Source organism: Epargyreus clarus, unplaced genomic scaffold (assembly GCF_041222505.1).
Source record: "Epargyreus clarus isolate Ecla_fem2 unplaced genomic scaffold, WU_Ecla_fem_2.2 ptg000003l, whole genome shotgun sequence".
Taxonomy (NCBI): domain Eukaryota; kingdom Metazoa; phylum Arthropoda; class Insecta; order Lepidoptera; family Hesperiidae; genus Epargyreus; species Epargyreus clarus.
Window position 1 is genome coordinate 7,751,755 of NW_027332211.1, and position 545,642 is coordinate 8,297,396.

Sequence of the window (545,642 nt, forward strand, 5' to 3'; positions counted from 1 at the left end):
ATTACGATATTTATCAATCCAATTAAGGTGTAAATAAAAAAGAATTTTACTGAATGCATGAAAGCATTTTTACGTAACCTTAGCGGGATTTAGTGATTGATGAGACTTTACATAATGGGAATTGTTCCGATTCCTACTTAATTTCCTGTTCGGATATTTAGCTGTCATTTAGTTATAAATTTAACGAATTTGAATACAAAATTACTTCTGAATCGATACCGCTGCGTCAGGCTCACGTTTCACGTTACCTGGGTGTTAATTTATTGTCATAATCTTTTGCGTTTGCGCGGTATTCACAATTCTGTTTTGGAAGACCTTCTGAATTATGTCATTGTTATGGCATAATTCAACATGCTGCATCACGTTTTGGCGACTTCCTGTGTTCTTTTCATCATCAACAACCCATTACTGTCCCTGCTGCTGGGCACGGGTCTCCTCTCACAATGAGAAAGATTAGGCCAAAGTCTACCGCGCTGGCCTAATAATTAATTTCTAATACGCACATAACTTTGAAAAATCAGAGGTGTGTGCCTATTTTAGAGGATTGACACTCGGAGCCCTCGATCGAGAGGCCGAGTTTCTTAACCACTAGGCTATAACTGCCTGTGCCTGTGTTCTTTTGCAGTATCAAAAATTAGCGTTTTAGCGAGAGCAATAATGTCATATCGCGCTCCAGACGCGATAGCGTTTGATCGGTGCATCTAGCTTTCGAAAAGCATCTAATAGTCAAACGCCAATACTAAAAGTAGCATATCTGCTTGCCTTGCCCTTTAGTGTTCCACTACTTGACTAAAATGAAAAAAATTTAGGTCTTAATCCACCAGGCTGTAAGTGTTGCTTAGTGGAAATAAGACTTATTTTAGAACAAGTACGAGGGACTCTTAGGCATGTAGGTTGTGAAGAAATGTTTTAGCATTACTAACCAATGAGTTAATTTATTATTAATTTATATACACATTGTCATGCATCTATTTTTCGCCCATAATTAAGTTCTTCAGGGGATGTTTCAATAATCTTTATTAGTACTAAAAATAGTAGAATGAAGACTTGTGCAAAATACATTAAGAAAGAAAAAAATAATTTATTCGACAAAATATGCAATAAACAAAATAGAAAATTGCATCCAAAAAATATTATAAAATTTTCGACCGAAAAGGTCTCCGCTTTATTGTTTCAGGTAAGCTTAGTCACCTGCAACGCTGGTATTCTGTGGAGCCTGTACATTAATTTTAATCCATTCCAATTCCATTAATATTAATTAATTCCAATTTATTCAAAGCTGTTACCGTAGATGTTATACATACACAGTTTAACGCTTCACCCTTGACTTCCACCCCTGTTCGTGTCAAAGAGGAATAAAAGAATAACGCCATCGTAAGGGTGGACAAATTTTAATAAACCCGCGATTTCATTCGTTATCTGTCTCTTTACACATTGTTTCACGAAAACCTAATCAACTTCGTGAATTACAATAGGCTGAATTTCAATATCTCTTAATTAAAATCAAACCTTTCTTTGTGCGAGAGCGTTCACAATGAAACGAAAACAGAATCGAAAATAACACATTTGAATAGATAAACGTTTAATGGTTTCGTTTGAATGCTGTATTTTAATGTCTATATTGAATACATCTAAATAATGAATCTCAATAATCTCTTCGTCAGCGCGTGTTTTCGTTTTATTAAAAGGTATGTCCCACAAAAATCAGTGAAAGCAGTGGATTAAAAGCAAGTACATATATTTTTTTGAGTAATGTGCTTGTTAGAAATTATTTATTATTTGATGTCATATATTTTAGAAATCTAAAAATTTCAAACGTATATGAAATCTACTAATCCACACTAGGCTATTATTCTGTTCTGTCCTATTCGGTTCTGAATTCCTGTGCTTATCAATGAGACGATAAAGGTTTGAATATTCTGTAAAATGTCAATGCATGATGCCATATTATAAGAAGAAACTGTTACGATACATAGGTTCATTTATAAATAAGGATTTCGCTCATAAAATCCCCCAGCGATAATTTTCTGACAGCCCCTATAATTCTCATGGGTATTGAGGAGAAAATTTTGAAACGAATACAACGTATTTACGCTCAATGATGTATTTTTACATGTTACATTCATTTTTGTATCAATTATAATCACTATCTTATTTTATGACTGGGCTAAGAAAGGCATCTAGTAAGAATGCATAGAATTTTATATTTGCAAAATATATCTTACACCCCATACGTTCCTAGAATTATAGGCCAAAGGAAACTTTAACAATTTCATTGTTATATTCGCAGTCGTAAATTATATAAAAGGTTAAAATTATTTGAAATATGCACTGGTACAGCGATTTTCGGAAGCTACAAGAGTTACATGGGCCGGCCATGTAGCTTGGCCGAAATACCGGCAAAATACACAGTCCGCTGGTAGGCAGGCAATTGTAGGGATTCCAAATATGCATATTACAAGTATCTACCACATTTTAGTTTACGTATTATATTCTGTAGAAAATGATTTATATGGGCTTATAAGCCTGGGGACTGATGTCTCAAATGATGCAGCCATTATTATAATTCTCGCAACAAAAACATGAACATTAATAAAAAAGTCAAGTCGCAAAATGAGATTCTTAAATTACCTACTTATACTTTTTTGATTAACGCTTATATCTAATTTCAAAGTTGATAATGGTTAAGCAAGCAAAATAACATTACGCACATACATTTTTTTGCATGATAAACTTCGAATTTTATTGTTTGCTTATTTTGAATTACCCAAAGTCATTTAAATCTAATACAGTACAACAATACTTCCACATTACGATGAGATGTGAGAGACTCGACTCGTATAAAACAAGTGTGTGGAACGGCAGAGATGCGAGGAATTTTACGAGTAATAACTTCTTACATTTGAAACAGAGGAGTTACATTTCACAAATTCATGAAATAAAACAAAACAGAAACATGTTAAAACTCCACATTGTAAAAAAGTTGTAATAAAACAATTTGGCGCGGTGAATGTAATGGGATGAAAATAAGAGGAAGGAATTTAAAATGGCCAACATTTATGGAATACTCAAATATAAGCATGCTTGCCAAAAAAGTAAATAAGCCGGTCAAGTATAATGTTTTTCGCTCCGGAATATCACATTCGTAAAAAATATATTATTCGTGTATGAATTCAAGTTTTGTGCATGGCCGCTATATTATTATAGGAGAGTATATATTTTATAGCGTTTTATATGTATTAATACGTGTTTTTAAAGACATTAGACAAGTTAGGTTAGGTGAGGATAGATCATTTATAATTTGAGAGAAAGTAGAAATTAGACTAGACATTTAGAATAAATTATATGTCGATAATATTCGTAGACATTATTCAAATATTTGGACAAATTCGTTTATGGTATTTATTCATTCATGTATGAATAACTTAAATGGAGTTGAATTTTTATGAAAGAATAATATAATCAATGTATTTTAAAATGGTTTAGTTTTCGTTAGCAACTAAATATAATTGCAAAGTGTTCAGGTCAAAGAGTTTAACGCTAATTTAAGTTACCTCTTGAAATTGTTCATAAACAGGTTTAAAGCAGTACTAATTATAATCTGCTTGTAACAGTGAAAAAAACAACTACACGCCTGAGAGTAAATAAAAAATAAAAAAATAAAGTTTTCAAAAGCATCTGAAGTCTACCAATTCGCTTGCCTACCGCTACAGTCCATGTTCAGCAGTGGGACAGTAATGAATTCAGGACGGTAACAAATATAAAATAAGAAAATAATATAGTTTATATGCAAACAGGGGAGGAGCAGAAATATTCAGAAATAACTGAAGTTTGACGGAAGCAAACAGTTCGTTAGGGAAGATTTGCCTGTATAAACACAATCTTCCGCTCCATTTGCAATTCATATTCAAAAATTAACAACTTGAAAAATCCTAATACTTATTCATCCTCTATTACGCCTCCCAGACTTTGTATAACAAGTTCTTGGTATTATTTCACTTCTAAATATCATAAATGTTAGTAAACAAATTATAATGATATGTTATTTTTAACACCATTGTCATTGAAATATGTGTTTCATTCTTAAGAAATTTTCTCTTAATTGCACTGTATAATCAATTATCTAGCAATATTCTATCTTAAGAAAAGAAACTAAGGTACATAATTATGCAGAATATAACTTTTTGTTAAAAGTATCAGGTCAATTTAAAATATATCACAATTAGTATTGGTACTACACTGGCGGTTCCATGTATAATCGGCCGTTAGTCAGTTTGTAAGCTTTCAAGTGTGAAATTTTTCACAAACTTCATTTGGTTACTAAAACTTAAAGTATCTATTTCATTATTTAACCTCATACTAAATATGATCGTTTTCACATTTTGATAAATGTACGAAGTGAAGTAAAATAAACCCTTATATTACTTTGCATCAATACCACACTTGCGGTTCCATATTAGTCATCCGTTAGTCGGTTTGCTCCCAGAGCTGCACTTAACATATAAAGTGCATTTGGTTATTATAAAATTACACAGTTTGCCACTCCCGTTTGTTCTGTGAATTCGAGTTCGGAGAATTAGATTACTGTCTCCGTGCGAATTGGCGTGCCGCAGATAAAATTATGCTCTCTGCTGTATTAAATGGGAGAATTCGCTATTTAACATTGGTATTTTTGTTAATTCAACCTTCATTTATTGCGTTAGCTTTTTTACACTATTGTTTTTTGCTTTTTTTTTGTTCTTATACTATTGTTTATTTGTCGTTTTTGTTTTTACAATTATTTTCGAAATATGGTAGAGCCAATGTTTCGGCCTGGAAGGTATGACCGCCACCCCTTCTGGAAGGATACGAACGAAGGATTGGGGTTGATCACAGGTGTCCACGAGCGGCAGGGATAACTTACCATCTTACATTGCAGCTGGACTGCAAGCTCGTTTGCTGGTCCATTGTTATAAAATATATTTATTGTAATTATTTGTTTTCCACAATTAATACAATAAATATATTTATATAGGAATAATTTACAATAAATAAATCAATCAATCAATTTAACATAGTATCATACTGTTTTGTTTTTATTAATTTAAACAAAATGTGAATCTTCTTACCCTTAAGGGGTAGCAAAATACCAATGATCTAACTTTTACGCTCTATTTAGGATCTCTTACAGATGCCAAAACGCGGCAGAGAACACTGAAGATAGGACGGTATGCGTGTTCTTTAACCGTATAAACGTAATATAAAAGTTTGTTGAGGGACGTTTCGTCAAATTAGTCTTTACACATCGACAAGAAGTTATGTTTACGGGTCGTAAATATAAGCAAATGGGCAGACTGACATTCCTCTTTTAGGGGTTTACATTATACATATGTGATGACTAAAACGATGGTAGAAAAGACCAGTAGCACTACCATGAGTTTACAAAAGTATTACTCGCTAGCGACTGCGTAAAATAAATGTATGAAAAATTGTAATTGTATTGTAACTCTGGTGGTTACTCGTAGAACTAAAATCCGTAGTGTGAGCCACTACGTAACTCGATACGTAAAAAACCTATCGAAATCAAATCGCTAGATAATGTCATTATGATCTATTGCCATACAAATTCGGTCCCATGAGTCATTAATTTGACAGACGTTGTCAAGAAATACCGTAACGATAGTAGTTATGTTATTCACTAGCAAAATGACAATAGTTTTCTATTTACAATTTCTATAGTGGCGTTTCTATGCCAACTCATGGTAGTGCTACAGGTGTGTGATTTTAAATCTACAGTACTACGCTATGGTACTTGGTTTTGTATAATATGGAGTAGCAGACGAGCATGCAGTCCACCTGATGGTAAATGACTACTGCCGCCCATGGACATCTGTAATCGACTCCGGATAGGATTAGATATTCGTAATGGAGGTCGGCCACAGATGCGCCATTACCTCTAAGGACTAAGCAGGAATGCCTCGGAAAAGTATGTCTCCCTTACTGTGGTACCCTTCAAACCAGAACACAGCAGCGCCTAAACTGCTGTTATAAAGTAGAAATAGGTGTGACGGTGGTGCCGCCGGAGTCGAACCACAAAGGGTTCTAGCACCATCAAATTTCTATTATACAATACTACGATACGTACAAGTCTAAGGTACTATACTATGGTACGATACTACGATCCGATACTATGGTACAGTGCTACAATACGTTTCAACGGTAATATGTACCTAGTACAATACTACGCTTTTGTACTACGCCCCGGTACTACGGGCCGGTACTTTCCCGGTATCTCCGGTAGGTACTACTGTACTTACTGTAGTGATGTTACTGATATACTTTTTTAATGTTACTTATATGTTTACCAATACATAGGTTAATAAAGGTTCTAAATCAAAGTTCATATATTATTAATATTTCAACGTAGGTAATAAATAACTAATGGAATTTAATGTATCCAACTTTTAGTTCGGATATTGAAAACTTTTGTAATTTATGACATAAAATTAGGCCGGCGTAGTTGTTTGAGCCTTTATTAATATAGGTATTTATTCCTTATCCAATCCATAGTCATTAATTAGTTAAGCCATGATGAGAATATCCGTTAGTCAGTTTGCTTGTTAAAAAAAAAGTAACAAAAACACCGACTTCTATATTACTACAAAGTAAGAAATAATTCAAATAAATGTTGGATTAGTACATAGTTCTGAAGTCGGCGCTCAATATATTTCCTTGGACAACGACGTAAACAGCGTGTCCAATATGAGCGCTGACTTCAGAAATACCGCCCAATTCGCGAAAAAATCCCTGTACTTAAAAATATATATATACGCGACGAATAGATAACCTCTCTTCGGTTAAAAATAAAAAACATTAATGTATTTTAAAAAATTCGTCTAAATGGCCAACTGAAGATACTGAACTGATTTGGGATCCTTGTAACGAAACAAGGTTTTTTGCTTATTATGTGTAAATAATAAAAGGAAATTACATTCGTGGCTTTGAATATTAATAAAACTTAATGTCGCCTGAGAGAATTAGACCCTTATAATCCAACCCTTCAGTCTCATCTTAGTATAGTCCCCATATGATTGACATTTTGCTGGACGGTTCATTCAAGAGGATTTAGACCCTAAAATTGACTTGGTGACTTATATAAATAAATACACCATATATTTCGCAAATAGACTGATAAACATATTAGAAATGTTTCTGGGTAAAAGGAAAATAATCGAATGGAAAAAAATTAACGGAAAGCTCTTACGAAAATAAATATATTTTATACCTCAGAGTTATTATAATTATAAGCTCAAAACCTTTACTTCACAGGGCTCAAGACCAGTCTTTGTGACCACGATAAAGAAGGCGTATGCCTAGCAAATTATAGATGTTTTTTAGATATGCCGTTCCTAATTAGTAAAAGTTTTACAACGGTTGAAAAATGGATTTCGCTTCGGGTCAGTGGTATACTAGCACCCATAGATGCAAAGCTGCCGAATGAAACGTTTCATCAGTATTCGGCGGCGGAGCAATCGAAATACCAGCAGTGGCGGCCTCCCACTCGATCCTTGTTCCGGGCTTCAGTTATTTGCATCACAAAAACACGGTGTCGAGGCAACGCGGGACCATTAATCACGTGCAGCGGAACTGCACGAGCGGTGAATGACGCCGACCGCACGCTAATCATTCAGATGTGTAAGATTTGAACAATTGAATGCAATATCGGTGGTTGAACGTAAATCCTCATTGTAACATTCAGTCTGTAACCAATAGTGTAATTCTGTAATTAATCAGTATCTATTTCTGCTCTCCGTAAGTAAACAACATGCGCTAAATTTGATGTCAACCAGCTCGCGTGGAGGGGCAAACCAAGCGTTGGCATGGCGACGCGCCTCGTCATTGCACGTATGTCACGCCATCAATCTGCATAAACTTCAGAAGATTGTCACTGGTACTGTAATAGTGATTTAATGCATTATATATATAATGGTTATATTGCAGTCACTGCTATTGCTATTTCAGCAGTTGCTGTCGGTGTGAAGGGAACGCGGGAACGTTAATCACGAACAGCGGAACTGCAGGCTCCACGAGGGGTGAATGACGCCGACCGCACGCGAGTCATTCATACTCGTACAACAATTAACCGTTTCGTTCAAAGCGGCTTTTGCTTCTATAAGTTTATCTGTTTATTTTAATGCACAGAATTCGGCTTAACTATAAAGGTGACGTGACTTCAAAAATGTTTTATATGTGTGCAAGAAGTTTATTAGACTATAGTCCGATTCATAATTAGGTGTCCAAAATGTAAACAAAGGTGTTGACCTATCAAGAAAATATGTTTCAAATGGTAGTTCCTTATTTTTGACACTATTAAATTAATACAACGATAAAAAACAATTATCTAAATAAATTAAAATAAATTCACATTTTCCAATATTTATATTAACTTAATTTAATTTCATACAGTAATAATAATAAAAAACAAGATTTATGGCAGAAAATTAAATTGCGATAATGGTAACACAATCGGGATCAAAAACATTTTTTGTGCCGCCATTTTTACCCGACTGCCAAGGAAGGGTTATGTTTTTCGCGCGTATCTTGTATGTTTGTCTTTCTTTATTTGATCCGATCTAACAAACGGCTGGATGAATTTCAACAGTTAAAGTGTCATTATATTTGTCTCAATGACCCGAGTGTCCTTAGATAGGTGTTAGTAAAAAAAAATAAAAATGGCGGATTTTTGGCGCGAAATAGTAACACATTTAAAATAAAAAGTTAACCGAACCTATCGAGTAGGGTATCAAATGGAAGGAAATTAAACGGAGATTATAAAAACATATTTGTATATATATAAAACAGTAAGGTGACTGACTGACTGACTAACTAAATGACTTTTTCATTTTTCAGAAATCAACGTACAGCCTAAACCAAGGACCTTACAGTTCTGAAATTTTGCACACAGGTTCTCTATATAGCTTGAATAAGTACTAAGAAAGGCCTTTTGGAAATTCGACCCTTAAGAGGGTAAAATAGGGGAAAACAGTTTTTTTGAAATCCTTTAATTTTGAAGCAACTACTTTAAAATTTTGTATTTGGCTTTCTGGACAGGAACAAGGACGCACTTATTTATCCTCCTCCGAAAAATCAACCCCGTAGAGGGTAAAATAAGGGTTAAAAGTTAATTTGAACAATCGTCAATTTTGAAGCAAACACTATGACATTTTGTATCAGGCTTGTTGGATAAAAATAATGAAATGCTACCTCTAACGAGGTAAACTAATGACCGAAACTTTGATTTACTGAAGTTATATATTTTATAGACCGTAAATGGTGAAATTTTTCGCGAAATAGTAACACGTTTTAAAAAAGTTAACTAAATCTATCGAGTAGGGTGTCAAAATAAAGAAAATTAAGAGGAGATTACACATACATTATATAATATATCTTATATATAAAATTCTCGTGTTAGTTACCGTACTCCTCCGAAACGGCTTCACCGATTTTCACCAAATTTTATATACATATTCAGTAGGTCTGAGAATCGGCCACTATCTATTTTTTTTACACCTAAGTGATAAGGATTGTTCATCCTTAACATTTTTTATTTATATGGCAACACAACGTTTGGCGGGTCAGCTAGTACATATACACTCGTATATACACATCGAGATGACTGTCTGACTAAATGAGTGAGTTGCTGTGCCGGAGATCAACGCAAAGGGAAACCGCTGAACTTAAGCGTGCTGGAATTTAACACATAGGTTCTTTATATAGCGTAAATGAACACTACGAGGATAAAATAGGATAATATTGTTTGAACATCTTTTGTTTTTGAAGCAGACACCTACTATGAAACTTTGTATTTGACTTTCTGGATAAAAATAATGAAATGCCTATTTCACTGCTTTTGGAAATTCTACTTCAGCCTTTTTGGTGCAGTCGGGTTTTTGATTTTTTAAATTAACTACTTGTTAAGTTACGTAGTTGATATTATTCATTTTCGTGATCGTGGTCGAACTCCAATGTTTTCTAGTTTTTATAGCGCGTTTTTTTAAATTGGGAGCAGTTATTAAGTTTTTGTTTTTTGTTGAATTTGTGAAAGTTTATGCTTCTTGTTAATTTGTTAAGGTTTGCAATACCTGTAATCGTATTTTGACAATGACATTTCTTTGTTTACATTTTGGACACCTAATTATGAATCAGACTATACAATATTAGCATCACCACAAGCGTGTGTGACATTACGTTGTGGTATTTTTTTAAAGGCTGATTGAGTTATACTTAAGTCGTTTCAACTTTGTCCCTAAGAGTTTTATTGTATCTGCGATCGGCTTTATGTAGGGTCTTGAGATTTATTTGGAGTTCGTTAGGGTATAGGTAAGTGATAAGGACCATTAACGCCCTTTACTACTATCTATCTATTTGTACTTACTACAGATCAAAAGTTGACGATTTCGATAATTAACACGTTGTTCTATTCTTTGAATGGCAAAACATTCGATAGATTGATTATTAACAACGGGCGCTAATAACTAATTCGAGTAAAAGCGAGACGACGCGTACATAAAAGCACTGTTGGAATTAATGCAGTCGTATAAAAGTTTAATTCATTTAGCATATTGAAAATAACTCCAACTGAACCTTTTATAAATAAATCTAGTGCTTAGGCACATGGGTTGCCTGATGAAAAGTAACAGTAACCTGTGGACATTTTCAACACAAAAAGAGTTGTCAATACATCGCTTTGAATAATTTTTTTACCTTTTTTAGAGCACCATGTGATAGTATTCCAGGAATACCTCGGGAGGAAGTTAGAACCTGATATAAAAAAAAATAGTACCAAATGGCTCCAGGAGTAAATGGGAAAACCAATATATAACAATAAGTAATACAACGTATTTATTTAGCATCAGCCTTGTTAAAATATGTATGATCGATTACCAATTTACATTTAAATTGTGGTACGGCCCGCGTGGTACAGCAGTACACTTTACTTTACCAGTCTGACACGCAGTGAAATCCGAGTTTGATCCCAGGTCAGAAAAATATCCAAATTATGATTTTAGTGTTCTGCTCTAGGTCTGAGTATTAGTAAATGTCCATAGCACCTATGGTACAGTAAAAATCCTGTGGGGATTGAGTATAGAAATCGTTAGTTAAAACCGTACAACACCACCAGTATGACGTTGAAATGATCCAATAAAAAAAGCGAACCGTATTCAATCACACCACAATTACGTCTCCTTAATAACTTCAATACACGAACACTGTTTTAAATTGTCTGCGCGGTACTTTGGAAGTTTTTTAAGTGGCGGAACAAGCCGCCGTTTTAATTGCGGCAACCGGAAAGGGGAGAGATTAATGGAAGGAAACGGCAGGAGCCTTGCCAACCGCCCCACATTATTAAAACTTGCCTCTCGCTTCGAAGCGCTCCACTTCGCTACTCTGCGGCGAAAATGAATCACATCACGGATACACTTGAAATGATTTCGTTTAAACTTTTTGTTTAATTGCCTGACAAGACAGATAAATCTTTTGATAAAGTATACATTAGATATAACATAAATGACGATGACAAGGTCGGTAAATAAAATTGTCATTACAGTAACCATCATTGGCAAGTACTATTGTATTCATTGATGTAGTTGATCCATAATATTTTTTTATCTTAAAAGTAGAAAATATTCTCAGAATGGAAAAACAGTAAAATACATTTTGTACGCACTACACAAATATAGTAAGGTGTTGAAATTATAATTTTAATGAGACCGATATTCTCAACTTAAAATATATGTAGTGAACTTATGTAGATATCTGTTGCATAACGTAACTATTACACGCATTTTCCGCCAGCAACAAGCACCAACAACTAAATTACGTACACTAAACTTTACCAGAAAAACGGGCGTGTAAACTAATTGCGTCCTTGTGGGGCTAACCGTGGAGCGCTCGTAAACATTGTTTGTGAAAGGTGCGAAATACCCTGACCGTCTTACCTTACCGTGTCTTATCTGCAAGCCCATAAGCCCAGGCTGTTACCTTAACACGTTGTAGCACATTATGCGCAACGTGACGTCGAACCCCGTCCTCACATAATAAGAATATGTAGTCATATGAATATTTTGCGGAGCTCGACAATGTGCGATTAGAGATTACGAGCGCGGTACCTGCCCGCGTCGGATGATAACACGCGAGCTTTGAATGCACAACTAAGTTTCCATTTCCAGACTCCGCTCCACAATAGCACAAGCGAGCGTGAGCGAGTTTCCGTAACGACGCACAACTCGGATAATGCTTTGAAACTTAGGTATATCGCACACGATAAATAAACTTTTAAGATGATTTACGGAGATCGGGTCAGATTTGGCATCTAATACTAAATACTGAATATGATGATTATTTATTTTTTTGGTATTCAAATGTTTTTAGATAAAGTATCGATAAAGTTGCATTCATGTCTTGAAACCTTATTTACCGCCCTAAATTATAAATAACAACAACGCTTATATAAGTATATAAAGTCTGCTTCAAATTGTAAACATGGCCCCATGCGAAGTGATTTTTTTTCTAAAGTACGTAGTGTATCTAAATCTTATTCTATAAAATTTAATTAACAGTTTCTACCATTCACTACAACAGCACAGATAAACTTCGCCCCACTTCTAAGTATTTACGCTAATGTATTTTCCAAAGTATGTAATTCATCTTTGTCATTGATAAATCATGAGATTGTTATTTCGGCTGTAATAGATCATCTTGGTATATTCTAAGCTTATATTGTAATAAGATTACAGGCTATTATTCTATATGTAATTAGGCTAAGCGTTGATTAATCCCTAATCGATCTATCTGCTTAAACGTCACATGCCTAGTAGACAATGATGAGGAATTTGGCTAATTACAATATAATACTAGAATTATATAAGACTATTTTTTGTACTATTGGAAAATCCGAGGATATGAGTACACAGCTCCATATTCCCCTCAATATCACGGCCAATTCTGCAAACTGCATCTTAGCAAACTTTAGCGTGACAACAAATTTTAGAAATAATAGTTAGCGGTAAAACTGATCCAGGAAAGAGGAAGAAGGAAGAGAGAGAGGAAAGAGATAGTCATCTCACACAAACTCTAGCGTGATAGCGAAGTTTAGAAATTAAGGTCAGTGGTAAGATCGATCCATTCAAAGTTCATAAATTTATTTAAGTGCTTGAAATGATAAAAAATAAACCAACTTTGGTTTTAGGTAAATAAGACACCTGTGGAACACATCATAGGAGACGCACACTGGATTGAGTTTTACCAGCAGATAAGCACCTAGACCCAGAAAATAAATATAAATTTAACATTATCGAACCCCTAACCAACTACGCATCAATCGTTGATTCACAAGAATCGTTCATTTTGCGCTTATTTGCGTATATTTTTAAGAGGATTATACTTTCCAAGCTTTAGGATTATATTTTCATATTTGTTTACGCTAAAAGTAAGGTTAATAACATCATTATTTTTTATGTAAAAGCATCAGAAAATACAGGAAAAGATAATACGGTAATTACGTAACGCCGTGTGATAATTTCTGGCTTCATTTACCGTAATTAATGTATTCATCTTGATCTTTCCCTCGAGATAAAAATGGCGGTCTTTGTAATGTTGTCTTTATTTACCGTAAATTAATTACACGTGTTGTTTATAAAATTAAATGATTACTTGTGTAATCTGGTACTGAATAAATAAAAATAAAAAAAAAACTCGGCTACTTATATATATAACCTCTGTCACTCTCACAATTTAGATGAATCCAAATGTATATGTTAGGGTAAATGTGGTTAGTGCGGTTATTATGTATAATTACCGGGAACTATGCATAATTACCAGTGCTCGTGGTAAAAGTTGTAAAAACTTTCGAATTAATCACATTTACCGGCAATTATATAAAATTACCATACATCGGAATCAAATGTTTATTAAAATAAAACTCATTTTTACAAGAAGTTGCATACAGAATGTATGCGACATTCTCATAGAATATTTTCAAAGTAAAACATTTGCTCGAACTGTACAACTAAAAAATAAAAGTAGTGACCAACTTTTTCAGCTTGTTTCAACCATTTGAATTACCATTTGAATGGTAGCAATAATAAAAAATAATTTACAAACAGTTATATAATATTTATTTACATTTTTTTTATAATAATCATAAGAGATATTACAGCAGTTCAGCTACCAAAGTTTATTTCTACAAATTTCGAAATTTTTCGATAGACTGAGTTGTATTTTTTACACAAGGTTTAAAACTGTGTATGTGTTTCTGTACACGAGTTTTTATGTCCTTTTTGTCCGGAATTTCACCTGGCCAGGTTCAGCTAGTATTCCATGAATTGTAAAAATTGAAAAAAGGTGAAAAGGTTTGCAAGCGGGAAGTGCCGGACTTTCTCATGCATGTTGTAATGTAATAAGTTATAAGATTTATATACAAGTTCAGTGTCGGATTAAAAAACCCGGCAATAGTTATTAATTAAAAATTAAATAATGGTAAGTACGAGAGTGTATGAAAAGAATTCTTAAAAATAAAAACTTTTCCTTTATTTCGTCATATTATTTCATATTACACCGCATAGTTTGACTTTTATTAGCGAAGTTAGTAGATAGCGATAGATAATTAATATATAACACATATAGGATTGAACATAATATCCTGCATGTTATTTTTGGATCTTACACTATAACTAATTCCGTGGAGTAGCGATGTTGAAACAAGACACATCCGGTCTCCGTGCTACACTTATTGTTCATGTTTTCAAAGTAATTTCCTCTTGAAGTTTATAACTGACGCTTAATGTGGCGCTTTTTAAAGAGCCATAGTTAATCTTTGTTGTGGATAGCTCCAGCTTGGCCCAACATCTGGTACAACAATAACTTACGTTGTCAGCAACTTTATAAAGTTTTTAACCTATGAGACGTAGTTTTTTGAGTGCAACGACCTCTGTAGTGTACTAACAAAACAATCCATTTGGTAACAGCACAACGCAACACCAGAATCAAATATGAATGTAATATATTTACATGAATCATTTAAGCGAGTGTTAATTTATTAGAGTGCGATTTAGAGATCTTTTTCTATACTTTTTGTTTAAGTAGTAGATTATAATAAAAATCATCTTTCTTGCGGTGAATTTTTGAAATAAAAAAACAAACACCAACTTTTATGTGTTATTAATTCCAACGAATAAGAGGTTGTATTGCGATTTTAAACTTTTCTATCCGTCTGTGGATGGTAACGGTTTTCGAGCGTATATAAATACGCTCGAAAAACGGATGGCCGACTTAAACATGACTGTGTTATCGTTGGTTTCGTCTAAATTGTGAAAATAACATGGGCTATACTTTTAAGTACTGTTTTCTTTTTATTATTTTTTCAAGTCTGTGTTATAAAGATTGCATAATTATATCGTTCCGACCTTTTAAGAAACATATTTATAATACATATTTATAATACTATGGATCAACAAGTGGAAACTACCCACGGCAAGATAATGACCTTGTCAGATTTTGGACAAACGACGCAGCTGCACAGTTGAACTAATTTCATCTCGACACGACAAGGGTATTAGAAGGACGGGACCCTTTTTAGCTCAGATTACTAAATGCGGACACTGCAAAATCTGACATTAGGACTGATTTGACATAATGAGCACTTTTATCATATTTGCGTTTAATTAATTGTTTAGATAGTAGTCTAAGATAATAGTTTTTTTTATTAATTTGACGTAGAAAATGAGTTTGCAGTCCATTGCGAGAGAATGCGGCAGAAATAAAACAGTATTTGACATTTGACTTTTACAGTTAAGGTATTTTCAGTTGTTCACAGTTAAAAATATATTTGGTTCAAATTTATTTTGATTCACTTTTTCAATTTCTCTCTACTTTGTGGTAGAATTAGCAGGGTTTGACCTGGCAGGTATCGCTGTTACGCTTATTTTATTGTGAAACCATAGATAAGTATAGATATCTCACCGCCTTGTAATTGAAGGACACCATTGAATGGCTTAACGGCTGACAATTCTGTCAGCCATTTATTGGCTGTTATGGTGTAATTTACGCAGAACAATGCTGACATACGCAGTTAGGTGGTGATCATTTACCATCAGATGAATTGTACGCTCCTTTGCTACTACACTCGATTAAAAACCTTATTAACTTCAAACGAATTGAGCAGATAAACACAGTTCCCTAACATCTACTGAATAAAGGAATTTGTCTTGAATTAAAAGCGTGTTAGTGGTCCTGAGAGGATGTCTAGCATTGAGTTTCAACAAGATTTAAAGGCGTCGCCGAGGAAACGGGAGAGATAATAGTGGATAGCACTAAGACGGTGAATTACTACCCTTTCTTTGCGCGACATCTGCAGACTTGATATATAACTTATCTCGTATGTGAGAGTAGATTTTATGTGCCGTACGACCACATAACCAAGATTGTGTAAGAGTGCAAAGAATGAAAATGCATAGTTTTATTAACACGGATTTTATTAATAAATTACCATCCTAGCCAGTGTGGTTGAAAAAAATTGGCCAAGTGTAGGTCGAGTTCGTACCACTAAATAAAAAGTATATGAAATTATCTGTTGTCATTACAGTCATTTAAGTAAATACATTGTGAACATTTGTCTCTACCTATTCATGTTCAAAAGATAAACCGAAAAACGCTGTTTTGACCCTGGGTCCGGAACCCTAAAAATATTAGAAGACAAGATAAAATGAAACATACGATTAAATTATAAAACGAGTATGCAGTTCGCCTTACAGTAAGTGATCACTATCGCCTATATACGTATTTTACTCACTGTCGCCCATAAACGTATTTAACTAACTCTGTAAAGAAGAAGGATTCTATAATTCTACATCACAAATATTTATATTTGTAGTTACTGCAACGTAGCTATAAGAAACAGCAGCAATGCTATTCACACGTAAGCACTGCTTACTTAAATTTGGTCGCTAGAAGGCCATTGTGATGTGTTATGGTACGTGTGAATAGGAATAGGCCATATCTCGCTTCTGACGTATAAATGAAGCGAACCGACGTCATTAACTCGAGAATAATCGTAATGAAATGTTCTCCCATCGTGACCGAGCGCGGTTGTAAATTTTGTCACGAGTTAACGTTACAAGCCTAACTTTATGTTTTCATTATATAATGATTACATTTTTAGGGTTCCTTACGAAAAGAGATAAAAACTGGGCCCTATTACTAAGCCTCCACTGTATTTCCGTCTGTCACAATGCTTTATCTCCTCAACCGTAGTACGATTTTTTTACCAATTATGTTTGTTTTTGCATAACACACTTGTTTTTTTTGTACCAAATATGTTTGTTAATACCTTACAATAAATACTAAACATAAAGATAGCTTGAAAATAAATGGAGGTCGCCATACAAGAAACCCCTATTTTTTCTGTTGAATCGTAATAGGTAGACAGGTCATATTTTCACAAAACACTTATACACATTTATAGCTGCTATGATAACAATTTTATAAAATAAAAATATTTAAGAAATATTGATATTACTTAAGACAGTGATATTGTACCAGTATTATCTAAATATTGTGATATTTCTTATACATTTACTAAGTAGAAAATATTATAAGCTGATTTTGATGGAAGCTTCGGCGTAAATTTCATTATATTTCTAAGAAATCACGTATTTGTATTTTGACGTACCTACCTACGTTTTACATAGATCCTCATCTCAATTGACTTTCTGAGTTTTATTTGCTTAGTGTAGGACGGAAATGGGATGTAACATAATATGTATATAGATTGTGAAAAATACATGTCGTTTCCTTAAGAAAACACCCTCGTCTACCGGTAGGCGGCCCTCGTGAATTATAACAGCGGAGGACAACTTTTTGTGCCTTCATTGTAAGTATATTATTAAAATACGACAAACAACTTCCTAGTTTGGAAGTTCGAATAAGTAGTTATCGAGCATGCAGTCCACCGATGGTAAGTGGCTACTGCCACCCATGGACATCTGTAATCAACCCCAGATAGGATTAGATATTCCTACCTGAGGTCGGCCACAGATGCGCCGCTACCCCGGAGGACTAAGCTGGAACGCCTCGGAAAAGTCTATCTCCCTTACCACACCCTTCAAACCGGAACACAGCAGCGCCTAACACTGCTGTTATTAGGTAGAAATAGGTGTGTCCCTGTAGTCCCGGGACTAGAATAGGGCTACGGTATCCCCTGCCTGTCGTAAGAGGCGACTAAAAGGGGGCTTCCGGGGTTGCGGGCGGCAAGATTGGGAGGTCGAGCCGTCCAGCAAGCAACTCCGGGAAGGACGGCGGTATGTGTGGTCGCATACCGTCGTAAACACCAGACGGTGTGGTGAGTCCTGAAGCTCACCTAGGAGGAGCCCGAAGGGGCAACGCGTTCAGAGGACTCTGGTTGCGTTCCGTAGGAGATCCCGGAGTCCTCTTGGCAACGCTGAGGACGGCCACCGGGGGGGTTTTAGTGCGGTAAGAATCCCACATAACCCCGTGTCGCTCCTACGACACTGGGTACCTTTTGAAGGTTTCCCCCTCGTAAACAAAAAAAAAAAAAAAAGGTAGAAATAGGTGTAGCGGTGGTGCCGCCGGAGTCGAACCACAAAGGGTTCTACCACCTTGAAAATAAAATATAAAATATAGTCTTTCACGATGGAAGACCGAGGATAGAATCCGAGGCATACATCACTGATTATTTCGATGCTAGGTGCGTACTAGCTAATTGTCATTTATTTTAATAGCGTTTTAGGCATTATGGACATTGGAGAAGCAGTAGAGAACAGGATTCCCTTAGTTGTAGATACCTTTATTAATAATTATAGTTCAAAAAACTAAAAAACACGCTTTTATGATAAAATCAACTAAAAAGTAGAAAATAATTTTCAATCTAAGAATCAATTAAGGAACAGTAAATAGTATAATTGTGGAAAAAGTGTGGGGTGCTTTTCGAACCTGATAAATGGAGCACCCCACACTTTTTCCACAATTATACTATTTACTGTTCCTTAATTGATTCTTAGATTGAAAATTATTTTCTACTTTTTAGTTGATTTTATCATAAAAGCGTGTTTTTTAGTTTTTTGAACTATAATTATTTATTAATTTTTAGTATTTCTCGTTATAGCGACCACCATTATTCATCGTTTGTAAAAAAATCAAGTGTCTATCTATTACGATTTAAGAGATAAAGCCCAACGACAGACGAACAGACCGCAGAGGGTTTCGTTTTAACCTTTGAGTACGGAATCCTAAAAATCATTCTACAAGAGGGCATTATAGATATGTTTCAGAACATTTGAGTTATAGGGAAATAACATTATTATTTTCTAAACTAAAAATCACGATATAAAAGTTACGCCTATTGAAACTAAATAGCAATAATTATTATTTGCAATCTAAAATTGCGATGAACTTTGCTGAAGGTGTTTGAAAAATCTCGCCTCGAAAATCGTTAATCCAGAGGATGTTGATAAGGACAATGGTACAAAACTATTAATGTTTAAAATATTGAATTGTCATCGGTCCTTAATGAGTATGCCAAATTTCGGGTTAATCCGACGTTTTGAAGGGGGTTAAAATCATGTTGAAAGATTCCGTTACATACTAACATACTAACATACCAACATACCAACATACCAACATACATACGTCTGAAGCTAATAAAAGCGTGTTAAAAAGAGTGCAGATAACTGTGTTACGACCATTTCTGTCATAAACTCATTAATAATTAAATCCACAATAATATGCCTGTAGTCATGAGTGTAGTGGCCGGTTGACAAAAACCCACTTGTAATTGAATACAAAATAGAGCTACATTAAGGCCATCATGCGCCGCCCTGAATATTAATAATCCTGTTGCCAGAGAATTAGACCCTTATAATCCAACCCTTCAGTCTCATCTCGGTACAGTCCCGTGTGATTGACGTCTCGCCGGACGATTATTTTCAGGGCTTTTTGGGCCATTTCTGAACTGAAATCCCAGATTACGCGCGGGGACTTTTTGAACCTGATTAATACGCTTCCAAGAAAGGCAAAGCCTATTGAATGGGCTTAATCTTCACGTTAGTTCGGGACCGGAAAATGTGGTGAGTGATGTCCGTACATCATTTCAGTATGCTGTATGTATACTATGAAATGTATTATTGTCTTACGGTAATAAATTAATACATGTGTATATATCCCACACGTTGGTTTTTATGGAAGTAACACACGGGTAAATAATCGCTACCGTATGCGACCGTAGGCGATGGTTGCCGCCTATTGCCTCTCACTTATTTTGTTGACGATAGGCAGCGACCGTTGGCGACAGGACGGACTGACGATTGGATATTACCTCACTTTACCGTCAACTCCTAGAAACAGCCTTTTCTGCAGGTGTAGTTCAAGTGCCTCTTGAACTACTTGATAAAAATTTGAGAAAAATAATTTAGTAGAATATGCTGTTCATCTATGTATTTAATCTTTTATAATCACCTACGACGTCTACAGCAAGAGAGAGCGCATTGTAGACGCATTCTATATAGCTAAATACCATCAAGTTTAGTTATATGGGTTTGGGTAACCTATGCATAATAGTCACAATAAAGGAGTTCAACTGCATCCTGAGCACACACGTATGATGAATATGTGTGTGTGTTTTGATTCTCATTGATTCTATACTTGCTTTTATATGTATATGTACGTTAGTGTGAGTTTGAGTGTAAAGTGTAAATGAATTCCATTATTTAAATGTGAAATACGCGATGGTCTGCTATAGTGGTGCTGAATCTGATCGGTTTAACTGAGTTTAGCATTCAAAGTGATTGATCTGATCAATGGTCTGCGAACTGCGATACGGTTTTGTTATGTAGATCGCAAAGGGGGTCAGTCCAAAATAGTTTTAAGTGGTTGAGTGTAGTTGCTATAGGTAAGCGTCGAAAAGAAAATTAATTCTATTAAGTTTTAATTAAGTTTTTGTATTACAAAGTTTTGTAAGTGAAATTTGTTGTGAATAAAGTTATTCTTATTCTTATTGAAATTAAAGCATAGATATATTACTGTCTCGGGTGATCGAGTTCCAACATTTTTATTGTAGTAATTGAATGTAATTTGAATTGTTTTTCTATTCAATTTCAATCAGTACGTAGTCATAAACATACTACAGGTATATAGCAGCGGCAATCTTCTAAAAACCTTATACTCAGTCCTATTGAAGCAGTATCTCTATGGGGACCATAGAATTCTATAGCTTTACCATACTATACTAAGGAGCTTCCGTTCACTCTAAGAATATGCTTGCCCAGCAATGAGACGGTAATGGATTGATGACGACCAGAGCTCTATAGCGGTCTTAGTGGTCCCCATTTCAATTACTAATTTAACCACCATATGAAACTTCCAAAATTATTCATAGGCCTTTTCTTATTACGGTGTTAGCCGACATCACGTGAGCGTGTAATATTATGCTATGTTTTCCGTAACATCTTCGCTTATGACGCTGTGGGGTCGCAGATAACGGCACGGAGACTTTGTATAGGTAATACGATCACGGTAACGGTTGACTATTTCCCCACCTTTCATAAACAACGTTTACGAAGACGCAATTAGTTTCCTCGTGAGCTTGTTTTTCAGTAAAGCGCAGTGTGTCGTTTTCGTCAACTCCTTGATTTGAGGACATGCGTGAAATTACGTGAAATTGACACTGAGGAAATGTGGTGAGATTACTAAAGCCATTTTTAAATTAGATATACTTAATGTGTGTATCAGGTAATAGTTTAGGATTCCTATAAGTACTCGTACATTTAACTTATCAAAAGTTGCATTAACAAATCTCTATACTTCTTTGTTCTTATTTACAAACTGAAGAAAATAAATATAAGACGCTTACATATTTCTTAGCTTGAAGCTTGTAAGCAAAGAGCAAAGTAATTAATAAGCAAAGAGCAAAGCATTAATAAGCAAAGTAATTAAACACTTTCACTGCACATGATAAATAAATTGTTTTACTGATAGTAGAAACAAACGTGACATCATAAAGTTACAGGCTAATGATTCAACGACAGTTCAATCATTACACTCAATCGGAAAAATCTTACACGTTGGAATGATACGCGTATGGTCTACGTCATTCATTCGTGCAGTTCCGCTGCTCGTGATTAATGGTCCCGCGTTCCCTCGACACCGTGTTTTTGTGATGCAAATAACTGGAGCCCGGAACAAGGATCGAGTGGGAGGGCACCGCAGTTTCAATTGCTTCGCCGCCGAATACTGATGAACCGGTCGGCATTATCTCTGTTGCGTTACAGCCAGCGTTCGACACTCATACCTAACACGTCACCGCGGTTAGCTAGTTCGTTCGAACTCGTTTAACATGCAAATGTTGTTTAGTTTACTATTAGCAACTACTGATATAGCACTATAATGATTCTGGTGCTTTAATATTTATTACATTGCGATACACACTCCTTTGAAATTTATATAAATAGATGGCGTGACGCTCGAGTGATTGTGTCGCGTCGCAACGCCAACGGCTTGTCTAACGTACCGCACTAGATGATTATTTATTTTCTGAGAGTAGAAATAGGAACCTCCTGAAGAGTACTGGTGGCGGTCTGATTTTAGTTACAATGAATATTTTCATACAACGTCCGATATTACACTCTATTTGAAAAATCGTACACATCTGAATGATACGCGTGTGATCTACGTCATTCATTCGTGCAGTTCCGCTGCTCGTGATTAATGGTCCCGCGTTCCCTCGACACCGTGTTTTTGTGATGCAAATAACTGGAGCCCGGAACAAGGATCGAGTGGGAGGGCACCGCAGTTTCAATTGCTTCGCCGCCGAATACTGATGAACCGGTCGGCATTATCTCTGTTGCGTTACAGCCAGCGTTCGACACTCGTACCTAACACGTCACCGCGGTTAGCTAGTTCGTTCGAACTCGTTTAACATGCAAATGTTGTTTAGCTTGCTATTAACGACTACTTTGACATAGGTACTAATTGTGGTAAAAAGTAATTATTAGGGGGTATATCATTTGTTGCATTTGTAATTATTATCAAATGAGACGTACGTATAGAAATTAGAATAGAATCAAGCAACATAGAAATTATGATTTATTTTATGTGATGATATAAAACTTAATAAGTATTGAAATAAGTTTTAAAAATATACGTTGAAAACATATATTTTTAAATTAAAAATTAATAACCAGTTAATACCGAAAACATACCGAGAGGAGGTTTTTAAAAAAAATCTAAATGTGTGTTAGGTTTACACAGTCGTACGACTGAAATTTGATGATAATGACTATCATAAATAACGTAAAAACTTGAGCCTTTAAATACTCTAAAATACGAAGAGATTAAGATACATCACCGTCCCAATGTAGGTACTTACTCCCACTTTTAATACGCAGTTAATCTCGGCGTAAAAAGTTCGCTCTCAGATGTTATAATTCACGAGGGCCGCCTGCCGCCCGCGACAGGGGTGAATTTCTTATGAGAACGATGTACATTTGTCACAAGTTAGAATCTATATGTAACTCTCATACCTTACGCATAAGTTGGCTGTTTTATTCATGTTTTGGAAGTAGGCACGCAATCCGCCTAGGCAAATAGGCGTCTATACCTATCGTAGTCTAAAGAGTAAGCTGGTATAAATCAGCGGTATTCTTATTTCTGCTTTATACAACATTGCTGCATCCTGATTACCGATTTTTGGCTTAAGAAAAAATACCAGAAATGAGTATGCAACACAATAGTATGAAATATGCTGGTAGGTGGTGATCCAATATAATCCACAGGAACAGCAATACATCTGTAATCTTCAGATAGTTATAATATGAGATCCAGTGATCATTTAATATTGATGAATTATTTTGCGAAACTGCTCTAAACTGGTGATAAATAAATAATCATTCATATCATATATGACACACAAGTCACTATCATCATCATGCCGCATTTTCACTTACTTCATCCACCCGTATAATGTATAAAGAAAACGTAATCATTGTAGAATGAAGACATAAACGGGCTGGAAACGTTAACTTGGGCCAAAATTTACAACAATGTCTCTTGCGCTCTGTCACGATGAGAGAACATTTCATTACGATTATTGTCGAGTTAATGACGTCGACTCACTTCATTTATCCGAGAGCTGAGGTATGGTGTGAATTTAAATAAATTCGAGCACACACGCTAGCTAGGGTTCCATACAAACTGGGGGTGTCACACAAAGAAATTGTATTTCACAGGCTTAGCGCAATCCACTCTTATCTCTCAGTTCTACGCGACGACGTCCTTAAATCTTACGAAACTCAATGTTAGACGCGCTCAGGAACTCTTATACGATTTTAATTTGACAAACTCTATACCGAAATTCTTTTGGTACACAAAGATGTTCTTGACTTAGGTATATCGCCTTTTGTTTTTAGTTTCTTTGTGTGACTTTCGTGGCCAGTATTTTTTCTTGCATTTTTATTTTAATGTTTATGACATCGAATCATATATTATACAAATGGTGTACTATGAGGTACTATATTCAAAAATATTGTTGGCTATTTTTAACCGTCTTCAAAAAAGGAGGAGGTTACTCAATTCCACCAATAGGTATTAGTTTTCCACTCAATAGGTATGTTTTTTTGTTTATAAAGACTTGAGCGAAAAAAAAATTAAGTAAACTCAACCGCAAGTCGCGAAAAAAATACCCGTTGAAATAAAATTATACTAATTATTTTAATGACTGGACTACTTAAGACAGCTTATACAGCGTATGCTGGTGACCTGAGTTATAAAAAGGGTCCCGACCCAACTAATACCCTTGTCGTGTCAAGATGAAAATTAGTTCAAGTCGTGCAGCTGCGTCGCAAAACCCCTTGTTTGTCCAAAATTTAATCTGACAGTTACATCGATGTACCCAAAACACGCTGGGAACACGACCAAAACACAGCGGAACAATGTCTTTGCCGTGTCTTCTTATCCGTATTCAAACGGAACGTAACTAGATTTGGTTTTGTTGAACCATTTGTTATATTTTCTGTTTTTCTTCATGTACCTCTACATATCGATGTTAGATCTGACCAGGGCAACACACTAATTAATTTCATTAATTCATTTTAATGAAAGTGTCAGTAATTTTATTTTGTTCTTCTGTAAAAAAAAACGAATAAACATTTTTTTATCTTATATTTTTCTTTCTTACACCGACTGTGAATTTGATTAGAAACGTGAAAGATGCCAGTAATAGCATATTCTGCCACGGCCCGTGCCTGATACGTTCAACGTCTGTGGATAAAAAAGAGGCCTAACTCGAACATTTAATGTATGCTCACTAAAAAAAAGGAAACGTGAGCAACTAGTAAATTACAACAAATATAACAAAAACAATCATTTTAAAAAGTATTACTTCGCGTTTAAAATTTTACACAGCAATAACTGACGTAAGTTATTGTTGAAACAGATGTTGCGAGCGAGAGCTATCCACAACAAAGATTAACTACAGCATCATAAAAAGCGTCATAATAAGTGCTCGACGGTTGTAAACTTCAAAGAAATTACTTTTAAAACATGAAAAATTAATATCCGTAAAAGGACCGGAAGTGGGTTGAACATAGCTGGCTTTTACATCAGATAGTCGGGTCATTATCGTTATACATAAAGTGAATACCTAATGTAGTGTACCAAAATGAACCATTAGAAGCGCCAGTGGTGCTAAATGTATAATATCACGAAGCTTATCCGTTATTTCAGACATAATGTGTGAATGTTATTCGTGTATGACGCTTTGGGAGCGTGTTCTTAATTTATATAAGGGTCTGTTATGTAGCAATATGGTACGTGCTATGTATGACTTTATCTTGTATGAAAGAGTCACTTTTGAATTTGTCACTTCGATTTCTCACAATGATTTGTTAAATTGTAAATCATCTTACAACAATAAAACTTATTTATGACTTTTTAATGTAATTATATTATTTTTGTTCCCACGTTAAGCAATCTTGCGTTACAGCAGTTGTTCGCTTTTTAACCACATCAAAAAGGAGGTGGTTATCAATTCGGCCGGTATCTTTTTTTTTTTTTTTTTTTTAAATACAGAAATGCAAGTCTTTTTGGTCCCATTTTTGGGCTTGGATCTGTCTGCTAAACTGGGGGAGACCTATATCCTTACCATGAGTTTTCAAAATATCCCACAATTTTACATTACGTTTACTCAATCCATTATTCTGTTCCGTTTGCTTAGTAGACTGAGTAAACGTAACAATAAGTAAATGTTCAAGTCTTTTTGTCTACCTCACATATTCGCAAAAGAGATCGCCGTTTTGTCAATTTACACATTTAATATTACGGTACTGACACTATACATCTGATACAATCCGCTAGGGGCGCTGATTGGAAATTGTATGGGCAAATAAGTACGTAAACAAATAACAAAACAGACATATTTGTCAAAACGTAGAAACTCATGGTAAGGGTATTGAGTGACTACGACGTTGCATTAATACGGATTTGTGAAAGTAGGTACATACTGCTAAGTGGGCAACCCAAGTCGTATGTTTATACACGTACATAATATATGTATTATAATATTTAACAACTGCTATCGAATAATAACAGCTGGGACTGATAACGTAACGTGGCATCCTATCCACGGAAGCGTGGAATGAAATTAACGCTCAACTTTGTCGATCTATTAAGATTTACAAGTTACGGGGCTTCGGATACGCTATTCGTCGATTCGGATTCGATACGGATACGCTTCATTTATCTACAGACATACTTACATAGGTATATAAGGGTATCATAACCTACTTCGTCGTATCTGGATAATATTTAAGTGGAATACGGGTTTCGTAATCTTCAGAAATCAGTTTCATCTTCAACTCACAATTGTCGGCATAAAGCAATAAAATAAACATTTTTGAGATGCGGGCCTATGAAACCCAAAATATGAAATTTTATACTACCAAATGCTTTTTTTTTATAATATAGGAGTAGCAGACGAGCATACAGCCCACCTGATGGTAATAGATATTCCCACCTAAGGTCGGCCACAGATGCGCCGCTACCCCTGAGGACTAAGCTGGAACGCTTCGGAAGAGTCTGTCTACCTTACCCTTCAAACCGGAACACAGCAGCGCCTAACACTGCTGTTATTAGGTAGAAATAGGTGTGGCGGTGGTGCCGCCGGAGTCGAACCACAAAGTGTTCTACCACATTCATACTACAACATGCTACAATAATAAACGCTTCATCGTTATTTTATAAAATCAAAATTGTGTACATCAAAAATGTGTGTGTTTACGTAACGGTGATATTATTTTAGAATATAGGACATACAAAGGCACACACTCACGTACATGAAACAAATTTTAATGATAAGTAATAAATATGATTTTTCATAATTTCAGCAGTTACCATTCATGATGAGGGAAAAGTTTTAAAGATAGTCTTAAAACATACCTTTCCAATTGGAGTCCTAGAAACTTCATACATTATTTTCATATATTATTTCATACATTATAAATAATTATACCAATAATATATTAATATTACTTGCTAACACATAATATTTTATGACAATAACACATTTCAACATTCGTTTGTAAGCTCTGCAAGGAAATTTCGTATATTGAAGCAAAATTTTGTCCATGTAACGCAACAAAGGAAATGTGTAGTTGCACGATGCGAACTTTTCGCAACATTCATACATTTCGTTGGCTATAATCATTACGCTTTATTTGCGTTATAAAAAGTTCCTCGTAGTTGGAAAGTCACATGCTAATTTTTTCAGTTTTTTGGAGTAATACAGAAGTGCATGTTTGAATGTTGGACTCTAAATATTGGACTTTTGAAATGAAATGAATATCAAAATTAACTTCACAGTGTGCGATTCCAGTTGGCGTGAGTTTCATAGATGTAATCACAAAATAAAAATAATACACCTTAACACAAGTTAAAATTAATCATTTACATACATGTTTGCATGATAAGAAGGAGAAACTGAAAACTTCTACACAGCAGCCGCTATGATGACCACTGAAATAGATCAAACAGATTTGTAACTAAATGTAACTAATTTGTAACTTTGTAACTAAATTTGTAACTAAAAAGAGAGAGTCAATATAGAGAATTAAAGTCTTATCAAGAAATAAAGGATTCAGGACAAAATAGCTTAAACGATGCAAGGTCATTGTACATTCAATAAGGTTGTAGAGCGTACATACTTATAATTGCCATAAATAAAAATAGTTTTTAATGCAGTACCTATTGTATCGCAGAAAAATCTACTTTAAATTTATCGATAGTATTCACAGACAAATATTGTATCGATTCTTTAATAATGTAACTCATGTGCTGGAAAGTCCGATACTACCGATAGCTCAATAGAAAGTCTGAAAGATTTAGGGCATCTCGATAGTCTATCGATAGATATCGTGAAACACTAGTAGCCTCAACAGCAAGAACAGAAACACTCAGATTCGAGTCGTCCCCCACAGCTATTTGCCCGGCGACGCGGAAAAATGGTCCACTTGCATTTTCTGAACGGAAAATAAATATGGAGGATTTAAGGAAAGAAAATCAGTGTACGGGACAGAAACAATTTTGAATTCGCTTACATTCTAGCATTTTTACGCGTGGTGGAACCCTTTGTGAAAGTGCTTCGCATTAATTTTTTACCTATTTGAGTTGTAGCGGCGTATTTTAAGTTCTTTTAGGTACGTTAAGAGTAATAAGGTAAATACGACGGTATGCTGAATCACTTTCGATTTTTCGTTTGTTATCGAAATTATTAGGTATTGGCGTCACATTAATGTGTCTAATATAATGTAACAGTAACATTATTTCTTCACATATTAGTTTACTCATGAATATCTACGTCATAAAACTGACATTATTATAACATAATTATAATAAGGTTAAAATGTATCTAAAAGTAAAATAAACAACACTTGTTAGCATATATAATACTGTGGTTTATGAAGTATAAAAATGTGAGTATATCTTGCTATATATCGTACCTACGAGTATACAGTTTTCAGTTAATCAATAACTCATAAAAGTTTCGACGTTTGTCATTGACATTTTAAAGAATGAGGTATATTCTTCGGATAACATAATCATCATAATATCGGTTGAAGCTAATAAAAATATTTTAACACTATTATTAATGAATAAATATTATACACAATAATTAAGAGTACTATTTATACAACTAAGCTATCATAATTCTTGACGACAAAATGCATCTATTCAATTTTTCCGTCATAAAATATGCTTATTGCGTACTTGTGATGTATGACGAAGTGGGTTGCCACTGATTAGCAATTCGTCAGGAACTTGACTGACTGACACGTGGCATGACGTGAACGGTTCATTATGGCACATCGGCAACTCAGCTCTTTATTGTTCTTGTTCATTATTTCCGCAATTGTTCTATATTGTTTCATTTAGTCTGAACTTTTAAATACAACAATGATTTGTGATATTATGGATACTACACACTTGGTAACGATACTATTCGATTATTAAAGCAATTACTTTGAAGACGGTTATGTCAGTGGGTGTTTTCGTTAAGTACTGTAGTTCCATTTATATTTTAAGGATATTGATACTATAGTTAATTAATTGGCACACCACAACTTACATTAAAATTAGTAGGTATAAGTGAAATATTTTTGCTCTTATTAATTTAAATTTCTAATTATTGTATAGCACCTAATTTGTATATTGTTAACATTATTTTACTCCCTATATGTATAATTATAATAATAAACGACCTAAAATTATATACATATATTATTCACACAATGATATCGTGAAATATTTATATTAATGTAGGTAAACATAGTATTACGAACTCAATTTCCCCATAGGAATTCCCCCAATACTACTCAACAAAAATCTAACTATATCGCCAGTATTACTACTCGTATATACTCATACAATAATAAAATACTTCGTTCCTGATTTTCTCCATATAAATCGCGGCAACGCAATTTCGGCTTGCTCTTTTATCAGAGTTATTTCATTAAGTACAGTAAAACCCAAAATATGAGAGGAATCTTTGCGTGCAAACATGTATTAATTTAGATAACTCATGATACGCCCCACAAAGCTGGTTTAGCTCACAATATATATTACAATAGTATTAAGAAGATATATGTTTTCGATACGTGACTCGAAAATCAAACTCGGAAACACTGGTTTTACTACCTTGTAGTAAGCGACAATAAGTTTTGGAATTAGATCAAGAAAATTATGAATAGTTCTTCATGAAATACCCTTTCGATGCGATTTGATAATACCTCAAAACTTGGTTTATTATATCACACATTTAGCTATTTAACATTAGTGCTTACATTGCTGTGGTCTAGACTGAAAGAAATTTCATTTCCAGTCACATTTCCAGTTATAGGTTTATTTTAAGCAATACTTTTATGACAGACCATGAATAATGGAAATAGTGTTCAACATCTAGGATATAGTATAATTTTTATTTATGCTTTTTATTTTTATTCATACTTACATAAATCATACCGATAATTGGGATAAAGAAGATCATTGATAAAACGTTATTGTAAAAAGTCATATTATATGGACGTTAAAAAGAAAATCCCGTTTTTTACAAGCCTTTTTGATATTGAATACCTTTAAGGTTTTTCTTCTACAAGAATACCTATTGAATTGCTGAACATATTGAATACCTAAACCCTTTAGATACTTATACTAGTTCTCATGTATTCATACGTGAACGCTCTCGGAGGATATTAGTCAAATCTGTGACGTCTCTATAGGCTCGTTGAGTTGTCACTCCCCATTTAAATGGAAGATGAATTACGGCCTTGTCAATGACTAATAATATAACCTAGATTCCTGAATTAGTATGTTGGAATTTTTGTGATAATATTGCGATATCTTATGTGTTCTTTGATTACTTATTTCGTACCATATGTTTTACTTTACGAATTAAATATACGCATGGCGGCTCACAGACCAAATACTAATCATTTAAAATTGAACTTCCTGATGATGATTTCCAAGTCATGATTTATGTACTGGTGACTAAAATAAAATATCTGATATGAGTAGGTTGGCCAGATCCGAATACACAAGGCAAAAAGTAGAAAATAGTATAAATAAGACATTGGTTACTGCAGACAAACCATAGCCTCGTAAAAAATGTCAAGAATTTAACAATCATATTGTTGTTCCATTATCGTCATACATATTTAATTTAACTTGTATTATGCCATTGCACAATATAGCATGCAATTCCATGCAACTAAAAATACACTTAATTTAGTACTCAAGTCATTTAAGACAGATACCAGCTCAGAAGTCTGCCAGATTGCTCAAACAAGGATTATTCAGTATTTTTAATTTCTGTTTTATTTTCTTGCATCTTGGCTTTTAATAATTAAGATATACTCCAACTGTAGCACTTAGCTCAGTGAAGTACCCCTAAATTACTAAAGCTTGGTATACGCGGTCGGACTAAGTGCTTATTATTGAAATTAATTAGAAACTGCACCGTGGATTAAAACAGAAACTTTGAATAACAAGACTGCTTTAATATTTCTGTAAGTTTTTGTCTAGTAATTTTAATTAGACTTTATTTATGATGAAAGTTTTGTGTCTGGGTATTGTTTTGCTATTTGCTGGCTTGTGGTATTTACAATTTTAAATGTATTTAATAGATGAAATGTTGGTTCTCGATTTTTGATCTTTATAAAGATGTTGTGCAGATGTAGATGTTATCTACTATATGATATAGCGAGACTAAAAACAGCTGCGCATTTGACTCATGATTTGAAGGTTTTGTACCACTATAGTATATTTTGTTGTTCTCTGTATAACAATGCAATTCACCTAATAAAATTGTGACGAATTATAAAATTGCAATACTTCAGAATTCGAACAGCTCCTCGACAAAAATGGCCACGATAGATTTACAGCGAATTTTTCACTCGACCCCAAACAATACAGCCATCATGTCGTGTACAAAATTTTATATTGTCTCTTGAAACTCAACGTCGACTACGAGTGTGCGGCAATCGACACGTACTACCAACTTCACTGGCCGTTTATAAAAATTGACTGCTCGCGAAATTCGCGAAATGATGCATTCAACCTTTTTATGTTGAGAGCTTTTGAATTAAGTAATGGTGACTTGGTTTCGTAGTTTTTGGATTCAATTTTAAAGTATTATTCAATTTTAAAGTAACATTTCCATTAAAATGGAAATGTTACTTTAAATTTTTTTTAATGATAACATTTCAATTACGTTTCAAGTTATAGGTATGGGAGATGTGGAATAATTGGTTCATTCCGGGGAAAAGAATTTTACCTCATTTAGAAAGAGTTCTTAATCGGCTCAATTACCGATATAAACATATCAGCAAGAACTAAATTACAGCTCTCATAGAGGTCACTTTATTTCATCTTCTAAAAGAAGCGGCATTTTGCAAAAAAAAAAAAATGTTCCACTACTTGATATTGGTTGTTTCTCCGACGTGTGATAAGAACCACCCATAAGGTTCAATAATTGCTATCTAGTGACCAGGCTTCGAATAACCGGTATTTAATGGTTACAATAAAATTAAAATCAAAGGCTTATTATTAAGTATATGGATTATTTTAACCCACTATGATATATACCAAAGTCGCGAGATTATGCGCCCTTCTGTTTTTAACACGCTTTTATAAGCTTGAGTTGTATGTATGTATGTATGTACGTAACAGTAACAGAATCTTTGACCCCGATTTCTATCCACTTTGAACGTTCAGTTTAATTCAAAATTTTGAAGAATTATCAAAAACCGATGACAATACACGATTTTAATAATTTTGTACCATTGTCGCTATCAATATCCTCAGGATTAACGAATTTCGAGGCGACATTGTTCGAGCGCCTTAGGGAAAGTTCATCGCAAAATTGCTAGATTACAATCATTATTGGTCTTTAGTTTCAATAACTGTTATAGCGTGTTTTTAGTTAATAAACAATTTTTATTTTAACAGTATATTAACTACTACTGTGACGCTAAAACCAGCGTATTAACAGCGTCAAACCAATTTAAAGTTAACAAGATAGTATGTGATTATGATCGTACTTGAGTTTGAAGCTTGAAGCCTTATCAGAATCCGTTATCACAACAAGTTTGTGAACATTAATACGTATTTGGGTTCAGTTACTTCGCGTGCCCCCATTATACTATCTTCGGGGAAATCTTCAGTACTAGTGTTATTTAGTAGAAGTTAATGAGTTTTACTATAGTTATGAGATCTTTCGTTCCGTTTTTGTATACTTTTTAACCGATTTTCCAAAGGAAGAGTGGTTATCTATGCGTCGCGTATATATATGTTTTTATGTATGTCCAGCGATTTTTTCGAGATGTCGCGACCGATCAACATGATTCAAACACATTGTGTGCGGCTAGTTTCACAGTGATCTAATTGCGACTACTAGTCGTTTAATAAAAAGACAAACATATGTAAAAGCAACTATACTAACTAGATATTCATCGTCAACTGAGCGATTCGTGCAATCTATCAAATAGTTCAAACTCAATTTATTGTGCCCTAACCAACGTGCCTTTATTCTTCATAAAATATATTTTTATTGTAACGTTCCATTTATCTAAAGCCACGCAAGAATTTAATTTTGACGTTGACAGCTGCCCGCTTATTACATGACTAAAATACCACGCAGAAAATTTCAATAAACTCGCTCAAAGATTTTTTGATCGCTATTTTTGACGGCAGATTTTTTGCCGTGTCACGCTTAAACGGTTTGAATGCTAAATATATTTTCATAGCCTTTAACTATCCTTTATTTGATGATAACATATTTTTAAAGAGATAGAAGTCTGGCCTAGTCATACAAAATTATAAACGTCTCGTTTAATATAGTTGTAATATATCGATGGGTTCTTTGTATATGGGCCAAAAAGCAAAATTAAACTTTACAGGAGAGGCTTCCAATGTTTAAATTTACTAGAACTTCAGATTGATACAACCGATATTTACGAATCTTTGCTTGTTTGCTAAGGCAACTTTCCTCCTCATTTATACTATAGTATTATATATATATTTGGTCAATGTAATTAAAAAGGTAACTCGTGCAAAATAATTAGCGTAGCAAAAATATTTTCATATCCATATTTCCTAGCCGTAAGCAGTCGAGAAGTATAAGGAAAATTCGTATATTATGTAGATATTACATATATTTAATTTTTATCACTGTTAAAATCACACGTATCGACTCTCAAATCATAGGCTCATAATGTCATAAATCACACACCAATAAATTCATGTACGCAGGTATAAGTTACATAATAGTACAAAGTGAGAACATCAAATACGAACTAATTAATCGATTGTAAAAGCGAAGTTTATTTTACAGTGTTTTCAAAGCGGATTGCAGCTCAGTCAGCTAGCGTATTCGATCACAGAGCGGGCAGCGGCCGCTGACAGGTAAACAATGGTTGAGCCGGACCATCAAAACGCTTCATCAGCGCACGAGGGCCGAACATGGTCGTTTGAAACGCCCATTGATTGCGGAAGTGGACATTTGCTGCTGTGAAATAGATGACTTTGCTATCAAGCTTTTAAGAGCGTTAAAACGCGGTTTAATCCGAGTTCATTGATTAATAGATAAACTGTGGTTTTGCTGACTTAGCGACAATATTTTATAAACACACGGATATATCTGTTGTTGTAAACGGTGATTACATACACGCGTTACTTTAATTAATTATTTTTAAAATTTAATGGTGAACATTAAAACATCATAAGAATAATACTTTTTTTTGAAAAAGTAGCATTTAAAGTGGTGATGGTCTAAAGTGTATTTTAAAGTATAAGAGGTTCTCGGCCATTTATATTATAAGTTTAGAATGTAGGCACATTCAATGCTTACTAAGTTGAACTATGTAGTCAAAACAGCCCGCACTGAAAAGTTATTGATTTCAATATGAACCATAGATAGGCGTCGACACTGTAATAAACCTTGGTATTGAGATTTTCTATTGGAGGTTTTTCTAAAGCGTTGCGGGGTAAAGCCTCGGCAAATAACTATTTCACAAACTGCTATTACTATTTATTTAGCAACATTTTCGAGAGTAGTGTACACATTTTTATTAACATTTGTATAAATACTCGTAATGTACGAGTATATACTCGATATACTCGAACATTACGAGTATTTATATTACGAGATTAGGAAGAAAAGTAGGTCACAAATTGCGACAGATATTTAAACCCATTTCAATCTGTACAAAATATATTTATGTACGTTACTGTTAAAAATGTCTCTTTATTTTCTGATTAACAAGTAAGAAACAGAAATGAAAATTGATATATGTATTTCACTCATGACAGAAGGTTTTCATGTTTCAGTATTTAAATTTGGATAAAAAAAGTCAGAAAAAATTGATTGAGCATAAGTTAAAAAGTATTTCGCGAAATTTAGGTTTCATTTAGGTATTAGGTTCTGTGGGTTTAAGATTTTTAATATATTCACAAGTTGTTATCGATATCAAATAATCCTGAGGTTTATTGAAAATGAGAGCTGTGCCTACGAACTAAATTAGAACGCCGAATACGTACACGACATTTAATAATATAAATTTCGCTCATATACAGACAAGGTGGTTATACCTTTGTGGTTCGACTCCGAAGCCACCACCGTTTTACCTATTGCTGCGAACTGACTGCAGTGTTAAGCGCTGCTGTGTACGGGTTTGAAGGGTGTGGTACGGGGGACATACTTATCATGGCGTTACAAAATAGTCCTCACGAGTAACAATGCGTGTGCGGTAGACCTCAGATAAGACTCTAATCTTATATGGGGTTTGGGCACTTATTATCTATTGAACTGCATGGTCGTAAGATAAATTATAAACAAAAAACTGGCCCGCCTAAATTTAATTAAAAACCAAACCAATTTTCGTCTACATTTGATTCCGATATGAAACACAAATAAAATCACATATTTATGAGATATACGTTCTATTTCACGCTCAAAATATTCGTTGTAAATTAATACTGAAATAGTAAATCGCAATTCGTATGAACTCGTGTGTAACGCTGTTCATCATTAGAGAATTGGGCATGCATCGGAAATACGGGCACCTATATCAGGAAAATTAATTGTTCTATTACATATTATCAACATAGATTCCATTTACCTATTGATGCATAGAGAATTTCGGGTGAATTTTATGCTATCATTTTAAATATTTAAATTTATTGGACTATGGCACAACTAAAAGAAGAAGTACAAATTTTGGGAGTTAAGAATGGTCTGTTTGATCTCCTAATCCTCGTATTTTATCAAAATAATAACATTTTTTTGATGTCAAATAAAGTTTAAAATAGTGGCTTATTTTTGAACTTAATTGTTATAAAAAAGCAAAAAAGGAAAAAGGACCATAATATCGTGGTTGGTTTTTAATAAAAAACCTAAGTACATTCCATAAAATAAAAAACAAAAATTCTACCGATTAGTTCAGTATTGTTAAGATAGACTACTAGGTACTAGATGGACCAAATTTAGACTACAAACATTTCCGAAGATATATGCTTAATCGGTCGATATTTAATTAATCTTTAAGTAATATACTTTAGCCTATATATAATGTAGAGCGATTATTGTAATCTTACACGTACGGTGCTCGTATGTGCGCCTCCCTGAGGAAATAGATGGGTAATCAAATAAAATATATGGCGTTATAAGCGATTCGTGGAACGCGACTAATTTGTTGTAAGTGGTCACGTAAAGTCTTTTGTTTTAACACAGATAAGGTGATACAACCTTAATGAATTGAATCAGACTAGTTATTTTCACTTTATATTTTTATTGTTTCTGAGGTGGAGTTGACGTCGGGTTGATAAAACTATCGAAGGACCGCGAATGGATAAAGATATTACAACTCAAATCTTTCCGATAAGTCTGTGCAATTTCACTGCGATCTTATATCATTGGACATAGAAGAGTAAAAGCAAAATTTTGATATTCGTACTCGAACAATTATGAACAATTAAGGATGGAACCCAAGCCTGTCATCTCACCAGCTTTGAGGCTAAAGATGGATCTATTGATCGCCAAGTATAAAACTAACTTTGAATGCCATTTACCACTTCATACCATTCATGGTAAGATTGTATCGCATATTGTTTGCTACGCTTCGTCAAACTGATTACGAAGGGTTGTCCTTTGAAAATGACTCTTTATTTATGAGAATATTAAGATTATAGTCTAGTTAGGCTGAATGTGAGTTAACCTTTTCATGCCCTAGAAACAATATAAATAAACTTATAAAAATGTCTCCAACCTGTACATGTTTAAACGACCAATGATCTAATTTACTAACGCCAAGTTTAATATATTTCGCTATTTCCCGCTTAATTTCCATAAAACGGGTATTTTTATTTATAAGTGAGGCGTGGGAGTCGGTTAATTTGCGGTAAGTGCTCACGTAGGAACGTCCTTCGGTTTAAGAGATATCCACGTTAAACAGCCGCTTCGTACGTGTAATGTGGTATTCGCGCGATATTAACCCTTAAAACTAATTCTGTAAATTTTGCAAATGTCGGTTTTCATTATATCGTTGGCACCGCTAAGTACGAAAATCGTATGCTGTTACACAATGGAATTGCGTTAGTAGGTTTTTATAGCGTCTAAGTATTAAAATTTATAGATGTAAGAATAATAAAATTTATATAGGAGAAAGTTTAGTTATAGTATAAATGGGAATGAATTTCCTTACATATATCACAATTACATTATTAGGAGTTATCACTTGCTATTAATGCAATTAATTATCACTTGCTAAACAGTGAAGGGAAACATCGTGAGGAAAGCTGCATACCTGAGAGATTCTTAAAAAAAAATCAAAGGTATGTGAAGTCTACCAATACGCACTTGGCCAGCGCGGTGGACTATGACCCAATCCTTCTCATTATGAGAGGAGACCCGTGCCCAGCAGTGGGACAGTAATGGGTTGATGATGACAATGATGATGATTATTAGGAGTAAATTGGAAACATATCCGTTATGATCCGCAGTGATCATGTTGAATTTGAGGGCGTCTATAAAAGACGATTTTATCGTGGGTGCCATGGACACATACATAGACGAATGTGCAAATATCCAGAACCAGAACATAAATTATTCATTTAGATACTTGTCTGGACAGGGATCGAACACGGAACCCTCTGCGCGTTAGATGGTATGGTGACCGCTCCGCCACGCGGGTCATAAGTCACGTTATGTAAAACTAATTACAACCTTATTACAATGATACGGTGAATATTCATATTAAATAGCTATATCATTAAAATCTGCTCTAATACTGTCATAATTATTAACACCAATACAATATACCAAACGCGCATCGCCAGTAAAACTGCACCGTAATTGCGTAATACATCAAAGATGAGATTTCAATTACCCCATATATTCAAAGGGAAACTGTCACTCGTTAGGCATACAAAAGCGAATCATTCTAGGAGGCATTTTCCGAGGGCGGCCATTGAGCCCTGACAATGCTGCTGTCCGTGGACGGAAGGCCCATTGTTATACTCGGAAGCCATTATTGACATTTTTCAAAGTACCATTAAATTATTTTCATGGAAAACTTTATACGCGTTTTCGTGACTATCGATAAATAATTACCGTTGGTCCGTGGATTTTATGGTTGCTTAATACTAAAGGTAATGGTTCATTTAAGGTCTTATTGATTATAGTTAAGTTAATAATAAGCTTTGTAGCTTTCTTTACATTCCATTCAATTTCCAATTTTCTTTTTCTGTTATATGAGTCTGAGTTTTGAATAAGTTCCCAAAGGTGAGAAGCCAGAAGTGTACCCATTCGGGCTCGGAAAGCGCGATGATCCATGCGCTACATCGTAGGCCAGTCATGGATTGACGAGTATTTAGCTGGGCACAATGATTCCATTGCAATATTATTCTACGTTGGATTAAAATTAAACGATAAAATGTTTTGTAAGTATAGTGAAGTCAATGAAAAAGTGTTTTCTTATTATTGTGTCAACAACAACTTCTATAGCTGTACTTGCATCTAGTAGATAAAGTTTGAATGGTTTTTGGTGCAAAAGAGGATATTTCTGTTGAACTGTCGCTATCTAGATCGAGTACTGTCGAGCTTATTATGTCTTTAAACTTCTTGTGTTTTCAAATTATCGTGAGCTAAGGAGCTAATCCGTATTTTACAAACTTTTTACCTTAGAGTGAAATTCAACATAGTTCAACATAATTTTCTTAGGTACTTATAACTCCTTACATCATATCAAGTACATTTCATACTATTAGGTAAGGATACAGTAGAAGAAACACTGTTGTGTTTATTTTTAAAAAAATATTATATATATATTTTTTTTCGTTTATAAATATGTTCGTTCTTACCACTATCTGATAATAAAATGTTTTTGTCTTTACGTACCTAAGTTTAAGTAAGCAATCAATGACTACTTCATTTATTTCATTAAAAAGTCATATTTTTATGAATACTTCAAGCTCATATTATTTCAGTAAAATACGCTGCAATCGTGTCTATTCTAAGATATTCTAGACAAAAGTTTATCTACTTTTTATATAAAGAACCACCCTCGAGTCGATCTGTTACCGTCCAGGTTTGTAAGAGCTAATCCTTTAAAATTTTCTTTACATAAAATGTCCTCTTTAACTGGAGGAGTCTTCAATGATTCAACCGATGCTATTTTTACTATGAGTAATTCCTTTCTTTGGTCAATCTACCGATGCGTCTGAGCCAGATAAAAGTTTAAATAACTTTTGGTACAAACGCGATCCAGATTACAGCTTCAGCATTCATTTTTAATCAATGCAATTTTTGAGACGACGAAAATGCTATTTAATTAAAGGACTCAATACTACTGTAACACCAAATACATTACAACTGACTAAAACATTGTAACAATAATTTGTACCTTGAAAAGTTGTGGGAATATAACAGTAATATTTCGACACTCATACATTTTTCATGAAACCTGAATTATAAATATTAATTTCCATTATTTAATGGATGCAGTCATGTGGCGTGATGTGCAAATTTTATATCTCAATAATCCGTTAACATACGAGCGATTAACAAGTTTTGTAAATAATAATATTTATAACTGACATGTTTCATGGATATTAAGCACTTCTGCCGATTCTTACCTTTTTATCCACAGAAATGTAGAAAAATGATAAGAGTTGAAAAACGTAAAAATTTAAAGAACTGATTTTAAAAAGTACGATACTATCTGTTCATTTACATATTTCTATCTAATGTTTTAATAAGAAAAATATTAGTGATGGTGATATTGAAAATCTTGAAGGTAAGATATTTTACTTTATATTTATTAAAATTAGCTTTATAAATATATTTTTACTTATGGGAAATGGTTTCACCATTAAGAAGGATAAACAATTCGAACATAAGCATTAGCGTTCCCAAATCGCTATTTAATCGAAAGGGACTTTTGTTTTCTTACAATACTAAACATAAAAAGACGCAAGCTGTTACTAATCACAATTACATTGTGATAAAGGACGGTAAAGAAGCGAGGATTTACCACATTCGAGCAAAAGATTTCGAAGTTAACACGAGGCAATATAGCTTCTGCTCCAAACTTTAAGGGAGTTTATATCAGTTCTATGTCGAATAAAAAGAATGAACGATTTATCCTTACCTGTTAAATTGAAAAAGTTGTGGGACCACTGTAAGGGCAGATTTACGTGCAACGGGTGCTGAGTAATATCAAAAAAGTTTATCGCGAACGTTTAACGCTCACAGTGCGCGGAAATTTTAATAATTTGAAACGAATTGAAAAATATAACTCCAATATTGACCGAGGTGGCGCGGAAATTGAGAAAAATAAAAGAATTCAACCGTTCGATTCCTAAATTGGTTTTCACGCTCTTAATGTTATTTTTAAAGGCGTAAATTAAAACTCCGTCTGCTATCTCGCGTTTTGATTAAAAACGAATTAAGCTGTGAGGATTGCAGGTTTGGTGGTATTTTGGCAACTCGCACACAAGATATTGAAAAGTAAATTTAAATTAAGTTTTATTTAGTTGAGTGTCCTAATCCTTTTCCCCTTTATACTGGTACCTTAAAAAAAACAGGTTTTATATTATGTTAGTATTAAAAAGTAATAATGTAAGTTAAAAAAAATATTATTTTGGGTTTAACTTAACTACCTTATTTTGCTTAGTTTAAACGACTAACGGAAAGGGCTGGAAATTTTTTGAAAAGATTTTAATTATCAAAGAAAAGTTCCCAGTAATGGATGTTTAGGTATCACGTTTAATTAGCGCGGTTGGCTTATTTTGAAAGCTGGCTTACAAGTCTGCGTCGTTACTTTCCACTTAACGTAATATACATTTATTGAATGCAGTCATACATAAGTTCTATATACTTATATGAACGCAGTAAAAGGAAGTTCAAATGTAAAACAATAGAATATACTTCACACATTGTAAAAAGTAATTATACGTTACTCATGTATACAGAGTTAATTTTTCCAGTGTGCGCAGATGGAAAAGTCCAAAAGTACAAGGAATAGCGAAAAATAACGAAATTTGATAAAAAATAAAAGCTTTAAATTTTAATCACTTCTTTCCGTTGACACGTCCGTTAAAAATCTATGTAGGTTCTTAAAGGTAAATCTAACGAGTTTATTTTAATAAAAAATCTACGCCCTAGGTTTTTCCGCCATTAGATAGTCTCGTTTATAAAGATCAAATTATTGAAAATATCTTATTTAAAAAAATACGTGTGGCACTCGGAGACTGCCGCGGTAAAGCTATTGCATAGCATTTTTTATGCTATGAAAACGCTCAGAAGGAATTCCAGAAATACAATATATTCTTCCATAATCATCAACATTTACATTAATACATCTTTATCCACTATTTTATCATATCTCCATTATATAAGACATTGCAAATATCAGCTGACATTTCATAACTCCAAGCAAGACTGAACATTCTAAAATATAAAATAGAAAAGTATTTAATAAGTGACATAAAGTATTAACAACCAGCAATATAAATGGATCAATGCGATGTGCCTGTGACATTTGGCCGAATGTTACATGTACATCGCATTTTTCATTAATAAATGCACTTTGTTTATTCATATTTAAAACACTTTGTACACAAATTATTTGTACCATAAATCATAATGGCGTTTTGATTTTGTGCTGTCAAGTCTGTCAGTTGTAATTGTACGTTTAAAAATAACAAACACTCTTTTACGTTATTTTATCAATCCAGAATTCAACATAGCTTATGTTGATAAAACATATTATTTGGATAATATGGTAATATAATTTTGAATTTTATAATGGGAATATAAAATATACTTCACGCAATTTTAAGATTTCTGCACGGATTATAAAAAATGTGTATTACTGCCATCTGTGTTCAAGTTGACGAATTAAGGTTATCAAATAAAATAATGTAAAATGTAAAATAATACTTTATTCAATTATATCCATATTTTTCTATTGACAGTCAACAACTCGGTTGCCTGGAGACTTGATATCCAACAGACAGACCTCCACCGCTATTTTCACTTACACCACCAGGGGCGCCGGCAGCATTTGGTCAAGGTGACGGCGCACCAGCATGCCATTTTCAGTTCTGACTTCATAATGGAGTCTACCTAATCTTCGGATGACGACTCCGAACTCCCATTTAACTCTTGGGTTGGTGTAACTGCGGACTTGTACCTTATCACCTTGTCCGAACTCCTGCGTTGGCGGTGCATTGTAATGTAATCTGGATAGTGGGGCGGATTTCTTAAATAAGGCATGCATATAGGTTCTTACCTCTCTGCCGAACATTAACTGATAAGGTGATAACTCTTTTGTATTAGGTGTACGTCTCAAGCGTGCCTTGACAGTTAACAGTTTATCAAATAAACTTCCGCTCTTGCTGATATAAAAGAACATTCAGGTATTAGCCGATTATTTTCTTTTTGTACATTCAAAAATTTAAATTTTAGCTTTGTATATATTTCTTCAAATTCGTACCTGTATTTTATTTCCTCTTCTAAATTTTCTTCTTCTGTAAGCCATTCAATTTTTTCTTGAATCGCGTAGAATTTGTTCAAATTTTCTTGTAAAGAATTCAGTCGTATATTTATTTCTTCAATGTCAATTTTTTCTATTCCCGAAATGTAATTTTCGGTTCGTTTCATTAACCCACGTAATGTGGCTCGTATTTCCTTATTGTTTTTTAGTTCATTCGACATCTCGTCGCCAATATCAAATAAAATAATAAGGAATGTAAAATAATACTTTATTCAATTATATCCATATTTTTCTATTGACAGTCAACAACTCGGTTGCCTGGAAACTTGATAGTTGGATATCAAGTCTCCAGGCATCCGAGTTGTTGACAGGTGTTACTTATTTTCGTTACGAAATTTCTCGATTCGGTCGCCGCGCTCAAAGCCCGCGATAAAAGCTATGCAATAGCTTAAAAACATTTTTTCCTACTTTCTCTTACTAAGCCTTAACCCTACGCAATTACACTTCTTATTTTAAAGTACATTTCCAATTTACTTTGTTTCTTAAGATTATCTTTGACTTAATATCAATATACTAATATTTAATACTGGGTTAGTTAAATCCATGTAAACCAAGTTTTGACACAGAGGCACATAAGGTTCAAAGTACCAGCGATGCGGGAGAAACGCCTGTATATTTAATGAGTGCGGTTGGTTAATTCTAAAAGCGGGTAACTCCGTCCTTCCCCGGCTTCCTGTGTTCATTTACTTGTGTTTAGTATAGTCTAAACGGGAGATGTATACGTAATGTAACGAATTTAATGCCGATTGTGGCGCTACTAAAGTAAGAGCTTCTATTTAATACCTACGTTTTAAAATAGATAGTTCAATTTTATCCATATAGCTCTCGCGGTATTCAGTATATAATTTTATTCATGATGCTTAAAATAAATTGACTTTTAAAAAAATCTGCCATACTTGTTTACTCAATTAATTCTATGTACCCTTTCATAATCTAACGAGTTTATAACTAGATAATATTTGAGATGTTTCGATGCTACAAATAAACACCAAATATTTTACCCAATTAAAACCTAAACTAGACCCAAAACAGAAATCTGCCTAAATAGGGTTTTTATCTAGAACTCTTTGCATGTACAACGTTATACAACTTTTATGCTCAATCAAATAATCAAACAATCTAACTAGAAGTAATGTATTGCACTTTAGTTAAAAAGATTCTACAACATTAAATGAGTTAAAAATGTCAATTATTTATATTTTGCTCTAGTTAATAATAGTCTACGTACACTCCAAATAGATCGTAAACTAAAAGCAGTTTACCCCACTAACCGTCGTCGAATGCAAGTGGAGCGTGTCAGAAAACATTACCAACGCGATGCAGCCATCAAACTGGGGAGTGTTGCACAAATGTTTGTTTAAGTCAGTACCCTTACCATGAGTTTTAAAAACATCCCATAATTTTTCGTTACGTTTACTCAATCCATTATTCTATTCCGTTTGCTTCAGTAGACTGAGTAATCATAACAATAAGTAAGTTCTCAAGTCTTTTTGTCTGCTTCACATGTTTTGCAAAAAAGAGAGACAAAACATAAAGCGCCATTTTGTCAATTTAGACGTTTAATGTTACGTTGCTGACACTATAGTTCTTATACAATGCGCTAGGGGCGCTGAATGGAATTTGTATGGGCAAATACGTAAACAAATACCAAAACAGTAATTATTGTCAAAACGTAAAAACTCATGGTAAGGGTTCAGGATGTGCTACGTCCACAGTGCTACGACGCTACGAGGCTACGACGCCATGAGCTACGGCGTAGCTACGCGACGTGTCCGAGTCAGTGGGTCGGAAACATTTACTCGATTAGACTGAAGGCACACGGTTTAGTGGTGACGAAATTGGGTACTTGACAGTTATAACAATAAAATATGAAATATGTTGGATATGATAGCTTATAAGTAAACATAAATTATGCAGTATTTCGTTTATTTTTTAATATGTTCTAAGTATTTTAATTTTTAAAAAGAAATTTTCGATTTTTTATCTGTGGATTTTAAATCCCAAAACGGCGACAGTGCTGCCTCAAATGTCATGTGACGTCACTACATCGAAACCTGTCGATCACATCGAAACCTGAAGTATGTGTAACGTCAAAGTTTATTTCTATATTTTCAATGTGTTGACGTCACGCTACGAAATGACACTTGACCGCCTGTTTTGGCGTAACGTTCCGTTTACCGTAATAAAAATATGTTTTTTATTAATAAATAGCCCTTTTTCGAAAAAATGATCAATGAAAGGCATATATAATACGTATATGAATTCATTAAAACAGTTTCCCAAAAAGTGTCAAGTAGCCAATTGTCTTGCTTCGGTCACTGGAAGTCTGATTTGTGTGTTTTTGAGATTTTAAATAAATATTCGTTTATTTGAAGATGAATAGATCATCATTATCATAGTGATTTTAATTGATAATTAAGACAATATTTAAATAAGTTACATTTTATACTTTGTGTGTTATTATTTATCCATTATGGTTGATTATTTTACCTTAGAAAATATGATACTAAGAATATATTCTTCAGAGAAAAGAAATAGATAAGGAAGATTGTACTCTGACTTTTTTCAACCAAATTTAAAAAGACGTTATAAAAGTACACATAACGCTTTGGTTTTGGATTAATGGATCCAATTGTTTTACAAAGTAACAAATATAAACGATATACGAGTCAATCTAGTTGAAAAACTTTTAAAATTAGCGTCTACAACTTTATAGCGAGTCCCGCGATAAATCTACAAGAGTTATTTTAGCTCTTATCTTGCATTTGGACCAAATAAAGACATGTCGCATCGAACACTTATCAATGTCGCTTTACGGTCGCGCGGGTTAAAACGAATGTAACAGTTGGGCGGTGTCCCATTTGTCACGTACCCAACTTAAGTGGAAGAATTTACGGCAATACCCTAACAATGTCGGTTGTAACACAATCATTGCGGACAATGTTTTTATGGGCAAATTACATTAATTAGCGTGGGTCCTGATTCCCTTCGGCACTTTACTTTTATTAATATTCAGTTGACTGTACTTTTGTCTTATTGCTGGACACACATCTCTTTTGACACAAGTAAATTAAGAGTACTTTTCACCATGTTGCTCTAATGTGGACTACGGATTAGTAGCTTTGGTCGAGTGTTTTCAAGCTGTCAAAGCTTAACATACTTTCTTAAGGAAGAAATCGTGCATTATTTTTTGCCTCTAATGGTCACTTATCCAAGTCTTGATCGCATTCGTTGTTCTTTTTTTTCGCTCTGTTTTCCTATAATTATACCTTATACTTTTTATAACATTCAAAAGCAAAATAAATTCTTATTTCTGAACAATAAGGTACCTTTATAACTATATTAGTCTCTACAAAGCATGAAGCGTATAAGTAGGAATTTATTTTAAAATGAAAGCCGTTTTACTCAACCTTCGACTGAATAAGAAGGGCTTATACAAAAATAAGCAATGCTTAGCGGGAAAAGTGCAGGCGCAACTTGGCCTAAAACAAAGGAAACCACTTGAGACGAATCGATATTTTAGGCTCAGCCGAAGCATTTTGCCTTTCTCGGCAACAAGAACTTTGGCCTGTTTTTCCTGAGTACTTTTTGAGGTTCCACGCTGCATAATTCTTGGGTTACGTCTTGCTTGGGATTTTTTCTAACATTTAAAGTTTGAATTTTATTCTCCATTTGTCTACTTCTTTTTGTATTGTGTAATCAGAATAGAGGCAAAATTCAGTGTGGTGTTCTACTAAATAATATTTACATGCAAATGATTTTCAGTAAGATATCAATTAACATAACTGATCAATTAACTTTTACCAAACACTATAATACAATAGACCTAAATGTAAGAACTATAACTTTCTATACATGAAATAAAGTATTGTGTTATCCTAGTCCTATTAATATTCAACTAATTTATTTTTAATTTTCCTGAATCTGACTATCGACATAAATGTAAAAAGATATACATTTATCAAAGGTTTTTCAAAGATATCTTATATATAAAATTCTCGTGTCACAATGTTAGTTACCGTACTCCTCCGAAACGGCTTTACCGATTTTCACCAAATTTTATATGCTACTATCTATTTTTCATACCGCTAAGGGATAATATGGGTTGTTCACCTTTAACATTTTTTCTTTATATAGCAACACGTTTGCAGGGTTAGTTAGTATCTATATATACCTTTGAAAAACTTGCTTTTGAAAATTAACAAGCGAATATTCCTTAACCCAACTGACGTACGACAAAAGCGCACACGTTATTTCACAGGCCTGAAAAGTGTGCCATGCAGATTGCATTTACAATTTTATAAAATCCATACACAGTGAAGAATCGAGCCATGCATTGTGATAATGCTCGTTTTTCGTCAGCCGTCAACCGCTCGACATATCAACAAAATTCATTGCTTCATGACGTAGCTGCAATCCTTATAATGGTATCGAAAAATGGCATTTTATTTTTATTCCGATTTCATTTGTCAATGTTTTCGTGGAAGTTAGCAATCAACAATTCGAATTCACATGTTATGCATTATCGTCTGAAGTCTGGTTCTTAATAAGTTGTATGCTTTGTGGGAAATATCCCTACTGTTTTTTTCTAGAGCAATTTGTGACGTAACCACAATAAATGAAATAAAAAAAGTACAATTAAGTAATTCTGGTTAAAGAATAATAAGTATGGATATTTCAGTAAAATTACATTTCAATTATTTAAATGGACAGTTAAAACAGCTTATTTTGTAAATTCGCGGATCTCATAGTAGTTGGGAAATTTTGAAAACAATATTATTAAGCTCTTGTTTAACGACTTGCATTAATCCCTATTTGAGCAGAATGGTGAAAATTACTCTAGGCCTCTCCAGGCGAGCAGCAGTTGGATATAAGTACCTAATAAGGGTCACCAGTTCCCAAACATGTCACGTTTTAGATATTACTTAGTAAGGAACCTTAAAACATTATGTTAACATCCCTAGACATAAATTCCCATTTTTCTCACTATTAAGGCGCGAGAAACAATAATGTCGTAGGTTAAATTTTGTAAAGCACCTACTTCTCCCGGTAATCTTATTTCTTTACTGAAAGCAATATTTTCCCATTTAAGTGACAAAGTGCACTTAGGTCGGCGTGTCTGAAACCAAAACTTTGCCATTTGAAGCGAGTACTACAAAGCAAGTCACAGCCAAAGAAAAGAATTTATGTCCTCGCATTTCGCGGTGCGTTTTTTTGTTTTTACGACTGTATTTAGATTGTACGTATTACATTAAACATAAGGGTTGCTAAAGTACCATCGTGAGGTATATATCGTAACAGCTCTCAGTAAGTCTCAGTAAGGATTGTATCTCATAGTTCTGATAAGAATATAACCAAGAATTAATGAATTGCCATTTTTGTTGTAGAGGGAGAAATTCCTTGATGAAGAGGGAGACCTTCAGAATGTATCCAAAGCCTCGGGAGAGACACCGGGTTATGTGAAGTTTTTACCAACCAAAACAAGGGCAACTCTAGTGGTATGACGTATCCCTAATGGAAGTGAGTTTAGGACTCCGGTCAACTGCATTGGCCAAGTACCCGGCACAGCATATGTGATACCAAGTAGTTACAGCACTTAAACATAACACCGTATGTGAATATTGAGAAATCTAAAAAATAATTGTTATAAATAATTAATGGATTTGAATACCCATACATTCAAAATCATAGCTTGGAACTCGAATTCCGGACTACTCGAGAGGTAGACAGATTTTAATCCCACCGAGCTCTATACAAAAACCGAATATGTATACGAGAACGTCACTTTATTGTCAATGACAGCAATTAAAGTACGGAAACAAACGTTAAACAAAAAGTAAGGAAATAATATTGACTAGGAAATATCACATTTAGCCAGCGGCAATGCTGCAATAAAACATTGAAAAGCTTTCAACGGATTTCCGGACGCAGGATGATATCGATATAGCTTAAACAATAGAATCTCTAAGATAAACTGCGAGTGGAATGCAAATCTCCTTATGTGATATGTGGAAAATAAGACTTTGAACAATGAATACTATTTTATAAAGGGAATAAAAGTATTAAAGTTATGTTTTTATAATCAGACTAGCTGACCCGCCAAACTTTGTACCGCCTCAAACTCTATTTATGAAATATATCTTTATATATATATTTCTTATGTCACTGAACTCCTCCTAAACGACTGGACTGATTTTGATGAAATTTGTTGCGTGTGTTCAAGGGGACTTGAGAATGGTTTAGATTCACAATTTAGTCCGTGGGAAAAGGTTTTTTAATTAATTTTTAATTCGTAAGTAGTTATAGAATCGGAAACTATGCATTGATCAAGGGATGATCTTTAGCAAAGTTGTTGTCCAAGACTTCACGAGGGTTTGGGAGTTGGTAAGACCAATTTTCGACAGATGGCACCACTATCATTCCAATGCAGGTGCAAATTTTCCGTCTTATGTATGTCATATTATTTCTTTAAAATGCGGGCGAAGCCGCGGGCACCACTAGTTTCATATAAAATATAACCTATGTTACTCGTGGATAATGTAGCTTTCGAATGGTGAAAGAATTTTTAAAATCGGTTCCGTAGTTTTTGAGCCTATCCAACACAATCAAACAAACGAACAAAGTTTTCCTCTTTATAATATTAGTGTAGATTACTAAGTTATAAATTTTCTTGAAAACTTTCTATATCCAATATATCTGTAGAAAGACATATTGGATATAGTTTTCATCCAATATGTCTGTAGAAGTCATTAGGCATTGAAGTAACGTAAATGAATTATCCGAAATTTTAAATAAATCTAGTAATGGATTACAAAAATATTGCCGTGAAAATATTTTCATTTCAGTTAAGATTATGTCTAGTATTGACTCAACCAGTATAGCAAATAAAAATACTCAGTCTACTATGTCATACTACGTCAGATATAGACGTGCACTTGTCATCAACGTTAACAAAGAGAATTGTACGTGAGATAGCGGTAGGAAAAAATAAGTATGATGCTCGTATGTTTGATATGTTTATTATAAAAATAACTTTTATAGTAAATAATAACTTGTATGGGAGGACATGTAAGTAATCTTACACTTTAGTCCAAACTGTCAAGTATCTGTGACCGAAATGAGACTGTGACTAAAATCACCACACACACACACTGTCAATCAGATATAAGCGTATGTGCGCATGTCATCAACACTAAATGAACGTTAGGCGATTACGGTAACGAAAAAATGCCACAGACAGCCAAGCGGAAAGAACGTACTAGATGAATAAAAGGAGACAATTTATTGTTTAATTATTGTCTTTCACTTCTACATAAGTTACATAACATATAAGTTTCGTTAATAAATAAATGCTAGCGAAGCTGTGACTAAAACCGCCGCACACACAGACAATCAGATATAAGCGTATGTGCGCATGTCATCAACACTAAATGAAACTTTAGGCGATTACGGCAACGAACAAAATGCCTCAGAGAGCCATAACGGAAAGAACGTACTAGATGAAGAAAAGAAGACAGTTCATTGTTTAATTATTTTGAAGGTCGTCCCTTTGTGGCTCGACTCCGGCGGCACCACCACCACACCTTTTTCTACCTAATAACAACAGTGTTAGGCGCTGCTGTGTTCCGGTTTGAAGGGTGTGGTAAGGGAGACAGACTTTTCCGAGGCGTTCCAGCTTAGTCCTCAGGGGTAGCGGCGCATCTGTGGCCGACCTCAGGTAGGAATATCTAATCCTATCTGGGATTGATTACAGATGTCCATAGGCGGCAGTAGCCACTTACTATCAGGTGGACTGCATGCTCGTCTGCTACTCTTATATCTCCTATATCTCCTATACGTTATGTAACATAAGTTACATAACGTATAAGTTCCGTTAATAAATATATGCTAGCGAAACTGTGACTAAAACCGCCGCACACACTGTCAATCAGATATAAGCGTATGTGCGCATGTCATCAACACTAAATGAACGTTAGGCGATTACGGTAACGAGAAACATGCCTCAGACAGGCGCGTTCCTGAAATTACATTCGCCGTTGACAAGGCTCGAATTAATTAAAGTCAAACAACGCAACCGTTCTACAAAATTATCTCCTTCGCAAACGGAATTAATAATTTCATTTTGCGTATGTTCACCAGCAAGATTGAAATTAGCGTTACATTTGAATATAAACTTGAGTCGTTGAAATGTAGATGTTACTTTTAGACGCGTTTGGGTTTTTTAGGAGTACGGGTTGATTTTATTGCCTCGGTTTTGTTGACGTAGAAAGTAACGTAGTTTGTATAAAATATAGTTTCGTTTTTAAAAGTTCTTGTACGTTATTTTGGACATACCTTTAATAGTTTCTGACTTAGCTTTTTATAAGCACTATTTCTGGCTGTAATAACTTAAAAAAATATCACTTTTTACACTGTATTGCTCATTATTAATTTATGGATATTTTTAAATAATGGATTTATGAAGTAATTAACCGATATTAAATGAAAATAAATTACCAATATTAACTCGAAGAGACACAAATTACCTCCATTATATTTCACAAGTCTACAAAACGCCAAACAATGATTGCAATATCACAGTAAGCCACACTATTATGGCCGCGACTTGAAATATTGTCGTTCTACGAATAGAAAACAAATGCAGGGGATAAGTTCGTTGCTTTCCGAATCGCGAAAACCGATAGGTAGACTGCGAACGCACGCTGAGCCGAACGAAATCCGCACCATATTTCATGTTCTCTACGTTATGCGCTTTGTGAAAGAAAATACATTTTTCACTATCTTTAGAGCTTTTGCAGTATATTTTCTTTATTTGTTTCATTCCGAATTCCGATACTTTTTGTTGGGACATTAATCAGATACGAGTACTATTGCTGGACTTGATAACGTTTTTCGTTTATATTCGTGATATCATTTATAAATGATATTTTTACTGTTTACTTTTATACTAAATTAAACTAATTGAATAAATCAAACAGAAAACTGAACAAAAAATAAAATAACACTTATGATCTATGTTAATGACTGTGTTTTTTTTATACTGATAAATTACCTTTTTTATATTAAATAGTATGTATTTAGCCTCATCGTCATTATAATCAATTTATTTCTATCACACTTAAAATGAGTAAAAAATATTTTTAATCGCAAATAATGAATTTAAAATTTTCGTTTCACATGTTTAAAATATTACCATCTACATTAATATTTTCCTTAAAATGTTTACAAACAGTAATTCCAGTAGCGTTCTCAAACGGCGAACTTAATTGAAAGCACTTGAATGAGCTCCGGAGAATGATTTCTCATTTGCGAACACTTAGTAACGATTCATTTGAGAAACTCATTTGCGAGAGGCCTCCCGAGAACGATTCTCATTTGCATTTGCAGCCGAAGCGTACCTTCGCGTTGCTTACATATCAAGTCACACACGGGAACTGAGGCCTTGAAATAACAGCAATGGGAAAATGTGGGGAATAAGGACTCCAATTGAGGTTGAACGCAACCATGGCTACATTCAGGAAGTTTCTATTGCTATTTAGAATTGATTGGATGTCTTATACAAGTGGAATCCACGAAATTGTTCTATTTTAACTTTATACAAAGATTCACTCAGATTAAGAAAAAGTCAAATGTATTGTAAAATCAAAATACTTTCACTTGTATTCATAGCTTATCTGTATAAAAATATGAGATGGTAGAATCCTGAGAAGACTGGTAGATAAACTCTGAAAGAGCTCTTCGTTTTTTGAGTGCATTACACCTATGCCATCAAAGCTATTAATGCTACCTAATAACTGCGTAGTGAAAGCTGATGTTTTTATGACTGAAATAGCACAAATGATTCCACCTTATGGTGAGTGGTTACTGCCGCCCATGGACATCTGTAACCAACTTCAAGGTATAAAGGTTCTAGATGTAGCCAGATGGGAAGTAACTCCTGAGGTCTAAGATGACGGTACTTTATTTAATTTAGCCGACATCCACACCTTTTCACCCAAACGCAAAAACTGCTTCACGTTAGGAATAAAGGTAGTCGGTAACATATCTCTGCAAATCATTTTGGTTCTACCTTTTAATAACATATAAAAAAGCTTCAAGATCTTCAGAATGAATTACGTCAACATTGATATATATTACTTCTAATATACGCCCATTATATTCATTTCGTAAATACGCTCGTTTCTCCATACTCTCGTAACATGACGGAGCTCGCTTTAAGAGTAATGTGTCGCTGAGAAAATACTCCACATTAAGTGCTCCGACAACTTCACTGGAAGTAATTGCGTTTTATGAGCTACTTATAATATGAATCTACAATTTATTAAATAGAAGTGTATGTTTGTAATTTTAAAATAACAGCTATTTTCTAAGCTGTATTTATATATCTTGTGTGTTTTCGAGGGCGGAACCTTTAAAAGGTACCCAGTGCCGTGGGTGTGACAATAGGTTAAGTTTTTCTGAAATTACAGGTAACGCATTTAACACCTCAGAAGGTAGCTACAAATTTTTCTTAACAAAAATTTAGATATTCCTTTCTTATTCCGCATAGAACTATAAAATATGTCTATGAATTTAAATTTTACATGTAAAGTTGTAGAAACTGTGAGATAAAAGTTTCTTTCACATCATATCTGTTTCTCGGCGGAATACATCTCGGAAACTTTCCTTTATACATGGCTGGGCAATAACAAAAGGCTGTTGAGATCTGCACTCAGCTTGCATCATGAGTCGGGAAGAATACTCGACTTTTCGAGTGTGGGGAGCAACGTTACTGTGACATCTTGCCATCTTGCCCACTTTACGTCCTCGTACTGAAGACTACTCATTTATAACAATAGGTGAAATTGCTCGACAACATGCAACGTTATTCATCTCTGTACGGTGACCGCATTCGAGGGCTGCAGATGCATCCGTTTATGTAAGTATTTCTGTTTCATTATTAAATAGAAAGGCACTTGCAATGTAAATGTTACGTATTTCTTTTTTTTTCACTTTTATTTACGGTATTGTCGGCATTGATCTTAAGTTTCGGTATCTCGTGCCAGTATTTCGGATTTAACTTTGTATGCAAAACGGTTTTCTTAGCAAGTATCTACAAATAAGTTTTACCGCTGCTGTTAAAATTAACGTGAATAAATACGTCCTTAGTTTTAAGTCAAAATCAATTTGTTCGTTTACAAATTGATTTTGACGCCATCAAATTGTACTCAAATATTTCAATGCCAAATTAATTTGTCGTCTCGTGTTAAATCGTAGCATAATTATCCTCGAATGGCAGTTAATTAACCGAACACCAAGATTGAAAAGATCTGTAATAAAACAGGCAGGCAAACGGCGGACATCTCGTCACGAATATGAATATTCAGTGTTATTCAGACGTTTATCCGAGCGGTGATGTTTCATTTAAAGAGCGGATGACTCTGTGATTTTTTGGAACCGTTAAGTAATATTAACGTCAACAAAAAGGCCTGAAGTGACCCAGCATTAAAGTCAGCTTATGACTGAGGGCGTGATAGATTGCCGACCGCCCGCCGCGCCCGTTTATTTTTTATTAAATGCCTCCCCATCTGGCTTCAATTGCGGTAACAGCTTTTTATAGTATCTCGCTTGATGCGTACACGGAGATATACTTATTACACGTAATGGTGCCATCATCGACACAAATAAGGGGACTTTGTGGATTTATACAAGTAATAGCAATTTGACCATTTCTGCCTGCCAATTGTCAAGTCTGCCTGCTAATTGTCATCTATGACAGGCAAATATATTATTTCCAATGACATTCGAAATATTCTTTTATGTAATTCTTATACTCTTTAAAATCAATTTTACAAAAATACATACACCATTTCGGAATACTTTTATATTGCATATTGAAATATTACTTGCATTACGTTTATGCCCCAGTAAATTCTTTTGACGTCTTCAGAACGTCAATATTAGATAAGTTATATGCACTAAACTTATTGAAAACATCCAGTATATCATATTTTCACATGTACGATGTCAATAAAAATTTAATATATATTCAGATGCTGTCTGTACATTTCTTGAATCTATTTATCTGTAACCTGCTTTTTGTACTAAGTTAAGCTAAGAAGTGATAGTCCATTTTTACTAATTTCAATCTCCCGTGCATGAAGTCCAAGGTTCAGATCCCAGTCCTCGAATATTAAAGTTATTTTAAAATTATTTAAGTCAAAAATTGAACAAATTTCTAATACTCTTATTCAGGTTTTTATTCTTGGCCGGAGATGTAAACCGGAACCCTCTAGATACAGCACTGTACGAGTATTGGTGACCTTTACTCGGTGTCATAGGTTTCTCCATATAGCAGTTTTTATTACAACAATTACGACAGTTTAACACGTGAAAAAAAAACAAATTCCTATACATATTTTGTTTGCATCCAACCTACACAGGCTCGTTAGTGAGTTTACACCAAAGTCGTCAAGATTCTTTGTTCGGTGTCATAAGTTTCTCCCTGTAGCAGTTTAATGACAATAATTATGACAGGTTAACATGTGACAAAATGCAATAAATTCCTATACATATTTTGTTTGCATCCTACCAACAGAAGCTCGTTAGTGAGTTTACTCCACAGTCGTCAAGGTTCTTTGTTCGGTGACGTGAGCCACGTCTGCTGATGTGGACTGTACCCTTACCATGAGTTTTTAAGTTTTGACAAATATAACTGTTATGGTATTGTTTACGTATTTGCCCATACAATTTCCAATCAGCGCCCCTAGCCGATTGTATCAGAATTATAGTGTCAGTAACGTAACATTAAATGTCTAAATTGATAAAATGGCGCTTTATGTTTTGTATCTCTTTTTTGCGAACATGTGAGACAGACAAAGAGACTTGAGCACTTACTTATTGTTACGTTTAGTCAGTCTACTGAAACAAACAGAACAGAATAATGGATTGAGTAAACGTAACGTAAAACTGTGGGATGTTTTGAAAACTCATGGTAAGGGTACTGTTCGTGGCGAGAATTCGGAGACGCATTACGAATATTTGTTTCACGAAAATACGATATAGAATTGCACTGAGACGTACATTTATATCGGAAAGTTTCGGGTACGTGCGTTTGTTGGAAACTTTTTGCTTTTCGTTTCAAAGGCTTGTTTCTGAACTGGAAAACTAGGGTATGAATATAGTTGCGTTATAGTAATAAAACTACCGCTGTATCTATTTTTGCCTAATAATAGCTGTGTCAAGCGCTGCAGTGTTCTGCTTTGATGGGTGTGGTAAGGGTGACAATTTTATCCAATGCGGTCATCTTTATCCCTAAGGATAGCACACCACCCTTAGCTGACTTTAGATAATATTCTAGTCATATTTATGGGCAACGATAGCTACTTATTATCAGGTGGAATCCCTGCTCGTTTGCTACTATATTACTTTTGTTATAAAGTTTATTATGCAATGAGTTTTGAGTACAACTAACGAATATAACAATAAAGACTATACAGGTGCCTTAATTAGGTACTAAATTAGTAAAAAGAATCTCGTCAATATTAATTCATTTAAGTTTTTAGTGATATAAAATTAAAAACAATCTGTCAATATCAGGAGCAGGTGGTGCCATGAAGACTTATCGAGCTTAGTTTTTTGCCTATAAATTGTCGATCATATTAGATACTACTTGGAGCAAAATTATGATATTAAAACTAGATCCATAAAATAATTTACTCAATAATTGTAATAATCTTTCATCTTCATAGAGTAACAAAATATAACAAAGTAACAATTAAACATTTATAATTCAAAAATATATGCCGTCGTCGACTTCAACCCTTTCCTGACCCATTGCTGAGCACGATCTCCACGGGCACGGCACTTTTGAGTTTTTTTAAGTACTCTCAAGTATGTAGGATTGAAAATGTTTTCCTTTGTCGTTTAAGCATGTAATAATTATTACAAGTATTAGTATGTGCGTACGCACATAACCTTGTATATAATTAGAGATGCGTGTCTGGTGCTTGAACCCCGGACCCCTGATAAAGAGGCTAGAGTTAACCACATTTACTGTTCTGATAAATAATGTGTGTAAATGTTTATTAATATTTTTGTTTACTGAATATTTCAAAATTAAATCAGGTTTAACCTAAATAAATATCCACATCAATTACAAAAATAAATGAAAATTGCGGTTGAGTTTTGATAAGCTGGGTACACACGGTGTGACATGGCTGTTACGGTGAGTATCTGAACAGGATACAGAGGGAGGAGACGGCCTAGTGCCATCATTGCGGGCACCACGAGGATTCCGCACAGCACACGCTGCAGTTCTGCCCAGCGTGGGAGACTCAGCGGCGGATCCTCGTGTCAAAAGTGGGACCGGACCTGTCTCCAGCGGCCATTGTTGGGGCGATGGTTTAGCGTAGCTAAGCCTGGGAGGGCATGATCACCTCCTGCGACATAGTCATGTCTGCGAAGGAAGACGCCGAGCGAGCTAGGGAGCGCGCTGAAGCCGCTCGGAGGAGGAATCGCCGCGGGCGTACATAACGCTCACGAGCGCGGTGTCCCTGTAATTCCGGGACCAGAATAGGGCTACGGTATCCCCTGCCTGTCGTAAGAGGCGACTAAAGGGGGCTTCCGGGGTTGTGGGTGGTGGTGTTGTGGATCCCGGGAGGGACGGCGGCATGTGTGGGCACATACCGTCGTGCACACCAGACGGAGTGGCGAGCGTCATGCTCACCTGAGCGGAGCTCGACGGGGCAACGCGCTAAGAGGACTCCGGTTGCGTTCCTTTGGAGATCCCAGAGTCCTCAACGCAGCGCCGAGGATGGCCACATGGGGGGGCGTTTAGTGCGGTAAGAATCCCACATAACCCCGTGTCGCTCCCACGTCATAGATAACCTTTTGAAGGTTTCCCCCTCTTATACAAAAATAAAGGGTAACACCTGGTGTCTGTTATGAACGTTATGTTTACCTGCACCTTATAACAAAACAAATTACGTAATTGGTCTATGAACTATAATAGTGGCTGTATTGGGAACTAACCAGTGTAGTTGTTTTTTTTTTAGATTGAGCCCATTGAGCGTATTTGCCCATACATTGCCAATCAGCGGACTGTATCAGAACTGATTAATTGAGTTTAACCAAGTAAATAACGACATTAATTAAATATATAAATTAAAAGCGCGGTTGTGTTTTGTTAAACGAAGATAAGCGCAGCGTCTGTTAGGAGCGTTATGTGTTTTGTTGTAAGGCGCTGCAGTGTCTATTCTATCGCTGCAGTGTTTGGAATGAAGCCCATCTTACCTGTGCAGTGACGCAACCTAAAACAATATTTGAGTTTAACTCTTTTTAAGTTTTCTTTTTGCTATTGCGGGGGAATGATCTTTTTCTATCGAATCTTTTGTCGGTAAACATTGTCATTTTAGTAACATTGTAAACTACATAACTAAGTAAAACAGCGCGAAAATACTAAGAAGTTGTTCAACAAAATGAGCCCAAATATAACAAAAACAAAACGTTGTTTACTCGTCCATGGTTACCTGAATTAAAATAATCAGCAATTATTAAGTAAAATACTACTAGCTAACTTTTTATGAAACATAGTCCATAAAAAAACAATCTATTCAGACAACAAAAACTTTATAAGTTCGTTGAATTTTTATAAGCGGAGTACGTTTGTTATGAGTATAATAGTAGATAAACACTTTTATTGTTATATTTACATAGTTGTCATATAACACTAAGCATTGTTACCGTACTTGTTCGTCCTACAACAATGCTGGTGTATGTCTGGAGTATAATGTGAGTTTAGTTTCGGGAGATTTGACATGCTACGCGCAATTGTTTTCTACGCTGGCGGTTTAAGAAATCTGAGGCGGTATATTATTTAAAACATTTATTCCAGTTCCATTCAGGCAAAATTCGAAAAAGGGTCAGTTAAGAGTATAATAGTATCTATACACTTTTATAGAGTTGTACGTAGTTGTTATATAACACTGAGCATTGTTACCGCACTTGTACGTCCAACAATAATGCTCAGTGTTGCATGTCTGGAGTATAATGCGAGTTTAGTTTCAGGAGAATTGGTATACTACGCGCAATTGTTTTGTACGCTGACGGGATAAGAAATCTGAAGCGGGATATTTTTTAAAACATTTATTCCAGTTTCATTCAGGCAACATTCGAAGTACGGTTGATGACACGTTCTCTCTGATTTTTTATGTAAGTCCGAAGAGCACATCCCCATTCAGAGTTATAATCGATACTTGAAATTTAAAAATAATATTTAATAAAATAGTTAATCTATCAAAGAAAAACAGTCGCATTAGGTAGTCGAGCTACAAATAAACATATGTGGCGATTTATATATCAACTTTTTGAACAAAATGACCATTAGCTCTTCTTGAACTACAAGATATCTTCCACCTAGTAATTAATTGCTCATCAGTAGGAGAGTAAAGTACTAATTGCTAGCAGTTGGCATCTATAGAGAAATGTAGAGTGCAGTTCTAAGAGTGTAGCCGACAAAACTTGTAACTAGATTGACCAATTAGACGCTGTAATATGAAACATTTTAAACTCTTTTATCATATTTGTGTTTTGATGTGATTATATTACAAAAGAATATATTAATCAAATAAACAAATGGTAGTCTATATTGTTCGTAATCCTAGGCCACATAAAGACAATATTATACTCATTATAAAAAAAGAATAACTGTATTCTTTTTTATCCAATGTAGTAAATATATTTTATAGCACTCTGTGACCTAAACCAGTTTTTTACCACTACTTACGCTACTTTGGCCACGCGTATCGTAATGTACTATTATTTAGTGCGTAATATAAAATAATTAGGTATTCAATTAAATGTTACGACTAGGATACATCTGGAGTGTTCATTACAATATTGTACCTGTTACAAACACTATTCTGAAACGGAACAATATGAGTGAGGGAACAGGCAGGTGAACGTACCAAGGACGCAGAATAATGTTTTTTAAAACTTTAAACAGCTTCTTTCTAAGGTCCCTTGAAAAATGGCCAATATCTCCTGATAATGGTTGATCATTTAATACTAATAATAAATTACAAGTTTATGACGTCAATATGTCATACTTGTGATCTGAGCTTATAAAAATAAGTTAGCAGACATGTAGCGGAACACAAGGCTCGTCTGACACGAAAATAAGCCGGAATTACTCACTACAAGCGAACAGTGATAAAAACAACATGATGGATGATACCGGATAATATTAGTGTATTAGCCGTCCCGATAGGTTTTAGTTTAGTAAGCTTTTAGAATTAAATATTCATGTCCACTAACGTGAATATATTTGAAATTCTGGTCGCCATAGTGACAACCCGTACCATAATTCGTTTTGCACTTTTAGTCGAATTTTTTACTACGTTGAACGGCCACTGCGACGGTTCAGAGGGATTGCCATTGCAGTGGTGGATTTTCGAAAAGGTATGAATCGTTTACACAAAAGATAAAATGGTGGAAATTTTACCATTTCCACCATTTTACCTTTTGTTCACGATTAACTGTTACCTAAAATCCTAAATGTATTGCTTTAGCAAGTGTTCACATTTTTAAGATCTTCATAACAGCGTATAAGTGTATTAACTGAGGTTTTGTTTTCCTTTATTTTTGTGAATGTTATGTTTTCATGTGCAGTTGGTCTTAAATGTGACTTTAATGATAATTTTCATTTGTAGATCTTTATAATATAAACAAATCATTTTATTTAAAAAAATAATAATAAAATAACTAATTAAGCAGATTGTTCATCCGATAAAATTGTTTCTACTTTTTAAGGTATATAGCTAGATGGATAAAGGTTTAATTGAAAACGAGAGTGACATTTATAGTCTATATTGGCTATAAATACGCATTAGTCATTAGCAAAACGAAAAGAAAAAGTGCTGTCATTCTTTTCAACTCATTGAGATTTACCACTTAAGCATCTCGTAAAGAAACACAAAAAGCGGTTTGTGCATAATGCATTGAACTCGAATTCCATTCAGCACTTAGCACACATGAATAACGATTACACACGAATCAAAGTTCCAATTCATCCTGCACTATTTCGGGGATTGCCGGCACAAAAATGAAAGAAGCATTTTAAAAAAGGTCCGATCTATTGTCCCTTGCGTCGCGACGCTTAACCCGCCAGTCAGCACAAAGCACTTCTCGGGTAAATGGGCTCGGCTCCTGAAACAGCGCTCGCGTTCACAGACCAGATATCAAGTAGAGATGATATACTATATTTTATGTGCCTTTTTCTTGTTTATTTACTAAAATAGTGAGGTGCACAAATCCTGTTTAACATTGTCTACTTAGACTTGGAAAGGAAAACTATAACGGGGATTTCTTTTATGTAAAATAAAATTTGCTGTTTCTATCTTCTTCTTATATCCATTTTCATTGTGTAATGTCGGTCCTCCTCCTTAAATGAAGAGAATTTATTCTTCCTGCTATTACTAACAATGTACCAAACCAAAAATAATCATGTGGGTCTGTAGGTCTTCGTATATTTTATGATATCCATGAGTGTCTACGACCGTCTTTAATAGGATTTTTATCTGCACTGTCATCATATTTTAGATATACTCGTTGTTCGCCCCAAGTATTCTTGTCGCACTTACAACACCTGTTTAATAACGCTCATTATTGACGCTGCGGTTTATTAAAAAAAATCCGAGTGTGTCATTGAGATGCCTCATGTAAGAATCTACATTTTCTACAAGTGTCCACGTGTCTCGCGAATGGCATTTCTACTTCATATGAAATCTGCACTACCATTATACTTTAGACGCAGAACGCCCCAAGCATTGTCGCTGCACTTACAACAGCGCTATAACATAACGCCCATAACAGACGCTGCGGGTGTACCCGGCTTATTAAAACCCAACCGAGTTTACGCCGCGTTCTTCATTGAATGTCTCATTGAGATGACTCATGTAAGAATCTACATTTTCTACAAGTGTCCACGCGTCTCGCGAATGGCATTTCTACTTGATATGAAATCTGCACTACCATTATACTTTAGACGCAGAACGCCCCAAGCATTGTTGCTGCACTTACAACAGCGCTATAACATTACGCTCATAACTGACGCTGCGGGTGTACCCGGCTTATTAAAACCCAACCGAGTTTATGCCGCGCTCTTTGTTTGAATGTGTAATTGAGATGCTTATTTGTTTAAGCAGCCAACGCGGTTTTGTGGAATATTTTATGTGAAAACGCTGTTAATATTTTAGCTTAAGTGGGATGAACTGGATTTGTGAAGCAAATTGCGTGTAGTCTTATCTGGAGTTGCATAATACAAGAGGTGGATGTTTATGATTTTTGGTTTCATAATACGACTATGTGCTAGTTCAACGACTGGGTACAAAAGAGTATTTTGGTATTATGTTGTCATATATGTAGAAGGTTTGGATTTAAAGCAATATTATTTACAACTGTAATATTAATTGTATTGTTTTGATAAGGAACGTATATTTCGGAATGAAGTTTTAAATACATACTGAAATTTTAATAGGTAGATAATAAATATACTCAAATTATGAAGTAATTGACTTGGTAGTATTTACGCCAAAAAAAAGATTAATTACAATAATTGTTCATTGATTAAAGTAAATTTTCATTGATCTTCGTTTTTATTAACAAAAATTGTAAATATATGATTATTTTTCCTTTCCTTTCATTAGAATAAGGTCTACTGAAACCAATCTTCCGTGTTTCATCATCGCGTCTTGTGTTGGTGATATAGACAGATTGTTTTCAACCCCATGGCTGCTAATGATCTCCATGTAACGTAAAATTAATGATCTCATATCTTGCCAATCAAGCAAGGCGTTTGATAAAATTAGGGCTGATTTGAGATTTAACTCTTTCTAATATTTTTTTCCTATAGCTATAACTCCACATTGCACCAGAAGCTTGTCTACTTAATAGAGATTAAAGAAAGGTGCCACATTTACTATATAGAGTAGAAGAAAAAAATTAAGGCTGTTTTCGAAGTATGGAACTGAGACACACTAAAATGTTATTATCGCTACTTTATTTTGCTATTTATATTATTATTGTAGATAATAGACCACTTTCTAATACGCAGTATAAAACATATAGTACCAAACAGATCGTTTGTGTACTTAAAAGGTATATGTATAAAATCCATTTCATTTCATATTTAAACGTAAATGTTACGGACTTAGTTAAAATAACTACTGAAAAAGAAGTCAATTAATCAGAATAGCAGATATTAAGCTAATTTGCTGTAAATGACACCATCGTTAAATGGACCATTAAGTATAATAATGCTCTGTATCCAGATAATATTTGTTTAAAACAGAATTTTCGAACATTTTACGAGGATTAATTCTATACAAAGTTATCAATGAACGGTAATTAACGCTAATTCATGCAATAATAACGTTGAATGGACCAATTTAATCACTTATTAATTTTACACGCGGGTTTATTTAATTTGAATGAACTTTCTTTTAAAGAAAATAAATATCAGAATATCAATAAAAATTGAATTAAATTGTAACGGAGCAGTTGTGAGATGCCCTTATGTGGTGAGGTGCGGTGACAGATGGGCGAGGACAGGTGAGGTCAGGCGAGGTCAGGGAGAGCTGATTGACTTTTTGGCAGGAAATCAATGCCGTTATAATTGTTATTATTATCATATATATATAAATATGTTTCTTTTATTATGATACACTCTTGAAATACAGCGTCATAAAATATGTAAAATATTGCAAATTAGGTAATATTTTATTGTTTTCATTCCCTAAGTTATTTTTTCAGTGTTAGTGTTAAATTTAAGTTTAATTTAAATTTTCGCAATGTCGCAATTTTGTAGTTTCTCATTCCGATATCTCATCGCTTCTAAGTAATCAAAACTAAATGTCGTAGACCGCAGTCTAGTCAGTCAGTTTCATAATGTTATACCAAAAAAGATAGTTTTCTATCTTTTTTCTCGCTGATTAAATGTCACAGCATAAAATGATTAAATTAAAAAAAAAAATAACTCTATAACTTAAAAAATATTGTTCTATTTTCTCCATACCATTTTAATATCATTGTTTTTAATTTAATACGTAAGTTACTACTCTACTATTTCCAATCAAACATAACCTTGCCTTTCGGCATTGCTTCAAATAAATGACAATCGCGGCGAGCACCACCGTCGCAATCCGATCAAAGGCAATTTACTCGAAGGATTTTCTTTCCCTTGAGCAAATATGCACTCATGAGTTTGTCAAGACGTAGGTGGTAGAGGTGAAATTGAATTTGATTCTAGAAAATGTTGTGGATGCTTGTACGGATATTTCTGATTTACGGTAGAGTTAATGCTTTTAATATACTAGAAATAGTATTGTTTGTGATTCTTTAAGTTGATGACGCTTTCTACATCCACGCTAGAATTCACTGTATCGTGGGTGGCATGGACACATACACATAGACAAATACACCAACACCCAGACCCAGAAACAGAAATCAAAATTCATCATTCAGATATCTGCCTGGCCGGGGATCGAACTCGGGACCCTCTGGTCTGACCGCTATGGTGACCGAGCCGCCATGCGGGTCGTCTATGACGTCAGTCGATTATGATGTAAGTATTGGAAATAAACATTTTGTTTTGTTTGAAAAATCGTAATAACGCCAGCTTTTACAAAAATAATAGACTTCGCATAACATAACATTTTAAAATAGTAAAAATTGGTAAGTTTCTAAGGTAAGAGTTTATACTACAATATAAACAAAATACATTAAATTTTCTTGTGTGTACAGCAAATAATACAGATAACGAAACATGAAGTAGATTTTTAGATAACAACTTTACCTCAAAGGGACATACACTTTTATTCGTCCAGTATTGGAAGTTTTTGAAAAATAAAAGAAAGTTCTCCAATACTGGCATATGTGAACGTTTGTTTTTCACTAGGCCAACTGACTAACGACGTGAAAAACTTTTGATGGATTTTTCACGGCTTAGAGTAAAAACACAACGATATTTGGTCACCCAATATTGCAAGTAAGTCATTATTTGGTCACTACAATTGTTAGATTTATATTTGGATAAGGTGACGTATTTGTTTATTTATTCTTTAGGAACCTTACAGAAATAAAAAGGCACAAAGGCGGACTTAATGCTATATAGCATCTTCGACGTATCACGGCTTTTCCCTGAAGATCACTGTCTATGTAACTATTAAATTAAAATCTCATTTGGATTTACGTCACAAAACTCAAACCATTGCCCAATATGCTATTACATAATTATCGTACTTATCTAAAATGTATTCTATTATTAGGGCCTTTGTTGATATTCTGACTCTCATTCCAATATTCGGAAACGCGCTTATTTAGGCTCCATTGCCGACATAACATAATCCTTCCGAAATAGCCACCTTGCATGTCAGCACTAACCCGTAAAAATAGTAAAAGGGTGAGCGGCCGAGTCAATGACGCAGCCATAGCAGTTAGGGTAGCTATTTTATTACATCTGAGTCAGGTTTAAGAAAGGGAACATGATTCTTTCGTAGAAATATCTAGCAAAATCATAATCGATACCCACTGGTCCCAGCTGTCGTCATATCTTTATTGTGCAACGATAACCTCGCGTTGCTTGTCTCTCGTATCCAATATTGTTTTGCTTCATTTTTTGTACCATTCAATCTCGCGTGGTGTTATTACTTTTCATTGTGGCCTGTTATTTCGGACCAGAGCTGGGAACGGAACGAAAAAAATCTATTTATTTCCCCTGTGAGCGAACATGTCCCCGGTTAATCCAGTTTGTTCGACCGGGCAGGGGTTGAATCGTCAATGAGTACAGTCCAAACGTAAAAGTGCCTCATCGGGGTAAAAAGTATCGAATATTGGCCCTTCGCAATAAAAATCCGCCGCTCAATAAGATCAGTAGGGACCTATTTATAATTCTCCTCTTGACGTGGAAAGGTTGTATACAATAAACCCTGGCTATTGACACTTAATCGTTTATCTTGGTTTTGTTCCGTGTTGCTTTGCTTACGAAAATAGTATTCCGCTCTTTTGTATTGTGTTTTTTGTTTTGCATATTTTAGTTTATGAAAAATGAAACGTTTTTTCATCGAACGTTAAAAGTTTTGACCTACCTTTAGATTACTAAGTCATATAGTCTATCTGGCTCACCATTAGCCCGATAGAGGCGTCATATTATCTTGATGACCACATCATGCTTTAGAATTTCGAATGGAATGCACTGCTACATACAATACATGAAGTCTTTTGGGCTTGTGACGTTTCTATTGTTCTATATTCGCGTAATTATACGATAACTTACGAGACAGTTGTTTACGCATTCGTTGATGTTAATGCGTAAACAACTGTCTCGTAAGTACAATACATGAAGTCTTTTGGGCTTGTGACGTTTCTATTGTTCTATATTCGCGTAATTATACGATAACTTACGAGACAGTTGTTTACGCATTAACATCAACGAATGCGTAAACAACTGTCTCGTAAGTACAATACATGAAGTCTTTTGGGCTTGTGACGTTTCTATTGTTCTATATTCGCGTAATTATACGATAACTTACGAGACAGTTGTTTACGCATTCACATCAACGAATACGTAAACAACTGTCTCGTAAGTTTTGTAATAAAAGTTATTCCGCATCAGCACGTAGAGGTTGAAAACCGCTCCGTAAGTTCTCACTATTATATTGTCAATTATAGCTCCGTCATAGTAAATTAAACTGTTGGACTCAAGTTTTGTCTCAATGTACAAAAAGAGTTTGTTTCACAGTTCACCACTCTGGTCGAGTGCGGGTTTGTAGTTCAAACAATAAGACGACGACTCTGTTCAACTTCTTCAACTAAACCACTTGAGCTGAGATATCTGTAACTCTGATTCTAAGATTTTCTTGTGATATTTTCTTTACTGTTTAAATATGTAATTATGAATTTCTGATGCCCACGTTTTCTTAAGTATCAAAGGCGCATTTATTTCAATACTGTAGCATTATCATGAGTTGGCATAGAAACGCCACTATAGAAATGGTAAATAGAAAACTATTGTCATTTTGCTAGTGAATAACATAACTACTATCGTTACGGTATTTCTTGACAACGTCTGTCAAATTAATGACTCATGGGACCGAATTTGTATGGCAATAGATCATAATGACATTCGCTAGCGATTTGATTTCGATAGGTTTTTTACGTATCGAGTTACGTCACTACGGATTTTAGTTCTACGAGTAACCACCAGAGGCGCTGTACAATTTTTCATACATTTATTTTACGCAGTCGCTAGCGAGTAATACTTTTGTAAACTCAAGGTAGTCCTACTGCTCCGCTACAGTTTTAGTAATGGTAGATAGAATTTTCTATCTTATAGGTATATGAACAACTATAGCCATATTGTCGTTAATCAATTACTGTACCTCGTAGAACGAGAGGAGTTTTAGGCTATTGTCCACCGCGCTGGCCAACTGACAATTGGTAGAGTTCACATACCATTAAAAACTTTTTTAAGAAACCTCAGGCGTGCACGATCCCTTGTGCATGTCTTGGATTCGAACCTCGAACCCCCGACTAAGAGACTAACTTTATAATCACTGGATTGCTAACGCGAATGCAAAACTTTCTCAATCAATAGAGGTAACTCATAGATTTTACATGATTACTTACATTTCTAAAATTAAAAATACATTTTTAATCCTTTAAAACTGCGATTCGAAAAACAACGACGCAACATCTACATAACTTTTTATATGAATAATGTTCAGTACAAAAAGCTTAACTTGAAACTCATCAAACGAGTTGGATGCTCCGACTGGTGTGCAGGCTTTGGAGCAGAAAAACTTATGAATAAAAAATGAATTCCTTGGTTTTAAAATTAGCATTACAAAGAGAGGTAATTCTCGTACCTTTGCGCTTGGGAAAGAAACGTATAAACGGGGCCTTTGTCGTTAAATGTAAGTAAAAATCAGCGTTTTGCTGAAAACAGTAAAATTCGCTGGATTTAGCACTGCTTAAATTGTTTCTATTACGGCATTTCTAAAAGAAAAGGATTTTTGTAAAGCGTGCAGCACCCGTCGTTTGAAATATTTAATTGTTTTTATATATTCATTCAGGAGACGTTCAATATAGATTTGCCTAAGTAAGTATAAATTTTGCTTAAAGGCACAATATTACCAAATGTCGAGAGAAGAAAGTATTTTACCCGACTTTGGAAGGTAATGTTTTTCGAGTGTATGTTTATGTCTCATTCTTTGGCACGCCCTCAATCCAAATGGCTCCACGGATTTTAACATATTAGGGATCGTTGGACTCGTTAAAATTGTGAGAGTAATATAGGCTATATTTGGAACAGTCCGGTTTTTTTGTTATTTAATGTTGTTGATTGAATACTTAACACAACTAAGCACGTGGTTACATTCGGAACTGGGCTTTTATTTAAGATGATAGCATAGTTAAACGTACTAATTATAGTTCCACGAAAAAATGTATCATCGCAATTTTGTATACAAGTTCGAATCTCAATATATTGTAACTTTTATACAAAATACTATTACCACATTTATTAACGACTTCTGTGTGATAGAATCTTTTTTACTTCTTGTATAAGTTCATTCCACATTTTGCGAAATTGAACTTAAAAATAACAGTACCATCACGACTCCCGTTAATATACATAGAACTAGATCATATTGATTTTCACACGAATCAAACAGTTACACGGGTCACTTACTATTTACTATAAAGCCATAGAAACCACGATTGGATATCTGAGAGATATTATCATGATAGCCACTGAGTGCTTCGGAATTAATTCCAGTAATACCATCGCTGCTGTCATTATGCTGAGTGCCGGCATTAAGGTGATATCCGGAAATCGTGATATTTATAATTAATTATTTATTATTGCTTTCATGTAATTTCATTGTAAATTGTTGCTTCAATTGTTCTTGCGTTTCGGGAGAGTGTGAATGTCGGCTAATTTATATATGAGGCGACCATAGGTTTGGTAATCTGTGATCGGCTTCAGGCAGAACCACCGTTCATATTGGTTCGAGTTGATAACAGATGTCCATGGCCGGAAAAAACTACTATCAGCAGGAATTTATGTTCGCTTTCTATTTAAATTTTCTTATTACTTTATAATATCAGCTTCGTTTCATAGTGATATACATACATATGTGATAAACTTATGTTTGTTAGAATAAATCGAGTCATAACAGTCATAGAATAAATCGAGTAATCAGATGCTTTCCTGGCATAATGAAACAGCGTGTACGATATAATAATATCACTATTGATAATTTTAATATGAAAAGCTTAATATAGCGGTACTTAATATAGCGTAGACTTTTAAACTCAATTTATTTCGTTTGACGCAACCCTACATGTATATTGTTTTAGTTTTTGTTACAGAATACTAAAATTTATGTTGAAAATATATTTTACAACGGACCATATTGCAACTTTAATGATAACACTCTGCGCCGATTGCAACCGAAATAAATATTCGTGATTGCAGTAAGTGGTAAGCTCGTTTAACAGGTGACAAGCTTAAAATAGCACTGCAATTTTATTTCGTGTGTCGATTATATTTATAAGTGCTTTTTTATAATATACGAGTAGCAGACGAGCATGCATTCCAACTGATAGAAAGTGGCTACTGCCGCCCATTGACATCGGTAATCAACCCCAGATAGGATAAGATATTCCTACCTGAGGCCGACCACAGATGCGCCGCTGCCTCTGAGGAAAGCCTCGAAAAGGTATATCTCCGTGAGCTTTCTATGACTACCTCGTATATCGTTTAGATAATGAGTTAGATATGATGTTCCCTGGGTCTGAATATTTGTATCCATAATATTATGAACCTATGACCTTTAAATGAAATAATACGATTATTTAAAATTAATACACATAATTATTATTTCAATTGAATGTACCTTATGGTTTAAAAAGTTTACTGAAGATTTCGAAGACTGCTCTAAAATATCCATAAAATAGGAACAAGCGCCGTAAACGCAATGCTTTAAATATCAATTACAACTCGTGACAATAATAAATTTATTGCAATGACTGGGCAAATACCCAGTTATTGCAATAAATTATTAATTATACACTATTTAGCAAACAGGAAATCAATTACTCCAACATATCTATTCACTTCGCATAAATCGTAAACTTTTCTTTGCAGTTTCAATTTTCTATTTTAGCCTTTTGTAATACTTTAACGACATCGCACGGCGGCGCGACTGAAATAAATTCTCAGCGTAAGGTAATTGTAATAAGTGCTCGCATTAAACGGGTTTATGTACTGTCGCCTATAAAAGTGTTCTATCCGTTTTGTCGTTTGTATTCCGTGGCAATGATTGTTTTCTAACATATAAAACATGTAGTTATATTCATTTATGTCCAAAAAACGCTGCTATATAATGTGGCTGTAAAAAAACTCTAAACTTAAAGTAATTGTAAAGTAAAAATAAAAGATATCCTTTATATTACTTTTGTTAATATCGTAGTGGAAAATATTAAAATTTAAATAAAATTTATATGTAAAATACATTAAATTATTATTTTTAGTGGTTAGAAATTCAATCTTTCGATCTGGGGGTTTGAACTTCGGATCCCATGGCTTAAACTTATATTAATTATCATTTGCTTTCCAGTGAACACTAAGAAAACCGGTAAGTCTTATTATAGGTGATCTGTGCCCAACAGTGGAATAGTAAAGATATTTAACATCTTTAGTTACAAAACTTACGATAGGGTAATGAGCGTTTCAAAAACATTTTGTCGCGTGCTTTTTAAAGCTTTCCGAATGAAATCCGTTAAGTTTTACTTCGAGTTTCCTCACGGTTGAAATATTTTATGAGGATTTAATTTATCTAATCCTTTTCCTTGCATAGTAAATAGTTAAATCTAAGAAAAAAAACGATTGTTACTTCTTGTATGAATAAATTATTGTTTGTATTATATCGTTGTAATGATACAGGTAAATTGTTTTGTACTCTATGATTTTAGACTAATACTAGCTGACTCGGCAAACGTAGTGTTCCATGCAAATAAAAAAATGTTAAGGGTGAACAACCCGTATCACTTAGGGGTATGAAAAATAGATAGTAGCCGATTCTCAGACCGATACTGAATATGCATATAAAATTTGGTGAAAATCGGTAAAGCCGTTTCGGAGGAGTACGGTAACTAACATTGTGACACGAGAATTTTATATATAAGATTATCGTAGCATCAAGGCATTTTAATTTGTTACGGATACTCACGATACGCGGTTTCAATATCCTTAGTGCCGATATTTCGACCCAGTTGCATGAATCGTGGTCACGGCAAAACTGCGGAAGTAGGGAGACACGTTGTCAAGCACTAATAGTAGATTCATCAATCTACCCTTCGTTTCCGTTTTTTGTCACTCCAAACACCCAATAAATATATACGGACAAAAGTGCAAGTAAAATTGCAGTATAATACGAAGAGGTGCCGATATTGTTTAAAAAAAGGAAACTGATCTTAACGGAAAAGAACACAACAAAATGACTATTACGTGCATATTGTATTTCTTTCCATGCATAATATGGATTTTTATGACTTGATTATTATATTCCATTTGAGACGTGTGTAAATGATTTAACAGTTAAGAAATAATTTCAACTATTTCATTTAGAATTTTCTTAATGGGTTTCCTTCTTAACTTCACAATGTCGGGAATGTCACCATACCATGACACACTAATGAGTGTTGGAAAAAATATCGCGTGACTTCCAAAGGAAATTTGAATTAAAATCCCTCTACGTTTTTTCTTTTTGCACCTGCTAGTTAAGCCTTATTACTGAAGCTTTTAATTAATACTAGCCTTTACCTGCAACTTTTCCTGAGTGTTCAGTATCAAGGTAGCATTTAATAGGATAGGCGTTTTAATTAATGTTATGGATGCGTCATTTAAATTAATTTAAATTGAGTTGTAGGTTTATATCTTAAATAGTTTAATTTATATTAAAAGGTTTAATTACGTATTTAATTATCAATTAATTAATGTGTATTATAAAGAACATACTAAAGTTTGATGTACACATAATAATATACTATACCATTTTAGTCTAAATATAATTTTAATAAAGCACCAAAATATTTGTAATTAAAAATATAATAATACTAGTTTTTGCCCGCGGCTTCGCCCGCGTTAATTAATATAACATTCTAACATACATAAAACTGAAAATTCGTACCTTCAACTTTACTAAAGATCATCACTTGATCAAATGCATAGTTTACGATTCAATCCTTACTAATATCGATTAAAATAATCGATGTTTTGGGTCCAAAAGATCGATTCTCCGATTAATCGATCTTAGATCGCCATCCCTAGTTCAGTGGGATTTCCGGGATAAAAACTAGGTATCCTATGTCCTTTCTCGGGTCTCAGACTATCTTTGTCCAAAATTTCATTAAAATCGGTTCAGTGGTTTCGGCGTGAAGAAGAGACAACTAGACAGACAGACAGAGTTACTTTCGAATTTATAATATTAGTAAGGATAAGGATTATGAAACTTTTATATTTCAATACTACATTGACCAGACAACTGATATCTTAATCCATAATATCAATTGGTTTTGGTATTACAATATCCAATAAACAAACCCGTAAAGGCTTATCGCGTATCACCAGATGATTTTATCCCAATAAAAAAGATCAGTCTGATTCGAAACAAAGAGTATTTGCGAATCTTATCCCGAGGGAATTGCGTTTCTCGGTGAGCTCTCGAACTATGCATAGAGTTACATTTCGTTACTGTGTCAGCATAAAAGTAGATAGAAAAGCATCACATACAAAAGAGGGTATATGTCCTTTCGCATAATCTTGAAAATGTTATCGCCTCACACAAAATTGAGTCCTTTAGAGGGAAATAACTTGGGGACTACAATGAGACCATGAAGCGAAAGCTTTTCTCCCCGGGGGAAATAATAGAGCTCTTTTAGTCACATTTCGGCATAATTTTTCAAAGGATTGTCCTTTTGACGGTTCACAATGCTATTTCGGTTCACGTCTCGCTTGTCATTTATTGAAATGAAAACGAGTAATTCTCGTATTATCTGGTATAATTGCATGGAACTGTTTATTTATATAGATGTTCGATTGATAATACTCGTACGTATGATTAATACATGACTCAGATGACAAGATTGATAAAGGTGGTTTTATTAAATAAATCTACAGTTTAACAGCAGAAACTCGTAGAGAAAAATTAAAGTGTTCACGTACTGTGCTTTTAATTGCATTTGGTACGTATTACATTACTCATTAACAGTCTATTATTATGTATAGTAAAACATAAAATAATAGTAATTAAAACTTAATAATTAAAGTATATTTTAGTTGTTCTAAACAAACACTGTCATATTACGGATTATTAATTACGCATTTTCTACGATAAATAAATAAAACTTTTCAATACACCGCTCCATATGAATACACGCCGCGTTCGCAAATCGTACAAAGAGCTTGAGCCGATCACAAAAAGCGGTGGCAACGGAATTTCTCATTACTGCTCACGAAGATCCCCAGCGTCACGATGAGGGATATCACTTTAAAGCTCCCCTCTGTGTCGTTTTGTATGATTCATCCACACATTGCACCTTTACAATCAAAGGCCCTTTACACAAAATTACCTATTTGTGGGAACTGAATTTTAGTTTACAAAAAGTTGCATTTCTCTAGAACTTAGTTTTTAATAGAAGGGTGTGGATACCGGCCTACTTACATGAGATCAGACTGTCTTAGTCTTCAGGAGTAGCAACGCATCTACGTTCATCTTCACTCTATATGGAGTTGGTTACAGACATTCATTAGTCAGGTCAGGTCAAATAATAACTAGTTACCATCAGGTGCTAATTTACTCATTCAATCATATAACAAAAAAAACAAAGGTACTGGATTGTAATTTCTCATTACTGCTCACGAAGATCCCCAGCGTCACGATGAGGGATATCACTTTAAAGCTCCCCTCTGTGTCGTTTTGCATGATTCATCCACACATTTTACCATCCACACTTTACAATCAAAGGCCCTTCACACAAAATTACCTATTTGTGGGAACTGAATTTTAGTTTACAAAAAGTTACATTTCTCTGTAACTTAGTTTCGTTTGGTATGAAATAAAAGTAGTTTTTTAAAGGTAGGAACGAGGGTGGAACCATCCACCGGACGGTACTACCGCCATACTTAATTCTAACGTAAAGCTGATTTAGTGTTTTAACAGAAGGGTGTCGATACGGACTTATTTGCATATGAGGCTAAGAGACTATCTTAGTCCTTAGTACTACAAACGTAGAATCCTTTGTGGTTCGACTTCGGCTGCACCACCGCTACACCTATTTCTGCTTCATAACAGCAGTGTTAAACATATGCTGTGTTCTGGTTTGAAGGGTTAGGGAGACATGATTTTCCGAGGCGTTCCAGCTTAGCCCTCAGTGGTAGCGGCACATCTATGGCCGACCTCATCCGATCTGGGGTTGATTACAGATGTCTATGGGCGGCAGTAGCCACTTACATCAGGTGGACTACATGATCGTCTGCTACTCCTATATTATTACAAAAGAAAAAAATATTGCGTTAAGTAACCTTAAGTTAATAGTGATGTAAGTGATTCACGTCATAATGAGGGAATGTCATATAAATGCTCCCCTTTGTTATTTCTATGGCATGTGTATGGAACATATTCACAATGCCTGCTATAAACACTACGCTGTGAAGGTATTTTTTAATTTTATACAGACATTATGTTTCTGTGTAAGAGTCTTTTAAAATAGCGGTAAATTAGAGGGAAGGTTTTAGGCTCGTTTACCATTATAATTGTGTATACCTGCCATGTCAATGAAAAAAAGTGGCATGAATCGAGACAGGCACCACCGAAATTTGTAAGTTATGTGCTACATCATTTTTTTTGTAAATTTGGTAAAATTTTAATACACATTACTGCTTGCTACACGTATCAATATTGTAAAAATCATTAAATCATACAAATACTGCAGTAATTACAATACATGTATAGTGTAGATATATATTACACATGTTTGCTTTCGTATCACATATGTTACATACACAATGTATTGGATTTCCGCTGCTACACTCAAGCTGGCTCTCTAAGGTTTAAGGGTTTAACTAAAAGCTTACGACGCATGACTACTTGAGTGCAGATTAAGGTTAATACATATTGTGTTATACGAACGTGAACGTAATCATTATAATTGTTTCGCATATTCATTTTTAATTATTACTGATTTTTGGAATCACTTGTACAATATTACAAATACTTTCTTTGCCTTGGATGTACTTATCAATAAAAATACACAAAAAAGAGACTGATCAGATTTTTAAGTTAATTATTTACATATTAGCTTGGCTGGAGATCAAACTCGGGACCCTCTACGTATCCGGCCGATATATTAGATGACTCCATTAAGTATATTCATCAATAATCCCATTTACGAACTAATTAATACCAATTGTTTGATATGTTCCAGGATTTTGGACTTATCAATCTGTTTTTGTAACTGCCTTTACGTGTCTACAGTAATTTACAAGGAAAATATTTGACTCTTAAACCAACCATCAAAAAGGGAAAAGACAATAAAAAACATCATTATTCTTTTTAATTTCAATCCAGTCCAGAACGAACTCAATTAATACCTAAACGCAATCGACATAATTACAGGAAAGCGTTTGGAGAAGGGTCGTTCGCTTTAATTAAGACGAGAAAACACGGATTCCTTGCTAGCTGCAATAATGTACGGAGATGCCGGCGCTCCCACTAATTAATCTGATTGCGTAGTTTTTAAGCTGTTTAAGTATTATACGCGTTTTCCTCTCTTTTCTTATGAAATTATTTCTTCAAAGGATTTTTTTTAGTAAATGATTAAATATTGACTATTTTATGAACCCAATACAGAATACGCATAAGCGGTGATGAACGTGTATAATAGTTAACTGACAACAGAATGAAATCTTCGAGGTTTACAAGTACCTTTATCACATTTTTCATTTTTTTTTCAATAAAATTTAAAGGTTGCAAATTATGTTGTTTTATTTTGTGTATTATAGCTTATGAAGGTTCAAGATACGTAGATAAGATAAGCTGGTGCATTATAAGAAAAGAGTTCACCACCGGACATATACATATACGGCGTTCATACGGATCGCACTGTTCCTGTCTAAAAATAATTCTAAGGTAAATTACCGTCTCTTAAATTGCTTCTGTGATTCAGAGTCATAATTTAGATAAATAACAAAATAACGTGATAATAATAATCCTACTGTTAGCTACATTTTCTTATACAAACGTAAAGAAAAGATGATCACTTAGATGTTGCTTATGAAAATGATTTGCACAAGCTATTTCTGTAAGCCTTTGAACTTTCAACTGAATTCGCGCTTGCTAGTTTTATGAGCAATTTCATCAAATACTTAAGTATTCTCAAAGCTAGATTTTTACAAACTGCATGAATAATGAAATAGTTAAAAAAATACAATCGTGAATGAAAACGCTATTTTTACATTTCTGTAAATTCATATTTTAACAGAGTTTTACCAAATGAATGATAATAAAAAATGTACATGAAATATATTTTTTAGAACGGTTTCGTTATTACAAATAGAAATACTTGGAGGCTTTTGCTACTAAAGTACCAAGGAATTTTAACATTTTGGGTGGATTTTAAGAGTTGATAATTGTGGCCAGTCACATAATACTTAAGTACAACATAAATATCTATTTTATTACATCATATGGACACGAAGCACAGATGAATAGAAACATAGATTAAGAAAAATGTACCAACTTACCCAGGTGTCGGTATGTGCCGTAATGCTCGTCTCTTGTCCACACGTTGTGATTTTTCTGCGCAAATCAAACAATTATATTTTACTTTTCGAGCGCGATATTTACAACTGCTTGTCGAGTTATGATGGACTATTCGCGAGTATGCAAATTTTCGAAGAATTGGCATCAAAATGATCACATCCTTATAAAACATTAATCATAACAATAATGTCACGATTCCTTGTGCGTTATCCTGCCAGAGATACAACTTTGTATCAAAGTCATACGCAGTTCTTTGATGTCAAGATCGCAACGCAAACACACGTAGAAAGCTACGTCAAACCTCAGGGGTTGTGACGCAGCAAACTCCTGACAAACGGATAGACAAACAAACAATACAGATTCCTGTTTGAGATCAGTTTACGCTGTATATAGACTAGAATTGCCGTTCACTTTGCAAACGTACCGCACGACATGTTCTTTTGTCACGGTTATAAGAATAGAGCTACGAAAAATATAGATAAGTGGTAAAATGATTAAATGTCTGTGGAATAAAGGTAACTCCTTAATTAATTTAGTAGATGTTCTTCGAAGCAATGTCTCATTTATGTATTTTAATAAATTGAAAAATAGCGGAATTGATGTAATTGAAATGTACTTATTACTATTTATTAGTAGACGGCACATCGTAATTAAACTCTTCTAAAACTATAAATGCTATTTATTTTGATTTATGAGTTAAATTTTTATTTGTAAGCGTTCAAATTGTTCTTATTCGTACTTAGTAAGATTATAGATCAATTGTCTCTTCAGTTTCTTGTTTTATTTCCATTTTATAAATATTGTTAATCATGTCTTATTAATGGTTCCTATAGAATTATTTAAAGATAGCAGTTCAAATTAGTGTTCACATTTACCACGATGCGATGGTACAAATGCAAGCGTGTTCAGAATTCCGATTATCGGATTAGACCCGCGCCCAACTTGCTGTAGACCTTTCTGCTTCTGCTTAGCTATACAGATAATTTTAAAGCTAAAAGTCTTCAAAATTCTTTTTGCGTTATTTATACAATAATTAATAAAATAATTGCAAGCCTTCAAGTAAAAAAATAAAAAAGTGCTAGGATATTTTCTGTTTTCATTTAATCCCTCATTTCTAGTCATTCATTGTAATTAAGAAAATGAATCCTATTATTATTATTTAATGAACGAAATCTGTAGATAACAGTTTAAAGTACTATTCTAGTATAAATGCAAGCGTGTTCAGAATTCCGATTACCGGATTAGACTCGCGCCCAACTCGCTGTAGACCTTTCTGCTGATGTTTAGTTAGAGGCTATTAATTAACTTAAGCTATTCTCCATAGCGCCTTAGGTCTGGCTGTAAGAGATAGTTGGCTATTTAGGTTTTAAGTTTTTTTCTTCATTTATTATTTCCAACTTCTTACTTTACCTATTATAATTTTACTATCTTATTGTCTGTTAATATGCCAGTGCAATAATAGACATAAATAACTTTACCGTTATACTATAACTTTTAAAATCTTTTTGTTTTTTTCCAGGCGTTATAAAACAAATAACACATTGGCATCGTCCTTTACATATTACTGTCCCACCGCTGGGCACAGATCTCCAGTCAGAGTGAGAGGGGTCTAGGCAACAGTCCAAGACGTTAGCCAAATGCAAATTGTAGGCTTCACACACCTTTTGTCCCTGTAGTTCCGGGACCAGGATAGGGCTACGGTGGTTACCGTACTCTTATGACAGGCAGGGGTTCCTGCCTGTCGTAAGAGGCGACTAAAAGGGGGCTTCCAGGGTAGTGGGCGGCAAGAGTGGGAGCTCAAACCACCCGGTCTGCGACCCCGGGAAGGACGACGGTATGTGTGGCCACACACCTTTGATATTTTTATACTTAGGACTCACTATCAGGCTTGTAGTTACCTACACGACATTCCTGCACCGTTTAAGCGAATAATGTCTAATACGAAGACGAGTTTTGAAAAATCTGAAATGCATGCTTGAGCCTCGGACCCCCGACTGAGAGGCTGTGTTTCTCCCACTGAGCTATCACAAATAACACCACAAATTTAACAAACATCACAACACACATAAGCATAGGATATACGTATTTACGTAAGTAGCCTACCAAACGCATAATTACGCGAAACGGAGAACCCGGTTAATAATTAACCGGCGGTTAGTAATCAGGGATCGCAGTTAAATGCCGGTGTAGCAAACAAAACAATTGGAGTAAACGGTATGTAACGAAACGATTTGTGGGTATTTTGTTTTATTCATTAACAATGAGTATTTGCTTGGTGCATGGCTTCCAACGGTCCGTGACACTACAGATTTATACGCCGCTCGGATGACCAAAGTTGTAACCTTAACGAGACAGTTCTGTTGAAATCGATTTAGCAGTTAGTGCTGCTGTGTTCTGGTTTGATGGATGGAAAGAGTGATACATTGCCGAGGCGTTCCAATACATATAGGAATCTAATCTATCCTGGGTTGATTAAAGATGTCAATGAGTGAACTGCATAGTCATTTATATTTCTATAATATAAAAAAAGAACATACAATACGTAGAATTCAAAATTATGTAATCGTGTTTCAAATTTAGCAAATCAGCTTTTATAATGTGTTTAGAACAAATGATAATATCAATTTCAGAAATATCGATAGATAGACCCTAATTTAACTTCAGGTACGAGTATGTGTTTAGTATACAAAAAATATATCAACGATATATTTTGTAAAAGGTCTGCTTATCTCTAAAATAAATCTCTTCCAGTAGGCCCGAATAGAGAAAACATATTGTAAATCAAATTTAAACGAGCGCCTATATCAGATATGAAACTATTTTGTTGGACAATAGGCCAATGTTGAACAATATGTTTGCTAAGAAATATTTTTGTTATTATTCTTACTTCGTAAACTGGCTTGTTCAATGTACATATTATTCAAATTATGGTTCCATTTTCATAGTTTTGTTTATACCATCCAATATAATAAGAGCGTAAGTATATTATTTCTTTATTACCGTTTAGTTATTGTTTATAGTAGTAGGTTTAGAAATAGTAGAAATGTAAACAGTTTTGGGCACAATAATTAATAATTGTTGTAATAAACTTCGTAGGAATCAATTATTTCAGGTTATTCAAATACTTGTAGCAAAAAATGTATACAATTCTAACTTTATAAATGCCGTATTTGCGACCTTCAATATGAAGTCTCAAAGAAGGATTTTTACAAATTAGTAATCTTGGTCTTTCTTCGGGTTAAGATCTGACTATCAAAAAATAAAAAGGAGAAACGCGGTATGGTACTTGCCTTTTGTAAAATATCTATTTGATTAACCTAGAGAACCATTCCCGATACAGTAAATAAGCAAAGTAATGAAACGGGAAATCATATTAAAAATATAGAAATACCTCTACAAACACTCTACTGACAAATCAATTATTTACGTTTAAAAATATTATTCTGCATTAAAAGTAAAATTAATTAGGGCAAGTCATAATAATATCCAGCACAGCGTAAATACAATGAATAATCAGCGAGCAGTGGCCCCTAGGGGGCAGTTCCAGTTAATTAATCGCTCAACTAGCGACTCCCGCTGCCCGCGAGGACCGCATCGCCGTCGTGAAAAATTAATACAGCTTCCTTTACTAAATAAGCACTAATAGGTTAAGTTCTTGACTCGAATGGCTTAACTGGTCATTAAATCGTTGTGAAGTGTAAAACGCTGACGCTTTAAGGATAACATTTTAAGCTGTTATTATTTATGGTATTGTTCACATGAAGAAATACGTTGCGGTGTTTGGCATCAAATAAAGAGGATATAAACATTCACCAGGATTTTTAGTTCCTTCATCTTTGCTTTTAAATAACAGTTTACTAATAAATATCTAAAATTGTGGCTATTTGCTTTGTATTTTTGAAATGTGGAAATAAATGATAATAATGGCGAATAATTCATTATGGATAGTAGACTTGACACTCACAAGTTTGTGTTTGTGTGAATTCTATCTTGTCATGGAGTGGTTTGAGTGTAACAGGAGGAGGATTTGTTCGTACTAGGTACTATAATGTATTAGGTCCATAGTCTGAAGGCCTTATTACACCTATGTTATCGCTTTTACAGAATTATGTACCTAAATATATTTTTATATGAATTACATAAATAAGTATAGAATTGATTTATACTGAGATCCACTTTGTTACAAAAATTAAATGAACAATTTTTGCCAAGAAAATAGGTTTAATGTAATAATATCTCACGATAAAAGAAAGCCCTGGAATCCAGATTGACATATCGCTTCCTTTTGCGAAAGTGTGACATTGTTCCCACGTATAAGAGTAACATTTTTCGTAAAGAGCGAGGGTCCAATGAGTTATGCTGGGCACATAGCGCGAACGATCACCGGCGCCTCGGTGCATACGAGATGAGTGCAAATTGATGGAATACAAATGCCCCGAGAAACCTCTACGGGCGATAGCTCCACACTCCGGATGTGTGATCCACGTATTATTCCTGCAAGCCTACTACTATACATACAAGATGTTTTTAGGACTATAAAATATTTTTTCAAGATTAATGGGTTTATTCGTTTGTATTTTAATTTTACATATACATATGATTTGTACGATTTTCTCAATTCAACGTTTCTAGTGGTAAGAGAAAACACATACACGATACAACGTCGCATCGAGACTTTGTGGCACCTTGTAACGAGATGACGCTGCATCGTGATCTTCGTATTCGTGTCTTCTTTTTACTATTTGCAAGAAATATGGAGATATGGGCCGCTTTAGGCCTGTTTTCCTCTTTATTTTAAGGAGATGCTTTGAAGTCTACAACTCATATCACGAAAAACAGGACACAGTGCTGTAATACTATTGCGGGTCTTGTAAATCCACGACACTGTGTCGCGTGTTTGTGTTTTAGCCCTAAAAATGAAAAAATATGCACTATATTTAGTAAATGTAACGATATCTCCAACTTGGTTATAACTTGGTTTGTTTTTGCCTTCAAAATCCTAAGCCTACAAATAAAAATTAGGTAGTTAACGTCTTTGTATTAGCATAGTATGCTAAATTTATTATTGTTTCTTTGGGCTTCAAGAAAGTAATAACAAATCTGTACTATCACATAAATATTCACGTTTGAAAGTATTAACTCAAAAACATTTTGATTTGATTTGAATACTTTGTAGTATTTCTTACGTCTACTTTAATTTAAACTTGTTGCATTCTATTTATTTACTTTTAAGCAAAGAATATAATATTAGTCTGAATTCTTAATAATTCCAACTTTAGTTTGAGTTTGCTATTAAAATATGTAAATAACTACAGATATATACTCTAAAACAATATATCGTTTTCAATTTATAATTCAATATAAACTACGATACCTAGTCGACATTGTTTTAAACCGTTATTCTTAAATAACAGTTATAAACAAATCAACGATATTGTACCCCATTATAATAAAACAAATGTTAAGCTAGTCCATAACTCCCGACCAATTAGGGGGATTCGTTACATTCTTGAGCGGTTTCAGTACAAATTAACCACAAGCGTACCGTCATTGGTTTTCTAGTCACGAACCGACTGAATTTAGATGAGAGTATCAATGTGTATGGTCAGATGATCCCGAGTGCTTACGCAGCCTAAAGTTCTCAAATTGAATTGGTCGGTTCTAAGAACGGATTTTCTTAGAGTAACGAATCGGCCATGAGCCATGTATTTACACAAGTAGAAACCTAAATGATTACTAGGAGATTTTTATTGAATTATTTATTGGAGAATTTCATAAGATTGAGTTGGTTCTGTTAAGAGATATAATATTTACCGTTTCAACATTAATGTAATGGATTTTTCGTTTCGTTTTGACTATGATATAAACGGATTATTTATTACAGATATATTTAATAAACTTATGCGATTATCTTAACTGAACAGTGTTTTTTATTAAGAGTGTCAAGGCTGCTGTGTTCCAGCTAAGGCAAAGACACTTACACGAGACATTCCGACTAAGTTCTCAGCAGCGGCAATTTCAAGGAGTAGGCTGACCTACAGTAGGAGCCAATCTTATCTAGAGATAATATATGTCCACAGGAGGCAGTACTACCACTTAGATGTAGGGACTATTTACCTATGTTATTTTTCATGTATTTAAATGAAATGTAAATACATAAATAGCAAGCGGAAGAATTTAAGATAAGTAGGTCAATGCAAAATATGTAACTAACGCTTCTTATGTTATCGGCTAGATAGGATTTCATTTTTTTAATTTGATAGACATATTAGAAATTGACTATCACTGTAGGGCAACGGAATACATCGTGAGAAAAACGTATATGTCTTTAAAAAACCTTGAAGGTGTATTTATATTCGTAATTGGACAGTGTGTAACAAGACCCTTCTTCCTCAAAATAATAATAAGATCACGAAGTTTTCTAGCCAATATCCAACGCCAAAATAAAAAAAAAAACTTTGATTCAAATCGGTAAAGGAGATGTTTCATTTTCGGCCATCTTATGTACACTATATCTAAAAAACACGAATAATTCGTATAATTGAAGAAAAATACACATATATTTTGATAACCTAAAGTATTCCTGTTAAAAAATATTTATAATAAGCATTCCTCATTGAAATATTAAATATGGCGGAATACTGTCAATGTCAAATTTCAAAACTGTCGTTGTCGGTCAGGGAACCTATGTGTACTCCACACATAGGTTACTATACTCTTTGGATGTCGGTAATTCTTTATTTCGCTGTTTTTGTCGTAAAGTTATTGTTACCTTAGTACTTTACAACCTGACTTTTGTTTTGGGTATCCCGTCATTATTTCTGAATTTAATTAATTATTTATAATAATTATAACAAAACCACCTTTTAAATAGTATCTAGTTTTATAGATGTAAGTGACATGTCAAATTAAAGAAGAAGAAGTTGTCAATTTGATATGTGTATAAGTGGATATATATACATATCATATAATAGTGGAATCCAATGTAAACGTTGAATAAATATGTACTGATGAGAAGATTCCATTTCAATCTTGAATATGTTTTTGCTCTGTGCTGCTTACGATTTTGGACTGATTCTACCTTACTTGTTTACCCAGCTTATGTTTTATGGACTCTTGTGATTTTCGTGCGATCGCTGTGGATTGTGTTGACAAGGATTCAATGTCATCAGGTAAAATATACATCAGTTAGTTGTATTAATCGTGAAATAATCGTTAATAATTTTAACCTAGAGAAGCTAATCTTTTTACATTTCTCTTTTTTAGATAATTACAATGGCAAGACAAGGACATTCTTGGGATAACAAAATAATCAGTTATTATTGCAACTGCATCGCCGGGTAACGAACCGTAATCGTAGGTAGCTGCGCTCACATTATGACCATTGTTTGATGTTTGGGCTGAGCTCGTCACAGGATATTACAGAACCTGCTACATGATTGGATGAAAATATTGATAAGGGAAGATATTGAAAATGAATAAATAATGTATCTAAGTGTATAAATAAATTATTATCTAAATGTGTACTTAAAGTTGTTTTATTTACACACTTAACTAAAATAAATTGGTATAGAAGTACATATTTTGGTATGTTTGTTTTAAGTCAAGATTTATGAAAGTAAATATAATTAATATTTATCAAATATAGGTATTGTTTCTCAATACATACAATACAATATTTATATATCTACGCTCATTCGCGTAAAAAATATATTAAAAAGTATATAATGTACATAGTAAGTTAAAATAGAATGACAGATGACATTATTACGGTAATCACTACCGCCATGATGTTTTTCGACTGTTGTGTTGCAAGTTTAAGTGTAAATTATTGTTTTTAAACAATTAAACGAACATGATTTCAAGAAAATGAACCCCTACGAATTGTTCTTTGCATGTTTTCTCAGTTTTTAGTATAGTGTACAAAAGGTGGCCGGGAGCCCATACATTTTGAAACATCTCCTTTGAAATATAATTGTCATAATAATAATTGATAAATTTCATAATTCTGGGAGAAAACTAACGATAACGGGAGGGTCTGAACGGGGAGCATATTTTATCAGTTTTGGCGGATAAAAGCTATCAACGACACCTGAGACTTATTTTACGCCCCGCGTGCCAATATCCCTATTTCCTACCTACGAATACCTGGGGACTGTAATTCAGGAGATAAATCTTATAAGTCATGTACAGGCCGCTTCTGAAATCTTAGTTATTTCAAGAGTTTGCTAAGAAATATAACAATTTGGGTGGTATGAGAAGTTGGTGATAATTTTAATTAATTTTAATTAATACGTTGAAATGGTCTATGTCTTATGAGAACTACATTTAACGTAAGATTTTGATCAAGTAAAATATGTTAAAGACACAGGTTGATGTAAATATTTAAATTACATAGTTCTCATCATCATTATTAATATAGCCACTTTGGGTCACGAAATGATTAAGGCAATAGGCTTAATCCACCAGGCTTTATTATTACGAATGATAGACTTCAAATATCTTTAAAACATTTAAGAGAACTTTCAAGCATGTATATTTATTTCTTTATGATTTTCAAACTTATGTGTAACACGAACATAAGTTTGGAAGGCCTCGGATTCGAACTTTGGACACTCAGTCTAGGAAATCAAAATACATACCTTTACAGAGTATAAAAAGTTATTTTACTTAATAGATGAGTATTGTCGTCAAAGTTTTGAAATATAACGTTTTGCTATTTTCCGTGAACAAGCAACATCCGAATAATATTTACGTACTTGACACTCACGGGCGTGATGTTTGCTTCAACGTAGTGTTATCCACGTAACACGTAGATCTGGCGGATGTGGCGCTATCGCCTAGAGAGGTTTCTCGGGACATTTGTATTCCATCAATTTGCACACATCTCGCATGCACCGAGGCGCCGGTGATCGTTCGCATTACATGTGCCTGGCATACTTTATTGCATCCCTTTGGTCTACACGAAAATGTTAGTCTTATACACGAATAATGTCTCCATACATTGGGTGTTGTGTAATATGGGCGAGTAAACTGTGATAGAACTCATGATATTATGGAACTATTAATATAGGTTGGCGGTAGTTTATACTCTGCCTAAATCATCCATAGCAGTGATAACCTAGTGTCGATCGAGGGGTCCGAGGTTGAAATCCAAGGCATGCACCTCTGATTTTTCAAAGCTATGTGCGTATTAGAAATTAATTATCACTTGCTAAACGATGAAGGAAAACATCGTGAGGAAATCTGCTTACCTGAGAGATTTATAAAAAAAATATTCAAAGGTATGTGATGTAAAGTATGGCCTTATCCTTCTGATTATGAGAGGAGACCCGGGCCCAGTAGTGGGACAATAATGGGTTGATGATGATGATGATGATAAACCATGCATTAAAAAACCTTATAGCTACTACAAGCTGTAAGGTCTTTTGTAATAAAATTGAAGACTTTCTACCGAAACGCAAAAATTTCTTCAAACTAACTCATTACCTGTCAAGTGATGTAACTACTATTAATGTGTTCTGTCTTGATGTATAGTGTTACTGTGCGGTAGAGATAGTAATATGAATTGCTTCAAAATAATCCTCAATGACAGCAATGTATCTATGATCGACGTTAAGTAGCCGTGAGCAATGGAAATTGATATATATTGGAAGATCTGATATATAAAATTACATAAAAAGTTAAACTTATTCGCTTATTTCTCTTGTAAATTTCCAGCAGCCCAGTGTAGTGTAATTTATTGTCATTGTTTATTCTATCGTATTGAAATATGTTCCAATAAAGTCCGCAACATCGATGTCACAAGGCTTACGATGTAGCGCAATAAAACCCGTAGAGGCCTAGGGGGCCTACTACTTTGTAGCAGCTGCTACAAAGTAGTAGTACAAACTAATTCCGCCAGTTGAAATTCCAGCAGAACTTTTTGGGGACGTTAAATTAGATCGGCGACGCGCGTGACCTGCTTTGTGATGTCCACTGTGCCACACGGGTATTTGCTTCGCTATTTACTTTTCAAACAACTTTGGCTCTTTCATACTTTCGGAGGAAAGGAAGGACGCCCGACAAATGCGGGCTCGGATTTTAATTTAAGCAGCTCGGTGCCGAAAATTCCCTAACGTATCTACGTTCATTACCAGCTCTTTAATAGAAAAAGATAAGAGCTCTAGGACGGCGGAAGCCTTAAAATGAAAAGGTTGCTTTACTAATTATTATAATTAAAATAATATTCTTTGCTCATTTACGTGGAGGCCCTTTCTGGCTCCTTACATCCTTAATGTTTATAAAATGTCAGGCAGCAACAGCAAGACAAGAATGAATCTAACGAAATAGTTGCCGGTGTGAATTAAGCTTTAAATAAAAGTATCATATTAAGTGAATCATATTGACTAAGATCTTGTTTATAAAAAATTTAAAAAAAAAAATTATACATACTGATATAACTAATATGACAAGAATATATAAACCATTTATGCCATGTAAGTAGTCAACTTTAGTAATCTTAAAATATAACGAAATAAAAAATGTAGTTTTATAAATGAATAATCCAATACATAATTTGTCTAATTTAATAAAAGAAAGCTGTATTAATTTTTCACGACGACGATGCGGTCCTCCCGGGTAAAGAGAGTCGCTAGTTGGGCGATTAATTAACTCGGACTGCCCCCTAGGGGCCACTGCTCACTGATTATTCATTTTATTTGTGTATTCTTGCAAAGTGTTATATAGAAATTGCTAAATTAATTTTCATGTTTGCATTACCCTATTACTAAGTCTACATTGTCTATCCGTGTGTCCGTTAGTCCATCTGTCACAGGCTTCTATCTCTTGAACCGATATAGATAGATACTTGATTTTTTACAGAGTGCACATTACTATGGCGGCTATAATAAAAAGGTATTGAAAAATAATATAAGTTTAAAACAAAGACGGGTCCCCATACAAATTACAGGTACATACAGGTATTATTTTTCTCGACGGCGATGCGGTCTTCCCAGGTAAAGAGAGTCGCTAGTTGGGCGATTAATTAACTCGGACTGCCCCCTAGGGGCTACTACTCGCTGTTTATACATTCTATTTTGTATATATTCTTGCAAAATTACAATATAGACACTGTTAGATTATTTTCGTAAGTATTAGCGTTTGTTACGACTCCATTGTTGATTAATATTCTACATTTGTATATTTTTGAATGTGATCTGTATTACCAAAGAGCATTTCAATGATATTCGTGTTTATTATGTATATCGTTGTGTAAAACATGTGTAATTTCAAATTACATCTCCATTGACAGTTGAGAAGTCATTCTTTCGTAGAAGGCGATTAGAGAAATTTAAGCCTTTTCATTCTGTACCTATAAGTTATTGTTAAAATATACTTAAATATCATAAGATAATTAAAAGCAACATGGTTTGTATATTTTATATATACATTAACATTGAAGTATCCTAGAAAGGGCCCTAAGTGTACCCTAAGCCTTAATAAAGCTGTCATACATATGATAAACAGTACTGAAGATTAATTCCCTGTTACGTAATTATATTAGGAGTAACAGCCGTGTAAGATGCCTCTTAATACAAGTCTGAGATTCTGCCTCAAAGCTTAGATACAAGACGTCTTTGTAACGCCGTACATGGAATCACTTTGAGCCTGTAAACTCTAAACTTAAGTATAAATTAGAACACTTCAGTTACAAGATATAAGGGTTAAAGGAGCTATGGCTGAAGAATTTGTTTTCATAAAAGACATTTGTTACTTTAGGAATGCCTGTATTTTTTTTATAATATAGGTATAGCAGACGAGCATGCAGTCCACCTGATGGTAAGTGGCTACTGCCGCCCATTAACATCTGTAATCAACCCAAGATAGGATTAGATATTCCCACCTGAGGTCGGCCTCAGATGCGCCACCACCCCTGAGGACCAAGCTGGAACGCCTCGGAAAAGCCTGTCTCCCCTACCCCACCCTTCAAACCGGAACACAGCAGCGCCCAACACTGCTGCTATTAGGCAGAAATAGGTGTGGCGCTGGTGCCGCCGGAGTCGAACCACAAATGGATCTACCACCTTCAAATGTTAATTGTATTAATTGTTTATTAAAATTAACATTAATTACATTGAAAAACGAAATGTATCTTTATATTTTATAATCAAAAATGTAGAAATTAAGGTTCAAATAAAATAAAAACTCATTACGAATAAGTTATTGAGATCCCACATATCGATTATTAATTTAATGTTAAAAAATATTTGTCTTTGTATATTTTATACCTATATTGGAGTTATTTCAGTGCGATTATGATTAGTAAAATATTAATTGGCTGCAATTTTACCAAAATCATATTCATAAATAAATATTAAAATACAAATACCCTCAATAAAAAACACAAAACGTTCTAAAAATGTATCCAATAAATAAAATGAAAAACCCTATTAAATTTAAATTTTTCCTCTAAATTGTTTTGCACGCCTGCATTTAACTCCGTTCTTGACTACAGTCGGGTAATTATTGGTTTCGAACCCCTGCTTACCGCATAATTATATTAAACCTACTGCAGAATTAATGATTAGATTAACTGAGAAACCATTTTATTTTATTATATTAACTTATATAATCTTCGAATTTATGACCCGGATTTGTTATGAAATTGGAATAGCAAATGTCTTATAAAAAGCGATTATATCCAAATACATCACTGCTGGTGACGATTAAAGTAAGAGTTATATTATTTTAATAAAAAATAAGTTTTATTTTGTTTTATTTATGATTCAGGAGTAGCAGACAAGCTTGCAGTCCACCTGATGGTAAGTTGTTACTGCCGCCCATGGACATATTCAATTAAGCCCAGATAGGATTAGATATTCCTACATGAGGTCGGTCACAGATGCGCCGCTACTCCTGCCGACTAAGCTGGAACGCTTCGGAAAAGTATGTCTCCCTTACCACACCCTTCAAACCAGAACACAGCAACGCCTGACACTACTGTTAATAGGCAGAAATAGGTGTGGCGGTAGCGCCGTCGGAGTTGAACCACAAAGCATTACCTAAGCTAAAGCTAAAGCTACCACCTTTAGAACAAAATCAATAATAAAAGTTAAGTAAAACAAAATCTTATCGTCTTTTAGTATGTCTTAATTCTCAGATAGATATACACTTTGTATGTATGCAACCTTGTGGTGTAAGATTCACACAAATCCAAAAAAGTACTTATTAGAAAATATCAATTGTTAACGATAGTCACTAGGTTACCGAGGAAATACAAGTTGAACATTGCAAGAACGTAATCGCATGACAACATGATATTTCTATAGAAAACAGTCAGACGTGCGTGAAGTCTATTCTTATTCGCAGCCAGCGTGGTGCAATATGACTTAACCCTTTCTCATTTGCAACTTCTCACTTGGTAGTGCAATCAACAAGAGCGCATGTTATTTTTAGTGAACACAATATTAAGATAAAATATCACAGTACCTTCTCATATGTGAGGACCCTTACCTTGGAATATAGTAGAGCACATATAACACTCGAGTCCTTAATCCACAAGGTAACATTGGAGCAATTTCTCAGCGTAGTATTTCAGGTTCCACGACAAATAATACGGATGAAAGTTTTACGTTTGTTGTGTAAAGTCTCATATATATTTGTGCTTGAAAGAAAAGGAACGGTATTTTAGATTATTTTGTTGGTTGATATTGAGTGCTAGAGTTTCGTGTCTGCGTAACGGGGTTTTTGGTTTGATGAGGTATGCATCTTAAAGATTATTTTCAAATTATTATTCTGTTTGTCTTATTATTAACTGGTTTGTCTGATTATTATTTTCATTTGCCTATTTGTATGTTAAATTTGCCTTATGTCAATTTTCATTCTATGAGTCTACGCTTTTTTACTACTTACACTTTATCGTTTTATGGAGTAAGAAAAAATACAGTAAACTTAGATCGATAACGGATTGTACAAAACAGTAACATCTTAACATTAATTTGTTCAAAACTCGTGTAAGTTGATTATCTTTGATAATAACAAACACTAACAGGAAAACAAATCTATTTGTTTACATACCCACAGAGCCTACAGAGCTTGGACTAATACGAGCTCAAGTACTTTCAACAAACATACCGACAGATGGATTCTAAATACACATCGGATAAATAAACGTGTGCCTTAATGCCAACTATTTGCAGAGTAAATTGAATCAGGCTGAGATTGTTTCATTTAAACAGTAAATATTTGCTACATCAAGAAAATTAATGTATGCTTACATCAAAATAATTTAAGCTCACTAAAACAAAGCCGACATGTAATAAATGTTAGCGGTAAACCCGATGTAATAGTCAGTCACAATATTATGGTAATACTGCTCTGAAATCCAATGTAATTACCGCTGTGAACCGTGGAGGATTTAATTGTGGTAACTTTTTAATCTGTTTTGTGTTATCAATTTACGAAACTGATGATGTACGAGTAGTTGCGCTGTTCCTCTTTTGACTCACACGGTATCTTCGTTATACTAATTTCTGAAAAATTGAAGTATCTAATTCACAATTGTATCTTAGTGTACTAACCTGTATCTTAGTGTACTAACCTGTATCTTAGTGTACTAACCTAAACTTAGTAGTACAATATGTCGGATTAGTTCCAAAAGACTGCCTGTAAGACTGACTGTAAGTAAAGTGCCTGTTAACCGGGGGATCCGAGGTTCCAGTTCGCGTGTACCTCTGATTTTCAAAGCTACATACTTATTAGAAGTTAATTAACACTTGGTTTAACGGTGACGGAAAATAAACACTTACATGCCCTGAAGAAAACCTACCTGCCTAGTATTCTTAAAAAAAGTTATTAAAGTGCGTTCTCTATCAATTATTCAGTGAAATAACACTCACAAAGTGACTAATGTTTTGGGACTTTAAACAGTACATTAATTTCAAAATACTGTATAAACCTTTTCATGTTATATTTAAGAAATTTCAATTAATTAAAATAAATTAATTATATTTTATTGCATGAACACGTAATCCGGCCCATTAGCGCTTGTTCAGGTGTAATATAACAGCTTATGAGCGCGTAGCTCCGTATACCTTCGTAATTTATTTTAGGCGATTACCGGGAATTTTTGTAAGATACGTCCATATAAAATGTAAGCAGGTTACATGTGTTTCCTTAAGTTTTTATCTCAAAAATGCTCTAAACTTTATTACGCTGCGGTAATTCTTTGAGCATTAAAGTTTGTGTTTTTAGTAAAGATTAATTTACGTTTTATGTCCAGTAATTTGTATACATAGTCTATGTGTATAACAAATCAATTACAATTTAAAAAATATATTCTGTTAGCTGTTTTCGTTATTATGTTAAATAGCTCTTATTTAAACTTCAGGCATGGTAGTAACGACTAAGGAGTCGTTAATGGAACAACATACAATATTACACAAGGCAATCATATCACATCACTATAATAATATCACATCACTATAATCATATCACATCACTATAATTAGTATCGATCGTATCATATATATCGTGTCGATATCGAAGTATCATCTCCGTGTTTTAGGGTTCGTACACAAAACTGCGATGCGACGTCGCATCGCAAAAATCTGCGAGCTTCCTCGACGCATCGCAAGAACTTGCGAATTGATTCGCATCGCACAGTGGTTGTTGTTGTTGGTCACCCTGAGAGACGCTACGCCGCACGATATCGCATCGCAGCAATTCGCATCGCAATTTTCTGCGTTGCGAATTCGCATCGCGTCGCATCGCAGTTTTGTGTTCGAGCCCTTATTTGTTCTTCCCGCTGTATGAATGCTCGGAACAATGTTAAGGATATTGTTTTGAGTATGAATGTAACATAAATAATGCTGTACGTCAAATAAAACAAAGGGCAAACATTGAAAACTCAATAAACGGACCTATTCAAACTGGCACTGAATGGGATAAAAGGTTCCTGTACAAACTCTTCAAGTATCCCGATATTTATCATACAAAAGTTTAGATATTACTCGCAACTAATGTCATCTCGAGGAAAATATATTTATCCAAAAATGATCATGATGTCCCTTTAAGGGCTGAACGCATTTGGATTACGGTTCGCGGATTATTATAACTTAACCAGAAAGGTTTGAGACGAATTCAAATATTGTTATAAAAAGGCTTTTATCTCGAATTTCCAGTTATCGTACTGAAGAGGGGTAAAAGCTCTGAAAGCTTCGCACTGTTGTCGAAACCGCTCCGGGCCAATGACCGTTTTCTTGAAAAACCACTGAGAAATTTTGTTATTTCAATTACGTATCTCGAATACATATTAAGTTAAGAATATCTTATTGAATTTACAGTGTTTTTATTTTTCCTTTTATAAAGTGACTGAGAAATAATATTGCAGTGCGTAAGTCTCCTTAAGCATATTTATCCTTAGTGACACCTTACTAATGTTCTAAAGAAACCTACTTTTTAAATAGTTCTTTTGTTACTCCTGAGCAGTGAGTTCTTAGTTATTACGATTCGAGTTCTAATTTATAAATCTATCTAGCTTAAACAAGATTTTGAAACGCCGCACTACAGTGACTAAAAAAATTTTTAACAAAAAATACAACCGACTTCTATGTCACTACAAAGTAAAAAATAATTCAAATAAATGTTGGTTTAGTACATATTTCTGAAGTCGGCGCTCATATTAGACACGCTGTTTACATCGTTATCCAACTAAATATATTGAGCGCCGACTTAGACACGCACACATATTAGACACGCTGTTTACATCGTTATCCAACGAAATATCTTGAGCGCCGACTTCAGAAATATGTACTAAACCAACATTTATTTGAATTATTTTTTACTTTGTAGTGACATAGAAGTCGGTTGTATTTTTTGTTAAAAATTTTTTTTCACCCTTTTTAGTGATGACATACTAACTTTTACATTAATACAATATAAAATTGTATAAACGTGATCATGAATGAAAGTAAGGTCTGAATTTACATTGATTGGAACCGCCCGCTCGCAGGGCGCTACCGCGCCCTGCTCGCTTAGTTTTATATTGTCTTATATGTTCCAACCTAACCTAACTAAATAGTAAATGATGAACTGGCTTCGCAATTTCATTAGAACCTACAGCAACATTCTTCAAACACAACTCAATTATTCCCATCGGTTGAGGAGTTACATATTTTGACTCCGAGCCACATTATCAGACCCTTAAATAGTCAAAGATAAACTGGTTTTTCAATTTCATTAGAACCTACAGCAAATATCTTCAAACACAACTCAATTATTCCCATCGGTTGAGGAGTTACATATTTTGTCTCCGAGCCATATTATCAGATCCTCAAATAGTCAATGATAAACTGGCTTCGCAATTTCATTAGAACCTACAGCAAATATCTTCAAACACAACTCAATTATTCCCATCGGTTGAGGAGTTACATATTTTGACTCCGAGCCACATTAGCAGACCCTTAAATAGTCAATGATGAACTGGCTTTGTAATTTCATTAGAACCTACACCAAATATCTTCAAACACAACTCAATTATTCCCATAGGTTGAGGAGTTACATATTTTGACTCCGAGCCACATTATCAGACCCTTAAATAGTCAATGATGAACTGGCTTTGTAATTTTATTAGAACGTACACCAAATATCTTCAAACACAACTCAATTATTCCCATCGGTTGAGGAGTTACATATTTTGACTCCGAGCCACATTATCAGACCCTTAAATAGTCAAAGATAAACTGGTTTTTCAATTTCATTAGAACCTACACCAAATATCTTCAAACAAAACTCAATTATACCCATCGGTTGAGGAGTTACATATTTTGTCTCCAGAACCCACTCTGATCCTCATCATATTTAAATGGGACCAACTTGTAGCAATTGTCCACACACGAAATGAAAGGCATTAAAATAGGTTCATAAATGGCGAAGTTATGGCTGTTATATTTGGGTGGAGGAGTTCCCCTCTTTTTCTCCAGAACCAATCGATGGATCCTAACCATATTTAAATGGGACCAATTCGCAGCTCGTCTCTACACAATAAAAAAAGAATTATTAAAATCGGTCCACTAACGGCGGAGTAATTGCTGTACATACATAAAAAAAAAAAAAAAAAAAAAAAAAAAAGATACCGGCCGAATTGATAACCTCCTCCTTTTTGAAGTCGGTTAAATAGTATGATTGATGGTAATGCGGTATACTGGGTAACGACAGCAACCATATTAGCTTATGGTAGATAACTATATTTGAGATACATAACTATTGTGTTACTATATATGTAACTACACTTTCTTAAATTTAAACTATACACAATATTTGTGGTTCGATTTAGGTGGCACCACCGCCACCGCCTTGTAACAACAGTGTTAAGCGCTGCTGTGTTCTGTGTTCTTGTGGTTTAAGGTAAGGGAGACATACGTTTCCGAGCCGTTCCAGCTTAGTCCACTTACCATCAGGTGAACTGCATCCTCGTCTGCTACTTCTATATTATGAAACAATATAAATATATACGCAATGTTTGTCGTTCATTATGTAGGGCACACCGCGTCGAATTCGCGCTTTAATTGTGGTTCCCGCAGTTCCTTGTTTATTCTACATCAATATTCAAAGCCGGTAGAAAAATCTTTGGCGCGAAGAAGCTTAGCTGTTCAGTTTCAGGCGGTCCCTATACAGGCATAACGGCACACGATTGTCTTTACATATTTTTATTAAAATGTGTGTAACAAGAGTGTTTTTTTTTAATATCAGGCGAATGATTTAGCTTTATTTGTTGATTTTCATCATCAGCCCATTTCTTCATTTCTCGTTGTACTTATGTTATGTATTAACACGTACACTACTATTATATAATTGAAACTTATTAATACAGCTTCACTTGTTATCGGTGGTTTTTCTAGTCTCAAGTAGACAAGTACAAAATGTTCATCAGAATCGTTGTATTTCATCAGAATATTGTAGTAGTTTATCTGTATACAACCATAAGCCGCCAAATAAAAGCTTTATACTACAGACAGGATATGATTGTCATTCGACCAAAAATAGAATTTACACAATATATGTAAGTATGTGTGAGTCGTACGTATGCTGGCTGCCTCAAGTCGTGTTGATATGAAAGCACGGTTGGCCGCTTCCGCGACGACAAAATGCACTCACGTCTGCGCGCACTCAGCGAGGCATTCGGATGCACTAATATTATTGATCATGGGATCCGCATTCTCTGTCTCTACTATTCTATTAAATGTATCTGTGTTCAATCTGCGTGCGATATATCCTTTAACTTATTGTATGGTCACGGCAGGTACGTTGTGTGTTTATTTTATGTTATGTAATTATAATTAATATCTATAATTAAATAATTATTCATTGGTAGAATTAAAAAATGTGGCAAACTCTTTTTTGAGTTGAGTTGATACTGTGTATTATTGTATTTCTACACCTATGAATAAACACTGTATCTATTTTCAATTCTATAATAGGATTCTCTGTTTGATGACGGTCTAGACAAGTATAAAGATGACTGTCAGTCACCACGTCGTAGATTTTTTATTATTTAAATCTACTCGGCAATGGATTGAACCCAGAACCCTCCAGGTGTCAGACTTAAGGTTCCGTCATGCTGAATGTAAAATAAAAACAATTAACGATTAAAAATGGCGACATCAGCGTTAACCTATGCTGAAGCAATTCCAGGACGACAGGAAGTCAAAAAATACAACAAAAAAGAAACGTAGCTTTAAAATGAAAGTCAAATAAATAAAAATAGACACGCCATCCGCTATATTTCGCTTACCAAAATAAATCGACAGGGCTTCGACGCAGCGAAAGTTAATTTCACGGGCTGTAGACGCTGCTTGGGCTCATCTCGCTCGAGCAGACCTCGCGACAGACGCCATTAATCAGGACCCCGACAAATATCATTAGTTTTCTCACCGACCATTGCAAACTGCATACTAAACGGTGAGAAAGTAAATACTCTTGGCTGGAAGTCTATTTATTTTCTCGGGACACACTGACAATTAGCGGTCAAATAACAGCTGCTAGTCTTTAATTTGTTGTTTCTCTACATGTCTAATTACGTGTTTACGTCAGATATCCACTATAATATACCCACGTTCAAAAAAGGAAATTAATAATATGTTATGATTTTATTGTGTAAAAGTCATCGCGAAAACTTACAATAAGTCTTTATCCACTTTAGGCATGAACTTATATATTTTAAATGAACTAACAAATTATTTTATTTACTTGGTTTCCAAAATAATTAACGCCCTTTTGAAATATTTACGCCCGTAATAACATCAATTTAATCAATCATCATCAATCCATTTAAATTTTAAATTTTGTCTATCGAATATCAAAATTTGATAAATTCTAGGCAGATATTTGACAGAACAACGGTTAAAGTCGTGGTAAATTAATTTATTTGTATTTATATTTTACTTTAACCAGTAGGCAAATTAAAAAAATGTTATAAACTAATCAAATAGGTTGCAATACATCTCATAAAACAGACCGTAACGTAGTTACACAAGTTTTTGCATGTTACATAAAATATAACGAGGTTAGCCGACGTCATCCGTCTAACGTAAAAAAGTTTAAACCTCCTTTAGAAAATTTTACCGAGAATCTGCGGATGACATGCGAAAGTTTCCCAAGTTGGCCTATAAATCATGCGGATCTACCATAATGTGAAATAGTAGGTACATGGAGGAAATCTTAATCCACTTTCCCTGTAAAAACGCGGGCCTAACTTTGTAATCTCGAAAGAATTTGAGGTGTAGGAGTTAAAGAAAGGTTGTTTTGTTATCGCTGTGCGTAACATGTTACTTTACGTATTGTAATCCTAAAAATATCCACGTTATAAAACATTTCTCATCACATTACTTGGCCGTTCTGTTTTGGCAAAATAAGATAAACTTTTGTTCTTGTCTAAGTTAAACATTCCCTTTCCTTCAGGCTTTGAACAATTAAAAGTTAGGTAAGTACCTAGATACAAAGTTTATTCATGTTACAACAATTGTGTGGATTTTTTAGGCGTCTATATGCTGACTGTTTTAGAGTGATAAGAGCACACTGAATATTAATGCAAGGTACAATATTGTTTGTTAGGAATGTAATTTTAAAATGCACAGTATATAATTAATATATCCTAGTTACCTGTAACGAAGCTCTGAAATCTGAATACTGTACTAAGAAGCCATAGATTAGTAAGAACGTACATTTACTAATCTATTGTTTCTTCTAAACTTAACCAATATTAAATGAAAACAAAGAACTCGTAGATATCAGATAACGTATAAATGATACAAACAGTCCGCGTCGAACACAACATCCCATATTTCACAATAAATTCCCAATCACTTCGTCCGTACGCTTCTAAATCCAGTATCGTATCGAAATTATACGTCAGTTGTATGGGAGTATAACCGGGGAAAGAACAGTGGAAATGTCTTCGAGACGGGAAGCTCAGCGAGAACGGGACATGTCCGCGCAATCCCCAGGGACAGCCGGGAACGTTAACTGACTACATTCCAGTTTTCTAACAACTTGTTTTCTGTTTATTCGGCGGAATAGAAGTATTATCAATTTCATTTAGAGCTCCCCGCTGAAGCTTCGTGTGTCGTTGCATCGAGTGTAGTTGTGATGCTGTAAGTTGCGTTACGATTTGATTGTTGAGTTGAAATGAAATCAACTTCGCACAAAGATCGTTTTATCTAATTTGTTACTCTTTCTTTTTTATGCGGTTATTTACTTCGAATAATTTACAATAAAAATAATGTTTATGTTCCTTAGTATAGAGTTAATAACTTTTAAACTGATTAACATAAGAAACAATAACTTAAGTTACATACAGCAACATAACACGTAGAAAATTATAATATCAAGTTGTTTCACGGCATATTTAAGAGGCGATATAGTTTATACTAGGTCGTAAAGAGCCTTCAGTATCCAAGACCTAATAACAATTATGCGTAGGAATGAGAATGTGCACTATTTACCTTGACGTAGACATACGTAATGTAAGGATAAGACCAAGGCAATCTTGTAGGCAGTTAAATTTTACCTGAGCGTACAGTCAGCTTCATTAGTAGATTAACAGATCAACATTCCAAAAATACCTATACACTTTGGGTGCATAGGAGCGAAAACTGCTCCTCCAGGGCAGAGCCCGATCGGGGCATCGCGCTTGGAGGACTCCGGTTGTGTTCCGTCGGAGATCCCGGAGTTCTCCAACAAGCGTTGAGGACGGCCACCGGGGGGGGCTTTAGTGCGATAAAAATCCCATATAACCCGGCGTCGCTCCCACGTCGTCGGATACCTTTTGAAGGTTTCCCCCTCGAAAAAAAGGGGTGTTTAGCTACTTATGAACGCTTACGTGTATAGCTACTCGTATTTTTGAAACCTTAATCTGTTCATATACTTTTGGAGCTGACTGTACCTATGTCATATGAGCATTCAAGGGTTATTGCAGCTTGTGTAGGAATTATTTAGCTTTATGGCTAAGACGGCAGACTAATTAGACGGCAGACGTAATTAGATTTTTCTTAGCAAAAGAGCTTCGCTTGCGGCCAACTCACTCTTAATTAATTATCGAAGCCGTCTTACGTGTTACTTTTTAATAGGTTAATATTGGTTGTCTTTTTGCGACTTTTGTCGTTAAGTGATTTAATAAATTACATATATTTTTTTTGTTTATACTTTAAGCTTTTATTAGAACCATCTTTGAATACACATAACAAATTTAATACCATTGTATTTCATTTTATTATGATTTTTCTATTTTATATTAAGTTAATATTGTAAATAATTTAATATGTAATTAAAAATAATATACATAGTTTAAAAACTAAAAACCACGCTAAAATCGCATAACGAAAACCGTTAATCCTGATTCCTGACGATCCTGATGAGGAGAATGGGTTAAAATTATTAAAATCGTGTAGTGTCATCGGTTTTTGATAATTGTTCAAAATTTTAAATTAATCGGACTGTTTAACTTGGGAAAAAATCGAGTTCAAAGATTCCGTTACATACATACATACATACAACCCAAGCTAATAAAAGCGTGGTAATAAACATATTTATGTTACTATATTCAGGACCTACAAAGATTTTATGTCCTAATGACATTAATTATTTTTAAACATACATATAATTTTGTAACCTTATTCTTACAAAATAGTATTTATCCCAATAATATCCAATATATATTTTTTATATTCCTAAACAATTGAAATAATTTACTAGGCAAATTTTCACTCCCGAATCTTTTTTCCAACTGAAACCCAATCCATGAATTTCCACTTCCTAATGGTAGTCCAGAAACATTTAAAATCATTTATATGCCCATTACGTCGTCTAAAAACATTTCTTCGCGAAACCGAGAAAAGAAGCAAAACAACAAAACCGGAAATAAAGGAGATAATTCGAATTTTATTTCAGCGGAACAATCTTGTGCACAATTTTATTTAGCAGCCTTCATTAGCGCGAGACAAATCCTTTCACTGGTATTTTTCGTTCTAATTGCAACATTAGTAGCGGAATGAGGTATTCTACAACATCAGTGCCAGGATCTGTTTTATATTACACGCTACGAGAAATACAATAGCTACTTCAGAAGCCACAAATCAAAGAGTTTTCTGAAAGACAGATGTTTCACTGACTTTACGGGCGGTCTTATTACTCTAAATTGTTTTAACTAATATTACTACTTATACAATACAATCAATGAAAGAATACTCGTACTTTATGTTATCGTTGTACTAACTCATATTACTATGCTTGATTAGAAATAATTACATTCTAACAATGAACAAATAACATAATAGAAGTGTACGTCAAGTATAAGTGTTATCAGAGACAGCAGCGAGTTAAAAGTAGCGTCAAACTCAAGTTTTCAAGCTTAAACGGTGTGGTAAAGGCTGCAAACTTACATGAATGGTTGAAACTTAGTCCTCAATAGTGAACACTGATCAATGAAGCAATCGATCCCAACTTAATTTATTTTGTATTAAAGCATACAATGTAAAAATTCTAGTGGTAAACTTTGTGGTTTGATTGAGGAGGCAGTGTTTAGCTCTGCTGTGTTACGTTTTGAAGAGCGTGATAAGGAAAACATACTTATCCAAGACGTTCAAATTTGATTCTCAGAGATATCAACACATCTGTTGCTGACCTTAGGTAGGCCACTTTATGGGGTGTTGATTGCAGATTTCCATCGGCGGCAATAAACATTAACAATTGGGTGAACTGCGTGCTCAAACGAGCACAAGTAAGTAAACAAAACAAAAACAAACAAACAAAACAAACGCTTTCTACACTCACAGCCCCACACTAGGATTCCCTGTGTCGTGGGTGCCATGGACACACACATAGACACATACACAAACACCCAGACCCAGAAACAGAAATCTAAATTCATCATTTAGATATCCGTCTGGCCGGGGATCGAACCCGGGACCCTCTGCGTGTCAGACCGGTATGGTGACCGCTCCGCCACGCGGGCCGTCGTAAACACTTATACATGTTAAATACTCTCCTACGTGGATTTAAAAAATAAACAGTCATATTCAGTTTCAAATATTTTCAGTCAGCACCCAACAGTGCTAGCTCTATTACTTACTTATTTACAAGGGTCTGTTTAACTTAAGCGGCTGGAGTGCACGCCTCATCGCGCTTTCCTCAACGAGAATCGCGCAGTAGAGCCGCTACTAATTTGGGATGAGTGCTCGCAAGGGCTCAGTGACTCAGCGTGCGGAACCTTTGAGCTACTAAACGCGCTTTGACAAGGAATGCTACGTGCATTAGTTTACTAGACATCTTGTTAAATATATCAAGAAAAGGTTTGTTTAGATTAATATCAACAATTATATATTTTTACGCATTTCTAAAAATGATACCCCTATGTAATATCTATAATTAAAATTGTAACAAAAAATGTTACTTTACATGTTTATATATTACATACTTTTTCTTTAAAAATTCATACTTTATTGTATTAAATTAATCTGATACTAAAAAGCGTCATAAAATCAGACATCATTAAATATTTTATAAGCCATTTAAATAATAGGAGCTGCTGTGAAAAGTATCGTTATTCATAGATTTGTGTAAACATTTTATTCAGAAACAAAATACGCAAAAACGTAATAAAACGACATCAATACTATTGAAACATGTAAAGGCAAAGTGATATTATTTCAGTAGAAAGGTAGTTTTGAGAAATGTTCCCCTTTACCTCGGATTTCTGCACCAAGGCATTATGTACGTTAATACTAATGGCTCGCCAGGCTTAAGTTGGATTAATTTTGGGTATTCAATTAGGTACATTTTCGTTTGCAGTCTTGCTCCTCAGAGAATGAACGGGGTACATTTTTAATTAGACCTTCCTGGACCAAATAAGCTTTGTTAAAATGGTTTCATCAGTTTTAGTAGAGTTTTATGTAGTTTTTGTAGTGAAATGCCACATTGGGATTTGATTACGACGGGGTATTAAAAAGAATTAAGCGTATCAAAAACAAAATGTGGAATTTTATTACCAACTAAATCAACATTTCGAGTTACATTTTTTGAGTTATTTATAGTAAGATACTTCTATTGAATAATGTAGAGTCAAATCTATTTTAAATACTTTAGGAATCGTTAGTACCTAATCACATCATGAGAATTATTGAGAAGCATTGTCTAAACCCATTATTCTACCACCATTCCTGTATATAGAAATCGATAGGCTCAGTATTCAATTCCTATTTTTATGGTACAGCAACTTTCAAACACATTTTTATTAAAAGGTTTTTCAGCCGTTCTAACTTTTAACGTCTAACACAGACTCCAAAATCACGCTTATTTCGGTAACAGTGAACGTCAGTTCGGACCCCACGATCGATATTATTAGTGCATTTGAACGCTTCGTTGAATATACTCGGAGACGTGAGTGCATTTTGTCGTCGAGGAATGAAGCTCCATTCCGCATAAAGTAGTTGTTTCCAGCACTGAAGGTTAAGTGAGGTTTAGTGTAAAAATAGTTAAAAATAATATATTTATTTTATCTTGTTTACGGTTGACTACAAATGCCCATGGAGGAGTGAACACATACCATCAGGTGTCTTTATGCACTTTTACTAGTGAATATAATAATATATTTCTTAAATACTTATTTTTTTATTTTATTTAATTTGTTAATTAAACTTTTTGAATAATATATTTTGAGAATTTATATGGTGTTTATACGTATTGCTCTTTTTGGTCATTTTATTGAAATACGAATATGTTATCATTCTTTCTTTTTAGAATTTTATTTTATGAAAAGAAATCTTGTTTAAACATTTAGGTTAATACTCATATTTTCCTATGACCTTACTTATATTATACATCTCTACCTCTTTCCTTTCATAAGGATTATAATCATTTGCGCGAATGAATACATCAAATATCCGTTCACTAACAACAAAGTATATGATTACACATACTACAATAGTACTGTGTATATTTGTTTCGCACCAATAATTAGCTGATGTCAGCTTGATTGGGATAAACAAGCATTAGGTCGGCAAATAATTTATACGTATATCCGTATTCTGTATGTATAATTACGTGCACTAATTTGGGTATTTATTTTGAAATAGCTGTATACATGAATTAGTTTGTGTTAAATTCCGAGTTGGTTTAGACTGATGAGAAATAATTAAAAGTAATTGTGCGTATTGATAGATATATTTTTGAGTCATAAACGGGTGTAATTTGCTATGTTTTGATTTGAAGGGCGTGGTAAGGTAACTACCTATATAATTAAATATATTTATTATATACGTTAAAATTAGTCATTTTTAATTCAAATATTTTAACTTAAGTAATCCTCAGAGGTGTAATATGCCTATGATTTACCTTAGGCACGATTACTGACATTTTTGGGGAAAGCAGGGTTACGAATGAGACTGCTTAACATCAGGTAGGCTATACGCACATTTACTTTTTGTAAATAAACTCAGATAATATATAGGATAGTCAAATAAAAACAAGCTTTGTAAGTTCAAATCCATTCGATTAATATATCACCAGAATTTGCCTACTTAAGCACTGTGTCTATGTTAGAAATAAAATACAAAATAAGAAACTCACATAATGCATTCTCCAAAAATATGATGTTGGATGGGCTGCGCTGAAAATCAGCCATGTTTGTTCAGAGTTTACCTGAGCCAGGAGATAATGCCGAGCACACAATTTGTGGTGTTACGCTGCAGTATCGATAGGTGTTCTAAAGAGAATAACTTTAACTTTAGAATCCCGCGGAGGGTAATGTTTTCGAGTGAATGAATGTTACTTTTGAACCTGCAAATTTAATTGTGGGAAGAGCCTTAAATTGTGGGAGTGACATTTGTAAGCGGACAGATTTTCATTTTTATAATTTGTAATGTCTTATTTCAATTTGATAGTTTTTATTTTTATTTTATATTGATTGATTTATTTAATCAGCAGCCCATTTTAGTTCTGTGCTCTCTTATCTTACGATTATAAATGTTAGACCGTAATCAATCTATTCGTTTGATTCTATTTTCACAACATTAGTTTCTAAAGGTTTCTAAAGGAATTACATATTCAATTTCTAAAACCGGTACATGTTTGAACCTCTACTCCTTCATGGGAGACCAAAACTAATATATTTCAATTCACAAATACTACTAAGTTACACAAAGCATTATGAAGTTAATAATAATGTATATGCAGTTCTGAAAACATAATTCATTAGTTTTATGTTATTCTATACAGTTAGTTAATAGAAACCAATAAATAATGGAACACAACTGTTTGTTAAAATATTATTGTTTTCGAGGGTACGTTCAATTAATTCACCCGTTTAGGTGATAATGGTTCAATAAAAATGGTTTAACTGCTTTTGGACATGCAATGCTCTATTCCGTTAATTTATTGTTTATATACTACCTTTATGTTTCCATTTTTTTTTGACTATGGTATGTCTGTGTAGTTAGCGAAGACTAAATAATTGAATATTGTTATGTGTTAATTGGTTCGAAAAGGTTGTTAAAAATGCGGCGCTATTATTTATCTCTAGCTCGTTTCCTCTATTGTGTTAGTAAGAAATGTTATATTTCAAGGTATAATAAATAATGGAGTAATATGTGGTATAAAAATACTATAACTTTCACAAACCTGTGTTGTACCTAATGTCTGAGATAACTTCTATAATAAGCCATAGAAATGGCATATATCACTTCACGCAGTACCAATGTGGCACGTTACTGGCAAGTGTAATAATATTTTAGCACTGTTTTGTAAGATATTGTAGACGTCTACGTTTAGTACCAAAACAAACATTTCCTTTAAAATATATTGGAAAACAGCACTTTTATTTTCGAGTCAAAAGCTACAAAGATTTCAAGATCAATATATAAATGGAGTCGTGGAAGCACACGGCCGGAGGCGTGGGTGCATTTTGTCGTAGACCGCAAGCACCCGTGACGCAAGCTACTCTACAATCGTTGACTTCGCCCCACGTTTGCTACTGACGATTTAAATAAACGCTTCATGCTTAGAAATCAGTCTTTTACGTATACTCCAAGTCCATATGAACTTAGGTATGAGTAAGAACTTAAAATAACTTGAAACATTACAAGTGCGTGCTTGGGATTAGACTGATATCCCGATTGAAAGGCTCAATCTACCTCTAGGTTTATGACTGTTCATGGAAAATATTTTAGCCTGGGTAAGTAAAAAAGTACATATTTGTATACTAGAACTGGCATTATACTTTCAATTTAAACGATACCCACAGGCAATATTTATAAATCAACACCAAACCAATTGTTTACAACAAAAGTTTTATCGATTGTAGTGGCATGTCCCACGGCATTAAGCCTCGCTTTCCGTGGCTGGGCGCCGTAAGTTCGGCTTAATTTGTGCCGGATAATGACTCGTAGGGCCTTCGCCGATTGGAATGGCCGTGTAATATGGATTGTTTGTCGTTTATTCAATTTTAGTCCGTGTTCCAGTTCATATTACCGTCCAAACGTTTACTGTTAAACGGTATAAGTTAGTAAGTTTGGACGAATTAAGAACAGGAAGTCACTAATTATATATTTAAAATTAATGTTCATTCATTAACGCAGTTAACATACTTGTTTACTTAATTCATTTTTTTTAATTTTTTTTTGGCTCTAATCTATATGTTTAAACTAAATAATTTGATTAAATCAAACGTTGAAATTAATTAATTAATTGCTGGAATCTTTGAACAGTTGCTCTACCTATAGTAGGTATTATATTAAGTGGGTTCACTAGGGAGCGCCGATGAATATTTCCAAAAATCATGCTTGGCAAAAACACAAATATATAAACAAGCTCTTGGATTTCGTACTTATAGAAATATCTTAGCAAAGGATCGAACCCCGAACTTAATGCATGCCTGACTGCTACAATTACCATCGCTCCGTCACGCCATAAAAGTTAAATTTAATTAGGTATAGCGAACAACAAACAAATTTTAATGTTCGAAATATACTTTTATGTTACTACCGAACACATTCGCTGTCTTTATAGGTTAAAGAATCGGGTCCGTTTATTGTTGTTCCCTCGTACCGCTTAAAATAAAACAGATCCGGCCAGCGGAGCTACACAATAGCTCATTCCGCTCCTAATGCTGCAATTAGAACGAGAAATACCAGTGAAAGGATTTGTCTCGCGCTAATGAAGGCTACTGCTGAATTGTACTCAAGAATCTTCTTTCTCTTCGAATAAAACTCCAATTATTTGCTGCGTTTCCGCCAAATTTGTTCTGTCGCTGTTTTTCTTCGTTTAGTAATAAAATGTTTTTAAATTCCCCTAATTGCTTACGTAAGGAAGGTTTACAGAGCTCAATACATTGCCTTTTACACTGAATTATGTTCAAAAATTTTTCACAGGGATCGCATCAGCAGGAATATCATAATCTTGCCACGACATGCAAAATATTACGGTAACACTATCTATAACTTGGGGCATTATTAGCACAGCACAGCATTAGCATGGAAATGTATTATCAATTTTATAAAACTTTTAATTTTGCCGTCTAAAAATATCTGAAGTATAATTCATTATATTATCAAATATATAATGCCAATTTCTATTAATAAACGTAAAAATTTTAAAACGTTGCCCAAAATTTGCTCACATTATAGCGTCAAAAAACAGGCTACAGTTTGTTAAGATCACCTCATATAGACAAACGGAACATGAGAATTATTATAAAGAAAAAAATCCGGCTGCGTAACATATACCCTATGTCACTCTTACAAGTCAGACGAATCCAACGACACCTCATATTATAATAACCCGTCGATTATGCTGCAGGGTATACTAAAAATAAGACAGACATAATACATACGCTCGCCTCTCATTATCCCCTGCAGTCGGGTAAACATAACATCTAACTCTAGTATATAATAAAGTATAATGATTTCATTTCAAATGAACATACGATATTACAGACCGCAGTTTATTAATCTACATAAAGTGCTAGTAATTTTAAATTAATGCAAAATTAACACAGAGACAACCGATTAAGGAGGGGTGAGTTAAATGTCCACAACTGTTAAACCAACAGAGGTTGATGTAGATTTCGCCGGTCGTGCGGTCGTATTTAATCACGACGTCGCCCGACGGGTGAACGACATGCATTCGATGTCAAAGTGAGGCTCTGATGGAAATTATTCCCTCCATTGCCTTGGCTCGTATAAATCTTTAGGTCTGATAAGTCTAAATCGTATTCTGGAAAATGAGATTTGGGTACAAAGAAATAGATAAATATGTTTCTTTTCGTCCCTTTATTTTAATCTTTCTTTTTTTTTCAGAAATAGCATTAGCAAATGAGCGTACAATCCAATTTATGGCAAACGGTCACTCCCACACGTGGACAACTATTGTCAATTTTAGAATTCAAGCCCTCCCTCGGACAAAGATGCATTACTACCTTCTTTAACTAACTACTTTCTTAAACTAAGGATTAAGTTGAAATAGCTCATGTATATTTCTCTCACAACTAAGCTTCAAATCTTCCACCCTTTAAAACAGAACGTTTCTACCTGCTATTGTGGCAGAATGTAGTATTCCCCGCGGTGTTGAACCACACCTTTAATTAACTTACTTTTTCTTACGGATTTTAAGCACCTTGGAATGGTAAGAAAACTAATGATATTTGTCAGGGTCCTGATTAATGGCGTCTGTCGCGAGGACTGCTCGAGCGAGATGAGCCCAAGCAGCGACTACAGCCCGTGAAATTAACTTTCGCTGCGTCGAAGCCCTGTCGATTTACTTTCGCACGCAAATTATATTATTTATGTTATTATATAGTGGCGTTATCGAATATTGTCTACGTTTTCTTGTCTGTCGATCCATTAGCGGCCTGATCGGTCATCCCTTTGCAAGTACCTATATAAGTACTCACATAATACGATAGTCCGTAAATTTAGGCAATATGACAGTACAATTTAATAATTTAAAGTAACAGTTTTAAAAGCATGGTTGTGTCATGTCGAGTCACTTGGCGTGGCATGTTTTAACATGATTATTTCGTTAAACTTGGCCGTTTGCGTCTTTCTGATTTTGCAGGTCTTTTTAAGAATATCTAAAGTACCAAACGATAAGAAACTATAAATGGTACATTTTAAATTTAAAAAGACTTCCTAATTGTACGCATAACTAACTGGGTATTTAATTAAAATTTGTGGATTACGAAAAATAATAATAGACAATTATGATCAGACGACTACGTCATATGTCTATAATTTCACAAAAAATACGTTAATATTCATAATATCACTTTATGGGGTAAAGTCACGTAATAACTTATGGCATACCCACATTGATAGTGATTGGTATCCCACAGTGATTGGTACAGTTACAAAGTAAGCATTAGAGCCAGCTCATTTATTGACATATCGTCGTGACATGCTGTCGACCCATTAGCAGCCTGATCGGTCATCCCTTTGCAAGTACCTATATACTCACATAATACGATACTACGTGAATTTAAGCAATATTACAGTACAATTTAAGTATAAGTTGGAAAAGTATGGTACTTGGCATGTAACTTGACATGTTTTAACATGGTTATTTCGTTAAACTTGGCCGTTTTTGTCCTCTTGATTTTCAAGGTATTTTTTCAACTATGTTTGAAGTAACAAACGATGATATAGTCTAGATAGATCATTAGATGATGGTGAATGATACTGCCACCCATGAATATGTTTAATTAACTGCAATTAGGATTAGATTAGAAGTCGGATTTAAACCAAAACACACTATCATCTTATCCTGCTATTATAAAGTAGAAATAGGTTTAGCTGTTGTATTTGACTTACGAAGGGTTCTATCACCTTCACCTACCTATATAAGGTAAATACTTACTTTCAGAAAAGGCTTGCCTTAATTTTAATATAAGATTTATGCATAAAATCTCTATTAATACGACATAAGGCTAAATCAAACGACAAGATAATGCAGTCTGCATTCTCCCATGATTCACAGATAAGAATATTCTAAACCAGTACTGTAACTTTGAACTACCAGTTGCCAAATTGTAGCTAAGTGCGCTGTCAAAATTAGTTGGTGCGCGGTTGCAATACAAGCTGTGTTCACACAAGTTAAATACGACTTAGGCCAAGTTCTCACCAAGTGTAGTAAGACGACAGTTTTGACTACGAAACTAGTGGCTGCATTAATCATAGTTACCTGTTATATCCTATTTGAGGGGTCGTAATTGTGTTGCCTCTGAGTTTCGCGGGTAATGGAACACAACTTCGGGGACGTTTACTTACGGACTAAGTGGAAATGAACTTGACTCTTGTTAGAGCAACGAGCTGAATACTTTTATGGCTTTAAGAGATATATTCTGAAAAATCTTTCAAATATTATAGTACGTGAAAAAGAAAAGGATCGTATTTTTGTTAGAAATGTTTTCATAACTGTTTAAAAAACGAGTTCCGTATCACTTGCGTAAGCTGCATTAATAAAGAAAACTATCGTTTTAAGAACTTTAATAAAACTAGTTTTTAGTACATTTTTACTACTACCATGCATTTACTACATTTTTTAAATATTTTTATAAAAAAAACTCTGGTAAAGTTATGAGTCGTAATAATTTAACGTATAATGTATCATTATCTGTGTTCTGGTATGTAAAGTCTTTGTAATTTATTTTCAGTGGCTCTAACAGGGTGCATTCTGCCTTATCTTAGGATGTAAAGTTCCTATGCTCGGGTTTGAGAAAGGGGAGATAATAATATTAGACATACGGAGAAATCCTCGTGGGTAGTAATTCCTTTGTGCTCGTCTTATTTTAGAAAGGTTATTATTATGTTTATTGGCTTCGATGGCTCCATAACATCAATGTTTCGTAACGTTCCGTGCTCATTTGTTATATTACGTTATATAAAAAAACCCTATTCACATTTTTAAATTAGCTATGTATCAACATAGGTGGTAGTACAAAGGTAGTATTATTACAGTCTTACTAAGTTATTGGAGTATATAAATACAAAATCGCATTTGGCCAGCACAGTAGACTACGAGTATGTAGTAAGCCCCTAAGCCCCTTTCGGACAAAGAGGAGACACGTACCCAGCAGTGCGACAGTAAAGGATTGAATCACCAGTAACGTATATTTTATTTATTTTCATTATAAACGCTAATTCATAGAACATTTAGTTTTAATTGTGTTTTTATACCGTAATAAAAACTAAAAAACCTAGAAACAATTCTTAACAGGCATTTAATTTTAGTTCTTTCTCGTGCGAGCACCTACAAAAGTTTTATGGGCAATCGCGTTGGCGGAGCGGGCATAAAATTCGTTTCAATTGTACAGGCGTTAGCCGTAACTAGCAAGTTCGGCTGTTGGCACAGTAAATTCTGTACTTAGATCGTATCGCCGATTTATGAATTTCGGATTACCACAAATTATCATTTAATACGAACATTTGTTATCCGGCACTCGTTAAAAACAATTATATGGTACAGATGGCGCGTTGTTTATTGCTTTATTGCGTAAAGGTTTTCAATCAATTGGTAGTCGTATTTTTATTGTGGTAGCTTGTAAAAGAAAGATTTTGGATTTGTTTGTTTATCTTGGTATTTATACTTACTTTCGACACTTGATTGATTATACCTCTTAATGCCATGAAAAACAATATATGCAGAGTTTTTGGTAAGTGACTTCAGATGTCCTTTTTCCAGATAGTGTATTTATTTACCTCATCTACAAAAAATAGCTTACCGATGTACTAGTTTTTTTTTAGTTAACGTGCATTTCAAAAGTAACATCTAATATAAAAATATCTATCTATCCATCCCTAAAGCTTAACATAACATATTTGCATGTAATTGTACACATATGTGGTATTTTATCACATAGAGATTACGTGCAGCCACCTTTGATATTTCCATTAAATCAGATCAAATCCCCGGTATTAATATTCACCCTCCATATATTATTGGTAATCCCCTCATAAGCAAGATATGCAAAGCGCTCGCAATGAAGGTGTCACACCTCGAAAATCTCGTCATTACCTATATGAGGTATTAGGAATTTGATCCAACTAATGTCAGATATGTATATTAATATGTTCCTTCTAAGAGTATTATTGCGTATTTGGATGTTAATATCGTGAACCGATTTTAAGTTTGGACATACAAATACAGTCGTGTTATAAAAAAATGTATGCGACTCAATTATAAATTACTTGCGGACATTTTTTTTAAATGTTACTTCATGAAAATGTTAATTGATTTCATAAAATGATATGCAAACGTATCTAGGAAACGTATTTATTGATTCACAGTTTGTAATTTTATGGAATTCAGTATATAAATCTTACTTAGTAATAAAAATTAAAGTTTTGTTAAAGACCGTACTGACTTACAGAAGAGTTTGAAACTTTATAATTATATTACATAGACAATAGACAAATATAAGACTAATTAAAAATCCTTTCGTTTATTGGTGATGCGCTAAGAGATTCAGTAATATTCCAAGATCAATAAGTACTATTTCGAGCCCTACTACAAGTTTAACTTATATGATAATGTGTGGGTGTAATTGGATATTCTTTAGCAAGTTTGAGTTATGTTTGTTCTTGCTATATATAGAAGTCCTAAGTATTATTATATGCGTAGGTACTACGAAGAAATACTAAAAGTATTTTATATTATTATCTACGTAAGGTTTACAGTTTCTGCTATTTTTCCAGATGTTTTATGTCCTTCACTTAGATTTAATGTTATTATGTTATTAATGTTATATAAATTTTCACATGAGTTCAATAATTACAGGAGTATAATGAATGAGAGTAGGTACTTTGGAAAATATAAAAAAAAAACTAATCCTCTTAGTACGTCAAATGGGGAATAAGAACTTGTTTAAAATAAACAACTCTATCCATAACGTCTGTTTGTACGATTATTTTTGCAAAGTAAAATAAACAATTTATTATTTTGCTCTGCATTTTCGTTATAAATAACCTTTTTATAAATACTTATTAGGCGTGCCAAAAATATCTTAAAAGTGATTGTTAAGATCAAGAAATTCCCAAGTATAGGGAGTTACATGGAGCATTTTCCATGGTAACCCGTAATAATGGCGGAGTTTACGATTGAGGGCCCGCTAACAAGTAATAAGCCCTCTTCATCTCTTCGCCCTTCAATTGTTGCTTTCCAATAACTCTATACTTATGTATAGGTACGTATTGCCTTTGTGTGTTTTAGACTTTGTTACGAGTTTAATATATTTGTTGTTGGAAAGGAGTTTCGGAAATAAGTCTTTAATTAAAAATGAAAAAAGAAAGTCTGAAATTATATTCATTCATCGTAATAAGAAAAGGGAAATGATATGAAATAAGATTATGTTATCATTACACGCACCAATATTTTTGAACCAAACAGATATTAATTTCTTAGAAACATTAAAATTATGCTTGATGATATAATCTTACTTAAGAATATAATTGGATAGCGTTCTTAACGATCGCCGAGTAGTGTTTATTTTACGAAAATCAGTGGAACTTTTAATTCACGTGAGATAATCCACAAGACGTATGAAGTACAGGTGACTTTTTATATTCGTTACAAATTTTAGGTTTTCGAAGTGAGCGTCGCTACCTTCACGGGGATCACTCCTCCTCAATTCAATAAAAGAACTTCAAAATAACTAAAAAAAATACGGATTTCATATTTGTCGCATCATAAAATACAACTTGATAAAAGCGGAAAGCAGTGTCGTCGGAAGAAGTCGCGAAATAGTTTTACATAGCTAAGGGGGTATACTATACATTGTAAAATAAATAAATCTTCAAGAGGATTCATTTAAAACACTGACACACTCACACGTTTCAGTTCTCAGCTTACTTTAATGAGCTACCGAAACTCGGAAACGGTACAACGATTTAAATTTTCTTGCACTTGTAGATTGCTGGAGTTTCACGCATAATAACTCAAGCAAAATAATCCTTGCTTCGGCATTAAATAGTATGAAATGGAAATTTATTTTAAATATAAACTTAATTACATTTGCAAAAGACTTATATTTAAGTGAGAAGTTTTTTTTTAGAAGTGACTAACAACTTTTAAAGATTAGCAGATAAAGAAGATGACTAAAACTGGATATTATTAAAATTACTATCATTTATCTAAAAGGAAAGTGAAATGTCGTTGTATTTCTCGCTGTAATGCCATTTTCTAAAACAATGCGTTATTCTATAAACTATCGGCTTGCAATATTTCCTAGGGGCAAATAAATAAGTCCTACATAGAGTTACTATTTATACTGCTTTCAGAATACATTTTGTAGGCGAAAATGTTCTAAGCTTTCGAGCACAAAGCAATGTAGCAAACATGATTGATGTTCGTGTAGCGAGGCGCTCTACATACCTATTTATCGAAAATCAGTTGCAAGTGGCTTCTCGAACAGCACACAGTCGGTCTCAAAGCAGCAGGTAGCAGGTACAACGTACTGAGTTCGTCGAATACAATTGAAGGATATTTTGGCAGTCAGCTAGACGGAATAAAAAGATTACTGAGTGCGGACCTACAAGTTTTTTGATAATTAAAGTGAGCTATAAATAATTTGTAAGCGTAGTACTGATAATTTTAAGAATTACCTATATAAAATATTTGTGAGAATTGTTTACTTTCACTCCAAAGGTTCAGATTTGAATCCTCATGAATAACTACCAATGAAACTAACGACCAAAGAGGTGTAATACAATCAAGTCCAGCATAACAGAATTAGATCTAAACCCTTCCTAGTTTGAAACGAGACCCACGGACCTGGAGCAAAAAATTAAGTGATGGATTAGGCTGATGATAATACTTGTAGTTTTATTGAACAATTTTCAGAATGAGCAGTTATTCTAAAACACTATTTTCATTATTTGAATAGAAAATAAATAAACCGTATGTGTAAATTTTATAGCTTTTAGAATACATGTTGTAGGCGAAAATGTTCTAAGCTATGCAATGTAGCAAACATGATGGATATTCTTGTATCGAGCTCCACATACTTATCAATGATCGGCTGTAGATGGGACGAACAGCACACAGTCGGTGTCGAAGCAGCAGGAAGCCGGTACGTCGCGGGTATTGTGACGGCGTTCGGCCGAGTCACCGGGGTGGAATTAAGAGATTTATTACAGTCACGGAAGGCAATTCTAGTACTGACGTTACAGTTTATACTGTAGTTATTTTGATATATAGTTTCAGTAATACTTAAATTGTTAAAAGTTGTTTGTATCATTTTATATTGATTAGACAAATTAAGTTTTAAATAATAATAATGTGTTGCGCAAACTTCATGATAATTATGAGAACCATGTTATTGTATGACGTCCACTGCGTGAAAACTTCTTTTTAAAAAATAATCTACACTAATATTATAAAGAGAAAAACTTTGTTTGTTTGTTTGGTTGTAATGAAAAGGCTCAAAAACTACTGGACCGATTTTAAAAATTCTTTCACCATTCGAAAGCTACATTATCTACGAATAACATATATTCTATATGAAATAGATTTTGAGGCGGTACAAAGTGTTCCGGGTCAGCTAGTATTTAATACAAATACTTTTTTGTTTGTATTTTTTTTATTTGTATAGGTACGGAATTTTTGTGTCCCATTTGTGTGTGATCGGCCGTGTAAAAATAAATGTTTTTGGAGTGGTTATTTATTTTGATATACGATTGTTGGACACTTTGATTTGCTTTGATTGAAAAAGTCACGATTTTCCACGCCAATAAATATAATAATACAATACTATTCAAACGTATCGTATTCTGTTAGACAGCAGAGACTTGCACAGAAATTGCTAATATTCAATCACTATTCCATTGAGGGCTTAGTATTTAGGTTAAAATTTTCGTCATTTTGCATTTAAACTTTACGGTAAATGATTGAAATGTAGCATTCATATAATTTACAAATTGTCCCGTTAATGCTCCTAAACGTATAGTTTATTAATTACTAATTTCCTAGCGTTAATTTATCATCACTAATTGCGCCATCCATCATTTTAGGATTTCATATTATTTTAGTATCTTTCACAACTTAAATAGGATTTTGGTGGCGAAATGGAGATTTTTCACATTCTGATCAGGTGTTTAATAGTTATGATAGTAGAATAAAAAAAATAGAATTAGCATGGTTCGACCGAGGAGGTACCACCGTCGTATCCATTTATCATTAGCGTGATGTAGTATTTACGGTTCGATGGAATGGTGGACCTGACTGGAGCATGCAGTCCACCTGGTGGGTAATATGCGGCTACTGCCCCAGATAAGATTAGAGTCATAAGAGAGAGATCGACGCCTCGGATAGGCATGTCTCCCTTACTTCTCTTTCTTAAATAGGTGGGCGGTGGTATCTTCAGGGTCAAACTACAAAAAAAGTTAATCACCTACCTTCCACTTTCCACGTCGATCAGGAATCGCGCCTCGTCTATATGATGCGTTACTCACAGGTTGCTCAAAGCAATAAGCATGGTGTGGTTTCCCGGAACGAGTAATCCTATTGCACTTCACTTTGTAACACAGCTGCACATTTAGTCCGGTAGGGTTAAGGAACGGCTAATGTAGAACGTCTGATACATTGCAATCACTGGTTGCAAGAAAACTATTCCAGCACGCAATATGGAAAAATAATTTGTCGCACTTTTGTGTCTACCCTTGCATAAATTGACAAAAATAGAACAGATTTACAATGTCATATTCATAGATTAATAAAGATTATTCGCTCCTAACAAGAAAATGTAACCTTTTCACAATTGTCACTGTCATCTATTTTCGTGTTTTAAAAATATTAAAAAAATGTAGTTTTTAGATCATTTACGAATGAAACGATATTTCTTCGCACTTTTTCTTCGATTACGTGTCTTAACAGCGCATGTCGACATTGTTCGAATATTATATACATTAGAATATACATTAGAATTGTCAGCCGTTTAAGTCATTTAATGGCTTCCTTCAATAATAAGGAGGTCAGATATCTATACTTATCTATGGTCATATTCTAAAAGATCTCACTGCCGAGTAAAGGTCTCCTTTCAAAGTAAGAGGTCTCCTCCGTTGTGCAGGTTTCCTCACGTAGTTTTCCTGTACCGTTTAAGCAAGTGATAATTAATTTCTAATACGCACATATCTTAGAAAAGTCAAAAAGGTGCAAGCGTGAGATTCGAACCTCTAATTCTATTGCAAGGGCCACTTTTTAACCACTATCTATCCGGCATATGCTACAAAAAAGTGCCATTAAAATCTTAAGACTGATTGTTTATTAATAGTAGAATTACATTTAAGTAGCAGATAATTTTTTTATTAATATTTGTCGTTTGTTTTTAAATGCTGTAATAAATATGATTAAAACATAATTAATATATAATATTTTACTGTTATTTATTTACATGAATACCTAAAAAAACTAAATACAAATAAATATCATCACTTTTATATAAAAAGTATTGAATTAACTGATATCTAATTAACAGGTCTGTGAGACCCACCTCGATGTCCATGTAACTCATTTCCACCCCCACGACGCCGGGTTAAATAACTAATTCATGTAATTTTAAATTGAAATCAAAAACGTAACTGAATGCAATAACTACGTGCGAAATTACTAACGACAACCTTTTTGTGCGATTTCAATAAAAATTAACCGTAACATCGTACGTTTTCAGCTATCATATTTCAATGTGCCTCATTTCGTGTGATCTCCGCTGGGACAATATATCAACCCTAATTTATTTTCTTCCACAACCTTTCATAGCCTTACTTTCGGGGTCTTTTGTATAAATGTTACACCAAAATTTCTTATCTTTATAAAATTAGCTCTTTGGGTAGTTGGGTCATTTCTCTTGTTTCAGTCTTTGTCAAACAGATAACGAAATTGTCCTTTCCTTTGTGACAAGAGCTTTCAAAGGCTAAGATGTTGTACATAGCATTGTTGTTCTTTTTAGATAACACATCGGCCGTTTTTGTAATCTTTATGTTATTACGAGTGCCTATTTTTATGATATTAGGGTAGTAAAGGGTAAAGTAAAGTTACACATACGTTTTCAATATATTTTATAAAACATTTAATAAATGTTAATGCTCACTTGGAAGGTTTGGAGTCGAATTTGTAATAATGATTTTTATTTTGGTATAGGTACATATTAACACATAATCCTAAAAACGTAGTAGTTATAACCTTTTCTGTCCCTGTAGTTTCGGGACCAGAATAGGGCTACGGTATCCCCTGCCTGTCGTAAGAGGTGACTAAAAGGGGGCTTCCGGGGTTGCGGGCGGCAAGAGTGCGAGCTCGAACCGCCCGGTAAGCGACCCCGGGAAGGGCGGCGATATGTGTGGTCGCATACCGTCGTACGCACCAGACGGTGTGGCGAGCGTCAAGCTCACCTGGGCAGAGCCCGACGGAGCAACGCGCTAAGAGGACTCCGGTTGCGTTCCTTTGAAGATCCCGGAGCCCTCTACGCAGCGCCGAAGACGGCCACCGGGGGGGTTTTAGTGCGGTAAAAATCCCACATAACCCTGCGTCGCTCCCACGGCGCCGGGTACCTTTTGAAGGTTTCCCCCTCGTAAACAAAAAAAAAAAGGGTAGTAAAGGGGCGTAAAGTAAATATGCTGTTTTGTGTTATAAAAACCAATTGGTCCCTTTTTTAACCAATCATGACATAGGTATATGTTATCACGCTCATAAAAAACGGTACCAGGTCTTTCACTTTTTTTTTCTTCATGTTTTAGAAAATCATAAATTGTAAATCTTAAACTTTCTACAAAACACATTATCATTATTAAACCATGAATTCACAAAAACACTTGGTTTAAATAAAAGCCCCAAAATCTCATTTTAAAAAAATCTTTTAAAACCGAATCTTCTAACCTAGACAGAACCATGTAACATGTTCTGATACTGTATATTCGCGACACGTTCTGGATGCAAGCCCCGGGAGACGAGGAATCTGTTCGCAGCGTATACTTTCGTGTTTACCTCAGCCTTATTTATATGCTGTTGACGGAAAAATATCGCATGATCGTATGCCAATGCTGCTGAAATCATACCGGCTTTGTCGTTCACACTTTGCCAAAATGCTTCGGGTATTGTACGGTATATTACGTTTTCAGATAGTTTTGGAGACAAGTAAACTGGTGTCAGAAACATTTGGAAATATTTTTTTTATTGTTTTATACAATGAAATTTATACCTATAATTTGCCAAGAGTATACAAAAGTGTAAAGCACTGCTATACCCTGGTTTGAAGGGTGTGGTAAGGTAGACTTACTTATCCGAGACGTTCCAACTTAGTGGGGGTAGCAATGCATCTAATGGCCTACCTCAGGTAGAGATCTCTTTAGAGTTGATTACAAATATTGGTGGAAAGCTCTTTTACCATCCATATCATAAAAAAAAAACATCGCCGTTGGTTTAATATAATCAGTAAGGAAACCAAAGTTTGGTACAAGAATATTTTTATACCGCTTTCATTCTTTCCACAATACAGCTTTTAATAGAGTGATAAAACGTTCGCGCTAAACACGCGATTTTTATGATCTCTTGTTCTTGCTCTGGTATAAAACATTATTTATTTTTCTGTTTACCAAGAACATTCGCCTAAAAGAATTTTTAACCGAAGAATTTCGTAAACGTGGCATGATTCCAAACTCTCTTTGACTTGAGAAAATTCTGGATCCTTGAAATAAGTTGCGGGACAGAAAGTACATAATGCTAATGTATAAAAATTGGGCTTGAACTGTTATTTATTTTTAAGTGTTAAATTAAGTTGAATGTTATAAATATGAAAGACCCATTTTAGTAGCTATTTCTAGACGGCAGAAGTCTTAATAAATTGACTATAATATTGTGACACCTATTTCTGCCTTATGGATGTAAAGGTCGCAGTCATGGTTTGATGGATCGATGCATGGTGAGTAACATATAAGTCAAATAAGGTTCTGTCAAATTTATCTGAGTATTTCAGTAGGAGGATAAAACCGCGTACCCATTAGTTAACCGTAACCATAACTGCAACCATTTCATAGTGTAACTAGAACTGTACTGGTTCGGTTAGTACAAATATAATGCAAATCTATCCACTACCGTCCTACCCGCACGGCGTCCACACTAAGACTGACGTAACAGATCAACTGACAGCTAACTGGATGTTGCCAGATGCGCACCACTACCGCACGCCACACCAGTACTCGTATCTATGTTTAGTGTCTAATTATGAGCGTACTTACTAATACACTACAAGACCTAGAGAGATTTCCCGGCAAGGTGATCATGCCCCGGGAGCGGCCGTGCTCCTGCAGTATCAGTTTCGAGCTTAGTATATGCAAGATAGTTGTGGAGTGGTTGTGGTTACGTGTGAATAGGCTCTTAGAGAACTATTAAGTTAAAATTAAAACTACTTCGCAACAATTCGCTACAAATATATTTTAAACCATGCAGTATGTCCCACCCTCCCTCCCTCAATGGAATCGTGCAAATGTAAATAATTAAAATATACACCACCATAAATACCACCACCATCACGTGTTCCGCTCCAAAACGGAGCATCATCGGGGTAAGTTGACTCTACGACGTTTAATCGTTAAATTAACTTAACGATTAACCGTCGTAGAGTCAACTTATATTTGTAGCGGATTGTTGCGAAGTAGTTTTAATCTTAACTTAATAGCATGGATTTCCCCAAAGTAACGCCTGATACAATTAACTATCTTAGAAATCTTGTCTTACTCAATAAGTTTAGTTTAACACTACTTATGTTTAACATTATTTATATATAAGTATATTTCCAGTTACATTTCCGAAGGACATCGGTAACTTTTGTTTCTATTGTGAGAAATACTAAAACGTAATCCTTTAACTCTATGTGATGTAAAAAGAACTTTATATAATTCAGGCTAACAAATGGTGCCATCCATCATAACATATAGTCGTAATGTACTTGTACCCACTTTTGCGTATTACGTTTAGGAAATTTGTTTCCAGAAAATGGAAAATATTATTCTAAGGCCTGCTTTTACCCTTTTTGCTAAAATATAAGCGTTCACTTATAATACATTTCCATAAATAAACAAATGTAATTTCTATATTAATAGTTCGTCATTACATGTATTTTGAAAACTAATGGAAAACCATGAATAATAATATTTTCAAGTTTGTAGAACCATAATGGTTCGAACGATGAGATAGCACCATCATGTCTTACTATTTCTAGGATGAAATAGTGCTAGAGTTAAAAAAAAACAATATTTAGACCTGCGTTACCTATGGAAAGTGGTGCGAGGCGGTGACTGTGATTAGCAGCACAATGGAATGCAAAACGTTCCTACTTAGTTTCAAAGACTAACAACAAAAAAATAATATATTTTGTAATAACACTCAGTTGTAATTAAGTATGTATATAATTATAATATGTCTCGTGGAATGTTAGGCATTCCGTTTTAGCCTACGAGACTATAAAATACTAAACCATTTTTAAACAGCGTTTTCATAACAATTGAATTTAGAACCTAATATGTTTTACCGCAGATAATACGTCGAGATGAAGTTGAAATAACGTTACGTGACATAAAGGTACACAAATCAGGGTAATTTCAAATCCGTGTACCGCAACGTGCCGGGGCGTGCCGCAAACAAAACCACTAATCGCTTAACACCGCAGTTGCTACAAAATTCTTGGCAAATGTTCTGTTCAAGTTTAATTTTGTCTGCTCAACTTTTAACATCATAAAGGTTAATGTAACCAAAGTACTACTTACCACAAAATAATTCGGTACTGGGGACTGGAGACCTGGAGAAGCTACAACTGGAGCCGTCGTGAATTGGCGAAAAAAGTAAGGTTTACTCAAGGATTAAGGGTCAATCCTTGATGGGTTTTTTTAAATACCCAATAAGGTGAAGTTACTTACTTCAACACTACCCGTCGCTCTTTGTTCAGATGATTATAAGAAGATAACTTTTATCGTAACCTGACAGTTAACAAAAGTGTTTGTGGGTAAACTGAAAATCAACTACATGTTTGAAGGTAGTTTACTTAATGATGGTATTAGCTGAGTTTGATACGTTTTTTTGTTATTTCGTTGGGTAAACCTATAATTATTTTTTTAATTTAATTTATTTTATTACTGTGTGAATAAAATAGTTTCTTTCATTCTAGTTCTGTCTTTGATGATAATGGTATATTATAATTAAAACTCTTTATTGAGACTATGAAATGCAATAATAATGATATCATATAGTTAATAGTTTATAATAGTTATAATATATACATCTTTTTGAAGTTTGTACATATTTCATCCAAAACCCAACGGGATACAGCCTAACATTGACAAGGTTTGAACTTCATACACTTTTGAAAGGTACAAAAATCGACTCCCAAGACAACTTTTTCCTCAGAACATCTATTGCTTATTTTCCTTCCATAATGCCCCCAGGGAATCCGGTAGCTCACATGATTTACGGCTTATGCAAAGAATGAGAGGATATTTTCTGCACCATAATTCAAGCTAGTTGAGATTACAGGCGGACCGTGTAAAAGATGATATATCAATTTATTTCAGTTATAAATGATACTTTTTATCCTCCGGATAAAAAAAATGATTGTTCTCCAAGTATATTATAGTAGGTATATTAATATTTTGTAACTTTTATTAGTCTTAGTAGTAAACTGATTTATGGTGTTATCCTACGTCTATGCTGCATTTGGTTGCAGCAGCCTCTTTTGTGTCATTATACCCATTTCAATAATTTAGGAAAAAATATAATTATGACATTTTCCTCCTAAACACTTGCTGGACTTCACGACTTTAGAAGTACATACGTAAATTGTAAGCATCGTACGATCAAGTGAAGTCGAATAGAAATTATCAAAAAATCAAAAAAAATATGATCGTATATAAATCGCGCAGCCGTAATTATTTACGGCATTCGAATTACAAGATTTTTTTATCTTTCGCAGTCATTTGTCCGTGCGACGTGGCTGAAGTACGGAAATTGTCTGCATCATTAAATTAAAAGCTTTCGTGTTCGGGCGCAGTAAGTGATGTTCACGGCTAGATCCCCCATTCGTAGTCAAGGGCACGTCGACCAAACAGTCGACTAATTTACCATCCATAAATTTCTGATCAAGATGTTGATAAAACACGTCCCTCAAGATTTTACGAGTCGTCAGACCTTGTTTAATCAGGACGTCCGTAAATTAGGGTTGAGATCTAACTATATACGAGTAGGTATATCTTATACCTATAACGAAGAGTTGAATGACGTAACTTTATAACGAGTCTGAAGGCAGAAGAGATGGGTATCACAAACCGGATCGTAATCGCAATCATTAAAATAATTAATTATGCTGTGTTTTATTTATTTTGGAATACATGTGTGTATATGTATAAGGCTCTTAAATTTGGTGGAAAGATTGACGGACAAAACAACCTTATTCGATTTTCGGGCGAATTTTCAAAAATGTTTTTTTTTTCTTATCTATTGTTATATATTGTATTTTTTGTTAATTTCAATTTCAAAATTATTCCAAGTGTTTCAAAAATCTGTGCGTTATGTTTCAGGCAGTTAGGATTTAAAATTTTAGCAAAATAAGTTGTGTTATGATAATGCGTATATTTTGTTTTAGTGCTAAAGGTGTTGTTTCAAAATCAACGTCATAATTACCTTAACAGATATCATTTATTTATCTTCCTAATTGATATTCTCATATACAAAGACTTTTATTCGAAATATAACTTTCTCTATTTCTCTTTTATTTTATTTGAAATATAACTTTCTCTATTTAATACAAATGTATGGTCAGTGATACACCTTTTAATAACTCAGCAATTCACATTCGGTGCTATATTCCCGGAAATTCCATTCGTTGGCTTTGTTAGCAATAAATTGTCCATTAACGCGTATCCGTATAACTCACTGCAAATCTCACAAAGCTTGTTAATTCAATACAAAACGCTTAAATCTCGAGAGGTTGTGCGATTCGCGGAAATTCAATGTAATTTGTACATAATTGCATATTAAAGGATTATGTTTCCATCTATGAAACCTACTACTATAAATACGATAAGCTTTATAGTGAGGATTGCGTAAAGGTTTATGGTATTAATAAGGTAATCCTAAGTTATGTCTGACTTGTTTGTTTCAACCTACCCTACTCGTAATTGAAACTTAAATAAAAGTTCTTTCTTTTTATCTTTTTTTAACTTACAATAGGCTTACGTTTGACTGCAACCTTACTTGATGTTGAATAAGATGCAGCATTGGACAAAACAGGAATGAGTTTCTAAAACGCTTAGTCCGTACAAAAGGAACATCCACCGAATATTGATGGTATCCCGCGGTAATCTCAATATTGTGCATTGTACTTTTAACTAATGTGCGATAATATTTTTTGTTTAATTCCACTTAGTAAAAGATTCTATTTTATGTTTAATAATTGCTCGTTTTTTTCTCAAACCCAATTGGTCCTTAAACCAGAATATTTTACTTTTAATTGGCTCGAAGTAGCCTTAACTAATATTATCTAAGGATTTTTTTTAAATTATTTCAGGACGTCTTCCTGAGATATCTACTAGTACGATCATTGTATGATTCTGGGTGTATAGAGTGATGTGGCAATTATATGTGTAGGTACTAGTTAATATGTTTAAAAGATAATTCGAATCCTACAGATAAATTCGACAGTCACCGGAGAGACAACTGATAAAAACAATAAATAATTGTATCGATAAAGGGTAAAAAAACACAAAAAACTTCTTGCAGTCTCATTTAATTTTATCATTTGTATTTATTTAACTAATATAGGTACATCAAAACACACACTGCGTAACAAATTAGACTGGAAGATATGTCAAGAACCAGTGATACAACATAGTAACTACAGGTAGTATTATTGCTGAGGATCCGTGTTCCCGTCTATTCGCCGTAAAATTTACCGTTTCGGCAACAGTATTTGATACCAAGCCATTGGCGTGAATTATCTACAATATGGACCGAATGTTACGTTCGAATATGATCCGAATAAACGGGAAGAGGACTAAAACCTATCATCTAGAATTTAATGGATATGTTCCGTTCAACCACGAAGCAATCTAACACGTAGATAAAACGTAAATCTAAATGCTGTGTAGATAAATATTTTAATATTGTCATTGTTCATATAATTTAAATTAGTATTTATATAATATGTTACAATTAGACCACTAGATAGAGTAGAAAACCAACTTAGCTTTAGATTTATTAGCATAAGCTTTACTAGAATGACGAATGTTAACCCGATAGTTATATCGGGACAAATATACATATTTAGTCATACACGATACAAAGTGCAAACGTAAAAGTTACAATTTTCACACTCCATCTAATAAATTAATTTATGGACACAAACTAACATCATGTTAAATTCTTAATACAAAATTATTATTTCCCGTGAAGTGTAAAGTTAAATAGTTAACTTTGAAGCTAATTAATTTGACTTAAAAAAACAGTTGTTCATGAAAGAGAATTCAATGTTTGGCGCTTAAACATAAAAAACCTTACATTTAAAATCATAAATAATCGTATAAGCTTTTACAAAAAAAAAGGCAACCTCTCAATTAACTTTACAAAACTGAATTATTATCTAAATGCCCATAGACAAATATGTAACATACATAAAACATTAATAATATCATTTTCAATTTTTATAAAAAAAAAAATAAGTATCGCGTTCTTAATTCAAGAATTCAAAATGACATGACACGCATTTATTTATTCATAGTAATGCAATTATTTCACTTTAATTTATTATCATTGCTGTTTAATATTTCCAATGAAAATTGATTTATGCTTGAATATCTCTTCATTTACTCAATGGCCCGTGCTGATATCATTTCGAAATGTATCATTCAAACTAACGTCACAGATTTCAGATTCAGATCTACTTATAAAATTGATTGATTGTAAAAAATCTTAAACTTTTATTTTTTTAATTAAACACACTCGACGAAAGAAATATTTACTACGTATTTTTAAGCTATTTTTCATTTCGACATATAGGTACTTAAACACAAAAATTGATTAAAATTTATGGACTTTTAGTAGACAACGTTAAAGCAGCTTGTAAAAAAATCTAGACTAGTTAACTATATACATATATTACACAACGTTACGAGTAGTTATTTTCGTAAAGGAAAGCTTATTCTAAGTAAAATAATTCGTAATAAAACCGAGTACAAATTTTCAGTAAATTTCTATAAAATTCTCAGGTGGTGGTATTTAATTAATATTGTCACGTGTACAGTCGGTTGCGTAAAATATTTAGCACTCAAAAATTACGAACATGTAACAATATAATTATATTAAATTGTAATGTTTTCATTATTGCATATTCCTTTTTTAGTTTTTATGGGCGAATATGAAGAAATTTAAAATAAAAAATAGGTAAGTACCACAAATACGAGCTTTCCGGATCCTGTTTAGTATTGTAGTACCACGCAATGTACCTTATTAACTTTTGTACGTTATCAAGTTCTGTACCTTATTAAGTTCTTTCTACAGGGCAACAAACAAACAAATGGAGTCATAAAAAGGTTTTATTTGTGAGAATGATTTTTATCGGCCCACAAACGATTTATAAGCGTGACACTAAAAACGCCATTACTCCAAATTGGAAAGCACATTGTACCGCATAGTGAATCATAGGAGTAAATTGCTAAAACAAGTTCTACGCTGAAGTACACAAAAGAGTTTAAAAGTAATTAATTGCCAGTGTTTAATTACGCTTAAATTAATTAAAGTCGCCGCCATTTAAAAATATCTTAAAGACTTTACTGTGTTGTATATAATAAATTAAAAAAAATACACTCACTATAAAGGAGACAGCTGAATTTATAAAGTACTACAATATTTAAGCTCAAGGTCGGTAAAAATTAATGATTTTATAACTTCTTGTAAGCCGACAATGTTTCGTTTATATTTTTAAGTGCGTAAATATTTTCGCAACTGTACTTTTTCTGAATATATTTTTGAAAGCCATTGGACTAGCCTCATGGCAGTCTACGCTAATGACATGCGATAAATTGAAGCAGATATCAAAAAAATGCTCACGATTATAAAATATACCCAATTCATTTAAATTCAGTTCGTCTTTGATTTGTAACGTTTATAGAACATAGTAGAGTATGAAGTAGTAATACTAAACAATCTAGGTATTACATTACATGCAAGAGCTTACCTACGTAGTCAGTTACGTCTAAGAGAATCAGCTACTGTACAACTATGGCACTGTTAGAATATAATTAATTCGTGGAATGATATTAATGGAACTATGAAACATGGATTCATTTAAACCTCAAACAATCGTAGTACAAGGAGAGTACCAAACTGTCACTTACTTACAACTGCCTATATTTAATATCGGCAACCGAAGCGAATGAAGGTAAGCGTTACGGTTACATAATACTTATCTTAAGGAATGTTAACATTAAAGCCAATCTATCAACGTCACCACATTAAATTGATCAATCGATTTTAACATAGCATAGTTTTAACATTTCCGCCCGAATTTATACATTAAATATATTTTATTTATGATTATGTAAAGCTGATTTTTGTGTCAAAAGCGACTGTCAAATTCCACGTATTTGTCGTGGCAAGCAAGGTCTTACTGCCTTTAATACGCGCCCAACAGCAGACTCCTTCAGGGCGTGTTGCCTTCATTGGAAAACCCAACAAGATCAAACTTGTTGTTATACTACCCAACTTTCCGAGTTTCTTACCGAAGCTAACTTTTAGATACACACGCTTTTCACAAAAGACAGCTTTAGGGAACAATCTACTTTCTAAATAATTATAATATTCACTAATAACAACGAATTATAGTCTTTACTTCGTACGTTCTATTCTCATCGTTCTATGTATTATACCTCTGATGTGTAATCCGAGCACCGAATTCGAAAAGTTAAACTGTTTAATCCTAAAAGACCTTAAGCTAAAACGTAACGTATTATGGCAACACATTGTTTGGTTAAAGATATGAATACTCTTTTCGTTCCCTTTTGTAAATCAGTATTGCAATATTCCCACTATAAATGAATATAAACATCACGAAACAATGGAGAACCCGCAAGTGAAAACAATCAAAAACTGTTAAATATGTAACATTTTAAAGTATGTAAATTAAAACACAAAATCCTCCATGAATATTATACGGAAGGCATTGCAAAAAATATACCACCGCGCCACGATACATTTCCGTTTCGGCTTTTAAAAAATAACCACATGGATTCTCTCTCCGTGTTACACATTGTTTCTGACAACCGGGTGGGAGCAACAAAAATTAATAAAAACGAACATCTGGGAACGGATATGTATCGGTAGGTACTTTTGTAACAGGTACGTTTTTCACTCCTCAAATAGGAATAATACTTTTAGTTTATTTTAAAACCATTCTTCCAATCTGATTGGAACGTTGCGTCCATAACATGAATATGTGACTTCACGTGTGAAAATTAATGAACGAATCAGTGGTGTCGAATGATAATGATATTGAATCATTAGTCACAATACCGTATCGGAATCATTGGTCGAATAGGTGTCGTGATGTCGATATGTTTTCCGCTTGACTTCACACTGGCGACACAACCACGTAGACCTGTGTAGAGCGCGGCCGGCAGTCCCAATGGCAGAGATGGTGAACCGCCTATTGGAAAAAAAAGATAAATAAAACAAATATATAAAAAAATAATAAAAATGTGACAAGTAAGGCCTTTTAATATTTCGTATTCGGCTCAGAAAATCCTTTCATTCCATTAGGTTTCTAATTAGGTTCTAAAAAATTGCCCTCCATGTTAGGTAGATAACCATATTGGACTTCTAATGACGTCACTAATGTATTCCACTCAATCAGTTTCGGTAGACTTTTAATTTCAGTTGCAATATTTGACTCTCACATTCATACGATACATATTAGATAATAAAAGAGGAAGTTATATAAAATCTCATTAAAAGTAAATCCAGGCCATTACATCTTCAAATATACCACACAAATACCTTTCGTTCAATAAATTTCAAACCACTTAAACAAAAACCGGACTTTTATGATAAGTCAACATCAAGAAGTAGTTAGAAGTACGGTCGGCTCCTTCAATATAATACGTCTCGAGTTACAGTAAGTAGGAATGACAAACGATTGAAACTTCGACTGGAATATCAAAGGTAGACGCCACGAGCAAACTTTGAACATTAGTCAAAGCTTAGAACTTGACAATAACGTAAGGCAAATAGAAAGTATCATACCTATCCACAACTTGGGGTTTGCTTTCGAGGGTACTAGTAGTGATTGGGAGTACCCCCTCACTGGTGGCGTGTCGTCGACTTGCAGCATCGCGAGTCTCTTTCTCCTCCTCACTGAGGCTGTATGCCAGAGGCCATCGTCTACCCGCATTTTGGATTCAATGCTTTGAAACCAGTCCTCATGTATCGCATTGGCCTCCTTCACATCTGTGTCTGTGTAAATCAGTTGTAGTTTCCCGTCGCTCAAGCCGAGTCCAATGAAATCTCGCGGTCGAATTCCGATCTTTCGCCTCCACAATAGAAGACCCGACTCGTTATAAGTTCGGAACTTTATTTCGTATCTAATGCCGTGAATGCTGCGGTTCCTAGAATTATTATGCTACATTTATTTGACAATTGGGAATAATGATGAAGCATTGTCGATTTAACAAAAGATTGTTCACGACCCGTAATTGTTCTACTGGGTATGGGTTCAATCTATAAGAAGGGCTTAGGCAACAGTTCATCAAGGTGGTTGAGTGCGGTTTGGTACACTTCACACTTTTGAGACTATTTTTAAAGCTCTCAGGCATGTAGGACGTAGGTTGCTCAATGAATATTAAGGCATTTAATTGCTTGATAATTAATTTCCAATACATACATAATAAGCATAAATGCATGTTTGGGATTTGAACCTCGAACCCCCACTGAAAAACCCAATTTAAAATTACTACGCTCAAAAGCACAGCTTATTGTGTTAGTGTGCAAGATTTATGATATCAAAACACGGAAATACTAGAAAGCAATATTTTCTCTGTATGCTCCTATGTAAATGTGTAAACTTCAGCATAACTTTTATGACTCCCTCTGCGAGTTGCCTTGTTAGGTAGCTTCGCTAAGAATAATTATCAGGAGCATAGTACGCATTTATGTCTGTTTATGAAGAAGCAACTTCCTAAGTTTAACGTCTATTGTATTTTAGTAGGGCAAACCTGTACATACTCAACTAGCAGTAGGTTAGAAGAGCTTTTGATATGAAATACTAGCTTTTACCGGCGGCTTCGCTTGTGTCAGAGGTTTTTTCCCTTAGGAACGATATGTTTTTTCTGGATAAAAGGTACCTTAACTCTTTTTCTGAACTCCTGGCAATATGTGTGCAAAATTTCACGACAATCGGTTATTTAGTTAAGCGTGAAAGTGTACCAAAAACAACAAACAAACTCACATTCGCATTTATAATATTAGTTAGGATTTTAACGTTAACGCACAAGTTTTTAATAGTTTACTTGACGTCGTTAATAGTTTTTAAACGATTAAACTTCTTCGAAAATTTTGTTAATCCTAGTAAATCGAAATTGTTTCTATTATATGGCGGGTTGTGAACTTACATTAATTAGTATGCAAATCAAAGCACTTTTAACAATAAGCAATTATTAATTTACATTTACGAAGAAATGTTAACAGGTAATTTTAATAATTAAAAATCAGCCGCATGCAAAGCTTAAGTGAATAATAAAAATATATTTTAAATGCCTTGTTTTATATGAACTACTCGTACATATACGATTTCGTCAGATTTTAAGAAACAAAAATATTAGTATTTAAATAGATGAATACTCAAAAAACTTATATGATTCTTTAGAAATCTTTTTGGCCAATCTTAAACATGATAAATTATACCAATCTGTAATAACTATGACGGAAAGCGACTTAAAATCATTTATAACTACTGTTAGGTAGGTACTGGTTTTATGAAGGATATGTGTTACGTAAACGATACCGCGAAAGAATTGTATAGGATTATCCATTTTGCTAAAGATAAAACATAACTATAAATATAATAATCATAGAAATGCTACACCACAATCTATCGTAAGGGCTACGAGATGGTTTAACCCCTATCACTTAAAGCCACATGGTGTTTCTCAGAACGCTCTTTCTACTCACAGATATAGTAACGGCATTGACCCTTTGAGAGTACTATTTGTGGCATGGAGTTTTTGTAAAAAATGTAACTCAACTACAATATATTACCTAAATATAATATCAGCATCTTAAATCTTATTCTAATATAAAAGCAATCCTACGTCTGCAATACCTACATTTAGCATTAGTAGTATATAATGTATTTTTAATAAGTCACTTAAAATAAAATAAAAATATTTTAAAATTGTTCTGTGAACTTCAATATAACCAAAATTTTCTATGGAACTATCATTTATATATCATTTTATGGATTTTATATATCATTTTCTATGGAACACGGAGCCCTGAAGCAGTCCTTATTCATCATATCATCGTGATCCACTAACCAAATTATATTTCACTCACACATTCTAACTTCAAGTCAAAATTAATCAAATAAGACTCGTTAGAGCAATTCAAATAGTATGACAGCTATCAAGTAATGTAAGTATCTGAATTCACTATAGAGGCGTCGGCAGTTCGCGTGTCTCATAGCAAACTCTAGTCACGTTCGTTCACTACTGATCTGATGGATCCAACACAATTTGTAGCTTAATAAAGCCAAGTCGATCAACAATGAGCTACGGAATGAGACATCTGAATACATCACTCGTATTGCAAAGTAGGTATGCTATCTGATACTGTCGGTGATTGCATTTGGTAACATCATGTCTTAGTACCTGTAGTCGTCACACGTACCACCCTATACTTACAAACACACCACAACGATAACTGTATAGGAATGTGGTTCGTATGAAAATGTATTAGATTCATTTATATACAACACGGTGTGCTTGTAGTACATGTGAATAGATACGTGGAAATGGTATAATATACTTTTTAAAATCGAGAATAAATTTTACTTTTATGTAAAATATAATTTTTTAAGTTACCATATTCTAATTTCTGATTTTAATTTTTTTGCGAAAAACTGAATTATTATTAGTATCTTTGTTTTAGCGAGATTTGGTAATAGTTCATATCCTTTTAAAAGTTCGCTCCAGTTTTAGGTTATTCTAAACTGTTACTAAAATAAAGGGCTTACAGTTTGGCTAGATAGATGCTTAAACTTGATAACAATATTTAAGTCTAAGCTTTTTTCTATGACTTATATAACATTTATTCGATGACTAAAATTCTAATATCTATATAGGAACCAAAAGGTTGATGTATTTTGTAGGGTCGTAAAGGCGAGGGAAATACTGCAACTTAGCAGTTAAATAAGGTTTATGTACTTGCGTGTTCCGTAGCTAACACAAACCACTTTCGTACACTATAGATCTGATAGATTGGGCTTAATTTAAACTCTAATAAGAACTGACTTGGTAATACCTGGCAAGGTGTAATAAGGAAGCTATTTATTAACTAAAACGTTTTTATTAGGATTGATAACTATGACTTTGTTTGACTCAAAAAGGAGGCCTAACTTATTGATACTAAACCTATTCCTTACCGTAAAATAATAACGATCAAGGTAAATTAGACAAAGCTGATATTTATGACACAAATTAAAGTTATCAATATTCAAAAGGAGACTCAACTGAAGATACTAATATCTTTATAATGATTTCGTAGATGATATTATATGGAAAAAGATAAATGCTTAAAGGTTGTGTTCCGTTTGAAAATGTCGAGAAGATCAACAAAATAAAAATGCACCACATATTTGAAAAAAAAATAAGACTTTTCTTTCGCTCTACCAAGTTTTGATCTATACAAAAGTAAATCTATATTACATACAAAGAAACTTACTAAGATTGACTTCTTATACTCTACAATTACCTCTACTTATTACCATACGCTAACCAAATTTAAATCCACATTTTCTACACCGAAACACTTTAGAGAGTTGTTATAAAGTGGAGTTTAGTTGTACCCAAGTCACGTCCGTGCTTTCTCGTGATCTGATAGATCCAACTCAATTTGTACCATAATAAAGAGTGACTGTAGGCAATGAGCTTCGAAGTTGTACCCATTTGAATACAAAGCATTTATAACTTATTTGAGTATAGGAATTTGGTACTTTGTCACTTAGTAAATCGGTCGTGACCTCGTAATAGTTGGAACATTTATTTGTTTAGTTTATTAATATTCAAAATAGGGTATATTTACCACACATACTTTTTTATGTGCGTGACTAACTCACATGCGTGATATGCATTGCTGCAGTCTCCTCGTTTCGCCTGCGTGTGACTTACATAACGCAAGAGTGACTTTCCTGTCGTGCGTGTTTACTGTCGAACGCGTGACATGCGTGAGTTTACTCAACTTTATATTATTATCGTCACACCACTCTCGATGAGACTGCAGCGAATTAATTATTGTGTGCGGATGTAAAATGCGCGACAGGAAAAGCGTTCCTAAAAGTATCTACAACTACAACTATCGTTTTGTAGATACTTTTAGGAACCTATCGGTTGTGAGTGGTACGCATGCGGATCAGTTCTCCACGCGGGTGCTAATCCATGACAGGATGACGACTCTTAATAACAGTAATTTAATATTGTATTTAACAGTTTATTTATTTATAATACTGTGTGTTACGGACACCTACAATGTGAGGACATACAATGGGTATGTATATGAATGAATTGCGTTATTCTTTTTTTCAGATAACAGGTGTAACATAAAGTTTGACCTACATTTTAAAAATCGTATATGCAAACAAAAATAATATTACTGAATGCAATCTCCATACGTCAGAACAATAATTTCCATTTTACAGGGCAATTTAATTTAATGCACATTACGGTTAAATTTAAACTACAGTCAAAATTGTAACATTTTGTTAATATTCAAATATCACGTTGTTGAGGTTGCATAATAATAGAATCATTTACTCGAAATGGAATATTCATTTCCTAGTTTGTAGGTTAGTCACTTTATTTAATAACTACAAAACATATGCGGCTATATTTGGACCTCTAATTTTACTCTATGTATCATTAGAAACGAATAATTAGATAATGTTATGTAACATGTATGTATTTTATGTAACATCACATCACAATATACATAAAATTAGTGGGATTGTATTTCAACGAGTATCGAATAAACTAATTACCTACTTTGACTTACTTCAGGTAATTAATTTTATGAGTATATCATAGTACCGCCGTAGTATAAAGCGAATATTAGACAAATATTTTGCTGCATTCAAAACTTGTTGTTTAAGGCTACATAATCGTTATGACAAAATCCTGTAAAAATGTATGCGCATTGTCTTTTATCGATATTATTAAGTGTGAATGTGTAAAACGTGGTAATTACGAAAATAAATGTTTACCTAATCTAATAAAACTTCGGCAGAATAAAATAAAATACTGGACTTTTCGCCTTCGTGCTATCTTACATCAGAGATTCCTCCACCATCATCTGTGTTAGTTTCAAAGCTAGAAATAGAACATTAGATAGATTAATAGAAAAATTTGCTTACTTAATAAATTAATTACTAATATTACTATATACAATATTATTATTAGTTAATTGATGATAACGTCATTACTTTAGTAATAACAATCTAGTTAAGATTCGATAGGAATCTTAACTAGATTCGTTATTACTAAACCACCGGTATTCGTGTTCACCAAGAAAATTTCGAAAGTTTGTAAATCATTTCATAACTAAATGTCACAACGAAAATTTTGACTGTCGTAGGAGAAAATTGGCTAAGCTTATAATTAACTTATACTGTATCTTTTCTAAAAGACCAATTTCGTAAGTTCTGTTAATATGGTTAAGAATGTTACATGTCGCAAAACCAAAAGGACGAATAACACGTCTAATGAATGCAAGTTAAACAAAGCGTTACCTCCGTCCCCCCCTACTCCTGTACGAGTAGTAATTATTTCCGTCAAACTTGACGGGAGCTCCGTCGCTTAACATCTCCACTTTTAATTGCACCTCGCAGTTACGGCCCTGGTACCCGTCGGGGCAGATACACTTGTACTCGTTTAGAAGCGGGATGCAGGATCCGTTGTTTTTACACGGTGTTATGCCTGATACAATAGAATTGAAAAAAATATAATAAAACGAAATTTCAACAATATAATTACCTATATAGAATACGTTACAAATAAATGTTATTAAAACAATATTAAGATTTGATTCGATTCGATTTCTACAAATTAAATTACGATGAAAACTTTATGATAAACGTAATAAGTCCTAAGTGATTGTTGATTTCATTCTATTTAATCTGTTTCAAGGGAATTGAGTCAGAAAAATCTCACAAAAATTATTAATTTCATACTTAGTTGAGCGTTTGTTTTATTGAACTACCTTTAGGAATTACGGTGGAATCACTAACATGGTGATTTCCTTCCGATTCCGTTTCAATTGGATTTTTCATTTGTTTTAAGGAATACATCACAAGTACTTAACAATCAATGTATATCAACCTGTAAATTAAATTATAACTTACCATCACCGCATGGTGGTCCAGTGTACCTAGTGACTCCAGTAGTGGAACAGGGCAGTTTCTCCTCATCAGGTACCACTGCGCACTTAGCTGTGTCACCACTATACAGAGTCAAGGGATTCCCGTTCACGAAAACTTGTTGCATCGCGCCTATGAAACTGCTGGTCACCCCTGACAGTTTGTGCGGGCGGATATAAGCTCTAAAACAAGCAAAGTTTTTAACAAGAGAATTTCACTTTCTATGACGTTAAAGCTAACTTTGAACAACATTAAAGGTTGTTATTAATCTATTGATCTATCCATTGTTTTGCCTACCTATGATCGACAATTGAAATTTGGTGCCAAATAGAATTTATTAAATTTTGATCTTTGCTAAGAAATTACGGATAGAAAGAATGGATAGATTTATTATTAATCGCGAGCGTAAATCGACAAGTTTCTTAATTTCATAACCTAACACTGTCAGATTAATAATAAAAATATTCATGTTTGAGATAGTTTCCATCAAAGGATATTATCTACTACGCAGCAGAACGGGTTAAACCAAGATCCTTTTTGGAGTTGGTTAAAAGTTTCAGATTACAACAATCGGGAAATAGTTACAGTTTACTTTCCCATAAAGAAGATTGATGGCTTCCCGAAACTATTGGTGGGTTAACCCTATCCAATGAGATAAGTTGAGAAAAAGTTTTCAATATTGACGTCACATGGATAAAATTTCGGGAATATGGTTTACTCAGAAATAAGAGAATGACGAGGGTACTGAAAAGGGTAAGTAAAGCAATAATATTGTTATATCCGTACTCGGTATGCTATTAAAAGAATTCCTCATTAGTGATCTCACTCCAAACAATGAAGTTGGCAAACGGAAAGATAATACGTTCAGACCAGATTGAGATAATTGTAATTATCAAACTTGAACGGTTCACAAAATTAATGAGGACTATGAATATAATGAACGAATCGTTTTCAAAATAGCGGTACTTGATAGAAATAGCTAATTGATGGCATCAAATTGAATGGGTGCTATTAACAGTGTAACGATACGAGCTCAATTCATTGACAGTTTAGCAAATTAGGTACTCCAGCGCGTAATGGCACAACATTATACTACCAAGTGAGATGTAGGTGGTAGAATCCTTTGTAGTTCGACTTTTGTCGCATCAAAGTCCCACCTATTTCTGCCTAATTACAGTAGTCTTAAGCGTTGCTATGTTTTGGTTTGAAGTGTGGTGAGGGAGACATAGTTTTCCGAGGCGTTTCAGCTTAGTCTTCAAGGGAAGCGGCGCATCTGTGGCCGGCCTCAGGTAGGAATCTAATCCTGTCTGGGGTTGATTAAAGATGTCCAAAGTCGGCAGTAGCACTTACCATCTGATGGATTGCATGCTCGTTTGCTCCTTTCATATTATAAAAATAAACAAATGCCTTGAAAACGGAGACCAATTGACTGTCTTAAACATAATTCCTAAAATATTATTCCAAAGATGTTGTCAATGAGTAAATGAGAATCACAAAATATAAAGCAAGATTTCTCTGAACGATTGCTAATTTTAATTTCCACCACCCCTCGATTATTTCCTGCAGATTGATCTTTGGATTAGAGATGCCGGAAATTACTTTCACGATTCTGGAGATATAAAAAAATAAATTTCCTTGTATATGCATATTTATAGTATGATGTTTAAAATAAGAGTGGGTACTGGTACTATACTTAGTTTAACAATAAATACCTACAGGATGTGAAGTTTTTATTAGGAAATCGATTTAAAAATATATCAAACATATTTACGACAATATAGCGTGACATTGAATTAAATAAGATACTTGTATTGGATCTCTCTCCTCACTCCTATTTGAATCGCAGCTGTAGAATAACATAGTATTACACACCATGTAGACACCATGGATGGCACTGTTAGTGAGGTTGTTATAACAAACATAATATTTAATGAAATATGCTACGTTAAGGCAACCGAAGAGCTAAGTCTGGTCGCCTAGGTACCTAAAGATACAAAATAATAGATAAATATAAATAACACTCACGGCAAAGATCCAATAAAGAGCGGCAGCGTCAGGTCCAAATGTGTGAGTGGCGGTGGTGAGTGTGCTCGTCTCGCGGGCAACGAGTCTAATTGAAGGCTGCCGTGGCGACCGAAACGAGCCACCCGGACTCGATGCCATCTACCCTTTGTTATTGCTACAGGTGACCTAATTGACAAAAATATACGATTTTTTCTGTTAAGACAAAATCTTTGCAAAAAATATTCCTACAAATAAAAGTACGTGCTTAAGTAAAGTACGATACATGATTAATAGATTGGCATACTTTGGCATCTTGCTTTATTTATGTTTCATACATAATTATATCTTAATTTTGTTTATCATTAGAAGGTGGTAATTACTAATTAAAATACTATGTTTACTAACAACGTTAACATTTTGCAATGGTAATATTATAATCTATAATATATACTTGTAGCACGTATATACTAAATAAATTACAACATATTTATTGTTATAATAAAGTAACGCAGATTAATATAAAAATAGTAATAACATTTCTTTACGATGATGCTTTGAATATTAGCAATGTATATATGCAATGTGTATATGTATGTATGCAAATATTAGATACACAAATATTTTATTAAAATAACAACACCTTAAAACAATGGAAGAGTAAAATGAAATAAAATTACAATTAAAATTATATAAATCCGTAAAACAAACTAACGCTTGAAATTTTACCGTGTTCGCAATAAACAAATTTGGACACTTTCAAACACTCTAATCCGTTAAATTAATTCTTCGTCCCAAACTTTCGGAACACCTAACGTAATAAATATTTTGTGTTATCATTTTCGTTTCTAAAATTGTCTTTTGTCTTTATTATTACAAATGAGTTTTTAAATTTAATTTAAAACTCGGATTACTACATGTCTAGATATTTCATAAAATTAATTATTTTAACCTTAGTTATTCAATTTTAAAGTACGATTCTATTTTACACTATGTAGAATTAAGTAGATTATGTAAAATTATAATGAAAAATCGGATAATCCATAATCAAGAAAAGTTACGCACTGAAACACGTAAATCCATTCCGTAAATCCTTTGAACAAAACTATAGGATCTACTTACGTGATATTAGCGATCCCGCTGCCCAAATTGTACCTAAACTGTAGATATCCATTAACCAAGTTAATCGCTATGAAATCCCCCTTGGCTTTATTGGACTGGCCGGTGTAGAGGAGCATTCCAGAGAATCGGTTCGTTAAAAACCAGAGCTCGATTCTGAACGCTTTCCCTAAGCCCTCGAGCGGCGGTAACTCGATGTAGCTCGTGCCGTTGAATTGCGGGGACAACGTTTCCTGGACTACGGTTACGTCTGTAAACAAATAAGGCTCTAATGATCTGGAGTTGAGCAACACTTTCAAATGAGAAAAACAAGTAGACATTATTATTGATATGGGATTAGAATGTCTTATTAGGAACATATTTACAGTAATAATTAAAGAAACCAAAATATAATCATAATCGAAATTTGACCAAATAATTCACAATATGACTTCTAAAAGTATTAAAACTGAACATTTAAAATATCAATTAAATTACACCAATAAAAGTTCCCTTAAAATCGTTGCGGAAGCGGAATTACAAACATTAATATCAACGTCCTATGTAGTTTACTTTCAGCTTAGACCAGCTTTGGCCTACTTACGGCACGTTTTCATAGCCACTTGTAGACCGCCTTATTGGAAAACCGAAATTTTCAACTTTTAGACTAAATCTAAACGCAGAGATTCAAAAATATGTTTTTGAATACGACTTAACCATAAGCAATCTATAACATCTGATGATGTGAGAACAAAAAATAAATAAAAAAAAACAGTTACCATTATTACAGGTATTCCCATTAGATCCGATTTCGCCGCCGAACAAACAACGGCAGACGTGTCCTCCGTCGGAGTCGATATCACACAATAGGCCCTCGTCATATCCGCAGGGATTCGATTCGCATGGATCTAATCTTTCATCACAATTGGCTCCTTGGAATCCGATAGGGCAGCTACATGTATACTCACTCGCCGATCCCTCTATAGAATTACACGTGGCCCCGTTTCTACACGGCATACTCATACACGGACTCGATTGGCATTCTCGAACGTTTTCTATAGACACGACTAATGAGTCCGGACGACCCAATTTCTTTGTCACTTGATGACGTATTATTCTCAAGTACTTGACGCATCCAATGAAACTACTCCTGGTGCCGATATTATCGAATACCCTGGACAGAGACGTTGATTAGCTATTAATTGTTTATTATTCCAGGATAATACGACGCGAGAGCTTCCAGAAAATATAAAGGGTATACGAGCTCGAGTAAAACGTTATTTCGGTTACATAAGTGTGGTGTAATGAACAAATTGGGCAATGAATAGATGGGATGAGTACAGCCGCCAGCTCCTAGAGTGTTTTAAGAAATAATTAAGTATATTCCCAAGCCTCTTGAGGACAATTAACCGTTTTCGGAGGTTTAGGGGTATTAGGCGAGCAGTATGAATGGAGAATAATGAGAATGTACACGTTTTTGTAACCACTTTATCTAATTGTACGTTCTGACATTTATAAGTATCTAAATAATATTGCGTAAAAGGAAAGAAGGAAATATTAAGCAATTACTTGCAGCACTTACCTGGAGAAATTTGTAGGTACGCTTCCGATATAAGCATCTTCAGCGAGGTCTAGAGCCTTCAAGTTGCCACTAGACTGCCCGGTGACGTCTTCCATGTCGTCTACTGATAGTATCCCGTCTCGATGGTAGCGCTTTGCGGAAACTTTGTGGTATTCGTTTAAAGATATTTTCTCGAGAGACGTTAGAACTATTGCCCCATTTCCAAGGTTGTACCTGATTGTAAAACATTTTCGCTTTTATCACAGTAAAATTTGCCCTCAACATTATTATTGAAATTGCAAACACGTAGTTCTTTTGAAAACTTAAGTGGCTTCCTACAAATAGCGAATTCATAAGTTATGACAAGAACTCTAATTACTAATTAACAGTTGCCCTTTAAAAGTTAGTAACATAAATGTAAGTCCCTCAAAAGACGACGAATGAATACTTAAACACGACTCGTCGCTTTGGGGCACTTCAGCAATTTTATTCAAATCAGAGATTTAGGTCGGCAATTTTAATTCAGATGAAGCAAGCATCCATTTATATAAAACATGACGATTTTATGTATAAAATCATACGAGTGTATTTAAAACATCGCACTCAGCTGTCAGTATCTAATTTATCAAATATGTGTGCACAGTAAGTGTGAGGATTATGTGTAACCTTACTGAATTATAAATGTCCAGTGTATTTAGACACGTTGACATTCTCAATACCTGTCTCTACTATTGTTATAACTTCATGTTTATTGTCTTCTACAAAGTAATTACATAAATAGCATATGATCACGTTTATTGACAAGGCTCGAGTATATTATAGATCTAGTCTTACCTAAACTCTAGGAATCCTTTGACCAAAGCGAGCGAGACATAATCGCCAGTTCCGTCTGCTTTTTGCTGATTGTACAATATGACTCCGTTCTCGGAGAATGCCTTAAATTCGATATCGATGTTCAACTTGTGGTAAGCCTTCAATGGTTTTAGGCGTATATATGAAGAGCCGTCAAAGGAAGGAGTCTCTATGTAATTGACTGTGGGGCCATCTTTTTCGGGATTTTCACAGTTCAGTCCGCTATAAAGTGAACTGCACACACAAGTGTAAGTTGAACCGGGTAGATCTATACAAGTGCCGGCGTTATAGCAAGGCTCTGATAAACACGCACTGTACTCTTCTGTAGTCTCTTGCGGTAGTTGTTCTGTAAAGAAAATCGATGTAAGTAGGCAGCTTACCGTAATTATTTCGACCTACTTCGATATGTTCGGTAAATTTAGATATACAAGCGTTTCGACTATTGATTTTTTCACAATAGCCTTGTCGAAGACCTTATTACTTTTCCTCGTCAAAAGTTCAAAGTAATTATGTATTCGAACTTTGCCATTCAATAATTTGATTCTTTCGACGTTGATGTATTCATTTAATATCAATTTAGTATTGAGACCAATAACGATGGGATAGCTACTTACTAGAAAATATAATATTTAAGCTATTGTATTCATTGACCCTTTTTTAGACCCTTTGATCTTAATTTTTCTTTAGAGTAATCTAGCTACGTACCGTGGGTTTTATTACTACTGAAATTTCCAGTTTTATTACGGCTATTTGTATTTTTATGACAATAAAATTAAGGACTAATCATTTTCAGATTTACTCTTAAAACTTTTCTTACTAAATATTTTAAAAAGTACTAATTAATGTGTAAATTTTTAATTAGAATATGTCTTTTATCTGCTTATACTAAAGAGACTTAAATTTTCGAAAATTTTGCAGCTGTTATGTAAATACAATTTACATAATAGTAGGTACTATTGACTGACTGGCGTAATGACAGGTAGAATTCCCTGCAATAACTCGAGGATTACAGTAGCAGGTGGGTAAAATGTTTTGGGAAGGATTACTATGTGTGCCTATACTTAATATGAGAACATACTAATATCGGTCTGGTATTTATTGCTCCAATTTTGTAATCCGTGTAATATGTTCAGGTATTTTGTTTAGTAAGCATTATTACAGGATAGTCTTACGAATTACATAATAAACCTATATGTTTTAGTAAGACGAGGAAATATTAAAACATATTTAGATTATTCTGTTAAAGATTTTGTATTAGTTCTTCATTAAACATTATTATTTATTTATCCCATTAATATTATAATATTATGTTTTATACATTACTTTTATCTGGTGATAAAATGTACTTTTAATCGTTTTATCATGAATGCATACTAAATTATTAAGTTAGGAATAGTATCTAATAATATTCAATATTACGTTTTCAGTATTAATTACGTTTGTATTAGTTCCTTATTTAACGTTATAGCTACTGTAATTTAATTACGATATTTCGAAGGCCTGTAATTCTATGTACATATTTAATTGTTAGTAGAGCCTACTAAGTTATTGAGTACCGCAAGAACAATTCTTTATTTATTTAAGCCTATTTTTACCTTACAAATTGAATAGGACAAAAGGCTTAGTTCTTGAAGCCTTCTACGAAGTCGACCTTTTAATACTTAGTTAATTACAATTGACTTAATAAGTAAGACAACGACTTTTCTTGCTAGCTTATTACATTTGAATAATGTTTACGTAATTAGTTACAAAACTCACTTAGTCTCGTTTAGACTAATGCTTTGAGTAGTAGAAACGGCAAAAGGTACGAGTTTATCTAGATAATGTTAAACGGATACCACGGTGTAGAACATCAACTAACTCACGTGGTAGAACACTCCGTGTTTCGTCTGTGGTGGCACTACCGTCTCACCAATTTCCTTACAATAGTAGTGTTACAATACATCGAAATTTAAAATAATTGCTATTTATGATAGGTATAGATACTTATCATGTAATTAACTCATTTTAATTAATCTTATATAACACAAAATAAAAACCTGAAATACTATATTACGAAAACCATGAATCAGTCAGACCATAGACAGCGAATAACAAAAAAAAACAATAACATCAACCAATAGAGTTTTTTATATAATAGAGGAGTAGCAGAGGAGCATACAGTCCACCTGATGGTAAGTGGCTACTGCCGCCCATGGACATCTGTAATCAGCTCCAGATAGGATTAGATTTTCCCACCTGAGGTCGGCCACAGATGCGCCGCTACTCCTGAGGACTAAGCTGGAACGCCTCGGAAAAGTATGTCTCCCTTACCACACCCTTCAAACCAGAACATATCAGCGCTTAACACTGTTGTCATTAGGTAGAAATAGGTATGGCGGTGGTGCCGCCGGAGTCGAACCACAATGGGTTCTACCACCTTCTTAAGTTAAGAGTTAAGTAAAGACTTTGTTACCGATGCGTATGTCACGATTTCTGAATTGATACCACAAAAGGTCCAATTCATATAACTTACCTATACAAGCCTTCCTGTGCACAGTGGCGACGTACCCCGGGCGGCACACGCAGCCGCCGCGCGCGCAGTACGCGCCGGGCAGCGCCGCGCACTCCGCGTCCTCGGCGCACAGATCCCCCAGCAACGCCCCCACTACACCCACCGTCGCTGTTGTAGCCGTTTGTGAACCTTGGTGAATGGAGAAGAAATGACGGTTTTATTAACTCGTCTGGGTATACCGAAACATGGGAATAAATGTAGTAGTTTCAACATTTTATTCCATTCAGAACGCGCTGGCGTGAAAATGTTTACACATGTTCAAATGTTATAACAATTTTAAATATTATTAGTAAAGGCCTGAAGAATTTAACGAGCGTCCCGAAGGTGCAATAGTTTCAAAATATATCAAATATATGAAATTGGTATTAAAACACTGTAAATGTTTTAACGATAAAATTAATTATTATTGTTTTAAAATTGATGAAGAAACTAAAATCGTTGAAATAATAATGATGGATCGTCATAATTTTGCAAAAATTTTTGGTCAAAAAGTCTAGTATAGATACAGTATATTATTAGACTTCCAATACAAATGTAAAATTCTAAAAAAGTGTTCAAAACAAATAATCAAAATAAATTCCTATTCCTACTAATTGATGTCTCAATAGATTTAATGATAACGTATCCTGTTTAATTTCGTGTTTATCCTTAATCCGAAAAGCGTGTAGCGTTAATTTTTGTTTTTCCTTTGTCCCATTCGCTGGATATTGATCCCCGCTAATTGCGTATTTACGATAAGTATGGTGACGATACTTATCCCCAAATACTCAATTTTATCGTTTCTCAGAAGTTGGGGCCGCTTTAACCTTTTATTTACTCGGATATCTATGTTACTTACGTAGAATTGTTTTATTTGGGTTCCCGTTTTATTGCTATGTGAACGAGTAATTTCTATATAAATAAAAATAAAAAAACAATGTGAGCCGTCACGGGACGCCTGGCAGATGTGAAACATCGACATTATTTTGTAAAAGTAATATGCAGAAAAGAACATATTGTGATAGAAACTAAATATGTCATAATGATAAAAAAAATATAACGATTTTTGCGCATGGCGACGCGTCGCCACACCGTACACACTACTGCATATAGACTGTATATATATACCATCGTATAGCGTGGCGAGCACGGCATGCGTCGCCACGCCAGAAATCGGTTTTACGTGCGGCTATAGATGTTTCACATCAATAATTAACTGAGGGACGCCAAAGAATATTACATATATACAATCATGCCTCCAAAAACATTACCCTCTGCTTTGGGGTAAAACAGTGACAACTTAATAAGGAAGCTGGGGTTTAAATTCACGACACCCACTGAGACTAATAATTCACAAATATTATTGATTAATATTAATCAATAATTGGCATCAATCAATAAATCCACTGGCTTTAATAGTGAACAAAATAGCATTAGTAAAACTTATGCCGAAGAGTAAAAAAGCTATTCAAAGGTGTGTTAAGTTTCCAACTCTTCACTTGATCAGCGTAGTGAACTATGAGGTAAAATGTTCTTATTTACAAAGACAACAACGGACCGATGTTAATAGTGGTTGCCCTAGTAAAGTTAATACGAATTCACTGAAATAATCCACCAAGGATTTCTTATGGTAAAAGGGTAGTAAATCTTACCGAATACTAAATCACATCTGCATTCGAGCTAACCGTAACAGCAGTATATCTTACTAGCATATGCGCACCATAGACTAGTAACATAGGGATAGGCAAGTCATATTGATTTATTCAACTGTTTTCCGACGTACTGTATCGGGGTCACATTGTAGATAGATACGAAAACTGTGATTTTAAACAAAAAATCTAGTTATAACAGTAACGAAGTGAATCTGATTAAAATAGAGATTAAAGTTATTTTTCTTAGTTGACCTGGATGGCGAAGTGGTCATCACACGTAATGAATTCTGGATCTTAGTTTTTGCAAATATGTCTTTGACATCACGACACAGGAAAAGCCTAGTATGGGGCTATGAATGCAGACAGAAATATGAATTTATTATTTATTTGTTGCTAAACAAGTGCCATATTAAAAAAAATACTTTTGCACGGCTAAATAAACATGCGACAATAACGAAGTTATGATACAGTACTGCGTGCGTGCCGGAATTTGAGAACACACTTATTGATAAATGCAGAACATTATAAACATGGTATTGATACAAACGAAAAGTGTATTATTAATTTCCATTCCAAATTATGCTTTTGTAAAAAAGGTTTTGAAAAAGACTAACATTTTAGACTTCGTAAAGAAAAAAGAAAAGTCATCAAATCAAATAAATAGTCAGTCAATATTGAATGAACTACGAACAGATATAATATTGATTCCATTATATTTCATTTTAGTTTGATTATTCCACTTAATTTAGGCAAGGGACGACGTCAACATTAACGTAAGAGGAAAGAGCAAAATAAAATGTTAACAGAGTTAAGGACGTAGGCAGGGTCGGGTGTCACCGAGTGACGAAGGGACCGAACCCTGTTGAACAAGCACTGTTGTAATCACAACATAATTAATTATCACATACAGTACCTACAAGTCAATTAACACTTGCTGCATCATATAACCATCGGTGAAGGACTGGAAGGAAGAACCATTATTGACCCACTGCTGGGAATAGGTCTCATCTCTGAGTATGAGAAGTGTAGGTTAGTACACCGCGCTGGCCAAGTATAAATTGGTAGACTTCACATACTCTTAGACTTATAGGTTTCATCACGGAATTTATCGTCTACCGTTCACAGCATTTAACGTTTAGGCAAGTAATTTATATTATGCATAGAATTGCAGTAGACATTAAATATGTAGCGTAAGCTATAACTGATCTATCACTGTGATATTATCTATGATTATCTATGATAGTAAAAGTAAACGAAGTATCGTTTAACTTAACAACTGTGTAAATTAAACCGTAGGACATGGGACCGGTGTCATGAATTGACGAGGGAAAGTGCGGGCAATAGGAAACAACACAATGTTAACAAAATTGGCATACTTGTAAATGTACTAGGTTGTCTCTAATCTTTCATTGTCCGATTACAACAGTAACTAAACATATTTTGTCTTAACGACTGATTAAGTTTAGCGTGGGACGTAAGGGTTGAAGTCACCGACTGACGAGGGATATTTGGATGTCCGGTTGAGAGAGTGAACAATGCTCACCAAATTAGCGTGATTAAATATGTATTAAGCTGTCTCTCATCCTTAGTCATGAAAGATAATAATTGTGAACTGAAATACTTTAGCAACTGATTAAGTTTAAGCGTGGGACATAAGGGTCGGTGTCACCGATTGACGAGGGATGTTTAGATGTCCGATTGAGAGAGTGAACAATGCTCACAAAATTAGCGTGATTAAATATGTATTAAGCTGTCTCTCATCCTTAGTCATGAAAGATAATAATTGTGAACTGAAATACTTTAGCCACTGATTAAGTTTAAGCGTGGGACATAAGGGTCGGTGTCACCGATTGACGAGGGATGTTTAGATGTCCGGTTGAGAGAGTGAACAATGCTCACAAAATTAGCGTGACTAAATATGTATTAAGCTGTCTCTCATCCTTAGTCATGAAATATAATAATTGAGATCTAAAATATTTTAGCAACTGATTAAGTTAAAGCGTAACGTTAACGTAAGGGTCGGTGTCACCGATTGATGAGGGATGTTAAGATATCCGGTTAAGAGAATAAACAATGCCCATAAAATTAGCGTGATTAAATATGCATTAAGCTGTCTCTAATCTTTAGTGTTGATAAATCATAATTATGAACTAAAACGTTTTAACGGCTGATTAAGTTAAAGCGTAGGACGTAAGAGTCGGTGTCACGGAATGACGAACGATATAAGGAAGCAAGGCCATAATCTCGACAACATTAGCGTGGTTAAAGATGCATTAAGTTGTATCGAATCCATAATCCTTTACATTTTTTAAACAAAGCTTAATAGTTTTATATTTACTAAAAATAAAATAAATCGCTAATAAAATATGAAAAGTCTCATTGTAAATCTAAAAGTGTATTCAAAAACGTCAAAAACAGTTCAAAAACAGATTAAAATTCGTTAAACAATTAAACAAACATCGGATAGAAAATATTAATATTATCTACATACATTTAATATACTGTTATAAATGAGAAACTACATAGATGTCACTACTGTGTCTAAAATGCTAAGCAAAGAGAATATAACCACTACGATGCCAAGCTGGCCGGATAAAAAGAAGCAATGGTGGATGACCTCGATGACGATAACAGGAATGACAGATTAGAGAGATATCTAAAAACTATGGCGTGGTTATTAAGAATTGTTACTTTAGAATTGGATTATTATTTGTAGAAAGCGTGTTGGATATGTCAATGTTGTAATATTACCGCACCATTAAATATTGTTCTGGTTTATGGTCATGTTCCCCTAATTTATCTCTGATTTTAATAATACAAATATTTTTATCACAATTAATTAAATTTACAAAATATAATCTATCTAACTATTAACAAACTATAAATCTATATACAATATATACATACATACATACTGACTTTAATTTTGTCACTTAATAGAACAATTTACTTACGTTATTCTCTGGATAACCTTTATCCAACAGTGACCAAATAGACACTAACATTAACTATAATACTAAACATTTGTCCGAGTTAGATTAAGTTAACAAAATTAAGGATCGTTGTTACAGAATGACAAGGGGATAGGAGAAACGATCCCAAATAATTATGTAATCTCAACAAAATTAATGTAATTAAGCAATATATCTGTATAAAGTTCCTAAATTACAGCAGCCATTTAATTTAAACTCAGCTTTTAATAATTGTTTTGTGTTGGAGGTGTTTGGTGGAATACATAATAACGTTCGGTGATCTTATGTTAAATTATGATACGAAATCTTTGTTGATAAGATGTTTACGAAATGCTCGTATAAGCATATTTGCCCATGTATAAGTTTGAATGTAAATAATATTTTAAGGACATACGTATTACATAATAGATTATTTTATTATTATATTTATCTTTTAACTGAAGGCTGTCAGGTTCAAGTTTTGAACAAGTTTTAGTTATATTAAATTCAGTGGGTAGTTAATTTAGGTTCATTATTTAATCGAAGGAATCATTTAACAAAAGATTTGTACTAAAACATGACATGGCTTAGGTATATAATTAATAAAGTATGTAGTAATATTTCTTACCTTTAATTTTTTGTCCCGACAGCAAGTTATCATAATCACTTGGCGTCTCTTTTCTCGTCCAGTCGTATTTGTTGTAGTATTTTTCAGGGTTGAGCAGATGTCTGGTAGACTTCGATGCGGCCCCATCGTCTTGTTGCGTGAACTGTATAGGTGACGAGGGTCTCGGGGGACCAGCTGTCCCTCCCATTTCCGACAGCTTACAAGGCCCAAACGCCTGCACGACTATGTCATCTTGAGTACGACAGGCTTGCAACTTCAAGTGGCACTCAGATTCATAAGTTTTCCCGTCGCTCCCGCATACCTGTTGGTTTTTACCGAACTTACTGAGTGGTAACTCGAATGAAATTTATACGGAAATTTCCAAGCAAATATTGTTAACGTGTAGACGGAGTTCCTGAATTTAAATGCAGTGTGCTTTGTAGTTTGGGAAACTTATGCCTTCACTTTGTGTGTTTTTGCTAAATGTAGTTTTCTGTATTGCGAGAACTCTTCCTGAGGTTTTATTTTTGTACGAATTTCTTTATAGAGTTACAAAAGAAATAATTACCGAAGTACAGTTACTCGGGAAAGTTTCTAACGTCACGTCCCTGATTTCACTCCCAGTATATAAATGCAAAAATTTTGCTTTCACTGGCCTAAACGTTTTACGTTACATGCCGCGATATTTTGCGAAAACAAAGTTCGAAGGTACATTAAAGAAAAACTTTTGCGACCCTTGTGAAAAAGGAATTTTCTTCTAAACAATTTTCCTCGCAAAAAGCACGGGATAATGTATATTGCCTTCAATTGCGCCATTAACGTCTCACTAACGTGCAAGGGCGCCTACTCGTGAAGAAATTTGCTCTAATAGCCTACCTCTATCCAAAGATGATTGATTGCTCAATAGAGAATCATTTCAGTAACAGATACGGGCGCTTATGTCCTTTTAAAATGAGCAGCATGTTTTAGGCTTATGTATAGTACTGAACGGTCCTTTCTGTCGCGCGAATTTCAGCCTACACGCGTGTCCTACGCACATACGTGTCACTTGTATTCTGTCATTTTATGGATACCTTTCCTGTCACGCATGCCACATGCTCGCGGGTCGCAAAGACACTTCAGTGAAATTATACATATGCGTGTGAGTGTACATGTGACAAGAAAAAAACGCTTGTGATAAAACAGGGTAGGTAAAACTTTAACGCATTATTCTTTTGTATATAATTGATTATTCTTGACTTTTATGTATACGTTGTAAAGATTTTTTTTAATTTTCGGTCTTTAAAATGCATAAATATAATGTCGTATAACCAGGTTATTTTTTGCCTGCATACGCTGAGAAATTATTGTTGTTAAAATTGAAAACAAAGTAAACAAACACCATACAAACGGTTAGGTAAATTTTAATCAACATTATAAATGTATATTATGTTTGAGCGGAAAAATTCTAAAGCACGCACAAGTCCCTTTTCGCAACACTCCGAGGGTTTGCTCGAGCGTAGTAATATTAAAGGGTATTTTACTTTGATTTAGGCACACTTTTACTGGAGCGACTATACGTAACTTTATGAAGTCGAACTGAAAAGGTCTAACACAATGTTAGTCACAAGTAAGTAAGTTATAATATAGTAGGTTCTAAGAAATAAGATTTCGCAAGTTAAATTACAGGTACATTAAATTTGTGTACTATTATGAAAAAGTGTAAGGAATTTAGTGAAGAATGCGAAATTTATATAATTATTTATCAAATGAGGATTACTTTTTGTTTTTACAATCCATTCAACCATTAAATTTTTGGGTCCACTTTTGACATACACCTTCCCAAGCCGAGTCTAGGCTAGGCTAGGGAACCTGTATTTTTTGCATCTAGACATAGATAGATAGAACTTCGCATGAAGATTAATCTCTTGAAGGAAATCCATGTATTACCTATAGTCATATTACCTGTAGACATATTACCTGTAGACATATTAAAGGATACAGCTAAAGCATTTTAGGTCAACATCACACGATTTACACACAATTGCCAGTGAGAAATTATGACGTAGGATATTATTATTATGACGGAGGGTGACGTAATAATGATAATAATATATACTCACAAGCATATTCAGATCCGTGTCCGGGCAGGGCGCGGCGGCGCACTCGCACAGCGCGCCGCCCGTGCGCTCCGTGCACACCGCGCCGAAGTAACACGAGAGATCCGCACACGACTCCGCTATACCACCTGTTTCAGCTAACGAAAAGTAAGGGTGAATGTTTTGTTACGTATCAATTGGCTATAAAAATATACTAAAATGGTGCACCTAACAAATAAAACAATGAATTTGACGCTTGGGAACACTTTTGTTAACGTTAACGTTACATGGTGCAACCCAACCTGAGACTAGATTTTCTATCATTAAAATATAGAAATGTCCGAATAGGCTTATGTCATATTTTTTACTGCAAATAATTAAATTCACCTGTTTCTGCCTACTTCTTATCATGTAACTCTTTATATAATGTGGTCATTCATACAATGAAAAAAAAAATAAATAAAAAAAAACCCTTATATAGTCCGCGTAAAACTGGTAGTCTGCTCTGAATATAGGAATGAATCGCGTCGCCGTAGCAAATTGTATGACTACACCTGCTCGCAACAACTTCAGAGCGGACTAGTAGTTTGACGAGGACTATACCTATCTACCTTATCCCTTGGCACTTACAAAAGCATAAATGGTAAACTTTTATTCCCAAATAGATTATAAGAAGCATAATTGAACGCATAATCATTTCAGAACATTATTATGCGTTACACTACATTAAAAAATGCATAAACGTATTGTATATTTCATTAAAACAATAAACACATAATCTGAATAATTTCCATAAATTCCATTTACAATAGCACTCAGCAAATGGCTGTATTATATCCACTTAATTCGTACATACATAATTATGGATTGTCTTACACCACACCCGCAGTACCTAGCTCGCCTCATCTCCCATAAATTAGAGTTAGGGAACCTGCTTCTGTAATTGTTATTCATGTGTGTTACGCAACTCCTAACAACAATATACTTCGACGTTTACAAATTAGGATTTATTTTAAAGTTAGATTTACGTTCCCACCGAGAAACGTTATTTGAATGCCTCTATCCCTCTCTAGCGTTATCACTATCTCTCTTTCTTGAGAAAATAAAATTCAAGTCTGTTTTTGACGTTTATTTGATAAACTTTTTGAATTTAGCGCTTTTCAGCAATTTAACGACACTTAAAATATGCATGGACAATTGCACATGCATTTTTCAATTTTGTGTATCTCTAAGGGCTTATCTTAAAAACGACAGCGCCGAGCTTAATAGGAATGGGAGACTTGAACTACTTTTCCGAAAAATGAAAACCCTAAATATACAATACATATAGGCTAACCTTCCATAGTTCTAAAAATAATAAGACGTAGATGTTTATCTTTAATTTTTCATTGCGTTAAACCGATCAATAATTTGTCAAATCTACTTACCCAAAAGTAAGTGTGTATGTAACAAACCCATTTATTTATATTTACGTTAAAAAAATAAAATATAAAACTTGCACAGGTGCATTATTTTTCCCGACATAAATATGCATTTAATTCTCATTGCGAGATAATCTAAGACGTATTTTGCGGAGGAATCGATAAGACCACGAAGCGGTGCCAACTCCGAGTAACAAATGCTTACCGCATTGACTTTACCCGCGTTTACCTCGGAATAAATGGAGAACAAATATAATTTACACCTGTACATATTTTTAAATATGAACATGCTGTCCACTTGACGGTAAGTGGCTTCTGTAATAAACCCAAGATAAGGAAAGAGTTTTACGTGTGGTTGCCACAGATGCGTTACTCCCCTGAGAGCTAAGTTGGGACGCCTAGGATAAGTATTGTAGGTCTTAACCTACCACACCGTCCAACTCGGTACACAGCGGCGACAAATACTGTTGTTAAGGGCAGAAAAAATGTGGCAGGCTCTTTACATCTTATTTTTTTTATGAATAGAATAAATGAAAACAAAATAGTAATGATATACAACATGAAATTAAGCTCAAACAACTAATGAGATATTTGGTTCCGTTCAAACATGCATTAATAATTAATTTTGATAGTTAAGTTAGTTAGTTTTTTGCTATTCTATAAAGCTAGATATTTTGGGTTGCGTTGCAGACCACAAACCCTTTGGACAGATGTTGTTAAGAAAACCAGCGACACCACAGTCTACCATTCCATAGAAATAGCACAGAATCACACCATGGAAACCATCATAGACAAGGATGTTTTTGATGGTCACGACCCTCAGTACTAACAGACTAAGAAGATGTATTTTTGACTTATCTTTAGTTGAATGCATAATAATATTACAAATACATTTTAAGCTATTGACATGCAAATATACTGAAAGACCAAGGTTCAAATCCTAGGCTCGAAGTTTCCCTTAAATATTTCGAGCATATTAGAAGTTAATAATATTTTTTTAACATGGACAGGCAATATAAACGCGGCAGAGTTTTTTGTTAAAGAACTCTAAAGTGTGTGAAGTCTACCAATTCTTTCATGGCCCATGAGCTGGATTATGGTCTGACCCCCTCAAGGCCTAAAAGGTAGCACGTGCCCAACAGTGGGACCGTAATAGGTTGGCGACAATAATGACCCATCTGACTACAGTGATAGATATATTTGCATCAGGCAAATTGCAGACTCGTTGATTACTTTCGGAATAAAAAACTATTTCTAGTGCAATGTTTCGGCTATGAAAGCGTATTGCCGACCTATTTAAGCTTTAAAAACTACTCATATTTATAGTTACGATACCGAATGCATTGGTTTGTGGATAGAGAAAATATATTTCTATATTAAGATGCCAGCAAAACAACACTGCCAGACTTTTATAATATAGGAGTTACAGATGAGCATGCAGTCCATCTGATAGTAAGTGGCTACTGCAGCACACGGACATTTGTAATCAATGCCAGAAAAGATTAGATTCCTACCTGAGGTCAGACACGGATGTCACACACACCCTTCAAACCAGAACACAGCAGCGTTTAACACCACTGTTATAAGGCAGATTAATTTACTATCTATTAACAATCATTTCAAATATGTCAGTCACTCCTTTTAATTTAAATTCAATTTCATTATGTAATTTATGAGGATATTTCATAAAATTAAATTTAAACTCAAAATAAATACTGCTATCCATTTGGTTACGCAATGCTTTCCTAGTAACTGCAAACTAACCGCGCTCTATTTCAAACAGTATTTGTAACTCACAACTAACAGTTCTAACTATTTGCCCAGTCACAGTTACACTTAACTGGCACTAATCCCCGAAAACCAATAGCCACCGATTTATTTGAAAAACGATAATACTAGTAATAGATAAACCAAAAGTTCGTGGTATTGTGTTAACTAAATAATCGATAATAGTGTTGAAGTAATTTGTGTTGTCAGTTTTGGTAAAACTAACCCTTCTTCCAACCTAAGCGTAGGAATTGTTTACTGTACCTAGACAAATTGTCAAAAAAACTTTCGTATTCTTCTCTAAATACCCTTTCATTTGAGTACACTAGTATAACATCACTAACTAAACTAATCATGCATTGTCATCAAACCAAACATGTATACAAATTAGTTCAATCGGATAGGGCTTAAAATTCAGTTGTCAAATTTAACCCTTAAATACACATGGACTAACAGACTTAACATGAAAGTTTAAATTAACCCAATACTTACGATCAGAACATCCATTGGGTCCCAAACGCCGCCTATGGTCCGCACAGACAGTACATTTCTGACCCTGCACCCCCGTCTTGCAAACACATCGACCAGTCATTTGTTCACAGTCCTCCCTCACCGATCCGAAAGCCGAACATCCACACGCTAAAAGTATAAATCACCTCGTTAATTTATTTGCAATTAACGCAAAATTAAATAATTATTGGTCAATTGGGCGCCGATGTTACCATAATTAATCTCTTTTAGAATGCAAATAATTTCTCAGTTAAATCCGGCTGCGTGTTCAATAAAAACGTATTCAATCATAACGACCAAAAGTAACAAATTATACGGAAAATACATAGATAAGTATAGATATCTCACCGCTTTGTAATTGAAGGAAGCCATTAAATGGCTTAAACGGCTGACAAATCTGTCAGCCATTTAATGGCTGTCATGAAGTAATTTACGCGGAACAATGCCGACATGCCCAGTTAAGTGGTGCAAAAATACGAAATCGAAGAAAAAGTGCGGAGAAATATCGTTTCATTCGTAAATGTTCTAAAAACTATATTTTTTTAATATTTTTCAAACACGAAAATAGATGACAGTGACAATTTCAATTGTCAAAACTGGTTACATTTTCTTGTTAGGAGTGAGTAATCTTTACTAATCAATGGGAAAATATACAATCCCCATCCCTGATTCTACGTTTGCAAACTTAATATCGGTAAGAGCTAATTGATATTCAATGTACGTACGGATACAGCCCGTGTGTCCGGACCCGATGCGCGGCAGCCCCCAATAGCCGGGCTCGCATCTGTCGCACTTGAGGCCCCCGACGCCCGGCCGGCACACGCACTGTCCGCTCTCGTCGCATCTATCCGACACCGAGCCCAATCGATTACAACCACAAGTGGAACTCGTGATCGGACACCCTTCCTCATTCGGCCCCGTCGCTACGCTCGAGCCGTCCGAACAACAACCGAACGAACTCTCCGAGCAATGCGATCTCCTCTCGTCCACTTGCTTGCTATCATCTAAAATAGATAAGCCCATGAAAATTGCTTACACGTGCACCGTTGGCGAATAAAATTGAGAATTTTATAGCCCGATACGAAACGTTTTATGAAACAGAACAAAGGCTTCGGCAACAGCTAGCGTGATTGTATCCAATTTGCTCGCGCCGCCTTGTACCTCAGTATCGTCACTTCCAAATCATAAGTCACAAGTTATATTTCCGAACCGAATACTTTACAGTTTTATGGTGTAACAAACTATGGTCTTGTTTATTTATTGGCACGTATAAAGAATTTAAACTCGCTTTTGTTTTATCGCATTATTATTCTGATCGATTAGATTCGATTATTCTCCATGGAACTGTATTTGAATAAACATTGTACATTGAAACAAAGGGGAAACAATTGACAAACAACACTTCAAAGCCAACAAGCTGTGAATGAATTCAATTACATTTTTCATTTAGAGTTGACAAAAGAGTCGAAAAAGTTCACGGGATGTCTTTGACGTTGATGTTGGATTAATGGTTTTGTTTTGTTATTTTTTTATACTTAATTATGTTATTTTCTTATCCAGTAGACTCACTTTTAGGACAACATCGTGCTGCAGTCAATGTGATGTGACAATAACTCCCCGGCGGGCAGTCTTGACGATGTGGTCCGTTGCCGCAGTCTATTTCGAGCCCGGTAGACATATCAATCATGGCTTTGTTGTTACCGCAAGGCCTGACCTCCATACCTGTGTTCCGAATAATTAATTAACCGAGCTATACTCCTGTTAGCTTTGTTTCAAGAAATCGTGATATAGGTAGTTTAGTTGCTAATACGCCAAAGTCATGCACGAGAGAGTTAGGTATAAACTTTACATGCAATACCGACCTTTACATAGGTCCAAAGGCCGCAACCGAAGCTCCAGTTGTTTGTGACAGCCCTCCTTTCGCATGGCGCACAAACTTGGGTAAAGTCTGAAGTCGGAAGCGCAAACGGGGAAGTATTCGTCGTCGGCCGGACATTCGAAGAGACAAGAGCAACGAGGGTATCCGTCGGCCCCGACCTCGCAGCTGGCGTCGAAATCACAGCGAATGTCGCGGCAAGCGGACGGGTTCGCCGTCCCTTGATCGGTCGCGCCCAAAGAATCCGTCGACCCTTCCTCCGCCTCCGTCGTGGTCATCGCGGTCGTAGCTACCCACACCCAACCAAATATTTGCGTGTTAGTCGAGCGATAAAGCGGAAAGTTAGTTAATTGATCAAGGATGGGTCGCTTTATTGAAATTACTGCTAACAACTAGGGTTGATGACGGTCCGATAGTAAATATTTTGCCTGCACATGTACGCTATTTTATGTTGAAAACAGACATCCATATTAGTTGGGGAATACAATTACCGAGTTTATATATTGTGATAGTAATCTAAACTTTAGTGATGTTAATTGTTAAATTGTATTTAGAGAACAATGTTGATAAAGGTTGTATAGGGTAATTAAACGTTTGTTTTGTTATTTGTTTAAGAGATAGGGAATGTAAATGTAGGGAATGTAAACTCTATACGCACTCATAGCAATTGGTGGCACGACGGCGAGTCGATCTTTGCAGTCTCCATAAAAGATGACGTGTAGGGTTGCAGGCGGTGGTAGACGGCAAGCTGCCTTCTGCAGTTCGCACTCGTTGGGGTAGGTTTGCATGGTGCTGCCGCAAACTGGTTCCCGGGGAGCGCCGGTACAGTCGGTGGGACATATGCACTCTCCAGCCTCGCAGTGTGCTCCAAACGAACATTGGACGGATTCACACAGCGCTGTTATAAAATAATGAGGTATTAAAATATTTTATTTGGTACAAGCTCGAATATAACAGTGTCTAGATACTAACTAATACCACGATTATAAATGTAAAGGAAAGAATGAAATTACTAATAACTTTATTCCGAAAATTTGATAGAATACTAGGAATGTAGAATATAGAATCCGTAAAATAGATCTGTTTATTTTCATTTGTGTTTCAATCCCAAAACCAGTATACGTAATTTTGTATTAAATACAACAAGTAATTAATTAAAAAATCAAAAAACCCGACTGCACGATAAAAGCTGAAGTAGAATTTCCAAAAACGGTAAAATAGGCGTTTTATTATTTTTATCCAGAAAGCCAAATACAAAGTTTCATAGTAGGTATCTGCTTCAAAATCAAGAGATGTTCTATTTTATCCTCACTATGAGCACTACTCGTTTACGCTATATAAAGAACCTATGAGTAAAATTCCAGAACTCTAAAGTTCAGCGGTTTCCCTTTGCGTTGATCTTTATCACACCAACACTACTCATTTAGTCAGACAGTCATCTCGATGAGTTATATATATTATATAATGTATGTGTAATCTCTTTTAAGTTCCTTTATTTTGATATCCTACTCGATAGGTTTGGTTAACGTTTTTAAAACGTGTTACTATTTCGCAAAAACAATCAACCATTTACGCTCCATAAAATATATAACTTTAGTAATTCAAAGTTCCGGTCATTATTTTACCTCGTAATGGGTAGAAATACATTATTTTTATCCAACAAGCCAAATACAAAATTTCATAGTGTTTGCTTCAAAATTGACAATTGTTTTAATGAACTTTTAACCCTTATTTTACCCTCTACGGGGCTAATTTTTCGGATGGGGATAAATAAGTGTGTCCTTGTTCGTATCCAGAAAGCCAAATACAAAATTTTGTAGCAGTTGCTTCAAAATTAAAGGATTTCAAAAAAACTGTTTTCCCCCATTTTACCCTCTTAGGGGTAGAATTTCCAAAAGGCCTTTCTTAGTACTTATTTACGCTATATAGCAAACCTTTGTCCAAAATTTCAGAACTCTATGTTGAGCGGTTTTGGCTGTACTTTGATTTCTAAAAAATGAAAAAGTCATTTTGTTAGTCAGACAGTCAGTCACCTTGCTGTTTTATATATATACAAATATGTTTTTATAATCTCCGTTTCATTTCCTTTCATTTTATACCCTATTCGATAGGTTCGGTTACCTTTTTTTTTCAAATGTGTTACTATTTCGCACCAAAAATCCGCCATTTTATTTATTTTTTTCTAACACCTATCTAAGGACACTCGGGTCATTGGGACGTATATAATGACATCTTACCTGTCGAAATTCATCCAGCCGTTTGTTAGATCGGATCAAATAAAGAAAGACAAACATACAAGATACGCGCGAAAAACATAACCCTTCCTTAGCAGTCGGGTAAAAAGGGTAACAAACAATACAGTTTGAATTTTAGATAAATGTAAGACAAACAATAGTTTCATTTAATAATAATTTATTTATTTTGTTTATAATGGTCTGTATTCAAACGAATTGTATTTTCCATTTCAAGATAGAAATTAAATGGATACGAGCGTTCGCGAATGAACAGTGTTTAAACATTTAAGCTAAACTAAAATCACTTTACTTCGTGGCAAAGCGAGCGACGCCCTACAAATTCCTATTGCATGAAACATATTATTTAGGTTTTCTCTTTTCCGCTAGCAACGGGGGAAGACATCCGTGAAAATTTAATAACGATTGTTTTACCATCCGAAGCAAAACGAAAGCCCCAACCGCGCTCGATTACTGTCCGACCTGCTGGAGTAAAATGGCCTTAGGTGAACTAAAAATAATATTTCCCACCCATAGTCTAAGCAATTTGAAATAAGTACGTACCAACGTCGCTAATTAAAAAGTTTTCTAATAACTCAACATTTCAGAATTCTGTCGATATTTTACAAAGTGTCGTAATTTTTTCGCTGGCGGAGTTTTTTCCTCGAGTCCGCCCGGTGCCGTTTTATGATTTATGGCGTAGAGTAGTGAGAAATTTATTGAGGCTGATCAATTTGACACGAAATCTACGGGTTATTTTTCAAGAAAGTAATCTTGAAAGTTTGGAAGAAATATTTCCATTTTATAACGTAACAAAGGCAAATTATTATAGGCTGCGTTAAATTATCTGGATGCCTCTTTATGTGGTTTGCGTTGGTCGTTAATACGCCCACTCGCCGTATCATTATCGCTTATCAAGAAATCAATCTGTCATTTAAATTGGTAAGCAATATAAACGTGGGTGGATACTATATAACAAACGTTATTTTTGTCGAAGGGTATTGTTCGTAGAATCCAGAATGAAATATTATTGTTCGTAGAATCCAGAATGAAATATTATAATTATATAGCGACACTAATTACGGGTAAATAACAAAAGACAGTTTTATGAAGCGTATTTCTTCTGTAGGATCATTTCATAATTTTGGTTTACTTAAATACCCTGTGAATAGACAGTTCAATAGCTTATTAGGCTTCGATTATAACAGTTATTGGAAAAAGATAATATAAAATCATTCAAATAATTAAATACGTAACTATTATTATATTAAAAAAGAAATGAAAAATATAAAAAACGGGAAATAATGTATATTTACCATATTAATTTTAAGAATGGAAATATTCATACACTGACATAATGCGGGTTTTAAATGCAAAAACATGAAACATGTTGAGTTAATGAAATTTTCAAAACCATTGCTTTGACGGAGATAAATGGTTTATTCATTTCCCTCCCAGATACGTTTGTAAATGGCTCTTCTGAAGTTTTCGCTATCTACAAATCTTACTGACGGCTAATTCATATTGTTTTAATAAAATTATTTCTCTATTTCAATTTAAAAATTAAATTAAAATGTATATGTCAGAAATAGTTATGCAAAGTAAAGTATCAGCCATTATCAGGCCTTTATTATGTCCCCTGAACGTTCCAAATTTAATTTAAAATTCTAAGGTTCTAGAATTACAGGGTTAGGCTCATTATCTACACGAAATACAGGTTGAAATATGGTTCAAATATTAATTTAACGTAATTGTCGTTTTAATATTTAACAAATGGATCAGATACCACCGTGAAATTATGCCTGAAAATTATACATAATTGTTTTTAATGGTATTTTCATTGTACACTTTCATATTATTTTTATTTCAATATAGTTTTCTTTTTTACTTAAATATACGGTTAATTAGTCCTCAATACCATAATTACTTGTTCACGTGCTTATTAATAGTTAACACTCAAATATATCGGACATGAATTAACATCAGCATCAAGTAATTATTCATAGAATGAAAAATATTAAAACAGAAATCCCCACGTCCACACTGTCATAGGGTAAATAGATATATTAATTACACGGGGCTCTTCAAAAAAGGTGCTCTCCTTCAAAGCCGGCGATGCATTGGCGACTCCTCTGGTGTTGCAAATGTTCATAGGCGACGTTGACTACTTTCCATCAGGTACAACGTTTGTTTTATTGTTAGGCTCAAATATAAAAAAATAAAAAAAAAGGTGCAGAACTTTTAGACATGTGGATTTCATTATCATATTTTAGTCGTTAAAAACATTGACAGACGGAATAATTATAATTCATACACCTACTAAAGTACCGAAACAAAATAATATTTCTGACCAGACCCTCTAGTCATATTTTTGTCGTGTTATTTTTTTCTACTTCTCCTTATTATAAGAGGGCTTAAAATGAAAAATGTCCTGTAATATGCTTATGACAGATATTAAAGTGTACAACATAACTGTTTAGTTACTAAGTATTGTTATTGCAGTATTTTCATAATAAAGCAACAAAACATAATCTGTTAAATATGAAAATTTTAAATAAGGTAAAACAAAAACATTGAAAGACGTATTTATTATTTCAGCCGTGTGACTAGGTGTGACAGTTTTATGAACAAACAACTCTGAAGAAAGAAGAAAAGAACAGAAAAGTTATGAACTTCAAGAAATATATAAGTCGCATGAAATTGTCGGATCTTCCCAAAGTTACGAATCACGTACAAATAAAGTAGGGAAATAAATGTGTAGACAAATACGAATATAAGTTTGTACTGAAACGAACCATGTCCTTTTTGTTCGAAGTTTAATCAGGAGGAAGTTGACGGCAGTTGTTTTCTATCGTTATTGAATATTTTATGAAATTAATTATATGGTTAGTTAATGACTTATAAAGGTGTAATAATATCACATTGGATATAGTCCTCGATTATAAAGCTGAACTTTAGAACCCTACGACTCCGGCGACACCACCTCCACACCTACGAGTATTTCTGCCTAATAACAGCAGTGTTTAACGCTGCTGTTTTCTGGTTTGAAGGGTGTGATAAGGGAGACATACTTATCCGAGGCATTCCAACTTAGTCCTCAAGGGTAGTGGCGCATTTGTGAACGACTTCAGGTAGGAATATAATCTTATCCCGTGCTGATGATAGATGTCCATTATACCGGACTATACATTATACCAGGTATTCCGTTCATTAGATTTCATTAAATTAACAGACATATTCAAAATATCAGATATACTTTTACACAAATTTCATTTATTTTGAAGTATATATTTTAAAAGCATAAGCATCTGAATATCAAATATTGGTCATACATTTTTTAAGGGAAACGTATAATTATTTTTTTACAATTTAAGTGCAAAAACTAAATAAATTACTATTATAATTATTACATAGAAAGAATATTAATAATGCCTATTTAAACTCAAAATAAAATAGGTAGGAGCACTTAAAGATATGAAGACAAAACTATAAGATAAAACTAAAGCCATAACATCTGAAAACTAATATCACATGCTTTGTCAATGGTGAAACGGTAATAAACTAAAATTGGGTTTAGCCAAGGATAATAACGCGACATTAGGAATAATAAAAACCATAAAGTAACACACGGAACCCGCACGATGGAAGCCATTACAGGAAAGTTAATCTTCATATAGCATCCTTTGTGCGACCTTTCCCTTATTAAACTGATGACTAGTAATTAAAATTTTGGCCAGCCACCTCCAATGGCACAAAAGCGTATTGTTACCCTACCTCATTCACTTAATTCCTCGGAAATTATAATTCATACCTTCGAATATGAACCTTTTCTTCGTCCGTTTTCCATTACGATCTGATTTTCACGTTCCATCGAGTGGAATAGTTTCGTCAGAGCTGATAAATTTTACACTATTAATATTAAACTATGTATATTGTATATACTTTAGATTAGACCTTTATGGATTGTCCAATATTACAATATATTTCATCAATCAGCATCATCGACAACCCATTACTGTCCCATTGCTGGGCACGGGTCTCGTCTCATTATGAGAAGGATTAGGCCGTAGTCCACCGCGCTGGCCAAGTGCGTATTGGTATCTCTCAGGTATGCAGGTTTCCTCACGATGTTTTCCTTCGCCGTTTAGCAAGTGACAATTATTTTCTAATTGGCACATAACTTTGAAAAATCAGAGGTGCGTGCCTGGGATTTGAACCGAATTTCATAACCCCTAGGCTATCACTGCTCCAGTACAGTATATTTAACATTTTATTTTTATTTTGTATGTACCAAATACTTTCCATTACATGCAATACTTTACAAGCAAACATTGCTACAACTTCAATACAAATATTCAAATATGTACAGTTCGATACAACATGGAAGTCGAATCGGAAATACGTAAAATCGCTAACTCTTGAATTTCATGTCTTCACCGACTTCGAGAGAAGTAAATCGGTGAATACGTCATGCATAAAGTATTTTGTATGAAATTCTCAACGTTCGCTTATATAAATCATTAAATTTAATTTTAATTTTGAATGAAATGTGTTTTAGCAAATATGCGAATTAGCGAATTTTATGCGTATAGCCTGCAGCATTCAAAATGGCTGTCTTTACTTATATAAATTAAATTTTACCTATTTATATAAAAATGAGTTACGATAGATGTACGATTTATTTACTAATTGACGTAATTAATTGCATGTGAATTTTAAAAATACTGCTGATAAAAATAAATCTTTTATGTTAAGGGGTTAACACTTTATTATAAATTTAGTAACGCTTATTTCTCCGCTTTAATAAATCACGTTCAGAATTCCCCCGATAAAATTTTCAGAGATAGCCAGATATTTTCCCCGCAAACATTTCATGAAATCATTTATGAGAACATTCGCGCAATAAACACAGTAATGAAGCAAAATTGTGGCAGAGATAAAAATGACTGATATAAAATTTTGAAGCAAACTTTTTGGATATCGTGTGTTGGCGCCGTTAGTGAATAATAGTGTAATCCTGAAGCGAGGGAAATTGTTTCAGTAAAATTATCCGGAGTGTACTAATTAGTTAGCAACGTTGTGGCCAAACAGAGCAATTAGACCGGTATAGCCTATAATTTTAGCGCGGGAATTTAAGTTGCGAGGCATTAGAGTACGGACTTTTTCCTTTTTCTTTGCTATTCTTTGGAATATACTCTGATGTGAAATGTGTTGTTTATTTTTTGGTACTGAATATATCTTTTAATGCGTGGGAAATAAGTTAATAACCAAATAATTCCATGAATTTGCCAAATATATGTCATTGGCAGACTTCACTTTCGCACTCTTGGCCAGAAAACTACCAGATCGCACCCTTCTTTTTATATCAAGAAGTGATCCACGGCCAACAAATAGGCCCATAATGAAAAACATCTGACTGCTTAATGTATTTCGAAATATGGAACCGTTACGAAGATTTCTACTAATGGGCACCAATCCAATGACCGACCGTATAATTATATATCGCTCGCCAGCACCACAGAGCTATGATCGTTTCGTAATTATAATGCCACTGTTTCCAACCACAATCGGCTCTGAAAGCCAACCGCAATGCATTTGGAATGACACACATACTCGTACGTACCGTCAAATTCAGTTTGTACTGTAGCACTACCATTAGTTTACAAAAGTATTACTCGCTAGCGACTGCGTAAAATAAATGTATGAAAAATTGTACAGCGCCTCTGGTGGTTACTCGTAGAACTAAAATCCGTAGTGGCGTTACTCGATACGTAAAAAACCTATCGAAATCAAATCGCTAGCGAATGTCATTATGATCTATTGCCATACAAATTCGGTCCCATGAGTCAATAATTTGACAGACGTTGTCAAGAAATACCGTAACGATAGTAGTTATGTTATTCACTAGCAAAATGACAATAGTTTTCTATTTACAATTTCTATAGTGGCGTTTCTATGCCAACTCATGGTAGTGCTACTGATGAATATTGTTAATTAATGCTTGACATCTTTTAAACAAGTTTCTTTGACTATTGTTTTTGTGCGGCACTTGTCTATATGTTAATATGCATTGGGTCGCCGTGTCGTACGTTTTTCAAAGTGTTCCTGTCAAGTATCGCGATAAAAAATATATCGTTGTTTTCATATAATAATGCAGATTGGTAGAATGTATGTTTCTTTGCGATACGTGAAATGTCGTTAAGAGTCGCGGGACGAGAGTCATTTGAGTTAGAACGTGATTTAACTATACAAGATTAGGCGTAGAAAATATTTTTAATTCGTTTAGTTTCTATCACCGGGCAATCGTAGTATGTAAAATTTGACTCGCAAATAAGATGAGTTATTTTCTTGGAATTTTATGTATACATTACCACAAAACTAGCCAACAGTTGCTTTATCCCATGCTACTTTATACGAGTAAACAAAAGACTAATTTTACCATTCTTACATTTATCTCCATTACTCGTTATCATCATTAAGATAGCATCCAAAACATAGTTCCCCGAAAAACACGCGTCATTCAAACACTAAACATAATTAGTATAACAACAAACATACCACAGTCGCCCTTGTAAGCCAGCCGCAGCTCGTTTTGCTCGCGACAAGCCGCCGAGTCCAATTCGCATTGTGACGGGTAGCTCTGCCCGTCGGAGCCGCAAACGACGTCTGATTCCTGTTGCAAATATTTGGAACTGTTAATGTGACGCTGATTTAATACGAAATCATAGTTGACAGATAATCTTTAACGTAAAAAGAAAGTTTCTTTGGTGAAAAGAAAGTTAACTCTACCAATTTATATAGTTTTGACGACGTAGGTTTAAATTTTTGAAATGTAATAGGTTTAGAAATAGTTGATGTTTAAGTAACGTGAATCCAGGATTTAGAATAATAAAAAGTAATTATCAAGCGATCATGTCACAAATTGGGTAATGAGTGGCAATTGAACGAAGCAGTCCTAAAAACTGCCGTTATTAGGCAGAAAAAGGTAAAGCCTCTAACACCACAAAGGGTTCTACTACCTTTCAGTTGCATTTTATCAATAAAAACAAAATTGAAATATAGAAATCTAACTCGAATTTTCAACAATCTAATAGACTATATGAAGAGAATATCGCCCACACGAAGAAAATTGAGTAAGCATCGTCACAACTTCGTAAAACAACAATATTCGAGATCATCAAAATGTTATTTCTAAACAAGTTATTATTCGGTTTGTGTAACAAGCGGCTATGATCTCCGTGTTCCGCAGAATTAAGTGGCCATTGTTGCGAAATTATGTTCGTTCGAATCCGACTTAAGTGATAGGAATTTCGTTCTCGACTTAATTCCAAATTGAGAACCTAATTCCATTCACGTGGAGATTGAATATTTTTATAGAGTAATAAATTCGTTTCATAGTTTAACAAGCGAGATTGTTATATTTAACCTGAAGCGTCATTATTTACAAAAGTAATTAATTAAACATGTTTGAATATTAGCATATCAGGGGATTTGTTCAACTGGAACGCTTTCAAAGAGTTTCGTTATTAGTATAAAATCTTGAAGTGTGGTTATGGCGGTAGATGTATTAACATTCAAAAAGTGCCCTGTAAAGAACCTATTTTGTGTAAAAAAAAAATGATTTGATTTGATTAATATTTTTCGCAACGCAATTTCGTCTTATACTATAATTGTGTAATGCTCTACTTTCCATGCGTATCAATGTCAAGTGTAACTTTAAAATGCTTTATAAATTTTAACATACGGGCCATATTTATATTAAAGTGTAGGACTTGCCCATCACATTCGTTGACATCTTAAAGTAGTCTTATATTTAAGTACTGATACTTATAACACAGCATTACCTGTGCCTCTGTGCAGTTGTGATTGCAGTGGCAGACGGGCCGGCCGCTGTCCACGTCCACCGCACAGTCGCCGCCGCCCTGACAGACTATATCTGCGCACGTTTCTACACAGAATTGTTACAAATATAATACTGATACATTATTACACTGTAGTGTATATGATGTATGCATGTATGATGTTTGTTTGATTTATTGATTTAATAATCATACACACATCATATACACTACAGTGTATGCACTACGACATACATAAAAGGAGGATTTTACAATAAGAGTTCCTATAGTAAACATGTCACTTTCTATAATATTTTTTACAGTGAGTATAAGAATAACATTGAAATTATAAAATTAACGCAGGATAGGGCATGAGAAAATTAATTACAAAAATGTTATAAAAAAGTCTGCTTAAAAATACAGCCCATGCCACTCACACATGACGAATTCAGCGACACGTCACATTTTTTTTAATCCGTGAAAACATTTCGGCGGTAGAACATGCGAGAGAACGAGACAGATACTTACTTACCTACGCTCGAAAAACATTACCCATATGAAAGTAAGCTATGTACCTTATTGTATTTATTTATGTACTTTGTGATATGCACGTAGACAGTAGGTACACAACAATCTGATCGTTCATTTACGATATCATTAATAAAATTATTAACAACGTGAGTATTACAGAATTTAAATTAAATTTGAGCTCCATTTATTATAACAGCATTCCGGTTTCCATGCGAGATATTCGTAAATGGAATACTTAATTTCAAGTAAAATCAAGAATAAAAAGTTAAGATAGTTTTAAAGTGAAGCGATGCTTTTAAGCAAGAAACGTCACTAAAGTAGTTAGTGTCTGTAGTAAAATTTGTTCATCCAAATGACTACGCCAATCAGGGTCCGTCGGTCGATCGATAGCCACCGAACTCCCACGCTTCGTTATTAAAACTTATCTGCTAACATTTGCAAATTGCTCCTGACTTTAACCAAATGCCTCCGAGAATAATTTTATTAGTATTGAGACTGGAATATTATGTTCTTGTTTTATAAGATTTGAATAATAAACGTGTCATCCACATGATGGTATGTGATAACTGCCGCGTGGACATCTGTGACCAAATCCAAATCGATTCTACCTGAAGCCGATCACAGATCTGTTGGCACTCGTAAACATTATATAGATGGTAGTCTCATATACACACACACTTTCTACACTCACAGCCCCACTCTAGGATTCCCTGTATCGTGGGTGCCATGCACACACACAAAGACGAATACACAAACACCCAGACCCAGAAACAGTAATCTAAATTCATCATTTAGATATCTGTCTGGCCGGGAATCGAACCCGGGACCCTCTGTGCGTCAAACCAGTATGGTAACCGCTCCGCCACGCGGGTCGTCCCTAATCTAATATCTAAGTTAGCTGACAGTTAGACTAGAAATAAGTCCTCTTATCGGATCTTTCAAAGTACGGATAGGTTACCATACTAGCTCTACCGCCTTTCAAAGTACAGAAGATGTTAAGACATCCCTGACATCGGCTCGCTAAATAGCCAATAAGATTCCAAAATTAATCCTTTGTCCTCTTCCATTTATCTGTGTCTACTTCCATTATTCAAGCACCCGTTTTAATCTCTAATTGACATTTCAGCGAGCAACGTAAGTGATAGATACGCAGCAATTAATTAGCACTCATTCTCTCGAAACAAATGACCGCCATCAGTAGCGTATCGAAAAACAAAAACTACGTGTGGGAGTATGAGAATACCTTGAGCTATTTTTATTGAGAGAAAACATTTGTTATAAAAATTGTATAAGGTCACACGGTGACCCACTTTTTAGCTAATCATCTGATTTGATTTGGAAAAATGAGAGTAAATCTACATAAATAAAAAAAGAAAATGGCACCTACACTTGTGTTACAAAATTTAAGTAACGAATAGCTTGTAGTCCACCTAAAGCTGAATGGTCACTGCCACTCCTGAAGATTAAGGTGATCGCCTCATATGTGATATCACATAACAATTATTCTTTGTGACATAAATCAAAGAAGACTCTACAAACGCTCAAACCCGGGATACAAATCTAAAATCAGATGTCTGCTTGGGTGAGGTTTGAACCCGGAACCATTTACGCTCTCGTAATCGGTAGAAATGTGTAAAGTATTGGTAAACTGTCACTTCAATTGTCAAACAAGAAACTGTTTATAGGAAATCAAAAATGATTGCTTGTCCACTTGAAGACATACGAGAAACCACAAACTAGGAAATGTTTTGAAATTATTTATCAAAATAGAATAGGAACGGTCTCTTCCCTTTACGTTACTTACCTCTTACGTAAGTGACTGTAGCAGTAACATATAGATTTTCACAATAGGTTTTCCGTAGGACCAATTCTATCAATTGCTCCTACAAGATTATACGACCGTCTGAGACGAAGTGAAAAACATCAAGTGAGATTGAACTGTTACAGTACCTCTACAAATGTAGAGGTAGATGATATTAAAAAACAAGCGTTCTTTTATAAAAGCATTTTTTCGCCATTCTTGTGCGCCTTTTATTGACAACTTTATAAAAGGAAAAGACTTCCATCAAGAGAAATTGATAGCGATTTTTCTTCGGAGGGGAATTTTATAATTGATTTCATCTTTACCTTTAAATTCGCCGTTCCAGAACGTCGCTTTAACCCGAATAAATGATGAAAATATTTGCTCATCTCGCAAATCTGAATATTAGTAATATCTTTGTACCTTTTCACGAAACAAATTAAGGATATTGCGTTTCATTATTATATTAACATTTTCGTCTTTGCTCCAATCGTTTCATCTTATCAAAATTAATAAGATTTTTTCGTACCACAGAAAACATGTAGATAGCTGAATAGTAGTCGTAATATGACCTGAATTTTGAGAATAGCTTATGGGGAAAAAAATCAACATATTCGTAAATATCCTACATAAAAGTTAGGTGCACTAGCTCGACACCAGTCGACAAAATTGTACACACTGTTGTTCGTCTGTGAATTTTATGAATGGATATTTTTAAAAGTGTAGTTTTTTCAGTTCGTTTCCGAGCGTATTGTGGTCAAAGGCATTTATTTACGGGGTCATAGGTGCGTTGCAAACGAGACAAGCACAAAACTAACTCTCTTAGAATGACTGCTAGAATTATGAAGTTATTTCCTAATTTTTCTCTATTTATAAGTCCAATTGAAAATAATTCGTAACTAGCCATCCTTGGAGCTGGCTTGGCAAGCGTGCAAGCTCATCTTGCTCTAGCTTCCGTACGTGATATGGTCAGACGCATACTCTGGAACCAGAGTAACGTCGCAATAAAGGCAAGTACCGTACGCTGTTTTTCTAGAGGCAATATATTTTTTTCTACTTACGACAAGTCTCGTTGTACAGCACTCGTAAGTCGCCATCCTTGAAGCTAGCTTGGCAGGCGTGCATGCGCATCTTGCACTCGCTGCCGTACGTGTTGTGGTCGGAGGCGCACACCGGGGCGAGGGTGGCGTCACACACGGGACAGGCGCAATGCGCTGTCCCGCCGCGAGTCACGCACGCCCCGCCCCATGGACACGTCGCCCGGGCACATGGGTTCTCTGATCCTGTTGATAAATTGAGTCCTTGTTACGCTCGAGAAAGTCGATGTACAAGGTCAACCTAGATACGTGGTAAATCATAACATAACACTTCGCCGTACACTTTACACACACCGTAACGGTGTAACAATAATAACATAGGAGTAATATTGCTAATTGGTATTGTGTAAGTAATTAACCTATTTATTCGATTATATAATCAGTCTATCCAAGCGTTAGATAGGGCGATAATTGAGTAATTTAGCACAAAAAATACGAAAACTATTTCTACGATCGGTCCAAAACCTATCAGTTTTTGGCAAAATATAATGTTAAAAATACAATGTAAACGTAATTTTATTTTTTTTTGTGACAAAAAACAGTGCGTATACAGTATTATAGCATAAATTCTTCACACATTTTTCCAAACATAAATATTGAATACCAACAAATCACAATACACGCTACCCGGATAAAATTCAGCCGAATATATCTTACTCACCGCAAAATCCCATATAAGCGACCCGTATATCCCGGTTGTCCAAACACGAGGCGCGCTCGAGCAAGCAAGGATTGTCGTACGTCCGTCCGTCTGTGCCGCAGACCGGCCGGACGACCTCCTCGCACGGCGCGCCGCAGCCGCACACCGCCACGCCGCGGGCGTCCAACGAACACCGCTCGCGGAGGCCACACTTCACTGAGTCGCAGGGATGTTTCGCTAGCAACAAAAAATCATATTAGAAACGTTTCATCACCTTTTGTTGAACGTTATAAATAATATTAACTTATATTGACGTGTGAATGTTATCTTATTTCTTATTAACTTCTTCTTCTATCTTAATATAAACTTCTTCTATCTTACAGATTGTAATTTGAAATATATATGTAACTTCGATGTCAATGGATTAAAGGTATATGACTTGATCTGATAATGGATCCCGATCGTGGCCATAGGAACTCCTCAACTACATAAAATATTCTAGTAGGTACTGTTTTGACTTGTTGGATAGGTACATTTTAATAAGTACCATTCCAACATAGGTTAAATAAATGCTCGTTTTTCATTTGTCTTTTGTTTTACAATTCTCTTTATATTTATCTTTTAAAATAATAGCCATCCTTTCTACTAAAATGTGGTTCTCCTTCCGTAACAGTGAGCATTCCGGATTACGATCGGAACAAACATCTGTCTGGCAGTCAAATACATAAACTAATATTATCTGGCTTATAGGTACTTTGTCCTTCTTAGTATAAGCCAAATAATATTAGCAAATATATCACATCGAAATGTTTCATTTACACACACTATAAGCACATTTTAAGTATTTGGTTTTATTTACTTGCTGTAAATAAAAATGTACTAATTTATTTTCTAGCGTTTAGTAGCAATAAACTTTGATTTCGAATGGAGACTAAATTAATTGGCTTAAATAACGGACGGACAGTGCTAGGAGCTTTGCTAGGCTTAGATTCAGACAGAGCAAATGGAAAGGCAATGTAAAGGACGGTTAGGACCTAAGGACGATTAAGCTAAGCACTTAAATGAAGTAACAAGTTAAATACGCCGGTAGCTATAGATACCGCAGTCAGACCAGACAGTATAGATACCCCATAGCAGTGATAGCCTACTGGTTAAGAAACGCGGCCTCTCGATCGAGGGGTCCGAGGTTCAGATCCCAGGCACGCACCTCTGATTTTCAAATTTATGTGCGTATTAGAAATTAATTATCACTTACTTAAACGGTGAAGGAAAACATCGTGAGGAAACCTGCATACCTAAGATTTATAAAAAAAAAAAATCTTAAAGGTATGTGAAGTCTACCAATACGCACTTGGCCAGCGCGGTGGACTATGGCCTAATCCTTCTCATTCTGAGAGGAGACCCGTGCCCAGCAGTGGGACAGTAATAGGTTGATGATGATGATGATGATATAGATACCGATAGCTGATAGAAGATCAAAGGTTTTATTTATTGTAAAGAAGCAGCAAATGAGCATGCAGTCCACCTGATGGTAAGCCATCACTGCCGTCATGGACATCTGTATAAATAAGACCTGTGGTCTTTTCTAATACTTTTCTAAGACCTTAATGATGATTTTGGTTTCGAGCTTTGTTATCATAATGAAACCATAGTATAGGTTTTTCACAGTATTTAATCTGAGAAAAAAAGTATAAGTAAAATTATTTACCTAACTAAAATAATTTAACCTTTATCTCAAGCAAATTGTTCTAGATAAGTCAATAAGAGGCACTACAGCCTCTCCAATATTACCTCAGACGGATTAAATTAATTAATCTGTTCAAACCTTAAATCATTATCAAATTTCATTGTAATCTACTATAATTTAATAACTATGAAGCATTCTCATTTGTTTCCGCGGACTCAGAGCTTTAAAGGCTTTGTCTTACCAAAGTCGATAATCGAGTAATTTAGAAAAAATATTATTAAAAGCTAAAATACTTAAATTTATTAAAACGATATGATGAATAAAGGAAGAAAACGGTGAAAAAGGATGCATTTATAAAAATAAATGGTTTAAATTTTCAAGTTAGTCATAATAGCGTTGAAAGCAAATTTCTACGATTTTAGCGCGACAACCGACTTCGTTTGAAATGAATGAAAGAGTTAACCTTTGTCATGACAATTAATACATATACAAGATGTATACCGCTACTACCGCTGTTATGTAATGTAATGTAATACACGTATAATTTTCGCAAAACTGCTACTCCGCTCTGAAGTTGTTTGGAGCAGGTGTAATCATTAAATTTGCTATGGCGACTTGATTTATTTCTATATTCAGAGCGGACTAGCAGTTTTACGCGGACTTTACCTACTTGTAAATAATGTAAATTGTAAGTTGTATACGATTTAAATCTAATTGATGGATGCGGCGCGTAACTTCACAATGTTATTGTTATCTTGCTCGCTTATCGCTCATTCGTTGGTGGTTGGACCAGTACTTTTGTGATTAATCGCTTTCTACTAATAGTATAGGAGATCAAATTGTATAAATTCTGCTGATTTCAGAAAATTTATTCGGATTGCTTCACAACTTTGGTCTAACGTTTTACTTTAGGAACTGTGCAAATTAAAAGTTTTATGTTGCATGATATAGGGTAGTTACATAAATCTGTAATGCTCAAGTAAGTAAATATCAAAAATTAAATTACAATCTTGTGTTCAAAACTTCAATTATAACGCATCACATATTTATGGAAAAACAGTAATAGTGGAGGTATTATGTAAAGAATCTACTTCGAATAAAATATTTTTGATTTAATTTCATTAATTGGATTATCAAGATTTTTACTATATTTACCTTACCATACCTACTCTTTAAAGCAAAATACGCCGAATCAGTTGTTACAAGGTAGAAATAAGTGTTGCGATGCCGCCTGGGTCGAACTACAACAGGTTCTATCACCTTCAAATTACGTTATAAGCAATGGTACATAATACACAATACTTGCTTTGTGATATATCATCTATTTAAATGTTAACGTAATAATTCAACAAAATTCAATTATATTTCTCCTGTCACAATGCCCTTTCGGAGGTAAACGCCTCGATACTCGTGTCCAATTACTTTTAAAACAAAATGTCTCTTCAACAGGGACTTCAGTACGGCCTCTTACAATTTCGAATAAAGATTTAATTTCAGATTAGAAGACGAGACGTTGAGGTAACTATTTGTACCTAAAACGCAGTATTAAAGGTTTTTGATTAATAATTCCGCCTCAGCCTGGAATCTTTGCCTTCCAGTTTACCTAAATTGCGAAGTTTCAGACATAATATACGCTAACACCAAGTCTTGTTATATTATATTTTAAATCAGAGCCTCATGTAAAATAGCATAACAACCATTAGATAATCCACGAGCACCGACGAATAGATGCGAATTTAAATATGTAAACAAATTAATCGAATGTATTCGGTGTTCTCCACGAAGTGCAGCTATTGTAGCACGAATCCTATAAATATATATTCCTGCGCGATGTTTACATACTCGTCTGTGCAGCGAGTTAGTGAGCCAAATACTCACGAGTACCTAAATCTTGCATAAACATTATATAAAAGTTAATAAACAACACAACTTACCAGAGGCACATTCCCCTCTATACGCGATCGAAAGCTGCTGCCTCGTCCTACAGGCTTCGCGTCGTAGCGCACACTCGCTCGCGTAGTCCCTGTAGTCGGAGCCGCAGACCGCGGACCCGGTCCGCACCACCAAGTCACAAGGAGGACCACACCGGCAGACCGGCGCGCGCGCTTCGTTCAGCTGGCAGATACCACCGTCAGCGCATTCGTGTTCGGCGCACGGGTCTAAGCAAAAAAAATATTGTCGAATTCATTTCTAGCACGTTATCAAATTTCGTTTGTTAAAATGCTAGTAGTAGCAAAATACTACATGTCTTGTTCCTCTGACATGTCAAAAAGTCATGACATGAACATAACATTTCATAGCATGAATGATAGAATAAATACTTTAAATGAAGGGTAAGCTGACGAATAGATTAAGAAAATACACTATAGAACAAATGTGGTTCCCAATTTGAAATTCTATAATTTTTCAAGAAAGGTATTTTGTCTGATTTCAAAATGAACATAGGTACTGTAAGTTCTTGGCCCTGTAGTTCCGGGACTAGAGTAGGGCTACGGTATCCCCTGCCTGTCGTAGGAGGTCACTAAAAGGGGGCTTCGAGGGAGCTCGAACCGGCCAGCAAGCGACCCCGGGAAGGACGGCGCTATGTGTGGTCGCGTACCGTCGTAAACACTACATGGTGTGTGAGGAGCGAAAACTGCTCCCCCAGGGTAGTACCCGATCGGGGAATCGCGCTTGGAGGCCTCCGGTTGTGATCCGCGGAGATGCCGGAGTTCTCCAACAAGCGTTGAGGACGGCCACCTGGGGGGTTTAGGTGCGATAAAAATCCCACATAACCCGGCGTCGCTCCCACGTCGTCGTGGAAAGGTAAGGGTACTGTAGTGTGTGTAGGACTCATAGTTATATAAGTTAGGTTAATAATAAAGACTTCAACCTATAACGCCGACGAAATGCCGAAATTACGCCTCTCAATACCATAAGAGCCTGCGACATCACTACAGTACCTTTTGAAGGTTTCCCCTCGAGAAAAATAAAATAAATAAAAAAGGTACTGTAAGTTCTAAACATGGGTCACAAGAACGATTACTACCTCAAGTTAAATAATGTAAAATGATATCTTAATCCTGTATTATAGTTTTGAAATTCTTGACAAAAACGTCTTATCCTTCGTAAATAACTGTTATTGTATAGTTGAGAAGCAATAAAATAGAATAGACCTTTTCTAGAATAAAGTACCCACGCACGCCAGATTACCTTCTCCAAGATTACTTTACCTTACTCTTACAATAGATGCAAAGCGAGATGAACAATTCAATATAAGGACAAAAGCGAGCTTCTAAAGTAAATAGAAAATTTCACAAAGGATCCCGGAATGTGCGGGCATTCGTTCTCTACAAATTTAGTTCAAATCGAATGTACCGGGACAAGTTTTGTGAAGAGGGTTACAAAACGAACGAAAACGGCTAAAGTAGTAAAGATTAAATTATGTCGTGGACATGAAAAACACTGCTGTTGTGTTCTGGTTTAAGGGTGTATTATGTAAAAGGCAAACGAGCCTTTTCATCTTCCAGTTCTCATGGATAATGTACTGTGATAACTCGTACGGTCGACCACTTTAATTCTACTTTTAGATGAGTATGGATGGTAGTAACCACCATCAGCCTGTCTGTATTCTCATTTAATATTTCCACTACGTATGAATAAATGATCATTAATTTCAGTAAATTATATAATTAATTTAATAAAACTTGTAAAATAACAATTTCCACTACAATAAACTTTTAATTCTAAAAATTAGTACAACACAAAACAGTTCAATTAACATTAAAATACAAAATATAATGATAATTTTGTTATGTTTAAGTACTTTTAAGAACCGTTTTATCACAAATGGATTGCTTAATTAAATAACGAAATCAGATCAGGGTTTGTTTTGATTACGAAGAGAAAAGCTTTCAGTAATATCCGACCTTTTGGATAAGATTTCGGGTTACATGTGATTCTTGTGTCATATAATATTTCGTCGCGCGATGTCTAATGTAATATACTAATTTCCGATATTAGACATGTAGACATAATTATCAATATATTTCTTTTGTTATGTACGCTAACAGTGTCATCAGTTAAGCTAATAACAGCTACCACTTTAAGAGGCATTGCAATGAGATTCTTAGGGCTATGATCGATCTCAGATGGGTATCCTGACCCATTTACGACTGGTAAAATTCTAGTATTGATTTTAAAAACATAAAAAAAACTAAACATATATCGTACAGACTGTCACTGACATTTCGATATCTAATGTGATATCAATATAATAATATTGTCGTTTATCAGTCCGTCCGATATTAGAAATGTACGTTTCAATAAAAGGTGTCACCGTAACGGAAGGTGCGTCACCTTCCGTGTCCATTTCCTCGCGGACCGACATCATTCCACCGTCATGTGACTGACAATATGAAACTATGACGACCCGCGTGGCGGAACTGTCACCATAACTGTCTGACGCGCAGAGTTCCGGGTTCGATCCCCAACCAGAAAAATATCTAAATTATGAATTCGAATAGTTTTTTATATGAGTATTTGTTTATTCGTCTTTTTGTGTGTTCATGGCACCCATGACATACGGAATCCTAGTGTGGGGTTGTGAGTGTGGATAATGTACTTTTTTATTTTGATCCTTTTTGTATATTTCACATCTATTATTACGACTTCGCCTTAACGAGTTTCATTTAATCTCAAACGGACATCGAACAATAGAAACATCAGTATTCGCCTTTATTAATTCCCCTCTTAAAAAGAACTCATTTTTAATGAATGTTACAACTTTTGTTAGCTTACTGAAGCCATTCTTTATTCAGAACCATGTTTCAAACTATTTTTAAGCCTGCTGGACATTCTGAACTTTTGTCTCGGTATGACTACTCGTATTTTACTTTTAAAAGAGGAACTTTGTAGTTTAATGCATAAATTGTTTCATTATAAGCTGTTTGCATTTCCTTGCAGCTTCTTTTAACTAAAATAAAAGGTTATTCGAATAAGGATACGACTGTACTAAATCACACTGCAGCATTTAAGATTGTATTAATCTTAATCAACAATATTTTTAGGTGTATAAGAAGCCTCTGTATTAGCAAGAATCGCTTCTAGATTTGAAGTAATTTATTTAAAAAAAATAATTTAATTTAATAAAGTAAATAACAATATACACTTACCGCATTTCCCAAGATATCGTATAGTGACGTTCAGTTGATTGTCACACGCGTGTTTATCGAGATGGCAGGCAGACGGGTACTCCCTGCCGTCGGTGCCGCATACAGGCTTACGACGTTGGCAAGTCCTCGGACACCGGCACTCAGGCTGGCCGTAGGTGACAGCGCAACGGGCCCCGACCGGACACGACACGCCCGTGCAAGGATCGCCGGCTTCTGTTGGCAATTACACGTGATTAATGTCATTCATCTGGTTGGGTTTGCTGGTTAGAGAATATCGATATATTTTTCAAATGTCTAAAATATCTAACGTCTAAAATATATAACCTATATATATACAAGGCTATACACATAATATTACAAGTCCTACAAAAAATCACATTAGACGAACGGTTTTATTTCGCCGACAAACTATATAATTAATTTTGTTTGTCATTTCTTCAAAATTTTCGATATTGATTGTTTTTTGTTGGGCGTGGGTGCATGATTATTTTCCATATCATAACGTATTATCAGTGATGGTTCAATGGTTAAAAATATCGAATATTTTACCGTTTGATATTATTGATATAAATAAACTTTTTAAATAACGTTGCATCTCTATTTGGACTAGACGTATGTCCTACTCTTAAGATTACATTAGATAGAAGTTTTCATCTACCCGTTTATTAGCACAGTAATAGAGAGATTACAACTTAATTAATGTTAAATTTAGCATATCAGCAGTAAGCTTAGTGATTTATAAATGAAATAATTCTCAAAATAATAATTCACAAAGTATTGTAATATATTTTTGTGGAATTATATCACAATATTCACGCCAATAAATCTCAATTTATTACTAGTAAGATTTATCAAAGTAAAATTTTGTTTTAATAAGAACCCTCAATATTATTACACCGAACATAAAGTACATACGAAACCTTGGTACGTATTGTATATGACTTCTTCGTAGTGACTTTGAGTCATGTTTTCAAAGAATTACTTACAGGAAATACCTTTTCTGGAAATAAGCGTAGGTAACGTACAAGCACCATTGTAGCTACTATGAAATATCGAATGAGTAATAGTGTTTTAATATTTGTCTAACGCGTCATTGGCTAACTTGTTTCCTTAAGACTGAATAATAAGTAGACTACATAATTTTTTAAACTTATGATTAAAAGAAACAAGTGCAATAAGTACTAAATATCACATAAGATTAAATAAAAGTAACCTCATAACATCGCTTCAGGTATCTTCCAATATTAAGTAAAAATAGGCATAAAATGTAGAGCTACCCAAAGTTTTGAAGTAGTTTAAAAAAGAAACGAACTCACGAACTTAAAATAGACGATTAGAGCGGAAATGCTCGCAGATTTAATTGTTAATGCGCTTCACTAGTGCCTCTAAAAGCTTTTCGGAAGCTTTCACTCGCCTAACTGACGTGTAGGTATCTCAGAGGAATCCTCTGTGATGATGTGAACTACCATCACACGGTAGAGAGCCTTCGAAGGCTTTAGTCGTAATCTGTATGACGTTGAAACGCGCAAAAATTGAGAGGAATGTAATACGAGTACAGCACTGTGTTTTTGTAGTATTTTTGGCGCAAACATACGAACATTATGACTGTTCTTTGATATGAGTATACGTATAGTAAGCTATCCTTATACAGATTTTAAGCATTAAAAGGAGATAAATAATAGAACGCCACAAAAAATAACAACTTTTCTGTGTGGCTTACATTCATTTCAAGTAATTTAAACTGGGAAGCCTCAAGCCCCAAATCCAAATTAAGATTTTCAGAAATATTTATTTTTATTAAATTTCAAGTCATTTACTTCATCTCAAAATGTACGATTTAAAAATATTTAAATTTTCAACAACTTTATATTTTCACAAAATAATTTTCATAGAGGTAGAATTTTATTTCGTTGTTAATGTTAGTTGAATATTTTTAGACACGGTAAATTTTTACGTCATTTTCAGAGTTATGGACTAAAAAACTTTTAATTCATTTACTGTCGCGTTTAAGTGAAACCACGAAATTCCGTACTTTGTTCTGAGAGCCATTTTCCTGTCGCGCCTGTTTTCCCCCGCACGCGCGTATTATACGCCCTTACAAATTAACGGTGCAGTCTCGTCGTGACCTCTACGTGACAGTGTGCGTCACACCTATTGTTATATGCATGTGGCACGGATGTGTGTGAAGTAAGCGTGCGGGTGTGTCACGCGTGCAGGCTAAACACGCGTGACACTAAAAGGGTCTTTCGAGGATTCATACGTGTCACAGTGTCAAGAGTCTTGTCTAAAATATTATTACGATCCATGCGCAAATTGAACTTTATTATTACGATCATTTTATAATATTATTTATATCGCATTATTCGTAGCATTCAATAGGTTTTACATACTGTAATGACCAATCGGAAATAGTGGTATTCGATGTATGAATCAGAATCTATAAATGTGAGACTATCAATATTTAATGATGATAAACAAACTTTATGATTTTATACCATGACTGGCTTTGTAGAGTGTAGAAGCGTCTAAATAAGTTTAATTTTGATCAACACCAACAAATTTTGACACAAACTTTAATCGTACCATGAGAAGGAGATGAAGAAAAAATGTTGTATCTCGTAAAATATCACACTATATTTATAACGTAAGTACCACTAAATACACAAGTGTATATATGTAAGACATACGCATCAAAACACAGGATAAAAAGACATGAGAATATCTTCCCGAGTACGTTTGAAAGTATGTAGGGTATACGTGAAACCATTCTACTAGCAAACACAATAGGCGGTTCACCATTGCTTTTCCTGTCCCATATACGAAGATGAAGTAACTTGGAAAAAAAGACGATGTAAATTGTTATGAGAAACTGTAAGGGAACATGATGTTTGTATTTATTTCATATTGCGTACTAATAAATACGCAATACGATAAGTCAAATAGATTTAGTGTGTACGAGTGTGTGTTTGCATCGGTAACCTTTTCTGTCATTAAAGATGTTAATGGGTGGCTGTACGCTCTTGCCATCAGATGGACCGCATGTTTGTTACTCCTATTATATCATAAATATTGAATCATAAATGTAGTATATACATATATTTAACGCAGAGTCAGTCTAATATATATCCTAGGTTTTTCCAGGATGGGTATTTCGAACTTCTTTCTTTCTTGATCCCCGTAGTTAATTACGAAACAACTTTTGTAGCGCGGATCATCATGCGTTTATATGATCCGCGTAATCATTTAGATCATATGCGTAAAGTAATATGAAGGAATAACTTAGTCAGTTTTACAGTTATTTATTATATGTTCTGGGTCCAAACGTATTTGTCAGCAGTCCCACGACACCCACGAAAATAAGGCCTATTTAATATTACATCAGATAAAGGTACGGTTGGTACTGGAAAATTAATTAAACACGTTTTGAATAATGTAGGGCCGAGCGGAGTGCGTATCATCTGTTCACACGGCTCAGCGGGGATTAACTTTTTAATATTCGTTATCAACGGATCAAATCCAAATGCTAAAAACCAGCCAGCTGTGAATGAGGCCGCGGTATATTTTAATTTAATAGATGGTTGCGTAATCCACTGGAAACTGAAAATATTAGCCTGAATTAATTCGTTGAAACAGTGGGATAGTGTGAAAGTACATGCGGTTGCAAAATAAGCGTGATGTTACAGAATTATTATATTTCCATAATGTGATATTTTATTTGCTTTAAAATAAAATAAAATAAAATTTATGAAATTGGTCAATGCTTTTCAATAAATAAATTTGTTGTTAGAGTGCGTGTAACAAACATTCATTATGTATTGTTTAAAGTAAGAGTATAAAATAAGCCTTTATTTCTTAATACTTATTATAATAATTTAATAATTTACATCTTTTGTCAATATGACGGCCAAAGATTAAATTAGTTTTATCTCAATAAATGGGTATTTGCCACACATTGACACTTGACCGGCGTCAGTGGGTTTTATCCCTTGAATATTTTCATACTAAGAAGTGCAAGTCGTTTTACGATGCCGAAGAGAGAAAACTAAGTGGGTTCATATTATTTTACGACATGAAGTGCACACGTTTGTTAGAATTTAAAAGTACCAGTGGTGTGGGACTCTCTCTTCCTTTATGGCTAGAGCCTATAAATAGGGCGTCCAACATTTTGTTATGTGTTGAACATTAATATAACTATAGATAGCTTAGTGATTATTATCAAAAGTTACTCATCGATGAAAAGTAAGTGACACACCTTTTGAGACTTTTGACTTCAAACCCTTAGAGATAGAAGAAAAAATATTTTAATGAATGATAAATGATCTCAAATATCTCAGAGAGAATAAATATTATTTTATCATGAATAATTAAGATTAGCAAAGATGTACGCACCTGTAACTGGCATGCATACCAGTCAACGTGTATAAGAATAAGTCTGTATAATATTTTTTATATGTAATGCTGTTGGTGTGTCTTATAAATAAATAAATGAATACGTTTCGTTTCAATCACTTAGGCTATGGGTTGACACATATTTTATCACTTGATCCTGAAACTCGATTATTTTCAGAATGTATTACAAAGAGGTTCGACGCACTTTATTCTCCAAATTCCTTACACTTACCACATTCGCCTTCATGCTTCACACGTAGATTGAGCCGTCGTTCACACGCCTCCTTGCGCAAGTAGCAATGGTTTCTGTAGGTGCGTCCCGCCGTGGAGCAGACGGGAGACGCCGAGGACGGACAGCTAGTGGGACAGGCGCAGTGAGCTCGCCCGTCGCCCAGGGACACGCACTCCGCGCCCCAGCGGCAGAAGGTCTTCTCGCAAGCCTCTGTAAAATAATACGGGTTAAATATTTGATATTGAGTTCGGATTAAAATTACATCGCAACAATCCACTACCAATATGTATGATGGTATATATTTTAAACCATGTATCACCCTTCCCTCCCACAAAGGATGCGTGCAGATGCAAGAAATAAAGATATACACCACCATACATACCACCAATATGTGTTTAGCTTCAAAACATCATCAGGGTAAGTTGACTCTACGACGGTTAAACATGAAGTGGCGCTGTCATCCTAATGCATCCTTGTATAATGTTATCCAACCCTCCCTTCTACGAGTACAACTTGATATGAAATGTAAACAATCGATGACAGATGATTAATTATTGACATTAAATCCGGGAATAATTATCTGCTTACTAATTGTTGGTATAAATATTATGAAGTAAGGGTCAAAACGACGAAAAGACAGCCTCCTCATATATAACTTATGTGATCATAATTAAATCAAACCTACACGGAACGGTTATTTCCAAATGACACAGAGTAATTATATAATAATTTAAGCGAATATTTTGATATGGAATCAAGTATAAATATACATAGCAGTGGTTCCAACTGAGAACGAGTTACCACATAAAAAAAAACTAGTTACTAAAAAAAACGTAACGGAGTATTTATAGTTATTATGTTATAATTATAATACCCCGATTCAATGTTATGCAAATGTTATGTTGTTTGTTACGCACAGCTCAATAAATAATATCTAACTTGAATAATCTTCTTTTTTTACAGTCATGACTTCTCTATCTATCTATTACACTAAAATACAAGTCGTTTAAATCACATGAAAACGCTGTCTGAATTTCTTAACTAAGACATTTGGTTTTGAAGCAGCCCAATCAGCGGCGGAAACCGTAAACCTTTTAAGGTATCTTTGAAGACATGATTCCTTAGCAAACGCCGCGAAGAATGACACAATTTCCAATTTTCTACCTGGGGAGTTGAGTCCGTGACAAAATTATTAAGCAGGACTAAAATAAGACGCGATATCCGTTTTACCACGGCATTGTGTTACCAGGATTTTGGGATTACCGATCTATATCGTCTAGTTAAAATTCTGTGCAGAGATTTTCGGGCGCGAAGTCTCACAGCGCTTCGCCGAAAGTTAATTTACAATTTTCTACTCGATTTCGAAGCTTTAAACTCTGTTTACATATCTGTTTTTCGTAGGTTCACCCTTAGATTTCAATGAAGTTTGAAATTTATAAGCTACGATATATGAATATATAACGTAGACAAAGTTTAAGATACAAACAATTGGAACAAAATTATCTGTATAAATATCTCAGGCCTATTAGCTTTGTACTAAAAATTACGTATGTACTAAAAAAATGTATGATCAATTAGTCCTAATTTCTACCGTGTTCCCTCTATCAAAGGAGTTCTTCGAAATAAAACACAGTAGCACTGTAAATTGCTACATGGTTCTAATTCTATAAGACTTCAAATACAATTGCACGTCGTAGCTCGTAGCAAAACGTCTACGAGCTACGGCGCTACGGTAAGCGACAAAGGTAAAGACATTGATTAGAATTAGACAGCTTAACCACAAAGCAAAATGATTTTACTCTGCTATTCCGAACTATCATAGCTTAGTTTTGTTAATTCAATAGTCTTCTATAATTTAAGATGAAATTTCTAAGCTTTGAGGTTTAAGTTTTAACGAGCTTTTGCCCGCAGCTTCGCTCGCGTTACGAAGTAATATTTTCATCCCCTATTTTATCCCTTTGGGGGTAGAATTGATCAAAATCCTTTCTTAGCGGATGCCTAATTCATAACATCTACCTGCATGCCAAATTTCAGCACGATCCGTCCAGTGGTTTGGGCTGTGCGTTGATAGATCACTATGTCAGTCACCTTTGAGTTATATATATTTAGATATGACCTTATGATTCATACTCGAATTTTTTTTGTATAAATTATTGTTATGCCTCTCATGATTAATAGTTTATTATATTATAATTACGAATTGTATTTAAACATAATAACATAAACATATAAACATTTTCGTAAGTAAGACAATAAGTCAAAAGGAAAAAATATATAATTGTAACTCAATGCGTCAAAATCGCATAAAACATATGAAATTTTCAGCCATAATCTACTTTATCTGCTTTACCTTCGGAATAAGACCACGCGACAAAAATTCAACCCCGAACTCATTTCCTTGACTTTTACAAACGCCGCAGTCGAATCCGCTTAAAGGAAAGAAAGCAGCCGGAAATAACAATTTTGTAAGAAACAAACAAAATGTAAGGACGGGAATCGCTGTAGGAGAGACCTGAGATAAATGGAGACAGGAGGGGAGATAAAAATGATGGCGGATGCCTCGTGAATGGAACGAAATTAGGATATTCACCGCGTCGCTTTTTCAGATACCGCGCAAACTGTTTAAATTATCTATAAGTAGGTACATGTACTCGCTTTTATACAAATGCGGGCGAAACAAAGAAACCGTTTTTACAGACGTTTAAATATTCATTGGTTCACTATTAACTGATTATATTTTATTGCTATGTACTCCAATATTTATTTATTATTATTTATTTCTAACCATTAAATATTCTACAAAGAGCTTAATAAAAATGTAAAAAGAGTGAGTAAAAACCTGATCGTATTAATCAAATTTGAAATATGATGCTTTTATAAAGTTATTAAAAATACTACGCAGCGCTGAGGACGGTCACCGGGGGGGTTTTAGTGCGGTAAAAGTCCCACATAACCCGTCCTTGCTCCCACGGCGTCGGGTACCTTTCGAAAGTTCCCCCTCGTCAACAAAAAAAAAAAGGTTATTAGAAATAAATGCACAATAATATTGGAACAGCGATTAATAGGTAATTTCAAAATCAAGAATAAACTAGAGAACTAATATATGAACAAAAACCATGCTGCTTACAAATACTCGTACAGCCTATATAGCTCTCACTATGCAGAATACAACGATAACGGATATGCTAAAATCTATCGAGCTGAAACCAGTTGGGCAGAAGGACGTACCAAATAATGAGATGTACAGTCAGTTTAAAATTAATTAATTAGATCAAACTATTAAATCGTTTATATATTACCTACTATTAAATTTTACACAAATAAAATAGTAGCAATAGCATAGTTAAGCTTCTCAGTCAATTTCAGGTTGTTGTAATACATAATTCCGTACCTAGATCCGCACACCGCCTATAAGTTACGTCAGCATCTTAAAAACTGTGTCAAACATCTCGGCTTAAACACTCCATACATCACACTTGGCATAGGCTTTATACCGCTTTACGGAAACTAAATGTAATGCTAAATGCTATAGAAAACATGTCATAATCTCTTTTTAAAATAATTCTGCTTTTTGTACCAATAGAATATAAAGAAGAGATTAAAATAATTTTCTGCAGTTTGCTGAAGAATTAGTAAATAATGTTGGGGGTATAGTAAAATATATTTCATATAAACCTAATTATCTATTTTTTTACCCGCGTAGCGGAGCGGTCATCATAACGGTCTGATGCGCAGAGGGTCCCGGGTTCGATCCCCGGCCAGACAGATAATTCATTTAGATTTTTCGTTTCTTGGCCTGCGTGTTTGTGTCCATGGCATTCACGACACAGAGTAGGTATGCTACTGTGAGGCAGTGAGTGTAGAAAGCGTCTTTTTTCGTCTTTATGAATATTAATTTTCTGAAACATTTTCATTACATAGCAATTCTTTATAAATTTATAAAATAAAGTGTATTATTAAAAAGCTCTATGAAAAAACAACTTTATGTTGTAATTACGATAATTATGTGACACTGACATTATTTCCCCTTTCACTGAATAAAAATGCAAATTTTAATAACATTCAGTTCAGACTTTATATATTTTTCGGTTTGACAATACTTAGAATTCAATAAACTCTTCATTCATTTGGAAGATCTGAATAAACGTAAGTGATTTTCAGTGTTTAATCAATCGTTAAGTTAATAAAATAAACCAATCGTCCATAAATCACGCGGAATGCAATGCACTTTTATAGGTTACTGGTCTACCTTTCCCATGATTTATAACCCAATATCCATTAAATTGTAGCCTCTTGATAAAACAAAAACGAAATACGAGCGGTCAGTCAATGATTCTTAATGAAGAAATATGATTAAATTTTCTACGTAACCTTATTTTAGAACTGATTGTTACTCTTTCTGACAAACTGAGTACGGGTTTTTGATACAACTGGTGAAAACCAGAAACTTAATGTAACACGATGTTCCAATCCGGATTCATAGAGGTTCTACATTATGTTTATCATACCGCAAAGTAGATAATTATTATAAAATAGAAACCCAACTGCTTAAAATATGTAATTCCCAAAATTTAGACGTATCTAATGAAACCACATAAGTTAATTCATGCATATATTTACTCGAAAAACACTACCCTCCTCTCTGAAGATTTCGGGTTCGATTCCCGACAAAATTCAGATTAATTTATTTTGGCGACGGGTGTTTGTGTACTTTTCTCTACATGTGCTTTATTCCTATCTACAACTATATTAGACTTCCTATTCCGTTAGCTGAAGTGCTTGGTATGTGAACGGCACAATAGTACGTGTGGACTGAAGATAAGCGTCTTAAGGCTTCGCTGCTGGATCGGCAACCATCACTTTATGGTAATTCTATTCCCACTTGCTCCCACGACGCCCTCGATATGTGCGTTTCCTTATCTCCGCACGTCGTTAGCATAAATAGATTTTACTCGGACCATATCTAATAATAAGCATTTACCTCTTTACTTACGATAAAGGTATATCTTCTATGCATTGGTAAAATCAGTAATTCTTTAAACTAATATAGTTTTACTATTATTAAAAAAACTCATATATCCGGTCGAATTGAGAAACCTCCTACTTTTTGATGTCGGTTAAAAAATACAACAATTTGAGACATTTTTAATGCCATATTAATAAATCATTTATAGATAATGTATTTAAACAAATCTGTATTAAAATAACGAGAAAACATAGAACCATTTTATGCCTGGATAACACAAACATGATTGTAATAAAATAATTCGAAAACCTCTCTTAGATTAAAAACAAATATTTCTTTATTTACGGCACATGCCACCTGAATCTTAAAATATTGTAAGCTTTAGAAATGTGTAGAAATAAATATTTATCGTTCTATATTAGTGTAACATGTGACGTCACTTACCCTCAGGGGCGGGCGGCCTTGGTTGATAATGTAAATCTGAAACAAAGCAGAGGTCCAAATAAAATGGGGTGTACACATTTTTATTTTAATATAAAATTATTTAATGATTATAATAATTTTTAAATAATAGAGATTGTTTTGAAATTGTTCTGAATAGAAAAGTGATAATCTGAAATATCATAAAAGTTACATTATAATTTAAATTTAGTGTGTTTATATAGAACCATACATTTACATGACTTGATTAACCTGAGGTCGTGTTGTGGACATAATAAATTCCCAACATCAATTTAAATAAAAATGGACACGGTAATTACTTTATATTACGCGGGCAGCATGAAATTACGCAAACCGTCCATCCGATACAACACGCAGCTCATTTGTAAATCCATTCGAATGCATTATTTAGAGCACAAACCACAATAATCTAATTATTCAACCAGTCCATAGTCGGACCACAACTGTTTAACTTTGTCAGTCCCGTGTTTCATTAGTTTTATGTACCTACTTACAACAAACATTTGTAGTGCAGGTAATGGAAATCTTAATTACAGTAAATATACATTTGACACATAATCCGCGTAGTAACTCTATTACAATACAGTTGATTAGTTCAGTTACGTGTAAGTTACTGATCTCTACTGATTTCTACAGTAGAAAACGAGCTTGTAGTCCAGCTGATGGTTAGTGGCAGACAAGATTAGGGTCCTACCAAAAGACGTCAGACGCCATGCTACGCCAGAGAATTTGAATGCCTCGTTTAAATGTATTTTACCATACTCTTCAAATTAAAACACAGTGACGCTTAACACTTATGTTATAAGTCTATGTATTTTTGTGTACGTGTGTGACACAATGCGTGTATTGAGAGTTATTTGCTTTTTTATTTTATTTGAATTCTGAAATTACTACATTTTCATGATTATTTTCTTATCCCAAATATGTATATGTAAACAAATTGTAATATAAATATTACTATTATATTGTACTCTTCCACCGACCTTCATACATGCGAGTTCTTTAGAAACTTTTACTGGAAAAAAATAGTAAATCAGTGTGAAAGCACATTTTTCTTTATACAAACTCATTAATAAATGCCACCATTTTAACCCTCGACCTTCCGAATGTACACTTAAATAGCTACCGCTATTTACTCTTAAACCACCCCTTATTCCACGGTTCAAGCTGAAGTGATTTTTGTTTCACATTTCCAAACATTTTCAAGGGTGTCGTATCATAAAATGTCAGCGTCGTTCTATAATAGTACTCGTAGCCCAAAAAATATGAGCGAATTTATGTTATTTTAAGATATTTTAATTACGTTAGTGTAAAATTATATATGTTATAAAATTTATTTTTTTGTTGAAACAAAGTCATTCAGAATAAAATTTGCCAAATGTAGGTTTTGCCGGTTTTCGACATGTAATGTTCTCAAAGATGCCAAAATTAAAATGATGGACGCTCATTTAAAAAAAGACTTAACTTACTACTTAGGTACTCGTATTATATAAAGGTGCACACAAAAAATGGTAATACTGCTTTAAAATCTATTAACATTATGTACCTACCAATACAGATAGTAATTACCTACTGTCATTTACCTATTTCATTTACATATCGTTTGCGCTTTACAAAAATACGCATCTTCAAGGCGTAAAGCCTTTTCCTACTCTATACACAAGGGTGAAATTTAATGAAAGTCCCTTTTCCATTACATTACATTGTTATGTAAATAGGGTCTGTACAGATTAAATATCAACGAAGTCACCGTACCTGTTGACACCTTTTTGTGACTTACGTAGTGAAAATCGTCCGGCTTCTAAACGCGTAGGCATCCCTCCACGGGCATATGACCCTCCCAAATTGGATTTAAAAGGTCGCGCGGGACAAAAACGTAAACAGCCTGACCGAATTTTGGACAAAGAATAAGACAAAACTACATTTCCTAAGTTTCTTAAGTCTATCGCTGCGTAGACTTTAGTTTTGTTTCAGTTTTAATGTTACATGTATAAATAATTTAAAGGGTAACCTTTAGCGGTTCGCCGGCTGAGGCGTCACCGTCATACCAATACCTCCCTTTGTGTACCTATAATGTGTAGCGCTACTGAATTTTGGTTTAGGGTGCGGTATAACACATACACTTCCGTGAGTGATATACCTACACTTAAATACTTCATTACGTAGGGAAGCAACATACCTACTCTTTTTAACCCCTCGCATTCTGAGAGGACACCCGTGCTTAATTTCAATGACGTCGACAATGCTTAAATTATACAAGAAGAACAACAATAATAAACAAATAATAAAATCACAAGCTGAAAATGTTAACAATTTTTTTTTTCACACAAACATGTAATAAAAATCCGAGTATTCGATTATTCTTATAATATAGGAGTAGCTGACGAACATGCAGTCCATCTGATGGGAAGAAGTTTCTGCCGACCATAGACTATCTATCTATCTCTCTAGCATCAACCCCAAATAAGATTAGATTCTTACATGTGGTCAGCCGCTATCCCTGAGTACTAAGCTGGAATGCCCCGGAAGTACCTACTCGTAGTACTATGTATCTTATACCACACCTTATTACCACGTCTTATTAACACACCTTTCAAAGCACAAACAGCAGCGCTTCACACTGCTGTTATTAGGCAGAAATACGCAAGACAGTGATGACGTCGGAGTCGAAATAAACAGACAAAGAAATTCATAATTAACGCACTGGCTCAACTAAATCTTGCGTAATCCTTAGCTTCCGTAATATTACGGACGTACCTACCCAGTTAAATTTGGAGAACAAAATCAACCCACAAAGGTACGTTTCCGACCGCCCGGATTAATTCCACCTTAGGCACGGGACATAACATTTCGGAATGTGACACAAAGAGGTCGGGGCTAATGGTGCCAGTGGCGGATAAATATAAAATACAAGAGGCTGAACGCGGTCAAACCGGGGTGTGTGCGCCATATTGTTTTATTGCAAATTGGTTGGACGTAGACCGCGCCTGTCTTTTACATATGCCGGGCTATTACGACCGGTGGGCAGTCACGTGTTAAACGAATTCGATACACGGATGCCCCATGACGGGTGACTTTGAAACATTGTTTGGTGATACAGCAGCGTTTTGAGTTTGAAGATTCTTTTTTGCATCGTTAGGACTATGAAGTTCGTGTTAGGTTTTCGATACTATTGGTCGTTCGAAATGTACGTTTCGGACGTATTTTTTATGTTTTATTTGTAGTTTTGTAACGGAGTCGTAACCTTTATAATATAAATGTAGATAATAGCTTTATACAGGTAATCTACACATGTTGTCAATTTAAAGTATAACTACTGTGCTACTGCCGTCAAGAGAATGCTGCGGTAAGCTCTTATCTGTAATTTCCGTAATTTCTTATCTTTCAGATGAGCAAATTCTTATCTCTAGCATCTCTCTTCTATCACCATCCCCTTTAATCAAATTAATATAAAGCAGAAATGGGTGTAAAGGTCGTGCTACCGAAGTCAAATTACGTAGCTTCAATACTTTAATGTCATATAAATATTAATGTCATATAGTTTATAATATTAAAAAACACTTTTATTCTCATAAATATGTAACTTTCAATTGAAAATCGTCATTTAGCACTTCGTTTTCTCGACCACCAAGCTACTGTTACTCGATAGAAACTCATTGCATAAACCGCGCGGTGTTTATTCAAATACACAAATTACTATGCATCCGAAACGGTAATGGACTCGATTTGTTCACGTTAGAAATCTTATTCAAATACGCATAATTAAGGAACGCTATACAAACACTCAAAGTAAATCGTCAATAGGGATGGCGATTTCCGAAAAAGATCGATTCTTAAATCGATTTGAATCGAAGTGTGATAAATCGATTTACAAAAACTGAGGCCCAGAGAATCGATTCTCCAAAAATTTATCTTCGATCTTTTCACCTAAAAAACGAGCGAAGATACCGAAAAAAAGGTCATCAGGACCAAACAAGCCTTCAAATACGTATCCATTAGCAAAAAAAGTCTGTATTCCATTTGTTAATGTTCAATTAGAATTGTTGGGTCCAATAGATCGATTCTTCGATTAATCGATTTCAGATCGCCATCCCTAATCGTCAGTCTCTTGCGGCGTGAGGTTTCGACGTAACCAGAGTAACCCCATTCTACGATACCTGGTCCCAGTTTCCGCATGATTACGCAAGCTTCAAACGGAACCGTCAACTAATGTTTAGTCAATCCTCACAATAATTTCACCCTTCAAGGATCAAGGGAAGGCAATAATCGAGTGTGGAACTCGAGATGAGGTTTATGGAAATACCTCACAAAATTATGTCATATTTTGTAATGTGTACAACACCATCTAGTATCGCACTCAAAACCTGAAATTTGTCATTATAATTTACATTATATTAAGTCTAGCTACTCTGTACAATTATTTTTTTTCAGTAACAATAGTTCAATAAGTTGAATTTCGCTATTATACACAATGTATCATGTAACGATAATTCACTTGATTCACACAGTTTCACTTATATTTATCACATAATAAGCGCACAAATTCTAATATCAGCGAAAATTTGTGCTTAAAGCTTAGTACAGTACACTATAGTCAACAAGTATTACTTTATACGTGACACGCTTTTTGCATAAACATATTATTTCACACTTATGCTTATCTTTAGGCTCGAAGTAATTCCGAGAAGCAAATGAATCGGTAAATCGCTTGAACTTGCATCTGCAGTTATGGCACCACAAATTGTAGTTGATATCAGTAGCAGCGTGCGGGTATTATGGGTATAGCATGATTACGTAATCACCTAGTAGACACAACTATTTACTACGAGTTTACTTTCAATTATATACAGGTTTCAAGTCTACTTAATTGATTAGAAATTGAACTTAACGCTTGCTTTTCTTTTCTATGTTAACATGTTAACGACTATATTTATTTAAGATTTAATCGTATTGATTTAGGAGTTAGTTATATCAAGCCATGGAACCGGAGAATAGCAAATTAATCATTTATTGGACATTAAAAACTTCAAACAATCCTTTCTCAATCCTGAACTTCATATAAATATGTGTTATATGTTGTACTTTATAAAAATACATAAAGGATATAATTTAAGTGAAAGACTTTACCAACTTCACGCATATACAATTACGCAAACGTGCATGCACACATACATACACTACGTAATAAGGCTAAGGACTAAAATATCTTGGCAAAAACGAGTCAGTCAATCAGGAGGACCAATCTTTGTTAAACCAATATACCTATTTCGAATTTAGCCCCTTAAAGATCAGTTGTACAAATCCTGTTGTCATAATAACAGTAAAAGAAGAAGCAACAGGAAACTGCAAGGAGATCGATTTTCTGAATTGGAACAAAGGTGGCGGTTATAGCGCCGCTACAAATTGAAATTGATATTATCTGACAGCGGCCGGATATTACGGGTGGCAATACTAATCGTGCACTCGCCTACGTAGACGCGGCTTATACATATTTATATTTGTGCATTAATAATATTTAACTACATTATACCGATAAAAAAACCGATTGCTAAATCATAAATACTGATAAATGTTTCAAATGTCACTCCAACAATTTAGACGGATCCAACAAAACCTTACGTATTAAAATGTCACGTGTTACGTATTAAAAACATTACTCTCTTTGGTCATATAAAAATTAATATTTAGTATACATTACAGAACTAAACAGAATTAAGAATGTCTATATTATTTTCCCAGAATTAAATTACAATGTAAGTTATTATTTATTTTTATTTACTTACCTCCTTACCTTATATAACCGACACACATGATTTAAGCCATGTAATCGAACATATCAAAAATCTTTAAATGATAAAAAAGAAATAAACATTATTTTCCTGTTTTCTTTATTAGTGTCCAAAATATTGAAACATCTTATATAGTTGATATAGCAACAACTTGAAATGAATATTATCGGACACAGTATTGTGGATGACAAGCGTAATCACGCAATCACCTGCTGAGAGGATTTTAGATAATATTCGGTCTTATCTGCTAACATAGTGTTCCTACGCTTCCTACCTAATGTCGAATGAAGTCATTTATTCCTAAATACAAAACTTGTAAAGATCAAATAAGGTATTTATTTGTATTTTTACGCCTTTTTTCCCTAAGTCAAGTTGAAAAATTGTTGAAATTGATATAGCGACAACTTAAAATGAATATTGTCGGACACAGGCAGCAGGCGGATATTGCGGGTGACAAGCGTAATCAGGTAATCACCTGCTAGTAGGGTTGCTGAGCTATACTTATACTTATCTGGTATCGTATCGTAATATCTCTGAATACGTATTGTTATTATTATTTAACCTTTTCTATAGACACCGTATATTTAAACGTGCTTCTGATAAAATCATTTTTGTTTAATAAATTTTGTAAATAAGTAATACTACTTGGATAATAATAATTAATGGATTGTACGTATCGTTACTTAATTTTATTTTAATAAATACTCGTAACCATTCAACTATAGTAAATAAACATGTCTAAATGTGGAAAATAAACATAGAGAAAATATTGGGGCAAGGGCCTGAGGTGCATACTTTTTGAGCTTTAATCACAATAGGTGTATTGTCGTTTGAATATTATATATTATTATATTTCTTCTTTGAATGTTAAATGTTATTGACACAACACAACGCAACCAGCTCACTCAATCAGCATTACTACAATAGAGTATCAGTATTGTTTACCCAAATGTTAATCAAGAAGATGTGGGTATTATAACAGCAAATTGAAATTGATATCATCGGACAGCAGCCGGATATTGCGAGTGGCAAGCGTAATCAGGCAATCACCTGCCGCATGAGGTGTATGTACGACTACGCTACGCTATGTTAACGTAATCCCTATCCAATCAGGCTTTGTGGTCCGAGATTATGTGTATACTTAGACAATACACTGCTCTGTACTTTACACGCAATCTTTTTTAAAATTCCATTTCCTTTTACTCTGTCCGTCTAAATAGACTAGGATTGAAATTTTCACAATGCATTTATTTTATGGCTGCTATGATTACAAACAAACAATAAACAAATAAAAAATTGGTGATATGAAACCTCACTTAGCCAATTATTTATTTACCGTTTAGAAGCATATTTAATATACTCGTATTATCTTAACTCGTCAACAAGATTCAAGTTCTTTCTAATAAAGATCACAAGTTGCAAAGCTTTCTATTTTTGTACATTGGGCATATTTAAACCAACATTTTGCGGTGTATTGTCATAAACAATGTATTAGGGACACTACGAGATACGAGAGAGATTTTAAATTGAATCTAGTTCATAAATCAGTTCCCTGCCGTTGAAAACTATTTTGTAGTTTTAAATTCCATTTTGTAATATTGTACAAATATTTTTTTCTACAATACACAAAACCGAAATAAAACATTCGAAATTTACTTAAATAAATAAAAAGTTGCATTAAATACACAGTTTTAATCTCTATAAAGTACATTATAAATCCTTTGTGACTGGACTGAATGCGGAAACTATTCTTTTAATAATTCACACTGCAAGTACGTGAAACAAATGTAGGATAAAGGTATAATGTTTTTTTGAAGTATGATAACACACGTGAAAGTAATTATTATGAATAGTGTCAGTATTTGTAGAAACATTCTATTATATTCAAGTGAAAAACAAACATCAAAGAACTTTCACAGGTCCACTGTCGACAATAGAATTAAACCGTTTAATTTACGTCTATTTGTTTTAATTTGTAACTCATATATACGATAATGACATCAAGTATATTGAAAACTCCTTTGCAGTTTCCATCAAATAAATTAATAAATAAACGTATACTATGTACTCGTATATTCAATCCTTTAATAATGTTTATGATTAAAATACTAGAATAATGTGAACGGGCTTTAACAAAAATCGGAGCTTTCAGTCCGTAAAATGTTGAGTTAATATTGTTGTGCGTTTACCCAGAATGCGCAGAGGGTTTGCCGCGAGACATAATTCAATATACTCCCTACCCTTTGTGCAGGGTTTTTGTGTCCGGGTGCCACTTATTAAGGTAAAGCCTGCGTGCCGGGCGACCGTTAGTCACATTCATTATTGTTATATAAATTATAGCTTCATACTCAATTATTTTATAGTGCACCACGCAGGTAGTGTGCGTGATTCGTAAAGTTTAACCTGTAATCACACTCGATGGCTGTTGATAATCTCGCATAGGGATCGATGCGATTTATTGCACTGTTGAAAGGTTTAAGAAACCATTTATTTAACTTTTATTACTTTATTTCTATTTACAATAAATGCTTGAACATAAACTCTATTATTCCTATGAGAGAAAAGATACAGTATGTTATAATAGTTCTAATCTTATTTTATTGGTTTGAAAGGATTGTAAACCAAAAACCTTAAGAAGCGTAGCGTAGCGTTGCGTTACTACTTTATTTGCATTATATTCACCAACTAATAATATTCACCACCAACATTAACGACCTGTGTATACAACTGTATAAGTACTACAATATAGAATTTACTGCAAAAATCCCTTACAATCATTATGAACCCTGCAATCAGTGCCCTCAAAAACAAGTGAACCATTAAAATACGGTTCATATACTCCAAAAGGTCGGAATGTTCAAACACCGTACGGATTAATCAATCGATTAGCCATTCGTGCTCAGTTTCAAAAGCTTGAGTCTCACGTGATTCATGAATCAGTTCCCTGCTGCTAAATGAACTATTGAATCATCATTTTTTCGGCAATATTTCTGTAGTGTACTTATGAATAATTGATTTTTTTAATTATTTTCTTCCTATTGATAAATGATAAATTATTAAGCTATTGCATAGCTTCTATCGCGGGCCTTGAGCGTGGAGACCGAATCCAGAAATTCCGTAACGAAAAAACCTAACACCCCCCACTCCGGCCGGCACAGCGGTGATACTTTTTAGGAGCGATCTGTGCGCCCCGGGGCGCACACACCAGTTGACGGGTTAATGACTTTTTGCATACTGCATAAATAAAATAAATATATAATTGTAATTGCATAAGTTGATAAAAAATGCTATGCAATAGCTTTACCGCGGCAGTCTCCGAGTGCCACACGTATTTTTTTTTCTGACAAACAAGTATTTACACATTAAGCTTATACGCATTGCTAAGTCCCTTACCAAAAATATTCCTCAACGTCGATGTCAGAAATTTACAGAAACCAGCTTCCATTAACCCAAAGAAGTGAACCGTTACAAATACGGTTCATATACTCGAAAAGGTTGGAAGGCTCAAACACCGTGGAAATTAATCGATCGATTAACCATTCGCGCTTACTCCCGAAAGCCCAGGTTGAACGTGACTCGTGAATCAGTCCTCTGCCGTTGTCCGTAGAAATTAATCTCTTGTAAAAAAAATATAAAAACGAATCGTTCAAACTTTTCGACAGCGCGGATGGAGCTTGAAACACTCTTCACACTTTTATTTTAGTTTCGGGCCGCGTATATTCGTATCGTAAATAAAATAAAAGCTTCGGTAAACATTTTATTGATCTATCAAAATCCATTAATAGTTCACGTTGTTCGATAAATTCCAATATTGTGCGAAACCTTTTACATGTTACACATCACTATTTGTAAAAAACAATTACACAAAAATATTCCGGTACCTAAATGTTTGCTTCTTTATTCAAATACTACAAATATTATTTTGTTATTTTTATGCCTATCAATATTATTACTAAATCAAAAGTATTTTTTTAAATGAGCCTTAAAATAAAGCGATTATGGTAAATGACAATTCAAAGATTCTGGGGCATAATTTTGTAGAAAATAAGAAAACACTATCGTATTAAATAAATTGTTAGTCGCCTGAAAGTTTACGCTTCATTAATTAAAAGTTAATCGAAAGCTCTGGAACTTTGCTGAACAAACTAAGTAACTTACAAGCTCCTATATTAACAGTAGGTCATATGTTCAGGTGTATCACACGGAAATTACTTTTTGTATTATTTTATTAATTACTACTAGAAAAAGTTAGGTTTGGAGTAATTTTATTTGTAAATGTATGTGTACATGTACATACACACAAAGATTTTATGCAGGCAAAAGCATTAAAAAATTAATGAATTTTATATCGATGGAATATTTTAACGCCATGACTTTTTATATAATAGACAGATTAATAGATTATAACAACATGGTAACAGCTTAACAACTAGTTTAAATGTGTTCGAAATTCTTTTGAAATCTACTACAACTGCACTGTTACCCCTTGAGACAATGTTGGAGCACTTGTTCCGTCATAGTTTTGAAACTGAAGTGGGGTGAGCAATGAGCATTGCTATAAAGTATGGTAACACAAGTCATAAGTTACAAATAAGAATGTGAAGCAAAGATAATGTTTATTGTACGTAAACATTTTCCACTTTATACCAGATAATTGCCCTGGAATTCGTATAAACTATTCGTTTCCCATTTTATGATGTGATATGATGATATACAATACGGGTACCTACAGCATAATGGTAGGAACGTGACCAATATCAGTTGATAAATATTTAGAACTTCATTCTACTTATCGTGAATGTAATAAAATAGAAATATGTTCAATGTTATATCCATAAGCATTTCAAATATATTATCCCACAGTTATCTTGTAAGGAATTTAATCTGATATAATATCATCGAACAATACCGAAGATATTTCATGAAAATCTACAACAAAGTATCTCGAAGAATATAAATTCTAATTTCTAAGATGCTCTGGGAAAATTCAATACGCTTAGAAATAATAATGCCGGGGACGTCAGAAAGTTTCTAACAGAAATAACAAAAATATATTTTCGTCCGTAGTTGCGATATCGAAGAAAGATCGGTCCGTCATACTTGCGGCTTATTTACGAAATTGTGACAGATCGGAACTCGATGAAATTGTTTACCTTGTATACGTATTGTATAAACCAGATGCAGAGGTGGATACGGGAATCAAACGGGGGTTTTTAGATATCGTGTATGCGTATTACGCGCTCATCTTATGACGTACTTACTCCCTCTCGGAGCGCGACCAGGGCCAGCCTATGTTGCTGGTCTGCAAATGTACTGCTAACCTCAGACCGAGCACTAAACGTCCAAAGTACCGCTGTTGAATTTAAGTCAGTAAAGCTCAACATAACACTTCTGCTCCCCGGGCGTAAGGGGTCCATGAGGATTTACCGTGTTAAAAAAGGAAGAAAGATCGGTCCATAATATTTGTGGCTGATTTACGAAATCGTGTCAGACCCAGTCTCAATGAATTTGTTTATTCCGAATACTACTCGTTCTCGGGTATTTCGTCCTCACTTCGCATAACAGTAAATGAAACCACGGATGAACATAAACGGAAAATGGTTTTACTAATCCGCTTAGAGCAGATACCTAAATAAAATCCAAAAGTAATTTGAAGTTAAATTTCATTTCGTAGTTGAACGCAATGCACAAAAGCTTTACTATATAATGTACAGTACAATCTAGTGTATTTTATTTAAATAATTACATATGATTTAAATTTATTGTACATTTTTGTACCTACTAGGTATTTTAACAGTTTATCTAAACATAGTATTTTCTTATTTATAATACTGAAGAATACGAACAAGCAACTGGTACAAAATTATTTCTGTAACCCTTGGATATCGGATATGACCGACGAATCAGGTTAGTGCCCTACTTAAAGGCGACCATCGATGCTTATTCTTTAGGGTTAAGTTGAAACACATTACGTGTCACTGCCTATTACAATTTATGAACGTTAATACTGCTTAATATTGCTGCTATAAGAGAGAATGAGAGTGACGGTCAAACCATGAACAGCTCTTTAATCACCAATATGTTGAATAGCAAACAATTCGACATACATTTCTCCTTAAATAAAATAACGTTAGTACAAGTAACAAATACAGGGTGAAAACTCTTAGTACTCCATTCCAAATGTATCGTTTCATATTACTAAAGTTCTGAACCGTTTCCAACTGCAATATTTCTTGTGAATATTTAAGCCAATTCCTTAATTCCAATAGTTTCATTGCAATTTGAAAATCCTCTACGTGGCGCCCGAAGTGCCACTAAAATAAATGTTCTGTCAGGGAGAAAAACGAGCGAAACGTTGTACTAGCTGGCTACCCCCTTACCCCTCACCTCACTATTTCATTTCAACGAATCAACAGCGAATTGAGGTTATAAAGTCATCTGCGAGCGGTTTACGCGCTGTGCGGTGTTGCGCGCGTTCGCTTTTTGTTTTGTTGTAGGCAATTTGTTCAAACTCTTGTCTAGATATATCGCCTTTATATAGATTATAGAAACAATCTACTAACAACGTGGTTTCTTTGACAACCTTATTTTGCGGAAAACATATGATTTGACGCTTTTCTTAAAGAAAGGTAGACTTCTTTCTGTGGAAGTTCAACTTTAAAACCTTTTAAATGACGTATTGATTTGTTATAAAATATCTTCCAATTTGTTCTTATAAAGTAAATGTAAAATATCCTGAATCGTTTTATAAAATATCTATATGGTTTTAGCTGAACCGCAATATAAGTGACTTTCAACTTCAGAAGGTTCAATTCAGTTGTGGAGCTGAAGTTTACACACTCCAATTATTTCTCTATGGCTAACCGCCCATTGTCTACTATCGTTTGAGCTACTAGCTGTTACTTTTACGCCCGTCATTAATAATCAATCTATCCAATCTTTTGCCTACCAAAGACGTGCTTGATTTTTTTTTATTTGATTAGTAAACAAAAATTGGATAGTTTGAATATTGATAACGGGCGTTAGCGATAAAGTGAGTACTGGTTAAGCGACAGTCAAAAGTTGCTCGCCAGTACACAGGAAATCGACTCATGATTCTTGAATAAAATGTTGCTTCAACAATAAATTTGACGTCTGAGGGGTAGCAGATTAAGTGATAGTTATGCAGCTTTACCCACAAAATTGGTAACCTATCTATCGAACTATCACTCACACACATATTTTGTGAAACCACTTTTTAACAGGAGCTCGTTCGATTAGTGAAAGGTATAGGTTTCCAATATTTTTTCTTTTATATTTGCACCATGGCTGTGTTAATTGCCAGTTAGGCTTTTGACTGGTGTTGCTGACACCGTATGTTCTACATACGTTGCGAACAATTACTGACTGCTCGGTTCAGCGACCTCAACTTCAGCGAGGATAGCGTATGTTTCATATTTTTGAACTAACAGTTACTCGTATGTCCGAGCTAAAAACGAACGCTCTCGTGCATACATTGCCAACACAGCATTATCTATACTCGTATCAGTAGTTTTCCTTGGCGTTGGCTAGAAATTTAGATATCACATTCCGTTTCTCACCATTGCATGCAAAATGAAATCGAATTTTGCGAATATCAAGTCCTGTGTAAAATGTAAATTAAGGGATGGTATTCGAGTTTCAGATAACACTTTTCTAGTCGATCTACTTGAAATTGAAATTTGTATGCTATTCTTCCTATATTTATACATATTTTAATGTGCATTTCGTAATAATAACTTTAAGAGAATGCCCTGATAAAAAAATAAGTCTTATAAAGTCTAGGACAGAGTATCCTTGCTCTTGTTTCATCTACATTTTCGAAACATACATAATCTTTAGAAATTTTAAGGAATATAAAGCCTTTGGAATTAGTTTATCACGCCCGTTCGAAGCTACAGCGAAAGTAACTCACACGGAACATCACAATTTTCTTCAAAATACGTACGTAGGTAAGTGGGTGGCTAGAAATAAAAGTAAAGCACCAGCTTGAGACAGTAAATCTTTTCATACCTACTGGACACACTTACTCTTTATTATATGAGCTTTTCCAACCTACGCTGCGGAGGTGAAATAGGTTTTTGCACTGGGTGATAAAAATAAATGAAGTGTCATGTTACTAATATTTATAATAGATTTGATTGCAACCCTTTTAATGTCCGACTTCTGGGCAAGGACTTTACAACTCGGTCTGCTTACTACAATCCAGATTTGTGGAGGATGCTTAAAGATAGTGACCCATCCCGTTTCAAATGTTTTCAAACAAACCTTTCGAGAAAAGTATCTTTTCCTATTCACCGACAACTATCGGTACAATAGCTTAAGGTACCCTCTGAAGTACAGAAACGCGCATAAAATTTTGTCACCCATCCATTCTCCAACCGCGCCTGAATGGCTTACTTTAAATATCCATACTGCTCCATTCAGCATATTACACTAGATACATACGAGTAGTATTCCTACAGTCCTGTAATTACATAGTAATTTACATATACAATAATCAAGCCATATACAAATTATGTTGTCAAGGTGTAGACTTTATAAAACAGCCGTACGGTATGTATGTCAAACGAAACCTCGAAACAAACTGAGATAATTTAAAATGATCCTATTAGAAAGTTACGAGCACATTATTTCAAATGGACATTACGAGCGAAACCGTCAGCTAAACCTACGTATTACTAAGGTTTTATTTTTAGTAGGTATAAGGATACTCTTTATAGATACAATATAAACTTTTATTTTTTCTAGAGCTGAACAGTGGTTTTTTGCAAGAACGAGAAAGGAAGAAACATTGTCTGAGAGACAAGCGCATTGGTAGAATACACATGCATTTGATAATATATTGATGTATTGATTTTTCCTTTACTTACTCTCCCTGACAGGTTTACATATTTCATCGTGTTGTTTTCTTCCGTAGTAAAATCACGGGATATTTAATTTTTAATTTACACAATTATTCAAATCAGACGTATCTAGGATGTGAACATCGGGTTTCAGTATTAGAGACCGAAATCTGTATCACAGTTAGAATTCTTACATATACACAAGATATAACAGGTTAATAACAATAAAACCTGCACTAAATGAAAAAGTATTTAAACTTACGATGCAGATTTAAAATAAATTAATAGAATTTTACCGTAATAAGTTTCGTAATAACATTTCTAAACGAAGCCACAAAAATGTACGTTCTCATTCCATTTCCATTATAAATGTAGATTTCAAAGGGGTGTAATTAATTTGCAGTAATTTATTAATTTTTCTGCAACGCCATTTTGATTTCAGTCCCAAGGGGAACACGCGAGTAGTAAATTAATAAAACCGACGCAATATCAAAAGTGACTCGCTGATTTAATTTATCGGTCTGAACAAGCGTATTACGTCACCCGCGCTTTTACTGAATAATATTAGAAAGCATGACAAGTCAATATGTCTATATCAAGTGTAGATAATATGGCAAATTATATTATGTGAAAACTTAAAGTAACAAACGAACAATAGTAAGTAAATATACAAAAGACAGACCGCGCTGACGAGTGTCACCGACAGTCGGTGACGGTCGCCGGCACGGGCTATGACTCGTATATTAGAGGCCTTATCGTTGAGCACGCATGTGTGTAAAATGACTTATCGCGTTCGTGACGGTATTATGTCAGTAATAGCAGTAAAGGCCTGCCATAAAATTATGCATACAGGTGATGAAAGAAAAGAAGTCTTAAAGGAACATTATAAACTAGAAAATCATGCAATCCAACGTCATTGTTACAACTCCGTTGGCACCACCGCCGCATCTGTAGCTGGCTAATAACGACAGTGTTAAGCGCTGCTGTTTGCTGGTTTTAAGGATGTGGTACGGGATACGTACTTATCTGATGCGTTCAAACGTGATCGTCAGTGTAACGCATCAGTAGCCGACCCGATATGGGACTCAATCTTATCTAGTGTTGATTAAAGATGTCTATGGGCGGCAGGATCCACTTATCATCAGGCGAACTGCACGTTTGACTGCCAATTATAAAAATATGCAAAAGAAATAACATACTTACAATTATTTGTCAGTAAGAACCCTGTCGAAACGCCCAACAAAATTAGAAAAAATAATAGCAGCAAGACTATTAAAGCTGGTTTGCAGTAGTTGATCCAGCAGTAATCTTCCGAGTTGGCGGCTTGGCCGTTCGACGACCATGGACAGCACTTGCAAGTCGACTCCGTTGGTGGAGTGGACCGTACCACCGCACTGTTGCCTTGCTGATTTACAATTACACCCTGTACTGGCGCGTCACTCGATTGCCCATACGTGGGCTTTTCCGAGAGCCGCGCGAACCCTGAACTGTCGTCGTCTTGCGGATTTCCATACACGCCATACGACGCGACCATGTCGACGCCGGAGAGCGACCGTGTCGTTTCATTCCCCGCACTGTCTTGTACGACATTGTTGTCTGAAGTAGGCCAACATTCGCAGGAACAACGGTCCTCTTTTCTTCTTTGACGCGCTTGCGTCGCTTCAGCCCTTCTTATGGGAGGTTCAACTTTCTTTTCCTCTTCTTTCTTAATTTTGGCATCCTGAGGTGCGGTCTCATGGCTGACTTCGAAAGTTGGTTGTAAGCTCTTGTGATTTTCTATGTACCAGTGTCGTTCTTCTGCTCGGAGCGTAGTATCATTGTTGCCTTCGTATATGTCTGCGTAGTTAGATAGTGGGTGGGCGGTGGGACTGTATAGCGGTACGGCCGCAAGCTGCCCGTAGCCGCGGTCATACTGCGGCGGGCGGTTATTACTGGCGTAGTACGTAGTCGACACAGGCACGGTATATTCGTAGCCCGCTCTGTTCATCTTCAGTCCTTAATCGTCTCATTTGAGCTTATTTTCACTGAACATTGCTTTATAATTAACACTGTGGATTTAAAGGATTTGCTATGATGCTGTAATTGACATACTAAAATAAAGCAAAAGGTTTAGTGTTATTCGCTTGGTATACTTTATTAAATTCATATGTAAATAGAGACTCTTGAGCCAGCCACTACAACTCTAATGAAATATGATATTTCATATGTGTAACATTATTTGTTTGTAATAATATGAACATACGACGTTGCAACTGTAGATGTCAATCTAGGTGACAATTATTGTGTCCAATGTATACTTAGAAGTAACAACCGTAATAATATCGTCACATTTGATGTTGAGTGTGATCATATTACAATTGTGTTATCGTAATGATCTAGCCAAACTTAGTTACCGCCATCATATTTGACATCCTTATACTCGTTGAAGTCACACAGGTCAAAGCTAAGCTACACATTCGAATCGCGAAACGGTTAACTATTCTGCAAATAGAAACAAGCAAATATTTATTGTACACACGTAACTTGTAGTTGGATAACGTCGCCGACGAATGGCAGGTAAGATGTTAGGCAAACTCCGTTGATTCTGTTACGTGTTACATTCGTAGCCAGAAAGTTATAGCGAACCTATATTTATCTCAATTACCGCTCTTGTTCGACGCAGTATTTATCTTTTCTGTTAAAATGAGACGTACGAACAAAGAAGTAGCGAGCAAATAAACTCCTAACTTAAATTATCCTTACTCATGGAAGTACCTGATTTTGACACACGAAACTTATATAAATTGATTACGAACAAACGTAAGAAGTTTGTTAGACGTATCAAGGGGAACTCCTGATTCAATATATTACTGTCCCTATCTCCTACATTGCTTCTTGCATACGACGTGTAATGTAATTTATTTGGAAAAACGGATGACGTTGCTTTAGTATATTTTAACCATATAGAAAAGGCAAAAATAATTTTGCCTAATCTGATTCTCTCTCTGATTTGCCGAATCTAAGATTCTGTTGTAAATATATAGTTGTACTGTCCTTAAATAACATCGGAATGAATTAACTAACCCCGCAGATAAATTTGGTAAGCTTTATGTTTTAAGGAATTCTTAACAACGGCACAGCCATACAATTTTTCAATCAAAAATGTGGCACTATGAGCACTGTCACTTAACAAAAGAAAAAATGTACGAGTAACAAATGTGTTCTCATTGGGAATAAAATAAAGTATGTAGTTAAGTATACACATTGCTAAATCATATCAGTATACCTACCGCAATAAAATTTGCGTATTAATTTAAACTTGCAGAAAAATTTGGTGTATTTAATCACCCATATCAAGTCCAAGATAGTTTGATTTGATTCAATTACTTTTCTTATTATCTACGACATTAAAATTCTAATTAGGTTAATGTCATTAATATTAAACGAGGACACATTTTGTTACAATGTAACGTAAGGTTGTAAGAACGAGGTAGTTGACCTTTTCACCGAGACAATAACTAAATGGACTGTGTATCCCTGCGGTAACTAGGATAATCCGTTCCAATTAATTTAATTAAAAACAAACAAAAGTCGTTACGTAAGGCTGGATATGAGCGAGCGACCCATTTAAAAAATGAGGCGTAACTTTTATGCATTTTACGCTTGAATCCAATTATCTATATTTATATTTGCAAATCTTTGTTGAGTCATGTCAGCGAAAAATAGTATCCCTCCATTTGGTCCTGATCGTATAGTAGGAAAAGTATCAAGTAGCAGTCGTAGTTTGGTAGAGTTAACTCATATTAGAATGCTTCTCTTTAGATTTTTTTCAGACATGTATATAACACATACATACAATACGTGTACATAAATAAACATAGGAACAAACCCTCAAGGTGTCCAACCTTTACTGTTAACGGTACTGTTTACGGTAAGGGTTAATATTTTTTATAAGTTTATTACTTAAAATATCTAGAAGTGCCTGATTCGGATTCGAACCCCGGTCTCTTACTGTAAAGAGCCGAATTTCAAATCACTAGGCTATCACAGCTTAAATCCAGGTCACTACAGCAATGCCGCCTTTTCTGCAGCCGCCCAATGTAAATATATAAGAGCTGATGGATAAATATTTGGACACCTACGTATTGTTCTACAAATATTTGCGCTAAAAGAGGATTTAAATAAAATTTATTGAATAAAAATCGCACAGGGACACAAAACCCCACTGCAAATATGACCGGTATTGTTATATGTTGTTTAGGTTATAAATCAAGATAACTTTGGCGTTATGGAGCTGTATAAAAAACAAAACCGTTAAAAAATTTTATTCAAAATTTTATATCAGATTTTTAGTGGGTTTTTCTCTTCGATGCACGAATATGCTGAATACTCTCATATAATGCCACATACTCGTATGTATGAATCGCCATGCTATCCCAGTACAAGTCGTTGGAGATATCAGTTGATCTGCTACCAGGGGAAAGACCTTAAATCAAACCAAGGAAAGAGGTCATTCTGTCAGAAAATTTTAAAGCTAATGGATCTCTTGGCTGGTCATATGAACTTTGGCAAGTCATCAACATGTGTAATGTTCATATGTGTTATATCGATTCAAAGAGCCCACCTCTTTAAATAATGATAATTATGATGATATAATGTTAATGATAATGATGATAATGTTTCATAACAACTTACTGTGTTTTGTATATGTATAAAACTAATAGCAGTTACTTACAAAAAAAATATTAAGATATAATGTATTTAAAATGTGAAACCGTGACTCAATTCTACAACTTAAATCCTTGTATTACCCACATCGGTTCACTTTGTAAGTGAAGCTGCGGTAAATCTTCCGTTAATCTGTTTTTCCACCCACGACACGACAAAAGAATCGACGACTTCTGATCTCATAATATTTCTGCGGATTGTTTTAACCAACTATGTTGCGACATTGATAGTTAGCCATACGAGCGCTAAGTGGCCAGTATGATGGACATGTTTTTTTGGATTTTCTCGAAATATAATAAATTTCAAAAAGTTTTACTATAATATACCATTTAATTTTATGGCATAGAACATATTAGTATCATAGATTATTAAGATTTCAAAAAAAAAAAATTAGGGTGTGCCCTAAAGGGTTAAAGGTGACGGTAAATTAATGAATTATGCATATGGACACAGTGAAAATCAAACTGCATGAGTGAATTCGTTACTGGATTTTGGTGCAAAAAAACAAACAAAACTTGTATAAAAGTAGTAGTTACTTACAAAAAAAAATATTAAGATATAATGTATTTAAAATGTGCTTCAATTCTACAACTTAAATCCTGGTATTACCCACATCGGTTCACTTTGTAAGTGAAGCTGCGGTAAATCTTCCGTTAGTCGACGACTTCTGATCGCATAATACTTCTGCGGACTGTTTTAACGAACTATGTTGCAACACTTGCCATCGACCCTTTCATGCTCATCCTTCTTATCCAACAGCTGGGCACATGTCTCTCCCCATAACTGGGATAAGCTGGAAGCTAACTTCAACACGTTTCTTTAGTGCAGTACGGTGAAGGTGGATAGTGTGACATACGTTTTTCATACCTCTATTTAATTAAGTCGATATATTATAATATTACAACAACATTTTTTAATATTGGTCTTATGAGCAAGTCACGTGACAAATAAACTTGCTGACAGAACAACGTATAACGCGATTTAAAGGTGACAGCAAGTTAATGAATTATGCATATAGTCACACGTGAAAATCAAACTGCATGAGTGAATTATTGCTGGATTTCGGTGTGAAAAAACAAATACAACTTATATATACGAATTCAAGGTATCGCGACAACGTATCGTGTCGTGAATAGTGGAAGAATGCCCTTACTTAACGCTTCCAAATAAGGCCAAGTAGAGTAGGGTGAACCACCCGCGGGGCTAAACTTGTGAATCCATAAAAAGGGCACTTTCAAACGGCTCTCTATTGACTGGGAGTGTTATTTTCTTTACACCCGTAGGTTTAGTTTCATGACTCTTGCAATTTTGAATACATTTACGTTTTCGGGTGGAAGTGTTCTTTGTTAGTTTTATCTATGCTTATGTACAGGATACCCTGAATATTTGACACCGGATCTTTCACATACTGTTGCCTTTTCTAATAGTGGACAGTAGTGAGTTTCGTGAGACTGATGGTACTCGTAGTACAGTCTATTGATATGTGATATTTTATGCACACTTATTGAATTTTAAATGGATCACATTACAAGAAATACGAACGTAGTATTTTCGGGAATTGTAATCGACATAGTATCATAATTTTGTAGGCGAAGTTCTCATCAACCCATTATTGTCCCACTGCTGGGCAAGAGTCTACTTTCAAATAGGTGAGACTGAGAAACTTAGGGCCATAGTTCACCGCGCTGGCGAAAACATAAAGAACTTGGAGGTAATGAAAACAGGTACAATAAATTAAAACACAAGCTGATGAATAGATTTAGAAACACAAGCTGTATCCCACATAATAACGCCAAGTCTGTCGCCGACCTTATACTCACTAACAAAAGGCGAACCCTTGCAGCTAAACACTGCGTCGACATTTTTTATTCTCCGACAATGCTTTGCGCCTTAGCCTTTTCAAGCAGAAAATTGAGCAAAGACGCTGGCATTTTGTGCTTAGCTACATTGTGGCAACTTTTAAATTGTTGACCACAACTTTAATATTGCATTGTGTCCTTTTTCCAAGACGTGAAAAACGACGTTCTCTGTATAATAAATTTGACCTGTATTTTGTACATTCCTTGATATCCCCAATAGCATTTTAATTCACAGATGGTTCGCGTATTGTTAGGAATTAATCAGCGACAAAAGCACTGTTACCCTTGAGTTGGAACGCCCCGTGTAAATCTCTGTCTTACAATACCTTTCAAAGAAGAAAAACATTAAGAAATATGACTTCGATAAAATTAAAAAGTAAATAAATATGTCTAAGTCGGCCCTTAAAACCTTTGCTGGATCACAACGCAAAGCGTGTCCAAGATGAACGTACATAGAACCTCCTTTTTCAAAGTCGTTTAAAAAATAATGCTAAACACTGCTGTTCTAAGGCAGAAATAAATATAACGGTACCGTAGTTGAACCATAAAGGGTTTTACCGCCTTTAAATAAACTCAAAGGAAATCCTACTAAAGAAAACTGTTATAATATCCCTCAACTCGAATAACGTTAGAATATTTAGTACTCACAACGAGTATACGAGTCGCACCGCAAAAGATTTTCATACTTTGCGTTTACACGCGGAGGAATTAATCCAAGCGTTTATGTACAACGATATTAACATGAGCGTGTACATAATGTACTGTAAAATGAAGTAAAATGAAACTGAAACCTATGTTATGTGAGTGAGGTGAATACTTAATCTTATATATAAAATTCTCGTATCTCAATGTTAGTTACCGTACTCCTCCGAAACCGCTTTACCGATTTTCACCAAATTTTATATGCATATTTACTATTCAGTAGTTCTGAGAATCGGCTACTATCTATATTTCATACCCCTAAGTGATAATTTACCCTTAACATTTTATTATTAACATGGCAACACAACATTTGCCGCGTCAGGTAGTATGCTATACAATGTTTCAACCTCTATTTAACCCCCTGAGAGGCGGGATGTATAAAAATCTTTCCTTAGCTATAAAATTAACCTATTATTCAAATTCCTCTTTTCAACTTCAACAGGCTTGTAACTTTAGAAGAATAATATCTAAAAATGAAAAATGACGTCTATTTTTTACTATGACCTTTAGTTGCCTCCTACGTAATTTGGAGAAAGACAATGAATGCCGACCCTTGAGTGTATATAATTATTATACAGCATGTATGTTTCTATTATCGTGTCAATATCAAACCATTACTGTCCTACTACTAGCACGGGTCCCTACAGAGTGATCAGATAAATTAATAGACTTCACTTATGTTTAGTTTTTAGAACTATTTTTAGTGACCTCTCAGACGCATAAACTTTAAAAAAATCTGAAGCGCGTACCTGGAATTCTAATTTGGCACTCTTGATAGAGACGCTGAGTTTAAGCCACAAGGCTATCACTGACTTTTACGTCCACTATGATGTTATATAATATTTAATTTCTAACAAATACCTCTACCATGCTACTTAAGCTTGAAACAGCTTAAATGTCTTCAACAATGTTTACGACTGTTATCTGATAACAACTGGCTACGAACGTTTAATGTGCCCTTCGAAGCAAGTGCTCTGATTAATGGCTAACTGCCGTAGTCTAATGACTAAATGGCTAGGTTTTGCTAAGCATGACGTTTTAAACATTACGTCTTTTGATTTAGAAAACCAGAAATTATTGATTTCGCTTCATCAGTGATGCTACTAATGGAGACTAATAGAATTTATTATTTTGTGGTAATAATTTGAATTATTAGATAAAAATACCAGATTAGTTTGCTTTACTAGCGTATAAGAATGGACACTATATACTTCTTGAAAATTAATATAAAGTGTTATGGCATAGGTCTTGGAATATTAAGTGCTACTGTGAGAAAGCTTAATATAGTAAGTAGGTATAATAATAATAAATTACACAACGCTACGCCGTAATGCGGTTATTGGGACGTTTAAGATCAAGTAAAACTCACGCTAACATTGTAATTAATTGTTTCACGTAAATTATAATATAATACCATGCTTGTTTCCACTTACAAAACCAAGACCTAATATTTGAGAATATTTATTACATCGTACCTAATTTGGACCACAAAGCACACAGCTTTACGGTATGAAAGGGAGGTTGTTCTGTCATGCTGTCTTCTCACGATCCGTATCTTACGAGTTAGTGGCGGTATGTCGGATCCACCGCGAGTCGGTAAAGGAAATAAGTAATAAATAAGGAACAGCCCGCGCCAGCCATAGCTCGTAACATTCCGTGACCGACGATCGTCAGCTGTCGTCATCCGATGCCGGTGACCACGTGCAGTCGTCGGTAGCTTTCTACAGACGGCAACTCTCGACAACCGCGAGCAGTGACCGTCGGTGGAGATCGCCAGCTGTCTAGCACTCATATTTTTTTAACCTAACGCTAAGGCAGACGAGCTACCTGGTAGAAATCAGTCACCGTCGCCTATGGACATTTGCACCACCAGAGGATTCGCCGATGCATCGCCGGCTTTGAAGGAGGGCTCTTTTTATACCCCTCTTGAATAGCCCCGTAATCCTGAGGGAATACCTCAGAAGCAAGTTCATTCTACATTTTGCATGCACACGGCAAAAATGACCGTGCAAACCGAACCGTGGAGGACTACCACGAGTCTAGTTGATGTAGACGGAACCTCATCCTTCGGCGAGTGGTGCGATGAAGGTAGGGTGATGTAGGCGGTAGAACACGCAGATTAAAGGTTCTAACCGATCAGAGATCGCTGGGTTGTGGTGCCCCTGCCCAGAGATGCGAGCAGTACTCCATGTGGGGCCTCACTTGTGCTTTATCGAGCAAAAGGAGTTGCCCGTCAGTGAAGTATTCCTTAGCTCTGTTCAGGACTCCTAGTTTCTTTGATGCCAACTTGGCTTTAACTTCCAAATGACTCCTATACTGCACGTCACGCGAGATGTCAACACCCAGGATCCCTACACTTTTATCAATGGTGAGCGAGGTAATTTGGAAAGTAGGTACTATGACGAATGGGTTTTTAGCGGTAAACGCGGAGACTTGTGTCTTCCTGGAGTTTAACTTAACTACGTTAAATCGACCCCATTCCAAGACCCGCTCCAGAGAGTTCTCGATATCATTATATCTTGTACATTAGATGCTTAACTTCAAGGATGCATTTGCATCTTCATATCACCGCAATCTTATCTCATTCAAAATTTCTTTTGTGATGTGTGATCTGTGAATTTTAATTTGCTCTCGAAAAGCGAACAGTCTGATGAATGAATTTTACAATGACAGTTAATCGGTTTAATGGCCTTTTAATAAGGCTTCTCTGCATGGAAGGAGATTTTGTTGCTACGTTCATTCATTTATATAACGGAATTAAAACGAATTTAATGAAATACTACAGACTAGGGATCAAACTTGCAGACAAGTGGGTTAAACCCAAATATATGATAATAATGCTGCTAATACTATTGTGACATTACTGGATTCGATTCCTGGTTAAAAATATAAGTATCATAAGATAATGTTTTATTTCGGCTTTCGACGAAGTGTTTAAAAATGCTTAATGTTAGGTTCTGGATTAAATTCCTATACAAATTATTTAAGAATTAATAATATTTTCCACCTGAAAGATGAAGGAAATGTGCATCGCTTGGTACTTTAATTCGTAAAGTAAAAAAAAAACAAATTTAACATCTAATCGAATAGTTTAAAAGAAGATAAAGATGGTCAGTTAACTGCTAGTTTCTACTACGGTTTCGTTCCAAAAGGCAAACAATAATATTACTGGCATCCATTTCCTGCTATTGTGCTGATCTCTAGACCTACATGAGTGTAATTTGTGCTCGCTTACAGCATTCCATACAAGCAGTATGTAGTTCAAGCCGGTTACTGGAATTGTACATAGGCTCGATCGGCCCACAATTACACGCCACAAGTGAAATAGAACCTACATTCTGGAGCAAGTCTGTAATGCTAACCGAATAGAGAAGGTAAAGTTGTAATAAAGTTGAGAGCTAGATAAATGTGAAATGTTGTGATGGATTGAAACCCAGCTTTTCAATCAGGGGGTCGAAGGTTTAAAACCCACGAATATTTTTTTAAAGTTATGTGCGTATTAGAAACCAATTATCACTTGTTATTGGGGTAAAAGAAAACATCGTGAGAAAAACTATGCAGTTTTCTCAATGAAGTCAGTTAAAAAAGTTCTGAAAAGTCTGCCAATTCTCTCTGCCAAGCCTCTCTCTCTCTCTCTGAGTGTAGACCCGTGTCCAGCAGTGCGGCAGTTAAAGGTTAACGACGCCGAAGGGATAAACGTATGTCAATGTCTTTATTTGCTATTTTGAATTTGGGCTTCATTCTTGTCACAGGGAGTTATGGGTCATGCAATACACAAAAAGTATTTATGAAACCATAGGATTTGAGGTGCATGCTTTCAAAATCCAATCTGCATGCGAGCTACATGTACAGACCCATATAATACAAAAAAGGCTCATAAGGCTCTCGTGGTGAAACGGTCATTTTACTGTTCCAACATCTGAAAACTAACATCCTCAGCTAGGTAATAATTGAAATGATGAATTTTGATTTCTGTTTTGGGTCTGGGTATTTGTGTACTGAACATTTCTGTTTGTCCAAAGCTTTGATAGTATTTACAGAGCGACATATTATGATTTTACCAGTAATTTTCCTCTAGCTGGAGTGAATTTCACCGGAACTCGAAATTGTTAATTTTGACTCATTTGAAAATTAAAGATGAGAAATTCATTTCAGTAACTGTACTAGGAATATAGAATAATATTAATTTACCTTTGGCGAACTATTTTTGAGCGTGGCTGTTTTTACGGCTGCGGCAAAAACGGTAAAACTAGTGCCTACTAGTATTTCCGGCAGAAGTGTTTGCATACTCGCACTCCCCATTTCCCTGTACATCGATCAAGTGCTCCGGAAGTGAAGTGAATCAAACCTGTTAAGTACAAAGTAAAACACTTATACACATACACTCTGCAGACCTTTTAATTTAGCCAAAAAACCGCAGTACTAATGAACTCCATAGCCACAATTTTAGAGTAACATAGTGTTTATTTACTTCTATAACGTATTATGCTGATCAGTTACAGTAATAATAAGCACGAAGTGTTGTTTATTTAAGTATCAAACGAGTAAGTAAAATACCTGACGGTTATTGCTCACTGCTACTCGAGGACATCTGTAATCCCCAAATAGGATTAAGACCTACTTCAGACCAGGGGTCCGTTACTAGCTCTAAGAATTAGGTTAGAACGTGTCATGTAAAAATATGTAATTTACAAAGCCTTCATCATCGTATAATTATACATAGAAGAAGGTATAAATACATAGAAGAGGCAGATGCATCCCTAATTTACCTATGAATAGTAGTAGACCAATTATTAGCTATAGGGAGTAAAAGAGCTTTAAAAAGTAATACTTCACGATAGCTCTATGGATTTAATTGAGGAGATCAGAACGCAAACTGATGACACAAGCAGACACACACACAAGACACAAGATAATGCAAAAACAAAGCAGAAGTCAGTAAGCAAAGAGACAAGGACACTTGTAGTAAAAGTTCCAGTTAACAGGTTTGCGTACTAACTCGCCACTTTCCTGCCCATCGATCAAGTGGTTGCCGCGCCAGTGAGCTGAATGTAAACCTGTTAGGTACAGAGATAAACACTTTTCCACACATACTCCGCTGGGCTTTTGATTTAACCATGCTGACCACAATGTGGAAGCCAGGCAATCGGAGCGAAAAATATATGTAGCTAACTTAGAGATTAAGTTATGCGGAATATCTGATAGAACTTGTAACTAAAAATTTACTCGTTTTTTGTACCAAGTCTCCATAGTTGAAAGACATTTCCGTAACACTAGAAGATTTGATAATGCATCGTCAGCATTGACGAGAGACTTCTTTTTGAAAGAGTTTTTTTAAAATAAGAAGCAAAAAGGAGATTTACTCCTTTTTGCTTCTTATTTTAAAAAAACTCTTTCAAAAAGAAGTTTTTCCGTATCATGTACTAAGTAGATTGTTTGTGTAGTGTATTGTTCACATATTATGTGGTGTGAAATACAATAAGAAACCAACAATTTTCTAGTATCATTTCTACTTCAACTACTTTCTTACTAACTCCAAGTTTCCAGTTTAAGTGCATAAAAACTTAGAGAAAGTGGAAGACGTAAACTCCTTCGCGAAAGAACTGTAGGCTTTTTGCTTCCGTGTAACTGTCATCGTGGAGCGGAACGCAGTGCAAAAACAGGGACAGTGTCGGCGTGAAGTATGCGTTACACACACTTCACATGCTACACTAGAAGTGGGCTAAATTTACACTCTCCGTATGTCGTGCTCCAAACTATAGTAGTAAAGATGTTTTAGAATCCTATTCAGAAAAATATTTTGGTTTGTTTAAAACCTCGTACTTCTACTATTACGTAAGCTTTTTCAAGCCTATATTTATTGTTGTTTATAATCCTTGTTAGCTAAATTAATGGTATTAGAGAAAGAAAGTGATTATTGAATGATGATAGTACTATTAAAACTGACAACTAAATTTCTGAATGAAAACGGAAGGAAATAAAAATATAATACAACGTTCTTATTAGTGATCGAAGAATACAACAAATTGTTTGGATATCAAAGGTAATAAAAAAACATAGGGTGATTTTGTTATGTTAGACATGTTAAAAAGCTAAAATATTTCAAAAGTGGTTTGTTGTTTTAAGAAAATCTAAACAAACTGCCTAATAATCAGGATTAAACAAAAAGTACGTATCCATTTTGGTGTATTACTGAAATTAATGAATAAATGAAATGTAACGAATGATATCGAGGTCGTATAATATCGATACCTCTACAATAATACGAAAGCTGTACAATAATATGCAATACTAGTAAGTACGAGTACCAACTGAGTAAATCAACATTCAGTAAAATATCACAGGAGTAACCACCGTTCGAGAACGAAATAATGAAAAATAAACAGAAAATGAACACGTTCCCGCCCGAAATATTATTACAATAGTTGAAAGTACGGGCCTAATTGAACATTAAACTTTGTTGTGGAACCGAACTTTTGAAACACGCTGTATATTGTTTTTAGTAATGAACGCACGTTCCTCTTACGTGCAGTAAATGAGATGGATTTAGTCTTATTTATTTAATGGAGGAGAATTTAGCCCAAATTAATAATAATAATATAGCTTGCGTATGTTATGTCTTAGGTTATTAAAGCAGAAATATATAAGTACGGTATTGTGCATTGCAGAAATACTTAGTTCTAACCATATTTCAATATGGTATAATATGGTAATGGAATTTTGTATCTCGAACATATTAATCTTGGAAACTGCATTAAGAATATGCGTTAAGGTTATTTATATTTGGTTTTATTTTAGTTTCATTTTTTTACTATGCTTCTCTAATTTTCCAAAAACTAGGAATCCAGATGAATAGCAATACTAGCGGCGTAGTCGTCAGGGATTGTTAAAATCTCCTTATGTATAATTAGTTTCAAACAGGGTCCAAATTCTATTAGTAGATATTTTGTGATGTCGAAGGGCTATAAGTAGTCGGTACTTGGTACTTTCACGGCCACACATTTCTGTTTTATTTCAACGATATTACCACGTTTTTCTCTGAAGTGTGTGGTAAATTGGTTATTAAAATCTGAATAATCATTACGGATCAAAAGACATTAGTGATCACTTTATTAAAGGACATCTACCATAATGTGTGACAAATGTACATAAATAAATGCGGGTTTCCGATCTTCATCTAATAAAATATCCACGCCCCGTTTAAAAGAATCCTTTTGAACTGAAATTTGCTAAGATTTCGGATTCCCGCCTGGGGCGGACACGCACGAACTGCGCAAATTCGAAAGCACGTGACTGCTGCATACAAGTCGCTTTCTGATGCAAATTCTACATCCATTCCAATGTTCTTCCTTGTAACTAACTTGGAATCTCTGCGACACTAAGTTCTAGTTTTAAGTCATTTTAATGCACCAGTACCATTGAACTGCAAATTAATTTATGTGGAACGAGTTTTCGCTCTAAACTTTGCTTGCGTTAAGTCTTAAATTTTGTCGCAGGTACTATGTATACATTCTCATATCATATACTCATATGTACAGCCAGCTCAAAAGTAGATATTAAGGTACCAAAAATACCTTTGTAGGTAAGGGTTCATAAGTAGCCGAACACAACTAACACCATAAGTAGATGAACAACATAAAGTTTCGAAAGTAAATTAACACTAGAGTGCCAAAAGTAGCTGAGCAATTACATATCATATTAGTGACGTTAGCTATTTTGTATATACGTTATTCAGCTAATTTTGACGCGTTAGTGTTCATCTAACTTTGACGCTTTTCGATGTTCATCTAATTATGATGCTAGGGGTGTTCAGCTATTTAGGAACGCTTGGGTGTATAGGTATTATTGAAATCATAATTTGTTCATCTACTTTTGAAGCTGATTGTACCTATATAATACCTACAGTAGTAAATAAAAAGCGTGTAGAAATATAAAGAGACATAAACGGGGACAAAGCCACGAGTTGAAAGTCTTAATACAGAGACGAGAAAAGGTAATCTTGAAACATAAGCTTGCATTAAGTAAGAAATATACAAGAAAAATATTACGGTCATCTGATCTAATGTCTACAGCAAAGAATTTATCCATCCATGGATGGATTGCACCCGCGTTTGAAAGTCCACTGCTGTACATAATGCCTCCCTTAACCGACGCCGCTCTGATAAGTCCTGATTCGTCTGAATCCAGCGGTTTTCCGCCGTCTACTTCATGTCATCAGTCCACTTGGTCGGGAGGCGTTCTGTACACTTCCAGACGTGGTCTCCATTCGAGGACTTCCTAGAATTACGTCTATATAGAATTACAGGAACAAAACCTACAGAAAAAATTGTTGAAAATTATAGCTTATCGCTTACCCACTAGTTGTCAGACGTTTTAGGATTAATAAAAAGCCTAGTAGCTAAACACGCTTTGAATACCGTCAGCCGAATTAAAAGGAGTGATTAATGTTTTATCCTTAAAGTTGTTGACTCGCTTTAGAAGTTTAATTATCAGAATAATTTTAATGAAAAGATATTAAGATTTAAAAGATAAGTAGGTAGGAATAGTTTGTGCCATAGGCAATTGTTTATACTTCAAACAAATAATTTAGGTAAATATAAATATCCGTAGTTTAATTACGTGAATATTTGTGAAAAAATACCACACCGATATTAAATTATTATAATAAGGTGAAAAAACGATATATTTCCATATAAATTATAAATCATTTATTAAAATAAATCAAATAATATATCTGTAAGTTTTAGTTTGGTATACAATACAGAGTTATATAAATCATAATTTATTTTGTGGTAAATACTTGAATTAATTTGTGTGGATACACAACACAATTATTTGCGTAAATATTTTTCGGAATTTCTACATTCATTTTATCTGAAATGATTACGAAAATCATGATTATGATGAAAATAAATTTAATTGGAAAAACGAGAAGTAAAGAAACATTAAAGTATATGTCTGAAAAATTATAAACAATTACATGGAATGGACTAACAATTTAGAAGATACTTAGTGATGATGAAAATCAGTAACATGATTAATGATTATGGCGTAAAATCAACGTGTTAATGAGGACATAAGCTTACTTTCATAAAACGTCCACTGCTGGGGCAGGAGCTCAAAATTTGAAGTCGTAAAGATAATAGCGCACCACTGCCCAAATGCGGGTTGGTAAATTACACACACCTTTCAGGGCATTACGTACGGAGAAGTAAGCCATGTAGGTTTCCTCGCGATGTTTTCCTCCATAAAAGCAAGTGATAATTAATTCGTAAAGCGCTTTCCAGACGAGTTTAAATTCGAGCTAAACCTTTAGCTTAGAAAACTCGCATTCACACTTACTCGTTTAATGCGAAATAGATTCTAAATTTGAAAAGCCAAAAATAATATAATTGGGTTATCGATGGTCTATGAAATTAGCTCTTCAATTTATCAATATAATAAAAAATTTCAGCACAATAATATACGAGTATTATGTACCAATTAACAAACCATTAAAGTCGATCAAAAATAAATATAACAATAATAGCACACCAATGTATTTTTCTAACAGTTCTTATATAAGTACTATAGTAAATTATTAATTACTATAATTATACGCTCTTATTGATGAAAATTAACTTTAAGTATAGGCATTATATCAGCTGTTATTGTTACATATTTTATTTCTATAAGTACTCCAAAGTACCACTTTAATCTTCAGTTACGCTGTTAATGAGCTTTCGTGGCTGGCTCAGTGAAAAAGTTGTTATTACAACTCTCGTAACTTTATCATTTACAACATCATAGCAAAGTTCCATCAACACGGCCGCATGACCAATAAACACAACTGGTTCATTCTAATCATCGAAAGTGGGTGACAAACAATGGCTATGCCAATGCACCCGTAGAAACTAAATTCACGCTTCAGCACATACTTGTTTCAAAAGCACATCCATTCGGAACACTAAACACAATTCACCCAACATACTGGCGACATAAGAACGAGAGTCTCCATTTATGAAAATTGAGCAACGAGTTCGAAATTCAAATTTACAAGGATCGCGATCACGAAGTGTTGTCCGCGCGGCGTAGCACCGACGCGACGTAGCCACAGCGCGGCGCGGACTGCCAGCCGACTGAACTACGAACCCCGCCCGCCCTCAACCCTCCACCCCTGTCACCGCCACTTGCCTAAATCCAGACGAGTTTTCATTAATGTTGTTATCGGTGTAAAGTTCGCCCAAGTCAAACTAAGAACCTACTGATTTAATTAACTGTCCGTAAAATAACACTAAACAATCGAGCCGAGATTCGACAACTTTTCGACGCCAATATTTGTAGCCGACGTCTTCGACAGCATTGAGGATGGCGATTGACTTGTAACTCAAATATTTGCTCGAGACATACAATGCTGAACTTGCCTAAACTTTGTATGTAACACAATATATACGAGTAATTGCGTCCGAATCGCTGAAGTTGACCCAAAAATAGCTGCTTACTGTTCCTAGTGCTGTAGTTACAGAAGTAGATGGGTTTGAATGACTTGAATTATTTATTTCAGTAGATTTAAGTGCTACGTGCTCAGACTTTTTCTTTCACTTGGCTCTTACTTGGGATTTTAAAGTCTATTCTCGAACCGGCGACTTCTTACAGGCTGTTTTGGTACCAATCAATATCAGTGTATATTGTAGACATTAACTAAAATTACATTAACCATACTTAATTCACATACACACATACACATTACATTAATTATACTAAATTCAGTAGGACATTTACACGTTCGCTTAAAAATCTTCACATTTTATTTCTTTATATCAGTAGTGGAACTGTTTTATGATTGTTTGAATTGTAAAACAAATTCAGGTTCCCAAAGCATTCCGTCTAAGGGAGGTAACATACAAGCGACAGAAAGCGAATACACAAGCGACAACCAGCGCTGACAGCCCTCGCTAATGTATACGGGCCCTTATTCCGCAAAAGTACCAACGCGTTTCTGTACCCTTACCAGGAGTTTTTACGTTTCGATAAATATTACTGTTTTTGTATTTGTCTACGTATTGGCCCATACGATTTCCTAGTTCTGAACACAATCCGCTAGGGGCGCTGATTGGAATTTGTATGGGCAAATACATAAACAAATACCAAAACAGTCATATTTGTCGAAACGTAAAAACTCCTGGTAAGGGTACTGATCAATTTTCAGGTAAGATTCAAATAAAATATATGGTGACTATGAGTATTTTGTTAGTGTGCTTAATAAAACAAAACAACCGTATTGTATTTTTACAGTGTCATATTCAAAAAGACAACCACGAAAACCATTTTTCAGTAAAAGTAAATGCACCAATATTATTGAGCTAGCTATTCTAAACACAAGTGGCTCTACAACGTTATAGCGTTTTCCATAAACCAGCTACTGTAACACTGAAATGGTTGTCGGTTTATCTATAAAATATTTCCTTCAATTGAATGTTATAAATCAGAGAGAAATAACGTTCATAAAGATAGAAGTTCATTATTTATACATTTTTGTCGTAGTGTGCAATACTTTCAATGTGTGTTAGTTTTACGGATGAAACTAAAATACATGATAAATTCGCTTCTAATTTTCATGGCCAGCAATGTTTTTCAATCAGTGGTACTTTTACAGTGGTATCTTTTTATTTTATTTCATTGGAGTAGCAAACGGACATTACAGGGAATTGCGTGCTCGTTTGTATGGTATACACCTAATGGTAGGTAATCTCTACCACCCACTGACATTTATAACCAGCGTCATATAGATCAGGGCTTCTCGCTGAAGCTAAATGCGTTGTCACTTCTGAGGATTAAGTAGGCGCCTCACAGCCTTCCACCGAAAAGCAAGAAATGCTTTTCCCTATAAATAAGCGTGGCATCGGTACCTCTCCGGAAGAAATATATTATTTCCACCATCTTATAAAACTGATATAGTTACAGAAGTACAGAGTAATAGATAGATCGCATAAAGCAATTCATTTATTACTTGTAGTGCTTAAAATAATATTAAATAAGAGTAAAAAATAAACATTATTTCATAAATACTTTAGGAACGTAAATAAATGCTCCGATATTAACATTTGCTTACATTGATCTTATGTTCCTCCGAATTTATAAATCAATAAACGACTTTGCAATAACCAGAGACATTTCCGTAGTTAAATAATAGAGACATGATCACGATTGTAGTCTTCAGAACTGGCTTTGTCACCCCGAGTAATGCAATAAGTTAAACTTGGAAACTATCTGAAATATCATGATAGAACAAAGCTAAGTTGGGCTCGGCAGTAGTCGACAAGTTAAGTAGAACCCTCTAAGTTGTAATACGTTGAGATGCTACGAGACATGAATTTAATGATATAAATTCTGCAAATGGAATGGTTTATAAATATTATACCCTACCCTAACCTACTGGTTACCCTACCCTAATGGTTTATAAATATTATAACCTACTTATATCAGAAGCAGATAAATGAAAAGCAACTTGTTGTAACAAAAATGTTAATAAATGTTACATTATGATTATGCGAGCTATAACGTATGTTTATTGTAAGCCCTAAAGATATGTTGTCTGAGAAATTTCAATATCATGCTAAATATATCACAAAGATACTCCAATAACAAAACACGTTTGTGTACACAAATAGCTAGACCTAGAATAGATATCTGAAATCCACGTGTGCCATGAACTTGTGCCTAAAAAACTAAAACGAACTAGACGTAAGGTAGACATCACATATTCTAGCTTATTTCTTTGGTTACTTCTTCATTAGATAAACTACATTTCATTTGTGCATGTACTGGGATACAGTATCATTATCTAGGTTTTAACTCATATTGGTACTAGTTTTAAAAACTGTTCTCATGAAAGTCAGCAAGGTTTATAATGTTTTTATATAATTTCTGGCGAATTACCGGTGGGTTCGCTAATGCTACAGTTGTTAAATAGAATTGTATTCAGTACACGCCTTATTTTTTTTTTTTGTTATTACAATTTTTCTCTCTATTCCCAAATCCCCAATCCGTCCGGGAGTGAGTCAACCGTCATCCGCAGAGTCAATTTTAAAAATTTATAGCAGTAGTAAACATGACCGCTAGAGCAAAACCAAAGTTTTAGTTTGATAAAACCAAAATTCGTCACGGTGGTGCAAATGTCACCAGTATAGTATGTCATCATTTTAGGGTACGGTAGTGCCGATATCATGTCTTCAATCTGGTCAGAGCATCAAATCTTTCATTAATATTTGGTCCCAGTACTATATAAGGCCAAATATATATAATATCCGCATTGGAGCAGCGCGATGGAGTACTCTCTAGGTCTCTCCCAGTTGTACAGAGAGATCCGTGTCCAGCAATGATACATACCAACGATTGCTGCCTATGTGGAATCCTTTCGTAGTGAAACATGATGTGAATGTCATTCATATAATAATAAAATAAAATAAATAGGATATCCCTACGATTATACATATAAATCCCGTAAGCGTAACTTCTGTTTCTTTACGGCGCCCAATATATTTATGTATCCTGTAATCATACACAATAAAACAAATTACATTATCTCAGGTTTCACCTTAACAAAAAAGGTACTACACGAAAAACTACCATCTACTTAAGTCATAAAAACGACAATTGTATATCCTGTAGTTTGACAATTCGTACTTTTATACGGTCGAGGCGATCATATCCGTTTATCATCAAATTTAGTACTTGCCTGCATCGATTGTACGGCAGGAAATATAATGTAATCGGTGGCTTAAACATAAACAGTCGTGTGAGTTAAATGTTTATTATTTTACTGCTGTATCACATTCAAGTTCAAAATACTAACTAAATAGTATTGACTAGTTAAATTTCTCAACGGCGTATTCTAAACTCGCATTCATTACATTTTATATTTCGGTGATAGAAATAGTCCAATCTACTTAGTAAAAGGGAATTACATTAATTCAAGGATTATAATATCTCCTTGCACACTTTATCATCAAAATCCAATGCCATTATTCATAAATCGTTAACATTTATGATAAGAACCTATCATTTTCACATTTTAAACATATCATACAAATACGGGCACACTCCGAATTCGTCTCACATTTTATTCACAGACAGTAGCGGTCCGTTTGTATCGATTCAGTCGGCGAATCGCAAGAATTATTGATATCGCGTGGTCATACAAAAAGTTTATAAAAGCAAGTGGAGCGCGAACTGGCGGGAACAAACTTTCACGCCGGGACGCGACGTTACTTATCTCTCGCCGCCGAGCTGACAGCTGCAGATGAAAAATTGAAATTGTGTGAGATAAAACGTAACCACTGCATCGCGAACAATGTGATGACAACAACTACGTAATAATTTTGCGTTTGCTACGAGACAGCGATTAATTTCCGCAGCTGCGGGCCGCAAGTGATTGTGTTATCTACTGGGTTGTATTAAAAGGTTAAGCAATAAAAATAATAAGTGTGGTTGTGATTTTGATTTAAGATTAAATAAAGTTTATACTTACACTTCTGGGATATGAAGTAATCTACGTCACAGTAAACACAAATACAAAAACTGATAAAGACTGAATAAAAGATGATAAGACTGACAGAGACTTTTTTCAAGTATTCCCTTAAAGAATTTTAAAAGAAGGTTTCATTTCATTCGAACAAAACACCAATTATTATGTATGAAACTAGATTCTTTAGTAAAAGCCTAACCGTATCACAATACAAAAACGCTTGAGGCATCTAATTTAGCGCAGAATTAAATTGTGCAAGCTTACAAACAAACAAACTAAACTGGTTTCTATGACAAGTGAAGCTTGCTTAATAGTTTGTAATCAAGGAACTTATTTTGAAATAGTAGACAGACGGTTCGATTTCTGTACAGTAATGGAAGACATCATTATAATTACAGCTCTTATGTGATTTTAATAAATATTGTGTGTATGTTTGTGACATCGTTAAATTCGCCCCATGCTTCAAAATGCCTCCATTACAAATCAAAGTCAGCCATGAAAACTCATAACGGGTAAATAATATATTGTTGTTACACATAAGTATAGGTTATCGCAACGTACGCAACATATCGTTTTTATTCGCCGGAAAAAGGGAAAGGAAAACAAAATATGCAAATGCTATCTCGCCCTACCCATATCTTATATCAATCCGTTACGGTCGATGGAAGTTGAATAGTGACAGCGATTCGGCCCTAATATGCAATAATAACGAAAACGTCAAGCTGGGACCCTTTTCTATTTACGGAGGAACTCAGCTCGAGAGCCACGTGAAAAGTCTCGCGTAAATCAAAGTCATAAATTTCTCCTATCGTGAATGAACATTTCTCTTTCGCACGAACGTCTACGTTGAATGGATAACGTCGACCCTCCCTCAGAGGATCACCTCTATCGAGTCATTTGCTTTTGTTCGTAAGGCAATTAATAACAAGCATAAGGGCGTTTCGTACCGCAGGCGCCATTGGCATATCAGTAATGATCTAGCGCTCAGGTTCCCCGATCGATCATAGTCGCTTAAGCGAACAGCTTGTTCAAAGCGCCTGCAGCGCTTTAAGGTTTAAGTTATAGTCAACGAGTCAAGCTTTAACTATAATATGTCATTAATATATTGTTTTCAATAATATCATTTACAAGCAGTGATCATTTAATGATCGAAAATGGGTGGCTGAAAAATAGTGCTCAAACTTAATATAATAACTTTATTATAATGAACCCTTAGCCAGCGTGGTAGACTATGGCTTAAATTCTCTCTCACTTCAAAAAGAGACCCCTTCTCAGAAGCAGTACGGTAATGAGTTAACGAAGAATATCATTCGCATGTTTTTCTATAAAAATCATAATAAATTCCTAAAAAAAGGAAATTGATAGCACTATGCTACCGCTTGTTATAAGGCAGGAAAATCTGTTCAGTGTTTCTGGGAAGTTGCACTACAAAGAGGTCTTCCGCCTTCATAATATCAATTGGATAAAGTACCACCTAGTGCGATCTTCTTTATTTTTTTGATCGCTACAGAGAAAGTTTATATGTTTAGAACTGTTTTTTATGTTACATATAAGACCTAATAAAAAGACCCGTCAAATTCTTCTCTCGCTCAATTATGTTGCATCAACGTGGAGAAGTAGGGCCAAATCATCCTTAGTTCCAATATTATTTCAAGTTCCGTCCCTAGTAGTCGAAAAAACTCGTAGAAAACTGTCAGAAATCCACCAAAAATGTATAATAAAAAAACTATTAGTAGTCATTCATCATTGCATTAACTATTTATATATAGATTATTTAGACCGATATGACTTAACTATTAGAAAATAAACATTCATCTAGTAAATATATGGCTGAATTGCATGTTATTATTATTCCCATCAGTATAAATGCTTTTACACTATTAACATAAGAATCGTGGTGTGATATTTAATTGTATTCTGTTAGTATGACAATAACTAGAAATGTTGCAATAAAATTTGCTTGAAACATTCCATGAAAGATTAGCTAATTGTTAAATGGCGTGTCGTCCGTCCTTAAAATGTTGATTGCTGTGAAATAGGTTAAACAATGTATTAGTAATGTATTTATAATATGAGGATAATGTTTAAACATGGCTATTTTGAATATTTTGATAGAGCACTTCCTATTTGTGAAAACACCCGTCATTGTGTTATTTGTTGATTTTTGTAGATTTTAGAGATCTATTGTATTGATTGTTTTTTTTCTCTGGACTAAAAGAAATAAGTAAAAGCACATTCCGTAAAAAGTACGTGTAAACTACGTGTATACGTTTTTCTATCTCAATATCTAACTGAAAGTTTTATAGTTTTCTGGTTATTTATAAGAGTCCTTATTTAAGTCTCGGAAAGCCAAAAAAATATAACTGGTTTCTACTTATCTCAATAAAATTTCAAATTATACCCTAAAATACGAGGACATTGAATAAACTAAAGAATTGAATACTTTGAGTTAATTTGTTGCACATATTTTTACAATTGTTGAAAGTTACCAACATTAAAATTCTAAATTATAAAAACAATTTACGCACCGCAATGACAGCGACAAGTTTAACAAAACCCCCAAATAAGTTCACAAAACTTTGTAACATGAATTTGTGGCGTGACTTTCTTTCCATTTTACACGTCACATTAGTCCGCGGCGCTTAAACGTTGGCCAAGTTGTATTGTAACAAACTTGCGACTGAGCTGAGCAATTGAGCTCATAAATAGCCATATAATAATAGCTCGGAGAATCTCTACAGAAGCAATTCTATATGATTCTATATATATTTATATTGAATGAAAAATCTCGAAAATAAGTTTACTAAACGTTATAAAACGAATTTGTAGCGTAACTTTATTTCTATTTCGCGCGTCAAATATGTCCGCGGTGCTTAAACGTTTGCCAAGTTGTACTGTTTGTAACAAACTTGCAATTTAACTCATAAATTGCCATATAATAATAGCTCAGAGTTACTACCAAGGAGCAATTCTTTTAGCGAGTTTTTGGCCAACATTTTATGACGCTGGAACGGGAAAACCCCATATAAAGTAAAAAAACGATGTAACAAGAATTTGTGGCGTGACTTTCTTTTCATTTCACACGTTATTACTCTGTGGCGCCTAAACATTGGCCAAGTTGTGTACTGTTTGTTATACTTGGAACTTAGCTGAGCAATTCGCCTCATAAATTGCCGTATAATAATAGCTCAAAGTTTCTCTAGCAAGGATTGCCAAAGTGGGTGCCGGACCTAAACGGTTTCATGTTACATTTTTAGCTCCCTTTTATTAGTATTAACTGCATGCATGAATCTATAAGCGAATCTTAGTTTAAGCTAACATTATGTTTAATCTGTGTAATTCAAGTCTCTAGATAGTTGAGTTAAATTGAAAGTTTACACAGGATTCTTGTAGCGCCCAGAATACTTATCTAGTATGTGTATGTAAATCATTAAACTGATGTTAAAGCATTTTAAATTACGATGTCTTTTCTCCGTAATAACCTGTACATATTTATTTATTTGGTATTTATTTGTACTTGTAAGTTATATATTATATTTTTGTTTCTTCTAGGATATATACATTTTCTTGAGGATTTAAATTAAATTTTAATTTTAAAGCGACAACTTTAGATAGAGAAACTTTTGGAACCGTTGCTCTGAAAAGCATATAGCATAAGATATACGCTATGGCTAATTAACCAGCTTGTATTGATATGTTTCATATAATGTATGTTATATAAATTACTCTAAAGTTATGTAACAACTAGAAAGTTATGATGCGTGAATTCGTAAATGGAAATGCATCGTATAATTAGCTCCAAATGACGATGAAATAGGTACAGTATGGTTCAATCAAAGTTTCATTACATAGAATTCTAAAACCTTTTATGAGTATAGTATATTCGCTTAAGTATTTATAGTTAAAACGTTATACCTATCACATTTGTCTGATACATCTAATCTCACGTCATATTCATAAATAAATATCACTTATGTAGCAAGCTCCTAGCTATTTATTAGGATTTTCTTGAATCATGAGTGTCATGCACACAAGCAAAGAAAAATCCACAAACACCCAGATCCAAAGCTATCCTTTACACCTGTCCTGTGTATACCTGGAGATCGAACCCGGAACCACAGAGTGATCGCTTCGCTACGTAGGTTGTCAATTAACTACATGCATCCAAAACAGGAGCCAAGTTGTGAGTTGTTCGTGAGGAACTTAGCTGAAGATTTCATCTTATAAATTCTCATACAATAACAGCTCAGAGTTTGTTCTCTTAAGCGTGTGTAGAGCACATGTTAAGATTTTGTAAGTACTCAAATTACATATAAGTAACTTGTACGTAATCTATTGCTTTTATTAAAGTTTTAAATTGTGTGCAATAATTATAATACAGATAAGAAATGCCGGGTGCATTATATTTTAAATCTTAGGTAACTGTAGTTATACCGACTTAAGATAATAATGGAAATAAGTTTTTTGATTTCTACAAAAGTACTAGTGGGCCTTGTCCTGCCCGAAATAAAGCCATTTCCGCATCCAAATTTCATTAAATTCGGTGCAATGGCTGACTGATAAAAATGTACAGCTTAATCTGATATGTCTAACAAGATATTTGACACGAATAACATAACGTCGACGAGTACCGAGATGCTCTGAATATTCCCTTAGAAGTTATATAGAGAATGAAAGCTTGTAATAAATAATGTAACACAATGTTGTTGGACGGCTTTTAACAGTCAATTTGAAACTAGGAAGTGAGCAAGCGATACACCCTATAAATTATTGTATAATAACAGCCCGGCGCTTCCCTAGACACTTGTGAGAGCTACGGCTAAGTAACCACGATCCCTGCCCGTATGTTATATTGATATGCACATATGTTTCTGATACTAGCAATGATAGCGTAGTGGTTTGAAATTCAACTTCTTATGCACGTTGCTAATAATCAATCTTTCTAGTTCGTTCAAATTGGTGGCCCGCGTGGCGAAGCGGTCGCCATGCCGTTCTGATGCGTAATGGGTATCGGGTTCGATCCCCGGCCAGTCAGATATCTGTATGATAATTTTTGATACCATTTTTGGGTGTAATCATTTGTGTGTGTCCATGCAGAAAATAACAGGAATAGGAAATCCTAGTGTGATTGTAGCAAACGAAAGTCTTTTGTGTCTAAAGATTGACATTTGACAATCTTTGCATACTCGAGACGTCAAGTTTTAATAGTTATTAGGCAAAATTTTAATAGATTGAGTATTAATAATAGGTATTAATCTACAGGTCTAAGGATCGCATCCTACACACCTCAGTGTATAACATTTTTATAAGTTCAATACGTGTGTAAAATCTACCGATTTACTCATTCGCTCTAAAGGACCTATTGCCTATATACCTACGTATGAAACAATAAAAGTTCGACGACGGTGTTTCAATACTGTACCTACTTATATACATGTAACTTGATACCTGTTTATGTAAGGCGTAATTGTAAATACCACGCTTTATGATTATTGATTAACGGTAATATTAATAGAAGTACAATGGGTTATTGCATTATAAGAAACAACAAAATCCAAACAAAGCGACTTGGTATCTGACGGTTAAGTTCATTAAAATCGCTACTGTGAAAACCTATAAAGGTTTAGGTACTATACTACTGCGTATGATTATGTTCTTGAAATTTATAATAATTTAAAACATATACCTACCACCATACATTAGTAAAGATTACTCACTCCTAACTAGAAAATGTGCCCAGTTTTGAGAATTGAAATACTTGCGTAAAAAAGTTTTGCCACGTCTCCGTGCTAAAATATCCCTAAAATATTTGAAATAATTATTTATTTATTATGTAAATTCATGTAAATTACGCAGTATTAGTTATTTATTCGTAAATTTTCTCTAAAAATGTTTTTATTTGTCAAGAATTCAAAAAAAGGAACTTACGATAATAAGCCATTTGTGGCTTCATTCAATTTCAAGGCGGCGAAGTATCTTTACTAATCTATGCCTACCACTATTTTTAACAAGTTAGAAATCGAAATAAAAACGACAATACGTACGTCAGCGGGAACGGGTCTCAATTATAATGGCGGTTCGACACTGCAAATTATTGAAATAATGTCCAGTTATCTATCACATCATACATTGATTTAATTGTGCACAATCACTCTTATTTAAAGTGTTCACTGATTTAATACAATTTAACAATTAATACAATAAACATATTACTTGGTCCGATTTAAAAGTTATATTGTTCCCGCGTAAAATACAACTCTCCCGCCAAAAGCGTTTTTTTTTCTTTTTTTATGCTAATGTATACAATCGCGGTACGCATACAGCCAGTAATTATATAAATGGGCACTTATTATTATAAAAATAACATATCATTTAAATAACAAAATAATTAATTAAAATAATACTGTAATTAAATATTTTGAATATATTTCTAACATAATATTATTTATCACTATCAATAGTAACATATACTTCGGCAAATTCTCCAATCCGTCATTAGCTGTCATTCCATAACCATCTTCCCGCCAAACTAAAGCTTCCAAATTCAAAATATCTTCTTTAAAAAGAAATTAAAGGAATAAGTTGTTCTATAATCTATGGCGCATAAATAAGGAGAATGCTAGCGTATATAACTGTCTCCGATATAAATTATATTTCACTATCAGTCAAGAAGAAACTCTGAAATATGATGAAATCGTAAATAATTAATTTTACGATGAAAAAGTAAAAATTTCATTATAAGATGAAAAAGTTCACTGTTCCACGTCTTTTCTTTCGCCTTTAAAGTTTGATTTTTTTTACTTTTAAAGATTTAAAAAAAATGTAATGTCTTGGATTCTAATCTGCACCTTTCGATTCAAAAGCTGAAATTCATTCCGTTGAACAATCACGAAATTACTTGTTCACAGTGTTATTGTGTCCAATAATTATATTGGAAATAACTGTGTAATTTATTTAGCTGTAAACAAAGGAATGAATCGTAAATGGCAAAGTTTGGACTGACGATTCATCACTTGTTCGCAGTTTGTAGAAAGTTGAGTAATTAAATTTTATGAAGTAAGAAAAATGAATGTTATTAAACTTGTACAATGTACAGTCACGAGCATAAATATATGACTATGGGCAGATCAGCAAAAATATGTGATCCAATAACGAGTTCAATAATATATGCCTGCACGAACGCAGCAAAAATATCTTACATTTATAGGCAGCAAAAATATGTGATGACAACGTTGATCAAATAATTGTGACATGTGTTATGACATGTGACGTCAACTAAGTGCAATAATATCTGACATCATTTATAAATATCTTCGATGTAAATATATCAAGCTACCGGTCAAAGGGGCCAATGTATTTTTCCAGAGAAAGAATATGAGCAAAAAGCACGTTATAAATATTTTCTCATATTTTTTTATTTAAGTAAGAAAAAAAGAGGGTTAAAGACAAAGACAGGATAAATAATGTATTTTAACAGGGTGAATTTTCCGAATCTATAAGGATTAGCGAAAAATGCTAAAAGGAGTTACGAGGCCGATTTTGATAAAAACGAATACTGCATCATTCGTTTTTAGGGTTCCGTACCCAAAGGGTAAAGAGACAACCGGAAAATAAGTATTATACTTATTTTTATAAAATAGTAAACATCTGGTGGTACGGAAGCCTCCATGTGCAAGTTTGACTCGTACTTGGCGAATTATTTAAAATATCCCTATATACGGGAATCGAACGACTTCATTTTGAAAAAAAAATACACACATTATTCCTCTATCGGATAGTGTCCCTTATACGGATTAAATTCTGGGATTAAATGACAAAGGAAAAGCTTAAATTTCACCCTGTATACAACAAAAATAATATGTCCTAACGACTTTTATATATAGATTATATGGATTATATAGTTTATACATTATTAAACTAAAATGGTCACGAATATTCTGCTAAGACAAAAATATAAAAAGAAGTTACCGCAACAGTTAATTGATACATGTAACTTTAATTATTTATATTAGCAATACCAAGTTCTACAATTAGCAATATTATCGGAGAAGTAGGTTCTATCTTTTTGATATCGCTTTGATATATTTTTATCGTTAAAAAGTGGGTAGTAGATCTTTTTATCCAACGCTGCCATGTAACGTTTAGGAATTGTTTGATAGTGTATTATTAGAAACCTATTCAATTTCTTTTTATTATAGTATTATTTTATATAATTATTTTGTATTATTTTCATGGTGTGTTATTTTTATAATAAATTTCTTATTTATTAAGTCACTGGCTGATACGATTCTTATGATGATGACTTAGCATAAAAAAGAAAAAGAACGCGGCTTGACGTTCGAGTTGTATTTTGAGCCGGAATAACAAAAGTGAATAGATTAATAGTGTCACATATTTTTGCTTCGTCAGGTGGTCACATATTTTTGCTGCCTATTAATGTCAGATATTTTTGCTGTGTTCTTGCAGGCAGATATTACTGAACTCGTTCTTGGGTCAGATATTTTTGCTAATCTGCCCATAGTCATATATTTATGCTCGTGACTGTACATTTTATGGGTGGGAATGTAGGGTTCATATATTATGTAAAATATAGCGAGGCGATACTGGCGATTATGTACTGTATGATTTTTAGGCGCCGACCTGGAAATTGCTATATTCCTTGTTTGCATTTTAGTTTTAAAAGTACCGGTAGCTTTACTGATTTATATATTTTAGTTCAATCTCGATAGAAGATGAATTTTAAAAAAGTGTTGTTAATGCATAATATAAATAAAATACTGACCAAAAATTTTATGTTTTCAATATTCAATTCGCAATTAAGCTACCAATTTCACACGGTGTGTTAGCGGAATTTTGGTGTAGTTAAAAAACTGTTATTTCACGGACTTTGAGCCGCGCATACCAAACGATCGTTTAAAATTTATAACGAATACCAAATCCTTTTGACGAGGTATGCTATCATTAAAATCTGTGTACTAACCCCAGCTAAAATCAACAAGCGATGAAAGTTAAACTGCTATCGACTACACCAGAGCGTGCCGATATTTTTACAGGGATTCAATTTGTACGCTTTTTTGCTTTTTTATTCCAAAACATACAACTGTTGAAATATTTGAATAAACTAACATTTCAAGCCATGAATACGTAATTAAAACATTCCGGCTTTTGTTTAGCTAACAATTTCGGCGAATATTTCACTGAAAAGTATACTATCTAAGTAAAATATACCTACCGTGGAAAGGATTGCCATTGAAATTGGAAAACACGGAAACTAAGCACACACAACATACACTACTATTAATATTTACTAGTATCTGCCCGGTGGTCAAATTTCAACTTTCAACACTAAGGGTATCTTTCCCCTAGACATGTATTAGATAGCCAAGGTATGGTGGAGCGTCAAATCCACGAATAGTATCGCTAGATTTTCATTCAGTAAAATATCGTTCACTCAAAATCTAGCAGTCGTATTGATGGATTGCATGGTAGATGGAAGTCGCATTAGTGTTATATATTTATAGATGACTGACTGACGTCAGTCATCTATAAACCCTTACCACACCCTTCAAACCGGAACACAGCAGCGTCTAACACTGCTGTTATTAGGTAGAAATAGGTGTGGCGGCGGTGCCGCCGGAGTCGAATCACAAAGGGTTCTACCACCTTTTAACCTGTCTCCTAAGGAAGGATATTTTGATATTCCACCGATAAATGGGTAAAATAGGGGTTGAGAGTTTGTTTGAAATTCCGCCAATTTTAAAGCAATTTTTACTGTTTTTTAAATAAACTCTAAAGGCAAAAAAGGGTTTAAAGTTTATAATATTGTATGTTATGGCTTACGCATACGAAGTCTCTGCCAAAAGATTCTCCATATTAGGTTTATAGGTGAGGGGTAAAATATTTCCAAACAATTTCCTTTAATAATATATTATTTTAAACAGAACGCAACCGCCTGTCACTTCGCCAGGCGACCGAAGACCGCAGTCTAATTAGCTGGATATGACTTTTAAACTAGCTCCTCCGCACTTCTATATTGCTGGAAAGTATTTTTAACTACAAAGTGAAGTGTTATTAACTAAATATGACTTTAAAAACAGCTTTTTCATGCATACTTCAAATTTATCTTGTAAAAACAGAAAGGGGAATGATATTTCCAAGTTCGTATAGAGAAAGTAGACATAATATACAACAGACGTCAATCATTCACCCAATGTCGCCCTGCTGCTGGGTACGGACTCTTCTCTATAATGAAAAGGGTTTAAGTTACTTTAACATGCTAGTCTAGACTATTACACATCATTTCAAAATCAATTATTTTGCAGCGCCACCTTTTTGGAGCTTTTACCACTCCTAGACCTATAGCGTCCAAAAGAAGGCCTTATCAGTCACTTCAAGGGACACTTGCGTAGATGATATCATCTTCAGCCATAAGCCTAGTTGTACGTCGTCCAGTCCAATAAAATTATAATATGAATACCCATGGCTAGACTACGAGACATACTGGTCTCAGACAATTTTATTACATTCTTAGCACCACATATTGTTTAAAAATGTAACATAAATGTCTCAAGATACATTTTATAGCGAAATTTCGGTGCAAAGCAGTAACCGCTAGCTCTACGACCGTGGCCACAGCGTAATTAGCGGATATGACTTTAAAAGTAGCTGTTTTATGTATATACCTATATGTAACTTTTTAATGAATATAGCAAACTATATTTTTATCTAAATATATATAACTCATAGGTAACTGACTGACATAGTGATCTATCAACACACAGCCCAAACCACTGGACTGATCGGGCTGAAATTTGGCATGCAGGTAGATGTGATGACGTAGGCATCCGTTAAGAACGGATTTTGATCAATTCTATCCCCAAGGGGATAAAATAGGGGATGAAAGCTTGTATAAATCTTCTTGGTTAATAATATTACTTCGTAATGCGAGCGAAGCCGCGGGCTCGTAATATATAAGTTGCAAACGAACATGCAGTTTACTGTAAGTGGCCACTGGTGTCCATGGATATCTGGTACCCCAAATAAGATAAGAGTCTTACCTGAGTTTACACAGATTATACTACCAATTTAGACTAAGTTGAAACGCTTCGGATAAATATGTCTGCTTTACCAGCAGCCACGCTTAACACTGCTGTTATTGGGCAGAAACAGTTAAAGCAGTGGTGGTCAAGGAGTTCGTACCAAATAATCAACGTAGGTTAGTATTTTTTTAGCTTTTGTATTATAATTTGGGATGAATAGCGTGCGATTTAATATTCCACTTAACTTAATAAAAAAAATAGAAAAAAATGGGAGTGGATTGCATTGTTCTTTATTATCAAAAAGGAAGGTAAAGTATTTCCGGTGCAATTACTAATGCGTAGAATATTTCGGAGCCAAGCACGGCGCAGTTTTCGAAAACAACGACACACAATTTCCCGGATAGTTTAAGTTAAAACGATCGCGAGTGTATTTTAATTCGTGGCGAAAATAATTCCACATCACGTTCCTACAGGAAGCTGACCGTAATACGAGTTCGTGAAGTCTAGCTATAAATCATATCTCCATTTCAATTTACCCAGTATAACAGAATTTTAGTAGTTGTTACGACATTAGTATTTAGTAAATATCACATGATTTGTGTAAATACGCTATATTTATAAAACACTGTATCTGTTTATGAATTCATACAAATTAAATCATTCAATTTATGTTCTACAGATACCTAAACACTGGCTAAATAATAAGGTACAAACAAACATGTCACAGCTATAATAAAAATCCAAATAAACTTTCAAACAAAAATGGAACTAAAACATGGTAGGAATCCATAAGTAACTAATTAAAAATTATCTACATTAAAATATTAGTAACAAGGATCTTAAAGATTAAATTACAGACAGACACTTAGATTTGATTATACGTTTATATACAGATTTCTAAGTGAGCAATTAATATGTCTATCGTATTATCATCTGAAACTAAGACTGAGATAATATTGTAATAGAATGCTTATCGGCTAATTATGTTATTTTGTACCGAGTCAATACCTTCGTTATCAGTGTTGACGGGCAGATAATGACAGTAACGAGACCGCATCTGTGGTTATCTCCGCTTATCACAATCTAGTCGCCCAGCTTAATTTCCAAGTCAGATTTTGAAGCAATTACAAGTATTATTGATTCTATCCGTAACGCTTTTGACGATACAACTGTGTGTAGTGAGGAAAATTGTAGCATTCATTAACTCTTAGAATAATAAAAGTTAAGCATATGCTTCTTCAAAAAAGGTGCGCTTTAAAACCGTAATTGTATGTGTATGCGACAGCAGTAGATACGTCAAAATTATCATTATAATCTTCATATTAGCCTTTATTATTGACAGGTTTACATGCAAATTAGCCTCCCTTATGGTATTCCGCAAAATCTATATACGAGTATAATATGAATAACTTTACATAATTACTGTCCTTCTCTAAGATTTTACTTCTTTGTCACAAATCAAATTCAGCGCAAATACGGAGTGGGTAGTGCTAGGTCAACACGAATTAACACGCTTGCCAAAATGCAGCACCTATTGCTACTATCCCTTTTAGAATCCAAATTCGAATTTCGCCGCCAGTCAGCACCAGTCAGTTACTGCCAGAGAACTTTTTCAGATAGTCCGATCAGATATAAAAAGCCAAGTCGCAACTTTCCATGTGATGACTTGTCTCACAATCAACTAGGTATACTAGTAGCGAGCGTAACTACGCTCAGCAAATATTCGCAAAACTAATGAGTAGTCTGCCAGCATTTATAAATCATTGTAACAGAAATATTAGCAACCACTGTTTCTCTCTGTTCCCTCTCTTTTCCGCTTCCTGCTACACAAATTCTCTCTGAAATACTTATATGAAAATTAACACTATTCCTCACTTCCATAAATTTGAATTAGAAAAGGAAGGATTAGAAGCCAACTTAATCAACGCCCATAATGTTTACAACTCGCCCATAAAGCATCTGATAATACATGACAAATGTTTGCTAATAAATTTTATTTATATTTGATATTACTAAATAATATACTCCGTAACAATTTCTTAATATAAACAATAAACTCTTTATCAATTAGCTTAACTTGAACTACCAATGGGGCGTATGAGTATTTGCAACGGAATACTTAAATTATTAAAAATAAAACAAAAATATATACAACAAAAGAAAATAATCTCTCTTTTATAAGCTTTACCTTCCCCTGATAGGCAAACCTGCCTTTACAATAGCTGTAAGTATAATATGTAGCCCTGTAATCGCTCAGTATAATTTCCTAGGATTACAGTTGGTTTATCGTAGGTTGTTCAGTTCACTCCGATGACTGATAACATCTTCGTTACGTTCGCTTACACTTCCGATATCGGACCGATGTTCAACCCTTACGTAATGCGCATGTTATGTAAGTATAAATATGCAATAGATACCGACAGTAATGAGGGTCTGACAGAACTTGTGGAATCGAGATTCTAATATTTTAATCTATGTATAGTATAATTTTTTGCGAAGTACAGATGTGATTTTTTTTAATGAGGTCGTCCAATTCTTGTTACTTTACGTTACTTCAAACCCTATAAGTAGAAATAATAGTGAAAGTTCTGTAAACTACGAGGATACCTACATTTATAAAAATACAGACAGCAGTAGAGAAACGTAATGTGGAAATTAAAGACAAAGCTTTCTTTAAAAAATATTAATCTAGTGTATAAATTACTATAATCGGAACAGAAAGTACATTAAATTTAATGACAACCATGTAAATGAAGCGAAAATTCTACAAATTTCATAAAATTTTCCTTAAAAAATAATGAAAAAAATGTATATATTCATATTGAATTTGACCGAAACGGCACCTTTTATCAATTTTAAAGGTAAAATTTATTCGAAAGACAATGTAAATGTAAATGTTTCTATTTGGTATTCCAGATAAAATTGGCTTGATTATACGGCAAGCCCCTGTAATGGGGGGTCGAGTTGAGTTTACAAATCGTTTACAAAAAGCGATTATAGTAATTCTAAATCGTATCGTGCAGAATCGGCTGAAAAGGTATGAAGTTTTTATCGCCTGTCCGAGCACTGGCGGGCTGATTCTAACGAGCTCATTGGCAATTCAAATAAGGCTGGACAGCCGCCTGTAATCAATAATATTACATGTACGTGCTTCCTGAAGCCGAGACTTCAAGTGCCCCAACACAATGCAAAAGTGAATATTGCATCACGAATACCTGTGAGTTAAAATCGATCCTGGTAAATGGGGCGAATGGTTTATTCTATGCACTTAGAGTACACAACTAACACCTTTTATCATCGTAATTGCACTCTTATTACTTTATATGTTTATACTGTCACTGTAAATCTGTATCCCACTACTGGGGCCGCTTAATAAAATGTGTTAAGAACACTTATGCACCTGGTCCAACACATCCAATTAGTGAGTCTTGATAGGTTTAACCGTAAGGAATATTATTCAAAATGATCAGGCTTTTCTGATTTAATTTGGGCCGTACTTTACGTGCCTGATATTCAAATAAGAGCCTCAAATTTATATCACTTGTCTGATCAATGCGTGTCTGTAATAAATACTATTAAATTTTTATAACCGATACATAACACCCACAAGACAGTAATATGGGAATGAGTCATTTATTGCCTTTAAATATATTCAATCTAACCTCACACAATGTGCAAATTGCATTAATACAAGATCTTATATAAAGTGATAATACTAGAATTATATGCGAATCAAAATATACCTACGTAGAAATTCTTGTGGCACATAAACATTGCAACAACGATGTTATCTAAGGTACACGATGAAATAGTGAGACATTCGCAGATAATGATTTTGCATGAAATCATAATATCATCTACATGTTTATCTCGCTATCATATTCCTAAAAGCTTATTAGATAGAGTGAAATAATGAAACACGTCCAGATAGTTACAGGCACGTATAAAATCTTGTTTATCTGAACCGATCCTGTCAATCGGCTCCATATTAAGAGATGTTATACTCCTAGATATCTTAATGAAACTAATGAAGTGATGTTTCTTATAGCCACTGCTTCAAATGAAGGAGTTAGTTCACACATATTAAGCGCTTATCGGAAAGCGTTGAAAATGGTTATCGGTGTAAGTGTTAAAAGTAGTCTTAGATATTTGCAACAAATACGAATATAAGAACCGCATATTATTAGCGGAAGTTCCTTGCTTCCAATAATAAACTAGCCGTGAACAACCAGTTGATTGTATGAGACGGTATTTGCAGATGTTTCCTACGCAGTGTATAAATTGCATGGTTTCAAATATATATCACATACATGCTAGTAGCGAACTATTGCAATGTAGTTTCTATCTTAACTTTTAGAATACGAACGTGAGACGAAACAATTGATTCTCTATTTTCAACTGTTTTCACTTACTTTCAGACAGAATGTAGCCTTATCTGTTATTTTAACTAAAAATAAGCCATATAAGGAAAGCCTCTCCAAGAGGTTATTTTAGATGGCAATGACTACTTACTATTAAATTGACAACATGAGCATTTGTTACTTTCATTCCATAAAAATACATGGTTTGGTAATAGAAATCATTTTAAAAATATCAAAAACAGATTTCTCAAATAAAAATGAGATACCTTAGAACGAGATCAACACATTCACATGCAAACATTAGTCTATGCGGGCAAAGATAGTCATTAGCTCTATCTAAAACTACTGACCCACGAGATTAGCGAGTAACATCTAAACTGGCCTTATTTAGGCGTCTGCTCTGCAATTAGTTCGGAGTCAAACGACAGCTATTAAGTTCAGTGTCTTGCTCTTTAAACAATATACCTTGTGTCGTAGAGCATTTGCAACAATGTGTTGAAATACAAATCAATGTGTCTATGTATTTATTAATTAAGCGCAAGTTGCCCAATAGAGATGATACCAAAAGTATAATATAGCTGTATCAGTCCTTTAAGTAGTGATAATAGTCATAGTACTGATTAGGCCAAGTCAAAGAATGTTGGACATTTTTAAACAGGCTAACTAACTAGTCTTTTAACAGATTACCTCAGAGCACCTGCTTATATTACAAGACGTAACAAGTATAAACATGTAACCGACGCCGTAGACTATAGCCTAAGCCTCCCTTACTCTTAAAAGATACCCCGTGCCCTGAACATGGACAATAATAATGGGTTGACAATAAGAACAAAAACTAAGAGCTAAATTTTTACGTTCAATTTGAAGCACATGTCACTATTAGCGATCACTAGTACCATTATTGTTCAACTTGGCCGATCGTTGCAATTAATTTTGTGTCATAGAAAGATCGCTTCAGTGGAATTATTAAATGTAATGGGAAATAATGAAAAGTAGCTTCTCCTTACGTATCGATAATTAAAATCCTAATAGCCAAGCAAACTATAAAACTGTGAACGAATTCATCGTGAGGAAATACAAGTATACTATACAATCTATTAATTATGTGTGTTGTGTGCCTGTGTGTTCAATAAAATAGTTATTGTTTCTAAAAACGAATCCTCACAGTTCAATAAAAAAAGTCTTCAAAGGCATGTGAAGTCTACCAATACGCACTTGGTCAGCGCGGTGAACCTAATCCTTCTCATTCTGAGAGGAGACCCGTGCCCAGCAGAGGGACAGTAATGGATGATGATGATGATGATTATTTTTAACAACTTAATCTTATCCTTATAAATCATCATATATTGCAAGCTGAAACTGGACAGTAAAGGAATAAATCCAAAGTTTTTGACAATTAGACCACTGCCCTCGGACTTGGTCATTTTGGAAGTTGTAATTAACTTCGTCTCAACTTGGCGCTCACCAACTAGATACGTACTTTGTTTGCGGACTTTAATATATGCGTCCACTCAATTTCGAAAGTTTTCATCTGACACTCTATAATTAACAACGGACGAAAGTCCTTTAAACTCCTTTGTTCTTGAGAAATTCTTAGTCACACGAAGCAACGGAATAGTTATTAAAATTGAAAATTTCGATTATATCTGTTTTCATGATCCTGTTTACAAAAGCTATTACATCATATGTAACATCGCGACATGCGCAAGAGAACAATAAGAATATTCAACTACCTATATCACTCTTCATACATACGTGTAGTAGCAGAAGTGGGTACCGCTTCTGCGATGTCTAGCGAGAAAAAGTTCTTCCATTTCGTTGGAAGGGAGAAGATGCTAGCTGAATTCCGTACGAGACGGCAATTTGAGTTCTCGGAAGTGGTAATTAACCTGTAATCGGTTTCAGGTAAAACCCTTATACCTTATTATAATAGAATTACAATTGTCCACGGATGGCACCTGCAGACTCGTTTGCTTATTCAATCTTATAAAAACACTTATCCTACAAAACAGCACGTTTTCAAAATAGTGCTTACGTAACCGTACACGTTTCTAAGATATATTGGAAGCCATCAATAAATATTGGGATGGAAATTCCAATTTAAGCTGACACAGACATACTAGATGAGCAACTAAAGTGGTCCAATTTATGCGTACAGTCCACAGTTGATAAAGGTCCCTAACTTGCGAAACTCAAACGATCGCCTTCTGAGTCCCTTTGATAGTGTCTCTCGGTCTAAAGATGACAATTTGATCCTTCCAGCAAATGTTTGCTCGCTTGTATTTCAATGTCTATCTAAGTAACGAGATTCTGTTGAGTTTGCAAGATTTCAGGAACTATAGAAGTGATTTTAACTTTATTTGAATTATTTTGTAGTTTTATCGTTAGTATTTTAAACTGAACATCACCTAAAATTATGAAACTTATGAAAACAACTTTTAAAAAAAAATATTACGAAAGAAAGTCCTTATCTTTCTGACTTCATCATCAGACCAATTTTACAGTACCTACTATATTATTGCACATTATTATTATGCCACAGTCAGTTAAGTCATTCATCAAGAAGTGATCGAGCAATGGTTTACAAAACTTTATCGAACACACATACAGACAGACAAACAAGAATAAAAACATCTAACATGGATGAGATTTCTGAGCAAAATGAAAAGTAGCTGACAATTCGTAACCGAACTAATACAAATCGGGCTATTACAGCTCGATCAAACTTACAAATGAACATGAACGCAAGAATAAAATCATGTTAAAAATTTATGAGGTTCTCAAACTTTCCGAGTAAAGCAGAAAGTATCCGACAATTCTTAACTGAACTAATACAAATCGAGCAATTATAACACAGACAAACACAAACGCAAGGATTATGTTAAAAATGCATAAGGTTATCAAAGTTTCCACGCAAAGCAGAAAGTATCCAACACTTCTTCGAACTAACAAATCGGGAGGTTGTAGTTGTAGCAGCTCTTAATTAAAGCACGGCGCCTACCGGCAAACTTCGATTGCGCTGTCAAAAATCCGAAGAATTATTCCAGCAGTAAAATAACTTCTGCGATTTTAGACTTTATCGCGCGAGTTCAGGCATATTAGCGAATTTATACGTACCGATGCAATATGCGATCGAGCGCTAGTTGGGCGCAGCGCTTTTATTAAAAACAGTTTTTATTTATTGACGGTTCGAGGCTAGCTGGAATTTTTCTTGCGATACATTCCTGGATTCGGGAATTGATTCCATTTTTCAGCGCTCGCTTGCGGTCGGGCTTTACTAAAGTAAGTAGGTAATATTTTTACAACACTGTATACTTACGATTATTTTGAGAACTGTATAAAATCAATACGATATTTATAAACCATGCAAAAATAGGCGTAATGATGGTATCGGCGCAGTCAAATAAAGAGTACATCACCATGAATAAATCCAAATACGTACACATAATATTTTTTTTTGGCAACAATAATACCTTCGATATTACGATTCGAGTATCGTAATAATAATAATTTAAATAATTCGCCAAGTACGAGTCGAACTCGCACATGGAGGCTTCCGTACTACCAAATGTTCATTATTTTAATTCATTTTATGATTTTCAACAATACTTAGTCATATGAAACAACAATAGATGGCGTTGGGGTGACAATGGGACGACGATTATACGTAATCAAAGTATAATAAAATTAAAATAAGTATATTAAAATATGTTCTATGGTTCTTATTTGTATTTATTATAATACCAGTTATAGTAGTAAACGTATTATAAAAATTACAACCGTTTTCCTAGTACAGTTTAACAGTTAGATCGAAAAATGCCGAAAAAATCCGGTTTGTTGTATGGAGACCCCCTTTAATATTCAACTTTATTTTATTTTTAGTATTTGTTGTCATAGCTGCCACCGTTATCCCTCCTCTGTCAAAATTTCATGTGTCTATCTATTACGGTTTAAGCGGTAGTGCCCTGTGACAGACGGACAGACGGACAGACGGATAGACAGCGAAGTCTTAGTAATAGGGTTCCGTTTTTACCCTTTGGGTACGGAACCCTAAAAAATGGCTACTTAATTTTATTCTTATAATATTATTACCGAGATAAGTAATACACTCACAAAGATCCGCTGTAGGCATTCATTACATAATACCTTTTCAAAATTCAATAACTGTGTATACATTATCTACCTTCTTAAGTCAGAATCATGTGATTGATTACGGTTGTTTGTTAAGCTATTGGAGAGTAATTTACTCTGCCGTTCTATAACAATTAAGCCCACGTACGACTTTAAGTCGAAGATAAATCGCCTCGACATTATTCTTTTTAATTAAGACAGTCGGTGTATTAAATTGGGTAGCTAAAATGGAGTCGATGTCTGAGATTAAGAGCAAATTAATTAAGGCGACAACAGGTTAATGCAGGTTAACATTTTATAAAGCAACTCAATTAGTAACCGGTCCTCACAACCCGATGCCACTTAATTGGTCGGTGTGCAGTAAATTATGAAAATTGCCACCAATTAGTGGACATCGGGTATCCTACCGTTTATATTGTGTGTAACAATGAGAAAATTACGATATAGGGTACTGTATTGCGGTACGTATAATAGTATCCGTAAGTCATAAGTACCAGTAACGTATGCACTTTACGGCGTTCGCGTAACAGAGGAGGCAAGCCACTGTAATTATAATACACGCCAGAAGCCCAGCTAAGTACAAAATGTTCGATCGACGCTGCATACAAATGTGTGGTAATTACACAGTAGGCTTCAAGTTGAGACGAACATAGCTTACGAGGAGCGGCAGGGGGTAGATATAATAACTACTAGTATTTCTTTGGTGAACGTGCATGTAAGATCTTTCTAACAGTCATATTTATTATTTAACGAGCGCTAGACCTTTTGACATTTAATTTTGTCATGAGTTTGGAAATTCTTACAATAGGTATTTGTAATTTTCCAAATCGATAAGAATAGTACAACTTGCCCCAATAAGGATTGTAATCTAAAATAGCAACTTTTTAATATTTGTCTCGTTTACGCGCATTAAAAAAAAGATTTATTATGTACCAATTAATATAAATATATACTTATATACCATGTATGTACTATGTAGTATGCACTTACTCGTATATAGTAGTAAAAAAATAACTTTGTTATTTTCGGTAACGAATATATAAATTGTACATCAACACTATAGATTTAACGTTTTTACGTCGCTAGTATGAAAGCGTATATTCGACGTCCACGCGACACATGCCGCATAATAAAATTCCTTAATGACCTGAAACGTTCAGGTGATTTATTGGAACTAGGAATTTATTAAATGCATTTGTGTTTATTCTAGAAAATAATGCAATTACGTGATTACTTGTGATCTTTGTAGATACGAACTTTATTGTTACGAAACATGCAATACAAGCATGTAAAAATATTGGAATAATTACATTATTTCTGACCTTTTTGAAATTTAACCCTATACTTTAAATGTAGTTATTTTATTAACTTTGAACACGTGTTCTGTGTGCTTAAAAGAGATTAACCAAGAAATAATGTTTTAAAAACTCGAAAAATAATAGAAAATATAATTGTTAACATTAGTTTAAATACCAACAATAATTACTTAATGAAGTTGAATTACATCTGAATTCAGTTCAACTTATTTCTTAAAATCTTTGCATTTTTAAAACTTAAGAATTTTAAGAAATATTTTAGTTCTTATAATGCTTGACTTTAATGCAATTTTTAAATGTTAATGATAAATGGATGCGACAAATGGGCATACAGTACCCTTACCATGAGTTTATACGTTTTGACAACTATGACTGATTTCCAAGTTCTGATATAATCCGCTAAGGGCGCTGATTGGAAATTATATGGGAAAATACGTAAACAAATACCAAAACAGTCACATTTGTCAAAACGCAAAAACTCATGGTAAGGATACTGTTCACCCGATGTTAAGTGGATACTACACGATATAACAGGAGTTCCACTTGAGGTTGATTATATTGCATGTTGACCCTGAAGGGTAAATTGGGACGCCTCATGTGGTGCACGACCTTTTGCCCGCGGCTTCGCTCGCGTTACGAAGTAATATTTTCATCCCTTATTTTATCCCCTTGGGGGTAGAATTGATCAAAATCCTTTCTTAGCGGATGCCTACGTCATAACATCTGTATGCCAAATTTCAGCCCGATCCGTCCAGTGGTTTGGGCTGTGCGTTGATAGATCACTATGTCAGTCAGTCACCTTTGAGTTACATATATTTAGATATGTTCTCTACTCACTCATCATCTCTCATCATCATAATCTCTTGAACTAAATAGGGTTCACCGTTTAGGCTGCCTAAATATTACTAATTACACTATTTTACCAGGGATTTCTATGATACATGTTCATATCACGTCACTAATACGTGTGTAATATAACATTTATTATTTGCACTTAACATTAAACAGCCACTACGCTGCATAAAATAGTCAAGATAGTTTACCAACCAGAATATTTCCATAAAAAAGAATTCTGGACTCATTTCTCGACAGTAACAATTGGAAAGGAAACGGTGCGATGAATTCTTGGAACAAATATTTTTGTATGTAATATTCCTTAAACAAACGATTAAACTATATATTGGAGCAATAGATTCTCACAACTAACACGTCATAGATGCCCACTTACCCCTTCACCGAGCTTTGAATCCAGGTCATGTATGTACTACATTCAAAATTGTTTCCCCAACCCTGATCTCGTATTACTCGCACTGGATCAGCCAGCTTCAAATCGGAGCACAAAGCAACTATGTCTGATATTGGAATTAGGTTAAGCACGGCTATCCATCGGAACAAACCCTTCAGTGAACTGTGTCTATTGCGCGAAACAATACTTGTTTGCTACACGAGTGATCTTTGAAATTAGTTACACGCTACACCTATTTTATGCAACGTTAAGATATTTGCCGAGTATAGACGAAAACACGCAAGTACGAGTATATAAATAACGTATTTGGGATTATTCTGTACTCGCCACGATGCTCGTTTGTTCAATTTTAACGCGAAGCAAATGATTATGCGCTTGTACTCGTACGCGGCGTTTACTTAATCGTCATGGTTCGGCTTCTCCCGCGTATTTCATTTAAATTTACGAAAGTTAACAAGATATTTTCTATTTACAGAAGCTTATGTCAATTCCTAGGTATTTATATTTTAGTGAAAGTATTTTAAAACGTGCGGTGTCTATTACTAACGTTAGCTAAAATGATATTGGGATCGTTTAAATAAGCATGAGCTTAGAAAATTATAGTTACTTTGATTGATGTCGGTATTTGCCTATTGATAATCTTATTTATTTATTACCTTAAGCCATATCATTGTTTAATTATTATAATCTGTCACATTACAATTAATTGAGTATCAAATTATCCTCACAATAAAACAATACATTTCAACATAGGGCGGTAATAATACTAATTCATACAGTAGTTACTGCCATCGTGATCTTAGAAGAGGCTTATGTGGGTTAATGAGGTCCCTATTAATTCATAGTGCTAAGAAGTGCTCCCTTGAACATGACGCAGTTACCATGCAGATGAGACAAGCTTGAAGACTAATATATTCTGTCATGTAGTTTTTAAAAGGTTCTTCAAAAAAAAGAGAGCTTTTTTCGTCATTTTCTTACTTACGAGTACTTTCTATTTCACTAGCTCTATTCGTTTTTGGTGTAAATCATGTTTTTCTTTTCCCATCATTTATAATTTAGGGTGGGCCAAAAAATATTTTTAATTTTTTTTTCGCTTGATACCATGAAAATATCTTTCAAAATGACGAAACAAAAATTCTGTTAAAGTTTGAGCTCTTAATATTAATATTAAGAGGTGGCGATTTGTAATTTTTAATTTCCCATTTAAATAACACAGGAATATTTTTTTATTTTCTTTCGATTTTTGATAGGTTGGAATGGATAACTGTCGAGTAAAAACAAAAACTTATTTTTGTAGAGAATTTGACGATCTACAAAAAAGGTTTGATATGATTTTTCGCTAGGTTGAGTCCTTTGAAAGTTATTCGAAGTTTAATTCCAACCCGTAATTATAAAAAATCATTTTTACAATTTTTTGAACTTTATTACAAAATAATGCCTCAAAAGTATGAAGTATCTCATTTTTGTTAAAATTAAATCAAAAGTGAATAAAATATCGTCAAAGTAATACATTTTTCCCTACTTCATTGAAAAAAAATCAGAACTTTACTTTACCTGAACAATGACTTAAAGAACAGAATTATTTCCTGAAAAATAATAGCTATTTTTTATAGACTTGACCATTACGTAGTATCAAATAATAAATTTTTACCATAAATTTATCGAATACAAAGTACAAAACTAATGAAAAATAAGATATTTTATACTTTTGAGGCATTATTTTGTAATAAAGTTCAAAAATTGTTAAAATATTTTTTTCTAATTACGGATTGGAATTAAACTTCGAATAACTTTCAAAGGACTCAACCTAGCGAAAAATCATATCAGACCTTTTTTGTAGATCGTCAAATTCTCTACAAAAATAAGTTTTTGTTTTTACTCGACAGTTATCCATTCCAACCTATCAAAAATCTGAAGAAAATAGAAAAATATTCCTGTGTTATTTAAATGGGAAATTAAAAATTACAAATCGCCACCTCTTAATATTAATATTAAGAGCTCAAACTTTACCAGAATTTTTGTTTCGTCATTTTGAAAGATATTCTCATGGTATCAAGCGAAAAAAAAATTAAAAATAATTTTTGGCCCACCTTAATTTATATACTTTATGAACGAACGCAGATTTTATAAAGTATATACCCAAACGGTTTCTAAGTGGATATATAATATCTATACTACAGGTATAGCATTTGTATCTATTCTGCAGGTATAGATACATATTCTATAAAAAATAAAAGTCACACAATACGTAAATGAATGCATTTTTCATTTTAATATCTTCATTTTTTACTTTCTCCTTACGATATTGAAAATAAATATATATGTTACGTCATTTATAATAATCATTCTTAACCAATTTTTGCCTAAGACAGTTCAAATTTGACAATTTGGGCTGGCAAATGACAAATTTCGAACTTTGGAACACACAAAATGGTTAAGATTAATTTATTGATAACAGACGTTAGACTACAGGTTTTATTTCACTTTAATGTTAAAAAATGCCGACAATTGGAAGTGAATACAATATTTTGTCTCCAAACCGATCGTGTTCATGAATAGCAATGATGAAAATGACTCCATTACAGGACACATTCAATTGTACAGACAGTGTTATGGGAGCAGTAGTTGTAAACGAAATTGAAACATATTTTTTCTCTTATTACCGTTGACGTATACTTGTTTTTTATTTTTATTTTTATAAAAGTAAACCACATAATTATGGAACTTGGTTATACTCGGGATAAATTTTATCAGGAGTTAAAATAGATAATATCGCATTGTATTTTTAAAGAATATCTACCATATTCTTCTTACAAAGTTATTTCTGGAATACTATAGGTACATAATTATCCCAAATATTTAAACTAATGAAGCCATTTTAATAAAACGCACTTTTTAGATTTACAGTAACTTGTATATTTTTTTAGAATTTTATTGAAGAGTTAGTTACAAGTAGGGGGGAGCATACATTTTATGTCCTAACGTCTACGAATGCAATGTACTATTAAAATATTCATGTACCTAATACAATAGCAAGCTGCAAATACCTAACAATTTATACATCCGTACGAAATAAGTGACAAATTCACTTATATAATAAGTTCGAGTTAATTATTTTCCACGTTTGACCTTTCACACTTTCGTAACTCGCGTCCATAGTTAGAAAACAATAGCTCGTGCCAGGTGACCTACCCTGGTGAAGAGTTGGCAAACTTTTAATTGATGCACTCAAGCACGCCCGAACCTGTGACCTACAATAAAAGTAGGAAGTAATTAAAATCATTTTCTACTAATGCTTTGTACTCACGAAGAACAATGGTATGTCGGAATGACCTTTCGTTTCAGTTAATCGTGACTATTTGTGAACCTACTTTTCGGCTATTTTTGATTTCGAGGTAAGTAAGGTTGATTTTACTGTAAATATATGACATGTTTCAGCTATAGCTATTTTTTTACATATAAAGTATATACGTAATCATTTTCATCCTCTTGCAGCCAGAAGGTAATAGAACCCAAACCCTCTGTGATTCGACTCCGGCGGCAATATCGCAGCTGTGTTAAGCGCTCCAGTGTTCTAATTTGAAGGTTTGTGGTGAAGGAGAAATACGAATACTGTTGCGAGGCATTCCAGTCTTCAGGACTAGCAGCGAATATGTGGCTGGTATCAGGTAAAAATCTTATCTGGGGTTAATTACAAACGTCCATGTGCGGCTCTAGCCACTTACCATCAGGTGGACTGCATACTCGTCTGTTACTGTTATGATATGAGTAGTAGCAATTACAAGCGCTGAAAACGACGGTAGCCGAATAAAGTAGGTGTTTGGAATTTAAATGCCAGCCACCAGCAGGAGAGGACAAATTTCAAACCACTAGCTGTTGAAGAGAGTAGAGCAGACGAAGCCACGCAAAAAGCTAGCACAAAAGAAAATGATCAACTCATAGTAGTTATAAACTGTAATCAGAAGACAACGATGGTAACTAAAAGTTTCACCGATTGGCACCGAGTGGCTGGCGTTGGGTGGAACGGGAAACTTGTAATGGATGCATACGAACACGGGGTTATCTGCAACGATAAAGCTTGGCTAGCATTCCTGCTATAAAGCAAACGAGAGTTTCGTTGTAGTTGCGTCAACGTGTTTTGACGACTAATTTTACATGTTAATTAGTATATTAATTACGTGTGATTACTAAATTTAGTTATTATTTAGGCCGTGTAGACCTGTAGTCAGATAGATTTTAGCCCAAGCTTATAGGTACATATTAAATGTTTTGAACTTACCTATTTCATGCAAACCATTCATTGTACGCACACACTTTTACGACCACTTTATTTTGGTAAAGGTCTTCTCTGCGAAAGGATTTTGCTTACTTAGCAGCCCTCGCAGATATGGTTTATGTAGCGTCACCGATTCGTGTTATAGTGATTTCATCAATGCTGCATCACGTTTTGATAAGGACATTGCGGTATCGAAAATTCGCGATTCAGCAGCAACAATTGTTGCATCGAGCGTGAAAAAGTAGTTGCGATCAACGCTGAAACGTGTGCTCAGTTTAGCGATTGGTCACTGCGTCTAGCTTAAAGTTAAATCGATTTTCAATACTAAAAAGTAACTAGTCTTTTGAGGAACTTAGGTGCGTAGTTACGGAGCGGTATCCTGCATATCTTCTGCATGGAATATTGAAGTTGCCTCCTATGAATATAGAAATTATTCGTGGAGTTCGTTCGTACTAATGTGGAGTTTGGAGGAAGTATGATTAGCGGTCAATATTAGACTACAGCTGTTATTGCATACAATATTACAAAAAATGACATTTAACGCAGTTCCACACGTACATTCTCGAAGGAGGAATAAACATGTGTAGGTTACAAAGTTTGCAATGAGAAGCTTTTTGCGGACAAAACTAACTCAATGTACGGTGACCTACAATGATAAACATAGGAAGTGCCGCATTCATGTGAAAATGAGACACTTGCACTAAAATGTTGCGGTCGTTAACCTCGTGCCTTACTACGAACAAAAACTACTAGAATATACAAGGAACAACTTTACAGTAGTTTAACGTTTGAAATGGGGAATATCCTGAATGTACTATTTGAATAGGAAGCCTGTATAATTTGATTTAGCTTTTTAAGTTATTATAATAACGCTTTCTACGTTCATAGTCTTTCCATCAAGTAATTAATATAAGGGTTCCATTTTTACTCTTTTTGTAGAGATCCCTAAAATTATTATGTAAAGGTGTCGTGTACAGAATCATTGAGTACATAGATATTCAAATATCAAGATTAATCGTTGATTTAACAATATTCGAACCTGAACCATGTGGCTGTTTATTAAATCAATATAGGAAATAAACACACGCTTACGTAAAAGCTTCTACTTGTAATTAAAATTTAAATAAAGACAACATCGCATTATTACCTACAAATGTAAGCTACATTTGGTGTAATAAACCAGCCTTATTTTTTTAAGTCTGTAGTACCTAAAATACTTTTCGCTAACAAATGAAAATCGTAGGTAGCGTCATAGTTACTAATAAGTACAAAAACAAATATCCATTACACTAACAAAATGTATATCGGACCCCAATGTTGGCCATTAACCTGTAAATTAATAAACAGAAGTAGCCATAAAGGAAAGCCAAATAAACCGCGGCCCGAAATATTTAGCAGTTTTCCTTAACGCAACAACGACACGTATATTCGTGGTTCAAATTAACTGATTTTATATATATTTTTTTATAATATATTTGAAGGTGCTAGAACCCTTTGTTGTTCGACTCTGGTGGCACCACCGCCTCACCTATTTCTGCCCCATTACAGCAGTGTTAAACGCTGCTGTGTTCTGGTTTAAAGGGTGTGGTAAGGGAGACATACTTTTCCAAGGCGTTCCAGCTTAGTCCTCAGGGGTAGCGGCGCATCTGTGGCCGAACTCATATAGGAATATCAAATCCTATCTGGGGTTGGTCACTGTCGCCCATGGCAGTGGTGGACAGTGGCGGTGTGGAAATGTTGAATGAGACCCGGGGCGGAATGATGAATGAAATCTAATTAGTTCTTCTAATTTCACAAGCTTTTACAATTGTCTCAAGGGAACTTATAAACATTTGGAAACCCCCCAGGACCAAAAGACTAGAGGGCACGGCTCATGCCCATTAATCCGTCAGTGTCCCATATACCAAAAATCAACCCTAGATAAAATTGGAGCCCCATCTAATATGAGGGTCTAAGATGGGTGAATATCCTTGCCACTGACACTTTTTTGTGTACTTAGTACTAAATTAGTACCAAATAAAGAAATGTAAGGCGTTTTTTGTTAGTAAGTCAATGGTGCCAAGGTCAGAAGTATTATGTTAATTCCCATCTCGCTAGTTACTACGTTAATTGTCTTCGATTGTTCTTAATTGTGGCTAAAAGAAATCTTTCATTTCCAAATCTAGCACAATTCAAGCTTCTTAGTTTAAAAATTAGATCATTATAAATACCACACTGCGATTTTATTTTGGTTTTTTTTATATTCTTTACATAATATATATATATTCTATCGCCATCACCCAGGGTCGACTGGCAGAGAATGCCATTAGGCTTTAAGTTTACCCTTTGTAACCCTTAGTTTAAGGTGTACAAAAATAAATAAATTTATATACAATAATTTAAAGTAGGTAATATTCTTTGCTTAAAATTATTTCGGAATTTTCGATCAACGTCCATAAAGTGTTAGGGAACACTTTTTACAACTTGAGAGCCGCATATTTCAGAAACTACTGACTTATAAAATGTCTCTACGTTTACCAGTTTTTTATAATTTTTCAGATATTTTTAAAGATTCAATCAACATTCTTTGAACAACGTTACTGAATGGCCATTCACAAAATCACTTACATACATAGCTCTCAAATTATATGTATTAATAGAGTGCAAATATTTGTATAAGGTTTGTGATTTTGTGCAGATAGACTTCGAGTAAAACCTATGACAATAACTGTTAGACAGTACTAAACTATAACGGTTCTTTGGCCTTGAAAGCTTAAAAAAACGTAGCACGTATTAGTCACCGAATCCATTGAATTGGCGAAGATTCACATATGTATACGCTTGACAAAGCTAGTTAATAATATGAATAATTAACCCCGCAATTTAAATTACAACTGATAATAAGCAACAATCATTGCCAACATTTATTGCGCGAAGGTTTTACGACGGAACATAAGTAGCGGTAAAACAATAACTACTGTAAATATACAATACCGTAAAGTATTTGAATTACGTTGAGACGTGCTATAAATATCGACGGAGTAACCAAGTTCAATAATTTGTCGGGTTGTCTAAAAATTTGGAAGAAGACCCTAACATATAATAATCTATTTTGACACGACTTAATTGATAAATAGATCACATTACAGGGGTATGATAATGTAAATTCTTATTCTACAAAATTAAGGAACTAGTCTATGCCGCTCTAACAACTTAGACGAAACCAACGATACCACAAAATAAATTGTGACGACACCTTATATTAAAATATTACTATCATGTTTGGTTAGTTTCATATTTATGTCCCACTGTGCACAGGCTCTCTCTCTCTCTGTAGCCATCGACGGCCTGGAGAATACTGTATAGTCCCCGCCAAACTGCTAGTCCGCTCTGAAGTTTTTGCGAGCCGGTGTACTCATAAAATTTGCTATGGAGACGCGATCCGTTTCTATATTCAGAGTGGACTAGCAGTTTAACGTGTATACCATGCTATTACAATTCAAACTATAATCGTTATTACACAATTCCTTAAATTACGCTTTAATTGTTATTCACGTGGCAATAGGATATTTCATTTCCCTTACCTTTACATTAGAGTAAAATATTAAACTGCCATCATTATTTTTCTAAACTACACTTCTTTACACATTTTACGCCGTACGCAGTAACAGATGCTAGGAATGGTCGGCGGAAAACGTAACGCCCTAACCATTTTTATTTATAAAGAACACTATTATATAGCTCTCACATATTTCAATTCACTATTGTTAAGAACAGTGAATATCTTTTGAGTAATATTTCATTACAAATTATTTTAACAACTGATTTTTTCAGTAAATCACACATAAACACATCTCTAACCACCTGGTAATGGGGCAAGCTCTCATCGTAATGAAATCCAAGCGTTGTAAAAACTGAAATGCCATATATTAGCATCATTTTTAAACAACCAAAGCATAACAACTATATAAATCTTATGTGGAAAAGTAGTTTGAAGGTGGTAGAACCTTTGTGGTTCCACTCCGGCGGCACCACCGCCACAGCAATTTCTGCCTAATAAAAGCAATGTTACGCGCTGCCGTGTTCAGATTTACCGTACCACAGTAAGAGTGACATACTTTTCCGAGGTCTTCCAACCTAGTCGTCAAGTAGCGGCGCATCTGTGGTCGACCTCAGTTAGGAACTCCTAATCTTATCTGGGGTTGATTATAGATGGCCATGGGTGGCAGTAGCCATGTACCATCAAGTGGGCTGCAGTGTCGTCTGCTTCTTTTGTTTTATAAAAAATACGTCCAGAAATTCCAGCCGCTTGATAGAAAAAAAATTCAACGGTAGGTGTACAGAAATAAATATCTACAATTACCACTCCTCTCGACCCATCAATTACGTACTCCTCAAAGAGTCGAAGAACGTTCAGTACCTCGCAGATGTTATCTGCAGAGCGATAGGATCGCTCGACCTAATTCGATTCCAGCCGCCTGCAGCGTTCCTCGCCTATCGGGAACTCCTTAAAGGAATACCGGCTTGGTTAAACTGCAACGTTCATTAAATTAGCACGGATATAGATAACGCTTTTTGAAGTTTAGATAAATCATAATTTTCTACATCTGCAGTGGGTAATGTTTTTCGAACGTAATTCTCATTCGTTGACACGTCCTCGCAACTCATATGTCTTGTTGGATTTTAACAAATGAGGTGTCGTTGTATTCGCATTTATTCTAGGGATAGGAATAGCCTATAATTTTAAGCAGTCAAGTATTTTGTTAATGTGCTCTAGTTAAAGGCGAAGAATATTTACATTTAATTGTTTTGTTTGAATCAGATACAAATATCTGTCACAGCAGAAAATCAGTGAGCTCTTGAAACTTTAATAATTGCCTAACAAATATTTATGAAATTGTCACCTTTTGACGTATTGATTTTTTTACCAAAAATTAGACTCTATCAGCTTTACTAAATTTTCCTAAGTAAATAAATGAAAAAACAAATATATAACTTAAGTTTCTAAGGACGCAGGAGATGGGTTTGCGAAATACAACACGAGAAAAAAAATTACAAATATTCCTTATCAAAATGCCGTTATGAAAATCTGTCTTGCAACAATTCCACCAGAAGAGGTTTGAAAACATCAGTATTGTCTCAATAAACCTTATACGTACGTTCTTAACTATTGCTCAGAAATTAGTTAAAGTAGAACGAAAAGCAAACCAAAACTTTAATTCAATTAGCGTGGGCACAGAAAAACTCATTTCCAGCCATTAAAAGGAATGGTCCTCGGCGGACGGGCGGTATCGCAGTGGTTGTTATCAACGGACGGTAGATACCATCGCACCCGACCTAATTCGATTTTCAACCGCGTAACCCGCCGATCTCGACAGGGCGTGCTCATACCGGGAAATGGAATAACCCTTATCTTCTTAAATATGCAAAGTTGCTAGTGAATCGCGATCTATTCACTATTTTAACGTGAAACTTCTTTGCCTCCAGTCTCGAGTGCTTTATTAATTTTATTACGGTTTTCCGACTTCGCTTTTAAAACTATTAATTCACTCCGGAATCTATCGGTTCGGATTTTCAAGTATAATTAAGTTTTTGTTTATGTTGCTGTGACTTTGTTACAACACTATTTGAAGTTGCTGTTTATTTAAAATATATATCTAATCTATAAAACATAATTCGTGTTATTTTACTAATTTATAATGAAAGTTACTAGAATTGCATCGTAAACCTAAATAGCTAAGAATGCACTTGGAGTTTCTAGAATCGGTAAGATTCCATATCAAATAATCAAAATAGTTCACAAACATTTTCTTTGAACTGTATGATGTGAATATTAGTCTGTTCGTGGAACTATTGAGTTTCTAGTGCAATGGGGCCCGAGACCAACTTACTTCAAAACTTTCCGTACACATACATATAACATAGTATACATACGTTAAGCAGACGAAATTAGGTTAAGCGAAAACAAATCTAACTTGTGTTTTGTGCCATTGTTAAGCAAATACGCGACTCCTGTTTCCAGGACTTTGTATTACTTACCTATTATCGATATTGATTAACAAGGAAGTGATATCTATTAGTTATAGACATAAACATTGTTACACATTTATTCATTCATTCATTCTATTATTGGTATTTATTCATTCGTTTTTATGGTCATAAGAATTTCATATTTACAGAATAGAATATTTTTTTAACCAAAATAAACAAAATTTCAATTTTACGTTACATTCCCTGGATGGATGGGTTTTTTTATTAGTCGCGTGATGAATTCCCAAATGCCTCAAATTATAAACGAACCACGTTGAGTAATTACAATATAACAACATTCGTGTAATGTTGAAAAATAACAGATCCGTAACTACGGAACACCGCCTAACTAGCTCACAATTAATTCAATGATCGTCCGCATAATGACTTGCATGTGGCCACCCTCTTGCAACTGGAGAACTAACGCTCGCTAATTCTACTACGTAATGAAGGAAATTCACCGCAGAGGTGCTTTTTGCACACACGACCAGGATTTTTGGCACTGTCACCCCGAACGTTTAAACGTTTCCTCCATTAATCTTGCGTTTCCGCAAAGATTGCATTTTAAAGTTTGTATTCGGTAGCATTTGCTTGTAATGTCCTGTTTTCTGGACGGTTGCTGCTGAATCGAAATGAACGGAATGGGATTGTAATAATCGAATGCAATTTTTACGTATAAAAAGAGATGAAGAGACGCGCTCACTACGTAAACATAAACTAACCTAACCTAACCTAACCTAACTAGCTCAAAATTAATTCAGTGATCGTCCGCATAATGACCCTCTTGCAACTGGAGAACTAACGCTCGCTAATCCTACTACGTAATGAAGGAAATTCACCGCAGGGGTGCTTTTTGCACACACGACCAGGATTTTTGGCACTGTCACCCCGAACGTTTAAACGTTTCCGCCATTAATCTTGCGTTTCCGCAAAGATTGCATTTTAAAGTTTGTATTCGGTAGCATTTGCTTGTAATGTCCTGTTTTCTGGACGGTTGCTACTGAATCGAAATGAACGGAATGGGATTGTAAAAATCGAATTGCAATTTATACGTACCTAATAACAAGGTTCGAAGAGATGTGCTCGGTATTTAGATAATAAATGACTAATTGAGACTTATTCACTGTACTGTTAGGAGTATAGTAAATAAATCTCAATTAGTCACTTAAAACTTTAGTTTTTAAAGTTAGTCTAACAAATTTAATATGGCTTATTTGCGTGTGTTTCAGATTTTTTTATTCTTGAAGCAAAATAGGAAAATTTCCTGAAATTAAAAATCGGTAATCAAAATTGCACATCAATACCTACATCAAAACTAAGTATATTTCTTTCCTACAACATTGATTAAAACACATTTCTATAACGAGACTAATTTCACTTTTACCATATCATTTCCATAAGCACCATCCCCGGCTCCATAATTATGGGACCCGTTCCTTCATTATACAAAAGGGATTTTCATAACAACATTCAAGAGTTATAGTGATCCTAAGACTGCTTTGGGCTACTTAGAGAGCCATTTGCAGAGACATCGGCCCAACCTACGAGGTAGATTGCTGAACTTTGGAGATAACTTCTGGAAACTTCGAACATTTGACGCTGCAATACTTGGATAAGGTAAACTGACTGTTTTAATTAAGTTACGAAGTTTAAACACCACTTAAGCTCATGTTGATTGTGGATTTTTCATGAAATTTAATATCATTGGGTAGAAATGATTATTGATCTTGTACACGCGGTGTTGCGTATCAGTGCAGTTTTTCGGATTTACAAATGTTTATACGTAATTAATACTTAAAAATAATGTTTCTATCTTCTAACAAAATTAGTTCGTTCATTCTGATGCATTATAATTACAGTATGTTGCACGTAAGTTCCTACAATCAAATGTTTGCAGCCGAATGCTTAGAAATTAGTTGTTAATTCTTCTCGAAAAATTAATCTTGGCAATATATTTACTGCCCTGTTAATTTCAGTTTTTAGCTTGCACAAACAAAAAATATTTTTAAACAAATATTTTTGGTATGTCGGTGGCTTGAGTGTAATTAAAAAAAAAAACAACGGTGCACAGTCTACCAATACGCACTTGACCGACGGCGCGGTACACGACGGTCCAAACTACATCTCACTTTGAGATAACAGTACCCAGCAATGGGACACACCATTGACGACAATAACAATAGCCTCTATATTATCCGGGCAAAAAAAGAAAAACAGGAACCTAAAACATAAACAATATACATGCAAAAAGTTAACTACAAGTTGAGACATCTCGTTTAACTTGCACGCTGAATTGCTAGAATGGCTTAAACATTCGCTTACGTTTTATACGATCCGGAGCAGATTGTAAATAGACTTCATTCTTTTTTCGCTCGACGAGCGTAGTGGAGTGTAAAGATTGAAATGAACCAATATAATTACGCCCACCAACGGGCTGAGAGATCGTTATCCAGCGTTCCTCAACCTGATTGAAACTGGCTAATAAATATTTATATAAATAAGTTTAATTTTTAATGCATGTAATTGTACAATTAATAAAAATAAACGGATCAAACTTTTAGAAATGATATTTAGCACAAGCACCAAAACGTCTAATGAGAAGATAGTAGGTAGCAAAAAGATCGTTACTACATCGCTGGCATTAGGTCTAAATATGTATGATATTGCTACAAGTGCAGTTAAACTAAAAAGAAGATGGTGGTGGTTTTGAAGGTATTAGAACCTTTTGTGTTTCAACTCCGGCGGCACCACCGCCACACCTATTTCTACCTAATAACAGCAGTGTTAGGCGCTGCTGTGTTCCGGTTTGAAGGGTGTGGTAAGGGAGACATAACAATATATCCATTTTTTTATCCACGGAATTTTGCATTAACCTTTGCAAAGATATCTGTATTCAGCACAATAATAACTAAACAAAATTGATTTTAAAAGTGGTGGCATGTTCAAATTAAAAACTTTGATCAGAAACTGACAAAGTTTAAGAAGCGCTGGCCTAATCGTATTTCTCGGTTTCAACCTCCTTTGGCGGTATGTTCGTTACAAAGGGAGTGAAGTGCAAATCAGACTTGCTTATAAAATACATTTACTACGTCTTTAGATCTGAATCAATCGGATTAATTATACGATTCGTTTAAAGTTTTTTCGTCGACGAGTTAAATATAACTTTGACAGACAAGCCAAAAGCATTAATAGGTATTTTAAATGTAATTGTAATTTTTTTCGTTTTAATTACCTTACATACCTACCGGAAGGTATCAGATTCCTCATGGCCTATGTATAATTATTTATGCATTGATGTTACCAAACACAAATATTTATATGGACAAGACGCTGCAAGTCGTTTGGGTAATAAGGGCAGCAATTTTATTGGAAATAGTAACATGCATTGCAATCCTTTCTTTTAGCCTTATATCTTTGTCTTTATGTATCTAATTTTGTTGCAATGACACGCGCATAAACAAAAGATACACTTTACACTACGCAAATGCTGCCAGGTATTTAAGTAAGGGTAGTAATGTTATTGGAAATGATGACAAGCGCTGCAATCAAGTGACTCAAAAGTTTAAAAAAATATTCAGTAATCGTCGTGTTGAATATGTCGTTACGAAATGGCGTGAAATTCCAAGAATAACTTTATTAAGCCATTAGGTACTTCGCCGCAATCAAGCAAAATGATGCAACCGAAAGAAATAAACTTCATTCTGGGAATTTGCTTTTGAAAATTGAAGGCAGTAAGCAAATTATTAGCAAGTGGGCAAGTAGTTACGTTGTATAAGGTTAATCAACTACTTACGTCGTTACTAATAAGTGATTACCTTGAGCAGAATATAAATAGGATGAACAAGTTGTTTTTTGCTGAGATGAGTTTATAGAACTGGCTTAATCCTCACTCACGGAGCACACTTCACGCTGCTTCAATGCAGATTAACGGACAAAAGTAAGTAGTAGTCTGCTTAAAAGCATCCAACAAGGTAACATGACTGCTATCAAATGACAATAACCACGACTAAGGATTAATGTTTCCTCTGATAAAAGGAAACGCGCGTGACATTTTACTACTACAGCTTATTTCTTAATTCAATAGATCAATAAATTATGACCGTTCTATAAATGGCACACGATTACAGTACGCGCATTAAAAGCCAGTATCTTAGCTCACCTAAACGTGAAAATTATATTTTATCCTTCAAAAATAAAAAATAAATATTTTAATGATCTCTATTAGGGTTTCAAGGCATTAGTGAATAAGCAGAAACACCTCCATGATCATTACTTATAATCTGACAGCTTCAAACAACTTTACTGGAGTCGCGTCACAGACACGATTGGTATTAATCATATGCTCACAAACTATCGGTATTTTATCTACATTTATGTCATCATCATCATCATCATCAACAACCCATTACTGTTCCACTGCTGGGCAAGGGTCTCCTCTCTGAATAAGAACGATTAGACCATAGTCCACCGCGCTGGCCAAGTCTATCGGTAGGCTTCACGTACCTTTGAAAACCTTTTTTTGAAATATTTCTAAGGCATGCAGGTTTCCTGACGATGTTTTCCTTCACTGTGAAGCATGATGATTAATTCTAATACTCACATAACTTTGAAATATTCATAATATGTATCCGAGACCAAATAATATCGCAAGCGTGCAACCGATTTTATATCAAAGATAGATCCGACTGCGTCCTTTTCCAAAAAAGCATTCTCCGGTTTAGCAAATTTAGGCAGCTCGCCAAAACTTGAGACGGGATATCTCGCGGTCGATCCGACGACATGCTGGATTAAATATAGAAGATAGGTGATGCGACTCCTTTTTACCCGACTGCCAAGGAAGGGTTATGTTTTTCGCGCGTATCTTGTATGTTTGTCTTTCTTTATTTGATCCGATCTAACAAACGGCTGGATGAATTTCAACAGTTAAAGTGTCATTATACTTGTCTCAATGACCCGAGTGTCCTTAGATAGGTGTTAGTAAAAAAAAAACAAAATGGCGGATTTTTGGCGCGAAATAGTAACACATTTAAAAAAAAGTTAACCGAACCTATCGAGTAGGGTATCAAATGAAAGGAAATTAAACGGAGATTATAAAAACATATTTGTATATATATAAAACAGTAAGGTGACTGACTGACTGACTAACTAAATGACTTTTTCATTTTTCAGAAATCAACGTACAGCCTAAACCAAGGACCTTACAGTTCTGAAATTTTGCACACAGGTTCTCTATATAGCTTGAATAAGTACTAAGAAAGGCCTTTTGGAAATTCTACCCTTAAGAGGGTAAAATTGGGGAAAACAGTTTTTTTGAAATCCTTTAATTTTGAAGCAACTACTATAAAATTTTGTATTTGGCTTTCTGGCTAGGAACAAGGACGCACTTATTAATCCCCCTCCGAAAAATCAACCCCGTAGAGGGTAAAATAAGGGTTAAAAGTTCATTTGAACAATCGTCAATTTTGAAGCAAACACTATGACATTTTGTATCAGGCTTGTTGGATAAAAATAATGAAATGCTACCTCTAACAAGGTAAAATAATGACCGAAACTTTGATTTACTGAAGTTATATATTTTATAGACCGTAAATGGTGAACTTTTTCGCAAAATAGTAACACGTTTTTAAAAAGTTAACCAAACCTATCGAGTAGGGTGTCAAAATAAAGGAAATTAAGAGGAGATTACACATACATTATATAATATATCTTATATATAAAATTCTCGTGTTAGTTACCGTACTCCTCCGAAACGGCTTCACCGATTTTCACCAAATTTCATATACCTATTTAGTAGGTCTGAGAATCGGCCACTATCTATTTTTTTTACACCTAAGTGATAAGGATTGTTCATCCTTAACATTTTTTTATTTATATGGCAACACAACGTTTGCCGGGTCAGCTAGTACATATATACTCGTATATACACATCGAGATGACTGTCTGACTAAATGAGAGAGTTGCTGTGCCAGAGATCAACGCAAAGGGAAACCGCTGAACTTAAGCGTGCTGGAATTTTACACATAGGTTCTTTATATAGCGTAAATGATCACTACGAGGATAAAATAGGATAATATTGTTTGAACATCTTTTGTTTTTGAAGCAGACACCTACTATGAAACTTTGTATTTGGCTTTCTGGATAAAAATAATGAAATGCCTATTTCACTGCTTTTAGAAATTCTACTTCAGCCTTTTTGGTGCAGTCGGGTTTTTGATTTTTTAAATTAATTTTACTATGAATTTTGTAAAAATAACAAACAGTCTCCCGACTTGTCACCTTGTTGTCTCTTCAGGTATCGTAAAGACTCAACGAGCAATTTTAGGTAGGTACTACTATCTTACGCTCATTAGTAATAATCGATTTTAACTATTTGTTGTCCATCAACGTATAACTTTTCCAGCGAAATTTGACTTATTACTAACGGGTTTTAATTGGATTTTGTAACAGGTTTCGTAATAGGCATATCAGTTTACTAAATAGATATCAATCTTATTTCTTCTTTGAGAATCTGATCCTATACCTACTAAGTTAACCCAACCAATCGATTTGAACATAATTCAACCACCCATAATAAAAAATTATGCTAATAATCGTGTCTCATAGTCTCGCTCTAATTCTTGAAACTGTTTTATGATATTCTATGGTTATACAAAGACAAATACTGAAACAGTAGATACTCATTGTATTCATAATGGCTAGGAAACTATATCTCGATATTGAAATCAATTAAATATCTGTCAGACCAAACTTTAATCTCGGAAACTCTGCCATCACACGATGGCGATTATGCCATGCGGATTGTTACGAAACTATAGAATTCAATGAAGTAACACTGAAGACGAAATATTAAAAACTGACAGAAACACTTTAATAATGATATAACAATTTGATCCGATCTATCTCACAATGGCTCACTGATACAGTTGTATAAACCGTCAAGGCAGACGGCGGGTCCCCGCGCGAGTATTGTACTCGGGGACGCATTGTTAAGCGATTCGAGAAATCGCTTTCTTAAAGTGAGGTCCGCTTTTTGCGATTTATAGCTGTCTTCATACTATAGTGATAGAAATGTTACGAAATCTTTTTGACACTTCAAGTGGGCTAGTATTTTACAACAGCTGCATGCTTGACGCCGCAAGATGTGTTCAAAGAATTCTTTACGTCTGTCTCACTATTCATAACAGTATCGGACACCTTATTCTTATTGGATGCTTAATCGATGAAAAAAAATCTAGTGAGTGAGTAGTTAATGTGAAAAAACACCAACTATATATGCAAATATGTATGCTTTGCATGAGAAAAACACGGGAAACATGTAACTAATCAGTCTAATAAAATAATGATATATCTAATAATATAAAATTCATCACGCGGCAGTACATTAACAAGCAAAAAAAAATCGATACAGTTTCGAAAAAAACTTAACTTATCAAGGAATATTTTAGAGTAGTGTAAATTTCATAAATGACTGCTCCAAAGGCGTAATAGGAAAATTTGCTCCAAACGAAATTAGCGTACTATGCACGGGAGCACTTTGCTCCAATATCATCTTAAAATTAAGGCCTTCTCGAGATAACTTTGCGTCCAACAAAATTAGTACTCCATGATGTGCAAAGCACTTTGAGTTGCCTTCTACCATCTTTTAGGTCAGCTCTTTTCTAGATGAAATAGGTACGTGGGTGGCTTGTTGATTACTTCAGGATGTAGGACGTGATATTATGAGTCATAAGATTAATAAAACACCTGTAAGTTACTTAGGCAGTGGCCTAGATTTAGGTCATGCTCTGTGAACCCTACTGAACAGAATGTATAAAGTTTTACCCCAGCGCCGGTACATATCACGTCTTCTATTAAAATATAAGTAGGTAAAGTGCAAAAAGAGGTAAACATCTAGTGTTATTTATTTTTACAAGACTTAACTGCACTAGGGCAATCTGTTATAAAGGACAGGAGTCACATAAAATTTGTAACACACAATCCAGATAAATAAATAAGTTTTCTTCGTAAGTATTCTTTGCTTGGCCTAATTAATATATCTATAAAAGAAATATTGTAATTGATTTATGTACTATAAAATTCGAAGTTAAAATACTCACAGAAGACTAATTGACCTAATTCTACTATACTTATTTACGTTACAAACTATGTGATATTAATCCAGATAATTATTATTAAGATTTATATGAAAGCGCGAAGTGGAGTAAATGTTCGTGTCTATGGCGCCACAAACTTCGCGTGGGCTATGTCTGGTAGGTGATTAATGATATACGCTAAAACATAATTCTCCGAGAACTTCTTCAAAATTCAGGTAAGTTAATTTATCGATAGTAAAATAAAGGTAATAGACAGTATGGTTGAACGACCATTTTGTAATTAATAGTACATTAATTAAAGCTTAATAACATTGATTGCCTCGGCGCCACAAGGACTCTGGCGAACTTTGATGCTACTTGTTGGGTAACCAGTAAGTACAAATGATAATTTATACTATTTTACATAGGAAGATATATTCCATATGTATTAATGAAATATAAAGTACCTAATGACAAAAAATTTATCGCCAGCGTACAGTTACTTTTATATTTGCATATTATGGTCTGTTGCCATACGTGGCTCATTTATGTCAACTTGCGAACAGTGATTTCAAATGTTTTAGCTTCAAAATACACTTGTTTCATTATTCAGTAGCGCGGGTATAGATGTACTCATGCAACAATTGCTACCACGCATAGGATTACAGTCCTTTTTCTGCAAAGGAGCATAGCGGTATGTATTTCTAGCCTAGAATAGCCAAATTTATAATTGTAGTGCTTTATAAAAATATATTAAAATAAATATGTTTCACTTCACTAAAACTTTTAAAATGTCCAGTCATTTAACAAAAACAAACAAATAAAATTATGCCAAATAGACTTTTAACATCGTGGTACACACAAAAGAGAATCTATAACATCGTCCTACTCAAACCGAAAAAACATATTCCAATAATCTACAAATATGCCAATAATCACTTATTGTGTCAACGTTATAGGAATATGAATTTAATTAATACGACGATTTATATCGCGGCGCCAAGCGGAGCAGACTGGTCAGCAGGCGCCACTAGCGGCTCGCGTGGGCGAACCCGTGCAGGCCACTCTGATTTACCGTGGAGAACACCTTCGCTTTAAATGGTCTTTAAAACTCTAATATATTTCAGTTCTGCTGCAATCATTAGCGCTATACAAGTTATCACTAACGCAAGGCATTTGCCAATGACTTGCACAAAAATACTTACGAGTAAGTTATTGCGTAGAGTTCTCAAAGTGTGGCTATTTTTCTTGACATCGGTACTTTTGTATATTTTCGAATATCTTAGTATCCGCACACGACACGTGTGTCGTCACTGTATTTTATTTCAACATTTTCTGTATAAAAATATTGTCCCCTAATAGCTACATCCAATCATATTATATCCATCTGAAATAAGACAACTTTCTTATTAGAAACTTATTAGAAACTTTCTTATTAAAAATTTCACTATTGTGAAAGACATTAGAATCCCTACAGTATTTTAACTATAACACAGATAAACACTGGCTATATCTTAACTACGTATAATTTGACGACAATCAGAGTATTTCCTTAACCGAAATAGTAAAGTGAGAAGCAAAAATTTGTAAACACAACTCTTAATACACAATTGTAGACATTACAAAATACTTCGTTAACTTTTTACAACCTGTGTATTGTCGTAAGACAAAGTTTGTCAATAGACAGCTGAGTAATAAACACTTCTTTGTATGCGGTATTATACGGGAAGCTAACAAGGTACAGAATGTATGAGAACGTAATTGCATTTGTCGATAGTGTATTTTGAAAATTTGCATGTACATTTTTACTTTAAGTACATATTTGCTGTCAGTGTAAAAGAAAGTTGGATTTACACGCGTATGTGTAAGGTGTAATTTAGTAATCAAGTGGACTATGCAATTATATTATAAAAAAAAATCAAGCGACTCATTTACAGTTCCAATATTGTAACCTACATATTATATTTCAAGAGGAATTTAGTTTGGTAGTACTGGTTACTATATATAAAGGTTTTTGTGACATAAAAAGTTCTACTATAAAAACTTTAAAATATTATGTGCAGGTCTATCTTCATTTATTATCAAAAGAAGAACTCTTAATGGAAAATACAGACTTTATAAACGTAATGCTTATAGACCTACTACATTTACGATATTCACACCACATAAAATTGTAGAAGTGTAAATTGCAATCAAGTTTAAAGGCGGTCAAAGGCTATAACTACAAAGGGTACCTAGTAGTTATCACACCATATCTTAGGAATGACTTTCATAATGATTGGACTTTAGTATCACCATAGATTAATTAAAAAGTAAACAATAATCTAAGATGGTTTTTGATCCCTAATTACGATAAGTTTTAATTATAATTTGTCCCTAATATTAACTTATGAATGTGAAAGTAGTTATTGTTTTAATAAATTATTAATTTTATTTTTTTCATTAAAAAAAAATAATGCTTAAAAAATAATTGTGGACATGACAGTTACAACTTTATAATTCGTTTATTAATAATTATCTATAAAAATGTATTTTATCTAAAACAGTTGGATGTAGCAATCACGCGGTCGGATCTCATACTAATAGTAATTATCTGAAAGTGGTCACCTGTTTCTTGTTTTATGGTCAATAGACCGTAAAACTCTTAACGACAGCTTTTTTAAACTAAACGATAATAATTGAAACATTAGTCGTTAAAGAGTAACAATTATTTTTATTATTTATTACTATTGACTTAGCCGATACACGGCTAGTAGAAATGTATACTGAAACTTAATAATAACTAAAAGTTTGTTTAAAATACAAAAAAATATATTCTAAATGCAATAACATGCATCTACGTGAAGTTGAATGGGTTCGAAGTGTTCGAACATTGCGTAGCAAAACATAGTCCATACATATATAGTTTCCAATACTTCCGCACACTTAGATGTCTCCAAATCTTTTTAGTGTCTATTAACAGGACAATCTACTAGACCACCGACCACCGACTACGACTACGACTTCTAGGCGCTGGTGTCTCACTTAAAAGTTTAATTTCAATCAGTTACGATCTTCACAAGTAAAGGGGTAATATGCGGTTTTATAGATATGAAGATATACGCAATCGTAAAAATTACCGTTATTTTATAAACATATACTCACACTTATTTTTATTATTTCTTAGTTTAAATTATACTTATGCTGAGACGCTCATAAAAACTCAGTCATAATTTCTTAAGTATATTAATATTAATGGACACTTAATATTTAAACAGAAAATAATTGATAATAAGTTTCTACGCATAAAAGTAATTTCCATGGTAATAACGGACACTAATATTTCACCAGCAAAGCAGAAATAAACTAACTGTGATCGTAGCCTAGTTAGATTTAACGGTAATGGAAACAGAAATTCTATCGAGCCTCCCACGCGTCGTCAATAAAATGTGTACCGGCTTCCAATATGACGTGCATTTAATTAGTATGAACGGTTTATGGTGAGAATAGTACAGGATAACTTCACCTCTAACCTATACTTGAGAATTTAGCTTAGCTTATTTAGCAGGTGGTCGATACTGCCTTTAAAACAATTACCTAATGCCTTAATTGCACTAACACAGGGCACAGAAGACAGGGCGCTATTTTTCATAAATTGACCAACGTCCTATGACAACATTTTTTTAAGCCCCACTACTTTTCACGCGTCTCTCTCACAACTAGGGAAAGTTTTAGTATACTTTATTATGCTGCTCTAATACGTATTGGAGAAATACGGATTAGTGGCCAATCCATATCAGATGACTGGGATGTTTTGAAACCGCAGATAAGACCACCTCGCGTCACCACCACCACCTAAATCTTAATCGAGATTCGTACCCATTAGTGAAGCAATAAAATGACTTAGGTGATAAAATTACTAATAAGATAAAGATGGTGATAGTTTTCATTTGTGTCAATATTAATTATGCTATAATCAATTCTGGTGGAAAATCTACCGATAAAAGAGTATTAGTAAGGATATCTGTACGTAGCTTAGATAATTAAACCATTAATTATTTATCTAAGGTGCTCTGTATATTTGAAAACTAATTAAATTTATTACAAGTTTACTCCAATTTTCGACGATGTTATTAACACCGGCCCGAAATATTATTAGATTTGATTAAGTAATGCTCTAATTTTGTTCATAAGAAGATACTTATCTAACCCGGTAAATATTTTCTTAAGTTCTGAATGGCAATACTAAACATAAATAAATATTTCCAGGAATACGAGGTAATAAGCGTTTTCTTAAAACTTTTTCCTTGAAACCAAGAATTACTATTCGTGAAGTCACCGAGACCTATTAGGGCTACCATATTGGTGTACGACCTACTCACGACCATGAAGTCTGAGACCACCTTAACTTACTGATATCAAACACTATATCTGCACACGTCGTTCATTAAAGTGCATTTGTGGAATGCAGCGTATATCGTCAACCTACATTAAGGTCTGCCTGTCTGTTTGAGGAAAGTCTATGTAAATAAATGAGACTAAAGTGTCCACTTGTAAAGCCTTTGGTTTTAAATTGGCTATCATTTACCAGGAAAATTATACGTACCTTCTTAGGTAAATATAGACAACATTTTTTTAATGTGAAATCTATCGGTACAAGAGACGATATTTTCGAAAAAAGCTAAACTGACTTGTCGGAACTGTATAACTATATGGAAGGGATGCAGTAAACTAAAACTTCGTCGTCCATTTCCCTGCTTAAATTAACACGCTGTTCTAATGAGTATCAGTCAAGGATAGTAAGTACCTTTCTATTAAATTATTAAATGTAAGAACATATATATTACTGATATACTGAGTCATTTATCGTAAATTAAATTTTGTCATTTCTCCTAAAAAACCAATTGCAGCCGTATTTTGACTTTTTATGAGACTCATGAAGTATCAGGCGGTTGATCACACATGCAGGATTTGGCAACTAACCTTATTCGTGTAAGGCGACAGTAAAGACCTGGTATTCAGTATTCATGCCTAATACTGTTTGAACGTAACACAATGTAAAGTAAATACACATATATGAAGTCAAAGGTATGTAAAATCTCAGGAGATTAATTATTCACGAATACCTAAACATTTGTACAGTCAGCTTCATTAGTAGATGAGCAGATCAAAATCCCAAAAACTAAACGTTCATAAGTAGCTAAACATCAGCCTTAGCATCATAGTTAGATGAACATCGTAAAGCGTCGAAATTAAATGAACACTAATGCGTCAAAAGCACCTGCACACCGTATGTGCAAAATGGCTAACGTCATTAATGTGATATGTCAGTGTTCAGCTACTTTTGACACTGTAGTGTTCATCTACTTTTCAAACTTTACAACGTTCATATAATTATGGTGCTAGTTGTGTTCAGCTACTTATAAACCTTTTGATGTATAGGTATTTTTGAAAATTTAACATGTTCCTCAACTTTTGGAGCTGGCTGTACATGAATACGAGTACGAATAGTTTAGAATTTTACGTAAATATGAAGTTGGTTTGTTGGTTAATATAATGTTTGAGAATAACCTAATTGTTTAAGATCGTCGGGTTTAATTTTACAAAGTTATACATCATTTATCACAAGTTTCACATGATTGCTATTGAAATTTAGGTTGAAAGTACGAGTATACACTGTAACTAAATTTAACTTTCCTTTTGAAGATGTTTCCTTCTGTATGGATTATAATATTTTATAAAATCATAATACAATTACGGGAAACGGGATGCACTGAGAGAAAGGATTACACAAAGCAAAGTTGGCACGAAATATCATGAACGAAACAGTTGTTAATTGTGTGTAGCGCTTTTGTATGGCGAACTAGTGTAGCCGTCGTTACCAGAAGAGGCTTGTTTAGTTAAAGTAAAGACTTCGTTTAGTAAATAATGTAAGTTAGGCAGAGGCTTTCGCCGAGTCGTGTTTACGTGTGTCGCCGCAATGTTGACAGTGGCGCTAGTGTCGCCCGCTACGCTGCTGCTTTGCGTCACTTGTAGGGTTGTCAAACTTGTGTTTGTATAATTTATTTTGTTGAAGTGGTTACTTATTTATAGAACTTACTAACTTTATTGAGATTTTTATACAAACTAATAGAAATATAATCTGTAAATAGTTAAAAAGTTAATAAAATTATTTTACAATATAAAGTATACCTATTTGATTTGTCATGAAGACTTGTAAAATAAAAATATAAACGTAAGCTTCTGTTTATTATTCTTAATATGTACTTTCTATTAAAATTTGTACCCTTGGGTATTATTGAGTAAATAATTCGATCTAACCAAGAAGAACATGTAGGTAAAAGTAATCATCAAAAAGAAAGCGAAGGGATGGCCTTGATATCAGTAATTATGTAATTTACAGAGATTCATTACGCTTCTTTTTCCATAAACAAAAAAGATAATGACGGCATCTTTATATGGGAAAGTTAATTTTTATTTGGCGTGCCTGAGTACAGACCTACTTACCGTTACTGTCATAATGTTTCCCTTATAATAATATAGACACTTTCAGACTTAACAACTGTAAAAATATCTTATTAGAAAGTGCAATTTATTATAAATTTAAAAATATGCATTGCTATTTGTTTGCCTTATTTTTTATGGTTGTCAATTACCTATCTATTGATATTTAGTAATTAAATCAGTCCATTAGGTCAAAAGGTGACAGTATAGAAGCAATTGACACGTCATGAAATTGATAATTACGTTTATAATTTAATTTCGTAGACCAAAAAATGTGTAATAAAATATAAATTGATGAATTTGAGTTCGACAACCCTATACTTCGCAAATATACCTGGTACTGCGTCAGGTTTTATTATAATAGAAATTTTAAGAGAGATTGCTTTAAGTTCTTTGCCCGTTCTATATTTATTTTAAGCTTGACTTGCTCTGTACTGATGCGTTTGTTTACCCATTACGAAGCTTTCGTGTTAAATCACGCGAAATATAATTAAGCTTTAAATGTATGTAATAAAATATTTTAGGTAGATACTTTTATATTTTTAGTAGATGAAGCTCTATTGAAAAAAAATAGTTATTCAGGACTTACCAATAAAAAGTTATGGGGATTAGGCTTTAGTTAGTTATTTACTCTCTACGTTAAAAGCGGGGCGTTAATAGTTTAACGTGTAGATCCATGTGTTCGTATGTGGCATCGTAGGTCTTAAACTAATGAACTGATTTTGATGTAGTTATTTTTGTGTTTAAAAGATTATTATATCGCCAGTGTACTTAGTTATTCAATTCACTTATTTAAAGATTCTCACTATGAGTAAAGACAATATGTTGAAGTATTCGATTAATAGCTTATTCATATTCAATATCTACATATAATAGGTTTTATTTTGCTTGTGCTCGACTTGGTCCCTGCAGACGTCCGGCAGTGCCCTTGCTTTGCATGATGTTCTTAAAAAATGACAATAACATATTTACTTTTTTGGAATTGTTAACTAAATAATATTTTTTATATAATATTTAATTTATAATATATAATATTATTATATTCTATTTATTAATACACAGGATAATCTCATACAAGTTTCTAATACAAGACATACATAGGTACACGCGTTTCTCGCATATAAACCCAGATTAATTTTACGTACCGATAAAAAACCTTCGTTCCCAAACAATACAATGCCTTACCTGTAACAATGAAGAATAGAATCAATTAGTAAAATAGCTGTTACATCATCTGCCTATGACAATGTGTGCCCCCGCAACATTGTTAAAAATAAATCATCCGCGTGTGGGTGGAGGGCCTTATAATAGGCGGAATTGGAACGTCGGTTCAATTATTAACTAATATAATAAATCTATACGTTCAGCTGTTTAGCTGTTAAAGCCGATAAGATAATTTTGATGAGATTATTTAATAATGTGTTCGAATCAAATTAATAAATAAGTACATATATTAGGGACAAAACATTGGGTGTTTTATTAAATAGTAGAAAACGTGTTAAATTGTGACTATCGTGCTTGGGTTCTGTTCCCAAACGGTAAAAACAGGACTATATTACTGATCCATCGCGGTTCACCTTTCAAGGTTCTAACTCTTGACCCGTAATAGACAGACACTTAAAATGGCCCTTTATAACAACGATATTTAAAAAATACTAAAGTTAAATATAAATTCCCCATGGAAGAGACAATTATTAGACGACCTTTATTTGCGATGTTTATTTAATAAACTGTTTTAAAGTTATATGTGTCAAATATTTCATAGTGGTACGGAACTATCCATGTACGGGTTCAACTCGCACATAGCTGATTATATTTATAAACAATCCAAATAAGATATATGCAAATAAGAGAATTATCGACCAAACATTTAATCGACTCTATATTGACGTAAAAATAATCGTAATTCCATAGACATGGAATTTTTAGCTTCGCCTAATAAAGTTCCTATTCAAAAAATCTTAAGCAGAAAAAAAACGAAAGAAATCGCTAATAATAAAATCAATTCTTATTTACACCAACAGCTCAAAGATCCATAAATAACGCGACTAAGCATTATCATTTAAATCCTGCCTACACGATGTTTTACATCATATCTATCTCTTCAATAATTAAGCTATTAAATTAAACACACCATAAAGCGCCTTTCATATGCTAATCGTAGAGGAATAAAATAGTACTGGCATAGGAATCAATTCTACGCTCCAATAAAACAGGGCTGGTAATAGTTAGTCTCTATTATAACGATTATTCGTTTTCTTCAGCAACTGGTTAATTAAAGGCCACGTTATAATACCATTTTTATACGATTGAAGAAGAAATCGAACATTTAGTACACCTGAAGGTAAGGTCACCGCTAAATTGGAAATCGAAACAAAGAATTTCTGCCTGAAGTTGATCGCTTATTTATTACCACTTCTAAGGATTAAGATCGTCGATACATAGTGAGACGTCATCCATACGTCAGGAAACGTAAGGTGAGGCGATTCTAATAATTTACTCCTAATATTTTTTGTGTCCGTCATAATTGGTCAAAATTACAAAGTTTGACAACACCGCGCGCGCTTAAAAGTTGGATGAGTGAACAACTATTGGCTAAATTTTATACGCGTTTTCATGCTTCGGTTTCGGCTCTAGGTGTTTCTCAGTGGGTCCTCATCAACCCATTATTATCCCACTGCCGGGTACGGGTCTCCTCTCAGAATGAGAAGGATTAGGCCATAGTCCACCGCGCCGGCCAAGTCTGTATTGGTAGATTTCACATACCTTTGGGATTTTATTTATGTAAAGGTTTACAGGTTTCCTCACGATTTTTACCTTCGCCGTTCTCAGTGGGTAATAGTCGTTTAATCTTAAGGGATCTTATCGGATTTAAAAACATCCAAAATGCATCATTCCGTTGACCGTTAACTCGTTCCTTTCTACACCAGTCCAAATTGGAATAGTGTACAGTAGGTATACACTATCATTCCTCCAGTGAGAAACGATTGGTACCCATCAATGTGACAAACAATATTGCAGCTGTTTCCTGCAGTGTAACATGGTAATAGTTACAGCCATTGTTTTTTCAAGATCTGACATTACCTGGAAGTATCATTGTGTGGTAGCCCTAAACCAAAAAGAGTAATTCATAACATCCGGAAATGTGTGGGCTGGACGCGCCAACGGAACAAAGGCAAGGAATGTAGGCTGAATATCTACATCTATAGTTATTATCATGGTTTAAAGAACAAAAAATACTTTATTAGCATCAGGATGCCACCTCCTAAGAAGTTTGGGGATTCAAAAAAGATCTCCCATAGTTCAGGATTATTGTCGCCGTTCAAATTTAATTCTATGGACATAGTATACGTTAAAAAGGATTTGTTATCGACGTTAGTTATAAATTCTTTTACTTTTGTTTATACGTTAGTGTGAATGACAGACTAAAAAATATAGACTCCGCCTCTCAAAAAATAACAAGGAATAAGTGTTTTTTCATAGCATACATGAATCATGTACGAATATTTACAAAGCAAATCACGCCAACTGCCTCTATTGCTGTATATTCATTTATATTATGTAAAAATAAAATATGTAATATTAAAGGCTTAGAAAAAAATAAAAGCTATCGTTTTTCACTGACTACTACCTTCCTACTAACATTCACATTCGATACATTCATAAAATCTTACATAACATTAAGTCACTGAAGTAAGTGCAAGTTTTGCTTGAATACCATAATGTTCCTCAAGGCGTTGTCTTCCTTTTCCCGTCTGAGGTGTAGATATCCATTCATAACTTATTAGAGATTCCATGCGCTTTCTTCTAAGGTCTCGGGAACGCCTTGGAATAAATTATGACGTTTTAGAATGTGAGGGGGTTGTGGTACTGTCGGCTAGCTTATTTAAAATTTTATAACAACAGCAAACAATGAATTATTTATACATCGATTTTATTATTAATAAGTCTTAATATTCGCGGTTTATAAATACATCAAAACATTTTAAATGAAACATTACTTACTCATGGTAACAAGTAAGAGAAAGTACATAATCAAAATAGCAATAATCATACAGACATCTAAAAAACACACGACAATGAACTGCTTCCGATTTTAAAGCAAAAAAGTCTACTTGGCATATAACAAGCAAAGAAAATAAATTAACCTATGCCTATTATCCTATAACCTATTTATCGATAATAAACATAACCCGGACTTAAGATTTCACGTAATAGATGAATAGTTCACAAACTCGAATCTACCGGAACAGCCCTGTACCTCTCGTTCTTATTTTAAAGTTCTACAATACATTACAATGTTACAACACGTTACACAAAACACCAAAGTCCAATACAACCAAGTGACGTCATTAACCTTGAAGAAACCCATTGTATGAAATGAGGTCCTGTAGCAAGAAAGCGCACTGTATCAATTCCATGTCCCGTCCAATTCGACTCAGTTGCGGCGTCACTTTACGACGCCAGCACCCGCGCAGTAACCGCTTTACGACCACCGCATCCCTTTGTAGGACTTGTCTCACTACTGGCGGTAAGCGAATAGCGAAGTAAAAGAGCAGAAGCGAATTGGCCGTTAATAACGTAATACTCATCCCGTTTTTTAATCGTTCAACCAATAGCTATCGGTTTTTTGTAAAAGTACGGTTGTTTTAAAGATAAAACTGGTGATGATCTTAAAAACGTTTACAAGTGTGCTAAAAATAATGTCTACCTTATTAAATTGAAACAAAAAGGGAAATAAACTATTACAGATAACGTTTGAAGTAGTTGTGTGTGAACCTAGCACTGTTCCACTGCTCATCACAGGTATGCTCTCAGAGTGAGAGGCGTTTAGCACATAGTCCACCGCGCAGGAATAAGTGCGAATTGATATACATCAAACCCCTTTGAGAACATTACATTTTTCAGGTTTTCTCATAAAGTATCGTTAAAGTATTTCATTTTATTTCATTGTTAAAGCAAGTTATAATTATTTTGAAATTAATATATCTTCCGGAATGGTAATCCTCAAGAGAAAACCTTTTCAGACGCACAAACTTGTCATAATGGTCTTGGTTGTGGGGATAAGAGCATTTAATGAGAATCCTTAGCCCTTCATTCGAGAGTTGCAACTCTCTATGCAATAGTAAGGAGAAAGTTTACACATAGTATGAATAACATGCGAAAGCGTTTTGTGTTTACTTTCGTGTAAGTACTGAGGTGGGTAAAATATTATTTTTTCTAAATATTTGAGACCAGTTTTAGAAAACAACAAGTAACCTCTAAATACAGAGGGCGCAAGAGCAGTCTAATTGGCACCAATTAGAGAAAGCCTCTCGTCGAGGACTATGGCCTGCAGTCGACCTCTAAAGGTTGATGGATGGATAGATATAATTTTATTTATTTGTTTGTAACTTTTCATATTTCTTCGTTCGATTATTACTAGACATGCGCCAAGTAGTCGGCTTTACTCGATATACTCGGTGATTTATTCGGTACTATTAATCGATTGAGTAGCTCGGTTTGATAAAATAAAATAGTACCTAATACACGCTGCTCGGTTACTCAATAAATCTTATAATCGGCCCATCTCTCATTATATTATTACTACTGGTTTTATTTTTTTATTTAACATGAAAATGCCTAATCTTTACGTATCGTTAACTCATTCGCGTGTCGTAAGTTCGTCGCCATGTTTGAAAGTAAGTGGTTAAGGTTTCACATAAAAGATGGCAACTACCTAATTTTGGTTGCCGCTCCAACATCGCCAATGGCCGTTTAAACTTTTATGTTGTCCCGGAATTGATCAGGCAACCCATGAATTTTTAGCACCTTTTTTTCGTGCACCGTTTAAAATAGGAGTACACGAAACGTTACGGTTTAAGAAGTACGGGCTTACAGTTGTTTTTTTCGAATTTTAATGTGTCGTTAATATTCAAGTAAGTTTACTTTTAAATCTATTTACTTATGTCATTCTTTGCAATATTAGTAATTTTTTTTTTAAGTTTTAGTGCCATCATGCTGATGTTACGCATGGGTTCGAATTCTCAGCGACAATATGAGATTGTGCAAATACTAGATTAAATTTGGTTTACTTATATACCTATAACATATTTTAAAATAATTTAGCGCAACAATTTTCTTACCAACTACTGACATGTGCACATAAAATACGTCAATAAAAAACATTTGCAACTGAATCTAATTTTCACTTTATACGGAATCGATTTCAATAAACTCTCTAATGACATCAAAAATGGCGTCATGCTCTTAACACGTGCTGCTAGCCGCAATGAACGTCGTAAAACTACGTTATTGATGCCGTAAACCTTCAAGAATTTTTCATTCACTTTAATATCAGTAACCATCTTGAAAATGTAACATCCTGAAAATTCTTGATGATAGAAATATTGACTTGACCTTGTTTCTTTCTCTATTTTATTGGTTTGATGGATGGAAGAAAGAGTGAATTTAGACAAACAAAACATTGAGACATTCTTGGATCGACTCTGAAGGCACTACCATTACATTTTCTTTTTTTTTATAGTTTAACATAACGATTAGGTAGACGTGCCACCTGATGGGAAATAGTCAACGCCGCCTATGGACATTTGCAACACCAGAGGGTACCAATGTATCGCCGGCTTTATATGAGAGATATTTTTGCACCTTTTTTTAAGAGCCCCATGTCATAGCGCTCCGGGAATACCTCAGGAGGAAGCTCATTCCACATCTTACATGTCCGCGGCAAGAACGTCCGCGCAAAGCGAACCGTGGAGGACTACGAGTCCAGTTGGTGTGGATGGAACTTCATCCATCGGCGAGTGGTGCCATGGAGGAATGGTGACGTAGGCACCAGGTCAAATAGTTCCTCGGAACACCCACCATTGTAAAGCCGATAGAACACACAGAGGGAACCTATGTCCCTCCGCAAACTCAAAGGTTCGTTACATCCATTTCTGCCTTTTAACACTGGAATGCCTCGTATAAGTTCTTAATACTTAAGAACTTATACGAGGCATTCCAACTTAATCCCCAAAACTAGCAAAGCATTTGAGGCCGAACTCAGGAAGCATTCTAATCCTAACTTGATTATAAATTTATATTAAACACAGTAGCTATTAACTATTAACCATCAGGTCGCCTGCATGCTTATCTGCATCTTCTATATTTACAAAAAACAGTAACAACGCTTTAATTGTTTTTACTAATTTAAAATATCTGTTCACTCGATAACTTATCCATATTTTTGCTTTCACTACCTAAATGTATAACTTAATCAACTTAAATATTGCAATTGGTTTGTCAGCAAATTGTAACGAAATTACACAAAGACCGAACACAATCAATCTTTTGTTCAATTTATTCGACTATAACAATAGACCATTTTAGAATATTACCTTTGGAGTACGAAGTAATTACTTTTTAACTACTACTTGACTTTTATTTTAAACGAGACAATGAACAAAAGAATGATATTATTGTGGGACACGATTTAAAAAGCTGTGATAGCCTTGCTATTTAAAATTCATATTCTCAAAACCTAGAGAGCAGAGGTCTTAAATTTGATTCGCACTCTCCCAACTATGTTTTTTAAATGTTATGTGCTTTTTACAACTTTGTTATTTTGCTTTAACGGTGAAAGTAAACATCGAGGGGAAACCGCCATGCTTCATGTTCTTTAAAAATGAGTTTTCAAAGATGAAGTATACTAATGCGTACATGGTCAGCGTGGTGCACCGCGGCCTGAAAACTCGTACTCTAAGAGGAGACCCACGCCCAGTAGTGGGGTCACAGTGGGGTGGGGCAATAAAGATTCACGAGGTTATTTAACTTCTACTTGACTTTTATTTCAGATGAAACAATAAACAAAAGAATAATATTATTGTAGGACACTATTTAAAAAAGCAGTCTTGCTTGCTTTGAAATTCACCTTCTCAAAGTCTAGACGGCAGAAGTCTGAGTTTTGTTTCCCACTCTCCCACCAATATTTATTCAAGGTTATGTGCTTTTTACAACTTTTTATTTTGCTTTAACGGCGAAAGTAAACAACGAGGGGAAGCCGCCATGCTTCATGTTCTTTAAAAATAAGTTCTCAAAGGTGAAGTCTACTAACGCGTACTTGGTCAGCGCGGTGAACAGACTGTATTCGAGAGGAGACCCACGCCCAACAGTGGGACAATAAGGAGTTCACGACAAGTAATCTTAATGCTCTATTGGTCTCAGAGCTAGGTATGTCATTGACTTGGTAATGTAAGTTATGTGAGAACTTTGGGAATATACATTTTGTTACCTGAAAGGGGTTTCATAAAACTGAATTATAGCCATAACCCTAACTTGGTCTTGAGGATCGTCATAAAATACCATCTTGGGTGCTCACAGGACACGTGGCGGACTGTTGTTAAATTTTATGGAAACTACATACAATGGATGTATGTAAATTAGAGAAACATAAACATTTCTTACATTTAAATGCTATTCCGTCATAGTTAGAAGTTTATTTACTATTGTATGGAAGGTGAAATGGTGTAGAATCGAAGTTGGTAGAAAACTATTTGGTTTAACTTCGGAAGCACCACCGCTACACCTTCTTCTTAATACCAGCAGGGTTCAGCGCTGTTGTATATTGAAGGGTGTGGTAAGGAAAACATAGGTACTTATCGCGTTCCAGCTTAGCACTCAGGAGTAGCAACGCCTCTATGGTCAAACATAGGTGGGGCTCTAATATAATAAGGGGTTGATTTTTTTATAATATAGGATTAGCAGACAAGCATGCAGTCCACCTGATGGTAAGTGGCTACTGCTGCCCATGGACATCTGTAATCAACCCCAGATAGGATTAGATATTCCTACCTGATGTCGGCCATAGATGCGCCGTTACCCCTCAGGACTAAGCTGGAACGCCTCGGAAAAGTCTGTCTCCCTTACCACATCCTTCAAAACGGAACACAGCCGCGCCTAACACTGCTGTCATTACGCAGAAATAGGTGTGGCGGTGGTGCCACCGGAGTCGAACGACAAAGGGTTCTACCACCTTCAATTCGATTGCAGATTACAAATGCCCATGGACGACAGGGGCCGCTTTCCATCAGTTCACCTGATGCCGTTCATATATATATATATTCAAATTTTCGTATAAATATAAATAAAATTATAAATATAAATAAATCTGCTTTTGCATCCTTCAACTAGGTAAATGTATGTAAATGAAATATTCTCATACAAGTCCATACAAGCAGTACGTTAACACGTCTATAACGTAACGAGTAATAAAGCACGCGATGATAAAGTTTTCCCTCCCCTGAACTTTCAAGTCACTGTTGATTTAAATTCAAATTCATAACGTTAGCATTCACAATATTGCTATTCATCTAAATGTAAATACGTGCCTAAAATATACTGCTGGTACATGAAATTTGCAGGAGACAAGATACAAGTTGCTCTATATTAGGGATGGGAACTCTTCACGAATTGATTTTGAGATCGATTCGAATTAAATCCGGAATAATCGATCTAATAATAGGTTCGATATAGTCAATGCTCTTCTGGGAATATATTAAAAAAGATCACTCGCATTTTGTGTCGTCCAAAATTCCATATAAACAAAAGATATACCTTTTTAAGTACGAGTAACTTTAACAAAAAAAAATAATCTTGGTTTCCGGGTATCAGAGAAAATCGATTTTTGGTTAAAAAAATCGATTCTTCGATCTCAGGTAGACATCCCTACTAGACATAAAGAGTCTCCTTCGTAACAGCTTTCAACATTGCTTAGTTAGTACTCGTAACGTAATTTTTAGTCTTATCTGAAGTTATTAGCAGTGATAGCCTAGTGGTTAAGAAACGCGGCCTCTCGATCGAGGGGTCCGAGGTTCAAATCCCAGGCACGCACCTCTGATTTTCAAATTTATGTGCGTATTAGAAATTAATTATCACTTGCTTAAACGGTGAAGGAAAACATCGTGAGGAAACCTGCATACCTGAGAGATTTATAAAAAATCTTAAAGGTATGTGAAGTCTACCAATACGCACTTGGCCAGCGCGGTGGACTATGGCCTAATCCTTCTCATTCTGAGAGGAGACCCGTGCCCAGCAGTGGGACAGTAATGGGTTGATGATGATGATGATCTGAAAATGAGGGAAGTTACCTCGCGCAGAATGTAGATTGTGTTTTTATTTCTTCACCAAGTTACCTTTTTTTTCTTGAATGTGAATATAAATGTTGTGATACACAAATATACTCGTACAGTTAAATAGGACGTGATTTTGTTTTTTTTTTCCAGTGTTTTAATTAAAAATATTTTGATGCTATATAGCGCTCATGACAGTGATTGGATTGGGATTTTGGGAATCACTTTGCTACTCATATAATAATTATCGTAAACAAAAAAGGTTATTTTTTTTCAAAATACGCCAATGACAGTATAACGCTGCTTCATGCCTTCTAAAGTAAGGTTATAGGAATTATTTACTCAGTCCTTTGGAGTAATAACGGATTTTTATAACATTAAAATAGCAAACGAGCACGCAGCACATCTGCTGGTAAGCCATGGCATTCATAATTAGCTTCATATAAAACAAGGGCTCTATTCAAAGGCGAATATTTTTTCTTTATTGTTAACCTAACGATTAAGCAGACGTGCTACCAGATGGCAAGTAGTCAAGTTACGAGTCCAGTTGGTGTGGATGGAACTTCATCCTTCGGCGAGTGGTGCGATGGAGGAATGGTTACGCAGGCACCAGGTCAAACAGTTCCTCGGAACACTCACCATTGTAAAGCCGGTAGAACACACAGATGCGTTACCAAATCCTGCGTCTAAGATGACTGCCTCATATATACGAGTAAGTGAGAATTGCAACAGCACCCATTCACCGAAGCGCTAGAAATTGTGGCTGTGGGTAAATCCGTCGTCGAACATAAAATATGACAGAACTATAAGATATTAGATGGCAATGACCAGCAGTGAAAGACTATGAGTAACCTCACTATGTTATGTAATGTTATAACTTAAGAATGCTTTCTAACAATAAATTTCTAACAATATCGTTAAAACTGTTCCATTTCTTTTTGCTATCATCTGTAACATGACAATACAAGTCTAATAAAAGACAAAACATAATAAATAACAATTTCATATCTCGTGACATATGCCCGACCGTTTACGAAAAGCATCTATCAATAAAACAAAACGTCTTGTTAAAAAAAATATCATCTATATTTTCGTATGTTATTCTATTTTGTAGATCACGAAAAGCCTCTCAGATTTCTCTCCGAAACAACAATAGTAATTCAATATCCATTATTTTACTTAAGGTCTAATAAACACAAATTTTCTTAAACAAAACACGCTCTATTTATTTCGAAAATGATATATTACACAAGTAAACATTTGGATCGTGTAATGTAATGTGATTAGGTAATTATGTTTTTAGAGAAAATGTGATCCTTTTATAAATATATTTTTTCGTATGTTTATAATACTGTGTGAAATCGAAGGTGATCATACTATTAACCCTTATAAATTTATAACACTGGAGAATTGTAAAGGATTTATCAGTTTGAAAACAAAGCACGGTCACTCCTTATATATTATGAGTGACCGCTAAATTATGACCCTTTCGTTACTTTAGGAAATAGTTAGGCTGCCAATCTGCTATAAAATAACACTTTGTGGATCACTGATACTTGTCAGAAGCGACATACACCTTATCAAAACGACGATCATTGTTACTTACTTATAAATACTGTAAAATAAAGTCGTACCTTTATAAATCGTATTTTCTGAACAGAAGCCAACAAAATAAAATTAAGTTGTATAAACGGTCTTACCAAGAAGCTTTCTAAAAGATTTCTTTTTGTCTTTTAACTCCTCATTCATCGATAAGGGGGATCATTCCTCGACCACGAAACACACTCGTAATATTCGAAACCTCGTGTCACGCTCTTCTCCAATAACATTACCCTTTTAACTTAAACAATGCGTCAGCAATAATATTTCTTTCTTACGTCACGTTCTCTAAAATCCCCATTGTAAAGCCATAGACCATAAAACTGACAAATAAAAAGCGTTGATCGATCATGAGCCTTATTTATTGCTTAAAAACATCGCCATATAATTTACCACAACAATAAATAAATTTTGCACATTACAAAGCTGGAAGACAACATGTTATTAACATATTTACAAGACGTGTAGGCGTAGAGTTATTCGTTTAATTGTTTCGGAAAACCGAATTGCTTGTTAAGAACTAGCCAAACTCAAGTTTATGGTCGTCATAAATTATTGCCGTTTTGAATGCGATACAAAATGTCCAAACTCATCCATATTATGATTAAAATTGGTTTTAGTATTTTATAGATGGATTATGATATGGCGCTGCGGATTCACTTATAGATACACGAAGCGCTTTAAAGAATGATGAATAGTCGAGTTACGAAAAAGCAGGCTATTACGGCGACCTCCTGCGCTTCGGCGCCGGAGGCCGCGCGGGCGCCGTGCATTTCTCCCGCCCACGTGCGGCGGCTTATCTGCCGTGTTCTCACACAGAAATTTACACATGCTTGCGAGTATCGCCGGCTCGTAATAACGCAGTCGTCGCATTTTATCGTCGTCGAACATAAAATATGACAGAACTATAAGATATTAGATGGCAATGACCAGCAGTGAAAGACTATGAGTAACCTCACTATGTTATGTAATGTTATAACTTAAGAATGCTTTCTAACAATAAATTTCTAACAATATCGTTAAAACTGTTCCATTTCTTTTTGCTATCATCTGTAACATGACAATACAAGTCTAATAAAAGACAAAACATAATAAATAACAATTTCATATCTCGTGACATATGCCCGACCGTTTACGAAAAGCATCTATCAATAAAACAAAACGTCTTGTTAAAAAAAATATCATCTATATTTTCGTATGTTATTCTATTTTGTAGATCACGAAAAGCCTCTCAGATTTCTCTCCGAAACAACAATAGTAATTCAATATCCATTATTTTACTTAAGGTCTAATAAACACAAATTTTCTTAAACAAAACACGCTCTATTTATTTCGAAAATGATATATTACACAAGTAAACATTTGGATCGTGTAATGTAATGTGATTAGGTAATTATGTTTTTAGAGAAAATGTGATCCTTTTATAAATATATTTTTTCGTATGTTTATAATACTGTGTGAAATCGAAGGTGATCATACTATTAACCCTTATAAATTTATAACACTGGAGAATTGTAAAGGATTTATCAGTTTGAAAACAAAGCACGGTCACTCCTTATATATTATGAGTGACCGCTAAATTATGACCCTTTCGTTACTTTAGGAAATAGTTAGGCTGCCAATCTGCTATAAAATAACACTTTGTGGATCACTGATACTTGTCAGAAGCGACATACACCTTATCAAAACGACGATCATTGTTACTTACTTATAAATACTGTAAAATAAAGTCGTACCTTTATAAATCGTATTTTCTGAACAGAAGCCAACAAAATAAAATTAAGTTGTATAAACGGTCTTACCAAGAAGCTTTCTAAAAGATTTCTTTTTGTCTTTTAACTCCTCATTCATCGATAAGGGGGATCATTCCTCGACCACGAAACACACTCGTAATATTCGAAACCTCGTGTCACGCTCTTCTCCAATAACATTACCCTTTTAACTTAAACAATGCGTCAGCAATAATATTTCTTTCTTACGTCACGTTCTCTAAAATCCCCATTGTAAAGCCATAGACCATAAAACTGACAAATAAAAAGCGTTGATCGATCATGAGCCTTATTTATTGCTTAAAAACATCGCCATATAATTTACCACAACAATAAATAAATTTTGCACATTACAAAGCTGGAAGACAACATGTTATTAACATATTTACAAGACGTGTAGGCGTAGAGTTATTCGTTTAATTGTTTCGGAAAACCGAATTGCTTGTTAAGAACTAGCCAAACTCAAGTTTATGGTCGTCATAAATTATTGCCGTTTTGAATGCGATACAAAATGTCCAAACTCATCCATATTATGATTAAAATTGGTTTTAGTATTTTATAGATGGATTATGATATGGCGCTGCGGATTCACTTATAGATACACGAAGCGCTTTAAAGAATGATGAATAGTCGAGTTACGAAAAAGCAGGCTATTACGGCGACCTCCTGCGCTTCGGCGCCGGAGGCCGCGCGGGCGCCGTGCATTTCTCCCGCCCACGTGCGGCGGCTTATCTGCCGTGTTCTCACACAGAAATTTACACATGCTTGCGAGTATCGCCGGCTCGTAATAACGCAGTCGTCGCATTTTATCTGCTAGCGGCGGCCGCGACTGGTCCCGGCCGCGATACGCGACGCGCACGAACACCTTACGACGCCCGTGGGACGTGGGCGAGCCGCGAGCCGCGACTGCCGCATTTTATAACCTTTTTATTCCATTGTCACTCGAACGAAGCGACGTAACCCAGAGAAAAATAAATTTTACTTCTTATCTAAATGTCAAATCGTTCGGTTTCGATCGAATCAGTTTCCAAATAGTTTTAATAAATCTCCTTTTACGGCGGTCGGAGCGGGCGGCGAGCGATATCGGGAGAGGCATTACAGATTCACGCTGCGAGTTATCGTGTTTTACTCTGTTGTGACGGGCGCGGTTGTTCGGCAACAATAGGTTTAATTGAAAGAGTGTCAATAAATTTGTCGCGCTGGTCCTGTGCGTCGCCGGTGGTCCCAATAAACTTGATCGTCCCGTGGCGCAGCGACACATCCCGCAGGATCGGACCCTTGTTCCGGAGGACGAGCGTTTGTTTTTATCTGACGCCGACCTTGTCTTCATTACAATAAATCTTCCAAAGGGTTTATCTCAAATTATCGATTCGCTATCTTGTCTTACTTAACATTTGGGACCAGATTCGTAGTTATAGCGATAACGTTTTTAAGAATTTAACCCATAACATTTTTGTACATTTCTTTGTGCCTGAAAAGCGACTGATTTATCGCTCGACCGATTTATTTATTGACTTCTTATAAAAATAGTTATTAGGGTATAAATAGTTTATTGTATATGTACGTTCATATAAAAAGTGAATGTTATGACGATAGAAATTAATGTAAACCTCTATGATTTGTAAAATTCCGATGTAAATTTTTTTTTAATTCGTTTTCTCACGGTACGACGCCATCAGTCCGCCCACGATCGCTTCTACGAATACATTTCTACTTAGGAGTGGAACTTTGTGTTCATAATTTAGTTGTAACAATGATATGAGAATACCTATGTTTGGATACGACATTAGAACACATGAATTGTGTGGACAGTTAACTGTTAATATGTAATGCCACGATGTTAATATGTAATGAACACGGTTATTTGGAGATGGAGCATTGTTGTTAAATATTACACGTCGGATTTAATTTTCCTTAACAATAAATAGTTTATTTTTTTAATATCTTACAAATAAAACGATTACTTGGTAAGAAGGAGGAAGAAATAGTTAATATAATTTACTAGCAAGTACCTAATTTACCTAAAGTACTCGTACATAATGAAATATCCTTAATGAAAATAATTTGTATCCTATAAATATACTCTAAATATAAATATTACAACATTTAATAAAGCAATTTTTAAAAATGTATTTTAGTAATCATGATACTGTAACCATGACAGTGTTCAACATAGAAAACTCACACATCCACAAGCTTGCAATTAGGCACTAAACCCACGTCATAACTGTACTACAATTGCCGTGTCCATAAACGTATGGATTCCTGGTTTAATGGTTTTACTGCAGTCCACGTTTGGGCCCAAACAATTCACACCCGATAATCATCTGAGATAAACCTTCGGCGGTACGTCAGCGTGAAATCACAGAAATTACACACGTAGCCCGATTTAGACATTGTAACCGAAAAGGGACGGACGTGTATGCAGTGAGGTTAATGCATGTACATTAACGGTGCGTTAACTAATTATCGGTTTGACACAAGTGTGTAAAGATCAATAAATTTGAGCGTTGATATTTTTTGGGGTAATTTGAGCAGGTATTTGACAAAATGTACAGAAAATTCTACTCAGTGGGGTTAAGTTTGAATATTATACAATTTGAATTATATATTCTAGATTCAGACAAACTGGGGATATTACGAGAAATGTTTTGCACTTCTTAACTATATAAATTGTATTAATAACATTTGCAGTCTTACATTAATATCATAATCATGTAACAATAAAAATCTGTTTACTAAATATATCAGAGAAAAAAGTATGTAAGCCTAAATAAAAGTGCTTATGTAAATAAAATGCTCAGTTTACTTAATCAGACCTTAATAACATTACCTTTTATCAGGGCCTTTACTCGCTTCACTCGTTCGCGCGTAATAGGCACGGGTTCGATCAGTAGCTTCAATGGGGTCACAAACGGCCCACCACTGAATAAGATCGCCGCCCAGCCGCGCGACGAACCACAAACCTTCCAATAACCCTCCGTCAGAATATACGCTCGATTCGACGAACGGTTTGTCCTCGTTTCGAAATTTAAAACATCACTCAATCCACCAACATTTCCCTTCAAAATCTTACGCACAAAAACTTTGAACGTCCTTCGGCCACGCTTATTTTCGACACTCTGAAATTTGGAAACCTTTCCCGTAAAAATGTACTTCGACTCGGCCACGACACGTCTCAAGGAGTCAATATTTTTAAACATCGAGCCGTTGTAATAACACGTTGAGACATTATTGTCGGCTCTTATTATCGTGTTCCTTTTTTTCACCTTTCCCTTTATAGCGAATTCGGAATTTACCGGAAAAATTGTCTGTGCGAAAACAGTCAGGATTATTACCGTTATTAGCTTGGTCATTTTGTGGGTTTTGTTTTGTCATTTATTCGTAACACTTCTTTCGACATTATGGGAAATTTTATTTGAACTCATTTCGAATATTTGTTGTGGAATCGATCTTATTTTCGACGCGTGTTCGTAGTTTTGATTGAATAGGTGCGCGCGCGCTGCCTGCCTCTCGGCCACTGGAGGCTTTATCGCGCCCACTGCAACTTGCAGCCTGTTTTTGTTATGTTAATCTCAAAGCTCTTCACTAAGCCTTCGAGAACACTTAACAAAATAAACATGATTGCGAATTCAAGCACCCAGTCGATTTGTTGGCGCCGGCTTTCTTGTTTAATATTTAGCGGAGAAATGATAAGGAGATGGTTTTGTCTGGCATTGAAATGTTTGTTCGTTTGCGCTCTTTTTTTGTCCTTTAGAACCTTACGGACGGCACGTAGCATCAACTCCCTTACTATATCATAATTAGTATTGTCAGAATAACTTAAGTTTAATAAATAATTTACATTTTTATTTGTGTAAAATGTATATTTTACATAGTAGTTAATAGTTAAAGTACTTTATTTTAATATGCAAAAGAAGAGAATTATTCACGCAATTTGCCAACGATCAGCATATACAGTTTCATCCTCGCGCACTCTACATAATTAGTGTCGGATTTACAGGCTAATAATAATATGCAAATACTGGCATTAAAAGGTGTAACTATAGAACTAACATCACATACAAAATGTGAAAAATAGAAAGCTTTGTGAAATACACAACATTATGACACATGACAATTTATATTTCTTACCTTGGTTAAACATGAAACCAAACGACATATATTTTTTTTTATTTCTTACCTTGCCTTTCATGTTTTGTCGTTTTCGAATATATGTACTATATTCACTTTTATAATATTTTCACTAGACTTAATCTCGAGATTGATTTACAATTTGCTTTTAAATAGTATTGAAAATAAAATATTAAATATATCGCAAACAATATCCCCCTATCCTACTACCTGTAATTAAAAAATAGTAACGCTAGTAAGTAGTCCAACTTAGTTGCTCACTGTACATAATAAGTGTCGCATGTAGAAACCAATAAACATGTAAATGTTGAATAAAAAGCACTAAACTACACAACGTTACAACTGCAAACTGCGGCGACAAGCGCGAAGTTCAGTTGCGCTGTTATACATCGCAGGCGTAGAAAAGCATTACCGTGCCAGTTGTGACACCTTGTTAACAGTTTGTGTGAATTGCAAATACACGAGTTGAATATTGGATAAATAGTGAGATTATAAAGCTTGTGAAATTAAGTGAAGGATTTTTGTTGCGTTTATCAAAATATGCACGAAAATTCTGTTTAGTTTTTAGGCATGAATCACGAGTGTAATGAAAATTTATAAATGTAAAAGGCTGTAGAAGTAACATTTTACAAAATAAAATAGACTCAAACAACCCAAAATTGAAAATACAAAGACATATAATGTCATATTTCAATAGCATATAAATAAAAAGCACTAAACTGCACAACGTTACAACTGCAAACTGCGGCGACAAGCGCGAAGTTCAGTTGCACTGTTATACATCGCAGGCGTAGAAAAGCATTACCGTGCCAGTTGTGACACCTTGTTAACAGTTTGTGTGAATTGCACAATTTACACAAGTTGAATGTAGATTGAATGAACGTATGGAACTGTAATACTAGAACACTGAATTAAGGTCATACAATTAAACGTAGTATAGTATAAATATCTAAGAATTAAATCTATCTCGAAAACAGCTAATAAAATAATAAAGATACTACCGAAGAACGTCTTTTTTTCGTAGGATTGACAAAGTTTAACAATATTAATTTAATTTCACACCTTAAATCTTTTCCTGGTTTCTTTAATGCGGATCATATTTTCTAAGATATAATTCAACATTATATATAAAATTATATTTTTATATTTAAACTTAAAAGTACCTCCAATAATTAAAAAAATATCTTAATTTTCTGATAGCACGCTACGGCTAAGACCGGAAGCTGTTAACTTAATTAATTACGTGTTTGCACAGAACCCAGATGCTATAAAATGGCGACTGCCTATAAATCTCCCTACATGATTGCATTACAAAATAAGTTAGGTATATCATTAGGTTTATAGGCGTCCTTAGTGCCCGATATACAGAATGTAATGATGAAATATTAATATGTAACTTTTCAATTGTAATTTAGTTTATTTGTGCCGACGTTTGGCCCTGTGGCATAAATACAGCGAAATTTGAGTTTAATTGTAACGACTAAAACTATACCTATACATGGTTATTACCATTGTGAATTAAGTATGTTTAAATGTCACATTAGTTTCCCCGCCGAAATGTGGTAAAACGCTTTTTTGTTTAAGTTCGTCAATAAAATTTATTTTCTACTTTTTAGTTCGATTAGCAATAAAAGTGTGTTTTTTTTTAACTTTTTTTTATTATTTTTTTTTTTTGATATGTGACAAACTCATAAATTAGGGAATTAATGATAGATTCATATAAATATAATGGGAAACTGTTATCAAATTATTGCAATGTCACCGTTCCTTGACACCTGTGCAAAGTTTCAAATTAATCAGAGTTGTGGAAGTTGGTGAAAATTATGCTCAAAGTTTCCGTTACATACGTCGCCCCAAGCTAATAAAAGAGTATTAAAAATATAACCATTACAGCAGTCTTTAAATCAACGCACTATTGAGACAGAAGAAATATGGATAGGTAAGAGTAGAACACAATCGTACCACAAATTCTACACTCAGCAATAACTTTCTTTATGAGATGAATTCAGTTCAAGAATATTCTTTTGCATTCCATTACCCCTCCTAAGCTTATTTAAGACTCGTAACGTGTCAAACTAGGGCTGGGCGTTGCAACGATTGCGCGTGGCGCCGCGTGGGCGAACGAGTGGTAGATGCATTGGCCTCTCGTGAAATGTGACGGCTAACTCGGAATCGAACGATACACACGAGTCTTATTCTAATTGCGTTATGTATATTGCAATTGGTTTTGTAAATGTCCCAACTGATAAATTGACTGATTGATTGAAACGTGTCTGATAAAATAGGTTATATTGGAAGTAGCAGTCGTCAGTAAAAATTTCATAAAATTAATGAATGTGGACACCTATTTATGTCTAAACAGCACTGCTATTCGCTGCTGTATTCCGATTGAAAGGTGTGGGTTTGGTAAGGGAGATATTATTATCTTAAGCGTTCCAACTCAAGGGTAGCAACGCATCTGTGACCGACCTCAGGTAATCTAATCTTATCTGGGGTTTACTATAGATGATAGATTAGATAGATAGACCACGGCACCATAACTTCCATATCTAAAAAAGTGGAAGAAATCTGACATTCGTCTGCGGAACCTGTCGTAATACTCTTAAAATTACAGCACCTAATACTGATGTTTAAAGGTAGTGTAGGGTGTGATAGGAAGAACTCTACGGTGTTTAAATATTCAAATAAATATTTAATTATTTATATATTAAATATATATAAATAATATATATATATTTAATATAAATATAATTTATTTAATATATATATATATATATATATATTAAATATAAAATATATTAAATATTTAAATAAATATTTAAATATTTAGGAATTTACAAAAATCGCTGTTACCGATAGATGTTCAACACTCAAAACAATAATTTTATAAATCGTACGAACAGGCTTGTTTATTGAAAATTATTCAGCAAATCTTTACGATTACTCGAGTTACTTTACGCGATTATTAAGGCACTCACCACACAAGGCACTTTCACAACCTACTTGGTATCTTGGTAACAAAACAATAGGGACTAATCAAGTTCCTATGCACCATCAAGCCTGCCCTTATACAGTATGCGTAGTTCCGGTCCAATTACCGGTAACAGAACAACGTAATTACCGGTGCAAAGGCAGTGTAGATGAGGATGTGGTATCACTGCATCTGGAGTAACCTTCAGGGGACTTATGCAATTTATAAGGTACCGTCACCTATAAGGTACACAGGTAACCTTCAATTCTTGTTTATCTCCGTTTCTACTTTCTGTGTGTTCGTGCTCCTGTTGCCGAAATACTGTAGAATATGTGCTCATTTATACCTTATTAGCTTCATAGGCTTCCTTTCTGTATAATTAATGCAATGTAATTTCTAACAAGCATGTAATTTGTACCTACATATGATTCGAATGCCGGAACTATTATTCTTATTCTATTGTTCTCTTAATTTAACATTAATTGTTTCCTGTATCATTACACGCTATATAGGTATTCAAACGTTACACCTTGATGTCAAAAGGAGATCCTATGTTGTAATAGATTTTATCGATAATGAATTTTAAGATTTTTTAATGTACACATAATTCCAAAAACTCACTAAACAAAAAACCCTTATAACTTCACCATTATCTTGAAAGGTTTCTGTTCTTATCCGTTTTCAGTTTAGGGTACAGCTGGTATAAAATATTATGTGTCTTATCTATCTTTCTTTTGTCATGCGGTTAATCTTTGTCTTTAAAACATTTATTATTGTATACCTAATCTTATATATAAAATTCTCGTGTCACAATGTTAGTTACCGTACTCCTCCGAAACGGCTTTACTGATTTCAGCAAATTTTATATGCATATGCAGTAGGTCTGAGAATCGGCTACTATCTATTTTTCATACCCCTAAGTGATAAGGGTTGTTCACCCTTAACATTTTTTTATTTATATGGCAACACAGCATTAGCCAGATCAGTACTTAATAAAGTATAAGTAAATTATAGTACATAAAGTAAGTAACAATGAAGTAGCAAACTAATTATGCAGTCCATCTGGTGGTAAGGGGTCACTACCGCCGGTAACTATATCTGTAACTAACTACATATACTGCCTGAGACCAATCACACATGTCTTTGCTCCTGAGGATTAAGGTGGTCCACTCATATTATGTAAGCCAGCTTCTACACCCTTCCAGGAAAACGCAAGAATTACGTCACGCTAGAAATAGATGAGCCTTGTGATAGTAGATACTTCCCGGTTCAGACTGTACAGGATTTACTATCTTCCAAATTTTACGCATCTTAACTTATAGGTCAGTATATCTTTAAATTATTTTAAAAGTTAAATTAATACTTTATCCTTTTCTAAAGCACGCCAAAAAGAATCCTTTGCCACTTTACTCACAACTGTTTCATATCAAAAGGTTTATAGGTAAATCTCTAATCAAAATATGAAAGCAGTGCCACAAGCTTAATACAAATATCAGTTCCTAACAAGATTTATATGAACGTTGAGCAAGTTTGCCCGTCAAACTTCGAATATTATATCTCATATTAGTGCATTCTCGATTAGAGGCACCTTCGCCACTACTGTTGGATAATTATAAAGTTTGGAAAATCCAAAAGTGCACGACTCATAATGCTCATTTAATTATGAAATATATAAAAAAAAAAAACTTAAGTCGTTCAAAATTAATTGCCGAAAAAACAGCTGTAGTAGGAAGAAGGTACTGCACAAGCGCCCCTGGTGGAATAAATGTACATAATATCTATAAATATACAGTCTTGTAGTTTTCGTTTTTTATTAATTGCAATTAAACGACACTGAATTAATTAATCATTCGCATTCAGTGACCTACAATCGTCGATTAGAATAAAAAAAAAAAAAATAACTCAAATGATGGATTTTTTCACAAGTTACAGGTTTCACACATGACGGACAGGAATTTTTTTTGACCTATTTTGGTGTTTTTTTCCAATTCTATTGCAGTAAATCAATTTTTAAAAAGTATGGAATTAATCTCCATTAAATTATCTCGACAATAGTATGCAAAATATCTTGATTCCGTGAACTATCAAGGCTATAATAATAAAAATAGCCGCCAAAATGAAGCGAAAAAAATTTTTCGATCGTAAAGCACTCTCTGATGCTTCGCATCATGAGTCGTGCAATACTATTATATTGATACATATTACGTACTTATATTAATCTGTTTTTTTTCAATTAACTGCCGCCCATGGAGATTTTTTAGATATATATTTCAACGGGATTAGTGAAAGTGCTATTATAAGCGTTTACAATATAAACACATTACTTTTCTGATGAAAGTCAATTACAAAAGCTAAACCTGAAGATTAAGGTAATCCCCTAGAAAAAATTAATCAGCCCTTCAAACCAGAATACCACAGGTGCTATAAGTCAAAAATAAGCGTAAGGGCAATGCCACCATAGGCAAACGTGAAAACCCTACCTTTCTATTGAGACATTTAATTAATGTTAAGTAAACATATTACCCAGCGACCCGCTAACATATTACCAGTTACTTCTACTGCCCTTAAATATTTAGTTACAAACAATAGAGTAATAAGTAAGTATGTGTTCAGCAGTATTCTAAGGGCCGACACACACAAAAGTGGTGCGATGCGTTGCCGCAACGCATAGCTTAGCGGTACGTCGTAGCAAAGCGTGCTGCTAACGTAGCGCGAGGAGACCATTTATAAAAAAACTGAAATTCGTCAACAAGCGTGTAGTGACAACACCGATAAATGCGAGGTGTACAATGGCGATGCGATACCGCACCGCTTTTATATATGTCGGCCTTAAAGAAATAGATATCGTGACGTCGTCATACCACAAAAAGTCCTGACACTTTTAAAGTGTTTTAAAAAGAAAGAAAGGAAGTAAAGGACTATCTATCTTTAAAAGCCTTTTATGCAACACAAAGAAAAGTATTTAATAAACACTGACAAAACGTAGAGATAAATGAAACAGCACTAAGCCAATTAACTCTAGTATCACCGCTGTACATATGTCATATGATTTTTATCTTTTCATTTCGCCATGTTCCCATCCCAGGCGTAATAAATCTTGCCATATCTCCTCTACGAATGAAATATTTTTTGTATATTACGGAATATTATTAAGACGTTTGTGCCTAGGGAGACTGGAATATATTTTACAAGTAAATATAAAAAGCAGTCATAGACCTTACTTATTTCAGTTTATATCCCGAATAAGATAAGAATGCAGAATGAGTTTATGTTTATGTATATGTATATATATTAAAAATGTTTTTTTTTTATATAGCTTATAAGACAAAATGTCCGTTACTTTTAAAAAATAAAAATATCTCTATGAAAAATTATTTGATAAAAATCTTTTTTCAAGTTTTACCAACATAATTAAAATATTAAACGGTAACATTATTTGTTACCGTTTAATATTTGACAATGTGGTTCCTAAACCAACACAACCTTTGTTAAATGTATTATTACGTCAAAACCGTAAGGAATTTACGCAAGAGTATACATACCTACCCTTTGATTTAATTCCTGTGTGTAAATTTATTGATATATCATGTAAATTACCATAAAATAAATTTAATCAAACATGGCTTAAAACTAAACTTAGTCCCGATTTAATCTATTCTAATATATTTATTCTAACTAACTATTTCTGATCAAACAAATTATGTTGGTCTTATGGTCTACAAATTTATTTCTACTGCATTTCTGTGGTTTAATGCTTATTACAATCATCACCAGGAAAGTTCTGTAAGGAAAATACCAGATGTAGAATATAGAAGCTATAAGGATAATTAAAATTCTTTAGATTAACATAAACACCCTGATAACATTAACAACATACTAATATTAATACAGCTTTTGCCCAAAAGGATTTTACTATCTTAAAGGTTAATCGTGTAATTGTCTAGGATTCTTATTTCAACATAATTAAAACTTTTTACTACGTATTCTGAAGTTCTTACACCTATAAGATTTTACAGAAGCTTGTATTCTTCATTATTCACAAGTGAAAGGAGAAAAAAATTGTTTTCATTCTTGTATGTCCCAAAATACATACAAACATTCCTATATATTGTACGTACATAGATACGCTAAAAAGACATTAACCTCCGCATTCGGATAAGAAAAACTAATGCAATCATTTAGACGAAAATCATTGTGGCATTCGAGTGATATTTAAAGAAGCTTGTCGCTTGCCGATACCGAGCCATCTGCCCCTGGGGAGCTGGCATTCACGAACAATGGTTGTTGCCTTTTGCTTTACCTTGACAAATTTATTCGCAAATTAAAATCTTCCTCATTATTATGTGTTAAATTATTACAGTTTCGGAAAAGCCCAAATTCCCCGAGCAATTAGGGCGAGACGTAAAAATATTTTTTCGTTTCTGGAAGCCTTTTAGTTTATGTAATACAATTTTTTGAAAAATAAAATACTATTTTAGATGTTGGTTTACACAACATACTTTAAATATAATTACACATGCACATAAGATAAATACGCGTTATTTAATACCCCTTTTTTCTATATACAGAGGGTTACAGATGTCAGGTGGTAATAACCACTCAATAAGGGGTAGGATACTGAATGCTCGTTTTGTAAAACTTCAATCCTTAAAATAATTTTATCTTATTCTTAAAATTCTAATCCTTAAAAATGTGCTGATTTAAAAACAAAAAATATGTAGCAGAGCGAAGCTTAGCAATAAGATATAGTAGCATTCGGATCGCAACTTAATCCACTTACTTAAAAGCTCATCTGATTAACAAAGTACCTTATACAAAATTTGGACTATTTCCAATATACTTTAAAACCAGTTAAGTCATCAGTTGGCTTACGTTCCGCTTTAAATATCTCTACTTATATGAAGCTTCGCAAAATTATAAATGTAAACTTTCAAAAGAATCTTATATATCTACATCTTTCGTTTTATAAATTAAACTTATTATTTACAGTCAAATTTAAAGAAGTTAATAGTTTTAAACATAGATTACTTATCAAAGAATTTAAATGGAATTTTGTAAAATATTTTGAAAGGTAACAATGACACTTCTACTAGACTCGGTTCATATTTTGATTAAGCTACTTGTGTTAACTCTTCAGCAAAGTAGCCCATAAATCTAAAATGATGACAATTCTGAGCTTAGCGTCAACTTGATTTTAAATTCAGACCAGACAGATAACTAAATGATGAATTTGGATATTTGTTATGAGTATTTTTTTTATTTATTTAATTCACAAAGTGCACAGCTTGTAACAATCAATTTACAATCTAAACTTATAATATAGGTCTTGAAGCCAATTACGGATTTACAATATACTTATTAAGCTTATTATTGTATATGAATTCGTTTGTATGTCCTTGCATCGATACGGGGAATCGTAGTGTGGGGCTGAGAGTGTAGAAAGCGTCTTTTTTAAATGGACGTTAAAGCGTATAGTAGTCGTAAACATATTGGCTTTTCCGTCATAGTATGCCCTAGTGTAAGACTATCAGTTTAAAAACTTATTTTATTATATATTTCCTTGCACATCGAATTGCATTCCAAGCACTGAAGGGGCAGACAGCGGTCGATAATTACATTTTGTGGTCGCGGAACGCTCCAGGCGGCAAACACGCGCGAATGGAACGCAAACAGACTGTAGTTTCTTCTAGCCTTAGTCGTATAAACTGCGCTGAGCTGCGAAACTTATAGCCGCTTGAGCTTGGTAAACAGTCGTTTTGTTCACTTCACTATTAATATAATCTCCATATATTCCTTAGTTTGAACAAAAGCTTTCACTGTGTTTGTTAGTATAAGGTCCTTATAACGTGCCTTCTTTCAATTTACTACGTATAAAAATGTTTTCTATTAAATTGTCTATGTTTTATGAATAATATGTACAATGACAATCACATAGTTTCACCAAAAGCTCACGGGTTAATTCTGAGGCCTAAGATGGTCGCCTCATAACTAAGTTTACCACCGTCTTTCCACCGAAAGCAGTGCTGTATCACGCTAGAAATAGTTATACCGTTGGCACCGCCACGGTCGAACCATACTCGCCGTGTCACTTTTTATACATTTTATGCATTGTTTACAATGATAATATTCTTATCTTTAAACTCACTGCCAAATCATGTAGAAGATCTTATCTTTTAGAGTTACCTTTAAACAAACATTGTTTTAATCTATTCTCTAATCTGGAAATCTGTACATTTAACTATTGTTCAATATTACATGGTCAATGTAGACAAACAAATAAGACAAGCACAGTAACCTAAGGCGGACAAACAAGCCAGCGCTGCGCTGAGAAACTTAGTGCCTAGAACTAAGTAAATATAGCCGTTTTGTTCACTTCACGTTGATTAAATACTTACGTTCCATTCATTACGAAGTAAATACAGTGTCTTACTGTGTACAGTATTATGTATTGTGTATTTAATAAAAATATTTTTTAAACATGATGTTTAAATCGATGTACCTACGCAGTTTTGAAAATTTTAATCAGATGTTTCACGGTTGGTATTTTTACGTTAAAAAACGAATAATTCGTTGATATTGGTGATTATTATGTAACAGTTAATATTTAAGACACTAGTTTATTATTATTGGTAAGATCGGAATGCAATGCAAGCACTGCACGGTAGACAGCGGTCGATAATTGCATTTTGTGGTCGCGGAACGCTCCACTTGGCGGCGAACACGCGCGGTCGAATGGAACGCAAACAAACTACTTTCTTCCAGAAACCTCGAGCGAATAAACAAGCGTGCGCTGAGCTGCGGAGCTTTCATACCTTGAGCTGAGCAAACGCTGATATTGTTTAATTTTCTATTGATAGAGTAACGAGCCATATTATATAACATATTAAATCATGGACAACTGTGTTCACTCTTAATTGCACATTTTAAATATTTTTTTAATCAAATTTCAAAAATCTTATTTTTTACTTAAACAAAACAGAAGTTAAACATTCACCTTTTTTCAAACTCTGAGAATATAATATAACACCAATCATAAGATAAAGAATGAAAAATCCTATCACAAGCTCATTTTAAAGTGAAATGTTAACATGACAGGAACCGAAAATGTACTATTAACATCGCAATCCAACTTTGATGCTAAAACATTAACTTTATTCATGGAATAACTAAAGAGTTTGGAACAGTACATCTCTGTACGCCTTACTGCATTTCGAGTAACAGCAAGAGAAAGCTGGTTCATATAAGTCGTAATAATTTCTAACTATCACTATCTAAAAATATCATGATGTGTTATCAAGTGTCATCATGCCTATTTAACAAACATTACAAAAAAACAGAGATAGTCTAGTGATTTGAAACTAGACCTATAAACTTGGATGTCCGAGGTTTAATTCCCAAGCACATTCAATTTTTCGGAGCTACGTTCATATTATAAATTAATTATCATAATACACATTAATAATGCAGAAGGATATCGTAAGGAAACATTTATGCCTAGGAGTTTTTTTAAATATCCCAAAGTTATGTGATGTGTAATCTACTCTTCAGACTTGGCAAACTATGGCCTAAAAACTATTATGATAGTGAGACCCGAGTCTAGCAGTGGGACGGTAATCATTTGACAATATTAAGTATGGTTAAGTACAAAGCACAGATGACTATATTATTGACACGATCTCTCCACTTTTAATAACGAAATGTAATGAAGATATAAAATCAAAAGGTCATTCATAAATGTCCCTTATTTTAAAATAGCCTCGTTTAAAATTGGAGACAGGTTACAACTACTTGAGCTGACTGTAGATAATAATTGAATTAGTTAACTGAACCGAACTCAAATTAATTTCAGAACGATAAGAGAGCTCCGACTTAATTTTTACACAGAAGCGTTAATAATTTTCGGACTAAGTGACCTGTAGCTAAGTCTGTCTAGACTTGGCTCCAGAAAAGTCTGAATAGATTAAAAAATAAGTCATAGAAAATAAAGTATAAAACTTTTAATCCACGTATTTAATTTGAAATGTAGAGCTTACGAGTTTCTGAGAACATACTGCAGTTAAAGTAAAGACGGGCGTCCTTCTTCATAAACTGAGGAAATAACTATTTAATTAAGGAATTGTTTCCCTCTAGTTCACAGTTTTGTAGGTCTGCTCAGAGTAAGTTTCTGCGGGGTAACAACGAGTAACTAGAAAAATATAAATTTTATTACGTAGGGATTCCGTTAATTGTTCCGTTTGTTTCAAACTTTTCAATTACCTGACGCAGTGGTTATTCTTGTATTATATAATAATGAACATTATTATACACTCGGACTAACCTTGAAAATAACTAGACTTAGTTATGATAGTTAGTAGTTATAATAGTTATAACTTATGAGGAAATTTTCGCTGTAAAAATATCTCGGATATCTCATTTCAACAAAATCATGTCAACATTTTATTTATTTTGCTGCGAAAAAAGAAACGAAACCAAAACCTTTTAAATATAACAAGTCTAATAATACCCAACATTAAAGGTTTTTTTATTCCAAAGTATAGGTACTCCCAAAAAGAAATAAAATGCCCATAAATGTTACAAGTACTGAAGAATCAACCAAACATGAAAGTCTGTGAGTTAAAACCCTATATTCGAATTCACAGTGGAATCTCATATCGGGATGTCTCGCCGTTCACCTACAATTATGACACAGCCGGCGTGCCAGTAGGTAGGTACTATTGCGGCAAAAATGAGATGCCCACGCCCAGCGGCGAGATTAAACGCCGAGCCGCCTGCCACTGCCACTCGCTAAAATATTGCTCCACATTGAAACGCCAGTAAAATAAAGTACTACCTTCGCCGATAAGAAAATAAAATACGGAATCTTTTAATATCCCATTTAACATTATGAGCACTAACTCCGCCGTCTATTCGATAACTAGAAATAAAGAACCCTGCGCTCTCATCCCACTCGACCGTTGTAACTCAAATTATTTCAACCATTTCAACGTTTATCAGGTTAAGCTAACGAGACAATTCTCGAGTGCGCTAGTTATGGCTATTCTCCGGCGAAATATAGCTGTCCGGGAAAAAGAGCAAAAACACGAGGGACGATAAGAACAAAGGCACTAATTCCGCACAGAGTTATCGATAGTTTTACGTCAGCTCGATTCGTAGCTTTGTTACGACGACACACAAGAGAAATGTCCGACAAATTGCGTCCCGCGAATGCAGCACACTCGAACACAATACACAGTCGCATCATTCGCCATTTTATGCACAACTGGACACGGCACCAAAGTGGCCGTTTGACGTTGCCAGAAAAGTTCTCTGCCGTGTATATGCAAATCAAATGTAAAACGTACCTTACAATGTGGAATATTGTAAGCGAATTTGTAATAATCGTTCCTTTTGGTTTACGAGAGGATCTCTCGATACATTCGTTCACTCAATTATAAAGGTCGAAAGGATGGAGGGTATGTCCACAAATATCTTACGCTTCAATCCGCAGAAGTGTCGCGCGGCACGCGAAGAGAAATGGTCCACAAATTGCGTACGCCTGACTACGCTACGAGATAACACGCCAGCATAACTGTACATAGATACACTATTTCTATAGTCCAGTATTTATATCACAAAGACTTTGTGGCTTCACGAACATTCAAACCAATATTATCTCTTTTAAACAGGTTGTAAATTTTTATCGTTATGATACGTACATTTATTCGAGGTAAAAAAGTAAAAATATATCGAAACAAGTCTACGATCCCCACGATAAATGAGGCAAACAAAGATGTGAGACGCCAATCGTTCTCATAGGACATTAAGCCTCTTTAATGTTCCGTCTGAAAATTAATGTCTCACCTACCGAAGTACTAAACATAAAAATATTTAATAGGTAACTAAAGTGAGGTACAGTGGAATGCACTTTAGACTGTTTAAACCATGAAATAAGAGGTAACAACTTTTATTATAAGTGTGAAATAAACGTACAACCAACCATCGAGTATTTTAGGTTCTAGATATGAATAAAGTGTTTACACATTTTACAGTAGCAAAAAAAACGTTTGAATAAAGCGATAAAAAGCGACACTTTTATAAGGTATATCTGTATTATTGAAGCAATCTAAACCCAGCCCACATAATCAAATGTGCATAAAATATCATCATTTTATACACATCGTAGACCCACGAACGAATTTTAATAAAATACGACCAATTGACATTTAAAACTGATGGCTTTTGGTAGTATTTTGTTTGGACGCAAATAATTTGCGACAGGATAGTCGTTTGCAAATAAAAGCCGTCTCGCTGAACGTTACGAGAGGAATCAAGGACGCTTTTAAAAATATACTTCTTGTTCAAACGACAGTACAATTTCCGAGCATTCAGCGTCGGTATTCTCTGGAATAAACGATTTGCTAGAGACAAATAAACATTTCGTCTCTTATTATTATCCTTTGCTTGCTTCTACTCCGTTATAATATAACACAATATGGAGAACATTTGCACAAAGTACCTTTTGAGTAACGCTATTGAAACTGCTGGGAACTCTGTTTTAGCAACGCCATGTCTATTTCTGTTCCGGTCTACAATAGCCGTTTATACTCCAGCTAGAACATCAGCAGTGATAACGTAGCTTAGTGTAATATACTGTCGAACTTCTGTGTAATTACAGGGTTCAGATTTCTGGGAATAAATAGATCATTTACATGATGTTGCATTACACGAACGTTTGCTACATGATAATGTTCTGGAATATATAAAGAGAATGATCATCTGAAGGACCGTACGAGACATTAGTAAAATATTTAAGGTATTGAGTGTTACGAACGAAATTTCAAAGCCTACCTCCTGTATAGGGTTGGGCCATGGGTGGAATTCCTTAAGCAAAAACCCTTAAAGCTGTTTTTTTCACCGTGAGTACCACAATATTATTACAATTTCGATGCATTCTTATTCTCATCACTATGTGCGACACCTGATTAAAGTCAGCAAAGCGTGCTAACTAGACTGTTGCAATTTGCCAGCCACAAGCTTAGTACCACGGTGAAGCAAATTCAAGGAACCTTTGCGAAACGTGAATGCACTAAATTGAGGGGACGCACGTGGCGAGCGTGTCCGTGTAAGTCACTGCAGGGAAGCGAGGAGCGCAAAATTGTGTTGACGCAACGACCGCAGAGGTTACAGCTGTACTGTCGCTCGGCCGGTGGTCCAGCCCACTCAAGAACAATTCTAGTGAAGCCGTCATCCGCTGGGATAAGCGGCTCATTATTCACTAAAAGCCCACGGCGTGCCCGCTCGGGTAATTGGAGGCTTTGTTCCTTTGCTCTCAGCTTTGACGCTCTCTTGAACTATACGAGCGACGCCGCACCAGATTATTATTCGCACAATCAACGATGTACAAGCTTTATATTAATCTGACATCTAATGTAAAGACTGACGAGACAAACAAGTCGCATTAATTTTTGTATTGTAATTAAATGCACTGTAAGTTCTAAAATAAATTCATAAGGCCCTTTACGGACTTACGGACCACTCTCACACGCATATAAATAGACTAATAAAAATATATTATTATGATAATTTACTCAACATTTTCGACAGCGCGAACATTTTCGTTATTTACTTTAATTATATTCTGCTTCGTTTAAGTAAAATATAGCAATATGAAAGAGAGTTATTATAGTATTGTCAGTTGTGCGAAAGTATTCGAAGCGTGGGACTGCAGACCAGATGAAACTTGATGGCACCATGTTAAAGAAATAGTTGCCTCGCCCGCGCCTGTCACTGTTACTTTGAATAGTGACATAAAGTACTGCCGTGGAAATGCGGATTGTAACGACCAACACCTTTACTATTAGGTACTTTCTCGTTTTATGGGTACAATATCATCGGGTACTACTGTCAAACAAAATTATATCGGGATACAAATACATGAACGTTATTTTTAACACGTTGTTTTTTACGAATTTATTTGTTCTATATAAAAAACTATTATAACTATCTCGAGTAGAAAATAATTTTATCTCGAGCTGATAGTATATGTGGTGCTACCCATTAAGACTAATGTTCATTAGTAATAATCAATCTCTTCAATGATTTGTCTACCAAAGATCTAAATTAAAAAATCTAGTAATTGTGCCTACAAGATTTTTTTTTAAATTGCGGTCTTTAATATGAAAAACATCAGATAGATTCAATAACTATCGTAAGTTGGAACACCGCATACAGAGTTGCCAAACCAAAAAATAACACTAATTATACCACGACTAGTAATTTTACCATTGCCACACAAAGTTTACCCAAAACTGGTCGCATATTACTTTTAACCCAATATTTTACTCCAATGGTTCGTAAAATAGCCAACAAAACACAAACAAGCACCTTGGGAACCTACCAATTGCTCCCGTGGCCTATATTTTGCGCTTCAAGTATTTAAAATACCTACAAAAGTTTTCCAATTTATTACCAACAATACAACTCGATTCGGTAACTTTGTTAATCTATGAAACAATTGTAAGTTTAGATTCATAAAATATTTATTTGAATTGTTTTCTAATTTAAAGTAAGTTTGTATCCAATTTTTCGCTTGTATTTACTGAGATAAGTTTAGAAATGTTAATAGAATTCGTTGTCGTTTAACTTTAGTACAATTTGGAGGACTAGAACTTTGAAGACAAAAAACCTCAAAGACAAAAATCAGCTAGATGGTCTTGCTAAATGAAAGGTCAAATATCTAAATCAAAATACCTTAGATATGAAGAAGACACATATTTGCAGTAGATATACCTGCAATAACTAATAAAACAGGTTCAGTAATGAAGAATTTAATGACAATAGGACTTTTTCTGTACTCTAGTTTTTTATACTCCAACAAATGCATCCCCGGCCTTAGTGAAAAGATCTTTTTGCACCTGTTTTGTAGATCCATATCAATTTAGATTGAAAAATGTCGGAAAGATAAATACTTGTAAATATCAAACATTTCGAAGTAAATCTTAAGACAAGGGAGATTCAAAATTAGAAAAACTCGTACCACATCTCAATCGGGAAGTCCAAGGTACCCAGGTACGTACCTGTGATTTCTATAAATTATACGTATTCGAAATTAATTATCATTTACTTCACTTAGCTCGTTGGACTATTGCCTAACCCTTCTCATTCTGGGAGTAACCCCGTGCCCAGTAAAACAATAATGAGTTGACGATGAGGACAATAAGCGTTCCAATACATAAAATAACGATATAGATATTTATCACACTTGTTTTCTAATTTGAAGTTGTGTTTCGCTCATTCGTCACTAGCTCGAACTCATTCCAAACGTTCGCGAGTATTGCAACGATCTGTTATCCTGCTAATTAGTTGTTGGTGAACATTGGCTGTTCAATAAATTATGTTGTATAGTTTGAAAATCGTGGACGGGAATGGTTTTTAATTATTTTCATGTGAGTTATTTTGCAGCAGTGATAGCCTAGTGGTTAAGAAACACGGCCTCTCGATCGAGGGGTCCGAAGTTTAAATCCCAGGCACGCACCTCTGAATTTTCGAAGATATGTGCGTATTAGAAATTAATTATCACTTGCTAAACGGTAAAGGAAAACATCTTGAGGAAACCTGTATACCTGAGAGATTAATAAAAAAAATCTCAAAGGTAGATGTGAAGTCTAACAATACGCACTTGGCCAGCGCGGTGGACTATGGCCTAATCCTTCTCATTATGAGAGGAGACCCGAGCCCAGCAGTGGGACAGTAATGGGTTGATGATGATGAGTTATTTTGGAAAAATTTAAAAAGAATGTGGTTAAACTGATTATAGCAGCAGTGATTGTTTCGGTGAAAGGGTGTACGGCTGAGATTTATATCATCCTAGTCATCAAAAGTGGTTACGCATCTATGATCGACTTCGGGCAGAATCCCTTTTACACGTGGAAATGGAATTATAAAACTAACACGTCTATGAATCACGGAGATAGGATCACGTAGACTGCACTTACTAGAAACTTATACCATGAAAAGTAACAGAAACTGTATATTATATATCTTTCCTAATTTATTATGAACAGTTTAAGCTTCCTGTCAACAAACACGAGCCATGCTTTACATAAGGTCATATTTTAGTCAAAAAAGATAAAATTAATAAAACGGAAACATTGAATGAAATTTAAGATGTAATCTCAAAAGTGGCGTACTCGAAAGCTGTTTGTCGCGATTGCCGCCGTCAACGCAAGGGCTCGTTAAGGCGGGCCCCGCGGCGTTAAGGACACGCCAACCTTACCTGCACCTCACCTTATGCAACTTTCAACCTTACCACCACAGAGCTGAGCAACTTTTAAGGAAATATTTCGGTGGCAACCAACGCTTACAAGCTTTAAAGCCAACTCCTCATTACCTCTGTCGGCGTTATTGCCATCCAAAAGTAAACGTTGAAAAAATATTTGTACGTACTAGATAGGTTTATCCTGCGGTTACGCCCACGGAGAATTGCCTTAATATCGACTGACAAAACATATTCATGTTTCCCTAGAAATTCGAATCGGCTTCTCTATATAGGAACGGAATAGCAATTTTCTCTATATTGGCTATTATATTCGTCGTATACGATGTTTTATTATATCCAAAATTTTTATGCGAGCCATATTAGGATAATTTGGTTTTTGATGGATATAATAGTAATTCATGTACTAGTCCGCTTTTAAGCAATTACAATAGAAAAATAACTAAAATTTTTAGATTTTAATTGTACAAACGGACGGTCTTTTTGAGTTGCAGTATAGAGAAAATAAGCAGATGAACTCGCAAAAAACGCAACAAAACAGACAGATGCTCTCATTTATTTAGAATACATATACGTAGTAACTTTCCACCCCGGTTTTATGGATGTGACGTGAACTTTGAAGAAATATTTCTTATTCATCCGGAAAATTGCAATATTCTCCATAAAGTTACGGAAAACTAGCGTGCAAATAAGGCCTTCTAGAAAATATTACTCATATTTTTTCATACAATATATAGGTAGCACGTGAACATGCCGCCCACCTAAGTGGGTACTGATGCCCATACTCCCTGTAATCAACCCAAATAAGATTTGATAGTAAGCGGATGGACACGGACATTTGGATATTTGGAATTAACCCTAGATAAGATTACGAGTCCTACTTTAGGTCGCAGATGCGTTGCTATCCCTGATGACTAAGTTGGAACGCCTCGGATAAACAATGGAGATCACACACTAGGACCTCCGATCCAGAACATAGCAGCGCTTAACACTTCTTTATCTATACTAATATTATAAAGAGGAAAACTTTGTTTATTTTTTTGATTGTAATGAATAGGCTCAAAAACTACTGGACCGATTTTAAAAATTCTTTCACCATTCGAAAGCTACATTATCCACGAGTAACATAGGCTATATTTTATATGAAATATATTTCATAAATAGATTTTGAGGCGGTACAAAGTTTGCGGGTCAGCCAGTCAGGCATAAATAAGTGTAGGGTTGATGCCTCCAGAGTCAAATTACAAAGTTCTCCCAACTTTAACATGCCATGATGAATCACAAAAATATGCTACATAAGGAAACTTACACAAATAATTATGTTTGCTCCCATTCCCTTTAATATTAATAACGTCATTACATACAAACATCTCCTTTTGACGACGAAACTCAGGTTTCGCAGCTTATTCATAAGATGGATGTTATTACAAACTGGTTGCTCTTTTACGAAAAGGAATTTAATAAATTTATAATAGAATGTTATATTTCAGAAATTGTATATTAAATACTAAAGGTACCTTTTGACGTTTTATAAAAGATAAAATATGTAATTTACTTGTTATATTGCTATAGATGATGAAAAGTTATTATATTAATAGTAATATCAAAATTTTAATCAGTTAATGTGTTTAAAATATTTATTAAATAAGTATTAAAAATTGTTCTTGAAAAACACATTGCAATAAACATAGTTAGCATAGAAACTTCAAAAATAATTAATAATAGAGTCTTTTAGATAGAATACGCAGTATCTTGAAAAATATTGCTTCTAAATTTACAACTAAATTGCCTTCTTGACGAGGGATGAAAAACAGCCTAAGTTTCAGAGGAGCAGGTAGGTTCTTATGATGTAGTATCCTTTGCGGTTCAACTTCAAACGTACTACCACCACATCTTTATCTGCTTAATAAAGACAATGTTAAGCACTGATGCGTTCGGCTTTGAAGGGTGTGGTAAGAGAGACTTCCCACACGTTCCAACTTGGTTCTCAGGAGTAGCAACACACCTGTGACCACACATAGAAATCTTTTCTTACCTGGGGTTCTTTACAGTCCACGGCAGTAGCCACTTACCATCAGGTGGACTACACGCTTGTTTGCCAAATCAAATGTATTTATTAAACTAATGTATATATTATTCAAGTTATTTCTATGCACACTATCCCGAATAACTCCCAAAGCAATCGCTCGGCAAACAAACAATAAATAGATACGTCGGACTGACGGCGTTTAAAATAAAACCGGAGTAATCGGTAGCGGAACTAACGTCCATCTATCGATTGAAATGTCTTTCGTTTTGTTTTGCTCCTGCTTTTACAAGGTAAAGCTTTGATATACGATGGAAATATAAATAACTTTGCAACATGGTGGATTTGAAGGGTGTCGTAAGAGAGACATATTTTTCCGAGGTGTTCCAGCTTAGTTCTCAGGGGTAGCAGCGCATCTGTAACTTCACCACTGCCACAGCCACTTACCATCAGGTGGACTGTATCGTCTGCTACTCCTATATTATATGAAATGTTATTAAAGATGGTAGAAGCCTTAATGGTCCGACTTTAGAGGCACCACGGCTATACTTTATAACATGTTTTTTTCTGCTAAAAGATCAGCCCTGCTGTTACCCGGTTTTTAAGGTGTGGTGAAGGAGACATGGTTATCCGAGGTATTCTAACTTAGTTGCCAGGGGTTACGCAATTGTGGCCGAACTCAGGTAGGACTCATGGATAAGATGAGATCATCTAGGGTTGATGATAGATGACCATGAGTGGCAGTACTTCTATATCATAAAAAGGTTTAAAATGTATACAGAATTTAAGACAATACTTTGTAAGACAACATAAATTCAAGCTTGAATTTCAAGGACCTCTTAAAGCCCTAAAGGTTCGTATTAGTCGCCTGTATAATATGTTGCAGACAAATTATTTCTTTAATGAACACACGAGCTATTCAACTCCATTTGCCGTGGAAACTAAAATGGCCAACGAACAACCGTATCAAACCTTTATAAAGTCGGTGCAAGCTCCAACTACAATTTAATTCCATTACAGTGTCTTCATGACTGTATGGGTGTCTTGGGAACAAAGCAGGTTTAATCCATTTAGCATTACGTCCGCGCGTGATTTCTCGATTGAGACTTAGAATGGCTCTAATGTTTTGTATTCTGTCTCGCTTCTTCTACGAATGAAAAACAGAGACGCTAAACCAATTTGCAGAGTCACTCGACCTGGCGATATTTTTATGTGAATACAAATACGATAGCTACAATTTCAATCAGCCTTGGAGGTGATGTCAAGATAGTGCATGTAACGAAAAGAGGTTTCGTAAAATTCTATATATGGCGAACTTCTACCAAGTTCTAAGACTATCAAATTCTATCAAGGTGTAGGTGTTCTGTTTAACCTGTGTGTTTATTAGACTTTTATTTTAATATAAGTTATGGAATATTGTTATTAAAAATATTGTTCAACTAATATTATTTATGACTTTTAAAACTAAAACTTTGCTACGATATTTTTTAGGTTCGTCGTAGGATCGGTAGTTTTGTAACGACCACGATACATGAAATATAACATTTAGATATCATAATTAGCGTCCTATTATATTGTTTGAATTTAGCACAAATATACGTTAGATATTTAGGAGCATTGTCAAGAAATACAACAACAGTGTGGAATCTACAAAAAAATAAATACTACACACAAACACGAGTATGTCACGATCAATACGTACCTCGTAGATGCGTGTGAAGCTTTCGATTTTATAAACAATGGAACCGGGACCTACCTTAAGGATTTTAACAAAAAACAAATAAGTCGTAAGCCGCACGGCCTCGAGCACGTAATCCAAACAGATAGATCCCGCTGTCACTTGGATTGTCACCGGACGGCTTTGGATCGTTAAATAAAACAATATGCTCTGATGGGAATATGAGTCATTGGTTTGTTCTTACAATAATAATCAATTATTAGAGAAAAATAAAAAATTAACAAAACTAGTAAAATTTCAGTAAATTTTGAAGACCGAGATGGGTGGCTTGGCATGGTTTTATATTAACAACATTGCTACTACACTGCAAAAAATGTAAACACGGTAAATATTATGACTTTTTTGCAAAAATATTATAATATTAAGCGATAAAAAACAAGAATAATGTAGTCGTAATAGACACTCTCCAACTAATGCGAAGATTTAAAATAAATCGGTGTTATAAGTTAAAGGATACAAAAACCCTTAATGCCAAGACGTTTCTAAGCAGCTAAAAAACAACTTACACTAGATTCCTTAATGCAATAAATCAAGACATAAATAGCAAAATAAAAAGTATCAAAATCAACCGCACAATACCACAAAATGAGTATCAACATTCACGATTACGTATAAATTGCAAAATATGACTACAAATGGACGACAACTTAGTTTATGCCACATTCTTTCGCATACCTCAATATAATAGTGTAATGTGACCGCGCAAAATGAAACTCGCTCGCAGTGGGTGCTTCCAAAGAAGTTTCCTGTAGGCGGTGGTCTATATCTTCTGGTATTTGAATAACGGTTATTTCACAATCAGTGGGAGAAAGACAGCGTTCTATCTGCATGCGCGTGATTTGTTTTATAACACGATCAAATGTACTAAACTGACACTCTACAAATGTATAAGTCATATAATCTTAGATAGCAGCGCCATCTATTATAAACTTTAGAAATTGAAATGAAAATGAAAAATTACTACACTATTTTAACCCTGTATTGCTAAGTGTAAACAGTTGACATAGATTTCACGTCTTCTAGAAGACATATGGGCAACATTGGGTTCAGACCTCGGAGAATTTGATTTGGGCCAATAATAGTACTCAAATTAAAGTTTGGCGACTTTCAAACTTTGGCGACTCAACAAGAGATAGCACCACCACATAAGCCTGAATCACGCTATATTTTTTTTTCTAAACATCTTATATGTATTATGTATATGCAAGCTTATAACGAACCGTCAAAGCTGGGTTGCTCCTCAAAAATAACTACCTCGCCTGGTAGAAGATTTTTCTTTGCTAAAAAAAATAAAACTAACATATTTAAAAAAATGAGATATTTGTGGTGTTTCTTTGCGCTGTTGTGTCCATGCCTCCTAACACCACATTATTATACATAGAAACATTAAAAACTAACCAAAACCGAGTGAGTATAATATAGGCAGTATACAGATGCCAGATGGTCTATGTCCTATATCCTTAGGGAACCAAAGTGTAGACTACGTGACAGACAGCTGTGCTGCCGTGCACTGATTTGTAATTCCAGTTTCACTACTCCAAAGTCTTAACACAAGATAAACGTGTGCTCATACATAACGAAGAATGAATACTTTCTTGGCTATAAACGGTAACCTTCGTTGTTCAACTGTAGGTACATCATCGCCACAGCTATTCATTTGTTCTTAACTGATCATTAGTCTGAGGACTAAGTTCTAACATCTCAGTTGCTCACCCTTACTACTCCTTTCTAACTAGATCAAAACAGCGTTATCACTGCTCTCATAAGACAGAAATAGGCGTGGTACTGCCTCCGGAGACGAACCATGCCGGGTTCGTTCTTCCCACATACTTATATCAACTCTATTATCACACATACCACTCCAACAAATGCTCTCAACTATCTTTATATTTCCTTACACACCTAGTTTCGTTCTGTTTATCTTTTCAATATTCCGTAGCTACTGAGCGCGAAGTTTATTCCCCGAACACATGGTACAGCAATTTCTTGTGAAAACTCGTTGCTTCGAAAATAAATTCGAACAACATCTAAATAGCGATAAACGTACTGGTAGTGTTATTGTAAAGTAGAATAAAGGCGGGTAAAAATGAGCGCGTATGGAGCTTTTCAATAAAAGCGGTGCACAGCGAACAGCTATTGGTTTTCTTTGCTACGCCATTGGAACTGCGTCGTAATATCAACTCGACCACGAATTCCAAATTTCCGTGCCTAATACTAATACTTCTACTACTATAATACTGACACTAATACTAATGCTAATACTCTAATACTAATACAAATACGAATACTAATCCTAATACTAATGCGGATAATGACACTGATACTAATATTGTTACTAATGCTTATACTTATACTGATACGAATATACTAATTAATTTGTAACATTATTACTGAAAATAATGGTCTTAAATATAATAAACCCATACTCATCTTAGTGATAACATTAAAAAACATCCATAAAACGAAATAAGATGATTATCGAACAATTTAAACAAACATATAATTCCCTATTAATTATACAAACGATCAGTTATTGAACGTTAATTATAAATCGCTTTACATAAAAGTACTTTTTAATTAAAAGTTATGAAATTTCTCCATCGTTACGCCTAATTATATTTAATGATATGGCATGTAATTAATTCAAGGCCGTATAACTTTCGCTTTATTACCAACAATTTCTTTTTAATATACTTAATGAGTAGGTACCTGACTTAATAAAATTGCTTTGAAAGACAAAGGCATGTTAGATTAAATCGAGGATAGAATGTCATGTAAATAAAGTTTCTAGAGCGGCTACGTATTTTATGAAAGAACAACGAACGATTTTAGAGTTTCGTAACTATAGGGCAAAAATGAAAACTTAATTCGCTAAGAGTATTTTACTCAAAATGTACCCAAAATGGTGTCCTGTAACAATGACAGATTTTAAAACATATTATCAACTTGTTACTATGTCACTGCTAGTATTCAAATCAGAAAATAGTTTAACGTGTGGTTTATGGAGAGCTACTTTAACATATGATGACTAATAATTTTCTTATTGCGTGATACCACGAGGCATTCTAACCCTTTGAAGTACTGACACATCTGAGGTTGGAGTGAAATACTCGTAGGCCCCCAATCGAATGCAATGTTCATGTAAGTAGTTCAACTGATCCATTTATGATCAGATGGACTACATGGACATTACTATTACGACTATAAAAGGTACCAGAGTAGAAAACGCCAGAACCTTTGCAAGTTTCCAATTTCGTTCAGACTAAACCTCCTAAACCTACAGATACCGGATTACACGCCACTAGGCAATGGCTGCATTTTATTGAGCACTTAATATGGCATGTTAGTTCTTCGTAATCTTGTCACGTCTTGTAAAATAAACATAACTTTCGCTTAATCCAATAACCATTTAACACTAATGTCTATAATCTATAACCAATTTAATTAAATGGATAACGCGCCGTTTATTGCATTTTATACGTTTTCTTCCCACAAATAAAATAAAAACGAAGTAACTTCTTGAAGAACGTGAAATTCTTACTAGAGTTTCTTGATAATGATAAAATAATTGTACAGCTTGGCCAACGCGATAACTTTAAATCTGAGAGGAGATCCATGGGGATATGTCCAGCAGTGGGACAATATGGGGTTAACGACGATTCATTTAGTTACGAATATGATATGTTGTAATATTTGATGTATTTGAGTGGTACTCAATGTATTTTTTTTTTATTTTTTCACTGAGTTTTGCATAAACTCTAAACTGTAAATATTCTAAGCAGTATAGGTAATATGAATAAATAAAATTTGAGTATATGTATATCAAAAAAAATAATTAACTGCCATTTTCTGTAAGTATAATTGTTAATAATATTGTATTTAGCCCTTTAGAGATATTTTCTATATATTCTACATCTAAGATATTTTCTATCCAGCCATGAGGCTAACCAGCCTGTAACCTATACATTCAAAGAAAACTGAAAAACTGCGGCGATTAATACACGCATGCGAGTGAAAAATGCACGCTGACATAAATCCACGGGACAAGAAAAAGATCCTTAAGCGCATTTGGCACATCATCTAAAAAAAAGGCATTTTTCTGACAATCTTCATGGAATAATATAATAACGACTCAAATAATATAGTCAGAACTTTAATATACAAGTGGAGTATTGTGCGAGGAATAACAAAAGCTTATTTTCTTTTAAAAATCTAGAATTCTAGCGAATCAAAAACCAAGCGCGGGTGGAACGTGGAAGCTCGTTTTAAAATATATTTGCTGCATCACGCCACGACAGTAGGTACACCGGTTTAAGGAACCACCACGCCTGAATGCTAACCAACCGTGACTATACAGATTCTACTCCATTTAAGTTAAATTTTAATACATTATCATAACCATTTACATAGCAAGCCGACCGGTACGATAAATACAGCGTCTTTAGGCGTTTGTTCTACGGCCAACTATGATCGATAAAAGATATCTTATTGATAACGATGATAAGAAATAAATTTGTGCAGTCGGCGAATATACTGTACGTTGCAACAATATGACAGTATACTAAAGTCACTTTTGATTTGAAACAATAACAATTAATTAATATTCTTAAGGACCTATTTAGAATCGCTCTAATCTTGAAACTGGCCAAAACATGTATTCGTGTGAGATGGACAGAGTCAAAGTGAAATACTCTAAGGGACATCGCCCTCATACCACAAGCCGCGCTAAGAAACGTCATTCCAAGAATATCTTAACCGATTATCGATATGATATTGTAGATAACATTATCTTACACAAGAGATGTTGCAACGGAAATAGATAACAAATACGTAAACATTTATGTAAGGGCGCATGAGTTTATCTTCTGACAGAACAATCGCAAAAAAGACAAGATCTCTTATATATTAATTTGACATAGTAATTTTTAATAACCTAACTGTAAAACTATTTCATTTAATATTTTTGTTCTGTAGATTCTATAATAAAGAAGATTGAACACAAACAAACAAATCTACTCGTATATCTGTAAACCACAGAACAGTATATGTTTTGTGTAAAACTTTCCTTTACAAAGTATTAGCTCGAACATGCGTCACTAATAATGAAGCAAGTGCCTTAAGATCGAACCTAATTATTGTGCCTTGTGTTAAAATTCAGAGGGATTTTTATTCAAATCGGGTCACGTATGCGTCGGCGTGAGAACAATGAGGAGACCGGGGTATAAAGTTGTTAACGTCCTCCACTTATCGGGTCTGTTTTAAGGTTTTATTTTAGTTATCGGGCCGTACAAAATCGCACTATATAGCGGTTTTACTCTTTTTTCGCGTCTGAGATGCGGTCAAGAAAACGTATAATTGTTCTTGGTAAATGCCTTGCTATGCTACAAGTTTTTCTTCCTTTTTAACAACTAAATCACAAATTGTCGTTTTAATAGTTATTCTATTAACTAATGCTAACAACTATTAGCAGTGATAGCCTTTTGAATTTTGGGCCTTCACGTTGCAGATTCAAAGTTCAACACAAAAGCTCTGTTTTTGTGAGTTATATAAGTATTCCATTTTTTTATCACATTCTTAAGCCGGCTAAAAACATCTTAATAAAAAAAAAATATCTTAAGAAAATATATACACCCGAAACCTATGTAAAAAAGTTCGTAAAATCTGAAGACTTCCACTCTACATTTGTGCAACGTGGTGGACTGTCGTCTTAATCTTATTTTGATAGCATATCCGTACCCAGCTTTAGGCCAGTGATGAGTTCTTAATCATGATGAAAAGACTCTGATTTGAGGTCTCGATCTTATTCTATGTAGTAACGGACACTGACTTCATTGAGGCCCAGCCTTGGGACAATAATGAGTTGATAATGAACTGCTAACAAAAATTAAAACATAATGACGTTCCTATTATCATGTGACGTAACTCTTACAACACTAGCCGAGAGGCAATAGGTTGTTGATGACCTACAAATATTAAAACATACCACACAAATAGTTATATGAATAAAATTTCACTAAGCACATAGGTACAGAACACTGCTGTTACTCCGTGATATAAATCCCCGTGTGGCAGAGCGTGTCACATAAACTTGATTTATCTCTCATGACGTAAGTTAACCCGTAACAAATCTTATTACAATTCCACCTCACTAAAAATGTATTCTAGGCGCATAAAATACATAATGTGGGGAAGTTTCAGGTGATATTTGGTATAAAAAGCTTAAGACGATGAATGATGATGAAGAATGAATTAAGATCTGGCAGTGTTTGTGATAACGAATTTTCGCATTTATGTAATTATTCAGACCTAAAATGTTATATAGCTTTTGCTTCATATCAATGATGGTGCAGATATATCTACTTAGATAGTTTTAGAAGAAGTTAATAAAATTGGCATGCAGCCCGTCTGCTATTGAGTGCTCTCTGCTGCCCATGAATAGTAGACCCAAATTTGACAGTCCTGTATGTAGTGTAGAAGGGTGTGGTAAGGGAGACAGACTTTTCCGAGGCGTTCCAGCTTAGTCCTCAGAGGTAGCGGAGCATCTGTGGCCGACTTCAGGTGGGAATATCTAATCCTATCTGGGGGTTTATTACAGATGTCCATGGGCGGCAGTAGTCCCTTACCATCAGGTTGACTGCATGCTCGTCTGCTACTCGTATATTATGAAAAAAAAACAACTTTATATAAGCGGTTAGAACAGCCTTCAATATATGAGAGTAAGTACAGACTTCAGAAATCACTACTAACTTTACTAATATTTACCAGACTCTTGGAGTTTTAATAATTTAAAAATTAACATAAAACAAGAAATCTTTTTTACCCTTCTGTTAATCTTGCAAATACATTAATACAATTCATCATATTCCTCTCAGCCGTTTATATTATCTGTAAAGTTTCGCTATAAAAAGAGGGAAAGTTAAGAAGCAGGAATGAAGATTTCGAAGTTCGTCGATAAACATTCATCTGCATTTAACTTTTCAGTGTTCTAGACTACCAGCATTCAGAACTTTATCTACTTCGTCATATTTTAAGAGCTGAGATTTAACAGAGCGATACAACGTAACTTTCAGACTTACCTGGTTTTACGGAAAGTAAATTTATGTGTTAAAGAAGAAAGTCTTTTTAAAATAACGAAAATTCTTAGGAACATTGGGCAAAGGATTTTTTAAGCCCAGCTTGAGAGATGAGGTCAAACAATGTAGTGTTAGCAAAGAAAATTTAATTGTCAATTGAGGGTATTAACTAAAAGATAGGCGTATAAAAGGGAACTGTATATCGCCTTCTGGGTAGTTATTTTTCGATTATTGTAAAGAACGTTACTCTGCCACTTTTGTTGTCGAATCTATAATTTGTATGCTTACTTGTTATTTTGTTAACTTAGTAACAAAAGTATGAAAAAAATTGTGAAGTAAAATGTTCTCGGTTTATAAAGGTTGTTTTTTTAAATAATTTCTTGACGAGTTTTCCTGACAATAGATTAATTCTTTATATATATTTTTACATTTAAACACATACAAAGCTTACATACACATAATGTAGAAAAGGGTGTAATTGCATGGCGCTGACGGATACGTTTCGTTTCTATTAGAAAATAAGACATCTTTGAGCCTTGAATTTATTTCCTCCAAAATAAATACGAAATTGGTGAAATAGTGCATATTGTAAAATCATATAAACAAAGGCAAGGCAAAACTCTCACATAAAAGCGCTAGTGTGTGCGCAGCAATAGCTGTGTGTCATCGTGATAGGAGCTAAACTGAAAATGCTACAGTTTATAGTAGTTTCGAAAACTGAAATGATTTTCTGTTTCAAACAGTAAAAAATTCAAAGCTTCGCATACAATCTTCTTTGTAGCACAAGGTACGAAGGATAGTACAACTAGTTCTAGGAGTTTATGTTATTAGTAGACACCCTGGCATGGCCGCCAACTCTACAATGAAAAGCAAACAATGCCTTTAACCTTTTTAATATTGTAAATTTCTTATAATTCTCAGGAAATTGCACTTCAGGAGCTTTAGTGGAGGGGTGAATATTTCCACAGCGTTTGAGCAACCGGCCAAGTGCGATACGATTGTCGCACTGAGAGTTCCGTCTCCAAAATCCCCACAATATTTTCTTTCCTTTAATTTGAGATCACTGACAAAAATCCGGTTCAAATTGGTAGATTTTTATTATTCCTCACTATTTTAGAGGTTTGTACCAAAAAAAAATCACAGACCGTATAAATATCATCATCAGCGTCATACCGGGTAATGTTAGAAACAAACTATCTTATGTAGTCTGTCATTCAAGCAAACAGCTTACATAACACGACACTCTTATCACAGAAATCATTATATTATATCTCTTATCATATCATAGAACAATCAAATAACAATAAAATATCAATAGGGACAATGATTCTTTTAGTTAATTGGGTATTAAAAATGAATAATCGTTTACCTTTACAGTAAAAACAACGAATGATAATCTACGATATAACAGCGGTAAGACGCAGTTAAGCTTGGATTTATGATTTAATAACAATAAAGTTAAAAGCTAAATCTTGATCGTAACTGCAAATTATTTTTATTTTTAAAACATTTTACTCGTCGAAAAAATATTAACTCTTGAAGCTTTTAATCCTATTGAGTTTGCTGGAGCGATTTAAACTGAGTCACTTAATCCGATGAGTAGACTATAAGGAGAAATCAAAAGTCACCCTAAGGTTATAGTAACTTAGCTGTAAAAGTTTAATTTATTATCAGATTAAGAGCTTTCACTAAACCTATTATCGTTTTAACATCAATTATTTCAATCCTTCACCGTGATCGCATTACTGTTTAGTTTCCTTTTAAATGGAAAGTAGCTGGGTACTTCAAAAATATCTTAGGTCTCAATTAAATGGCGATATAACCAGAATAGTATAATTGGGGAGATTTCATCGCCATGCCTTGTTTTAGCGTAGAGCAATTCTTGTGTTAAAGAACTTCCATATCATGAGGCGATTACCTTAGTCCTCACGAATGCCAACACATTTGTGATAGTCTTCAGGTACAACCTCAGTTTTATATGGTTATAGACGTCCATGAGCGTCAGTGACCATTTGCTATCAAGTGGACTGCAAGATAATTTGTTACTGTAATCATATAAAAAAAAAACTGGGAAACCATGGTTAATAGTGACATTATGTATCTATGACAAATAATTAAGACCATATTTATGTACTAGTGCAAAATACAAATCTTGATAAAAGATTTAGTAAAAAATACTACAGTCAGATTTACATTAAAATGATAAGAAGTTTCAGCAAACAGACCCACGTTTTACTATTCATAGAAAAGAAAGAGCTGCTTTTGAGCTGTCTGAGTGTCTGGGCTCATTGACCTCAACAGTTCCATTGTGCCGCCACTTATTAAAGTTCGCCTCTTAATTCCACTACCCCGCAAAGTGCTGCGGATTTTCTTAGCGATAAGATTTCGCCTAGAGACTACTTTGCCGCTGAGTTGCATATTTAATTTGTGCATAGACATTACGGAAGTCCTAAGCCTTATCTCGCCAACCATAGCTGTGTTGTAATTTTAATGAAGGATCCAGGTAATTTCTGTGACTTTTAGGAAATATTCCGTCTTAGAGAGATAATACAAAAGCGACAACTCAGTCAAATCAGGCGGTGAAACCCGACGATCACCACTGACTGCTGTCACTGTCAGCGACTGCTACGGTTTGCTACTCGTACTGCCCGTTGGCAATTATCATTGACGATCGTCAACACGAAAAATCGTTCGTGCGTTACCTCCATTAGTTTTAGAGGGAAACCACGGACTTTAACTTTTATACAATTCGATCACAGACTGATCGATTAGACAATATTATATACAATTCCTGTTCTATGTTGTATTGATTTCACAATGCACACTACAATAGTAAAGAATAAATGGATACGACAAATTCAGTATGAAGTCTTTTCATTTAGAAGCAACGAAATTCAGTCGTGAATTATAAATAGATCCATCATCATTGTGAATAGGGACACAAAATTTTATTTACTTAAACTCGCGACATCCATTTTAAAAAGGCCCTTACCAAAAGTTACCCTGAATAATAAATCTATTACTCCTGTATTATTAGGATGGAAGCTGGTACTCAGAATTTCAAAATTGGATATCATGCAATAACGAAAACTATGTAATTTATAAAAATGTATGTAGAAAAATAGAAAGGCATCTATTTACATGAGTTATTACGTCACTACGCAAACCAAAAAAATATCAGTCATCGTAGCGTATCGTGACCTAGATAGTAATCATGTAAATGCATGGGGGTGTGGTGAGTGAAAAGTTAATAGTAACGTGAATTTCATTATGCGGTGCAATGCGCATAGTGCTTCACACGCGCATTTTTCATAACATACTTCACATTATAGTACTCTAGTTTATCTCCATATTTTAACATTATACTCCACTTAGATATATTATATTAGAAGAGTCTGAGAAAGGATCTAAGATATACTCTTCTTGAATTTTTACATCTACATAAAAAATAATGTTAACGTTTTACTTATACTTTTTATGAGCAAATAGGTTCTTTTTATTCTTCGTCAACCCACTATTGTCCCACTGCTGGGTACGCATCTCTTTACTGAGAGGAAGGAGCTTAGGCCATAGTCCGCCGCTCTGGCCAAGTGCGATTTGATATACTTCATACGCCTTTGCAACATTACCGTTACAGCCAATGATCATTAATTTCTAACAGGGACGTACATTTATAATTATAATTTAAAACTCATCAAGACGTTTGGACTCCGGTGGGCATGACAAAGAATGAAACATACGCTCGAAAAACATTACTTTCTGCAGTCAAGTAAAAAGGAGAGTTGTACAATTCATGAAGCATATTTTCTACATACTTACAGCAAACTTCACTTCACTTATAAAACAATCATCATTTTTCGAATATTTCTTTATATGTCATGAAAAACTTATTTTTAATAAAAATGAACCAAAATCTGAAAATTACTCAAAGCAGTGTAACAGATAACGTTGACAATAGTAGCTCCTATCATTCAAGAGCTCCTTTTCTGTTATCTCAGTATCATAGTATTCCAAGAATTTTATCCTCCGGGAAATTTATTCTATAATTATCGTAAAATGTATCAGTATACAAAATTAATTATTTAACATGTACAGTAGCGGCCGTAGGTCTACCCTATCAGATTACACATGATAAGGATTGAAGTGTCCATGGGGAACAAGTTCTGGTTTTACCTGAATCAAAATTACAGTTAACAATATTTACACTATAGTTTCTATTCTTAAACAAATTTTAGAAGATTTTTTACAAACTGAAAATTTGAGTTATTTTTCAGCATTTTCTGGAAAGACTGGGAAATCTTAACAAATAAAATGTTGTTACCATGCAACGGAAAGCTAGCTTGAAATTATTAAATTATCTAGCAGCCAATCTTAGAAATCACCATATAGATTGTACCTCCAGATCAAACCATACTGGCTCTACCACGTTTTGCCAGTAAACAAAATATGTAATCTACATAAAAACACAAATTAAAATACGACCCTGCACTAATTATTAAGACAAAAATATACCCGAATACGCATGAATCTTAAGGAGTTGACGTGTCATTAATAAAATGTACTTTGATTTACATTAACTGATATATAATTTAATTCCCAGCAATTTATACAACTTGGTCGATATCGGTCCGCAATATCAGATTACAAGATACGATACGCACTGAAATCTCAGCGGGGAGCGAGCTTGCGGATTAAAACATAAATCACCATTCGAATTAATTATGCACAAACCAGTATGTAATGTCATAATTAAAATGCCTCGACCGGCGATATTGTGGATTCTTTTATAGTATGCGAGCGTAGCCGCTGGCCAGATATTGTGAATGTCGTTTATAGGTATCTTCAACTATTATTGCAAGGGATAACGACCAATGTATGGCGATAGCGAGATGTGGTTTTGTGAATTAAATATTTTTCAAAGGAAGCTTTTAATAATTTCGCAGTGTTATTGGTATTAGGATTAAACTAACCTGCATAAGTATGCAGGAAATCTTAATGACTTCAATGGATGGATGAAGCTGATGGATGGATAATTTGGAATAAATAAAGTGTGTTGAATGAGACGAAATGTTTTTATATATTTAATACATTTTTTTGGTCAGATTTCATGTTCTTTAGTATTAAATACTATTGTTCTTCTCAAATTGTGTATACTTAAGACATTCCAAGTCTGCTTTGACAAGCAATAAAAACGCCAATGCTCTTCCAAAACTGGCAACGTATTCCTAACTACAAGATATTAGGACACCCATTTGTCTATTACTATAATTTTAAAGAACATACATTGTTCAACATTTCAAATATAAAATTGAATTCCATTACATTACCTGCCAATCTCCGCCTCGTTATCGCGTTAACACCTCGTCCCGTGGTCAAAATTTTCATAACGCGCCCCTCGAGCGAAATGAACCGTGACCGATTCGAATGATACATCCGTCATAATTAATGACCGAAATTAACTCGACGCTCCATTAACTTAACGAATGCCTGTCCGGTCCGTCAATCATCACTCAGGAACGGTATGACAGATCTTATTTGGGAATAAAGTGGCCTTCAAGCTTATGAGATTACAAATAGTTTTTGAGTTTGTTCTGAGTGAATTCAAAGGTGATTTTAATTCAATTGTTAAGTCGTAACTTCTATAGTTTGAGTGGAACGAGACAACCGGCACGCTTAGATAGAAATCTTATAAAAGAAGATTATTCGATTGTTAGTAATTTTATACTAAAGTACATCCCAACGTATCTCTGACAGATGCGATAATCCTGTATTTAGCAAAAATAGTGGTATACAATTTACATCCAAATTAATAGTCGTGTATAGATTTACATAAACTGATCATAACAAAATGTGAAAAATACAAAAAGTACCAAAAAATATAGTTTTATTAAAACCGTGTAATTTATTTCCCAGTCTCGATTTTAATGAGCTGCTATCATATATTTACGAACGCATCCTTTATAAAATACATCGCAAAATTTCGCAGTAAGGCCGCTTCCACATTATCCTAGTAAACTTGCATGAATTTTACAACATAAATATTTTGAATATACTTTTTATTCACATTGTCATGGCTTAAAACTTAGTACAGGGCCAACCCTGCCCTACAAACCCTAGGTTCATAAATAGGTACATAAAGAAATTTGCCACTTACCCAAGGTTGGACTATGAAATTTTACTACTTTGTTTAGATGATATGTATTTATTGTCTTAGGAGTTAAGACTATAAATTTGTTAAGCACATAGAATTTACGCAGACAGGACAAGTGATCGAAAAATTGATAATGTTAACAAGAAAGCAGTTAAATTAAAAGTCATTAATTAGTTATAATTGTTACTAAATACTTAAGTCTCGTATTGCGATCCAGTGTGACCGCACCACAATCGCCTGTGAGCCTTGTAAAATAAAACCGTCAGGGAAGATATATTAAGATAATACAGATGCAATTTATTATCTGACGCACTCCGCACCCTCAAGCCGTATAAACTGCTGGCTACTTACTATAACTAGACACATGCTTTTCTTACTATAATTATTCCGTGATAAGCTACCGAGTTGGCAAATATATTTGTAATAGCAAAAATCATTCGTACCCAACTGAAAGTAACTCGTATTTGGGCTTAGTTTGACATACTACCATTTGTATCCCTGCAATCTTCATTGGTTTCACTAAATTGAAAATGCTTCGATAGTTAGTGCTGCCCTTGGTGTCGTTCAGAACGTAGTAAGACAAGCAGAACTATTACAGGACAGCAGCTGTCTTATTATTATATGATTTTGTCTGATGCGTTCATTGATTGTAGACGAAGCCTAAGTTTTAACTAACCGCAGCTTTACAGCCTCTCATATTATTTTATACAAACTTCTTATTAGTGATCGAAGATACAAACACATCGAATCACACTTTCTTATTAATAAAACTAATCTTGAGTAACTAAAGTTAGGTGACTAAATAACCTAGTCCCATTAGAACTCCGCTACGTAACAGGCGGCGCTACCGATCGCCGAGCTTCCAACTGCCTCGTAAAGATCTTATTTCCTTCTAACCGATACTAAAGTATAATTTAAACGCTCTAAAACAAACTATGGATTCGCATTAAGTAACTAGCCATAAAGAAATAATTAGAAACTTTCACTCGTAATAAAGTAAAATTTATTATTGTTCTCGGATATTAAATACATATACGTGACGAATTGAAAACCTCCTTCTGTGGGAACTTAGTTATGAAACTAGATAATACTAACTGCAGGATTTAATGTTCTATGACAATATTTAAAAAAGCAGTTGATTATATTTTTATCGATTATATATTGAATACTGTCTTCACCTATAATTGTAATGACACTTACCTCTTTTTATTTGGTGTACATTATGTTGGTGATCATGAATAAATAAATAAATCTGTATTGTTTCTTCTAATTCAATATCCGAAACGGCCAAACTGTTTTCAATGTTTTGTGAGTCTGTATTTTAATACCTAACTTAAAAGATAGGTTACTCAGGTACAGGACAGGCAGCGCTTTTTATAGAGGTCTAATTTTTTCTTAGCATAACATATTCTACCCAGCTCTACTAATCCTTTATGTAGAGCATGAAAGAGTCCTTTAAGATGGACTGCCAATTTACTTAGAAAATAAAAAAAAAATAGTGCCGGTAGGTATATCGATGGGTCCTATGTATATGGGCCAAAATGCAAAATTACAACTTTACAGGAGAGGCTTCCAAAGTTTAAAATTACTATAACTTCAGATTGATAAAACTGAAATTTAAAAATCTTTGCTTGTTTGCTAAGACAACTATCCTCCTCATTTATACTATAGTATTTTATATAAACATTTATTAGCTTTTTTTTACGTCACATTGGCGCTTGTACGTTCGTTTTTGTTGTAATTATTTTTCTTTAAAAACACCCTAAAAGGCCAATGAGTCATATTGACCTTTATACGCATATTACTCTAATTAGCATAAAGTATATATATATTTTTTATTTTTTACCCATAAAATTTGAAGTAATTACAAAGGTTATCATCGCTATTTTCTATAACATCGTCGTTTTCATTACCTAAATCCTTTTACTGAGCACTGTTATTTTAATTTCCCAATGCCAAATTCACTAAATTCCGACTTCTACACAACTTAGCGCGATAATTGGATGACATATTTGGTTATTAAACTAAATTGTAACCCAAAAACAACAATTACATTTTGTATTCGTCACAGTGCGGCAGTTGCTCCGTTCAACGTACTCGTATAAGTGTCTAATCAGCTGATTGGTCCACACCATAGAAAAAACGCGGGGGAACTCCCCGCGTATAAGTCTCTAGCTACTCTTAGGACCATGTACGTTTGAATTCATGTTACATATGCCGTTATACTGTGATAAGAAATCGTGTTTCTATGCAGAAATCTTTTTTTTTAATAGCTCATATGATTAATTATATCGATAAGATGCGTTTACCATAAAAAAGTCAAAATGGCCAAATTGTTAGTTTGGCCCATATACATAGGACCCATCGATATGTACATTGTACATACTATCAAAGCCATACCTCTTGAAGTCATACACCGAATCAAACTTACTTTTCCAAAAGTACACATTTGCTACTTTTCCAAAGCGCAAAATAAATTAAAGCCCAAGATTTCCAGTGTAAACGAAGGCCTATTACGGTTAAAGTCAACTTCGTACGTGTTATTGTGGGAGTACATTACATTTACGGCAACGAGTACCTATTTCGCGATGAGGCCTGTGGTTGAGTAATGACATCAATGTACGTAAGTAGACGACTTTGGTAAATTCTGTGAAGTTCGCGAGATATTTTGGCTAGGATATGAGTAAGAGGTTTTCGGCTAAGTGATGAGCGTTGCTTTCAGTGGCGCACCTACGTGAGTAATTTCGGTGTAACGACGAAAGTGTTTATGATGTAAGATTAATGTAAGCTTACGACCTTTTTAAATAAAGGTACTTGACAATTGTGATATAGGTTTAAGTAATACATAGGTGAGATATACATTTTATATTATTATAGATTAGTTTATACTAACAGAGCGACATAGCCAGAATTCAAAGGTCTTAAAATAAAGATTTTAAAAATGTGATAAACGTGACGTACCTATTATTTTACTACTATAGTAAAATAATAGGTACGTCACGTTTATCGTGACGGCTCGCGGCAGTGATAGACTAGTGGTTAAGAAACTCGGCTTCTTGACGGAGGGGTCCGACGTTCAAATCCCAGGTACGCACCTCTGATTTTTCAAAGTTATGTGTGTATTAGAAATTAATCATCACTTGCTAAACGGTGAAGGAAAACATCGCGAGGAAACCTGCATACCTGAGAGATTTATATAAAAAATCTCAAAGGTATGTGATGCCTACCAACACGCACTTGGCCAGCGCGGTGAACTATGCAACTAACTTGCAAAGAAATAAGCTGGATATCGTATGTTAGTGTATTTTTTTATAGTATAAGAGTAACAGACGAGCATGCAGTCCACCTGATGGTAAGTGACTACTGCCGCCCATGGACATCTGTAATCAGCCCTAAATAGATAAGATATTCCTACCTGAGGTCGGCCACAGATGCGCCGCTACCCCTGAGGACTAAGCTGGAACGCCTCGGAAAAGTCTATCTCCCTTACCACACCCTTACCAAAACGGAACACAGCAGCGCCTAACACTGCTGTTATTAGGTAGAAATAGGTGTGGCGGTGGTGCCGCCGGAGTCAAACCACTAAGGGTTCTACCACCTTCAAAATCCGCAGTAACCATGATAGAGAGTGAAGTTCTGTTAAATTATAGCGTGGAGCCATAAATGTAGAAGCGACTATTTATTTATTTAACTATATAATATGCTTCACACTGAAAAGTAATAACAAACATGAGTAGGCATATTATGTAGATTAAAATAGTGAACCACATTTATGTTAAACTTCTAGTTATAAATATTGTAGGCTCCTCAGAAGATGTAAGAAAATAAAAATATATTTCTGAATACACAATTTATATAAAGTGTTACTTAACATAATATATTTTATGTTGTTTATCGGTATGCTCGAAATGTAACAGTAAAATATTTTAAGACCTATTTGCATCTCTCAGTCACTCCACGAATATATTTTCATCTACTTTGCAAATACAACATGATAGATTGGTTTTAAGGTCTCAATCAATAATGTATTTCAATTAATAATTCTAAGATAAAATCAAAGCTACGTAAACACCTATAAACAGTATTAATCAAAAGTACATCGCCTTACCGAGGCTTTAATTCCCGAGGGTGGCTTGCACCATAGATCTTTAACATTAAATAAACTTTAACAGCCGTCAAATCACCGGTTAAGCAATTCATGGGTTGCAGCAATTTAATTATGGTCAACACGATGACATAACTAACATTTAACGTTAACCAATCGGTTGGTTAAGTTTTTTTTTTTTTCAACTTCCGTATCAGTACCCTTAGTATGATTTTTTACAAAAATTACTGTTTTTGTATTTGTTTACGTACATCCCATACATATTCAATCAGTTCTGATACAGTCCGCTAGGGGCGCTGATTGGAGATGTATGGGCAAATACGTAAACAAATACAAAAACAGTCATTATTGTAAAAACGTAAAGACTCATACTAAGGGTGTAGTATCAACGACTAAAAATTGTATTGACAGTGACACAACTGACGTTAATGACAAATAAATTGTGCAACTCAATATTTACATTCCATCGTTATCGTCAAAGTTATTGTTATAGTTAACTTTAACGGAAGTTTAAAAGAGTTTACGGTGCAACCCACCCCTGAAGTCTTAGAATAGATTTCGTGCGAATAGCTAATAAACTAGGTAATTTAAACATTGAGTGCGTTCCACAGCGCATTGGCTAAATTCACTTACATTTGTAAAGGCTAATTATTAGGGTAATTATGCATGTACTGCGACCATGATATTCCTTCGAGACTCGCTTCTATTACGCAAATGAAATGTTGACATGTGTTTTGTAGAGGCGTTGATTAGCTTAAGAATGCAGTGCTACCGTGGTGGTTAGAAACTTCACTTCTTAATCAGGAGTTCGAGGTTCGAAACCCATACGCACATCTGATTTTTCAAAGTAATGTACGTATTAAAAAACATCATTAACTTAAGCGAGGATGGAAAACATCGTGAGAAGACCAGCTCATCTGAGAGTTCTTAAACAAAATTTTCAATCGTTTGTGAAGTCAACCAATCTGCACTTACTCCTATCCAGCGCGGTAGACCTTGTCCTAAGTCGCCTCTCATTCTGCAAGGAGATAAAGATAAATAATTTATCTTCAAAAAAAAATCATCTAGTTTTATTTAACTACGAGTAGATGAAAATGTTACAATCGCTTACTCTACTTCAATAAAACTCTATAATTGTTATCTCTCTATCATATTACTCGTATTATATATTGAATATTATTCAAATAAATATCTCTAAATGAGCACATAAATAAGTCCCAACCACAGGTTCCAACGTAAAATATCAAAGTCGGTGCAAATCAAACTTAGTCATTCCATACGCCCCGCAGCGTTCAAAGCTTTAATCACACGAGCTTTCTAATCATAACACTTTCAGTGAGCTTCAAGGCTTCATGCATTTAATTTAATACTGGACGGAGACGAGCACGCCAAAGCTTCAGAGATTGAAAGCTCAGTCTTGCTCGGGTATACTCCAAGTAATTGAACGTTATACCTATGTTGCCTAATCGAGTTAGCTTTAATAACAGTGTATGGTGCTGCTAGCGTCATTAGCTTGATGATCGGAGGTAGTTAGGGATCTAATAGAGATTCCTATCGAATTATAAATATAATTTAAGTACTTATAGTGTTTGGTATGCGAACACGGACTGTTTTGTAGGTTTAATATAGTTGATACAGAAAACGTGACGCATTTGAAAAAAATAATAAGTGGAATTCACGTGTGTGGACGCATATATTTGAACTTTTGGCAGTTTGTTTGTGTATATGCAATCTATGGCAACAGATAAATAGTAAATAAAATTACTGGACTACTACTAATAATAGTGGTTAAGATTCGATATGGTGCTTTGTTTTAAGATGTGACATTGCTTGTTCATACATATATTCATATATAACGTTATATTTATAAAAATTCAAAAGGATTGTTTGGAAAATAAATAGTTTGAAAGATATTTAGTACCTACGTGCCTTAATATGTATATTTTTTATTTGATTGGGTTACAAATAAAAAACAGAACATTGTGTTCGTATTCATGAACTTAATCAACGCGGCTTTAAAGGACTTCGGGATAGTTTACACAACGACACTAAACATCTCATTTCAATTAATTGACTGAGCAAGTTCTAAAGACAGACCACCAGTCGGTCGGGCCTCATTTACACGGGTGATTTACGAGTTCACACATCGGGCCCGATCTCACTTAGCAATGATTTATGCCCGACATCTCCCCTGCCGAGTTAAGCGCATTATCGGACCGCATGCCCTATCAACTTTGTAAACGGTTTATACATTAGCCTAATACTGTGCCGGCCCGCCGCAGGACACATACCAGATGTGTACTATCAGTGAATTCAGCTGGAAGTACTGACTTAAATGGTGAAGGAATTTCAAATTGTTACGGGACGCTTTTGTTTGCCTTTGTCTGCATAGTATCAATGTAGTGAGTCAAACGATATTACTTGCAACATAATAAATAATAATCAAACTTTTCTTCTTCTTTGTAATAACAATAAAGGAGTATGTATGTATTTTATATAACATTAGTGAGAATTCAAATATTTGTCTTCATAGGCTCGATACTCATACAAAATGCATAGCATAGTTGCTAAGTTCAAACATTAGTTAAAAAATACAAAAAGTTATATCAATGTCAGTCAATTTGTGAAACTTGATCAAACAGGAAAACAATAGCTTTATCGTGTCTATCTCTAGAACATCTACGGAGAGCAATGGAGAGCTCTAAAGCTTCTAGTGCGGTTTGGTATGTCAACTTAATGGGGAAGGCTGTCCATAAATCTGTGTAAATTGCGCCTCCGCAATGAACATGTTCCAATTTACTCATAGCCCTAAACAGTCTCAAAGGTTGCATTAACATGCAATGTTGGTATCTTATCCGCGAATTGTAGCCACCCATAACATTAAAAGATCCCAATCCGTAAACCTTCCCAATATAAACTGAAAATATTTAAAAATTACTTGAATTACTAATGTCATTCAAAATAATTGGTTTATTGTGTATATTTAGCTAACAATCATAGTCATTGGAAAATTCAAGGAAATACAAGTATATTCTACTACCAATTGAAACAAATAAATGCTTCGTTCAAGAAATTTCTCATGGGATCCGTTAACTTTTCAGTTTTTTTAACTCTTAATGTGTAATTTTAGTTCCGATCCACGGAGGCACTGCGTGAGCGCAAACGTAAACGCTGAACATTTTCGAGCAGATTTAACTCATACTGAGGGTACTTAAATACTAAAACTGCTTCGATACACGTTATTAACGTACAAAATTAGTTCTTCCCAAAATTACCTCTTCATGGCCTATCCCTACACGCGACCCTATAAGACTTGTAACGCTGCCGAAATATTGCGCCCATTAATCTTCCTTCATCCGCACGCGTAAATAGGTGAGTAATTACGTTCCTACCTGCATTTACGTTGGGACCTTGAAGAAAGCGACTTTGGAGCCCATGAAAGCTTTTAATAATAAATTTGAAGCTACATGAGTTTATTTTTAAGCAAAGAACGTTATTTAGGGGGTTCACACATGCACAAGTCCTCCAACTAGGGCCAACAACCTGAAGAAGACAGTTGTAAAACATTGGATTAAAAGGACACAGGACTAATTTGAGTAACTCCAATTAAGTGTGGACCCCCTGCATATGCACCTGAAGAAGACTGTGGCACTAATTAAGGGAGGCTTTAGTCCAGAAGTGGACCTCAGAAAGCTAATAAATGAATAGATATCACTTTAATCTCTAGCATTCACAGGAAAATACAATTAAGAGCTACAAACGTGGAAAACGTTAATCATATTAAAAGCTAGTCTTTCACAACATTCTTAGAATGCACGCATCGTAAACTGACATCATTAAAACGCGTCTCAAAGAGCACTTCGTATACGCAACGATTTGTCTCGCACGCTTTCAATTTACTCGCTGTCTAGTTTAAAGTGAAAAAACTGACAAAGTGAAGCACTTGAGCCCAGAAACACCTAATGCTGACGAGATACTACTGAGTTGCTGATAATTTAGCAGTTTACATCTAATTTGAATCAGCAACTGATCTACGATTCAAATACGTTGCTACTGAGGACTAAGTTGTTATTTTTTTATTATTTTATTACATAATGATCAATAATATAGAAGTAGAGAACGAGCATACAGTCCATGATGGTAAGTCCTGATGGTATGATGGTATGGTCCACCTGAATGGTTATTGCCCACCTATGGATACTAGTAATCAACAAATGAGATTTTTGCCTAAAGTCTGCCACAGATGCGTTGGTACCCCTGAAGACTGAGAACACAACAGCGTTTAACACTGCATTATGATGCAGATAAGTGTAAGGATGTGGTGATTCCGGAATCGAACCACAAAAGATTATACCACCTTCAAACTCTACTATTAAATGGCAATTGCCGCCAATGGGCATTTATATCAATCCCAGATAGAATTTAAATATGACGGTCATAAAGGTCGATGTTTCACTATAATAAAATGAATTAAGCTTTAAAGGGCATGTCAGTACAGCTCTGTCCAAAGTCTTCTAAAGTAAATAACCTATTTTATTAGACAATCTGCATTAATAACAAAGGTGGGAGCGTTCAGCTAGTTAAGTTTACACAACGATAGTGACACCACCCATAAAGTTTCTCTTGCCTTTTATCAGCCGCGGTTCGTAGCTCAGTAGTTTAGATTGACATGATTTAATTAACCCTCTCCCGATGTTGCGATTGCTAGTTACAGTATTTCAATGTCGTAATTTATTTAAAGCTTGTAGCATAGTACATTGATTGAATTATCTGTAAGCCATGCGCTGCCTCTTGTTAACTCTCTACAGAGAGGTTGCGTTTTCAAACTCAATAATTGTGTAGTTAGACCTCTACAGAAGTGTAATTGGCTATGATTTTAGACTAATATTATCGCGTTAGTGACATAAAATCTCTATAACACTTTCGTCTGAAAATAACTGTAGTTATTTATATACTAGAATTCAATTGAAAATTTTACAACCACTAAGTTTCATTTTCTTAAAAGGTTAATAAGAGCTTAGCCGCTTCATGGGACGTTCACTGCCGATAGTAAAAGTATCATGAAAGGTCAAAAGCATTGAACTTTGACTAATAAATTAACTTCATAAATAAAGCATAATTTTAATTAATTTATTTATACATACGTAAAGCGAAATCTTCAGTTCCAGTTTTAGGAGTACACGCATACTGAGTGTTATATTTGGCATAGTAAAAGGTTAAGAAAATTATGTATGTATACATAATAATTGTTACAAATTTCATAATTAAATACTTGTATATTACATTTCTTACGATAACTTCGTTCACCGATAAATATGTGTCAATTAATTAAACTTTTTTACCACGAATATTTTCAAAATCAGTATTCTGAAGGTGGTAGAACCCTTTGTGGTTCGACTCCGGCGGCACCACCGCCACACCTATTTCTACCTAATAACAGCAGTGTTAGGCGCTGTTCCAGCTTAGTCCCCAGGGGTAGCGGGGCACCTGTGGCCGACCGCAGGTAGGAAAATCAAATCCTATCTGGGGTTCATTACAGATGTCCATGGGCGGCAGTTGCCACTTACCATCAGGTGGATTGCATGCTCGTCTGCTACTCTTATATTATAAAAAAAAATCTAATCATTAGTATGTGACCATCAAACATCAGTAACAAATACATTAGCGTGTGTATTCATTATACGTTACGAGTGGTGGACGGTGTCGATGATGCGTAGCTCGTATGTAAGTATGTCTTAGTTTACATACGGTACAGCCTCTGTGCACATATTGCATACATTGTTACCTGATATTCGGTTTCACCATATCTGCATACCTTTACGGCTGGCTTCAGAAATACACACAATACAATTATAGAAAGTACAATTACTATAAATTTTCTAATTTTAAAAAAGGTTTCGTACATAACTGATTGTTTACTTGATTTTAACGATTTTTAAGGACCATATGATAAAAATAGGTAGAGAGTTGCATATCTTTTTATCTCTAATAATTTGTTCCTTAATTATTTATCATATAAAATGTACATATTATTTAATAACTATTCGTTGAGGTTTGTGAAAGTATTCCGACCATTTTATTGTTTCCATTATTCGCTTTAAACACCTACAAAGTTACGATATCTTTTAAAACAACAGCGCTTCAAAGTTAAATTTTGATAGAAAAATTCTTTCACACTCGCGAACTTTTTACTTAAAAAAGCAATTGAAATAACTCAACGGGTACGAATGTTTTCGCATCGCGATTTAAACAAGAGAAAAAGTTTACACCTAAAATTACTACCTGCCTGCCGACCCACACTGAGATTGGAGCACTACAATAAATCTTAAGACCGAACAAAGCTGCATTGTTAAGCTCATTTGCAAAAAACGTTTTCACAATTACGGCGTAGGAGTATAAATAGCAGGCGCTCAGTTTCATGTTTTGTGTGAAAGATACCATTGAGGTGTCAAATTACCAACAAATTCTATCCCTGCTATAATAAAAAGCACGATAAAACATTGTTTATGGGATACAAAGCAAATGCTACGGCCAAATCTATATTGTACGTCGAATAAACTGTATTGTATTTTATTTGACACGAGATTTGAACGAGTGAACATTTAAGAGATATGGAGCTTTTTGATAAAAAAAATACGACGATACATTAAAAACAAATTTATATAGGTATGTCGCGTAAACATAGAGCAACTTTTCACTCTAATTTTTTTTAATAATACACGACAGATACAAAATGACTTTTTCATAGACGCTACTAATTTAATGCATTTTCAGATGTAATTTAACTTCAGCCACTTGATACATATCAGTTTACCTAGCCGAGTTAAATTTCAGCGCGAGGCGGCGAAGCTCGTTGGGTAAATTCAATCAGAGGCAGCGACCTAAGCAATTTCGTCAGCGGCGCGAATGCGGGCCGAGTGTGCATTCAGTCCGCCGCTGGACAAATGATGGACGAGAGTTCTGTACCCTTTGCCGAAGCAACAATAGCCGTTAGCCATTCTCAAATTTATTGCAAGAATTTTTATCTATCAGATAGTTTAAACTAGAAGTTTATATTTATATAAAAAATCAACAAAAAGGTGACGTCCTGTTCCGAGCCAGTATCTACTGGATTGAACTGGATTGGATATTGATCTCAATACGAACGAATGAATAAGAAAAATATTGTAACTATTAATTTGTAAATGCGTCCATAGGCCTATACAAAATAAATATATTTCAGTTCACTCAAAATAACTAGATATGCTTCAATTAGCAATTTTAATGGTTTAAATATAATTTCATTCTAACAACGTTTATTAAAAAGCCCGATGATCAGAAAATCATAATCATAACAGTCATAAATTATAATATTGCTCTATAGCAATATTGCTCTTAAGATCTCATTTAGCTTCACGACCACTTGACCCACATCGATTTACCTTGCTCAGTTAATTTACCGGGAGAGGCGACGAGCCTTGTCGGGTGAATTCAATCAGAAGCAGCAACCTAAGCAATCTCGTCAGCGCTATTGCGGGCCGAGTGCGCATTGAGTCCGCCGCCGGACGAGTGCTCCGAGTGCCCTCAACCGAACCCACAAACCTCTTACCCTTCTTCAATATCGAAATATTATTTCCCATACAACTATTCTCGCGAACAATGATGGAATATAACAATTCAGTTTTGCACTTACATGTGGTCAGGCCCTTTGTCTGCCTAATACCTTATAACAATTTTCACGAGCTTCTGTGTCCTGATTCAAACAATGTAGTGAGAAAAAGCCACTTATACATAATACTCTAAAATACTCAATACTGTTAGCAACACATTTATAGCCGATCTTAGGTAGAACTTCAATACTGTTTATCGTTGTCTACTATAACCACTTACCATCAGTCGGACTGCGCGCTCATTCGCTACTTCAATTTCATAAAATATATTTTCAAACCGTTAGAGAAACGCCAAAATACAAAGCCCAAGTTATAAAGTACAATACGATCCGTGTTTCGTTTTTGTTTAGTCTCCGTTAAACCGCGGGGTTGCCATCATAATAATGTAATATCGAGACCCGGCCACCGTTTGTTCGGGAGCTGCGGGTACGGTTAAATGAACAGACAGACCACTTAACCTTCGTCGTATATTTAAGCGGAAGGTGAACCGTTGAACTCTGCTGCCGTCCCATTCAATGTTAAGGTAATATTTAGATACACGATGACCCAAGCTCTCAACGGTATAGAGGTTTCATGGTGTTTTAGTAATTACGAAATCAAATGCAGAAGTTGGTATTATATATTCATCGATCGACAATCATACATTTTCAATAAATTTTGACCTTTATTACATTTAAATTTGATTTTACATCTAGATATATCTTGATTAGTTTAAGAATACAACTTCTTAGTTTAAAGACGTCTTTAATCATTTTCGCTCGGTTAGTAAAAAGATAAAAAGTAATTACTATTATTAGCACCATACTTTTACTAGTACTTCAAAAGAAGAATTACTATAGGTTCTTTTTACGACTTTGATAACAACAGTACGAACCCTATGTAATGGACATTACACCATTACCCAACTCCATGAACTTTAACGTTTTGGCTATAAACATTTGTGTTGAAATAGTAAAACTGTTCAATAAAGGCATACGGGCATATCTGCCGCTCGCCGCGGGACCACCTACGACACGGTTTTATTATACAGACAGAACAAGATCGTTTTAACCACAATAATACTATGAAAAATTCCAAATGCGTTACGTTTTTATAATCATAGCCGCGTTAAGGTTTTAACAAAGATTTTTTTATACGAGTGTAAGGAAAATAGAAAAACGAAAACTAAACGACCCTGAATTTAAATCAGTCTTCAAATATTCGTTTGGTAATGAATCAACCCCAAAACTGACACTATATAATGAATCCATACTTTTAAAGCATTATTCTAAGATCTTAAAATGATATTTTATATTTTCTAGATTCAATAATCCGTACTGTAAATTGAGCATAATCTATTAATGTTTACTGTATTTAATTAATGTATGTTATTTAAAATCTCAACAAAAGTCCACTTTAAATCGTAAGAAACTAATAAACACATGACATTTTAACATGTACCTTTAGGTATAGGTATCAATTTTTAAACCAGTATCACACAAATTGCGTAACTAGGGAGACAGACATAAGTATTATTACTGACAAACGACTACGTCTAACTACAAGAAAACGAATGTTGTTTCTTGCCTTTTTCCCTCAAAGGTACTTTGAAGACTGTACCTCATACTTGAACGTCATACTTCAAACATTTATCTCTAGGTAAAGATACGTATGATATACGCAAAGTCATTACACGGCGATAAAAAGGCGTGCGGTACGTGAAATACGAACAGAAATGTAACAGTAATTTATTCAATTCGTTCGCATAATGTCCCGGATTCAGGCTAAGGGATGCCTTAAAGCTAACCAAGGGTCTTTCCTGATTTATCGATAAGGAATCGTTGAGGCGGAAACGACTTTATGTTAGAGATATATTAGTTATATTGAATTACCGTTTGGTTTTGAACTTATATACAATTCGTAGATTTAACGGACATTTTTACTATACTATTACTACTGAAGTTAAAAATTAAACTAATTAATAACGAAATAAGTAATTAAGCTCTGATGGGTATCAGTACTAGCCATCAAGGTTTCGATTGATTAAATATGTTATAAAAATAAATTAAAATGTTAAATAAATAAAAACTTACTACCTTATAATAAAGTCGGATACCAAATTTTGAATTCGTTCAAAAGTAATACCACCAAGTCCACCAACCGATAAAAAAATTAAATTCAATTTGCATACGGACCTGAAACAATAAAAACACAATGTTTAGTAATAGAAATACTTGTAACGTTCATTTTTCGTAAACCCTATCCGCAAAAGACATTCGTAAATAATCCAAAGTAGAAATTATCCGTTTACCCTACCGTGCGGTACTACCAACGGTTTCTTTAACATATACTAGTCATTCTTCATCCATTCAAAGACAAAAACAAATTGATGAAAAATGTTATAACAGAACATATAGCAGAACATTCCTCCTCCTCCTTTTTCGAAGTCTATAAAAATAAACCTTCATAATACATATTTCGTGCCATACAGCTACGAACATAACATGCAAACTGAACATCATATTACATACATAACCGTTACCACGCCGATAAATGAGGGCAGACTCTTAAAGCTAACTAATTTGGTTAATGTTAATGATCAAAATTTGTGCCAGGAACATTTTCGCTAGCTCTAATATATGGAACTGACTCGTCGGATTTCAGTCGGGAATGGGTTTAAACGTTTTGCACGTTAGGCTCATTAATCTTGGCCAGTTTATCTTGGAGAGAAAGCAATTTAGTCACTTTGTTACGGATAGGTGTGTTTCCTAGTTGAACGTTTTGTCAATTCCGCTCATTCGGACCAACTTCGTTTTAGTTGGAACGTGAAGTAGAAGTGCTAGTTGCTCATTTTAATTTTAAATATTTAGTAGCTTTTGAATCATAAAATTAATTTTAGTAATTGCATATATCGCGAGTATGTATTCGGGGCATTTCACGTCAAGCGGACAGGAAAAAAAAGTCAGGTTCTGAATTTTGTTCATATTGGGGGCAATTATAGTCTAAATGGTTAGGAATGTGAACGTACAATATTATTTTTATATAGTGATTATTTGTCGTGTTATGAGCTTCTAAATAATGGTGAAAATTGAAATCATGATTTTTTTTAAATAATTTTTTCGTACATTAAAATAACTAAATAAAATATTTTATTTAGCGGTTTGTATAGAAAATTAATTGAACTTTTTAATAAAAAGATCTATTTTGAAAAATAAATAAAAATACACGTCCAAAATCGGAAGTGAAATTTTCAAAATATTTTTTCAAAAACTTCGACCATTTTTTTTTAATTTTTTTTTATCCTTAAATATAGCCAAAAGTATATTAAAACTACGCTAGAAGTTTTATCGTGGGATCTCCAGTAGTTAGGGAGATAGGTAAACTAATGTACATGCAAGTCGCACAGACCGTGAGGTAATGTATTGGTTTGTTGTCAGTAGAATAATGAAATAATACTCGTAATAGTATAATAGATCTTATTTTATAATATTAACTACTTTACAATGTTAATCTGTACTAGAACTAGTTATTTTTATAAGCTGGCCTTCGGTTGTTGGAACAAAATTATGTCACTTTTTGGTTCCTGAAATGGTGAACGCGAAATCAAATCCAATTTGCAAAAAATCCTTTCACGTTAAATGTCACCTTTGATACAGTAGTATATCGCTGTTTGTTTAAATTATGACTTTACCCATTCGTACAAATGCACTAGAGAAATCTATTTGGAGGTATCTGTAGACTAGCACGAGTCGCAAAACGTTTGAGGTTTCCTCCAAGGTCATGACAGGTCCCTTATCATGAGCTGTTGGATGAAAATGTGCCTCTGCATTGGTATTAAAATTATCTCTTTGAAACATTTGAATATGTGACAACCCAAATATGGCTTCGACTTTACTATATCATTTACTAGAATTAAAAGATATATAGCAATACATCTAACCAATCTCAATTAAGCCTTAAATACTGATAAACATCTATTACTACTCTAAAGACTCAAGTCACAAAAACTAGAAACTATAAAAAAACTTCTTTATTTCGTAAATATATAACAATACTGAACAAATATCCAAGAACACGTTCAAAAGAGGAGTAACATAGTAAAAAAAAGTGAGATAGATGTTGTTGTACAATCTCCTTGAAAAGGTCCCTCTCTCAAGCTTTGTCGCAGCGTACCATGACTGCTAGTTCGGTTCCTACAGACGATAATCATTGACAGTAGATATAGTAATCCAAAGTACATTTATCCATCACAAAACTATTATCGTATCATTTTCTTAAACTTCCAGCTATATGCATTAAATATAAAATTTTCATATGCAGGTACAATACCCATATATTATAATGATAGCGTGACTGAAGAGTGAACAAACCATTCCACCCACAAACGGAGCAATGTTCTGTACATTGACCTGCTCAAGCAGGTGGCGAATTGCCACCTCGTCACTATTAGAAGCCATAGACACATTACCAAGTTACCCGATCACGTATGCATACAACACTAAAGAGAATCTTACAGAATTATTTTTAGTATTTTTAGTAGAAGTTGCAAAGAACGTGAGGTTTTTTGGTGCTGGTCAAATCACATGTCATTTTATATAATATAGGAGTAGCAAATGAGTACACAGACCACCTGATGGTAAGAGGCTACTGCCGCTCATGGATATCTGTAATCAATTGCAGATGAGATTACAAACCTTGGCTACGATATGTCTCCCTTACCGAAAACCTTTTAAATCGGAACACAGAACCACAAAGACTTTTACAGTTTTAATCGCGAGTACTTTTTTGGAATTCTAGCATAAGCACAAATAACGAAGAACACTAAACCAGGTCCAAACAATACAACCATTCAAAAAATGTACCACATGGTCGGCGTGCAATCAACTTTTATAAAAAAGAAACTTTGAAAAGCATATTAAAGCATATAATAAAATGAACTATTCTCAAGCGTAAAGCTCTAGGAGGTTATTGTTTACCACATCTTTTACGATTTACTATCAATGGTCGGTTTCGAACGAAAGGAATTTGTTTCGCAAAGTTTGCCTTACAACAATTGATTTACAATTATTGTGGCAATGTGGAAATATTTATTGCTAACTAAATACTTCGTACGCATAGTTTAGCTAATAACTATACAAATTAATGTAATTGAAATCTGTAGTTTCTAAATTCATACCATTTTCATAATTACATTGGCATGAAAACCTAAAATATAACTGTTTTCGTAAACATTTTATGTGAAACAGTATTTTTTGGGTACAGTTTAACTTATTTAGAAGAGTTTTCATGAAATGGAAGCCCAACGAAAAATAAGCGAATAAACACACAAGCGGCTGTGAGCTTATGAGTTGACAACGATTGTCGTCCTATGTAGTCGGCGACTATAATCATTCGTCGATCGGTAGTGACAGGCGGAGACGTTCGGATGCTGTCTTTGGCGGTCAACAATTCTTAAGAAAATGTGATTTTAAATCTATAAACAGCTCGATCAAAACGCCATCTGATAAATTAAGATAGCTATGAACCATAGTCTCGAAAAAACAAATACATTGTGTGAAAGCGACCTTAACCGGTAGTCGTTCAAAGTTACGCGATAAGTAACAGACGCACTAACGATTATTTATGAACGATAAGCCATATACCTATTATTCAAAACCCGAACAGCTCACCACCTTATAATAGCAGATCTTCCACAAATTATAATTTATAACATATTTGAATGTTATGCGTTCAACTTTAAAATCATCGTAACGAGAAAGCTTTAAGGAGCAATTGCACCTCAAACACACCCATAACTTAGGCTCTAATGAGGGAATGATGAGTTCACTTAGAGCTTAATTTACTACCTCTCTTAGAAAGAGCCAGTTCTATATAGCCCTCTCGCTCAGACTTCTCCATTAGTAACATAATTTTAGGGTTCCGTACGTCAAAAACCTTTATAGGATCACACGCGTGTCTATCCGTCCGCCTGTTACAGCCAAATTGCACCTTAACTACTTAAACAAATGAATTTAACCTTAGTACTTATGTGCTTTTCCATGATCCAAAGACGAATGTATATCACAAACAACTAAATTTTGAATTGTGGAGGTGGAGGTACTTAAAACTTGCAAAGGGTGAAATAAAAATTAAAAAAAATGCAAATTGTATTTAAAAAATTGCAAACTGTAACGTGTGTTGTGTCTTTAATTCAGAAGACATTGCTTGTTGTAGGGATGTCGCATATACGAGTATATTGTTGTAACAGTTCTTCAATGAATAGTTTTAAAGTTATTCAATAAAGAACACAAGTGTAATGCGAACAGACATTACATTATCGATTGACAAACATATCTTCCATAAGGGTCAGATTTAAAACTAGTCTAGAATCAACGTACCGAACCCTCTACGTGAGCTTAACTCACACTTATCCAGATTTTATTTCGAAGCTGTGACCGCTTGTTTGCTTCTCACGCTAGCACCCGCCCACGGCTCTGTTTGCGAAGTCTCGAGTTCAAACCCGCGACCTGCTAATAATGTTATATTATTCAAAAACTCACGCTTTAGAAAGTTGTTCGCCGCTACCTGTCAATATTTGTCTAGGTTTGCTGACAAAATATTATTGAACAAGTAACAAGTAGATAAACTTTATCAGTACAGACCCGTACAAAAGGTTTCGAAATTAGTTTAGACCCGTAATCCTAACTCGACGTTCTATTTCATTATTTATTTTCTGAGAGCAAATATTATCGCGTACATATTTAATCAAGGCTAAGCAAATACATTCATAACATTGAAATACATACTAGCAAATATTTTTTTAGCCTTTGTACGAGTATTTTGTAGTATAGTAAATGATTATTATTTTCCAATTAATATTATTAAATGAATCTATTTGTCTATATCTTCCACTATGACAGATCAATTATTTGTCTTGAAGACTAAGTTGGAATGTCTCGTGGAACTGCAAATATATCAAAGCTTTACGATTCAGTGATAGCCTAGTGGTTAAAAGTCGGCCTCTCGATCGCGGGGTCCGAGCATCGAATCCCGAGCACACACCCCATATTTTTCAAAGTTATATGTGTATTAGAAATTAATTATTACTTGCTTTAACGGTGAAGGAAAACATCGCGAGGAAACCTGAGAGAACTTTTAAAAACCTTCCTAAAGATACGTGAAGTCTACAATTACACACTTAGCCAGCGCGGTAGATAATGACCTAATCCTTCTCATTCTGAACGGAAACCGGTGTCCAGCAGTGGCACAGTACTGGGTTGATGACGCTTTACGCTTTTAAACCGTATGCAGAAATCGATTCGAACCGCTCACGCCTGCTCTTTACGCCTCTGCCCATCAAAAGCAAACACTAATTCCCAGTATCATTATTGACACGAAATAATAGCCCCGATTGGAACTTAGTGGAAGCGGCGACCGTAAAGTGAGGTAATTACTGTTTGATCGTAAGAATCCACGCTCACTGTGATTGCCATAAGTGGCCAACCACTTAACGCACGCTAAACATAAATTGTCCCATTCGTAATGCTGTTAACTAAATCTTTAAACAGGATGGGTGAATTGAATTGTTTTGGTATGTTTTGATTGTAGTTAGTTCTACGGTAGTATTGTAACTAACTACTGATAAGTAAAGGGTTTAATTAAAGGTTGTTATCCAAAATGGTTGCTTTCGGGTAAAGAATGATCGGGAAATAAATAGAGCGAAAAGTAAGTAAATCTTTACTAAGCTAAGTCATTATTCAACGAATCACCTAAGTTTGAAAGTAGTATTTTCTATGATTATTTAATTTTACGGTAGAAGTTGTAAACGAACACACTGCAGACAGCTTGATGGTACTTGATGTCCAACTGTAAGCAATTCCATTCAAAACAGGGGTTCTATCTGAAGCCAATCACAGATGAGAACATTGCCTAAGGACTAAGTTACCGCACATGTAAGTCAGTGAGCGTTCTATCCCATCCCGAAACGCGGGAATTCCTTTACCTTGTGGCGTTGGTACCAATGTCGAAATATACTTCTTCTACCACCTTTCAAGTAGACGAACAGATTTCCACTTATTTGTTAAATTTATTAAGCATATGTATCGGAAAAGGGTTATCATCATTATTTAATACTATAATAATATACTGAAATAGTGCGTTCCGATAAAAGTAAGACAATATTATAGCCGATAAGAATTTTTTGGTTTTTATCAGTCAAGTAATTTGCGTAATAAATCCATAAGAATATGTGTTTATGTGAATATGATAAGGTAGATTACCAAGTGAAGAATAGTTGAGATAAATATGTATGTACTAAAAAAAACTTATCTCATCCAATAAAATAAAACGTCAATAATGTTTTTTATGTATTTAGTTTTGTCACGCGGTATGTTATTTTAAGATTTAAAATACAGATAAATAAATAGATACAATACAATAAATAAACTAGTTAGAAATACATTATCAATAGTAACTACAATTATATCAATCCACTCTAGACAACAATAATTTCAATAAATAAGTACTTACCGACATCAATAATATCGATTATTTATAAACCCCTTTCATACCGTTCGTTACTAAGAAATTATTGCCCATCTTACGGTGAAACGGCACATAGCAATCATCTTATAGTTTAATGAATCAGGACGTTAAACCCAAACAAGGCAACCGGTCCCAGCATTTCCATGAACGGTCCCATCTCCGCAGGAGGTCTTTTATTACTAACGTGGGACAGTGGTCGTGAACTGACCTCGGCTGTGTGGAGTTCATACATTTACTGGAGGCGAATCGGCTCACAACGGCCGGTACTTAACGTTACTAGGCAAACATAACCAGAAAGATATTGTCCATTATAATCCCACTACAGGGACCTTTTGATGCGCAAGCGTTTTAGGGCTGGTTCGTTTAATAGAATCCTATTATGAATCTTGCTAGCTAACTTAACTCCCACGGTCTGATTTGCGTTTATTACTGCATTTTTGAATTAATGAACCTGGAATTAATTACAAATATTAAACGCTCATTATCTAAACTTAAGTGTGATTAAACTTAAAGTAATGACATGTTATAATAATATAAAAACTAAGTCTACAAGTATCTTGAATGAAATTTTATGAAAGGACCGTTCTCTCATTGGACCAGTGACCATTTATTTATCACAAGATATCTTGATGATAAATAATCACCACCGCTCATAGATCTTCATACCCAACACTATATAGAACGAAATATATACCTTAAGCCGATTACAGACGTTTCAACTCCATAGCGAGAGAAGTAGCAATGTCGCCTCTTATGTCTTTAGAAGGTGGTAGAACCCTTTGTGGTTCGACTCCGGCGGCACCACCGCCACACCTATTTCTGCCTCATAACAGCATCGCCTAACGCTGCTGTGTTCCATTTTGAAGGGTGTGGTAAGGAAGACATACTTTTCCAAGGCGTTCCAGCTTAGTCCTCAGGGGTAGCGGCGCATCTGTGGCCCACCTCAGGTAGGAATATCTAATCCTATCTGGGTTGATTACAGATGTCCATGGGCGGCAGTAGCCACTTACCATCAGGTGGACTGCATGCTCATCTGCTACTCCTATATTATAAAAAAAATATTTATAAATCAGCCGACACCCAAAAACCCTTTCTACCGAAATGCAAAAACTGCTTTACATTACATAAAGGTGTCAATCAAATTACATGTTTGACACTTCAATCGTATGAAACCGAGTAAGCGCTGATAAGTGTGGGGACTCCTAAGCTAATAGTGAGGGAAACGGCAACAATTCACGCTTCGTAGAAGGCTCATTATAGATAATAACGTCAAGAAAGATTACAGTTATGTAAGTATGCAGGAATCGATATCGCGATTGCAATCTTCTCTAGATGTTTAGGTATCTACGTTTATCCACAGATACGTAAATACAATCATTAGGTCTCTTGAAGGAATATGATCCGTTGATCTTTTCTAAAGTTTATTATTTGAATATTTTCTCATGAAATAAATCTTTTATAGAAATGAATCTTTTATTTTAATCTTTATTAATTTATCAGTAAATTCACCATCCACAGTTTTAACCGCAAATTAATGCGTATTTTCGCAACATTCAATTAAAAGTACAAATTGTCGACGAAGATATACTATTATATATTCAGGAATCTTTAATTTTATTGCACAATACACACGTTGCACAATCATCAATACTGATTTTGTAGGGTTCTGGGTTCGACATGCGGTCAGATAAACTATCAAATGGATGAGTTTAAATGTCTATGATAAAAGGACGTACTTATTACAAACGTGAAATTGTGTGTGTTCGATGGAAAAGTTTAAATGCCGGCTGACTTACACATAAGGCAATGATCTGTGTCCTTCAGAGTAAAGCATCTTCATGTTGAAGTCTTGTTCTACATAGAGTTGATTATAGATCTAAAAGGACGGCATTTACCAGTTACTTTCAATTGGATTTCATGTTCGTTTGCTACTTCAAAGTAATAAACAAAAACAGTTTTAGGTCTGGAAACTAGTGGGCTATCCATAATTTTAGTGTAAGGATGTGACTATATAACACAATTATTTGATAAAATGTTCAGGTGTGCTAATATACCCTGATACCTATCAAATCAAACTTCAAAGCTATCGATACCGCTGCAGATAAACTTACCACCTACTTAGAATCAGGCTATCTCCCATACAGGTACAAGTTGCATACCACGTAACGTAAACTAGAACAATCTGTGCTAATAAATATCGATACGATTATGGCACAAAATTATATGGCCCATGAGTCTATGAGTCACATCGGTCGCCGTGAGAAGACTCGGAGGGTTCGAGCGTGGGCGAACCTGTTACGAGCAGGCGTACTAACAAATTGCGTTTACCTACTAAGCCTTACGGGTCTAGCAGACTAGGTACTTTTAGAATCGGCGATTCGTGTTTTAAAGATTGCGGTGCTGCATCAGGTTTTGGCGGCTTGTGTTCTGGCGGGGTATCTAAAGCGCGTGTTTTAACGTGGGCATTACAACTGCATCGCGTCTTTCGCGTTCAATCGCGACGTTGAGCGTCCAAATGTAACTGCGACCGGCACTCAAGTGTGTACGCGGTGTATAGCTAGCTTTCGAGTTAAATGGTCAATCGTCAATCGCTGTCGCTAAGAGTAGCATGTGTACCGAGAGCCTTAGATCAGTTCTATGTTTAAGTCACACTTACAACAAAACGAAAAAATAGAGGTGGTAGAATATTTTTATCGAATGGAAAGCTTAGTAACTCGATCTCGAAAGCGCTATTACTTCTAAGGACCACATTGAAACGCATCATAAATTATTTCCCTTATCACAGCTGTTTCTAACTATTAACAGCAATGTTATTAGTCACAGCAGTATTATAAGGATAACACAGCTAATTCCTACAAAGTCTAATTGTATGTTAATCGCGTATTTCATTATACATTTTATGTTTATATTTATGCTAATAGAATATATGTAATAAAATATCTACATTCGCGCGAAAATAAAGTGATAAAGTGGGTGCCGAATACTATCTTGTTATGTGATAAAGAAAAATGATAAAACATTGAAAAGTCAAACAAACTGATAAATATGCATTTAAATTTATCCGCATAATTTTTCATATTATTTGTCCTTATAATAATTTTAATTAATCATTTTAAGACTGATAGAGCTTGTTGTGATTCTACTACAGCGGTAGCAGTATTTTTGCTTTACTACGTATTTTTCCTTTTTTTGTGTTTGATATTCTGTCTTGATAGGAATAACTATATTATGTACTAAGATGGTTGTTATTACTTAGTCAGCCGAAAACTTTCAACCAAATCATAGGAACTGGTTCACGTTAAAATATGACAATACGTGATCGATTCATACATTATCCACAACCTTTTGACTGTTGATAGATATAACGTATAGGTACATTCATGTATAATAAAAAAACGTGATACGGCTTATCAACAACAAATTAAATTCGTAAGTTACGTAAACAGATAAATTATTAGATACACAGTAATAAACATGAGATAAAATATTTCATTCACCTATTGCCTTATGTGATAATTGACGTGGATCACTTTAAACGTTATATTTGGACCGGTTATAATATTATTATAGTCGTACATATGACTTCATTCTAATTAATTTACCATTATTCGAAATTTAAAAACTCATAATTCCTAAAAAATGATAAATTGACGATTGCACGTAAATTGTTTTGAGGTATCAAATACCTTAAGATCAAGATAAAATTAGATAATTCCTTGAAGATACCAGAACACACCGCAAGCGATAATAGTTCGCCACATCGAAAGTCACGAAGTTGCCACACGTCATTTCAAATTTTGTAACTAAAATTACTGTAAAATCGATACTTTAAAAATAAAAAGGCCAATTGTTCGACATTATATATTCTTAGTAAGATTTAATAAAACTGGAGTTAGACCCTGTATTATATTAAGTAGTGTTGCTGTATTCCACTTTTTGTGGTACAAAATAAATTGCGATCCGCGTCAGTCAGGACATAAATAAACAGATTGGCCTGGCCATAGGCAACCTACACTTAACTTATCAACTGATACTTGTTACTGCTGATAATATACCTAATATACAAATATTGCAAAACTACTGTCAAATCGCACAAAAATTCGCGTCGCTTCATATTGTAGAATAACGCAGACGCATCATCGAAGACAACAATAATATCAGCTGTCCTTGAAAATTTTTGTGTGCGCCAGTCACTGCGGGATTTTCAGTGTAATCACTCGTGAATTTTTAAGTGCGAAATGAGCCAAAATTCTCGAATAATATACGGGAACCAAAATTTTACACTGCCCAAGCATGGATGCTACGGACGATTTGTTTTGGAACACATTCTTAACTACAAAGACAAAATATCACTTGTAAGTCATGTGCCTCTTATATATTTCAATTTTTTTAAACACTATTTGTTTTTGATAAGAAGAGTGTTCTAGGATATCCAGTTATGTAAAAGTAGGTGTAGAAATTGTGACACGATTTTACTAATTATAATATAGTGTAATAATAACAACGCAAACAATAAAAATAATTCATTTCTGCGATTTATTTTCTCATCCCTAAAAAGTTTCCTAGAAACAGGTGTATTCGATATAGTAGTTTAATGGTAAAATCATAGATTAGTAAAGATACTTCGCCGCCTTGAAATTGAATGAAGCCACAAACGGCTTATTAGTAAGTTCTTTTTTTTAATTCTTGACAAATAAAAACATGTTTACAGAAAATTTACGAAATAATAACTAATACTGCGTGATTTACATAATAAATAAATAATTATTTCAAATATTTTAGGGACATGTTAGCATGGAGACGTGGCAAAACTTTTTTACGCAACTATTTCAATTCTCAAAACTGGTTACATTTTCGTGTTAGGAGTGACTAATCTTTACTAATCTATGGGTAAAATGTAGAGTTTTCTCAACATTTTAATACGATTGTCTTTTATCTTTTTATAATATAGGAGTAGCAGACTAGCATGCAATTCACCTGATGGTAAGTGGCTACTGCCGCCCTTACCTACATCTGTAATCAACGCCAGATAGGATTAGATATTCCTTCCTTCCTTCCTTCCTGAGGTCGGTCACAGAAGCGCCGCTACTCCTGAGAACTAAGCTGGAACGCTTCGGAAAAGTATGTCTCCCTTACCGTCTCCGTTTAACACTGCTGTTATGAGGCAGAAATAGGTGTGGCGGTGGTGCCACCGGAGTCGAACCTCAGAAGGTTCTACCACCATCTAAACCAGTTCAGAAGTAACCTGGTGATGCACACGAAAGCCAGTTTATGATGATATAATTAAATAAATATCCAATAGGTTAATAGATATAAACAATATATAAATGAATATTTTTGTCGTTCATTCTTTATTTAAAAATGTACACAAGTGTTTATAATTCATTACAAAATACATATTTCTCCAAGGCCAGACAAATAATATCAGTTATATTTAAATAATATTTTGTAAGTACATTGGATATGTTCCGTAAGTACATACGTACTTGCTCACTGAATACTGTTTTTCTGTTTAAATTTGCAATAGTTCAATGTCACAGCAAATCATTTACATATTAATGGTGACAAAAATAGTTATTCATTATTTATAATTATTTTCACATACACACTTAACGTATATACTCGCTTTTTACCATTTTCCTTGCATTGATGTTAAATACGAATCAGGAAAAACAAGAATTATTTTATATTTAATATTCAAGTAAATTACGTAAACGATAAAATAACAAAATACCTAGAATAAAAATAGAAAGATTTCGGATAACTCTTGCAAATAGCTAAATCTTATTTTTTTATTGTTTAACCGTTGTTATACCTAACAATTAGGCAGACGTACTACCTGATGGAAAGTAGTCAACGCCGCCTATGGACATTTGCAACACCAGAGGAGTCGCCAATGAATCGCCGGCTTTGTATAAGAACTTTTTATGCACCTTTTTTGAAGAGCCCCATATCATAGCGCTCCGGGAATACCTCAGGAGGAAGGTCATTCCACATCTCGCAAACCGAACCGTGGAGGACCGCCACGACTCCAGTTGGTGTGGATGGAACTTCATCCTCCGGCGAGTAGTTCGATGAAGGAATGGTAACGTTTGCACCAGGTCAAATAGTTAATTTGAGAATACATAAATTCTAGATCAATGGCACCAAGGGGGATCAAATATCCTTTAGCGAGATGGCTCAAAAAGTGGTAAACATTGCATCGTCGCTATCACAACTGGGCGTGAAGAGTGGAGACATGGTGGCTGTATGTAGCGAAAACAGAATTGAATTCTTGCTCACAGCTATAGCTGTGTGGTGTACTGAAGGCATCGTAACTTTTATCAATAGCTCCTACAGTAATGGTAAGTTCATAATTTGTTTTATCACTTTCAAAATTCTAATAACTTTGTACTTCTTTTTATTACATTAGGTAAATGTTAATTTCAGAAACCACTAGTTTTAGTTTCGGAATTGACCCTAGTAGAAAGATCCTTAAATTTCGAAAAAATAAAATTGACAACCATCGCCTTTTGTATGGGTATAGAGACAAACTTCACCGGTTCCAGTTATCGTGAACACCCAACATATTATATTAACTTAAACTAAATAAGTATATTGTATTAAAACCAGGTGAAAAGTAAGTGTAAGTGGTGACAATGTATGAATGTTTATTGCCTCAAACTTATGACATAACTTTTGTGTTATATAAATAAACTAGCTTACCCGGCAAACGTTGTGTTGCCATATAAATAAAAAACCTTATCACTTAGGGGTGTGACAAATAGATAGTAGCCGATTCTTAGATCAAGTGAATATGCATATGAAATTTGATGAAAATCGGTAAAGCAGTTTCGGAGGAGTACGGTAACTAACATGTGACACGAGAATTATATATAATTTATAAATTTTCAGACGAAATGGCTCACGCGCTCAAAATTTCAAAACCGAAATACATGTTCTTGTCCGGAGATGTCTATAAGCAGAAATACAAAAACATGAAGAAAGTCAATATAATTGAAAAGTATATCTCATTCGATAATGTAGATACTGAAGCTGGAGTGTTATTCTTTAAAGATATTGCACAAAATCATACAGATATAACTAAGTTCGAAGGTCCTGATTTCAAAGGTGAGAAAGTTAATTAACTTCCAAGAATTTAATGTTATTACATGGAGCCAAAACTAGTTACTTATAAGATACCCGCAAAGTTTTAAGTGTCCGCCTTAAATCAGATGATCCGTCTTAAAGAGAGTTTGTTACCGCTCGCCACTTTATTGCTCTACGGAAACTTGATAATAAAAATCTAATCGGATGACCCTTTTGATCTTACCATGCGAATTGTTCGATATCTATTTATCTTTTTAACATCATTCAACTATATAACAAGGCGTTCAAAACGATCTGAAATAGTATCGCTTTCTTCACCTATCTCCGTTAAAGCTTCAATCTTATTTAAGGTTGATTACAGATGTTTTATGCCATCACATGCATGTGTGTCCCTCTCGCACGCATAAAACTTGCGTCCTATCGATTCTAAAGAACTTATCCTGTCACGCATGCCACACTCACGCAGGCGGAGTGATTAGCGAGTTAAATCGTGTATATGGAACTTCGTCTGTATGAAAAAAAAACAGTAACATCAGAAACACATCTCTTTGTTAGCTTATTTTTCATATAAAAAATATTACATTTTATTTCCAAATGGATACGCTTTCTACCTTTCATAAAATATGATATCACTCGACTCTTATAATAAATAAAATACGTAATGTTGTTGCTTCTAAGGAGAAACTCGGACGGCACTAATACTTTACTCTTCGGGCACGACGGGACCAGCGAAGGGAGCCAAAATAAGCCACACCAACTTCATTGTTGCTGGTACACGACCATTGTAAGTCGCAAATTAGTAACAGTATTGTTTTAAGGAGACTACATAGGCTGTTTATTGACAGCAGTAGCTGTCGCTAAATGAAAACAACCTACACAGTATTTTATGTTATATTGACATTAACGAAGTTAACGAACAAAACGACATTAACTTATGAGACAATAATTTATGTCATTTAGACAATAAGACATAAATATTGTGTGCAAACTTTAATAATAATTGAAATTATTTACTTTGGAAGATTTGAATAACGTTTATTTGAAAATATAGTGAATAAACAATTGAGTGCAATCCGAAAAGGATAATTTTGTCGCCAAGAATTACATTTTCGCTATATGCATAACTGATTTTATTTATATTCATATATCTGTGTTTATGTGTATAAGACACTACATAATACTATGTGTAAATTTGTTTATGTATATATTTAGTTATTTATATGTATATATATATATATATATATATATATATATATATATATATATATTTCGTATATATATATTCATTTCCCTTTTTTTGCATTGGTTTTTTCATTGTTTTTTAACGTAACACCCACCACAACATTTCTCCATCAACAAGGGTTAACTGGTGGAGAATGACACTAGGCATTAAGTTCGCCCTTTGTAACCACTAGGTTTACAATAAAGTTTAAATAAATAAATAATATTTTGTATAGTACCTTTTCATAGTTATACTTTAACAGGTTTACTACCTTATCCAAAATGCTGCTAACTATAGCTCCCTGGTCGAGCTGTATGGGTATTATGACTACCATGGATGAAGTGATCAAAGGACGTACTGTAGTATTCTTACCAAGATTTGATGAAAGACTTTATTTGCAAACCATTGCAAAACATAAGGTATATCATTAGTATATATAGAATAGTAAACATTAGTTGATGCATTAAAATACATACTTATATATTCCGCCCTAGTCATTAATGACGATACACATATGATAATTACGAAACATAAATCTTTGATACTAAAATTAATCATTGCTAGACCTCTCTTTACATTTTCTTTCATACGTAAAATAATACATATTTTTCATGTTCATTGCAAAATTTTCAAATTTCTAGTATTTTCTTTAACACCTTACTTTTATATGAATTATGCTTTTTTCATAAAAAAAATATATATTACATCAACTGATAGTCCTAAGATTTTTAGCGTTTATTTAGCACGTAACATTAATTAACACGAGAAAAATTTATCACCGACTGTAAAACACAAATCATATAACAGGTCATATAATTTTATAGATCGGAATACTATCGGCCCCGCCGCCATTGCTGGTGACACTGTGTAAATCAACCATTGTACGGGAATATGATATCAGCTCTGTGGAACTAATATATAGCGGAGGTGCTCCTCTAAACTTGAGCGTGATAAATCAACTTAAAAACAGGTAAAGATTTGTAAGTTATAGCAGATTAGATTACTAACTAGGGCAGTGTTGGTCTATTGGTGGGAATCGCAGTCTTTCATCGGAAGGCTTGAGTTCGTATCCCAAACACCTTAGATCTTTTTGGGAATTATGTGCCTACTAGAAAATAATCATGTATGTTGTCTTAGCAATGAAGAAAAATTTCATAAGTGTTCTCTGCAAATCTTAAAGATGTGCAAAGTCTACCAATCCCTACTTACTTAGCGAGGTGGACTATGATATCTAAAGGCTTTTTTATTTAATTTTTAAATGACAATTATTCCCAACACCGAGATCATGTCAGTCATGGATTGTCTCAGTTTGCGAACATTCCATTCAATTATTTCTATATATATGTTTTTATTTCCATAAATTCTTGTGAATTTATACATTTTATAAATGACGTATTACTTTTAAAATATTCTTATAACTTTCAAATACTTTAATTGATTTTATTTCTTAGGTATCCCCATATAAAGCATGTACTACAAGGTTTTGGGATGACAGAAACGGCTGGAGCTTTAACACAAGAGTATGACCATGCACCCAAGGAAGGCAGCGTCGGACAAATTGTAGCTGGAAATATTATAAAAGTAATGACTTTTTTCTAGTTTTCTTATAAACTTAATGTACTAAAATGATTCTTGCTGAAATGACACTTGAATTGATGCTTTCAACCCCTACGTCAGTAGGATAATATATCTATGCTTTCAACACTCTTGTATTTAATGACATGTGTGCTATGGCACACAAAGGCTCGTATCCGAGTACCCACACACGGGACATCAATTTAAAATCATTTAGATGTCTGCCTAGCCGAGGACCGATCCCAGATCCCTCTATATGGAAGACTACTTTGGTAACCAATCCACTTTTGTTTAATCTAAATTTTATTAGCTTTAATAATCATGATATTGTTTATTTTACTATTTTCGTTCTTGTTATTATTAGAACAATTTCACTTTGTTTTCAGATAGTCGACGTCGAATCAAGAAAACTATTAGGACCCAACGAACCCGGGGAGGTGTGTGTAAAAGGACCTGTGCTATTTCAAGGCTATATTGGAAAAAAGTTGAATGAAGACACCGACGATGAAGGCTTCTATAAAACTGGAGACATCGCGTATTACGACAACGAAGGTTATTTCTTTATAGTGGACAGGTTGAAGGAACTTATTAAATACAAAGCCTGGCAAGTGAGTATGAAATCTTATACGAGTTATTTTTGTACGTAAATGTTCTTGTGCAGTCCATAACTATGACCATAATATGTATAGTTTAAAGCTTATGTGTTAAAAAAATCCTTTCAAATAATATTTCCTACTAAAGTGGTCCTTACATAAAAGTCAATGTATACTAAGCAATCAGTATTTAATAAGATTTTCATTCAAAATACACTATGTTTAAAAATACTTTGTTACAATTTGTATTATTTAAGTAACTAATATAAGTATAAAGATGCCGGAACTGCTTTCTCAATATAGAAAACTAGTTGTGTTGCCATATAAATAAAAAAATGTTAAGGGTGAACAACCCTTATCACTAGTAGCCGATTCTCAGACCTACTGAATATGCATATAAAATTTGGTGAAAATCGGTAGAGCCGTTTCGGAGGAGTACCGTAACTAACATTGTGACACGAGAATTCTATATATAAGATAAGGATTGCGAAAACTTACCTATAGTTTGATCTACTTTGCTACCAACTTTTTTTAGCCACAAAATGTCTATTCATAATAGTTTAATCTACTTTGTTAAATACATTTTTAGTCACAAAATATTTGTTAAATCATTCAACTCTATTCAATCTTGTAATCAATCAAGAAATACGCATTGCGTATATTTTATTAATAATGATAAAACATTGTTATATTTGGCTAGCTCAGGCACTAATATAAACTCCTGAACCATTTCAATATAAGATTAATAAACTTAGATACGATGCCACCAAACTTTGAGGTTAAAGTCCTCTTAATCGCACATGAACAGTGCATCCCATAGACATGGACAAACTGAATTAACTGAATTCACTCGAGCATTAAATCTTGCATGTAATCTTGTTTCATGATAGATTATTTCTGTCTCTTTTATTTTTATATAAAATTGAGATGAATTTATAACCATTTTTCGTTGTTGGAGTACTAAGTTGATGTCCCAAAAATATAGAATTTACTAAGATAATTCAGAATAAAACTTTTGTATGCCCATTTCAGTTAATGTAAGGTTATTTTTTCTTAAAAGCTTATTTTCTTCTCCACATACTCAAATCCTTATCTATGTGATAGAGGGCTATTTGCCTGTACCTATATCACTACTTATTATTAAGTAATAGTTAAATTTACCACAAATGTGATCAAATAAGAACTTATTTTTAAAATTACAGGTGGCCCCGTCAGAGCTAGAAGCTCTCCTGCTGCAGCATCCAGCTGTTAAAGACGTTGGTGTGATTGGAGCACCTGACGCTTTGGCCGGGGAGCTACCTACAGCATTTGTTGTAAAACAAGCGAATGTGACAGTTACGGAAAAGGAGATCATTGACTTTGTCGCGTCTAAGGTTTTTTTTTTTATATAATATAAGAGTATCAGACGAGCATGCAGTCCACCTGATGGTAAATGGCTACTGCCGCCCATGGACATCTGTAATCAACCCCAGATAGGATTAGATATTCCTACCTGAGATCGGCCAGAGATGCGCCGCTACTCCTGAGGACTAAGCTGGAACGCCTCGGAAAAGTCTGTTTCCCTTGCCACACCCTTCAAACCGGAACACAGTAGCGCCTAGCATCGCTGTTATTAGGTAGAAATAGGTGTGGCGGTGGTGCCGCCGGAGTCGAACCACAAAAGGTTCTACCACCTTCAAAAAACGTACGTACGAAAGGTACGTACTTTCTTAAGCAGTGGCGCCTCCGATGGAGTTAAGTTGTTCAAGAAATCTAAATAAGTGTACATGAGCCTATCTGTGACCCTTAAGAGTGCTAAAAATATTCCAAAAGTTAACCTTTTCATTTAATTTTACAAGTAATGGATATGGTGTATACTGTTCTATCTTTCGTTCGCTTATTATTTTCAGGTATCGCCTTGGAAACGACTAACAGGTGGAGTTATATTCTTGAAGGAGATACCAAAGACACCTAGTGGCAAGATTTTACGGAGAAAGTTAAGAGACTTACTTCCTAAGATACCATTATCAAAATTGTAATAGAAACCTAAGATATATGAGGTTTACAGAAGAGTCCAAAAATTATGATTCAAAACAATATTGAGGAAAATTGACGTGTTATATTTGAGATGAGAAGATATGAAATGAAATCAATATTATAGTATTACTAATATAAAAACTTGAAAATATAGACTTGTTTATTTATCCGAAATAATTCCAAGTACTTTAAATTTGACTTATCACTGATAAGTAACAGTTTATCACTTGAACTCTCTATCGTATGACCTACGATACATTGAGGAGTTCAAATAAATTGGTCGTTTCGGTAGTGAACGTTGGAAGTTCGGGTGGCAGACTGATACATAGGTATGCGAAAGTCTAATACAAATATAGTCTGATTCATAATTAGGTGTCCAAAATGTAAACAAAGAAATGTCACTGTCAAAATTAACAATAAACAAAAACTTTAACAAACTCAACAAAAAACGAAAATTTAACAAATATACACAATTTAACAAACGCGTTATGTAAACGAGAAAACATTCGAGTTCGATCACAATCACGAAAATGAATAATATCAGTTACGAAACTTAAAAATGACACCACAAGAAATGTCTTGAATTCCGATTGTGTTACCATTATCACATTTTAATTTTCTACCATAAACTTTTTTTTATTATTATTACTGTATGGAACGAAATTGAGGTGATATAAATATTAGAAAATGTGAATTAATATTAATGTATTTAGATTATTATTTTATTATTGTTGTATTACTTTAATATCGACAAAAATGAGAAACTACCATTTCTAAAGTATTTTCTTGATAGGTCAACACCTTTGTTTACATTTTGGACACCTAATTATGAATCAGACTATAGATACTTATACATCAGCTGGCAATTCTGTAAGCGGAACAAACTATTGGATGTCTAAAAGTGTCTGCTCAAAATTTTACTCATTGCATTAATACACGGTTATACCATTGTAATCAAACCAAATCATTTTTTTTTATTCAAAATAGGTTCTCTACAGACTCTTTTTGAATGTCAATACAACTACCACCACTTCACTTACAGTAAAGAAAGAACTTTCTTTACTATGGTTATACGTAGTCGATATTAATGTCGTCAGTAGCCATATGATAAGAATATTTGAGTGTACACGATCTACTCATAACCCTAAACCAGGGCTGCGACATTAATTAATCTTGTAATGTCTGCTTTCATTTAAACACATCTTGTTTCGAGGACCCGGAGTAATGCTGACGTTACTACTTCTTTCTATTCACATCACACACACACAAGTACTACGATTCATTAATAACACTGATTGTCGACTGTAGTATTTCCACGTGTAACTATTCTTACATAATTAAGGTAGTTTTTAAACGATTAATATTTATTATACTGTACAGTACCGTACCGTTAAAAACTTAATGTAAGTAAAGTAAACTTCTCTGCTTGGTAATGATTGACGAAATGACATAAAAAACAAAGGTTATATACTCGCAATGAAGTTTCATTGTCTAACAACACTTGTTTTAAACACGCCTACATAATTTATATAGTTCGTATGAAATTTATAGACGTAAAAACCCTAGATAAATAAAACAATCCACTTAATTGAACTAGCAAAATATCTGTGATAGCCTAATGATTCCAAATTCGGCCTTTCAATCTGGAATCCAATTTTCGAATGGCAGGTACCCTTGATTTTTCAAATTTATTTAATTAGGCAAAGTAATTACGATATTATAAAGGTGGAGCACAACATCGTGAGGCTTCCTACATGGCAAAGATTTTTTAAAGCAAGTGTGTAAAGTACTACTAATCGGCACTTATCCAGCGTGAAATAGCCTAAAGGTCCTGAGATGAGCCCCGAACGTCAACAGTAGAAACGTACCCAATAAGTTGATGCTTGATACTTACTAGTTAAGCAATTAATATATGACATAAAAAAAGTGGATTACACTAGAACAGTAGCAATGAAACTGTTATAAGCATACTTTATAGCACAACCAAACCTGACTCCGAGCAGATTGCTGTCAGCGGATTAATTGATATTACCTCCGTAAAACCTCTCCGTGCAAGTTTCCTTTTTATTCTAAAGCTATTTCAGTCCACATTAGGTCGGAGCCACATGACAGGTGGTCCAGTAATTACTGTATTTAGCCCCGGACATAATATGTATCAATATCGTGTAATGACCAACCTGGGGGAGTAATTAGAGCCTTTTGTAGAGCTGAAATCGTAGTTGTTAAACTAGTAGAACTAAACGGTCGATAAAACATCGGTTTAAATAGTAAAGATAGGCTATTTATGTTTTAGTTCTAGTTTTCCCCAGAAATTCGATAATAGTTACAGAAATTTGCTGTTTTTGGTTGATAATATAAATATTAAATATCACCGGAAGCTACCAAACAAAAGTAAATACGTTGACAAATAAAATAATACAGAATTATTATAAAAAGTAAATATTCGGCTGCTTTAAAACAACCTAAATCAATCCCACAATTTAGCTGAAACTATCCACCGTGATATGCTAAAACCCGTCAAACCCTTTGGACTGCAGGGCGTGCCAAAGAATGACCCATACATACAATGGCTCAAAAATCATAACCCACTGCTACTAAAATGTTTATGTTGCAGTTCATACAATAGTATGTAATATGATTTAGATATAGTTTCACCACTTAAAGTTTTCCAAGCAGTTTCCATTCAGTTCCTTGAATTCATACAGGAAAAGTTCATTTAAACCCATTACAAGAACAGTAGTTCAAACATTATATTTCCTTGAATCTCAACTGAAGAACTTCGAGGTATAAAAGACGAGAAAACTCCAAACTAAGTACTTTGCAAGTCCGTGGTCACTTCACGAGTGGCTCAGAGAAAACTAACAATTCCAGTGGAACGAGTTTACATCATTCAGAATTCATTTATACCAGTAAACAGATAAGTTTTCAATTACACCATAAACATCGGTTGAATTTAGTAGCTCACTTTATGACCGACGTATGTTTAACCGATTACTTGCAGCATCTTCGCGAGATAATCATTTTGTGACTTGTTATTTCTTTTTTGAAATTACAATAATTTCAAAATACAGATGTAACTATACAGATACAGACGTAGAATCATGTATACAGAATATACAGATGTAGAATCTACTTATTCAAAAAACCCTCCTATATATGTAATGTAGGTGCCGGCTGACTTACATAGTAATGAAGCGACTATCTTAGTCAACTTAGTCAAGTAGTAACTTCAAGTAGAAAGTCTGTTCCATAATCTAGAGTTGGTTAGAGAAATAATTTACATAGGAGGCAGTGGACCATCATATGGACATAATATGACGTTCATTTGCTACTTCAATCTTAAAAATATATATATACTTATACAAATCTCTTCAAAAATACACAAAAACAGAAGACTTAAGACAATGAACAGTAGGTGTGTAAGTTGTATCTACACTCTAAGGTAATGTGTTGCAAAATATTTAAATTACAATCATTAAGAGCTGACAGTAGGAGGGACGATTGTTAAAGACCTCGATGAGGTAAATTATAGGGCGCACTAAGCGCTGAGGATCGCCCACTCGATTCTATCTATTTAACTTACCTATCCGAACAAGAATAATTATGTATTACGACATAATTGGGAATAGGAATCTTGTAAGTAGTACGAGTACATTACAATTCGAAGTACTCGTATATAAAATGAAATTTAAGTTTTTGACCATAATTATTTTTTGTTATATCCTATAAATTATATTTATTATTTACTGATCATACTAAGCATTTCAATTTTCGTACAAAGACGTGTATAATAGAGATGCTGATGATAACAGCAGGTTGATACGGCTTAATCGTTTGAAAAGCGTTCGACTTCCATTTAAAATTTGAATTAAAGTCGAAGAAGACTAATATAATTGTAATAATAATAGTTATGAAACAAAACCACTCAATAAATCAATAACTTGTAATGCTGCAAATTATTATAAATATAAAAAATGCTATCCCAAAAATACTTTCTGGTACTCAACGATTCTGCAGGATTCGACGCGAGCTTCGACAGTCGATTTTCCGTGACGGCGCTAATCCTCAACGGAACAAGTACATGTCTACTTAGCAGTGTGCTCGCTAAATAACGGAACATTTTATTCCCTACCTGCTAAATGACGCAATCCCTCCAAAGCAATCAACTTTATCGGAGCGTAAAGCGCTAACATGTAAACAAATATAAAATTTATTGACGTGGACCCGTAGGACTTAATAATAAAGGCACATAACGTTTATAACGTGTACACTCCGCTCATACATGCCAACACCTCGAATGACAGTAAACATTTACCTTTCAACGCGGCATTCACTCTGTCCAAATCGTAAAGTGACAGTGGAAGTGGCTCGTTCAACAATCGGAGTCGCGGCACCTTTCCACTATCAAAGCCTACATAAAAACCGTCGCTCAAAAATATACCTGAAGAATGTCTATACAGTTTATAAGCACACTTGTTCGTCCGTAGCCAGTTAACAAACACAATCGCCCCATTCAGTGTCTGCTCATCGCCTAAAAAAACGTGACTCTTCAGGTCTTCTACGTTTCCTTTCAACATTCCCCGGATATACAATTTGTAAGACATGAATACTTTTACGTTGGGCTTGCTGCCTCGCTTTATCTTCCTGACTCTCAGGACTCTAGCTGTGAAAATGTATTTAGATTCAGACACGGCGGATGACAGAATCTCGTAGTCATTAGTTATCGTCTCGTTTAAAACACATTTGGAGCTATTTGTGTTTTTCTTGCGATGTAACGTATCTCGTTTCTTAACAACCCCCCTTATACGGAACTGGCTGTGAATCATGTGGCATAGGAGCAATAACACTAAAAACTTTAGCTTCATTTTGATTATCGGAGGTATCTTCTATTATGTCAGGCGCATGTTCGATTAAAAGCCATCTCGGTGACTTTGAACGGGTATTATTCGATCGAGACGGCTCGTAAACACAGCGTACACAAAGTTGCGCAAGAGTCCGAGTTGGCGCCACCGAGACGCGTGCGCGTGCGCAGACCCGCGCGTATACTGGAGGCCTCGCAATTCTATGCAACCTTCATCAACGTAAACAAACGTGGACTTACGTTACGCTAATGTTACTATGTTCCAGCTGACCGAGGAGCGAGCGAACTTTACCGTAATTCAGAAACTGTAAATGCAAGCTATGGGGCTTTATTATTACGGTTGCCATTTAAAAAGATTGTACGAGTTCTGTCTTGATGGTTGAAGGCGGGAAACGATCGCCGCAGGGTGGAGGATAATACAACGCAGCACAATATGGCGCGAGTTAACAGTTATTGCCGAACCAGCCAGCCGCTGTACTACCCCTGAATATTCATGTACGAGTGTCGGGCGGTGCATCGCTCCGAGTAACTACTTTTGTCGCAACATTAACTATTTATGCAACGTTTCTGTAAAATAGAAACTTTTGTTAAGGATACGACGATAGCACGTTATTGTTATAACAATGGTTGTTGTTCAGAAGTTGTTTGGACTTATTTATTTTAGAAACAACCATTTTTAAGATAATAGTTATCTATATTAACAATTTTTAACGAACATTAGTTATTCTTTTCATACGTTAGAGTCCGAGTAGACATAACTTGGAATGTGGGTATAAACTTAATTAATACGTTATGAGACGTGTGGTAAATAAATTGCTTATACCGTTTCATAAAGAGTTCAGCCATAAATTCAGCGGTATTATTACACATTTTTGTCGAGGAAACTTTACCATACAATAAATTACTAGCGCCGTTGTCGCATGACACGCACATAGGTGATTGCAACGCTTACACGAGGAATTTGGAAAGTGGTACGGACGTGGGCGGGCGAGTCGAGGCGGCTGCTTTCTTGACGAATCTTCGACGTCGCACTTTATTATTTTGTAACATTTTTCAAACGCTTTATTTATTTTAATGCTACTTATCTACCTCATTCTAACACATCCATCCTATACAGAAAGAACTGACGCGGCTCTATCGTTTAGACGTTGACTTTTACGTACCCACTCATTAATATCTGACGTAATCCTTTATTCTGAACTTAACGAATATGTGTGAGTTGACTCATGCTTATCACCGCAATTCCGGTAGAAATACTAGTTTCAACTCCTACTGGTGATTATATTTAAAAGAATTACTCGGTCGTTGTGTCGTCATTAAAATAGATAAACTTCGTGTGGGGTGCAGTCGTCGTGATGAATGGTGCTGATCATTACTTTCTCTACAGTCTATAACGCCTCCTGCGATCCGAGATACGAAGCCTTCTTAAGTATCGATCGTCGTTATTATATATCGATGATTAGGCTCACTTCACATTGGCGGATTCTTTTCTTACGTTTTTACTGTCTCGTGCATTTCTTTGAAGCCTAATGAAGCAGATTACATCGCGTACATCTGCAATTCCCTCACGTTTATCTGTGAGAATTCCCACGGATCGTGAGGTCCGTGTGACGATATAAATCGGTTTGGCCCGGTGTTCGCTATTGCTGGTATTGGAACTTTCAGACAACAAAAGGTGTCATAAATCATGAAATACTTTGCATTTATTTACGAGCGACGTCGTATCAATAATTTTGTCTTACTGCGCTTAATATAATTCTGATTCATTGTGCTTTATGGAAAGCAAACATTCAATTTTACGTATTGCATGAGAAAGATGATTTATGCCTTCCATCATTTTTATACTTTGATACATTTGTTATGTTTTATTATTCAGTTTATTCATATAGTTATACAGAAAATTTCATGTTTAAATTGTTCTGGCTACAATTTGAAACTATTTACCATTTTCTAAGCTGGTAGTACTTATCCGTACGATGCTCTTGGAAATAATGAAATAATGGACAAATTATTTGCAACAGAAAAAGTTAACAAAGTAAACATATTATGAAGGTAATATGTAAGCTTTGTGTTTATTGTAAGTAAATTTATTTTTAAAGGAATTTTCGAAGATTTACCTAATAAATAAATAGTATAAACCTGTTAAAGTAATTTTGATGAAACAAAAATATCTTCCAGAACCATCTTGAGAGCACATTAAAAAAGTTATTAACGGATTAAAAAATCATAACCATAAGATGTCTGACAAAATTTAAGCGCCCTCCTAGCACAGAAACGTGCAAAAAAGTGCGTAATAATTCATATAAAATTAATTGAAGTCAAACCTGTGTAAATAATAAGTCAGCACAGTCGTTTCATTTCAAAAAGATAATTGTACATAACAAAAAGAAAAGGGAAGCTTTGTGACAAGTTGCCCTGTCACCACGTAAAGACTGCCTGTCACAATACCATTCAGCCGATGATTGCACCGACTGAGACTGACAGCTTGATAGCCTCCATACAAATCAATTTGTTACAAGAATGCTCAAGACATAATGATATTGAGATGACCGCTACGAAAAATTAACTTGTATATCAATAACGGACAAATTGTTTTCAACAGATAAAGTTAACAAAGTACCTAAACATATTGTGAAGATAATATTATGTACGATTTATGTTTATTGTAAGTAAATATTTTAGAATTATCCAGACTGCACAACACAAAAACTTAACGAAATATTTTTTTTCGAAACCATATGAGCTCTAAAAAAATTAAGTGCTACCGAAGCAGAGAACCACACATTTTTAGCCACGAGGGCTCACATATCTAAGGGCTTATTTACACCAAGTCTTACACGACGTCCCTTACTCTTCGAAAGTCTCTACCAACCCGATCGAAAAACCTGGTTAATTAAACTCAACCGAAGTCGATCGAGTAGGTAATAGTGCTCTTTGCAAGTCAAAGTCGCTCACCGTAGGTGGCAGTAGACTTGACGTATCCAGAAGAAATAACTATATTAATTTGATTTCCACCAAAGCAGGCAAAGTAATTCATCATTCAAAAAGTATCTAATGTAAACGAGCCTTAACATCCGACCGCCCCCCATGTCACTTAATTTACAGATTGGTTGCAATCCGCACAATTTGCGGGACCATGTCACTTCTAGTAATAATTATTGAAATAAATCTTGTATATAAAATTCTCGTGTCACAATATTAGTTACCGTACTCCTCCGAAACGGCTTTACCTATTTTCACCAAATTTTATATGCATATTCAGTAGATCTGAGAATCGGCTACTATCTATTTTTCATACCCCTAAATGATAAGGGTTGTTCACCATTAACATTTTTTTATTTATATGGCAACACAACGTTTGCCGGGTCAGCTAGTAGTATATAATATACCTCACATAATAGCATACTTAACGGTGAGCAGTGTTCGACTTTTTAATAGAGACATCTTTTGAAGTTTGTGTAGTTTGGACAAACGAGTGGAGTAAGTGATTGGTGGCCACTTGACCAAATTGTCTCGTGTCTCGTTCGAGCACAATGTAACCGAAGGTCGAGAGCCAATTTTTTAGTGTTACAAATTAAGTGAGAAGCGATAAGCGTCTTGTTATAAATTGAAATGAGCTTGTTTCAGCTGCTGTGATTCGCGTGTTCTTTTGAAGTTTTAAGCTGGAAATGGTAGGAATCGAACGATATAAAATTTATTTACTTATATAAGTAATAGCATAAACAAACATAATATTATAAATAAAACATTTACAAATAAAGTTTTGAATATGTTGCTACGAAAATCTGTTAACTCGATTTTCTGTTATGAATAGTTACAAACACATCATTTTCTTCCTGTACAGAATTATTCAATAAAACATTTTAACTACAATTAACATTAAATATTGTCTACGTGTCTTTAACTTTGAGAAGCATACCTTCGTGACCTTATTTAAATAGTCAAAATAGATGAAGTCAAGTGAAGACCACTTTCATTTCCTTCTTAAGAGTAAATAAACTGGATTTGGAGTATTTTGATTTTTCCTCTCAAATTTTGGTTTCGATTTCACCGGACAGTAATTGGATGTGGGAAGCCAATGAGGTTTCACTTTTCATAAATCGCTCCAGTTATTTAACTTCAGAATGTTATAAATGTCTTGTGTCGTAACACGTAAATAAATACTTTGCTGATAATTGAAAATAAAAATTACCTTTTGGGTTTACGGTATACCAATAATAATGAAATCAAAAGCATTCAGATAGGAAGGATAAAATAGGAAGGATTTAGACAGATTTTTTTCTATAAGAAAATATTTTTGTATTATATTATGTCCCACTACTGGGATAAGTTTCTCTCGACGACTTATAGAGTTCTAGAGCGTACACCACGCTGCTCCTGAATTTATCGAGACAAATACATATTCTACAACAATACGGCATTATAACTAACGTACAATAATGTCCACCACATAGTCCACACAAAGACAGCGGCTCTGATGCTGAGAGAGATACTCATCTAATGCATTATGCTAGGATTAAATTCAGTGAACAATCACGAGTAACAATATTTGTAATATCACAACTAAGTATATAACAGCTGAGAACCGCTTCACATAAATGGGAAAAGCCTGGAATATAGTCCACTATCTAATTTGCTTTAGTAAAGTTGTTACAAATATTATCACACAACAATGTGGAAATTGTAATAAGCTTAATTTCTAAGGCTAGCGTCGACTGTCCAAATTAGTCTTGTCGCAGGACCCAGCTAATTAAACTAATGTTTTAGAATAAACCGTATTGTCTATTCTCTCAGTATGTAGCGCATACAATGCGCTCATGAAAAACTATTCCAATCAGTAAAGGTAACTGCAACACCTGGGATAGAGCTAGTGATGGCCGTCTCTGGTAATTGATGTGCTGAAAAGTCGTTATCATTAGAGTTTCTTCGCATTATAAGATCGCTGACTTAAAATCAAGCACTTTTTGTGTGATAGAAGTTGCAAACAGGTGCAGCTGTTATTAAATAGCCGTAATAGTTTTTACTGTGATACCAATACAAAATAAAAAGCAGAAGTATTTTATGCGTATTTTAAGCCATATCACTAAAACTGATGCAAGATGCACCATTCATTTTTTTTTAAATGAAGGAAAATGGCAAACTGAACTGCAGTATCAACTACAGTTGAGTTTCACTACCTTTAAACCCTGTAAAATTATGACGTACTTTAGCAAAACACATTTAAAAAGCAAATATAAAAGAGTCAATTCATATCATACTTAAACAGGAATCCCGTTATTCAACTTACATTTTGACACCGCTTTTCCTAAAAATAGACGTTAGAAAGATCCCTAGTGCCTACACAAAGGCTTCGCGTGTCTTGCTGGCCGCGACGCGATATTCATCTCTGCCGCATAATACGAGGATTAAATTGGATCTTCTTGGAATTTTTAGGTCAGAATGGCGTCGCAATAAAATTTATTGCAAAGGATTTCACCCCGGGCGAACTGTATCCGTGATTGTGCTTCCAATTAAGAGGCGAGGGATAATAAATAGGGATAAATCTTTAAAATTCTTTATCGGGTTATAGATTATTGAATTAATTAAGACGGAGACAGCGCGATGCATTTAATTTCGTTCTGCGATGTTCGCGTACTTTGATTATTTTTATATTTCACATATCCAAGTACCGTGAGAGCAATGATGATAATCTCGATATTTAGAGGAAAGTGGTATTGATTTTTTGGTATACATTTTTGTTTTTATTTTTAACACGAAAATGGGATATTTAACAAGTAAGACGGTAATATTGAGCATTTAAAAATAAAGCTAAATCTAATCTAGTTCTATGCTTCGGATGTGTGTGGATATCGGCTGGCTTATAATATATTATATGACCATCTTAATCCTCAGGAATAACATCGCATCTATGATCGGTTTCAGGTAAAACATGTAGTTCGGTTGCGTTCCGTCGGAGATCCCAGAGTTCTCCAACAAGCGTTGAGGACGGCCAATGGGGGGGGGGGTTTAGTGCGATAAAAATCCCACATAACCCGGCGTCGCTCCCACGTCAGTTTCCCCCTCGTTAAGAAAAAAAAAAGAAAAGGTAAAACCTGTAGTTGTCCATGGGCGGCACGGACCACTTGCAATCAGACGAGTGCGAACAATTTTATCTAAAATCTATACACATAGATACAATACTTAACATTAGATTATACACACAAAAACACATATCAAATACATATATGTGTATCTTACATAAATACTTATATCCATCGTACCCACTTCTAATCAAGTAAACACCCAATATAGAATCCTCACCTACTTTAGTCCACAATAGGTACTGTCATATCAAGATCAGATACACGTCCAGCCACCCACACGGCGCACGTGACCTGTACACTGTAATGACATACCCTTAACTATACTTGTGTCATTTCACTAATTGGAGCGAGTGTACAGGCGCAGTAATGTTTTAACACCGAGTAAGTTATCAAGTGATCAATTCACACGCACTTTCTACTTTAAAATAATGTAGATCATGATTTTTACATACTCGTATGTTGCATATGTTATCATAAAATGAATAATTAATAAATATTAGTGACAATAAGCAGAGGTGATAGCCAAGTGATTTAATGTGAGTGTCAGAATCGGTCCAAGGTTCAAATATCGACCTTTGAATTACAAAATTATGTGTATAATAGTAGTAAATGTCACTCTTTTTATCAGCGAAGGATTTTTCTGAAGAAACCTAAACTCATGAAAATACTTTAATAATAAAACTGTGTAACTCTACCAGTACTACTCTAAGTACCAATACTTCTAACCTAACCTAACCTAACCACCTGAGAGGAAACCGATGCCCAGTAGTGGACTAATAAAGGATTAACAACGAATAACAATAATATTAATGAATTCGTAAACATCTCATATTATTATTATGCTACCTATAACCTCTAATTCTCTCGCTTTTGAGTGATGGTACGCGTGTGTTACAATCTCATTCTTATTCTTTCCTCCCTTAGCTCCTAAAATAGTCCCTATAAAACAAAATAAACCGATCAATTCTTTAATCGGACGTTTACAAGCTACAAGCTGTTTGCAATTAAATGCAAATGATCGAGTGATCTCGTAGATTTAAGCGCAGTCGGTGTTACAAACGTGGCGGGCGCATTCACTCCATTAACTTAACGAACAGTTGTCGAGATGTCGATCAAACCACATCTCAATGCCTTCACAGCGCATTATGGGTACAACACCCACACATTATTATAATTTCCACGGAGCCCAACCTTTTGAGTTTAATTTTGCTTTTGTTCGAACGCTGAACGTTAATGGGCATTACTTGTAACAACCGATATGAAATCCTTTGTCTGTTTTGGATATAAAATTCGGTAATCAGATAAATATCGTATCGTCGGACGTGGCCTCTTGTTTGCACGGCTGTTAAATACCGGATAATTTAAGTTGCATATCAAATTTATTGAAAGTTGGTAAATACAATATTCGAGCAGTAATACGAGTAAATATGAGAAGTCGAAAATATATACTTTTTAATTATTCGTTACATTTTACGAGTACGCCATTTATCTTTTACAAACCTACTCAAGTATGAATATTTTTAAAATACTACAATGAAAATCCCATGAAATACGAACGTACAGAAAAGATTAGTCTGACGAAATCTAAGAATTACAACAAGAAGACTCACCTTTGACAGCGGCGTTAATGCGATCGAGATGATAAAGGGTAAGCGGCACAGGATCCGTCAATAGCCGCAGACGTAGAGGTCCATTATCATCATCAGCATACCCGCCGGAACACAAAAAAATCGCGGACAGACGAGGCCGTGGCGCCGGCGTACAGTACTCGCGCGCGCGCAAACGCTCCACCATCAAAGTCGACCCACTTAAAGTCTCCTCCGACGATCCATCCATATTCACATAAGTCCTCAAGTTCTCCAAATCCCCCTTCAACACCCGACGCATATGCACCCTATACATATTAGATCTCTTCCCTCTATATTCATCAACTGCTTTAAATTTTTTCACCGTCAAAACTTTAGCCGTAAAAATAAATTTCGACTTCCCTATCGCTTCCATCAGGGACCACTCGTCCTCGATTAGAGTCACATTAAAATCACAGGGCGGCAGAATGGCCCTGTGCCTTCTGTGCGTCGTGTACCTTTTTTTCACTCTACCTCGAATCCTGATCTCGCCCCCGACGAAGATCGCCAGAGCGATAACATAAACAATAACCGCTGAGGGCCTCATGTCGCAGAATCACTGGTTACACACTATTGAATGCGGCTACAAATGTATGTGTCACATTATGCAAGTTATTTATGTTTCCAGAAGCTCATAAACTGCCGCCGACGGCTTATTAAGGGGTCGAGGCGTTGACATCTCACTAACAGAAAGTCATCAAATTGAATATCTGATTTATGAGTGCGTTCAGTATGGTATGCAAAAGCTTATTGGAATTTTAATGAGTTCAGGTATGTCAAAGCCGGTATGAAGTGTTGTTCTTCACGCTCGTGCGTTACTGAAGTGTGTTGGTAAACAAGCGATCGTCCCTCCTATGCAAACGTAGTACGCAAGTAGCACAGAACGCGTGCGCGCGCGCAGCTATCCGGAGCTGACTAAAGGCTGTGACGCGTAGCCTCCCATGAGAAATAAGGGAGAGGACTCCCGTGCTTTCGTATAATGTAGTCAAACACTCTTATCGCCACGCTATCCTGCTGTCAATAGTACAATAAACAAAGTAATCCTACAACAATATATTTGGCTGAACCTTTTTACTAATCTCTATCTTTGTTATGTAGTAAACGAATTACAATTATAATCATGACATACCTTTCATTTGAATAAGATGAAATCATTTGATAAATTTAAATGTAGGTATTAAAAACAAAAATTTACTTAACCACATATCTGTGTACCTATATCCGCAAATTTGGCTAGTATCTAGAGACATGGTTTTATTACACACGGATGAGGCGTTAGATATTGAATATTTAAAACCACTATAAAATTCCGTGTGTGCGAAACTCGTAACCGTTTCGGGGAAACGCTTTTAGCGCACATCCATCTAGTATTCTGCGACATATTACATTAGTCTTAAAATTAGCGCTAGTTTAGGTAAGGACTGTTCTCCACCGAAAGTACAAATAATTACTATAGGTAGCTAAAGCTATTTTATGTAAGTACATATAAGTAGTAAATTAGTAGGTACTTTAGTAATAATAATTGTAATAGCTTTTTACACGCATTGATGATGACTTGATGATTAGCATAAATATTTAATTTCCTTGATATTTTACCTATAGATTCATAATTCCTACTTTGAAACAATTGATGGGTGTAAATTTAATAGAATAAAAAAAAATATGTAATAATATAGTCACTGAATTTATATATTATAGTAATCAAATCAAAATCAAATCATTTTTTTTTTATTCAAAATAGGTTCAGAGCACTTTTTGAATGTCAAGCTACCACCACTTCACAAGGTGTTTCGCTATGGAGAAGAAGCGGCGAAAGAAACTCCATAACACACATCTTTTAAAAAAATGGATTTTACAATGTTAAATTTAACCTAATGGTACATGTGGAGCTGGAACTACTTCAGACCACACCGTTTTGTCAGTCAAATAATCACTTAGTTTATAGTACGCTTTTTTACATAGCGTTTGTTTAACGACATGTTTGAACTTTTTTTCTGTGTGATTCAAAATGTGGTCAGGTACTTTATTGTAGTAGCGAATACAGTTACCCATGAAAGATCTAGCCACCTTGCATAATCTATGTTTAGGAATAATATTTTCATAGATGTATTGACTATGTACCGTCAATATGTTAATAGTGGGAAACAGTTCTCTCAGGGACTCACCACGTCGCAGACTATATATTGACCTTATTGCTCTTTTTTGAATAGTAAATATAGAGTCAATATCAGCAGCACTACCCCACAGCAGAATGCCATAAGACATAATGCTGTGAAAGTAACTGAAATAGACAAGTAGCCACAATGAATACCTTCCCATCTTTAATGTCACGTAGTAGTTATCTTAGAACTCTCTCCATAAGCTAACCTACCCTAACTTAAGCCATAATTATCCGCATAGTAGCAAAGAAATCACTGCCAACGGGATTCCCAAGGACGGTTCACTTCAATCGACCGGTCGTAACTGCCACTTTCAAGCAATATGGGTGTGATTAATCATAATGCTGTCAACTGCATTCCTAAAAAGGATCGACAGCAGACAGGCGCCCGGTTGAAATTCCTGCCAATATGCCATACCAAACACAATATGAGCGCATTAAAATAAATAAAATTGGAGTACCTGTCTGGAATTTTAAGATAATTACCATTTTCTAAAACATGACAAGTTGTAATAAAAATGTAAGTTAATATGTATGTTAATATACGGATTAGTTTTAAAAGTATTTATATCATTTGGACATAATTTTTTACTCAAAGATTGGAAGTTTGATGATCTTTTATATGTTTCTTAGGTAATTTTAACTCAGATATATTTACTCAATAAAAATAGGACAACCTGTATAAGTTTTATTCGAGTAAAGCCACATTAGAAAGTTCGTATAATAAATGGAATGCACTAATTTAAATTTCGGTTTCCGGATAACAATGATATATTTAATTTAACAATAAAAATATACTTTTAAACTAAACTCTTCATAATATTACAGCACGCAGTGGAGTAATAGCCGTACTATGCATTATTAATTCTTGTCGTTAATTTTAGCACGGTACTTACTCCGTACTATTTTAGATGACTACTGCGAGTACAATTAATTTTTAATTACGGTTTCATGGGTTATAAAACTACTTCTAGCACCCAGAACTTACATACATAAAATTAATGTTATAAATAAGGTACGAAATATAACCTTTATTTATTTACCTATATTATGGTTACGTTATAAAAACGCGGTTATTCCAAATATTTTAAGAATCATCTTGGAAAGTGTTTTTTTTAATAATAAAGTAATTACCGAAATCATTCCTATGGTTTTTGTAATTACAATCACCTCTGGAAATCAATTTTATACTCATATAACAAGGCGGGTTATATGAGTATAAAATTAAGCTGACTTCGTCTGGTTAGGATATTTCAAAGCTGTTAATAATATTTAAAAAACATTTACAATGATTGTACACGGTAAAAACTTTCCTACTTAGTTTAAAGAGGCAAAACTGCTATTATTTAGCAACGTTGACTATTCGTGTTTTACTTTGCAAAGTGTGGTAAGGCAGCGATACTAATATGCAACATTCCAACTTGTTCCTCAAAGTATAAAAAATGCCTGGCTGCCGTTCACAACATGAACATCAAGTATGGTCCCTGATTTTGATCTTTAGAAGATGTCCCGTTCAAAACCGAAACCAAAAAAAGGATTCAGGATAACATATTTTAAGCTAGAGATCTACACGAACGACAGTAGCCACCCATACCAGCTTTATGTTAAACTGCTGCTACTAATACATAAAACATGATGGTAAAGTCTGCCAATAAATCTCAAGACGCATAGTACAGACAGACAGAACACAGTTTCATTGTAACACATAAGCTTATCAATTTATGAAGTAATAAAACTCTTAGACAATCCTAATTGACTTTATAATTCTTTTAGTATCGATTAGCATCAACAAAATAATAAGTCTAAGTTGTGATCACGGTATTATAAAACCCTTATTCTTCTGAGGCCGCCGCCGTCTCTTGTATTGATTATTTTATTGCTTTATAAATTATTCATTATTCTTATAGGATTACAGAAGCGGCTGGTGAATCTCTGTTTTATAACAAAAATATGATAGCAATCGAAAACCTTAGGGGCGATGTAATTAAGATGTGAAATCATAAAAGTGAAGTATCCTTTCTGAACCTTTGTACTTTTAATTTAATTTTATCCAGTCATAATATTCGATATCTGTATTTTAAAAGACCTTTTTATGCACAGTACTTTATTACTTTATTGTAAAGGTTTGTAGTTATACATATTATGGGCTATGATTTAGTCCGAAAATATTTACTTTTGCTACATCTATACCTGGCTGCAATTCATTCCTCTTTCTACTGGTTATAGATAATACTCATACTCGGTATATGTCCATATTGGTTTGGGGGCAATCTGCGCCAATAGGTTACACGAGGCGACCTTTCTTATTGTTATTTTTTAATATGTTATTTATTTTATTATGGGCTTATTTTATAAAATGCCGTTATATTCTTAACACGCCTATTACGCTACTGAGTCATTACAATATGAATAGTCTAATGGTTAAATGTTCTGTACCCATAGAGACTATATTCAGTTTTTATGTCCCCTTTGTACCCAGACTTAATGTCGATAGAAGCACATCGATCAAACCGATCATTAATGATCCCTTTACGACCGTTTTATATGTGATTAAAACTCCACTTAGTATGAGAACTCGGGACCGTTGCTCGTGTGACATTTATTGAACTAGCAGTTACTCTAGTTTCTAATGTACCACTGTAAGTAACTAGTTTGTCGATCACGGTTTCGACCTTATCCGTTAATAGACTCCTTGAAAAGATTCAAAGCATTATGTTAGGAGAAAGCTTGCTGAATAAAATATAAACAAATAGTATTTAAAGATTAGATGTGTTCTTGTATAGAGCATACTTGCATATCTTGTAAAATAAAAAATATTATTACGTTACAATTAAATGTATAATTTACATTTACTGTAACTAAAAATCAAAAATGTAAAGTTTTCCGTGCCTTTTACAAATGAAATAGAACATGTCAGTTATATACAGATCACGTATCATTATTATTGTGATTTAGTCACCAAACCATAATTTTTATTTATAGATTCTATAGCCTAATGTTAAAATATTAACATGTATCACCTAAAACCTAGTAATCCTTGTTATAAGTAAACCGCAACAAAATAAAATATTTTTCTTAACAATTGTAAATGCAGTGAATATCAGAAAAATAGCATGTATACAGCAGACATCCATCGATACACGCGTACATAATCCGAGTGGATCTGAGGTTGTTTGAGAAAGCGATGCGTGCGTGGGCGGACTGGCTCCGGCCGGCCAAGGTTCGTGCGGCGGACACCGTGAACACTTTTTGACTTTTAAAACAAAATTTAAGTTACAAATTGTATCAGCTGATACACAAACGAATAATATCAAAATTTGCGCAACTGTTTATGTTTTACGTTAAATAAGTTTGATTTATAAGACCTTATTATTTTGATTTAAAACTTGATGATATTCTTTTATTACGAATTTATGCAATTTGATTTGAAATAACGCTTTGGTCACCTTTTAGAGGCTCTCTAACTAGATACTCTAGCTTTCTTTCCCCAAAATGTAGAGGTCAAAATTATCCAAATGTAGAGACATTACACAATCAAAATACAGTGTCAAAAGACTGAACTAGTTATTAACTTAACTAAATAGTATGTATATGCGCTACTGCATACTACATGAGCAATTACACATTATACATACTGAGTTCCAGCACTTGCGGTTAAAGGCACTTAGTCTCTTTCCGTGACACTGCATAAAGTTGCTATTAGATTTTATACTAATAAAATAGTTTTCACTTCACTAACGCTGATGTACGAGTATGTGAAGGATTCTTATAATTAAAATCAAATGTTATTTTTAGGGTTTTGTACCCTAAGTGTAAAAATTGGAACCCATTACTAAGCCTCCGCTGTCTGTCCGTCTGTCCATCTGTCACAGAGTTCAATCTCTTGAACCTTACTAGATAGACAGTTCAAATTTTCACAATACAATTACCTACTTCTAGGGCTGCTATGAAAACAAGTATTAATAAAATAAAATAAAATTTGGTAGAATGAAACCCTCCGTGTGCGAGTACGCCTCGCACTTTGCCAATTTTTCAAATTTAATATAACTACACTTTTTGAATGTCAACTACTTCGCTTCGCTCTTACTTCGTTAACTACCTTGTTCATTACTTCGGAAGATGTTTCTATAGAGAAGGAGTGGCGTAAGAAACTTTATTTATTAGGATTTTTTTATTATGCACGCAATTTTATTTAAGTGCACCATGCATTTTTATTATTCGTGCGATTTTATTTAAATGTAACGAGTATATCAAGTAAGGGGGCTTCTTTGTAATACTGACGTAGTGAACAAGCATGCAGTCAACCTGAAAGTAAGTGTTCATCATCTCCTATGGACATACTCGTATGTGACAGTCACAGACCGATATACTCGTATAAACCACATATTAGGTGTCTCAAGGACCTGTCAATAAATAGACAAACAGAAAATCGCAGCGTTATCAGTCAGCCTTATTTTAAACCGTTTTATCACTACTATCCCAATCCGGTTAATTTATACGCATTCCGGTCTTATAACCTTAAACAGCGATCACGATATGCTTATCGATCGTGCCTTACGCCGCACTACGCCGTCTTACAAATATATAAGATGTAATTGCATTTCCTACGCAGATACCAGCGCCGGACTAAACAGGAACTGTATCAAGACCCTTATAAGAAACCACTTGCAACAAAACGCTATTTTACCGTGAAAACGAATATATGCTTAGAGAGCGGAGACGGACGACAGTTTATGTCGACAGTCGCTGATTTTCGCCACCTGTCGTCAGCGACAGTTGTCGACGGGTGTTGACTTAAAGGGTACTTCAGCAACCCTGGGAAGGACGACGGTGTGTATGTACGAATATCGTCGTAAACAGATGAAGGTGTGGTAAGCAAGAAATCTTCACCTGAAGAAATCCGACTGGAGCACCACACTTAGAGAACTGCAGTTGTGGACGCAACCACTGGGAGGGTTTTAGTGGACAATAACCCCCACACACGCTTTCACCTCATCTGGTATATTTTCAAGATATCCACCTCGTCACCAAAAAAACAAAGCATTATATTTCCCTCTATAAGCTTTAGCTTAGGCATTAAAACTACAACATTGTAGTTTCGTACAACATCACTATTATCCTTATCAGCTTAATTTATGTGCGTATCGGTTTATTACCCTAAAGTGGCGATCGCGATACGCCGATACGTTATCGATCGTACTCTACGTATTGGCGCGTGTAACATATCTTTACGGTAATTTCAATTCCTACAGATACAAGTGTTAAGCAAAATGCTTACATTATATATTAATAGCATGATTGTACCGTTTATATTATGATAATTTGCTTATAAATAGGATAATAATTTCGAATGATTATGTTATATTGTTATGTAACCTAATAAATGTTAGGTAAACGTGACAAATAATGTCATGTTTACCTTTATGTTTGAAGGAGGGATAAGAGGAAAACCATACTCTAGCAATGGAACATTAATAAGGTCACAATATTGTTCATTATATTATGTATTTTTTTATAATCTAGGAGTAAAAGACGAGCATGCTACGGACCTGATAAGTGGCTACTGCCGTCCGGTGACACCTGTAATCAATGCCAGATAGGATAAGATATTCCTACCTGAGGTCGGCCAAAGATGCGCCGCTACCCCTGAGGACTAAGCTGGAACGTCCTCGATAAGTATGTCTCCCTTACCAAGTTCTTCAAACCAGAACACAGCAGCGCTTAACACTGCTATTATTAGGCAGAAATAGGTGTGGCGGTGGTGCCGCCGGAGCCGAACCACAAAGGATTCTACCACCTTCAATATATATATAAGTATGAATACAGGTATATTCGCGCTCTTTGTGTAATGCAGTAACAAGTTCACGTCACAACGACGCCTATTTGCTTAGGCTCTTAACAAACGTTGGTCTTTTATTTTGAACAAACGATAGTTATATTTATCATTATACACCGTCTATCTGTACCTCAGAGATGTTGTCAAATAAGACGAGAGAAAATTATATGCACATACGCCAACGCACTACGTTTGTCTGTACTCGTAACGCAGAACGGGTATGATTTAGAAATGTCATGAGTGCAGTTGACAGTTGACAGTTAACAAGCTGACTTCACTTCTTCAAGAATGACATGACACCTACAAATTATAAGCACTTCGTGTTATGAAATCTAGTCGTGATTTTTTTTCTTGTGATGTAGCGAACAACTCTTCATCTGATGATAAGTGATTACTGCCGACCATGGACACCTGTAAGCAACCCTACATAAGATTAGACCCCTTCCTGTCGTCGCCCATAGATGCATAGCTGCCCCTAATGACCAAATTGGATAACCTGGGATAAGTCTCCCTAACCACACTCTCCAAACAGAAACACAACGAATAACACAACGGAGGAATAGATAATATGGCGTTGGTGATTCCGGAGTAGAACCACAAACTGTTCTACTACCTTAAATCTAAATATATATAGCTCAAAGGTGACTGACTGACATAGTGATCTATCAACGCACAGCCCAAACCAGTGGACGGATCGGGCTGAAATTTGGCATGCAGGTAGATGTTATGACGTAGGCATCTGCTAAGAAATGATTTTGATCAATTCTACCCCCAAAGGGATAAAATAGGGGATGAAAGTTTGTATAAATCTTCTTAGTAAATAATATTACTTCGTAACGCGAGCGAAGCCGCGGGCAAAAGCTTGTAAATAATAAAGTATGTGAACAAACATATAGAAATAGAACAGGATACATTTCTATCTAAAATTGACCACAAGAGGGTAAATTTAAGTTTTTGAGAACTAAAGTGGAATGGTTCTCTTGCAAATGCTAGCTGTCAGTTAGATATATCAGCTCGAAACACAGTAACATTAGTTCTATGTGAATATATTGATATCAGTATGAGACATTAATGTTAAGTGAAGGACAACACATTGACTAATATGAACGCTTATGTTAATATGCCTTATTTCAATAGAATTAGATCCAAAATGGCTCCTTTATTATATTTATCACGTACATAGTATTCATCAGAACGAGCGAAATGTAAATAGGAATGCCTCCATTCTCTATAACAATTTAAAAAAATATTACGACAAAACTCTTATTATAATCATCTTAACATCTAAAATTGTTTTTATCAATCAATTTAAGCAATTTTAATTAATTAAAAATTGATTAAAAAATACATTAAAAATTATAGAAGAAATTTCTATTTATTATCAGTTCTGTGTTGTTAAATGCAGCCTTTTGTTTCGAGCGTTCCAGCTTACGTACGCATGTACCAGCAACATATAATTAATGGGGCCCATTCATTACGTTCATATAAACAAACGTTCTGTAAGCTACGTGCAAATAAAGAGTAATAAATATTTTAATATATCTGAAATATGTGATTTCAATTTGTATTGCAGCTGTGTTTTGTTACGATCTGAATTAATTGCCACTTGTGTCACAAAAAGAAAATATTTGTTTAGTTTTCACGAATGTACACAGTACACAGTACAACATATGTAGTAATAATTAAAAACGTAAATTATTAGAAAAGAGCGAAATCCAATTAATTTTAATTACTTAGAATACCTATCCTAACTAGGCTACTAACTCTAATCAATGATTTATGGACTTCGTGCAATTAATTTTTATTATTTTTAACGTTTTTTTTTTATATCATGTTTTCCGTTTTTTGTTTCAAATAATATCAAAGTACACATATATTTAATTACACTCAACATATTTAACCAAAATATTATCTCACATTAATATGAGTAGTACTGACGACTTTTTTTCATTAAAATGTTTTTTTCCCCTCCATCATAATACATAATTATAGTAATATTGAATATTAAATAATTCAAATTGATATCTAGCGATGTCAGTAAGTTTTCTAGTATTATTTTATAGGCGACAAATGCCATAATTCAAGCTTCGACCTCACCTCAACTGATCCTGGGTCACCGAAGCGCCGCCAATAAATCACTCTGTCACACAACAAGCCGAGCATTGAGCCGCTTAGCAGACCCGATACAACACTATTATAATCAATCCTTTGATTAAACCAGCAATGCCAAAAGGTAAAAAATTCACGATAAAAATTTTGTTCAGAGTATTTTGAATATTATGAAGTTAAAATTTAGTTACATCAGTACGTTTTTCAGCCAAATAGGTGACATTTAGGTGACAAATGCCATAATTCAAGATTCGACCTCGACCCCGATTCACCGAAGCGCCGCCACTAAATCACTCTGTCACACAACAACAAGCAGAGCATTTTGCCGATTAGCTGACGTCGATACAGCACTATTATAGGTAATCAAGCCTTTGATTAAACCAGTAATACCGAAAGGTAAAAACATCACCATAAAATTTTATTAATTAAAGCAAAATAAATTTATATTACAATATTTTGAATATTAAGAAATTCAAATTGATATCTACCGATATCAGTAAGATTTTGAGTCAAATATTGTGATATACACGACAAATGTCATAATTCATGCTTCGACCTCACCTCAACTGACCCTGGGTCACAGAAGCGCCGTCACTAAATCATTCTGTCACACAACAACAACTATTAGCTGACGTCGATATAGCACTATTATATGTAATCAAGCCTTTGATTAAACCAGTAATACCGAAAGGTAAAAAAATCACCATAAAATTTTAATAAAGAAATTCAAATTGATATCAGTAAGTTTTCGAGTCAAATATTGTGTTATAGGCGTCAAATGCCAAAATTCAAGCTTCAATCTTACCTCAACTGACTCCGGGTCACAGAAGCGCCGTCACTAAATCACTCTGTCACACTACAACAAGCCGAGCATTGAGCCGCTTAGCTGATGTTGATACAGCACTATTATAGGTAATCAATGCTTTAATTAAACCAGTACCTAATGCCAAAAGGCAAAAAATTCAAAATAAAAATTTAGTTCACATTTTTTTGCATATTATGGAGTTAACATTTATAGATCGTTATATCAATACATTTTTCAACCAAATATTGTATTATATGCGATATAAGCCATAATTCAAGCTTCAACCTCACCTCAACTGACCGCGGGTCACCCAAGCGCCGCCACTAATTCACTCTGTCCCACAACAAGCCGAGCATTGAGCCGCTTAGCTGACATCGATACAACACTATTACAGGTAACCAACTCCTTGTTTAAACCAGTAATACCGAAAGGTAAAAAAATCACCATAAAATGTTAATAAAGAAATTCAAATTGATATCAGTAAGTTTTCGAGTCAAATATTGTGTTATAGGCGTCAAATGCCAAAATTCAAGCTTCGACCTTACCTCAACTGACCCCGGGTCACCGAAGCGCCGCCACTAAATCACTCTGTCACACAACAAGCCGAGCATTGAGTCGCTTAGCTGACGTCTTTACAACACTATTATAGGTAATCAACCCTTTGATTATACGGTCAGAAAGGTACGATAAAATTTTAGATGAAGTGATATATAAACTTAAAAGTCGTATGAAGTAGTCATATCAGTTCGTCGCAAACGTGTTCTCGTAATCAACCAGGTAAATATATTTATCTATAAGTTTTATTTTCAAAAAATTGTTGCAAACGTCGTTTGTCTGCTAATATGGCCAACACGAACGTCGTGTATTTGATTCATTCATTTATTCATATTTTATTCACCATTTGCTATTCATATTTAGCTATATAAATTTAATAGCATTCAAGATTTACATCAATTAATACATTGTATACCACTTTATTATTTACATTAATTACTTTCATAAAATGCAAATGCTAAATCATTATTAACTTAATAAATAAATAACCATATTTATGAAAATTCCCATTAAGTCGTTAATATAAAACAAATTTCCCGCAAGTAACTCAATAAATGTAAAATTACCGACTTATAAATCTTTACATCCGTTCCATTCTCAACTTTTCATTTTCCAATTAAGGCAAAACATTAAAAGCAAACTTATAAAGTAAACTTCCTGTTTAAGATATTCTTTCCGTTATAAAGGAGGCAGCTCGAGGCTTATCATCATTTAATGAGCACTTTCAAGAGCAATTATCGTAAAATGACATTGTCAATTTCCTTAGTCTTGAAAATGAAGCTAATTGGAGGCTCGCCTTAAGGGTGGTCTTTTAGTAATAAAACATTATTAAAGGTTTAAACGCTGTCATAACATTCCTATTATATACCGTTCAAATTTTCTGCTTGAGGTCCTTATTTAAATTTAACAAATTGTAAAATTTGTAAACTGATTTTTATAGACAATTTATTGCCACGTTTAATAATTAATTTATTTTTTAATATAATTGATTTATATAATACATCCCTTCAAATTCTAATGATTAAATGTAACATTTCAACACTGAATTCTATATGCATAAACTATTTAATTTAGTTTAACTAAGTATAGGGGACACTGTCCCACTTAATTATATTAATTACAGGGTAAATATTGTTGGCATATTCTGCATAACACGTAACTACAGCGTAATACAAACAAACGTATATACAATTATTTATCATCGATACAAAGTAGTAGTGGTATATGATACCTCCTTAATAAAGTCACTAAACTAAAGTGAAAAACATATCATAAATTCGGAATCAACCAGACACGTTTGTCATTTCATAGAAATTCACAAAAACCAACAGCAACCATAATCCAGAAACACTGATTACACTGTACATTTATGAAGTGCTATACACTCAAAAATCAATTTGACCACGATAATAGCCAATACATTTAAATAGAGCTCTCAATTATAAATTACGTTATTGCAAGCGTTCCACTGAAATAAAAGCTGAAACAGTCACGTTTGTAAGCCGCTTTCGATTTATGCGCCGCTGAAAAGCTGTATTGCTGAATGGTGTGTAGTGCAAAGCACTTTCACGCCAAGTCTACGCGCCGTGTCCAAAAAGTGTGTGACTGCAATGTGAAAATAAAAATTATTAAAACACTTTCCGTACTCAGATATAGTAAAATATAAATTGGAATTATTTGCGAAGCCGTATTACCGAATGGTGTAAATTGCAAAGCACTTTCACGGTAAGTCGGCGCCCCGTGTCCAAAACATGTAAAACCGCAATGTGGAAATAAAAATAATTAAAACACTTTCCATACTCGCATGTAATAAAACATACATTGAAATTATTTGCAAAGCTGTATTACTGAATTGTGTGTAGTGCGAAGCACGCACGCCAAGTCTGCGCGGCGTGTCCTGAACGTGTTAGAATGCAATGTGGAAATATAAATTGAGATAAAAAAGTAATTGAAACACTTTCTGTCCTCAGAGGTTGCATTCACACACATTTAAGTTATTTACGTAGCCGTTTTGCCAAATGATGTGTAGTGCAAGGCACTTAAACGCCAAGTCTGCGCGCCGTGTCCAAAACATGTAAAACCGCAATGTGGAAATAAAAATAATTAAAAGACTTCCCCTACTCCGATGTAATAAAATCACATTTAAATTATTTGCAAAGCCGTATTACCGAACGGTGCGTAGTGCAAAGCACTTTCGCGCCAAGTCTGCGCCCCGTGTCCAAAACATGTAAGACCGCAATGTGGAAATAAAAATAATTTGCGTACTCGGATGTAATAAAATATAAATTGATTTTATTTGCAAAGCCGTATTACCGAATGTTGTGTAGTGTAGATCACTTTTACGCAAAGTCTGCGCCTCGTATCAAAAACATGTTAGACCGCAATGTGGAAATAAAAATTGAGATAAAAAAGTAATTGAAACATTTTTTTATCCTCAGAGATCGCATTCACATTAAAGTTTTACTGGTATTGCTGAATGGTGTGTAGTATAAAACTACCCGATGGAAAATTGTCAAGGTAGCTTATAAAAATTGCAGAAGAATCTCCAAATTAAAATTAACATAGACAATCTCATATTTGTATATACCCATACGGCCTACACACCCTACGAATATCGTGGTATTCGAACTATCTATTTTAGAAATCTTTCATACATACTTATTTTTAAGCTACTTATTTATTGCAGAACGAGTGCAACGCAAAACTGTTTTCATATCAACTTATACTGTATCGTATTACATGCTTTTAATACTTCTTAGTATACAAAGATATAAAAATAAAGCTGATGAGAACTTACAAGCGGATTTTTTAGCGCTCAATAATACTGCTCCAAAGAAGTAAGAGATATTATGGGAATAATTCAATTTTCTTTCCACCAAAATTCAAACATAAGGTTATTTATTTAATATTTAATCTCTTTGAAAAACATAGTGCATACATATAATTGCGAGATACAGATTGATACCAAAAAACTACTTTTCCGCGTCTTTCGCAACAATATCCAGTGCATCCAACTAGAGCTAATTGATTCACAGTCCGTGCCTTATTTCCTGTCCCCTTCCTGATTTTTGGACCCTTTTACGATAAAATGATGTATCAAAGCCATGCGACATCATTAAAGCTGCACAACCGAACCGAAAACTAATGGAACAGAAACCCCTCACTGCTCAAAGGTGCTAGCTTAGTCCGGATGGGACCTTTCGTTTGAGTTACTTGCACCGTCACAAAAAGTCTAAGGCTGGTAACACACAAACGGCGACTCATATCGACAACCGTTGCTGTCGATAGGCGGCGACAATCGATATCAGTCAGTAACGATTTTCGACAAATGGAGATTCTCCCTAAAATCAATTACAAATGCCTCTGCTGAAGACAATTTTTAAATATCTCGTATGTGCATTACAAAAGACATCATATCATATCACAGTTAAATTTCTATATAAATATATGTGATGGATGAAGATAGTAAGAATTGATTTAGATTTTGTAAGTGTATTCTTCATTAATTGCAAGCACGCAATCGACTCAACAATTAACTCATGGACACATTCAATGTGCTTGGTGGATATTTTTTCTATATTTATTGAAATATTCTGCAGACATATGACTAAATAATTTCTTCCTTCCAATTTACAATTACCGGTAGCGCAATACCATTTGCTAAACTACTTTATATTACAGCTATTTGGGTAATACAATATTTACGTATTTATTTCCAGCGCAGTGCAGGCGACTGGTGTATAAAACTATTTTCGTAGCTCAAAATTATAATAATTTCATTCCATTTTTATGTAGCGTCGTAAAAACCTCATTTTACAAAGTGAAAGTACATTTTCATTTTATTTTTGAAGTATTTTCCCTCTGTCCACTATTCCTTTAGGGACAAAGTGTAGCAAGTTAAGGGTGCCTTCATCATTAGCGCTATAATCATGGTCCAGTGGAGCAGAAGGTTCTTACTGAAGGTTGACTGTTAAACTCAAACAGAACTTTTGACCTACCTACTTACTTTACAAAGCTAACTCATTGAGTTGTATTATTTTGTAGTCCTGATATTTTTGTAACATTGCTGGCGTACAATGTTACAAAAATATCAGAACAATTTCATTTAACAGAATTTTACAGAACATTAATTTAACAGAATAATTTCAAAGTATAATAGTGAAAAAGAAAATAGAAAATGTTTGTTTTTACGACAGATTTTTCGTAGACGGTACATATTTAGACATATGTACCTACCATATGTGTCGTCTGTAAATATAATAAATTAAAAAAAGATTCCGACTCGATCTAAATCAGTCTTCATGTAAGCATTAGAATAAAGACTCGTCAGAAATATCAGACAAACAGAAATTTATATTAATTAGTACAACTCCATGCAACTTACACAAATTTTAGATAAATCCTTTCTAATCGACTTAAGGTTGATTGCAAATATTGCTTTAGTAACGCACAAAGACAGCTGAACCACAAGATTACAACAAAAACCTATCAAGCTATATAAATTAACTGCATTCTTCGCAACAAAGAAAAGTGTCGGAGTACGATAGACGGTGCCAGTGTTGGACTTATTTTACACTCTGTGGCTTTTAAATTAATCCTCTTTGCTATCCTTTTTATCTTTTCGTCGCTACAATGACTTGAATTAGCCAGATAAGCTAGTCTCATTCTAACATTAACGCTTTAAATCTTAGCACAATAGTTAATCGTATAACGAACAAAGAGAAGTAGTTTATTTCTGTTTAGTAGCTATGATGGACTTATTTGAAGTGCCTTAACGATAGTGAAAATTGCTGGTTATTTCTGGTCTCTTCTTATAATGTTTTATTTATATACAAATAAAAATAGTAGTACACGTATTTTGGACATGTGTAGTTCCTTCATCTATAGCAATTGTCTTCCAACTTTACAAAAAGTCTCTTATTTTTAGATTTCATGGCTCGTCATTAGCCTAGGTAAGTTTTCAGTCTATTGTAACCGTCTAAACATCCTGTACAAACATATCTACTAAGAGATCGAATTAAAATTCCTAGAGTGTCGCAGACTCTCTCTTTTTCTCTCAGTTTCTCTAAAATTTTCATTTTATCGTTAATAAGTTATTAGACACCCGATTTTACTTATAATAGAACTGAAGGTGGTATAACCCTTTGTAGTTCGACTCCAGCGGCACCACCGCCACATCTATTTCTGCCACATAACAGCAGGGTAGAGCGGTGCTGTGTTCTGGTTTGAAGGGTGTGGTAAGGGAGACATACTTTTCCGACGCGTTCCAGCTTAGTCCTCAGGGGTAGCGGCGCATCTGTGGCCGACCTCAGGTAGGATATCTAATCCTATCTGGGGTTGATTGCAGATGTCCATGGGCGGCAGTAGCCACTTACCATCAGGTGGACTGCACGCTCGTCTGCTACTCGTTGGCTATATTATAAAAAAAGAAAAAGAAAAAAACCAAATAGACTTCAGACAAAACTACTAGCTCGCCCTAAATTTTAAAATCTTCGACACATCATTGAACTTTGTGACACCTGAGATCTACTCTCTACTAATTTATTTAACGGTACAGGTATGCAAGGCAGACTGAATCCAAAGTTAGATCGTCTAAATTAGGAGAGTCAGCCAATGATTAGCCATGCATCGACTGATGGTAAACGGGAGAACTGTGAAACTTCGGGATGTCAGGACATTTCATCAATAATTCAATTTATCCGCCCACCGAGCCGACTTTTCCACTAGTTTTATGAACCTTGTGTAGCGTAAGTGCTATCCTGCGAATTCCCGTGACGTCATTACACATCAAACTGCAATTTTGCCATTATTTTATTCTTTAAAACGCTATAACAGTATGTTTAAAAAAATACAAGAATATAATGTTTATGCAATGATACAATGATTAACAGGTGTGTTTTTACTTGTAATTGCCGCCATTAAGAGCGCAAAATTTTCACTTTTTCGTGATTTTTTTTTACATTATCTGAAAAATCCTTTGAAATGTCTGAAAAAGAAATGTAGCCCCGTATTTCGGTTTCAAAGTAAAGTTTTACAGACAGGCAGACATATAAATTACAAACTGTTATTTATGTTTTAGTATCGAACATACGAGCACAGCTATTTTAAAATTGGACACGAACACGTTCAATTTTATTATATTTCGTGTAAATAAAATCAACCCAATATACAATTACAATGATTTATCAAAGGAAAGGGCTCCATGGCTACGAGGTTTTATATTAAAGTACCTGAATGGAATTACCGCTATACCTTCAAAGAAGACAGAAAAATCGTATTTTCCGGTTTGAGGATAACCGAAACCTTTTCATAAATGCGTCTGAGCGTCATGGCGTACTTCGCAAATAAAACGGTGTATTTAGGCAACGAAAATATATTATGCTCCCACTTTTTATTTGCGAATAGAGAAAACTGCAAACACGGTACATAAAGACGATAATACAGTTTCGAGCGTCCCATATTTATTTCGGCAACAAAGGAAATCAAATGTGACGTGCATTCCATCTGACTTACTAATATCATGAATATAAATTGAAACATCGCGGATATTTATGCGGGTTGGTCGCGGATATTGCGAGCGATACGCACCGGCAGGTGTTCAGGCAGCGCCCGCCGGCGATAGATTCCTGATATCGATATTTATACCCATTACCGGGCCCATCATGAGAAATACAATACCGTAATATGGAATTCATATGATAGTCGGCTTTCCTTTGGAAAATTATAGGTTTTCCACGTATTGAATGCTGAAATAACTTCGTCCATTCTACGAAACTTGTATCTATCCTAAAACATAAGGTTACGGATTTTGTATAAGGTGTCTCACACATTTTTTCTTTTTTAAATTGTCGTTATTTATTTTCTTAACAAGGGAAGTATGTTTTTATGTGAATTTCAAGTAACTTATTAAGACAAGAAATATAAATGTAAAGGGTGCGAGTGAAACCCCTTGACAACCAGCTCCTATCAACGATATACTTCTAAGCATATAGTTTCTTTATGAAGCTAGATATGTACCTACAGTTAAAAAAAACCTAAAATAGTTTAAAATACACTTAGTGCTTAGATACATTGATTAACATTTAAAAATAGACGTGACAATATTTTATATACTAATACTAACAACAAGGTAAAATCAGATGTAACGTTCATTCTGTCTGAGTTATCATGAATATAAATTGAAACATCCCGGATATTTATGCAAGGCTGGATGCGGATATTGCGCGAGATGCCCGTTGCGAGATACGATAGACAGGTGTTCAGACAGCGCAGCGCCGGCGATAGATCCTGGATATCGATATTTATGTATATTACCAACCCCATTTTTATTATTTATGACCTTTATCAAACATTCAAAAAATGATATCGCTAATTTCCAATGACATGTAGGTGTACACATCACGTTTATATTTTATGGTCAAGGACTACATGCGCAGAGTAAAACTCGTAAATTATAAATAAAATATACCTGATATCTTTTAAGTATTTTCTATTATATAAGACGGATCGAATTTGCTTTTCCATATTTAGATATTTACCATTAGCAGAATGAAACAAGAAATCTAAAGTACTTAAGGTTAGACGGCCATTAAAATGTATTTTAGCTTACAAATGATACGGTTTGGAAATTCTTATAAGTCTCTAAATATATAAAATACAACCATTTAATATTCTTGCAATTTTTGTACAACAACTAATCCTTGTTAATTCTTTTCCCTTTAAAGGTTAATGAGCAGTTTGACTAGTTCATCGTATGTAGCATTACAGTGTGACTAAGACGCTTAGTTTCAATAAACAGCAAAGCGAGAAGCGTATCAAATGCAATTAACATAATCTGCCGACACTCAAGGTGCATGACAGTGTGACATTATAATACGGATTAGCAAGCAATTCGCTTCAAGATATTCGCAATCATGAAACGTTCGAGTTCGCATAGGCGTTTGTACTAATCCTTTTTATGTCCTATTGCTGGGCTCTGGCCTTTCTGGAGGAAACCTGGACCATACTGTAACCAAGGACTCAGACAAGATGCCTAACTAAGTTCGGCCACACAAGCGCCGTTGCCATAATGGACTAAGCTGGAATGCCTCGGAAAAGAATATCCTTATACGTAAGCTCGCGCCGCTAGCCCCGTTTAAGCAATATTGCAGCGTCAAAATCGCCGAGCGATTAACGATACGCACGACGGACGCCAACGTTTCCATCCGTAGAGATTCCGATTACCTGCAAACGTGGGCGTCGATAGATACTCCTAAAGTGATAAAGGATGGCTATTGATTCGCATAAAAACATAAAGAAAGTTGAAATCTCATTATAACGTTGCACAACATGACTACGCGATAGGATACGTCGCCTCGTGCAATGGACGGCGCCTGCAGCGAGATTGCATTCCGTGCAGATACTGATAATCTGCTTATGTGGGTGGCTATAGATGCGAGCCGAAACTGATAAAAGAAAAACTATTTTAATATCCATGTATTTTAAACGAGCATCTAAATATGGAATGTGTCTAGAGAAAAAGAGGATTTTATAACGAGAATATGATTTAAACAAGATTGGAGTCGAGTAGGCCTGATTGATAGATGTTTTATAGTAAAAATGTGTATAGAGAATAATAATGTGAACGCTATTTACTCTCGTGTCCCCATACTAGGTTTTTTGCAGTGACATGGGTGCCATAGATGTACACAAAGACCAATACACATATTACAAAACAGAAAATTCATCATTTAAGTATCTGTCTGGTCGTCGATTGTGGTGTGATTATTGTGTATTCTACGCCAAGAAGATATTACTATACCAAGATGATCATAAATTATGTTCTGGAATTAATATAAATTTGCTAAATAATTCCATATAGAAACGAAGCTTTGAATCATTCCGCGTGGTTTCAGGTACTAAACTACTCAACTGTTGGCGCCCACGATTGCATTCCACGCAGATATCGATTATCAGGAAATATAGAGCGAGTGCAGATGGACCCTATCCGACATTGATTAAGCGTATTTACCTTTAATCTTGCTGCAACTCAATGGTAAAGTAATTTACTTACAATATCATTGTGAAAACCATTTCTATTTCTAGCCTCATACCACTCTGGAAAATATAGAGGGTAGAGAGATATGGATTATTGGGGAACAGGTTCGCCAGAAGTTTTAATTAAGCTACCCGAAGGTAGCCTAAATTGGATAACTGTCCTCTAATGATAACGATCCCTATCCAAAAGTTAATGAGATTTGCGGAGTGTAGAAATTCTTATCAAATCTTCTAGGGGTCACTCATCAAATCAAATGCAGTGTTTCGTGTGTCATACAATTTGTGAGATATCACATCAGTGTCATATGTACTGCATCAAGAATTTGTTTGTTTCTCATGTAAAATTCCGTGATAAATTGGTGCATCAAATTATAACGTTAAGAACTATTTAAAAGAAATTTTATTCGAATTACACACATTTTGGGACGAAATAAATACTAACTTAATTAAAAATACCCATTAATGATGCGCAGTTTCACTCTTCTGTCGGTTCTCTTAATTACGAAATTCTTCGTATGTTTCACCTTTTCAATTACAAAATTATGTCACCGTAATTAAGTGTGTAGAAAAGAGTTGTCATGAAAAATATTCGTGACAAAAAAATTCAGGCACAAGCCGTGTTGTGCAGAAAAGAATTAGGTTGCACTGCACTCCGCTGAATGAAGTGAAGTGTAAAGATACACAGTATCTTTCTTCCTTCGTTCCAGCAAGTAGGTTGTAATATGAGGTAAAATATACAGACCGTACATCCGCCTGCAAGGATGCTGCGAAACTGTTGACGCAAGCGCGCTCTCGTAGAAAACTACGACAATAAGCAGACGAAAAATATATTCCCGTTTCGATGCATATATTAACGCAAATAAATAAAATGGTAAGAATGCGAAATAAATTCCATTATTCATTCTATATAATAACACAAGTAAATAAAATGGATATGTACTGTATGATAAGTAACTGTTAGTAAGATCATTAAAATTTGTACGTTTCCAAAGCCCAAAAATATAATTTTTAATTATTTTACTATTTGTATTGCAGAATTATATTAATCTACAATTCGAACAGGAATATATTATTGTTTTGATGTAAGGAGATCATTGACACTATTATAGTCATATACACAGGCCACTCAGCAAGATGGTTTGTTATAGAGAACAAAACACAGTTGATTCAAACAATTTCAAACAACTAGAATTGTACCTACACAGTTATCATAAAGACTGTTTAGCACATTTTATAACTTTGACAGCTGTTTGCGTCGTTTTCAATTATGTTAATTGACGAGAGAGTGTCTGCATTTCTTGGCGGCGACGCGTGTCGTCATACAGTGCAAATAGGTGATAGTTTATTCATGGTGTGGTCACAGAGCTATTGAAAACAAAACCTACGGTCAGTAGCGGCAGCGAAGCATACGATAGTGCAAACTACGTGCAGCTTAACTTGGAATTATTTAGAAGGCTCGTCCGGAAAATATTTGTATGAAATTTTTAAACTAAATTTGAGACTTGTTCAAAATTATTTTTGACAAGATATTTTCCCCGAACTTATGTAAAATATAAATATTTTATTTGAATTGAAAGGTACTATTGATTAACCATATATTTACTCACTATCTTTATAAATTATCTTACATTATAAGTATTATGTAAAAATAGTTACGTAACCATATTTCTAAGTGAAGAGAATGTACGTAATTGAATGAAAATGTGAAAATAATTACATATCGCACAAAACGATTATTACAATATAATTTAGACAAGAACGTCTCAATTTACCACTGCTGTTGGAGGCAGCGTAAAAAGCTGTACTTATTGCTAGTGTCGCCAAGAAATTGTAGTAAAACTGGATAAGAAATAGTACTATATTTCACTGAATATATTTTGAAGCGATTTTTTTCCCGTTCCGCATTTTTCCAGAATCGTGAGCTTCCCCAAATAATTCTGAAAAGAGTCTCGTGCATAACTGTACACTGTACAGTAATTAGTTGTTTATAATAATGATATTGATGATATTGATTTTGATTTTCAAGAACAGTGTTTATTTTTTTAAGTTGTGAGTTTGTATTTTTTTATTTTTTAAACATAATATAATGTACACTAAATAATGTTGCAAGACGGATATTCCAGTAGGATAAAGTCAAAACTCTTGCCGTGGTGAAAAATATGATCAGCCTGAGCATTTTATCGATTTTCAAAATCAGATAAATAATATAACGATTTGATCAGAATAAAGATTTGATCAGAGACCCATATTCAGCAGTAAGATGAATTGATAGTGTAATGTTGAATAGATAGTCACTAGTCACTCCTAATCGCTTGCGTTGAATTTAAAAGTAGGGGAGAGTAGACTTCTTAACTTCAAATGGCTCGAACCAAATCTAAACTAAGTTTGTCTTGATCGACACGATTTTCCCGTTTAACGAACGTGCTGGGCATTCGTGTACTGAAATGAAGTTACAAACGGATTTATCAGTCTATTTTAAACATGCCTAGGATGCTTGGGTTTCACCCAGGAGGTTTCCTATCCCGACACAACGGCCAGGAAGATGGTACAGTGTTCACCACCACGCTCAATTCTAATGCGAAGCATCTATGCGTTTCGGTGTGTGAATATCAGCTAACATATCTGATCTGTGATGATCTACATTTATTATCGGTGACGGCAATAGAACATGTTCTATTTAGAATTGTTCGAATTCGTCCATGGGCGGCAGTGCCTACATACAATCAGAGGAACTGCAAGCTCGTTGCGTCTTTAATCTTATAAAAAAAAATCTACTTGACGACTAGCACTAGTACCTATAAACGGTGAAAATGGAGCTAGTAATCTCGTTCTATTTCCAGTTTAAAGGTAGAACTCATTTCTATTTTATTGCTAGAAATTAACTTTCTCTGTACTAGAAGAGTAATTTCCGTTAAGTTTATTCTTTGTTAATATTTATTGAAGTTAACAATTCTCTAAGTCAGATTCTGCACTTCATATTAGTAACGTAAATACTGCATTGCTACCCTCGTGGACTAGGTAAGAACGACTCGGATAAATATTTATCTAACAGCTACCAGCGCCTAACACAACTTTTATAAGACAGAAAAATGTATAGCGTTAATGCCTCTGAAGTCGATCCACAAACCTATAACACTTTGTATATAAACATACATGCAAAATTTCTGCTCAATTGTTTCGGATTAACAGGTTTAAAATCCAGTTGCAAGATATGGCCCTTGCATACTTACGAACCAACAACGTAAGTCAAGTCAAAGCTTGTAAAATCATCAACTTTTTAGGGCAATAAACATCAGGACAGTCCGCCAACATCCTACAATGACGCCACTCTACTCGTAGGCTTCATCGTACTGTTAATTAACTTTACGCAGCGTGTTTGTGTAGTGTAGGCCTTGCCGGCTCTCTTGATGCTCTTTTAATAGCGATTTAGCGAAACAGCCCAGTCCTCTTTACATGGAAACTTAATTTACTTTACGACACATTATGTATGCTTACGTGTCTATTACTAGGATGTACGTAAGCCAAAGTTACTAAGTAAGAGGGCGGTTACATAATAAGTGTTTAGTTTCAATCCTTTTTGTGTATTACTGTAGGAAGAGACGCTGGTGTCGTTGCTTGTTGTAGTTCAGTAGTCGGATGGATGACCATTAGTGCTAAATTTTATGAAGCATTAGTGCTACGGAAGCACATTATTTGATCGGCAGTGATTTTCATAAGATAACAGTGGTTCATGCCCCGTTGAATGCCCTCAGCACTATTGGGTTTGAAACATCAACCATAGGTTTGCTACTAATCCGTACCCGGATTAGGTACGTATACCAAAAAACAGTGGAACAGTGTGGTAGGCAGAGTGTTAGAAATACTGGCTCCAGAACTTCTCCAGTTGCGGGAGAGGCCCCCGCCTAACAGTAGAAATGAACCGGGTTGCAGCTCCATTACTATTATTAGTCCAACGCTGCATGAACATAGTACTAGGAAGACTAAAATACTTCATAGAACGTTAATATGATTAAAAAAATTCAATCAAATTATAAAAAACATTATAGTAAACTGTGTCACTCGTTCATTTTCCATATTCGCCATAAGCTATTTCTTTTTCCCATATCCTCTGTTCTTAGTGGTAATCCTCAGCTCAGCACTGACTGAGACGCATGCGAGGGGATCAATGAGATGGATTGGTCGCCGTTGTCACTTATTTTACTGCGAATCGATTCGAGCCAGTGGTACTCAACTTTTTTCCTGATAGAGGTCATCATAAATGTATTTGTTGTTAATAAAATCAATACAACAGTTTTTAAACTGGTTTATAAAAATTGATTTGTAAAATTAAAGTAGCAAAAGTCTATGAACTATGCAAACCTCCTGATAGTAGGTACGTGGTAAGTGCCGCCTGAGAATCTCTGTAACCAATTCTATATAGAAAGGCTTTCCACGTGAAACTTATGTCATGCAGTAGCAAGATATCAAGAGGCTAAAATATTCGCCTCATATGTGATAAATAATTATTGTCACTAATGGACATTGGACATCTGTAATCATTTAATGAACCACAAATGGAGTTAAAATCGAAATTATAGTCCAAAAAATGCGTCGCTACAGCCATGAACTAAGTTATTTCAAGAAGTACGCACTTTATATCGTTGGGCTCCTAGTTTTATATCAAAATTATTATCCATACTACATTTATATCAAAACTATTATATCCATAAGCAAACAAACAAAAAGAGTTATAAAAACTTTTCAAACACTTAGAAATTTACGAGTCCACGAGATCATTCCAATCCTTTTGACATACTTAATGGATAGACAAAGACAAACAAGGACAACACAATCCTACAGTTGGACAATAAGATAAGGCTTACAAAATATATTAATAGATCACAGTTTGAGTACCGTTAGCTAACGGTTAGAGGGGATAAGCGAGCAATGAGGGCTAATCGTGCGCGTGGGCATTCCGCTTCAGTCCCTTTAATTATCTGCGCTATAACCAGTGAGGGATAACGTGGCTTGTGGAATACTGCTATGGTTCTTTACGGCCTATCGTGGTTTGTCGTCAAATTGTCTTTAGTAATGCATTTTTTTTTCATCAAATATTATGCAAACTACAGGAAAATTTATTTAGGACGCCTAAAGTACTGAATAAAATTTTACGGTATTTTATTTGCTTAAGAAATTTTGACGGGACTTTACAAGACTCTGTACGATGTTTATCATTTATTATTTGGAATATGAAAGGCTCCGAAAACAGAAATCGGTAATAAAGTTTAAAGGAAATAGATGTTTTAACCTTACTTAAAATTCCAGCTTAGCATTCTACCCCAGAAGACTAAGCAGGAACCCGTGATGTTACGTAGCAAAGTTTGTTATAACTTAATAACACATTAAAAACAGGTTTCATAACTCTATTAGTGATATATCACAGTAAGTTTTTGCCTTAGAAACCACGAGACAAGTTTGGCAAAGAAGAATACATAATACACATATTTATTTCAGCAAAGTAATTATTCTATGACTGCAGTATTGCATCAAATATAGAAGCTTACAAAGTGGGTTACCTCTCGCTCGGGAGCGGTTGTTAAATCTGGCTGACAATAATAAAGGCGACGGTATTTACGTCGCTAGCGGCAAGTCGCAGGTCGATCCGATTAGCCGATACCGAGTTTGCCGAACGTGTTTACGGCAGCTGAGCAACTTGTTTAACCGAACCGTCATTACATAGCTACTGCGCAAACAATTGTCACTAGTTACCTTCATAAATAACCTGATGTATTTTTCCGTTAATAGGAAATAGAATATGTGGGTTTAATATTACACCACTCACGCTGAAGGTCCGGGATTCAAATCCCAAGAACACACCTCTGATTTTATTCAAAGTCATATATGAGTATTAAAAATTAAGTATCACATGCTTTAAACAGTAAAGTAAAACATAATCAGAAAACGAATGTACCTATAAAGCCTATCAAACCTCATTTCGTCATCGAGGTGCACTACTTCTTACACAGCTTATACACAACACAAGGACTTAGCAGTGGAAGGGAAATAGGATAATAATAAATCAGGATATTATAAAAGTCCTATTTTGATACGTTTATACTTAGTGAGTTACATGTCACTCAGGACGCGGTTGTTTTTGGCACAGATAATAAGGTGACAGTATTTGGGTCGCCCGCGGCAAGTTGCAGGTCGATCCGATTAGCCGATACCGAGTTTGCCGAACGTGTTTACGGCAGCTGAGCAACTTGTGTATTTAGTACTATTTAGCCGATCAGCCAGTGTTAGTGTAGATAGTGTGAGCGAGTATAAACAATTCACGTCGATTCCTATTACAATATCGTTAGCTGACGAGTTTATCTGATACGTTTGTCCCGACAAATTTACGACTACAGTAAAACAGCTTGTTTATTTAGTGTTTCAAACGTGTATGCCGTATAATGCGATATATCTATGTATAGTACCTATACGTACAAATATAATTGAAGTATCTGTTTATGATGTCTCTTATTATTTCATGCAGAGATATTCAAACATATAAACTAATAGCATCACCGCAACATTAAGTTATGAAAATGTTTTGTTAAAACTTTAAGGTACATTAAAGCAGAGATACTAAGACAGGTCATTACGACTTGAGCCTCTACTGCTCGTAGAACATTCATTATCGACCTCAGAAATAAATTCTATTCAATTTCGCATTAGTAAAATATAATCATGACTTACTCTTTAAAAACAACGCATAAATTTATAAAAGTAAACATATTATAACATATTCAAGATTTCACGTCGTTACTGCCAAAGATAAACAATCCATTTTCATCCAAACACATAGATAATGTAGGTTCATAGCTACGTGATTAAATAGCAGCTTTGTCATGATAAGGGTATGGTCATTTGCAATGAATACATTGTCCCTGTTTAATGTTCGAGTTAGGATAGTCCTAAAACAACACTTCATTGCTTTTACTGCGGGGTATATGATAGCACCGGTCCTCTGTAATCTACATTATCACCTAGTTTAGAATTTAGAGCTGTTCGTTTGGTTAAATTGAAGTTTATATCTTTCTGTGAGTACTGTAGTGATTTCCTATTTATGTATCACTAGCCCTTGCCCGTGGCTCCGCCCGCATGGACCTCGTTTACAATAAAGAGTATCTGAAGTATCAATTCAATTCATAAACTTTCTGTGTGCGAAATGTTATCCAAATATTTTTGCGTCAGACTCGCAAATATCCAATCATTTACACAAACTTTCACGTTCACGCCAGAAACAATAATAACTCTTTGATTGTCCCATTGCTGAGCACAGATACATCACATAACTGGGAAAAGCCCAGAGCATTCTCTTCCCTGCTACTCCAATGTGGATTAGAACAGAGTAAATAACAAATTTGATTCATGTTCTTAACATGAGTCGTGAAAGTATGCCACCCTCTCTAATTTTTACTCATTTTTTTACGTAAATTCTCCAGATAATCTAAATAGTTAACCCTAAAAAAATACTTTCTACGAAAGATAGCATGCATTGTTTTTGTTGAAATTTATATAATAATATTATTTTATGCAATACATTTTTTAAACTTATGAATTCCAGCGCCTTCGCTACAATTTCACTCAAAATCTTATAAAAATCGTATAAAATATAATAATATTATTTGTTATACAGATAACATAGAACACACGCGTATAATTTAATTTCCATACATCATACTCTTACAACCAAATAAAACGATATTTTATCTTTTTGAATTGTTCCTTGTAATTTATTGCCGGCCTTATTTAAGTTGCCTATTGACAACGTGGTTTTAAAAATAAACAAGAGGCTATTAAGAGATGTAACGTCGAAACAAAGCAACGTAATTTATTTATGTTGCAGTCTGGACGAGGCTTTATGGCTTTGCATTTCTCTGTATAAATCAGGCGAGAAAAATCAATGAAATGCAGGAGCTTAAGGGTGTTGCAGACGAGAACGCGGTATGATGTGATATATTTCAGCCCAAGATTTTTTTGCTGTATTCTAAACGAATATATCGTGGTTTTCTAATTATATTTAATAATCACTACCAGTAAATAAAATCTGTACAGCTTGATTTGATTAAGATTCGTATCCAATTTTATTGCTTTTCACTCCTTTTGTACACCTAATGTAAAGCAAGAAACATACAGAAATGCTATTTTGGATTGCAATCTTTATTGCATGAAGTTATAATCAATCCTCCTGGGGATCTAGGGAAAATTGAAACCGCTTTCTCACTTTTAAAACTGATCACAAATTTATAATGACTATTAGACATTAATACGTGAAGCTATTAGTGTAAGCATAATTAAATTGTAAGAAAATAGTTAACTATATCAAAGTTGTATGACTATGACCTTTTTAATCCAATGCGTAGCAAATCCTCACAAGCTCTACCTTTTGTAACACCTCCGTCTCGGACAGGTGTCGTGTGGACGGCTTAAATTAAAAACACTTTTAACTCCCGCTTTAGCCTTTGTTCCTCAAACTCATTTCTGTTTTTCCAACAATTTATTCTTTTTCGTAAACAATTGTTCTAATTAAATTGTGGCTTTACAATTTATAGAAGAGTTAACTGTGAACAAGCGTCCATTTTCTGATGTAAATTAAATGTATTTTAAAGGAAAATCCGGGTTCCATTATGAACTTATTTAATTAAAAAGGCACATAATACTATATATTTGTATGTGATTGGATCATTATATTGGAATAATGAACTAAAGCAAACTGAACTTTTTAAAATATCATAAAATCATTTTGTGAAATCAATTCAAGTGTTTCGTAAAGGTCCTATCCAACATTCACATATCTACTATTAAAATCAGATGCGTTCTGAAATAAAAATGTCAAGAGCCACTTCTAAAGCAACTCTGTATTACGCAACCCAACCCTTCGGCATTTCAAAGAGACATGCACGACTCTATTCCTCATTATAAGAAGTAAAATTATCTTAAACAGCGCAATTAAGATTACAACCTCTAAAGTGGCCGTAATGACATCGCCGGCAAACAGTTTACAACGTAAGGGCAGCTAGCCACAAGCTTTATCTATTTATTAAGCTGTAATTTACATGTATCACATATCTTTATGGAATTCTCATATACTTTGCTTACGTTTTAGTACATACTTATTATAATTTAGATTAACACATAAAGTAACAGTAACCCAATAAGAATACTTATAACGCAACTTCGAACAGCTGTTTCAAAATTTGTTGTAGATCTAGATATTTATGATGAGCTATTAACAGGTAGTTCTCAGACACTATAAATGCACTAGCACTTAATTACATTAAAGTCCAATTTTGACATAAAATAATCTAGTCGGAATTAATTTATATGAACTTTCGATTTTTATCATATTTTGTTCGCGATATGGGAGATATACATCTCACCTATCCGGACGATTACAAAAAATGTTCTTGAATTCTAAAATTTATATGCCATTTTGCATCGCTATAATCAAATATAAAAGATACGAGTACAATAGTATTCAGTACGATAGAATTGACAAATAATTCATCACTTGCTTTACCTGCGGCGAAGACAAAACGCTGAGGAAACCTGCAAACTTGAGAGTTTTTAAAAAGTTCTCAAATAATGTGTGAATCTTTCCAATCCGCACGTATTGACCAGCGTTCTAAAATAAGGCCTAAATCACACTCTGAGGGAGACCAGTGCGTAACAATGGAACAGTAATGAGTGGATGTTGATCTTATTCTCCGTTGTTAAACGTCTGAGACTAAAGTTTCGAGCTAGTTGTAATGTCCTGATGAAATCATTACACACAAACACGTTCCACGGAAAACATTGTTTACCTAGCCTAATATTGACTTTCCTTTAATTGACGACTGGTTGGCGTGTTTGACAAAGTTAACGATTTCGTTTCAACCTACAGCTTTTTCAGACAAACATGGCTTAATTTACTAGTAGATTACAAACACTAGATTTCATACGAAACATATAAGTCTTTGGGAGTATGCACTGAGTTTCGTTGTGAAAAGTGTTGAGAGGGAGACATACTTATGACTTTAAGTTGTCCATGGGTGGCAGTAGCCATTTACCACCTGGACTGCAACCTCGTTTGTTAATTCAAATATTGAATAACAAAAAATCATACGAAATGTTCGAAATCCTAACCATTATTCATACACAATCTCGTCATACACTCGGGACAGATAGAAACATGCTCTAGTTTGTGATATGAATACATATGTCGCATATATCACATACCAATAGGGAGTTGAAACTTGATACTCTATATTTGCTTACAAAGAATGAAAAGCTGCTACGCTGGAATTGTGAATATTATTTCACTATATGCATAAAATATTATATTCATTGTTATTAAATGATCTTAGAAAAGCTTCAACAATACTCATCATCAACAACACTTTCCTGTCCGAATGTTAGACGTGCTCGGAACAATAAGGGTTAATATTAGGATTAAATTTAGTGCCTACGGTTCCAGAGTAAAGCCCTGTAACAGACGGTCAAGCAAGTAGACGTACAGACATCGGTCATTTCACACCCAATTATTGGATCCAGTCTTTATAATTTGGGTACAAAACCCTAAAAAAGCTCACCGTTTATATAAGACGAAGAAACTTCACTGAAAATCACGTTAAATTATTTTAACCTTATGGTATGTAACCGTTACGATGCAATTAATCTTTTAGAAAAAACTTTCCTACAAATATCAAACTCACACTTATGCTGGTGAAAATGGGACTTTTTCCATTAGGCTACCATTCACGTCAGATTAAGTAATCAGAGGTAATTAATCTATACCGCACAGTTTTATTTCTTTTAGCACAAAGAACATTCCTTTCGTTGCGAAAAATTACGTTGAATTTTTCTATCATTTCTTTTGGTGGGTAATGAGTACTTTGCGTGCGAAGTGGAGCATATTGTGTGACGGGACATTCAGGTTCTAGCTCAGTGTTTCTCAAAGTAGGATAACCTTGTGGGCACTAAAAGCCTATAGGGGGGTGGTAAAGGCCCAGCAAAACGTAGAACGGTAAGGTGTTAAGCCGTTTCTGACGCGAAAGCTGATTTGGTTTTTGTAACTTTGCGTAAGCTCAAAAATATTAGGACCACTTTATTTGCCGGCATACTACAGACTCAGAACGGATTATTCCTTTAGAATTTTTTTTCGCCATCCCAATGAGCGGCATAGTGAAGCTCAATAAATATTTGATGATAATAGTGGATGGTATGAGTTTGAGAATATCTGTTCTAGGTATTTCAGACTTTCTTGACATTTATATCAACGTCAGAAATATACGATTTGAAGTGATGGTTTATTAGGCCGATAAGGTCGCGTTCTCACATCGAATACTTAGTATTTTGTATACGTTATTTGGTGATAACAAATAATGTTTTATTCAACGACTTCAACGCCATAAGCAATAGAGTGCTTATATAGAAACTTAATATTACTTTTATATTCGTACTTTTATTCTGACCATCTAGGATTTATTCAATTTTCCCCCATTAAAATAAAGATAAATTTTCGCAAATCCACTTTGCCGTTTCAAAAACTTCAGAAATACATTATTACGTTTTTAATTAAAATGTACATCGAATAGCGTAAAACAGAAACTTTCAGTTGGTATTCGCAAATAATTAGGCAATTAAAATTTTATTAAGCGAATTCATTTGAGCTTAAAAATTGCGACATCGCTTTGCAGGGTCGAACGCTTTTGCACGAATAGCATTTTGCAGTACGAGTACTAACGGATTATTGGAAATTTGTCAGAGCCGCGGGCACCATTGTTTTCGTTTAATCACTAAAATAGTTTACCGAGCCGAAAAACAAATGAATATATACAAACGAAGTACAACCTGAAGAAATTATTTAATTACGCTGATTTTCAAAACGCGTTGGATATGGATTTATTTATATTTTGGTGTCGTATATTTATTGATGCTAGGAATATGTAAGAAATCTATATATATGGATAAAAAGACTCATATATAGTATGATTGATCAGCGGCGAATCAGACGTCTTATTGGATTTACAAGCAGAGGGTTCCAGGTACTTATCCATGCCACCCATTACGCAAGAAATTCTACCAATAGACACATCAGTAAGCATAAAGGATACTAACATTCATACATTTTATACCCTTTTACAAGCTCTTTAAAGATACTTCATATACCTTTTTATAGGTACTATAATGAATACATATATGGACCAATATCCCTAACAACTATGATACCAGGGGGATAACGTATATGATTCAGTACAGATCTAATTTGGGTCTCAGAGAGCGATCCAAATTGTGCCTATTATGTTCCAAGATGTAATATGGATATGGATTACGTTGGACAATACCAGTAGTTTAGGTATCGTATTATCCCCGAGAAGAATATGCCGTTATTGTTATATCTTAGTTTCATGAACCAGCAAACGAGCGTATTGTTGTCGCTATCGATTCACGATGCAATACCGTCGCAAAACGAGTAAGAAAGTTGATTGCGCTTTTGAATTGAACGAATACTGTACTTAGTCTGCATCGCAAAGCCATTCGAGAGGCACTTTATTTTGTGGATTATCCTAATGATCGTTTATGCTCGGAAGGTTTCGTCGCTCAGTTAATACAGCTAGATATAAATCAGTTAATCCTGTCGACACATTGTGCTGTGTAAATTGTTGTCAACGGTTTGCTGCATCGATTTAGTTTCTCAAGCTTGTGTCTTATTTTCAAGCTTTGAAAGGAGTTTGAAGGGTTTTCATTTAACTTCATACCTATAGCATTGCATTATATCAGGAGGAGATGAGCGGATGAGGATCTGGACACCAAAGAACAAAACACTTTAAATAGGAGGACAGTTTGTTTTCCGCTGTCAAATTTCAACTCTTTCTAACATACCTATTGCTATTTTAGGGAATAGTACGAGTATATTTTCTACTTGCTGCATATAAAAAACATTATTTCTAGTAATAGTTAAATAAACTTTAATATTCCTCTATCTAAACATAAGATTTTAGTATCATAAGAATCGTAACTATAACGGTAAAAGTTTGTCAATGTTTAGTAGAAACACGTGTTTATGGCAACATAGCAACATTTACAGATCGTTGCAAATAGAATAAAGTGCGCGCGTTCCAATAAAAGATAATTTACTTACTCACCATCGCACACTGAATAAATTTAGGTAATACAAGCCTATTGACATTGTCGGCACGGCTGCTGCGCTGCGGCATGCAAATGAAGACATGATGCTGGCGCCGGGAGGTTTGCTCGCGAGACCAGATGTTAACACTAGTGCTTGTCACCGCCTTAGGGACGGAATGAACTGACTTCTTTAGATTCAAGATCGTGCGATTTATCGACGTTAAGTAATAATAAAAGATGGATCATCGCTGTGTTAGTGGTTAATCTTAGTGGTACTCGGCCTCTCAATCGGGGGTCTGAGGTTCGATTTCCACGCATCTCTGCATATTCTGCAAGACTGCTGCGCTACGGTATGCAAATGAAGACATGATGCCGGCGCCGGGAGGTTTGCCCGCGAGACCAAATGTTAACTAGTGTAACCACTAGTGTGGTTATACTTGTCACCGGTATAGGAACAGAATGAACTGACTCCTTTGGATTCAAGATCATTGCGATTTATTGATGTTAAGTATTAATAAAGGACAGATTAGTGCACTATTAGTGGTTGACACTCGACCTCTCAATATGAGATCTGAGGTTCAAATCCTACGCACCTCTGCATTTCCAAGAGATTCGTGTTCAGCAGTGGAAGAGTAATGTGTATCCCACTATGTCGACGGGTTATTAATTACTAAACTTAGCTAAAATGACTTTCGAGATAATAAGAAAACCCAAAAAGACACACATTTCACAAAAAAACGGACAATCACATCAAATCACGTCATCAATTACAACTTTACAGCTACTCAAGTGTCACCTTTAAGAATGAGAAGGGTTTAAATTTAATATTCACAACAATAACTTCAAAAAATCAAAGATACCTAATTCCAACCTCACTCCCCCAGAATGAAAGGCCAGGTTTCATACCATTAAACTATCAATGCTATTTTCACCCCGATCACCACGACTAGTTTTCACCACGATCTAATCGATAAATCGCTTGTAAAAAGTAGGTGTTCCGCTAAAGCTCTTAAACACGTTCCACGTAACGAACAGTTGATAGCTATCTACATAAATTTGCGGTTATTTGTGGCATCATAATGGCGTAATTTGCGCGAACAACGCCTAAGTGGTTACCACGTTTGATGCGGCGCTTAGCGATCGAGGGTGTAGCGAGGTGCTTAACATTACTGTGACAAATTTTGTGAATACTTCGCAGGTACTGCTAATATGCATAACATTGTCTTTATAACCACTTATTATGATAATGGCACGATCGGATCGGATGGGAGTTTGTTTGTGCGCGACGAGTATGAACTTATATGTCTAACATAGTACGTGTGCTAATGTTGTTGAAAAAATCTCTCATGATTAAATACATAGTATATTAAAAAATATTTTAATATACAACGGTATATTAAAATATTAATGTAGGTGTTAAGTGCCACACACGACAATTGTTATGCATTACTGAAATATAAGTATTTTCTTACTAAAAAGAATGATATATTTTCTTACTAAATATGATATGATTTTCTTACTAAAAAAGAATGATAAATACTGAATTGATCTTGAGATATTTCGAGCAATTACTGGAGTATCGTGTGTCATAAATTAAGATTTTTTATATAATATAAGAATCGAGTGTTATGTAAGAATTGTACAACTTATAATGTTCTAAGACATAACATACATTTTTAAACTATTAATAAAAAAAAAATGTAAGTTGCAGCACTACCATGAGTTGGCATAGAAACGTCACTATAGAAATTGTAAATAGAAAACTATTGTCATTTTGCTAGTGAATAACATAACTATAGTCTGATTCATAATTAGGTGTCCAAAATGTAAACAAAGGTGTTGACCTATCAAGAAAATACGTTAGAAATGGTAGTTTCTTATTTTTGTCGATATTAAAGTAATACAACAATAATAAAATAATAATCTAAATAAATTAAGATTAATTCACATTTTCTAATATTTATATCAGCTCAATTTCGTCCCATACAGTAATAATAATAAAAAACAAAGTTTATGGTATAAAATTAAAATGTGATAATGGTAACACAATCGGAATTTAAGACATTTCTTGTGCTGTCATTTTTAAGTTTCGTAACTGATATTATTCATTTTCGTGATTGTGATCGAATTTGAATGTTTTCTCGTTTACATAACGCGTTTGTTAAATTGTGTATATTGGTTAAATTTTCGTTTTGTTGAGTTTGTTAAAGTTTTTGTTTCATGTTAATTTTGACAGTGACATTTCTTTGTTTACATTTTGGACACCTAATTATGAATCAGACTATACTATCGTTACGCTATTTTTTGACAACGTCTGTCAAATTAATGACTCATGGGACCGAATTTGTATGGCAATAGATCATAATGACATTCGCTAGCGATTTGATTTCGATAGGTTTTTATACGAATCGAGTTACGTAGTGGCTCACACTACGGATTTTAGTTTTACGAGTAACCACCAGAGGCGCTGTACAATTTTTCATACATTCATTTTACGCAGTCGCTAGCGAGTAATACTTTTGTAAACTCATGGTAGTGCTATTGATTTTAAAACCCTCATATCAGAAACGAACACGTCAGGTAACATTGTGATAGTGAGTAGCGACAATTGTTTACGCAGTAGCTATGTAATGACGGTTCGGTTAAACAAGTTGCTCAGCTGCCGTAAACACGTTCGGCAAACTCGGTATCGGCTAATCGGATCGACCTGCGACTTGCCGCGAGCGAATTTAATATCATTCCCCTTATTATCTGTACCAAGTTTAACACCATTCGCAGTGAAACATAACTCTTTCAAGTCTCACAAGGGTTATGTTCGTCGTCAATCACATTATTGTCCCACGGCTAGGCACACGTCTCCTCTTATAGTGAAAGGGACTTAGGACATAGTCCACTCGCTCACCAAGTGCAAATTAGTAGACTTCACAAACTTTTGACACCTTTACGACCTTACAGGACTTTAGTTTTCCACGCGAAGTTTAGTTATAAAAAGTCAAAAATTGATTTGTACAATAAATTAATACCTCTCTCTAATACGCTTTTTCGAAAAAAAAAAGAGTTTAATTGCTTGTTTAGCTACAATTTCAAATCAATCGGATTTATCAGGCTCGAACACAGACCCTCTACTTGTCAGAACGGTCAGTTAACCGCTGTGCCACGCATATTACTTAATAATGCCGGCTTAGAAATGCATTTACAAATGACAGAGATAATGCATAGCAAAATCAAAATTTCACGTAACATGCAGCACTTTGATTAACACGATACTTAATTATTCGTAACTGAACTATAAATATTCGGTACATTAACAGATAAACTCGTCAAGCACAATATTGTGACAGAAGTTGGCGTGAATTATTTATACCGAACACACTGTCGCCCAACTATTGGCTGATCGGCTAAATACACAAGTTGCTCAGCTGCCGTTAACACGTTCAGTAAACTCGGTATCGGCTAATCGGATCGAACTGCAACTTGCCGCGGGCGATGTAAATACCGTCCCCTTTATTATGAGCTAGATTTAACAACCTCTCCGGGCAAGACGTACTCAACTAGGTTAAACTTAACTTTATTTATATTACACACTAAATTTGAAGCAAACATTTTAGGTATCATAATAAATGTTGTAATTGTGACATGAGTAATTGCTTATACAGTAACATAAATAAATAAGTCGTGTTATAGAACTACAGAGGGTCCGATTCTGAAGGCATCTTCGCTGCCCCTATTTCTGCCTGCCTTATAGTGGCACTGTCAAGCGCTGCTATGTTCTGGTTTGAATGGTGTAGTAAGTAATGGACACTTACACGAGATATTCCTAGATACTTATCAGGGGAAGCAATGGAACGATGAACCACCTCAGGTAAGACTCTAGTCCTACTTGAGGCTGATTACAGTTGCCGATGGGTGGCAGCAGCAGGAGCATAGCAGTTTAATCAAGTGGCCACTTTAATATAAAAGAAATATTGACGATTCGACAAAGCAAACTGCGCAGCTGCCGTGAACACGTTCGGCAAACGCGGTATCGGCTAAACGGATCGACTTGCAACTTGCCGCGAACGCCGCAAATACCGTCCCCTTTATTATGAGCTAGATTTAAGAACCTCTCCCGGGCAAAACGTTACTCACTAACCTGCTTTCAGAGCTGAGTGGAGCTTGACTTAATTACATAATTGATGCATAGAATAATCTAAAGTAGCTAGCTGTGTACTAGACACATGTTTTTTATCGCGCCTGTGCCTAATTGATTTTCTTCGTGAAACTGATTATAACACATATATTTATTTGTAAAGAATATATTATATTCCTTGATTAGTGTAAGAAAATTCAAATTTCAAATTCATCTCTTTTTTTCCTAATTTGTGCCTCAAGCAGCATTTATACTTCTATCTAAAGTATGATGTTAACACACTGGTAGATACTGGATACGGTTATTTATACTGATTGTCTTTAATTTAATATTGCCTGTCATTTTACGAATCTATTTTGTCATTACGCGCATCTGCCATATTGCAAATCTGCCAATTTGCGTAATCTGCCATAATGCGATTCGGACAATTCGCTAATCTGTCCTTATGCGTTCCTAACATTGTGTAACCGAATGCACGAATAAATAAACAACTAAAGTTATGGCATAACACACACACAACCAAAGTTTTTAATAAAATCTACACTAAAATTATAAAGAGGAAAACTTTGTTTGGTTGTAATGAATAGGCTTAAAAACTATTGGACCGATTTTAAAAATTCTTTCACCATTCGAAAGCTACATTTGAGAGTAACATAGGATATATTTTATATGAAATATATTTGATAAATAGATTTTGAGGCGGTACAAAGTTTGCCGGGTCAGCTAGTCAGAGATAAGTAGAGGATTTTTTCTGGCTATGACTGGTCTCTGTCAGTCGTCAGTTTAATTGAATCGCGCGTCAAGCCCATGATATACGACGAGCGGCGTCGGCCGGCGACGACCCGCACCCAGAGTTATCCCACATAAACAATTCTGGAACACCGATTTATATCAGATTAATTCACTGAATCGAACTTCGAATTCGTCGTACGCCGATTTAAATTGGAGACAAGTCAATTATGACTACTCAAACTAAGTAATGATTTCATTTAAAATGTCCTCGAACGATTGATTCGTTTTAATAAATGCCGCTTTAATTTTATTGGAAAACTTTTTACTCTAAAAACGTCCGTCCCGCGTTGCTCTACTTGAGATTTGAAGAGCTTAGCTGGTGTTGTTTTCCCAAAGGATCTAAAGTTGCTCGACGCAAGTTGAACCGAACTCGATCATCAACTTTAACGACCTGCGAAGTTTAGATATTAAGCTTTCTGCCTTTGCTAATATTTTGATTATCGTCAGGTTAACCTCTATGAATATTTTACACGTAGTTTTTCGTTAAAATTTGTTAATTGGAGATTGTATATATCCATTTGTCGGTAATCAATATTAATTAACATTTATGGTACGGTAAGGGACGTATTGTCTTCGTAGATTGGTTGCAAAATATGATGACGCCAAATAATCAATGACAAACCACATTAAGCACAAGTCTTAGAATCAAATATAGTCAAAGAATAAGAAGCAACTGTTGCACATTTTAAAAGCAGTAATAATTCATAGTCATCAACTATTACTGTTCACTGCATGGGTCTCCTCTGAAAGTGAGAGGGTTTAGAGTGTTTGGACTAGCGACCGACTAGGAGTGTTTCGAATGGCGACCACAAATCGGCAGACGAAGTGTAGAACGCCACGCTGGACCAACCACCTAAAGAGGGCTGGTGGTAGTGGCTGGATGAGAGCAGCGGAGGTTGTGGTTGTGAGTGTTGTGGCACACATGAGGGGAGGCCTGTGTCCAGCAGTGGAACGATAAAGGCTGAAGTGATGATGTGATGTTGATGATGATTCGAACCCGGAACTCCCCGATTGAGTGGTAGAGTTTCTAACTTTCTAAACACTGCATTATACGTAGCAATTACTAAAATAACCAGGAAGCACAGTAGAAACAAACTAATTTCAAACAAGAAAAAGCACTGTAAATACGTAAATTTATTATGGCACTGTACGATGGCGAAAATATCGTTCTATATTGAGAACGGGACGGAATAAATTAATTATGATGGATGATATGCCACAACTTTGAACGTTAGCCACGAGTGCGATTTACAAGAAAAAAATAACAGGGATTTCATCTTACCGCGGGAAACTACGAAACTGTTATAGGTAAGTGAATAATCTGAATATCGATATTATTAACATAATATTATTATACCTATATCTTTTATAAAATATAACAACTATAAACTATTGAACGCTTATGTAAATAGAGTATTTTAAGGTTTAATTATGTATGTAATATTAAACATAACGAACTCTAAAAGTTTTATGCCATAATACGACAAGCAAAAGTAAGTAGATAATAATTTCTGAATGCCACGCCAATAGTAGCAAAGAGCTCATAGCTAATAAAGATTAAAAATATTTACTAAATTGGTTGAATTTAAATCCATAAAAGAATACACCATAATAAAACACGTAGACATCGAACTTTATCCGTCTTTATAATCTTAGCTCCGCCGACGTGTGAAATATAAGACCGAAATAAACATAAAATCGTGTTGAAGCTCGTTTTTATAACAGCAAATAAGTCATTGTCGGAAAGCCGGCTTATTCGCCATGATCGCGTCGTAAACGTAAGCGGACTTGCAGGAAACATTTATTGAAATATACTTTTTTTTCTGTATAAAATTGAAGTAGAAAACGAGCATGCAGCGCACTCACTTACCATCAGTGAATACTGCTGACCAAGAACATCTGTAATCATCCCCAGATAAGGGTTAATGATGAGGGTGAATGATGAAGGGTGAATGATAAACCTATGATCGGCCACAGATAAGTTGACCTTAGAGAACTAAATTGCAATGCCTCTAATGAGTATGTCTCCCTAAATTCCTAAAATTATTATATTTTGAGATTTTCTTCCTTACGCGTATTGCGCGTCTAATAAGTGTTTATTTGATTCTTCTAAGAAACATTACTAAGAATTTATCTACCTTACTTTACATATTATTATGTAGTTTAATATATTCTCCACAATACATTGGAAGCTATTAGGTATTCTTGTATTGTATAATATAATATGCCACGGGCCAGAGGCAAACATGCAAACGTTAAGTAAAACTAGGTTCCCATTTGCTCACCGAACTCCACCGTTGGTTGAACCTTTCATAAAATTAATATCTCCCCGCAGCGCACAGGTAAACGGAACTTCAAAACATGAGGGAACTTTCTGGAGACATGGAACTAGACAAATTTAATATTCCTGTGGCATGTACCTACTTATCTACTTCAAAGCAGGACTCTCTTGGAAAACTGAATTTGATAGAATAATCTTTAAAATGCATTTGCCCAGAGCACGTAGTTTGTTCGTTGTGACTTTTCTCGAAGATAGGTGCTTACTTTATTTTCTTTTGACTTTTTAATCTTATGAATCGTTTTGAATAAAATAGTTCATATAACATACTTATACAACGCATCTAATAATAAGAATTATCAATCAAGATAATAAGTTATTGTAACAACTGATTGGATGGAATATCGAACTCGCTATTTTGAACTACTGCACAAGTACGAACATCTGTCTAGCTACTACAAATGACAACTATAGTCTAAGATAGGATTAACTATTACTATTGCAATTTACAACAGTAGAGAATAGTCACTGCGACTCTCGAACACCAAATCCAAATGGAACAGCAGTCTGAGGCAAAATGCGAGTATCTTTTATCAGTATGTGTATCATCCAAACCTATTCAAGATATATTATGGTGATAGTCCATTAAAACTACGAAGAAATTTATCTTTAGTACACACTACAGTTAATACCAATAGTTATTAGTATAGTTACAAAGATTGTAGTGTACAAAGACCCTAATAGCTGGTGTATTTCCAAACGGACTAACGGCCGTTTTGGGACCCTCCATCTACTTTTTAATCCTAAATAGGACTGAATTTATGTACCCATTGTGGTGTAAATTTAAGGAGGTACTACAACCATTTAAATTTGTAAGAACACGATCATTTACTATTTACAAGAATTACCTTTTACCCTTGATGGAAATACGAATTGATATCCAATTAACACGACTTATTTCTTTGTAATGTTTTCAAAGTAATTAGTCTACGAAGTTTTTAACGTTTTATCTCAATAAAACATGTTTCATATTACCTATCTATCTTTAGTTTAGTAAAAATATCCGAACAGCAGTCGCGCTTAATATCGTTAGAGATGAGTTCTTGACAATCATATTGCATTATTATAACAGAGTATAAATTTATTTCATACTTCCTCAATGAAATGTTATGACGTCATCATAAGCCATGTGAAGCCATATTTGGATCGCATACTTTATTCCTACGAAATTATAATGTGCCTAACATTTTAATACAGATAGTACTTAGGCGTACGTTATCTAAATATATATAACTCAAAGGTGACTGACTGACATAGTGATCTATCAATGCACAGCCCAAACCACTGGACGGATCGGGCTGAAATTTGGCATGCAGGTAGAGATTATGACGTAGGCATCCGCTAAGAAAGGATTTTGATCAATTCTACCCCCAAGGGGATAAAATAGGGGATGAAAGTTTGTATAAATCTTCTTAGTTACTAATATTACTTCGTAACGCGTGCGTAGCCGCGGGTAAAAGCTCGTTTTAGTATAAAATGATCGGATCGGGCTGAAATTTGGCATGCAGGTAGATATTATGACGTAGGCATCCGCTAAGAAAGGATTTTGATCAATTCTACCCCCAAGGGGATAAAATAGGGGATGGAAGTTTGTATAAATCTTCTTAGTTACTAATATTACTTCGTAACGCGTGCGTAGCCGCGGGTAAAAGCTCGTTTTAGTATAAAATGTAAATATCGTTTTTAAGGTTTGATTTATCTTAATTCTCGTGCATACTTAGTAATAGTATTACGAAGGCATTTAAGAGTTTATTATGATCAAAGGTATGCGAGTCAATTTAACTCAACGAGCGAAATACTTCAGTGCTCTTTAGTAAAATTGTAGCACTAATTACAGACAGTAACATGTCATCTTTGTGTAATAAAATATGCAGTTTAAAATTCCTGCAGTCAGTTGGTACAGGGTAATTTGAGTGAGAAACATTAACATGAGCTTGCTCGCCACGCTCTAAGTGGTTTCAACTGACCAACAAATCTAGAGCCGTAATTAGAACCAAAACGGATATTTAACATTTTACGTCAAATAAGAAGTTCATTACACATCGTACATTGCAACTTCCTTAGCGTTTAGAATTACCTATTGTTTTGTAAGCTAAAAGCTAATTAAGCTCGATAATAACTATTCTATATGAGTTCTTGCCAGCTAAAACATTTTTTTTATAATATTGGAGTATCAGATGAGCATGCAGTCCACCTGATGGTAAGTGGCCACTACCGCCCATGGGCGTCCAAAATTAACCTCAGATAGTATTAGATATTCCTCAACATGGAGAACATACATAATTTATCAAAAAACATTCTCAAACCTGGGCACATTTTCTTGTTAGGAGTGAGTAGTAATCTTTACTAATCTATGGCTCAACAAAACAAATAAATATGAGAAGAGCAAGAAGTTTGATGGGTGAATGCGAATGGCTAAATTTCATGAGCTCTTTCTTTCATGTTTTGAAGGGCAATATAACTTGTCGCAATGGTGACACTAATTTGAGCATATGAAACCCAGGGAGGCCTGGGTATCATATGCTCAAATTTACTTTTTTTACTTGCTATGCTGGTTCTTACTTTCTAGAACTTAATAGGTTCGTTGACATCACTTACATAAGCGTTTATGCTATAGACAATTAAATTAAATTAAACCTATTTCTGGATGCAATTATCTGTCTAAGCATTAAATATTATCCGTTACTTCCATACATATTAAATTATATCAAACTGATATTCGAATCTTATGTTATACAAACTAATCTAAAACAATAAACTTGTACGTGCATTGTTCAGGAACAAATATTCAATTAGACGGTAGTTTACCCAACCAATTAAGCAAGTCGTGTAAATCTTAATATTGAAAAGTCATTAAGCTTCTTGACCGGTAACCGCAATAAGTTGCCGTCATTGCGGTCACCGCTAGGAAAACCATGATATAGAGGAAAATTAGGACATGATAAAAGTATTTATTTTTACCGTGTTCCATTATTTCTAGGATAATTGAATCTGTTTGGAATGATATAGTATTGTATGGTGTGTTAAGGGAGGGAGGGAAATAGACTCATAAAAAGAGTTATTAGTTCTCAGGGATAGCAGCGTATCTGCTGGCAACCTATGGCTAAAAGACTGCATGCTCATTTGCTACAATATAGGAAAAAGATCGATTTTTCAACAAAAAGGGATATTGTACAAGAAACGTAACCTTAACAGACTTGTACTGACTTAACACCGAGATTGCGTGCTGGTAGGCTGCTTTGATTCTATAAAAATACATTATAACGTTTACTTTTAATCAAAGATAACCTACCTTTTTTATGGAAGTTCCAACATCTTGCCTCAATTTCGGCATTATCTTAAATTCAATTGAAAACGTGTCCGCTTAAAATTTGGCACAAACTCGCAGCCCAATTTGTTACATTGAATGCAATAAATAAAAGAGCCTAACGACTAAATTTTCTTTATTTAAAGACATGTCCAGTCTTTGAGTTTTGAAATATTATGGCCACCCTAGTAGATATTAATTAACTTACTTTAAAAGTGGACATACATGTTTAGAAGAAATCAAATGTGTGTAAAAAGTTTATCATCGAAGTCATGTGAAATCTACCAATACACACTTGGCTATCATGGTGGACTATGCTCTAAAGTCTAATCCTTTCTCACTCTCAAAGGAGACCAGCTTTCGGAGAGTGCAGTAAGTAATAGTAGGGTAGAAATAAGCTAATGATAATACTGACCATAAGGTTTACCTTGTAGCATAAAAATTAAACATATGTTTAACATATATTAAACAAGATCAGATAATAGACATGATGTTCGTTAAGATATAGTACAAATGTGGCAAATTGTTAAATGGGTTTCCGTGCATCGTAATCCGAGAATCGAGCGGAACTGATAATTCCCTGTAATTTGGGTTGTCCCGACTTAACGGGAACACCTGGCAACATTAGTCACCGCTAACTATAGCCCCGCCCCTCGACTAATTGCCGCCTACTTGTTTACTCAGCTTACGCACCTCTATTAAAATACCTGTACTTATATTAACGGTTATAGTAATACTACATTCATACCTACTTGTAAAGAAATAAATTACCTCTTTCCTACCGACTTTCCAACTAATTGATACCATTTACAACCTTAGTTGGAGTGAATTAATAGTTTCCACTCGAAGCTAAACTACTGCAGTTGACGTCGATACCCAGAGTGCTATTTGTATTGATAAAATGTTTCCAATACTTCGGTTAGAATAAGAAATTGGAAGTTTGTTCAGTTTTCTAGTAGCTACAGAAACTATTGTAAACATTATATCTCCTACAGGTCTAAGTTATTAGTTAACGTTAACATTAGTATTAAAAATTGTTAACCAAAAAATCTTTCAAATTCATATATCTTTGTTAAGGTATATAAACTGCAACAATGATGTCGTAGATATTAATTTATCCAAATGACCCACCCGTTACAAGAAAACGTATTAAGTACTTTATTAGCTTGATTTAATTGTGTACCTTTAATTGCCGCTTCGATGATGTCGATGTTCTTCAAAGTCAGTAGGACTGGCTCGAGCACCAGACTCAACCGCAGTGGTTTCTCGGGCCGTTTGTTCTCCGTTAAAAATATTGCATATGTTCCTAATCGTAACGTAGGACACTTAATTACAAACGAACTTTGCACAAATACAGTCGCATCGCTAAATCGCAGAGACCTCGCTCTATCGAACCTGACTTGCACTCCGATGTCATTTAAATCACCCTTTAAAACGCGGCGAATATTCACTTTATAGATCTTGGTCCTTCTAGTCAAGTTTACACCATGCACTTTGCCAGTAAATACATATTTAGAGAGCAATGTCGCACGCTTTAATAACACCTTGTCGTATGTGATATTGGTGTTGCAATCAGATTGATAAACACTCGCGGATTCCCGGATATGTAGAGTCAAAGTCGGGTAAACGGCCAAAAGGATCAACGCACCCAGAGCACGCATGACGGAAACTTGAATCGTTAGCGATGTTGACAAAAAGGTAGTAGTGAGCGTACGTAATCTGAGACTAGATCAGGATCTAGGAACGTGCGCACGGGCGCAGGCCGCGCCGGAGGCTGTCGCGCCGCGCAGGCTGCACCCACGTACTCCAGAACGTTCACCTTCAGTTCTATCCCACATACAGTGCCGGATTGAGGCAACTTGAACTATTAGGATGTACTAACCACCAACACCTAGGTGTTGCCTAAGTATAAGGTGCGGCATTACACCCACTTTTTGTTAGGGATATGAAATGGTGCCCAAGTACTCGTATAAGTTAGCATTACTCACATTTTTTGTTGGTAACGTGAAATAAGCTATTGATTTTAATTATGTTCAACAGAAGAGGAATTGTTAAATTAAGTCTAGTAAAAAAACGGAAAAAGAAGAACGAAGCGAGTAGAAGACTATTTTCATTAATCAAACAATGACTGAAGCGTCTATATCACATAGATATATTCAAAGTAAATTTGTAAATATGAACAGAGTTTTGGACACGGGATGACGCGGACAAGTAACAAGTCTTTATGGAACTATTACTGTGACTGCTGAGCATGCATGGTTCTCATCGAAGATTGGTATCATTAGGTCAAACAGTTCATTAAACTATCCAAATATTGGTTAATTATACTTCAAACATCTTTGAAAACAATGTAGTGTACACATTATACGCAGATTTATACATTTTATGGAAAGAGGAATAATGACAGCGGTTGCGTGAAGAGACATTTTTACTGTGAATATATAAAACGCATCGTTCTATCCACCGCAAAAATATTATTCAATGCACAAACGCACTTGCTTTCTAAAATTTAGCGACTAAGATTCCCATCTGATTTCCAAAATGGTGCCAAAATTATACTACCAAGTTAGCATCGCTGATTCACAGACAAGCACATTTTCGGTGATAAATCACAGTATTTCTTGTTGTAAGAATCCGGCACTGCCAGCTATTTACATACTGATTGGTCCCTGTAAATAGCACGCACTAGTAATACTATACCCGGTGATTGAAAGGCGTGTTTATCTTCAGACCTATCATGATCTGAGCGAGGCGACAAAATAACGTACGGCTTCATTCCTTTATGTGTGGAAAGGAAAATTATATCATACCGCTTTTTATATCATTCCTTTTGATATTTTCTATTCTTACAAAGAAAAATTCTCCCTCAATAAAAAGTGTTTACAAACTATTTTCTTTTATTGATAAAATATGAATGTAATAAGAACGCTATATTATTAGATATACAAGTATAATAGGTAACGTAAAAGTTCAAGTTAACGCCCATTAACTATGAGCAATTAGGTAATATAAAAATAGGTAAGTACCTACATACCTTATTTCTCCCTCCTCTGCCTCCTTCTTCAAGATGTTTTAAACGCAACCTTTTGGCGAAGGGAAAATAAAATTAATAACTCAATTTATCATACATAACAACTGTTCAATACAGAATTGTTTTCTGGTGTTATTAAAGTTTACCGGCAAAATAAGTTTTTGTGTGCAAATGAGGCGGCGCGCGGCGTCGGAAAATTATTATCGCGTAAGAGGAGACATCAAAAATCAATTTGTTTCTTGCGTCTCGAAAATCCCGCTACTTTTTTGCTCAAAAACAAATATCTTTTAGATACCGCCCCATTATATAAGTATGCCGTTTTAGTTAACTTACATCTGTGTACAAATGTTTACCAAATTACATTACAATGATAAAACCAGAAAAGAAGTTGTAGGTAGATACCTAGGTAGGTAGATACCTACAACTTCTTTTCTGGTTTTATCATTGTAATGTAAATTGAGAAATAATTATTGTTAATTTGTTAGAGGGCATGATTTATAAAATATCCTCCCAGAAAGGATATTTGTAAAGAAAAAAAAAATTCAACAATCTTAAACAGTCAACTGACAACAACAACGTAAAGACGAAATAATGGAATTCTTCTTAACGCACATAACCTACATAAAATATGTATTTGGTATCTAACGAATATACACTATGATCAGAAATAATTATCGTTTACTTTGTGCACTGATGTTGTAGGTAATATCTGATAATTTTGCTCAAAAATAAAAAGTAACGGAATTAAATTCAACATCATCAGGTTGTTTTATCAGAATGTTTTAACAAAATCCATTTGCAAAGGTCGGTGTCCGCGCTAGGGTCATTAAAATTAAAATTCGTCGGTACAAAGGCTTTCTAGTGGTGTTGCAATTAATATGAAAATCTCGGATAATATTTACGACACTGACAGAAGCGAAATTATAGCGGAGTTTAATATTTACAGAGTTTAATATTTACACTCCGCCCGTATTTTACACGGAAAGAGGATTACGTGCGAAATATAAACGTAACACAACGTTATCCAAATTTAATAGTCGCTATTTGACACTTGATCATTCGTGTTTCATGGAATGGTTCATTTCGAATGCAGTAATGGTGCTGTTTATTATTGCTGACAGCTCGTTTACCGGGTTTATTTGCACGCTCAAGTGGCATAAAGGGTCCTGGGTCTTGTTCAGTTCCGGAGGCATTTATGTTAAAACATATAACATAAGTACAGATATTATATACCTACATTGAAAACTCGAAAAGCTATTCAGAATCAGTCAGACGAATAGAAGATTCTGCATGAGTTGTACGAAAGTTAGCAGACCACTAAAGCTGAAAGATCTAACTTGAGTTCTTTACAAGTTCTTCACAGACCATGCAGCACTTTTATGGAAACCTGAATTCTTATATTCACAATTTCCTACTCTATATAATATCACTTTCCAACAAATGAAGAAAATATTTTTGTTAACCTTTTATCCGTCTTTTAAACTTAATAAAACAATACAACCTTTTTTTTCAGTTGCCTTACTTGTTACACTCTATTTTCATTTGTGAAATGTTGAACATTTTTAATAAAAGTTAAAGTAATTTTATTTAAAGGTAAGTTACGCATATTATCATTTTTACTCTATTTTGTCGAGCAGAAATTCCGTGCACTCCATTAAATACCTTTATAAAGAACAATGTGAAAGAAGAGAGCATAAACAATTAAAATTCTTTGTCGTACGTAGCCAGCAACATACCGCAGCTACGCTAAATGCCTCTCCATTTCTATAGGTTACAATAAACAATTGACTTTGAAGCAATTGTAAAATAACGCCTGTAAGTAAGTTTGAAATTTTTTATTTTTTCTAAGCTATAATTGTCAAATTTCCAACAAAAATTAAGTTTGAATATCAATAAATAAATTTCATTTTATTAAGTAAGTATTTAAAAAAATACGATAATGAAACATAATATTTTATGTTGCACACAGAATCTTCTATTCAAAAGTAAGTTTTTACTAATATTAGAATTAAGAAGTAGAAGCACTACCTAAAACTGAAATCCAATAAAATAGATTTGATTTTTGTACGTTATTTACATATCGAGTAAAAGCATATGGAAGTTTGTTTACTAAAGGCAAATTTGCTGAACACTCGTCCACATCCGCTCCACTCGCGGATCTGCCATAATCATACAAAAACATACGTTGCGAGAAAAACTCATATATTAACCGTAGGATTTTATAAAAATATAAATCTTGACTGATATAAATAACATTTACTATGTAAATAAACACAAAATTTCCTTTATATCACGGCGTGCGTAAATTGACGTTTTACGCACGCTTCGCGTGCGCAAAACCCCCATTTCCGACCCCGTAATATAAAATTTTATACAACACGCGGACGAAAAATGTTTTTCTGACTCGTGTGATTGCAGTCCTCGCCTGCGGCTCGGCCTGCAAACTCACACTTGTCAGAAAAAAATTTTTCGTCCTCGTATTGTAATGTACTATTAACGAATGAGGAAAACATACACTTCAAATATACGAGTATTAGCCAAATAATTATGGTCAGTATCATATCTCCATCATATTTCAAGTTGAGATGTAATATCAAACTTGTGCTTTCTAAACTACTAAGCACTAGATAACTCCCACAACGCGCTCAGTCACGCGATCAGCCGCTTGAGAATCATTTCATGTATACTCGAATGTCATATACTAATCTATCTGTGCATGCAAATGCAGTATCTTCTGTAGATAGGTCAGGGAGTTCAACTACGTACAAATCCCATACGGTACGTATCTACATCGACCTACATAGATATCAAACGTCGATGAAGCGTAAAGAACAATTAACATGGGGTAAACCGTGTCTGAGCTACCCATTTGATTAGAATTTTCTGGTGTCATGTAAGTTTGTGTCCTCACTTTGCGTATATTTTGGACATCCGTACTAGAAGGACGACCAATATTGGTCATATAACAGCTTTCTCGACTTCTCGCTTTCTTACTTCAAGCTCTTCCAAAAAATTTAATTGTAGAATAATTTTACCGATATATACCTAATTTACTTTTACGAATACCTAATGTATGTTCGGACGGATCCGTAACTTCGTCGACAGATGCATAGAATAGATCTCTAAAGATTAGTACCGAGAATACAACACGCTTGCCTTATGGAAAACAACGATTGAACATAATTATGTAGGTTTATAGCAATTACTTTCACAAGTGCCACCCTCCACGATAGCTCGAATATCTACATCTATACCTACATTTTGCGTTTTCAAATAATCCCCTCAGCTCGAATAATAACCGGTGAATAAACATAAAAGGTGCAGAGGCTGTAATTCCGCAGTGGAAATGTCGTAAATAATTGCCGTGGTTTCCGCACTAATTTCTCCCCAAGAATGAAATCTATGAGATCGCTCGGCGCCGAGAGATTGTGACTGTATAAGCCTGTTGCGTCTTTTTATATCCAACTTTGCACAAGAGAGTAGTATTTTTACTAAACGTATTGTCCCCTTGGAACTTTACAGTATTATAATAATTTCGGGCTTTAGTAAACGAGCTTTATTTATGCGCTACCTTTATAAGTATGCACCTCTAAAGTTACATTGTTTATGTACCTTGATAGAAAGATGAGATAGATGATGGTTCATACAGATGAAGAACAGTTCTGACGTTCATGAAGTACCTTATTATTTTTTGAGTCTGTCTGTGTTGGGTGTCTGTGGACTTTTTGTGCGTGCATAGCACCCAAAACACATGAATCGTAGTGCTCGTAGTGTAGACGTTTAAGTGCCTACTTACATTTAACTTCCAATAAACCCCCTTTATAACTTTAACTCAATCACTCACTTAAAAACTTTTTTCTCACTTCCTAGCTAACTCCTCCAATCACTTTTTAATTATGTTACACTTTTAACACGCTAAAATCACCTACACCTATTTTCGTATTTTTATATATTTATACCAAACGATAAGGCTGACGGGCTACTTGGTGGAAAGAAGTCATCGTCGCCTCCTTGGCAGGCATCGCCGGCTTCGGAGGAGAACTCTTTTTGCACCCCTCTTGAAGAGCCCCATGTTATAGCGCTCAGGGAATACTTCAGGAGGAAGCTCATTCCAAGTTTTGCACGTACGCGGCAAAAATGACCGTTCAAACCGAATTGTGGAGTACCGCCACGGATCCAGTTGATGTGGATGGAACTTCATCCTTCAGCGGGTGGTGCGATGAAGGAAGTGTGACGTAGGCACCAGATCAAACAGTTCCTCAGAACACTTACAATTGTAAAGCCGGTAGAACACGCAGAGGGAACCTATGTCCTATCTCCTAACAAGCAATATTATGCATTGCCAGCATGAATCGCCACAATGAAAATTATTTCGTATATAGTTATAGTAATATACGCATATGTACAGTTAGTACCTAATAGAGTAATAATTGTACATGGCGGATAAAATATATCAACTATTACGTAACTAAACATAGGCCCTCAAAGTTCATACGTTCAACTTCACAAACAAAGTGAACTGTCACGGGAGTTTCACTTAAAACCCAACTTGAGGTAATACACGTCAAAAGTTTGTCTTAGTTTAATATTACTTAAGGGGGTTCCGGAAAACTAGGCGCTGATATCTTTGACGGGTGCCTACTTACCTAGTTATAAACAAGTCTACGAACAAGATTTCACACTTCGCACAATATGTAGATACAATGGAACTGATAAGTTATACGTTTTTGTTAATTGTTAAAATGTAGACACATTGGAACTCGCACAATGGAAATCTCTAATGGCATTTCTTTGAGAATTATCCAGGAAAGAGCCTTGAATGATCACGAATTGCAAATTTTGCAGACATTCCCTACTCAAAAATAAAGCATTAAGTATAAAAACATTTCATATTTGTGTCTAGTGCAGATACTAGGGCCCAGGCCTAACCTGTCTTTTAGGCTACAAAAACCCACACAATTAGAAAAAATAATTAAATTGAATCAGTTGAGGGGTTCCATGTATAAAGCATTGTGCACTAAAGCCATTGTTATGCAAGATATAGAAAGTAGAAATGCATATTTTCTGACATCTTATTTATACCTAAGATGTGCGCAGCAAACGAGAATGCAGTCCACCTGATGGTTTCTAGTCACTGCCGCTAGATATACAGATCTATAACCAGCTTCGTATAGAACAGTGGTACTACCTGAAGCTGATCAGATAGTCTCTGGACATGTAAGTCAGCCGGCATCCACGCCCTTCGAATGAAACACAGAGCCATTGCACGCTACACACAGTTGTGGCGGTGGTACCTCCTCCGAAACATGAAAGTTCTAGCACCTTTATAGATAATAAATATAGAACACTGGAGTATTAAAATACAAGACCTACATACAAGATGTCGAGGTACCGTGAAAAGCGCGCACTAAACCTCGTATCTAAGCGAAGTGCGAACGTGGGCGGTAATTAAACATTCCTCAGCGCCATCTTAACCGGTTGAAAATGCTAACAATGTCGCGAAATAGATGCTACCTGAAAATAGGTGGCGATACAACATACAACTATGTACCTATATCAAAGCCTTTGAAGGTCTTCACGTGATATAAGCGTATGCTTAATAACTTCTAAGGCGATAAAGGAGTAAACACACTTATATTAACCTACGTAATTTTAACTTTCACCAAAATGACTGAAATGTGTGACATAAGATAGGTCAAATAGGGGTGCTTAAATTAAATTTAAAATCCTGTTCAATAAAAGCCGTATTTTAATCACAATGTTAATGATTTTGATCACTATATGGCAGAAAAGTAAAAGCATCATATCGTTATTTGATATTTATTCCAACATCTGTATGTTTATTCTAGTAACTCGCCCTATCTTGTTTACAAAATAAAAAAGCCAGATTAAAATATCACAAAGACCTACACAGCTTTCCGTGTTTTAAGATCCGTTATTCAAGCCAGCTTCAAGTCGCGCCGCCTCGTCTTAAGTTGACAGCCACTTCAGCTAGTCACAAAAGTTTAATTGCTGGGTTTACAGTCACTGTAATCATTGTAAGAATGACGAGAGATCTTATTATACCTTGAAATAAAGCTAAAGAAAGATGTATAAAGATACCTACAATATCGAGGTATGTTGTTGAACTGTTTTCTTTAAAATTAATTTTCCTTACAATAATATGTTTCAAATATATGTAAACTGTAACATTATCATGTAACGGGTGATCGTTCACCATTTGCCATAAGAGAGATTCCTTCCAAATAATATCATGAGTGTTGAGATATGTTACACGTCAATGCTCGTCAAATCGAAATAGTCTTGTAACAAAAATCTAAATCGAATTATGGGATTTACATTACAGGCCAAGGTATGCTAGCGCCCTTATATTAAAAAGAAGTATAACATACTTTACAATTTTAGTAACTTAATAACAAAATACCTACTTTAAAAGTTTTTACGATCTGGCTTTCTGTTGTTCCTTTGCAGAATAATATCTTTAAATTTAAAGTCCTCAGCTTTTACGAAGTCGACAGCGATAAGAAGGATTATAAAGGCACGAGGGAAGGAAATGTTCATAAGAAAATAATAGGGGCGAAGAAAACTTCAGAATTCCCGAATAATTCTATCTTTGCTCTTCTGTTTTTATGTAATTGAAAGTCAGAAATAACAAAGATGCGGTGTTTTTTTTACATTCGGTTGATATACCTACCTGTATAAACAGAGTAAGACAGGTATCCTTCCTGAAGCGGAATTTAAGAACTCAGTTGGCATACAATACTTTATTAGGCTAAACGAGGATGCAGTTCACCTGATAGAAAACGGCTACTGGTGCTGACTGCTGATGCCTATGCTCTTAATAAGATAAGACTGTCTGCGATTGTCCAAATTTGGTATTGCTATACCTGAATATGTGTAAGTGCCTCGTATATATGTATGTTATATGGTATCTTTCAAAGCAGAAAACAGAATTGCTTAACATTGTGGGGCAGAAGCACCTAATTGTCGAACCTGTGGTTTCGCAGAAAGCGAACCACATGAATTAATTTTAACTAGACTTTAAAGTATGTATGCCCTAAGACAATACACAAAAACTTAATATACGCCCATGAATGTCATGTGTGAATAAATACTACATTATCAGATAGGAACCTTGGTTTATGTCAAGAAAACAATTCATTTTTAATCATTCATTTAATATTGTTTGAGATAAATAGAATATAGCAATTGCCAATTATCTTTACAAGATTATCTAATTGTATAATTTTAAAAGATTACAATTTTCAGATATGTGGTAGCTTATAGATAATTCACAATTGGTGCAGATAAATAACTTCTTATATGATTATAAATTTGGTGCATACATGAAAATACCATTTTTAACAATTTATCAATTTAAAATTCGTCGTAAATCAATATTTTTTTAAATACATGATATTATTCAGTTCATTAATATATATTTAATTATTTATTGCTTCCGTTTTTATATTAATATATTTATTTACACATCTATCTAGATCAATTCCAAGTCGTTTATAAGGCTTTTATTTTTTATTATTTTATTAAGAATGTTCTTAGCAAAGTATAGAGAAATATTGATTAATGTAAAGAGTGCAACCACCATTTAATTTAATCCTAATCAATAACTGAACGTTGTCTACAATAACGTATCTACCAGAAAAATAGTGAAATGTCACAATTTATTACTTAATGAGTTAAAAATTTATTTCGGAATTATCAGATGCCAAATTTAGTTTTAATTTGAAACCACTGTTTAAATATGGAACCTACCTACTTATTTATGAGCAAGATTTGATTCTTTACTTACATCACGTTTAGGAAGATAGATACATATGTGAAAATAATATTATATCACGGCGTGCGTAAATGGACGTTTTACGCACGCTTCGCGTGCGCAAAACCCCCATTTCCGACCCCGTAATATAAAATTTTATACAACACGCGGACGAAAAATGTTTTTCTGACTCGTGTGATTGCAGTCCTCGCCTGCGGCTCGGCCTGCAAACTCACACTTGTCAGAAAAAAATTTTTCGTCCTCGTATTGTAATGTACTATTATGATTTGATTCCTCTTGCGCACATTAATAGCTGTTAAAATCGGTATATTATAAAGGAATAGTAACTAAGACTTTGATATCTATTGATATATACTCTGATATCTATTAATCACTTAATTTTGACATAAAAAGCAATATCATAATACATAATGATCTACTGCAAAAGATATCACTGTTAGAATTTTAAATTATCTTTGTTATCACATCAAATCATCATCTTGATTATTTTTTTATCAACATTAACATTTCTTATGATTCAATTGTGGCACGGCGAATATCGTAGATATGATTATTTTTTATTTTTATTAAAATCCCAAGAAGTGGACTTCGGGTCTACGAAACGATCTTACTTCCAAGACGCACAAATAGATGTTTCTCATCAAAAAATAAACATAATATTTTTTTTGCTTCTTTAATTTTGTGGCCATTTCCGGCTACTCGCTAAGAGATGGCGCCACGAGTATTCTGAATCACATTTTCAAAGTTTTCTAAAACATCGTGTACATATACAAGTTTCGAAGTGACTGTCGGAGCATGGCCTCTCCCCGGGCATGATCACGTAGCCCAGCGGAAAATCCACCCTATGCCAAAGTTTTAAATAATTTTAAAAAATATTTTAAACAAGGAATAACGTTTTTACGCAACCACATGTTCGCACGTATATTTTTCCATTATTTTTGTTTTAATTTAATACAGACCCGATATCCATTCTAAGGCATATTCTTCTAAATACAGACCCGACGTCCATTTTTAGATATATTCTTCTAAGGACAAACAACTTGAGCGAGGTTATGAGGCGTGCACGGTCGTATACCGTGTGCTGTGAACGACATGTCACGTGACGGGGGGATCACGTCCTGCCCACTCACACGCAGTCGATGTACGCAGCCAACGAAACCGGTGACCGCATGCGTTCCAGATAACCTGCATACAAAACATGCAATCAGAAATAGCTCAACTATTGCTCATATACAAGTAGCTTCTTAGCTGCCGGTGGAATCAATTGTATAGCTTATCCCATTAAAATTACAATAAGCGAGAAAAATGAATCAATTTACTATCTACTGATAATACCATTTAAAAATTAGAGAGATCTCTGAAAAAACTTCGCGATAAGCATGATTAAACTTTCTTAATCTGTCGGAATTAAATGCAATCAACATCCACTAATGAATATAGGCGTCACTCAGAAAATAAGTCTTGCTGTAGTCTCGAATATCTAAATTGGTGAGCGTAGTAGATGAATAACTTCTCACAAAGGTGCTATCCGGCAATATTTTAATTCATAAGTGGCTTCTTCCAACATTTATGAGAAGGACAAGTGATGATATTTGAGACCAGCAATATACTGAAAAGTAATCACATAACCTACCCAATGACTATGATTATGTTTTATGTTAACAAAATAGTAAACTTACTTTGTAACATTCTTCGGAGGTTGGCCGACGTAAATGTACGGATCGACGTCCAAGGAGCTCATCCGCCCTTGCGTCGTGCCTCGAGCAATCGCCGATCCAAGTTTCAATACGGCATCCTTCTTGTATCTTCTCGCAGAGATCTTGGACTTGTCATCAATTCTAACTTTTCCGGTTCGCAACTCCAATGGGCCATTTCCAGCATCCCAACGTAATATGGCTCTGTCATGCGCGAATCCGACCCACAAGTAATCTTTCACTCCCGAAGCGCTCACCAAAGCCCCATTACCACAAACAGGAGACACCTCGGCCCAAATGTCGAAGCGCTTCGCTGGAAGTCTCGTCCTCGCCATAATCCTGGCTTCCCCATCGAAAAGCGGGACTGTGTACAGGTCGTTCTTTTCTCCTGCGAAGTAATCTTCGTACACCGGATAATTCTCCTCAACCTCATTCGTTACCCACTGATCCTCCTCGGAATCTTCGAACAGAACGTCAGTTTTCGGTTTGGTAGGTTTATTACAACCGGACCTCGCATTGCTCGTCTCTACTACTGTACTGGGTGTGGTAGGAAGCATAGTTTCTGTGAATTAATCAGCATAGGAAACGTGAATCGAACTGTTAAACAAATAATATGGACTACGATCGTGCGGAAGGACGTCTAGCGCTACCCTAGCGATATCCTACCGGCGGGAGGATGTCGACGCACGAGAGCTCGGGCTCCGGGCTGTCGGGCTTGCCGCTATCGCTGGTGTCCACCGAGGCGTCGGTGAGATGGAGCGAGTTGGAACTCTGGTACTCGGTGTCGACTTCTACCGGGAGGTTCGTCTCTAGCGGCGGCGGTGCGGGGGTGCGGGGGTCGGCGGAGCGGCTACCTCGTCGCACGTGCGGGGAGTCGTCGGCGCAGGGCCCGAAGGCCTGCAGCACGATGTCGGCCTGCGTGCGGCACGCGTGCGTGCGCAGGTGGCACGTGGACAGGTACGTGCGGCCGTCGCTGCCGCACGCGGGCGGCGCGGGGGCGGCGGGCGCGGGGGCGGGGGGAGCGGGGGGACACTCTGTCGCGCCGCACTCGCACGTCGCCAACCCGCTGCGTACCACGCAGTACGCGCCGAAGTAGCACGTCATCCGCTCGCAGTTTGTCGCAGGTAGCTGTGTTGATTCCGCTGGAAATAGTTAGATTGATTAGGCACATTTATCCCGTAACTTGAAACGTGTTTAAAGTTTTTAATGTATAAGGAGAAGTCATTCAGAATGATTTTCAAGTGCTTGCGCAAACTGCGTAAGGTATGTGTGTGTAACTGTGTACATGTGTACATACGCAGACGTGCGTGCCTGTGTGTTTTTGTGTACGTGCATGTGCAAATCGGTTGCGATGGTTTGACATCTTTTTAAATAAAATTTTCAAGCAATAAAGTTTTCTTCAGGTAGTTTTACACAACCAATGAAAAAGGCATTGCTATAGAATAATAGCTACTGATACTTACGATCAAAACACCCATTAGGTCCAAGTGTATGTTCATGGTTTGAGCATACAGTGCATTTCTGGCCCTGTATGCCAGGTTTGCAGACGCAACGGCCCGTCATCTGCTCACAATCTTCACGAACAGAACCAAAAGCTGAGCATCCGCATGCTATGGAAAAAACAAAGATGAATATTAATAAAAAATATTTAGAACCTTTCGTATAAAATATAATTCAAAGTATTTTAACTTTATTTTGGCAAGGTAACATGCATTTTATTCCAACATATTTTTAAGACAGCAAACTTCATAAGATTGTAAAATGTAAAATATGCACTGGGAACACTTCAGAACCCTGGTTCGCAAAGATCACATTTCTGCTCGCCATACTGGTGTAGTGAGCAAATCTGGATTTGTACTCACACTACCCGTTCTCTCTCGTCACATTTCTTATACACGGAAATAAATTATGTGTATAATATGTGTGATAATAGTGCACTTACGTATGCAACCAGTATGTCCAGTTCCAATACGCGGCAGCCCCCAGTACCCTGGTTCACAGCGATCACACTTCTGTCCTCCGACTCCAGGTCTGCAAGTACACTGTCCGCTCTCATCACACTGCTCCGATACAGAGCCCAGGCGATGACAGCCGCATTGTGAGGGGCAGCCCGCACCCCCTGGCCCCTTGGAGGGTGTCACCCCATCCGCGCAACAACCATGCCATGATTCTTGACAGTCTTTCTTCTCAGCAACGGCTTTGTCTAGATCAAGTAAGAATTGAAAATCAAAAATACTACATACCATGAGCGAATGTACTTAGAGTAGATATTTGTTTCCCTGTTACTATTAGTATAGTACAGTGTTGTCAGATCAGATTTGTAATATTACAGTGCACTGACGAAAAAATTACAGTAGATGGGCAATCATAAAGTCAAATACACTGTAAAATTATAATACATTATACAGTAAAGGCACTAAAATAAAGTAAAATTTCAGCAAATCTACTGTAATTACAGTGCATCTGGCAACACTGGTATAGTATTTTGAATATTCGCTAGACATATTATATTATAATACCTTAGCGAACATAGTAGCGCATACAAAAATAATTTACCATTGGTAATTAATGCCACTTCGTTCAACATGATTTATTACATTGACCATTTAATATTTAAATTTCTATGTCTTAGTGACAAAAAGCCTTATTAGAATTAGAATTGTCTACCTTTCCGACAGCACCTCGCAGCTTTCGCGGTATGATGGCAATAGCTACCAGCAGGACAGTCCTTACGATGAGGTCCGCCTCCGCAGTCCATTGGTAGTCCATCCGCATTCATCAATGGCTCATCGTCACCACATGGTCGGAACTTGAAAATATAGAAATATTACGAAATATTATTATACATAAAATATCACAGAGATGACAGTATTCAAAGGTGCTTGGTCTTTGTCTAACTCTGCTAGCAGAAACATCAAGACCAATAATAAATTACTGTTAGATATGATATCTTATGCACAGGTCAATTTAACATCGCTGTTTCTAAATACCTAAAACTTTGAAATAAGGCTCACCTCCAAACCTCTACACAGTGCTAACGGACGAAGCCTCAAGTCCTCTTGTCGACGGCAGGCTTCCAGCTTCATGTGGCACAGAGTTGGGTACAATCTAAGGTCGGAAGCACATACTGGTGCAGATGTTGCCGCGGCGGCCGCAGCAGCCGCACAGTCGAACAGACAAGCACATCTCGGCTGCCCGTTAGCATCCACCTGAAAATAATAAATAATACGTAATAGCAATTTGGCGACTCTATTCTTCTTCGCTTCGAAACTATTGACGAGCTTTAACATTGTCATTGGAAAAAATGGAAATATCAAGTTAAAATTCACATATTTTGCTTATGATGAAATCTCTATCTAGTGGCAGAAATCTGCTAGTCCATACGCTACTTCTATCGATGGACCACTTATTTGGATAGTTTTATAAAATTATCTGCATAAATCTGCATTAAACAATCTTGATGCAGTAAAATCGTCATTGTTCTACAATTGCGACGAAAAAACAAGTATTTGAGTTGATTTAACAAGAGCTGTATTTATTTGGTCTGGTACGCACCGCGCATGTAGCCTCGTAGGCGCACTGCACTCGGGCGCACACGGCCGTGCCGGTAACGGGCTCGCTAGACGTCTCCATTTCTTCCGAATTGCGGATCTCGTTCGCAATGTCGCTGTGTTTTATGTAGGTTTTGTTAGAACCTGCAAGTAAATATGAATTGTTAATAATTTACAATCTCATAATCCACGTCTAATAAAAAGAAATAGAAGTTATCATTCTGGTAACACACGGATTCGATCTAGAGCTAGAGAAATATCTGAATGATTCATTATCGCGTTTCTCACAAACCCCCTGGTTTTCCACGCGCGAAAAGAGATCAGCGAATGCGACACGGTTTCCGTATCGGCCCATCAGGATCTCAGTGACTTGGCCAACTGGCTTGGATTGCAGTGTTTCGGATTGCGGTGGTTGGATTGCGGTGTTTTTACGGATTGCAGTGCAGGACCCCCCGGTTGGAGACCCAGGTTACCGCCGGAGAGCTCCGCGCTAGAGCGAGAGGTAAGACCCGAGTACCCCCCATTCCATCTTTTCGCGAATACCCTCCGCAGGCTTGCTTTGGGGTGCGAGTGGGAAAGCACCATTGTGTGCCTCCAAACACTACCCTCCTTTATTAAATAATGAGGGGTGTGCTGGAGAGACCGCGCGTCACGAAGAACTGTCGTCCGTCGCTGGCACCCTCACAGGGCTTTGCACAAGCGCACTTGACCCGGTGGGGGGATGGCCGCGCGGTGACCGAAGAAGGAGGAGGAGACGTGCCGGTCCTCCGGCGCTCCCTCAACACCCGTGTATGAGGGTAGGCGCATAAGGGTGCGTGACTTGTTCGCGCCCCCTAGTAAGCCTACACGTCCAGCGGAGGACCCCCTGCACACGATGTTCGTGCGCGGGGGAAGTCGGGGTACTCGGAGGCGCGTAGCCTGCCGGGAGGTCCCACTGCCGACCACCAGGCCGGAGTCGGACGCGCCCTCTGTACCAACAGAAGACGAACCCGATCCAGAAGAAGGACCCGGGCAGGACATGCCGACGTTAGACCCGGAGCCGCCAGCACCTGTAACAGTAACACCACCTAAGAGGGCGAGTAAAATCCCGAGACGGGTCTCGCCCTCCGACCCCATAGAGGAGAGACCAGCAAAGTTGCAGGTGCTGGAAGCGTCGGCGTCAACAGGTACGTCCTCAGAGTACGAGGACAGCGTGAAGGAGCAAAGCGCTGGCGTGGAGGTTGCTGCTGCGGTGCAGGTCATCGCGCACCGGTCACCCCCGCGTTCCCCCTCCCCATCCCCTCCACCCCCGAGGGCACCCTCCGTCGAGGCCGGCCTCGACAGCACCTCGTATGCGCAATTGGCATCTAGGTCGTCACCGTCCGGCCACACGGAGGCGACCGATAACCCGTCTATTCCCGCCTAGCCCCCTACCCTTCCTACCCGCTTAGCCGCGAACGAGTTGGAAAGCGACAGTGTAAGTAGGGATAGGGTTAGCGATGTACCTGCCTCGCCTAGTGGCTTGAGGCAGGGCGTCACCTATGCTGCGGCAATGTCAGCACAGGGGCTACGGAGTGCGCCCACCTCACCATCCCCGACAACAGCGGCTGCTGATGCAGCGCCGCGTTCACCCGTCGTTGGTGGACCATCCCAGGGTCCTCGAGCAGACGACAGGCCAAAGGGTTACCCCCCCATAGTGGTGGAGCGGTTCCCAAATTGGACGCAGCACTTCGAGGTGCTGCGAGCCCGATTGGGTCGCGAGCCGAGCGCACGGCCCTATGGACGAGGGATAAGGTTCATCCCTCAGACAACCGAAGAATACCGGACGATCCAGGCGTTCCTGACCGACCTGTCAGGCACAGAGCCAGACCTCTCCTGGTTCTGTTATACGCCGCGCGAGAACCGCCCCACTAAGGTGGCTGTGCGGGGCTTGCCGGCGGATACGAACCCGGAGAGTTTGCGGGGCGCTCCCGGACTTGGTTGCGGCCGTGCAGCGGATTGTCTCAGACGTCCTCGGGGTCCAGTGCGGCGTTCCTCAGGGTGCTGTAATAATAATTATCACTATTTCTTACCAACAGTACTATTATCATGTGTCGAGTGCGTACACTCCCCATAGTACGCGAGGCAGGGCGGCTCCTCTCCCCGCGCGCGCGCCTCGCACGCGGCGTTCCGCAGCGCGCACTCGTGCGGGAAGGTGCGCTTGGTGTCCTCGCAGACGGGCTCGAATATATCCTAGTATTTTCAAACTTGGCGTACGTATAGCTATCGCAGCCCAGTACCAGTAAATCCCATAATGCCAATCACACATTACAAAAAACATTTGTCTCACTATCTACCTACCTACCTCCCACTACGGGTACACGGAGAAGACACCGCACTAGTGACAACTCGCTTGGAGGATCTGCCACCGTACTCGTCTGACAGACACTCGGTTCCGGGTTCGATCCCCGTCCAGGCAGATATTCAAGTAATATTAATTATCACTATTACTTACCGACAGTACTGTTATCATGTGTCGCGTGCGTACACTCGCCGTAGTACGCGAGGCGGGGCGGCTCGTCTCCCCGCGCGCGCGCCTCGCACGCGGCGTTCCGCAGCGCGCACTCGTGCGGGAAGGTGCGCTTGGTGTCCGCGCAGACGGGCTCGCGCGGCGCGCCGCTGCACGCGCCGCCGCACGCGCACGCGCCGCGCGAGCACCACGTGCCGGGCGGGCACTGCACCCCACCGCACGACTCTACAAAACGGGATAATTTTATGTTGTTTTGTTTATTTTAAGTACAGTTCGCGCCAAATTGCTAGTCCGCTCTGAAGTTGTTGCGAGCAGGTGTAGTCATACAATTTAGGTACTATGGTGACGCGATTCATTTCTATATTCATAGCGGACTAGCAGTTTTACGCGTACTATACTTGAAATATTTAAAAAAATATAGTTAATAGTATCAAGCGTTAGTTTGCTGAAATCCATGCTTAATAATAAGTACAAAAACTACTTACATCACAATTGAATTACTACTTTGTAGCGAAGTAGGTTTTATGCTTAAAAACTTTTAAAAAATTCGTTACCAAGTGCAATCTGTTAAATTTATAGCAGTAAAGGAACAATAATAATTTATGTATTTCATACGTAACAACTATTAATGTAAATGTATAATTACATGTTCAAAATTATACAAACGTATCAAACTCAAAAAACTGATTATTAGTTGTACATCTCTCACATTTATGGATCCCAGTAGACCATGATCTACAACTTTTAATCCGAAAACAAGAAACCATAATATGATGATATATAAGGATACAATCTTTGAATAATTAATTAGACGTGTCTGTATAAGGATACAGACAAATAAGGATTTGAGATAGCATTTTATTGTATGTTTCTATTAAAACTCACCACAGGAGCCCATATGTTTTACGTGAAGTCGCTTTTTCTCGCGGCACGCTACATCGCGCAAGGCGCAAACGCTGCTGTGCGTTTTATTGTCATTGCCACACACTTCTTCAGTTTCCTAAAATAATATTATGATTTTAACATATTTTTAGATAAACTGAATGAGTCACTGCTTGTGTTGTGTGAGTCAGAAATATGAACAAAAAGATGGCATTTTCGAATTACATTTTTATTACGACCTAATAAACAATTTATTTTCAAACATTTGGATCGCGTGGTTTTTCGGGAAACTCAACAAATTTTGGACTATCTAAGGAATACCTACTGAAATTGCATAGACTCCTCATACTTACAGTTCCTTCTTCACAATGTTTTGGACATACACAGCTGGCTTCTGAAACACCGTCACTTTCACACACAGCGTAGAACTCACACTTCTTATTCTCGCAACCATCTGAAATTATTAATATTGGCATATAACAGTTATCTCATTCTTAAAAGTCGGAAGACAGTAATCAATTCATATCATTAAAAGAATCGTGAATTTGCAATAAGGTACTCATTGACATAAAGCGGAGTTATCACCTAAATTTACTTGCCTCCACTAAGTAAGTATATTAAATATCGTCAATACAGTAAGATGCTCACGATGCATATGGGCGCGAACTTGTTGGAGCAACACGAACAACGCCGATGGTGGTGAGCTTTGTTTGTTTCCATCGAGGACAATTACTCATGTCACTAAATGAACACTAAGTACACTGCTAGCTTGCAGCCTAGAAATAAGCCACTCACTGCAAGGTCCGTCGTACAGCACTTGAACGTCACGACGATGTCGGCAGGCCTCCAGCTGCAGCTTGCAGCGGTTGCCGTAGGAGATGCCGTCGGAGCCGCACACGGGCGCGAACTCGTTGGAGCAGCGCGGACAGCGGCACACGCCGCGCCCGCTCGCCGCCACGCACTCGCCGCCGTGCGGGCACACGCGGCCGGCGCACACGCCGTTTGAACCTGGATAGATGGAGAGTTTCACTTCCGATTATTCTAAAGACATTTTCAGTTTGAATTTTGAAATAATCTGCCTAATTGCAAGAGAATCGTCGCAATGAAATCGCACATTACTTACATTATATTGTAAGTTGCCTCATTACTCGGAGAGTGTATTTAGTGTGACGATACTGCCATACTTTGTTGAAGCTTCAACAGGTTTCTATGTCTATCAGATTTCAAACTATTGAGAAATAACACACAATATGTCCATCACAGCGACAGAGAGCTGGCAACATTGGTGACTGTTACATTGCAGCAAATTTTCTAGAAAGATGTCGTTTTTACAGCTCATATACGAATCTCTATCAAATTTTAAAATGAGGGTAAACAATCAAAAATTTCCTAATTCAAGAAAAGACAGATACCCGAATTCAAGAAATGAATAGTACACGATTAATAAATGTGGCAAAAAGTTCGCGATTCATTATTGCTGAAATCTTCTGAAGAAGCAACATCACAAGAAGAAGTCACATCTAAAACATTAAATTCAGGTTTACTTTTGTGTATAGTAAGTAGTGCTAGTAGTTCATAAGTTTCATAGGACTTTACCGCACGCGCCGGCGTGAGCCACCTTCAGCTCTCTACCCACTAAACAGCCAGCACGCCTTAGTTCACATTCGCTGTCGTGGGTGCGGCCATCAGAGCCGCAAACAGGCCGCAACACCGGCTCGCAGGGCGGCGGACACGCGCACACAGCGCCGCTGCCTTCCACGCGACACTCAGCCCCGTGCCTGCACTCTACCTCCGCACATGGGTTCACACCTATGGATAATCATGACCTCTAACGACAATTTTTGGTAACAATCTATTAATACTTAGAAACTATGAAGCGTTTTTCCTCCGCCTAGTAGGTAGTCGTAGAATCATGAATGTGTATGAATAGTGATATATGTATGAATAGTGCCGTTTCCACAGCGTCACTTTTGTCAGCTTCGTCTGTCTGCTTTTTTGCTACGATGATGGGCAACACCGTCCCCCACGGTTAAGAAAAAACATTACGTGAGTTCTCACTCTTAATCTTTCGCGTTCATGAATCCTCTATCCACGCACTGCTTTAGGTAATTTTTCCATGTTCAATGTAAAAAGGTTAACTGTGTGTTCAGAAAAAGGCATTTTAAAATGATGAAAACGTTTTAATGTAACATGTTATTACAATACAGTTTGAAGATATTAAGTATTCATACCTCGTTGGTAAATAATGAACTGCCGTAAAACTATAACTTACCGGAACTGCACTGCCCTTTAAAAATAATCCTCAACTGTTTCCTAGCGCGGCAAGATTCGCGGTGCATCTGACACTCGTTGGAGTAGGTCTTCCCGTCGGACGCGCAAACAGGGGAGAACTCCAGCGGGCACGGCTCAGCGCAGCGACAAGATGGCGCGCGGCGGTCGTCCAGCTGACACACCTCGGGGTCGGGGCAGGTCACTCCCGAACAAGGATCTTTGGGACAAATTCAAATCAGATTGCTGTCTTACTCGAATACTATCAAATTTACTTACGTCTCGTCCTTATAAGAGGAAAAAACTCAATTAGAAAATTTTAAAAATAAGTTTTTATCTTTTAAATATATTTAAGGTCTATCTATCATTAATTTAAAATAAGAAGATAGACTGTCATCAAGCATACATTGCCGGAATATTGACCGGGAGAGAATGCTTAGAGTATTAAATCGAACCTTAAAGGTATTAGAAGTAGGTACTCGTTTACAAAATAAATTATAATAGATGCGATTTGAACATTCTCTCAAAACTAGATTTTTTTTCCGCAATGTCTGCGAATACAAAATATACTAAGTAGGTACATCTCTACTCGAAGACCTAATAACATAAAATTATTAGGTAGATAAGTATGTAATTTATCTACACTTACCACATTTCCCATAGTATTTAAAAGTTATATTTGTGCTTGAATCACAGGCAGCGCGGCGCATCTCGCATTCTCCTGGATAGTCTCTCGCATCGCTGGCGCACAAGGCTCGGGAGCCTTCATGGTCACCGTAGCTGGGGCACGAGCTTGGACACTCGCAGGTGTAAGATCGCCCGTCGGCCGCTGGGCGACACTGCTCCCCCGGGCCGCAGGTCACGCCGCGGCACGGATCCGGCACGTCTACCACAACAGGCACTTTATTTCAATAAACTGCAACAAAAATAGTCGCACGAGCTTATGCTGTCGTAAAATATTGTAAAAACCTTACACAATAATAAAAGTAATAAAATTCCTCTGATCTTAATGATTTTAATTTTATTTTAGAAAGAAACCGGACTAAAACACTAAACTTACTCGCAAAAATTAAGTACGGTAAGGTACTCACAACTTTATTTCAGAGCAGTAAATGGACCAATCCTAAATAGACTAGCCGCTCTACTGAAAGCCGATTATAGACCGACCGAGGACTAAATTGGAATACTAGAACACCTTACATACCTACGCCCAATTTAACAGTCCTCAAAACAGATCATAGTAGCTGGACCCCATAAAACGGAAATAAGTAAGAACACAACAATAAAACCACAATGACTGCTGATAGATTCAAAGTTGCCTTAAATAATATTGAAAAAAAACAGTACACTTACCACTGGGAAACAAATAGCAACCGTACGTAGTTGCAACCAGCAAAAGCAGCAACGTAGGATGGGCAGCCAGCATTGCCTGATGCACTCCGCTGAGTCTTCGTACTTCTGCCATCACACATCGTACTGCATTCAACCTTTCCTTCAATAACCTATAGCTATATTTTATTCTTTTCATTCATCTATAGCTGGTTATGTACCTACTTAATATTATATTATATATTACGTATGTAAAATGTTACGGAGTTATTAAGCTACGTTTTTAAACTACACACATTAAGCTAGCCACTACTTTTAATAATGTGTTTAATTTCAAATTCTCATAAATATTTATCAATTAAGTTATTAGCATCCCAATCAGCTCTCTACAAATTGGATTATCTCTACAGACTCTAATCTATTTAATTTCGCTACTAAAATTTAACGAACATCAAACTAAAAGTGGTTAAAATAATGACTTCACGCTTAGCCAGCTCTCAAGTACCTAATCGGAGATGAATAGAAGCACTTATTTATTGATCTTTAATCAATAACACCCCTAACGTGTTTACATTACTTTGTATGTGTATGTGTTAAATTTAATTATACGGGCCCGTAATAGTATGAAACTGAATGAAGACATACTTACCAGTCACATTTACGGATGCTAGGACGAATATCAATGATAAAGCTTTACTAATCTCTGAAAATTAAAAATAACTGAATACACTGAAAATAAAACAACAATATAATTTGTAACAGAACTTCACAAGGGAACTCTGGCTCCTACACTGAATGAAGCTGTGGGCATTCAACAGAACATTGCGAGACCTGCGCAGTAGGCGCCGTGTAGTCCTAGTGTTTTTCTTTGAGATTCAATATATTATTTTACGTAACATGTGAGGTTCGGAATCTAGTTTACTGCGATCTGAATTCGCACGAACATATCTGTTTATGCTGAATATATGAACAGAACCTTTGGGCGTTATGTATAAATGCTTTGTATATCATGTATTTTCCTATTAATATACTGAGAATAATTATTTTATTGTGTATTACTATACATTTGTGATGTTACTAAATCTTGCGAAAATTCTGTCAAAATTAATTAATTCTTTTTCTAAATTAGCCGATACAAACAATCATTTTACATGCTAGATTTGTCCTTACATTTGAAATAGAAAAATGTGGTTTGAATAAGTATACTTTTTCGTTAGATTTTCATAATTTCAGTTTTGATGATCATTATGCAGAGCAATAATTAGTTATCTATAGGCAGTTCAACGATAACAATAACTGACCTACTACTGTACACAAATAGGTAATTTCCCCTTTACACGAGATTATAATCATAATATCTGCATATGTAATTAAAGGAGATGTTTCATTTTCGGCCATCTTATGTACACTATATCTAAAAAACACGAATAATTTGTATAATTGAAGAAAAATACACATATATTTTGATAACCTAAAGTATTCCTGTTAAAAAATATTTAAAATAAGCATTCCTCATTGAAATATTAAATATGGCGGAATACTGTCAATGTCAAGTTTTCAAAACTGTCGATGTCGGTCAGGGAACCTATGTGGGGTACACATAGGTTACTATACTCCTTGGATGTCGGTAATTCTGTATTTCGCTGTTTTTGTCGTAAAGTTATTATTACCTTAGTACTTTACAACCTGGCTTTTGTTTTGGGTATCCCGTCATTATTTCTGAATTTAATTAATTATTTATAATTATTATAACAAACCCACCTTTTAAATAATATCTGGTTTTATAGATGTAAGTGACATGTCAAATTAAAAAAGAAGAAGTTGTCAATTTGATATGTATAAAAGTGGATATATACATATTAAATAATAGTGGAATCCAATGTAAACCTTGAATAAATATGTACTGATGAGAAGATTCCATTTCAATCCTGAATATGTTTCTGCTCTGTGCTGCTTACGATTTTGGACTGATTCTACCTTACTTGTTTACCCAGCTTATGTTTTATGGACTCTTGTGATTTTCTTTGCGATCGCTGTGGATTGTGTTGACAAGGATTCAATATCATCAGGTAAAATATACATCAGTTAGTTGTATTAATCGTGAAATAATCGTTAATAATTTTAAACTAAAGAAGCTAATCTTTTTACATTTCTCTTTTTTTAGATAATTACAATAGCAAGACAAGGATTCAGGAAACATTCTTGGGATGACAAAATAATAAGTTATTATTGCGACTGCATCGCCGGGTCCGGTTTCTCAATACATACAAAACAATATTAAATTTATATATCTACGCCCATTCGCATTCGCATTCGCATTCGTAAAAAATATATTAAAAAGTATATAATATATATAGTAAGTTAAAATAGAATGACAGATGACATTATTACAGTAATCACAAATCAAACATCATGGCGGTATGATGTTTTTCCACTGTTGTGTTGCGAGTTTAAGTGTAAATTATTGTTTTTAAACAATTAAACAAACATGATTTGAAGAAAATGAACCCCTACGAATTGTTCTTTGCATGTTTTCTTAGTTTTTAGTATAGTGTACAAAAGGTGGCCGGGAGCCCATACATTTTGAAACATCTCCTTTGATAAGTTATTTTTATTAAAGAATAATAAGAATAAAGAATGTGCACATTAAAATTAAATTCAATGAGTGGGTTGCAATAATACCGACAAAAATAACCTGTCACAGTTAAATGATATATGTATGTCACAATACGAGTAGCACAATTAGCACACGATAACTTGTCCACGCCATATTGGAACTCCGTTACACGTGTAACGGAGATTCATTGTTTGCCTGATCCACAAACAAGCACGCTAGCTGCCTAATTATGCGATAAACCACCGAATATAAACGCAAGAAAGGAAGATTAAAATTGCCGCTATTAGTAAAACAATCTTGATTTTTATTTAAATATTTTAAAATACTTGCAATAATACTATACAGTTCACTTATATGTGAACCATAATAATATCTCCAATGTAATTCAGACTCATATGTGAAGACAAAAATATCGCCTCACAACTACATTAGAGTAGTGGGCACAAATCTTAAAAATTCTACTGGCCGATCTAATGAAGCAGCTAGTGGAAAGTTCCTAAAATCAGCTACCAGACGGCAGGCTAACAATAGTATTTCTAACCTGGCGAGAAAAGCGATAAAAGGTCAGTTTTCACTCGCTCTTCTAGTACCTATGTCCAACAATTGATATACTTATGGCCAGCGATCACTCCGGGCATATAAAGGGTTATACTGGGCATCCCACAGAAACCATAATTGACAAAAAAAAAGAGGTAGAGATTATACTATAGCAGTAAATGGCAACAATTTACATTATAGAACATAAAAACCACAATGTCCTTGCATTTCCAAGTCATATTTACATAATATTATGAAAGTGGTCGTTTTGGGAAGTAGTCTTTATGAGTGTAAATCGTACTTACATATAGGGAATTGAATAAATTATAATAGAAGGAAATAAGAAGGCATGAATCAACTTTAATAATATGTTTATTATCATGGTATACACCATTAAGATGCTTTGACTCTTATTACACTCACTGCATGTAACAGAGAATAAGACTTTACATAATGTATAAAAATAGGACTGTAAGAGCCCTACCAGGACCCTGAAATGCATGTATAATGAGAAATGAATTACAAATCAAACACTCTTTCCTGCCCACTGCTAAAATGCAATGACAAAATTTATGTGCCCTTTATTAATTAAGCTATACAATGTTTTCAATTGCACATGATTTTATTTATATGCAAATCTACTAACACTAGCAAACTTTTGTACATCTTCTATTTACTATTTATATCACCTGCGATTCTGTCAAATTAAATACCCTAATTAAAATTGTAGTTTCGAATAAATAGTAAATCAGAATAGCAGATAAAATACTATTTAAATGGGTAAAATTGGCAACACAATCGAAACAATATAAAAATTAATGGTATTCATCTATAAATCTGTACATTAATAATAAATCGGCAGACTCAGTAATAAATAAATTTACTATACAGTCTCACTTACAAAACACAGTCATAATATTCAAATAATGTCTCAGGTCGAAACCGATGCGCTTCGCTTATCACATAGATAAAAACCACAGCACTATTTGTCACTTACACTTTACAGTTTTCGGTTAAACCAGCGTCCACGGAAAGAGATCTCTACCGGCTATTTACATAATAAATGATTACATTACTATATTTACAACGAGCGTCTATAAGAGATAAACAATATACTAAGTGGGTGGCGCACGACGATCATAATCCCGTCTGTAAACTTCGCGCTCGTAATCTCGTTCGTCGTACGGATACTCTGGCTGCGCGTAGCCCCGCCACTCATCCGGGTACGTGCGCACGGGCGGGAAGCCCATACTGCTGGCCATCGCCGCGCCGTCGTAGTAGGCGCCATATGGAGCTCCCATAGAAGGGTAGCTTCCAAACCTGAAAACATTATTATTATTTGAATTGTGACCGGCACTTGGCGAGCAAATTTTTGACGGTGGTAGAAGACTTTGTGGTTCGACTATGGCGCACCACCGCCACGTCTATTTCTACCTAATAACAACAGAGTTAAGCGCTGCTGTGTTCTGGTTTGAAGAGTAGTAGTAAGGGTACGTTTCCGAGGCGTTCCAGCTAGTCCTCGGGGGGTAGCGGCGCTTGTGCTGTCAGGTAGGAATATCTCAGGGTTAATTACATATGTCCATGGGCGGCAGTAGCCACTTACCATCAGGTAGTCTGCATGTTCCTCTGCTACTCCTATATTATAAAAAAGTTTTTTTAAGAACACGTATGTTCATAATCTAATTAGCAAATATATGTTATTTCATTGAAATACATTACTCTTCAGTCACTAGTTCATTTCTATTATCCCACTTAAAATATCAGTGTAAGATAGTCAAGTTTGGAATAAGCACATTCTGGTTTGTAGTCACGGATATAAGAGTTGTCATCATAGTGGGAGTTAGTATAGTTATCCAAATGCGTCATAATCGTTATAGACTCGTTAAATCATCCGGATAAATACAAGAATTATTGTTTCTTACAGAACAGCACAGCATGACACAGCTATAGATAAACTGTATTTTATAATCCACTTCTATAATATAGGTAATGTCTTCTGATTGCAGAAGTCATATTATTTCGTTAATAAATTAAGTTTCACTGCAAATAATAGCAGACGTTTTCATCTATTTTGAATTAAGCGCGAAAACGCTCGGAAGTGTCATGGCGTCTGCTAATGACGTAACGCCACAACATTGGATAGAAGCGATACGGTGATGCTTGTGAGGACTGACGTCATTCGCTCGTTTAGCGTTGCGACAAAATGGCCGACTGCAGTATTTTATACTTTTGTTTTATTGAAAATATGATTAATTTTAAAGTTTATATCAAAACTAGGAAATTTTTAGACACCTTTCAAAATGATTATTTTCATTAAAATTATAATTTTTTGATTGACTGATGTTGTCAGATCTATTATGAGGATATTAAACACAATAATTACCGTCTCTTATCGTGATTGCGCGGGTTGCGGTCCCCGCGGTACTGGCGCGGGCCGGGGTAGGCGGGCGGCGTCCAGGCGGGGTGCGCCGGGTGCGCGGGGTGCGCGGGGTGCACGGCGTGGTCGGCGTGCGCGTGCGGCGGCGCGTAGGGGCCGCGCGGCCGCGGGCCGGCGCCGCCGCTGTCCCGCCGCGTGCGCGAGCGGTCCCGCTCCCGCTCCCGGTCCCGGTCCCTGTCCCTGTCGCGCTCCCGCTCGCGGTCTCGATCGCGGTCCCGATCTCGCTCCCGGTCCCGGTCCCTCTCCCGCTCCGTCCGACTCCGCTCTCTGTACATCAAATCGTCCCGCTTGAGGCTTCCGTCCCTATCCTTGCGATCCTTGTGCTTGTGCTTATGTCTGTTGATATGGAAGAAGCGAGATGGCGGTGAGCGTTGGCGGAGGTTAGCGAGTTAATAGCATTGAAGGAGGCGAAATGAAAGAATGAAAATGAGGCGAAAGAGCAAATAAAAACAACCGTATCGGGTCTTGAGGTTAGTTACAGGTTATAATTATGATGGTTCTAACTGATTTTACCTTTCATGCCGTTTGTTTTCATTCGGCTCCGGATCACATTCTCCCTCTTCCAGTTTTCTCTTCACCCCTGAAGTATGTGGAAGCTTATCATTTGTTTTATCAGATTTTTCTTTGTTAATTTTAGGCTTCTTCTCTTTCCTATTGTTGCTTTCGTCGTGTTTTTGGTCCTTTTTATGTGATTTGAGGTGATTGTTTGAGTTGAGATTATTTTTGTTCTTGGCCTGGAAGTAACATGTTTGATTAATATAGATCTTCCTACATGTATCTATTTAGAATATTTAATTATGCTATGACACTGTAATGATACCTTAGCATTTTCGTTATGTTTGCCATCCCTCGATTTAGAATCAGTAGTTTTCTTGAGTCCATACTTGTATAGCCTATACAACTGTTTCGCATCAAAATTTGTAAATTTCGACACGAAATACCAAAGATTACTTCTCCATTCCACTTTTTTCTCAGGATCAGGATATTCATCCAGACATATATCTATTTGATTCCCAATTTGGGTTAGACAAGTTCGCGTCCTTGTCACTTGTTCAGATTCGGATATTGTTTGATCAGGGTTATCAAGTGCTCGTAATGCTTTCTTGACAGGTCTCATTTTTTCTTTGCACTGTAAAATTAGCACGTGAAATTAAGATAACTTACTTAAAAATATATATAAGTGAGCATATAACTTGTCAGAAATTTAACATACCTCCTCAAAGACTGAAGGATCAAGATCACCTAACACTTCTAATGCTCTTGGCTCATTGTTAGCTGTGAAATGCATGGGCCCAGCCGGCTTTTTACGACCCTTTACCTTATCACCCTTTGTCCTGTCTTTTCCTTCCTTTCTTGACCTCTTTTTATCTTTTTCTTTTCTATCATTTGATGTCTCGTCGTGTGTTAAGAAATCAGATTTGCCCTGGAATTAAATTACACCAAATTATTATCTAAATTTCATGTACCAGAGGTTAATCACATAAATCTATATGATACATACCTTTTCAGTCTTTTCATTTTTAAGACCTTTATTGGTTTTTTTATGTTCATCACCCGATGTTGCATCTTCTTCTACAATATCTTTTGTTACAGGTTCCTTGTTCCCTCGCTTTATTCGAGGCTTTCTCTGTTTTTGCTTACCATTCTTTTGATCGAGCAATTTCTTTATTAGTTTTAACAAATATTCTGCTCTTGACTGCAAATGCTTAGCTTGAGGTTTCTTATCCTCGTTAGTGAGTATTTTATCTCCTATTTCAAATGAAGAATCCATTTTAATGGCTTCCCACGACCCCATTCCGTATTGGTATATTCCAGCTAGGAGTTTAGAATCATCTGCCACACCCCATTCTACATCAAAATTAGGAGGCCTCGTCCTGTAAAGTAAGTGCTTTAAAACATACATCACCCTTACTGAAATCATGGAATATATTATTATAATTTAATGTACCATATGCTAGGTTTTTTTTTACGCGCTTTAATAGACAAACATACCTAAAGTCTAACTGCCATTTCAGTCTTTCTTCTTTTGTATCCGGAAGGAATTCATCCAAAGGCGCAAGTTCATCCAGACAGGCACCTAGTGTCTTTGCGTTAACTGGTACACCACCAAGCTTAAATGTTTTTCTTGCATTTTTCCGCCCATCTTGCTCATCTAAAATAATTTTAATGCATCACACAAACATTATACTTAAGCATAAATAGACTGTTAAATACAGCAATAACAGCAATATTAATCCATTGAAATGAAACATTAGATACTACATAAGATTACTATAATGTCCATACTTGGTGCACCAGAAGTTTCATTGAGCACAGCTCTACACCTCTCCTGCAATACTTCTCCTAATTTCTTAAGCTCTGCCAAGGGCTTTTCTTGCAGTTCGGCATCACACGCTATACTATCGAGATGTTTCAAAGGTGCCGAAAATTTTTTAAAGCTTTTGACAAATCTGCGTATCTGTTAACAAATTATTCGAAATATAAATTTTGCGTTTATCAACATATTACAAAAATAAGTAATTGATACATGCATTAAAAATAATAAATTTAAGTTAAATGAAATAAAAGTTATTTAAAAACAGTCAAGTAAAGAGAGAATGTAGCGTAAAAGGTAAAAGCAAAAAAAAAGTTGAGATTCTAATTTAGTTCAGTGAATGACCCAAACATGTTTTCTATATTCAAAACATGATCTATACAACATAAAAACAAACTTATATATTAATAAAATAATAATAAATATATAATATTTAGGTGGTCAACTAAAAAACTTTGTACATATATAGACCAAAAATACACTTGACAATTCTTGGAAGAGTTGGTATTTGATTTCATTCTAAATTATTTGCATTATCAAAATTATTTCCAACAGACATTATTTGTTATTTAAATAAATCCGCACAAAAAAAATCCCAACCTCTTGGTCCGTGAAGCCCTTTATCTTCTCGCGGTGCGAGGCGGGCGGGCGGCCGCGTTTCCTCGGGCGGTCGTCGTCGGCGCTGGCGTCACCGTCCGCGTCGCCGTCCGACGCCTCGCTCTCCGCGTCGCCCTCGCCCTCCGCGCCCTCCGCAGAACCCCGACCACGGCGTTTCCGTCCACCCTCTAGACATAATTATTATTACGCGACTATAGTATCACCGCGTTATTTAACTAAAAGACGTAAAGTATATCTATAATTTGTAATAAATGTAATAAGTTGTATAAATAATAATAGCTGATAAAGATTCTACAGAAAATATATCATGATATTTAAAAAAGGATATTTAACATATTTAAAATTATTGTATGTATTCGTAATGACGTAATAACTAATAAGACAAAGTTTGGCATGCTTGAACATTGTATAGTATATGTAAAGATGACAGCACGAACATAAGAGATAATCATGAAGACTACTGTTTAAAACATTTTTTTATATATTAAATAGTGATATGAAGTATATATTCAGAGATCTAACTTACTATCTAAATTGTTTTGTTGTAAATTCTTCCTCCTTGGGGGTAAGTACAGATCTTCCATTTCTTTGGTCTTTTCCTGTTCTTCTATAGTTTTTCTTACATTTTCAGGTATAATATCATCCTGGGAACACAAAAATTTTGTTAGAGAAATCCCCTTATCAGATCCTTGTACATACAAATTATAAAATATTTTCTAAAAAACAAACCCAGTCTTTAGTATCTTCCTCTCCATTATCCTTTTTAACCTCCATTACGGCTTTGTCCTCGTCAAAAGCAAAACTTGCAACTTTAAATGCAGAAAGTAGTTCATCTCCGACCATCGAAGGCCCCTCATCTCTTGTTTCGGCGCGTTGTAAGATTTCATCAATATCACACTGAAAATATATTAAGAATATAATGTGTATACTACGTTATCGAGAATACTGTCCTCATTATAGGTACAAGAAACGAGTATTTTTATGTCAATTTAAAAATGTTACTCTATTCCTCACTTCAATTTACAACTTCCACTATAAATAAAAAAGACGAAGACTAAAATAGAATAATTTGAAATGTCATCAATATCTCAGCTATTTTTGCTGATGCAAGGTACTTTAATAGTAATTATCACTTACGACAGGCTCCTCATCATTTTCATCATCATCTTTAAACAACTCCTCTGCACCAAACTTTAGTATAGCATTAAGATCTTCCTTATTAAACGGATTATTTGCTTTTGTCCCTGAAGCATCCCTTTTATTAAGTACTGTCCTTCCTGTAGTGTCCATTCGTTGAATGACTAAATGATCTAATACCATTTTACGTTTTGCTCTTTCCACTATATCTTCTTCCACAGACCTGGCAGTTACCAATCGGTAAATGTTGACCTATCAATAAAATAGATATAAACCACAATATTTAAAATGTATTTTGTTTTATCCATAGCCAAATAACAGTCATTCGGCTATATGTTTGTTTCATAGCTTGTTCATATGCAATCATAGTCTATAATTTAATCAAACTAATTACCTGATTCTTTTGCCCAATTCGATGAGCACGTGCCTGAGCCTGCAGGTCGTTTTGAGGATTCCAGTCAGAGTCAAAAATAATGACTGTATCAGCTGTTGCCAAGTTTATCCCCAAACCTCCTGCCCTCGTGGACAACAAGAAACAGAAATCTTGCGAACCTTCAGCATTAAAATGGTCGAGGGCTTGCTTTCTCAACTCGCCCTTAATACTACCATCAAGACGTTGGAAGGGAAAGTGCTTCCTTTGTAGATATTCTGCTAATATGTCTAACATTCTCACCATTTGCGAAAATATGAGCACTCTATGGCCTGTTTCTTTTAACCTACATAGCAGTTTGTCGAGCAATAACAATTTTCCAGATCCACGTAAAAGTTTCTGAAAATAAAGTTACAAGTGAAACGAAATACTTACAAGATTAAAACAAATACTTTTTTTGTCAATTGACTTTACCTCTACGGCATCGGTGGTCGCAAGCGACGCTCGCGACTCAAAATCTTCTGGTTTCGTTAATAACGCATGATTGCAACACTTTTTCAGTTCTATAACAATATTGATAAACGAATTAATGGAACCTTTAACTCCTTTTCGCAAAGCACTATAGTTCTTTGTAAGGATCCATTTGTAATATTGTTTTTGTATTGAGGTCATTTCTACCCTCAATATTTGCTCTACCTTAGCAGGCAATGACTTTTCCACATCTTTTTTCTGTCTCCTCAAAATAAATGGTTCCAACTGCTTATGTAACTTTTCATATCCTTTCGTTGCTGCATCTTCATGATCTTTTTCGAATTCTTCCCATGATTCGAATCTAAAATTAATTTAAACCTTAATCTTGATAAAACTAATTGTTGTGTATGGTAGACAAAAATTAAGGCACATTAATTAAGTTTTAAAGGACCAATAATAAACATGTAATTCTAGGTTGTTTACATCACATCTTTTATTTAAATTCACATCAATAATTTATTTTTATATAAATGGTTTTACAACTTACTTGTAAGGCATGATAAAATGCAGGAGAGCCCATAATTCTTTAAGTGAATTCTGTAAGGGCGTGCCAGTTACTAATAGCCGATGATTTGTGTCAAACTCCTTTAAGGCCTTATATAATAAAGAATCGTCATTCTTAAGTCTGTGGGCTTCATCTACAAGCAAGCAAGCCCAACTGAAAGACCTCAAGAATTGCCTATCTTTCAGTAAAATTTCATATGTAGTTAGTATAGCATTAAATTTTAGCCTTTTTGAACTAGCAAAACTCCATTCAAATTGTCTGATCTGTGAACAAGTATTTTTTTTTAGTTGCATATATATAATATAACGATAATACTAATAAACTATGAAATTGTTGGAATATCACGTTACTTACAATGTCTCTGCTCACCACATCTCCAATATATGTCACAACATTTATATCAGGTGCCCATTGGACAAATTCTCTTTGCCATGCAGTCATTGTACTTAGAGGAACAACACAAAGAAACGGTCCATATAATTGTTGTGATTTGAAGAGATAATATAAGAAGCATATTGTCTAAAAAACAATGAATAAATTTCATAAACTTGTTCTAAGTATATTTTGCAATTTTCAAATGTTAATAATATTTGTTTCATAAGCAAAAAGACCATAGTAAAGCTTGTAAGGAAATCAACATTTTTGACAATAACAATCACCTGTATAGTTTTACCCAAACCCATTTCATCTGCAAGAATGACAGAGTTGTCTTTACACCAGGAATGTATTAACCAATTCAAACCATCCATCTGATAATCTCTCAAAATGTAAGTCTGCAAAAAATATTTGTAATTTTGAGTCATTTACCAAATATTAATGTCTTTTAACACACATTTTTGTTATTTTAAGAAAATTATATCAATATGACATTAATGAAAACATACTGACATGAATGAATGAGATGAATGACATCAGTTTTCATAGTATATTTATTTTTAAAACATTTACAATTTAGTATAATTATGTACATCTAAGTGCATGTGTTACCTGATCTTTCCCCATATATTCAGGTTGTTCTTTAACTTGATGGAATTTGGGCCGTCTTCTTAGCACAGTACAATGCCTAGATGGTGTTGTTTTAGCAGCTTCTCTACTCTTAAATTGCTCAACTTGCTCTGGCCATCTTTTTTCAATTAACACTGAATCTTCCCAAGTGGCATCAGCATATGGTAGAGATTCCCATTTGCAAAAATATTCATGAGCAGTACCACCACCCTCCAATTCTCTAGATTGCTCAGCTTAAAAAATTAAAATCATACTTAACCAACTATATGACAAAACAATCTAGTCATTTTATTTAAAAAATAATATACATATCAATACCTTAATTCGCAAATCAGCCAACCCCACTTTTTGTCAAAATGTTTTTTTTTAATTATTTTGATTTCGTCCATTTATTATCAAAATAAATAAAAAAAATTTTTTGAAAAAAAGTGTTGGCTGATTTGCAAATTAAGGTATTGATATATCAATCAAAATATAATTTTTTTCCTTGAGGAAGTCTGTTAATTATTTCATTATGTTCATAATTACCAAAAATCCTTTCAACATTGTTGTAAGTTTTAACTAATTCTTGTTGCAGTTCACTCTGGCATTCATAATAGTCAATGTCTTCAGGACCAGCTTGCTTTCTCCACCATGTCAAATCTGCCTCCTTTTTCATGAAATTTTCTAATTTCTTGAGTCCCTTAACTTTTTGTTCATTAAGTGTTGTTTCAGACTCCCAGGTATTGTGAATATGTGACCATCCTTTCCATTTAATCAGGTACTGCGGTTCAGTTGACTCTTCATCATCCGGATTACATCCTTCATTAGGATCCCCATGTTCTTCTATATAGTAAACTGTAGTCACATTGCCAGTGACTGTATAACGACAAGAAGATATTAGCTAAAATTCAATACTACAATTGCACCCAAATGCTTTCTTCATTAATTAATGTGAAACAATTTATTTTGTAAACATAACATTTCATTTTTTATCCAAATGTGAAATTATTTTTTATATAATCAAAACAATAGATACCTCCTTTCTTGCCGCGTCGGAAACCAAGAACCCTTTCTATTGTCTCACTATGATCTTCAGGTTCTGGTTCTGCCTCAGCTTCACCATCTCCTTCAACCTCCAGAAGATCTGAAGAATCTGTTTGTTCATCACTAGCTTCTTTATAGCTTACCGCGGCTCCAGTACGCCTTGTGGCAGCACGACTGTAAACAATTACTGTAGTAAATTTACTTTGTAAGGTACAAATTGGTACAAACAAGAATTGCCCTCTAGTTAAGTAAACATTGGCCAAATCCAAATAAACAATTGTACCTTATGTTACCCAGGTATTACATTAAAAAAATATATAGAAAATTACCTCTTAGCATCTTCATCTGACACATCTGAACTTTCATCTTCATCACTAGTAAACTGTCTTCTTCTAGCAGGTTTCTTTTTCCTGAGAGGTACACTTCTTTGGCCTGGCCGTTTTGAGGGTGGGGGTGGGGAACCCTTAAGATCACTATCACTATCAGAGGTATCTGAGTTCCAAGAATCACTAAAAGAGATGATGATAAAATTATTTAATTTTTCAATAGACAAGGGTTAAAGAAACAACATATTTTTCCCAAAAGTTATTGTTGTCTAATTGAAATTAGGAAAAAACCCCAAATAAAATGCAAAAATACGCAGTCCTCATATTTTCATATCTTTACCTTTTTTTCCTACTTTTTCTATGATGACTTCTGCCTTTTTCACTAGAATCACTATCAGCCAGCTTCAGCCTGTCTGGTTCTTTACGGGAGCGACCTGATCTTCTTATCCCATATATATCTGGATTATCTTCCCATAGGTCAGATTTAACTTTGCCATGATTACTTCTAGATTTAGATTTTTTAATTGTGTCATCATCCGTAGAATCTTTGTCAGTGTGATGATCCGATTTAGAAGAATTTGGATTACTATTTTTTGGAGAAGACTTTGTATCGTCACTTAAATGTGATCTATCGTTTGAAGATTTTTCTGAACCTGACCTTCCAGACCCAGAACCGGAAGAACTAGAGCCGCTGTCACTGTATAAGATTAAGTGTTATGATAAATTTCTTTTTCGGAAACAAAAACTGAAGAAAAATTCTGTAATGTGACTCACCTATCACTGCCAGACCCCGACCCACTGGAGTCACTCTTGTCACCCTTCTCACTCATTGACTCACTCCCAGATTCATCCATAGAACCCTTCTGAAAAAAGTACATGGATTTAAACACAATTAATATTTACAAATATTTTTTAAATAAGGTCGATTATCATCATCTGATGGACCATCAGATGCTGGTACGTTGTCACTGACTTCCATGGACGAGGGAACCTCTAAAGCTGATCATAGATGTATGTCACTTCTGAGGACTGAAATGAATGTCTCATATGTAACACACTTCCACCAAAATCTAAGAACTACTTCATGCTAGAAATAGTGTGACCATGCTACCACCTTGGTTAAATCATACGGGTTCTACCACCTTTCATATTTCATATTTAATCTGTTGTCGTCAAAACTAACAATTATTCTTTAAAGCAATAAAAAATTGTGTCTAATTCACAATATATAAAATATATATGGTATTAACAAATATATTTAATTGATGAAATTGTTTTTAATTGATAATCCACAATGCCTCATTCTTTTATTCTGTACACTATTATAATAATTTTAAAATATTTTTTGTCAATACAAAGCAAAGTTAACACGAGCAAATGACTCTGAATAATATTATTTAAAGAAAAATTACCCAGGAAAAAATAAAGTGACTTTTCCATCTCTTCAATTTTACCATTCCCACTCTGTAAAGCTTTTAAATCAGTAATATACATGTATGTATACTACAAATACTCAACATAACCTCAAAGATACATTGTTTTGAAACTTAAAAATGCATCTTTTTTGGGGAAAAGAAGGCAAAAATAGTCTCAAAGAACTCCAAGTAATCCATCGCCTTTGTTCCACTTTAGACAAGTTCTGTATACATTATATATTTGAAAATACAACAACATAACCTCAAATGCTCCTCTGTAGATGGGCACTAAGTAGACAGACCTATTTTCAAAGCCAAATTGCAAAAATGGGTCCATTTCCAAAATCACTTTAACATGCCTCTTTGGAAAGATTACGTAACAAAGAATCAGTGAAAACCCTTTCTTGCGTGGAACAATTAACTTTTAATACATAAAAACACGAAAAAACATTGTAAACATTCGTAGAAAACGATTTATTCAGTATTACGTCTTAAAAATTTACCCTCTTGTAGGGCCACACCCATCACTTCTAGAACATTCTCCCACAAATTAAAAGCCGAAAACATTAATAAAACCGAAAAATACACCAAAACATTAAAGAAAAAGCTTTAGAAACACTTACCAAGAGCATTTTGTAGAAAATTCAATGAACACACCGTTACATAAATAATTGCAGAATAAAAATTAGATAGAGACATTTAATTCATTTGAAAAAAGCATAAGAAAATACTTGATTTAACATTTCTTGCAATTACTTTAAGATAAACCAATAAAATTGTAAAATCTATTTTGCAGTAAAATCTTGTCAAGCGACGCCATTTTGTCGTCGCATGAATTCTGGTGACGATGGAATTAAAAAATCAGTAATTTCTCTATACGAATTGAGTTAAAACAAGATAAACACAAATAACAATCACTAAAAAATTAAAAAATGAAACTTTAGAGCCGTCGGAAATACTCCGTTCTATACTGGAAATGATGTGAGCACCGCGCACTACCAGCGAAACTCGAACGCTACAGCCATATTGCCACAGCTAGATAGCCTGACGTAAAATTCAGGAAAAAATTACCAATCAATGTGGCCAGCCTTTAATTTACTTAGTACGTAATATCCGCTTTCCAAAATTAAATAGAATTATTTTAATTTAACTGGGAAGTTTCAAATTTTGAAATATTTATCTACCTATTTTACAAAGTATTTTATAAGATAAAATGTCAGAAAATATACCAAATAGCCAATTATTGATTAAAAAAATAATTACTTGTATAGTAGTAATAATAGTATAGGAAAATAATCCTTTGAACATATTTAAGTTTTAATTAAATTTCAAAACAAAATAAATAAACCTTCTTACCCTAAAATAAAACAAAATTATTATTTTAAATAAAAAGAAAGTACGCTTTGATAAAAAAAATCGGCACGCGTAATTATATAAAAATTTACAAGACTACATTAATTTTTAGCGCACCTCGAAAAAATATAGTCTCAGTATAAGTAAATTAACTTTGAGAGAACATCCCGCGACAAGATATTTTTAATTCAATAAATTTATATTGTACCGTTTTACACGAACTTCTAAAGAACTTATTTTTTTATTTCGTACAGTAATAGTACATTACAATACGAGGACGAAAAATTTTTTTCTGACAAGTGTGAGTTTGCAGGCCGAGCCGCAGGCGAGGACTGCAATCACACGAGTCAGAAAAACATTTTTCGTCCGCGTGTTGTATAAAATTTTATATTACGGGGTCGGAAATGGGGGTTTTGCGCACGCGAAGCGTGCGTAAAACGTCAATTTACGCACGCCGTGATATAAAATTATTTTTTATAAAAGCACTATTTATGACTCATTGTTTCAATTTCACCCATGAAAGATGAGTTATAAAATTATTACAATAGGTGCTAAAAAAATAATGACCAGAAATATAAAGCTTTAATTTGGTAACAGGGTTGACACTTTTTTTAAATAAGTCCTATTCATATACCCTAATAAAAAAAATATATTGTATTTTTTGGACGTAGAAAGTTAATCAAAAATTGTTTCCTTGAACGCCTGAAAACATGGTCCAACACAGATCACCTATCTTCTCTGTCCGAAGACGCTGTCGGACTTGTATTGTATTAACGATAACGTGTCTTTTTTTCAAAAGAAATGTTAATAATGCCATAGGGTTGCCACCAAATAATTATAGAGTAAATAATAAGATAGTGCGATCAAGTTATCTATGAATTGAAAGAGCGTCGCTGAACTCGCTTCAGTGTTGCTATTCCATAAATAGTACTAATACTTACGATACAAAGAGTATAGTTACTTATATGACAATATCACGGTTCCCAACTTAGTGGTTTTCCCCCTAGATTTAGGGGGTAAATGAGTGTTATGGGATTTTTTAGGGGTTTTATATGTCTATGGGTATTTTTAGGGGTTTTGTAAAGGCGCGGCGAGCAAAAAAAAAAAAACAACGGGAAACGTGTCATCATAAGCTGGCACGGCGTCCAAAAGGAACATGTTCGGAGCCGGCGCGGCAAGCTAAAAAAAAAAAACGGGAAACGAGTCATAAGCTGGCACGGTGTCCAAAAAAAAAAAGAAGCCCACCTAAAGTGTAATATATTTTTAGGGGAATTTTCAAAGGTTTCGACTTCAGTTTAGGGATTAATATTTTTGAGAGTTGGTAACACTGGACAATATTGTCAAATTTGTCAATACGACACAATATGACATTGACTGTTGACGACGTTGACGTAAATTGGGAATAAAAGTCAAATCTAATTTCTGAATCCGATTGAAATTATTTAATAAAGTAAAAGTGACAAATATATTTTCTCCTATCTAATGTTGATTAATACGTGTTGGGGATTTAATTTTGAATATGTAAAAATCTATTTATGTAAAGTACATTTGAAATGTAAAACGTTGATCAAAGTGGATATAGTCGTTGGGACAAAACATTTTCTGCGCACGAAATCGATAAAATTTTAAGTTTATTTTAAAGTGACTGTTGCTATGAGTCGCTATGTTATTTTTGTGGAAACTAAAATTGAGAATAATAATATGTGAAGTAAATTTGTGGAATGACTTGAAAAATGTGGAAAAAAGTGAAGCATCATTGAACATTATTAATAACTTCATACATAAATAAAATATTACAAATCGATAAATACTATTCCTGTTCATATTAAAACAGAAAAATGGCGACCTTACTGGGTTTACCAGAAGAGATGCTAATAATTATTATCAAGCAATTAGATATGAAATCAGTAAGTAATTTATATGAAACATGTCATCGGTTAAGGGATATTATAGTGATGCACGGTGTAATTAAAGTGTGTCATTTATCTTTGAACACTCTGGCCACAGCAAAGTCATTACAGATGAATATGATAAAACAGATCTCAAGTCATCTTTGTGAACTGAACATGAGTGGTGTTTCTGACCTGACCAAGAGGACACTATTGCCAGCAATCAAGAAGATGAAATGTTTAGAAAACCTGGACGTCAGCTTCACAAAAATCACCATGTTGGATCTACTGGAACTTTATAGGAATTGCCCAACAATCAAAAATGTAGCTGTTAATTTTTATTTTAAATTCCCTGATGGGCAAAAGATACCAAATAAAACCTTTCTTGAATGCCAGGATGTCTTCAAAAATTTTGTCAATGTTCATTTTGTTATGAGTCCATGGGTTTCACTCTTACCTATTTATGTTTTAGAAAAGTGTTCATTAAACACATTGAAATACACCATTTGTGAACGGGATACTGAACTTTTTGAAAATTATGAGATTAAAAAAATGTTTCCATTTAATCACTTCTGTATATTTATATTAACTTCAGAATTTGTAAGTGTTTATCATGAACCTTGGTATTCATTACTATCTCCAGTGAATATGGCAAATATTGAATATATTATCATAGAATATAATAATACATTTTCCATTTGTGCAACACCAATGTTTACAAAATTCATAAGTGATAACTATAATATAACAAATTTTCTTACCTTCAATTCAGAACGCTCAATGCATGGCAATATTGCCATATTTATATGGAACAAGACAACCACTGTATTTGATGAGTTGTTTTTTAGTAATTTAAATGTAAGATTAAAAGAGATATTTATATGTAAGCTTGAAGTTGCTGATGAACAACTATTGACTACAGGGATCAATATCAAGTCTTATGACCAATTCAATATAATCCCAGTGCGGCCGGAAGATCAGAGGTCAGAGATATTTGAGCCAGTTATTAAAAAAAGCAGAAGTGCACCTCAAGGTTTTCTAAACTTTGATAATATATTTATGGAACACAGGAATATCAAGCTGAGCATGTCTTTTAAGTATGTTCGTAATATTAGTCTGTCAGCAAACAGTGTATATTTAAAAAAAATTACATACTTAAGTTTAAATGGTTTGGTACGGTATGGTAATGGATTTTTTAATATCTTATTTCGATGCTGTGAAAATCTTATTACGCTGAATGTAGAGGGATCTGTTCTCTCTCCTTGCTGTCCACCAATTATGAGATCCATTCCATTGAGTAAAAGTATAAAGAACATAAGAGTATCAGATATGAGAATAGATTTTAATATGTTGTTTTCATCTTTTAGCCAATGTGGCACATTAGAAAATGTTAATATAGTTGATACTGCATCTGATTTTAATAATTTAGCTGATCCCACAGCATTATTGCAGAAATGTGATAATTTGTACAATTTATATATTCGAGTATCAATGAGCAAGTGTTCCATGGCAAAAAAGATGCATTTGTTAAATAGTGTGAAGAGTAATTACTCAAAACACCATTTAAACTTGACTTTACATAATTCTCAAAGCCAATTACATTTAGGCTATAATCCTTATGTACACGTTTTTCATTTAAATCCAATAAAACCATTGTTCATATAGAAAATATTTGGTTTTTATTCTTTGAAAACATACCTCATTCTTATAACAAATTTATTTCTTAACGTTATTGATTTGTTTGAGCTTTACCCCTCAAAGAAACTATTGTGAAGGATAGCGATAGTATGCCTAAAACAGCACTTCCACCACAGGCATATGTCAGGACTCCTCTGTAGTATTGAGGGCACTCAAGCGCATCGTCACATTTGCTGTAAAATAAAGTATAAAGTAAACTCGCCATAAATGTTTGGTGGTGGTAGAACCCTCTGTGGTTCGACTCCGGCGGCACCACCGCCACACCTATTTCTGCCTAATAACAGCAGTGTTAAGCGCCGTATTCTGGTTTGAAGGGTGTGGTAGGGGAGACAAACTTTTCCTAGGCGTTCCAGCTTAGTCCTCAGGGGTAGCGGCCCATTTGTGGCTGAACTCAGTTAGGAATATCTAATCCTATCTGGGGTTGATTACAGATGTCCATGGGCGGTAGTACCCACTTACCATCAGGTGGACTGCATTCTCGTCTGCTAGTCCTATATTATAAAAAAAAAATGTAAAATCAGTCTCCAAACCCTTCCACTGAAATGCAGAACTGCTTTACATTTAAAATTAGTGTGGCAGTGTAACTTCACCTGTCGTGCTATGTTGGTTCCATCACCTTAGTAATTACGTGTAACCCTAATACATAAAGTACTTAATATGTAGTATATAGGCCGTACTTACTAATTTTCTATAGCTACAACAGCAATACCAGTGACTAATTTATCGGCGAAGGTAACGATTGAGTATATGGATGCTCCTTGATGGGAGTGAGGTCCTATAAGATCGGCAGTTATGCATAAACTCGCCACAAGAGTAATTGAACTTCCAGCACCTGAAATAACGCAAACGGTAACAAATCTTGTTAATAAGTAAATAACTGTAAGAGCATGCTTTTAACATCGCAGTGACGGTCTAATTAGAATTTGCACTCATTCTGCGGGTCGAAGGTTCGAATCCCAGTGACGCTGCTTAGTATTAGGTATTACTTGATTTAACGATGAAGGAAAATCTAACGCCCAGCTGTGACAAAAATGGGCCGATGTCGATATGTAAATTTATGTAATGATGATACGTAAAGATATGTTAATTTTATAAACAAAAATTAAGTTTCGTCTTTAAGAATTAAAATATTTGCAGTAATAATATCCATTAATGGATTGCCTATCTATGATATCTTGACCTCGGAGTGAGAGGAGAGTGGCGGAGCGGTCACCACGTCGGTCTGACACACAATGGGTTTCGGGTTCGAACTGATTAGAGGTATCTAAATGATGAATTTATATTTTTGGCCTGGATTTTTGTGTATACGTCTTTGTCTATCCAAGGCACCGACGACTCACACATAAAGTATGAGGGTTAAGATCTACTAGCCCACTGCGATGGGTAAATATGAATCGGTAGACTTCACTGAGATTTTTTTAAGATCCTTCGTTGAAATGAGTGAAAATTAATTTTTTATACGCACACAACTTTAAAAAATTTGAAAATTCAGATATGCGTGCCTGAGGTTTGAACCTCACACCACCCGATTGAGAGCCCGAGTTATAAGTACTAGCCTCTCACAGCTTCTGAGATATTTAATATAGAATAATAGCAGATCAGACCTATAAGAGCTGCAACTAAATATATTTGTACGACACTAGCTTCTGGGTCAATCGCAAGAGCTATCCATAGACAGCTGATTAAGCTCAAAAAACTTCCAATTAAATACGCCACCTGAAAATATAAAATTACAATTATTCACAACCAATATTTTAGAAGATGTATAGTCTGGATACCAATACCATACCAATACATCTAACATCACATTTAGATCCTTTTTGGACACGATTTTCGGTTTGTTAAGAGAGTGTTAAGTAATATTTTATGTTTTTTTGGATAAGGTGACTAAAATAAGCCTTACAAGCATATATAGCAATATTCATAAAAATCTTACCCGGTTCCCACAAGAACTAATTTTGCTTTTGAGAAGAAACGAGAAGAACAGAGATGACAAATATAGAACCAAGGGGACGCTGGCCACCAATTCTGACCCTTCGCTCTGATTCACCGACAGGCGCTCTTCCAGGAACAATGGGACGTACACGAGACTCAATGCCCAGTATAAACGAGAAAAAACATAACTAAAATAAAAAAAACAAATATTGATAAATTTTATTGCTGTTATATCTGTAACCTTTCACAACTTAATAACAGATGGCGTTATGCGTACCATAATTCAGTAAAGTTATCGAAAGAAAAGATTGTCGACCATATCTTTAGTCATTAAAGAAAACTTTAGTAATGTTTATAATTTATGCTTTATTACAGTATTGTTTATAAAATAGGTGTATAGTATTTCAGTACTGTATAAATAAAAAAAGTGAATATTATAAATGGGTACGTAATGTCTTCATTAATTTTGAGTGGGTTGCAATGTCGCCACACGTGTATTTCACATGTATTCTGCCCTAAAACAGTGTGCTGATGATGTTGTTATGTAAGACATTGTAACTTAGTCCTCGGGTTGTAATAACATATCGGTAATGAACCTAAAAGCATTTCTGTGCCCCCTTTTCGTTTTAGTTTTTGATATCAACGGACAGCAGTTACTACTTTACAATACATGAGTTGCTTATAATATTACTTAATATGTTCCGTGAAAAATGTGGAGAAACGCACCTGTTTTGTTAGAAAAATATTTGCGTCGCACACTACGTTTGGTCTGAAATATGTATGTGTAACAACTCATTGTGACCTTTTTTTTTTGTTTTCGAGGGGAAAACCTTCGAATGGTACCCGGTGCCGTGTGAGCGACACAGAGTTATAAAACTAAACCCCCCCCCCCCCCCCCCCGGTGGCCGTCCTCGGCGCTGCGTAAAGGACTCCGGGATCTCCAGAGGAACGCAACCGGAGTCCTCTTAGCGCGTTGCCCCGTCGGGCTCCGTCCAGGTGAGCATGCCACTCGCCATACCGTCTGTTATACACGACGGTATGCGACCACACATACCGCCGTCCTTCCCGGGGTTGCTGGCCGGGCGGTTCGAGCTCCCACTTTTGCCGCCCGCAACCCCGGAAGCCCCTTTTAGTCGCCTCTTACGACAGGCAGGGTATACCGTAGCCCTATTCTGGTCCCGGAACTACAGGGACAAACTCATTGTGACCTGCTTCAAACACTATTCAGCACACATATGCCATATTCATAATTTCAACTGTATAAATATTTTTTACTTTTACACAAATACTTACAGCATACTAGTATGGTACAATAACGGCATTCGTAAAAAGTGCATAATCTTCGATCTGGCCGTAACCTTTAGTGGTAAATTTTCATTAGCTTCAGCGGTTCCATTACACGTTGCTTTTGGAACACTTTTTGGATCTTTTAACGGTTTTAATTTGAAAAATATATGAAATATTATATACGCTATTATTCCAATTCCGGATATTATAATTGATACGTCCTGAAAGTAAGTAATTAATTTGCAGAATTAGTTGCATATTTCGTAATAAATACTTTCATAATAATTACTTATAATATTTTTAGTACGTATAGGCAATGATACAATACTTTTTCATATATCATTTGCTGTAGGTATAATAACTTACTCTAAATTTGTAGTCATCCGCCGGTCCAATAAATGTGCTGTAGTTAGTGGCCCTCAATACAGTCCAAGTGATGAAGTAAACCATGAGACTTGATATTACTGAAGCCATATACCTAAAATGTTATAGAATATTTTTAAATTGGAAAGTTGGTGGCTAGTAGGCGTGGTTCGAGCAGGAAGACACAACTGTCTTATGTTTTCTAGATTGAAGCAGTTTTTGCATTTCGACGAGGAAGCTGGTTGACTTACATTTGAGGCCATCATGTTAGTCCTCAGAAGTTGAAACGTATCTGTGACCGACTTCAGGTAGAAACATCTATGCTCTAAATGGAGTTGGTTACGGATGTGACCATTTGCCATCATTTGAGTGAATCTTATTATTTACATATACTTGTACATGTAAATAATAAGATTGAAGTAGCAAACGATATCGATGTAAAACAGCAGCTTTTCTAGTGTGGTTTTGGAAAAAAATATGGGTCAGTGACTGATTCAATCTAATGAAAATAATCTGGAGCGACGGCTTTGCATTCGCATGAGTGCACGTTATGCTATCGATGTGTCGCCGTGCCTAAGCATGGAAACGTGCATGAAATTTAACCTCTGGCAGTCAGATACTTTCGATCACGTTGGACGTTGCTTAATTTTGTAAATCAATTATTTAGACGGTTAAGCGCGCTTTAATACTAATGACATCATGTCACTAGCGAAGATATCGTCATCGAGTGTATATTTACATTTTTAGAATAGAGTAAATAGTTGAAATATGAAAAATGTCTCATCAATTATAAGATATGTACCTACCTATATTATTCTTATTTTATTTTATTAATTTAATTTAATTTATTTTATTTGTTATATTTTAAATTCATTGATCGAGGCATGTAGATTGTAGTGTCGCACCGTATCAAATCGCGGCGTGACATTAAACGATTTCATAATGTATGATCTTGCATGTTATGTACTTTGTAAGACATAATATGTGACATTATGACCTATCGTATTCATATTTTATCAGCATTCATATTATATACATTGTTAGCCTATATATGTTGGGAAGATGAGCGCCATAGGACCAATCGCGGTCCTTTGGTCGACCCACCTGTGTAAACAACATGTAACACGAATATAAATTCACACAGCAAAGTGAAAAACAATATGTAAATAAGTCTCACTGTGAAAAAAAAAAACATTTTAATAAAAATAAGTATATTATTAGAGAGGTAGGTAACTTTTTACCTTATAGAAGTTAATTCAGCGCGAACCTGGAGATTTTCTGTTATAACCGGTATCATAGCGAGATGTGAGATTTGTACGATGGCCCATCCTATCTGGAAGAAGACTATGAGCACTGCATAGTAAAATGGCATCCACCACGTGAGGTAGACATTGTCATCAGATACCCAGCATGACCAGCACCTCACAAAGAGTAGAGGGAACGTGCATGTGACGATTAGGCTACCTGGAATATAAATTATCACATGATAACAGTAGCTGATATGCTCAGACGACCATCGTAGACTTTAGGAGTTGCAACACCTCTCTGATTGGCTTTAGTTAGTACCTACCCCTGTTATTAATGGAATTGGTTACAGGTGCCCATGGGTGACAGTGAATAGTAACGAATTATTATAAAAAAAATTGTCTTTGATGATTTTAAATGACCACATTTAGGTATCTGTGGTAGCAGTTAAGTAAGCGTGGTCACCTCGTATCTTGCCCAATAGTATTACTAGAAACTTAGCCACCATAAAATGTCAAAAGTTAGATACCATTTATTGTCATAGAACCAGAAAATACCACCTTAGAATTTTGTAATGACTCTGGAGAAATTTCCTTTGGTTGATGTTTTTTTTAAGTAACGATATATTTAATGCTAACTAAACTAATGTTAAGGTACGAGTAGGTACCTAGTTCAAATGCGAGCCGGAAAACGGATTTCCGGATCACATGATTCTTTAAGTACCGATGTACATACTTAGGTACATCTATACATTCTTGGCTTATCTTACGATTATATTGGAATCAATATATCTAAATAAACAATTTCAAGTTTCTAGGTAGGAACATAGTAGCTACAATTTCAAATTTCAAAATATTAAATTATACTATTAATCTTGATGTTAACTAATTTCGCATGAGCATACGCGAGAAAAAAAAATCTTCAAACGTTTTTAGTTTTTCGCCGTCAATTTCAGAAATTATTTATTTCAATGCACGGAAGAGGACCATTTTTTCAAAGCGTTATGCCACTGCTTTAGTCACTCCTCTAACCAACGAAGATATAACTACGCCATGTTCGTTTGGATTGGAATACGGATTTTCTGAATTCATCTGAAAGACTAGTAGCTCATTTTGACATACCCGTTAAGTGCCAGACTTTCTTCGTACTGTACTTATCAGCAAACACCCCCACCATCGGCGTGGCCAATGCATCTACGACTTGACCTGAAATTAAATTAGTATTTGTTATAGTTTCAAGTATTTGGTGCCTGTTAGTGGTTAGAATATCGATTACTACTTTGGGTAGAATTATAGCAAAGTTTCTTATTTTTTAGTCAAGGATGATTCATAATTGTCAACTTTGGTAGCGTTTTTACCTACTTTTCTTCATTTCATATAGGTACAGATCATTCTCATATCAATGAACCTTTTTCAAAAAGATGTGTGTTAAAGTGTTTCCTCCGTTTTCGCTACTTCTTTTATATAATGAAACACCTTCAAAAGTCTAATTAATCTACCACCCAAAATATTGGCGTTCAAAAAGGATCTACTTCGATTTTTTTTTTATTTTTATTACGGTTGATCTCAATACTCTTTTGATGTAACATTCCATATCCAGTATGGTCACAACGATGTCCTACGAAAATAAAATATCTTACCTAGCAATAACATAGCGCCAGCCACAGCAGCCCTCATGTGCAGCACTGCTTGGAAGAACAGCATCATGTAGGAGAACCACATAGCTGCGCAGAGGTCATTGTATACATGTCCCAAGCCGTAGAGGAAGTTTTGGTTTATGCGCCACCATCGTCGCCTCTTGCATGGTATGCTGGAATAAAAAAAAGACCCTTAGAGGTGGTAGAGCCCTTCGTGATTCGCCTCCGGAGGCCTGAACCTGAACATAGGAGCGCATAAGCAGCGCTCCTATGTTCAGGTTTGATTTTTAGTTCTGAGAAGCGATAAAGCATCTGCGGGCGATCTCAATTAAGACTGTAGGTACTCTAATAATATTTAGGGTGAAATTATACGTCCACGGGCGGCAGTGACTCCTTACCATTAGATAGCCTGCATACTCATTTGCTGTAATATAAAAAAGCAATGTAATCTTTTTCGAAATCGTAATAGTCAACTAGCATGAGTTAAAGTAGGATAAAGTAAGATGGTAAGTAGACACTGCAATCTGTAATCAACACCGTGTAGGATTGGAGAGCTACCTAATGTTGGCCGCAAATTCGTTAAAAGTTAAAGTCTAAATTGCAATAGCTTAATACTGCTGTTATAAGACAGTTATAAATATATGTGCTAACTAAATAAATACCCTAAAATGTCTAGGGTATGTTTAACATCATATACTTATTTACATTATGAATGTGTGATATTAATGAATAAAAAAACATTCATTGAGGTGCACGCGTATATGTAGCCGTATTTGATAAAGATGGGTTGGTACATACTCTTAGTACTCGTATAATACATATATAAAAGATCTTGCAGTTTTAGTCTTAATATAGGTATAATTTAGGTGCTAGCTTTCTTTAAGGGTTTCATATTTATCAACATCAAATAAAGCTCAACATCTTGTCAAACGTTTGGAGAAGTTCCTATGTAGGTACCTTATCAAGTTGATGTCTATAAAAAATGTTTCGAACGTTACGTGCCTTAATGGTACTTAATGTACCAATTAATTCACAGTTATTACCTATATTAGATAGGTCTGTTACTGCCGTTTTTTATAAAAAAATAATAATTTTTAAACGCAAACTTAATTGGTACAAGTAATAACGTTGCTTAAACGAAACTCATAATTAACCACTGTGTTGAGTGGCTAATAGCTAAAAATGATAGGAAAAGAAGCGTAAAAATTGATTCGCATAACGCGTGAAATTCTTCGGAAAGCAATCATTTGTTTTGAGTTAAAAAATATTTCGTTTACTTGTTAATTTTATTTTACAAGGAATTAAGTGTTCCGTTATAAAAAAAAAACTTAAGTGACAATTGCATAATTTTTCATTATTATTCTATTTCATAATATCATGTGTACAACATGAGCATGGGTTATAATTGTATCCGATAGCTAAGACCATTACCGAGACAGGAACAATGGTTAAGCATAGGAAATGTTCATCTTTCCATTAACAAGGACGACAATTTTCATTTTGTGCCCCACTTTGGGATCGCGTGTTGTAAATTGGATAAATAGTAAATTGCACCGTTGATCACACTGGCATGAACTCTCAAATAATCTAAAGATTACCTTAATTCAATTTCACGTGGGAAGCCCTCTTCATTAACGTTTTCCGTCGATATTTCATTAACGTTCGTCGCTCCATATTTGGTGTTCATCTTATAATAAAAGCTTAGAGTATATTTATATTAACGATAAAACTATTTTTTTTATTGCAATATAAATAATGGATCAAGTTACTCCAAGCCAGGTAAAAGTATGTCGCACTTGTGTTAAACTAAAATATATCTATTACTATCACTCGGTAGGTATCTGGACGCGTGTGCCATGAAGGCTATCCTACCAACTTGTGAGTTACAGCGCCGGCTTATCCAGACGACTGTATAGATAACTGATGCTCTTTAATAGGCAATTATTGTTGCAACAAGCTATTCTCGCGGATTCACGTGTACATACCTATCTTCATTCTTAAGCGAGTGGAATGATGTAGCTTTTTAACACTGTAAAACGTTGAATCGGTCCAGCTTCTGAGATCATCACTCAATGTGCGTAGGTGTTATTATAAAGTAAAATATTATAAGCTACAAATAAAATTACCGTACATACCAAATCATTAGATGTAATCACTTCTAGTCTTCTAAATTCTTGAATTTTCGTCAATTTGAACGATATTAAGGTGAGCATTTATTTTATAACACAAACAAAATACAGCTGATATTACTGAAATATGCATGCGAAAATGTAAATAGAAATAGTTTTGTTTGTTGAAGTTGGTAGTAAATATTGATTTTGTAAAGTAGTTTACGATAACAGCTACCTATTAAATATTGACAGCCTTGGTTTTTTCGCATTCTTAGGTGAATAATAAACAATGCTTAAAAATGTTAACGTTTATGTTAAAATTGTTAAAAATGTTAATGATAATAATTTTTACTAGTTTTACGCCGCTTTTTTTATCAAAATTACAATATCATTATAACATCATTATGTGTAATGAATAAGCAAGTGAATTCAAGTGAAGACAAGTGAAAGCCCTAATTCATGTGAAAGATCATTATAAATGTACCTTTAAGTCTACCAACAGAACTATTTCAGCCTAGCATGAGACTTATTTAATAATTGACCTAGATATTTATACTCCTACAAATACATTAAACTTAAGACTAAAAAGATAGAGACTTACCCTCTCGAATAAAACATCGAAACAAACCATAATATGTTCATGCGAATGTGGGCTGTGTGAAGTCCACACAGTTCACTAATTTTTTTAAATTTAAATGCATTTATTTATCTTTAAATGAGAATATATACAATTCGAAACATTACATAAACACTTAAAAGTAATATCACCCTTGTGTTCATATCTTGATATTAATGTTCTGCGAGGCGTTATCTTCCATTTTTAGTCTATGATATTAACAGTGAGGTGCTAAAGTTACCGTGTCTCTACCTCACCGCGACTCAGGTCATTAACTCTACGAGGGCTTCCGTAACTATTGGGTTTCTTATTCGAGATACACGCTTGATTTCATAATATATTTCGTTAGAAGAGCAAGAAAAATGCGTTACAATTTATAAAAGTCTAAACATAATGTAATATTTATTAATCTTAGCTTGCCCTTAAAGTTTTGTAATTTAAATACGAAAATTAATTTATTAACTGTCACGTACGTACTTGGTCGAGCTGAAGGTCATACTAAAGTTAAGGTTAACTATAAAAACACCGTTGAGACAAACATCTAACACAAAGGTATTATCACCGTATGAATTAATGTTCGGCAGATAAGTAAGAACACATTTACATATCATCTACATTACATTATAATGAGCCCCCAACGAAATAATTCGAATAAAGTAAAAGAGTACCTATCTACAAGTCCTAAACTATACAGAAAAGGATGTAATGTAAATTAGGGTCGTAACCCGATGACTGGGTAGTTCTTTATGAAGTTAAAACCAATTCTGGTATAGTGGTGCTTCATTTCGATGAAAATTCTTCCAGTAATGTCCAACATCCTTAGTAGAATAGATAGAAAGGGTAGTGGACGCCGATCACATACGCGGTCTCTCCAGGCAACCGAATTGCTTACTATTCTATATACGAAATGGATAGAATCGTATTAGATATTTTACATCCTTAAATATTTTTTATTTGATATCAACTATAATGACGTATCAAAACAACTAAACATGCTCCATCTATTACACTTTGTAAGAATTGATACAACTTTCAGGGACCGCTTAACTCAACTGGTTAATATAGTTGTCGAGAGATGGCGCTGAAGCCCAGAAGTTGTGCTAAAGTACCAACAGATAGAGCCACTAGAAACAGACGGAGACAATAATACAACAGATGGATTAAGCAATTACAATACTTCTCAATTGGCGCTCTTTAGAAATTGGCTTTAAAAATAAAATTCCTCGCCTTTTATTAGTGTTAATTGTATGAAAGACGCATAAATGACGTCTTCAAAAATACTTATTTTTAATTTCAAAGTATGAATGGTTTGTTTTGAACGGTTTTTTTAACTTAGCACACCCTTCAAACAAAACGTAGCAACTCTATACTGCTCTAACGAGACAGGTGTAGTACTAATATGCTTCACGCACTTCTGCAGGCGAATCACTTAGGTCCTTACAAACTTCAAAAGTTTGAGTTCTTGTTTGAGTTGTAAGATTGTCTTGTTTGAGTTTATTAATATTTCCGAATGCTCTTATTTAAAACAGAAACGATAATTTGTAATTTAAAATCCGTACTTAAATGCACCAGCCTCTAGTTGAACGCGATAGTAGATCAACAAAGCAATGAAAACTGTATTGGCGACGAAAGCGGGCACGAAAGTAGGTCTCTATCATGGTGTCTATAAGGTTTGTAGGAATAGAAAGGAACTTCCACAGTATAATTAAGGTTACAGAGGCCACATTTCGAGTAACGGTTACAGAGTGGCTGTTACCAGAGCCGCGATGTACGTGACGATAGCAACTGGCCTGACGACATAAAACTGGTAGCCTAGAAACAGCTCAGGTGCACACACTTCTAAGTTCTATCTAGATTCCTTGTACGACCACGAATTTTTATGGCCGTGTGCCACCTGGTTTATTAATGTTTACCTTTTGTAACCGTAATGTAATAAATAACTTAACAATTGTCAGTTGAACTATTTTAATAGAGTTTGAAATAGCGACATCTGATCATGCCTTGAAGAGTTAGATAAATTCACATTTACCTAATATGCAAAGTAACAATATATTTATGTTTAAAAAAGTCACTCACTATTGAATACTATCAATATATACCTATTGACGATTTTTTGGAAACAACACATTGATTTTATTCATAGGAAATTTAAATAGAACAGGCTTTTTTCATTTTTTCTATCAAAAAACATGTCTTTGTTAACTAAAATTTATATTCACATCATTCACAACAATTCCGATAAATAAGCGATAAAAAATATTTGGCTGAAATATACTGAAGGCTGCTAGTATTGAACAATAGAGCGTCATATTTTGGGGGTATGAAATTTTAATTCCGATTTCGATGTCAAATAAATGCAATAGTGGACCGAACCCTTTGTTCTGAATGCATTCCGTTAAAAATAGGTTGATCACGAGTAACACGAGCGGTCACAATCGATTGCACAACTGAATGCCCTGTGGATAAGGAGCTATGTGGCAAAAAACAAACGTTGTGGGTGGTACGACCCTGAGTGGTTCGTCTTGACTGCTGCACCTATTTCTGCCTTAATGTATGACATCAATGTTAAGCACTACTGTGTTGTGGAGTTTTGAAGGGTAGATAACTTTACCCAAGGCGGTCCAACTTAGTCCTCACGGTACCAACGCATGTGTGGTAAAACTCAGATAGGGCACCAATCCTCACTCTCTATGATCCGTACCCCTTTATGTACTCATTACACTTTTGATCCCCGTACACTTTTGAGAACATAATGGGCATTATGTTCTCAAAAGTAATATTCAGTCAACTAATCAACAAAGTAGCAGTTTGGCGCGGACTATACCTTTATCAGTTAACCTTAACAAGAAAAAAATAAATATAAAACGATAGCCTTTTCCCACAAGGTTCCCGTGCTATTCCGAACGCTGCAGCACACAGTGCTCCCTTGATTTATGGTCCAATCGCTCCCCGCCCGGACACCGCGGTCTGCTGCAGTCACGATAATTAAATCTGCCATTAATTAACCACGTGCCGTTCATAGGAATTACCGTTATTGAAAGGATCGCACCTTTTATTGAAAGTTAGTGATGGTTCGTTTATTTAAGATGAACGTTTGAATTCTCTATTTTCTAAGAAGATTTTTCTATTTTCTCTTATTTAGAAGGGATTCTTATTTATAGCATATATTTAAAGGTCTTCCAAATAATAGAGATTCTGAAGTAAATAGGTACATTGTTATTAGTGTTTGATTGATATTTAAAAACCTATGATACTGACATAAGGTATCTATATCACCTTTTCCATGGGTCTCACCCGAGCTCCGGATTTTTGAATATCTCTATTGTTTCAATATTTTTGGCTATCAAATAATCTATACCATTCCCAAATCGGTTATCTTTTAGTTAGGGTTCCTTGGAAACTGGTTCAACTGATTCTTTGGTTTTATTCACAGGTAAGCAAGCATTTAAAAAATAATATCTTAGTATGGCAAATCAGCTAAGGGGTTAAGAAAGTCATTTTGAAGTTAATGAAAGACTTATCAACTTTTTATTTAAGTTAACTCTGTTATGGTAATGTTGTTAATGTAGAACATTAACAATCCTATGAATATGGCTATATTTTGTTGTTCAGTTCGTAGCAGATAGACGCGTAGGAGGCATCTAAATTATACCATTTGACACTATTGTATGTATTTAGGGCTATTATATGAATTATTTATAATGTTTTGTTACATAAATTTAGATAAATCTAGTAACAACTGGTGTGATAAATTCACATAGGTTTAACTACTAAAGTGAAATGTAAGCGGAAACAGAACATAGCCATTCCACGGATCCTCTTTTGAGAAGTGTGGTAGAGTAGGTACCTATATTGCCGTCATCTTTAAACTGCAGTAAGAAATCTATGCCAACCTAACCAAACCTATTTATTTATTCTTATTATACCTAGAAAATGGTACGAAGATGGACTTAATGATGTGCTTACCTATAAACGGGAAAAAAGCTAGCAAGCCTGAGAAAAAGTAACGGTCATAACTTAATTCTGAGCAATAGTTGCGTAGTCTATCATCTTGCTGCTTAAGCTACTAAGCTTGTTGCTTATGTCGCTGCTGCTCGGGCTTCCAACTGATTGATTTAGCGAGCGAAGAACGGCATATGTCTAAAATTATTCTAAAAATCTTTCAACAGTCGATTGGCTTCGTGTCTGTATAGATGCATAAGCTACTAAATAATTGCCGAATAACTTTTGTTAGTTTGTTTCCAACTCATGTTAACCACTTTTTAAAGCTACCAGTTGTTCCATTAATAGTAGCCAATGGACAGCGAGCTTTAGGGCCATATCGAAATCTCGTCAAGAGCTGTTGGGACTAAAAGGTCCTCGAGATCTATTTGTTTAAGTAAGTATCTAGGAGTTATATACCTACCCTTTCAATACAGAATGTAGTCAATGTATTGTTTTTAATATAAATCTTCATTACTTAACACATAGCGAATCTATTCGTTGTGATATTAAGTGTGGTAGGTACAATTATTTATTTATGTTCGTGAATGTTTAAATATGCATATTTTACAACATTTCTATATATTTTTAGAACGGTAAAAATTGTAAAAATTAAGGCATTCTCTTAGCGTAGGTGAGGAAAAAAATTCAAACAGGACAACCTTTATTCGCCGGAAAAATTTCACAGACTATTTATTCCAGAGATTATAGTATCAATTAGCACTGAGTAAGAAAATTTTCAAAGATTTCCCGATGTCGACTACGTCCCTGCTTTTGGTACCCGCCCCTTAACAAAGCTATATGTAAGCCCATGATAAGTTGGGTACGTACCTACATTGTTATGCGACACGGCAGGTTAGAACGACGTATAACAACAAAAAATGTGAGTTTTGGCAAAAATCCAAAATCTAGCCCTGATTCATTTAAAAGCCATTAGGTCCGTATTTTATTTCAGATCAGTCGGTCATTTGTTTTATTGGACATCGGGCGAACAGCGCAAAGCCGCTTACCTATAAAATAGAAGTCTAATGGCTTGTTCATAGTTTATAGGCATACCTTCTTACCCGGCTGTATAAAATGGAATAAGTAATTATGTTTTACTACGAAGAGTACAAGGGTTGTTTGTTCGATATCGCTAACTACGCAAAGAGATCAATTTTACAAAATACTTGTTGTTTATTGTTACTTTGTACCTGTATTTAAAATTCCATGTTTATAAGATAGGAATGTATAACTTTATGAAAAATAAGAACTTACTATTACTTAAATCCTTGTATTTTAAATTTCGGTAACTAATGATCTAAGTAGTGTAATCTCAGATCAATAGATAAAAGAAAGAAGAAGAAGTAAGAAATGAAATAATTTAAGTCCTTGTAGAGCAAAAAGAGTTAAATATATATCAAATGAGTTTCCATCAGATTCAATAGAAGTCGTAGAAATGGACTAGTTTGACATAATTTTATATTCCCAGGTGAACGTGAATTATGGATATAAAATCTACCGCTACTGTCCCGATACGAACTAGATCACGTTACATAATAACTACATTTATATCCATTCCGTGGGAATGTAGCAATAATGTGATAAGATAACGACGTTTCTTCTTCTGTAAGGCAGTGATAGCTTCAGGTTGAAGGTTTAAAGACCTACTAAGCACGCACTTTTGATTTTTCAAGGCTATGCGCCTGTTGGGAATGAATTATCACTTGTTATACCTAATGGCGAAGGAAAACTTCGTTAGGAAAACTACACGCCTAAAAGTGCACAAAGCTGTGAAGTCTATCAATTCGTACTTAGTCAGTGAGTTAGTCCGTACTTAGTCTATGAACTAAACAACTGCTACTCTGAATGAAGACCCGTGCCCAATAATGGGTCAGTCCCGGTTTGACTACGAACAAACATATCGTTGTTGAAGAACGGTACCTACTCAATTCCTTTCTATAACCATGATATATCTTCGAGGCAATACACAAAAAGATTTAATTAACCACACTTTAAATTCGAAACTTTGTTTTGTTTATAAACTCCGTTAAAAATAGCTTCACAAGTCCATATAAAGAGTATAAAATATGAATCACGGTTGCATTAATAAACAAACCTAATTTATAGAACGGGTCAACATTAACTTGATTTCAAAACGAGAACTACGTGGTAGGCCGTGGGCTGCTTGCATTAACGTTGTTTAAATAATCCTTTACAATATTTATTATGATTTATGGGACAAGTGTACAACACTACATCGTCGACAAATGCTGTCATGCGATTAAAGCGACACCTACGCGTTTAACGTATTGTAGGTTGTAAGCTTTATAAACATTATTCACGTGCTCAGTGTAGGGTAGTGATCCCATTAAACGACCTAAACGAAAGCGATGTACATTTTTCTTAATTAAGAAATCTGGCCATCACCGCGTATTAAAAATTACAAACGAAGACCTTACATAAAAATACTTCCAAAATTTTCTTTGCACTTATGGTATACTGAAGAAATAATAATAAATAGTCAAGTGTGAGTTTTAATCAGTCATGGAAAATTACGCACCAGCAATTTTTTTAGTACTTGTAACCACAGCACCGATAATACCGGTATATATGGAGAGTGGGGAATCACCTATATTTATTTTAGTGTTCATTTAATAGCGGCCATAGTAATATAAGCTGTGTAAAAAATTAAGTGTTAGACTCTTATTCATACTATTAAGTCATAGAGCCCTAAGACAGACGTAAACACATCGGAGTATACTAATAAGATTCCGTTTTTACCTTTTGGTTACGGAGCCATAAAATAAGATCTATGTATCTTAAGATACATTTTTCAATCCTCATCTTCATGCATTTATGCATTCTGTAGGTGGTAGAACCCTTTGTGGTTCGACTCCGGCGGCACCACCGCCACACCTATTTCTACCTAATAACAGCAGTGTTAGGCGCTGCTGTGTTCCGGTTTGAAGGGTGTGGTAAGGGAGACAGACTTTTCCGAGGCGTTCCAGCTTAGTCCTCAGGGGTAGCAGCGCAACTGTGGCCTACCTCAGGTAGGAATATCTAATCCTATCTGGAGTTGATTTCAGATGTCCATGGGCGGTAGTAGCGACTTACCATCAGGTGGACTGCATGCTCGTCTGCTACTCCTATAATATATAAAAAAAACATATATAAATTTAATAGTGTCCAAGAGGCGTTATGTCATTTATTTTGTAAAATACTTAATTATTTCTACTGTCCCTTAATTAGACACTTTACCCTATCACCGACGCTTGAATGAATTTGAATTTGAACTTTGGGATAGTAGCTTGTTAATGAAGCTCAGAATAGGTCTCGAGGTATTTAAGCAAAATAATCCTCTATTGTTTGGAGGATTACTTCCTTTATTTCAACACCAGTTAAATTAAATTCGAGAATTGGACCTAATAAATTAACAACGTTCGTTGAATAATATATTAATTAACATTTTCATCAAATATATTAAATATAATTCGCATAGCAACGGTTGAAACTTAAATATTCTCAATTTATGTCGAATATAATTCAATTTCAGTAGGTTTATCAGTCTCTTTGAAAATTGCTCGTATATCTGTGAAATACTTTTACAAACATTGGTTTGTGGTTCAGGTGGGAATGTCATTATAAAATTAATGTACTCGAGTATGTAGTCCAAGTGTTATTTAATTTTATTTATAAGATATGAGTAGCAAAAGCACACAAGCTAGCAATCCAGTTGATAAGTGGTCACTTCCATCCATGGGTAACTTTGACCAACTTCATATAAGACGTTCAGACGTTCAGACATTCAGACGTTATATCTGAAGCCGATCGCAGATGCATTGCTACCCTTGAGGTATGTAAGTCAGACAGGTATCATGGACATATACAAAGACATGTAGAGGAATAATGATTTGTAAGGCCGGGGTACGAACCCGTAACCCACAGGGTGGCAGACATAAGATGAGGGTTCCACCACGGGGGTCGTCGTATATGGATGTATAGATGTATGTCATAAGTTCTTAAAAGAAGGTCTACCTTTTTTTTTTTTTTTGTTATCGAGGGGGAAACCTTCAAAAGGTACCCGACAACGTGGGAGCGACGCCAGGTTATGTGGGATTTTTACCGCACTAAAACTCCCCCGGTGGCCGTCCTCTGCGCTGCGTAGAGGGCTCCGGGATCTCCAAAGGAACGCAACCGGAGTCCTCTTAGCGCGTTGCCCCGTGGGGCTCCGCCCAGGTGAGCTTGACGCTCGCCACACCATCTGGTGTGTACGACGGTATGCGACCACACATACCGTCGTCCTTCCCGGGGCCGCTGGCCGGGCGGTTCGAGCTCCCACTCTTGCCGCCCGCAACCCCGGAAGCCCCCTTTTAGTCGCCTCTTACGACAAGCAGGGGATACCGTAGCCCTATTCTAGTCCCGGAACTACAGGGACAAAAAGAAGGTCTACCTAATGGCGATTATAGATCATAATTAGTAGTTTTGATAACCCTGAGGATTAAGTCCGAATACTTCACTTAACAATGGATTTCGTCAATGACCTAGTGGTTGGAAATTCAGCCGTTCATCCTAGGTTCCCAAGGTTCGAATACCACCTATATTTTTTTTCTAAATTAATTGATATCTTTTAAATAAATACGATTGACAGATTATGTTTTTAATATTTAGATGCGTACGTATCATATCAAATCAAACTCTTATTATCTGAAATAGGTACTATTATATTTCGCGAATAGCAAATCGATATACAATACATACAAAAGTATTGAATTCAATAGAATATCAGATTGAGGTATCTAGAGGATTGACGTGGAGTGTAATCATGCGTGAACACTGCCACTTGTATTGACTTTTGGTTCACTGACTCGCGTTTGAACAGCTCATAAGTACTTATGAATACTTGACAAAGTAATAAAATAGACTCCCAATAGAACACTTTTTGACCTAACAATTGTCGAATTGATTTTTAAGTTACGCCTACAATTAAACCTATTATACGTTTTTTTGGGAACATGTAGTTTCAAATTAGTTTGCGGTTCACATTATCGTAAGAGCCCGAAACCTATAGAAATCTATAATCAACTCCAAATAAGCCCTGGATGCGGTGCCACCCCTGAGAAATAACTTAGAACATTCTATGTGAGGCCAACTTTTACGACCCTCAGAGCAGAACATAGCATCGTTTAACACTGCAGAAATAGGTGAGGTGGCGGTGTCACCAGAGCTGAATTTTAGCATCTTAAAATTTAATTATGGTTTTTAAGTATCTTCGAGTATATAGCACGCTCATAATATATAGTACGCTCATATTATATCGCTTGTCCGAGTCAATTATCGTGTATGCTGAGTGGATCAGGGTGCAATCCAAGCCAATCAGCAATTGCACCAGGTTCTATCTTAAAATTTAATTATTGTTTTAGTATTTACTAAGTGACGCGCTTGTCCAAATCAATAAGCGTGTATTCTGAGTAGATCAGCGTGCAATCCAAGCCAATCAGCATTCAGTTTGAGCTTATCAGCGTGCAGTTTACTCGCATGCCGTTGCGAATTCACAGATTTACAGATATCACAAATTACTATCTATACTAGCTTCCCCCGGACTTCTTATCCGTGGGTGTCCAGGTTTATTTTCATATGAAATTATATCCACACGAAATGACACACATGAAATTATATATACACGCAGAAGGATTTGTGTAAATAAGTTAAAATAATATTATAATATTTTATGTTTAAATTATTATTAGGATTAGGAGTCTATTTTTATTATTCCATGTGAAACCTTGACATATGTTATACCCACTATAAAAATGTGTCTGCACAGTCCTATGTCCTAAAAGTTAACGTAGTATGTAGGTAATGCTAAAATGCAGAAGTTTTTAATAACCTTTGTAAGTACTAAGTTTCGGTTAAGCTTTTTTTAAATATACCGTACATTTAACGTAACGTAATTTTTGGATCGCTTTACAAAGTTTTTATTACTACATCTCACAGTAAAGTGGATTATCTGTATTATGTTTAAAAAAATATTAGGTAAGGCTACTCACATATTTCAATTTTAAACAATGTTCATTAAAAACGTAGTCTTTGCAATTATTATATGAGATTTGATATTTTGTCAGATATTTATGGAAAGATCTCTAAGACTGATTATTATGGTCCGTGAACATCAAAAACATGGTATTGGTATTTGGGTCACGCTCCAGGGTTGAATCCATGTGTACGAGACCTTGACAAGCTAAACGTGAATTACCTAAATGCGTTGCCATCTGTTATCATACTGCTCAAACAGACGCCTCTGGAATGACAATTATATCACTGCTATTGTATGTATGAGCGCTAATCCTGACTTCCGATTTTTAGGGTTCCCTCTTAGATGAGTAAAATACATAAATAGAAATCACTCCTAACAAGAACGTGTAACCAGTTTTGAGAATTTAATTTTTTGCGTAAATAAACTATTGCCACGTCTTCGTGCTAAAATGTCCCTAAAATGTTTGAAATACTTATTTATTTATTTCGTAAATTACGTAGTATTAGTTATATATACGTACCTATATTTTCTCTAAAATGTTTTTTATTTGACAAAAATTCAAAAACAACTTCGAACAAATAATCAGTAATATCGAAGAAAGACCAAAGGCATTTTGCAGATTGGTGAAATCCTACCGATTTGTAGAATCCTATTGAGATATTTCCAAATTTATTTTTGCACTTATTGCTAACAGACATCGTATTGTATTATTCTATTTATTATTTTAACTACTTAGTTGTTATATAATGATTCATTTGATCCTACTAATCTAAAATAATAAGTATGTCAAACTGACTCTCGCCGTTACTAAGAGAAAGGTGCGAACAAGTTTCTATCTATATTTATTGTAGATATCTATAGTCTATTCGTGGCCTATTTCGTTACATATATGAACTGTTCTCAAACTGCTTCTATACAGAAATAAGAGGATTAGTCTCAACCTAATTCCTAGGTGGAAATCTGACGTCTACTACAACTCCAACGCAATTACCTGCACCTGCATTTTGTAGGTAAACTGAAAATTGAAATGCGAATTTAAAGTCTAATTGTGTTTATTTTCTGATAGCGAATGTCAGTTGCACTGCAGCTACTAGGCTAATTGTTGAATAAATTTGAATACTCATAATTGGCTTTATAACTTGTAGTGCGCTTATTGTATGTGGAATACACATTTTATGTATTTAACAGCCTTACATTTGAGCGAACTAGTGGTATGAATATCGGCTTTTAACGCTATATTAGGTACTTTATTAAGTGATTATTCACACGTACCGCAATTGTTTCACGCCACAACGAGTGCTGTGTGCTTTATATGAAAATAGTCACACGGGCCACAAATTTTCAAAACTTCAGTAGCCGGTACAGACCATATCGCATCTGCAAGATAACCACTGGCAGAACAGCCCATGAGAGGTAAATCCCTCTATCCCAAACATATTTTTTTAGTAGTAACTACAATACAGTTATAAGAAGATGCTTGACGATATTTCGTTTCTGTATAGTCTAAGATCTTTCATTTTTTTATATGCACAACCATTCATATCTTCATTAATTTATTTGTATTTTCAGAAGATTCAAATAACGATATTAACGATGATTTTGACTTGAATATTGAAATCCAGGATTGGTTCGAGTATGAAAGTCGAAACTCATATGAAGCAAACAATGAAGATTAAGACTTAATTAAATAGTAATGGAAGATCATATTTTTACTAAATTTCTATATTTTTGTATTAATATAATGATAATAATAAATCGACATTTAACTAAATAATTTATTGTTGAAAACAAACCCTGTGTAGGAAAAAAAAACATTGTTTCTGGGGTTCAATAAAAAAATTAATTGTGTCTGGGAGAATGTTTGGCCCTTCGGATTGGTCTGGCTGTCCACAAAAGGTATTAAAATAGTCCCCCAAGCATCATATATAAAGTTGAAGACTTCGAATATAACAAAAGTTTAATTATTTTTTTATGAGGTTTAAAGCGTCTGGGAGGAATTACCGCCCACAGGAACGGTCTGTCAATATGAAATATTTATTTTGAATAATATTCTATGTGACATACATAAAAATCCGTGCTTCGAATTTAAGAAAAGTAAGTTATGTTTTTGTCTACCTTTTCTACCTGCTAGCTGTGAACGGGCCGCCTAGCCAAACTACCGAGTACGCACACTCTTAAACACATATAGGAGTGTCTATACCCTAAAATTCGTTACTTCAAAAATAAGGAAGGTCTGGGGGCTCTGGGATCTTACTCTAGTAGTGTTGTGTGGTACGTGTGAATTGGGTTAACAAAGTGTGACAAGATAGTTAAGTAGGTACTGTATTACCAACCAGTCAACTTTACTAAAATATTGTTAAGCTACAATGACGCTAGCTTAGAATATGCATTGTTACGAGCTGTAACATAAATAAAAAGTTGAAACTGTGCAAGTTAAGTAAGTTATTGTTACAACTACTATAACATACATCACTAAGATGGCCCTAAGCATGTGAACTCTGCAAGTTTTCGTCGTGTATATAACTAAACCAAATTATTGTGTCCGTCTGTACCTAATTTAAAAATAGCTACGATATTAACTTACCTTAGTTTTAATATTTTACCATAGCAAAAAATAAAAAATATCTGCTTTAATTTTCGTCTGTGTTATGCGGACTAATTTAATAGAGTTGTTTTAGATGAATGTTATTGCCCATACATTTCCAATCAGCGCCCCTAGCGGATTGCATCAGAACTGATTGGAAATATATGGGAAATACGCTAACAAAAACAAAAGCAGTCATTTTTCTAAAAACGTAAAAACTGATACTAAGGATACTGAAAACGTGTAGAGTCCCTGTCAGATCTGTCATGGAACAGGTAAATAACCAGGAACTTTGGACACAAAAGTTTTTCTAAGGTGGTAGAACCCTTTGTGGTTCGACTCCGGCGGTACCACCGCCACACCGATTTCTACCTAATAACAGCAGTGTTAGGCGCTGCTGTGTTCTGGTTTGAAGGGTGTGGTAAGGGAGACAGACTTTTCCGAGGCGTTCCAGCTTAGTCCTCAGGGGTAGCGGCGCATCTGTGGCCGAACTCAGGTAGGAATATATGATCCTATCTGGGGTTGATTACAGATGTCCATGTGCGGCAGTAGCCACTTACCATCAGGTGGACTGTATGCTCGGCTGCTATTCCAATATTATAAAAAAGCACAAGCGGAGCCTTGGGTAAAACTTGTTCAAAATGAGGAAGGTTATAAGACATTCCACAATACTGTCAGAGATTCGCCGCTGGAATGGGAGAGACAATGGCTAACCGCTTGTTATCTGCTGTGGCTGGGAATTGCTCTGTAAACTGGATAGACAATAAGAATACGGACTATATTGTGATGGTTCTCTTTACTAGATTGCACCTAATGGTCGAAACTGGAAAAAAATCGTTTAGAAAATAGAAGGATTTTTGTTGATAACAATAAAACTCTCAATAGATAAACAAATAAAAATAATACTGGTTGAAATAAAACTTATTCTACTTTAACAATAATCTGTCTACAGGTATACCCTGGCATTTAACATGGTATAAGTTACTTTTACACAAAAATGACACAAATGCCACAAATGGAAGATTTTATTAATATTATTTTTTTAATTCTTGACAAAAAAAACATTTTTAGGGGATATTTACGCATAAATGACTTATACTACGTAATTTACGTAATCAGCAAGTATTAAAAAAATTAAGGACATTTTAGCACGGAGACGTGGCAAAACTTTATTTACGCAACAATTTCAACTCTCAAAACTGGTTATACTTTCTTAAGATTGATCAATCTATGAATTTTACTCATCTAAGCTGTGGGGGTGTTATTTACTAAACTCTATTTTCACGTTGCAAATTGCGGGCCTGCAGGCAAATAAAATACTCTAAATGTTTGAATTGAAGCATAATTATTAAATTTATTGTGCAACAACTAATAAACCCAGTGAAGTGGTAATTTATTTATAATAAATCCAATAATTATTAACTCACTGTGTTTGTATAAGTCGAACCGCTCGTTTTGTCTAATTAATAGTGAATTAAAATAATTTGTGTGCATTATTATCTATAATTTACATTTGGAAATCTTTATATTTAGATCCCAAGCCTGCTATGGAATTAATTAATTAATATCTACAGCCACAAACACGGTCTAGATATAATTTTAATTGGATACGTATCTACATTCTATATAGATACCTTTCATCTTAAAATTGATTATTTAATGATAATGGCTAGGATTGTAATACATGAGTAAAATTTAAAATTTAAAATTCAGGATACGCTTTCAGGATTAGGATTAGGATTATGATTTGGCGGTAGTGCTCTTTATGTTTCATTTACTCGGACATCATTGTCAATTTTAGAGTAAGGCTGCCGTTTTTACACTTAATATTTAATGTTTTAAATCTGTAAACCATACGATGCTCATTTGATGCCCATGAGCGGCAGTTTACATAATATTAGCAGGACTGCATTTTCGTAGCTATTTCTATGATACGAAGGAAACTTAGTAAATAAATAAGGAAAACATTTTATGGGGATAGCCGTATCATAACTCGAATTTGTCCCTTAAGTTATCACATAAGTTAACCTTAAAACCCTCGGAGTAAACAAATAGGCCGACCTTGTTCCTATATATACTCGTAAGTCAGTTGCCTATCTGAGATGGCGCTGTTTGATACTTTCTCAAGCAAAATGCGTATTTTGAAGTTCGGGCCGCCTGAAGCGACTTGTATGAAAAATGGGTTATTCAGAAAAATATTTTATTTTGGCTACTTTTTATCTATCTTAAGTATTATGTCGTGTGAGTAGAAATAAAAAGTTAATATTGACTATTGAGACTAATGATCAAAAGCAGTGACAGTCTTGTGGCTGAAACTCGGCTTCTCAGCCTACCCGCCTCAGGGATCCCAGGTTCGAAGCCCAAACGCACCTCTGGTTTTTCAATTGTACTATATTAGAAACTAATTGTTACTTCCTATAACAGGAAAGAAATCATCTTTAAGTACACGTATAAGAGTTCTAAGAAAATCTCAAAGATGTGTGAAGTCTACCAATTCACATTTAGCCAGCGCGGTACTTAGACCAGTGGAATAATAATAGATTGAAATCAATGGTATGAACACATGTAAGTTTTATATGCACTTTAACGGCATCGAGAACCGCTTTGCAAACTGAGGAAGGTTCGCGTGACGCGATCTGTATTCAGGGGGAGTTTGGCAATATTCGCCAAGTTTTGTTTTACGATATTGACGTTAGCCGTGTTAACAAGTTTGCGGGGAAACTAACTGGAAAGTGTAGCAAAAAGTTCATTGCTTGTAGCCAATATGTTCGGCAATTTTTAAAGCAAAACAATACTGTTACAGTGTTACCATAAATTTGTGATGTTAATATGACTGGAATAGATAAAAGGAATGCGTAAAATTTATATAAAAAATTGAAACAAAATTTGTATAAAATAAGTTATAGTGTGGTAATTCCTGAAGACGATCACAGATTAGGAAAAACGAAATAAAAGCGAGTGGTTACAGTGAATCTTAGTGAATATCCTCTCGACAAACTCACGGCGCTCTACCCGTTAAGTTTAAATATAAAATTAATATAATAATAAACCAAAGAGTACCTAATCCTTTTATGACGAGAGATCCGTTCCCAGCTGTGGGATATAGATATATAATAAATATAATTCGTAGCATAGTATGTGAATACGTGCGTGATGAAATTTGACAAAAATGTTTTAAAAAGCTGTAATACGTATTCAGGAAAATCACAAAACATGATCGAGACGGGCGCCGTGAGGACAAAGTTCATAGAATACCATTTTATTGGACTGAGGGGTTAAACTTCGCCTTTGCAACCAAACACATTCGCCGTAATACCATTGTACAAACTTGCAGTCATATTTCCCATGTGAATGTTTATCAGTTTATTTGTCTGGACGCAATTCTATTAATATTTACTGAACAGATTATGATATATTGGTGTTTATCGTTAAATAGTGAAGGTGGATTATTTATTTATTATAAATCAAGTTAGTTTTAAATAATCTGTGTACATAAATAACTGCAGTCAAGCTTGCATCCTTATAGTTAACAATTGTTTAAACATTAAATTACGAAGATTTTCGCCGAAAAGAAGGTAAGTAACATATTATGAGCATCACACCGAAAGTTTTAAATAATAATAATATAGTCTATGAATTAATCGCAAAGTAGGTATCTATTGTAGTTACACGTAGAAAATTAAGGACAGTAGCTTGCTACGTATTCATAAAAGTAATCTATATCGTGCGAAACGTGGTTTATAATCCTATAAAATTGAATTCGAGTGGACCTTAACATATTTCATTCGATTAATGGAATCTGGTAACAAAATCCTGACACTGTATCTAAAGTGGCCATTATGGCTGAATATTGGATTTTATTACAAGCGAGCCTCAGAGTCGCGCTAATGTCACAATATCGACGTTCAATGCCATTCGATTGATTGGCTTAATCAATCCATCATTCATTCATTCGTATTCATTCACAGCATAGCTGATTTGATACAAAGCGTAGCTCAACCCGTTCGTATTAATATATTTCTATGGCCCTACTATGGTATTTCATATAATTACGCAAAATTACAAAAGGCGAGTCTAAATTATGGCGAAGTAGTTTCAGCTTATATTTCTGACTTGTATATGAATAGCCCAATGATTTTTGGCTACTTATATAAAATACTATTATGTTAACGTGTTCTAACATAGAAAAGAGTCCTTTGGTAGTTTGGTACGGCTTATAGCAGCAAAGTACTTTTCAATTTGCCGTCATTTTGGAGTTTGCGGTCATACATAACACTTTCCTTACTATATATAGTAATATATTTTTAAATCTAGTAGGTTTTCTCACATATTTAAAGTGAGTGAAGGTGAGGCCGTGGCTTGCAATGACCACTTAAAAATCGAAGTGGAGTGCCCGATTTACTTCCATTACAGGTAAAAATCGTTGTTGTGAGCGCATTATATTCCGCTCAACGTTACCGGATCACTTGAGACGCTCGTAATGTAGCATCTGCATAATCTTTTCAAGTACCCCGCGGATAAGGTGAGTATACTCTCATTGAATATCCTTACATACTTGCTTACTTCCTTACTGATATAATAAATTGAAGAGTATATTTGTTTACTTGTTTCGTTTTCTCGGCTTGAAAGTAATTTTCACTTTGAGACTAAAGATGTATAATTTTCAATTTCCCCTCATTTACTTTTGCCTAAATATTTATATTTTCATTCTAGACATTTATGCCTATTTAAAACATAATGTATATTCAGTAAGTCGATAAGTAATTGCAGGGTGTCATTAATATAATCTTAATTGTCTTTAGGATCGTTGTTTCCTTTCAACCGATACTTTGTGAATTTAACAGCTTCATAAATACCGTAGCTGGAAATATTATGTTATCATTGTACACTTAAGAGTTAATCAATAGACTCAGTTTTAAGTGCTAGTCGCACAGCAGGTGCAATGGACTGCATTCCTGAACTCTAGAAAAACTGGATTGAACAGCTCCTGTAGCAAGACCGGTGCAACGAGATTAGATATATTGATAGAAAATTTATTTTATTGTCGCTCCTAACGATCTGGGAACCGTAGAAATCACTCGCGTAAAATTATTAATGGGTATATTTACGGAAATATTACTTGTTTTTTATAGACGAAAATTATTAAATTGAATGCGAATGGACAAGGTGCTGGATGGCTATGCAAGTTATATTGATATGCCATACGACTATATTACGACCTATGTTAATTTATACGGTATATCCGGTTTTCTGTAAGTACGGTTTAATATCGTATGTAAATGATGTTATGATACATAAATGGGTAAATATATAAAAAAATATGTATACTGAAATGACACCAAATACATGTTAAAAACCAAATAATAACATTATTTTACTTGTAAAGTATAATTTTTGTTAATTTATATTTTTATGTCTTAATTTAGGATCTAGCTGAATCAAATCACACTTAAATAGAGGACTTTACTTACAGAGGAACCGTGTGTGTCCTTGTTGTTTTTATATTACAATACAAAATAAAGATACTCTAACCCAAGTTTAGTAGAGATTTAATTAACTACTCTTTTACGTCTCTACGTCTTTAATGTATTTTGTATAATATAGGAGTAGCAGACGAGCATGCATTCCACCTGATGGTAAGTGGCTACTGCCGCCCATGGACATCTGTAATCAACTCCAGATAGGATTAGATATTCCTACCTGAGGTCGGGCACAGATGCGCCGCTACCCCTGAGGACTAAGCTGGAACGCCTCGCAAAAGTCTGTTTCCCTTACCACATCTTTCAAAACGGAAGACACAGTAGCTCCTAACACTGCTGTTATTAGGTAGAAATAGGTGTGGCGGTGGTGACGGTGGAGTCTAATCAAAAAAGTTTCTACCACCTTCAAATTTTATAACTAGCTATGGTGTATTAATTAAAAGAAAGTACCTACATAAATTGTTGATAAGGGAAATTATTTTGTTGAAAAATCGTTATGTTTGCTTGTCATGTTAAATGTCCACAACTCGTGCAAGTAAGATCGGTGTCATATTTCCAACATACCATAATACATAGCACAATATCATTTAAAAAGGTAAATCACATTGTCCTTAAATTCTAACATTGAAGGGCCGGGTCAGGCCAGGCCCATTAACGTATCCTAGAGATTGTTACTAGGGAATACTAGGGATTACTTTAGATTTTGCTGTTCTAGATTGGATTCAGAATTTCAATGTCTATCGCTTCAAATTATATTGTATAAGTATAAAATATGTTGTTTCATTCGTGGTCATTACTCGTATTTTAATATGTTTTGAAGGTGGTAGAACCCTTTGTGGTTCGACTCCGGCAGCACCACCACTACACCTATTTCTACCTAATAACAGCAGTGTTAGCCGCTGCTGTGTTCCGGTTTGAAGGGTGTGGTAAGGGAGACAGAATTTTGCGAGGCGTTCCAGCTTAGTCCTCAGGGGTAGCGGCGCATCTGTGGCCTACCTCAGGTAGGAATATCTAATCCTATCTGGGGTTGATTACAGATGTCCATGGGCGGCAGTAGCCACTTACCATCAGGTGGACTGCATGCTCATCTGCTACTCTTATATTATAAAAAAAAACAACCCTTAATTATATCTAGTCATTTTTAAGTTAATTTTATGTAAAAAATATTTGTGACCTCTAATTATGCCGGGTCCGCCCAATAAATCGTCGAGGTCATCGTACTAACATTAGCGTAATTATTTGCTAATTTGTACCGAGCCGGCGGCCGCCCAGCAAGGGGTAACACGCTTAATCCACTTCATTACGTGATAATTAACGCGAACTGTTTCACGCAGAATTCATTATTTCCAGCCGTTTTTTCGTGAAAGTGCTGTTAATGTCGCTTTCTTTGCGTAGTTATTGAAATGGGGATAAAAGGCGAAAATACGGCTTCTTCTCACTTAAAATTAAAAAATTCAAAAGAAATGTTACGTAAAAACTCATGCAGTGGTTTAATATAATAATCACTATAAATGTAGCGGCTTTATCCCCAACGTAGTTTTAGTGCATCCTTTGTGCAAAAAAAATTTTTATATTGTAGGTAAATTTAAATTTTAATAAATTTAAATAAAATTGTGTGTTGCATGTAGTATATATTCATATATAGTTTGAAAGTACTTGTATGTATAGAGGAGACGCCGATGCCAAATTGCCAATTTCGTTAGCAACGGACCGTCGAAAATACTAAAGTACGCAAGATTAAACAAACAGTTTAATTTAAACGTGTTAGGTCTGAGCTCGCAATATTAACAGTTAACACGAAGGTAACTTTGGCTCTCGACCGCTGACGGAGTGACGTAATGTGAAGTATTTGTTCTTGGTACCGGTCTCACTACTATCAAGTAAATTGTTATTTACTCGCTTGTTTAGATACGCGAGTAAATGGAAAACCAAATGATTAACCTTTGGTAAGTATTATTTTCTAGCATTTTTAGATTAGTAAAATGTCAGGGGTCCATCTCACGAAATTTATCATTTCATCCTTTCTTTTTTTTTACCAGGGGGAAACCTTCAAAAGGTACCCAATGTCGTGGGAGTGACACAGGATTATGTGGGATTCTTACCGTAATAAAACCCCCCCGGGGCCGTTCTCGGCGCTGCGTAGAGGACTCCGGGATCTCCAAAGGAACGCAACCGGAGTCCTCTTAGCGCGTTGCCCCGTCGGGCTTCAACTATAGTCTGATTCATAATTAGGTGTCCAAAATGTAAACAAAGAAATGTCATTGTCAAAATTCGATTACAGGTATTGTAAACCTTAACAAATTAACAAGAAACGAAAAATTTCACAAAATTCAACATAAAACAAAAACTTAATAACTGCACACAATTAAAAAAAAACGCGCTACGAAAACTAGAAAAAAATCGAGTTCGATCACGATCACAAAAATGAGTAATATCAACTACGAAACTTAAAAATGGCGGCACAAAAAATGTGTTGGATGCCGATTGTGTGACCATTATCACAATTTAATTTTCTCTCATAAATCTTGTTTTTTTATTATTATTACTGTATGAAATGGAATTGAGTTAATATAAATATTAGAAAATGTGAATTGATTTTAATTTATTTAGATTATTATTTTATTATCGATGTATTAATTTAATATTGTCAAAAATAAGAAACTACCATTTGACACATATTTTCTTGATAGGTCAACACCTTTGTTTACATTTTGGACACCTAATTATGAATCGGACTATAGGTGAGCATCACGCTCGCTGCATCGTCTGGTGGGTACGACGGTTCGAACTCCCACTCTTGCCGCCCGCAACCCCTTATCACTCGATCCTATAATTTGTTTTTACTTTTTCTTCTCACACAGTATTGCCGTAATTATAATGCGTCATCGAGATGTTTTGCTACATTTGAGGTTCAGAATTTTTCAGCGTACAGAGTTCAGAAAACAAGAAACCTACCTAATCGAAATTGTAAATATGTTGTTAATGTTTATATACGTCTTTGTATGCGTTCATTGTATCCATAACGGAGTTAGTCGAAGCGTAGGACTGTACAAAACGTTATTATTTATTTGATGATACTAGCATATCGTTTACAATCTGTTATTCTTACTCGCTGGTGGTGAGACTAATACCTTAAACCGTTAGCTGTTCAACTCCTTAACTTCAGCGCAGTGCATACACGTACAGCTCAAAAGTTAGCTTTGTGCATTTTGTGCAATTTATTAAACTTTGTGCTTTTTTAGTAAACAAGTTACTTTTGAGTAGCTAAAAGTAGGTACTATACACAAAGGAGAATTATTAAAATTTATGTATGACAAGTGCATCAAAAAAGTTGAAATTTCAAAGAGTATTAATTATAATAACGCTAAATGTATTTTGCTACAATAAATTATGTTAAATATTATGTCCAAGCAATAATTTGTTTTAGATTGTTAGGGTTCCGTACCCAAAGGGTAAAAACGGAACCCTATTATTAAGACTCCGCTGTTTGGACGTCTGTCCGTCTGTCACAGGACTCTATCTCTGGAACCGTAATACATAGACACTTGAATTTTTTTACGGTATGATCGGTGGCCGCAATAATAACAAATACTAAAAATAAAAAAGTTGCTACAAATAAACTGCTATTTTTCGAACTAACTGTTGAACCGTTATAGGTAGACAGTTCAAATGTTTACAATGTATGTACTTCAATGGCTTATAATAACAAATACCTACTAGTGATAAAAAAAATGATGGTACGAAACCCTCTGGGTGCGGGTTCGACTTGCACTTGGTCAATTATTTATATTTAAGTTTTAAGAGTATCAATAGGACGTCATAATGAATTTGTATTAGAATTGTAAGATAAACAATAATTCAATAATACATTTAGATAGAACCAGATTTCGTAAGCAGTAGCTGTACGAGTATTATGAACCGTAGGGCATTTCAAGTTTATAATATGTCTGTAAGGGCTGCGGCAGGCTTGCTACTTTCAGTATCGACGATCTACGATTTAGCTGCTTTTCGAAAACTTGATACAGCGATCAAACTCTACACGCCGACACGATTGAGCGCCAATTGCATCTTGCAGTCACTTTTAAATGCTCAATGCAGAAACTGAACGCAAAAAAGCTATGAAGGATTAATGGAACGTAACTAAAACGCACGGTTTCCATACCGCGACCGATAATAGCATCGTCAAACCGCCGATAATAGCGTCGCCAAAACGCTAATCGCCGGTCCTAAAAGTAGCATATTTGCTAGTGCCTTAAATTAAATCTGTCTGGATAACTTTTTCTATTCAGTCGAGAGATAACAGTATAACTCGATTTATAGTTGCACAACTTATTTAGTAGGCAATTGGCACTTCGCTCTTTTAGATCAATGGCGTCTGACATTTCTGATTTCGCATATCTTGACATTAAAGCCTGATGTCATACGCTATGCTAAATCGTCTTCGGATCACGGACTAACATAATTGAAGTCTATTATAATAGAGCCTCAGTTTTCAATCATTCGATCAATAAAAGACGGAGATTGATTGTGAACGAGTGGGTTTAATGTTCATTCCTTAGTAAAGTTGAGGTTTCTCTGTCTCCAGATACATTGTAAACTATTGTGAGATCAAAGGTATTAAATAAAAATATATATTATAGTAGTAATTAATCGAACACAAGTAAACTGTATCTATAACTTTTTAACAATTGGCGCAAAGTTGTTCTGAAATATGTTTCAAACATTAATCAATCCGAGTGAAGTGGGATGAAAGCATTTGTCTGGAACTCTTGACTATTTGAACTATGGCTTTATTAACGCCTATTACAATTAATTAATTTATCGAATTTATCGAAATGTTGTCTATCAAAAGTCATTTCCTTACACGTTACATGCCTCCTTCATAGGATCTCATGTGGCAATGTCTCTGCCCTTGAACCACGAAGAGTTCAACTATCATCAACAGTTAAAGAAAAAATGATTTATTTATATTAAATCCCAAACTTTTAGTTTATTCATTCTCAGGTTTTAGAAAATTTATAGCCTTTTATAAAAGTTATTCAAAACAACCGCTTAGGGGAGAAATAGCACAACACGATGAATTCCCGAAGGTCCATCACACAGACGAATAAGAAAATAATAAATTACAAATATAGACGCATTTTAAGCGTATATCAAAGAAGAATTTTCTCTATGGAATAATTATTACTTCGTAAATCTTCACATGATTTCGGTCGGATTGAATGAAATATGACTATTTTTATTGAAAGAATCTGTAAAGAAGTATATACGTATATATGTATATATACTCATGTTTTAGCATCATATTAATTTATCAAATAACTTAAATTACTTAGTTAAGTAGAGAGATAACGAATTATTACAACTGTGCACACCAGATCTTTACTGAGCGGTGAAGTCTTTGTGTAGCTGACTATTAATTTAATTGAGTATCTATTGTTTATACAATACAACAACCTAAAGGTCTACTAGAAAACTACTTTGTACCACTAAAATCGATTTAGTAATTGGACGTTACTTTCTAAAGTTTTATGTTAGATTAAAAAATGGAATCACAGTTTCATCGGACCGTAATGCCAAATTTAATTTCGGAAGGACTAACTTCGCTGATGGTGTAAAACAATCATGTTTCCGTTTATAAAGAACTTGATAGAACAACATAGCCTTCAATACAAAATAAAACTCGATTACGTAGAAAAGTAAACTACAAGAACATAACACAACCTTTAAGTAAGCATGTTAAAAAGTTAACGACCCTACGTTTGACGCGGACTATAATATTTTTATGATTCGGGTAAAGGCCCAAGTTGTTGACTCCAATTTCGTTAAAGTAATCCGCAGAGTCGTACGTACTTTAGGGCATCGTAAAGTACACGCACTTGCTAAATTTTTAATCGCTAAGGTGCCTTGTAACTTTCATATGCCAGGGTATTGACTGGATCTCCTTTAATAAATCTAAATATTTCGGGACAGATCACTGGTAAATGTGTAAATTCGCCACTGATTCTTCCCCGCAACTTGAGTTGGCTGAAGCGTTCTCCATCACGCTGTTCCAATAAGTACGAATACCTGGAAGAATATAAGGCGGTTATCTCATGTAGGCTGTTATCAAACCGCTCATAAGGCCTTTGACCAGGTTTAATGACTTTTATTGTCTATCTCATTGATTATTATTTTTGCAGAAAAACAGTAGTGCTGAAATTGTATTGTCTTTTAATACTGCACAACAGATAAAAAAAAAACAAGTTCCAATCGTAATCCCTACTCTAAGTAACCTTGACTTTGGTTAAATCTAAAAACCTAAAAGCTACTTAACATTTATTATTAAGCGTTTGTTATTAAAATAATTAATTAGTAACAACGAGTAAATTTTGTCTCTTTAAAAAATCTGTTTAAAATTGATACGCAAGGGGTGCATAGCAGCAGCCCTATTATAAAATGTAATTGTAACTTTCTATAAATATTTTGATTTTTATTCACTGCGAGGTGCCTGTAATATGAATTATTGAAAAGGCAAAGCGTATCTAAAACATGTTTTGAATTTTATTCAATTCTTTTATATCACAGATCTATATTATGAAGCCCATTCGTTCGAAGTAATCTATAAATTTAATACACCTGTTATTATGAATACTGTTATTACTGTAGGGTTTAGATTTATTATTCAAAGGTGTACGGTTACATGAAGGCAATGTACATATGACATTTTGATCTGGTGTCTTTTTAACAAATACAGTGTAATCCCACTAGTATGAAATTTGTTCTATTTTATAAGACATCCTGGTCTCGAATGCCATCCCTCCGATTTTTTAAGTTGTGTTTGTAATAGAAATTGTTTTTATGGCTTGTTGAAAGCATCGTTAGGAAAATAGCTTCAGATATTCGTACGAGTATATCATGGTAAATGCATCTGGACTGGTAATAATCCAAAAATAATGGAATCCTTTCTTGCAAAACAGAATGTAAAACTGTCCATAATGTTTCCCATAATTTTATCAACTTTGGTAGACAAGGCGACCATTTTTCGTATTGTGGACGTTTTAAGTGGAGCTACGCTCATGATGGCACTTAACTTTATTGTAACCCTGAACATTGAGCTTCCACTCACTTTAGAAACATTTTAAAGCTACGAGCATAATATGAATTGGTTTTCGTCGCACTCATACGCTAACGACCCGTGTAGCCCATAAACGTTAATGCAAGCTATCAATTTGTATGTTTGGATAATAAATAACAGTAACTCAGCGGAAAATACCCACTTCCTTATTCGCGTTTCTTGATAAGTAAGGCTATGGACGTATCTAGGCTGTTCAATGTCAACTTACGCTGCGATTAGCTCGTAAAAACAAATTGTGCAATCTAAATCTGTCTTAAGAAATACTGAAGTGCATGTCTGTGATATTAAAATAATTTTCCGGCACACCTTTTACTGGCTTATAAAACCAGTGTTTAGCGCTGCTGTGTTCCGGTTCTAAGGGTGTGGTAAGGAACATACTTATCTGAGACAGTCTAATTTAATCTTCAGGGGTAGCGACGAATGCAGATGCGTTGCTACCTAGGTAGGACTTTTATCTTATCGGGTTAGTTTACACATGACCGTGGGCGACAGTAGCCATTTCAGGTTAACTGCATGCTCGTTTGCTAATTCTATGTTACAAATAAAATATTATTAATGAATAGTACTCGTATATCACCTATATCTTTATTATTGCATTTTTTTTATTTTTATTGCAATATATCAAAAATCTTTGTTAAATTCTATTTCTCTGACTTTCTGTGTGGGCTGTTTCTTCGGAAAGTACTGATAGGTTTGGACTGGACCTTACACAAAAAGATATACCTAAATTACTATTCCCAAAAATATATACATGGAGTTCGCTTGCTATTTGCTTTGCACGCAGTCAAAGCTGCGCAGGGAAGTATTTATATAAAATAGCTGTAATAGACACTGAGCAATAAAACTGTCTTGATTTTCCGTTGCACGACACCGTCCTAGATCAGTCTAATAGTAATGGCCGAAATAAACAATTGTTTGATTAAGCAGTGTAATGTATAATGCATTGTGCAGGTCGGAATGCCATCAATTGAGGCTTCGAACGGTAGATAATTTGTAGCGAAGCGCCCGATGCTATCTCATAATCAGTTAATAATATCCGTGATAAAGCTTCTCAACTATAACGTGTACTACCTTGTCTTCACGCTATCTCTAATTATAACGCTATTTCTAATTATAACTGTAACAATTCTGACACTTTTTAACCAGTAGATTTAATCGACATTCAAGATAAGAAGCTATAGCAAAATTGTATACAGTACCCTTACCATAAGTTTTTAAAACATCCCACATTTTTTTGTTACGTTTACGTTAACGGATTGACCATTATTCTGTTCCGTTTGCTTCAGTAGACTGAGTAAACGTAACAATATGTAAGTGCTCAAATGACGATAAACTTTTGTCTCACATGTTCGCAAAAAAGAGAGACAAAACATAAAGCGCCATTTTGTCAATTTAGACATTTAATGTTACGTTACTGACACTATAGTTCTGATACAATCCGCTAGGGGCGCTGATTGGAAATTGTATGGGCAAATACGTAATCAAATACCAAAACAGACATTTTTGTCAAAACGTAAAAACTCATGGTAAGGATACAGACTATAATTTTCCTGCAGATGTGGAGTTTAGAAAATCATTTGAACATGTTCTAAAGTTTAATTGTCTGTTGTTCTAGATTTTTATCTAAATCCAGTTAAATGCGAAAGATATAATAAATTTCGTACACGTTCTACCGATTTAGATTATAAAGACTTGATATGGTTCTAAAATTGCAAGGCTGGTACACGGTAGGTATGTGCCTACAACAAAAAGAAGTACTTGAGTAATCTTAGTTAAAATGTCGTGTTTTACGTACCACATTATATGAAACAATACTTTTTTAATTTTTTTTAGAATTTTGTACTAAAGAGGTAAAATGGAAATTTAAAACAAAAAAGTTAAAAATAAAAGAGGGTCCCTATAAAAACAACCGGCACGCCTTTTTTCCTACGTTTTTTACAATGAATTTATTACTATATCTACAACTATAACAATTTTAACAAGTTCTGAAATTAAGAATTATAACTTGATGGTACGGAACTCTCTATTTGCGATTCGAGTGGTATACTTGTCCAATAATTTTAATTCGTGGAAGACGAATAGGTTTTAAATTATATATTTATTGAAACCAAATATAGGTAACCACTTATAACCAATATTCAATTCCCACTTAAATTCCAAAGCAGAAAAGTCGAAGCTTAATGATATTCGTGCATTGCAAGCATATCAGGATTTTTGCCGTACGCCAGATGGCGCGTTAGTGCACAAAACGAGAACCGACTTGTAAAAAAATAGTCCTGCGCAAACACCAGAAGATTATACAATGTTCCGCTCGTTTGACTAAAACGTGGCTCAGACGGTTAGTGCTCGTGCAATTAAATCCTTTACGCACCATTATTCCTTTCTATTCTTTTTGTGTGTATCCTGAACCTGCAAGCTTGCACAACACACACAACTAAACGATTTGCAAGTGCACGTGCTGGTTTCATAAGTATACTCGTATCACATGAAATAGATATACTCATTTGCTTCGACATATAAGTAGTGATAACTTAGTTGTTTAATCTCGACCTCTCAGACGGGGCGTCCAAAGTTCGAATCGCACGCACCTCCGAATTTTCGAAATTAAAAATTAATGAGCACTTTTATAACTTAAAAGTTCTCAAAGGTGTGTCAAGTCTAACAGTTCGCAGTTGGACAGCGCAGTGGATTTTAGGCTAAATGGCTAAATGCCTCTCAATCTGAGAGGAGATCCTTGCCCAGTAGTGAAAGAAAAATGGGTTGACGACCACCAATTTTTTTATTAATTTCATTGCATTGAAATTTATTTAAAACTTAATTGTACAAGTAAATACACCTCTTCCCTAAAATAACAACAAATATGCCTATAAATAAATTTGGCAACCCCTACAGTTTTATAATTGCTTACATTTATGCGTAACCACACCCGGCGCCCAGAATATTACTTTAGTGGAATATTTACAAACATTCTATACATCTGTCATTTCACTTCCTGCAGGCACGTACAAACTATTATAATAATAGCTAAAGTAATTACCGCGTGCACGGCTCTCACAATTTGGTTTACTAGCATCCATCAGGGGTCGCGATTAATAAATTTATACAGGGTGTCGCAAAATTTAACGCTAAATTTGACACAATGTAAGGCTAGAACGGTAACAGTGCGATGCTCTAGAAAGTGTGCATCGTTAATCCACTTTATCTTTTATCTATGTACTGGTATAGTAGTAAAGTGAACCTCTCAAGCTGGGAGTCCAGGATTCGAATCCCAGACAAGCTTCTTTGTGGTTTTGATAATATGCGTGCCTATACGTTTAAAATTTATTATCACATTATTTAGCGATAAAGAAAAGCTTGATGAGGAAACCTGAGAGTCCTTAGGAACGTGGTTGGAGGGACAGAAACGGGTTGATGAATTACTATACTACATATTTAATGTGCCAAAAGTTATCAAGCTTTCGCCATTTCGGACGGATGAGAATAGGACATACTTAATTATAAGTTAGGCAAAATGGCATCCTCCATCTGCTAATTCTCAAGCCACGTGCAGGCTAATGTTAGAAAATAATCTCCCTCGATCCAGATATTCTCTCCACTCACCAAGGGTTGACTGGTAGAGAATGCCATCAGGCATTAAGTTTGCCCTGTTGTACCTTAACCGTGTGTTTGTGTTACAATAAATATATAAATAAATAAATAAATATTCCAGATCGGATTGTGCGTGCATGTACTTGAAATTATTGTGAACTAGCTGAGCCGGCAAAAGTTGTGTTGCCATATAAATAAAAAAATGTTAAGGGTGAACAATCACTTAAGGGTACGGAAAATAGATAGTAGCCGATTCTCAGACCTACTGAATATGCACATAAAATTTGGTGAAAATCGGTAAAGCCGTTTCGGAGGAGAACGGTAACTAACATTGTGACACGAGAATTTTATATATAAGATTAATCATTTGTGAGCAAATTTGTTTTTATAAAATGCTAACCAGCATGCAGTTCAGTGGCCACTGCTGCTAATGGACATCCATCACGGAACCTAATCCACACTGTACAGGGATTTTTTCTGAAAAATAACAGTTTCCATATGGGGACCTCACTTATTTTAAGCTTATTTTTATTCATAGCAGTTGTAGTTATATATATAGCAACCATTACAATAAACATTCAGTAAATACTTCTAGTGTCTATCTATTACGGTTCCAGAGATAGAGCCATGTGAATCATAGACAGCGAAGGCTTAGGAATAGACTCCCTTTTGTACCCTTTGGGCCCTAAAAAGGACTAATGATTCAATAACCACTGCACTCCTACTAGAATTTATGAATAATGAAGAATGATTTATACTGCATCTTGTTTTAGCAAACCGTGTTCGAAAAGGAGAGCAATTTGCAAATTATACAATGCATAAATGAATGAGTAATTCTCGTAAAACAATAATTGGTGGAATGTTTGTTAAAAAATTTAAAATTGTACTGTTTTCTCACCAATCTCCCAATATATATTTAAATGTATAATACTATTAAATGAAATGTAATTATCCTGTATGACCTACATACACGTGGGTATTTACCTACAGATTGCAGGTATAATGTTTTCCGTAATTTGGAAACAGTCCATAACGTGAGTCCATGAACAACAGAGGACTAAGTACAAATGCCTCGGATAAATATGTCTTCCTCATCACACCCTTCAAACCGCAATACAACGCCACATCTTTTAACCTGCATAAATGATTTAAAATAACTACAAAATATACATATACATACACTATATGTACCTATAATATAGTTTAGTAACTTTGACTTGCCAACATTTGACACGAAAGAGAAGCACAGTATTGCTAACATAACCCATAAATTGATGAGTGTGCCGTCGATAGCGGAGCGCAGGGCAGGATGAAAAATGTAGCCGCGGCAGCTCGGCTGCGGCGCACTGCAGACAGACTGCAATTGATATTGCGGGGAGCGTCAAAATCTATACAACGTCATTTGGCAGATATGATTTTAATCAATACTTACTCAGATTTGTTTGATAAGTTATATCTACTAAATAAGTCATATCTACTAAATAGGATCCTTAAAAATGTAATTAGTAAAGATCAAAAGGATAATTGGTCAATAATTCGATAAAAAAGAATGCTCTAGTAATTTCTGGAATCAAACTATGATCAACGACAAGTCTAAAGTTAATAAACATAAAATATAATAAGCATTTTTATAATGTTTGTGTGCAAAATATCGGTTATCAGTTGTACGAGTAACATAAATTGGCAAGTGCGCCGTCGATAGCAAAACGGACATCGGGAATGAAAAATGTAGCCGCGGCAGTATGACTGCGGCACTGCAGACGGCCTGTATTTGACATTTCGCGAAGCACCCAAATCTATATAACATTATTTAGAATGAATTTTAATCAATAAGAGAACCATTTTATTTTATACATTTAAAATCGACTGCTTAAAAAAAACCTTTTCTAGATACTTATAACATAATATTTAGGAATTATTTAATATTTAAGAACATTTCAGAGTAACCTTCCCACAATATTTCGCGCACATTAACAAAATTTAGTATGTTATATTATTTAATCCTAAAATATGTGCTACCGTAATATGCGAGTTATCATAAACTGACAAGTGTGCTGTCGATAACGGAACAGACGTCTGGGATGAAAAATGTAGTCACGGCAGCTCCGGTAAGGTGCGCTGCAGATATTTGAAGGTGGTATAACCCTTTGTGGTTCGACTCCGGCGGCACCACCGCCACACCTATTTCTACCTATTAACTGCAGTGTTAGGTGCTGCTGTGTTCCGGTTTGAAGGGTGTGGTAAGGGAGAAAGACTTTTCCGAGGCATTCCAGCTTAGTCCTCAGGGGTAGCGGCGCATCTGTGACCTCAGGTAGGAATATCTAATCCTATCTGGGGTTTATTACAGATGTCCATGGGCGGCAGTAGCCACTTACCATCAGGTGGACTGCATGCTCGTCTGCTACTCTTATATTATAAAAAAAAGGCTTCATTTTGATATTTTGGTAAGTACCCAACAACATAATTTACATGCGTTTTGATCCAAAATATGGATATATTTACGTATGCGTATTGATATTCTGTACCATGTTATTATTACGTAAGTAATATACATTTCACTACATAAAATAAAGAGGCATCACTAAAGGAAGGTTACTAAAAATTTACAAGTTGAAAAAGATTTTCGTAATCTGTATTAAACGTTTTAATAACCAGTTGTTAGGAACCAGTTACAGTATCGATACTTGTAAGCTTTGAATACGTTATAAAAATTTTAATTGTATTTTCTTGAATATGTTTATATACTGTTCGCGGTTCCTACCGATAACTTTTCTACAGTACCTACCCCTAGTATGAGTTTTTACGTTTTTACAAAAAACAGTTTTTGTATTTGTTTACGTATTTCCCATACATTTCCAATTAGGTCTGATACAGTCTGTTGGGGGCGCTGATTGGCAATGTATGAGCAAATACGTAAACAAATACAAAAACAGTCATTTTTGTATAAACTCGTACTAAGGATACTGGATTCGGTACCATTGTTTACAATATTATACTAACTAACAGTTACTTTATAAATAGGTAATAATAGTTAATAGCAGTTATATTATAAATAAAATACTAACTAACATTGTCTGCGTGATCACTTGAACCTACGTGTATTGGTGAGCATGACGGCAGCACTTGCATCAATCGCATGAATAATAGCATAAATTTTCGCTAACGGGCGAATGTCAGGGGATGAAAAATGCAGTCGACAGCGCGGCTGTGTCAATGCGACTGATTGCAGGATGCACCGCAAATCGATACTACTTCATTTAGATGTGCATTCGTTATCCTAACTGACGCGATTTTTACAATTTTGTATTTGACTGGCTATATGGTATTGGGTATTACGAATTCATCTTCATATAAAAGCAGTGGTAGTTTTTATGTTTCAAATTTTATTATAAGTATTAGTGGTTTGAGGTTCGATCCTCATGTATGCAACTCAGATTTTTTCAGTTATGTGTGAGTTAGAAAATAATACCTGCTTTAAACTTTAAACGGTGTAGGAAAACATCGTAAGGAAACCACTCATAGGTACCTAAGAGTACAGTAAGAAAAAGACCTTAGAGATGTGGAAGTCTACCAATCCGCACCAACGTGGTGGACTATAATGTGGTGTATTCCACACCTATTTATGTATAAAGTGTATCTTGGTGTAAGTGGTGTCAGACACCACTTGCTAACCTTGCTATATTGATTATCTAAAGCTAAAAATAATTTTGCTGATACAGTATTAATATTCACTGCTCTAAAGCTCGCACATTCTCATGGTAAAATATGACTAGCTCCACAAAAAATATTGCTTCCGATAACACAAGCGAAACATTGCATTGCCGAATGCGACGTCGCTAACAGCGTGGCTGTCACGGGAATGAGAAATGTACTGCGCGACAAATGTACGGTAAGTAAGTCCTGGCTGAATGCGACGGAACCCGCAATGAGGCCCGTATTATGACTTTTATATATTACTGAATGGAAATGAACATAACAATATATATTTTTAAATTAAAATGGCAAATAATCATTCAATTTAATGAAATATATATTTACGGTTTCTATATTTTTAATTTATCATACAAAATCCTATCCTATTTCATATAACTTAATAAAATAATTTCATAAGAGGAGTATTAATATTTAAAGCTCTCATGGTAAAATATGTTTTGCTCCACAGAAAATATTGCTTCCGATAACACAAGCGAAACATTGCATTGCCGAATGCGACGTCGCTAACAGCGTGGCTGTCACGGGAATGAGAAATGTACTGCGCGACAAATGTACGGTAAGTCCTGGCTGAATGCGACGGAACCCGCAATGAGGCTTGTATTATGACTTCTATGTAGCATTGACTGAAAATGGGCATATATTTCATTTAAATTAAAATAGCAAATGAGCGTTCAATTTATTGAATAATATGTTTCCGATCTCTACATTTTTAATTTCTCGTTAGATTTCCTATCCTATATCATATATCTTGAAAAATAATTTTGCTAATACAGTATTAATATTTACTGCTTTAAATCTCGCACATGCTCATGGTAACATATGACTAGCTCCACAAAAAATATTGCTTCCGATAACACAAGCGAAACATTGCATTGCCGAATGCGACGTCGCTAACAGCGTGGCTGTCATGGGAATGAGAAATGTACTGCGCGACAAATGTACGGTAAGTCCTGGCTGAATGCGACGGAACCCGCAATGAGGCATGCAATATGAATTTTATGTAATAATAAATTTAATAATATGTAATTGACTGAAAATTTACATATTATTAACAAAATATTTTCAATTATTTTTTTAGTATAACTCCCATAATGGTAATTGTTACAACAAGCAAACATAATGCATGGTGCTATCATCTACCATTCTACCTTTGGGCGCAATAACATTGAGGTAAGTGTTAAGTTATGAAAAATATAAAAAAAAATAAGGGAAAGGAAATAGCAAGACATGCAGTAAGTGGTAACAGCTGTGTTGAATTACTAACAGGATCAAAGTTCTTCCTGAAGTTGGTCACAGATATGTTTACCTCTGAAGACTATATGATATGCCTCTACTAACAATATTTAGAACGATTCGAAGCAAATTATTTTCAAACATAGTCGCTAACGGTGATGAGGCATTTAAATGGTCACGACTCGTCATAAAACAACTTAATATTAATCTTCCTTTATTAACTATAAAATAACTTTAAAGGCTGTTACAAATTAAATGCAAATTACTTTTATTTACATTTAGAACATTGTACCTGCCTAGTTGTCATAAAATATCTGAATGAATCGCTGTGAATTTCATTCCTCGAAGCATTGCGTGACTCGTTCTGTTCGGACGCACGACTTTGCTCAAGTTTAATTTCATCTCAGTTGAGTCTAAACGCCATTCAAACTAACAGTGAATGCACATTTAACCTGTATTTAGGCTTAGTTAAAGTAGATTGGTCGTAAATATATCCGGTGTAGCAATTACCTGGTAAGTGGTGTTTTCAGAACTCATTCGTACACATCTACACATCATAACGAGGGTATTGTAAGTGCGCAAAGTGATCTTGAGTTTAATATTTAAATCATAAAAGTTGACATATAATACGACATCTGACGACCCGCTTGTTAAAGCGGTCACCATACCAGACTGACGCGCACAGGGTCCGGGGTTCGATCCCCGGCCAGCAAGATCTGAATGAAGTGTTTAGATTTCTGTTCTGGTTGTGGGTGTTTGTGTATTCGTCTATACGTGTGTCAATCGTACCTTCGACACAGGGAACCTTAGTGTAAGATTGTGAGTGTAAAAGCGTTTTATAAAAGTTTTACTCTTTGGGTAGGTACGGAACCCTAAAATCCGCATTTAATTTATAACTATACATATACGAGCAGTTAGTAGAAAAGTCATAAATATAATATACCATCTAAAATAGCCGTGTGAGGCATAGAAACCCAAAATGCTGTCGGCGTTCCTTTAATGTACGGGAAGATTTAAAATCATTTTATTAATGGCATATCATAAATATATAAATTAAAAACTAACTTTCATCTATCTGTCTATTAAATTTCCAACGCACTAATTTCGGAAACCACGGAACAGTCAACAGATTTAGATGCGGGACTCACAAATAGAGTTTTTTATGCCGTTTGTGTGCGTAATTCTGGTATATCATATTTTTATTTACTGACGAAAGTCGAAAATATAATTATCACAGACCTTTTCTTAAGTGATTAATATTTATCTCTATTAATAGAGTTCCCATTATTGTTCACTTAGAAAATAACAACACAAAGGCTTGATTCCGATAAAATATCACACGCCTCCATGTTCATTCCCTTTCATTGACGGACGAAGTTATGTTGTATTGTATTGTCTATTTTCATTTACGAATGGAAAAAATAACGTTACATGAAATTATTGTTAACATATTGTAACTACATAATCATAGCTGACATTCTTCGATGTTTTAGGTATAAATAAGAATTTAATGTGATTTAAACTTATTCATTGTATTTAAACTTAATCAGTTTTCTATGAGTTCCGGTAATCTCGAGGTGGTGTACAAATGAGCCGCTGTGCGCCGGTCGCCGGTAATGAATTACCGAGCCATTGCTTGCTTGCAAAATCTCGCGTCGTATCCGTAAGTAACGAGGTTAACTCTGCCCGGATTTCCCGGAGCTCAACCCCATCCGTGTCGTAACTCCGGTACCTTCAGGAGCGTTCATGGGCGAGAGAATGACAAAACAAACGCATAGTTCAGATATAATATCACACGTCGCCACATTAAATCCCTTTCATTGACGGACGAAGTTGTGTTGTATTGTATTGTATTTTTGTGTCCATTTTCATTTACGACCATGGAAAATATATCAAGACATGAAAATCATTATTGCTATAAATCTTGATCTTTACCGCAACAACATACCTATTTCCATGATTTAAGTATAAATAAGTATTTTTAATTTGGTTTAAATTTATTGGTCGCATAGTAAACTAAATCAGATCTTATTGAGTTCCGGTAATCTCGAGGTGGTGTACAAATGAGCCGCTGTGCGCCGGTCGCCGGTAATGAATTACCGAGCCATTGCTTGCTTGCAAAATCTCGCGTCGTATCCGTAAGTAACGAGGTTAACTCTCCCCGGTCTCCCCGGAGCTCAACCCAACCCGTGTCGTGACTCCGGTGCCTTCGGGAGCGTTCATGGGCGAATTATCTTCTAAAATGAACGATATAAATTATCCCGGCTATAACGGTCTTTATTGCTACGGAACTGGTAATGTAAAGGGTTAGGTACCGTTTGTTTTAAACAAATGAATACCGTTTATCATGGTCTATTAATGTTAGAAATCAGCTTTAAATCATATATCGTACTATATCGATAAACTATCAGTCAATAGTTACACCAAAATGCAATAAGTCAAATTATTAAAAGAAACACGAAAACCGTCGAAAAACGAAATAGGTATCTGTTTCCTTAAAGACTTTCAACGCTCCTGAGATGAAAAACTGACGGAGTAAATTAAATTGAATATTTGTCAAAACAAGTTCTACTTTGTAACTACCAAATCTACATCAAAACAAACTGTACTGCTGAGAACTATATGAAAACAGTCTTCCATAACAATATGAAAAATACGAAATATGACGTAACCATTTTCAAATGACTAAAAACGACCATGTCTACAATGAAGCATATTAGCTGGACACTTTTTATTTCCCCCGAATGTTTTGCAGTAATAGCGAATCGGGAAGCGAAGTCGTAAAGTAGGTCGTAGAAGTATGAGTGAGAGCGCTTTTATAGACAATTTTATGACTCTATCCGCACTATCCCAACTATAAACGCCGAATTAGACGGAGTGAAACCGCGGGTGGTTTGCAAAAAATAAATGTTTATTCCACACCCGCTGAAATCTCTGATGGTAACCGACTCGAGTGTGGTAAGCGATCTAATTTTATTCATTGGTCTATTATTATTGATGTACTTCCTCTGGTAATATCTGTGTTGTATAATATTTTATTTTATGAACTTAACAATTTTTGCTATAGTTGTTACGCCATATAGCAGTGAGGATACTTTCTCATATCACAACAACAAATGAACACTTGTCCCATTTCAATTAAAACATAGTTACAGTTGAAAATGTAAGTCTATTATAGTAGATAAAATTTAACAAATCAAAAAATATGAGTGGTACAATTGCTACTTTAAAGTAAAAATAGACGTGATAAGCCGAGATCCAAAGAAAGCCACTGGGTAATGTATTAACGTTTTTTCCGGCTCCATTACTTCAGACAATTCCGTAATTGTGCAGTGCTGATTTCAATATGTATTTTACTCCTATAGTTACTAGCAATCAATATCAGTAACTTGGTAAGAAATGGACATCACACATTATTATATTCAGTCATATTCATGAAGATGATGATAATGATGGCATTGAAATGCCATTAATTTACGGCAACCGACTTTCAACACCTGTCGTCAATGATAAATCCAAACCTTGAGTAAGTAGTAATTTTGAGCAAATGATAGGGATTTTCCTAGTATGTATTCCAACAAGTTGATGAGACTAAAATATTAATTATTAAAACATTAAATACTTTCAAGAGCACCTTTAAGATACATTTATTTGTCAGTGTGGATCAACCACACGAAAACATAATAAATGCTCTTGAAATTGTAAACCTAAAACAATCATAATACACTTTCTCAGAACGAAATCCTTATCGACTTGGGATTCTTTTCTCCCAATCCCGAGTCAATCCGGAGCTATTCCGTAATGCATGTGCTCCACTTCCGAGGTACTGAATTATCAGTTGGCCGATAGTGCGCTGACGGGGAGTAATAGAGATTCTCAGAGGTCACGATCGAAAGAAATTATTTTTAGTAACGTTGAATATTGGCAAAGATTTCTTAAGGTCAGGGTATAAGAAAATGTGCTTGGAGAAACTTTAAAGTGAAGAAATCTTTATGGATCAGGTAATTAAAATTAATGTCGACAAAAGCGGTGTGTACTCATTGTACTAGAATCCAAAAATGCCAAACGATTAGATCTAAAACATAAGTTCATCATTTAATTGTCCTAGCTGAATGGAAATTTTCTGCTAACAAAACTATCATTTTTTTATAATGTATCTACCAAACAGATATTATGCCGTCCTTCTGATATGAATTTCACGACCATAACCTAAAGTTGCAAATATATAGGAGAATTGAATGAAACCAAGGACAATACTTTGTTACCCCATGAGAAGTTGGAACATCTTTAACCTTACGGCACTCCTCCGGCCAGAAAAGATTAATATTTCTACAGATAGTGATAATAGTAATTCTCCCTCATTTCACATCAGTAAGAATCCTTGACTATTTCACAAAGTTTGCTATACTAAATATTGCACTATGACGTAAAGTAAGGGGAAAGCATAATTTGCTTAATGGTTACGGATCTGTTACATGATAATAGCCGGAAGGCGGTTCCGTAACACCGTGTAATTATTATTAGCCTATATTTATTCCACTACGTAAAACTAATTGCCTTACGTGGCTGCCTAATTACGCAAAGAAATATTTTTATGTAATATACAGGTAAGAGTGAAAACTTTATTAAGAACCGTAACGAATTCTCTAAATGTTGAAGTGTCAGATTTTTGTTCGCATACAATAAAAGTGCAGCCTTCTAAGAGCACTCGTTTATTGTTCTGAACCCTTACTTCATTATATGAAATTAATAATTTTATTGTGGTAGAGATAAGGCAGATATATTCGTCCTTAAAGCGAGAATATAATTTGTGAGTATCTATGAGTACTCGAAATGTACCACTTAGTTTGACAGACAGGCTGAAACATCCTTCTAAATATTTTCGAACGCTTCCAAAAATGCCACTAGCGATCCACGAAAAGTGAGTTACACGTTTGTTTGCCACTTTAAACCTATCGGATTTTCATGGACATCGAAGTGTTTGAACGCTTGAACAGTTGATCGATCCAGTGTAGTGCTATCAGTAAACAAATTGAAACTTCATTAGTCGGGCGCTCGCAGTCGTGATGACCGACAGTTGCCCAATAAGCGACCCCCGACTAGGGATGGCGAACTGAGATCGATTAATCGATTTTTTGGACCAAAAATATCGATTATTTTAATCGATCTCTGGCAATGGGTCGTTTGCAGTAAATCGATATTTCATTCTAGAAAATCGAAATTGTTTTTTTTAAGTGTTATAGACATTTTCCCCTGAAGAATACATTTTTCTGTGATTGTTTGGTCCCGACGAGCTATTTTTTGCTAGTTACCTTCTGAACAATCTTGATAAACCGAAGATCGATTTTTTTTAGTAAATCGATTTAGCACGCTTCAATTAGAATCGATTCTAGAATCGATCTTTTTCAGAAAGAGACGCCATCCCTACTCCCGACTATGGAAATCAAGTTAACTGCCGTGTCACGACATCGCTGCCTAAATCTCAAAAATATTCCGCTTTGAGACATAATGATAATCAACTGCTCCCCGTATAAAAACGTAGGCGTTCCGAAGGCCACATTATGCATAGAACGTGGGAGTTCTCCGTAATGATTTTGCATATTTGGTATCAAATTATTGTTAGCCATTACGTAAGTACTTCGAAAATTTATAAATTATATCACATACCAACGCTTAAGTATTATCTAATTATAAGCTATTTATGAAGTGTATTTTATTGACTAGTAGATAGGTATATTTCAATTGATATTTTTTAGAGCACCTAATTAAATATCACAATCATACTCCAATATTTCATTTTTAAATTTCGTTTGAGTGATGCTCAACATATTAAAATTTTTAGTATGCAGAAGCCAAATTGACATTGACTTCGAGTAAGTAAGTGTTTGCAGCCGGAACAGTAAGAACTGTCATTACATGTACTGTCATAATAATAAACCCATAGTCCTCATATTCTGTAGGTAATGTGAGGAATTCGTTATTTGTTTTCTTCGTTCCTACTGACGACCCAAGTGGAGGATCGGTCACCATACCGCTCTGATGCGCAAAGGTTCCCGGGTTTGATCCCCTGCCAGACAAATATAAATGATGAATTTGGATACAAATGATTAATTTAGGTTTCTGTTTCTGGGTCTGGGTTTTTATGAATTTGTCTCTGTGTGTCCATAGTATCTCCGTATCGTAGGAGAATCCTAGTGTGGGGCTGTGAGTGTAGAAAACGTTTTTTTGTATTCGTGGTTTGAAGTACTCAGTGACAGGTGAAATTCCAGAAAAAATCTTATCAGCCAATGGCTCCCACTTCACACCTGCATGCTCCCTAGAGATGTTCCGTTACATTTCATTTTTAGTATAGATATCGCCATTATCTCATCGTTAAAAATGTTCATAGCCGTAGATTTACCTCAAGAAAGCCATAGCGCCCAATTTATGTGTAAACTGCCACGATAAGTATGACAAAGTGGCATTCGTTTCCCCACACCCGCGACGTTTATCCGAGTCACTTACATAACACTTAGCGTTATGGTTACACTTCAACTTATCGGAAATATCCATCTTCACCTTATAGTTTGTAAACATAAAAAACACTTAAAACATAATACGAGTTCTATAAGTGTTCGTTGAATATGATTTTGAAATTTGAAAAAATCTTTAATTGTGCTTGACCATCTGTTATTTTGGAGATTAATGATTATCATGAATTTGTTTGTATTTTCTAAAATTCTAAGACTTAAGAGGCGATCTGATATTTGGTGCTAAGTGGTCATTGTCGCCTGTGGATATGAGCAATACCAGAGTCTCCTATGAGTAACCGACTTTAAATGTTCTTTTGCAACACATTTTAAGAATCGAACCTCAGAAGAAAGTCTTACCCGCATATTGTATGCCTGTAAGGTCAATACGCAAAACGGGGTGTTAAAAGCATTTGGAAATTCCAAAAAAATAATAAGTGGGTATCAAATCGCAAGCGGGTTCCGTACGATCAAATTTAATATTTTTTTATTTTTGTTTGTATTAGTTATTATTGCGGTGATAAAGAAACATAATCTATCCTTTTCAGAGTTCAAGGGGTAGAGGGTTCAATAGATAAACCGCAAGAACGCCGAAAAATGCCTGGTTTTTGTATGGAGAGCTGGCGATACCTTTTTATTTTGAACTGTTTTAATTTTTTGTGTTTGTTATCATAGCAGCCTTATTAAAAAAGCTGTAAAAAATCAAGAAAGTCCTGAGACAGGCGGACAGCGGAGTTTAGTAATAGGGCCCCGATTATATGTTTACCCCATAGCTGTGGACTCCTAAAATCGGTCTTACACCAAACCGCCATTGCGGCATATGTATAATGTTTAGAAGCCGTCATTACGTACTTTGTCACGTAATCAAACCTTTTACCGAGTCATGCAATTTAGTTATTAACTTTTGGAGCCCAGCCGTGAGTTTCGTTTCGTCACAATGCCGATCTATACAATATAAGAATGTGAAATGTCCGTTCGTGTAAGAATGCTCACCTTTTTTTAATTTAAAATTTTTGTGGCTTATAGTAGTTTAATATTTTCGTTATTCTTAGGCACTACATTAAAACAAATGTACAATTAATTATTCAAATAATAATTATATCATTAAAAATTTATAAACATAGCAGAATAGCTATAACAACACCAATTTCTACCGCGAAGAAGTTTTTTTCTTTTTGGTAGATGGCTTCAGCTGTGGATGCCTCGAAACCTACAACCAATATCAGATATTAGTTCTCAGGAGAGGCAGAGCATGTGTGAGATACTATATATGTATCTTCCTTACGTTTATTATTGCAAATGTCCGGTTTACGACTTACCATCTGGTGGTCTGCATGCTGGCTTGCTACATCAATGGTATAAAAACTGGATATAGTTACATAAATTGTATTTTTGCATGTCCGAAGACAGAGGCTTTAACTAGTGTTCAATACATTAACCTGACTTTACACTTTACCATTGTAGTTATCTCGACAGCTTGTTTATTTGACGAGGCCTTATTATGGTATACTCTTACTTAATCTTAGCACTTATGTATTGAATTTAATTAACATTTGATTGACTGCAATAATCAGACTCATTGCTTAATGTTGCTTGCAATTATGTGTTAATCGATAATATTTATTAAGTTCTGAGCTATAAAACGAGGTAAATAGTAATAAAACAATAATGAAGTCAATGAGTTTCTTTTATACGATTGATTTAGGAAAGAACCATGCAGTCCGTTTTATGGTAGGTGGGCACTGCTGCTCATGAACATCTGTAACCAACTCTACATGTAGAAGTGGTTATATCTGAATCTAATCACAGATTCGCTGCCATATCTGAAAATAAAGATGGTCGACTCATACGTAAGTCAGTTGACATCCACAACCTTTCTTAAACGCAAGAACTAAAACCAATTTCTAGCGTGAAATACGTCCGATTTTTTACTATTGTATAAAATAGCATAGAATATGAAGCAGAGAGCTTTCCCTAGGTTTGTGTGTCCATACACGCGTCCGTACACTTGCACGCGTATTTCGCTAAGACAGTTGGTCATAACATTCCAGATTTATCCATTTCAATGAAATGATCAAAGCGAGATAAGTAATAAAACGTCAGAGCAACTCGCACCACAACGGCCCAACGCTGAGTCAACCGCAATTGTCCACCCACTAGTACTTATGTGCCCACAATTCGCAATTGAGCCGATTGTTTAGTTGTTGCTTGCCTTTAATCAACATAAATTATTCGTGTCTCCGTCAGCCATCTTTCCGGTTTCTAGTGATATAAAGTAATCGGACAACACAATGAGTACATTGAATTCAGTGTTGTGCTTTATGAGAGTTTCAAATGTATTTTGAGTGCAAGATAAGTTAACTGACAGAGATTGATCGACTCTCTTGGAGACTGTTGCAAGTGGTTCTGCGTTTAATTTGCAAATTAGGAGATCGTCGCTGGTGGGTTATGGGTTGGAGGCCAACTTGAAGAGCATCACTCTGTTTTCCATGCGTAAAGTATGAAGCGACGCAGATATTAAAGGAATTGCATTTGATACTATCAATTACAACTAATCAACGGTCTCCAAAAAATAGTAGATTCCCATTTAATTTTTTATTTTATTTTAAACTTCCTCTCATATGAAATCCCTTTTCTATTCATTTACATTACTTCATGATTTTGAGTTTAGAAATTTCTGCTGTGCAACTTCAAGCCCTCCAATTGTGAAATGGTTGTAACTTCAAAACTTTGGTAAACGTGTGCGCAACTCATCAAAATTTCACCTCAATCAGACGAGTGGTAAACGTATCCGGGACTAACAAACAAACATTTATTTTCATATAAATAAATTTCAGATAAAATCACATGTTACTTTGTGAATTATTCGCAATTTCTTCTTTGCATAGCCACGACAATGTGAATGTAAATTCTGTTTTGAATTAGTTATGAATGATGTACACGAACAGCGAATGCAGCTGGCTGCTACATATTTTAATGTTATATTTATAACGGGAACATTGCAAGAATAGTGGAACTCGTACAAAACATTCCATCATGCTACACTGCGATGCTACATGCTACACAAATGTGCAATTTAATAGTAAAGAAGTGGTAATTTCACAGATGCTAAAAGTATTTTTCTTTTCTGTTCTGACAGTGCTATTTCTGTTTTATAACATTGGTGCAGGATGTTTTGTTCGGATTTTAAGTGCGTGGTAGAGCAAATATGGAGTTTTTTTTTTTTTATAATATGAGAGTAGCAGACGTGCATGCAGTCCACCTGATGGTAAGTGGCTACTGCCGCCCATGGACATCTGTAATAAACCCCAGATAGGATTAGATATTCCTACCTGAGGTCGGCCACAGATGCGCCGCTACCCCTGAGGACTAAGCTGGAACGCCTCGGAAAAGTCTATCTCCCTTACCACACCCTTCAAACCGGAACACAGCAGCGCCTAACACTGCTGTTATTAGGTAGAAATAGGTATGGCGGTGGTGCCGCCGGAGTCGAACCACAAAGGGTTCTAACACCTTCTAACTATAGCTTTGTTAAGGGTGTATAAAGCAGTGACGTAGCCAAGGTGTGCCAAATTTTGCCATTTTTGATGAAAACGTCATTTATCATTTCTCGCATATGCTAAGGGGGTGATCTGGACTTCCTAAGCTCCCTTGCTTTAGATGCTTATACTCCAAAAATAAAATTACTTCTATAAATTCTATTATCGATTGGTTGACATCGGATAGAACTGCTATTTTATTAACAGTCTATAACAGATGTCCAAGAATGATAGTGACATCTTAACACCCGGTGAGCTGATTTTGTCACATAAAAACAATTCGATTATTTATTTATATGTATTTTTAAAACAAAATGTCTGTGGTCATTAGAATTAACTGGAGTGTTTTCTTTACAATAAATAGTTATTACACAATAATAATAAAGTAGGTCTGTATTAAAAGTGTAAGTATTAGGTTTATGCGTATAAATAATGGAAAATAAGGGTTATTACACAATTTAATCCGTTGACTCCATCAAAATCGTACGTTTACTTGGTTGCGACAAATTTCTTAAGATAACGGGCGTCTAAGTGGCTAACCAGATAACTATAATGTCCTCTTGCCATTATTTATGCTAAGCGAGATATTAATTTGCATAATGGTCTTTAGGCAAGCTCAACAATGGTCGGTTTTACAGCGGTACTAGGATTTGTAAGGCTACCACACGTTTTCGACTAATAGGACGAGTGACCAATACGTGTAGTTTTTGGCTGGCAGGATACAAACGGATACGCTAGCGACGTGTATGCCTAATGTATTTTAATTTAGTACTCATATATATGTAGTTTTAAATTAATGATCAATTGTTATTAGAATTTTAATGTTTGCTTGTCAGGGTCCTATTAAATACCTACTTATTAATGTAACGAACTTTAAAACTATAAGAATATTGTTCGGATGTGCTTTTGTCGTATTAAAATTACAGATACATTAAAAACTAGTTATTATTTAAATTGTAATTTCTTTCAGATATCGAAGCATGGCCACCATGTGCATACAACTGTCCCGGCTCGTTGGCTTTGAATCGCCGAACTGCCCGCGACTATTGTCTCTTTAGAATAGCTTTATCCCTACGTTTCTAACTCTTTACTCTACTAATATACTTACTCGTATTTGTATTAAACAATTTCATTGAACTTTGAACTAACACAAAACGCGTAAAGGTCTTATAAATAACGCAAGTATATTGGTTTATTTCATAATTAAAATGGTAATTTAAGTTGACAACAATTAATGTGCAAAGTAAAATAGCTTCGCGTTAGTTGAAAAGGGCAGAGAGGATATCGTTCTTAAATAGCATCGTTTTTAATTTTCAATTGTTAATAAAAATATTCTGATTCCTAACATACAGTTAAAGGTTCACCAAAGTAAGGAAATTACGAACTACTATAAAGGAACATAAAAAAACCTTAAACCAACATAATAACTAAGTAGGTACAAAAAGTAGGTAATAAGGATATGTACATTAAACGTTTTTTTTTATTTTGGGTCCATCAAAATATTTGAAAATTTTAATATAATTTCTAAATTTATTTTGCGCTCAAGGACATGGAGGGAGGTTTATTGACCCTCTAAATTTAGATCTTCATTAAATTTGGCTTTTAGTCTTACACTGTAATTAATCAATTTATTCTACTCAGAATAAATGAACGCAGCTTTACTTTTTGATCTTTTTTGGATATTATTAAATCAAAGTCAGATTAAAGTTGAACCTTTAAAGCTCATAGTAATTTATTTTTTACTTAACATCAAATATTAAAATTAAAATAAAATATAATACTAAGTAAATTAAAATTAACTAAGAGTAAGTAAAATTAAATAATAAATAATACTTATAAGTAAATAAATAAATAAGCTATACCTTTAAACTACACAATTAATTAATATATTATTAATGACTAGAAATCAATGTACGTTTACATTCATAGTACATAAATACTGTCCTTATGAACCCTTTACAAGAAGTTAAGGTCCACTTGTAGATTAGTTACTTGTAGACTAATTAGTTATAATTTACAACACTAGGGGAGTGACAGACGTATCGTATTGCAAGTAATAAACATCTTTCGAAAAGCTTTCGAACGTTTCGAGTACCTTGACGAAAGGGACGGGTGAGTGCGGATCGCAACTTTCCCTTGGAGTTTTGCGAATCAGAAATCACTAATTTAACGAGGTTGACATGGATATTCGATACCCGTGTGATTTATTATTATTAAAGGCGGTAATTTATCGATTTGCATTTTATGAATCTTTTATGAGTATTTTATGGAGGGAATCTTTAAGAATTTTAATATGTTTTATTTGTGGATATAATATAGCGTAACTCAGTAAAGGCAAGTAGTCTGTCTAATTAAGTATATTTTTATTACATTTGTTTATGTGAAAAAAGCAATTTAATATGATTCGTGATCATGCAACCGCGAGATGAATTCCACAAGTTAAAGATGCAATGTAGTAATCATTTTGAATGGCATTGATTTGTTGCTATTATTACACGCATGACTCGTCAATTCATGTGACCTCCATGAACATCTCAATCAAAGCAACACCTTGCTGAGATGAGACATTAGGGTTATCAACTTGAACGAAATGATCTATGATTAACTTTGGAATGTGGTTGAATGATATGAGATTTTTAGGTCGAAGCTCTTATTCGACGCCGACATCGCGTCATAATTCTATGGCTTGAGACAGTAGAGGTGTGGAGACAGGGAAACCATGTGTCTCAGTCTTCAAGAGTAGATAGTAAAGCATCTACGAGTATATCTGACCACAAGACAAACTCCATTATTATTTGTTGAAGATTAGCGATATAGACATTAGATTTTTTAATTTAGAGTCATAATAGATAAAACGCAGGACAAAATGATTATCATACTATTTCTGCCTAATAAGCCCAGTCTTAAGCGCTGTTATATTCTAGTTTAAACCCTTCAAATACATGGAAAGGAATATTTATCAGAGGCTTCACAACTTCGTCCTTAACGGAAGCAACATCAACCTTAGATTGGAATGTAATCTTATCGGGGTTTATTACAGATGCCCATGGGTGGCAGTAGTCATTTACTATTAGGTAGACTGCATGTTTCTTTGCTACTTCAAAATTATAGAAAAATCTTCACAATGTTAGTTACCGTACTCCTCCGAAACGGCTTTACCGATTTTCACCAAAGGACAATGCCCATGAAAGTATGGACCGCCGTCCAGAGTTGCATCAAATTGAAACTTGTTGTGGACGATGTATAATTAACCAAATACTACCACCAATAATTATTTTTTAGATCAGCACCCGGGTTCTGAAGTTATTTACGGAAATGTTACATAACCTCACAATTGTAAAATATCCGACGATAGATTGATGGTCGGTTTTAACTGATAGTAGGTACCTATAATGTAGTTCGATTAACATATTCCATTTACTTTTAATGGTAGTAGGTAAAAAAACCTAAAATAATCGTAAAAACCTAAAATAATGAATTCCGAGTACAAAATACCGCCATTTTAATTTTTAAGAACAACAATCAACATTTCGTCTTATTTTATCTTAAATGGAATCCCATGTTCAAAGAAATTATTCTGATCGACTAAGTATGTAAAAAAATCAAAGAATAATTTTAATATTACTTTCATTTTGACGCTTGAGAAAAATCATTAGTCAAAACACTAATAGATCTTATTGAATTCCGAGTATAAAATATCGCCATTTTAATTTTTAAGAACAACAATCAACATTTCGTCTTATTTTATCTTAAATGGAATCCCCTGTTCAAAGAAACTATTCTGATCGACAAATTATGTAAAAAAATCAAAAAATAATTTTAATATTACTTTCATTTTGACGCATGAGAAAAACCAGTACCAAGAATGGGCATTCTCCTTTTATATGTATATTCAGTAGGTCTGAGAATCGGCTACTATCTATTTTTCATACCCCAAGTGATAAGGGTAGTTCACCCTTAACATTTTTTTATTTATATGGCAACACAACGTTTGCCGGGTCACCTAGTAATTTATAAAAGGTTTGAAAATAATGACCGCGCATGTATAATTTGTATTTGAATCCGGTCAAACAAAATAGTACCTACTTCAAAGAAGAAATAAATATTTATCTAAACATGGTAGGCAACCATGTACGACACGTGCATGATTGAGTGGATGGAGTCAAAAGCACATCATTTGCGTATTGAATAACTGTGAATAGCATTAACAAATTTACTCTTTAGCACATGACACCATAGCCTTTAAAGTTACGTCCATCTATTTTAAACAACTTAACATAAATATCTAATACAAAATTAATAAATTACTGTTACTAATTAATCTGTTAAAATATGTTTTTATGTTCTGAAGTTTTATGGATACACTGATCATTTTTAAATAATTAATGTATTTTGTTTTAAGTGTTCCTGGATTTCATTAATTAAGTGATGTTGTGTTCATAAACCAGTTTTGCTGACACTATTTAAAAATAAGACAAATGTACACTTACATTTTTTATTACTGACGTAGTATAGATAACATCAAAAATATGTAAACTATAATATGTGAAAGAGATACATTCAAATCCTTGCTACTTCCTCCCAATGTTTTACAAAATTTCATTAGCGATTAAGCGTTGTAGAGTCAGCTTATCCTGTTGATGTTTTCTTTTGGAGTGAAACACGTGTTGGTGGTGGTATGCATGATGGTGTTTTTTTTTTTTTTATTTTTTGCAATGTATTCTATGTTTGTACCTATGCCAATTGCATAGTTTGAGATGAACAATCATACATATTGGTAGCGGAATGTTGCGATGTACTTTATATTATAACTTAAAAAAAAAAAACATTTATTTACGTATTTAGATAAGTCATAAATTATTCTATACGGTATATGAAAATAATTGTACAAATATCTGTTTTGCGTTATTACTAATAGTTTTTAACGCAATCCTATAAATGAATGTCAGACTTTGGCGGACGCTGATCGTCTATAAGTATGTAATTAATAAATGTAACCTTTAGAACCTTGCGAGTCTTGCAACTCATACGTCAGTATAATATAAAGATGAACTTTGAAGTTATATAATCCTCACCTTTCGAGTTACAGTGACGTAAGTGTAAGTATCATGCACTCGAGAAAAATGCTATTGAACCAGGGGCAATATGTCTTTGATTCCCGTTCATCTGCTATTAACTATTGCCTCCATCTGTCGTAATTTACGGAAATTACCCGAAAGTCAATGTTGCATTTGATAGCTTGTCAATTATTCGTCATTTTTATTCATTTACCTAATTGTAATTCTATAGGTGCTACTTACATGCTATTTAGAAGGTGGTAGAACCCTTTGTGGTTCGACTCCGGCGGCATCACCGCCACACCTATTTCTACCTAATAACAGCAGTGTCGGGCGCTGCTGTGTTCCGGTTTGAAGGGTGTGGTAAGGGAGACAGACTTTTCCGAGGCATTCCAGCTTAGTCCTCAGGGGTAGCGGCGCATCTGTGGCCGACCTCAGGTAGGAATATTTAATCCTATCTGGGGTTGATTACAGATGTCCATGGGCGGCAGTAGCCACTTACCATCAGGTGGACTGCATGCTCGTCTGCTACTCTTAAATTATATAAAATAAAATGTAGCTAGCTGTGTTAAGTTTAATAAGATAAATTAAGGATTCAAGATTAGATAAGCTTAAGGGTCGTTATAACTCATCTAAAGTTGGTAACAGAGCCGTGTGCATTCGTCTGAATCCTTGCCGGCTTTATCACTGACTTTGCAACTTCGTTGGCTAATACAGATGCCTATATCTATGACAAATGCATACCTACGTACAAGTTGAAACAGTGCCAATTGAACCATAGCCTACACATAATTGGTATGAGTTTCCCCCGCTGTAAATCTGAATTCCAATCCACAGCACAGAGAGGGTTTCGAAATCATATCCATATTATAGAAGTTATAAAGAATCCTTCTATTCTCAAGGATACTTAAGCTCTACCAATCTGGTCCTTAATCCTTTATTAATCTGAAAAGAGATCTGTGCAACGCCATGATATAATAATATTATCTCTTGCAAACATTATGTCGCGTTTGCACGCTATGCGTTTGCAAACACCAAACCAATTTGCCTTGATCAAAAGCTATGCTACAAACGTTTGCAAACCGACACAACACAAGTAAAACACTCTATCCACATCTTTGAATTTGTGACGGTTTGGCAAGCATGCATAGACGGCATTACTTTTAATAACAGAAAATACGAAATATTTTTATAAACGTTGAATATGCACACGTGTCTGTCGCGTATCGTTGTATTATCGGAACCTTCCCAAGGTACATTTTATCATGTTTATCAAACGACTACTACTGTCACAAAACACGCTACTTCATGCAAATATTCCCAATCTAAATAGAAAATCTTTTAAATCCCAATCTTGCAGGTAAATGCTCAAGTTTTATCTTAATGTCATAATCTTGTTTTTGCAGTCTGGCTTAATGTTTCGTTTTATACAAACTTTGCATGTGGCTTTCTTTATTTAGACTACAATAAAGGAGTATTGAAGTACTATTGATTTTGTCTACATATTAGCTGTTTTTTTTAAATGTTAGATCTGTTATTATATAAATAGAAAAATATAATTATAATACTTACATATAAAACAGGTAAAGATATAAGATATTATATACCTATGTTTAAATTTAAAACTCGAAAAGCAAGTTTGATTTTTAATTGATTTTCGCACACAAATACATTGGAACCATGCACGATGCACGTGTGTCATCAATCATAAACTCATACATGTATGTTATGAAAATATTAGTATACTACCGTAATATAACACCAACTTATTAAGGTCTGCATCTGCACGCCCAAATCGACTACTACATCTACGAGTATTGTGAAAGCAATGTAATCTAAGTTCAACTCCGGAAACACCCCCACACCTATTATTACTTTATAACAGCAGTGTCAAACGCTGGGTTCTGGCTTGAAGGGTGTGCTAAGGGAGACATACTTTTTCGAGACGCCCTAACACATCCGTCAGGGATATCAACGTGTCTCTGGCCTACCTAAGGTCGAACTCTGATCCTATCTGGGATCGATTACAGATGCATTGGCAACAGTCGACGTCATGTATAGAAAAGCTATAGTGCACAAGTATAATACGTACGCCTTGGTACGTATATATATACGCCAAGTACGTACGTATTATACGTACTTGGCGTAAGATCGGTTTATTATAATATGTAATAATAAATAAATAAGTAAGGTTGATCGATTTATTATAATATTTAGTACTGTCCGTACATTTCGGAACGTACATAACCGGTACATTAATTCTGCACTTGTGCAACCTTGGTGCTTTGAATAAAAATTATGGCTCACTTCCTATTCCTTCAAGCCCATGAAGAACAAAACAAAGGTGTCAGCTCCTCGCAATTGGAATGCGGTAAGTACTTATAATATTATCAATTAATATTCATATAACTAACACGAACAATCTGCGTTCGACGAATTGCATATGAATTCTCTATGGATTTGTGGTAGCTTATGCATTTTATAGTGTGCGAGGAAACCGCTCTTTGTTGAAGTCTGTTGGCATCCATACGAAATATGACGTATACAACATTTGATTTGAGTATGGCAATCTATAAAGTATAATAATAAATTAAAGTAATGACTGTTTGTCTTAGAATGCTCAAGGTAATCGCTGTTTTTTTTAGCTCGTATGCTTATTTAAACGTCATCGATAAAAAAAAAATATTTTATTGATCTGCAAGTCTGTCTATAATTTCGTGAAGGCTAATATCGATATTTTAAGCAGTTTCAATAAGACTTTCAATGGTGCAACTATAGATAGGAACAGAGTTTACTGAAACTCTTTGTTTGATGATATGATACTTGTACCTCGAAATTCTGCGCACTAAAATATGTCTAAGAAAGTATACGCGGACAAAACCACGACTCAAAGCTAGTTTAAAACAAGAACCATGTTTAGCAATATATCGTGAGCAATGCTCGAAATTCGGCAAGAATTGGCGTAAGAAGCCAATTCGACTTTAATGGTTAATGTTGAAAAATAGTGGCAGTTTGCGTGAAATATTGTAATTTTCATTTTCAGTTCACGATAATGATCCACTTAACCTGGATAATGTTGATGTAATTCATCCATCAAACTAACGGTTCATAAAAATGAACGTACGAAGAGCATCTTAGAAGTGGTCATCATGTAATAATGTGGCCTAGTTGCGTTGATTTGCTCAAATTGACCATACTTAAGGAGTATATTTGTTTGACCTAGTAATATGAACTTCAGAATTGTCAATCGTTAAATTGGTCTCTATTATGATCTAGCTTATGACCTTCACCTAAAAGAAATGCTTCCGTATAAAAGTAATATTTATAGATAAGATTAAGTACGGGTATGGGGTGTACTTCCGTTTAGCCCATACCTCCGACCGATCTGAATTTTGCTACACATATGGATTTTGGCTCGCTGATTAAGAATTGGCATGGCATGGCATTTTTCTCTCAAAAAACTGGGCTTATGCTAAAAACATACTGCACAAAAATGTTAATCTTTATCGTCTACAACTTTTGTTTAAAACATTTTTCTCTAACGTTCATGTTTGCTGCAATAAACGCGAAAAACAACTAAAAAATAAATTTTCAGCAACTTGACCTTGAAAATAAAATCTGCGGGTATTTTGAGCATGATATTATTGATCAGCGAGTCAAATTCGATATGAGTACCAAAATTCAGATGGATCGGATGTATGGGTTAAACGGAAGTTTATCCCTGGCATGAAAAAAAGTTATTTGTACGGTAAAATGAGTGTGGTTCTACTGAGAAGATACTGCTGCTATACCTATTTCTAGCAGTTCTTATGTTTCGATAGAAGTGTGCGGATGTCGGATAAATAAACATATAAGATATCATCGTAGTACTCAGTAGTTGTAAAGAATCTGTGAGCGGCTTCAGGTAGCTATCTACCCGTATATAGAATGGTAACAGATGTCATGGACGGTAGTGGTCACTTAATATCATATTGACTGCATGTTCGTTAACTTTAACCTTATTAAAATGTATTTTTACCCGACTGCCAAGGAAGGGTTATGTTTTTCGCGCGTATCTTGTATGTTTGTCTTTCTTTATTTGATACGATCTAACAAACGGCTGGATGAATTTCAACAGTTAAGGTGTCATTATATTTGTCTCAATGACCCGAGTGTCCTTAGATAGGTGTTAGTAAAAAAAAAACAAAATGGCGGATTTTTGGCGCGAAATAGTAACACATGTAAAAAAAAAAGTTAACCGAACCTATCAAGTAGGGTATCAAATGAAAGGAAATTAAACGGAGATTATAAAAACATATTTGTATATATATAAAACAGCAAGGTGACTGACTGACTGACTAACTAAATGACTTTTTCATTTTTCAGAAATCAACGTACACCCTAAACTAAGGACCTTACAGTTCTGAAATTTTGCACATAGGTTCTCTATATAGTGTGAATAAGTACTAAGAAAAGCCTTTTGGAAATTCTACCCTTAAGAGGGTAAAATAGGGGAAAACAGTTTTTTTGAAATCCTTAAATTTTGAAGCAACTACTATAAAATTTTATATTTGGCTTTCTGGATAGGAACAAGGACGCACTTATTTATCCCCATCCGAAAAATCAACCCTGTAGAGGGTAAAATAAGGGTTAAAAGTACATTTGAACAACCGTCAATTTTGAAGCAAACACTATGAAATTTTGTATCAGGCTTGTTGGATAAAAATAATGAAATTCTACCTGTAACGAGGTAAAATAATGACCGAAACTTTGAATTACTGAAGTTATACATTTTATAGACCGGAAATGGTGGACCTTTTCACGAAATAGTAACACGTTTTAAAAAAAGTTCATCAAACCTATCGAGTAGGATGTCAAAACAAAGGAAATTAAGAGGAGATTACAGATACATTATATAATATATTTTTTATATAAAATTCTCGTTTAAGTTACCGTACTCCTCCGAAACGGTTTCACCGATTTTCCCCAAATTTTATATTCATATTCAGTAGGTCTGAGAATCGGCCACTATCTATTTTTTTTACCCCTAAGTGATAAGAGTTGTTCACCCTTAACATTTTTTTATTTATATGGTAACACAATGTTTGCCGGGTTAGCTAGTACATATATACTCGTATATACACATCGAGATGACTATCTGACTAAATGAGAGAGTTGCTGTGCCAGAAATCATCGCAAAGGGAAACCGCTGAACTTAAGCGTGTTGGAATTTTACACATAGGTTCTTTATATAGCGTAAATGAGCACTACGAAAATATGATAATATTGTTTGAAGATCTTTTGTTTTTGATGAAACTTTGTATTTGGCTTTCTGGATAAAAATAATGAAATGCCTATTTCGCTTTTGGAAATTCTACTTCAGTCTTTTTGGGGCAGTCGGGTTTTTTGATTTTTTAAATTAATTACTTGTTATGTGTTCAATAGTGTGGTGGGTTGATAGTTGCAATATTAAACGAGAGAATACGAGATCCAATCGCATGATTTCTTCGTCCAGCTGCTTTTCAACAAAAATATATTTATATAGAATACTTAAATGAATATGCCAGTTTATCGTTTTCGATCTGTTTTATTTACAACTGCCATTAAAGTTACTTCCACGGTCGACTGGCTAAGTTCGAGCGGTGCAGTTAATTATGCGGCTGATAAACAAGTCGCCGTGCACTTTCATGCTAATTAAGTTATCTGCTCACCTGTCGGGGATAAGCCACAAACCTAGGACTACTCTGGACCAGGGGAGCTATTCTGTAAGATGATTTTATAATCTCGAATGCTGAATAAGTGAAATGTCAAATTTGTTAGACAGCGAGGATAACGTGGCTCTTTCTTGTTTAGTTATGTGAAGAACTATTGTTAGTAAGGAACTCTCACGTCTAATGTTATGAAATTAGGAGTCCGAATGTAAGGTTTAATTATTTTCGAAAGATTCGCATTTTTTATTTATTTGTAACAAGGCAATCGAAACAGTTTCGTAGCTTTATTAGAAAATAATTAACATTTTTTAACGGTGACGTATGTGGTGGTCTATTGCGCAAACCCTTTTTTCGCTAAGAAGAGTTCCGTTTTTGGCAGTAGGATAAAAGTCCGTTCATGGAGATGAATCGACTTTGCAACGTATCGACATTCGCTCGAATACTTTGTAGAATAGCACTCCAGTAATGGACACATCCTGAGATTACGAATTATTCACAACACTACGAGGAGAATAGCCAGCTGCTGGTACTCGACGACAATAAAAGGGCTTTTTCATTAACCGACACGATTACGATAATACCGTTGACATATGGAGTGACGTCGATCTTATCATGGATCTTGAAGTTCAATGCCGTGAAGTCTTTATTTATTCAAATAAATTAATTAAAGTGTCTTTCTGGAATTTAAAAATAACTGCTATATTTGCAGCTTGGTATAAAATACACATGACATAAAAACATTTATTTTCATTCTGCTTATCTTCTTGTCTTTCTGTGCACTAACCTTTAAAGTAGCTGAACAAAACTTTAATTCACTGATAGAGAGCTGAACCGAAAGAAAGAAGATATATTGATAAGCAATAACCGCTCTAATATTTACTAAATCTAAGGATAAATGTATTGCACATACGAGTAGCATGTTGCATACATTATACGTGTGTTGTGGCGTATTACTTAGGACGCCTATAAAAAGTAAGAGTAAATTAGCATAAGTCTGTCTTGTCTTAGCGACGATTAAAATATTGTATCATATTTTGCACGTTTAAGTATGTATATAAATAAGGATAGACTTTATTAAAGTTTAATTAGTCTCCATTCCGCACGACGTCCTTTCCAAGTTCGAAGATGCGCCTCTTGAGATTCTGAGAGAGTTAGGTCTCAGGGTCAAACTTAGAATAGATTTGCTTCTTGTTTTACAAAACTTTGAATTCTGCTAAACCACTTTTACCAGCTTCTAACTACGAGTTTGTCCGCGACAATGGAATAGTTTTGTTTGAGGTACTTTAGAATTCTATAGAATCTTGTTACTTTTTGACGGAATACTTTGTAAATAATAAGTGACAAGGACTATCAACAATTTAATTATCAATTTATGCAAGTTTTTGGCAAGATTTTATTTCATGTTTCTATGTGTTGTTTGAGGTACATTAGAATTCTATAGAATCTTGTTACTTTTTGACGGAATACTTTGTAAATAATAAGTGACAAGGACAACATAATAATAATCAATTTATGCAAGTTTTTGGCAAGATTTTATTTCATGTTTCTATGTGTTGTTTGAGGTACTTTAGAATTCTATAGAATCTTGTTACTTTTTGACGGAATACTTTGTAAATAATAAGTGACAAGGACAACATAATAATAATCAATTTATGCAAGTCTTTGGCAAGATTTTATTTTATGTTTCTAATTTCGATCGTAAATAGGCCAAAATAAATAGAAAATAAAAAGAATGAATTAGTTATTAATGGGCGAATGACAACACTCCTTCTAGGCCCATGCGTATCTTTGACCTTTTTTTTCACATACCCAACATCCCTTATAATATCCTTAGCATAATGTATTCAATATCATTCCTCCGTCATAATAAAGATATTTCCATTCTAATATTTCAATATAATCCAGATTTGCACATACCGGCATTTATACAAAATTGTCCACAAAACGGCAGTGGAATAGTGGACAATAAAGGTTACGGTAATCTGATCGGCTCAACAATGCACCGGGGAGCGGTAATGGCAGCAGTGTTGCCACTTTTTGTTCTTTTGTAAGCATTTATACTGAAACCCCTCTTTAAATTAGCAACCACTGCAGTGTACTTAAAATAGAGCTTAAGAATAAAACCTATCTGATATCGGGAACAACTCTTGTGCATTAGCCAGCTAAGAATACGTATTTCGAAGTAAAATGTTCCCTTACAGGTACGCTAATTTAAGAAAACTTTTTTTCAGATAATATAGGTTTATTGGTTTGTAGCTAGCGTTTATACATACTAATGTCATAATAAACTAGCGAATTTTAATTTATTTAAATAGGTAGGTACATGAATCAATATGAACCAATTTGTAAATTATTAGTTGGAACCATGATAAACAATTTATGATACCTAAGAAGATATACATAATGATAATAATATGATGTCATGGGGCATTTATGGGAAGCGTATAAAAGTTATTTGATGATTTAATTCAAACGAAAAGTAATACTTACCATCTTACAAGTAGCTTCAACAACTGCATGATGTTAGTACGGATTCCAACGGTGCAGACTAAAAAAGAAAATGATAACTTTTGTATTTCAAAATATAAAAGCAAATTATTTAATTAAGCATGCACGTTAATTACATGTAACCGAATATTACATCTATTGTCTTCTACCCGTAACTAAAAGCCACTCACATACAGTTTCTTGTGGGTAAGTTTATATTAAGGATTGTTCTTTCTCAAACGTTACTGATTAATCTGAAAGCAATTTTTCTCAGAAAGCTGCATCATTATGTCAAAATCAGTACTTACAACAGTTGGAAAGTTCAAAACCACAGCTCAATAGGATCTTCGTCAATTTTACATCACAGCCGGTCCCAATGACTCACAGTTGATGATTAAAATTGCCACAAGACAAAACGTGGCAACACCGGCGTCGCGACTGACTCAGATTCATCGAGAAAGATCTCTTTTGATACTTTCACAAATCCACAATGGCGGCGAAATTTTATTCGCTAATTGCTTTCATAGTTACTTAATCTTTCTTGGGAATAACGTCGAGCAGTAAATAAGTAAACATTTGAAAAATATTTTGATAAACTCGTTCTACAATGGAATTATCGCGTGATATCGCTTGTTTGCGTAATATTTGAGATATAGTGGATAGATAAATAGCAGTAATAAATCAGTTACACTGATTTTGCGATCATTGAATTGTAAGAGTATAATGATGGAGGTTTTTTAATAACGTAGCTATAGGCGTAGGTACGTATGAATCGTTATATAGTACATCCGTTCATCAATATTTGAAATATGGCATTATATTAATATGTTAACAGCAGAAATAACGTAGTGATAGAAGAAAATTACGGCTTGTCACACTTTGATCTTAATTAAATTTTCTCATTTACGTGTGTTTTAAAAACAAATTATCACATGCTTTAAAATTAAAATAAAACTCAGAGGAAAGCCTATATGCCTGAGAATTGTGCTTATCATTCTTAGTGGCGTTAGAAGTCAACCAATCCACATATCCCGTAGTCATTCTGAGAGGAGACAACAAACAAACATATCATAAAAAGATTAATAATGACCATCGTTATAAAGTACCTACACACCACCAGCTCACACATATGTAGTATGTACCGCCGTAATAAACACTAAAATATTATACCTAAACATAACCAATGTACAACATATATGTACACATGGGAAACATGTGACATTTCTAATGAATTTAAGGCAACATTCATACAATATGCAAATCTCTAAATAACTATACGAGTATTGCGCAGTATAACGTCTGGGCAATAAGAAACCCAACCCTTCCTATCTACGGTGCGCCGGACCGCAGCCCGTGTTTTTTTCAAACCGGATTCCCGTTCAGTCGCTCCCGATATTGCTCCCTTTTTATGATTCTGATCAGCCCGCTCTTCGGAAACTAATTGAAGATAACAAGCTTGTTTTTTCACCTCTACTCGTTCATTTTTCTCAGGCGATCAAGCTTTAGTTATAGATACTTTTCCCAAGGTTTTTTTAGTTTTTGTTATAACTATGTTTTAAGGAGTCATTAATTTAGTTTTATTGACTTTAATAACGTAATGTAACGAGACATAAATGTCAACAGTCGTATTTATGTACAAAACATTAAAAGGTAGGTGTTTATTCTTTGCGTATCTTGTATGTTTGTCTTTCTTTATTACATTAATAGTTTGAAAACAGGTGAATAAGTCGTCTTATATATTAGATATTAGCAAGTTTTTCCCATTGTTATAACGTATTGTTCTGCTAGGTCATCATCATCAACCCATTATTGTCCCACTGCTGGGCACGGGTCTCCTCTCAGAATTAGAAGAATTAGGCCATAGTCCACCGCGCTGGCCAAGTGCGTATTGGTAGACTTCACATACCTTTGAGATTTTTTTTATAAATCTCTCAGGTATGTAGGTTTCCTCACGATGTTTTCCTTCACCATTTAGCAAGTGACAATTAATTTATAATACACACATAACTTTGAAAAATCAGAGGTGCGTGCCTGGGATTTGAACCTCGAACCCCTCGATCGAGAGGCAGAGTTTCTTAACCACTAGGCTATCACTGCTATATTTCTGCTACGTAACATAGTCTATTTGCGCAAGTTAAAAATTACACATTTAAACAAATATAGCAAGCTTAAGTGAGATTTAATAGATTGCTATTATTGCCAACCCTTTTAACAATCAATGTAAATGTTTACATAAATTTTACAATATGTACTTAATATTGTTAAATTCAATAAAATAAAGTTACGCAACTTTCGCGACCATGTCGTTTAGTGCCGGTAATAATTTCTCTATCTCTTATGTCATATACCACTGATTATGTAATGAAGGAAGCTGTGCAAATATGATCAGCTGAATGATAATAATAATTTGTACCGGTGTTGCGCACTTCCTCGTAAGACATAAGAAAAATAAATAGAGGTTGGTCAATTACACATTATTTGAAGATTGACGTAATAAACTATGATTAATTATTAATTAAGACATTAAGATTTGCAATGTTCTTTTGTTGGATATAACAAAATGATGCCTACCTATATTTAATGTGCCACTTTTATTTGCATATAAATTATTTAAACCTAGAACAATCCACTGATATAAATTGTTCCGTTAATATTTTCCTCTTATGCAAAGTGGCCCAAACAAAGGATTTTGTTTGGAGATATATATTTTTTATTTTAAAAAAGATAATAAAACAGCTGCAAAACTGATACACACTTTTAAACCTACCTAAATCTATATGTCTTCCAGTTATGTCACACTACCATCACAAGCTCAGACTTTAATACGCTATATTGTGTCTCATGACGGCGACCGACGTGTTTGATTTTCTATCTTATGCTCTCCACCAACAAGACCCACCAAGTGTCTTCGTGAGTTGAATCCCTAAATAAAAGAGAAGGTAATCCTTTATCGTGAATTCGTTACGAGCGGAGGACGGCACGACCGTCGCGCGTGACCGCTGAACCGGCTCTTCCAAAACCAATATGCCATCTTCGTGCGTGAAATCTTGACCGACAGTTTGCTTTCAAGTCATTTCTAAGTTAGGGAGCTCATTTCAAGCATTTTGTTGGTGTAATTTGGTATCTATCAGTGATAGCACAGAGAATTATCGTTTTGTTATTGGCCAGTTTTTTAAGTGAAGTCATATTTAGGTTACTAAAATCAAAAACATAATAGGTTTGATACTTACGATCTAAAACGTCTATCTGTATTAACCGCGATTCCATAAGAATTGCTTTTTTTAGCTTCTACACATACAAAAGCCAGATACCCGATTTAACATTTTGTCTCCTGTTTTGATGTGAAACATCTATAGCCGCACGTAAAACCGATTTCTGGCGTGGCGACGCATGCCGTGTCTATATGCAGTAGTGTGTACGCATACAGTCTATATGCAGTAGTGTGTACGGTGTGGCGACGCGTCGCCATGCGCAATCGACTGTGCGATCGTAATATTTTATTTTATCATTATGACATATTTAGTTCCTATCACAATATGTTCTTTTCTGCATATTACTTTTACAAAATAATGTCGATGTTTCACATCTGCCAGGCGTCCCATGACGGCTCACATTTTTTTATTTTTGTGTCTCTTTTTTTGTCTGTATGTTTCATCTGCTCTAAACGGAAAAACGGTAAGCTAATTTTGATGAGATTTGCATTCAAAAGTTTGTACGTTTGAATGCGCGAACTTAGTAGTCGGTAGGAACCAAGTAGTAATAGAGTTGTTGTGCTATTACTCGTAAATAAAATGTTTGATTGACACTCTGTGGTGCGGAAGCTGGTTGAACGTACTCGCACATTAACAATTAAAATGTCGAATGTCAAAAATATATTTATAAAAAATGGACAAAGGAAGCTTCAAATCACTCTTTCAATTCGTGCCGCTCGAATGCTGCAGAATTTTATTCGGCCACATAAAAGCTTTATTGCTTTTGTATATCAGCACTTTTTCAGCGTAAAAATAGCAAGTTATAAATAGAAGTGTCAGTTCAAAACGATCAAAAGGTGGAGATAAGAGACCTTAGCGGGCGGTGACCGAATAATTTCAGTAGTTCCCTTTGTTTGATTCCGTTTGGGGGCAAAACTCAGTGTTAATCGAAGTTCGTTGAGCAAGGAATCGCATTGAGACTTTAAACATTACTAGTAAAACGACTTAAATGACAAATGTTTACATTATTTTAGGAAAAAAAATACCCATACCAAATTTACAAATTTTTCAAGTACCTAAAGGCAATTTTGTATACTTTGTAAAAAATAAAAAAAGTATATTAAAATTTTCAAATTTTAATGTTTCACGTTGCACCGTAGAACAAAATTTATCCTGAAATCAGCGTATGTGCTTTTGTATGTAAAGAATTTTAAGTATGTCCTCCTTGCCCACGGGATTATCGCAAAGTTCCTAAAGCGGGGGCTATTTTGAAAGCGAGCAGGTCAACAGCCACCCTGGAGCTTTGCTTCAGACAAATAGCCTTCCTTGCAAGCCAGCATGAAATACGGCGCTCCAGCAAAAATGTGACTGCGGTATATTTTAGGAGCTAAATAAAAGTTATTAAGAAATACGTTGCATTGTCCTGGATTTTTAAGACAAGTGCACTAAATAATTTTATTTCTCAATTTACACAACGCTTTTGAGAGACTCGAAAATTACTATCGATTAAAATGTTTTCATAAACTACTTTAACTTTTAGTAATAATATAATAAGTTTGAAGAGATTTGCTAGATACTTTACTCTTCATAATTCTTTACTATTTCTACCTTTTAATTAGTGGGGTATGAAAATCTTATGGATATTTTCAGAATAGCGTCTGCAAAAAATGGTAGGAGTGTTTACAACGATCTCAAGTAGGTACTTCTTTATAATATCTGAAATTATAATACATAGAAGGATTTGATAGAAGCAAAACTTTGAAGTGAGAAATACGAATTTCGCCAAACTGTCTACAGTTTAAAGTGTCTACACTTGACCATCAACTTTTCCTGTATATTGGCAGTCAAGGAATGTAAAAAAGCCAGAACTTTTTAAACATTAATTTATTGACTGAACAAAAGAAATATTTAAATCTACCTTTGATCAACTGGACTACTTTCTGAATAATTTTATAATACGCGGCCCTTAGCAATTATTCATCGTTGTTCAACTCGAAATATTATTTATGTATAAACTTGCCTTACTTAGCAAGGATCAACTACTTTTGATTAAGAAAATGAAAAACTTGAGATTACTTTGCTAAATTAAGCCTAGATTTGTTCAACTGTGATTAAAGTCAATTGAGAGAACTCGTAAAGCGTTTTAACGACGCTACGTAAACGTCTTATGCGTTAAATGTCGTTAACATAGTACTGTCTCACTACTGTACCCTTACCATGAGTTTTCAAAACATCCCACAATTTTTGGTAACGTTTACTCGATCTATTATTCTGTTCCGTTTGCTTCAATAGACTGAGTAAACGTAACAATAAGTAAGTGCTCAAGTCTTTTTGTCTACCTCACATGTTCGCAAAAAAGAGAGACAAGACATAAAGCGCCATTTTGTCAATTAAACATTTAATATTACGTTACTGACACTACGTTCGAGACAATTCGCTAGGGACGCTGATTGGAAATTGTATAGGCAAATACGTACACAAATACCAAAACAGTTATATTTGTTAAAACGTAAAAACACATGGTAAGGGTACTGGTGACGGATCTTCTCTTAGAGTGAGAGGTTTAGGCCATAGTCCACCATGCTGTCCATTTATGGATTGGTAGTTTTCATACACTTTAGGCAATATTAAAATAGAAATAACTTTTCACTGTGTAGGTTCCCTTACGATTTTTCTCTTTACCGTTCAAGTTATATTGATTTCTAATACGCCAATAATTATAAAGAAACAAAAATTCTTGCCTGGAATGCAAACCTTGGACTTCCTCATGACAGGACGAATTTAAAAACTGTAGATTTCATTGGTCTACTAAAATTTTATTTACGAGTATATGTTCCTCTATCTCAAAGGTTAATAGGAATTTATTCCTATTTTCATAAAAAAGATATCGTATTATAAAACAAAATGAAGCTTGTAATACGAACGTAGTTATGACGAATTATAATCAAACAAACATCTGATCAATTCTGATCCCTATTAAATTTGCACACCAAAACCAACTCAAATAGCAGAAGCATGATCGACGATTCGAGTTTAATTAATTTGTAACTGCCTACCCATTACAAGTGTGGGTATAATAAAAGGGACGTAAGTTTGTGCGACAGACTAGGTTATATCTATTCAACGGTTCCAATAATAATAATTATATCTGCGTATGTATGTATACTTATACAGGTATATCATAGACTAGCTGACCCGGCAAACTTTGTACCGCCTCAAAATGTATTTATCAAATATATTTCATATTAAATATAGCCTATGTAACTCGTGGATAATGTACCTTTAATGGTAAAAGAATATTTAAAATTGGTCCAGTAGTTTTTGAGCCTATTCATTACAATCAAACAAACAAACAAAGTTCTCCTCTTTATAATATTATTATAGATTATAGATAAGTATAGATATCTCACCGCCTTGTAATTGTAGGAAACCATTAATTGGCTTACACGGCTGACAAATGTGTCAGCCATTTAATTTCTGCCATGGTGTAATTTACGCGGAACAATGCCGATATACGCAGGTAAGTGGTGCAAAAACACGAAATCGAAGAATAAGTGCGGAGAAATATCGTCTCATTCATAAATGATCTAAAAACTACATTTTTTTAATATTTTTCAATCACGAAAATAGGTGACAGTGGCAATTTCAATTGTTACATTTTCTTGTTAGGAGTGAGTAATCTTTACTAATCTATGAGGTAGGTACGAGTATATAGAGTGTAGATATAAAACAGTGAATTGTCTTGTAAACTTTATGTTAGTAATGAAATATTTTTATTATCGTTTTAGATCTATATATAACTCATACCTATTTGGGAATTATTCTTTAAATTCAAATTAGTCTTATTTTGATATATTAATTATTATTAGTACATAGTAAAAAAGCTCCATTTATCAGGTTCGAAAAGCACCCCACACTTTTTCCACAATTATACTATTTACTGTTCCTTAATTGATTCTTAGATTGAAAATTATTTTCTACTTTTTAGTTGATTTTATCATAAAAGCGTGTTTTTTAGTTTTTTGAACTATAATTATTTATGCTAATGCATACAATCGTGTAACGCATACAGCCAGTGACTTTATAAATAGGGAATTATTATTATAAAAATAACGCATCATGATTATTTTCACAGAATTATTAATTAAAATAGTACTATAATTAAATAATTATGCAAGTAATTATAATTAATAGTATATACAATATTTACTGAGAATAGATCAATTGATATAATATGAGGAACAAAATAACATGAGAAACGACTTTATTGACCCTTTATTATTTTACAATTCAAACTTTTTGACTGGTATTTAAAGTTAAAACACCAAAACGTCCAACTAAGGGCCTTTTCGAAAATAAATTCCCGTGAAGTATTTGAACTAAGCGTGAAATTGTAATGCAGCGCCCTACGATCAACGATTTATTTCACGTCCGATCGCACATTATCTGCCCGCTGTGATTTCCTGTACCCTTAGTATGAGTTTTTACGTTTGCTCGATAACGTTCAATGTATACGAATTCACCCATTCAAAATTGAACAGTATAAGTTTCAAAAGGAACTATAACGCTATCAAAATTAAATTAAAAATGTAAAAAAAATGCATTCTATTTATATTTGTAGAATGAATGAAATTGTAAATTGACTATTCAGCTTTCTTAACTTTAAATGCGAAATTTTAGTTCCGATATACTCGTAGTCCATGGGGACGCTGCATGCGCGAATACGTAAACGTTGAATGTTTTCGAGCACACGCAAAAACTCATACTAAGGGTACTGCTCCAAATCGAAGGTCTTTAATGAATGCAACCATTCACCTTAATCTGCGGCGCATTATTTCGCAGTAAAGATCGCGAGATAAATATCGATCACGGGTAAGTAACTACTTATATACCTAGTCTTTGTCTTAAACTAAGTAACAGAAGCTGACATTGTTTATTGACGCGCTAATCTTGGCTTGATGTATTTTTATTGGCAAATTATTAAGAAATGTTTGAGACAAGTTTATAAAAATTGGTAATCTGAAGCGGATTCAACTGGATCTCTCTGAAGTATTGAGTCTCATACTTAAAGAAGATCTATTGAAGGTATAAATTATTCACTTATTTCTGTATATCATGTAACGAGACACTGTAATCGCAATTGAAACCTCAGGGTTCAGGTGTATTTTAATGATTCATAATTAATATGATACAGTACCTAAATAACCATGTAACTATCTACTACCTACCTAAATAACAATCTACTTTTGCGCTAGGTAATGTAAAATTTTACTACTTTATCGGATTGTTTAAGTCCAGTGATTATAAAATTCTTTAGAAATGGTACTATTCCTGGCTTTATAAAACAGCAAGATACATAAAAATATTATTATTAAAAGAAAAAGTTTGAACTGGAGGGAAAATATTGTAAAACTAGATATATTATTAGAACGATATCAGCTTTCCGCCTACGTTTTCTCTAAAGTAGCTTCACGGTCCAGCTGTATGCAGAAATAAGATATCTTCGTTAAAAATAATCGAAGAGAGAATGTAAAAATAGTTTTCTTCAGTATGTCAGCATCATTTTTAAATATAACTTGCAAAGATAACCTTGCTTTATTAAAGTAACATTACGTAACAGAAGAATAAGTATTTCAAATCAACTAATTACAAAAATATATATAAACTCCTGTATAGTGGTATACTCCTGTATACAACAGCAGTAAACCTGGTTTGTTACCTTTTTTCAGTTTAAATGTACCTATATGATACTAGCTGACCCGGGAAACGTTGTGTTAACATATAAATAAAAAAATGTTAAGGGCGAACAACCCTTATCACCTTATCGTAGGGGTATAAAAAATAGATAGTAGCCGATTCTCAGACCTACTGAATATGCATATAAAATTTGGTGAAAATCGGTAAAGCCGTTTCGGTACGGTGCAGTACGGTAACTAACTTGTGACACGAGAATTTTATACATAAGATTATATTTTAGGTACATAAATATACTTTCATTTGGTTATAGATTTTGAACTGCAGTAGTAATTTAAAATCCAATGGACTGTTAGATAACACACAAACGCAACTCACTAAACTTTAAGTACTTACAGTTTAAGTAATTACAAGTTTACTTGCTCTAGTATGAGGCACTTTAATTTTTTACACATACACTTCAACAACCTTAGACTTCAATATTTATCCTATAGAAATTTGTGACTAAAATAATGTTTTGCATTGTAAAGATAAAATCGGGAAGATAATATACCCGTTATATCTTTTAGCGCGGATATAAAAAGCGAGCAAAATGGTTTATACTTTCAACTCCTGCAAGGAAGCTAAAGTCTATAAAGTTTGCCTTATCAGCATTCTTAAGTTGAAGCCGCTCGATTGCCATAGTTCTCAACTACCGTTAGCGGCATGATAAATTGGATATAAATATTTATCCGTCAATTCAAGTACTCAGTTTTAATTATTAAGTCAAACTGTCACTGGTAGTTACTACCTGCTGTTACGGCTACCTCTAGCAAAATTTATCACGTCTGCATGAAAGTTTCTTGAACACACACATCACACACATTATACACAGCATCAAATCATAGACAATTAATATATATATTATATTAAAATAAAATGTCGTACAATAACCAGCATTAAATTAAACGATAATAATTAATGATTTGGCGACTTCTCGTTAATCGTCAAGAGATGCCGCTACACGTTTCTGAATCAAGAGATCGAAGTTTTCTAAACATTTCATTCATATACAAAACTCCGAACTGAGACTTTCGGAGCAAAGCTGCTCCCCGGTCACCTAGGCCGGCGGGAGATCTCTCATTGCCATAATAAAATTATGAATTCAATTGATTAAGGGCAGTAACTGGTTATTATTGGAGTATCAATCGTATTGATGAAACAAACACAATGTAGATACATGGGCAAACAGTCCACTCGATGCTATATCGTTTTCATACTATGCTATGAATGTAAACATGATAAGATGTATTTATGATGTATGATGAAGGTCGGTGAAATAAAGTAGCTACTTATACGAGTAATAATATGAAGCATACCAACTTAGCTCTCAGGAGCAGCAATATCTGATTGACTTCACATTCTCGCAGAATTCTTGTTCTACTTGTATAATCGTTAATTATTTAATGTTCATGAGTGTGAATGACAACTTCAGATAGGCTGCTTACAGGTAAAAATAATTAGTGGTATTAAATATTTATGATAAATTCATGTTTATTTAGGTAGAATTTAAGTTGGCAACTAGCTTTATTCTGTTGTTAAATTTGTGGAAAGTAATGACTTCATTAAGTAACATGAAATGACAATTATGCGTTAAGTAGCACCGATTCAGTTTCAAACAAAAGTTCTTTAAAAAGTTGCTAACATTTACTGAATTCCATATAAGTACGGTAACAGAGTAACTTTTATTTTTTGCAGAATTCAGTATGTTATATAATTTTGCAAATTGCAAGTAAAAAATCGTTGACATAAAAGGTCAGACTGTCGACAGCGACAAATACATGACCCAGTATTTTATACGGACATTAATGTAATACATAAAATAACTGCAATTAACTATTGGATATGGATAGCTGCTCCAGTTTTTGCGCTTTGCAAATAAAATTATACTGTACAGGTTCAAATAAGGGTACGCTACATATTTCATTGCAAATAAAAATGTATGCGTAACAAAATCTATTCAATGAACACTTGTTATGAATGAAACCCACTTTTTCATGTTATATCATATACGAGTATTTAATCCGTACAAGTGTTAAGGAGTATTTTTGTTTTCAGAATAACTACCAAGATTTTTTACATTTTTATTCTATTCTTAACACTCTAATTTTCAACTCTAAAACTCCTTAATTTTATCAAACCTAAAAGGGATTCAATTTGTGTTTAAATGTACATTAAAGTAAGATCCAATTGATCGAACGCCGCAAGCATAGCTTTAAGAATGCTACTTGATACATTGGTAGATTGAAATTTCACAATATCAGAGTAAGTGACACCGTTTTTTTTCAATATATCAAAAACAAAAAAAGTTTCAATACAAATAAAAGTTAAAATACATAATAACATACGCAAATAAAACAAATAAAAGTTTATAGAAAACAAATCTATTTTTTAATTTCTTATTTTCTGATTCATTTCATTTCATTTCTACAACTGAGAATTTTAAATGGAACCTCTGCTTTATTTTATCAAACAGCTTCAAGAATCCATATAAACTATTTTCATTATAACATAACATAAAACTCACATCCATGTTTCATAAGCCAACCGTTGATCCACTTCTAAGAAGGCAAGCGTTAAACGGTACTTTATTCTGAAAACATAACTGTTACTATGTGTTTAAGATCTAACAGTTATTGCGCTATTTGTAGAGCCGTTGGACAATGAGACAATTGCCGGTCTTATCGCACGCTGACTTATAGGTGATTCAGTATCAGCTTACAAGGGAAAGTAACGTGAGGCTATTGTAGGGGCAATGTAGGAGCTAGGAGCGGTAAACTACTGTAGTTTAACGGTACATTCAAAAATAACATTTACCAATAAGCGTATTATATTGTCTTCTAAATGTATGTTGATATCTCTTTATTTGATCTTTAATTACTCTTTCGTCTTGTTTTGGGTTCCGCATCCAAAGTGTAAAAACGCGTCCATATTACTAAAGTATTCGGCTGCTATAACAATAGATACTAACAAACAAGATCTTCCGGTTTATCTATTGAACCATAATTGGCAGAATTAGAAATAGCTGCTTTGTTACAAAATATTAAAAATAAAAATAATTGCAAATTTTGTTGATACGGAGCTCTCAGGATGCGAGTTTAAGTCACACTTGGCCCTGTTTACATTTCGTTTCAGTGCATTTATTCGGCATATATTTTTTATAACCATGGTAAGTAAGGTACCGATGAATTCTCTCTTCCCTTTTGTAATTCTCAACGTTTTATAATATAGGAAAGCCAGTCCATAATCAACGTAAATCAGCGCGTAGGTACGGAAAATTTTATTATTTACACCATTGGCCGTGTTGGAGCAAGATTGGGCTACACGACAAACGTACAATAATGCCGCTATAATAAAATCTTGTAAACATTGCAGACATTTGATTAAATTTGAATATCAAAAAGCAACTTTAATCCGAAAACCCTTTAATTGTATTGAATCAAACAAAATATAATACAACTAAATTAAAACAATGATTAACCTACCCCCACATTAGCACGATTTTAGATTTCCTCCTAGAAAAATCCCGCACAACGCGTTTAAAGAAATGTTCAGTTCAAAAGAAAACAAACGCGTAGATCTTATCAAACAGCCGCAAATCAGCGCAGACACGGAGAAGTTATTTATTTACACCGTTGCCGTCTCGGGCCAAGGTTGGGCGGTAAACGGCAAGAGCATTGGGTGCAATACGTCAATCATTGCGCAACCTACACAACCGACACCGACTCACATTAATTTGAGCAACGCTTAAATATGCTTCAGATTCATGATGAAACATTCTAAACATTCTTCAACACTGTCAAGTTACTCAACTGATATGATAAATTGCGTCTATGAGTTCACGAAATACACACCTTTGAATTTTTATTTTTGGATATAAAGCTACCTGTTAGTCAGAGTCAAAGAACAGAGATACGCTAAACTTTTTAACGTGAAAAAGTTGTACATAGATCGAAGTTTATTATTTAGCTTTACTGAAAACCGAAGTCAATAATACCTGTGAAAGCTTTTTATCAAGTATTAAATCTACAGCGCCAATTTGTCGCACGGTATTTTCGATCATTTTTAGACTGGGACAGACCGTTTATGCAGATTGAGTTCGAGTTATGAATAAACGTTTTAGATTCGTCCTGTAATCATGTGGTGTGGGGACGGGGCGTGCTCCTACGACCCGCCACGGAAGCCTCTAACTGTCGCGACTGCTCCTCCTGGGCTCTTCTTCGTTAGGACGACACGATACGTCACGACACTTCACGCCACGGTATGGGTACGGTACCGGTGCCAACAGCACGACAACGGCAGCTATCTTTACCGACTTCAGAAGGTATTATTATTTTCGGCTGCATGTTAACTATACATTTTTTTTATTTTTGATCGATAACGACACGACACCACTGAATTTCGACACTTAATTATTTAATTTATTAAGTGGAAGTCGCAGTATATGTCAATGAATATCCTCACATTTGAAAGCTTTCGTGTATACACGACACAAACAAAAAATAATAGTGCCCGACACCGACATGTCGTTTTGCCGTCTATGACAGTCGCTGACAACGACATGCATGTCATACCAGGTCAGTTAGACAGCACAATTTCATAGAATTATGCGGCCAGTAGCGTCGTTGCCGTCGCCGTGTCCTACCGGTCTCGTCTAAATGAAGAAGAGTCCATTCCTATGTAAATCCCGGTGCGCGACGACGGATAATAGAGACGCAATTTGCATGTCTCCTTGCCCTTTGTGGCTAAACCGGCGCTGTAATACGGACTACAGACCGCCTGCGAAATGGGTATCGCCTATCTAGGAAAGCCTAGCCGCCGCATGAATAACAAACGCTCACTAATAGACAATGGTTATTGAACAAGGTAGAGTGATTTGACATTCATTGAAGTAAGAGCGGGCGCTCCGGGGTAGGTGTACGAGTACGCACTGTTCAGGCTGACGTGAGTTGAATAATTTAGTCCGCGACGGTATAGATAACACGAAACACTTCCAGCCTGCTATCTATCACATTAAAATTCGATCCGCTCCTCTGTTTCAAAGTAATTAATTTCGTGCAGGTATCTATTATCTGGAGCGAGTAAACACCCGACCATTATTAATAATACACAAGTCCCTAAATGGATGATTTGTATCATATTACGTATATTAGCGTAATTAAGGACAGCATTAGGGATTCATTATTAACATGCCGACGTCGTCAATCCATTTTGTCCCACTGGTGGGAACAAGTCTACTCTCAGAGTTTAGAGGATTAGGCCATAATCTGCCGCGCTTGCCAACTGTAGATTAGTAGACATGTTTTGTTATAGAATTCTTAGGTGTATATCTTTACTAATGATGTTCTCTTTCATCGTTTAAGCTAGTTACAAAAAAATCATCCTGCCGTGTATTAGAACTTCGGACCTTCCCATTACCAGCCGAGTTTTAAACCATTATCACTGCTACTTGCGTATTTGCTAAGAAAACGTTACACAGATAAGCAGAAAGTATCTCTAACGACAACGTTGACCATAAACCCGATCTTGAACGGGCCTTTATTGGTACATAGAATCAATTAAGAGTTTTTCTGCAATGAGCCGGCATCCGGTGGACTCTTCGCGGCCGCCGGATCCTGTTGAGACTTACGAATCCCTCAGATTCCACGCAAAGAGTAAGGTACAATTTCAATGGCAAAAAGTAATTAATTGAAGCGATAAATTATATTGAGATCAAGTTTAATTATTGTAAGAACTTTGATGCTTCTTGTAACATCGATGATCAGATTTTTAAACTCATGAAATATTACATCATAGGACACGATTCGTTTTTATGTTTTTCACTAATAAATAATCACTAATAAAATATGACTGCACATATGCATACGAAATGTTTGTCAAAAAGTCTGGTAATAATGTAAAGATCTTAAAATGACCACCTCATTGAGTTTTGTATTTAATATATTTGACATAAGTACTGTTGAAGTCATAAAAATGTTAATATGTTTATTTTTAGCATTTAAATACTTATTTGTTTTGTATAATTTCTGGTAATCCTTTGTCAACAATGACTGCCCCACTAAGCACTGGTCTCCTCTCAGAATGAAAAGGAAGAATTTCTGTAAAAACGAAATAAGAATTTATGTTTGGTACCGTAAAACTGTACCTCGTCTACTGTGCCGGCTGTTACTCTTTACTCTACTTCGCTTTTTCATTTCTCTTTAATTTTCCGCAAACTGTGCTGTATTAATTAATTCAACACAATCTTTCTTTGTTGGCGATAAACATGATAATTCAATCAAGGCTTTTATAGGTTGCCTAGCTAATACTAGCACTTTGAAAGCAGGTCACGCAATTCTGTCCGATACATACGTAAGTCAATCACAAGTGAACCACGATCATAATAAATTAATATTAAGTACTAATATATTGTATGCACGAAAAAAAATGTAAGATCTATATAGAATTTATTGCTGTACATTACTGCACAATAAATTAGTGATATATCTAGGCCACAAAGTGTCTTTAAAATAGGCGTATGTAAGCATAACTAATTTATAGATATGTTGCAATATGAATGGATTATATCAATATGTTTTAAAAAATATTACCTATCAAGATTATTTTAGTCCAGTACATTGTTCACGTAAGTCAGTCACCATATTACATAATAAAAAATTAAAACTGTCCTGAGTAAGTCTACTTAATCCAAATCGATTTATCTACAGTATACCACAGAAAGGCAAAGTAAACTTATAACAACAGTCTTTGTATTGTCAAAAAAGGTTATAAAAATGTATTTTCTTTCCATTATGTAGATCAAATTTACCGGGTTGATAGTTTAGTGGCATGTCGCTATGGAGTAACCGAATATAATTCTAGGGGTTGAAAATACCAGACGAAATATTTTTTATTACTATTATTATTGTAGTGGTAATGTAATGGTTCGAAATCACTCGGTTAGTTAATGTCCAACGAATTAATAAATCACGAGAATACTTTAATTTTCCCAATTAAACTCGGCCTAAGAAAAAATATTCCACAATAATCTGTAATTCAAATCATGCGTATAATCTAGGCTCACTTTTCCTAAGTTCTAATCTCAAATAGATTATAATAGAAATCAACAATAATTTTATTTTACGTATGTAAAAATAATCCGACCCGCAGACTAGCATTAATTTAATCTGTAAGTACCAAGATATTTCGTGAAAATAACGAATTACTCGATAAAATATGCGGGCAGTTCAATCACCTTGCCTGTATAATATTACACATAATAGAAAAGTGAAAATTTAACAAGGGTCCTTTTTGTTGAATGTCAAAGGGTGTAATTGTAGGTATAATAGTGAGATACTTAAATATGTATACCTAGGCTATTCAAAAGGCCTTTCAAGCCTTGAGGGTAAGAGAAACTCTAACATTGTATAGCATTAATTATTTTACGCAGACATACAGCCAACTTGATATTAAATGGTCACCATCAATCAACCTGACATAGGACTAGAACTCTACCTAAGGTTAATCCCACATGCGTAGCTACTACAGAATTACGTGTGAAAGTCCTGCGTGTAATCACTGTTGTTATAAGCCAAAATTGCTAGACATTTGCGTAATGTAACAATCCAACCCTTTAACCTCGGAGCACCAAAATAAAATCAGTATTAATAATCACTTTTAATCTTTTTATAATACAGAAGTAGCAAATAAGCCTACAATTTACCTTTTTATACAATATAAGAGTAGCAGACGAGCATCCAGACCACTTGATGGTCAGTGGTCGATGACAATCTAGAATGTTGCTAATAAACCCCTAAGATTGAAATCCTTCCTGATGACATTCACAGAAGCGACGCAGAGAACTAAGGTGGAATTAATTGGAAGTGGGCTAGCTTAATATATATTTTCTCCTTTAAAACAAGTGTTATTTATTACTACAATTGTTAGGTGCTTGTATTTAAACTTACAACAAATCAAATCTAGAATGCGTGATTGTCAGGGGAGTACTCGTAAATTTCCAGCCGTCGACATACCAAGTGAACATGCCGATATTGACAGCTGTAAATCTTAAATCAACCCGCTGTGCTGTACCGCTAAGCTTTAATTGTGTAAAGAAATAAGTGATACGAAAGCAAACGTATATCTTAAAGGGTATTAGACTTAAAGAGCAATTATAGCATAGACATTTAGAACCAACGCCAAAGAGGGGTGGAATTAGGCGTTCGCAAGTACATTCGTGTATTTGCCAGTGTTCAATGCACCCTTCAGACGGAATTAAAAGGTCACTGTACTATGGATATTTGTCTTAAAATTGTGTGTTAAATCGACGCTATACTGCTGTTATCCCGAAATATGTAATGGTACTTAGCACGCAGTCTTTTCAAGGAGAGTAGCTATCGTCATCATTGGTTATCCCATAGTATTTATATTGGTTAAATTTGGATTGTTAGACGATGTTCTCTACGCTGCTAGAGGACGTGATAATTAATAAATTGCTCATAGGCTAAGTACACACATTTACTGCTTCAAAAATTTGGAGTTCTTATAATTGCCCGGATAATTTTAACAGGAGAATTCATATTTTTGACCTATTGTGAGTACGTTTTTGTCGATATGTGTAGACACTGATAAACCTTAAATCTTATTTAATTTATCATGCGTAAACAAAAGAGAAATAGAGTATATACTTCACAACTTCACCACAAAGTAATATTGAGGAGTACTTCAGGAACGTAACGAAATAAACAGTGGAAAACATTTCAGCACTCAAAAGTAATCTTCTAAGGGTTCCGCGCTGAGAAAAACAGCAGCGGATTCGCATTTCCTCGGTGAATTCTACTTATACATAAAGGATTCGATCGTAAATCGCCTTATTATTGACAGAAATCCGTCCCTTGCCCTCATAAAGCTGAAATTGTTACGTGTTATAGCAAATAAACGAAAATAGAAAATGGTGACGTGCCGCGCTTCGTACCACCGTGCCCTCAACATTGTATTTTATGAGAGTTTTAGCGATGGTTTCAAAAATGTTTTTATTGTTTACGGACTAAGAATATAGCTACAATGCAAGGATATGTAGGTTATGGTAATATAATCATAGACATTTGAAAAGTTTGGTGAAAGATTATCATATATACAGGATTTAGGGGTGGGACTGGACTTTTTCAAACTGGAGAGAATTTAGTGACCTCTAGCAGGTTCAAGCTAAAAAAGCAGCGACATTCTCCTTCTCAATGAGGTCCGAGCTTCAAATCTTACGCTCGCACCTTCTATTTTTGCGTACAGTGTTTTGAAAAATAATATGACTTAGGTACTAAACGGTGTAAAAAAGACATAGCGAAGAAACTGAAACTGAAATCGGTATATTAGAAAAAATCTGAACTATTCGCACTCGATAGCTCTATTCAAGTTCTGGGAATAAAAATTACAGAGACGTACTGATCTATTTCAAACGCAATTAGACTTTTGTATTCGCAGAAATAATTTCCCTGTAGCAACCCTACAAATGTTTATATGTGCCTACTTTCACGGTAATTTGTTAAATTAATGAATGTCTTAAACCTTAAAGAAGTAAACCAGAACCAATTTACTTAGTAGAACAATAGTTTTGAAGGTGGTAGAACCCTTTGTGGTTCGACTCCGGCGGCACCACCGCCACACCTATTTCTACCTAATAACAGCAGTGTTAGGCGCTGCTGTGTTCCGGTTTGAAGGGGTAAGGGAGACAGACATTTCCGAGGCATTCCAGCTTAGTCCTCAGGGGTAGCAGCGCATCTGTGGCTGACCTCAGGTAGGAATATCTAATCCTATCTGGGGTTGATTACAGATGTCCATGGGCGGCAGTAGCCACTTACCATCAGGTCCACTGCATGCTCGTCTGCTCCTCCTATAATATATAAAAAAAAAAAGTAAAATCGAGTTTAACTCGATACACGATCATCCAGTACAACTTTAATCGACCCATCCCTAATCATTTCTCGTAACGGGACGGTGAACTTAATCCATTTTCTAAACAATCGCTGGCAACAAAACATTGTTTGACTATACCAAAATTTGGGGCAAACGCTTTCGAATTCAGAGAGCTGTACCCTGATTAAGGTCTCTGTGTCAGCTTTGCATACCACCCTGTCCGCAGTTAACGTTTGTAAAACATTGTAGCCGAATTCCAATCGAAAGCGGACTATGTCGATCCCCAAATAACTGGAATATCTTTACAAGTTACAGCGCTGGCCTGGATGTGTAGGGGTGTGAGTAGTACGTGATATCGATATTAAATCGATATAAAATAAAGCGATTTAATAAAAGAATCAGTTAATTGTTAGGATTATATCTTGATGACGCAAGTGGAGTAATTCAAGTAATCAAAAGTTAAAACACCTAAGAAAACGTAAAAGTAAGTTTGGAGCTTTATTAAAACTTGTTATATAATACCTAAGTTACTTTAGTTTTAATTTCTCATATTGGAGCAATGGCATGCCTATTTATAAGCAGAGCTACCTTTGACATCGGACATGTACAAACAATTTTTAATGATAGGCTATTATACCTAGTATCGTAACATTTTATCGATAGCATCAATCGTCTGATAACAACAAGCCTATCGGGTAGTACCGTCCGTGTTTACATTACCCGACCCGACGAACTATTACTAACAACTTGCGTGATGAGATTTATAATAAGGTTCTTGTTTAGATAGAAAATGCCCAAGACGCGTGTTCCTATTAGAGGAAAATTCCCTGCAACACTGTCAGCTTACCGTAATTCAACGTAGCTTATTGTATACACGTGTTATAGGTTACCTAACAGTGACCTTTGTGTAGAACTGGTTTATTACCGTCGTAAATTTCTTCCACCTACAAATATGTATGAGGGTAATGTCACATATTGTATTTATTGAACGTGCACACAGCGCAGAAATAGTCTAAGACGTCCATGTTCTCAAAACCAAGAATAGTTAATGCTTTTCTTGTTGTATTGCTCCAATAAATGTTATTTTGCTTTTACTCAAGTCTGCATTTAAATACGACCGTGACTCATATACGCGGCACGAAGAAAATCTTGCTTTCCTGGACGCAACTGAGTGCGATATAGTGCCACACCTATTTCTGCCCCATAACAGCAGTGTTTAGCGCTGCTGTGTTCTGATTTGAAGGCTGTGATAAGGGAGCCATACTTTTCCGAGGCGTTCCAGCTTAGTCCTCAGAGGTAGCGGCGCGTCTGTGGCCGACCTCAGGTAGGAATATCGTATCCTATCTGGGACAGCAGCCACTTACCGACTGGACTGCATGCTCGTCTGCTACCCTTATATTATAAAAAAAGATATAAATAGTCCGAAAAATGATAATGTAAATATTTGGTAGGAAAAATAATAATTACATTATACGTAAGTACGTCTTGCCACACAGCCGGGGAAACGGGAACGGAGTGTTGTTTACAGTTCATCGCACTTGCATCACGAGCGAAGATGAGTGAAGGTCTTGGCGTGCGCTTGCTAAACCGTAAATATTGTATTGTTTTCATCTTACGGCTTATTGCCTGTTTGTTATTAGTATAAACGTTTATGTGGGTTACGTTTTGGTAAAACGTGTTTTGGATGTATTATGTAGGTAATCGATTGTTACATAATAATGATATACGTACGTGGAATGGAAAAGAAAATTCAAAATCCAAAATAAATGAAATAATATGTAGTGTAGATTCTACTCTAAGTTAGAGGATGTTACTTGTAGTTGCTTACAAACTTAGTACAAATCCCATTACTGGGTAAGTTCTGATACTTACTAACGGAGCTACTTAAGTGACGAGTACAGTGCTTCGGTGTAAACCTCATCTTTTTATTCTTCATCATAAATAATCCTCTAGTTTTTTGAGTAATTCAAGACTCATTTTCATTTCCTCCGACTTTAAGATCTTAAAATAGAAAGCAGAAGGAAATGCTTACAGTTACAGATATCTTAGCTCATTCATCGGATCAATTAAAAGTTCCAAATGAAATTTCCTTTGCACTTTGAATTAGGTGGACCGTAGCTAAATAAACAACACTCAGTTTACTTTTGAAGGTGGTAGAACCCTTTGTGGTTCGACTCCGGCGGCAACACCGCCATACCTATTTCTATCTAATAACAGCAGTGATAGGCGCTGCTGTGTTCCGGTTTGAAGGATGTGGTAAGGGAGACATACTTTTCCGAGGCGTTCCAGCTTAGTCCTCAGGGGTAGCGACGCATCTGTGGCCGACCTCAGATAGGAATATCTAATCCTATCTGGGGTTGATTACAGATGTACCTAGGCGGCAGTAGCCACTTACCATCAGGTGGACTGCATGCTCGTCTGCTACTCATTTATTAGAAAAAAAAAAACTTAAATTGTAAAGGCAGGCCATTGTTCTTTTAAACACCGAAGTAGACTTTCGAGTTACACGAAACAGAAAGTCACTTAGACTCGCCGTGAACTTCGCGCAAGGGCGGGCGGGCAAGCATCGCCGCCCGCCCAGTGCCGAGCGAACCAGCCCACGCGGTGAACGCGTGCCTCACGAAGCTAAACTTACGTGAATAGTATCGACTTTACATGCGAGTGTTTACAGTTGAGGCTATATTAAGAACTTCACTACGGACGTAAACTTGTCAGTTAAAACTTTAACAGACTTTAATCGAACTTTGAGTGGAAGTTGTGACTATTTTTACGAGTAACTTAAATAGCTTATGTACTTCGGAACTGTGGAAAAGTTAACAGTAATTGGCATAAGGCACATATTATTTAGTTATTGACGACTTTTGAAGGTAAGTTTTGTTATCATGTATTAGATGGAAAAGTATGTCAATAGTATCAATAAGTAAGCTAATGTAGCAAAGATTCAAATACGAGAAAAATATAGATATAACGTTTACTTTAAGTTGAATGCTTTATTCCATTAGAATTGTAGTTGGAGTTATGTAAACATACAAACTACGCTTAGGACAGGCCCAGAAACTTACTACTTTTAGTAATTGAAATCAAGTTTATCTTCACAGTATGTCGACTTTGTGACGTATTTTCATAGTACAAAATACATTATATTTTGTAGTTACATTAACACGAAAATTCTAACACAAATTCAGTGGTTAATCCCAATTAGAAGTGACGAATGAACCGCATATTATCACGCTTAAAACCACAACCACACTATGTAATAACCTACAAATTAACACATACAAAATAAAGCTCTACATATAAAATGTAGAGATATATTTACCCACATTATATAGCCCCATTTAACTTTGTCACGCTATTTAATGCTACACGAAACTAACAAAGTAAGACTATTATTATGTTTTATACTAGCTAATGTTTGCGGTGGCGCTTGTGTAGTTGAAATATTAACGCCAAAATTAAATATACGCATGTTAAATAATTTTACATTTAAAAAACACAATCGCATGAAATTATGATCAAATTCAGTTTAGTTTAGTGTAGTCAAGGAAAGACTTTAATTAATTTAAAATTACACTTGTCATTTCGTGGACGTTCGTAATAATTTCAGTACAGTTGTAGATTTACATTGACTTTTCATATTAAATCGTAATCTAAACTAATATTACAAATGACAGAGTGAGTTCGTTTGTTTGATACGCTTTCACGCCTTAACTACCAAACCGATTGTTATGCAATTTTGTAAAGATATTGCCATGAAAAGGACAAAGGTTACCTGTTATCTCGAAAAATTACTTACTCTCCTCCTCCTACTTACTTACTTTCCTCGAGTGATAGAAAAATCAACTATTGTTATTGATCTTTGACCGCGGGTAAAGCTGCGAGTAAAAGATAGTTACAGCCATAACATTCATTTTCCAACCTATTTATAATAACCAATTATTATCACTTGAAATAATGTAAACTTGTCATGTCATTGATTGCCACACGAACAGTCGAATATATTAGAATTATTTATAAGCTCTGTATATACTTTTATCGGGTATAAGCTACACAACGTGCTCCAACCGGTTCCAACGCAGTCACGACGCAGACATAATCTCATTTCATCATTGAAAGTTGGTTATAATCGTGTCATCGTAAGTTCAATGAGTTCATATGAACCTTGAATAAAGCCTACACTTTTGGTACTAATTACAGTATCGAGACGAAATTTGTGTGATTTTTAAGGTTTATTTAGACACAAAATCATATATTTTCTATACAATGTTTTGTCAGCCTTGGCCCTGACTGCGCGGTTGTGATACGATAGATATAAATAGATTGTATTGGAAAATACTAGGGTTAATTTTTAAAGAATATCATAATTGTACTGTACAATATTTTGTCACGAGTTTAACACGTTCTATATAGATATAAACGAGCCCTAAATCAAATAATTCCGAAATTATTATCTTCCTAAAAAAGTAATGGTACAAATTTTCTTTTTCTATATTATTTTTAATTTTCATAAGATTATGAAAATGTGGAAAATATCATAAATTTTGTTTTAATGTTGTAATGTAACCAGAGGCATTAACAAGCATAAATAACAAAAAAATATAGCTCTACATATAAAAATACAAATTACCGTAGACAAAATAGTAAAGTTTTTGTTCGAGTTTTTTGTCGCTAATGTTGTAATAGCACTAAACATACTCTTAATTTTCATGGCAACGTATAATCATGTTAAATTCTAGACTCAATTAAATATTTTGCCTGCAGCTTTGCTTCGTTAATAGATTCACTATATTACTTATATGCTTACATTATGTTGTTATTTTTCTATATACTTATTTGTAGCTATATTTCACTCTAATTCTGACGTAATAATTTCATAATACTAAGAACGGAGATATTGTTTGAAGAGAATTGTTTCTGTCTGTTATATAAGCAGAAACTTATAAATTGTGAAAATAATATATAATTTTGTGAAAGCAGCATAATATTACACATTACTTTAAAAGGCTCAACAAATGTTAACTTATGCTCACTTTATTTTTAATACTAATAAACATCTCGCAGACGCTCAATTTCGCCATTACCATAAAAGCTCGTTTAAAAATAAGCGAGCTTTTATTTACTTTTACGGTATAACACTGCGTTTTATATCTTAAAGCTTTCTCAGTGAGTGAAAGCCACTCAACATGTAATTGGGTTGTTTTTGTATTGGTCTAAATATGTAAACAAATCGCCCACGGTCAGTCTGTCGCACTTTCGGCTGTAATCGAGACTCGAGAGGCGTGGGAAAGCAAACAACCGCAGTTCTTGTTAAACACCTCTTCTCTTACACTCTTACCGCGAAACCTTGCAACAGATTCATGTATTTCATCGTCATAACAGTCTTATACTAAGGCTTCAAGGTCCTATTTGTAACGGCTCACAACCCGGATGAAGTCTGTCCCTAACGTTTGTCTGGGGACGTTAAGTCCTGGGATTTTTGTATCAGAGCCGAGAAAAATGTAGACTAATTTCCCTGTTATGTGTTTAGGACTGAGAGTTCTTTGGAAAGCATCGTAACTTACGCGTTCTTTTATGGTTAGCTTGAACGTAAACACTGAGTTTACATGTTGGATACGTGTACCTAATATACGAGTACAGAATGTGAAGATTACCTTGATTTGTAGAGATTCTTAATTTTACCCACCTTAATTAGACTCAATTCATATTTGGAACTTTTTCTTCTTTAATTTCTTTATCAGTTAAAGTAAGGTAAGGTTAGTTATGAAGAGGTCTGAAGATTATTGGAGATACGTGGAAAATACATATATCGGAAATGTGACTAGAATTTAGATTGCTTATAGATCATAAGCTCTTGGAGGGAATAGAAATAAAACTTGAAAATATATAAACATTTCTACAGAACTGGTATCGGAAATTGCTACTTATGTACGCTCCGATTACAGTTAGTTCGTATTCGCACAGCACATATTTAACTATGTATAAATGTCTCCCTAAACCTATT

The 545,642-nt window shown here is 34.8% G+C and overlaps 5 protein-coding genes, 1 long non-coding RNA gene and 1 pseudogene across 19 annotated transcripts; 3 read left to right on the top strand and 4 right to left on the bottom strand.

The window, feature by feature from the left end:
* Window positions 1-124,279: 124,279 nt before the first annotated feature.
* LOC140752349 (agrin) lies at window positions 124,280-368,516 on the bottom strand. 5 transcript variants are annotated; one of them, XM_073086614.1, is made up of 27 exons: window positions 218,955-219,128; window positions 202,973-203,817; window positions 187,099-187,134; window positions 181,689-181,898; window positions 177,068-177,280; window positions 173,849-174,073; window positions 170,249-170,464; window positions 169,552-169,773; window positions 166,165-166,268; window positions 164,879-164,993; window positions 156,748-156,987; window positions 156,076-156,378; window positions 155,783-155,935; window positions 154,939-155,217; window positions 154,196-154,342; window positions 150,540-150,673; window positions 148,459-148,759; window positions 143,210-143,377; window positions 140,677-141,040; window positions 139,864-140,076; window positions 139,061-139,455; window positions 138,306-138,552; window positions 137,208-137,372; window positions 135,168-135,364; window positions 134,556-134,742; window positions 128,804-129,165; window positions 124,280-128,207 (listed from the first exon to the last, which is right to left on the bottom strand). In XM_073086614.1, the coding sequence occupies exons 2-27, from the start codon at window positions 203,754-203,756 to the stop codon at window positions 128,062-128,064; spliced, it is 6,126 nt and encodes a 2,041-aa protein (XP_072942715.1). In that variant the 5' UTR covers window positions 203,757-203,817; window positions 218,955-219,128; the 3' UTR covers window positions 124,280-128,061. The 5 variants fall into 5 exon arrangements, 4 of the variants coding, with proteins under 4 accessions (XP_072942715.1, XP_072942724.1, XP_072942733.1 ...); XR_012103432.1 differs by lacking the exon at window positions 124,280-128,207 and adding an exon at window positions 134,031-134,136 and having other exon boundaries at window positions 129,031-129,165; XM_073086623.1 differs by lacking the exons at window positions 202,973-203,817; window positions 218,955-219,128 and adding an exon at window positions 367,606-368,516.
* On the bottom strand, window positions 285,049-287,459 carry LOC140752378 (uncharacterized; annotated as a pseudogene).
* LOC140748887 (luciferin 4-monooxygenase) lies at window positions 346,762-355,070 on the top strand. Its single transcript, XM_073081794.1, has 10 exons — window positions 346,762-346,911; window positions 348,693-348,900; window positions 349,451-349,666; window positions 350,324-350,429; window positions 351,130-351,286; window positions 351,692-351,837; window positions 352,319-352,448; window positions 352,829-353,050; window positions 354,238-354,408; window positions 354,925-355,070. Exons 1-10 carry the CDS (start codon window positions 346,795-346,797, stop codon window positions 355,051-355,053), a joined length of 1,602 nt encoding a protein of 533 aa, XP_072937895.1. The 5' UTR covers window positions 346,762-346,794; the 3' UTR covers window positions 355,054-355,070.
* Window positions 368,517-422,692: 54,176 nt separating the features above from the next.
* Window positions 422,693-435,685, bottom strand: LOC140752438 (agrin). 8 transcript variants are annotated; one of them, XM_073086767.1, is made up of 17 exons: window positions 435,513-435,685; window positions 434,888-434,992; window positions 434,184-434,420; window positions 433,539-433,754; window positions 432,863-433,075; window positions 432,062-432,274; window positions 431,620-431,720; window positions 431,270-431,384; window positions 430,370-430,609; window positions 427,901-428,040; window positions 427,360-427,554; window positions 427,013-427,154; window positions 426,288-426,548; window positions 425,809-425,955; window positions 425,200-425,487; window positions 424,331-424,907; window positions 422,693-423,836 (listed from the first exon to the last, which is right to left on the bottom strand). In XM_073086767.1, the coding sequence occupies exons 2-17, from the start codon at window positions 434,958-434,960 to the stop codon at window positions 423,677-423,679; spliced, it is 3,318 nt and encodes a 1,105-aa protein (XP_072942868.1). In that variant the 5' UTR covers window positions 434,961-434,992; window positions 435,513-435,685; the 3' UTR covers window positions 422,693-423,676. The 8 variants fall into 8 exon arrangements, with proteins under 8 accessions (XP_072942868.1, XP_072942896.1, XP_072942843.1 ...); XM_073086795.1 differs by having other exon boundaries at window positions 434,184-434,450; XM_073086742.1 differs by having other exon boundaries at window positions 434,888-435,010.
* A 2,686-nt stretch (window positions 435,686-438,371) lies between these two features.
* Chd1 (chromodomain-helicase-DNA-binding protein 1) lies at window positions 438,372-462,999 on the bottom strand. 3 transcript variants are annotated; one of them, XM_073086682.1, is made up of 34 exons: window positions 462,706-462,999; window positions 461,111-461,280; window positions 460,593-460,676; window positions 459,468-459,690; window positions 458,230-458,341; window positions 457,870-458,084; window positions 456,578-456,764; window positions 456,246-456,357; window positions 455,323-455,473; window positions 454,709-454,814; window positions 451,263-451,286; window positions 449,061-449,146; window positions 448,627-448,983; window positions 448,290-448,469; window positions 447,953-448,134; window positions 447,463-447,792; window positions 446,917-447,167; window positions 446,589-446,702; window positions 446,284-446,448; window positions 445,912-446,192; window positions 445,368-445,725; window positions 444,918-445,292; window positions 444,524-444,775; window positions 444,116-444,283; window positions 443,913-444,030; window positions 443,369-443,553; window positions 442,741-442,912; window positions 442,447-442,606; window positions 441,956-442,328; window positions 441,668-441,877; window positions 441,275-441,583; window positions 440,968-441,188; window positions 440,401-440,790; window positions 438,372-439,337 (listed from the first exon to the last, which is right to left on the bottom strand). In XM_073086682.1, the coding sequence occupies exons 1-34, from the start codon at window positions 462,792-462,794 to the stop codon at window positions 439,133-439,135; spliced, it is 6,915 nt and encodes a 2,304-aa protein (XP_072942783.1). In that variant the 5' UTR covers window positions 462,795-462,999; the 3' UTR covers window positions 438,372-439,132. The 3 variants fall into 3 exon arrangements, with proteins under 3 accessions (XP_072942783.1, XP_072942774.1, XP_072942765.1); XM_073086673.1 differs by lacking the exons at window positions 451,263-451,286; window positions 454,709-454,814; window positions 455,323-455,473; ... (6 more) ...; window positions 461,111-461,280; window positions 462,706-462,999 and adding an exon at window positions 450,325-450,739 and having other exon boundaries at window positions 440,401-440,721; window positions 449,061-449,149; XM_073086664.1 differs by lacking the exons at window positions 451,263-451,286; window positions 454,709-454,814; window positions 455,323-455,473; ... (6 more) ...; window positions 461,111-461,280; window positions 462,706-462,999 and adding an exon at window positions 450,325-450,739 and having other exon boundaries at window positions 449,061-449,149.
* On the top strand, window positions 452,407-454,612 carry LOC140752404 (uncharacterized). The gene has a single exon (XM_073086692.1). It carries the CDS (start codon window positions 452,893-452,895, stop codon window positions 454,606-454,608), a length of 1,716 nt encoding a protein of 571 aa, XP_072942793.1. The 5' UTR covers window positions 452,407-452,892; the 3' UTR covers window positions 454,609-454,612.
* A 17,382-nt stretch (window positions 463,000-480,381) lies between the features above and the next one.
* On the top strand, window positions 480,382-481,729 carry LOC140748892 (uncharacterized). Its single transcript, XR_012103001.1, has 3 exons — window positions 480,382-480,483; window positions 480,829-480,937; window positions 481,350-481,729. It is a non-coding gene; the product is annotated as an uncharacterized LOC140748892 (long non-coding RNA).
* Window positions 481,730-545,642: the final 63,913 nt, after the last annotated feature.

Coding starts and splice junctions, on each gene's coding strand:
- LOC140752349 (XM_073086614.1), bottom strand. CDS start 203,756: ATGAACAGAGCGGGCTACGAATATACCGTGCCTGTGTCGACTACGTAC. Junction 166,269..169,551: donor GCTGTACAACGAGACTTGTC/GTAAGTAGAAAA, acceptor AATTCTGTGTAG/AAACGTGCGCAGATATAGTC. Junction 138,553..139,060: donor TGGGAATACCTGTAATAATG/GTAACTGTTTTT, acceptor ATTTGTTTACAG/ACGTAACCGTAGTCCAGGAA.
- LOC140748887 (XM_073081794.1), top strand. CDS start 346,795: ATGAGCCAAAATTCTCGAATAATATACGGGAACCAAAATTTTACACTG. Junction 349,667..350,323: donor CGAAGGTCCTGATTTCAAAG/GTGAGAAAGTTA, acceptor GTTGCTTCTAAG/GAGAAACTCGGACGGCACTA. Junction 351,838..352,318: donor ATAAATCAACTTAAAAACAG/GTAAAGATTTGT, acceptor TTTATTTCTTAG/GTATCCCCATATAAAGCATG.
- LOC140752438 (XM_073086742.1), bottom strand. CDS start 434,999: ATGGCAGAAGTACGAAGACTCAGCGGAGTGCATCAGGCAATGCTGGCT. Junction 430,610..431,269: donor AAAACATATGGGCTCCTGTG/GTGAGTTTTAAT, acceptor CCCGTTTTGTAG/AGTCGTGCGGTGGGGTGCAG. Junction 428,041..430,369: donor ACATGATAACAGTACTGTCG/GTAAGTAATAGT, acceptor ATTTACTTGCAG/GTTCTAACAAAACCTACATA.
- LOC140752404 (XM_073086692.1), top strand. CDS start 452,893: ATGGCGACCTTACTGGGTTTACCAGAAGAGATGCTAATAATTATTATC.
- Chd1 (XM_073086682.1), bottom strand. CDS start 462,794: ATGAACACCAAATATGGAGCGACGAACGTTAATGAAATATCGACGGAA. Junction 460,677..461,110: donor TGGCGCTATGTTATTGCTAG/GTAAGATATTTT, acceptor ATTTAATTTCAG/GTCAAGTCGTAGATGCATTG. Junction 458,085..458,229: donor CGGATGACTACAAATTTAGA/GTAAGTTATTAT, acceptor ACTTACTTTCAG/GACGTATCAATTATAATATC.